The sequence below is a fragment of the Pan paniscus genome, chromosome 1 (assembly GCF_029289425.2).
Source record: "Pan paniscus chromosome 1, NHGRI_mPanPan1-v2.0_pri, whole genome shotgun sequence".
In the NCBI taxonomy this organism is placed as follows: domain Eukaryota; kingdom Metazoa; phylum Chordata; class Mammalia; order Primates; family Hominidae; genus Pan; species Pan paniscus.
The window spans coordinates 59,232,875-59,809,590 of NC_073249.2; the positions used below are offsets into that span (position 1 = coordinate 59,232,875).

At 33.5% G+C, this 576,716-nt stretch overlaps 1 protein-coding gene, 1 long non-coding RNA gene and 1 pseudogene across 5 annotated transcripts; 2 read left to right on the forward strand and 1 right to left on the reverse strand.

The window, feature by feature from the left end:
* Window positions 1–45,349: 45,349 nt before the first annotated feature.
* LOC130541352 (uncharacterized) lies at window positions 45,350–50,882 on the reverse strand. Its single transcript, XR_008955394.1, has 2 exons — window positions 50,759–50,882; window positions 45,350–46,378 (listed from the first exon to the last, which is right to left on the reverse strand). It is a non-coding gene; the product is annotated as an uncharacterized LOC130541352 (long non-coding RNA).
* BRINP3 (BMP/retinoic acid inducible neural specific 3) lies at window positions 48,893–434,566 on the forward strand. 4 transcript variants are annotated; one of them, XM_003820588.7, is made up of 8 exons: window positions 48,893–49,310; window positions 71,864–72,149; window positions 248,550–248,740; window positions 265,236–265,426; window positions 295,841–295,946; window positions 303,966–304,202; window positions 371,255–371,477; window positions 433,091–434,566. In XM_003820588.7, exons 2-8 carry the CDS (start codon window positions 71,914–71,916, stop codon window positions 434,205–434,207), a joined length of 2,301 nt encoding a protein of 766 aa, XP_003820636.1. In that variant the 5' UTR covers window positions 48,893–49,310; window positions 71,864–71,913; the 3' UTR covers window positions 434,208–434,566. The 4 variants fall into 4 exon arrangements, with proteins under 4 accessions (XP_003820636.1, XP_008972279.1, XP_008972278.1 ...); XM_008974031.6 differs by lacking the exon at window positions 48,893–49,310 and adding an exon at window positions 49,960–50,982; XM_008974030.5 differs by lacking the exon at window positions 48,893–49,310 and adding an exon at window positions 51,968–52,354.
* Window positions 434,567–538,772: 104,206 nt separating this feature from the next.
* On the forward strand, window positions 538,773–543,284 carry LOC134730245 (ATP-dependent RNA helicase DHX29-like; annotated as a pseudogene).
* Window positions 543,285–576,716: the final 33,432 nt, after the last annotated feature.

The following is a 576,716-nucleotide window of genomic DNA, read 5'->3' on the forward strand; positions in this document are numbered from 1 at the left end:
AAAATATGTCTTCATTTTCATTGTGTTTAGTCAAGTCATGAACAAGCTGTGAGGTGTTTGAGGTTTTACCACAGGTATATAGGATTGTCTCAAATATATAATTTAAGAGAAAAAGGGCTCTGGAGATAAGATGCTGAAAGAAAAAATCCAGAATAAAAAATTTATGTGACAAAGTTCAAAAATTAGACATATGTGTTTAAAGATTCTTTAGTTCTTTCTGCTGGAAGAGAAGTATAAATCCTGATGAGTTTTCAGTGATTTATTTACATGTACACTTAAGTTTATTACACCAAGAAGTTCAAAACCTACTTGAAGTGGCTTACAAGTTTTTTAAGGTAGAACCATCAAAATTAAAATAACAAGAGTCTGTTTGATAATAATGGATATAGATGTATCAGAAACATAAAACAAGTTAGTTAGTTAGCTTATGTTCCCAATATTATAGTGATGTGATCTTTTTAAATTAGAAATCTATTGAGAACCCTGATAGCTTTAAATAAAATTTTTAAGCACATAAAGACAATTTTTTCACATGGTCCGAATCACTTCTGAGGATTATTTTATGTGGCAGATAGTTTTACATAGATATTTGAACAGTTGTCCAAAGAGAGTAGATAATAGATTATTGGAGAAAAATGAATCAAGTTTCAAAATTTTATTATGTCCCATGTCCCATTCCTCTACCTACCATACACTGTCCAATACACACACACACACACACACACACACACACACACACACACACACACGTGCATGTACACACATACATCATGGTTGAAATATACTTCTTAATTTTCATGTCTAGCTTTTAATAGCTTTAAAAAGAGAATATACTTTGCAAAATTATAATTTAAAAATCAAAGGATAGCCTGCAAAGCTTTCAGAAAGTAAATATGAGAGAAATATCTGGCTCTTGTACTTAGCTAAGTTGCCAAATAGACTAGAGTATAAAAATCATTTTGAAATAACTTTTGAGCTACTGACTGCATAACATATTGTCAATAAGAAGTATGGAAGTTCCATTTTTGGCCTTTGTTTTCTATTTATTTACATTCCTTATAAGTATATATAAAATAAAATTTTTAATAAATGTCAATGTAAAAATGAAAATCACTTATTCTTTAAATTCTTATCCTATTATAATAAAATCATTTAAAAATCATGAGTAAAATTAAAATTGAAAGCCACCCAACAGGCTTCAGTCACACAGCTTATAAAGCAGTAAGATTTGACATATATGGAGCTCCCACAATGGTGTAAATGTTGAAATACAGGTAATAGCTTGTGGAGAGGTTTTTCTTATTTTTGTTTTTCTTGCTCATTTAATAAGATCGTTGATTAAAATGTCTTATATTTGGTAGTATAAATAACTCTAAAAAATGGAACTAAAATAGCACTTCATCAACTTTTCCCTGATTATTTACTCAGTTAAAAACACTAAGATAGAACATATGGTGAAGAAAACCCTTGTTCTCAAGAGTTAAAAGACAAGTAGGGAGATCCATATATCAATGAATATACTTGTGAAAAATAACTAACTTTCTTACCATGCCAAAGTTTTAATGTTGCCCTTTATGAGAGAAATTGAAAAATGTCAATGGTGTTCCTAATGGAAGAAACTGAAAAACATAAAACTTTTGTCAGATGGAGGAAGCAGCTGGGGTAAGTAGAACTGCAAACAGAAAGATAGTGTGGGCAACATCAAACAGGGGAAAATTCACAGTTCACACACACTATAAATCCAACTCATCTAGAATCTAGGACATAGGGCTGTCATAGGATCCAAATCCTAAGGAAATGTGTATACAATATAGAAGCAATGCAAGGTTCCTTAGAAGAGCAGTGGCACCACTAGACTTGTATTTTGATATAACCACCTCTCTTCCCTACTGTTTACAAAATAGATATGAAGGTAGGGAGTAAGTAGTAGATAGAGCACAAAAGGCAAGTATCAATAAATTTTAAAAATTCTAGGAAGAAATAATGACTTGAATTAGATAATAGCTGAAGTCATGGAAAGAAATCTATATGTTATGGACATGTTTGCAAATATAATGAAAATTTTTTTCATGGATTGGGAAAGGTGGGAAATTATGCAGATATTAATGGTGCATGACACAAATATGATGGTAGCAAGTATTTTAAAGTGTTGTTAAATAAATCAATTCCTTGCAGAGAATGTTAAGAAAGCCAAAAATATTGGAGGTTACTTTTATTTTAAAGATGATATATTTGAGATAGCACCTGCATATCATTAGTATATATCTAGTGGAAGGTTACAATTATGGGAAAGAAGCTTAAAAAGTGAAAAGGCAGGGAAAAATAATGGGTGTCCATGACAATTCTACATGCCTCTGAATACATAGTCTCATTTATTTTTCAGGCAGCTTTGTAAGATAAGCATCACTATTTTATTGTTAGTATTGAGAAGCTTGAAATCCAAACTAATTGATTTCTTTTTCCCTAAAGCATCAGAGACAGTAGCTGATAGAATCAAGTCTTCAACCAATCTCCAGTTACCAAAAAAGAGTATTTTCCCCGCCAGTATATTGACAGTGTGAAATACGTCAATTTTTGAGTCATCTACTGAAGAAACAAAACTTAGGCCAGGCACGGGGGCTCAAACCTATAATCCCAGCACTTTGGGAGGCCGAGGCCTGCGGATCACGAGGTCAGGAGATCGAGACCATCCTGGCTAACACGGTGAAAACCCGTCTCCACTAAAAATACAAAAAATTAGCCAGTTGTGGTGGCGGGCGACTGTAGGAGGCTGAGGCAGAAGAATGGGGTGAACCCAGGAGGCGGAGCTTGCAGTGAGCTGAGATCACGCTGCTGCACTCCAACCTGGGTGACAGAGACTCCGTCTCAAAAAAAAAAAAAAAAGAAAAAAAAATTAAACTCATGGTAGTGAATGAAGTCACTTGTGAGTTGGTGAAAGAGCAATATAAGGAAATAGATGTTTATAAACTGTCATGACAGCTGGACAAATGGTTTCTAGGATGAACCATTAGAAATGATTGCTCAAAAATATACAAAAATGACACAAAAGGAAAACTGCTGCATCTGAGGATGACATTAAATGTATGAGTTCAAAATCACAACTGCATTGCTTGGATTGGGAAGGGGAATCAAGAAGCTTCTGCCATCAGATCACCACTAGAATTGCCTCTTGAAATGCGAGAAGTATTTCTTGAATTGATGCTACAGGTAGCCATTATATTTATAAAATATTACTTGCTGATAAATGTAAGAAGGAACAAAAAGAAATAAGAAAACAGAAAAAAAAGTGTGTATAAAGGGGTGAAGAGAAATGTAAATCATGATGTAAAATAATAGCCTATCTAACCTTATTTACGTCTTCCAAATGTTGCAATCATGCATCCTAGTGACAGAACCTAATTGTTATCCAAATTGGTAGCTCTAAAGTAATTTGGACAACTTCTTTTAATAGGAGGAAGATGACACAGATGTTTAGTAAGCTAATCAATGACATCCTCCATCAAGAAAATAGGATGAGTACAGTCATGCTTGATTTAAAGCATAGTAGGAAAAAGAGATACCAGTGTCAATGACAGATAAAATATAGGCAGAAATCAAGAATGGGAATACCTGTAATGCTATTAAGGAAGGCTTCTTTCCCTCTTAAAAGTTACTAATTTAAGAACAAGAGATATATCTACATAGAATATGGTCACAATTTGTGGGGAAAATAAAAGATAAATACAACTGAAAAATATAGTTTTGTAAACACTTAGGTTACTACTGATTTAAGAAATGATTTCACTAGACTATTAAGGGCAGACTGTAGATTTTAGAAGAAGATTTAATGTTTTTAAGTAAGAAAAAAGTAACATAATTCCAAACTAAAGAATTATGAAGGTATGGCATGTTTTTGTTTGAGAAACACCAGAGAATATTTCTAGCCAAAAGGAAAGTAGCTATTAGAGACCTCCAAAATGTTAATGAGTAGAACAATTGCGAAAGTAAGAGCCAAGAAATGGAGACAAATTTTAAATTAAAAAAAAAGTTACAAAAGAAAAAAGAATTATTTGTGTTTGAATCATGATGAAGTTCAGAAAAACAAAATGAATAATGAAATGATAAAATTTTTTAAATGTAAAAAAGACCATTTGAAAGACTTGATGTCTGATGGTGTTACTCTCAGAAGGGGAAGGTAGGTACTTTTGATAAAAATTGTGGGATTGCAGGTTTGAAGATTATATAAACGGTAGAAGAAGCCAATAAAAGATACATTAGAACAAAATACAAGATGCATGAAAAAAAATACCAATAGCCATTGAGTTGAGGCTTGATACAGCAGATGTAGAATGAGACATAATTTTATTTATTTCTCTCATAACACTGAGAATTGCAGATTGTGAAGAAAAATATTTGGGGAAACATAATTGACTCTTTGCATGGAAACACATGTGAAGATGTGTAATGTATTTGAAAAAAACTCAAGGACCAAATTAAAAATGATCATGCAAAACTGTAGGAATGAGTGAATGAAAAGCTTAGAAATAAGTAGATTTTTGCCAAAGAGTAAGCCAAGAGTTTGAGATCCTGGATGATAGCTGAGTCAAAGATATAATCATTCTAGTACATGGCTGAAATAACGTTTCAGGCAAATTGACTATAGAAACATAATAACAACAATACTAGATTTCTCACAATACATGTAACATTTATGAGGTGTAGATAGAAGAAAATTATAAAATTGGTGTTAAAAATCTCTGGAAATTCATATAAAGTCATAGAGCTCAGTGGATATAAAAACTCACTTAGGGTAAAGCGCGTGGGTGAACAACATCTTTCAGAGTAGTACATTTTAGAATCTAATTATAACATAGATATAATATTCTTAAATAGATCGTGATTACTAGAAATTCTGTTTATCTTCATTGTTATACTGTCACTTTTCATTCAACATTATTAAGAAATCATTGTAGGAAAGATAGTTTTGTGAACTACTACTAAAAATAGTGATGTCAGCCAATTAAAATTCTAGAAATATGTTTCTACAATTTTTCTTTGAAATACTAAGATTGATTAGACATTTTAATATATACCTATTAAATTAGCTCTATCCTAACTTTCAAAATGAACACAAATCTTTCCACTGAAATTTCTCCAGTGTCTGGAAATAAATTTAATTTTTATTGTTAATGTAATCATCTGTATTTACTCTTCAAGTGGTTATAACATTATTTTAGACTGGTAATTCATAAAACTCTTAAGCGTATTAGAAAAGGAATTAAGATATTGTTCTATCTAGGTCACGTTCTTCAAATAAGGCTGTATCTAAATAACTATTTAGATGTTTCTAGATAGTCTAATATCTATCTAGTCTAATGTCTATGTAAAACAAAAAACTTTTCCACTGCATTCAATCTATTCTATAAATAACAGAAATATATATTTGTGTATAAAATATATATGTATATTTATGTGTGCATAACATATATACACATATTTTATGTGTGTATAAAATATATACACATATTTTATATGTGTGTAGGATATGTATACATGTATACATTTGTGTATATGTGTATATGTTTTAAATATATGTTTATATATTTTATACACACACATGCATACACACTCACACACACACACACATATACTTTAGCCTCTCCAGCAGCCATTTTGGATTATAGATATTTCTATGGCCCAAAATATGTATTTTAGAGAAAAAGATGGATAACTCTCTGATTTACTTTATGAATCCAGTTTTATCAGAACAAAGAGTATGTGTCTATTCATGTTTTTTAAACTGCCTCTGTTTCCCAGAACCCTGCTGCTACAATTAGAGGCTGAATACTTATGTAGAGTGGGAGAACCAGGCTCTTTTTCACTACCAGTTCATAGCTAGTCTAATCAGCTGTATGCCTGGAGTTTCTGGTTCATCTTCCCACTGAAGACTTGGATGCAGAATCACACTGTAGGTTATAGGGTTTATGATCTAACATGGTTGCTGGAGAGGCTGGATGAGACAATCTGAGAGGATGGTAAAATTGGGAGCTTATGGAAAAATCCTTGGAGAAGGAGAAGAAGGGCAAGTAGGAGCCAGGCAGATAAATATGCCTTAATCCATTTACTCTGTGCTGCAATGAGAAAGAGTTTCTCCTTGAAGATTTTTAGGAGAAGTCCCAAGTGTCCAGTAAGAGCTGTTGGAATAGCTTGCTCTATTTGTTTCAGACTTGTGTAAAATCAGTTGCTAACATGGCAATGCATTATTTCCATTGCAGCATAACTTCCTTGCCCCTATTGGTTTCCTTCTATTCTTATTACCTCATTTTTGCACCTTATAATAAGATACCCGTTCTTTGATTCTTTTCTTTGGTTCTTTGTTTGTTTGTTTGTTTTTTGTTCTCTGTGGAGGATTCAGGATAAGTGACCAGGGCTTAAAATAAGAGAAGAAGAAAAATGATAAGTTTAATGGATTTAAACACATAATCCCAAATTTTTCTTTTAATTTAAGCTATGGACAATTAAATACTCAAAAACAGCCAAAAAATGTATAGAGACTTGCAACATCACATACCAAAATTTAAGCCACTGTAATCAAATCATTATATTTTTGTATAGATATAAGAAATATTACTCATAATCTAGGAATATATATTAATATATTTTAATTAATGACGAAGGTGGAATTTTAAGTGAAATTTAAAAAGTTTTAGTTGATAAATGTGATTAGTGGGTGCCAATCAAGAAGAAAATAAAGGCAAATTCCTATCTCACACTATAATTTGTTAAAAAATCCATAATGACTTACAGTATTAATAATTAAAATTTATAAGGACACCTAGGAGACTACATGTACAATATGAGGATAAGGAAGATCTTCCTATCTTATAAGCAATAAATAAAAAATAGATATTTTTGCTATATTAAAAATCAAAATTTTTATGACAACATTTGGAAATAATCCAACACAGATCATAAATAGCTAATATTCATAAAGCAGAGTTTAAAATAAAAATAAACATTTTGAAACATTTAAAAAACATTTTGAAACTTGAAAAGGAATATCAACATTTACAGAAAATATAAAACTTATTAACGGTTCAGTCTTGTGTTGCTTAATGACAGAGATATATTCTGAGAAATGCGTGGGTAGGCAATTTCTTTGTTGTGCGAACCTCATAGAGTGTCCTTACACAGACTTAGATGGTATAGCCTACCACGCACCTAGGCTGTATACACCTGTTGCTCCTAGGCTACAGACCTTTACAAGCTGTTTTGTTGTTGTTGTTGTTGTTGTTGTTGTTTTAGACAGAGTCTCGCTCTGTCACCCAGGCTGGAGTGCAGTGGCGCGATCTCAGCTCATTGCAAGCTCCGCCTCCCGGGTTCATGCCATTCTCCTGCCTCAAGGACTCCCAAGTAGCTGGGACTACAGGCTCCCGCCACCACTCCCGGCTAATTTTTTGCATTTTTAGTAGAGACGGGGTTTCACCATGTTAGCCAGGATGGTCTCGATCTCCTGACCTCATGATCTGCCCACCTCGGCCGCCCAAAGTGCTGGGATTACAGGCGTGAGCCACCGCACCCGGCCTACATCCTGTTATTGTACTGAATACTGCAGGCAATTGTAACACAAGGGTATTTGTGTATCTAAACATATATAAACATAGAAAAAGGAAGGCATAAACAGTTAAAAATGGTACACCTGTGTAGGGCACTTGGCAGAAATAAAGCTTGAAGGACTAGAAGTTGCCCTGGATGAATCAGTGAGTGAGTGGTGAGAGAATGTGAAGGCCTAGGACATTACTGTATATGACTGTAGACTGCATAAACACTGTACAGCTGGGTTATACTAAATTTATTTTTATTTTTTTCTTCAAGAATCAATTAATCTTAGTGTACTATAAGTTTTTTTACTTTTATAAAGTTTATAACTTTTAAATTTTAAATTTTTGACTCTTTTGTAATATTTAGCTTAAAAATACAAACACATTGTACAGTTGTGTAAAACATTTCTTTTTGTGTATTCTGATTATAAAGCCTTTTTCTATTTTTAAAATTTGTTATTTATTTATTTACTTTCTAAACTTTTTTGTTAAAGACAAAGGTGTGTATACACACATTATCCTAGGCCTCCACACAGTCAGCATCATCAATATCACTGAGTTTCACCTCTATATTTGTCCCACTGGAAGATCTTCAAGAGCAATAACACCCATGGAGTTGTCATCTTCTATGACAACAACAGAAGGAATCTTATATTATTTCTTTATAGAATACCTTTTGAAGGACCTGCCTGAGGCTGTTTTACATGTAACTTTTTTTATATAAATAGAAGGAGTACACTCTAAAATAACACTAGCCTAGTAAATACATAAACCAGTAACATAGTTGTTTATTGTCATTACTAAGCATTGTGTGCTGTATATAATTGTATGTAATATACTTTTATAAGACTGACAGTGCAAAAGATTTGTTTACACTAGCATCACAATGAACACATAATATGTTGCACTACACTGTTAGGATGGCTATGATGTCATCGGGTGATAGGAACTTTTCAGTTTCATTATAATCTTATGAGACTACCACAGTACGTGTGGTGCTTCATTACACCAAACGTTGTTATGTGGTACATGACTGTATATATGTGATAAGAAACTCGAATGTATCAGTAGCTAATAAAATGCAGTTTCCAAAATATCAGTACTCAGTATTTGCTTAGTATTAAGATTATGGTAAAAAAAAGTACAAAGAGTAAATGGATCAACAAATATTATATATCAGTTTTTGTTAAGTGCTAAAATGAGGAAGAATTCAGAGTAAAGACCATAGAATAATGAAGAGAGAAAAGTGATTTTTTGGTTTTATATAAGGTGGTTCAGAAAGAGTCTCTTCAAGAAGGAAGTTTTAGTAGAGGTCTGAATAAAGACGGGTGAGTCAGGTAGATACCTGAGGGTGAGTCCCTCAGGCAGAACACTGTAAATGTAATAATGGAAGGCCCTGAAGTGCCAGCAAGCTTGATGAGTCCCAGGAGGGAGACCAGCACCTGAGACTGAAAAAGAGGTGAGAACAAGGATGGAGAAGAAGCCAGCTGATGTGGGCCTTGTAGACCATGGAAATGGGCCTTAAATTTAAGCTCTTGCAGGATTTTGAGCAAAAGAGAGGCAAAGTATAGCTTAGTTTTTTTTATTAAATGTAAAAAAGTAAATGAGAAAACAAGGTGTCAACTGTTACTATGTCCATATAAAAATGTACAAGAAAACAAGCTGAATCTCTCCAAACATGTGTGTTTGTATGAGCAAGGGAAAACGTATGGAAGGACACATACCAATATGCTAGTACTTGCTAAAATACATCTATGAGAGCTGTGTGGTCAGGATGGAATATTTCATCTATAGTTTACCTAGTATCAATTGTTACTGTGAACCTGTATTTTTTTATTTTAAAATCATTACTAAGGATAATTCTGAAGAAAGTGTTAATGTTTTATGCCATAATTATAATTGAAGGAGAAATACAATAAAGGACAAAATATTTAAAAGATAATTAATTCAGAATTTTGGCTGTAATTTGAAAGAATGACTTTTACAACTAAAAGCTTAAAAAATACATTTGTATTTTAAGTATTTATATAATGTTGATTACAGCTTATCAACTTTTAGAAATTATATTTTTGACCTCTAAAAATTAATATAAATCATGTTTAAAAATCTGAAATTGCAATTAGTCTAAAATTCTTGAGTTACTGAGATCAGTGGCACAAAACTAACATTTTGTGTTTCTGTGACATGGCAATTTTACATAATTTTTTTCTACCATAAGTAAAAAAGAATGATATTCATCTGTCTCATGGGATTGATACAAAGATTAATTAGATAATGTTTATAAAATGTTTTGAAGATTAAAAGTGCTAAGTATTATTATGCTTATTACTTCACCAGTGACTCATTTGTATTCCAAAAGGATATAATCTATTACTTGGCTAGCATTCAGCATTTCAAATCATCAAGCCACTGAAAATAGCTTCAACTGTTTAGCAGACTGGGCCTAAAATAGTTTTCTAAAACGGTTTCTCACTAAATAATAAGATTTTTTTACTATATTTCACTCCATCTAATATTTCCCTAGAAGATTACTCAATCAGCTCTCAAGTACTCTAAATTATTTCTCCAGTGATTAATTCATTTTGTCTAATAAGTATTGCTTTGGAATAATGCCTATGGAAGCATAATTAAAACATTTGAAAGGATTTTCAAGGAAATCTGTGAATCTTAAAGTTTGCATATAATAAAATAATGAATTTGTTGATTACATTACTATACATATTTCAGGTAAGATCTTCAAACTTAATTCAGACAGACACTCTGTCTCCAATCCAAATGATAATCATATCTCAAAATAACTTCCCTCACTCATTTTTTTTTATTATTCAGATATATATCTTAATTCTATCTCAGGCATTCTTTCCTAGGTGGGGGGTTTTGACAATATTTTACAGCCTATATTAATGCTAAGAAACTGCACAACATTTGGAAATAATATTACAAAAATTATAAAAATAACAACATAGATAATCTTCAGTTGTCTTCCATGTTACAAAATGAAAAATTGGTGTAAAATTGATAATCCATTAATATCAGGTTAAAGGAAAAATTGAACAAATGTCAAAAATAAATCCAGATTCAAGATACTTTGAGATTGTTTTCATCCAAAAATTACAAAGATTTATCATAACTGTGCTAGTTAAGATGTACATTTTTCCTATTCCCCATTATCTAGCTTCCATTTTACATAGATGTGTGTGTGCTTTATTCTAATATTTTGTTCATTTCCAAGTTTTACAATTCAAAATATTATTCAAGCAGAGACATACTGATGATCTTTCCAATATTACCACCTTTTGGGTAACTCGTAGCAATTTTGTCATGCCTTTAATTTAAAAACACATTAAAGTTGTGTATACATTGTAACATGCATATATGTTAAAGGAATATTTGTTCACCAACAAATACCATTTCTTCTCTCATCATGTTTCACTATCAGATTTGTTCAGCGATGTTTATAGAACTAATATTAATACAATTGGGATGCAATATACTTTGCTTTGACATTATGCAGTAAATAAATATATAGCCTGTTTTTTATGAAGGCAGTATCTGTTAATAGAATCTACGTCTACAATGGCAAATAAAGTAGAATGCAAGATTTCACATGTTTTTTATGTTAATTGAAAGTTTTATGGATATTGATTGTTGAATTTCTGTAATGAAAAGCAAAGATGACTAGCATATAAGATTAGAAGATATTTGGATACCACTATTAAGATGTGCATTACAAAGTCTTACAAACAAAAAGGACATATTATTTAGGAGATAGTTGTAATAGGCTTTTATAGATTTTGATAAGCACTTATATGAGCAGTTATATTTTAATTTTATCTTTTAAATAAAATTAAAAAGTTAGAAAGCCTAAAGAAGATGGGGTCAGAGTGTTTAGAAAGTGGAGTTAGGGTATTAAAAAATCTACTAAAATTCACTTGAAATATAGTGAGTATAAAAGATAGAATGTAGCAAACATCAACATTTAAGGAACCACAATAGTAGAAACACCAATAAAGGACATTCAGCATTAAGAATCACTAAGATCTTAGCTATAAAATTAGATGCCTCAAAAAGCAAGAAAGGAATTTGAGGAAATTGGTACTGATTAATAGTGTCTAATGGTACAGAAAAGTTCAGTCACATGATACATTCAATAGAGTGTTTGTGTACCCCAAAAATTTCTATGTGAAATCCTAAATCCTAATATAATGGTGTCTTACTCTGTTTTGTGTTGTTATAAAGAAATACTGATGCTGGGTTATTTATAAAGAAAAAAGTTTTATTTGGTTCATGATTCTGAAGGCTGGAAAGTTCACAACTGGGCAGTTACATCTGGTAAGGGTTTCTGGTTGTTTCTACTCATCAGAGAAACAAAGGGGAGCCAGTGTGTACAGAGATCACATGGCAAGAGAAGAGGCAAGGTGAGGGGTCCAGGCTTTTTTTTTTTAACAACCAGCTCTTGTGAGAAGTAAGATACTGAGAAGTCACTCACCCGAAAAGGAGGGTACTCACTTACTCATGAGGGATCCACCCATGTTACCCAAACACCTCCCACCAGGTGTTACCCAAACACCTCCCACCTCCCATCTGCCTACACTGCCAGACTGGGGATAGAATTTCAACAAGAGGTTTGTTGGAGAAAACATATACGCCATAGCAGATGGTATTAGGAGATGTGACCTTGGGGAGAAAATTAGGTCATAAGAGTAGAGCCCTCATGAAAAGGAATAATGTCCCCAAAAATTGGACCCCAGAAAGCTGCAATTTTGCTTGTGTTCTTTAAGCCACAGTGGCACTAGGGCAACAGGACTGGGAGCCATAAAGGAAGCTAACTATTCCTGCAAAACAAATCACATCAAAACTCAATGACTGAAGACCACAGCATTTATTATAGATCAGAAGCCTCCAGGTTGATTGGGTATTTATTGTGCTGTTGTTTGGGCTCACTTTTGCATGTGTGGACAGCTGCAGTGTCGATAGATTACTCCACTTATTTTGGCTGGGCTTTCTCTCATATTTTGAAATCAGTTGCAACCTGCTTAGTTTAGCATACTCTTAGCTAAGATGAATGGACTATGATCCATATGATCTCTTAGCCTCCAGCAGGCTCAGCTGGGCTTGTTCATCTGATAGTTACTGGGACCTGAAAGAAAAAGTATAAACATAGAAAACCTCTTGAAGTTCAGACTCAGACCCAACACATCTTTACTTCTGCCACATCCTATTAACTGCAGCAAATTGCAAAGCTAGACCAGATTCAAGGGATACAGAAATAACTTTCACCTCTTGATGGGAAGGAGAAGCTGCGAAGACACAAAGAATGAGATAAAGAATCAAGGGCATAGTTAGAATAAATCTTCTATAGTGGTTTTAGTGGAGGAATAAGTGTCCACCAACAACTCTGGGTCAAAGTAGAATGCAAATGAGTAGTCCAATCTAACAGTGTCTAACGGAAAAAGATGTAAACTTATCACAGACGAAGCTGATCAACTTGTAGCAAGGATGGCATTTGGGACAAGGTATGCATATGAAAAAAATACAGTGTGAACTATTCAGTTAGATTTGAAAACAGCAAGGCTGCATCCTAGAATACTGCAGTGAAGACAGGAAAATGCCCAAGGGTCAGGTGAAATGGATTATATTTCAAATGCTGTTAAGGTAACACCCAGAAAGATCAATAATGTCTCTTCTAAGGTTTTTTTTTTTTTTTCCCACAAATGTGGCTTGTATTTTTGTGTTTTCATAAGCCACTAAAACCTTAGTATATAATTCAGAAAGGGCTAAAAGCATCAAAATGAAAATATGTATTCTTGAATATGATTAGAATTTTAATCTGATGTGACTGAGAAATAACTGAAAGTAACATAAATTAACTAAAACTGACCACGTTTTTGTGTCACTGTGCATGAGACCTAATCAAATGTACAATAAATAAGATAAATTTAATTATAGAAAAAAGTTTTATTTTTAAGGCATCTGAATTTGTAAGTCCAAAATACCCAATAAAAGTTATTTCACAATTCTACCCAATTTTGATACAAAGGAAACTTCCATAAAAGTCATAAGGAATTTGAGGGAAGGACAAATTAGAACTAGATTCATATGATAAAAGCAGCTCTATTTCAGAACTTAATTAATGAAAAGATCCCTAGAGTTTCAACCTTGGTCACAATACAACCTTAATTCATGCACAGTTTTATTTCCCTTTAGTCGCAGGTAATCCTAGTAACAAAAAGAACTAGATTAAAAAATGATCAGATAGATCAAAGGATGTGATGTAGCAATACCAAAATACCACCATACTTATTAATCCAAACTACTGTAAGAACCCAAGCGTTTATATTATTTATAATTGGCGGGGCACCGTGGCTCACGCCTGTAATCCCAGCACTTTGGGAGGCCAAGGTGGGTGGATCATGAGGTCAGGAGATTGAGACCGTCCTGGCTAACACGGTGAAACCCCATCTCTACTAAAAATACAAAAAAAGAAAAAAAAAATTAGCCGGGCATGGTGGTGGGCGCCTGTAGTCCCAGCTACTCGGGAGTCTGATAATGGCATGGACTCGTGAGGCGGAGCTTGCAGTGAGCCGAGATCGCACCACTGCACTCCAGCCTGGGCAACAGAGCAAGACTCCGTCTCAAAAAAAAAAAAAAAAAGAAATAGATTTTTTATAATTATATATAAGAAATGTATAACTGTGTATCATTATCGATTCATGATTCACCTGCAATAACATAAATAGAATAGCCACGGTCCAGATCAAGCCCTATGGAAGTTTATAATTGTTCAAGAAAAGCTTCCTTTAGTTCTTGCCTTTATTCTGTGTCTATACAGTGCTCCCTGAGCACAAAACTTAAGGTTTTATATTTTACTTCAGCCAGTCATTTTAAGTGACGCTTATCCCATTTCATTAGGTTCCTTAATTTTGTATCTCTTTTTCCTGTGTATTCTGTATAGTTCACAATTGTCATTATTTCCCCCTCTCTGTTCTTTACAATATAATTTAAGGGTTGCATTTTACTCTAATGAAGATCTACTTATATTAATCTAAACTCACTTGTACTTAAAGTTTCCTATTATCTCCCTAGTTGTGTGCTATTATCAATATCTATTACTGTAAAATGTAAGTCCCTACCAGGCACAGGCACAGAGGTGCTACTACGACATTTGCAATAATCTAGTTACTCTCCAACTTCTTAAGTATCAAAATAATCCTAAGATTTATGAGAAAAGGAAATAAAGTTAGGTTATTTTTACTTAATTTTTCTACTTATTCCTTGTTTTAGGAATAAAAAGCTAAACACTTTGAAATAGCATGTGAGCTAGTTTATATATCTCACGATTTGTGCACTTTTTTGTTTCTTTTTTTGTTTCTTTGTTTTTTCTTTAAACACTGCTTCAGCCCCTTATTATTTCCAGAGATTTCAAAACATGTGACCAAAATTGCCAGGCCAATTGTTTTTGAATGTTCTTGAGCCAGGCATTTATTCAGATTATCATTCATGTTTGAATGTCTAATCTAAATCAATTCCCTGCACTTGTTCATCTTGTTCAAACATTCACTACATTTCAGAGAGTAGACGAAACATGGGTTGCTTTTGTTTGCTTTTCTTTCTTTCTTTCTTTTTTTTTTTTTTTTTGAACAACACCAAGGATTAGTACGGTACTTTATTTAAATGACTTGAAGAAAATGCAGAGAAGCAAAGAGATTCTCTTGTGCTTGAAGAGGATAGATTTCCAGAAACCCTCATGAGCTAACACATTCACACAACCTCATCAGTTCACTACCCTGGAGGTGTTTGTTCCTCTAAGTAGTGACATGAATCTATAACACCTCAGAAGCATAAATGCCAAAGTCTGGGAGCCAATAACTCTCTGTGCTCTGGCTGAGCAAACAAAACCAATGGCAAAAAGGGGTATTTGGGATGGAATCTGCAAATTCTAAGAACTCTTCCTCTTGTCACTTGTCAAAAGCATGCAATTGGATGTTTCCGCAATCAGCTCAATTATTGCTGCTGCAACTCTGAGGGTGAAACAAGTTTCTCTAGTGCAGTAGTGATTAATGACACTATAGTTCTATTATAGATATTAGTAATGAGAATTCATTTAAAATGTAATTGTTGAAATTGAGCTACAAATATTGTAATAACAAAAAGTGTTCATGTATTTTGTTTATAAATATATATAAGTGATATTGGATTCTAACTTTGTTTTTCTTTCCTCTTCTTGGTGGGATCATCATCACAGTGGCAGAAGGGAGTCAGTCATTAACAACAATTACATGGGAAAAGAAGGAAGCTTTGGAATTTGGGAATCTGCATACTATATAATCAGTTATATTTAAAAAAACACAAGCATTTAGCAATTGAAAAAGGATTGAATTTGGATTTACGATTTGAACACTTGGAGTGGGAGTCAACTGCTAAGTTTAAATCGGAATGACTTGCTCTTTGTGGAGAATTCTCTGTCCTCTCAAAGACAAATTTTGTCTTTCAGACTTTCCCTCTTTCAGTCTTTCAACCTTTCAGACCAAGTGGGTGCACAGTGCATCCCCTTGACTTCCCAGCTTTTATACCAGATTTCTGGAATCCTGATTCACGAAGTTCTGATCCACTCTCTTTATACTAAATCTCCTCTCAACACATCTCTTACCTTCTTTCCACCCCCCATAAATGTCATCTCTGCTGATTCTTGGTCCCATTGTAGATTTGAAAAAGAATTGGCCGAACTCTTTCAAAGTAATATATATGTATATTTTGAGATGGAGTCTAAACTATGTTGCCCAGAATCTCGAACTCCTGGACCCAGGCAATTCCCCCTGCCTCAGCCTCCAGAGTAGATGGGATTACAGGCCTGTGCCACCATGCCCAGCTCACTCACGTTGATATTTTTGTCTGCACTTTCCCTCCACAGCACACAGTCTTATATCCAACCAGCAAGTGCTCATTTTATTTGCATTTTGCTTTACTTAAACTCTAAAGTAGTATATATTTATCCTACATATGATATAGCTGTAACTACTAATAATGCCCTTCTCTGTATGATATTGTTTGATATGAGAGGTCTTGAATATTTTACCAAAAAAAAGAAAAATTGAGTCCTGGTATTTTCTTGTAGTTTTCAAAGGTGCTTAGAGGTGAGAAGAATTTCTTTTAAGAATATTAAAGATATATTTGCCTAATATACTATATGTTCTTCTATAAGAATCAGTACATAGAATGATTGGGAAAAAAATACATTACTTTGAAAGAGTTTGGCCAATTCTTTATGTTATGATTCTGTTGTCACATAGGTGGCTTGAAAAAAATATTCAAGAGTTGTCTTGAACCAGGCCTGGAAATGTGAACGAATACAGAAAAGAAGGAGCCAGCATTATAGTCAATAGCATGTCGCAATATTAGTCAGCAGGGAAATCAGCACTGGGGGAAAATAATTTTATTTTTTTTTCTAGAACTTGGTCATTCTAGTACACATTTTCTATCACACACATTTCAATATTTATTCTTAATATAAACAAAATATCTGATTATCTCACAAGAACACATTATGAACACATATGATATATATATATATCACACACACACATACATACACATACGCACATATATTTGAAACAGGGTCTTGCTCTGTCACTCAGGCTGGAGTGCAGTGCTGCAATCGTGGCTCACTACAGCCTTGACATCCTGGGCTCAAGCGATCCTCCTGCCTCAGCCTCCCAAATAGCTGGGACTAGAGACACATGCCACCATGCCCAGCCAATTTTTTTTTTTTTTTTTTGTAGGGACATTGTCCAGCCACATTGCCCAGTCTGGCCTTGAACTCCTAGGCTCCAGTGATACTCCTGTCTTGGCCTTCCATAATGCTAGGATTAGAGGTGTGAGCCACCATGCCTGACTACACATCTTTTATAAGAATGGTAGTGCTATTTCTCAGCAATTATCCAAAATATGCATAACTAATTTAACATGATCATTGGTGCATTTTTATTATTTTACTTGTACCCAACTATGTCTACTGTCAATTTCAAAAAAAAAAAAATGAAATACTATGCTTTCTTTATGCTAATATCATATTTCCATTCACATGATTTGATGATAGGAGCTATGTTTCCGTTTAAGAGATTATTATAGTTACCATGAGAAGCAGCCATTTATTCATAAAAGGATCACCAGTTTTGGTCCATGCCTATTAGGTAAGCTACAATTTCTAATAATCATAAATAATATGACTTGTCAAATTGATACATAATTTTATTTAAATATATACTAGCTTTTACATGAGTTACATCAATTATCATCTTTCTCACTCTATTTAATTGCCACAGTATATTCTAAACTTGGTAAAAAGAAATGTTTCTTATTTTATTTGAGGCCAGTTTTTCCACATGCAATTTCAAACCATAATCCATCTTAATGCTAGAGGACTTTCCTTTGTGGCTTCAACATCTTGTTAGGCACTGGATTCGTCTCCTTGCTGTGTGAAGATGTCTGCTTCCCCAGCTATGACGGTTTATCTCACTGGCTCTACAACTGGACTGCTTCTACTTGAATCAGTTTTTCCATCTATCACCTGTGTCACTTTGACTAGGTTAATTAGGAATCCCTGTGCCTCAATTCCCTCTTTTGTGAAATTGGGAAAACTGTACCTATCACCACAGGATTTTGTGTGAATTAAATGAATTAATCTAAGAAAAGGATTTGGAAGATGGCTATCCGATGATAAATATTCAATGAGGGTATGTTATATTATTACTAATTTTTAAAATCCATATTTCTGTCTTCTTTCATTTACGCATCATTCTCTTTCTCTCCTTCCCTTTAAAAATAAGTTTTTTAAAAATATTAGTTTATACTTACATCTCTACTTGTTTACCTTATATTCACACCTTCTTAATTTTTAGTTTGCATAAATTTTCAAGCTAAAAGAAGAGTGGCAAGAATATTACTAGGAACATTCAGAAATCCTTCACTCACATTTGCCAGTTGCTAACATTTTGCTATATTTGCTTAGCACTCATTCTCACTCTAACACACACACACACACACACACACACACCACTCCAGAATATTTTTGACCAACTTTTATGTCATCACACACTTTCTATTTTAGTTGGGTTGGACAAGACAAAATTGACTTTTCTATTCCTGGCTGTCTTTTCTATTCCTGAAAGAGATTGGAAGCAATGATTCTTCAGTAGTAATGAGCACAGTTTGTCCTATATGAAATGATAAGTTCAAGACTCTCCCATGCCTTACAGCATTCTGTACTTTTATCTTTCTTCTTCCACATAGAACACACATAAATGAAGTAAATTTTATGAGTACGCTATATAATGAACAGTAGGTATTGCTATACATTAAAATCATAAATTTATACTGATATTTCTGATTGTAAGCTAACACTACAGAATATTTTCTGGCCTTTCCTTACTCTATATGTTTTACTTACTTCTTCTATAGGGAGAACTGTGGCTCCAACATCAATGTGTTTATATTCATTTGCTCAATCCTACAGTACTGCCCAAATGGTAACAGAATTTCTACAAAGTAAGTACAGTGAAAAACAAATTATTAAATATAGTTGAATTATGGGTATTTTTCTCTTTTGAATGAAGGTATAGAGTTGAAATCAAAAAGATTAGAAATTCACTTTTCTTGCACTTTTTATTTTGGAATAATTTTAGATGCACATAAATATACAAAAATAATATAGAGTTCTGTATATCTTTTACATAGCTTCTCTGACAGGTAACAGCTTACATAACTATAACACAATATCATAACTGGAAAATTCTCATCGATGCAACTATTAACTAGACAACAAACCTTCTTCAGATTTCATCTCATTTTACATGTACTCATTTTTTACATTCACTTTTACCCCAACAGCAGTCTGACTTCTATTGTTACATGTAATTAATCTCCTCCAGAGAAAGGCATCTCTAACTTGTCTGGATAGAGATGGATGCAATGGTTGCATACTTTCCAGCCCATACTTAATTGATATCTATGTGACATTAGACACTGTTGACAACTTCCTCCTTTTAACATATTTTCTTAGCTTCTGAGACAATGCTCCTTTTCAATATCTCTTCTCAGTCCTTTTTGAAGTTTTCCTTTCTGCATCTACTATTTGAATGTCAAGATTTCTTCAGTTTATATCTTTGTTGTTTTTTGTCTTTCTACACAGCTGACACAGAATAGCAATTTAATATATAATTACTGAATAAATAAGTTGAAATATTTGCTGTTGTGGAATACTATTTTGGTATAGTTGCAGTATAATGTAACTATTATTATATAACTAAATTTCTAAATAGATTTTTAAAATACAAGTAATTAATACACTTAATATTAAATTCAGTCAACAAAATTAGAGGTAAAAGGACAAATGTAAGCTGAAAAAGATTTTTCACTACAATGCTTCCTTTAATTCTCAGCTTTGCTAGTGAAACCTTGATTATAAATCAGTCTGATATGGTTTGAATTCTTTCAATATGGCTGTATTATTAAGATCCCTGCTATTCTGATTAAATAAATCTACTCGTTTCCAAGCATTATCTATCTAAATTATGTCTCATTTAATTTATAGTACAATGAAAAGGAGACTTGAAAGCAGAAAAAAAGTCAAAGTGAAAAGCTAGGAATAGAAAAAGAGACGGAAAGAGAGAACAGAAGCCATATATGTGATTAGTTCCAAGGTGGAATAATTTTATAATCTGAAAACTAACACTCTGCTTTTGAAATATATAGTAAACTATATAATATGCAAGTACATAGAGTAGATGCTAAACATATTATTATCTACTTCATCTATCAATATGCTTCATCTAACAGTATACTACCTCATAAATAATAGCATAACATTTATAAAATTTAGAATATAGAAAGTATCTATTCATAACATGAAATATATTGTGCATGCTAATATACTAGCATATTAGACTTAGGCCCTCTAGACTGTGTCATGAGGAATGGTGCATTCTGGCCCAGATACTACACTTTTCCCACAGTCTTTGCAACCCCCAGACTAGGATATTCCCTTGGGTGCCTACACCACCAGGGCCCTGGGTTTCAAGCACAAAACTGGGCAGCCTATTGGGCAGACACTGAGCTAGCTGCAGGAGTTTTTTTCATACCCCAGTGGTGCCTGGAATGCCAGTGAGACAGAACCGTTCACTTCCCTAGAAAGGGGGCAGAAGCTGGGGAGCCAAGTGGTCCAGCTCAGCGGATCCCACCCCCACAGAACCTAGCAAGCTACGACCCACTGGCTTGAAATTCTCACTGCCAGCAGAGCAGTCTGAGGTCCACCCGGGACACTCAAGCTTGGTGGGGAGGGGCATCCTCCTATTGCTGAGGCTTGAGTAGGCCGTTTTACCCTCACGGTGTAAACAAAGCCACTGGGAAGTTCAAAATGGGCAGAGCCCACCGCAGCTCAGCAAGGCCACTGTGGCCAGACTGCCTCTCTAGATTCCTCCTTTCTGGGCAGGACATCTCTGAAAAAAAGGCAGCAGACCCAGTCAGGGGCTTAGAGATAAAACCCCCATCTACCTGGGACAGAACACCTGGGGGAAGGGGTGGCTGTGGGGGCAGCTTCAGCAGACTTAAACATCCCTGCCTGACAGCTCTGAAGAGAGCAGCAGATCTCCCAGCACAGCGTTAGAGCTCTGCTAAGGGTCAGACTTCCTCCTCAAGTGGGTCTCTGACCCCCGTGTATCCTGACTGGGAGACACCTCTCAGTAGGGGCTGACAGACACCTCATAAAGGAGAGCTCTGACTGGCATCTGGCGGGTTCCCTCTGGGACAAAGCTTCCAGAGAAAGGAACAGGAAGCAATCTTTGCTGTTCTGCAGTCTCAGCTGGTGAGGCAAATGTCTGGAGTGGACCTCCAGCCAACTCCAGCAGACCTGCAGCAGAGGGGCCTGACTATCAGAAGGGAAACTAACAGAAAGGAATAGCATCAACATCAACAAAAAGGATGTCTAATCAGAGACCCTATCTGAAGGTCAACAATATCAAAGACCAAAGGTAGATAAATCCACAAAGATGGGTAGAAACCACCACAAAAAGGCTGACAATTCCAAAAACCGGAATGCCTCTTCTCCAAAGAATCACAAATCCTCACCAGCAAAGGAACAAAACTGGACGGAGAATGAGTTTGACGAACTGACAGAAGTAGGCTTCAGCAAAATAAACTATTATCAGAGTGAACGGGCAACCTATAGAATGGGAGAAAATTTTTGTAATCTATCCACCTGACAAAGGGCTAATATACAGAATCTACAAGGAACTTAAACAGATTTACAAGAAAAAAAAAACAACCCCATCAAAAAGTGGGCAATGGATATGAACAGACACTTCTCAAAAGAAGACATTTATGTGGCAAACAAACACATGAAAAAAAGTTCATCATCAATGTTCATTAGAGAAATGCAAATCAGAACCACAGTGAGATACTATCTCATGCCAGTTAGAAAGGTGATCATTAAAAAGTCAGGAAACAACAGACGCTGGACAGGACGTGGACAAATAGAAAAGTTTTTACACTGTTGGTGGGAGTGTCAATTAGTTCAACCATTGAGAAAGACAGTGTGGCGATTCCTCAAGGATCTAGAACCAGAAATACCATTTGACCCAGCAATCCCATTACTGTTATATACCCAAAGGATTATAAATCATTCTACTATAAAGACACATGCACATGTATGTTTATTGCAGCACTGTTCACAATAGCAAAGACCAACTCCAATGACCATGAATGATGACTGGAAAAAGAAAATGTGGCAAATATACACTGTGGAATACTATACAGCCATAAAAAAGGATGAGTACGTGTCTTTTGCAGGGAAATGGATGAAGCTAGAAACCATCATTCTCAGCAAACTAACACAGGAAAAGAAAACCAAACACTGCATGTTCTCACTCATGAGTGGGGGTTGAACAATGAGAGCATATGGACACAGGGAGGGGAATATCACACACCGGGGCTTGTCGGGGGGTTGGGGTGCAAGAGGAGGGATAACATTAGGAGAAATACCTAATGGAGGTGACGGGTTGATGGGTGCAGCAAACCACCATAGCACGTGTATACCTGTGTAACAAACCTGCACGTTCTGCACATGTACTCCAGAACTTAAAGTATAATTAAAAAAGAAAAAGAAAGAATTAGGCCTTCTGGTGCTTACACAATATTATATATTTTTAACAAAATAGTTATTTCTTTCTAAAGTGTATAATTTTATACACAAATATAAAATAAAATCATTTTATGTCATCATTCATGGGAAACAAAATCCTATGTGACAGAATAGATGTATTTGTTTATTTTACATAAAGAAAAAATAAAACATGAATTAGAAGACAAATATAAAGTTCCACACAAATGTGAAGGTTACTATTAATTATAAGGATAAAAAGGGAACTAGAAAATAAGCAAATGATACAATATAAGCAAACACTAATTTTGAATATTACATATGAAAACATATTAGAAAAGAGTCATTAGATTAAATGACTCAAATAAGAGGTATATTAGCTCAAAACTTTCAAATACAGTGGCTCCATATATAAAACCTCCTAAGCCCCCAAAATTTTTATAAAACCTTACTGTGGAGAGATATATTATGTTTTATGACATGTTTGCATGTAAATATGAATTAGATTATACATGTTGGGTAAATAGATTGATATCAGTAAGGACATGCTTGTTTATATGCAATTTTCCCCATCAGGTAAATGTTTTGAAGAGATGCTTAAAAATGCGGAAACTCCCATGCAAGCATTTTCTTTTGGGCTAAGAAGTGAATAGTTGACAGAATTTTAACTGCTAAACTTTCCAGTCTCTTAAGCTATCTCTGGAATGTTTAAGTGTAGTAGGGAAGCTGTAAGGGCATATTCTCCTTTATTTAGAAAAATAATTGGAAATGTCTCCTCCTGGATCACGTTTATTAGGTTTGGTGAAACTGTTCTGCATTTTGGGGAAAAAAAATAATGTCTTCTGGAATCTTCATTTTGGGGTAGGCACAAGTCGCATGACTTAAAGCTACAGCAGATTGTCATTCCAGGTGCAAATTCTCAAAGAGTTTTAATTGTACTAATATTTTTATTGGGATTGCTACTGCTTTTATCAGGTCTCTGATTGCAATGTCCCTAGGATTTGAGCGGCTGGCACAAAATCAATCTCTATCACAGCCAGATTCTTTTAGTGTATGATTTTGCAGAGTAAGAGGGTTTTCAGGAACACATATTTAGCAGAATCTCCTGTACCATCTTATGATTATAATGTCTTAAATTAGTAATAGGTAAAGATAAAGTGCTAAAGAATATCTTCAATGTCAAAACATAAGCATTTCAAGAAATATGTTAAATAAAATAAAAAAGCTTGCTACTTGGGAGGCTGAGGCAGGAGAATCGCTTGAACCCGGCGGAGGCGGGTGTTGGGGGCGGAGGTTGCAGTGAGCCGAGATGGCGCCACTGCTCCAGCCTGGGCGGCTAAGACTCCGTCTCAAAAAAAAAAAAAAAAAATGCGTGCTGCTAACTTAATACCCAGTAAACAATACCAAAAATTACCATAGCAGAAATAGTCATGGACTTGTAGCAATTAGAGAAAATAGAAAAATTACTTTATTTGAGCAGCAATGTTCTAGCAATCTAAGTAGATAATAAACTTTTCAGTAGAAGTAACCATAAGTTTTCTTTCTTATCTCTGAATATTTTTATCTCATTTCTTCATTAAATTCTCAAGTAGGTTTGTGTTTCAGATCAAATTTTAGTTTTTTACGAAAGAAAATATTACCATTTTTGGAAGTTTATACAACAATAAGAATCACACTTGTACTCATTCTATAACTCATTTATAGTCTTCTTACTGATTTTCCTTAGGAAAAAAGTTACCAAAATGAAAAAGTAAAATAAAATATATTAATTAAAACATTATTTATAGTTATAATCAAAATGAAATAATAACAAATGTTTGACAAGTTACCATATATCAAATCAAAATATTTGCTTGTTATAATAATGATTATTATTGATATATCAAACTAGTAAAATACTGTATGAAATAATATAAATGAGGAAAAGCAGTATATCAAATGATAACAATACCTTGGTGATAGTGTTGCTATACATTTAGAAAAAGTGCAAAGGTAACATGCAAAAATGAAAGTATGTTTTATATGATAGAATTAGGTTGATTTATTTCATATTTTATCTTTTTATATCACATTTTGAAGAACTTCAAAATAAAATGCTAAAGTAATTTTAAGTTGCAAAGTTGATATTTTGTTAACTTTCACAAGTCTATTCTTTAAACAATTTTAAAATACAAAATAAAAAATGTTGTACTGAACCATATTTAACACTATGTTAGCTACTGCAGAAGTAACTAAATGAATATAGATCTAGAGAGATGAGAGATAATACTCTATAATATTTTTTGAACTCTGTATAGTCTATGTACTGTGTAGATACTGATAATTTATATCTACTGCATGTATTACCATCATATATACTGTTCTTGTATGTTTTCTTTTTCTGTATACTCATGAATATTTATTTTGTAAGGCGTCATGACTAAAGGCTAATTTTGAATAATCTACCAAGGTACGATTTGAAATAATGTTTTAAATGAAGATTTAAAAAATATTTATAGCTAAGCACTATAATTACTTTGTTATGTTTGATATTTTGGAAATTCCATTTTTGACTACTTTATTATCTGTTATCTCTTCTTATTAATATAACGTTGATAATTCATGGTCATTCCTCCTTATTCATTGTAAGATTATACAAATTTTCATTTTTGTTGAACAAAGGCATTCTCCTTAATCAAATTTCAGTTAGGCTCCTTCAAGCCATTTTTCAACTCGGCCCCATCTTGAGCTTGGTCCTCAAGAATAGGAATCTTGCTAAGTAAATTTCGTGAGAATTTCCCACCTTGGATATCTGATCAAATTTCATTGCTCACCATCCCCTAGGTGCTATCTGATCACCCTGGCCTGCCTTCAGCAAGAATCCTGTCAAGTTGGTTTAGTCAGAATCCCACCTCAACCCCTGATGTTTCTTCTTAGTAATTTTCCCTCCATTGACCACAATATTGATCTTTGGCTATACATCCTCATTTTTTTGTACGTTGATATGCTCAATGTTAAGCCCAACCTATCTCCACTACTGAAAAACCCCTTTGCCATAGTCTCTTGAATAAAGTCTTCCTTTTCATCTTTAAGAAGCATCAGAATAGTTTTTTGTTTAATATTATATTCTACCGGTGAATTAAATTATATCTCTAAAATTGTTCTATTTTTTAATAATGCTCCTTTTGTATTGGCTCAAAGTCTAATTTGTTAGATATTAACATAGTTATGCTACCTTTTCTCTGCTTTATAGACTGCATGCATTTTTATTAATATTTTATTTTCACCTTTTGAAGCTATATATTTCAGCTATGTGTCTTGTGAACAGCTTATGTTTGAAATTGTCTTATTTTGATTATTTGTGTATTATCTACTTTTTTAAAATTAGAAAATTATGGTAGTTACCAACTTTTTCACTCTTTCCTTGGTGGTTATCTTAGATATTACAATATATATCATTGATTTACCAAATATTGGCATTTGACTTCTCCCTGGCCTGTGCAAATACTTTATAATGTGCAAACTATTTATTTCCCTCGTTGTTTATATAGCGTTATTTTATTTTTTGTGTACTTTCAGAATATGCATAATATTTATTGTTTTGCACGCTATTTATTTAAGTTCATCTGCATATTTTATTTCCCATTTCTCTTCATTTCATTCTCGGTTTTCAAGCTTCTATTTGTTGTTTTTTTTTATTTTTTATTTTTTGCCTATAGAAGACACTTTAGAGTGTTACTGCTATTCAAACATTCACTTCAGTTTTGTTTGGGGTTTATTTTCAATTAATTACAAATTCTACGTTGGTATATGTTATGAGTGGCCATCTATTCAGGGATTTTATCAGATTGTCTCTTTCCCTTTCTCTCCCATTTCTGTGTGTGTGCGTGTGTGTGTATGTCTTTTTCTTTCTCTCTCCCTTTTCTTCTCCTTCTTTTCTTTCTCCTTTACCTTCTCCCTACCTGTTTCCCTCTCTCTCTTTTTGTGGCAGACTCTGGAATCCATTTTTTGTCCCTCAAGGGCTTACGGCAATGGTCCCCAACTTTTCTGGCACCAGGAACCAGTTTTGTGGAGGATATTTTTTTCCACAGACAGAGCTTGAGGGGATGGCTTCAGGATGATTCAAGTGCATTACATTTATTGTGCACTTTATTTCTATTATTTTTACATTGTTATATATAATGAAATATTTATACAACTCACCATAATGTAGAATGAGTAGGAGCCCTGAGCTTGTTTTCTTGCAACTAGGTTGTTGCATCTTGGGGTGATGGGAGACAGTGTCAGATCATCAGGCATTAGATTCTGTCTCCTAAGCGGCATGGAATCTATATCCCTCACATGCACAGTTTGTGCTCCTTTGAGAATCTAATATTGCCTCTGATCTGACAGGAGGCAGAGCTCAGGAGGTAATGTGAACCATGGGGAGTAAAGCTGTAAACACAGATGAAGCTTCCCTTGCTCACTGGCCCACTGTTCCCCTCCTACCGTACGGCCTGATTCCTAACAGGCCATGAACTGGTACCTGTTCAAGACTCAGGTGTTGGGGAACCCAGGCTTAAAGGATATAAAATGTCTGGGTAGTTTCTCAGCTTCATACCCTTTTATTTCAGAATTGACAGATTATCTTATTGGAAAAAAAATCTCAAATTTTAGGTTCACCTCGTTTGTGGTTGCTGTTGTTGTTGTTTTTGATGGATGTTGCCCCTGTAATTTGTACTGTTTTGTTAAGTCTTAGATGTTTTCAAGGAGATAATTATTACTGCTTATAAAGCTTTTCTAGTTATTCTTAGTGGGAGCACTGGTCTGAATTACCATTTCTGTCTCTGCTGAAAGTAATCCTCCAGTACTTGCAATATGACATTGGTAAGATTCAACCATCTTGTTGAATGTACGTGGGGTCCAGTAATTGCACTGTTCATAATTTTTCACGGTTTATTCCTGGCAAAAGATGTTTTAAAAAATTTTTATTACAAAGATTGTTTTTCTAAATATTTTTGTGAATATTTATTGGTACACGTGAGCAAGAATTTTTCTTGTATGCAAGACTTACCCTACGGGAGCCTGTGTGATTCTTTCCTCCAAAAGGGTTTATTTCAGCTACTTCTAGAAGCCAGAGAATGCTTCCAAACAGGAGACACTGAATGCCTCAGAGGAGAGTTCCATGCTCAGATTCACCACATTAGTGTTTAAAACTTTAAAATCTTGAGGCAATGGTCTATGTCTCAGGGAAAATCAGCCCCTTTGGGTTCCTGCTTTTCCGCACTGCCTGGATGCCTGTTTCCATTATGGTCCTTGCTGCTGCTCCATCTTCCTATGGCTTAGGTCTCTTCTCCCAGTTCTTTAGACTCCAAATTCCAAGTACTTCGGCATCCTCTCTAGCTTTTTCTGACTCTTCAAATTACTAAAGTTTTGCTCCTTGAACGTGAAAGCATAACTTCAAAGAATTATCACAATAAATTACACATAGGCCTTATAAGGATTCATTATATATCTCAATTATTATTTTATTTGTTGTGAATCCCTCACTACTGAGCACAGAAGAGTTAAATGCTTGGGACAAGGTCACACAGCTGATATCTGGAAGAATCATTTTTCAAACCTGATTCTCTGATGCCTATACTCTGTTATTTTCTTTTTATACATGCTATTTTTCCAAAATAATTCTCACATATTAAGTTCCTCAAATATAATTTAAAAAATAAAGTTGAACTAGACAGGTCAATAAATGCCTTGGGATAGCTGATTGAATTAATCAGTGAAATTAGCAAACAGAAAAGAGGAAATTCAATGTCACTCTGTTTAATTCCTCAAAGCCTTTTCAACCTCTGTAAAAGTAAATATCTCAGGGCCTTTAATTATTTAATTGATTGGTTGCAAAATTGTATGCCTCACAAATTTGAATCACTTAAACAGAAATAAAGTGTCTAGGCAAATTCTGAGAAACTGGATTAATAAACTGAACTATTGATGTTGGCTTAGATAAGATATTACAGTTGAAAGGCAAACTTGCAAACAGAAGAGTGCGTTTGTATATATAGTACATTTTATTAAAGAAAAAAACGTACAATATCTTTCAACTAACTTTTTTGTACAACATCTTTTGAGTCTGTCTGGACACTTTTCTTTACATCTATCTTGAGTATATAATAGTGCATTATCTTGTCATATATTGGATAAATGTACTAATTCTTTGTAAATTTGCTCATGTCTGGCCTTTACTTACTTTGTAATATTTGCCAATTGAGAGAAAATCTAATGTTTTCTTTTCTCTTTTAAAATATAAAATGTATCCCATAATAGATGCTGCTATCTGCTGTAGGAACAAAAATCTAGAATTCTGAACATGGAACATTTATGAAGAAACATGTTATGACTAAATGATAACATTCTTTCTCTATATAATGCTCGCTGTGAAACTATTACTATTAAGTCCCACACAGACTGTGAATTTCAGAGGAACAGCAGAGAGTAATAGCCCCCATGGTGCTTCAACCAACCCTGGCCATTAATTGTATACTCTAAGTGGCTCATTAGAAATCTTAGGAAGTGTCTTTGCTATACAGGCAAAAAAGGATGATTGGAAAGATAAGATGCAAGATGAGAAAGCACTGCTACCCCGTGAAGTCAAGTGACAAGAACATTGTGATTGACTGTGTTACAAGGCCACTGTTAAATTGAGCAGAATCAAGACTGACAGAAAACTCTGGGGTTGGCAATCAGTAAGTCACATTTTGTTACATGCACAAGGATCAGAATATATTTTATGAAACATATAGGAAAGCTAAGAGGCATTGTGGAAAGAAAATAAAAGATATTTAATAGTATTTTGGAGTTAAGCTTACTTCAGTTTTAAGAAACAGGTAAAATATATTTTTAATGAAAAGAACATTTTTGTGTTTGCAACCAAAAGTTTAAAGGTTAATATATGCAGATACCATATAAGGTATAGAAATAAGTTTGAATCTTTAACACAGTTTTCCAGTAATCAAATTACCAACAAATTTTAAAAATAGAATTAGTAATTAAAAAATTTAAAGGATATAAGAATTTGGAATGCAAGCAATAATAAATTACAAATACATATTTAAAAATAATATGGCTCTAAATAGCTTTATGGAAAAGTTTCCAGATGTGGGGGACCTTATGGTTTACAGTAACAAAAAGTTATTTTAGTATTTTATCTCTATAGAAACATTTTTGTTCTAACAAGAAATCAATAGGTGTTTGGAACAAGTAAATTTAAAACATCATTTTACATGAATGTGAAATACAGAAAAAAATTTTCTATTTTTTAGACATTTTAGGCATGTAATGCCTAAAATGTAATCTCCTAAATCCATATTATAAATTCTATATTTGTCAGTTAGATAAATTTTGAATATTCCTTATAACTGAAACTGTTCTTAAGAATTTCTAAGATTTAAAGTCTCTTTTTATTCACCATAGATTAATAACTCCAAATCATTCATTTATTCCTTCATTAATTTCTAACCAATAGCATCTTCTTGCTCTACTGCTTATAAAACATTGAATAAGTCCTGTTCCATGCTCTCAAGGATCTCAGATGCTAGTGAATGATAATGAGACATAAACAGTCAAGTGGACAACAATAGAGAGAGAAAGAGATTAAATATAAAAACAAATACAGGTCATGGGGTGGCCTAGTCTGGGAAGAATTTATAGAATTTTTAAGAAATGTAGAAGTAAATAAAATGATCGTGACTGAGGCCATTTCAGCAAACAGAATACCATGATGTAATACAGGAAGAGTAATGAGAAACAGCATATGGCATTTAGGATAACATGAGGAAATTTCTCTTATTGGAATGCAAAGGACTAAACAGTAAGTAGAGAGATGGCTATACCCTAACACTATCAAAACTGCATACTGATATCCACCATTAATATGGATGCAAAAATGTCAACAGAGATCTAGCAAACTGAATCCAGCAATGCTTAAAAATGCTAATGCACAATCTATCAATGTTTATTCCTGGAATACAAAGTTAGTTTAATATTTGAAAATCAATCAGTGTAAATCACCATGTAAATAGAATACAGGAAAAAAATGTAAACATGAATGGATGCAGAAAATCACTTGAACAAATTCAGCATCCAATTATGATATAATCTAGTACTCTAGCGATGTATTATGTATTTATGAAAAATCTAGAGCTAATAACTAACACTATTTTCCTTTAATATTGACAAGTCAAGGATGTCTACTCTTACTGTTTCGATGTAACATAGTGCTGGAGGTCCTAACTAATGCAATAAGAAAAGAAAAATAAGTAAAAGTTATATGGACAGGAAATCAAGGAGTAAAACTCTTTATTCAGAGATTACATGATAGTAAGTTTAGAAAATCCTGATAATTCTAAAATAAATGTTAGAACTGATAATGAGCTTAGTAGGATCACAGGATACAAGATCAAAATACAAAAATCATTTGTAACCATATATAAATCAATGAAACATTGAATTTTTTCTAAAATGTCATTTATGTTAGCATCAAAAATATGAAATATTTGGGGATAAATGTAACAATAAATGTAACTGTGGCACTGTCTGTCTCATAAACTAGGATGGTGGAGAGAGAGAATAAGAGAAAATATTACTACATCAGCTCTATTAATATTAATAAATAATACCGAAGGTAACCAAGAAATACTACAACAATTAGAGTTAATTCAAACTTTATTGTTTTAACTGTATCAGTGAAAAGTTACTGTTAACTTGTCCAGAGCTCATCTCCTACAAGTTGACATCACAGAAAAAAAGTTGAGAGGCAGTCCCATAGAAAGCAGTCATAGCTAGGGTTAGGCAATCAGTTCTGATCAAGAATTGCCAGAACAGCAATGTTATTATGACTTACTGTTCCTTTTCTTCTCTGCACTTACAGATATTTGAAAATTATTTAATCTTTATTCATAACAAGTGATTGTTATTAAAAAATATGAAGAAAGTTGATAGTACTATTCGATTACATGTGTCTTACTGTGGGTACACCAGTGTTTAATATTAGAGTATTAACATATAATGTCCAGCTAACTCAATTACAGATTTACATTGATGTGAAAACTTAATTCATTTTCTTATACAATAAATACTGAGTGATCACCATATGAATTGTGGCTACATGAGAATGGTACCTAATCTGTGATATGACAGCTGAGTAGAAATTGAGTCAGTATAGCTGAAAAGAGATCTTATTTCAGGCAGACAAATCACAAGTGCAAAAGACATGAAGCGTGTGTAAGCATGGCAGATAGAAGAGAATGAAAGTAGTATTGTAAGTGAAGAGAGCACAGTTTTATACAACCTGAAGCTGGAGAATTTGGTTGGGGCCAGGCCATGGAGTTTAAAAACCAAAGAGAGGAATTGTGAATTGATCCTAAGAACAGTGGAAATAATTCTAATCACAAAGAATCATGATTGGGTGTATGACACAATTACATAAGTTTTGAAACTATATCTCTGACTAGTTGTAAAGAATTCAGATTAGATGTAGTCAGGAGGTGCTTTCAGTAGTCCAAATGAGAAACAATAATAGATTGAGCAAGGAATGTTGTGGTGTAATCAGAACGATGTAATCAGAATTAAGGTATTTAAGATACTGAATGTACTTACTGATAACCAAATATGCGACAAGAGTAAGTCAGAGATTCGCAACTTACTTACACAATTGGATGGCTATTGGTACGATTCACTGACATTGGGAATATTGCAAAAAAGGTTAGGTTTTGAAGAAAAAGATGGCTAGTTCAGTTTTGAATTTCTTGTTTTGATGTGCTTTGTGACATTCTTCTAATAGGAGATATTGTATGTTCAGTTGTCTGCATCAATCAGAAGCTCAGAAGAGAAGTCTGAGCTCGTGGTATACATTTTCCAGTTATTTAAGTAGAATTTTCCATAAACAGGAAAGAGAAACAACTGTGAATCATTCAAGCAGAAGAGCGAATTTATTGGAAGGATTATTATTAGCTAAAGAATTATTTAATATAGTCACAGAAGTAGGGCTAGAAAACAATCAAGAGCAAAGAAAGCAAGGTGACCAAATCAAAGTAAAAATCAAACTGCAGAGTTCATGCGGTAAGCAAATTTGTGTCTCTTAACCTCATACCTCCGAGCCCTCTGTGCCACAGGATATTTGATATGGCTGGAGCCATTGCAGCTGCTACTGCTACCAGAACTGCAAACAAGATGCTGCTGTTGCTCCTACTGTGAACACCAAAGTGAATCCTTTGCTTTTTGTGATTATTTTTTGTTCCTAGTTGGAGATTTCAATTGCTAGGCATATGCATTTGATCATCCAACCTAGAACATGTTTGTGCTGGAAAAGTGCATCTTTGTAGCTTCTTTGAGTCCCAACCAGTCTTATTCAGTGTAGAATTTCTCACCTACAAGAATGGGGTTCAGACAGTGAGCAACCAATATTGTAACAAATGTCCATTCCAGTCATTATACTAACTATATAATAGATTTTTAAAAATGTTTTAGGGAAATAGTATAGAATAAAAAAATAAAAATACTTCTATTTAAAATTTTAACTAATTATTTAGATATGGCAGAAAATGTCTCAGGAAGTCTTAAATGTGACTCTCCTTAATTTTTGCCCCTATATGTTCTTGTGGTGTTTGTCGACTGATTTAATATCCTGGGCTTCCCTTTTATGATTGCCTTTATACTTGAGTATAGTAAGGAAATGTACATTGCCCACATTTTATTTTATGAACACTCTCTTTGGAGGATACTCTGCATGTAAGTAGATAAGTCAGAAAGCAAGTAGTAAACAACTGCTGGTCTAGACTTATGATTAAACAGAAGAAAGACTGCATCCCCTCCAAATTCATGTGTTGAAGTTCTAACCACACCCCAATGTGACTGTATTGGAGATAAGGCCTTTAAGTAGGTGATTAAGTTTAAATAAGGTCATCAAATCTAACCTTGATCCAATAGAATTGATTCCCTTGTATGAAATGAGAAAGAGACATGAGAGCTTCCTCTCTACCATAGGAGGACACACTGAGAAGGTGGCTGTCTGAAAGCCTGGAAGAGAGCTGCACCAGAAATTGACCATGCTGGCCTTGATCTTAGACTTCCCAGGCCCTAGAACTATGAGAGTAAATTTCTATTCCTTTAACTACCCAATTTATGGTAGTTTGTTATGGCAGCCTGTGAAGATTAACACACGAATACATTCTCTGGCTTTTACCGATTTTGTATTCCTTATGGTTTCAGAAAGATGAGAGAAGACAATGGTGTATGTCAAATAAGATCATTAGGTATACTATAGATGATATTATACAGTATTACGATAATGTTTGAAAACTTTTCCATGAATGCATAAAATAAAAATGTTCTGTATTAAAGAAAACATTTTAACATTTACATATGATATAAAAATAAATGCAGTTTTCCAAATTCTAATGCAACAATGAATTGTACTCACTATTATATATGAAACAACTAATTATATATTAGGTAGAATTTTCTACTGATAATATTTAAGAAAAACTCATTTATATAAATATTATGGAAATAATAAAATCATTTAAGTGTATTAAATTTTGCTAATATTCATGTGTGGTATGTGCAACATTATAAATACATTAAGCATTTACATTCCTTTTTATTACACTTTTATTAATTTGAAAATATGTATTTTACCTTTGAAAAGTTATACATTGTTCTTATAGTTATTCAACAAAAATGGTGACTTTTAAAAATCTACTGTTAATGTCTCATGCTCAACAATAAATACTATTATTATTTTACAAGCAAATGAGATATTTTCAATGGGCCTCTCAAAATAACTTAAAATCTTATCAGAGGGATTTAGCAACAATTGCTCAAAGAAATTCCATTTTACTAGAAATATTTGGTTATATTATCTGTGATCAAAATTTCTACTCATCTTTCCCTATATCATCTCTCAGTTTTTAATTGATTATGTTACTTTTCCCTCTATGTCATATAAAAAATATAATGAAATCTGGAAGAAGATTATTATTGATTTTATTTTACTTAACTATGAAATTTTGGGGCTGCTTATGTCTATAAAAAATTTATTTAAAATTCCTTGTGTCTTGTCTCAAAGGAATATCATGATATATGAGAGGATGGCAAAAAAATATTGAGGAGACTATAGCACATATATAAAAATAAGCATAGTATTTTAAATATTATTAATATATAACTGTTTATAATACTTGAGAATATTAATTCCTTTACTTTAAAATGTTTAAATTTATTTTCTTTTATGATCTAGATTGAAGGGATTTTTCTATAAGTAGTAATTTTAAATGCTTAGTTATATTTAATATACAATAGTGTGGATAATGGCATAAACAGTTACATTAGTTCATTTATAATTCTTCCTTAGAGTTCAATTAGAATGTATGCAATTTAATGATTACACTGGACAATGTTCATGGGTTTTTCTTAACTGAGTATTTGGCTTGGGAGTTGAAGGGTGGCTGAAAAGATAACATTTGTTTGAGAAAGAAAAAAACAAGATGATTACTATTCAAACCTCTTTCAAACACATTTGCATGATAGTTTTAATCAATCAATAATACTGTATAGGACTGTAAGGAATTTATAATAATCTGTCAACTAAAACAATCCAATTTCAGACAGTCACTATTTTGCTTTATTCTCCCCCTATTGACCGTGAAGGTCATAACATTGTAACTGTGGAACCTATATATAAATTGGTAGATATTTGCAATGCATATGGTTTCTCTGTATCTTCTCTATACACTTTTAGAAGAACTTCAGCCTCAACTTACTTTTCCCTTGCCTTCCCTTGTAATACTGAACAGGCATGGGACCCAGGCCTAACTATTTATACCCAACTTGATATTTAACTTTTAAAATAATAAATTAGACAAGCAGATATTTAGTAGAGTCCATGATCTCACAAGAGTGGAGGTAAAGGCGTATGGCCCTTGGGGATAGAAATTGTCTTGAGTCAGATATTCAGCAACTCATTGTGGCATATTAATCACATAATGGAAAGAAGTCAAGAAAAGATGAAAGATGCTTGTACTAAAATAAAAGCACATTCTTGCAGGTGGACAGATTCAAACCGGTCACTGTTTTTTTTTTTTTTCTTTCTTTCTTGTAAAAGTTTTACATACATTCATTTATAGTCTAATGCAATCAGAAAATATTGAAAATTTTAATTCAAGGGTTTTTTTCTCCTAGGATGAAAACAGTGCCAATCAAAGTGCTGAATGTGTTTCTTCAGTTTCAACTGGCTATATGGTATGAAACCAAGGTGCTCTTTGTTTGCAAAAACTAAGCATTAAAGTAAATAAATATTTAAGACTTTACTTTGAGAGTCAGATCTCAGTGGATTCACAGCAGAATCATTTTACTCTAATAGACAACTTTTACTCTAGAGAATTTTTCCTCTAATGTTTAGAGCATTAGACATAAGGGCCATTTTGTTTATTAGAGAATGCTAATAAAAGTCCTTCTAGGCCAGGGCAAGTAATTACTACGGGAAGAAGAAGGAAGCAAGGTGGAGGATGAGAGTGAATAAAGATAATTAGAAGTCTAAGGAGAAAAGTTTCAGTTCCATTTTTCTCTGGGAATTTTGGAAATGAACGACTCTTAATGGGTGCTGTTCACAGTATAGTACAAATTCTATTGTGTCATTTTAAAAAGAGAAGGGGACTGAAAGAGTCCTACCATGTCTCTCATGGACTATGTATATTATGAAAAATATTGAAGTCTGTCAGAGAAAGATCATGCTAAACAGCTGATTTTGGATTCAGTGAGGTCTGAGAGTAGGACCAGACAGGTATAAACATGGAAATTTCTCCCAACATGATAACCTAAAGAAGGAGGCAAGTTTTACAAGAGGCCAGTGTGGCTAGAGGAGAGTGACTAAGGTAGATAAAATAATAATAGAAAAGGGAGAAAAAAAGATTAAATGTTTTAGTGCCTTGGCAGTCATGGCAAGGATTTTGGTTGTAGATATATGGAAACCCATTGCACATTTTCAGCAGAGAAGTTACGTGATTGATTTTCAGTTTAACCAGTTACACTATTTTCTGTTAAGCACAGAAAGAGTGGAATTGGGAAGGCAGAACAAGGTAAATAAGAGTTTATTGGAATAAACCAAGTGAGAGATTACAGTGACTTAATGTGACTTGATTAATGTGTTACCAATGAAATGATTGAGAAGTCGTCGGGTGGTAGATGTACTTTGCTGTCTTTCTCAAGAGGATTCATAGAATAATTGAGTGTGAGCTCTAAGAGAAAGACAGAAGTCAAAGGTTCTTTCAGATTTTTTACATAAGCATCTGTAAGGATGGATTATTGCTAACTGATTTGGGGAAGAATAGAGATGGAACAGGTTTGAAGAGTGGGGGTACAGCAGCTGAATTTTAGACATACTAAAATTAGGATGGCTATTATGCTTCCAAGTGAAGTTGTTGATTAGTAAGTGGTATGGACTCTAGAAGGTCTGGGGGAAAGCACCAGCCTGAATATGTAAATTTGGAAGTAATCTGTAGATTATATTGGAAATCATGAAAATAAATGAGACCCTGAAGAAGTTGAGTGTAGATATAAATATAAAGGATAAGTATTGAACCTTAGAGAATTTCAGCTTTAAAAATTCAAGATGATGAAAATAAAGGAGAAAAGATGACTAAGAAGCAGCCAACCAGAGATGTAAAAGGAAAACCAAATAATTGTTTTGTTCTGGAAACAGATTAAGAAACTATGGAACGGTGTGTTGTGTCAAATACTGTTAATTTGTCAAAGAAGATGCAGATCAAGAATGAATCATTGGTATATTTCAGCCATTTCCTGTGCTCCACCTACACATCCTGCTCTCTCCCACCACCCCTACCAACAAAACCCAATCACTGATCAACCACTGATTTTTTTATTGTCTCTATAGTGTTGCCTCTTCCAGAATGTCATATGACCACTTTCAAACAGGCTTCTTTCAATAAGCAATGTATATTTACGTTTCCTCCATGTGTTTTTGTGACTTGGTAGTACACTCCTTTACTCACTGACTAACATTGTATTGTATGAATGTAGGATAGTTTGTTTATCCATTTGCCTTTTGAAGGATACCTTGGTTGCTGCCCATTTTGGGCAAATATGAAAAAAACTGCAGATATTTCTGTGTACATATGTTTTAACTCATTTGGATAAATAAATAGCAAAGAATGTGGTTGATGAATTGGATAATAAAACTATGATCAGCTTTGTAAGAACCCGCCAAACTGTTTTTCAAAATGATGTATCATTTGTCATTTCCACCAGCAAAATTAAGAGTTTCTGTTGCTCCACATCCTGTAACAATGTACTATTGTCTGTTTACTTGATTTTAGTCATTTCAATAAGTATATAGTGGTATGTCATAGTTCTTTTAATGTGCAATTCTTAATTACATACAATGTTGAACATATTTTCATATGCTTATATCATGTCAGCATATCTTCTTCGATAAAACTTTTGTTCAGATCTTTTGCCCATTTTTAAACTGGGGTTTTTTGTTGTTTTTATTAAGTGTGTTCTTTCTATATTTTGATATCAATTCTTTATCAGATATGTGTTTTACACATATTTTCTCACAGTCTGTGGCTTGTCTTTTCATTCTCTTAACAATGTCTTTTTCAGAGCAGAAGATTTTAATTTTAATGCAGGGTAACTTAACAGTTTCTTTTTTCTTTTATGAACTGTGATTTTGGTATTGTATTTAAAAATTCATGATCAAACTCAAGGTCATGTAGATTTTCTTCTATCTTATATCCTAGAAGTTTTAGAGTTTTGTATTTTACATTTAGGTCTGTGACTCACTTGGAGTTAATTTATCTTATAGATGTAAGATTTGTGTCTAAATTTATTTATTTTTGCATGTGGACATCAAGTTGAATGTTAAGTTTGGGCACGAGGATATTTTATGGGAACACTGAAGGTCATACTTCACTGAAGTGAATACTTGTTATTCACTTAACAAGTATTTATTAGGCACCAACTATGTACAGAGTTCATTCTAGATGTTGGCAAGGACTGGAATTCTCCCTATTACCTAGTAAGGTACCACCTATCAAACTTCCTGTTTTGATTCCTTCACATAAACAAATTTGAGACCCCCAGCCTGCACCAAGTATACAATCCAATGCTATGGTAATGTACATAACTAAGAATATACATAATATACATAACTAAACTAAATAATGTTTTGGTCTGAGAATATCAATGTAGCAGATTGCTATCCATGTTTTCTTTTTCCTGGACACAAAGCTTGACTTCATTTTACAGCTTTTTATTTATTTATTTATTTATTTTGTAGTTAGATGTGGCCATGAAAAAGTGTTCTCAGTGGAGCGTGAAGGGAAGTGATGTGGACCACTTCTACAGCTGGCCCGCAAAATCTCCTAAAAGATCATCCACACTCTCTCCCTCATTTATCAAATGCATAGAGAACATCAAAAGACTTCCTACAGTGTGGGTTAGTCAATGAAAGGCTACTGGGGTCCTAAATCACTGTGAATCAGACCACCTCACTCATCCTGCTGACGCAAATGAACCGTGCGTGAATACAAAATTAAATTTTATTTCTTTCTTATTTATTTATGGTTTTTTTCTTTCTTTTTTTTTTCTTTTTTTTAGACAGGGTCTCATTCTGTTACCTAGGCTGGAGTGCAGTGCCTCATTAAAGCCTTGACCTCCCCAGCCTAAGTGATCCTCCCACCTCAGCCTCAACAGGAGGTTGGGACCACAGGTGTGTACCACCAAACTTGGCTAATTTTTTTTTTTTTTTTTTGAGAGATAAAGTCTCCCTATGTTGCCCAGGCTGGTCTCAAATTCCTGGGTTCAAGGGATCTTCCCTCCTCTGCTTCTCAAAGCGCTGAGATTACAGGCATGAGCCACGACATCCAGCTAAGTTTTCTTTTCAGCAACTGAAGTTTGGAGTTGTTCATTACAACACTTAACTTATATGGACCAGATCATTCATCCGGCCTCAACTACTGCCTCTTAAACTCTAAGGAAACCCCTCCTGCCAACAAATGCAAGAAATAGATAAAAATCTTATATGCTTACAGAAGCTAATAAGTAAAGAAAAGGCGTGAAGCATGCTGGATGTATGGCTGAGGAGATCATATGCCTAGGCTAAAGACAGCAGAAATCATTTAAGTATCATTTCATTATTTTTTTGTTTTGTTTTCATTATTATGACAGTGTTAACAGTTGTCAGATACTTGGGGTCTGTGCCTTTGGTTGTCTTATTCAGCACTTTTTTCTAGGAAGTGCTTGGCTCATAGATCACAATCAATACTTTTTTTTCTTTCTTATAAAAGGATGATTGATGATGTAAATTAAATATAGGAGGCAGTTTTAAAAACCTTTATATTTGTCAGTATACTCCTCTTATCCTCTAACTAGGACATAAATAATGTAACTTACTTATATTTACATCCTTGTAACATTTAAAATCTTGCTTCTTATATGTAATACTATCAATAAATGATTGTTGAATAAATGCTCAATAAATATTTGTTGAATTGACTTTTAGACTTGGTCTCTTTCCATAAATAAGAAATGAATTCACTTCATATAGTCTTTTAAAATTACTTTTGTCTATAAATTCATATTTTCTCCTCAGAGGCAAAACCTTAAAATCAATGTGAAGGATTGTTTTTCATCCTCCTACAAAGTATGTATTTCTTTTAAATAGGAAATACAAGCATTAGAGAGATTTAGAGATACCGAGAGGATTGGCAATCAAGTAGCTTAGTTCTTCTTTATTTTCATTAAAGGGATGAAAGGCCTTTGGAGTTCATGAGACACTAAAATTAATGATGCATTCTAATTAAGTAAATGTTCAGTTCCTTTTCTTAATTGCAATACTGTACAAAAACGTAAGAAGAAAAGGTCAATTTGCTTCATATCAATCTCTTCAATAAAAATAAAAGTCCTCCCACTCCCTGCCAGTCATTCTTTGGGTGGTCTCATTTTAAATCTCAAAAATTTTAAAATATTTTGCTAATTATTAGCAGCTTCTGTATTTAATTTTATTGTGTTTAGTGACTTTTCTTCATACCAAGGTTAGTACTTTTCACATAATCTTCAAATTTAATGAACGTTATGCACTTTCTCACAGCTATGTCAATATTTGTTGTACCTAAGTCAGCATGTATTGAGTGCTAATATGTGTGAGGCTATATGCTAAATGTTATATTCTAAATAAATAAAATTATGTAATACTATATATCTTTAATTCACTAGTTAATTTCTAGAAAGTAGTGCTATGTCTATCTTTCCCTACTCTGATTTCCTATCCATCCCCCATGTAAAATGAATAGGAAGAATCAATTTTGTTGTTATTTTTTTGGAGACAGAGTCTCACTCTGTTGCCCAGGCTGGAATGCAGCAGTGTGATTATGGTTCACTGTAGTCTCAACTTCCTGGGCTCAATCAACTCTATTGCCTCAGTCTCCTAAGTATCTGAGATTACAGTGCACACCAGCATGCCTGGCTAACTTTTGTATTTTTTGTAAAGACCATGTTTTGCCATGTTGCCCAGGCTGGTCTAGAACTTCTGGGCTCAAGGGACCCTCCCTGCCTAGACCCTCCAAAGAGTTGGAATTCCAGGTGTCAACAACTGTGCCCAGCCTCAACTCAGTTCTTGACTCATGAAAGATGGTGGTTTGCTCAGTACCTGGAGGAATGGAATGGCGAGGAAGCAAGAGTTTGCTGTTAAATCATCTAGTTCCTAGAGAGGAAAGAACATACTACTTATGTTCTACTCTGTTCATGAGTATTAGTTTCCCATTGCTGCTGTTACAAATTACCACAAGTATAATGACTTATAGTAACATAAATTGTATTAGTTTGCAGTTCTGGAGGTCAGAAGCCTAAAATGGGCCAGCAATGTTTCATTTCTTCTGGAAGCTCTAGGGAAGAATCTTCCCTTTTCCAGATTCTAGAGGGCATCTTGCCTGCATTTCTTGGCTACTCTCCTCACTCCTCCCCATCACTCCACCAATGCTTCTGTCCTCACATCTCTGACTCTTTCATTCTACCTCCCTCTTATAAGGATGCTTGTGATTACATTGGGCATTTACAGCTGATCTAAGATAACTTCTACATCTCCAGATACTTAATGTTTTAACATTTGCAAAGTCCCTTTTGCCACAAAAGGGAAGTTATCACAGGTTCTGGGAATTAGGATGTGGACATTTTGGGGGTCATTATTGTTTCTACCACACCCATACTAGTTAATCATTAAAATCCAGTTACAGGGAAAGATTGTAAGGAAGTTATATCTTACCATTTCCTTGAATATTCTCATATTTATTATTTTTGTAAGTTGTTTCAAAAATTGTACATATATATATGCCTATCAATATGCATAAATTCATATATTGACTATGCCAATGAATATATTTTAGTCACTACACTAATAAATAAATGTTGGTGGTACAAATAATTTAAAGAATAATTATTTTTGTTAATGTCAAAAAATGTTAATTCTGAGAACTTTGAGTAGCAAAATGTTAAATAATTATAAACTAACAGTTTTATAATTCAGCTTATGATACTACAAACATTTTACTCTTCCTTAAATATATTTTACTTGCAAGAAGTTGACACATGAAGAATGTACACTTATATATATATATATAACTTGTTAATAAAATTATATGACATTTTCATCATATTTCTTCAACAAACTAGGAAATACAATACAGTGAATAAAAAGAATTCAACAATGTCTTTTAGTAATTTTTATGAGCTGATTGTTTGCATCTTCTCAAAATTTGTATGTTGATGCCCTAGTCTTCACTGTGATGGTATTTTGAGGTAAGGAATTAGGGAGGTAATAAGGTTTACAGTGGAACATAAAGGTGGGTCCCACATAATGGCATTGGTGCCCTTAAAAAGAAGAAGTTATCTCTCTCGACCACCTCCCCCTCCTCTACTTTCACACACCTATGAAGTCATGTGACCACACAGTGACAAGGAGGCTATCTGCAAACCAGAAAGCAGGCCCTCTGTAGAAATCCAATCAGCTGGCACTTTGATCTTGGAATTCCCAGCCTATGTTGTTTAAACCACCCTGTCTATGGTATTTCCTTGTAACAGCCTGAATGAGCAGACTAAGATAGAAATTACTAACAGTGCTTCAATTTCCTCATATCTCACTTCTCTCATATTAAGATAAAATACTAAGTTACTTCACAACATGGTGAAAGGATTAAATTAATATGGTGAATAGTAAGGTATTTATAAGACCATAAAGTCTTGTGCAAAGGTCATGATTTCTAATATACTTTGGTTTATTAGGCCAAACTTATGTCAAATATTCCAAAAGTTTTTTGAATAATGCTATAATTTAATAATAATATTTTTAAATGCTGGATACAAATTAAATGCAATAAACCTTTGCAAGAATGTTAAAGAGGGAAAAATTGATGAAGTTCTTAGTTTCATCCATTAAATTAATATTTATTGAGCTCCTTCTCTATGTAAGGAGATGTGCTAGGTGGTAGTGATACAAAGTCACTGAGTTGAGAATAAAAACATAATCATGGTTCCTTCTTCATGGAACTGAGAGTTGACAGTATGTGCTTTGAAATAGGTTAAGTTCTGCCCCCAGTTATATGCATGTGAAAACCATTTTTTTTTCTTCTTGAGAAGGAGTCTTGCTCTATTGCCCAGGCTGGAGTGCAGTGGTGTGATCACGGCTCACTGCAACCTCTGCCTCCTGGGTTCAAGCAATTCTCCTGCCTCAGCCTCCCAAGTAATTGGGATTACAGGTGCCTGCCACCATGCCCAGCTAATGTTTGTATTTTTAGTAGAAAGGGGGTTTTGCCATGTTGGCCAGGCTGGTCTCCAGCTCCTGACCTCAGGCAATTCGCCTGCCTTGGCCTCCCAAAGTACTGGGATTACAGGCAAGAGCCACTGCGCGTGGCCTGAAAACTAATTATTAATCACACAAAAACACACACAGCAATACAAATGCTACTGAAATATGGTTCTAGAAATGCTTCCATAAAGCACTAATTTTTCAGATTAGTGCAAAAATTTAAATTTTAAAAGCATACACTACAGAAATTTTAAAATGTTTCATATGATTCTATGTTCATCTTGTTTAATCCAGTAATGGTAACCCTTTTGAAGTGATGATTAGTGCCAAATAGATTTTAATGTTGATACTCTACTTTAGAATTGCCATTTTCAAAACAAAAATGGCTTGCATGTAACACACAAATATTGATGTATATGAAAACACTGGTATGGCTCAAACTACTCCAGAAAACTGAACCTTCCAAAATAGTTGAAGTCTTGTAGCTTTTATTCAAATTAGAAAGTTTTTTTATACTAATGGAACATGTGGTGAGATTTTTTTGTTTGTATGTTTTACATAATGTTTCCATTAAAAGATGTTGTCTTAGTCTCTGCGTTTCTTTCATATTGTGTGTGTGTGTTTCTGTGTGTATAGTTTCAGATATGTGTTAAAGTCTAATTAAACTTCTTATTTTGAGAGGACAGCTTTCCTCTTGGAACAATCCTATTTCTACATTTTTAGGGAATTTAAAATGTAGAGCAGACAGGTGACATGATGGAGTATGACACTGCAGGTGGTTGAAATTATCGACAGTTTATATACCATGAGGGAAAATAGTGTAGGGAACAGCAACTCAATGCGTGTACAAAAAGAATACCGAGAATATATATATATATATATATATATATATATTTTTTTTTTTTTTTTTTTTTTTTTTTTTTTTGAGACAGAGTCTCACTCTGTTGCCAGGCTGGAGTGCAGTGGCGCAGTCTTGGTTCACTGCAACCTCCGACTCCCTGGCTCAAGCGATTCTCCTCAACCTCCTGAGTAGCTGGGACTACAGGCACGTGCCACCACGCCCAGAAAAATTTTGTATTTTTAGTAGAGACAGGTTTTCACCATGTTGGCCAGGATGATCTGCATCTCCTGACCTCATGATTTGCCCGCCCGCCTCGGCCTCCCAAAGTGCTGGGATTACAGGTGCGAGCCACCGCACTATGTCTAAGAATACTGAAGATATTTTCTGCAAAGGTAAATTACATGAAATCTCCAATCATGGGAAGGCAGCGGAGTGGAGGATAAAATAAAGCAGGGGAATAAAAGTTTTCTACAATAAAGAGTATTAGTTATTAACAAAATGGACTCTAAAAAGACTGGCTACTATTTATTCATCTTTGTACTACTTTCTCTTCCTTTCACTTATTTCCTAGGCCCACTCTCAAACAATGCCTGTCTTAGTAATAGAATGTAATTAATATAGAATGAACACTAGCTAAGAAGTTAATAAACCTGCATTTAAAGTTCCTTAGGTTATTAGTTAATGTATGATTACACTAATCACTTAACCTCTCTGGTTCTTAACTTCTTCATCATCATGAGCGATAAGATTAAATGATCCTTAATGTCCATTCAAGTTCCAACACACTTTTTATGAGACTTGAACACATTAGCCCCAGTTTATTTAGCAGCATTATTGATCTTACAAAATAAAATGTGAAGATTCCTGCATACACAGGTATTTTTAAAACTTTAGACTCTTTCAAAGAGAAAACTCTAAAAGCAAACATAGCAGAGATGAAAATGAAATATAAAAATTTTATTGAAATTAATTATATGTGCATAAATGTGTGGGTCATGTGTGGCTTTCTTTGCTATGCAAATAATAGTCTCAATTTATTTATCTTTATATAATCCGTTTTTGTTACAAGTTAAATTTAATGTTAAAATCACCTGAATCATATCAACATTTTGCTTCCCAGGCAAATTGCTTTCCAATTTCTGTAATAAAATGTAACTTGAATATTGCTTTTAGATTAGAAATTTTAGTGGGTTAATAGGTAAGAAATATATTAGTTGGTACTCATACATAGCTCTTATAAGAAAGCAGCACCAGGATGGCTAACAAAAGCATTACCAATAATATAAAATATACTGAAGTATTAACTGCAAATATGCACCGTGATTATCTAAGAAAGACATTTTCAACATAAAATTAAAATGCATAACTTTTGGAGCAATCTAAGTATAAACCAGATTTGCTCTGAAGGTGAAAGGCAGCTAGGAGATATAAAGCCTATGGCTTCATGAAGGAGTTGATCAAATGTAACCATATGAATTAGTATAGTGCTCAAATACTTAAATTGTTAAATAAACTTTAAATGCTGTAAACACTTTTAAAGTTCATGAACTATGGGTCACAAAATTAATATTCTTGTTATCCTGTTTTTTTTCAAATTTTTAAGAACAGCAATCACACATTTATTTCACATATAAAATAAAAATCTGAATGTTACATTTTTCTAATTTAAGTCCGGGTGGGTCCTCAATAAACAAATGCATTTCTCTGAATAGCAAATTATTTAAGTAGCTTTAGGCAGCATACCAAAGTCTTATGTGAAAAGTATGCTCTCTAACTCTCACAATTGTTAAGGTTTATTTGCAATGAAAGTAATTCAGAATTTTCATCCTCTTTATGTGAACCTCAGATCCTCTTAGCAGCATTTGCCAGCCTCTCTAAAACACAGAGACATACACAGACATCATCCTCTTGGTAAAATGAGACAACAGAAGAAACACTTCTGCTCTAGGACATCATTAGAGCTGAACAACAGCCTGAGGAGAGAAAGAAAAAAGTGTTATACCAACATGCCCTTAGTGAATTTTTTTTTTCTCTTGCAAATGTTGATAGCTATAAAGACTATATAGATAGTTGAGAACATGCATATTTTGTCTTGCAATATGCCACTTGACTACCTCTCTTCTGAAATTTTATACTACTGATTTCTAGAATACTGATTTTCTAAAATGAAGTTTATCTTACCAATAACATTTTAGTATTATACGTTTCAAATGATTTTTCAGTCATCCTGTTTTCATCAGGAATGCGTTTTGTGCCAAATAGCTTATTCTTTGTCATTAAATTTAGAGGATAATAAATTACAGTAGGATAATAACAATAGACAAGAAAGTTTAATTTAAGTGTTTTACCAGTAAAATATATTTTATAATTAAAAATGCAATGATTTCTCTGAGAGCAAATCTCCCTTAATTTTGTGCATCAAAAATGGTCAGCTTACTCTTGAAAACCAAGTTCACACAATTTGCAAAACATGTTATTCTCTACACTTAATGACATATGATGTAAGCACAATCAAGAGCCCTTTGGCTTCTTCCCTACTGCTACACCAATCCACTCTTCACATTGTGAGCGTGCACAGGCTGGGGGTGCTATAGACTCATGGAAAACCAGAGGGCTTTATGAATTTGCAGTACCACCACAATATGCAAATAGCCATTGTGGATACTACTAATTTGTATCTGGTGCAATAATTGGAACCGAGATGCACATTTAATAAGTGGTTTCTAAAGCTTTAATTTACCTGCGAAATGTGAAAAATAACCATTCTTAATTTTGGAACTGAAATTGTATTTCAGAACATGGCCAAGACATACTAAAAGCATAGACATGAGCCCACTACCTAAAACTCTTTTCTTTATTTTCAGAAAGCAAAGACAGTTAGTAGGAAATAAGAGAAATACTTAAATACCACTTTTGGAAACAAACAGGGATTTAACTGCTTTATCTGTCTTTGAGTTTTTAATGCAGGATATAAAGGACCTTAAAGCGTTCATATTGTCTCCTTAAAACCCTCTACTTCAATTTCACCCTTACAAGCTACTACTCTCCTAGGGAAGAGGAAAAGAAAATTTCCACTGACCCAGCTCGTGATTTACATACAGAGAGCAAATAAATGAATGGAGTGGGGGATGGGGCAGTGAGAAGCAATCTGTTTCTTTTTCAACCGCAGAAAATAAGATTACTTACCAAGAACATTTTTATCCAGGGCAAATGTTTATTCCCTCTATCATTCAGCGCCTCAGTCTCTGCAAGAAATCAATTTCCACTCTACCTTTCCCTCCTATTTCTAAAAAAGAGAGTGAGGCGGATACTTCTTAAGCTTCGGGGTCCGGAGGAAGATAGAGCTAGAGCGGAGGGCAAAAGACTCCCACAGCGCTCTTTATACAGATCCGAGTTCTGAGAGCGAACCCATGGGGAGGGGGCGGGGGATCATCTCTAAGGAGAGTACTCCGAGTAGGGAGGGGGATTCATTCTGCAGCCAAAATATAAATCATCTACAAACAGATTACTAGCCTCTCAGTCACACAGGCAGTTCCCCTGGGAAACCGGTTTCAAAGAGGAAAAAGAAGTTCCTGGAGAGAGAGAGAGGCAGAGAGAGAGAGAGAGAGGCAGAGAGAGAGAGAGGCAGAGAGAGAGAGAGAGAGAGAGATTGGGGTTTGGACTTGCAGAGGGAATGGGGCCAAGGAGAGGAATAGGGAGAAGGAATAAAGCTAATCTTACCGATCGATCAGGCGATCGTTTGTTCAGTATTGGGACACGAAAATGGCAAGATAATGCATTCGGCAGCAAAGCCATTTCTAGCACACTCTCCCTCAGTTACTGCAGGAATCAGAGGGGAAGCGGGCGCCTTGAAACCTACCACTTGCTCCCCAGGGACCGTCCTCAGAACCTCCAAAGCTCTAGCTTCTAATGCAAGGCGTTCGGAGCTGAGGGTTCAGGTGGAAGTCAATTGTCTTGAGTCACAGGCAGCAGGAACGCCAAAGAAGTGGGACCTGGGAGGGCTGCTGCCGCCGCTGCTGCATCTAACCACGGTTCCCCGTCCCCTTGCCTAAGCCTCCGCGGCACAGCGCCTCCGAAAGCGCCTAGCGACTCGGCCTCCTCCGCATCTTCAGCCCTTCGATCACCGCCCGCACCCCCCCACCCCCCACCGCCTCGTGCAAATCGCTGATGATTTGGTCATCGTAATGTGACCGGTGGTAGTGGTTTATTTGGGGAGTGGGGGAATTGGTTGTGTTGGGCTTCCTTACTACGCCTCCCTCAGTTGCTGCAAGTGAAAATGTTCAAGGGAAATACTAGTGAAATGCACTGATGGAATACTATTAATCCTAATGATAATGGTCCCAACGCAGGTAACTCTTAAAGAACTGAGAGTGGGAAGATCAGAGCAGGATTTCCGAAGTGGTGCCCTCTTGAATTCTCATTGGATCCTCCCCAGCAGCCTAAATCATTCTTGCTGCTATATCTATCAGGATGACTACAGCCTTGCTCACTAGTTCTCTCTTTATCTCCTCGTCTTCAACACATCCTTTTACTTCTCTTTGCAGATTTATCTGTATTCCACCTCCTGTTTTCTGGGGTTACACAGCTTCTGCCTTTCCCCACTGTATGGGGATGTACAGCCTGTAAATTTTCACTTTGCTTAAGGATCACCACGAATCACCCCCCACCATTCCCCACCCCCCCATATAAAGCATTTTCACATTCTGCTTTCTTGCCTTGGGGGTTCGTGGCTCTCTGTGTAACTGGTTTTTACTTGGTTACATGCCATCAGGAACTGCTGATTATTTTAAAGTCCTACTACCCTGCAGCTCACTACTTTACCTTGATTTGGAAGATCATGGAATATCTATTTGAATCCTGGATGTATTTTTCTCACAGTCTTCTTGCTTCCTGAAATTTCCTCTGGTAAGTTATTCTCTTTATCTGTTACTAGAAACTTAACTATTGCTATTTTTAATAAGCTCTGTTTTGTTGAAGTATTTCATTTTTCACATTTTTGTTACTTTCAGAACTGAAAGATCCATATGGCCATATTTATCAATTAGTATGTTAGTGGCAACTGCACTACTAAGACATAACCCATGTAATGTATTACCCCAATATCCCATGTATTACCCCAATATCTTTTACCTTCTTTATTTTTTAAATATTTGTCCTCATTTATATTATGGGTTACATGGACATTAATCCCCCCTACCCCCATTAACCCTTCTTGGCACACATTCCTGTGCCATTTGAAAGGTCACATTTTATAGGTTTATCTAAGAGAGAGCTTAAAAGAGACCTTCTGACAATTGCAAGGTCTGGAAAGTTCACTAGTCGGATATTCAGAAGGTTGTTCAGGTCAGTATTTGTTCATGATAAGCAATTACATGACTGAAGGAGGACTTTGTTGCAAAGTGTATTTTTATGAATTTAGCAAGACCTTAAGCACTAAAATGCCACTGAATGGTAGGAAGAGGACTGTGAGTTTTGAGGGCACCATATTTTTTTCTTAAAATATTTCAAATCACACATAAGCACGTTATTTTGGGCATTGTATTTTAATTCAGGCATAGTATTTGTCAGTACATTTCTGATTTTGTGAATTAGCTGGTGAACAGTTAATCGGACAGAGAGTACTCATTTCAGAGAGGAGCTATCAGAAGAAACCCCTGATTATCTTGGTTCTGATAAATTGAAATTCAAGAATAGACTTTACATGAAAAATTTAATTGCCTCACTCTTCATACTTGTCTGCCCCCAACGCTTGTGTTTAATAGGCATGTTAATATGGTCAGTGCCTTTTGCTTTTATGAACATTTCTATGGACTTAACTGACAAGATTATCACCTCCTCTTCCGTATAGTTGTGTTGAGAAACATTTTAATCCTTACTTTTACTTCACAATTGACACATAATGAGGAGAGCACGATATTCATTAAATGCCAAACCTGCATGTATCGGTAATTTTTAACACCCACTGAGGGTTTTCTCTGAACATCCGCCCCCCGCCCTCAAATTAAGGACAAGTTCCTGGTCTCTACAACATTTCCTTTTCTTGGGATACACGGAGGTAAGAACCTATTGTTCACGCTTTTCTTTTCCTTTTTTTTTTTTTTTTAATTTCTGGGAAATAACTATTCTTGTCGTCATTGATGGCTGACGCGACAACCCAAGCAATGCTTTTTTAAATTCAAAAGCCCTTTTAGCTCCCAGACATAAAAGTACTCTAGCTGCAGCGTCGCCCCATCCCCCCGTCTCGGGATTCAAGGGCTTTTCCCCCCTTGACTCCCACCGAGAGGGAACGGGGTTGAGACTGTGGTCCGCACCACTTGGCGCCCCTCACCCGTCACTAGGTCACTAGTTTCTACCTGGTCTCTTTCCCAGTCCGGTCGTCCTGCCTGACAAGCCAGTGCCATCAGAGTCCGTGACTTCATTTGAAGAAAGGAGGGCTTCATATAATTCAATTCAAACATTCTCTTTGGAGGACTGCTGTTGTTGCGCAAGGGTGGAGGGAGGAAAAAAAAAAAAGAAAAAGAAAAAAAAAACTTTCAGTGCAGTCAGATCCAGTAAGGAACAGACAGTCAGTATTTAGGTAAGTGCGTTTTGCTGTATTATACCTGAAGCTCAAGCGTGTGAAAGGGAAATTTACATCTGAGGGGCTCCCGCTGCCAAGAACGTTTTAACTGGAGGGTTATCAACAGGCGACTCTGCGTGGAAATTTCTCCGCAGCTCACGGCAACGCCTATGCCACCTGAGCTCAGGGAACGGAGGAGAGCAAGGTGCCTGGTTGACCAGCTGGCCCCAGGCTTGCTGTTGATGTGGGAATAACCCATGCGTGTAGGAAAGGTGTCCCCTACTCTGACCTGCTAGCTCAGGCTCTGCACTCAGCCCCTGCAGCGAACCTGTGCTTGGTGTGGGCATTTGCAGCCCCATAGAGTGGGGTGCGCCAGGGGGTTTCCATCCTTTCAGAATGCTCCATTTCCAACCTTCCTAAGCCAAACTTGAGCAAACCTCTTCTGTATGAGAGCATAGACTTAAGATCTCTGGAGTCTCTTAGTACCTTTTTGCGTTAATATTTATTTATTTTAATGAGCTATATTTAATGTTAGTAAACGACGATTCCTCAGAATGCCTGCTTTATAAAACCCTAATCACTGTACTTGTCTGACTGCGAAGTAGGGTTAAAACTGTTGAATGACTTCTTAGGCTCTGTGTTAAAGTATTATTGCTGACGGTCACTCCTTCCTTTCCTTCACCAACTCCCAAGAATCTGGAGGGCGGTGGGGAGAGCGGAAGAGAGTTAGATTTCAACTTGAAGCTAGAGCTTGGAATATAAGGTTGAAGTTAAAAGCAAAGAGTGAGGGTTTGGAATCTGTCTAGCTTATATTATACCCACTTTAAAGTTGGCCTTTTATTTTTATTTTCCTCTTTTCTGGAGGTGGGGGTGGGAAGTAGGAAGATCTGGGACTGGGAGCGCTCTCTTCCAGCGTCCACCGGAGAGGGGGTGGTGCTTCTTGGCCGCTGGTTACTGCTGGTTCCACAGCCAAACAGTGACAGAGAGTTTAAGTCTCTGATGGCTGTTCTCCTAGTCCCCAAGAGTTGAACCGGAGAGGCTTTTACTTTGCACCAGGTCGAGAACGTGATCAGCCCTTTAGAGAAGGAAGCTCCTTGTAACAGGAATTCTGCTGGGAAACGCCGTGTAGGCACTACCTCCAAAGATAAGATGCATGTTTGGAGCTGTGTAAAATGCCCACTGGCTGTTTGAAAGAAGGAAAAGGTGACTAGGGTTGCAAAATAACCTTAGTATCACTTAAAAATATTCTATCTAGTCAAATGTACGTAAGCAAAGAAGAGAGCACCAGGATATAAAACTGCCACAGCAGCTTGGAAGACAGATGATTCAGATTTTGGGGACTTTCTTTTGCGTGTTACATAGATTTGTTTGTCATCATGCAGTTAAGCAGGTAAGGAATGAATGTATTTTCTTGACAATCATATAACTTGTGTTTTACTATCATGTGATGTTTTTTCTGTGTTGCAAGCAATGGAATATATGCATTTTCAGTTGGTCCTGCTATGATGCATAACTTCTTAATATTCACATTCACGAAACAGGGTAAAACAGTTTAGATGTTTAACATGCATTAATTTAACTGCTTAGTGTGCATTTATTTAAATGTGTGGCCATGTTACAAAAATCATAAACTGGACCAAGGTTAGAGGAAGAAATGGGAAGGGTAGAGAGTTAGAAGAAGAAATGTATAATCTTAATAAAACATGGAAGATGGCAGTTGCAGAAATGCATTAAAAACATTGCTTCTTCTTAAGGTCCCAGACCTTAATATACAAAGGACAGGTGAAGAACTATTAAGGGTTTCTTGAACTATCAAAGTAATTCTGACTACTCGAGAGAACTGTTTTGTAGGTATTTCCATTATTTTCTCCACCTTAGGAAAAAATACATGAGGTGGGGGTGGGTTGGGTTGTAAAATAGAAGGAAAAAAGAAGAAAGCTTGCCCAAGGGCAGTGTAGTGTACAACCCCAGTATGAAAATCTTTGGGTTTAGGAAACCAGTTGGAAAACTGAAAAAAAAAAAAAAAAAAAAAAACAGAAAATTATGGGTTTTCTTCCCCAAATAAATTTATTTTACATTTTTAGTTTTGTAGATTGAGCAGCCAATAGATTTCTTCCACTATCAGATTTTTCTCAATTAAAATGACAAACACATTCTGAATACTCAAAGAAGCTTTGTTATTATTATTGATATTGTTTTGTTATTTTTTGCTAACATGTTGAAGGAGCCTGGACTTTCCACACAGTGAAGCAAAAAAAAAAAAAAGAAAAAAGAAAAATTACTAAAACACCATCATAAAACTCTTCTATTTGTTAATAACACTTTCTCTTCTCTAAGAAATTGTATTATTTAAATTATCTCTGGAAATAGTTTTAGTACTTATATTTATTGATGTAGATCCCTGATCAATAATTTTTCTGCTAGTATGGCTTACTGATAAAACCTGGAAGAAATAAGAAAGATAATTGTAACTTTGGGTTGTAAAATTGCAAAGTTGTAGTGCTTTTCTTAGTTGGATGCAAAAGGTAGTTTTTCCTCCACTAGGGAAAGTAATTTGTCAATGAATTCTAATTCCCTAATACTTTCGCATTTAATCCTTAGCAATTTTATTGTAGTAGATATGCTCATTGTGTATATATGTTTGTGTGTGTGTGTGTGTGTGTGTATACATATATATTTGTATACATGCACACATTTTTGGTGGTTGGAGAAGGTATTTATTTTAAATCTATGTTGTTTTAATAATGTTTTCCAGACGAAATAGACATGATACCATATAATGATCAATTTCATTTTCTTTTAATCAGATAATATTATGTGATTTCATCCTCTCATAGGATATCTTATCTTAAGAAATTCATCATCATCATAGAAATGTTCATTTTCATAAACTACAATACATCTTGATTTTCTCCATGCAAAGTTATTGTACATTATAATTAAGTAAATAAAACCTAAGTAGGAAGAAACCATTGGGACTCAAAGTGTGTGTGTGTGTGTGTGTGTGTGTGTGTGTGTGTGTAATTTCTACCATTATCTTGACTCCTAGATTTGTGGATTCTTTAAATAAAAGTGTATTTATTTGCAGTGTAGTGTATTTGTGGGTTTCTCTCCACAAGTACAAAGAATGCAACTGTTGGGATTTCCAAACTTTTATGTTTCATTATCAACCTATGATTCAGTTTCTTATGTTTCCTGTATTTATTTTTAGTTTTTCCACATTATCTTTAAAAGAGGCAGTTATTTACTAGAATAAGAGTCTGAAACATTTTGTAATTTAGCAAATTGCATATTAATATTAAAAGAGTTCAGACGCAAATTGGAATATGACACCAACTTGTGTTATCTTTGTTTTGCACACATATCGTTTTTAGAAAAAAAATATTTTTTCTTAAAAAATATCCCAGAGATTTTTGGATATTATGATTGTGTGCTTATGATTAGTGATGTTCTCTTCTAAGGCTTTTAATGTTTTTTTCTTTCACATCGTAATAAAGGGTTATTGGGAAAAGTAGAGTGCTTGTACATGTAGACTTCCTTCCTGAATTTCAGTTCTAGTTCTACCTGGCATTAATGTACTCCTGGTAAGATTTCTTGACCACTCTTCATTTATTTTTCTCATCTCTCACATGGAGAAAACAATGCCTACCTCAGAGAGTTGTAGATAAAATGACATAAGAGATATGGATGCTTTAAAAGGACAAATATGTTATGAAAACAAAATATATTTTTCAAAGGATACCATGTAAGTTTGAATTTTTAATTAGACATTTTTGATAAACTTGTATCTCCACACAATAAACAATGTTGACTCAACTTTTTTTTTAATGTTAGTATCAAATCTTCTTGGTCAGTGGTGTTATGGTGTCAAATGAATTTAATAAATATTTGACATTGATTAAGTATAACAGCTTCAATATGTGTAATTTAAAAAGCTTGAAATAATACACTTCCTGAGGCATATTAGTTGTTATTTATAGTATATTTACCTTTGCTTTTATTCAGGTTGGGGTACAGTCACCTTTACAAAATAGTTGCTTTTGATTGGTTTCTCATTGTTATTTAATAGAAAGGACATCTGATTTCTTAGCAGATTTATATTGTCAACCTGACGGTCTCTACTCTTAATTGGGAACAAGATTAAAATATTTTCATGTAATCATTTAAAAATGGAGAAACTTTAGACAGTCAAACTTCTAATTTCCAACGCTTTTTACAAACTCATATAAAGTTTACTAGAATTAATTAGGATGACATCCGGCATTTTTGGTGTTTTAATTTAGCAACTACTTGGATAAACTTATTTAGACACTTTGAAGTATAACTCTGTCCACTTTCTTCATGCACTACTATGTGTTCTGTATAACTTTATTATTTTAGTGTTAATAATTCATAATTTTTAAAGGAAAGCAAAATAACAAATAATCTGTGTGAATATTATTGATTGCTAATGGATAATCTTAGTTGCTAAAAGGAGGAGGATAGTTTAATAATATTTATTCTATTTTAGGAAATATTCTATCCTGTTTTTTGAAAATGAGCCTCTGAGTATAAAATTTAATAATGAACACTAATGACCTTTCAACTGAAGATATACTTGGAAGTTCTGGCCAAGTTCTTAATTTTTTATTTTTTAATAGCATCAAATAGCCACCATAACGATTTTATACTGGTTATGAAATGTCCTCACAAAGAACTTTGAAGGTTTCTGCCCCTATCTTTTCAAAGCATAAATATAAGCTAGCAAGAATATTTGTATCCAATTACTCACCTGCAGACCTATCCAATTACAAAGTCTTCATAATTACTTTATAAGCTTACTTTATAAGCCTTTAATCCACTCCTCTACACTTAATGTTTAAAATAAAGTATTAATTCATACAGTTCTGGAGCATTTCCCAATTTCATACTCAAAATAACTAATCAAGAGTAATTAATTGATGCTCTAATAATTGCAATAACTCAATTATGATTTACTAATCAATATCTTTTCCCCAAAATTGAAAGATATAGCATAAATATTTATAATGAGTCGATTGGATTACTTGATGTTTTATCATGAAATACATGTTTGTGCTCAAATTTTGAAATGTTTATATTCAACCATGATTGTATCAATTGAGATGGTGAAAAATGACATGCAATCTACTAAACTGAGAAATTGTATAGATTCTCATTCTTCTATTTCATTGTTATTTTCAATAATCACTATTCATAATTTGTCAATGTTTTATTGTTTAAGTTTAGAGTTTAAAAGTACCCTCAGTGCAACCTATTTTTACTATTTTTTTATAAGTATTTGTTTTAATGCCTAAACCCTAATTTACTCAGATGAGATGTGGTTGCCTTTAAAAGCACCCAAAGCAAAACAAATTCCTTTTAATAGCTAATAAAGTAGCTACCATATTATAGTTCCAGCAAATTAAATCTATAAAGTACACATTTATTGATTAAATTAATAAACATGTGAACATTACATTAGAATGTATTATAGTTCTCTGCCGTGTAAGAATTATTCTCTCATAATGGTGTGTTTCATTTATATTCCATTATAGATTTATTGTGAAAGAATACTTACAGATATACTTATTTTTCCTGATTTCTGTGAGTATTAGCCAAGCTCATCAGGATTAAGCTTTTTTTTATTAACTTTTCTGGACTGTTGCATTTGTTAAATTTAAAAGCTATCTCTAAAATATTTCACTATTAAAAAACAATCTAGAGTTGGGAAGACCAGAATTCAGTAACCATGCATTTTAGATTTTTCAGTGTCCAGTATATAACTACACTGTTATTTTACAGATTCATTAAATTCTCACTGTCACTAATAACAAATATTTTCTTTGAAATGTTTCAGATGCTGTTCAAAAATGTAAGCCAGTCTAAAAAATGTGATTAAATTAAATCAAAAACTAAATTTAGCCATTAAAGCATGAGTTTATTCAAGTATCATATTAAAAAGCACATATCTGTATGAAGGTTGAGTATGATTGGGTTCTGTATAATACCTAATGCGTATATTTTTAAGACAAATTTTTAGTAACTGCTTTTAAATATTCAATTTAATGTTGCTCGCCAAAGCCCCTTCTGTTATAGCTAAACTAAATATAGAACAAAAATTAATAAAATCAGGAAGTTCCTGGGATAGATAATAAATAAAGTGGTTTTCATGACTTTAGTATGGTAATATTTCTGATGGTTTGAAAAGTCAGCTCTGTAAATGTATATACACAGAAGAAATACTGTTTTTTTCAGACATGAACACTTCTTAAATAATTATAAATACACTCTAAATTGGTAGAAGAAAAATTATGAAAACTTGAATAAATTATGCAGCAAAGTTGCACAAAATACTATTTTAAGATAATTAATGCTTGCTTTCTTAACATTTTTGCATATAACGCCAAGCATGTTAATACATAGATCAAGTCTAGCTTATTGAAAATATTAAAATTAAATGACTATACTTGAGTTTATAGTAATAGAATTTCTTATTATTCATCCAGACCAGTTCACTAATATATAAAGACACAGTAATAGTACATTTTATAAATGTGGTAAGTAATATTGTCAAGATTATACCAAACAATAATGAGGAAGAAGACTATATGTTTCAAAATGGAGTAATCTAGAAGAAAATGAATTATCAATGATTAACAGTACCAACAACTAGAAAGTGTAATTTTTTCCTAAATATCAATTTTACTCCAAAGAGAGTTTTTTAAACAACTTGTTAATTTTATTAAAATAAATTTATGGGTAAACAATTATGAAGAAATCTGTGCTTATCAGATGTATAAGATACTTATTTCTACTTATTCAAAGTTTCAGCAGGTAATTTGGAGTAACTCAAAGACAGCATTATTATTTTTCCTAACGTGAACTAGAGAAGTGAATCTAGCTTTCTCTGTGAATTGAAACGTAAACTTCATACCTAAGAAAAAAGGGTCTCCTGAAAAAAATTTTAAAGGACATTCAAAGTATATTTTAGAAATAATTTTTACACCTTTTTAAAATTAAATTGTTTTATGCAACTAACTCACTTTTGAGTGGAGACACTTTATGGATTTATAAGCCTCCTCTACTCCCACCCCCAAAAAGATACAATTTTGCAATCCATAATTCCTTGTTTGAGAACTTTTATATCAAAGTCAGATTATTGTCTTAATAAGTGTATAGCTATCTTTATATTTTGGTCAAAAATGTAACGCTAATATGTTTGAATAGTAACTTACCTATGGGGAAAATAATTCAGAGGATTCTTGTTTCCTTTTAGAGTGAACTCTGGCAGGTTTGTGTATGTATCTTTCATCCAGCCATGAAATGAAGAAATTTTAACAAATACCTTGTTCAATCAATTTGAAAGACGAAACAACAAATTACAATTGTAAGATAGGCCAGAATAAAAATGAAAGATCACTTTCGTCATTATATGACAGGCTTTTTAAACCTATCATTCATAGCTGTTAATTAAGGAAATCAATTCTGATTTCAAGTAAGAATCAGCAGCTCCAATAATAAGTGTTTGATTAACTGTTAAAATATTTCTTTCTTTTTAATAATCTTTAGTAAGGTAAATAAGTTTATTATCACATGATTCTTTAATTACAGAAGTGATATAATTTTGAAATGCTTTCCTATATTTTAGATATATATTTGCATCAGTCAAAGCTGAAGACAATTTGCTCAAGATCTGAAAACAGACAATTATTAACTATTAATTAAAATGTATTTATTACTAAATATTGGTCTCAGATAAGTCCAGTAATAGTAATTGCTGTAATTATTGTTCAGAAGGTAATTCTTGACAAGTTCAAACAAGATGATTTTAAAAATTACCACTTAGTTTGTGCATGACATGCTAAGAATAGCTAATATTTAATAGTCTCTCTATGTCAGATATCGTAATGTCTCATTTTAATTTTCTTTCTTTTCAAAATTTGAGTGATTCTATTTTATGTAAAGACTTATCAAAAATCTCTAAAAATTTTTTTCAAAAATGTTTTTAAATTTTAAAAATGGTTTACTTTTCTTTTGAAATAGTACCTCATAACCTTTTGAGTTTGAAGACAGTTTGGGCTATTTTAGAAGTTAAATTAATGTATTGACAAGTGGTCCTTGGAAATGTCAAGTGTTCTCAAAATTGTATATTGGGGAATGATAAAAGTAGATGCTTATTGAAAGAAAGAAAGCTTAGTTAGACACCATATAATTTTTGGAGACATTATAAGGCTAACCTCTGGGTTAAAATTTGGGCTATCCAAGCCTCTCTGTCAACTGGGTAAGTTGTGCTAAGGTTTTCTAAAGAGGCATTCTTTAATTAGAAACACCCAGAGTTCTGACATGCTTTACTAGATGGCAGTTAAGGAGGCAATTGGAAAACAGCATATAAAGATTTAAGTACTTGGTGTTAGTTTTGTTTGCTTGTTGTAGATCACTTCTGTTTTTGACTCTTTTTTTAAAAAATGTACATTAGATGTATGATGAATTATGTGCACTGGTGTAAACCCTGGGAATATAACAATGAAAAGATGTAATCATTGCTCATAAGATGCTTACAGTTTTTTGCTATTTGTAGTACACTTTTTAAAATTAATCTACTAAATCAAATTTAATGCTTGGTCACTCATTTTATTTGCACACATGTCCAATTTTGATACTGTAAATATAACTCTCTTAGAGAGAAGAGGGTTGTCTAATTCTTCATTATAGAGAAAAGTCAATGAAGAATGCATTTTCTATGTAGGGTATTAAAGAATAACTATTAAAGAGAAATGGAGAAACCAGGACATTTCTGAAAATAGTCATAACAATTCTCAGAGTGATGATTTAGTGGCATTTTGTGTGTTGTTGTGTTTTTGTGTTTTTTTATCTCCAAAATATGTTGGCTTCTTTTTAATGGAAACATTTCCAATAATTTTTTTAAGTTATAATAATTAATGAAAAATCAGATTAACATTACAAGTGTTTTATTTACAAATTTATTTTTTATTCAATTTATTTATTAATAAACTCCATTTATTTAGGACCTTCTACATGCCAAGTTCTCTTGTTGGTGCCACAGAGATATTAGTGTATAAAACAGAGACAAATCTGCCTCATGTTGCCTAAACTACAGTGGAATTGTTACCATGTGAATTGAATGACTTCTGTAACCAGTAAGAAGACAAGTTAAGGGGTTTACTAATAATATTTGTAACACACATTCCTCAGTTAAAAATGTTGAAACATTTTCATTTCCTTAGAAATTGGTAAAAAAGAAACTGAAGATTATTATTTTGAAATTCTGAAAGTTTTTTCCTATGGACTAGATAAGTACTACCTCTTTTTATCTTAGTAAAAAGTTTTACTGAACCATCTTTGAAAGCTCCTTAAATGTAATATTTATTTGTCAGTGATTTCAGAGTACATGCTCTTATTTATGCTTCTCTAGAAAATAACTTCTAAGTAAACAGCTCATTTCACCTTGTATGCCTGGTTAACTCCAGGGTAAGCCTGGGAGCAGTTACAGATCGAGAGATTTCCATCTGGTTACCAAACTCCAAGATTTATTTGTCCCAGTATTGAGAATTGTTCTTAGATTATATTAGTAAGCCATTATTTAGAGCAGTATGAATATCTTTGCTGAACCATTTTTATACTTTTAGTTTTTATTTGAGATCATTGTTAAAGAAAAAAAAAAAACTTTGTAAAACTGAAATCGAGGACACTATCCAAAAGTGCAGGGGCAATATTGTTCACATTTTCTTTAAATTGACACTTACGTGACAAAATTCTTTTAATAACAAAAAGCATTTATTATCCTTGCAAGTGGAACACTTTCTATTCTTAGATTCTGCCAGGAAAGGCAAAATCATGTTGCCAGTCATAGCAACAATTAAATCTTGATATCTGCACCTAACATTCTACTTCGTTTCTTCATATCCTTTTAATCTTTTTTTTAAACTGTCTTCTGTTTTACTGTTTTGGTAGTAAAATATATTAATTGTTATACATTTTCTGAAGCTGTTAATAAAAAAATTATTCATAATACTTGTTAAAGACTTGTGGGATAGACCTTATTCAAGGTGGGCTACTTTAATAGGGTTTGGTAAGTGAAAGACAGCTGTTTCACTCAACTCTGAACTCAACAAGAAAAAGTAGAATTTCTAGCCAAGGAGCAGGATGGGGATCAGTGGATGGAAAATTACTAAGAGAAAACATTAGGGGTAAGAGGGGATTCTGGCTAAACTGATCTAACAGGATTCTTGCTAAAGACAGGCCAGGGTGGTCAGATATCACCTTCAGGATAGTGAAGAATGAGGAACCCAAACGGATATCTAGGCAGATCACATATTAAGGGTGACGATTCAAATAAAACTGACTTAGCAGGATTCTTGCTAAAATTGGACAACATAGAGACAAATGCAGAAGCTCAGAAGTCAGGGGCTGAGAACTGAGTTAACAGGAGCCTGACTAGAGTTAGGTCCAGAAAAGAGTCTTTGTCAAAGCGTTCCCTATACTTTATATTAAAATTAGATTTTCCAATCTAATATACTTTCTAAACATCTTTCATTTGAACTTCATTCTTTAGTGCCTGACAATTTCTTTATGAATTAAAATGAAGTACAATCTGAATCTTACAATGATATTTTATTATATGATCATCTACGTTGAAACACCATGATATTTTATATTTATCAGAAAACCTAGGTGATTCTTGTATTTGGGGCTCTTAAGAATAATTTCCCCTATGTTGTGGGCCGACTTAAGGAATGGAACTTACCTTCTCTTCATTTTTCTAATCAGTTCTACCATTAGGTATTTAACTTCCTCTTTATTGGTAGGACAAGACTGTATTGACAGGATGAAGTAGGAGATTAGTTTCCTTAGCAGTACACACTTCTCAGAGGAATACTAACCCTCATTAAGTTGGAAAACACTTAAAGCTGTAATTCAGGGCACTATATTGCCTGATCAGCTAAAATAAACAAGAAGAATAATTTTCTGGAACACAGGTTTAGCAGAGTTATATGACTAGAAGAATGCATTTCTGAGGTCGGTATTAACTTGTATAATATGATTGAAGACAAGGAAGCTCAGTTATTTTGAGAAAGAAATAAAAAAGAATAGAAAAATAAAAAAGTGCAATAATAATGCACTGCTAGCACATTAATATAATGGAAATCTCCTGCTAGTGTAAGCATATATAATAAAGCAGCCCAAAAATATTTATTCTTTATAAAGTTAAAAAATAAACAGGAGTTCATTTCAGTACCTGTTCCAAAAAGTTACTATGCCTAAGACAGTGCATTACGTAGTAGGGGCTCCAGGGATTACGAAAACATAATAACTGCCAGCAAATCTCTCGTAATCTGGTCATATGAACAAAGGTGTTAAAAAGAATAACAACAGCATATTGTAAAATTTTACAAGATTCATGAATGAAAATCTATCCAGTCTCTACTTACTTTAATAATTTATGACCTACTTTGTTCAAAAAAGTTAAGGTAGTTATTAATACACCAAGACATTTGTCTTTGAAATTCAAAAGGGATTTCTATTTCAAATAAACATCCATTTCTGCCATTTTTGTAGCCCCTCATTAGATAAATTCAGTTTGCTTTGATGCTTGGAATTAAATACCATTTTACTTTAAGGATTATCACTAACTTTTAGTTTTCTTTTTAAAAAAAAACAAATTCCTTTACTTTTTGAAAGATGTAATTTTTGTTATAATTCCTAGAAATATTCAGTGATAATTTGTCTTTTTAAATTTCAGAATTATTTTATTCCCATTTTTACATATTATTGTTTATTTCAACAGAAGATAAAGATAAAGCAATTATTTCTCTATACTCTTGTTGGAGTATAGAAATAGAATAGCAAAATCCTACCTATTTATAGGACGAATGGCCTACATTGTGCAAAACAAGATTTCATATCTTGAAGAATTATCTGACATCTTTAGAAAATACAGTAGCAAATTTTAGTTTGCTAGCTATCTAAAAATTCATTACCTTTAAATAAAAAATGTAAAGATTAAGAAAGAACAATTTGAAGTTATCTGAAATCTAAAATTATAGATTGTAATCAGTATTTCACTAAAGTGTGAAGTTATACATCATTACCAAAAAGCAATGATGCAAATTATTGAATAATGAGGCTCTCATTCTTTTACTAATCTGACTACAGAATATATAGAATTTATGAACATCCAAAAATGAAAATCCATGTTTTTACACATGTAGAAAGATAATGTATTACCTTATTTATTTATGTTTGAATATGTTCATGGAAAATAATACTTGAGTATTGACTGATGTCCTAAAAGAGCAATGTCTTTAAAACATTTTTTTTGTACCCAGGATATTTCTTGGCAAATGATGTTATAATTTTTCCTTTTTTTTTATAGTTGTAGTTCTGAATTTTCACACTATTATCACTTAAAATAATACTTGCTAGAAATGACCCTCATATCCTTATATCCTTGTCATTATCTATTGTATGAGAACATGAAAAAATGGATTTTAATTAAAATTGTATGATTGCATTTTAGCAAAATATTAAGTGTCATCTAATTTCTCTGAAATTTTATTATGTCTCCCATTGTTAGACACCAACTATGTAAGTGTTGAATTGTCTTATTTTTAGTAGTACTATAAAGCAATTTATAATAAGATTGAATAATCAAAGCCTATGGATTAATCTTACAATTTTTCTGAGGAACGGATAAGCAAAATTAATCCAGTTTAGCCATGATTATACTTTTCAACCCAATAAATATCATATGTAATATGAAAAAAAAGTTTTCTAATTTTTGACTTTTCAGTACATGTTTTAAAATAAATCACATTTAGTAGATTTAAACTATCACTTTAATTCAAAATATTAAACTATACAAAGCACTCAATGAAAACCCATAATATGTAGTTACTCAGAACACTTGCTTGCTTTTAATAGCTTGAGATAATAGTATTCTTTCATTTGAATGTTTATTTTATACAAAGGTGACCTCAAAAATTCTAAGAAATAACTTTCAATTTGCAATTGGTTGTTTTTAGGTTACAGTAGAGTACAACAGGAAAACTGGTATTCAGTTTGACTTCAAGAGTACAAATGAGATCTTAATAAATACTACACTGTGCTGCTGAGAACTGAAATAAGAAAATTTCGTGAAATGCTTGGTATATCAAAAAGATTAAAAAGGTGTTAATTTTGTTGTGAAGAAAATAAAAATAGCATTTCATTTTATCATCATTTTCTTTATTTTCCTCACAGGTAGTCAGGGAGATCTCAATCAAAATAATCCTAGTGTATGATTTTCCAAATGGAGAGGAACAGGCTATTCAATTCCTGTTTCTTTATTATTATTCTTTAAATTCTCATTGTGCTCCTCAATTAGAGGGGGATTTTGGTTTGGCTGTTTGTTAATTAGGATCTAGGTTTGACTTTCATATATAGTTTCTGTCTTTAGAAATTGAATTATAGAACATAAGTGAAAAAGTCCTTAGTTTTCCAGTTGTGCATAATATGATAATCTCTTATTGTTATGTCCAAAGCTAATAATTAATAATAATACTTTCTATTTTTGTCCTTAACATTTTTTAACATTAAGAATATCTTGCTTTGGGCCAGGTATGGTGTCTCATGCCTGTTATCCCAGCACTTTGGGAGACCGAGATGAGTGGATTACCTGAAATCAGGAGTTTGAACCAGCCTGACCAACATGGTGAAATCCCATCTCTACTAAAGATACAAAATTAGCTGGGCATGATGGTGCATGCCTATAATTCCAGTTACTTGGGAGGCTGAGGCAGGAGAATCGCTTGAACTGGGAGGAGGAGGTTGCAGCGACCGAGATCGCGCCACTGCGCTCCAGCCTGGCGAAACTCCGTCTCAAAATAAAATAAAATAAAAATTAAAATTAAAGAATATTTTGCTTTGATACTCTTTGAGCTTGTCAATATATGTTTACAACCTGGTCTTAAAAATCATTACTTCATAATTCAATTTGCTCCCTTTCTTCGACTGCCAAAGATATTTTCATCCTGACACTCAGCTCAGATGCAGATTCAGATACAGATTCTCTGTAGATTCTATTTCCATGAAGAATAAATTTTCTTTTTATTATATGGTCTTGCCAGCCATATCACAACACCAGTTGCAGTTGCACCCTAATTTAGTACTTATTTCATCAACATTTATTCATTCACTCTAACAATACTTATTTATGCAGATATATTTCAGAAACTTTGGTGACTATTTTCTTGTCATTAAGATAGGAGCAATTATTTTTCCTCCCAAAATTAATCTAATTGAAGGAAAGGAGATGTGCAGGGAAATAGGGCAAACATGCAAGCAAATATCATGTAAATGTACCATCATAGGGAATGTAATGGGAGCATAAAAAAATGACCAACCAACTTTGTAGGGTCATGAAAAGCTTTGTGAATGAAATAATAATCTAGTCTGAGGTTTTAAGGTCAATGTTAGGCAGATGAAGAGATCCTAGTCCAAACAGTCATTCAGGCAGAGGAACCGCAATAAACTAAGATCTTGGAGAGAAAATGGGGTGAAGATGAGGTATATGGTCATGGCTGAAAAACAAAGTTGGTGTTTGGTTAATAACTCTCCTGGCACATATACATAAGAAAGATATGGATAGAGAGTTAAGCAAGGAAAGATAATTTCATAAGTTATTTTAAAGAGATCAGATATCCTGAAACAAAAGTCATTACGTAATTGGGGGTAAAGGATTTGCATGTTCAGATTTAACTTTTTAGTAAGATCACTCTGACTGTAGTAAAAAGAACAGATTGGATAGAGCCACATGGCTAGTGGGAAAACTAGTCATGAAGCTATTGCAGTAATACGTTTTAGAGGCAAAGTTGGTATTGTTGAGCGTATATTATGAGATGATCAAGTAAAATGGGGGTGGAGAAAAAGTGGTAAATCTTATATTTAGGGGGAAGAATGTACAGAACTTGAGGACAGATTGTATATGTGAGTGAGAAGGTAGGTCAAAGTCATGTTGAGGCTTAAAAATTTGAGTAGATGGAAGTATCATTTAGTGAGATAAGAAAACCAGAAAAAGTTTGGAGAACGTTTAGTTTTCCTTGACAGAGGTATCATTTTCTAACAGAAATGGCCACAGGCAATATGCCCTGCCTTCCACATGGCCTTCCTAAACCGGTAAGTTCCTGAGGCTAGAAGCACTATCTTTATTAAGACTTAAGGCCCACCTCTGTCTCAAAACTTATCATGATATTTTGCACATTGCAATTGATCAATAAGTTTTATTTTTTTATTCTGGTTTTCTACATTATTACTTCTACCAAATTGGAATTGAAACAATTAATAAACTATAGTGGAAAAAGTATTGAAAATTTATGTTAAAATATTTTTACCTCATCTACCATTTATTTACTTACACAATTATGTATTTAGTATTCATTTATTTCATAGCTAGTATTTATTTAAATGAATAATCAAAAAATAATTATTATAGTTATATATGATTATATAATAATGCTGTAGATTTTAAACAGATTCTGGGGTACTACATATAAATATTTTATTTTATAATAAATAATTCTAACATTTATAATTTAATAGATTTAATAGAATAATATGTATCATATTGTTTGAAAGAATGTGACTTTTTAAATAGTTATTTTGAGTATTGGATATTTTATTTTGAAGATTCATAGTTTTACATTTATAAGCTTCAGTATTAGTAAGCATTAATGTTAAGAAACTATTTTATAGAGCAAAGTAGTATTTGCTCAAGAGAAGAAATTTAGAGAATGGTTGCAGACATTGGGCAAATCAGCCAATTTTCTTTATACCTTTGTCCAATACTTAAAAATTTATGAGAGGGGGAAAGACAGGGAAAGAGAAAAAGAGACAGAGAGTGATAATATGGTAGAAAAAAAAGAAAACAAAACTGGTGACTCTAGCTGACAGATATGTAAGAGTTTACCGTATCAGTCTTTCAGTTTTCCATGGGTTCTACATTATTCAAAATGAAAGTAAATATGTTTGATACAATGATTTTCTGAAATGACTTTGCATATTCAAGTTCTTCAGCAGGTTTTAGTTCCTGAGAGAATATTTTGGATATGTAAGCAGCAAAAATCAGTCCAAATGCAAATACAAAAAAAGAAATGATACACTTTGCAATGTTAATTTTTTAACAAATAGTAGTAATTATCACTGGACATCTAATTCGGTTGTGGATAATAAGATACTGAGGTTTAAAAGATGCACCACTATGACATGACCCACCACTTTAAAGGATATTAAGTTTAATTCAGTGATTCCGAATATTTTGTTTATATCTTTGTAGTTTCAGTTCTACTGGAAATTCACTTTTACTGTTATAGTAAATATTTCTTTCATAAATTTCAATATTTATGAATTTCAAATATATATGATATATCAGTATTTTCGATAAAAGTAAGGTACCACCACCTTGGAATAAGACTACTGACAGCTAGTAAGAAAGAATAATGATATATAGACTATATATTATACACATATTATTTATGCATTTATTATGTATTATATGCATTAGTATACATTAGTATATATGTAACATATTTTTGATGTATTTTATTTCTGCACAGATTGTCAAGGCCATTGAGGATTTGCAAATAAAATTGTATCATGATGTGGTCTTCACAGTTAATTTTTTTTTTTTTTGTGAGAAAGAATTTAAGAGCAGGACCTATACTAAATATCTGTTTTTCAAAAAGATATTACAATATTTATGACTTATTTTTTATGAAAAAAACCCATAAATACTTCTTAATTAAACACCATGTTTTAAACATAAAGTCATGTTTTTAATTTTGTATTGTTTTTAATGTTTTTTTTTTTGTGTGTGTGTTCTTCATTCTCTTTTATTTATCTCTTTTATATAAAATCACTCTCCCATGGTCCAGAAAATATTGTGCATTGAGGTTCTCATCTCCTTAGTTGGCCACTTAGCCTCTTGGTTATGAATATTAAATTCTGGACTATTTTGCATTTCCCCACACTATAGAAAAAGTGATAAATTCATTATTAGTTTAATAATTTCTATCCTCTTTCATTGGAACTTGTGATTTCTCTTTCTTGGCAGTGTATCTAAGTTTAGCTGTTCACCTCACTTGTCACCTCAAAATATCCTAACACTACATCGTAACAAACAAACTCTATTTACTAAACCATCTCTGACACATGGATTAATACAGTTATAACCCAAACCAAATAAAGCAACCAATTAAGGTCATTCAGTAATAATTTATAAATTAGTACTCATGAAAATATGAATTAAATGTACAATGATCTACTTTTGTGACAAACCAGGTAATGAAGCTCTTCTGATGGTGAATATTGAGTTTAATGACCAGTTGTCCTAAAGATGGCTAGAAGCTTACATCCTTGCCTTAGGCATTCTATTATGACTTTTCTCCCTGTCATGTAACTTGTGAAAAAAGTTCTTAAATACTATTTCAGTATAACTTTATTGGGATATCTCAATTTGTTCATTACAAAATATCTTTATAAAGTTCTTACAAATACAATGATTTTAGGATATCACCAAAATTAACTTAATTTGGGGTAAGATTGACATTCCTATGTGTTAACAAACTTTCAGAAAAAATTATTTCTGTACAGAACTGGGGAACATGTTCCCAAAATCAGAAGTAGAAAAAACAGAAATAATTAAACCCCCGAATTATGTGATAATTACCTCATAATTACCTGGTAATATTGTTAGGTAGTTCTCTGCACAAAATTAAAGAAAATCTTTCTATCTTCCCATATGTTAAAATGCATAACAATGTGAAATGATGGATATGTTAAATTGTTCCACTATTGTAACCATATTACATCATGCTATACGCCTTAAATATACACAATATAGTTTTTTTTTTTTAATGAGGGGATATGAAGACTATGAAACAAGCTCAACACATTTGATAATGAAAGTGATAAGAAAGTGGTTCTGGGTAATTCACCTATTGAAAAATTACAGAATTGTAGAACAGGACCTCAAATGCCATCTAGGTCAACTGTATCCTACTTTTAAAACACTTTGTGTATTACAAAAATCACGTGTGTGAGTACAAAACATTTGTTTAATTTTAAGGTGTATAATGGCATGGCTTCATACCAGTATAAAATATAACTTAAAACTTTACCACATGTCCTTACCATATGGTAGGCACTATTCTAGGGATTTTACAAATATTAACTCACTCTATTTTTATAACAGACTGATGAGGTGACCTCTATAATAGTTTAGGAATCTGACGCACAAAAGAAGTTAAGTAACTTGCCTAAAGTCAAACATCTATAGAGTTAGTAGAAGGGCTGGGTGTTTTTGTTTTGTTTTGTTTTGTTTTTGTTTTTGTGTTTTTTTGAGACAGAGTCTCCCTCTGTTACCCAGGCTGGAGTGCAGTGGAGTCATCTAAGCTCACCGCAACCCCTGTCTCCCAGGTTTGAGAAATTCTCGTGCTTCAGCATCTGGAATAGCCAGGATTACAGATGTGTGCCACCCTGCCTGGCTAATTTTTGTATATTTTTAGTAGAGAAAGGGTTTCACCATGTTGTCCAGGCTGGTCTTGAACTCCCAACCTCAGGTGATCCGCCCTCCTCGGCCTCCCAAAGTGCTGGGATTATAGGCGTGAGCTACCGTGCCTGGCCAGGGCTAGAATTTTAACATCAGTGGTTTGGCCCTAGAGTCCATTTTTTTAACCACTATGAATATTGTCTCTTGATGTTGTATATCCTAATTTGCTATATTGGTTGTTGGGTTTGGAGAAAATCTGATTTCATTTTCAAAGAACTGTTTTCCAAGTTATTTATTAGGATGAAATAAGTACTGTTTGAATTTTTTCAATAATATTCTTGTTCACATCTACATTTGTTAATAAGAGAACTTCATTTAGATGGTGTGACTGAAGTTTTATTCAATTAAGAAATATATCCTTTCAGATGATATATGTAATATGGACTTAAGTAGTGTGTTTGAATAATTTATTCTGTCTTTATGAAATGAAAAATTACTCATTTAAATTAAGAAATTATATATTCTAAAAATAATGATTAAATTTTGCCAGTTTGAATGTATATGATAAGCAAAATAAAAATAGTGTGTTTAACAAAAATAAGTAATATTTTTTAGTCACAGGATTATTATACTATACCACTACACATAAGAATAATTGTGTTTATAAATGAAAGTAAGCTATATTTTAAAATAAATTGTATAGTTCTCATAAGAAAAAATATATACAATATTTTTTCAGCAAATTTGAAAGTTAGGAGTTGAATCATTTGACAATGGTACATTTATATAGATAATAGAAAAAAGCCTAGAATCTCCAAGCTCCTATTCCAAAATTCTTCTATTATAATGTTCCTTCTTATAGAAAATCATTTTTTAAATGTCTTCACTTGTAAGGCTTCCCGTGTTGTTTACAAAAGACGGTACGCTTTAATCACCTCAGTGAGCAACTCATATGACTGAGGCAACTCATACAGTATGTGAGGAATGTCCTTTTATGGATATCGTGATATTAAGAGTTCACTCATTGTATCACTGTTTTGAGCTTCTTCAGAGCCCCAAAATTATTTCTCTATATCTCTCAGATAGAAATAGTTTAGGATTAAATTACAAATAATGGGGTTATAGCTAGGAAAGTACATTAAAACCACCAGTGTTCTTATTCAAATACCAGAGAAACATGGTAGCTACTATTACCGATATATCTTAATACTGTAAATCTTAATCTTTTTTTCTAAAGACGTTTTGCTGAGTAAGAACTCATGCAAGTAAACCTTTCTCATTAGTCAGAATCTTTGCACTCTGTAGTGCTATGTGCTATGAATAATACAGTTTGAAAAGCTGATGAGGATAGAAAGAAAAATTGAATTCAAATATTTTTAGAATTTTCTGGTGTAGCATATAGACATTGCATCAGCAGCTTTGCATAAAGTGTCTTACACTGTACCATACTGGGATTATACGTCTTATTACTTTTTTTGAATGGTTATACTACAATGTATGCAGTTTCAAAGTCTATGAATAGTCTGCATTAGCTTAATTTATGTGCATATAATTTTGGAGGTATGACTTTCTTATGAATAAGACAGATGCACATTTAAATCTTTAAAGACCCTAGAAATAATGTAATTATGATTTTGTTTAAATAATCAGATATGCAGTTTTTTCCTAACAGAATAATGAAAAAAAAATCTGGGAAAAGACATTACTCCTCACATCCACTCTCACACACACACATCTATTCATCTATCAGTCTGTCTTTCTATCATCTCTCTGTCTCACTCTGTGTCTGTCTCTATATCTATATATATCTATAATAGGTATACACACATATACACACCTATACATACATATATTTATGTATTCTTAAATCCACAGTTTTACTCCATGTTTATGTAGATTATGGAAATAACTACATGAATATCTTTGCTTCATTTAAAGCATTTATTTAAGATAAATATACAATAAAATTAAATCTAGTATTAAAATTTGTAACACAATTTATGAAATATATGAAATACTTGAACTTATTAATTATTTATTTGCATCAGTCCAACTTTATAAAACATTCAACTTCTGATTTTTGCTCAATAGGCTTTAATGATCCACTGAATAAAATTGTTATGACAAAGTCTGTTATGACTCAGTGTCTTATTTTCCATTAATATAAAAAAGGAACAAAGTATAAAAGATATACGGCTCTAAAAAATAATTTTGGTTTGTATTTTATTATCTGCTGATAATACTAATTTAAAACAATGATATTAGATTAAAATTTAAAAATTAGCCACCTCAACACCTTAACTGAGAGAAAGGAATCTTCTAGGAGTTAACTAATTGCCTGTGTATTTTGTCTAGGTGTTGAGGGAAAGCTAAGAGAATGAAGGCTCTAAATCCCCAGTGGAAGCATGATATGGCGAAGCAGAGCTGGTGCTGAATTGTTCTCTCTGATGGCTCTATGGGAGTGGATAGCACTGAGTCTTCATTGCTGGGTTTTAGCGGTTGCTGCTGTTTCGGATCAGCATGCCACAAGCCCCTTCGACTGGCTCCTCTCTGATAAGGGACCCTTCCATCGCTCACAGGAATACACAGATTTTGTGGACAGAAGCCGGCAGGGATTTAGCACAAGATACAAGATATACAGGTATGAAGCAAAGGGAAAGCAATTACAGAAATATCATCCTTGAAGGTTGTGTATACATAAGTTTCTCTAAGGGAAAGTTTCAGATGGGAAAAAGTTATTGTCAGAAGGGTTGTTATTTACCATGCACCATAGTAATGTTTTCTTGCTATTCACAGTATTTCTTATAGATGTAATATATTATGATAAAAACAGATAATGGTGACCACTTGTCTATCACTCCCAAATTTAAGCATGCTACACTGCCTTAAAGTAAATGGCAATGTATTTGGAAGCCGAGTTTCTTATTTTAAATAGCCAAAATTTTAAAGTGAAATTTAAAAAATTGCTTTTCCTTTCTACCTTATACAATGCTATGTTACCTTTTTCAGCCTAAATGGAAATGGTATCTTCTACTAGTCACTGAGAAGTTGAGTCACCTCATCCTTTTTTACCTGAAAGGTAATTGTACGTTCAGAAGCTAAAGGAAACAGCAATGGAATAAAAACAAGTAGCAGATAAATAGGAAATGATAGCAAAGATCAAAGAAATGGATGGGATTAAGATATATGATCTTTAACATCTATCAATGTTCTATGTTTAAAATCTTAATAAGTTACACAAAAAGAGTAATATATTAAATTCAACAAAGGTTGCCTGTTCACCTGATGTCCCGTGAATACATTAAGTAGAAGAGTGTACAAGTGGTTGCCTGATGGATTAGATTATATTGATCTATGCCATGAAGAACATTTTATGTGAAGTTATCACTTCAATTTGTTTATTGGTGATAGACTTTTACAATTCCTAGTTAGTGGTTTAACATTTATAAAGAAGCACATTTGTTGTGTATTTTTGTGTGGCTGTATCTATGTAGATACTCCTATATAAATATTTTATTTTATGTTTTATGTGCACCAGAGGGCACTGTGCTTCATGTTTGTCTGTAGTCATTTATACAGCATTATGAGAAATTTATAAATCCTATCAGCAATGTATATTTACAGAAGACACTGAATGTCCTGAGCAAGTTCCATGAAGCACCACACAATTATTGCTTTGCCTTTTCAAAAATAAGAAATCCCTTATTGCATGCAGTCATAACACTGTCATAAGCCTAATGAAAAGATTTACTCTATTTTTTAAATAAATGAAATGACGAGGCTGGGCGTGGTGGCTCATGCCTGTAATCCTAGCACTTTGGGAGGCAGAGACGGGCGGATCACGAGGTCAAGAGATGCAGACCATCTTCCTACATGGTGAAACCCCGTCTCTACTAAAAATACAAAAATTAGCCGGGCGTGGTGGCTAGCGCCTGTAGTCCCAGCTACTGGCGAGGCTGAGGCAGGAGAAAGGCTTGAACTCGGGAGATGGAGCTTGCAGTGAGCCGAGATCGCGCCACTACACTCCAGCCTGGGCGACAGAGCAAGACTCCGTCTCCAAAAAAAAAAAAAAAAAAAAAAAGAATACTAAAGATTTTCTTTCTGAAAAGTAGCAGAAATTGTCAACATTTTATGATTCTGGGTTCATTTATTTTTATGTGTGTTTATTGATTTAGCCAGTTTTTCTTCACAGATTGAGTGAAGCTACCTGATTTTAGGATTCTAAGAATGTGTTAGATTTTAGCACTCTGCAAGAGGATTTTTAACACTCTATCACACAAACTGATGCCAGAGCATGTCTCCGTGATTTATCGGCATCTGTACCTGGAGGTCTAAGGTGCTGTCTTATGTGTGACTGTTGTGGTTTAGCTTATCAGTCAATCAGCTGTGAGTAGCAAACATGGCTTGACATGTTTTTGTTTATGTTTTTTTGGGACGGAGTCTCGTTCTGCCACCAAGGCTGGAGTGCAGTGGCACGATCTTGACACACTGCAACCTCCGCCTCCTGGGTTTAAGCGATTCTCCTGCCTCAGGCTCCCAAGTAGCTTAGATTAATAGGCGCCCGCCACCGCGCCCAGCTAATTTTTGTATTGTTGGTAGAGACGGGATTTCATGTTGGTGAGGCTGGTTTTGAACTTCTGACTTCAAGTGATCCGCCTGCCGTGGCCTCCCAAAGTGCTGGGATTACAGGCGTGAGCCACCGTGCGCGGCCAGCTTGACATGTTTTTAGAGGTGCTGGGTTGAATGAAAGAGGCATTATTTGGATCACAGATGTTAAAGGTAATGAACAAAAGTGCTCTGAGGTTTGTTTGCAAGGCGCATATATTCTGTTTGGTTTTTATGCAACTCACTTCCTGAAGACCTTCATTAGCCCTGTGCTACTTATCCTTACTATGTCTTTACCTTTGTGGCTTGAATAAACATGTAAAGATATTAAATCCATTTATAAACAATGGAGCTAGGTTACAACTTCTTATAAAACCATTTAAACATTGCAAATGATGCCACGGTTATTGATAGTTGCTATAAAATGAACAGTATAATTTATTCATTAGGGTACCTTTAGTTTTAGTAAAGCAAGTTTTGTCTTTAATATTTGTCTTCAAAAATATTTTAGAAAGTTCACCTTTCATTAATGTTTGCCATAAAAATATAGAATTTGTGAGTACTTAAAACACATAGATGGAAAATTAATGTTTTCCATATTTAAATATTTGATTTGTCATTTTAGAGATTGTAATTTCCTAAAGTGATCAGCCCAGTTCTACTAGTGCTTATTATTACTATCATCAACACATTCTAGGGGAATATTGCATTGACATTGTTTCTGAAAGGCGTTAGTTAGAAATGTAAAACACATCAAACCTGTTAATATAATTAGGTCAAATCTATTTTCACTTGTCTTTCTTCATTTCATCCTCTTCTCCAGCAACATATTTTTGTTTTCACTCCAAATATAGAACAGCAAGGACACAACAATCAAAAGTTGCTAAAATCATAGCTAGGGCTAAGATTTTTTAAAATTGTCATCATGTTTGAAAAAGTGTGTTTTTGTCAACTAATAGAACTTACATTTATGTTTTTAAACTTGTGTATATTTAAAGTTATTTACAGAATTTGTATCTGAAACCACATTAAGACTTAAAAGATGATTAATTTGTGGATTGATCACTGAGTTGGAAGATTTATTGCCTCATTAAAAAAAAAAGGCATTTCTAAAAGTGTTTTTAGTTTCAGAAAGTGAGCTATTCCTGGAGAAATTTTGTCTACTCTGCCGCATAGAACAGGGGGACACTTGGCGCCTTAGTAAGCTGGAGCCTTGTGTTTGCAGTTGTATTCTAGAAACACTATCCTCAGGCTGTAAGCCTGTCAGGATATGTATAATCTTCTCTAGGCCGTGGAAATCTTTATTCTTTTAATACATTAGAGGATCTCTAGACAAGGGACTCATTTTTAGTGGCTCAAACTTAGATGCAGTTATCTTGAACTACTGATATGAGTTCTAAGGTCATAGGCTGGCAACTTTCATTATCATAAAATAAACATTTCACATAGGTAAATCTTCAGATATGATGACTCAAAACAAATTTTTTTTTTCCTTTCCCTAACTTCTACCATTCTTTGGTTAACCACATGTGTAAGTGAATTATTGGGAAAATGATGTTGATTTTCTTATAATTTTTCAAAATATTATACAGACATGTCATATTATCACAACTTGATGTGCTTCTTCAGAGCACTCAAATAATGCTCCAATTTGAGAATAGGAGACAATTGAGATGAATGTTGTGACTTACTGGTCTTTTTAGTCATGTTCCTTGAAAAAAAATTATATTTAAAAAATGACTAAGGAAAGATAAGATGGTCTAAAAAAAGTTAAACCACTATATGGTCACTTCATATGTGACAGGATTATAATGAAATCATGTGTGGGAAAGAGTGAACTTTTGAATAAGTGTTTCTTTATATGGGTATCCATATGAGAAAAGCAGAAATTTAATCCTTTCTTCATAACATATATATAAGCCTATTTTATATGGAATAAGGATCTCAATAAGAAAGGCAAAAATATTAAATTTCTAGAAGAAAACAGAGGAAAAAAACTTCATAATATTGGGATACATAAGAATCCATTTAAATACAAGTTATTAAGAATTAAAATACAAGTATTTTTCATCAGGAATAAGAATTGGACAAGTATTTACTGATAAAGAGTTGTTTTTAAGAATGTACAATTTTCTATAATAAAAACTATGAGGATTCTGGTTTAAAATGTCTTTAAAGTAGCAATCCAGATAGAAATCACTTCAAACTTCCTATTAAAATACTGTATAAATTATCAGGAGGGAAAATGGAAACTCATAACAACACAGAAAATTATGGTTAATATGTAACCTTCTGCCAGAATATGAGAGGCATTGAAGTAGTTATAAGCTTCTTAAAAGTTATAAGACTAGCAAAACGTATTTTAATACTTCAGATGAGCAAGCCCAAATGCCTCAACAAAGGTGGCACTTACCCTAAATACAGAAGGGAGCTGTGTCATTACCGTCAGCTAACTACTCAGAAGCCCAGAGTTGGATCCTAATAGCAACTTCGCAGCTCCCTGTCTACGACAGTATCCTACCTTGAGATGTACACAGTAAAATGATCTCTCTCTCTCACCATGTTTGGAATTGGCACATGGCAAGAATGATGTGGTAGGAAGATATCAAATAAGGATGCCCCATGTAATATTTGAGACACAATTAAACCAAAAAATAAAGAAGCAGAAAATATTTTTTCTCTATTTAAATTTTAATTTATTTGTTTGCCATGTATTTTTATTTGCTACATTTGGCAACTCTAGAAGGGAATATACGAGTACTAATATTAATGATTACATATCTATGACAAGGAACAAGGACTTTCAGAATTAAATTACCAACAGGGAGAGGAATAGACTTTAGTGTAGTTAATGTTGTTTCCCCTGGACTTTCTTGTTCAGATTGTCAGAGAAATGAATGTCAGAGTAAATTCCGCCTCAGCTATACACTGATAATTAAGCCCAAACCACTACATATCAGTGCAGTCTCCTGCAAACCAAAGAAGGATTTGGAGCACTGATCAACACATCCTGTTTCAGCAAAATCTATGTATTGATAGAGCCCTCTCTATTCCACATAACAAATAAAATAATACAGTAATATATTATACATATTACGTACATATATATATATACATGCTATAATACAATAGCGGCTTTGGACTTGCATTACATGACAGTATGAGGTTAATAGTAGGGAGACCATGCTTTTACTGAAGGGAGAAGGTAACACATTTTTCAAAATAGCTAAACGAAAGAAATAAATATCTTAAAGATTCAGTAGAAGAGATTACCTCTTCATGATCCCTTTCCCTGATATACACATACACAAACAAGCACACATGAATGCCTGGTCTCTTCAATAGATTGTAGGAAATTGTGGTATCTCTAGAAACAGAAGACCATACGGCAAGAAAAAAATAGGGTGAAAATAAAAAGGAGTTTGGAGGGTGTGATAATAGTGCAAATAAAATAAAATGTAGCCACACAAATGTCATTCACACTAAAAATTATCACACAGAGTTTAGTGAAAAATAGTAAATATTGTTTTAAAATTCCAAGGAAATGTTAAAATATAATTCTTGGAAGAGACAGTATTTAACAATAAAGAGAACTATTAAGTTTAAGTGACCCAGGTTTATAAACTCTGATGATATAAATAAATACTTAGAGATCTGAATTTGAGTAAAACCTTAGAAAAATTAAGCAGAGAGTGGAAATTCAAATTTATTAATATTTCCATTTTCAACCAGAAAAATTAAGTTTAAAATATTATTGCCAACCTTAACAATAACAACTTGTGAATGCAAAAAGCGTCATGTGTATTTTGAAAATTTCCTGCTACATATAAAGACAAACATATAAAAAGTTTAAAAATAAATGAAAATGATAGAATTATCAAACTTGAAACAAGGTGACCAGAAAAAAACAAAAATATAGCAAATGTAATAAGTGTAAATATTTCCAGCTCTAAAAATAATTATCATAATCAGACTTAAAAATTTCTTTGAATGTGCTACTTTTAGCAAAGTTAACTAAGACAAAATTAGACCCAACATAAAAAGTAAAAAGATAATCAATTTTCTTTAATGCCATATATCACTATACAATGAATAGTAAATTATACATAGATCTTCTAGGAGAAATTAAAAAAAAATAACTGTCACAAGAAACTTTAATCTGCTATTTTAATTTTTTTGGATGAAATAGACCACATACACACACACACACACACACACCCCAAGTGTAGGGGTATTAAGAAAAAAGATTATTTAAATATAGAATTTAGTGCAATTGTACTGATATATGGAATTTTGTGCACTAAATATGTAACATACATCTTAAATACGGTCATGCAATGTATACTCAATTTGACTTTATTCTAACCCACAAAGAAAAATTTTAACATAATAAATTAAATATATCCTTATTTAAAAAATTCTCAAAAATCTGAAGAATGCAAATTTAAAACTAGATATTAAGAATACAAATTTAAAGAAATCAATTTAACTGTTTGCTCAGAAAACTGAGAATTCAGTTTTAATGGTACTACATATTGTTTTATTTTCTAAGGATATTCAATACAATAGGAAATTCTTTCATATTCCTTCAAATTTAAGTAAAACAAAACACATAAAAATTTAAAAACATAAAATAGTGCTCTAATTATTTTAGGATGGTCTTACTTTTTTAATATATACAAATGCATACTAAAAAGCCTACAAGTATTCCACCTAAACGTTTGAGGTATCTCTTGTGTAAAGTTTTATAGGTTTTCCCTCTCACTTTTTTGTGATGAGTATGTGTAAATTTTATGATCAGGCAAAATATTAGCTGTTATTAAAAACATTAGGATGAGCTATAATTTATTTGAAAAGTCACTTAAATTATGATATACCAGGGTTATTTAAGCAAAAGTTAAAAATAGAGTTAAAATAATGAAACATACTTTCTCCTTTGAGCCTTAGCACTAATTTTTAAAATAATTATAATTAAACATCTTCGTATGTGAAAGACAGACTATAACATATGTGAGAAGTGTTTGGGAATCAAATCTATATGTAGTATATATATATATATAGAGAGAGAGAGAGAGAGAGAGCTATAGGGAGAAAGAGAGACTGCAAAACGTGTGTGTACGTACATTTATATATATATATTTTATATATATAGTGCAAAAGGTGTGTTTGTACATATATATCAAACAATATTTAACTTCAATCTCTTTCCCTTTTCCACACTAGAAAAGGGAAAGAGATTGGAATTATTTCTTATTTAAGAAATTAAAAAGAAATTAATACATCTTATTTCTAGTGTATAATAAGCTATTCACAAATATATATATATAAGATGTTCAAAAATGTTGGTTAAAAATTACACTATATATATATATATATATACTATTTTACACTATATATATAGAGTAATAGTCTGGTCTATATCTATCTATCAATCCATACTAGAAAAGGAAAAGATATTGAAATTAAATATTATAGTTTCATTATGTAATTAGTGCTTTCATGTTATCTTATTTACTCCTATAAACAGCTGTAATAATTTCCATTTTACATATTCACAAATACAAACAAAAACGTGCTGAACTTTTGTTTGCCCCTCATGTCCCTGAAATTCTCTTTCATGTATATTGCACTAAAATCACCTTCTAACTTAAATTATGAATACATGGAAGACAGAACTTTTTCATCTTTCTGTTTTATTTAATTTTATACACTTTTTCTTTTTATTTCTATCTTTCTATCTGTCTTTAATTTCCTAGAGCAAGCCAGCTGTTCACCCATCAAAGGCACTGGCTTTGCATTTGGATATGCTGGATTTAAAGGTCAAGCGCATCCCAATGAAAATATTTCCTCTTGACTATAAGCAAGGAGGCATGTATTCTTTTCTGTCTTTGACAAAAACCAACTGTATTCACTCAGTTTTGTCACTTAATTTCTCAGACCTCAGTCTCCTCATTTGTAAAATTAAGGCTGAACTAGATCTCTGTAGATCCTTTGAGCTATAAAGTTCAATTTTTTGGATATCAAAAGCAAAATGGAAACATCAGAACAAATAGGTTAAAAGCATTAAAACAAAAATGTACTGTGGTTAATTCTTATATCGGCATTTATCTGCAAAAATCACTTACAAATACTTCTTCATAAATAATATCTAAGAATCGCTTATACTTTTCTTTGTGTATATTGGAACATAAATTGTGTAATTACTTATCTTTCCCCCACTAATCTAATTTTTTCCTATTTTTTGTATGTTATATTGAAGAAGCTATAGTAAGAAGGAAGCTTTTTACCCTAGTTGGTTGGTTTACTATAAATCACTCCACTAACTGTTAACACACTTGGTGCAATGATAAATTAAGAGGAGTATTCTAGGTAGTGATTTTAAACAATCATCAAAATACATTAATAACCAAAATAATTTGAATATATGTGTTCAACAACAATATTGCTATATCTCTAATTTTGAGATTAAACCATATAATACGTTTTAATTTTTGTTATTTAATTATAATTCACAAATGAAATATACAGTTGCCATTGGGAAAATTTCAGCCAGAAATAATATAGAAATATAAATAGTTTAGAAACTATAATCCACTGTCAGAAGAGCCAGTTCTTAATGAGAATTGTGTATAATCGTTACTATAAATTAAAAATATGTGCTTTTGTAATAATTAAAACAATTTATAAGTAATAATTTTTAGTTTAATAGTGTATTCATGTTTGTTACTATTATAATGACAAAATAAACAGGATTCCTAGTTAACACAATTATTTACAGAATAGTAAACAACAATTATGATGTTTTGGCATTTAAACAAATACTTTATTTGATTATTTTTCTCTATCTAATCCCATTTTGCCAAGCACTCTAATTCTTCATTTTCATTATCTCTGTGGTCTTCTTCCAAGTGAAATTGCCAGAATTATCAGGCTTGTTCTCTTTTGTTTTCACTCTGCTGGAGCTTTTGAATTGCTAATATGTATTTTTTTAATGGGCACCATCCCAAAAATGTGAATTTGAAAATTAGAGGAAAAAAACTGGGTTTTAGCACTTTGAAGGGTTCCCTGACATTTTTCTTGAGGGGGTGTGTGTGTGTGAGTGTGTGTTATGCACGTGCGTGTGTGTATGCGTGTGTATACTTAAATGAAATTTAATGAGAAAAAAGTGATTTGCATTATGATGTTTCTCACTAAGTTACAAAAGATTCTAAAATTACATTCATTATGTCCTTTCTGCTTTTATATAAAAATAAAATAGCAATGCTGACAATATTTTTTAATCGAGTTTAAATAAATTAGTCCTAAGATTAAGTTATAATATTATCTCTTTCATTTTAATAAGCACTTGTGAATGAAAGTAAAAGATTAGACCCTCATTTTCAAATTGTACTTTTAAAGTTAAAGCTGAAATGTGTACTGAGTATTTATGGTTTCTAATAGATTTTAATTTATCCAATATCCATAATTAGACCAATCTTTATAGAAGTAGCAAGTTTTTTGGTTTTTTTGAAATTACGCTATTTTTTTAATTTCCCCAAAGTAAATTTTTTTAACTTCCCCATAATTTTCAATAGGAATTATAATTCCATAATCTGCCTTAGGATATAATAATTATCCAATAAAATTCAGCCTCTAAAAGAGTCTTACACCAATTAATTAGTAATATTTGTTCATGAACTTGCTTCTCTTACTGACGTGATATGTGATAATATAAAGATGTTAAAAAATGTTGGTTGAAAAAAATTACACAAAGGACGTACGTATCTTATTAAATATTCCATTCATTTATTTCTCCAAATTTCCCAGTAAACAAAGGCAATATAAAAAGCCTACTATTTTTGGCCGGGCGCGGTGGCTCACGCCTGTAATCCCAGCACCTTGGGGGGCCAAGGCAGACGGATCACCACGTCAGGAATTTGAGACCAGTCTGGCAAATATGGTGAAACCCCGTCTCTGCTACAAATAGAGAAATCAGCTGAGCATACTGGTGCGCGCCTGTAATCCCAGGTACTCAGGAGGCTGAGGCGGGAGAATCGCTTGAACCTGGGAGACAGAGGTTTCAGCGAGCTGAGTTCGAGCCACTGAACTCCAGGCTGGCGACAGAGCAAGACTCTGTCTCAAAAAATAAATAAATAAAATAATAAATATAAATAAATAAATAAATAAATAAAAAGCATACTATTTTTATATAAACAAACCTAGGAAATATATTACTAAGCCATTTTATTTTAAATGTAAAAGCTAATAACTGATTATTGGTATGAAGAAAAGTTCTCTGAAATTTGAGGAAAGAGACTTTATACCAGTGAATGGTTTGTAAACTTGGGAAACAGCCTTTGTACACAAAAGAAGAAAATTGGATTTAAATAAAACACACCCCATTAAAATTCATTCCAGAGAACAAAGGGATTTTTTTTTTTTTTTTTTTTTTTTGAGACGGGGTTTTGCTCTTGTTGCCCCGGCTGGAGTGCAATGGCACAATGTCGTCCGGTCACTGCAACCTCCTCCACCTCCTGGGTTCAAACTATTCTCCTGCCTCAGCCTCCCGAGTACCTGGGATTACAGGCATGGGCCACCACCCCCCAGCTAATTTTGTACTTTTAGTAGAGACAGGTTTTCTCAATGTTGGTCAGGCTGGTCTCGAACTCCCAACCTTAGGTGATCTACGGGCCTCAGCCTACCAAAGTGCTGGGATTACAGACGGGAGCCACCTTGCCTGGCTGACTGTTCATGTTTTATAGCAAAGTTCCTGTCCACGTTCCCAATCAGGTCTGTTTATAGAAAGAATGAAGCTTGCTTAATTCAGATTAGTCATTGCAGCTGAGTTCTGATTGTTTGCTACAAGTTGGGCCTTGATTGGCCAGGGTAGGTAAGTTCTGATTGGTTGGTTTCCAAGCCTCAAACTAGAAGTCGCTGTCAGATGTTTCCAACTGCTGGTGGTGGGGGTGGTTCACCTCTCAGTTTATCTTGGCAAGGATAACAGACATTGGTTTGGCAAGCCAAATGCGGAAAGGGAGGTCCTGTGATACTTTTACAACATCTTTCTGGGAATGCAGAGTCTGTGACCCACTGCTCCCTCATGCAGGTATGGCTGCCTGGTTCTGTTTCAACTTTGAATACCCCAGTTTGCCAGAGTGTCCATTTTGTTTGCCAGTAGCAGAGATACTTTAAACTAGGGAAAGGGAATGTTTTATACTCTTCAGTTCCTTTTAAAGATTCTCAGAGTTCTTTGAATATTTTCTTTTCTTTTCTTTTCTTTTTTTTTTTTTTTTTGAGTCGGAGTCTCGCTCTGTCGCCCAGGCTAGAGTGCCCAGGCACGATCTCGGCTCACTGCAAGTTCCGCCTCCCGGGTTCACGCCATTCTCCTGCCTCAGCCTCCCGAGTAACTGGGACTACAGGCGCCCGCCACAATGCCCGGCTAATTTTTTATATTCTTAGTAGAGACTGAATATTTTCTTTTAGTCAAGATACAGAAGGCTGGACAGGTGCAGTGGCTCACGCCCATAATCCCAGCACTTTGGGAGGCCGAGTGAGGTCAGGAGTTTGATATCATTCTGGCCTATATAGTGAAACCCCATCTCTACTAAAAATACACAATGTAGACGGGTGCAGTGGCGCACGCCCATAGTCCCAGCTACTTGGGAGGCCGAGGCAGGAGAATCACTTGAACCCGGGAGGCAGAGTTTGCAGCGAGCCGAGATTGTGCCATTGCACTCCAGCCTTGGGCAACAAAAGCGAAACTCCGTCGACAAAAAAAAAAAAAAAAAAAAAAAAAAAAAAGATACAGAGGCTTCCACAATATTTGAAAGTATTTCACTATTTTATTGTTAAGGCACCTATACCTCAAACCCAAAATTACACATACACACACACACGCACAGGCATGAAGAAAATACACACAAAGTAACCACACACATTTGAAGAAAATACACACACACACACGCACAGGCATGAAGAAAATACGCACAAAGTAACCACACACATTTGAAGAAAATACACACACACACGTAATCACACACACACGTAAGTACCTTACTTGTTTTATTTAAATCCAATTTTCTTATTTTGTCTCGAAAGTATGTTACGTATTTACGTGTGTGTGATTACTTTTTGAGTATTCCCCCTTCATTTACACATAGGTGGAATCTACCTATTCTTTTCTCTTTTGAAATAGTTGAAAAGAGTCAAAGAGAATGGCCTGGGCTTTGCATATCCTTATTGTGGTAGACAGTTCCCTGGCTGCTCATTTAAACAGATATTAGTAGCTAACTAATTAAACTACCTCTCTTGTCAGCCAGAAATTAACAAAGGCTTAAAAAATTAGCAAAATCTGTTTTGCTGTGGCCTTATTTGCTGACGGTCTTATCTTAAAGACACACACAACTATTTCCCAAAACAGAATAGAAAATTAGATTTAAATAAACATACCTCATTAAAATTCATAAAGTATTTTCTCACGAAATGTAATCTTTCAAAACTTAACCATTATATGAAAGCAAATTTTTAAAATACAACAGTAAGTTTAACACTCATTGGAATTCATCTCCATATTTATCAATTTAAAAAGCAACAGATTATAATCCTTTTTTGCAGTGATCGTTTCAGGATTTAGGGTTTTGTTTTTTTTCCCAAATAAAACAAAAGATTCTAAAGATTGAAAATGACATGAAATATATCTACTCAAAGTAATGATCTTTAACTCATGCTTTCTAATTCCCATTTATAGCATAACTTTCAAGTGATCATCTAACCATTCTTTAAATGTTTCAAATTACTGGGAGCAAAGCACATTCCAGGGTGTACCTTCTAATCCTATCCCAATTCTATCTCTTCAATGTTTAATCCAATGATAACACTCAGACTTCACATTACTATTCTCTTTTATTGAAGTACTATTAGGGAGAACTAGATTCTCCTACTCTTGAGAGCATTGCATGTGTCCATATCTCATTAAAAATAGTAATAAAAACATATTTGACCTATTTGAGAAATCTGTCAAGAATTTTCTTTTCTTGAAAATTATACTCAAACATACTGGTTTATTCCAAATATATACATTTTAAAGGAATAGCTCCTATGTATTCATTTGCAACACTGACAAATATCTTAGCAGAATAATAATAAAAACATGTATCCTCAATTAAATAATGAGAAACCTCCAATAATTAGACAAATTTCAACTTTTTGTACAGGTTCAAAGCCCTTTATGGAAATTGCTAAATTCCAAAGCTTTGAAACTGAACCATTTTCTTTTAGCACATTTTGCTTTGAAACTTGCCCTGACTTGGACAGATGTGAGATATAGTTTTTATTTTTGTATTGAATGCAGATATTCACCTTTTATTGCAAGGATGCTGATGTACTTGATTATATGTTACTGCCTTACATTCCATTGAAAATATTACATAACATACACTGTGTGTTCCTCATTTCCCTCTAAAATATGGAAAACTGAACTCTGAAGCACATTTGACTTCAGGGGCTTCAGATACAGCACTGTGGATCTGTATTAATTTCTAGGTTTTTTTTTCTAGCTTCTCTATTAGGATATTATATTTGACCAAGTCAAATGTTGCCATAACATTCAAGTATTTTACAGAATACTGACTGATCTTGTTGCTCTATTAGTTTAGCAGTCCCATCTAAGGAGAAAATAAGTGAATTTCACTATTTGTTTTTTTCTTTTAATCTAACTTTTAAAGCCTATAAAAATACAATCTAGGACCCTTCTTTTCTTTTTTGTATATTAGAATTGTATTCTAAAAGATTTCAGTTTTTTATTAGAATTGTTTTCTCATCAGTACTTTGCAAATGTTTACTTAGGTTGTGACTTTGTAGTCCTCATAATTCATTGATAAGTTTTTCAATCTTTTATTTTCCAATTGACTTTTAACTTAAGTTAAATTATTTATTTTTGTATTATGTCAGTTTAATCCAGCTCATTTGGACTGGAGAGGTGAAGACAACACATAGTTGGATAGAGAGATAAGTTGACATTATAGAACTGAGGTTTCATGCTTTTATCGACCATTTACTCTTTGTACAAATGTATAAAATTTTATCAGCCTTCTGTCTTTGAGTCCTCATCTAGTAAATGAAGATGACAGGGAATTCTCTAAGTTTATTTCTCACTATGACATTCCATTATAATTAAGTTTTACTGGTCACCTTTCTGACATAATCTATTTGATAATGTTGATATGTAGGATAACATCACTGTATATAGAAATTAAAAGTTTCTAAAGATGCCGTAGAATGGACTGCAGGTTTTATTTCTTTAAGGTCAATACTTAAATTGTTTTGAGTATAGTTTGGTGATTTACATAATTATATTGAATGAACACTGTGGCTTAACATAAAGATATCAAATTTTTCTAATTTCTAAAATTCGTGTGTAATTTTTTTCAAGATAAGTCCTATTTGCTTGTAAAAAGAGAAACGATTTAAATAATGCAAGAGACATGAATAAAACATATCAGATGGTAAAGAAATTTCCATTGTTGGATTCCCATAGATTATATTTTTAGCAAATCATATGAATGGATTTTCTTTTATTTTACAAAAATTACAAATAGCTGTTTCCTATAATCGAACTTTATACAATCAATGAATACATTTTATACTACATTGTACCTTTCAAAAAATCTGATTTTTGATAACTACTGGAAGAAATACAGTCTGTTATGTTAGCATATCTTATATTAAAGTGGTTATTCAAAGTATTGTTCTGTGAAAACTAATGCACTATGCCTAGTTCTTCCCTTTCAGTCAAATCAAAAGAATCAAAATGAGAATTAAAAAAACTTGCCCACGACATGTGAACTTATGGCTTGAGTCCTGTTTTTGCCATTGTTTATGAATGCTTTATTATAGGAAATAAAATTTATTATTGACATTATAAGAGGTTAATATAATATTACTTAAAAACTCAAATTTTCTACTTCTATTTCTGGCATCTGTTAAGAATTAGGCTCACATTGCATTCTCTTCCTTGGCACTGTTCACAGTTTCAGCTTTACTGTTCAGGCCTTAGGTTATCTGTTTTCTACTTCTGGCCCCAGTCATGCCCCTTAATTAGATCACCACACAGCTCAACATCTTTCTACCATTAATTCATTCAAACACCCATACACATACACACACACGTACTCTTACAGACCTTCTTACAAAAATTTGGAATTAGATGTTATTTCTTCTGCCTTGGAGTAAAATTTTGATCTGGTTTTTAAAGACATGACTTATTTGGTTAAATATAAAATAGTCTTATGCCATGCTTTTGTTATATAACACTTCAAAATTAAAACTGGAGATTCAAACCAAAGTAAGGCACTGAGGTTATATAAAAAAACATTATATTAATTAATTAATTAATATACCCAGTTTCAGTTGAAATACTCTTCATTTTCCCTGTATTCTACTATTCATATGAACATTATGCCTACTTATGAGCAACACTTTTTTCTCTCCTAGGAAGAGTGGAAGATAAGAGTGCAGGGTAAGTTACATTTATTTGTATGTCTGTTGACCTGCATTGTATCAGAGTCAAAAGGAAAGAAACGTACTCACCTACCCTCTCCCCTTTTGGATCATCTCCCACATAGACACACAACTCTGAAAATGACATCATTAGACACAGTAGGTAGAAAGAATAAACTTAAATCAGAAAAGAGCTCTTTAATTTCTACTCTGTCATAGGCAACTGGGGACAAAAATGAAAATAGAGAGGCCTGAAAATACTAGTGGAATATGTTTCTGGGGTCTGAGATTGAATCCTGTGAAAGAGAACAAGTAACTTCCACAATAGAGGTGATATTAACCTATCCTTTACTCTTCCTGTCACTTAATCTACATTGATAACTGGTAGTGTGTCACTATTATGGCATCTTGAGAGGGAACATTTACTCTTCCTTGGTTAGTGCCTTTCTCCTTATTGTCAAGGGTAACTCTCTGTTCACCTTTGCATTTTTGCTTGACACAGCACATATCTCAAACTAACATGCCATTCACTAATCACCATGGAATTAAATTTAGTGTATATCAAAATTTTCTAAAGGGAGAACCTTTGTGAAAATTATCCAGTGGCTTTAATATTAAGGTGCTTATGTATTTCATATAAAACATTCTCAAAGTCAGCATAAGCTACAAGTCAAGCTTCATGATGGCTTTTTATAGCTACAGTATAAGTTTCCCCAAAGTCAGAGTCAGGAAGTTAATTTTTTTGAAAATGCAATTTTGAAAATTTTGTTAATTGTGTGACCATTATATTATCCTGTTTTACATATATCGAGAGAAGTGATGAGAGATAGAGAGAAAAACTGTTGATAGTGTTATTTTATATCTAAATAAATATAAACCTAAAAATAATATTTGAGATTATCTTGTATAATATTTTAGTTATTTTTATAGTTTTTAATTATAAAAATATTTTAGGTATTTTTATAATTATTGTCAAAGCAGCTAAAGGTTACATTTAATATTGTACAATGATTAAAGAATGATTCTATAGTAACTTTTGGGATGGGAAAATATTTTATCCAATTTCAGTTGAAGTACTCTTCATTTCCTCTTTATTCATTATTCCCTATATGGGAAGATATTTTAGAGATTATTAACTTGGAATCTTTTCATTTTACAGTTTTGATTTTATTGTGAAATCTTGAGGAGTGAAGTTATACTTTTTCAAATTACCTATACATAAATATAACCCACTGATATTTGTTTTAGAATTACTTTTGTAATTATACTATATAAATTATAAGGAAAAATTTGTAACAAAATCCCGTAGAACGTTATCTTTTGAAATATTAACTCCTTAACTCCTCTACAATATATGTTATATTTTACAAGTCTCTTAACATAAAAGTAAATGGATTAATTGCATTTCCATGTATTTTTAAACAGTTAAAATATATACCAAGAAGTCATTAAACATTTTCAAAGGTAAGCATAAAAATTACTTAAACAAATAATGAAATTGTTGAATATTTACTTTTCCAAATCACATCAAGACAATCTGTTGATAAGACAAAGCTGATTTTATTCTTACCACTGCATGTGAGTGTATTACCATAATTGAGACTTTAGTAGTAGGGCAGAGAGGAGAAGGGAAAATTGAAACATTAATTGAGGTTTTATGTTTTTTTAAGTGGATTTATTAATGTGAGCAATGTAAGACTTCATTAGGATTAGATAAGGACCCTGGATATGATAGTTTAGGATTACTGGACAGAGCAAAAGAAGGATTAAGTGAAGTTATTTGAAACTTACCTTCCTAGGCAAGAATTTCCTGGAATGATAAAGTTACGTCGTTTAAGATGTTAATGTAGACAGTAGGTTGTTTGCATGGAGACTGTTTGTGTCTCACAACTCTGTGGTTTTGTTGGAAATGGACAAAAGCCCAAAAAGTTAAATAAATTGTCCAAGGTCTTGTATCTATTTGGTGGATAAGAGAACTAGAAACCAGGTATTTTCACAAGTAAAATTTCAAAATATTTCATATTTTGATTTTTTGCTGAAAAAATCCATTGAAGTCATTTACTTTTTAATGAAAACATGGTAATATAAAAACCACCATTTAAAGAAGTAGCCAGTTTAAACAATATTGATTATACAGATTGCTTTGAGCAATACTCAGGTGAATATTTGCCTTCATAAAATGGGCAGATATTGTAAAACTTCTGTAACTTATATTGTAATTACTTATGTATCTGATAGTATTACCCAAGGCTATATGTTTGTTGAGAGTAAATATAGTATCTTGTTTATTATTATAGTTTCAGGATGTAGCACAAAGACATGTGCATAACATATGCTCAATAAATACAATAATGACACAATAAGAGCTTCCACCAGATGGCACCCAGTGTCTGTAGTTCAGATTAACTTATCTGCTTATTTTCAGCTATGGTCAATTGAGCCAATTGAGTCTCATGATTCTATTTGCTTGATATGATTTTCAACCAGGCATATTTCCTACATTTAATTATTTGTTAAATTGTATGAGATGAATTATTCAGATAATTTTATTTAAGAATAGACATTTTATGTAAGATCATTTTAAAAAATGATCATAATGCACTGTTATATGACCCACATATTTGCTATTTATAATTCAAAAATTATAAGAGATGCAAATTTGGATCTCCTTTCACTCTTTTTTTGGATCTTATAATTTAGCTTGAATAAGTTTGTCCCATAGGTGTGGGTGATTTTTATCTAAGAAGGTCATGGGATGATTGTCCTTTTCTAAGATTGTTGACCACATATATTTTAAGATCCTTGGCTCTGGCATTGTCCACCTATGGTTTGGTTCATTACACTAATTGCTCCCTCTTTGACCTTTGGTTAATCTACGTAAAATCAGAACAGAACAACAACAAAAAATATGCTTCTGATTCAATCGTCCTTTAATTCCCATTTGTCTATATCTAACTAGGCCAAATGATGTCCTCATATTCATGCATATGTTAAAATATAATTTTAAAAATAGGGTATAATTATGACTTTCCTAGAAACATGAAATAAGCAGGGCAAAAATTTTATTTAACTCATTGATGTGGAACCAGTATTATAACTGGATCGAAGGATAATTCAATCAGGAATACGGAAGCGAATTCACAAACAGATGGGTAACTAATTTACTCCATCATGGGGAAAAAAATGATTATCTCCCTACCTTACAAAATCTATTTTGTCTATGGACAAAATCATTTGCATTTTATCAGTTACCTAAAATTCACAGGGTTGTGAAAAGCTCAAAGGCTATGGGAAGTGCAGCCTCCATAAAATAATATAACCAGGGTAGATGTGCTTAGATTATGCCATGTTTCTCGTTTCTCTAACAATAAACTTGTCATGCTACAAGTATGGTACTCGAGGTAAGGTTTTGGTTGTACAATTGATTTTGAACTAAATCCTGGTAAGAAGGAAGACAAGTTTTTATTTACTCATACAAATAAGTTTCTTTCTGTGAAAAGTAGAGACAGCAACAGATTTTGAATCCTGGGGTGCCAGTAAGAATTAGATGTCATTTAAAAATGTTACATTTTAGTTTACAAAAACATACATCATGATGTTGTGGGTTAAATAGTTTATCTAGAAGATTAAACATTAATATAAAATAAACAATAATTCTAACCAACTAACCATAATAATATTTTCCTAATTTGTTCACTTATTCCTATATAATTATTTTTTGGTCTGCTCGATCTCGTGTTATCAATCTCAAGAAGCTCTCTCTGCCTCAAAAAAAAATGAGTTCTGGAAATCCTGACACAGTTCAGTGATGTAATCTGAAAGTTGTCTAAGTGATGTCTATTCACAAACTTCTTAGCCAAATGTCTATTTTTTAAAGTGTCAAAAGTTTGAAGTATCTAGCTCAATCTTATTCCACACATTCTGGCTGGTAGTCTATATACCTTTTTCAGGCAAGCATCAAAATAAAACAATATTTGTAGAGGATAGAGATTTAAAATGGCTGTGTTAATGCATTATTGATAACTTTCAAATGTGAGAGAACTGATGCAGTTTCATAGTAGGAACAATTTCATTGATCATGAAATTTGTTTTTGTTGCATGCAAATAATAAAACCATTCCAAAAAGAAGTTAAACAAACTACACTTTTTTTTCTATTTTCTCCATCTAAAATAATCAAGGACATCATGAAGCAGCATGAAGTCTTCATAGAGCACAGAAAACTATACTGTTAAGTCACCAAATATCTGCTATCTAGGCAGATTAAACAGAAGATTTAGAATTTTTACGTTAGGGGCAAAGGCATTAGTTAGTATAGCATGGAAGGAAGCCCATCAAATTGAACAAACTTTGCAAATATTTAACACGTTCATAGTTTTTCAGGCTTGGATATTATAAATCAAGGCAAATAAAATTAATTTTCCAAGTTTTTACCTTCATGGTGCTTGTTCATATTCCGGAACTGACACTTTACTGTAGGACAAATCTTGGGGCTTCTGAAAGGTCAAAACTAATTTTATAATAATAGCAAGATGTTATTTATATTAATATGAAATGCATTCCTCTTTGTATGTTTAAGAGAAACAATAAATATATATTTTTTTAAGTTTCTCAGCTTTAATGTCTATAGTGTAATGCCTATCATTATAACCTAAATAGACAGAAGCTCTTTGGGATCCTCAATAAGTCCTGAGAAAGTAAAAGAGTCTTATGGTAAAAAAGATCAACAAAAAAACTTGAAAAAGAACAACAAAGAAACCTAAAGAACCATTATTTTGGGCTGGGAACGGTGGGTCATGCCTGTAATCTTAGCACCTTGGGAAGTCAAGGTGGGCAGATCACCCGAGGTCAGGAGTTCAAGACCAGCCTGGCCAAGATGGTGAAACCTTGTGTCTATTAAAAATACAAAAATTAGCCAGGTGTGGTGGTGGGCACCTGTAATCCCAGCTGTTCTGGAGGCTGTTGAGGCAGAATCCAGGAGGCGGAGGCTGCAGTGAGCCAAGATCTGGCCACTGCACTTCAGCCTGGGTGAGGGAACAAGACTTCATCTCAAAATAAATAAATAAATAAATAACCATTTCTTTAGGTGAAACTAATGTTTGCTGGTAAAACAAAAAGACATATGGTTATTTTACTCTGTCAATATTACTCCTAGTGTGGTCTTTACTACTCATATTAGTTACAATTTTTAACCAAAGTAACTAATTTCACAGAAAACCGGGGTGGGGATAATAGAGAACTTTCTGTAGCTCATATTTTAGCAGACTAGAAATGCTCAAGAACACATATAATTCAACTTTTTACAGCACACACATCTTTTTCTCACCTTTATAAGTGGCAAAAATTTAACATGTTAATTAGCATGACCAAAACTTATAGCCTTTATATTGTAAACAAAAATTGAAAAGTATATGAAGGAGCAATTACAAGATTGTTTTCTACTTTTCAGAAAATTGCAGGTCAGAAGACAATGGAACGAGGTAGATAGGTAGATAGCATAATAATTTCAGATTGTGACCATTGCTGCTAGGGGAATAAGGAGAACTGAAAGGGGAAAACAGAGAAGGGAAGTAATAGGAATAGAAATGGGTCTAAAAAGGGTTATAGTAAGAGATGGTATCTCTGAAAAGGTGATACTGAACTGAGGCCTGGAATATGAGGTTGGGCCATATAAATGCTGAAAGGGAAGAAAACACATTCCAGGCAAAGAAAATAGCAGAATCACTCATCAGAAAAACGACTTGGAAGACAAGGAACATGATGTTAGAGGGTGTTAATCTTAGATGAGGTTAATAAGAACCCAGAAAGTAGATCGTAGAGGCTTTCAATGCCACAGTTAAGTTCAGGTATTATTCCAAATGCAGTGGGAGATCATTGAAAGTTTATAATCGGAGTATATTTGATTGATCTGATATACTTCTTAAAAGGTTCCTTGACAGTCTGAAGAGAATGGATTACAGAGCAAATAATAGCAGAAAGAAGATAGCAGCTGCAATATTTTCAGTGGTCTATGAAAAGTAGGTGAAGATGTGGACAGGGGTCCATAGAACAAAACTAAAAACTTCCACCTTCTTTAGTTCTAATTTGGAACAATATTCCGAACTACTCAGTTCGTTAATGATAACTAGGTTAACGAAACAACGTATTCTAAAATAGATTTTTTTGGTCTCTATTTCTTTTCAATAAATTAACATTATAATTGATATATGTTTATGAAACATCTTATAAACTATGTATTTTTCATAAAAATTAAAAGCAAACATAGACTATGTTTATAATTGATGGATACAGACAACTAATCTTTTGCTACAGTCCCAAATAACATATATGACCATTAAGTGTGAATCTTAGGTAAATTTCAGCTTCTGGATGGTTAATCCTAAACTGTACCAGATCCATTCTTTTGTTTGTTCTAATGGCAAATGCACGAATTTCCACAGATGGATTAAATTAGTATTCAGCTGAGAAACATGAAAACAGGATCATGCCTCTATTTAGTCCTGTAGACTCAGAAGCTTTAATTCAGTCCCACCGCTTAACGTGGCAGTAGAACGATAGGCAAAAGCAGAGAGTTCTTATCTTGTTCAAAAAGTATCAGCCCCGAAATGCCATGTTCTTTTATGCTGAAATTATAGACACTAAAACACACATGGTGCCTTAGAGGATGGAAATTTCAGATGGATAGATGGTTAAAGCTTAATAATTTAAAATCATGGATTTCACTTTTGTATTGTGTGATATGGCCTCTGAATATCACCATTCTTTAATGGCTCAAGGGTGAGTGGAAAATTTTGAACAAATAAGTTGCCAGCTGCATGTTATGGCACTTAAACTAACTTATTTTGGAAATAGAAGAAATATACCTCTAAATGGCAACCAGAAATTGCATTGTTTTCAATTGGAGTAGAATTTCATGACTGCACTGTTGTGTTGAAGATGCAATTTCTGTTTTTTAGGTAAGAAAGCTATATTTACTGGGCCATAATTTGACTCATGTGAATGAAGGCAGTAGTAAAGTATGGATAGAAAGATTATGTTTTATAAAAATGATCAGGGATTTACATATTTGTTTTTTGCAGTTTTGTTTATTTCTAATGCACCATTTTTCCTATTTGTGTATATATACGAACATGTTTGTTAACGGTGTTCTCCTAGTACCTTTAGTATAGTCCTTTTAATAGCATTATTTGGTTCTTATTTTGGAGTGAAATAAATGTACATTAGAGGTCATAAGTTTAGAAACAATTTTTTCTTATGAATTATTTCAGCATTAGAGATAAGCTTTTGAATAACATTTTCAAATAAAATGCATCATATTGCAGATTAATATTGATATCATTTGCATTATCTGGCAGAAAAACAAATACAGTGACACAGCAGAAAATTCTCTTAAAAAAAACTGTGGTTTACTTCTACAGTTTCTGAGCATGTGTGTGTTCATTTTCCCCAGGGATTTTTTTCATTTGAAGTGAAATCTTCACCTTTTTCAGTTTAATAATTTATTAATATGATTATTTTAAAATAAAGAAGGCCAGGCTCACACCTGTAATCCCAGCACTTTGAGAGGCCGAGGCTGGCAGATCACTTGAGGTCAGGAGTTTGACACCAGCCTGGCCATCATAGTAAAACCCCATCTCTACTGAAAATACAAAAATTATCTGGGCATGGAAGTGCACACCTGTAATCCCAGCTACTAGGGAGGATGAGGCAGGAGAACAGGTTCACCCAGGGATGAAGTTTGCAGTGAGCTGAGATTGTGCCACTGCACTCCGGCCTGGGTGGCAGAGAGAGTCGCCGTCTAAAAATATAAGTAAATAAAAATAAATTTAAAAAACAATTAAAATAAACAAGAACACTTACAAAATAAAATTTCTGGATATTTTCTTTTAACCTTGCATACAAATGTTTGAGGGTGACCTACACATAGAGAAAATCAAATGCATTTACAATCAATTAATTAAGCAATAGCCATACTAAATGTATTAATCAAATTTTCATTACATTTCTGGAATTATTTTTATTAAAAATAATGTTATGAGAATTCAGAAATGCACTATGCTTTTAGTCATGGTCCTCAAGCTAACATTCTTTCTAGAGAGCTAATACGTAGCATGTCATAAATTACCTATTTCCTGAGACCTTCCAGTAATTACCACATTATCCTATATTTCTATGAGATATTATATTACTCAACAATAAGCTTGATGAGTAAAAAAAAAACTTTATACAATTATCATTTGAACAGGATAAACAGATTTAAGTAGTTTACAGCACCATTAATTTGATTTCTTATAAATTATACATTGGGATTGAACTGTTTCAATTTATAGATTGACTCCAACAGTAAGAAACACAGCAATTGGATTCCTTGCTTCATAAAGCTAAATTATGGTTTTTGTCAATACTTTCAACATTTCACACTGAGAAGAAAATGTAGTATGCCATCACTGCTTTTGAATCTGATGATCTTTGAATGTCTTTGAGAATTGGAAATTATCCCTTATAATAGTTGAAGTTGCACAGCTTAAGAGAAACTCACATGTAATACCAAAATATATTTTAATTATACAATTTAGCTATGAGGCTTTGACTTCTTCCCTCTGCCTACATTATTTCTCTACCCAAAACTGGGACTCTGAACTTTACCATCTGGCTTAGGCACACTGAGCCCCTTGTATAAATCTTACCTCAGTGCAAAGAAATGTAGATAAAATTGCCCCACATTGTAGGATTGAATCTTTCCCTCCTATATTTTTCTAATTCACCTTGACTAATCCTTCATTTCTGGTAACCTGTGTTCTATCTAATTTCTAAGAATAAGTAATAAACTGTAAGCAGTATTAGCAATTAGCTCTCTGTCATGGTTTTCTCTTTTAATCACATTGTGCACTTTCTTTATCTCCCTCTCCCTCTCAAATTTGACTGCTGGCAAAGTGCCTAATGAAGAGCAAAACTGACTGACTTGAGATGTTTGAAAATGTTTTTTCTCTGATTCACCTAACCTCTGGTAAAAGTCAAATTTGAAGTAAACATCTATATTTTGTGATTAATGCTGACGTCTTCATGGGGAAAAACAGATGAGATTAGGTTAAAGTGAACCAGTTTTTCTTAGAAGTGTCCTAACCTTCAAATGTCAAGAAACTATCTATAGATATAAAATATTTCTAGAATCTCATGTAACAAGATTATGTTTTGTTATGTTCCTTAAGTATATGTTTGAGACTGTAAAAATATATACTAGTAACATAACCCTTTAAAAACCAGGTAGATGTAATTAAAATTTTGGCTGGACGTTGACTCACATTTGTAATCCCAGCACTTTGGGAGGCCAAGGCGGGCAGGGCAGATGACTTGATGTCGGGAGTTCGAGACCAGTCTGGCCAAGATGGTGAAACTGTCTCTACTAAAAATACAAAAATCATCCAAGCGTGGTGGCAGGTTCCTGTAATCCCAGCTACTTGGGAGTCTGAGGCAGGAGAATCATTTGAACCCAGGAGATGGAGGTTGCAGTGAGCTGAGATCTCCCCATTGCACTCCAGCCTGGGTGACAGAGCAAGACTCCTTCCCCCCCCCAAAAAAAAAAGGGAGAAAGAAAGATGTAATTAAAATTTAAAAATCTTTAGATAACTTGATACAATTAGAATAATATTTACAGTAAGTAATGAATATGTCTACTACCAACAAACAGTGCAAAATTATATTTGCTGAAAAGTAAGTTTTCATCTCATTTTGGAACTCAACTCACTGATTCTCAGTTCTTTATTAGGGGAAACCATGATTCATTATACAAAAGTCTACCATATTTTTTGTAGTGGTTGCATAGTTTCCAAAGTATGTAAAAACCACAATTTATTAAAAACATTTTTCTAGTGCTATACATTTAAATTCTTTCTAGTCTATGCTGAAATGAGTATCTTTGCACATATGCCTTTGTCCACAGGCACTGACATATCTGTAGAACAAGTGTTTATAAAGACAAAAAATTACATGCATTCTAAATTTTAATATTGCTTCCAATGGCTTTATAAAGTGACAGCTTCTTTACATTTGTGTATCTTTATTATGAACTGAGTTCACAAATCTTATATTTTCTTCACATATGTTGACTGAATGAGTAAATGTAAAGTAGCTAAAGCAGCATCTGATTTATAGCAAGTATTCAACATTTTCCTCCATTATTTTCAGCAATAGTTTAAAAAGGTTGTTTTGAACATATTTTTGTGATCTTAAACCTAAGGCCTTTAAGCTTTGATTTTAACAAACATGTATTGAGAATCCAATTAAATGCTTTAAATTGTATTTCAAAAAAATTTACTTGGAAAATATTATTGCAATAAGTTTAATATGCATTTGTTTTATTAGTATTATTTTAGTTGACCCATAATCATTGTACATATTTATGGAGTACCGCGTGATATTTTAATACATATATACAATGTATAAAGATCAAATCAAGGTAAGTAGGATATGTATCATCTCAAATGTTTGTGATTGTTTTGTGTTGGAAACATTCAAAATAATATGCATTTTATTAAATTAAAGAATGAATAACTGGGAAATAGCTGATGGAAGTAATTGAAAGAATACTTTTTGGTGGGTGTTAAAGATAGAATCTTGATTGCACAATGTTTTAAATGAATACAAACAAGATAGAAATTTCAGACGACCTCTGTAGTGTCAACAGGTAGAGAGTAAGACAAGGTAAATACTTTTTTTTTCATTAGAAAAAAATACGAGTTTTTTTTTGGGGGGGGATTATGAGGTATTGATAATAAAGAAAAAGAGATAGAACTAGAAGGCATCCTTTTCCTGAATAAAAACTAAAATAATTTTTATTCATAGTATATTTTAGTATCAATAGACAAATTAGTTTTCTATTGTTGCTGTTAACAAATTACTACAAACTTAATGTCTTAAAACAACGCAATTTAGAGATTGTGTTAATGAAAATTCTTGTTTTTGTTTTTTGATTCGGGAAAAGCATACCTTCTAGTTTGATCTCTTCCTCTTTATTGCCAATATCTCATAACCAAAAAACTATTCTTATGTTTTTTCCTACTGAGGAAAAAAAAGTATTTGCCTTGTCTTAATCTCTTTACTTCTTGGCACTACAGAGATTGTCTGAAAGGAGCTAGAGGCCATTATCCTTGGCAAAGTCACATAGGAACAGAAAACCAAATATCACATATTCTCACTTATAACTGGGAGCTAAATGACAAGAACACATGGACACATAGAGAGGAAGAGCACACACTGTGGTCTTTTGGAGCATGGAGGATGGGAGGAAGGAGAAAATGAAAAAAGAGAAAAAAACCTAATGCGTACTAGGCTTAATACCTGGGTGATAAAATAATTGGTACAACAAATCCCCATGACACAAGTTTACCTGTGTAAGAAACTGGCACCTGTACCTCTGAACTTAAAATAAAAGTTAAAATAAAAATCTGCAATTGATTATTTTACTGTTCTGAAGACCAGGCATCTAAATAGGTCAGAAGTCTGCACTCCTTCTTGAGGCTCTAAGGGATTTTTCTTTGCTACCCAAACCCTCATTTTTAAAAATGTTGTTAGCAAATATTTTACATACTCATTAATTAATAAACAATTATTACCTTTAACAGTGAGTCACAAGTGAATCATTTAAAAAGGAGATTTCCCTGTGCATTTCAAATAAAAAGTTGTTTCAGAAATGTGATTTACATTCAACTATTTTATAATTATCACACAGAGGGGTTATTGTTGAAAGGGTATACAAAATTGATTTTACCTGTATGATTTATTTCTTTATTTTTACATGTAGTTCTTTAATAAGGCCTATATTTAGTACTCACTTTAATACTGAGTGCACACAGAGTATTTTAAAAGAGTTTAAAATTCACAAGAATTTATTTAAATAAGATGTTAGAGTCATGTTCTTTATTCTATTTACAATCAAAAGACACAAGCACCCTGGCCAAATAGTAGAGAACACAATTTTACATACGCTATTTATAAATATGTCTAGTTTTTCATACCCATAGAAATTAGAGCAATATAAGTGTTTTCAAAACTCATCTGAGAATTTTATTCTATGTAATACACGAAGTCTTTGATGTCAAAGGTATAACACTTTAGCACTAGAAAGAATAGTATACAAATACATACCTGAAGCGTAAAGATAAGAGAGTTAACCTTAAAAAAATTGAACATTTGTGGAGATTACTCTGATGTTACAGGCAGAACTGGCTATTTTACATTCATTGTATCTTTTAATTCTCATACTAATCTCCCAAGTAACTATCATTTGGACTCCCCAAGAGATATAAAAGAAAGTTAAGTAACTTGCTTACAAAATAATGTTCCGTTAATCCAGAATTCGAAATTATAATACTCATAACACAACTGTCTAATTTTTAATTAATTAATTAACTAATTGGTATTCATAGGCATAATTGTAAACTAATGAAAACTATGAGGAAACAATTATTTGGAACATGGCTTTGTATAAATATTTAAATTGTAATAATTTGATAACCCTACCACCAGAGACAACCAAATTTAAGTTTTGTTATATTTCCTTCTACAGACTGAGCATCCTAATTGAAAAATCTGAAATCCCAAATGCTCTACAATCTAAAATGTTTGTTTGAGTGCCAACCTGCCAATCAAAAGAAATGCTCACTGGAGCATTTTGGATTTGGAATTTTTGGATTAGGGACGCTCAATTAGCATAATGCAAACATTCCTAAAGCCAAAAAACACCAATATCTGAAATATCTCTGGTCCCAGGCATTTTGGGTAAGAAACCCTCAACTTGTCTTATTATTTTCTGGGCATAGTACATACAGTGTAGATTACAGTTGTCTCTTGTTATCTGTGGGTATTTGTTTCACGACTCCACAAATACCAAAATCCAGAGATGCTCAAGTCTCATATAAAATGGCATAGTATTTGCATATAGTCTACATAAAGGTGAGACTGGGAAAATTTTACTTCTTCACTTAGAAACAATCCTTGAAATTATACTCTGCCTTTGGATATACATTTTTTCATTACACATTTCCAAAATAAAGGATATATATGAACTTTTACAATCCTCAGATTTTATTATAATATTGAAGATATGAATGTTTCATTTTTCAAGCACCATGTTATTCATATCAAAATATAATTGCAGAACTTTTTTTGCAATACTGACATTGTATATGCCAATGCATTTAAATTTTTGCTGATTAAAAATAAAATACTGGGCTTTTTATTAGTTATTGGCTTTTCATGAGAGTCAGATTTATTGGCTTCCTGTTGAAAGGAATACCGTTAGAGAGGAAGATTTTATTGCAATGATTTTGTTTAAGCCATTTACCTTTCAGAAAGGCACAAATCAACATTGTTTGGGTCTAATGGTTATTGATTTGGAAATAATTCTAACAAGTATACTTATTTAAGGTCAAACAAAGGTTTTGCCAACTTAGCTGTTGTGCAACATTATACGTGGCTAAGCCTCTTTTCATTTTACTTTAATTTGGCTTACAGATCATGTTTCTAGTAAAAGGGGTGAACTGGAAGTCTTTTCCATAATATGCAATATTTCCTTGTTAAATATGTTGATACAGACCCATAGTAGAAGGAATTGCCATTCTTTGCAAGTTAAAAATTCACACTTCTTTGAAACAAGTGAATTGGCACTTTCTTAGTTCTAGCATACTGTGAGCTTTCTCCATTGTTGAAATAAATTGGCCACTAGAGATTGATTGAGAATATGAAAACGCTGTTCATTTATTAGGAGGTATGCTATGCTTATGTTGAGACAAAATCTATGTGCTTGCCAGCATCAGTCTACTGAGTTTTTAAGTAATTGGTATTGCTTTGAAATTGTTACATCATTTCAATGTACAAGTATAGATCTCTTTTCAACTCATGTAAGTCTTTTAAATCTAACTTTATCAATTATTTTATATCTATATAAACTGTTATATAACACTTTTAGTTCATAGGTTTCATATCCTTCTTCTGTTCTCCAAAATATCACCTTCAAACTATCACCTATATTGTCTGTCATTATTTTAAACTCTGTTCTGTTCTTTTGCATTCTGAGATTTTCAATATTTTCCTTTATCTCTTGCTATTTGAAGTGTCAGTTCTCTTTGTGTTTGCATTCAATCTGATTTCTATTTTATTGCTGCAGTTCTTGTTTCCTTTAAATTTTTCCTCTTATTCATCTTCCCTTTAATTGGATCCTGTTTTCTTTCTCTGACTCTCCTCACCTCCCAGGGTGTGCTGTTTCAAACAGGCCATGTCATCATACTTCTTTGCATACTATTGATACAATATAGGCATTTCCTTCTGTTAGAAAGGAAAATGCTTTCTAAAGTTGACTTTCTAAAGGTAATATTTCAGAGACTTCTAGATGTAGTTTTCCATGATCTGTGGTATTTTTTAGAGCTTCTCTATAATTGTTTTTATATGATCTAATCTTTAAACGCTAAAATTCTCAGTGATTACAAAAATATATTTCTACTACTCTTACTGTTCACTGTTTCTTTCTTATATGTACAGCAGGAAGGTAGTCTACCAGTTAGAGTTTCTAGAACGAATTTCTATAAGACATTTCTTACTGGGGCAAAGTAAGACATTTCTTACTGGGGCAAAGTAAGCCACTACGAGCTCCTTGACAATCTGAATTAAAGGAATGTATAAACCTTTAAAGTCCCTATGACAGTATCTTACTAACAATGTTCATTCTCCACTTTTCCTCACTGTATTTCCCTTTGTACAAAGACTCTACCTCCAATTTTAAAATGCTCCTCTGTCAACATCAGGTTGTTTTCTGAGACTTGACATCTCTTAATGGGCCTAGAGGGGCAACAAAGGGGCAATACTTATGATTATGAATGATTGGAAAGCTGTAACCATTTGTATATTTTATGCTGACCTCAATAATTTGACTATATAACAACACATTCCAGAAAATACTAAAGTAATATTCACAGTAGAATTAGAATGAAGGTTAGAACTCACAACATAGGAAGTTTTCTTTTGTAGAAAGAGGCAGGAGAATTAAGTTCTTAATCTATATTCAAAAATATAGATATTTTTGACTATATATATTTTGGACTATATATATTTTGGACTATATTCAAAAATAAACTACACATATACCAACAAAAAAAGTCCCATGTGTGGAACTCCCATCAACTAGGAAGTGAAATGTAATGTAATATTTAAGAATGTGAAGTCAATAAAAGAACAGGTTATGAGCAAATCTGAAACTAGGTTAACATAAACTTGCTTCACATTGCTTAAAATTGGATTACAGTGATACAAAATTATAAAATCCTCATAAGAGAAAAAATGTAATGTAAAACAAAAACTGTCATAATGATAAAAATAAAATCCTTACATCTAGCACCGGTGCCAGGAGTTGTGTGTATATGTATGATAGTTTAGGGTAGGGGGTGGAGGAGTTGGGAGAAATATGTAAAGTCAACAGTTTGAGAAATTGACTTGTGAATAGAAAAATTTGAATAAATAGTTCATTCTTTCATAACACTTTATTCTTTATAATGTCTTGATTATGCTATACTGAATGTATAAAGTATAAGTCAAAAATTAAAGTAATTCGCAACATTTTTCTTGTCAAATTGCCAAGTAAGTAAAGGTAAAATACTGTTTGGCATTGTATGCTGCCAGTGCCATAGTATTATGGAAGGAAAATTCTACACTATCCTGTGAACATATTTAAATATTTATAATGTTTATTTAATACTTTCTCGCTGACTTTATGTTATGTAAATAAACAGAAAACTCAAGTCAAAATTGTGGACTGGGGGCTGCTTTAGACTCTGTTCCATTCCTAAATACTAAAATGTGTGGTGATTTTTTTTTAATAAATTGAATTCGATAACAGTGAAAAAGAAATTTTCAGCTCTCATAAAGTAAGAGGTAAAAAACCCCATAGAAGAATGTAGGAGTCATAAGAGTCATAGGGCCCTTAATGACTATTTGGTGCTTTAATGCCTTCCTGGGGAGCAGAATACATGTCTCGAATGCCTCCCCACAAATAACTGGAATACACGTAAACATAAAGTATTGCTCATCTTAGAAAGTAGCATGAAGGGTCTGGGGTCTAGCAAAAATCCCTCCCTTATTTTCTACTGAGAAGGATCAATGGAAGCTTACTGCCTGCCTAGGCTGCAAGTGGACATCTGTTACTTCAAAAATCAGATGAGAAAAACTAGTTTTTCAAGGATTCTTAAAAATATACACAATGATAATTTGAAATATAGTAATAATATCGAGCATTTTAACTTCTGTAGAAGTTACCAGCTTTGTAAGTCATATATGTCAAAAGAAGATTGTAATATGGAAAAGCTATTTTAATTCAGCCATAAATTACAAACATAAAACAAATGCTTAAATCTAAAAATATTCAAATACTCTAGTTTTCGAATGAGGTTTAGACTTTAAATTCCCTTCTTGCCCTAGTCTCACTCTTCAAAAAGAGAACTTCAGCTCTCTTTTTCTGGAAAGTGGCCTTTTGTGATAAACCAGTATGTGCTACTTACAGATGAAAAATCATCCCTTATAAATTCTAGAAATCCTGCAGCTACTCTGGTGATTGGTATGTTTCTAGTTACCTAGCATATCAGGGAACATTTTTGATGAATTTTCAGCATATGTCCTAAATGTGTCATCTTTCATGTTGACTTCCCTAGAGCAGGTGTCAGTTTTCATCAAGAGTTGCTTTGATGGTTTCTGAAAGTTTAAATAATTCAATAATACAGGATTGAATTTTCTGATGTCTTTTCTGAGGTTCATAGAGAATCTGAGCAATATGATCTTCTCAGTTCTAGATTTGTTAATATATTCAAAATATGTCAACCATCTCTAAGCCGAAAATGACTAATCGACCACATTCTAAGGCAAGCAAGAGTACGTATTCATTAATATCATTGGTCACATTTAATGGACGCAGGCACACTTTTAAATGCTTCGTGTCATGCATTGTCTTATTATACCTTGAATTAACCACGAGTTAAGTACCACTATGATTTGCACTATATAGATTAGAAGGCTGAGATGTAAAAAAAATGTTAAAGAATTATCCTCAGGTCAATTATTAAGAGGCAGAACTGGCACATAAATTCAGTCATCTGATGAAATACCAGTGTCACTCTGGGAAACTTGGACAGCAAAGCTGTACTTCTTAGAAATGGGTGCTAGATGGAGACTTATTAAGTAGCCAGCAAAAAGATAAGGAGTAAAGTGGTCTCTAAAATAGCAAAGAAGAAGAAAAGAATGTAAGGAATGTCCACAAAATAAATATAAATAAGTAGTAAAAGTAGTAACTGGAAGTCTGATGATTTAACATTATGTTAAACATTTCATAATCATGACCACTTTGATTTTCTCAAAAACTATAGCTAGTAAACTTTTTCAGATGAAGAAATGAACTCGTGAAGTTAAAAAATTTGATTTGTCTAATGGCACAGAACTAGTGAGTTGTGGTGCCTGGATTCAAATCTATGTATCACATAGCAACTACATGTCTATATTTATTATATGGTCACATAAGTGACATGTGATATTTATTATATGGTCACATTAGTGACTCATTCCAAGAAATGATGCCGATATTCATAACATAGGGAATCAATTACTTTCATAAAACATCTCATTACCTTGTTTTATTATGGTCATAGTTATATATAGTTATAAATTTCTATAGAGATTAAATAAAATAACATGTAGATCCATTTTTAGTATGACTTTTAAAACATTTCATCTTCAACAGTTTATCAGTGGCCTAAGTAGTCTGCCAAAACCCAGAGTTACCCTAAAATCCTAGTTGCCCTTTATGCTACCTCAACTGGCAATAATAATAATAATAATGAGAATCTTGTTCAAATGTCCTTCACTATTATCTATGAATAGGCTACTTGTTATTGTAACATTTCAGTGGCAGCTAGTACACAAAACATGTGTCTTAAGAAATTGGACAATTGTTGTGAATACATATGGAGAATTTAGTGATTAGCAATTTATTGGATTATAACAGGAATCATCTTTTTTTCTAGTTACAATTAGTATTGGGTTAAATATTTGTGCCGTTGTGAGTAGAATAGTTAGTACCAAGGTGATATATGTGTCATTCTTTTCATACTAAGTGAGAATCATGCAATTCTTATATTTGCTAAAGTCATAGGGTCAAGAAACTGATACCTCTGGACTCAAGAGTTTTCACCCAACAAGCTTGTTCTGACCTCTTTCTGGTAACTGAAATAGAAACCTTTAGATTATGGAAGAACCGAAATCTCCCTGGAAACATTGTCTTTTTCTAACATTCTCCTTTATGCATGGCAGTCTATAAAATTTCAGCTGTTTTTGCCATTCCCTTAAATGAGATAGCTGATGATACCTGGATAAGTGACAGAATTTGTGATGCTTCAATTTTCAAGTATAAGATTTTGCCGAGGATGATAGTTTGAAGACTACATGACAGTTTGAAGACTACAATTTTCTACAATTGGAGCATGAAAGTTGCCATTTCTCCAAACGGAAAGTTTTCAAAACCTAACACTTTACTAAAGTTATATGGACAATTCAGACATTAATTAGAAATGATCTAGTCCTGAAATAGTGGACATTTTTTGTGAAATGTGAAATCTTCTTTTAGAGGGTAAGGAATGGATCACTTTGGTTAACTTAGAGTTACAAAGTGATTGTTTGACATTTGATTTTGGCCTACTCTGATGATGGTGGAAAGTCTATCAAACCGCATTTACTTCCTGAACCAAATCTTTTCTTCTCCCCTGTGAATAATCAGTTATTGCATTCTTCCAAGCTCTGACAATCTACAACTTTTTGCACACATGCTATATATTCTTGTTAAAGGTGTACATTCAGGGATGGTAACACAGACTGTTTAGTGAGTTTGATATATTGGGACAATTGAAAACTTAATTGTGGCCAAAGATTGACAGAATATATCAACTCAGTGGAATAGAAAATTCTTAGAGCAGCTGTTTGTGTCCATCCTTGCTTCAAGACACTAATACACGCTCCTTCTTGAATAGCTTTAGTTTTTAAGACATGACCACCTGCAAAACCATCTGTTTGCTTATTTAATCTTATTTAAGTTTCATATACAGATTTGTTATAAATATGAATCTACTTTGGCCCCCAAATTTGGCTTGCTTGCAAACATATTATACCAACACAGCTGATATTTGTATAAGCTCTCAAGAAAAACAAATGCCAACCCCATTTGAAACCAGTCTTTGGTTTCATTGTCATATTGACCTGGGAGTATTTTTTTTTCTAATCAGGGATTGTTTTTTTCTTCTAGTTAACATGGTTTGATACACCAGTATTTTGCTTTAACATTCTGAGTATTTGTGACTATTGTTTCACTACTAGTTTCTTAGAAAGTTAATGTGTGTTGTGTGTTTCTTAGAAAGCTAACGTGTGTGTGTGTGTGTGTGTGTGTGTGTGTGTGTATAAATGTATATGTGAATATAACGTTTTAAAACTAGGAACTGAACAGAGAAAATGTATGAGAAACTGGATGAAGGAGGTAAGGTTTTCTGTCTTTGTTCACTTGGTGTCAGCTATCACAAGTTGGTATAAGCTACTTCCTCAGCTTAGTTTTATTTCAAATATCTATTCATTATACAATATATAATAAAAATACGATATTTTTAGAACCAAGTTTAGGTATATTAGGTACTTATTACTCAGCTTCAAACTCAATTATAAATTATTAAAATGATTTTTATTTGATAAATGTGACCAATAATTTAAACTTAAAATTCATATGCATTTTAAGTTTTATACCCATAGAACCAAAATAATAAAAAGAGACATGCTGTATTTACTGATTTCTTAACTCTTAATTCAATCATAAATTGGTGTCTTGCAATGACAGAAATTTTTTTGAAAATTAGCTTCAGAGTTTTAGATTAATTTTTCTAAATGTAATGCTTTTGAAACATTCGTTTTTATTTCCCCTTTTGATATTAAAAGAATGCATGCAATCAGAATTTTCTAATATTGGAAGTTTAACTAAAGAGAGAATATTAATTTTAAGATTTGCTTGCTTTGTTAGACAAGTTAAATGACCTCCAGTTTATAAATGGTATCTTACATAGAAAATATAGAATAATTCACATTTTGTATGAAAATCATTTAGTATCAGAAACACAAATACTTTAGGAAGCATGATATGGATAGTAAAAATCATATAATTTAGTTTTCTTAGTAAATATAAAGGCTCAGAGGAATATTTTTAATAAAAATCCATCGTACATTAGTTTGGGCTTGAAAACAATACAATGAGTGTGCCGAGGTGTTTTTTCTTTTTTAAATTATAGCTGGGTTATGAAGCCAGAGTATGAGGAGGATCACACTATTCCCTTCATACCTTACGTAACTCCTCACACACTGATTCCAGACAATAATATACACAGGATTCTGTAACCAAAACTCAAGCTCAGTTTTTTGCTATGTTGTTTTTCTGTTTTGCAGATTTTCACATAAAAAATATATATATCTAATTTCAGGACAAATTATACCTAAAAGGATTTATTTCACATTTTAAAATTGGCCAGTTTTATTTATTTTGGGTGGTTTTTATCATGATCAGAGTAGAATATCTACGATGTGTTCAGATACGTGTAATGAGAAGGAAAATTTAAACATTCACCAAGAATGAAGAGCAAATTGCAAAATTGTAAGATATAGAAAGGAGAGTTTTAAACAATAGAATAGAAAACATTTGGAATACGGGGTCACAAACGTAATGTGACATTGACTAACATTTTAATTCATAAAAAGAATAAGAAGGCTGGGCAGTGGCTCATACCTGTAGTCCCGGCAGTTTGGGAGGCTGAGGCGGACAAAATGCTTGAGCTCAGGAGTCCGAGACCAGCCTGGGCAACTGATGAAACCCTGTCTCTACAAAAAATACGAAAATTAGCTAGGCATGGTGGGGGGCTAAATTTTCTAGTGAGAGAAGAGGGAGAAACTACAGCCCTGAGACTTTTAGCTAGGATGTTAAAGGCATTGGTAGGTCAAGACTAATCAGGCAAGTCACTGTGCTGAAATCTCTCAGGAATTAGGTATACTTAACCTCAGAACTAGATGCCCAGCAGAGGGATTGATTGTAAATCTGTTTTATTCCAAATCTGCACTTAATAACTAATTATCTAAATTCATAGAGGAAACTTCTGTCTTTATATCATGTGTTATCTGGCTGCCTTTAAATTGATCAGAATCGAGTTGAATAAGAGCTATCAATCATCTTGCTTTCCAAAAGGAAACAAATATTTTTGTAAGTTATTAAAAATGGCACACAGCTTCCAATATTTCTTTCTTCCCTCTCATCATCTTCATATCAGCAAATATATAATTTGTTTTAGTTTAGGAGAAGAAAGTACCTTATATCACATTAAAATAATCTTTGCATTTATAACAAATTTTTTAAAAGTCTATATTTTTATATTGTTTGCTATTCAAGCCCATCTATTTTAACTTTAGAGATGGGCCAATTATTTAGCATTAAAAACATATGCTACAGTAAGTGCCAAGTATGTTTGTATCAAGTATGGTTGTATCAAATATCAAAATAATGAAGACATATTTAATTTTTTGACAAATAACTTCCTGGGAAGTATTAAAACAACAGCAAAAATATTGTATCAGTAATGCATAGCTTAAATATGTAAATATCTATATGTTATTGAATAAGGGCTGTACAATAAATATTAATAGATAATAGGTATATTGTATTGATCGATACAAGAAGAATTCTGCCAAATATTTACTGTAAAATTAGAGCAATACAAATGCACAAAATATGTATTTCTGTATTTGATCTTTCTTCAAGGAGAATGAAGTCCAATGATATAATTTTATTTCTCTGCCTTCTTTTATGGCAAAATGATTTTTTTTTGTTAAGAGCCAGATAGGTTTTATATTTTTTCCCAAAAATCACCTCTTAAATGAGTTTTATTTACCTTAGTTTGTGATTTCATTTCAGTAGATTTTTACTGTATTTCAGAAAATTGTTTTTGTTCTCCATTTGAATCTAGCGCATTCTACACAATTCTGAGGTGTAAGTTTCTTAGCAACAGGAAACATGGGGAGCATCTTAAAACTAATTTTAGTTTCTGAAGTAAGCATATCAAATAAACCATGTATTTAATCCTTTACGTATAACTCCTCTGGTTTAGGTACAGTGATGAATCCAGAGAAACAGATAATCCCAAATTGCTTGGATCTGGAGGAAAACTTCAGGTGTCTCTACTTACTGAGGTATTTCCTTTTAACAGGCACAGGTTATCACTGCAGCTAAAGACTCCGGTTCTGAAGTAATACTGTCAATAGCTGCAAAAGCTGGGATTAAAATAATTTATGCTCTCTAAGCCTTTGTTTACTTATTTGCAAGTAGTAGATTATAATAGTATTATTTAGATAATATGGGATAATATGTGTAAGGCACTTCACGGTGACTAGGGTATATTTATGCTGAATAAATGCTTACATCATTATTACTTATCTCATTTATGTTAGAGACATAAATTCTTAGAAGTATAGGTTGTTATGAAAATCTGTGGACACCTACTCCACTATAAAAGCCTTTCATGCTATGCTAATGAGTCTATGTTCTATTTCTGTTTTTGAAGTGTAGTTTAACCACTGAAGTTCATGGTTATTTCTTGAGCACACACAATGTGCTAGCAACTCCTCTAGGGGCAGCAGTTATGCCTAGTATAAATCACATTTTTTCTCTCATGGGGCTCTTGGGCAAGTGGTGGCAAGGGGGTCATATAAGCACTATTACCATCTAGTGGATGTTTATTAGTCAGGCAACAGATTGAAAACTTGGCAACTTAAAAATATAGAAAAAGCAATTTGTGCATAATCAAAGCAGAGCTAAGAATTCTGTCTTATATAATGATAAATATTTACCTAATATGGGTGTGGAGGAGAAATAAGCAAAAATAATTTAATGACATAAACCTTTGAAGGTGTTTATAGTTCTTGAGACAACCTAATGGATTTGTGTATTAAGGTAATCATCACTTAATTAAGATTTCATGTGGTGTGCTATATGTCAACTTAAAAGGCATTCAAGGGTGACCAAAATGTATTTTAACTTAGGAACATATTGAATGTGGCTGAGACACAGTAGAAGAAAACCTGTAAAATAAACATAGACAATGTGTATATCATGGAACATTGTTAAAAATATATGTGCAAATATATATATATATGTATATTAATTTAAGAAACAAGTTCTTGCTGTGTCACCCAGCTTGGCGGGCAGTGGTGGTGTTATAGTTCACTCATTGCATTCTCAAACTCTTTAGCCTAAGTGAGCCTCCCACCTCAGCCTCCTGAGTAGCTAGTATTGCAAGTGCATGGCACCATACCTGGCTGATTATTAAAAAATATTTTTCTATAAGGGGTCTTGCTATATTGCTCAGTCTGGTCTCAAACTCCTGGCCTCACATAATCCGCCCACCTCAGCATCCCTAGTTGAATTTACAGACAGGAGCCACTGTGCCCAGCTGAAGATTTTTTAAAATCTGAATTATATTATATCTAGATTTTCATTTATACAGTGCTCATATACATATGTTTAGTAATCCTTTAAAAAGTAACAATTATATTTAGATAAAAGTTGTTCCCTGATGTGTTTGTTTAATATTTATTTGGGCTTTTTTGGTTTTATTTTGCTATTCGTGCTTAATTAGAATTGAAGCCATTAAATATTTATCATTAATTCATATAATTTACATGTTGAAGGCTTGCAAATTAGTGGAATTCAGTTACACAATATTTATCCTTGCTTTATCATGCTTCTTCAACATATAGTCACTTATGTAGAGATCATGTTATGAATTCATATCCTGATTGGTAGTAATTCATGTAGGCGTGTACTTCACCAAGATTTACTTAACAAACTTTATTTACTTAACAAACTTGCAGATGCTATGTTAGAGGAGAACTGCTCAGCCAGTTGATGCAAAAGAAAGATGCTGTGTCCTATATAGATGTTGGGAGGCAGGGTTCTCTTTATCACAAATTCAACATGAATTTTGATTAAAAGTTTTACATGTAGGTCCAATTCTCTGCAATTTATGTATATAAATCAAATTGAATACATTTTAAACTAAGCACTTAAAATAGTTAATTAATCTATTTATAGTCTATAGTGGGTAAAGAATAGAAACAGACCGAGTCTGTCTTTAGTTTCAAGACAGAGAAATCTTACCAAATATTTATGATTACTAGAGGTATAAGATTGGCAACAAATGTCATGACAGCAGCTCCTCTTCTGTCTTGATTTGAATGCTTCTCAGAGCCATCTTTAGTGTTAGTTCCATGAGTATGGGAGAGACTGTCATTTTTCAAACCAGTATTAACCTCCCTCTGCCTTAGTAACATTGCTTTCACTTGTAAGACTGCAGATTGGGTTGCCCAGTGAGATGTAAATGGATATTGGTGGATGCAACTCTTTAAAAGAGCAAAGACTCAACTGGGAGTATATTCCCATTTGCCTCTTTCTATTTTCCTAGAATATTGGCCCAACAGATACCTTATGCTAATCTAATGCCCTTGTTAGTGAAACCATGCACCAAGAATGGCAGAATACAAAGACAGAAAACAGTTGTTTCCTTGGTGACTTCTACAGTGGCTATACCAGCCCTTTATGTCCTGTTTTCAAATTAATTTTACACAAAAATAAACCTATAACATATGGAAGTCACTAAGCTTGGATCTCTTACATTAGCAGGCAAATGTAATTTCTAACTGATAAACAAAAAAAACCCACAGTGATTTATTCAACCTCAAATATTATTAATTATGTAAATTTTAAAAAAACTGCCCCAGAGTACACATGGCACTTCATTGGGCTCAATACCCTCAGAAAACTCCGACTATGCCACTTTAGTCTAGATGATTTGACATAGGAATATTTTGCTATCTATAGTAAAAAATATTATTTTTTGTTTAAAATGAAAATAACATGATTTTTACCAGAAAAATAACACATGGTCATCGTAAAGATTAAAATAAATCAGGCCAGGTAGGGTGGCTCATGCCTGAGCCCAGGACTTCAAGACTGCTGTAACCTATGATTGCACCACTGCACTCCAACCTGGGCAGCAAAGCAACACCTGGTCTCTAAAAATAAAATAAAATATTTTTTAAATTTAAATTATCCATAATCTTAATATTTATGTGTAATTCCTGTTAACATTTTTTTCAGTGGTTTTATAAGTATTTTTGAACATAAATTTTTTGTAAATTGACTTTTAAAATTAACAATATAACATAGGCATTTTTCTTTGTCAATGAATATAGATGGTTTGTTAGTTTCTCTCAGCTGCTGTAACATAGTACCACAATCTTGGTGGCTTAAAATAATAGAAATATATTCTGTCACAGTACTGGGGGCCACATGTCTAAAGTCGGTTACACTAGATTGAAATCAAGGGTTGACAGAACTGTGCTCCCTGTGAAGACTCTAGGAGACAATCCACTCCTTGCTTAGTCCAGTTACTGGTGGCTGCTAGCATTACATGGATGGTGGCCACATCCCTCCAATCTCTGTCTCCTTGATAACATTGCCTTCTCTTCTATCTGGCTGTCTAAGTATATGGTGATGAGATTTATAGCCCACCTTGATAATTTGGAATAATATCTTCATTTAAAGATATTTTACTTAATTATATCTGCAAAGACACTTTTTCCTTTTAAAGAAATATTTACAAGTTAAAAGGATTAGGGCCTGATATCATTGAGCAGCCTTTATAGGTGACATCATCATTTTAAGTAGTTATATAATATTTTGCACATGCATATAGAATGTCTAATTATATCAGTCCCCTAGGATAGTTCTTTAAGAAACTTTTAATTTTTAGTTAATATACACAAAACACACGCACAGGTGCACATACACACACACACGCACACGCACATGCACATACAGACACACACATACACACCTTCCTTTCTGTTAAGTTCCCAGAAATAGATTTGGTTTATAAAAGGATTTGAATATTTACAATGCCAAAACACAGTGTCAAAAAGTTCTTTTAAAAAGTTATTATTGCACATTCAGCGGTGTGCTGATGTAAAGAGATTTTTTAAAATTTTATTAATGTGATGAAGCAAAATATTTCATTTAATTTTTTATCAGTAAAATTGAATATGCTTGCCTGCCTTCCTTCCTATTTTCTTTCTTTCTCTCTCTCCTTTTCTTCTTTCTTTTTGTAAATTACTTTTATTTTTTAAATTACTACTACTATGCACTTTTAACCCACATTATGCATTTTCTACCAAAATTTTTTTACCATTTTTACCAAAAATGTATAGTGTGGTTTAAAAAATGCATACTAGTAGTAATTAAAGTACTACATAGTAAAAAAAAAAGTGTATATATATATATAATATATATATATATCTTTTCTTTGTTGTTTGACATTTTTATCCATGCTATTATTTACAGTATATGATTTTTAAATTTCCTTCATCACAAGATTGTAGAAATAATAATCTATATTTTACATGACAATTAAAATCTCACATATTTAGATGTTTTATTACCAAGTAATACCATTAACTTCATCCGGTCCCACAGTCCTTCCCCAATACTTATTAACCTTTCCTATTACTCTTTTTCTGTTAGGTACTTTTTTTTTTATTGAGTTCTGCTATTTTAGGTATTGCAAAGTCAGGAAGCTTGTCAGTGCTATTTCTTCCAATATTCAATCCCAGATTTCATGGCTTAAGTAGGCAATGGGAGAAGCATGTCGAACATAGGTTACAGTAAGTAGTGGCCTGAGGCTGTGTGGTAGGAAAGGAGGATGCTGGGGTCTGACAGCTCTATGAACAGAATTTCAGTCGTCGATTTTTTCCTAGCTCCACTCCTCATATCTGTTCCTTCTGTGAACAAATTGACTTGCTGTTCCTACATCCATCTTTTCAAGCTCTTAGGATTTAGCTTTCTTTCACTTCTCTAAACTGGTTTTCAATATATCTGCATTCCAGATTTCAGAATGTGTTTTGATATTTATCAGGTATCCTGTTATTTCACTCTACCTTTTTTATTCCACCTTGTAAAACACATAACTTTTTAAAATTCTTACAGTCATTTTAGTGAAATGTTAGGAGAGAGAAAAATAGACCTTAGTTCTATAGACCATATTTCCTCAAAGCCTTCATCTTTAGTTATCATTTCAATTAGTCTTTTATTATTTCAAATTTAAAAAATTCAATTTATTAGATATAAAATTACACAAACTGTTACAAACATTTCTAAATGTTGCCTACTGTTCACATAAAGTTTACAGAGTAAGACAATTAGGAGAATCACTGTTTGCATTGTGGCCTATTATTTTCTTTCTTTTCCCTTGTAGACTCTAGTGTATTGCTTTTTCCTTGTCTTGTTTAAGAAATGTTTCACGATCCTAAGTTTATAAATATATTCTACCCTATTATCTTCTAAAAGCTTTACTTTTATTTTCACATTCAAGTATTACGTATACCTGATTTCTATGGGGTGAGGTAGGTATTCAGTTTCCTTCTTTTTTCTTCCTAATAAATATCCAATTGTCCTCTATCAATTGATAAGACCATCCTTTTCCTGTTGCTTCCGGGTACCACCTCTGTCATATACAAAGAGTTCATTAATGTATGGTATGTTTCTGGACTCTATTTCCTGTGTTTCTGATTTGTATATCTATCCTTAAACCAATAAAATGCCTACTTAATTACTAAAAGGAGTCTGGGTATGTGGTAAGGAATATCTTCCTACCTTGCTTCTTTATCAGGAGTCGTCTTGGTTTTTTTTGGCCCTTTGCCGTTCTAGGAGATATTAAAATGAGCTTTCAAGTTTCTTTTAAGAAACTGTTGGAATTTTAATTGGAATTGCATTAAATCCATAAACTGACATTTTTGCGATATTGAGTTTTTCAGTCTAAGAATTTTAGTTGGACTTTTGCCTCAATTACTTTACTGAAATAACTCTTGTTGGAGTCATCAGCATATTTTCTCTTACTATATTCAATGTCCTCTCCCTACTTTACCTTTAGCTGCATTACACTCTGTTAATAAATACCCTTTCTGGAAACATTGCTTCACTTGTTTTTTCAAACAACGTATTTTATTAGTTTTTCTTCTAAAACGATTTAGTCTTCTTTTCTTATTCTATGCGTTGTTCCTGATCTTCAAGCCTTTCGATATTCTATTTTTTTTACATTCCTATATTCTCTATAGGTTTAAATTCTACCTTTCTGTTTCTATATTTTTAATATTACCTCGTTGTTTCTATATACTGATGACATCCAAATTTATAACCTGACCTCAGACTGTCTTCTAATATCCAAATATTTTTTATCTCTTTCTGTACATTTGTAATGAAACCTTTATTTTATATATTTACAGTATAACACTTAATTTCCTCTACCAAAGAAAAAATAAAAAACAAAAACACCTTTTCCCCCAATCTCCATATCTTAGTGACAGACAATAATATTTATCTAGTTGATCAGGCCAAAAATATCAGAGGCATACCCTCCCATAACTCTCACATCTAATCGACTAGCAAAGCAGTATGGGCTTAATATTTGTACTACACGCATGGTTTAACTACTTTTTCCCTCCATTTCCCCCACTAGTAACCTAGTCCTGGTCAATATCATTTCTTACGTCTTTAATCTGTTCTCTCTGAACAGCTACAGAAATCTGAAGGAAACTATTAAAGAGCAAAGGATAAATAAAGAAAGAAGTAAAATAGGAAAGAAGGAAGGAAAATGAAAGAAGAGGGAAGTAGAAAGAGGAAAAAGAAAGAAAAAAAGAGAGAGAAACCAATTCTTGCCATTTTCTTGCTTAAAACAGTCTAATGGTTTCCTTGCTCATCATGCCTTAGGTGATTTTATCCTCTATCTGCCTCCTTTATCTTATTTTTCTCTGCCTCTCTCATTCATTACTCTTTACCCATAAAGAGTCAAATATTTTTATCAGGATATGGCCCAATTATTCTTCCTTATGCTTTATAGAAGCATTTCCCTCTTTATTTCTTCAGTTCTTCTTATGGTCTGCTCCTTCCCATCATTCTGGAAAGCATCAGGTGCCCAATAAATATGTATTGCACAAATGACATTCTTTGTAATCCTCAGTTTCTATTCTCCCAAAGTGAGATATTCAAATCATTTTTTAAAAAGAAAATGCTTAAAGGGAAATTGCTTGAAACCTCCTCCATCAAGAATGATCAGCTTGTAAAACAGAATGCCAGTATCACTTTTAAAAGAGTGTACTCTGTTTTTTAAATTTGTTAGATGTGTAAAATAACCTTTACAAGGTCCAGAAAAAAGGGAAAATATTAGACTGTGATTTTGAAGGAGATCCACTTCCAGAAATTCAAAGACAATGAGATTCTTTTTTTGTGTGTTTTTCTAAACTATGCTGTGTCCATAGTAATATTTTTTAACCTATAGGCATTTATATTTTTCTTTAAAAGCAGTATACTAAATAAAATAATGCTTTTTCCTTCTATTAGATAGTTTTTGATTATTTATTTATTTACTGTTATTATTATTTTTAGAGACAGGGTCTTACTGTGTTGCCCAGGATAGTCTCGAACTCCAGGACTCAAGCAATACTCCAGTGTTGGCCTCCCAAAGTTCTGGGATTACAGGCGAGAGCCACCACACCTGGCTGGATAGAAGGTTTTTAAACCTCAGCACTACAACATTGATAATATGGGCCAGATAATTCTTCAGTGTGGATGGCTGTCCTATGCATTATCACATGCATTGCTGGTCTCTACCTGCCAGATGCTAGTAGCAACAACTCCCCCCACTTCCAGGTTGTTACAACAAAAAATTTCTTTAGACAAGGCCAAATGTCCCTTGGAGATGAGATCCTCATAACATCCTTAACCACTGATTTAGTGTGAATGATTTCTTCAGGCCTCCCCCAGTATTGATATTGTACCATTCCAACTAAGACGGTTAACATCTGGAGGTTGACAGCTTAATACTTGGTGGTTGATAGCCTATTCAATGCCTATGTGACAAACAAAATTCTCCATAAACACCACTTATTCTCTGGAAGGTAAAATTGTTCTCAGTTGAAAACTAATTGTATAATGTATGTGATAGAAAAAGAGTTTAATACATTTAAAAATATAGAAAAGTAAAAAAGTATACAAACCATCCTCACTGACCCATGTGTTTTAAATTAATCAGCTGAATTGTCCTTATTCTAATGTTTACTATGTTAAGATCTTCAAAAGGAGCTTTTTAGAGCTGAAAGGGACCTTACAAAGAGTATAGTTCAATTCTCCTATTTTATAGGCCAAGAATTGAAACCAACAACAATAAAATGTTTTGTACATTATTCATAATTACATGGAAAATCGTTTTGAAAAAAATAATTTAAATCCAATGTGATTGAAACAAGACCATTTTATTTATAAAATGACAAATGTAGGCCGGACGCTGTGGCTCACGCCTGTAATCCCAGCACTTTGGGAGGCCAAGGTGGGCGGATCTCAAGGTCAGGAGATCGAGACCATCCTGGCTAACACGGTGAAACCCCGTCTCTACTAAAAATACAAAAAAAAAAAAAAAATTAGCCGGGCGCGGTGGCGGGCGCCTGTAGTCCCAGCTACTCGGGAGGTTGAGGCAGGAGAATGGCGTGAACCCGGGAGGCGGAGCTTGCAGTGAGCCGAGATCGTGCCACTGCACTCCAGTCTGGGCAACAGAGCGAGACTCCATCTCAAAAAATAATAAATAAATAAAAAAAGACAAATGTAGAAAAGAAAGTACATCATCATGGAATATAAAAGACATTACAATGAGGAGGATACGGTATGTCAAGGGGTAAAATAATTGTGTGATCCAACTTTCAAATTAGTTTGGAAATTCTTCTCAGCCAACGTAATAAATTTGTATATAATACAGGGCTTTAGGTGTTCATGTGATATTGACTTTTTGTTTTTTATGGATATATTCCAAGATAAATTTGTTACAGGTTTCAACTTTTATTTTAAGTTATTAGGTACAATATTTGCTTTAAATGAAAACCAAAGGCATAAACTTTAAAACATTACATACATTATTAAGAGGTTAGGTTAATGTTAATATATTTCTTTTCCGGATGTTAAATGTTATATAAATTAGGGTTTACATGTTTGAATAAATAAATTTAATGGTACATTTTTTTTTCTTGAATGTTGATTCTTTCTTTCATAATTTACTAAATAAAAGGATAACAATAGTGCCTTAAAGTGTATACTCTCTGGAGAGAGCTTGGAGTGTCAGTATCATTGACTGACTGTATAAGGATTTAGTGTTTTTGATGCCATGTATACTGAGGTGGAGTTGATGATCTATTATGTAAGGTGGTAAACTGGAATTGTATTCATGTCCAATTGGGAGGACACTCATCTCCTGTAGGTGTACCCTGCTCCCCCCAGACTTATATGGCAGAAATAATCCAGGATGCATATTTTTCATCAATAAATTGCTTTGCTGATTCTATGAAATTTATTCTATAATGATCAAAGAGATTCTGAACAAGGAATCTGGCTAATATATGACACAAATCACATTATACTACTATTTCTACTAAGCCTGTGTTTTCATACCATGTCAAGAGTCAGATCTGTAAGAGTCTCCTGATAGACCAGATTTCAATTTCAACTGCTATAAAATTGAGTGCTTTTTAGTTTGGTTTTTCCCTTACTTATTTTTCAATAACTTAATACACTTTTAGATGAACTGGCATACATTCTGTCCTGCTGTGACGTACATCCACTTAATATGTTATACAGAAATATCGTAAGATCAGTTGTAATCTGGCATCTAGCTTGACCAAAAAAGAGCTTCAATTATATTCAAGTGAAACTTTACATTTTATACTGATCTCACTTTACTTTTAATCTTTTAATATAAGTGAATTAGTTATAAAAGGTAACTAAATTCATTATTAAATAATTAATCTTATAATTACTTATTTGAAATTCAGAAAACATCTGTTAGGTCAATTATTTGGGCTTTATTAGAGTTTACATGTAACACTTATTTTTTCCTGCTTAACAGAAATTAGACAAGAGCATCTTTAGCTGTTTTGGAAGAAACTCCTTGTCCACAATGATAAAACTGCATTCTCAGCATACAAATGCTTGCCTATTTTAAATTAACTGGTATATGTCACAGCACGACAGAATGTATCTCAGTTCATCTAAAAGCTATATCAAGTTCTTAAGAAATAAGTAGATGAAAAGTCAAACTAAAATGTACTCTATTTTATATCACTTGAGATTGAAATCTGATCTGTCAGGAGATTCATCTAGACAGTTCTGACACTTGCAGCGGTACAAAAATATAGCCTCTAGAAATAGTAGTATAATGTGATTTGTGTTAAGCTTATGAAATATGGTCCATAGAATATTAAAATATGATGGTAGATAAATGATTATTGTGAAGCTTCTTAAATTATTCTTTGCTGATTTCTCAGTGAGATGACTGAAAGTAGCCAGTGGAGTATTGTGTCTAAGAATTAGTAGCACAAAGAATCAGTGGTAGAGCTGAGATAGCCTGTATATCCATTATCCTGTAACAATCACTACATTTACACTGCTGTAACTGTACATAATGTAACATGAGCAATTTTACTGTACTTAATGGATCATACTTTACCAAACCGGCTCCAAGCTAATCTGGCTAGACTGAAGAAATGCACGACTCTTTCTAATGCAGATAATAATTTGGAAGTCATACTTTAAGTATACAAATGAAGAAATGGCAAAGTCAGGCTGCTTCAACATCATAAATCACCAGGAATTTGTTGAATATTACTAAGCATTCTGTACCATTCTGCTCAGGTAACATGATGAAAATAACACATTGATGTGGCTGACTAATCTTCAGTCTTATTACCTGAATATATTTGGATTAATTTTGTTACTTGTCTGTTCTTACACAGTTGCTGTAGCATTTCTGGTGTGGTAAAGGATGATTGCAAATGAAATCCCTAAATCCACATCCAGAATCCCGAAAGATTACATTGGAGAATAGAACAATATTATTGTGTGTTTTTGCTTTATTTCAGAATAGTGTATCTAGCAATTGCTTTCCTTTAGTTTGAATTCGTTTCTCTGCCTGTGTCTTGCGTCCTAATGTGATACTGCACTAATTTATATGGTAAGCCTCCAAGCTCCATTCTCTGTGATCTTGCAGCATCAACAGAGCTCAAAACTGCTCATCATTATTCATGCTACAAAATGATATGTCACGCTTCTGATTCTGTTTTTTTTTTTTGAGACGGAGTCTCGCTCTGTCACCCAGGCTGTAGTGCAGTGGCATTATCTTGGTTCACCGCAAGCTCCGCCTCCCGGGTTCACGCCATTCTCCTGCCTCAGCCTCCCGAGTAGCTGGGACTACAGGCGCCCGCCACCACGCCTGGCTAATTTTTTGCATTTTTAGTAGAGACAGGGTTTCACCGTCTTAGCCAGGATGGTCTCGATCTCCTGACCTTGTGATCCGCCCGCCTCGGCCTCCCAAAGTGCTGGGATTACAGGCGTGAGCCACCGTGCCCGGCCACGTTTCTGATACTTTAAAAATATTTTTTATTACTACAAAATAAGAAAATGTGGAATAATTAATCCTAAGATTCAGAAAATGTGGATGAAGGACATGGATGTACTTTCTAACCACTTCCATAAATTAAAGAACAGTTGCTTTCTTTTTGGTTTATTTTTTAATATATTTGGTTCTATGTATTAGAAATATACTATTTTATGTGAAGGACTTTTAACAGCCTTTACAGAGAATTATATTATGATAACCATTCACTTTTGATTTTGAAATTAAAGCCAGTTTACACACTGGGGAACAGTTAATAAAACTCAATCTCATAGAGTAAAATCACTGCTGTTCAGAGAGAGAAAGCAGAAAATCCAGAAAGAAAGTTGACTTTAATAATACATAAATGACACTATAAAACTATGTGTATTATTCGGCAGGATACTTAATCTTTCTGAGCCTTAACTTGATCACCTGTGAAATTTGTTAATAATTTATATTCTCTGGCAAACTCACAGGGTTTTGAAGGGCCAAATGACATAATGCGTATGAAAGAGCCTAGAAAACTTTAAAGTGCTTTGCAAATATAAGGTAATGATATCAACTGCTTTTACTTAAGATCATGTTTCCTTACATTGGTTAATGTTATTCTGTCTTCGTTGCTGTGAAAATATTAAAACACTTTTAGGAGTTCATCTTTAAGCAAAGTAAACAATAAATAACACGTCGTGAGCATAACATCAAGTCGTGAGCATCTGTAACTTTATTAAGAAACAATAATTACATAATTTTGGCCAGGTTCTTTTTGTCCATCAATACAAAATTATTATATAAAGTATATATTTTTATTGCATATCAGCCCTGCATCACAGAATTTCTTTAATGAATTCATTTTTCTTCCTTCAATATAAACTATTCAAATATGTCAGATTTTGCTAAGGTGTACTGATAGTATGAGTTATTGTTGGCTACATACTGAAATATTTTCATTAGAATTACTATTTGTAAGTAACAAAACTATAGAGGATGCAAAATAACCAGTGATTTGACTTAAAGAGCATGATTTTCACATAATTTAGGGTTCAAATAGTATTTATAACTTTCCTCCTGCTCAGGTTTGGTCATCTGTAACATTACCTGAGCTCTCTTAGAACTTTTTCTGAAGATTGAATGAGATAAGGTGGGTACATTATCTGGCATATTGTAAATTCCAAATAAATTCACATACAGTTCATACAGTCTCTTAAGAAACTCTGCTTAAAATACACATTGCTATCTGAGCCAAGGATTTATTTCCATAATTTTCACTTTGACTTGAAAACATTTGTCCAATTGTTTGAGGGAATGAAAAGTTATTCAAAATCAGTGTGTGTGTAGTGATGAGAAGGGTTAAAGGGAATTACAGTCAAATATCCAGAGAATTTAAAGAGAACTCTGAAACTGGAAGAAGCTCAAAATATTCAATACTTTACAATTTATCTACAAAGTCGCTCTTTCATTTTCTCAGTTTTCTCTAGAAAGTTTATTTCCTATTCACATTCTAATACACTGATGTGTTGACTCATTCCTCATGCGATCATTAAACCATTCATCTACTCAGGGACAAGCTCTACATTCCCTGTTCTGTGCTACATAATGAAGATAGAATAAAACCATTTGGCTTCCATATCTTTATTTTATCTAAGATAATGCTATTTTGGCACCTCTTTTTCAATACATAATGTTGCCAGGCATTTTGATGCATTCATTTTGTATTCACCCTGTTAGAAAATGGGAACTAAATCTGAGGCTATGCAATGCTTCATGGCGGACATGAGAATTCAAGTGATTCACCCAGTAGAATGGAATGAGTTAATGTAATGAAAATTTAATAAATGTTTTCTATTTAAGCCAGAATTTCTTAATTTGACACATATCAAGTTATATTATAGGTTGTTCATTTCTTTATGCTTATATGTCTCTAGGCAAATACAATATTAAATAAGTTTCCATTTTCTTTTTGGTGTATTCATTGGTTCAGAAGATTATGTTTTCAGGACAGAAGAATGTTTTGATAATAGAGAAAAGTATCCAATCATTTAAGACAATTAAATGTAAGCACACTTTTGGAGAACTTTGTGAATGTAGTGCCTTTTTTAAACCAGAAGTTTTGCCGGACAAGATAGGTAGCTCATTCCTGTAATCCCAGCACGTTGGGAGGCCGAGGTGGGCAGGTAGCTTGAACTCAGCAGTTGGAGACCAGCCTGGGCAACATGGCAAAACACCGTGTCTACCAAAAATTCAAAAATTACCTGGGCATGCTGGCTTGTGCCTCCTAGCTCCTCAGGAGGCTGAAGTGGGAGAATTGCTTGAGCCTGGGAGGTTGAGGCTGCAGGGAGCCATGAGGGCACCATGGCACTCCAGCCTGGGGGACAGAATGAGACCTGTCTCAAATAAATAGATAAATGAATAAATAAATGAAGAACAAATAAATAAAGTACATGTGTCAAAATTTTTATTTTGGCCAGTTTTATGGAATGTTCAGACTAAAACATTGAACTCTATATATTTTTTACTGAATATAAAGCTTAATATTCATTCCCTAAGTTCAGCACCAGTGTATGAACCTAGGACTTTTTCATCTGTTCTGTGAATCGACACGGTGGTTTTAATGGCAAAGCAGACTACATTGAAGGTACCTTGTAAGAGAATTTAATAGACAGCCTGATAGAATGATTACTGTAAGTAAATTGGATTTCTAAAACCGATAGTTACTATTAAGTATAAAGATGATGTAACTAATTTTAATTTACAATAAGGAGTTATTACACACCATTAATATTTGAATGTTCATATATGAATATATTAATTGCATATATTTCTATAATTTTGAAGATGTCCTATACTTTCACAGAGAAAACTAGAATCAACTGTGTAATGTTTTAAATATAAAAAGATATTACTTCAATTTCTGTAAATTCCATTTTGAGGAAAAAATAGCAGGCAAATTAAACTTTATTGTTATACACGCCTACATCTACGACATCAGTGATCTTTTATCAATGTTTTCTGTGGATTTATTTTCAAAAGATTATTCTTCTAGTGAGAATTATGATTATGTATTTTTACTGTTAACTGTCTGGTTTAGATTCTGCATATTACACTAATAAGAAACAAATTTTCCTAGTGTAATGAAATATATATATAGTTGTTCATATCAAGTATCAAGTATATATATAGTTGTTCATATCAAATATATATATATAGTTGCTAATTGAAGAATAGGAAATGTTTTTGAATGGAAGGCATGGTTGGGTAATGTAACTTCAAATTCTGATTTCAAAAAGTACATTATAATAGATATAAATGAGTAAAAATTTATTTAAAAATAACATTATTGGACAACTACATGTGTATGTATAACTGGTTCACTTGGTTTGATAAAAATAATTGTTTTCTTTTATTAATTTGGGTTCATTTACAGTAATTAACAGAAATATTCACTTAAGTAGGCTTACATCAATGCTTCTCACACTTTGATGGACTTGAGAATGTCCTGGAGATCTTGTTCATCCCACATGTGTCACAGGCATTACTCAGATTTCTGATTCCATAGGTCTGCAATGTGGCAAGAATTTGCATTTTTATTAAGCTCCTGGTGATGCTCTCCTTACTAGCTCATGTATCACACTTTAGAAGCTCTGGCTTAAACAAAAAAACATATTAAACAGTCTGAAGTTTGGGCATGCTCCAAAACACAATGAAACCCTAGCTTTTTGATTGTTTGCTTTTCTTTTCCTTTTTTTTTTTTTGTTTTGAGATGGGGCCTGGTGCCTGGTGCCTGGTTCTGTTGCCCAGGCTGGAGAGCAGTGGCTTCATCTTGGCTCACTGCAACCTCCACCTCCCGGGTTCAAGTGATTCTCCTGCCTCATCCTCCCAAGTAGCTGGGATTACAGGCACCCACCACGATGCCCAGCTAATTTTCATGTTTTTGGTAAATACAGGGTTTCACAATGTTGGCCAGCCTGGTCTCGAACTACTGACCTCAAGTGATTTGCCTGCCTCGGCCCCCACAAAGTGCTGGGATTACAGGGGTGAGCCACTTCTCTGTGCTACACCAGGCATATATGGTATTTGTCCTCAGCTAGGCTTTCTTCAAGGCCACAATATGCCTGCAAGCAGGCAAAAAGTTTGGTTGTTTATATTCAGCAAAAGAGAGAAAAATCCTCTTCCTATAGCTGACATATGAGGTGTTTTCTTAGGTCTGATTAGACCAAAATAGGTATTATACTTAAATCTCAACAAATAATAGTTGTTAGGGAATTGCACTATATGTTTATCTAAAACCAGTGTTTCTGAGTCAATGTCACCACAATGGAATTAAGATTACCTTCACTGGTTTATACTAGTCAGTATTTACTTATGAAACTGGATAAGATCAGCATTTTCTAAATGTTTTAGGGTTCCCTGGATAGAGTAGACAAATGAACAAAATTAGTGTTTTGTTATGGAGATATGAGAAGAATGGTGCTTATAGGTGACAAATCCACTTTCAAATATTGGATGAGATTGCATACAAACTAATCTATAAAATCATGGAAGAAAACAGATGTAACCAATCACATGTAAGTGATTAAAACCTCACGCTGACTAAAAGCATTGGATAGTTTTTTGAAACAACTGGAATTTTCCTAGAATTAAACTTTCTCTTTGTATCATAACTATTTTGTGTAATACACATCACCCAGTAACTTTTTTTCTTTACTACATTAATCAGTAGAGTTGATTTTGCCTAACTCGACAATTTTTGAAAACCTAAAATACTTTGAGATTGTCTTATACTATTTCAATATTGTTTTGTGACTTATTTATTCCAAATTCAACTCATAAGTTATAGCTTACAATTCTGTCTGTTAATCTTAATCCCTTCCTGATCCCAAATTATAGGAATCTCCAATGTATGACAGACCGCCAGTTTGAGGTTTGTTATAAATTCAGATACGCAAAACGTTCATTTCAGCTTTCATTTCTATGTCATATCAGGTGTTTTCAGTCACATCTTCACATGGTTTTGAGATATCTTCATTTAGTTCTATCTTCCATATCAGCCTTTCTTGATGTAGAATGTCAGTGTGATGGGTGGTCAACAAATGCTAATTGACTTAAATAATGACTTTTTGAAAAAGTATGAAAATAGAGAGTGTGATGGTTTAAGGAGCAATGAGTTGAAAGTGATCAAACTACTATTCTTAGTCATATAAATTTAAGATCTCCACTTAAATAGATTGGAGCTTCAGTATATTCATCTCTAAGACCAGGAGTAGCTAAATTTAGATGCCCTAGACATGCCTTACAGTTCTAAAAGTGAATGATCCTAATTATGGCTTATGTGTCTTATCTCAGAAATTCTAATAGACTAAATTTCAGATTAGGTAAACAGACCATAACAAGGAGGCCATTTACACTAAGAGAGACTTTTAAAATCTTATATTTAGGTAAAAGATAGTCTGTATGCTAGTTTCAGTACATGGTGGTTGACACAAGGAAACATTATGTAATATATTTCTCTTCCAGCTTCACTTGTATCTGCACTTACCAAGAGACTGGCTATGAACAGGAGAGTACTACATACACATTTTAACTTTTTAGCTATTAAAAACCCCTGAGAAATTCTAAATGAGAGCTATTTATGTACATTATAAAGATATACTTCAGTTTCATGCTCGCGAAGTGTCACTTTCATTTTTAGTTTGAAGCCATTGTAATTTGATGAAAGGGCACAAAGGATCACAAATTAGCTCCCCTGGGTAGATTTTCTATTTTTAGTCAGCTACTTTAGTAACTAAGGAAACCTATTAGAAGTTTTTGAAAACGTTTTATTTCTTTTCAAAGTATACTACTGTTGTTTTGTTTATTATTTGTTTTGGGGAGGTGGATATTTGTTTTTCATTTGAGGGTGTGTTTTTAATTAAAAACATTAAGTGACATTTCTATTCACCTATACCTAGCATGTATTAAGAGTGTTATAGAATTTAGTTTATATTGTTTTATGTTCACTTATGAAGTGTTCTGTCTGTTAAGCACAAAAATACATCAATGAGGTAAATTAATAGTAATTTCTGCACACAAAGTAATCATAATCTCTGGAGCAAACACATAAAAACAGATATTAGCCATGAAACCTGACCAATGATGGACATATGACCACTCTTTAATAAAGTCATAATGGAAGACGGGTATCTGAGGGGAGGTACTGGGCAGAGATGGATCAAAAAAGCTTCTTAAAATAGTTTTAAAGGAGAAGAAAAATTTTAACTAAGTAAAAAGGGTGGAAGATTTGGCAGCAGAGGCACATCAAGGAAGAGGGAACAACATTCCATTTATTTGATTATCCCAATTTCCTCACTTGCTATTACAATATTAATAATATCTACCTCTTAAGAATTACAAAATTAAAATAAAATATAAACATAAAACACTATGCTTAGCATATCATAGATGCCCAGTAAATGTGAGCTATGTTATATTTTTATACTATGTTTCAGGAGATTTTTAGAGAAAATTTTCTTTAAAATAAAACTATTTTGCTTATTTAGCCTATTTGCTAGCAATCATAAGGATAATATGATAGAAATTATACTATCTAGATTCACTTGATACAGACCTATAGAATGTGTATACTCATTTTTCAGCATTATACTTAGTACATGAGACACAAATTCATCTGTAAGAAGTAAATCCCCTACAAAATTAGGTTACCTTTTTTGTTATTCAGAATTTTACATCATCCCTCCTATGAATTCAAATATTCAGTGTAAGCTATATTTAGATATATAGTTGGCTTCCTGTTAATCAGATATGGATTATCAGTGAAGGTTTTAAAACTTAGAGTTTATCCCCTTTTAAATATACTTATGATCTTTCACACTCTTCATCCCCAAAGCAAATTGTACAACCCCTTTATACTCAAGAAACATGAACTAATGTTCATGTTAAGTGGAGCATTAATGATAGGATCATTTAGCTACCCTCTAAAATCGTATAATGAATCACAAAGTAAAATTAAATCACTTTTGGGTTGTGGTTGTGTGCTTTTATATGTTATTTTTAAAGCTGCAGCTTGTGGCTTAAAAGAACACATACTTCCTTTAACATATGCTCCAGGTACATATATGGTCCAAAAATAAAGTCTTCGCTGAACACGATATTAATTCTATGGTATCATTTTAACAAAATTTGACAGTTTCACATATATATTTTCTGGAAAAAGATTAGGGAATTTTTTCACAGAGTAAAATAATTATTCAGAAAAATGTCAATTATTTTTTATTATTATTCAAACATTTAAATTCTTTGTGATTTTTGATGAGATAATTTTCTTAATAAATTGTAAGGAGAGTTTTAATAATTAAAATTATTTAATTTAATTATTCACGTGCATAGTCAAATATGCCCTTAATTCACCTCCTGTATTCAAACTCCAAAAGGATATTCAGTTGTGTTTCTTGGTCAACAAGACAGGTGATATCTAAATTTCACATTTTAAACTTTCTGATTCAGGGAATGCAAAATTTAGAATATAATTATATTAAAGAGTTTCAAGGCATTCTCAGTGTAGAGAGAATTAGAACATAATATGAAAGAAATCTAAGGTACACAACTGATTGTTTTCAGACCAAGGAGTAAAGGATAATTAAGGGTGGGTAGATAAAATAAGTCAAGTGCCTGAGTCCAAATATATAGGGAGGGCTGGGAGAAAGAGAGCTAGAAATGCAGAGACAGGTATGGGAAATGCAGAACAGGAGCCATAGCGACACACTTCACTGGTTACTTAGGGAGCCTGCAAGCCTGTCAAAGAATATTCACCTATGAACAATTCCGATGTGACATGGAGGCTTGGTGATAGTAGAACATGAAACTGGTATTTTTCTTGATTCTTCATGGCTTGCAAGTGGTATGCAAAAGGCCAGAAGTCCCCACTTGCTAAGTAGGTAAGAGAGGCTGCAAAGGGGTAAGAAGGTGACTGGCAGAAGTTCAGAATCAAATGAAGAAACCAAAATCTATCTAAATTTTGAGTCCAGAGGTAGTCACAGGACCAATTGATTCTTAGTCCACAGTGGCAAACACAACAGCCATTGCATTTTGACTCTTCACCTAACTTCCACCTCCTAGTGGTTATGGAAGTCATACATCCCCTTTGTCTTGAAGAGACATTTTAAAAATGGAGAAATGTGAAGATTTATGCATACTGAGTTGGGAGATGTATGTAAAGGGAAATGTTTAGGTACTGAAAAGGACTATGTTTGCCTGACTGTACATCAATTTTGTTGTTCTTTTCTTCCCCATTTGCACCCTCTCCCCATATCCAGCTTAGCAGATGGGAAGATTTAAGAAGACATGATCAGTTAGTAATAATATAGAAATCTATTAGTTACATATATATATACACATAACATTAAATTAGGAATGCATAGTGCGTTTGTGTGTGTATACATATGCATCTCTGTTTGATGCTCTGTTTTATATGTTTTCAAAATTTATTTTCCAATATACTTGAAAGCAGAATGCAAAAGAGAACGCCACTTGTTTAGAAAATAATTGATGGCCACTTTAGAACTGGTTGGATGGGTTTCTGTAGTTGATGGCTGGTAAGTTGGTCATTTAATGTAATCAATAGATTCCTAGTTTTTGAAGACTTACAAAGAAGGAAATATTCAAACCTACTCTGGCTGGTCAAGATTTAACGAAAAGATGAGGAATTGAGCCAAGATCTACACCCCTGGCTACAGTTACTGAGGATGATAGTGTTTTGCTTTCTTTGTATACATATGTACTGTAAACTGTATAACTTTCTTATTACAACATTACAGTTTAATTTAAATGGAACTAAAAGCTGGTAATTCTTACTTGGTGGAAGACATAACTTCCTTTAGAAGTGAAGTTGCCTGTGGATTTCAATTCCAGCATTACTCATTTACTAGCCGTGTGACATTAAATAACTTATTTAACTTTATTATCTCCTGGGTTTCCCATCTACACAATGGCAATAATATTCTCTGCCTTCAAATTTTGTTAGGATGATGACATAATTAATATTCAGAACCCTGTGTCACACCTGGTGCATTATCAGCACAACAAAAATCCTTTCCTTTTCCCTCCTTCCTTCCTTCCTTCCTTCTTTCCTTCCTTCCTTCCTTCCTTCCTTCCTTCCTTCCTTCCTTCCTTCTTTGCTTCTGCTCTTTTCTTTCATTATTTTTCTTATATTGTAATGAAAGAGAATCTGTGAAGGTGTTAGAAGGGACATACTGTGGCTTTGAAAAGTATAAGAAGGAAAACAAATGGTGTTCCTTTCTTTATTACCAAAAACTTAAAGAGCATCAATGGACTCTTCAAGGGTTCAAGAGAGGAAGTTCCTACAACTGAATAAAACTTAGTTAAGAATCGTTGATAACAAAATGATTTGGAGAGTGCAGGAAGCATTTTTCTTTAGAGGCAAAGACTGAAGTTGAATGAAGGTAGGTTTTTTGTAATCAAATACACAGTTATCAATAGCTCTAGAGAGATAATTAAATTAAAAGATTTATGTTTCTTAATTTAGTCATATATATAACCCAATCATATATTATAAAATCATATACTTCTCAATATTTCTTAAGTGTTAATTTGACAGATATTTGTTATTTACTGGGTTCAAAGACCACTGAGGATGAAGCAATGGTTTGTTTCATTGAAATACATTAGAAAATCTGGAGAAGTTGTTTAACAGTTTTAATAAATAATTGAATTGCATACAAAGTGCAGTTAAATAGAAAGTTTTTTCCCTGTTAAAATTCTAGATTTTTCTTCTCTTAGCTGTACTTATGGAGGTTTTGCTATTTTCAACACATAATGCATGAAAATACATGTTTTTCATTACATTAAGCAATTGAATTTAGACAAAACTATGCATAAAGTCAGATCTTCTCTTCCTCTCTTCCTTGTTATTACCTAGTAAAATAATGTATTAAGAAGAGCAATTCAAAATATACTTCTGATTAAGTTTTACTTGTGGCAGCCTGAGTAAACAATAACCACAGGCAAAAATGATATGAGAAATAAATAGCTGCCTGAATGTAAGCCATTGATACACAAGATATATTCTTACCACAAATATCACAATCTACTTTAATTTTATAAACTTTTGTGTATTAAAAGTGCAATGTACAAGACTTCCTTAGTGGATTTACTAAATCTTTACTTGAAAAATGACATTCTCTTCACACTATAAAAATACCTCCGAAATGGTGCAATTCCACATGCATTCAACAGTCTTTCCCTTTCCAGAGGGCAAATGGTCTTTTTTTCGGGTAGGCACTGTGTACTCCCCAGAGTTAATTCTAAAATTCAGGTTATATCCATAGAGTATATTTTGTAAGAATATGAATTTTTGTATAAAATAATACTTCAATAATTATAATTTATATAGAAATGGTAAGCATTAACAGTGAACACAGTATATTTAGAAAAAACGTATAGATAGAAGAATGCAGTTTGTGTTTACCCTTAGATTTTGTATCATTATCTTTTTTGCTATGCTTTAATTTTAATATCTCTCTTTCTAGTAAGAGATATGTGATATTTTAAGGGTCTTATCTGAGAGAAGATTAGGATCCATGAAACTACTATTTGAAGTAGGTTGACTGAAGAAACAGCATAGTTTGAAATAATACAAATTTAGAGGTTTTCCTTTTTTGGCATATGTGCATGCATATTCTCTAAAGAACAGATAATTAGTAATTTGAAAAACAGTGCAAGAAACCCATTACAAGCTGAAATCAGAATTATTGGAAATAATGACATTTTAATTGTGCTATCTTTAATAATTCCATTTTTATTAAAAAAGGGAATTATATTTTGTTCTAAGGACTCATTAAATACTCCATAGTAATGGAGACTAAATAATCATAAGTGAAAAGAGAGAGAAGTATTTTTAAGTATTATAAATTGTTACAGTAGTGAAAGGCTTGACACTTTTAAAAATAATGTAAAGCTTTCCTGGTTTAACTTGGACTTTGAATCAAGCTCCATACTAATTAAGATGAGCAATTTACCTACAATACTTCCCATACCTAACTGATAAGAAATTAAAAATGCAATATAGTTGACATTATATAATTTCTATGGATTAAAGTTGAGTATAAAATAATGAAATACTTGCAAGTTTGTAATTTCTCAAGTTAAATAGTTTTCAGGCAAAGGGAAATTTTAAAATAAAATACTTAAACCATGTTTCCTCTATATATTTCTTACTTTCTTGGCTTAGCTTTAGGGCAGGCATGTGGATACATTAAAACACTTTTTAAAACTGAAATTCTGTGGTGAGTGCACAAAACTAGCCATAACATCCATTTTAGCATAATCAAATGCAAATTTTAGTAACCATTTTCAGAGTAATACATGCACTCCAGGTTTTTCAGCATGCTATTAGATTTAATAGTCTGAGATGAGAGCTATATATTAGAAAATAAATCAAAAATATATTTTGAATTTCTCTTTTTAAATACATGATTTTACTAGCCAATTAAAAATGAGTATGGAATGTTGAAATGTTATGTCTAAAGTTTTCTAATGTTTATCAGTTCATTAAAAATAAATGCATATTAAAAATCTGCTGATTTCCATTCACCGTTGTTATATGTATCACAGAAATAGATTCTGTATATACTTTATATTACAGGTTCTGTTTATGTGTATGATGAAAAGCTTATTGATTTATGTTTCTCCTTCCCCATGGAGTTTTCTTGTCCCCTTTAGACCTGGTCCCACATTAGCATCTCTTTTAGAATTGCACCGAAGGCAGGAGGCCATTATCAATCAATCAATAAGGTGGGTTGGCATAGTAATACCCAATTCCTCTCACGATCTTAAGAAAATTTTTAAATCATCCCAGCTCCACTTATTGATCCCTTGTCTGACACTATGTACATGAATATGTATTTAAATGCATGAATGCATACGCATACATGTAAATGTGTGCTTAATATATGTTATGCATATGTAATGTTTGCCAGAGTCCTTCAGTTATCATTCAAGTAAATATTAGAAATACAACAAAATTGAAATAATGTACTAGATATATGCCCTTAATATTATAATATATAGTGGTTTTAGATATTCATGGGTATATTTTGGTCCTTGGCAAAATACTTTTCACAGCTTTTTATTCAGACATGGTTTATCCCCAATAATTTGATTCAAGTCTGGCCATAACTACAAAGTATAGTAACTGTGAACATATCAAGCAACTTAAATTAAGATTTAAACAAGTATTTCATTTTACTAATAGCATTTTAAAAGACTATATAAAAAAGAATGCTAATTACTCTTTTAAGCCTCAAATTATTTATGAATTGAATTGAGAATAAAGATTTTTTTCCCCTTACAGTGTACTCAGGTGTTTATAGAATGCCAATGGAACTACAAGGGCCCTACTGTACATGGAGGTTTTAAATTTTTCATCCTTACCTTTACTGACAAAATATAAAAAAATGTGAAAGTGAAAAAGAAATGTGAACTATTACAAGTTGGGAGTATCTTTCTTTTTTAAAAAATAACTTTTATATTGGAAAGGATCAAAAGTGACCTTTTTAGAAAATCCCTTTAAACATGTTCCACCCCATCTAAACTGCAGTACAATGTATCATATAAGAGATGCAGACTGTTTGAGAGTTCCAGTTGCACTATGTCTCAGCTGAGTAACCAAGTCAAGTTACCTCACTTTTCTTACTCTCAGGGTTTTTTCTTTCATCAGTAAAGTGGGAATAGTAATATTATCTACATCACAGAAATGTTATGAGAATTAAATGAAAGAAGCTCTTAATATACAACTCAATTCCCAGTCTGTATAAGAGAACTAAAAATTTTAGATGAGATTATCTATATTATTGACATTATTAAGGCAACAACCGTCCAGTTTGACATTATTTATAAGGTATTTTATTACTTTAGTTGAATGTTTATATTATGATATGGAGCATTGAGATCACAACATAATTTTAAAGCCTATTTTTAAAGGGAGTATTAATCATCAGACACACAGATATTTTTTGAAGCTATTCTCCAGAAGAGTCTTTCAATTAAATCATTTTTTTTTTTTGGCCAAGCTAAACCCTTGTTCCGTTTTTAACATCATACTGTCTGCTATACTAACCAGGGTATGATGATGGTAAAGCATCAAAAATTAGGGTTATGCACACATTAACATTCTCAGTAAAATCTCGTGGAACCAAAAATGATGGCTTTTGCAAACTAATTAGTAGTATCTGTCTCCCTTCGGGTATTGAATGCACAGTGATAAAGTTACCTATCTTTAATGCTGGAAGAATTGAGGAAGACAGGCATGTTTCGGTCTCTAGCACTGACACTAATAATCTGGTAAGCCTCGTTTTGTAACATCGGTCGATTCAGTATAATTTACAGTGTAGGCATCACTCATACATTTCCTACATTTAGATCACCACAGGAAGCCCTTGTTCCTGGAGAAAAAGTGACTGAAAAGAACATGTCTATATCTAACACTCCCTAAGGAACCTATACAAATTTTTTAAATGTCAGTTTGATTTTTACAAGTATCTCTTTAAAAAGAGCTATTGTAAAATCTTGTTCTGTAGGAAATATAATTTTTGTTTGTTTTCTAATAGTTAATTTAAGACTGGACATCTATCATGATGACAAGTTGCTATTGATAGTACTGTCGACATAAATGATCTTTCCAATTAAAATGCTAATGATACTAAGTATAGACTAGCAATTATATAACAGCAAATGGAATTCAACATGTATTTTATCAGTTACTGACTATGAGGCACTGTAATGTTTTATAAATGAGTAACCCATATTCTCTTCATTCTAAAAGCTTATTCTCCATAATACTGTCCCTTGTCTGATTTCCACACATTCAGAAGTAGGAAATAAGCAGAGGGAGGTCATAGAGTTCCTGATGACCAAGAGGGTAACAAGGGAGCCCCACAGTGTCCATGCTCCAGATAAAATAATCTCCCCCAGATCCCACAGATCCATTACCAGGAATAAGGAGGGATCAGGAAACTCCTTCTGCTCCAAATCAGACCAATTCTCCCCATAACTGGCATGAAGGAGGGGGTCCCTGAATCCTGCAAATCTCATGCCTCCTGCTCAACAATTATAGCTTTGCCATAGCCATACTCTTTGAGAACTTCAGAATTACTCTAAAGGATTACATTTATTTTCTCTTATTATCATATTAACTAATACAAAAAGCCGGGGACTCCCAAGTCACTCATATGCTAAACATTAATCTCCCAGTCTGACCCTAACTGCCAAGTCTTTTTGCACTGAGACTGTAGGACTCCAGGTCACTTAGCATAATTTCTCTATACTCATTCTTTTACCTATGTATTGCATTTAGCTTCTTGCACTGAAATATACTCTGTTTCCATGACACTGCGTCTCCTGTGGCCTTCACCAGTGTGATTGTTTTCTCTTTCCAAAACTTAATACTAATACAACTGGGCCAGAAGGTGAGCCCTTTTTCTCTTCCTCCTGTGTGAAACTCCCTCAGATTTAAATATCATTATTATTACAGTTCACACCCTCTACCATGCATCCCACCTGTTCCTCGAGGGTTTTAGCTGCCCTTCACTGCCAATTTCTGAAACGTTTTGTTTCTGTCATAATCCTTGGACATTTATGTATTCATAGGGAAGATTCTTCTAATACCCAGACCTCTTATTGTGTTGACTTCTCCAATAACCCAGAGGGGAATGTTGCCCTCTTTTCTATCTAAGCATTCACACCATGGTCATGTCTTAGACATTGTCATTACCAATATCTATAATTGCTTCATAATTTTTAATTTCAGCCATCCCGCCTTTAATCTGGAAATTTAATCTTTCCAGATTCGAGAATCTAGCACCCTCTCTTTCCTCCAACCTCGGATGCCTCCCATCCCATCCTCTTTCCTTTTTTATATGATGAATGTAGCATTATTTTAGAGTAGGAAATGGAGCAATTACAAGATATTTCCCCCAAGATTTACCTGCTGTAATTGTTCACTGGTTCTCACCCCCTCTCACCTTCTCAGAGTTACTGCTCTAGTAGTTGTCATCTGTCTCTATCAAAGAGGTTTGTTTTTCCATCTTTACAGGAAAAGTCTCATCAGTTTACAAAAATGTGTTTATTGTTCCCATAAATTAACCACTGTAACAAGAGAAGATTCTCTTGAGCCATTACTGCCAATTTCTCTGGACTTTTGGACAGTAAACCTTATCAAAATCCATTTTTGTCCATTTTATTTCACTTCTTCCACTTTTCTCTTGTGTCTACCCTAATCAGAATTTCGGCTCAACCTACCGAAACCATTTATCCTGTTCTTACAAGGATTAGCAAGAATTTTCATGTTGCTAAAACCCATGGTCAATTGGTTTGTTTCCGTTCCAATAGTAATATCCATTTGCATTTATTGAGGACTTATTAATGTTTCAAAGTAAAATAAATTATTAAATGTGCCAAATGATGTGCCTTAAGCTTATCATTTGATTTTCCAATATCACCCAGCAGACAGAAAATATCTTTCCCAGTGCATGAAATATAGCTACTCACTTCAATGTTACGGGCCAAATTAGGTCCAATGTGTTTCCCTTTATAGTGGTTCTTTGGACATATTATTTACCACAAGTTAATAAGACTAAATTTTAGTTCCTAAACCAATTATTTGTAAGGGAATACAATGATTTTGTTTTATCACAATCTATTATTGGAAGTAGGAAAGTATTCTTTAGTTTTATTACATTTTTCTTCATTTTTTCTTGAGATTCACATGCCACATGGTATATAATTGGATATTTGATCCAAATTAGGATTCTACTAAGAGGAAGAAATGGAGGAATGGAGGGAATAGATTAGATGGTAGGGAAAGAGATCACAGGATGTTAGATCATGTACAAACATCAAATTTTGGTGACTCATAAATTTTATAACTGGTAAACAATATAATGCAATATTTATTCTAGTACTAACATTTTTATTATATGTGTTTAATATTTTTTCTTTATTTTTTGCTAAATAAAATTTGTCCTGGTAAATAATGCTTTTCTCTGTCTAGAATGTTCCTCTAATCTTAGTTACCTTATAGGTACTTCATACTTTACCTTTATTCAGCATTAATTCAAGTAATTGCTAAATATCTACTCTTGTGCCTAGTACTCTATTAAGCTCAGTGAATAAGTGAGAACCTGACTAGTGCCTCACTTCAGGGACATCTTTCCTATCTACTTGGATATAATATCAAGCATTCTGTATTTACATCTTCATAAGTGTTGCATGATTTTGATTATTCACTTATTTATAATCACATCTTTGATGAATTTTCCCACTAGACTCTAAAGATAGCCATTCTGACAATTAACCACTCAGTCATGAATACCTGGTTATATTAATTTCTTAGAGATGTTGTAATAAATTATCACAAACTGGGTGGCATAAAACAACATAAATTTATTGTCTCATGTTTCTGGAGTCTGGAAGTCCAAAATCAAGTAGTCTGTGGGGCCACATTCTCTCTGAAAGACATGGAGGAGGATACTTCTCTACCTCTTCACAGCTTTAGAAGGTTGCCAAAAATCTTTGTCAAATTCCCTGGCTTATGGATCTATTACTCCAATCTTTTCCTCTGTCATAACATGGCATTCACTCTCTGTGTCTCTGTGTCCAAATTTTCCTATTTTTATAATTATACTTGTTATTGGATTACTGCCCACACTAATTCAGTGTGACCTTAGTTCTAAATACTCTATTTTCGTATTAGGTCACAGTCATAGGTACTGGGCTTGACAGAATTCAACCCAGTACCTTGTAGTGTCTGGAACACGGTAGGAGCTCAAAAATATTATTGATTAACAGATTGACTGATTGCTTTTTCTCTACAGATGCTGCAGGCATAGAGTAACTTTTCACTTTGCCTGAAATATTATAATTTCATAAATGGAACATAATTTCCATTCAGTTTTAAGGGTAACTCACTCAGACAAGGAATTCCTTCATCATTTATGCTAAGTTATGTTTACTCAGCCTCTACTCACACATATATGATGAAGGAGAATTTACCTGGGGAATGGCTTATATTTATTTGTTGCTCTTAATATTATAATTATTAATTAATGTACATATACATGTAGAAGAAGAATACATAAATGTAGAAGAAGGCTTTTTATAAAATATTGCTCTGACCACAATAGTTTAATTTTGGATTTATTAATTTTAAAATTTATTAGAATTCAAAGGAGAAATACCCAGAAATTGGTTAGATATTCAAGAATAAAATTCAGTGAAGAAATCTAGACTGAAGATATAAATTTGTGAGTCATAATCATAAAGATGACATTTAAAGCCACGAAGCTGGAGGAGGTCATCAAGAAAGTTAGTGTTATCAAAGTAAAAAGAGAGGTTAAGACTGAGCATTGCTACACTTCAAAGCTTAGAAAACAAATGAGCAAGCAAACAAATGAGACATAGGAAAAGCAGCCAGAAAAATAGAATAATCAGGACAACATGTTGTCCTGGAACCCATGCTCACCTGAACATCCATACTACCTTCAAGATTTCTCATACAGCTCCAACTACAGGCCTGTCCTCACCTTTCACCTTCTCATAATGGTCTCTAGTTTTCATTGCCTTCCTGAAATTTTAGTATCCAAAATTAAACAGTGACCCAAGTTCATTTTGACAGAGCAGAGTACAATGCGGCTATCAGTTCCCATGATAAACACACTATAACTCTATTAATGCTGCCTAGGATTAAATTAGCTTCTGCTAGCTTGTCATATTAGTTTCTTTGGTTAACTGAAATTCTTGAGATCTTTTGCACATGAACTGTTTTCAAGCCAAGTTTCCTCCATCCTCTAACTTTTGTTATTGATTTCTAGCAATTATATCCAAAAATTTTCATTTATCCTTATTAAATGTCATAATTTGGCTTCAGCTGATTTAGCCTTTAAAATTTATTGTGAATTTTGATTCAGCAATAAGATATAATAGTGATGGTTCTGACTAGATGTCTGCCAAATGCAAACCAGAAAAGCATGCATTAATTGCCCTTTCCAATTCATCAATAAGAATGATCAGAAGAGATGAAGATTAGAAACCTCTACCCAGAATAACACTGATTAACACTAAGAGGTGACATTTTTTGGTGGTGTGGTGGTGCAAACGTTGGCAAATAATTTTAAAAATCAAAAAGATAAGTCTTGATTTTTTCTCACTTTAAAATAATGTTTATGATAGTAAAATTAGAGAACAAAAGAAAATATAATAAACAAATTTTTACCCTATGGCATAGCTAAGAAATAGCTAGCAATATGAGTTGTAAGCCCTTTATTTGGATAGTCATTTAATTCTTAATGTAATTCCATGAACTATATATGATTCACATTTTTATTTTACAGAAAAGTAAGTGCAAGCTTAGGGAAGTTAGTGAAGAGACTCCAATTACCCATCCAAGCTCAAAAGATGAAGTTGATGGATCACCGCAGGCATCTGACTCCAGAGCTGGTGTACTTATTCAGTAGGCAATATTGATTCCTTACAAAATTAGTCTGTCTATGGAATTCAGTGAAAAGTTAAATCTATAAGTAATCTCACCAACAGAGATTTAAAGAGAATTACTGTAAATATTTTCAATGATATATTTAACATTTTAAATATACTTATTTGTTTAGACATTTAAAATAATAAAACTTAATTATTAATATATACATATCTTTAAAATCTGGTATTTATTTCCTTTATTCCCTTATACTTAAAAACAGATGAAAAACACAGTCCCATGTCACAAGTACAGACCTGCAGCATTGATTTTAGTTGCCCCATATCTTTGACTTAAAGGATGAGTCTTTTTTTTTTTTTTTAGTTTATTTTTATTATTTTTTTTTACGTTTTTTTTTTCTTTTATTATTATACTTTAAGTTTTAGGGTACATGTGCACATTGTGCAGGTTAGTTACATATGTATACATGTGCCATGCTGGTGCGCTGCAACCACTAACTCCTCATCTAGCATTAGGTATATCTCCCAATGCTATCACTCCCCCCTCCCCCCACCCCACAACAGTCCCCAGAGTGTGATGTTCCCCTTCGTGTGTCCATGTGATCTCATTCTTCAATTCCCACCTATGAGTGAGAATATGCGGTGTTTGGTTTTTTGTTCTTGCGATAGTTTACTGAGAATGATGATTTCCAATTTCATCCATGTCCCTACAAAGGACATGAACTCATCATTTTTTATGGCTGCATGGTATTCCATGGTGTATATGTGCCACATTTTCTTAATCCAGTCTATCATTGTTGGACATTTGGGTTGGTTCCAAGTCTTTGCTATTGTGAATAATGCCACAATAAACATACGTGTGCATGTGTCTTTATAGCAGCATGATTTATAGTCCTTTGGGTATATACCTAGTAATGGGATGGCTGGGTCAATGGTATTTCTAGTTCTAGATCCCTGAGGAATCGCCACACTGACTTCCACAATGGTTGAACTAGTTTACATTCCCACCAACAGTGTAAAAGTGTTCCTATTTCTTCACATCCTCTCCAGCACCTGTTGTTTCCTGACTTTTTAATGATCGCCATTCTAACTGGTGTGAGATGGTATCTCATTGTGGTTTTGATTTGCATTTCTCTGATGGCCAGTGATGATGAGCATTTTTTCATGTGTTTTTTGGCTGCATAAATGTCTTCTTTTGAGAAGTGTCTGTTCATGTCCTTCGCCCACTTTTTGATGGGGTTGTTTGCTTTTTCTTGTAAATTTGTTTGAGTTCATTGTAGATTCTGGATATTAGCCCTTTGTCAGATGAGTAGGTTGCAAAAATTTTCTCCCATTTTGTGGGTTGCCTGTTCACTCTGATGGTAGTTTCTTTTGCTGTGCAGAAGCTCTTTAGTTTAATTAGATCCCATTTGTCAATTTTGTCTTTTGTTGCCATTTTTTTTGGTGTTTTAGACGTGAAGTCCTTGCCCATGCCTATGTCCTGAATGGTAATGCCTATGTTTTCTTCTAGGGTTTTTATGGTTTTAGGTCTAACGTTTAAGTTAGACCTAAAAAATCAATCCATCTTGAATTGATTTTTGTATAAGGTGTAAGGAAGGGATCCAGTTTCAGCTTTCTACATATGGCTAGCCAGTTGTCCCAGCACCATTTATTAAATAGGGAATCCTTTCCCCATTGCTTGTTTTTCTCAGGTTTGTCAAAGATCAGATAGTTGTAGATATGCAGCATTATTTCTGAGGGCTCTGTTCATTATTTTTATCAATATTCTATCATCTAACTTTGTTTCTTATATGATAAATCTGAGAAAATAATTTATTACAATATAATATTAATTATAATATAGTGGTTTGGAATTGCCTTAAGTTTTGTTCAGGGTGCTTCATGAAGCAGTGATATAATTTTGAGTGAATTAATTTGATTCTCTAAATTTCAGATTGCTTACTTATAAAGGATGTGATAACAGTATTAGCTTCGCAGAGTTGAGGTACAGATAAAGTAAGACTGTATCAGAAAAAGACTTGGAGTAGTGCTTGGCAACAGTAAGAACTATTATTTTTATTTTTATAAATTATCTCAATATTTCTATAGACTCAGCTCCTGAAAGTAAAATTTTGGGAACTTATTAATATTTATAGTTTTCTACATTTTGATATATATGTGATATTTATCTCCAGCAATATTTTACAAATTCTATTAAAACTCTGCAAGAGCAAAACATACCTAAATCCATTGATATAGATCAGTTTTCATTACTTAAAATAATGAATTAATTACAGTTTGATTTTCCTAGAAGCAAAATGTATGTCTTAGATTTCTTTCTGTGAAAATGAAATTATCTTCACCCTATTTTGTATAAAACATAAAATAATAGATTTTCTTTAGATTCACTTTTGATGACTACATATTCATGACACTACACTAACAAAATTCTCAAAAATAAAACCTGAAGAAAAAGTAAGGCAATGATAAAGTGATGAAAAAAAAAACATTTGGGGCCAATATTATCTCATTATTAAAATAATGTTAAATTATATGATATATACGAAACCATATGACAAAAGAGAAGATTCCTTAGATTGGAATCTTGGCCACATTATTAATGTGTATTTTATGATGTTACTTAACTTCTCTGTGTCTCAATGTTTTCATCTGTAAAACTGGGATAACTATAATAACTACTTCATGAGGTTATTGTGGTGTTCGAATGGGTTAATTCATGTAAAGTGCTTAGAATAAGAAGCAACACTTAATAAGCACTTAATAATGAATAACATTTATTATTTTATGAGCCTGTCTGTGGAAACACTTCCTTGTGATTATCAATGATATTTAATATCTGTATAATGTTTATAAATTCAGAAGTGTTTTTTCACAAACACTATTACATCATATAATCCTCTGAAATTAGTGTTATTCTGACTATCTATGCTAAGAAAAATATAGCTAGGAAATACTGAGTAACTTTACCAGGTAAAATGGATTGCAAAGTGGCAAATAGGACTCCTTTCTAGGGTTTCTTATTTGAAATTTATTTCACTACTCATGTTTCATTTCGCATATTAGCACAAAATGATATACTCTCTAACACTATGGCATACATACACTAACAGACATGAATCTCATATGAGTAACTTATAGTTTATATTTTCTGGAAATTTTTAGGGTACAAGGGTAAAATATCCAGAATTTAGATAGTAGTTCTTGCTAGGTAGGAAATAGCTACACTGATTGCATTCTCTTACAAGGGAAATGTATTGTTACAATGTCATTGTGATGAGTTCTCACTTCTGTATGTGCTCATAATTACCAAATGCCATAATATTGCAACCTAAAGGTGGCAAATAATGACTTCCATGAATAATAAATCAGGCTTTATTGTTATCTTAATACTGTAACAAGAAAATTAAGTTCTTCTGAATCTAATGGCTCAATAAAAAATTTAAAAACAAGAGGCATTACTTTGTTAACGATCTCATACAAAGCACCCAGTTAGATACTTTCCTGATCAAAATGAGTTGAATAGGGAGGAAAAAAATATATCAGGAATGGAAGAGTGCCAATATACTAATTTCAAGGGCCTCCTTTCATATACCAGTTCCACCTGCACCACTGTGAAGACACAAATCAATACTGTATCTATTCTGGGCTGTCAATTTGCCAAACCAAAGTGGTGAAAGCACTTGAGGAAATTTTGAATGGGGCTGGATCTACATGGTCACAGTGAATTGAAGGAACTGTGGCATTTGCTCTTCCCGGATTGGTTTGGTGTGGTTCATTTACAGGGCTTGAACTTCTAGGCTCATAACTAGGCACATTCACTTGGATCTTATAAACTGCAAAGACCTACTGGAACTGGGCTTTGGCAAATTCAGTGGCTGCTAATTTTGTGAAAGAAAGTATACAATGATAATTTTTTTAAATATTTGAAAGCAGTTGAAGTTCATTAGAAGGGCATTTGAATTGTCAGATAAAGGACAGCTTTGAACGGCATATTCTGGAAGGACAAAACATTTAATAAATATGTACCTTGCCTCAGCATTTGCCCAAGGTAGATTGTCTTCTCCTAGGGAAGATTAAGGAATGAATGTCCGTTTTCCTCTCCTTTAAATAAATCAAATCTTTGCTCATTGTGGTCTTTTGCAAAAATTTATACTTCGGATTTTTTTAAAACTTCTTGCACTACTAAGTTGAAGTATGAATTTGCTAAGACTCATTAAATGAGGCCACATTTCTAATTTTCTTAGCAGCTATTGAATATGCAGTTGGAACCAGAAACAGTGTTTTCATTTGTGATGATGTATTAGGAGAGGAATGTAAATCCCAGTTGTGTGACAAGGAAGGATGTGACAGGATTTCTAAGTGTGAAGTAATTAGGAAAAGTTGAGAGAATTAAAAAACAAAAACCTTAAGTCTCTTTGGAAGTAGATACATGCATCTAGATTTTTTTTTTCTGATTTTGTATTTCATGTCACGGAAGAGCACAAATAGAAATGGAAGTTTCACTGTGATACAAATTTTCAGACTTCCAGAAGTAGAAAAATATATTTTAAAGCAAAACTGTTACTAATAGTATAGCCACACATGTTTGCTCCAAGGAATAAATGGTTGTATGCAATATGTGTATCTGTTTCGTACATGCACATATTGTTTTTGGCCACTGATTATTTGTGCCTTTGTAGCTATAATTTTATGTGTCTTAAGCTTTATCCAGAGGATTTAGGCTTAACTCTGACAAATACATTACCATATAAAATATGAAGAAGTTAATTTCCACAAATAATCTGTATGAAAAAGAAAAGAATATTAAAATAGTCTTGGAAATAAGTACTGATCCATATGCCTAGGACCTACAAGTCATCTGTGTGTGTTAAATGAAATTGGCCTATAACATGAATGAGAATTAGCTGATGGATTTAATGAAAAATGTGCTAATCACTGCCATTCATTTACATTATTATTATTTGATATTTAATGAATCTTTGGAAGAAGTTAATGAATATTTTTATGATTTGGGCTAAAAAGAAAAAATGGCTAAGGGGAAAACTTAAGGCCATTGACATGACCAATTAAAATATTAAAGCTATAGTAAAGTTAGACATATTAATTTCTGAAAATGGAAACAAGACACAAATACATGCATACATTTTCTTCATTTTATGTCCCTTTACAATAGTGAATGAGAATTATACCTCATTATAAAAATATGAATACTACGCCTGAAGCTCAGGGCTGGCTTGGCACATAATTGTTAGTGAGGCCAAATAATTTGTGCTCACTGAAAGTCTGTGCTGCCACAAATGCTAAGAATTTTGCACAGATCGTCGGTGGTTTTTTGTTTTGTTTTGTTTTGTTTTGTTTTGGTGGAGGGAAAGGTCAAGGAAGCAAAATATTGACATAGTGAGAAACTAGGACAACACACGTAAATTTTAAAAAATAATTTAAGAAAACAGACAAGAATATAAAGCTGCTTTTATAATGGGTGCATGAATAGTCAGGCAACATGATATCATGGGGTATAGGGAGAGATGAGGCTCCTGCAGGAGTTTAGACTTCAGCACTTCAGCTCTAGCCCTTACTCTATCACTTATCAGTGTAACCTTGAAGAAGTCATCTAGTATTTTTGAGGCTCATATTTCTCAATGGTAAAAAATATGCATAACTGGACTTCCTAGTTTTAGAGATTTGTAAATATCATAATGAGGAGGGATAAAATGTGTTATTTATGAAAGATGAGTGGTGTGATAGAAATGAGCCTAGGTATTAATCCTCACTAATTTATTTGCTAATTTTGTAAGCTCGAACAAATTGTGGTTTTTTTTTAGAAGTTCTGCTATCTGTAAAATGAAGAAATAATAACACCTAATATTAAGTGTTGTCATTATTATTGATATGGTGAATCTAAAAACCCTGAAGTATACTCTGCCTGTAGATTTACTCATATATTAATACAATTTTTCTTAATTCAGTTTGACTTTGGGATACTTTTACTGATCATAATGGATCTAATGTCCTTCATTTCAATGTTTCTTTGACTTAAACCTCAGTCCTAGTATGTCTTTTCTGAAACCTAAATGTCTATCTCCAGAATCTCATTGAGTCCCATAGTGTTAAATGCAAGTATTTTCTGAGGTAGATGTAGAAAATTTGTTTCTCCTATACAGATCTCCCTTCAGACGTCCATTCCAATATCCATCTACTTTGTTGACATCTTCCTTTAGATATTAAATGGCTACCTTAAAATTAATACATTGAAAATGGAGCTTTTGACATTCTTCCAAAAATTCTACCACTTTCTCTATTCCCTCACCATGACTCAGTGACTTCCGCACTTTTAAAGCCTGCAGATCATTCCCGGTATCCCCGCTTTCCCTCATTAACCACATTGAATCCATTAAAAAACCCTTTTAAGTCTCCAATCCATACATTTTGCTCCATCCTCATATCCCAAACTTAGTTTAAGATATCATCATATTTGACCTGGACTATTGTTACAGGCATCCAACAAGGCTGAGTAAATTCAACTCAGAGCAGCAAAGGTGATTTCTTAGGAATGTAAGTTAGATCACAACTGTATCTTAAATAAAAATATTCTTTTTTTTTTTTTTTTTTTTTTTTTTTTGAGGTGGAGTCTCTCCCTGTTGCCCAGGCGGGAGTGCAATGGCGCGATCTCGGCTCATTGCAACCTCCGCCACTGGGTTCAAGCAATTCTCCTGCCTCAGCCTCCTGAGTAGCTGGAATTACAGGTGCACACCACCACACCCGGGTAATTTTTTGTATCTTTAGTAGAGATGGGGTTTCACCATGTTGGCCAGGCTGGTCTCGGACTCCTGACCTCGTGATCCGCCCGCCTCGGCCTCCCAAAGTGCTGGGATTACAGGCATGAACCACCGCGCCCAGCCCTAAATCTCTTATTAACCTACAGATTTCTTTATTAATTGTCTCTTTCCATCTCTGCAAATTTTGCTTACACCATTCTTCTCTTCCCTGCTATCCCCTAGCTACCTTGATCTTCAGGCCCTGTTCCCAGGCTTTTTCATTTGTTTATTTAATCCAGAATATGTTTTCCTGGCTTTTCTCATGATAGTCTCATTCCCACCTTTTAGGTCAGCCCTCAAATGTCAGCATTTCTTGACCGTTGTATCCAAAATAGAATCTCCTACTTTTTAAGTTATTTTTTTCTTCCTCCATAGCAATAATCTCAAGCTGTAATTACTTTGTGATCATATATTTTCATTGGTTATTGTTTGTACCTTTTCTTCCTCAGTAGAATGTAAATCCTGCCAGGGGAATATCTCAATGTGCCTTTTATACAGCAATATTCATTACAGTTGCCAAGAATACTGGTACTTCCTCAATAAACACATATTTAATTAATAAATGTCTGAATAAAAATGTAGTTTTTGTTTTGTTTTTTAAATCATGTAATAAAAATCTGGTGGTAGATAATCCAATTTTGGTGCAGTGGCTCTGTACATTTCCATCTTTTGTATATTGTTTTCAGCAGGTCAGCTTTTGTACTTAAAGTTATTTTTATCAAGAACTGTGAAAGGCTTGAGATTTTGCTCTGTTTATAATTTAAGTAATTAACCTGTCACAGGTTCATAAATGCTGAAGGAAGACGTGAGATTTCTGGGTCAGGTATAAAATACTTTGTGATTCATGGCATAGCAGGCAGCATGAACTTCATGTTTGCATTGGTTCCCCTTGCCAAGCAAGTCCTACAGGGGCCATGTGAACAGCTCAGATAGATGCTGCACACACTCAGTTAGTGTCACAACTGAGGAACCCCAAGCCAGGAAATACCAGATCTTATAATGGGACTGCTAGCAAACTTGACTCACTGTTGCATTGGAGGGGACCATTATTCTGGTTCTAGCCAGACCACTTATTTTGCAAAAAAATTTACTGGATAGAACTGCTCTAGAGCATGCCTGGATATTTGTCTCTGCCTTTCTTTATCTTCATGTCTAGAAAGAGAAAATGAGTTTAAAAGCAAAAACAAACACAAACATTAGCCTTTAAAAAGATAAATTATTTTACTAATGTAGCAACACACATATGTTATTCTGGTCTGAAAACGAATTTGCCTTTATCCCAAAGGAATACACTATTTCTAGGTTTCAAGACTATTTGCCATGCAAGCATCCTTCAAAAGACAACCCAGGGCAAAAGTCTTTATAGGAGGAATAGATAACCCCATGGAGAATTGCCTACAATGGTCTGATGTTGCAAAGGGGCTACTGTAGCTCCAAAATGAAGTCTTCACACAACTCTGTTCAGACAAAAAGAACAGAGCAATGTAAAAGAAACATTTTTTCCTACGGCATTTTTTTTTTTCTGTTAGTGATGGAAGTCTTTCAGAGAGGTGCCGGGAGACTTTATGTTGAGACTCTGGCCAGAATTGGATCGCATGTTTACCTCTAGACAAACAATACTGTCAAATACTGCCTAGAAGGAGGTAATTTCCATGTTTGGTTTAACTTTGAAGTAGGTTTTGAGGTCAAGAAGTGTGAGACCACCAACTTTGTTTTCTTCTTTTAAGATTGCTTCAGTATTCCGTCCCCTGAGATTCCATATTTATTTTAGGATGAGTTTTCACATGTTTGCAAAAATGCTGTGGGTATTTGATATGGATATATTGAATCAATATATTGTTTAGAGTAGTAGTGTTATCTTAACAAGACTACATCTTCCAATCAATGAATATGGAATGTCTTTTCAATTATTTAGAAATTTAAAAAAATTAATTTCTTTCGGCAATATTTTGTACTTTTCAGTGTAGCTTCCTTGGCTAAATTTATTTCTAAGTAATTTATTTCTGATGCTGTTGTAGGTAGAATAGTTTTCTTAATTTCATTTTCAGATTTTTCATTGCTACTGTATAAAGACACGATTGTTGTGAGGGTTGATTTTGAGTCCTTCACTTGGATGAATTTATTAGCTCTAACACTTTGTATGTGTGTATGTGTGTACTTGTGTGTGTGTGTTCTTTCAGGTTATATATATTATATATATATATATATATAGCAACAGATTACATATATATATATATGTATATAACATTTCCTCTGCAAGTAGAGATAGTTTCACTTCTTTTCAGTTTGGATGTAATTTCTTTTTTAAACTTAAGTGGTCTGGCTAGAACTTCCAATATTATGGTGGATAGAAGTGGTGAATGCAGACATCCTTGTCTTATTTCTGATATGAGGGAGAAGGCTTTCAATCATTCACCGTTAAGTATTGTGTTTGTTGATTTGATTTTTAAAGGTTAGTTTTATTGCTGTCTGGAAAACGGTCTAAAGGGATTAAAAGCAGGTGTTCCAATTAGAAAACACTTACAGTGTTTGTTGCTCAGTGGTTTGAGAAATGGAAAAAAAAAGCAGACAGATTAGAGATATATGTGGATGTAGGATGACAGTATTTCTAGCATGTACAGGGGTGGTTAGGCATGGGCTTTAGAGGTGCACTTTATAATACAGCAACCATTAGCCATAGGTGGATATTGAAAATTAAAAATAATCAGAATAAAATTATATTAAAAATTTAGAACTTAATTAAAATTTTCTTATTTGTTCTAGTCACTTTTCATGCATTCAGTACCAACATATGGTTAATGGCCATCAAATTGGAGGATAGAGATATAAAACAATTTCATAATTGCAAAAATAATTACTGGATAGCACTGCTCTAGACCATGCGTGGATATTTGTCTCTGCCTTTCTTTATCTTCATGGCTAAAAAGAGAAAATGAGTTTAAAAACAAACACAAACATTAACCTTTAAAAAGATAAATTATTTTACTAATGTAGCAACACACATGTCAATTAACATTGGCAGAACTTAGAAGGATTTGCTTATGTCAAAGATTCAATGAAATAGATTCACTATCAATTAATATTCATAACAGTATTTTTTGGAAGAAAATAATGTTTGATGTTTAAGCAATTATAATATGATATCAAACTTTGTATTTGTTTTCTAGTTCAAAACAAATTAACAATTACTTGTAATTCTCTGTTTCTTCATAAATACAATGGGGATATGGTAATTTTGAGTACCTGCCTGGATTTTTATGAGAATAAAACAAAGCTTACAGCAGCGTCTTCCACATTGAAAATGCATACTGAGTCACAACACAAAGAGATATCTGTTAAAACCAGTTATAAATAAGTAGGCAGACAGATGATAGCCTGATTTCATTTAACAGCACTGATTTATTTATGCCTGCATCAAAATCTGAGTTAAGTTTACAGCTTTAATATTGAATTTTTTAAATGTGCATTCCTTTGACTGCATTGAACATTCTAGATATGAGGCAATTTCTAGAAAGCATTTAGTCAAAACAGTGAATGACTGAAACAGCCTCAGAACACCCAAAGGTAATCAGCTATTTAACCTGTTTAGGTCTTGTTTCTCAGACAGCTGCTACTATATTAAAAAAAAAAGCTATGTTCATAAATTATGCCTACTAAACCCTGAAGAGGCAGAATTAGTTCTGTAGTTACACTGTTCTGTGGTCTTGGCAACTGTGAGTGCCTTAAAATTTAAAGATGCCCACAGTCATTAGAAGGATTCTGTTGGGTTAAATTTTAAATATACTTTTGCTGTCAGAAATCCTATAATATATATGCCTGATGATTTTTTAATTTTTATTATGATGGAGATTACATTTTCATTTAAATCTAAAAATGTCATGAAAGGGAATTAAAATTATCCTTATAGAAAATGGAAAAACAAAATCACTAACATATTTATTTTTATGTCCTCAAAATAGTGAAAACCAGTAATGTTTCCAGATGTCAAATATATCAGAGGGCCTTTTTGAAATTATTCTGTCATTATTACGAGAATAAAAGATGAAAGTATTTTAAAATTGAATTTCCATACATGTGTATGAACAACTGTAATTAGGTTAGCAGCCAAGATTGTTTCTTCAGAATCCAGGTATATGAGGTGATGAACTTGTGACTCAATTTATATAACTGCCTGTTCATATGTGTTGCCTGTTTTCTGTTGGGTTGGTCTCTTTCCTATTAAAATATAGAGATTTTTATAAATTAGATATGTTAGGCTTTTTATCTGTAGTATGAATTGCTTTTATTCAGTTTGTTATGCCTTTTGCTTTTGAATACATTAATTGGGGATAAACATATATTTTTATTTCTATAAAGTAAAAATCAATATTTTCTTTTATGATTTTTACATTTTGAAGCATAGTTAGAATGCTCTTTTCCAGTACATGGTCATAAGTGACATGGCCTTATCTTTTACACTATTATTGAATATACACACACACACACACACATATATTTATATGTATACATATACACATTTACATATGCAAATATATACAAACATGTATGATTTGTATGTGTGTGTATATATATGTTAAACCATTTGCATTTCTTAGTGTGAGATGAGTTATTGACCCAACTCCTTTATTTCCTAAATTACTACCTTGTTGTATTTTCCCAAATTACTACAAAAAATACCTTTTATTTAAAATTCCATTATACCTGATTTATTTGAAATGCTACCTTTATGATATAGCAAATTTCTCTACATATTTGGGTCTATTTCTGAAAAATTAGTTTACTCTATTTGTCTGTTTATCCAGATGCTATTAACCCATTTTTTAAATTATTGAGTACTTAAATTATTGTTTGTTCTAATGGACTTAATGTCCCTTGTTGACCTTGTTTCTAAAATTTTCCTAGATATTCATACCTGTGTATTTTTCCATATATCCTGTTCATGACAGCTTTAAGAGGCTGTTTCTAACTTTTTCTATATATTTTCATTTGTTTCATTCTGTTTTTGTGATTGTTAAAAATGTTTTAAATTTTTCCTCAAATGAATGTTTTTCATTTTTCATTATTTTCATGCTTTTTGTTCTTATTATTGTTATTTATATTATAAATAAGTTGTCTCTCACATTATGTCCTCTATGGGTCTTTGTGTCTATACATGAAGGTTATTGATTTCTGTGTTTTAATTTCACACCCCACTACCTTACTGAATTCTTTCATTGTTTGTATAAGTTTTTCAGTTTACTCTAGTGAAATTGCCAAGTTTAAATCATATTATTCACAAATATTGATATTTTTGATGCCTCCTTTTTAGTGTTTACACTTCTAATTTCTCTTTTGACTAATTAAATTGGTAAAAACATCTAGTACTGTGTTGGATAATAATGGTGATTATAATATTTCCATGTTCTTGACTTAGCAATAAAGCTTCCAGTATTAGCCCATGTCATCTATATGATTTTTGGGTTGAAACATAGATAGATAGACAGATAGACAGAGAGACAGACAGATAGATAGATTTCTTTTCACAAAATGTGTGTGTGTTATGTACAATTGATTCTTATTATGTTATGTCCTATAAACTTCACAAATAGAGATTTAGCAAATACTGAACCATTGTTCCTAGTGTAATTTGTGCATATGTATGTGTACATACACATCTCACATAGATTATAATCTTGAACCCTAAAACAATTCTTCCAGGTAAATTATATTTGCTTTATTTTTTAAAAGAGAAAATGAGGTTCAGAAGTGTTAAGTGACTTGCTTAAGACCATGCCCCTAACTGTACCCACTTTAGGATTCAAACCCTGTGCAATTGGCTCCAGAGCAGTAACAGCTTCTTGGGCTACGCTACACTACACTGCCTCCTACTGTCTCTGCTCATACAAATATAGACAGTAGGAGGCAGTGTAGTATAGTCCAAGAGGCTGTTAGGTTGGTGCAAAAGTAATCACGGTTTTTGCCATTACTTTTAATTGTTTTACTTTTGCACAAACCACAATTACTTTTGCAGCAAACTAATACTACTGCTCCTCCACCTGTCTCACCCCCTGTATAAGAGCTGAAGCAAAAAGACAGCGAAATGCCTTGTTAGGCCTCAACTGGGAATGTTGACATCAAAAACTCAAAGTGTTTTTGCACTGCTGTGGATGTTCTTTGAATGACTGACAAAAGGCTGCCATTATTAGTTTTGGAGTTAGAAATATATTCTATCCATTCTATCCAGCAAGCAAAATCACAAATGTAGAATTTGCAAATAATGAAGATCATTGGTATAAGTATGTGTGTGTGTGTATATATACACATATACAAACACATATATACATATATATGTACACACACACACACACACACACACACACATATATATATCATTAAGGAATTATCTACTTTATTTTATTTTTTTTAGACAAAGTATCACTCTGTTGCCCAGGCTGGAGTGAAATGGCGCGATCTCGGCTCACTGCAACCTCCGCCTCCTGGGTTCAAGCGATTCTCCTGCCTAAGCCTCCCGAGTAGCTGGGCTTACAGGCATGCACCACCACGCCTGGCTAATTTTTGTATTTTTAGTAGAAACGGGGTTTTGCCATGTTAGCCAGGCTGATCTGGGACTCCTGACCTCAGGCGATTAACCCACCATGGCCTCCCATATATCTATTTGAATTTTATTCAGTGTTTTTTAGACCAATAATTATTGTTGAATTTTAACATATTATATTCAGTGGCCAGGGAGGATATCATTCTAATTTTCTACTCAGCTATTTAATGTCTTGGGGATATTTAATATCTTAGATATGTAATGTTTACAAACATTTTGCTATCTTAGAATATACCCCTGTTAGTCAATATTCTTTAAATGAGGTCCTGGAATTTATTCTCTAATATTTTATTTAGATTTTTTGTTGATATTACTACAGAGCTTTGTCTGTGAACTATTTGTTTAACATTTGTTACTTTTGTCCATTTATTTAAACTTGTGTGATAAAAAAGTATTTAGATGAAAATATATACTCTCAAATTGTTTTACTATTATCTGTTCTTTACAACTGTCTGTTTTAGTGTAATTCCTGAACTGAACTGAAATTGCCTTAGAAACGATTAGAAGAGAGGGGAATTATGACAAGGTAATATGGTAATCACATGGTTCAGGCACAATCTTTTCTGCACACCTAGGGTATAAGGCACTAAATAACAATTGCTGAAGGGAAAGTACATTAACACAGACCTGCAGTCACCTCTTGTTACAGAGGCACTTTCTTATTTATTTCCAGCTTATGCATGTCTTGATCTTGTGACAGTCAGAACCTTTCTGGAACTATATGGGGTTGTAACCTGAGCATCACAAGGCTGCTGTTTCTGTCTATAATCACCCAGCTGATGTGTACTATCTCAGCAGTCAGTAAACACCCTCAGTAAGCAAAGAAGGACTTTCTGACAGGATGGTTCATTGCAGGATACAGTGGAATATCTGTGTTAGTGGAGCATCTGTATCAGTGAGGTATCCACCCATGGAAATGGTCACTTGCTTTGAGCTTGGTTCAACAGGTTGCAGAGGCAATGCAGGCAGAATGCAAGGCAACAGAATGAAGGACGTCTGAGGTCCCTTCCAGCCTTGCAGGTTCAATGAATTCTTAATGTCTGTGAGGTCTGGATTACTGTTGTGTCCTCTCTTAGCCTGTCAGGCCTGCAGTCTTTCACCTCTTCCCACTGTGCCCTGGAGAAGTGGTTTCTGAAGCTAAAGGCTACTCTAAAATGCTCGTATTCACTGTGAAAAACCAGTAGCTATTTTTCAAGCAGCTAAGTTTTCATCCTGTGCCATTTTAACATTGATGAGGTTATGAGGAAGCCCCTGAAGCTTATGTCACCGTGAATGCCGGACATGGGGTAATAGTACTGGTTGTACAGACCTCATATTCCAAGGTGGAGATGTGATAGGGGTCGGAGACTCTCTGAATGTCTTCAGGAGCTGTGCCCCCTATGCCAGATGCCCCTGGATTAAAATAATTGATATCGTTAAATTTAACAATATCCATACTACTCAACATCATTTATAGATTCAATGCAATCCTTATCAAAATTCTTATAACATTTCTCATGGGACTAGAAAAACTTAATCCTAAAATTAATATGGAACCATAAAAGACACTAGTCAAAACTATTGAGCAAAAAGAATATCCCTGTAGCCGTCACACTACCTGACTTCAAAATATACTGCAAAGCTATAGTAATCAAAGCATCATGATAATGGCATAAAAACAGAAACAGTGGCCAATGGAAAGGCAATGAAAATCCAGAAAGAAACCTACAAATATACAGTCAATTGATTTTTCACAAAGGTGCCAAGAACATATAATGGGGAAAGGACAGTGTCTTCACTAATGATATTGGTAAAACTAGATATCCACATGCAGCAGAATAAAATTAGAACCTTTTATCACACCATCTATGGGAATCAACTCAAAATGGATTAAAAACTTGTACATAACAATTGAAATTTTAAAACTACTAGAAGAAAACTTAGAGGAAACCCTCCGCAACATTGATCTGGGAAATTACTTTTTGGAAATTATGCCAAAACACAGGCAACAAATACAAAAATACATAAAAGGGATTGCATCAAACTTAAATGTTTTTGCACAGCAAAGGAAAGAAGAAACAGAGTGAGTAATCTACCTACAAATTTGGATAAAATACTTGCAAACCAAAGATGTGGTAAGAGGCTAGTATTGAAAATATATAAGGAATTCAATTCAATAGCAATTGAACAAATAGTTCAATAATAATATGGGCAAATAACTTGAATGGACATTTCTCAAAGGAAGACAACCAGATAACCAACAGGTATTTGATAAAATGATCATGAGACATTATTAATCATCAAATTAAAATTATTAAATTAAAATTATTTAATTAAAATACAAATTAAAACTACAATGATATGTTACCTCACACCTCTTAGATAGTCTATTGTCAAAAAGATGAAAGATGTCTAGCGGTAGTGAGAATGTAGAGAAAAGTGAACACTCTAGGCTTGGCTCTTACTCTCAGGATCAGAGTAGCTGCAAAGGTCAGTGGCAGGTTCTAGTTCTGTGGCAGGAGGCACAGGATTCGCCATGAAGGCCCTGCCTTACCTTAGCCAAGCCAGCCTCTCCCACTGCCGCCAAATATCCTCTAACCTACTTTTCGCATAAGTCTGGTTATTTTTAAATACAATTTTGATTTGTGGTGCCTTTATAAAGATTCAAATGTAGAGACTTCTGTATTGGATAGTAATTTCTTCTGAATCCACTGTTATATATATTTTTTGATGATAGATTCCTTCCCTCCCAAATTTTTCTGCTTACTCTACTTACTGGTTTGTTGAGAATTATATCATCTCCAGGAGACAGTTTTGATGAATTAATTCTTTCTTTTCTGGAAAATTATCCATTTATCTAGGTTTTCAAATTTATTTCTATAGACTTGTTAAATTGGTTTCTTAAGTATTTTACAAGTATCTTCTGTTTCTATAATAATTTCCATCTTAGACTTTCTCTATTTTTCTTGATTAGGTTAACAATGGTTTATCTAATTGACTTATTTATTCTTAAAGAACCAGCTTACAAAATTGTGCTTGTGTATGTGTGTATGCATTCATAGATTAATTTGACAATTGTGAAAATGTTACGGGGATGAAAACTATTTAGAATCATTCTTGCAGTATCTTCCTTTCTTTCTTTGTACTTCTTCAATTTCTTCACTGAGATGGTCAAAGTGTGTGGTTCATTCTGGCAGGCTGAGGAGTATGATACTAGAAATAAATGAAGCCAAGGAGTCTTCAGTGACCAACTCCATAATGAGTTTAAAATATTTAATAAATCAGATTATTTGCAAAAGTGCAAATGTATATTTATTCAGGTTCCTTTTTATTAATAATTAGTGGCTATTAATTATTAGTTTAAAGATTATTTTAAAAACATAATATATTTAACATTATGAAGCATTACATTGAAATTTAGATCTGACCATTATGTCACATATTCGGGTCAGTAAGTTCATAGTTGTTATAAAACTTGTCCTGGACTTAAGTTTTCCTTGCAAGCTAGTCACAGAAAGTACATAAATACTCTATCTGTTAAAAAACACAAGAACATACTTTTTTTTTAAGTCTATGCAAATTAGTGTGGCTGATTTTATAGTATTTTAGAAAACACATTGTCTTTTTGTCAAAATGTTTTGTCATTATATACTCAGAGATTGTATATTTAATATTAATGTGAATACCTTTTCAATATTCTAAAATTTTTCACATATTGATTTATGAAAGATTTTTCTATAATTTTGAAGACTACTTTTTAAAATTCAAATAATTATTTGAATTGTAAAACCTGATTACCTCCTTTAAAGCTTAGTTATATTAATTCTGGTTTTAAAATGAAATTTGGAATGTTAAGTAGATTTATTTGAAAATGTTTCAACTGTTATCTCATAGTTGACAAAGCTACTTTAATCATGAGAATAATATATTATCACTAATTCTATCACAACTCTAGAGATTACCTATTTGCACTGAAATATGATGTTGGAGTCCCGATTATAATAACAACAAAAGATATTTAATCTCAGTATATTAAACACTTATCTCAGATATATATACCTTCTTTATTAATATTACAGATATTAAATGAGAATACTTACCTGGATGATATGGTTTAGCTGTGTCCTCACCCAAATCTCATTTTGAATTGTAGTTCCTGTAATCCCCAAGTATTGTGGAAGTATTCCCAGACCAAACTGAGGGCTGGGCTGCTATTTCTCACAGCCTAATAACAAGATTCAGATGAACTAGGGAGGAAAAGAGTTTTTATTTTCTGTAACCAGTTACAGGGAGAAGGCCTGAAAATTAACGCCAGACCAAGTCAAAATTATGAAGTTTTCCAGAGCTTATAAACCTTCTAATCTATATGTCTACGCATTAAGTGTACATTCATCTAAAGACGTAAGTGATTAACTTCCTTTAATCTATAACTAAGGTCTGATTCCTGAAGACCTTCCTCTGGAGCCTGAGGAAATTTACTTAATCTAAATGGGTCCACGTGCTGGGGTGATTACCCTTATCTTGTCTCCTGATAAATCACAGAGGTTTCAGGAGTTCCTTCAGACCCTCAATAAACTTGTTTGTGGAAGCCTGGGGAGTCTCTTCAGACCCAAAATAAAACTTGTTTAATCTTAAATGGGCCCTGTTAAGAATTCCTTCATTATTTTGTCATGCTTTAAGGCCCAGGAAAGTCCTAGGCAAAACTCTTGATGGGCTTTTGTTACATCCTAGCCTTTGTATAAGGGCATGGGCTTTTAATATTTAACTTAACCACTCAGTCACTACTGAAACAGTTGTTATGGAGGCCTGCAATAGTGAGACATGGCCTGCCACAGGAGGGACCCAGCGGGAGGTAATTTAATCATGCGGGTGGTGACCCTCATGATATTCCTGTGATAGTGAGTCTTTTCTCATGAGATTTGATGGTTTTATAAGGAGTCTTTCCCCCTTTGCTTGGCACTTCTCCGTGCTGCCACCATGTGAAGAAGGACATATTTACTTCCCCTTCCACCATTATTGTAAGTTTCCTGAGGCCTCCCCAGTTATGCGGAACTTTGCATTAATTAAACCCCTTTCCTTTATTAGTCACCCACTCTCAGGTATGTCTTTATTAGCAGTGTAAGAATGGACAAATACAGTACATCGGTACTGGGTAGTGGGGTGCTGCTCTGAAGATACCCCAAAATGTAGAAGTAACTTTGGAACTGGATGACAGGCAGAGGTTGAAGCAGTTTGGAGGGCTCAGAAGAAGATAGGAAAATGTGGGAATACTTGGAATGTCCCAGAGACATGGAGGGCTCAGAAGACAGGAAGATGTGGGAAAGTTTGGAACTTCCTAGAGATTGTTGAATGGCTTTGACCAAAATGCTGCTAGTGATATGGATGATGAAGTCCAGGCTGATGTGATCTTAGATGTTGATGAGGAACTTGGGAACTTGAGTAAAGGTTACTCTTGCTATGCAAAGAGACTGGTGGCATTTTGCCCCTGCCTTAGATATCTGTGGAACTTTGAACTAGAGAGAAATGATTTAGGGTATTTGGTGGAAGAAATTTCTAAGTGGCAAAGCATTCAATAGGAGGCATAGCATAAAAGTTTGGAACATTTGTAGCCTGATGATGTGATAGAAAAGAAAAACCCATATTCTGGAACAAAATTCAAGCCAGCTGCAGAAATTTGCGTAAGTAACACGGAGCTGAATGTTAAACACTAAGACAATGGGGAAAATGTCCCCAGGGCATGTCAGAGACCTTTGCAGCAGCACCTCCTATCACAGGCCTGGAGGCCTAGGAGGGGAAAATGGTTTTGTGGGCCAGGCCCAGGGTCCCCTCTGATTTGTGCAGCCTCGGGACATGGTGTCCTGCATCCCAGCTGCTTTAGCTCCAGCCATGGCTACAAGGGGTCAAGGTACAGGTAGGGCCATTGCTTCAGACAGCTTTCACATGATACTGGGCCTGTGGGTCCACAGAAGTAAATAATTGAGGTTGAGGAACCTCTGCCTAGACTTCAGAGGATGTATGGAAATGCCTGCATGTCCAGGCAGAAGTGTGCTACATGGGTGGAATGCTCACGGAGAACCTCTGCTAGGGCAATGCAAAAGAGAAATGTGAGGTTGGAGCCCCCGCACAGAGTCCACACTGGGGCACTACCCAGTGGAGCTGTGAGAAGAGGGCCACTATCCTCCAGATGCCAGAATGGTAGCTCCACTGACAGCTTGCACCGTGTACCTGTGTACCTAGAAAGGCCACATACACTCAATGCCAGCCCATGAAACTAGCTGGGAGGAGGGCTATACTCTGCAAAGCCACAGGGATGGAGCTGCCCAAGGCTGTTGGAGGCTAACTCTTGCATCAGTGTGCCCTGGATGTGAGACACAGAGTCAAAGGAAATCATTTTGGAAATTTAACGTTTAATGACTCCCCTATTATATTTTGGACATGCATGGGGACTGTAGCCCCTTTGTTTTGGCCAATTGCTTGCATTTCGAATGGGTGTATTTACCCAATGCCTGTACCCCCCATTGTATCTAGGAAGTAACTAATTAGCTTTTGATTTTATAGTCTCATAGGTGGAAAGAACTTGCCTTGTCTCAGATGAGACTTTGGCATAGGACTTTCGAGTTAATGATGGAAGAAGTTAAGACTTTGGGGGGCTGTTGAAAGATGACTGTGTTTTGAAATGTGAGAATATGAGATTTGGGAGAGGCCAAAGGTGGAATGATATAATTTGGCTGTGTCCTCACCCAAATCTCATCTTGAATTGTAGTTCCCATAATCCCCACATGTCATGGGAGGGACCCAGTGGGAAGTAATTCAATCATGGTTGCAGTTACCCTCATGCTGTTTTTGTGCTAGTGAGTGAGTTCTCGGGAAATCTGATTATTTTCTAAGGGGCTTTTCCCCCTTTGCTCAGCACTTCTCCTGCTGCCACCTTGTGAAGAAAGACATGCTTGCTTCATCTTCTGCCATGACAGTTTCCTGAGGCCTCCTCAGCCCTGCAGAACTGTGATTCAATTAAACTTCTTTCATTTATAAATTACTCAGTCTCAGGCAGCTCTTTATAGAAGCGTGAGAACAGACGAATACACTGAGACAAAGTAACAACAGAGAAAAATTTCCATTTATTCAATCTGATCCTTTCTCATCTTACCCTTCTAAGTTTCTAAGGAGAAGCTATTTTTGTGTCTAGGTGTTGCAAGATACAGTGGCCATGATTCTTTATGCCTCAGGGGAAGGTTTGTGTTATTTCTTTGGAAAGCCATTATTTCTCTTTTCCAGTTACCTTCCTTCTATTTCTTACAGGTCCACCTGTATTTCTTAAAGATATTTTTTTCTTATCTCTCAAATTTTTACAGGATATATACATTATATATGTGTGTGTATATATATATATATACACACTTGCTCTCATTGTACTCTTTGCAGCATTTATATTTTAATATACATTTTAGTTTTATAATGTTATAATATTTAATATTATAGCACCATTATAATATAATATTATATTGTGTATTATATTGTATTATATTAATTATAATATATTTTACTATATCATTATATTACAATTATAAAATATATTATTAATATATTTTAATATAATTGTTATAATATTAAATGAATATTATAACATAAAACTAAAATATAATTATATTGTAATTAAATGTACATCACATTACAATTATAATTATCATATTAATCATATAACATTATAATTAATATTATAATATTTGTTTAATACCTATCTCCCATGAAGAAATGTAAGCTTGATGACAGCTGGGATTCTGTCTAGTTTGTTCAGAATTGCAGGTTTAGCACCCAGCAGATTAAAGGCATAGAATGTAGTAAAATCAATGCTTATATGAATGTGCATACAACGGAATGGATGGATGACTGGATGACTGAACACAATGCCTCTTTTACACAATTTCCAAAACTTCATTCACAGTGGTCATCTCTGCTGGGGAGGAGTCTCAGTTTCTGTTGTGCTGTGGTCCCACTTCATGTTCAGGAGTCAGGCAGGATTCTGATTTGTTTGAGAACTTTTTATAAATTATATTTACTAAAGATGATAATGCAATCAGAAATGATTTTGTAGTTAGTATCTTTTAATGTCTTAATATTTCACAAGGCATATTTGATTTTAGGGATATAAACAACCTGCCCTCCCATGTCATCTTTGATTTTAGGGAGGTCAAAGTCTTGCCAGTTAACTGATTCCAGGCCAAATTTGATTCTTATCAGTCCATAGAGTCTTCAGTTAATTCCTTTTTGGAAATTCTATACAGAGGCGAATTAATTCTCTACATAGTCTCTTTGTCACTCAGTAACTAGTTCCATTCTCTCCTTCAAATTATATCTTTAGACTTAGCTAGTTTGGTAGTCCAATTCCAGTTTTTAAGCTTTATTATAAATGTTATTAGCAAAGACAGTTTTGCAAGCATTATTAAAATTTATTTTATGGTTCAACTATATTTTACTGAAATTTGTTTAAGATTACTCAAGATGTCTTAGAATTATCCAACCTTTACTGGAAGAGCAATTTGTTAGATTACTATGATTTATTATAATTTTACATAAAATATATATTTAATATAGCTTGTTATAATTTACCATTATAACTGTTCCAAAGTGTAACCATTAGAGTTTGATCCATATTTTCATAGGGCAAGACTGTTTGATGTTCTTCTGCTCCTTAACTTTTTGATTGCCACGTTTCTGTCTCTTTGCTGGGCTCCACATTGTTTATTGCATAGTCTGATACTGATATCAGATATAGAGGCTGAAAATACCAACTTCTTACCAGAAATACTTGTTTATATTATCTGAAGTAAAATTTTCAGAACATTTAGATAAGACCACACATTCAAGTATCATTTCAATCTTGATACAAGGGTAGATTCCTGATACAGACCAGTTCCAACTTACGCTTACTAGAGATATCTCTGGAAAAAAAAATTATAAAATACTTATACAAAACTCAAAAATTACCCCACAAATCTTACATTATTAAACTATTGACTGACAGCAGGGTGGGAAGGGGATTACTTTCCCAGAATCAGTCTGAATATTATTAAAAGTTTTAAAATGTCTTTTGAAATTGCTTGAAAATTTTATCAGAGATACTACTTTTTTTTTCTAAGAAGGAGATTGTGAATTGCATTTCACATAAAAGTGTACTCTAATATTTGGGATATCATTTTTCTTCATATTTTGTTCTATAGATACTCCAAACACTGCATTTCCAAAATTTAATTTGTTTTCTCTCATCCATCAATTCAAATCTGTACCTCCTCCTGCATTCCCATTGAAAGTTGTAGCCCATCATTCGGGACATCCTAAGTAGAAATCTGGGAGTCATTCAGACGTTTATTTTCTGTCATCTTCCACATGCAAATAATCTCCACACCAGTGCATTTATCTCCTAATTTTGTTTAATGCATTCATTTTTACTCCATTCCTACTATGATTACTCTAGCCCAGACTCTCCATTGCTATCTCCCAGATGATCCCAGTAGCCTCTTACATGATCAATAGCAACATTGTCATATTTGTCCTCTAAAATGCAGTCAGGGCAGTCTTGAGCACATGAAATCTTGAAATCTCACCTGTTATGCCCCTCCTTATAGTCACTCTAGGATTCCCATCCCTCACATAAAAATTCCAAGTTTCTTATAAAAAATTAGACGATTCATGAAAATTCAATCTTTCTCGTTCATATCTTGCCTCTCTTGGTTATATATTTTATGATCTCTAATAATGTATTCAGTTTCTATTGCTGTCTACCAATGAACATCAAGTTATTTGCCTAAAACAACAAACACTATTTCTGCGGGTCAGGAGTTTGGGCAGGGGTGAATGGTGTCCTCTGCTCAGAGTAACACAAGGCTAGCATCAAGGTGTTGACTAGATTCCTCTCTGAATCTCAGGGTCCTCTTTCAAGCTTACATTGTAGACAGTACTTAATTTCTTGCAGTTGCGGTTTCCATTTTGTTGTTGGCTGTTGGCCAGGGTCTGCTCTTAGCTCCTCCAGGGGGCCACTCGTAGTTCCCTGCCATGTGACTATCCCAATAGGCCCTCTCAAACATCAGTCATTCTTCCTTTAGGCAGGGCCCAGATTTTTCCCAAGGGATTCCCTGGTTAGGTTGGGTACACTCAGATAGTATCATTATATTTAACTCAAAGTCAAGTGATTAATAACCTGTTTATAGAAGTAATATCCTATCATGATCACAGTTCTCTCTGGAATCAAGATTTTATTTTAAAATTAAAAAAATAGAGGTTGTATTAGTCCATTGTCATGCTGCTGATAAAGACATACCCATCACTGGGTAATTTATAAATAAAAAGAGATTTAATGGACTCACCGTTCCACGTGGCTGGGGAGTCCTCACAATCATAGTGGAAGCCTAAAGCCATGTCTTACATGGCAGCAGACAAGACAGAATGAGAGGAAAGCAAAAGGGGTTTTCCCTTATACAACCATCAGATTTTGTGAGACTTAACACACTACTGTGAGAACACTATGGGGGAAACGACCTCCATGATTTAATTATCTCCCACCGGGTTCCTCCCACAACATGTTGGAATTATGGGAGGTACAATTCAAGATGAGATTTGAGTGGGAACCCAGCCAAACCACATTAGAGGCCATCTTAGAATTTTGCCTATCACAGATATCAGCCAGTTTGGGTTTGCTGTGAATAGTGATGCTTTTGCTTACATTATTTCTTCTGACAAGAAATTCCTAACATTTTGCTCCTGGTGAATTCTTACCATTTAAGATATAGCTTAGGCATAATATCCTACAAAACACATGTTTTCTTTTTATTCCCAAAATCGGCTAAGCTTTTCTCTGCTCTGCTGTTAGAGTATGCTATGTCTGTAGGTCCCGTAGCATGAGTCATATTAACTTAAGACCGTGCTTATTAGTTTATATTTTAAAGGTAGTGTATTAGTTAGCTCACATTGCCATAACAAAATGTGACAGACTAGGTGGCTTAAACAATAGACTTTTGTTTCTTTGAAGTTCTTCAGAAATCTGGAAGTCTGAGATTAGGGTACCAGCATGGTCAGTTTCTGGTGATGCTTCTGTTTCTGGCTTATAGGCTGCTGCCATCTCACTGTATGCCCTTATAACCTATGTGTGGGCAGAAAAGAAAGAGAGTGACCAAGTTATCTGGTATCTTTTTTAATAAGAGTTCTAATTTCATCATGAAGACCATAAGCTCATGATCTCATCTAACCCTAATTACTTCTATAAAGGCCTTATCTCCAAATACAGACACGTTGAAGGTTACACCTTCAACATACGAATTTTGGGAGAACTCAAACATTTACCGCCACCTGTCAAAAATATAAGAAATGCATAAATTCTACAGTGCCTACTTTGTGGATGATGAAGTTTGCATGTAGCCGCCTTGTACATAATATGCCTAATGGAAGTCTTCAGAATATTATTGACTGCATTCAGAATATTATTATTATAAAAACTGGGTCTTGGCCAGGCATGGTGGCTCACGCCTGTAATTCCAGCACTTTGGGAGGCCAAGGTGGGCGGATCACGAGGTCAAGAGATTGAGACCATCCTGGCAAACATGGTGAAAACCCTGTCTCCACCAAAAATACAAAAATTAGCTGGGCGTGGTGATGGGTGTCTGTAGTCCCAGCTACTCAGGAGGCTAAGGCAGGAGAATCAATTGAACCCTGGAGGCGGGGGTAGCAGTGAACTGAAATAGTGCCACTGCACTCCAGCCTGGTGACAGAGCAAGACTTCGTCAAAAACAAAAAAACAAAAAACAAAAGAAAAACAAAAACTGGTCTTATATTTTCCTAAATTACATATTCATTCTGTTTTTCTTATATGATCTACACCATGGGGTTCCTGGCTCCTGATATCTCTAATCTCTTTGGAAATTATGTTAGAGTTATTTCATCAAAAACCTACTTGATTAATATCTCCTAACTTTAAAGTCTTCAATGGTTCCTCTGAGCCTTAATGCCCTCATAAACTGACCCCAGTCTCTTTCTTACAGCCTCCTTGCGTCTTATTCCTGCTTGTCCCTGTCAAACCACCATGGTATCTATGCTTGAGTCAAATGTAGCTGCTCACTATTCTCTGAGCAAATTGAACCACCTCCCCACCCCGACTTTTAAAGGTTTCACATATTTTCTCATCCTTGAAATATTTGTTATCTCTTCCCACATACTGAACAAATACATTTCAAGTGTTTGGTGACACTTTCCCTGACTACTCTTCCGGAGTTAGATATGTCTTTATTGATGCCCCTTTAATATTGTGTAGATGTATAACTTTTGCCACATTAAATTATAATGATTTGTTTTCTTCCTTGTATCTTTCTCTAGATTGCAAGTTCCCTGAGAAAACTGCAGATTATTTTTCTTTATAACTGCTGTGCTCAACACACCGCCTAGTTGTTTTTGAGAACAGGAAAAACACAGCTGGGAATAGATTGAAATACAAGTCACATGTTTTCCACCAAGGCAACGATAAAGCCTGGTTAAAAAAAAAAAAATCAATGCCATTGACTTCCCCATTTAAAATTGTCATATGTTATTACATTCTTGTTACATGGGCAAAATATGATTCTTTGAGAAATTCATAATTTCAAAAGGCAATTTGAATTATTCAGAAAAAAAGTTAATGAAAGAATTCATTTGTAACACACTCTCACATTTTAAAGTTCACACTTAGATATGATTTATAGAACTTACTCATGATACACCTGTCTTGTTTTGTTTTCATTTTGTCTAAAACAATTTTCCTAGGCAAATCTGCCTCCACAGCAAGCTAGAGACATATATCACAATTTGTTGAGATAGTCCTGCTTCCTACATGCTTTTCTAGTATAAATTATTAACAATATCCCCTTTCACTATCAAAAGTATTCTGGTTTGGACAATAATTATGCGGTTTCTCTAATTACAGAGAACATTAGTGGTTTAAATAAAGTGTCACACAGACCTTTGAAGGACAACACTTTAGAAAGGCTGAATAACCACCATCGATTACTTTATATCTGTTGAAGATGTTTACTGGCTTTGAAAAGAATCTGAATAGTAGAGTGAGGGAAATTTACAGTTTAGATGCCACTTACATAGTGGAAATGATTAACAATTTGATACCTGTGTCACTGCCTTTTTCAAATTTAATCCTTTATAGCCTGAAGTGAATCTTTTTTCTCGCTAATGAAAGCTTTCTAGTGTTCTAGTAATAAACCCAAATAAGCTTGTATGTCACCCCCACACATATATTAGGAGGTGAAAAGAGTTTAGCCCGGTATTCTGTTAGAGGGAGTACAGTCCTCCACTGACTATGAAACTAACTATCCTCAGTTTGATAATTAGACAAAATAATTCAAAGAACTCACTGACAGCTACTATACCCATATATATGCTTAATTAAAGGAAAAGGTTATAAATTAAAATTAGACAAAGGAGGATGAAGTACATAGGGTGAAATCTGAGAAAGTACCTGTTACTTTCCCAGCTTCAATGTATGACAGTATGCAAGAGGTATTGCCAAGCTCCCACAGGTTTGAGGTTCAGAGATTGATTGATTGATTAATTGATTGGTTGATTTCTCCTTAGGGACAGGTCTTGCCATGTTGCCCAGGGTGGACCCAATCTCCTGTGCTCAAGAGATCATCCCCTCTTAGCATCTCAAGTAGTTGAGACTACAGGTGCATGCCATCGTACCCTGCGAGGCTCAAAGTTTTCACTGGGGCCTCATTATATAGGCATAATTGATAAATGTCTACATGGTTGATTTAATCTCTAGGTTTACTAGTACCCCATGATTCAATGTCTGTACCTTAAATCACACCGTTGGTCTTTCTGATATGGTCAGTCCCCATGGTAAATCAGTGTTAATATCTGTCTATTCCAAACCACCAAGGGAAATAAATACCTCCCAGGAGCGATGAGAAAAGGCTAGACCTCTTTCTGGCCCAAGTTAAATTCTTTTTTGTTTGTTTGTTTTAATAGCTTTTCCTTTTATCATTTTTTATTTTTTTATTTTTTATTATACTTTAAGTTTTAGGGTACCTGTGCACAATGTGCAAGTTTGTTACATATGTATACATGTGTCATATTCGTTTGCTGCACCCATTAACTTGTCATTTACATTAGGTGTACCTCCTAATGCTATCCCTCCCCTCTCCCCCCACCCCACAACAGGAGCTGGTGTGTGATGTTCCCCTTCCTGTGTCCAAGTGTTCTCGTTGTTCAATTCCCACCTATGAATGAGAACATGCGATGTTTGTTTTTTTTGTCCCTGTGATAGTTTGCTGAGAATGATGGTTTCCAGCTGCATCCATGTCCCTGCAAAGGACATGAACTCATCATTTTTTATGGCTGTATAGTATTCCATGCTGTATATGTGCCACATTTTCTTAATCCAGTCTATCATTGTGGACATTTGGGTTGGTCCGAAGTCTTTGCTATTGTGAATAGTGCCACAATAAGCATACGTGTGCATGTGTCTTTAAAGCAGCATGATTTATAATTCTTTGGGTATATACCCAGTAATGGGATGGCTGGGTCAAATGGTATTTCTAGTTCTAGATCCTTGAGGAATCGCCACACTGACTTCCACAATGGTTGAACTAGTTTACATTCCCACCAACAGTGTAAAAGTGTTCCTATTTCTCCACATCCTCTCCAGCACCTGTTGTTCCCTGACTCTTTAATGATCGCAATTCTAACTGGTGTGAGATGTTATCTCATTGTGGTTTTGATTTGCATTTTGCTGATGGCCAGTGTTGATGAGCATTTTTTCATGTGTCTGTTGGCTGCATAAATGTCTTCTTTTGAGAAGTGTCTGTTCATATCCTTTGCCCACTTGTTGATAGGGTTGTTTGTTTTTTTCTTGTAAATTTGTTTGAGTTCATTGTAGATTCTGGATATTAGCCCTTTGTCAGATGAGTAGATTGCAGAAATTTTCTCCCATTCAGTAGGTTGCCTGTTCACTCTGATGGTAGTTTCTTTTGCTGTGCAGAAGCTCTTTAGTTTAATTAGATCCTATTTGTCAATTTTGGCTTTTGTTGCCATTGCTTTTGGTGTTTTAGACATGAAGTCCTTGCCCATGCCTGTGTCCTGAATGGTATTGCCTAAGTTTTCTTCTAGGGTTTTTATGGTTTTAGGTCTAACAGTTAAGTCTTTAATCCATCCTGAATTAATTTTTGCATAAGGTGTAAGGAAGGGATCCAGTTTCAGCTTTCTACATATGGCTAGCCAGTTTTCCCAGCACCATTTATTAAATAGGGAATCATTTCCCCATTTCTTGTTTTTGTCAGGTTTGTCAAAGATCAGATGGTTGTAGATGTGTAGTATTATTTCTGAGGGCTCTGTTCTGTTCCATTGGTCTACATCTCTGTTTTGGTACCAGATAGGAAGAATCAATATTGTGAAAATGGCTATACTTCCCAAGGTAATTTATAGATTCAATGCCATCCCCATCAAGCTACCAATGACTTTCTTCACAGAATTGGAAAAAACTACTTTAAAGTTCATATGGAGCCATAAAGGATCCCACATTGCCAAGACAATCCTAAGCCAAAAGAACAAAGCTGGAGGCATCATGCTACCTGTCTTCAAACTATACTACAAGGCTACAGGCCCAAGTTAAATTCTTTACTACACAAAAAGCTCTTGTATTTGGATATTATTAAAAGATACCACGCTGAGTACAGATTCAGCAGTATACCAAAACCATAAATTCAGCACCCAAACTGTGAAAATTTTAAACTAATAATAATCAAAATTTTCTATCAAATGTAGACAGTTAAGTAAATGAAATTAGTAGTGAAGCAATGCTATAATCGAAGTTCCTCTGGAAATTGTTTTTAAAATTCAATTTCTTTACAAGCAAAACCTTTGTAGGCACAAACATCAGTCAAATTAAAATCTAGGTTTAGCAGTTCACTCAATGCGGTCAATTTCAAAATGTCTTTTTAAAAAAGATGCATAGGACTGTTTTCCTTTTATTATTGCAACTAACTGATCTGAAAAAACTTATAGCTACATTATCACTTCTAACCTGACTGATATAAAATAGAAGTTTGGTCATGAAAGTAAATTACAATCCTTGGGGTTTAAAAAGGAGGAAGAAAAAGAAATGGGGGAACATCAGTATGCCAAGTGGTAATCATCATCCCCCAAATCATTTCCATGTGTCTGTGAAAGCGTTTGTCACTCTGTCCCTCTGTAGAGTACCTGTTAACACTAGTTGTCTCCTCAGTCACCCTTCTCCTTCCAACTTCTTAAGTGAACCTTGCCTAATGAAATTACTGAAGTCAACCACATATTTATTAAATGAACAGTTAAATGAATGAGAGATTACTTTTCATTCAAATGGGAGACCTGGATTACTTGGTGTGGTAGACAGGATAATGGTTCCCCACAGATGTCTATGTCTTAATATTCTAAATTTGGGAATATGTTACCTTACATGGCAAGAGGGACTTTGAAGATTTGATTAGATTAAGAACCTTATGATTGGGAGATTTTTTTCTGGATTATTTGGTTAGGCTCATTCTCATCAAAATATAAAAAAGAGAGGCAGGAGGTCTGAACCAGAGAAAAGATGTGACCATAGAAACAGAGATAAGAGAGGGAAAGTTAGTGTAGTTGATGATGCTATCCTCCTGACATTGGAGAAATGTCTTATTTTAAGCCACAAGTTTCTAGTAATTTGTTATAGCTTCAATAGGAAATTAATACGTTTGGGATGTACTGCTGTTCATCTACCTTTCTAATACCTTCTCACAGAGCCTGAATGGAAGAACTGTTGTTTACAGTCATTTCTGTTAAACACTGATCTTCTTATCGGGTCATAGGAGAAAAATGACACTATTCAATTTTCTATTATTTAATTATAGCCAGACTACAAAAGAGGATAGTTATTTACCATCCATTCATTTAAATAATAGCTATACACTTCATCTCAAGTTCCAGGCATTCTGCTCAAATTTAGAGTTAACCCAAACGATCATAATGTGTACTCCTCATAGAGCACATATGATTTTCAATTAAAATTTAAAATGGTTCAGAATATTAGTAGAATAGATTTTTGTTTGTGAAAATCAAAGTTTAAATGGAGACCATTCTTACTGGCCAACATTTTGAGTGACTGACACCTATTGAACAGATATTGAACAAGTAAACATGTAGGTGAATATATAGCTTTATATCTTGATGGGACATAGGCATATGCATAGACAGATGCTAGCTACCTAGCTATCTCGCTAGATATAAATTATATGACTAGGATTTGGCTTAGAAATGCAGTCCTATACTCCTTTAAAGAAAGGACATTCTATCTGAAACCTGAAACTTGAAGAATGAGTGAAGTCAGTTCTATAAAGATTGAAAGGCGTTGCATGTTATGCAGGAGGAGCAGCAAATAAATGGCTCCCTGTTCTGGGAAAAACTTGGTGCATAGGAATTGCAGAAAGAATAACCGTGTGTCTTAATGTTCCCATATATGAATTATTTCTAGGAAATTTCTTGAGAAACTTAAATGTTTTTCTTAATTTTAGTTCTAGGAACAATCAGTTAGGAAATTAAAACATTAAGAAAAATTTTCATAACTTAATAGAAAATACTGACAGGCAAGTGGAAGAATTAAGATCTACATTTCAGGGAAACAGGTTTATAGCAGTAAAAAAGAAATGCCACAATCAAATATCATGCTTAGTTTTAGCTGTTGTCACATTATAATGTTTGTTTTTGGTTTTTGGCCACATCTACTGCTAATGGTGGAATATTCTTGTAAATATAATCTATATAAAGAAGTTAATTTACATACTTTATACAAATCTTATGAGTGGTGTTCCATGACATGTCAAGTTTGGAAGTAAAATAAATCCTTAATCTGGCAATTTTGTAAGTGATTCTGTGCATTCTTATTTACATTACTAGGAGATCCAAAGGTTGTATTATTTGAATGCTACCCTGTAATGTTCCCTGATGTTTTCCAGTGTTTGAATATTTAGCATAGTTTATAGTTCTTTAGAAATGCTACAAAACTTAATACTATCTGTTTATTAAGTATATATTGTTTCTATAATAATGGCTGGAAAGTATAAAATATTAGATACTCATATATGATTTAAGGGATTCCTGAGTATTCCTGAGAATTCTGATTTCTTATTCATAAAATCTGAAGAATTTAGAAAGACTAGGATAGAGGTAGCTGAATTAGATAATGCAGAAATAAGCAGATATCCAAATATACGGAGCCTCAAATATATTAATTTTATTAAAAATTGTTATTATCTAAAATGAAATGGGAAAAATTGTCAAATTTTAAATAGAGGTATACAGGATCAATATATTTTTTAAATGATCACTGGTTTCTGTACAAAAATCGATGAAAGGGTGCAAGAGTTTAAATAGGAAAAAAAAAAAAAACACTTAGAAGACCTTTTAAGAGATGGTGGCAGTGGAAACAGTGAGAAATGGCCAGATCTGCAGTGTATTTACAGGTAGAACAAAAAATATTTAGTGAGGTATCACGACTGTACCAAGGGTGGCAATTAATCTCAGCAAAGAAAATATTGTGCACTTAGGAACAGAGGAGACAATGAGCTGTGGTAAATTAATTTTAAAATTCTTAACCAAATAGTTCACTGTAGTATTTAATTTCTGTAGTACAAAGAACATATATTTATTTACATTCACTTAGTATGCATTTATGAAACACCTTTTAAGCGACAAGCCCTCTGCTAGTTGCTAAAAATTCCAGCATAGATGATACCATTCTTTCCTGAAACAAGATGTATCAACCCCTGCACCATGACATTTTGGGCTGTATAATTCTTTGTCGTGGGGCTGTCCGTGCATCATAGTTTGTTTAGAAGAGTCCCTGGTTTCTATTATGTAATGCCACTAGCACCCCATTTTCAGCTTTGATAATTAAACATTAAACATTGCTAAACTGCCCTAAATCAAACCACTAAGAGAAAGCATTAGAATAAACAAATCAATAAAATACTATAACTTGATAGTAGTAACTTAGGAAGCCTGCCACGAAAGTATAGCTTAGTCAAATTGGTAGCAAGCATCACAGAGAACTCAAACATCTGGTGAGGGAAGGGGACATGGTGACAGAGAAATGAGACTGGATCAGTAAGCCAAGACAGAGTGTTTAAGTGGCTTGTTAAGTTCAGAAATTTGGACTTTGTTGTGACAGCAGTAAGGTGTCGTTGAGGGATTCCAAGAAAGAAAGTATACGATCAGATTTGTGTTCTAGAAAGCAAAACTAAGAGTGAAAGCGTCAGCTGATAAAACAGAGAAGGTAAGGTGATTATTTAGAGGATGTTAAAGGGAGAGACTTGACCCCATTAAACTAAAGGTAGTGTATGTGTAGATGGTGTAATATGGGTAAATATAAGATAGTCATATCTGGTGGAATACACAAGATTTGGTGATGTAGGCATGATGGAGGAGTGACAATAAGTTGAGGTTTCTGGGAAGGATTACTAATGATTTGTGGTGTGTCATCCAGTTCCTTTTTAAAGAGAGAGAAATGATATGCTCCAAAATATACATACATACACATGTATAAGTACAAGCATTGAACAAGGATAATCAAGAAACTTTGATAGCCAAAATTTTGTTTGAATTATTTTTATAATATTCGTGTTTCAGTTGTAGCTTTAAAAACAAAGAGTTTAATTTTAACTAAGTCCTCAAGATTATTCTCTATACTAGTGATAGTCAAATTTTAATTAAACCAAATTGTATCATTTAATGTGAAGTGATGCTGCTGACATACTTCTAGCATCTTCTCACTTTCAAAAACCATACTTTTACTTAGTCACTAATCAAAGTGGCATTAGTGAGGAATTCTTGGCTTACAATGTCATTATTCCCACATTCTGCATCATGCTGAGGAATACTAAAAGATGGTAACCTTTTGGCTCTTCATTTTGTGAATTTTGTATTATTAATTATAGACAATTTTGATTCTCAGATTACTATAGTTTTTCCTACCCTGACAAGCCATGGACCTTATTATAAAAAGGCCAGAAATATGTAAAACATGAAATAGATTTAAAACAAAACATGTTCTCTGGTGAGAGCCTGCATATATCATTTTTGTTAAAATGCTTAGTAAATGAAGATTTTGTTTTCCTTTTTTTTTTTTTTTTAAGCCAGCTTGCTGATGGATGACAAAGATAAGGCATCTTTCCTAAATAGCAAACACCCATGTGTCTGGTAGAAGCTCTGTATGTTACAGAAAATAGTATACAGACACAATTCTAACTTTCATAGCTATGAATTCCATGTGTGCATGCATGTGTGAGAGAGACATGCACATACACACACACACAGAGAGAGAGAGATAGAGAGAATATCTGTTGCAGTATAATCACTCTGAAAGAAAAATTATGGTAGTATTTTCTCTTATGAATTTAATGAATGGGTAGGTTTTGTTGTGAGGTATAGCGGGATGTCATGGAAAGATTTCAGCATAAGATAGAATAAAATAATAATATGTTAAGTGGGACGGAGTACGCATTAGGTTATAACGTCTTGAGATGTTTCATATAAATATGTTTTAGCATTGAAAAATACATTCTGCATCCTTTTAATTCATTATTATAAGTAGGAAAATATGATATATTTACTTCAATTAAGAGCTTCAATCTCTCCATTTTTAATCATTGAATTTAAATATTCTCATGATAGATAATACCTAGATTCCTATTTTCTTAGCAGGATAGAAATTTTATGAGAAAACCTTACTTTGTGTGATACTGTCTTTCTCATTGCAGAATATTTAGCACCTATGAACCAAACATTAAACTCTTCTATTATTTACCCTTTGCATTTGAAACTCAAAAGTAGTCTCACATATTTCTAAGCTTCCCCCAGTGGAACAGGATCACCCAAACAGATTAAGGTTTACTGATTCCTGTGAATTGTGTTTAACTATATTTTTGGTCTAAAACAAATTTTCTGTAGTCAAAATGATAGATGAACCATATTTTAAATTCCCTGATCATCTAAACTTTTATGGTTTCCACAGAACATATATATTTTTTCTACACAATTTTTTTTTCCTTTTTTAAGTTACTAGTCTGATACATTGTCCTGAATTTTGGAGCAAAATGCAATTATTTTTATTATTGGGTATATTATGTTGGTTGGATACAGAAAAAAATAAAGATTTACATCTGGCATTTAAAAATAAAGAATTTTTTCTGTATAAAATTTAAAATGTTTGAAATTGTTTACCTCTCACTTATTCAAAGCATATTCAAATAACTCTTCCTAGAGAACTTTCAACCATATTAACATAATAAAGATAATTTAGTTGCATTTTTTACAAAAAATTACTTATACTGATTTGTTCATCTTAGAAACGGTGAAAATTGGATAAGCGCAGAAGTATACATTTTAAAGCATATCATTGTTAATTTATATCTGTATCATAAGAAATTACTGACCCATTTAAAAACTCTTCAACCAAACTGCATGAATCTATGATAGCCTACATAGAAATTAATAGAAACCTTAGTTCTATGATTGTTTCTTGTATAGATGCTAAACAGGGTGAAAAGCCTGGAACGACCATTGTATTTTCAGCAGGTCAAAAAGCATATTTTTCTTATAAATTTGAATTTTCTCTGCCCTGTAGTGGGATATGTTAGTAGTGTTCTATATATGAATATTTGCAAATGGCGAATTTATGTCATACAGGTACCTCTCTTCCAGATTTTGCTTTGTCAGAATTTCATTCCTATGAATTTATAAATATTCATAAATTGTTAATACTATCCATTAGTGGAACTAACTACTGAAAAAATTACAAGTATTTTTATATTGCAAGCAAAATGAGAGTCCAAATAATTTTTGCATATGTTAGCAATCTTTCTAGTGTAAATTACTCTTCCTGCTGTGTCCAATTGCAAGGATTGAGAATCTGAAATTTGATGAGTAATGGCAATGCAAAACACACACACACACATACACAATGTGTAAGATCTCTAAAATGAGAAAAGGTTATTATTCTCTTAAGTGACATTCTTTGTCTACTTCGTAGATGTAGGACAAACTAAAATACCAAAAAATGTGAACTTGAGGGCTGGGCGCAGTGGCTCAAACCTGTAATCCCAGCACTTTGGGAGGCTGATGTGGGTGGATCACCCAAGGTCGGGAGTTTGAGACCAGCCTGACAACATGGAAAAACCCCAAAACTAGCCTGGCATGATGGCACATGCCTGTAATCCCAGCTACTTGGGAGGCTGAGGCAGGAGAATCACTTCAACACGGGAGACGGAGGTTGCGGTGAGCCAAGTTTGCACCATTGCATTCTAGCCTAGGCAACGAGAGCAAAACTCAGTCTAAAAAAAAAAAAAAAAAAAAAAAACAAGGTGAACTTGATTGATTCTGGCTGCAGAAGCCCATTTAAACTATAGTGGGGAACATAATGAATGCTGGCAGGTGGCCATCAGGATCCTGCCTGCTATGTCATTTGGGTTATACAGACCCAAATTCTGCCATATTTTCTAAACTATTAAGAAAAGGTAGGCATTTAGATTTAGATTAGGCATAGCTATGTTTAAAAAATAAACTCAATTTCACAGTGGTTTGAAAAACTAGCTCATTTTTCTTTCTCTCAGTAAAGCTAGAGAATCCAGGGATGCACATGGTTATTAGTGACCTAGTTCCTTTTGTCTTTTGAGTTTAGCATTTTAGTATTTGATGTCCATTTTTAAGGTCTTCTTATTTTCTATTGTGTAACTGGAGCTCTGGCTGGAATAATATTATTCCAAGCATCAAAATGAAGAATGTTGAGAGAAGAAAATCAGCATTGCCAGTAGTTTGTACTTTTTAGGAACTTTTCTGGGAATCTAAGTCATCAGCATTTACATCCTCTGGTGACTGTTAGCTGAGAAATATGCTGTTTTTCTGGGCCTGTTACCTCCAGAACATAGCTGTGGATATACATTTAAGGAGATTTGTAGAGCGTTGAATGAAATTCATGTTATTTCATCTGTTTGTCTGCTTTAGCCTTGTGTTTCAATGATCCCATAAGCTCTAATGCTTAATGAACACAATCCTTTTGACCAAGGGCATGGTTTTGTTTGTACCTCCTTGCCATTTTATCTGGAAACCTCATGGTTTTCTAGTCAAATGCTAATGTTAATTCTGGCCTCTGACTTTTCCTTGTATTCTCCTTTTATTCCTAAAAGACTATTTGACTGCACCCTAACACTACTCTATATCACAGCAGAACAAGTGCTGTACTAAAAAAGCATTTCCTTGTCCACACACAAGGAGATACTAATTATGGCTTTCATAATTATCATACTAAATTTTAAAATGCTAATTTCAAATTAGGCATATCTAATGATAAGCACTTTCTTCCTCTATTATCCCTTTATGAAGGCTGGAATATATACATTTTTCTTTATTTGCTTTCCAAAACATGAAATCCTTACTTTTCATATTTTAGAATGTCCATAAAATGCTGTATGAAGAAATGGTGTCACATGCTTCTGTAGGTTATGTGAAGAATGCAAAGTGTTAATTCAAAACTGGCTGTAGAAGCCTATTTAGAACTGTGCTGTTATCAATTCTAATAACAATGATCCTACTACATTCTAAGAAAAAGACATTAGCTTCTATATGCCTACAATCTCCAATAGCCTTTGATCTTTCCTAAATGACTAATAGAAAGCACATTGTCAACCCAGGCAGAAACAGATTTATATCCTTAATTTTAACTTTTTTAGAACTCTCTATCATATGGGTTTGGATTCATTCACCTCAAGATACTTCAAAAATTAACATTTTAAATTAATATCGCCTGTTTCTCCTTCTTCACTTCCCTACTGACCCACTCTCCACTCTTAATCTTGCCTACTATCTCTGTAAACTATTGGAAAATAATAAATTTAAAGTTGGTGAAATTTAGTGGCTCATGAAAATAAAAATAGAGAAATCAAATTTTGGTGTGTTCTTTAAAAATTGAGGAATTTGAATCAGCCCCAAACTAAGCTCTAGACTAAGGCAGCTGTCATTTTCTGGTGTCAGTTGTCCCTCACATGCCAGATATACCCAAGCTTAGTAGAACTGGTTATGCTGTTTAATTTATGATCCCATGCACTGGCCGATCAACATACCATCTCATCAAAGTATTATGCTTCCGTGAGCTCAGCTACTACATTTTGTGAACTCAATGTATAAGTTCCTCATAATTTCTTTAATGCGCCTCAGCAAATTATAAGAATAAACAAAAATAAAGATAATCTGGTATTTATTGAAGAACAAGTTGTGTTGTGTTATAAAATAGGTGCCTGTTTTCATCTACTGTGGGCAGTGAATTTTACACTGGATTAAATCAAGGTTGATCCTAAGTAGCTGTGTTAAATAAGGTTAATGTGAACTCTGAAGAAGTGTGTCTGCTATACCTGAATAAATATAAATTGCCTACTCTGGGTATGTGAAGGCAAAAACTAAACATGCACCTACAATTTAATAGTACACCTGTGCAGTGCAAGTCAAAATAGTAGACTCTTTGGAAGATGTAAAAGTGCTTAATATATTTCCAGGGTCATTTAGATCATGAAAATATGGAGCCATAGTGAGACATTGTTAACAGAGCAATAATTTGTGCATAAATTAGAATTCTTTATACAACCATTCAGATATATCAGGATAATTTTAGACATATCAGCACAGACAGAAACAAACTGAATTTAAGAAGTTGTGAGGCTTTTATTTATTTCGTGTAAAGGATCTGACCACAGACCTGAATTATTTGGAGGTGACTGGCTTTCTCTTCAGATTTGTTAGTTACTAGTAGAACATTTTGACACTAATCAAATAGCACTTATTGGTTGAATTCACACAGAGAGAGCACTCCACTCAATTTGCAGAGTTCAAAGCAAATGGCCCAAATATTTATAAAGTCTTCAGGCCAAAAAGGACTAAGGCAATAATATCTCAGATAAAAATCTTTTATTTTATTTTACTTTCTAAATTTTAGGTCCATGGGGAGTCATTTCTTTCCTCTCTGAATGTACTCTTTCTGAACAGCTACTTCTGTTTTATCTGTTGAACAAAAGCTTCTCTTCCCTATTAGAATTTTATCAAAGTCTCTATAAAGGAAAAGTGAAGTGAGTAATACTTTGCATATGCTTCCTAGGTTTAAGTCTGTAGTTTGTTCTACTCCATTTTCTGTATTAAAATATTGCTGTTTCAACTTATGCTCCTACTTATGATTGCATTTCTATTTTATATAGAAAGTCTTCAATGCATAACCTTATTCTTTACTTTGTGATCTAGCTCCTTGGCCACCTACTGTAAAAGATAAAGGGAACATTTTTCCATGTTTATGTTAGTTCTTTCATTGATAATTGTGAAAGTTCTAAGTAACAGAAAAGAAATAAAGCAAGCTCTATTCCAAGCATCTGGTCATCTTATGGGTCACGAACACAAGACTTCAATGATCCTTATGTTTACTGGAGAAAAAAAATAAGAATAAAAATTTATAGCATTAGTGAGTACAATGAGAAATTCACTATATTTTCTGCCAATTTCTGTAAATTGTGAATTTTTGGGAAAATTGGTATTTCTGCATTTATTTTTAAGCAAGTATTTACTGAATGCATATAGGCCATGAGGTGAGTTAGGCAGACAAGATACAAAATCCTGGAGAAACAGATTAGTCCATTAAAGTCTCAATCTCCTCAGATATAAAATTCCAATTTTGCATAATGTTTGTGAATATTAAGAATTATAGTGTCAGCTGGGCGCGGTGGCTCGTGCCTGTAATCCCAGCACTTTGGGAGGCCAAGGTGGGTGGATCATGAGGTCAGGAGATTGAGACCATCCTGGCCAACATAGTGAAACTCCGTCTCTACTAAAATACAAAAAAATTGGCAGGGCGTGGTGGCACGCACCTGAAGTCCCAGCTACTGGGGAGGCTGAGGCAGAGGAATCCCTTGAACCTGGGAGGCAGAGGTTGTAGTGAACCGAAATTGCACCACTACACTCCAGCCTGGCAACCGAGCAAGACTCCGTCTAAAGAAAAAGATAATAATAATAATTATAGTGTCTATAAGCCTTTGATAAATAACATGCACTCAAATGATAGCTATTATTAGGGTAACTGCTACTGACTTTGACTTTGTGTGTGTGTGAGGGGTGTTACTACGTTTTCCTGCCTTCCATAAGCTATTTTCTTATTACTGGTTGACTGTAAAAATCATTTAATGAATCATATTTATTGAGAGGCTTCTGAGTACTAGTTACTAAGAGAACAACCATACAAATATAGGACACTTTTTATCCTTAAGGTATTCACTATTTCCTGTGGAAGATATCCAAATGAACAGAAAATAATAAAACTGTGACAAATGCTGTGATATAAGAATATGCAAAATGTTTTGGTTAACTAAGATGTAAGTATACTAGTCTGGGGCATTTCAGAGATCGCTGTTAGGGAGGATAAAGTCTAAACTGGGTACTCAAGAATGAGGGGCAGTTTGTTGGCAAAAGAAGGGTGAAAAATATAAATGCATATTCTAAGGAAAGGTAGCACTTTGTATTAAAAAATGATCTAGATTAAGTGAGATTGGCTAGATTTCTCAGATTCATTGCAACCACAATTAGGTAGATATTGGCAAGAAATGCACATCCTTTGGCAAGGAATAAGCACAGGAACACTCAAGACCTAAGAGTTTTTTTAAAAACGAAAAACTGTTTGAGATTCAGAGAAAATAGTACAGAAATACCAAAGATAAAAAGGATACATTATTATTTAAAGAGAAAAAAGTGTAAGAATGTCTTGCATACAACTAACTATATATTAACAAAGCACTTGCCTTCAGTTTAGCAGCCTATTGCCATAGCTTTGAGTGTTCCCATTATTTTCCTATATTAGTTATATTTCACATATAAATAAATCTTCACTTTTTTGATTATATATTTTGGCAATATCCTCTTACCTCTTAGGTAATAAGGCTTTTGCAGTTTTTTGGTATATTTTAAGTGTCTTTAAAATTTGTTGTATGTTTAATCATTTTACTACAGTTGATGGTTATTCTCAGAATATCTGTACTTGCCTTTGCAAACATATTAAAATGACAGACCTGCTAGAAATGCTACATTTTCTTAACCCTTTTATTGTTCTCATGTCTGATACTCTAAAATGTCACTATTTTCCATTTTATATAATCTTTCACTTATGCAGGTTGTGACTATTATAATTTATTTAAATATGGACATTTTAAAATTAAACTATTTAAGCTATCTTTATTTTGATCATTTACAGAGAGGATGCATCTTTCTATATTTGGAATCAATTTTAGGACTGAAAGATAATTGGCAATGATTTCCAATGAATGTTCTAAAGAAAAAACATATTTTGTTTAATAGATTGTCTTTCCACTGTTTACTGTTTTAAGAAGACAATTAATAAGGAGTTCCACCTATTTTAACAAGAGTTCTTTTTTTTTTTTTTTTCTGAAGGTAAATGGCTATTTGGTCATTGATTTCAGTAATTTAATTCTTTCCATGACAGGTTTTTCAAGTTAGGCTAGCTAGTTTTAGCAATAATCTTCTAAATAATTTGACATGCATATTTTGCATAATTTTGTCATGTTTTCCTAATTCTAATATTAACATTTTCTATTTTAATCCATATAACAATATGATGAAATAGATATATATGACTAATATTACTAATAATACTGTATTTCCAAGCAAAAATTGATTAAAAGAATATAAAGAAGGAAGAGAGGAAGCAGAAAGAAATGCTCAGAGAAACTGATTCCAATGTTCTTCCTGATTCCAGGTCTTGGTTTTATTTCGATTCTGAGCTCTAAACTATTGCTTCAATTTCATGGGCAAATTGGAATTTAATTTTTTTTAAGTTTAAGTAATCTGGATTTAGATCTTTCAAATCGCTCTTCCAGAGAAAATCTAAGTGTCTCTTTTCTGGAACGATTATGAACATGCACAACTGGTTATGAATGGTATAGAGACAGTAGACTTATTGAGGTCATTTTCAGACCAATGAGTCTCAATGTTAACAACTTTTACAGTAGATCTGATATTAAAGGTGTGCATACATGAACAAGGACCCTGACTAAACTACTTGGCAGGTTAATGGATTTAATAAAATGTTCTGAAATTTATACCATGACTTTAAAATTTATTAATCATTTGTGACAGTTTTTTTGACAATGTACGTAATGCATATTCAATACAATTATATTAAAGCCAATTATATAGTTCTCACAGTGCTCAGTACTTCTGCTTTAAGTGAGTGTTCATCATTCTGTAGTAATAATCTCCTCTGAATGTCTATTCCCTAAGGTCGTTGATGGCATATAGGTTAAAATAATGCTAAATTGTTTAAATATTTGAACTTTATACTCTGACTAGCAATAATTTAATACTGTGTCTACCACTATCATTATTTAGCTAGATTATTTATTATGTTAAACTTTTCAACTACCTCCTAGCTAAGAGATTCAAACATGACTGATTATCAGTGAACACTTGATATTATGCACATTCTTTCCTTTGTGGTCTGATTCTTGTCAGATTTTTCAAGATGAATGGAAGAAGAAACCATGATTATCAGAAAAAACCATGATTATCAGAAAAAGTGTTCTCTAAGAAAGTCATGATGATGACATTAATATTTAGTAATGATTCAGAGCTATACTGAGTAGAAAATTGTGAACTGAAAATAGTAATAGACAATCAAATCTTTGCTACTTATGTTTGCACTGAAAAGTTTTGAGAGGGTACTGTTGTTGATGGCCAATTCAGCAATCATAGTTGAATTACAGCTCTGTAGCGTCAAACTGCCTAGGCAATAATCAAGTTTAGTACTTTCTAACTATTTGACCTTAGAGAATTTACTCGGCCTCCCTCTATCGCTTTACTGAGCTCGAAATTGAAAGTATTGAAGTAACAGACTCAAAGGAGAATGAAATTAATGTACGTTAAACAATTGGCACAGTTCCTAGCATATAAAGGTCTCAAAAAATTTAGTTACTATCTAATGATATTTCAACAAACAGCCTTATTTTTTATATTAGTAATAGAAGAAGATTTTTTTCTACTGAAATTGAAGGACAATGTATTTTATCTTGGTGAATAAACATAGTTCATTTTATCACATATATGTTATATAGCTCTCCACTGATATTTACTTTTTGTATATTTTTTCATGAGCACTAGGTCTACTCATGATATTGTGTATAATGCTGCTGTCTGCTTTGTCCTTATATTATGAATACATTATGACAGTAAAATGCTTCAGAAGACAATTTTTTGGCACCATGGACTTAGGAACAAGTCTATAGGAATAAGCTTATGACTATAGATATTTATAAGAAGAAATCTACTTGCTGTTTGATATCTGAGTATGATACAGCCCATTTCATTTTTGAGTAAAAATAATTTTATTATGATTCTTCTGTCCTTATTAGTGTAATTGAAGTACATACAGAGTCGGTTTATTGATTGGTAGAAGACGTACTCTCCCTGGTCTATGTTACCAATTTTCTTTAACACCTCTAACAAATTAGAGATTAAATATAATAATACTAGTAATGGTTTTTATTATTGTAATGATAATAATAAAAGTAAAAATGATTGTTGAGCATGTACTATATACAAGGCATTCAAATATGCACTTAATTTATATGTCATCCTTCCTTTATAATACTTGTGCAGAATGCTTATTATTTTCCAATTTTACAGTTAAGTAAGCTGAGTTTTGGAAAGGATAACTGACTTTCCCAAGTAGCTCACCATAGTACATAGCAGAATCAAGATTCAAAATCAGGCTAATTTGGTTTTGTTTTCACTTTACTGTGCAAAGTTTCTGCATTTATTCATCTGTAGTCTTAACTTCTCTCTCAAACTCTAGCCTTAAACAGCCACCTTCTTCCAACTATATCTGCCACAGAATTTTAAATATTTACCTCTTCAAACCTAACTCATTTTATTTTTCTGTCAACTTTTTAATTCACTCTTCCTCTGTTCCCAAAATCTAACCCTGGGTGGTTCTTCCTCATCATACATGCAGCAGTTTCCCTCAGTTTAGTAAATCAATAATTGATACATCGCCTGTTCATCTTAACTTCAACCTGTACTTTGATTGATGGTAGATATTTTTCCTAGATACATTTAATGGCTATGCCGCAGTTCTGTTTAAAGAGCCACCATAGTTCTTCGAATCCTACTGAATGAAGTCTACCTCCTTAAACTTGTATTCAAAGCTTTTCATCACTTGATCTTAACACCGTTTTCTGTCTTTGGCCCATAAGAAAATTCTGTATTTATTCTAGGCCACAGCTAAATACAAACATTTATCATTTGAGATATACTTCATATGTTTAAACATCTATATTTATTCTTTTTTTTCCTAAAAATGTACATGTAGTTTATATAGCTGAGATCAGAAGTATTGTTACTTACAATAATCACATTTATTTCCCTTAGCTCAACCCTTAGATTGACATCATAAAGGGAGGTGTCTGCAAGAGAATAATCCCAAAATTATGATTCTGGAAGTTTATATAGGCTACATGCTGCCCAGTTGCCAACAGTAGCCCTCATGAGAGAGGAAGAAAAATCTTATATCCCTAATATAAACAACTTACTTGGAAATATATATATATATATATATATATATATATATATATATATATATATATATATATATGCAAGTGCCTACCTGAAATGAAATATTTGACTCCAGAGAGACATGTTTCAATACTCTTCGTAAAATAGCAAAAGACTCCAGGTTAAACACCAGTAGGATGTAAAAAGCAAATGGGCCTGTGGAAAAACATTCAGAATCTTTATAACCCATCATTTTTTTTTTTTTTTTTTGCACAGAAAGCCCTAACCATGAATATGTAAGCAGAATAGTGGCCCCCCAAATGTCAACATTTTAATGCCTGAAAATGTGAATATGCTAGGTTACTTAGTAAACTTGGAGATGGAATTAAGGTTGCTAATTAAAAAATACTATATGATAGCCTCCTTAATGGGGAGACTATTCTGGATTATCCAGGTGACCCAGACATAATCACAGTAATTCTTATAAGTAGAAATGGGAGGCAGAAGACAGAGAACCAGATAAATGGAAGACTGAGAAAAAGACCCATCGCAACCCTGCTGACTTTGAAGTTATAGAAATGGGGTCACATGGCAAGGAATGTGGGGTACTCTAGAAACTGCAAAAAAACACAGAAATAGGGCCTCCACTATAGTGTCTAGGAATAACTCAGTCCTGCTGACACTTTTTGATTGTAGCATAGTGACATCCATCGGACTTGTGACTTGCAAAACTTTAACATAATTGTATAATGTTTAAGCCACTAAATTTGTGATAATTTGTTAGGTAGAAACAGGAAACAAATACACTGCAGAAACATGAAAGTGTTAGTATTGCTTCCTGATAATGTCACACACATATATATGTCTGTGTCTGTGTATGATTTTACATCTGTGTATTTGTCTTTGTGCATGTAATTTTTTTTCAACTATGGAACTTTGATATTTCTGCCTCTTTTTCCCATCTTATAGTCATCTCCAAATAATGTCATCTTGTAAAGCCAGTCAAAAGATAACTCTTTGAAATCTAGAGTCATGGTTTCCTTCTGTAAATATATGTGTGGTCTTTACTCATAGATCACGTTTTTTGTTGGTGTGTCCATTGGAAGTATTATGCTATATGTGCTTACAAAATGGGTGGCATTACTTTTACATTAAAAATAAAATTGTGTTTTGAAGTGCCTTTGTACCAGGGAACACACACTGAAAGAAAAGTACATTTTAAAGCTCTTGTGCAAATAAAACATGATAAATATAGAATAAATATTAAACATCATATATTATCATGTATAATAAAAGTAGTTAGATATTTTATACTAACAGAACATGAAAAACATTAAAAGTGATTATTTGTCCTACTACATTTTAATTTGTTTGCTGACATTACTGTAGGTGTGTTCACCATAGATTAGCATTGAAAAAGACAGAGGTGTTTGTTCGACTAACCAATGTGAAGAATAAAAATTACTAACTAGTGGCTGATTGCTTTTCTGTGAAGTGTGATGGTAATGGAGCTTCTAAATTCCAGATGACTGGACCACGGATTTCATCTTAAACTACTGGAGCATAGCAGTTATCTCAAGCAGATAATTAGTGCTAGTTTTTCTCTTTGTCCCTAACATGATGAATATAAGTTCTACTCAACAGAGTATAAACTGCACAAGAGCAGAAAATTTTGTCTTTCCTGTTAAATGATACATCTTTAAGCCTTAAAAAGTATTTCTTGGAAAAAAAAAAGAATGAGTATCAGACAAATTCATTGCTTATATCTGCTCACATAGAGTATTCTCTACATTAGAATCCAGGTACTCTTGATCCTCTTTTAGAGAATAAGGATTGAGCTGAGGACCAAGTACTTAGCATTGAGAAGTGTGGCTGACATTACATTACACAGATTTTTTTTTTTTTTTGACAGGGCCTATGAGATTTTGTTTTCTCATTCATAAGAAAGGTTCTATTCTAGTATGCATGTGGGGAAATAAATTAAGAACTTGTGTGGTGTTACTCATTATAGCCACTGAAGTTCCAGTAAATAGTCTTCTATTTTTCAAATGTGGGTGTCAGGAACACAGACATGCTTGGTCAATCTGAAATATTAGAAAGATTGGGATAAATTGTTCATAATTCCAGAGATATTAAACTATCTCCTCTTGAGTCCAGGGACCCATAATAAACCCATGGAGAGATAAATCAATCAATAAGAAGGAAGAGTATATACTGAGCTAGACCCAAAAGGAGTGTCATAAAAGATTTTGTACTGCAGCAGAGTCTTCAAAGATTTGATTATGAGATGGAAAATATGAGCTTTCAGATGAGCAGCTCAAATAAAGACTTTTAAGCCTCACCCAGTTTGGCAAATGTCTTTTGGGGAGTGTCCTCCATTTTTCTATTCCTTGATTACTTTACAACTCAGTAAAACCACTACCTGTTTGCTGCCAGCAGATAACATAACCCAGAGGTCATTTGAGATTCCTATGATACATTGAATTGAAAGCTTTTCTTATCTAAGTATTTTATTTATCTTTGATTTCCCCACATTGTATAGGCTCAATATATAAAATATGAGTCAGTTTTAAGTGTGGCTATAGAAATAGCTATTTTTTCTTTCCTCTTTTTGATACTCAGTCATAGGTAGTAAGTGTAATCAATCAAATTTCACTAGTGCTGTCATAAGGCACCTGTCTAATAAATTGGACAAATGGACATAGAAGCCTAGTTGAAAATATATGCCTTTTGACAGAAGAATAAATCAACATCTTTTGCAATCTTAAATTACAATTCACAAATAAAATCAGGACAATGTCTATAAAGTATTGATCTACTGTGTGTCTCTGCTAAGTAAAAACTCACTTTTGAAGATAAGATATGAAGAACTCAAAACACACCCATACGATAACAGAAATAAATGCCTAAATGAATTATATTGTTAGAAAAAGGGTTTGGCTCATTTTAATATTTTTTAAATAGTACGGGAGGCAGTTGGCAGGTGGGCAATACTAGAGGAGCCACATGAATAACATTGTATGAGCCACTCTGAATGAAATCATTGCCCAAGGAATATGTCCATAATTACTTCTGTTTGGACAGAAAAAGAAGATCTCCTCTTCAGGGATTTTCATTTACTGTTTTAACGTAATTTATCTGCCTGACCTTCAATTACATTTAAGCATTAATTTCTGAGAAACCTACTTATTTTCTTCTAGGTCACTAACTCAGTGAACTGAGATGTGATTCTAGTGCAGCTTGTACAGATACTGTAGAAAGATGTGTAAGAGTTCTCAATGTTATCAGGGTTTCTACCAGCCACAAAGGGAAAAATCTGACTTTGTTTTTTTCTAGTCTAGGATTACAATCCTTTTTCAAAGATATTCTTGATTTTAATGAAGCTTTAGAGCTATCTGCAGTGCAGCCACTGCTTTGCAGAGTATCCTGTGAAGCTTTAAGAGCAACAGTGACAAAGCAGATTAACTATTTTTGTGAGGCTTTTGAAAGGCCACTGTCCTAGAGAGGGTAAGGCAAATTAACCTGTGCTGAGCATTCTTTCAATATTATGGGCGTGCTGCCTAGTTTCTGCACTGAAAGCTGAAGAAAAAAGATTGTTTTATTTATTTATTTATTTATTTATTTATTTATTTATTTATTTATTTATTTATTTTGCATTTGCAATCAGCTATACTCTGCCTGTGGGGGAAAAGCAAACTTTCTCATATATACTTGCTTACACCATCACACCTTGTAACTATGCATAAGAAACATTCCCTTTTACTGACAACAAGAATATATTGCTAACTATGTATTTAGTCCTTTGTGAAATGAAGGTCCTATATGATAGTTTTTCTTAATTAAAACTCCTTACCTTTTCTAAGTCTAAAATTACATTATCTTACATTAAAATGTGATCAACTGTCATTATTTCTACAGAGGTCTTGGATAGTATAAGATAGTACAGGTAAGCAAGACACAGCCCACTAGGAAAAAAAAAATACTATTACAGCAATTGTATTATAAACTGATAGACAAAAACAGGCATGTGTCTAAAATTTGTTCAATGTATTTCCGTTTAACATCACTTATGTTTTGATATGCATCATTTGTTTTCTTTCCATATTCTGGTCTGCAAACATTTCTTAATAAAATATATGCACATATCATAACTAGTAGCAGTGCCGGTACAAATAAACTATTTTCTCCTCTGGACAATAGGAGTTGAAATGATAAGTAGCCCTTAGATTACCATGTACTTAAAGTTTACCTTTTCAACCATAGAGTCAACTTAGAATATTCAGAAAAAATAACAAATTTACATTTCTTTCAATATCCAAGACTTATATAAGGTCCTTTATTAAGTAATTCTTAACTCTGTTATAGTGTAAACAAAATGACAAATTACCTCTAGAGCTAGGCTTAGATAGTCTGCTCTATTTAGTTTCCTACTAGCTTTAGATACTACAGCAAAAGAAAAGATGTCATTCGCATTGCATTCTGAGGTTTGATTTCTTGAAAGCTTCTTCAATTGCTTAAGTTACTAAAATGTCAAGTTTAGATTTGCAACGTTTTTCCTAGACATCAGATCAAGTTTGTTATCCTTGAATCATTGCAATAGGGAGGGATGTATTATGTAGACTAAATGGAATAACTACACTTCAAGTTTTTAAAGTATAGTTGAAGAAATTAAGTCAACACTAAGCAAAATATCTTTCATATGTGACAGGACCCATTTCACGTATAAAACTATGACAAGAGGTAGACACTATCATAGTTTAAAAAACACAGAACAACAACAACAACAACAACAATAAAACCCAAGCATGGCCTTAGATCGTATCCAAGTCCATGTCTGTATTAGTCAGGGTTCTCTAGAAGAACAGGACTAATAGGATAGGTGTATATATGAAAGGGAGCTTATTAAGGAGAATTGACTGACATGATCACAAGGTGAAATCCCATCGTAGGCCATCTGCAGTCTGAGTCCCAAAACCTCAAAAGTAGGGAAGCTGACAGCTCAGTTTTCAGTCTGTGGCTGAAGGCCTGAGAGCCCCTGGCAAATGACTGGTGTAGGTCTAAGAGTCCAAAAGCTGAAGAATTTGGAGTCTGATGTTCGAGGGTAGGAAGCATTCAGCACGGGAGAAAGATGGAGGCCAGAAGACTCAGCCAGTCTAGCCCTTCCATGTTCCTCTGCCTGCTTTTATCCTAGCCATGCTGGCAGCTGATTAGATGGTGCCCACCCAAATTGAGGGTGGGTCTGCCTCTCCCAGTCCAGTGACTCAAATATTAATCCCCTTTGGCGACACCCTCACAGACACAACTAGGAACAACATTTTGGATCCTTTAATCCAATCAAGTTGAGTAACAATAGTAACCATCACAGAGTCCAAATCCAAAGTCAACAGAAGGCAACAAAAGCTAACAAAGCATAGGGAACTGGAGAACACTACTCAATTTCCATCCATTTCTTTTCTGGGAGTAGGAGTGGGGTACATAGAGAAAATTGGGTTTCCTTTGATTATCTAGGTATCTACCATGGCGGTATGCAGACTTGAGTGTTAAACATACCTTCAACATCAAACATATGGTCCATGTTGACTGATTTCTCACTTGGATCTTTCTCTCTTTCCAAGATGCCTTAGGTTAGTTTAGTATTATATAATATTGTATGTAGCTATAGTTTTGTGATGATATTCATTAAATTCTAAAGTTATTTAGTTATTTCACCAAATATTCATTAGTATTCTTGGTGGGTATCTTTCTAGGTAAAGTCAGAAGAAGGAAGGGAGTAAGGAAGGAAGGAAGGAGGGAAGGAAGGAAGGAGGGAAGGAAGGAGGGAAGGAAGGAGGGAAGGAAGGAAGAAAGGAAGGAAGGAAGGAAGGAGGGAGGGAGGGAGGAAAGGAGGGAAGGAGGGAAGGGAGGGAGGGAAGGAGATAGTATGTGACTTATTATTCAATTTAGTGGAATATTACTTAGTATTCACTTTAAGAAATGAGCCATAGATTCTGTAGAAAGAGCACGTTTTGCAGTGCTGGATGCATGCTATTTTGTCTACACCAGTTTTAATTTACACCCATACTTTCAGGAATTCATTCTCCCTGTGTAAATAATATACATAGTGATATTTGTCCTGGGTTAAAAATCTCATTAGAGGTGTGTGGGGTTTGATAAGATTTACGTTTTCTTGAGTGGAAGAATAGGCATTTTCATACCAATATAGTAGCTTGATTTTGGGATTTTTTCATTGTGATATTTTAATTCTTTTGATGTTAACATAGATCTATATGGCTTTCTTCTAGAATCCATGCAGTGTTTGACTCATATATAGTTTACTATAAACAAACAAACAAAAAACTATGTAACTATTCTAATTTCACTTGTCAAAGAAGGTAGATATGGAAACTTTGCACAACATCAAAATGATCTTAGTAAAACATAGATTAATCTTCCAAGTATCTCAAGGCACCAACTGCAATTATATTGTTAAATAGAACTGTTAGGCATTTGCGTATTACTGGAGCTTTAATACTTTCAATTAGAAGAATGAGGGAGAGTAGTGATGGAACCAGTGACTGTTCCAAGGAGTTGTAATACTGACTTATTGTAACCATTTCATTTCGTTATGGGAAACAGAGGAATTAAGGCACTTGCCTTAATATATATCACATGGTAGTATTCCAAAAGACGGAAATGGCAGACTTCCCACTTGTAGAAATTCACTGATAGGCTTACCACACTACCTTATAATCTTTTTACTGTTGGGGATCACAAATAAGTTCTGTTATCAGATGTCACATTTGAGAGGAAGAAAAGGTTTTATAATAGGTTACACTATTCCTTGAGTTTGTCTACCACAATATTAAACAGTAAAATCTTTAACTGGCAATGTACATGTTACAGATGAAACTAGACAAGTTTACGGGAGCTAGCTTCATTCAGACTTTAAAATCTCCATTGTAATGATGATTTCTTTCAGGTAATGTTATGATCTACTTCTCTTGAGATTATTTATCTGAGAATATCTTGAGGTTTTTTGAAAAATATTTGAATTTATATATAAAGTGTTAATGAGTCATATATTCTTTAAAATGTCTAAACATCCATTTGGGGTTAAGATTTTATACAAACTTCAGAAAATAAATATATTTATACCACCTGATACTAAATATTCATCAAACTTAACAATGTTTACTTTAACAATCTGAGATTCAAACTTTTCAATTATGTAAACATTTATTTTAAACATCTACATGTAAGTAAAAATTATCATTTTTTAGTATAGTATTTATAAAATAAAGACATCATCCTATTATTTATGACTTCAAGAATTAGAAGTCCTCTTCTTCTAGAGTCACTCCATCTTTTAAGGCAAGTAGTAAAAGTTTAACTTTAGCCTCTATCGGGTAAGTGAATGAAGAAATATCCTAAAATGTGCCTAGGAAGTGTTTAGTGGTCCTAGTTGTTTAATCTTCAGTTCATGCTGTTGATTTCTGCTTCTATTTTCACTTCAGCCTATTTTGTCATAATTTGGCAAGATTGATGAAGATCTTTTTGTTCCACTTTACCCAAGTCTTTAAAAGAATTCTCCCTGCTTTCCCAGTACTAACTATGGCTAACTAAATTTTCCTGGAGATTTGTAGAAATGAAGGGAAAAAGCAATAGGGAGTAATTACAATATAAAATAGGCAATATCTTTAAACTAGATATCAAACATCAAAATCCATCAAGCTCATTTACCACACCCAATATAAGAAGTCTCTTTCTAGATTATATTTGTGTCCTGTCTTTCATGCTTTTTTCTTCTTATAGAGACTACCACCACTTCTTTTTTTGCATGTTCCTAATCTTAAGAAATTTTCTATCTGAGCCTGCCCACAGGAAATCAAATATCAGTTCATATTGCAAGAACCACTACAGCATTTTCACCTTATTATTTCAATACCCTGCAATCTATAGAACTTTATTTTATACTTCCCAGTTTAAGCTTGTTTCAGAGACCTAATTACATGCCATTTAAACACCCAGACAAATCATCTTCTAAGCAAAATATAATTTACCTTAGAAACTAATTGTGCTCTTAGGTAGAATGCAAAAAGGGTCATAGTCAATTTTCAGCCCATTTTTCTTTTTATAAGATATATAGTGAATATAATCTCACCTTATTCAAGGATAAGAGTCATGCACCTCAAATAAGGGGAAATACACCCATCTTCCTCCAGCGATAATATATAAAATACAACAAAACCTGAAAATTATAAGAATGGAAAAAAATTGCATCTTTTTCAGTTTCTCATGTTGATTTTTCCATTTTAAAAAAATTCATGCATATTTAGCCAAGACTTGCAAAATTCCACATTATGATGGGAAACCAAAGGAAATAATTATTCACATATTTTCAGCATAGGCTCAAATGGACAAGAGTGTTCCTTGAACGTAGCGTGGGCAGGGGCCTTCAAAAACAAGAAAACTTGAAAAAAGATTGAAATCAGAAGACAAAATCAAGCTGCTTTATTTGCCACTCCACCCATTTGTGTAATTAACTTATTATCTGAACTTAACCTGAAATTTTCATGATTTTTAACTTTTTTATTATTTAAACAAATTTTATTTAACTAAAGATCTGATTCTCTTTATGTGTATAAATGGGAGGTGAAAATGTGGGAAGGAAGTGCATGCTCATATAGCATTGTGCAAATTTTGATGCAATGCATCTCAACTAAGTAGTTATTGGAGTTATTATGGAACTGAGAAAACTTATTGGAGTCATTAAGAGCCCTATGAATATTTGAAGGGCTGTCAAATAGAGTGAGCAAGTAAATTAATTATGTGTTACTCAAAAGACAGAATCAGGATCAATGAGTTAAAGTTAAAAAGCAGCAGCCTAGGACTCAAAAAGATCACAAGATATAGATTGGGCTCTGTTACAAGAAATTGAACTCCTTTTCCCAGGAAATGTTTCAGTAGAAGATGTTGGTAATCAATTAGTATCGATGTTGTTAAGGTAATTTCTACACTGGGAAATAATTTGCAAGATGCAACTTAAATTCACTTTCAGTCCTACAAGCTATTCATAAACAGAGTGATAAAAATAGTGTAAAATTTAAAATTTTGTCTTTACAAGGTGATGCCATAATTTGATATATTTGATCATTAATATATAATTTGATCATTAATATATTTGAACACATAATTTCATCATTAATAATGCATATTTAGTTTGATGTTATTAAGATGTGCATATGCTTCATTTACTCTATTAACTTTATTTTGATTTTGATTTTTTTCACTCTCTTGATATCTTAAAAAATTACGATTTGGCCACTCACTGCAGTATATGTTCCACTAAATTTAGTGTTATTAACAAATGTGATCACCATACCTATACTCTTCATGTGTTTGCTTCAGAAGAAGGGCTTCAGAAAACTCTCTATGATTGAATCGTAGGTTCACCACTCAGTAGCTGGCTGTATACCTAGAGATCATTTTTAATTTTTTTGTACATTGATTTTCTCATCTATAAATTTTTATGCGGGGGGGAGAAATCTACCCTAGCAATTGTAAGAATTAAGTAAGATCATTTTTGCAAATCAATTAGTGTTGGGTCAGGTATATTATAAGCATCCAAAAATGTTGGTAGTACTTGTTACTATTATCAACAAATATATTTAAAATTTGCTGGAGGAGAAAAGCAAGTTTTTCATCTTTGTACTGAATTTTTTTTCACAATTCTAAGTGCAAAACAGATGTGAAATAAAGCTTAAAAAATAGGTGTATGGGTTCATAGATGCATGAAAAAGAAAAGTGAAATAAATCACTGGAGGGCCACTCAACATGGAAACACACCCGGATTGATAATAGCCTAAAGTATCTTTCTAAATCAGGAAACAAATATTTATTGTCTTTCTCTTATGTTTTTATTCAGAGAAAGATCATCTGATTTGTTCTTAACAACTGCCCTTGGAGAAATCGTAGTACTCTAAATCACAGTGCAAACATGCTTTGCCTTGGACATATGTAGAAATGTGCCTTTATTTCCAGTCAGTCAGGTATTGCCAAAAAGGAAATAAGGAACATATGAATAAAAGAAAGCAGAGAGAAGGAGCCTGTTGTTTTGAGAAAGACTGTCTTTCTGCTGGCATTGTAACGGTAGACACGCCTGAGTTCTGAGACCCATGTATTTCAGCTTGGCCACCGTTCCTACTGAGGAGAAGACCCTGGAAAAGGTGAACAGGTATTTGAAATCCATACATGTAGAATACTTGGAGAAGTTGTCAGAATGGACAGATGCAGTGGTAAATATGAGAAAAGAATAGTTAGCGTTTGGCTGCCATACAGTATACCAGTTCAGCCATATATGAGTTCTTCGGCAACAGCCCTCAAGTTTTCTTGATGATGTGCTGCTTCATTGGGGCAATTTGCCCTTTGGCACCCATTTACCATACATATTCCTACTTTCTATCAGTCAAATAAATGAAAGATAAGTAAGAGTTGGCAGTATATATGCAAATTGTTTACAGGAAATTCACACACGTGTTCATATACTTCTTCTTGACATGTATCATTGTATCAGTATTTAATTTGTGAACAAAATAGACATATATAATTATTGGAAAAAATAGCTTAAAATAGGGTTGATGTAAGTTTGTCTTATTGTAAATGGCCAGATTAACAAAAAATTAGATTAAAATAGTCTGATAACTTTTAAAATGTATTAATAATTATAAAAAGCACGAAAAGATAATTAATAATCACAACCATATTAAGAAAATACTAGTGATGCATTGATAACAAAATGAATTTCCTTGAGATTATGGGAATTTCTGCCATCGACATGTCTATAAAATGGAAAGAGCCTAGTGACATTGCTAAGCATAATTTATTAATTGTGTTAGGCTCGCTGCTGCAAGTAATAGATGCCACAATTAATGATTCAAATATAAGTATGAGTTAATTCTTACCTATGCATTGGAACTGTGTAGGTGATCTACTGTTTCCATTAAGTGGTATTTATGTTTGCTCTGATGTATAATCCCATTTCTGCTAGCTGGAAAAGCCTATGGAGAAGTTCAGATGCTGGGTTTTCACAAACCATGTCTGAAAGGAACACATCACTCCTGCTTACACTTGATGGCAAAAATCAGTCACATGGCCACCTCGTACTACAAATAATTATGTGCTTTCTGAGGATGAACAGAACAGCAGCAAACAACTTTTTAAAAGCATTTAACAGACTCTACCATACACTGCATGAGAATCAGACCTGTTAAAAGCATGATGAAGAGTTCTTGGTAAACTATTGTTCTAATGGACTAAATATGGTGTGTGAAATCAAGACGACAGTAAGTTTTCATAGCTAAGTTCAAGCTTTCAAGTGGTTATTATGCATAGGTTAAAAAAAAGTCTTTGGGTACATACATTGTTCAACCAGGAAAAGCTTGCATTATTTTTTCTGATGTTATATACTTACATATCTTTTAAATATTTTATTTTATTTTTTCAAAACTTAATAGGCTATAGAATGATGAGAACGCCATAATGCCAGCTTGCAAGAGCTGGAGGAGAGGAGAATGTGAGATGACTCTCTAATGGATATAGAGTTTTTAAATTTTATTTTGTTTTACTTTAGTTTCAGGGAGTACATATGCATGTTTGTTACCTGAGTCTGTTGCATGATGCTGAAGTTCGGATGCTAGTGATCAATATTTGGATTTTCAATCCTTCCCCACTCCTTCCCCGCTCCCCTAAGTAGTCTCCAGGTTCTGTTGTTGCCATCTTTATGTCCATGAATACCCAGTGATCTCCCACTTATTAATGAGAACATGCCATATTTGGTTTTCTGTTCCTGCATTACTTAGGACAATAGACTCTAGCTACATCCACATTGCTGCAAAGGACATAATTTTGTTTTATTTTTATGGTGGTATAGTATTCCATGGTTTGCATATACCACATAATCTTTATCCAATCAACCATATGGGCACTTATGTTGATTCCATGTCTTTGCTATTGAGAATAGTGGGACAATGAACATGTGAGTGCATGTGTCTTTTTGGTGGAATGATTTGTTTTCTTTTGGATATATACCCAGTAATGGGATTGCTGGGTCTAATGGTGTTTCTATTTTAAGTTCTTTGCGAACTATCCAAACTGCTTTCCACAGTGGCTAAACTAATGTACATTCCTACCAACAGTGTATAAGTATTCTTCTTTCTTCACAGCCTTGCCAGCAGCTGTTATTTTTTGCTGTTTAATAAAACTCATTATGTCTGGTATGAAGTGGTATCTCATTGTGGTTTTGATTTGCATTGCTTTGATGATTAGTGATGTGGAACATTTTTTCATATATTTGTTGGCCACTTGTATGTCTTCTTTTAAGAGGTGTCTGTTCATGTATTTTGCCCATTTTTAATGGGGTTACTTGTATTTTACTTGTTGGTTTAAGTTCCTTATAGATTCTAGCTATTAGGCCTTTGTCGGATGCATAGTTCTTGAATATTTTCTCTCATTCTGTAGTTTTTTTATTTATTCTGTTGATCGTTTATTTTACTGTGCAGAAGCTATTTTGTTTTAATAGGTCCTACTTGCCAGTTTTTATTTTTGTTTCAATTGCTTTTGTGAACATAGTCATAAATTCTGTAACACAGAAAATGACCAGAATGATATTTCCTAAGTTTTCTTCAAGGATTCTTATAGTTTTAGATCTTATATTTTAATTTTTAATCCACGTTGAGGCTTTTTTTTATGATGAATGGTATGGGTCCAGTTCATTCTTCTGCAGATGGCTAGCCAGGTGTCCCAGCACCATATATTAGAGTGTCCTTTATCTTTTGCTTAGTTTTAATGAGTTCATTGAAGATCAGATGGCTCTAGGTATGTGGATTTATTTCTGGATTTCTAACTTGTTCCATTAGTCTGTTTTTGTGTCAGTACTATGCTTTTTTGGTTACTGTAGCCTCGTAGTATAGTTTGAAGTTTGGCAACGTGATGCCGCTGACTTTGTTCTTTGTGCTCAGGGTTGCTTTGGCTATTCAGGCTCATTTTTTTATCTCATATGACTTTTGGAATAGATTTCATAATTCTGTGAAAAAAATAATATTGGTAGCTCAATAATATGTTCATTTTAACAATATCAGTTATTCCAATCTATGAGCATGTAATGTTTTTTCATTTGATTCTGTCATCTATGATTTCTTTTAGCAGTATTTTGTAGCTGTGTAGAGATCTTTCACCTCTTTTGTTAGACATATTTCTAGGTATTTTTTTGTGTGTGTGTGCAGATATTGTAAATGGTATTGTATTATTGATGTAGCTCTCAGCTTGAATGTTATTGTTGCATAGAAGTGTCCCTGATTTTTGTATGTTGATTTTATATCCTAAAGCTTTACTGAAGTTATTTATCCATTCCAGGAAAATTTTGCAAGAGTCTCTAGGGTTTTCTAGGTATAGAATTAAATCATCACGTTGTCTGCAAAAAGAGGTAGTTTGACTTCTTTTCCTATTTGGATTCTTTTTTATTATTTTCCCTTTCCTGACTACTCTGGCTACCACTTCCAGTATCATGCTGAATAGGAATTGTGAGAGTGAATATCCTTTATTTGTTCAAATTTTCAAGGGGAAATGTTTCCAGTTTTTGCCTGGTCAGCATTATATTTACCGTGGGTTTGTCACATATGGCTCTTATTATTTCGAGGTATGTGCCTTCAACAGTGAATTTCTTGAGGATTTTTATCATGAAGCAATGTTGGATTATTTTATAAGCTTTTTCTGCAGGCATTGAGATGATCATGTTGTTTTTATTTTTAATTCTGTTTATGTGGTGAATCACATTTACTGATTTCTGTATGTTGAACCAACCTTGCATCTCAAAATAAAGCCTGCTTGATTGTTGTGAATTTCATGTGTCATTGGATTCAATTTGCTAATATTTTGTTGAGGATTTTTGTGTCTATGTTCATCAGGAATATTGGCCTGTGGTTTTTTTTTTTTTTTTTTCTTCATTGTCTCTGCCAGGTTTTTATATCAGGGTAATGCTGGCTTCATAGATTTAGTTAGAGATGAATCCCCCATCTTTGATATTTTGGAATAGTTTCATTTGAATTAGTACCAGTTTTCTTTGTATATCTGGTATGATTCAGCTGTGACTCTACCTGGCCCTGTGGCATTTTTCAGTTGGTAATGATTCAATTTCTGAACTAGATATTATTCTGTTCAGTTTTTTCATTCTTTTCTGATTTAATCCTGGGAGATTATGTGTCCTCTAGATTTTCTAGATTCTGAGTGTAGAGGTATTCACAATAGTCTCAAAGGATCTTTTGTATTTCTGTGGGATCAATTGCAATGTCATATTTGTCATATCTGATTGTGCTTATTTGAATCTTCTGTGTATTTTTCTTTGCTAATCTAGCTTGTGGTCTGTTTATGTTGCTTATCCTTTCAAATAACCAACTTTTGTTTTGTTGATTCTTTGAATGGATTTTTGGGTCTCAATTTCATTCAGTTCCACTCCGATTTTAGTTATTTCTTTTCTTTTGCTAGCTTTGGGGTCACTTTGTTTCTTTTTCTAGTTCCCCTAGCTGTGTTGTTAATTCATCAGTTTGAGATCTCTCTAACTTTTTGATGTAGGCATTTAGTGCTAAAAACTTTCTGCTTTAATTTCATTGTTTACCCAAAAATCATTCAGGGGCAAGTTGTTTAATTTCCATGTAATTGTGTGGTTTTGAGATATCTTCTTGGTATTGATTTCTGTTTTTACTCCAAGAGTATGGTTTGTATGATTTTGATTTTTTTGAATTTATGGAGACTTGCCTTATGGCTGAGAATGTAATCAATCTTGGAGTATGCTAAATGTGCAGCTAAGAAGAATGTGTATTCTGTGATTGACGGGTGGATTATTCTGTACATGTCTATTATATCCAGTTGCTAAAGTGATCAGTTTAAATTCAGCAAACATTGTTTTGTTTGTTTTCTGCCTATATGATCTGTCTAATGCTGTCAGTGGAGTATTGAAGTCCCCCACTATTACTGTGTAGCTGTGTAAGTCTTTGTAAGTAAAAAAGTAGTTTTATAAATTTCTGTGCTCCAATATTAGATGTGTATATGTTTAGATAGCAAATTCTAATTGTTAAATTGAATTCTTTATATTTTTTCCTTTTTTACTGTTGTTGGTTTACAGCCTGTTTTATCAGATATAGGAATAGCAATCTCTGCTCGCTTTTGTTTTTTACTTTTTGCTTGTGTCCTTGATCTCTCTCCAACTTTTTCCTTTGAGCCTATGGTTGTTATTATGTTTGAGATGGGTCTCTTGAATACAGCAGACAGATTGGTCTTCTTTTCTTTTCTTTCTTTCTTTTTTTTTTTTTTTGTTCTTTTTTTTTTTTGAGATGGAGCCTCGCTCTGTTGCCCAGGCCAGAGTACAATGGCGTGATCTTGACTCCCTGCAACCTCCGCCTCCTGGGTTCAAGTGAGTCTCCTACCTCAGCCTTCCAAGTAGCCGGGATTACAGGTGCCCAACAAAACGCCTGTCTAATTTTTGTATTTTAATAGAGATGGGGCTTCTCCATATTGGCCAAGCTGGTCTCAAACTCCTGACCTCAAGTGATCCACCCGCCTTGGCCTCCCAAAGTGCTGAGATTACAGGCATGAGACACCGTGCCAGGCTTGTGTATTTTTTTTTTTCTAACTTGACACTGTCTGTTTTACATCAGGCATTTAGACCTTTTACATTCAAGGTTGATACTGATATGTGAGGTTTTGAACCTATTGTGAAGTTCTTAGCTGGTTGTTTCGTAGTTTCTAATGTGTGGTTTCTTTTTAGGGTCTGTGGGCTATGTACTTAAGCGTGTTTTTGCAGTAGTGGCTATCATTCTTTTGTTTCCATGTTTGGTACTCCTTGAAGTATCTCTTGTAAGATGGGTTTAATAGTAACAGATTATTTTAGTGCTTGTTTGTCTGGAAAATATTTTATTTGTTATTTGCTTATGAAGCTTAGTTTGACAGGATATGAAATTCTTGACTGGATTTTCTTTTCCTTGTAAATCCTTCAAATAAGCCCCCAAATCTCTCCTGACTTCTAATGTTTCTGCTGAGAAGTCCGTTGTTAGCCTAACAGCGTTCCCTTTATATGTGATCTGGCCTTACTTTCTAGCTGCTTTTAAGATTTTTTTCTTTATTGGTGACCTTGGACAATCTGGTGATGTCATGGTGATGATTATTTTGTATAGTATTTTGTAGGTAGTCTCCTGATTTCCTCTATCTGACTGTCTACCTCTCTAGCAAGATTAGGGAAGTTTTCCTGTGTTATTCCCTCAAATATATTTTTCATATTCAAAGTGGCATATTCAAATATGCTTTTTCTCCTTCTCTCTCAGGAATGCCAATAATTCATTGCTTTGGTCACTTTACATAACTCCATATTTCTCAAATACTTTGTTCATTTTTAAAAATTCTGTTTTCTTTATTTTTGTCTGACTGGATTATTTCAAAAGACCTGACTTCCAAGTGCAGAAATGCTTCTGTTATGGTCTGGTCTATTGATAAAGCTTTGAATTGTATTTTGAAATTTCCTAAGTGAGTTTTTCAATCCCAGAAGCTCTGATTGATTTTTTTTTAAGACGTTTAGACCTTCCTTAATTTCCTGGATTACTTTAGAAGTTTCTTTGTGTCGATTTTCAACCTTGTCTTGGATCTCATTGAGCTTCCTTGCAATTTATTGTTTGAATACATTATTTTTAATGAGTTATTTGACCTTCAGGGAACTCACACAGGTGAATTTTATAAAACAGTTATTATTGGTTTTTAACATATTAATGTAATAGGATCCACTTGAGCAGTATAAATTAGATATCACAACATGTGAAAATGACAAATCATTTTATAATTGTTATGTATATGCAGAAATGATAAAAATATTTTTGGATAAGGGCAGTGCAAATGACAAAGATTGTGTCAGATCAGCATATGAAGTGTTATTGTTGGTCTGCCAGTTATACAGACATATTATACAACTGTCTTCTGAATAGTTACATACCTAAATATTTTAATATTGTCAAGTAACTCAAGACAACTTAATCGAGTGGTCCAGGCTTTCTGTCAGCCCTTGATGAGTGCTCCTTTTCCACACATCAGCTATCACTTACAAGTACATTTTCATAAAAATTGATATGAACTCTTCAGTATGTAATTTCAATATCTACTTCCGATGACTTCTCCTACATTTAAAATAAGGCTAAGTTTCTTCTTAATCCTTTCTGGTAAGTTTGCTGACTTTTATCATTTTTCAATGTATGCTAAATATGGTTTTAACTTTCTGTCAATTTATCACTAGTATAGGCAGCGATATTCCAGATCTAAAATGTAAAGTAGCTAAGTTCTTGCTTACTTTTCTGAGCTTAATGCTCTCTTGAATCTACAAATTATTTATTTAAATATCATTTTAAGGTTATTATAATCAAATCAAAAATTTTACTGTCTGAAGCAATTAATCTATTTTTTATTACAGAAAATACACAATTTATTTTATTCCCTTCAGCATTTTATATGAGCAAGCTTTTTTTCTGGGTATCAGTCTTTCAACCTTCAATGCTGGCTGTTTGTAACTGTCCTGTATTTGTCCTACTATGCTGCCGATTATTTAGTTTTTAATATTTATTTGAAAATTCAAGCACTTTGAAGAAATATAAATTTATTAAGGTTATAATCTTTTGGTTTAGTCATCTATGAAAACATTTTTTATTAGATTTTTGTTTATCGAGCTCCACAAGTTTTTGACCCTTACTCCCTCTGAGAATCATAATGATTACAAGGTATCACACTTATTTTAAGGTAATCAATATTGCTTTTCTGCTTCCATACATCTACCCTCAATTAATTACGGGTAATTTATTTCACTAAACTTATGACAAAAATATCCTCATGACAATCGTTGCTTTGTGATTATAAAGTATTTCTATTTATCTCATTATATAAACATGGATATCTATTATTTAAAATATTATTTTACAAATAATATTTGTCTAAAATAATATTTTAGACAAATGTGATTCTTAGTAGCAGTAATCATTATTAATAAAACCATTTAAATACTTTTCCCCAAAATAAATCAGGAAGAACACTTACCAAACTTAAGCAAATATTTCAAGAGCAATATTTGTCATCATATTGTATAAACAGAATGAAGGACCATATCAGTATGTTTACCTATTTATATTCATTTATCAGTGATTTATTAACGCTACATTTTCTCCCAAGGTAACTTATTATTGATTATTGATAAAATTTGGGAATTTTTGTAGGGGGAAATGTCTGTGTTCAGTGGCTTGTGGTGAATTCACTGGTTCTGAACCCAGCTTTATGTATTGGAGACAGGCATGTGTGATCTCAATCTCCAAAATTATTATAGAACATAATTTTGGAAACTGCCATATTAATTTTCAACTTATTTTTAAGTCCTCTTTCTCATTGAGCTTTCGTGTTCCGAGACAACACACACGTTGTATAGCTATAGGTCTTAGAAAATGATCTTTCTTTTTTGCTACTTACCAAAACAAGTTAGAAGCTTGCATTACAATTAAGACCATGGTTTGACTGGATCTAGAAATTTCTTCAAAATGTCTAGTGTTCTTCCTACTTTTTGCAATCTGAAACAGGTTTAAAACAGTTTTAATTGTTCTTACCCTGTAAATGGACAAAAAGCAGTCATCAATATTTTTCTATTTTTTGTCTAGTGTTCCTCTCTGTAATGCCAGAAGCATACCTTTCCAATATTTTATTTGTTTTCTTTTCAACAACAATTTATTTAGTTTTAGAGAGATTCAGGTTTTATAACTGTAGATTTAAAAAATAAAAGACTAAGACTTTATCACTCATCACTCATATGCTTTCAAGCTATAAAGCTGAAAAGGGTTTTTTCTCTTACAATATCTTTGGTGTAACTGAAAGCTTTTCATTTGCAGTAATTGTGCACCTATCTCATGATCATGTCATGCTTGTCATGTTTGTCTTTCTTTCCCATGTAATCTCAGAGTATAAGTTATCATATTCAACCACAGAGAACTGTGAAATAAGCAGCCTTAATGCAAAATAAGAAAAAAATTCTTATTTATTTTTTTTTGTATTTTCTTAAGCACGTTTCTGAGGTAGACATTAAATTATTATTTTATTCATTCCGATGGATAACTCTCATTAGATGAAAAAATTAAACAGGTACAATGCACTTCATTCCTCAAGAGAAGAATTACAATCGTTAAAGGGTTTTCATATCTTCTTTTGTAAATGTTATGATTCTTAATGATCATCTCCTTTGTTCTCATTTGACCACTAAATATGACAACTATATTTGAAAATCAAGTCATCATTTTGGTATGCAACATTTTTTGAGACTGAGAAAAAGTAGACCCAGTAACCTCTCTATTGTCTATCCAGTTATGCTAACAAGAAAAATTATAATAATAAAAATTTGACAACTTAACATATAAATTTGTGGTGGAAATCACTTTTCTCCTTATTTGTTCCTTATTAAATTTGCACTACCTAGGCCAGGTATGTGAAAGATGTCACTATCATATGATAGCCTATTATTTATGCATATACTTCAATTGGTAGATAACCCAGACACCCATAACTAATTTATATTTTAAATAAGAAGCTATTGGTGTAGCCTACACTTTGAATTAATACAACCCCAGTTAAGACCTTGAATCCTCAAAGTACAATTTGGTCAAGTTACATAATCCTTCTGCGCTTTGAATGTGTAAAAATGTGAGTTGCATCACCCGCTCTTTAAAAGAGCTGATCAAATTAAACGAGATAATTAATGTGAAGGAAATCATTACTGCTTGAAACTTAATGAGTACTCAGAACATTGATAATGATGATGATGGTGATTTGGTTAAAAATCATACAGTGTAGAACTAAAAGGAATGTAACTTTATTAGAAAATTTTATATTTATATGCATATCTATTTGGTTGGATGGTAGACATGTAAATTCCCTAATTCAAGATTCCTCCATCCTTTCTGAGAAGTATGTTGGGAAGACTGACATGGACTTTGGCAAGGGTTTGTCAAACCATTTCTGGTCCTCGGATTCATTTTTTATTCAAATTCACGGCCTTTGCAATGTCTTCATCACTACCCTGTCTTAGGTGATGAATATTTTAGGATATTCCCGTTTCTCAGCCGCACTTTTTCTTCGGGTCTATCTGTGTACTCAATCATGTGTATACTCAATCCATGGTGTTCTGTCACAAGTGAGAAATATTCTACATCTCTGTGGAGCACATTTTAGGCCTACCGGTCTTAACACAGGGTTCAGACTATTATTTTGTTCTCAGGCAAAACTGAGAGCAAAGCAATCCTCAGGCCTTGTAATATTTTTGGACTGTATTTAAAGACAAAGAACTGGTTTTCTTCTCAGATGCACAAACCAACCTATCAGGACTTTATCTTCTTCTCATTTCCCAGCCCCTTCCTGAACTTGTCTCTAGAGATAAGGTACAAAACAAATTTTTAGGATCAACTACTGTATTTACTGGAAATACCATATTCTTCAGCTTTTTGATCCATTATATGTAATCTCTTGGTTTATTATATGAACTACCTTTCATTTAAAATACTATTATTTCCCATATATGTATGAGAAATAATCATATATGTACGCACACATATATATGCACACATATATAAAAATAGATTTATGAAAAAATCTTATATATATTTCAATAGTTTTAAAAATCATTTCATTAATTTTAGAGAAAACTCAATAATTGTAGGCTTATACTTTTTCCTGCATGTAACATGAACAACAACATCATTTTTAAAACAAAGACTACTTCTTGTTATGTTGAGCAACCATTTTTCCAAATGGTGTGAGGTTTGCATACCACAAGGTAAAAATCAACTATATTTAAATATTACCTGTTCTATCAACTTCAGATGAAAATATGCAGTATAATAATTTTCAAAAACAAATACATTGAGGAGATTCTTTGCCATCATGATGTTTCCAAAGCAAAGATAATAAAATGTCAATTAATGAATAATGATGATGAGTAAATAATACCCAAATTTGTTTAATCAGTCAAAATATAAAGCCAGTGAAACTGAAAAGCTTTTGTTGTTTCCTAATCAAGAGACCTTTTGGCTAATTTTATTACTTAATAAAACATTTATTACATTGACTTGGTTCTACAAACTTTAAAAAATTTTTGAAATATATAGAAGTCTCATTTTTATTTTCTATAAATCAGAATCTTATAATTTTCACTTCATGTTCAAAATATTTCTCCCTTTGCTTCCTCTTTTATGCATGGTTTATAAATAGTTATCAAAGAGAATTAGAAACATACATGAATGGTACTTCAGGAGGTATATTATTTTTAACTTAATTCAAATTACAGTTATGTGTTCAGTTCAGGATAATAAATAGAGTGGTAATGAATTCTTTCCATTTCTGATGCATGCTATTGGGTATTGGATTTATGGTAGAGATTAGCTTTGATTAATTCTTCCCTGTCTGCTGACTCAACTCTATTCTTCAGTATTCTGACCACTAGATGGTAGGGTCGTGTTGCCTAACTAACTAGTCTGGCCCTGCCCCTATACAGCATAAAAAATGTAAGATCATTCATTATTTTTCTTAACATCTGTCTCTTATTTTAAAGGATTATGTATTATAAAACTCCATTTTAATCTGGAAATGTGCGTATATACAGACATATACATACGTGTGTGTGTATATATATATAACATATATACATATATACAAACACACACACAGCAGGACATCAGATAATATTGTTTCATGAAAATGTTGATGATTAACAAAATCAATTTTTGGCCAGGGCCACTGTCTGTGTGGAGTTTGTACGTTCTCATATCATGAGCATGTATGTACATGCTCATATCTGCATGGGTTTTATCTAGGTAATTCAGTTTCCTCCCACACCCCAAAGATATGCACATTAGGTTCACTGGCCTGCCTAAATGGTCCCAGTATGAGTGAGTGAGTGTGTGTGTGTGTGTTGGGGGGTGGGGGTGACTATGACCTGTGATGGAATGGTGTCCTGTCCAGGGCTGGTTCTTATCTTGTGCCCTGAGCTGGTGTGATGGTCTCTGGCCACCCACCACCCTAAATTGGAATAAGTGAGTTAGAAAATGAATGAATGAATGAATAAATACAAATTGTTATAAAACAAATATTCATGAAGTATACGATAATTATACAAATGCACAAAAATAAGCAATGTGGTATAAAAGTGCCCAGTGGGATCTCCTATTAGTAATTGTTTGCTTTTGAACTGTGTCGTGGTAGGAGGGTCTCCTAACAATGTTCATTGTGTAAACTTCACTTGATTTAACTCACCACAATTACAACTACCATCACTCACTGGTTCACTAAAAATCGAGTAAATAATTATCTTATTTATTATTAATCTTTCTTACCTGTATGCATAGATGATATTTATTTCAGTGTTTAATATTAGGAGTGTTTTGGGTATTTATTTGGAAGTTTGGTGGTGTTTTTATGACCAGAAATATACTGTAGGAAGTTAACCCTGTGTATATCAATCACCCTGTGGTAAAATTGGTTTCATCATTATACATTGTATTGCTTAAAGTCAAAGTTACCAAGAATCTATCCACCAAGTTAAGTGAGCACATACATTTACACATACACACACACACACACACACACACACACAGGTATATCACAAAGATCAAAATTTAAACAAAAAACTTATAGAATATTCTTTATTCCATTCTCTATTTTTAAAATTTAAAAATGACATCTTTATAAGTGATAGATTTAGTGCTAGGTGTCAAATGTGCAAAGATAAATATAATATAGCACTTACTAGGAAGCTGATAGGATTTGGATCTTTGTCCCCATCCAAATCCCATGTTAAATGTAATCCCCAATGCTGGAGGTGGGGTCTGCTGGGAGGTGATTGGATCAAGGGGGCAGTTTCTCATGGTTTGACACACATCATCCCCCTTGGTGCTGTTGTTGTGATAGTGAGTTCTAATTAGATCTGGTTGTTTAAAAGCTGTGGCATCTCTTCCCTCAATCTCTTGCTCTTGCTCGGGCCATGTAAGACATGCTGGCTCTCCCTTTGCCTTCCACCATGATTTGAAGCTTTTCGATGCCTCCCAAGAAGCAGAAGCCATCATGCTTTCTGTACAGCCTGTGGAACAGTGAGCCAATTAAACCTATTTTTTATATAAATTACCCAGCCTCAGATGTTTCTTTATATCAGTGCAAGAATGAACTAATACAGAAGCCTGTTCTCTAATAATGGAAACAGGGAAGTAATTTAAAACAAAAACACAACAACAACTTTGGGATAAGAGCTATAACACAGGAATACACAGTGTGAAAAAGTGCCAAAACCCAAAATGAGGCCAGTGAAGGAAGAAGATATGCCAGAGGAGAAGGACATAACCATGTAAAGAGGAGAAAGGGGAATAAGGGAGCATAAGATATTCCAAGCTTCAGAAGAGAATGTGAAGATAAATATCCTGGGTTTAGATCCTAAAGGATGGATTTAGATGAAGGTGCGATATTTGAGTCAGGCACATGTAAGGAATATCCTAAAGTTCTGCTAGTGAGTAGGAGCATGAAATATTAAGGTGAATAAGCACAACCAGTTCTGAGCTTTATTATTACATACTAAGCAGAAAAGTGTTTCACTTGTTCCTGTTATTAGCTTTCACTCATTCATGAAGATAAGGTAATTAAAGCTGTTCAATTCATAAAATAAGTGAAAGATAGAATGAAATATATAGATCTACATCTGAACAAAATATATAGATCTACATCTGTGCTTTGTTATTACATACTAAGCAGAAAAGTGTTTCACTTATTCGCATTATTAATTTTCACTCATTTAAGAAGATAAAGTAATTAAAGCTGTTTATTTTACAAAATAAGTGAAAGATAGAATGAATTATATAGATCTACATCTGATATAATCATTTTAGGGATGAGGAACCAGTCAGGAGTATGTCCCAGCTTCATAATTCAGGGATCAAGTGGAAAAAAAAAATCTCTGTGAAATTTAATTCTGATCTACTATTTGTCTTTACTTTTTAAACAAGAGGAAAAAAAATAGGGACCCATTATAATAATCAAAACTTTTCCCTAATCCTGCATTTATCACCAGACTTCAGAAGAAGCTTTAGCCTATAAGTGCATTACCCTGAGAAGCAGTTTGGGAGATTGAGTTATATGGGCTGCCAATATGCAAGCACCTATTTTTCAAGAACTAGATGGGATAAAGAATACTTGAGATATATTGCTTTCCATAGTCTAACTCCTGTAATCAAGTGAAAGGGAAATTGGTACAAATCAAACTATTGTATCTGAGATAAGTTCTTTATAGAAATAAAAGAATCAAATCAAGAATCATTACATGCCCCCGATGCTGAAAATATTAGATAAAGTTAAATAAAATTAGAACGGAAATGGGATCTCAGGAGGAAATAAATAAATGAGACTATTCTTAGGAAGAGATGCAAATACAGGTATTATAATTCTACATTGATTATAAACCTGAAATGTAAGGTAGTTTGGGCTACTATTAAGATTAAACTTAAAACAGTGAATTTGAGCATACCTTTCCTTGTTCAATTATTTACCAATATAAAGAAAGAGGAAAGGTGTATCTGATTTGCTTCTTTCCTTGGAATAGTATTTTTATTTATTCATTCAAATATATATTGAACTTTTAAATGCTAGTCTTTGTGCTCAGGAACTGATTATGCTTACACACGAATTTTGCCTTTAGTCAAAGAGGAAAATCAACATGTAACAGATAAATTTATTTTTTACACAAGTAACCTAGAGATCAATCAATTGCAGCTAGAGTGCATAACATGGATGAACAATTCTACTCATTCAAACTAGTAGAGATTTTACCAAGAAGGAGATAAAGTAAAAATCTTACAGCATAAGTGTGAGTTCAACAGGCTAAAATAATTAACAGGGAGTTCTAGCAGGGGAAACAATACGGGTAAAGGCATAGATGTATGAAAAAATATATGCTTATTTGGAATATGATAATTGTTCATTGTGATTTTTTTTTCAATGTGACTTTCTTAAGAACTGGGAAACTATTATAATAAATTAGAAAAAGCATAATTGAAAATCCAAGAGAAAGGGAATGATGAATATGAGACAGGGAATTGGGTCTCAAGCATAATGTGCAACATAAAATGACATCAACACTTTCCCTTTGGCAAGAGGGAAGAAGGGACATATGGGATGTATTGCAGACAGCTTGAGAGACGGAGATCAAAAATTTGAAGAACCTTCTCCATAATGGCCTCAGTTTATACCATGAAATTGAAGACAAGGCTATTCATGGAGGTTTGATGTGAGTGACAGAAACTGAATAGCTGCCCTTGATAATGGCTGAGTTTGGGGTAGGTGTTAGCAGCAATTACGTGCCCCATTTCTTCTCAAGAAGATCCCTTACATCAGCTGCTGCTGAGAGTAATTGTTGTTTTTTAAGGCAAGGTATTTTAGAGACTTTTTTTTTTTTTTTTTTTTTTTTGAGAATGACTCTCGCTCAGCCACCCACTCCGGAGTGCGGTGGCCCAATCTCGGCTCATTGAAACCACCCTCTCCTGGGTTCAAGTGATTCTCCCATCTCAGCCTCCCGAGTAGCTGGGATTATAGGCACCCACCATCATGCCTGGCTAATTTTTCTATTTTAGTAGAGATGGGGTTTCACCATGTTGGCCAGGCTGGTCTTGAACTCCTGACCTCAGGTGATCCGCCCGCCTCAGCCTTAAAAAATGGTAGCGTTACAGGCATGAGCCACCACACCCGGCCACATTTTTAGCATAATAAATGATAATCCAACCTTTATAAAATCTAGAAGTCCTTCATACTCTTTTTCTTGGTTGTCTTGAATTCATGAATGCTTAAATTGGTGAATTCAAAACTAGTTTAATGTAAACTCAACAATTCTTTCAGGACTTACATTCATGCTGAATATTATTGATGTGTTTTTGTTTAGAATTGAAATGGATTTGAGATTTTAGAGGTCCCACAGGTCTCTGCAACCCTTATGCATTATAGCACTGAGGTTGTCAGAATGTGTGAAAATTATAAATCTCATTTAGTAAAATATTGAGAGTTTCAGAGAGATTTAGTAAAATACTGTGATAGTTTATATTAACCATATTAATATTATCTGTGTATAATCATAACTTATTCCCACTGCTACTTTGAAATACACCTTTCCAGGGTCAGCAGCAACTTATTCTTGTCCAAACCCAATAATTTTGTCTCAGAATAGCAATTGAGAGAAGAACATCTGTAGCCGCACTTCTTTGGCTCAATTCTGACTCTGCCACACATTAACTAGCGTAACCTTGGACAAGTAACATAATTTCTTAGTGCCTCAGGTTTCTCACCTCTAAAATGAAGTCAATAATTGAATCTACCTCATTGGATTGTAAGAATGTCTGAGTTAGGGTTACATTAGCTACTGTAACAAACAAACCACGAAGTTTCAGTAACAAAATAAAGTCAACCTTTTTTTGTCATTCTGAACTTTCCAATGCTGATTTTCCTGGTCTTCAGAGTTGGGGGTGATAGGACTGACCTCTCAGTCATTCTGGACCCCACGTTGCTGACAGCTCTGTCATCCTCAGCTGCACCGGTGTCCAGTTGTTTGGGGGGGGAATTGATCATGGGGGATCAACCATAACGAGTTTTGATATATCATGCTTGGAAATGTTTCTCATGGTTTCCCATATATCTTCTGTTTGCTAAAACTGTCACAAGTCTACTTCTAACAACATGAGAGGCTGGGAAGTATTGTTTGCCTGTGTGTTTAGAAAAAAGAGGAAATGAGGTAGGTGATGAGTTTGTAATTTCTGTAAAATTCTACTATTTGGGACATGAAAATATAAATGTAATTTTCTTTTAAAATATGGAATATACTTACATCCACTGCATGAGAGACAAACCAAAGTTCCCTCCAATCATTGTACCCAAGATCTTTGGATCTAGCAGAGTTATGTCCATCAATTCTGGATTGGTTCCTCACATCTATCAATGAATGAACTTAAAGCAACAACATTTTCCAGCCCAGACAGATGATAGCCACAATAACTGCATTTCTCGTGTAGAAGAGGGAAGAATAGAAGACACAAAGCAATTATTGATAAAAATATTATGCATGCTGAAGACTTCCGAATTTATGGGTAGGGCATGTCTCTTGATTAGGCTTTTGCTGTGCTCTCTGTGAGGAAATTAGTTGTCTGGTGTTATCTGCAGTCCTTGACCCCTGCCTTTTGAAAGTTTGTTCTTATCCATTGCTCTCTGTGACCATATCTGCAATGGCCATTCTACTAGGTCGAATTTCCTCCTTGGGAACACCACAGTTTCCAGAGGCCACTTGCTTATTTTAGTTTGGACTCTGGGGGCTGTTTTAAGCTCAAACATCACTGTTTCTCAAAGTATTTCCATGGCATCTAATCTTAAATTCAGTCCTCCCTGTTTCCTGTATATCTGTGCTTCCTTTATTACATTTTCTTGCACATAATCTTATGTGACTCTGTTTTTAATTTTATCAAAGTCTTCAATAACTTTCTTCATAGGCAACTCATTGTTAATATGCCCTTCAGTCTTGTTTACCCTCTCCCTTCAATCTGAGTTTATAAAACTTCACCATAATGCTAGTGTCACCTGTCTTAAACACATACCTTATGTCACTTATCTGATTTTAACTTCTATTTTAGCCCCCTGATAAAGTCCATCAACCTGACCATGAATAACAAACCCCTATAGGAAGTACTTCTTGTTTTTGTTTTACCTTCAGCATACTCTCAGCTCTGGGTCTTGCACATATGTTTCCTTGTACTGGTGACAAGAGTCTCCATATTATATAATCCTTATGCATACATTCAAGGTCTCCATTTAGGGATTTGATTTGTTTTGATTGCTGTACTAACAAATTACCACGAGCTTAGTGGCTTAACACAACACAGATTTATTATCTTATAGTTTTGGGGGCCAGAAGTCCAACAGGAGGCTCACTGGGCTAAAATCAATATGTCAGTGCTGAATTCCTTCTGGAGGCTTTAGAAGAGAAATAGTTTCCTAACTTTTCAGCTTCTAGAGGCCACTGACATCTCTTGGCTAATGGCCCCATTAGTCTAGCTTTCAGACAGCATGGTTAAGCTGATTCCTTCTTATTTTGCAATGTCTCTGCTTCTCTCTTTTGTTCCTTTCCTCTACTTCAAATGACTGTTTGAATTATATTGAGCCCACCTAGTTAATCCAGGATAACCTCAGTATTCTAAAGTCAGGTAATTAGCAACTATAATTCCCCTTTGTCCTGTAACCCAAGACATTCATGGATTCTAAGGAGTAGGATGTAGGCATTTTGGGGAAGGCAATTATTCTGCTTACCCAATATTTACTTCTCCAGGAAACCTTCTTTTACTCCCCAGGCTACGTTATTATTTTTCCAATGTTTCCAAAGCTGTTCCTACTTTTCTATTATTCTCCATTAAAAAATTACAATTTTTGGTACAGATTGATCCCTTGATAGACATCAAGGTCTATGAAGTATTTTTTTAATCTCAAAATATCTATCATAGTACTCTACATATACAAGTCACTCATTATATTTTGAAAATAAATTAGATAATTTTGCGAAAAAATACAAAGCCCTTAAGTGTGCTGGGTGACTCCTCACATCTCTTTCAGCCATATTTTATTTTGTTGAATTGCATTTGATGTATGAAAGATTAGTCAAGACATTAAAATACCTATTTGTAGTTTTTCTAATTTTGAAAATATAAGTTGAAATATATTTTACCTACTTAGTTCACCAACTATCCACATAAGAGGAGGACAAAGCTGAAGCAATGAAAGCACCAAGGTCAGGTCAATATGGGTTAGAATTCTGTCTGTCTTAATAGCTATATGTCTGTATAATTCATTTATTTCTTTAAACCTTAGTTTTCTCATTTGAAATATAAGAAGAATCCAAGTAGCTATCTCAAGGGTTGTTTTGAGGATAAAATAAGATAATGCAGACCGTACTTATCAGAGTGCCCAGAACTTATTGAGATCTCAGTAAGTGTTGATTATTGTTGATGATGTTGTAAGAATAAAAATTTGCAAAATGTAAAACTGAACAGATACTTACACATTACATGTGATTATTGTTAAAATCACATAGGTTGCAGAATTTTGCTTTAATAGTACTCTATACTTAGGGAGGCTTCCCTACTAAATACAAATTTAAATTCCTGCTAATGCTTTTACCATTTTTACCACTTGCAGAATACTGCCTGCCCCACCACCCTTCACGCTGACTTCTGCTTTCCTTTCTTCTTCCTGTATCATCTATGCTATCTATTTCTTTAACTTACATGTTTCCTATTAACATGATATACATGCATCAAAAAAAAAGGCACTACCAAATTTTGTTGATCTGATTTACTCAGCACCTTATCAGCTTCTCTTAAAAAGGCATAAAAATCTGCAGGTACCAGTCCCCTGTATTTATGTAGTTAGCCAATTTTATCTATCATATTTAATTGTAGTGTTCTGAAATAGGTCCATTCAATTATAATTTTACTTATTTTTTTCAAATTGCTCTAAATTACTTGTAATTTGTAGTCATCATCTTAAGAATGTATTGGTTAAAAGTAATTTGTAAATTAAAACTTACTGTGCAGTGTAGTTTGTAGTTGATGACATTAATGGTAGCTATTACAAGGATACATTTAAGAATTTGAAATGCATGTTTAAAATCAAATTGAATAGAATGACAATCTTGCTCAAGAAATAAGCCACATATTCCCAGAACAGGTTATTATAACCACAAATTGGCAAAGATTTCCAATTAAATGTTTGAGACTATGAAAGAAATAACCCATCACATATGACATGACATTTCCTGAAAAATATCACCCATATCCTTAGCTATCTCCTATTATCGGATGATACAAAATGAGATTTAATTTAAGATTTGGTCTTACTATTTTGGAACTTTAATTTAAGAAATTTTATCTTGATCTTCTTTTCAAAACCTTTGAACCACTCATATTTGAAAGCTTTCAGTAACTTTGGGGAAAAAATCATAAGAAAGCCTGCGAATATTGATAACACATCTTAAGGTCTATTTCATTTCCTATTTTGAGGCAGAAAGACAACTTGTAATATAACTGGATCCACAACTGAGGTACTCTGAACTCTTGGGAAAGCCTGCTCTATTCATTTCAATATGTCAGGGTAGAATAGATATATTTTAGGAGATCACTGGGAAGGATAAAGTATTTTTTCTTTCAAATATCACTGAGATCATAAATATATTGTTAGAAATGCTGTATTTTGACTTTTCTTGATGCTTTAGTGTCATTCAAAATTTATTTTGGCTTTTTCAGATACATGCATATTCTCTGTAACAATATTTCTAAATGACAGCTCATTTTCAACTATGTAGGAATTTTAGGAGTTTTTTATATTGAACTTTGCAATAACATAAATTCGCAATTTACAAAAGATCATCATTTGCTATTGAGTTTTGGCACCACTTCAAATGTTGCCAGTTACTTCAATATAAATATACTTTAATTTTTAAATGTTTTTATCTACAAGGTGACCTTAGAAATACATATATTATATATATATATATATATATTTGACTTTTCAAATATCATGTATTTTTTATATTTTCTAGACAGTGTTGAGTTTAAATATTTTGTCTAATTAAGATAACATGTTTTGAATTTATATTAATAATATGATCAACATGCCTCTAGGCATGTGAGTATTTACTCTCCTGGCACTATTCTTATAAGTTGTGTTGTTTTTAAACTTTATAAACTCGTTTTCATCTGTGCAAATAGACTTTACGATTGTTTTATTTCTCCACTCTCTCTTTAGATGCAGCTTTTCTTTCTTCTTCTCTACCTTTAGTGTCACCAGTTATTTTACTCTTATACAATTTAGAAGATCTAATCAACTTCTTTTCATATAGGAAAAGTTTTTTATAACACTGTGATGATATAAACTTTCCCACAGAAAAAATTAACCTCCATATTAACTGAAGATAACATTAAAATAAGTATTTTTGGTTGGCATTTGGTTTATATCACTTCCCAGATTCTATGATCAAATTTTTATTAATATTACTTTTTGAATCCTCAAACCCATATCATTATTTGTATTTAATTTCTACTTTTTTTTTGGCTACTAACATCAAATTCTTAATCATTATACTCTGCTGCCAACCACTGTTTTTCAAAATTGATTATATATCTCCTTACATTCTGCCTTTCACACTAGGACTAATCTTTGTTTCATAAACATTCTCCTCACTTTCATTTATCCATGTCTGTGCTCAGGTCTTTTCTGTAGCCTTGGATGCTTTCCTCATATTTCTCATATATAAAAATCATTGTCAGTTTTCAAGGCAAAGTTTAAATGCTGTGTCTTCTATGAAGCCTTTCTTTATAATTGAAATTAAAATAAATGTTCTACTTTTTCAAACTGCAGTCATTTATGATAAAAGCACATGGGACCTTGTGCTTGCTGTTTCAGTTCATTGGCACTCTTGCTAGAATTCTGACTCCAACCCAGAGTCAGAAAGAAAGTACAACATAATTTAAATTACTTGGGTTTTTAAGTAATAGTTATCAGGGTTTCAAACCTGGCTCTAGCATTCAATAATGATTTATCTAGGGAATATGAAACCCTACATGCTGGTTATGGAATTAAGTAACATGCACTAGCAGGTATTCACTCACTTGAATTATATTGTTTTTGTTTAAAATTAAATAGCTGCTTTGTTATGCATCATGGGCTAATCTATTAATTTAATTTATTCTTACCTCATGGATTTGGATAATTATAGAATGAAGAAATATGTAATAAGTGACTCTGATTTTGAAAGATGAGCAATTAAAAGCCTTGGAGAAAAGGTGGAGGCTTAGGTATTTCAAAGGGAACTGTTCTATGAATATATAATTAATGAGTTAGAGAAACTGGAGAAAGGGAGGGAGATTGAGTAAACAGTAACAAAGGGAGAAAGTTATGATAATTACATATGAGAAGATGATAATAATGCATTAAGTTGGCCATAACTGATGATCTTGGCTCTTAGAGGAGCTCATTTATTTAAAAAATGGCATGCAGTATGCTGGATATTTTACATAATCTATCCTGGATATTTTACATAATCTATCATATTTTTTCCAGAAAGAAATTTTGGTCAATTCAGAATGCTGTTGTAATCATTTCTAAGCATATATAAAAACATATTAGCCTTAGAAATACCAGAAAATATGTAGTTTAACTTTGTTGTATTTGACTAGCACTTGAATTAATCTTGATCACAAATTAGTATTTTCAGAAAGCCTGTATGCCTTATGGTAGAATATTTTCAGTAAACATGAATATGAGCTGTTAAAAGCTTTTCTCGGTACACTGAAAGTCAAGAAAGTGCAGAACATTTTTCATGCAATTAACTGCAAATGTTTTGCATTCAATACATAATCCTCTTCCTTATCTGTTTCCTGTGGGTTCTTTCCTTGATGTTATTTGAAAGGGGAAACATCAGTTTAGTTTGTTAGAACTGCACTTAAAAAAAAAAAAAAACAACCACAAAAGAGGTGAGTCCATATATACTAAAACACAAAACTTACAAATAAGGGAAAATATACAGACACTAGAGATTGGCCATTGTAGCCTACTCCATGTATTCCAGCTGCAGACTCTGAAGGGATCTCTGTGAAATCTGGTAATTGAAGTTTCCAAAACCATTACACTAGAAGATTAAAATAAAATAAATTAGATTAATTTTAGGGATTTCATTCTGAATCTTTGAGATTTAAATGTTATTTTTATAACTAGAATTAACTAAGTAATATTTTCAGATTAGCAAATTATAAATTAGAGTGGTGTACACTCCTGGAAAGAATTATTTCCTAAGTAAAATGGGATTATTTTTCCTTATATAAATAATCAGGGAAAATAAAATTGGATTTCTCACAAATGATTCTTTGGCATTATGAATCAACTTTAAGCAAAATTGTCATACCCAGTGTGAATTTTCTTAGGGTTCAATATACAGTATAACACAATGAGACTTGTAAAATAAAAATCTTCGATCATGAGGTTAATACCAGTCATTTGAAAATTATTTTTGTTGGAACTATAGAAAGTTAATCACACTTCTCTAAAACTATTCAATATATGCCAAAATCATGTTTTTAAATTTAAAAAATTACAGTAAAATAGACGTATCATAAAATTTATCATCTTAACCATTTTTAAGTGTATATGTCAATTGTATTAAATACATCTATATTGTACAACTATCAATGTTATACATTTTCAGAAATCTGTTCACCTTCAAATGTGAAAATCTATTTATTAAAAAATGACTTTCCATTTCTCCTTCTCCTATCTCCCGACAACTACCATTCTACTCTGTCTCTCAAATTTTGGGGTACTCTAAACAACTCATATAGGTGGAATCATACAATATTTTTAGCAGTTTTTTTTATTGTGGACTTATTACACTTAGCATAATGTCCTCAAGATTCACACATGCCGTAGTATGAGTTCAAACATTCTTTCGAGGCTGAATAATATTTTATTTTGTATCGATACCACACTTTGCTTATTCATTCATCTGTTGATGTACACTTGGGTTGCTTAGACCTTTGAGATATTGTAAATTATGCTGCTATGAACATGGGTATACAAATATTTATTTGACACCCTGCTTTCAATTATTTTACATATATATCTAGAAGTGGAATTGCCGGATCATATGGTAATTCTGTTTTTAATTTTATGTCCCCAAACTGCCATACTGTTTTCCACAGTGTCTGCACCATTTTAGTTGTAACTTTAGAAATATTAACACATATAAACATATATACATTTTAACATATGGCAATGCTATAAAGTCTAACCTTTATTAATATCTTTCTTCAGAAAATTCAAGGACTTCAGAATCTTTTAACTACATTTCCTCTCCTCCTTAATTATATGTCTATTGTTTAGTTGTTTTAAATGTTTTAACAACAATCCTTTTATTATTATTATTATGCTTTAAGTTTTAGGGTACATGTGCACAATGTGCAGGTTTGTTACATGTGTGTACATGTGCCATGCTGGTGTGCTGCACCCATTAACTCGTCATTTAGCATTAGGTATATCACCTAATGCTATCCCTCCCCCCTTCCCCCACCCTACAACAGTCCCCAGTGTGTGATGTTCCCCTTCCTGTGTCCATGTGTTCTCATTGTTCAATTCCCACCTCCTTTGTGGAGACAAGGATGAAGCTGGAAACCATCATTCTCAGCAAACTGTCGCAAGAACAACAATTCTTATACAATCATTACTCTGTTACACTTTCAGTTTTGCCATTCATGAGAGATTTTCTTTTATCTAGTGCTAAAATTCAAGATATACAAGTGTTCTTATGTCTTCTCAAAAGCAAAATTATGTTTAGGTTGCCGTTAAATATAATTGAAAACTATATACAAGTGTTCTTATGTCTTCTCAAAAGCAAAATTATGTCTACGTTGCCCTTAAATAGAATTGAAAACTATCGAAGCCACAGTTTTAGGTGTAGGTGAGGGTGTGGAAGAAGTTAGAGGTTCCCTATTACCTTGACTCCTTTGATATATGTTTATACCATATCAAACAGAAAGGTCATACAAACTGAAGTTTAAGTTCATCTGGGTTAGGCAAATGTCATCAGCAAATCTTGCTTCAGTGTTTGGTTCACATTCCTATGACTTAGCTTTCTCAGATTTTTGCTTCTAAAGTTTCCTAATTTTCTTGCCAGTTCAACGTATTTTGAAATGTTTATTTTAGTCACACATTTAATTATTTTTATGGTAGGACAATCCACCATCTTGCAGGAAATGGAAGCTTGTTCATTATTTTTGTCTTTTGTTAGTGTTGTAAAGTACAGATGGAAGGAAAATGAAAAAAAGAAAGTTACTTCTTAATATGGAAGCTCTTTTTTTCGAGGGAGGTGGTGAACAGTGCTTCACATTACTGATGAGCAAAATCTACACTTTGAAAAAAATTAAAAAGCAGTAAGACTGAATGATAGACTATAATAACTTAACTAGTTTGAGTGAAAATATGGCCTTGCTTTCTATTAACATATATTAAGTGCATCTATGCACAAAGCTATTTGTGTACACAAATGGAAATAAGAGCATGAAATACTAATAGCCCAGACTTTTCTTAGATTTGCCTTAGATTTGTAGAGACAACTTAAAGATGCTTTAATTAGCCAGGTGTGGTGGTGCAAGCCTGTAATTCCAGCTATTTGAGAGGCTGAGTCATGAGAATAATTTGAACCTGGGAGGCAGAGGTTACAGTGAGCCAAGATAGCTCTACTGCACTCCAGCCTGGGTGGCAGAGCGAGACTCTGTCTCAAAAAAAACAAAAAAAACCAAAAAAAAAACAGTGTTTTAAATGAGGAGCTCAGTTCATCATAGGGCATTAAAAAAAACTTAAAATATTTAATAAATATTGTATGTTTTAATTTTTTATTTCATTCCTAATTATTACTCTTTAACTTTAGCAATATCATTGAACCAATCCCAACTAGGATTTTGTTTCCAAATCTGTAAAGTGACAAAACGCACTATACAAGACAGAGTATTTTGCACTCAGTAGACACTCAAGAGTTTAAACAATATGTTCTCCTCAGAACTACACGAGTTTCATGGAAATGATTTATTTTTGGAGAAACTAGTAGTGTCAATTGTAATTTTTACTGCTAATCAAAGTTATAAAATTTGAACAATTGTAAATATTGAGGTACTATATTGTTTTACAATAGTATCTTTTATTTAAATATTCTAAACTATTCAATGAATTTTATGCATAAGAATTACTCCATCTACCTTTGAGATGTGACATTTATATAACCCACTTTTCCCTGGTCTCTTTAACCTCATTCTTGTGTCTAACTGTAAATGTGCCTGCTGTACAATAAATCTTGATTATCTGTGCTAAAATAGTTGTGCTCTAGGACATGGAATTAAAAAAAAAACTGATCTATCCATCTAGACTACAGAGAATGTTGATATGTTTCAAACTTAATCCTTATAACAACTAGGTCTAGGTCATGGCCATTTTATCTAAAGTTATACCCCCACCTCCACACCTAGTTTAGTCTTTAATTCAACAAATAATTCTATTACCTTGAAGAGGTAATATACAGTTTTCATTAGTTAATATTTCAAATAAATATTTAAAATATATAGTTTTATTTTCTCTAAAACTCCTTTCATTTCTGTCTTTACGGCCCTTGGACACCCTACTCTTACAATCAAAATGTTTCAGTGCCCTCCAAAATCGCTTATTTAAATTCAGATACTCCTTTTCAACCACAGTGCCAGCTCACAAACTTCTTTCATTTCCTTTAGAGTATGTTGCTCTTCTGCTCAGAAATTAAAATAACATTTTTGGTTCACAATTTTTTTTTTGGACAGCACTAATTTATGAAATGTTTCATATTGGGCAGATATCTTTATCTCATTAAGTCTTTGTTTTATCATCTCTACAAGAGTGATCATTGTATTTATAGATGCCTTACAAATTATTATGAGTCTTCAAAGAATGAGAACATTGATATAAAGTTATGGCTGAATATAGTTATCATTGTTTTTACAGGGTATCAGTTGAATATTGCGAACAAAACAGAAAAGAAACAATATTTTATTGTTATAAGTATGTGCATGTGATAGGACATATAGTATAAAATAATTTTCTTCGTTAATTTATGATTAACACATAATTGTACATATTTATGGGATACAATATTATGTTTGATATATGTACACATTATGTAATGATCAAATCAGGATAATTAGCATATCCATTATCTTAAACATTTATCATTTTTTCCAATGAGCTTTTAAAACCTCTCTTCTAGCTTTTTTGAAATCTACAAATATTTCAAAATATGTTTATATTTACAAATATCTGTATATTTCAAAATATCTCTATGTTAACATCATTGTTAACTAGTCATCCTACTATGCAATAGAACATCAGAACTTATTGCTCCTATGAAGCTGGGGTGTTGTAGCAATTGACCAATTTACCCCCATCTCCCCCTCTTCTCCTTGCTTTCTAATAATCACTATTCTTCTTTCATGAGAATAACTTCTTTGATTCCATATATTAGTGAGATAATGCAGTATGTGCATTTCTGTGCCTGGCATAGCTCACTTAATGTAATATACTCCAGGTTCATTCATATTGTTGCAAATGACAGGAGTTTTTTTATGCCTGAATAGTATTCTACTCTGTATAAATGCCATACTGTCTTTATTCATTTATCAATTAATGGACATTTGGATTGATTCCATATCTTGGATATTGTCAATAGTGCTGCCATAAACTAAAGAATGCAAATCTCTCTCCCACACACTGATTTCATTTCATTCAGATAGTTACCCAGGAGTGGAATTGCTGGATGATATTGTAGTTTGATTTTTAATTTTTTGAGGAACCTCCAAATTTTTTCTACAATTGCTATACTAATGCCAGCAGTATATAAGGGTTCCCTTTTCACCACATCTTTACTTACACTTTTTATTTTTTAATTTTTTATAATAGCCATTCTAACTGGAGTGAGGTGATATCTCATTATTGTTTTGATTTGTGTTTCTCTGATGATTAATAATGTTGAGAATTTTTCCAGATGCCTATTGGCCATTTGTATGTCTTCTTTTGAGAAATGTCTCTTCAAATTTTTTGCCCAGTTTTTAACTGGATTATTTGATTTTTTGCTGTTGAGCTGTTTGAGCTCCTTCTATATTTCGGTTATTAATCCTTTGCCAGGTGGATGGTTTGCAGATATTTTCTCCCATTCTGTGGGTTGTCTCTTCACTTTGTCGGAAGTTTCCTTTGCTGTGCAGAAGCTTTTTACTTTCATGTAATCTTATCTATCTATATTTGCCTTTATTGTCTGTGCTTTTGAGGTTTTATCCAAAACATCCTAACCTAGACCAGTAACATGGAGCTTTTTTCCTATGCTTTTTCTCCTAGTTTCAAGTCTTAAATTTAAATCTTTGATCCATTTTGTGTTGTTTTTGCATATGCTTGGAGATAAATATCTAATTTCATATATCTGCATGATAATATCGTTTTCCCAGTGCCATTTTTTGAAGAAACTGTCCTTTCAGTGTGTTCTTAGCACCTTTGTTAAAAATCAGTTGGCTATAACTACATGGATTTATTTCTGAGCTCTCTCTTCTGTTTCATTGGTCTATGTGTCTGTTCTTATACCAGTATCAGTTTGGGTTAATATATCTTCATAGTATGCTTTGAAGTCATATAGTGTGATGATTTGTGAAGGATAATTTTTAATATGTGAGTCTTCATAAAATAATATGGTGAATCACATACTAGCTACCTAGGGATATGTTTATATGTTTATTGAAAAGTGTAAATGCATGATATTCTTCTATTATAGATGTTATATAATTGAAAGCCAAAAATCTAAAAAAGAAACATTTTAATGATTTAAGCCTAGGTTCTTGGTTTTATAGCACGGAAAATAAAGAATACAAATGACAAAGTAATTTCTTCAAGTTCATAAAACGAGTTAGTGGCAGACTTGCATAAGTATAGAATTCTTACTTTCTTCAGGTTTCCATTTTTTTAAAATTAAACATTTATTTTATTTGATGTATAGTGTTTTTTCTTCATTAGATGACTAACTTTTATATGAATGGCAATTTGAAGTATTACCTAATGGAAAAAATAAATTATTTATGATTTTATGTTGATTGTTAAATTTTTTATTAAACCATCAGTTGTATTTTTAAATACCTAGGGGGAAAATAAAAATATTTATTTTATCTAACCCTGTAATTAGAAGAACTGAATCATCTTCCATTTTCCAATTTGCCAGATTTTCACATATATCACATTAATAATTGAATATTGAGACTGAGCCAAATTCAAAGTAGTTAATTTTAGTTGAGTGAATTCAGTGCCATCTGGACTTCTGGCTTTACTGACTTTTAACTGACCTAGTTATTTCAGAAGTGTCCTCATACTTAATTTATAAAATACTTACTCAAGCCTAAACCAGAATAAGTAAGGCTATTTGACAGAATACTTAATTGCAATTTTATTAAAAATGGAACAAATGAAATAAATGACTGATGCTTAAAAGCTTATTTATTTTCATTGTCAGATAATTATGTCATATAGCAGCCTGATTTCTCAATATTTAATTTATAGCTTTTACTCTCTCCTTTTTCAATCTTTATTGAATATTACTTCTGTATTACCTATTTAGAGCCTTCTGATTACAATATATTTATTTTACAAAAAGAATGATTACCCTCATCTTCATAGTCACCCCATCCCTATCTGAATTATTTCTTTTCTATAAAACATTGGATTTAAATTATCACTATGAGTCATTATATCATTTAATTTATGTTTACATTGATATCCAAGCATTACTGTTTCTACAAAATTTAATTTTAATTACTCTTTGGAGATCATCTTGAGATTATCTTTCCTTTAAATTTTTAAAAAGTTGATTTCCATCTGCTCTGTATTCAGAAACTTGGAAAATTAAAATATGTTATCTAATTATAAGAATTATCGTTATGTTTTTATAAGTGTAAAGGAAGGCCTTAGCATCCCCCATTCATTTTGAAGGTGATATACCAACTTGTTATAAATGCTAAATTTTAAACTAATATTTTTATCTTTTTGCCGAAGTGAAACACAACTATAAATGTCTATACTTTAAAGATTATTATTATTATCATCATTAGTTATGTTTTATAACAAGGACATATAATAGTATTCACTAGACAGAAGCTAAATAAATATTTTCTATATTCTGTGAAAATATTCGCATTCTATTTAAATATATACAGCACTTACCTGAAAGTTATTCTTAATGTAGAGGAACTCTGTAATTCTGTAACTCCTGCCTATTTTCACGTTTATGCTCTCAGCAACCCAAAACTAGTCTAACCTGCGGAAGGCATGGGACTTTTAAAATGTGAGCAGAAACAAGTAAGCCATGGTGCATGTACTGCATAAAATATTTATGAGGGGATTTTTAAGGAAAGGTTGAATAATTAAGTTGGACAAAGTTAGATCAAATATGAATAATCATGTGTAACTGAGAGGTGTCCAATATTCTGCAGTGAGAGTTCATACAAATCCAAAATTAACATACCGAACAGTTACTACTGGTGCTGCTAGTTTGGATTTTTATTATCATTTTAAATATTTATTATATTTACTATTAACTAAAAATTATTTTAGTTGTAACTGGGTTTTGATATATTTGTCATAAACATTATCTTTTTAAATCACAGTGTGATACATTTAGAGTTATAGAGGTGTGTTTGACAACTTCTACAACATTCCATCACTTAAAATATATATATACATTTATATATATATAATATATATAAATTTATGTATATATATACACTTCTTGTCCAAACTCATAAATGTGCAACACCAAAGTGGACTGTAACATACACTGTGGTCTTTGGGGAATAATAATGTGTCATTTGCTTTCAATAATTGTAACAAATGTGCTACCTGGTGGGAGATATTGATAATTTAGGAGGCTGTGCATCTGTGGAGTTTGGGAGTATGTGGATTAACTCTATATTTTTCTCCCAGTTTTGCTTTTAACATAAAAGTACTCAGAAAATAAAGTATGTTAAAAAATGCTTCTATCTATATACAAGTAGTACCAAAACACTTTCAGCAAAGAAATATAGGGAACTATAGACATATAAATTGTATCTATAAATATTTGCTGAAAAAATGTTTTTCTATAACTATATATCTGTTTAAATATTATTTATGATTAAATGATAAATTTTGTCAAATAATGCTTGGTTTTACTGTCCACTTTTTCTCTCAACAAATAACATTTTTGTATAGTTATGTAATCTTTCTCTATAGTCTTAGAAAACTCTACCTTTGAATGAACACAGAGATAGTTATGTAATTACATAGAAATAGTTTTCTCACCTTGCTTTGTTTTCTCAACAACTTCTTTAATATGTCTGTATATTCCAAAACTCTAGAAAACTTTTCAATATTGTGTATACTTTAAAAATTTTTATTTCATACATTTTCAGGACATTACATAAAATTGTTTGGAAGGAAGGAAGGAGATAAATGAAGGAATTATGGAATAACAGGAATTAAGAAAGAATGGAAAAAGGAAAAATATGATAAATATAAAACTTTTTCTTTTCACTACAGTTTTCCAAAGTATTTTGACAGGCGAAGTGAAAATATAACACTATTTTCACTGTTCAAAAGGAATTTAGAGGAAATATTAAACACAATTATATTATAAATGGCAGAGATAAAATGAAGTAAAGGGAGGTAATGTTTCTATGGGAACTGGTAAAATATTGACCCCAGTGGACTGTGATAAGATATATATATATGTATGTGTATATGTATATATATATATATGTATGTGTATATATATGTATGTGTGTATATATATGTATGTATATATGTATGTATGTAAAGCCATCAATAAAATATATACACAGATATAATCAACATTACTATAGATACATAAAAATGGAATTTTAAAAACTATTCAAGTAACTCTTTAAATTTTTTTCAAAGTTTTCAACTTCTTTGCCTTTGGTTTGAATGTCCTCCCGTAGCTCAGAGTAATTTGATCATCTGAAGCCTTCTTCTCTCAGCTCGTCAAAGTCATTCTCCATCCAGCTTTGTTCCGTTGCTGGTGAGGAACTGCGTTCCTTTGGAGGAGGAGAGGTGCTCTGCTTTTTAGAGTTTCCAGTTTTTCTGCTCTGTTTTTTCCCCATCTTTGTGGTTTTATCTACTTTTGGTCTTTGATGATGGTGAAGTACAGATGGGTTTTTGGTGTGGATGTCCTTTCTGCTGGTTAGTTTTCCTTCTAACAGACAGGACCCTCAGCTGCAGGTCTGTTGGACTACCTGGCCGTGTGAGGTGTCAGTCTGCCCCTGCTTGGGGGTGCCTCCCAGTTAGGCTGCTCGGGGGTCAGGGGTCAGGTACCCACCTGAGGAGGCAGTCTGCCCATTCTCAGATCTCCAGCTGCGTGCTGGGAGAACCACTGCTCTCTTCAAATCTGTCAGACAGGGACATTTAAGTCTGCAGAGGTTACTGCTGTCTTTTTGTTTGTCTGTGCCCTGCCCCCAGAGGTGGAGCCTTAGAAGAATGTATAACTAGAATAACCAATACAGAGAAGTGCTTAAAGGAGCTGATGGAGCTGAAAACCAAGGCTTGAGAACTACCTGAAGAATGCAGAAGCCTCAGGAGCCGATGCGATCAACTGGAAGAAAGGGTATCAGCGATGGAAGATGAAATGAATGAAAGGAAGTGAGAAGGGTAGTTTAGAGAAAAAAGAATAAAAAGAAACGAGCAAAGCCTCCAAGAAATATGGGACTATGTGAAAAGACCAAATCTACATCTGATTGGTGTGCCTGAAAGTGATGGGGAGAATGGAACCAAGTTGGAAAACACTGTGCAGGATATTATCCAGGAGAACTTCCACAATCTAGCAAGGCAGGCCAACATTCAGATTCAGGAAATACAGAGAACGCCACAAAGATACTCCTTGAGAAGGGCAACAACAAGACAGATAATTGTCAGATTCACCAAAGTTGAAATGAAGGAAAAAAAGTTAAGGGCAGCCAGAGAGAAGGGTCAGGTTAACCTCAAAGGGAAGCCCATCAGACTAAAAGCAGATGTCTCGGCAGAAACTCTACAAGCCAGAAGAGAGTGGGGGCCAATATTCAACATTCTTAAAGAAAAGAATTTTCAACCCAGAATTTCATATCCAGCCAAACTAAGCTTCATAAGTGAAGGAGAAATAAAATACTTTACAGACAAGCAAATGCTGAGAGAATTTGTCACCACCAGGCCTGCCCTAAAAGAGCTCCTGAAGGAAGCGCTAAACATGGAAAGGAACAACCGGTACCAGCCGCTGCAAAATCATGCCAAAATGTAAAGACCATCGAGACTAGGAAGAAACTGCATCAACTAACGAGCAAAATAACCAGCTAACATCATAATGACAGGATCAAATTCACACATAACAATATTAACTTTAAATGTAAATGGACTAAATGCTCCAATTAAAAGACACAGACTGGCAAATTGGATAAAGAGTCAAGACCCATTAGTGTGCTGTATTCAGGAAACCCATCTCACGGGCAGAGACACACATAGGCTCAAAATAAAAGGATGGAGGAAGATCTACCAAGCAAATGGAAAACAAAAAAAGGCAGGGGTTGCAATCCTAGTCTCTGATAAAACAGACTTTAAACCAACAAAGATCAAAGGAGACAAAGAAGGCCATTACATAATGGTAAAGGGATCAATTCAACAAGAAGAGCTAACTATCCTGAATATATATGCACCCAATACAGGAGCACCCAGATTCATAAAGCAAGTCCTGAGTGACCTACAAAGAGACTTAGACTCCCACACATTAATAATGGGTGTCTTTAACACCCCACTGTCAACATTAGACAGATCAACGAGACAGAAAGTCAACAAGGATACCCAGGAATTGAACTCAGCTCTGCACCAAGTGGACCTAATAGACATCTACAGAACTCTCCACCCCAAATCAACAGAATATACATTTTTTTCAGCACCACACCACACCTATTCCAAAATTGACCACATAGTTGGAAGTGAAGCTCTCCTCAGCAAATGTAAAAGAATAGAAATTACAACAAACTATCTCTCAGACCACAGTGCAATCAAACTAGAACTCAGGATTAAGAATCTCACTCAAAACCGCTCAACTACATGGAAACTGAACAACTTGCTCCTGAATGACTACTGGGTACATAACGAAATGAAGGCAGAAATAAAGATGTTCTTTGAAACCAAGGAGAACAAAGACACAACATACCAGAATCTCTGGGACACATTCAAAGCAGTGTGTAGAGAGAAATTTATAGCACTAAATGCCCACAAGAGAAAGCAGGAAAGACCCAAAATTGACACCCTAACATCACAATTAGAAGAACTAGAAAAGCAAGAGCAAACACATTCAAAAGCTAGCAGAAGGCAAGAAATAACTAAAATCAGAGCAGAACTGAAGGAAGTAGAGACACAAAAATCCCTTCAAAAAATTAACGAATCCAGGAGCTGGTTTTTTGAAAGGATCAACAAAATTGATAGACCGCTAACAAGACTAATAAAGAAAAAAAGAGAGAAGAATCAAATAGACGCAATAAAAAATGATAAAGGGGATATCACCACCGATCCCAAAGAAATACAAACTACCATCAGAAAATACTACAAACACCTCTATGCAAATAAACTAGAAAATCTAGAAGAAATGGATAAATTCCTCGACACATACAGTCTCCCAAGACTAAACCAGGAAGAAGTTGAATCTCTGAATAGACCAGTAACAGGAGCTGAAATTGTGGCAATAATCAATAGCTTACCAACGAAAAAAGAGTCCAGGACCAGATGGATTCACAGCCGAATTCTACCAGAGGTACAAGGAGGAGCTGGTACCATTCCTTCTGAAACTATTCCAATCAATAGAAAAAGAGGGAATCCTCCCTAACTCATTTTATGAGGCCAGCATCATCCTGATACCAAAGCCGAGCAGAGACACAACCAAAAAAGAGAATTTTAGACCAATATCCTTGATGAACATTGATGCAAAAATCCTCAATAAAATACTGGCAAACCGAATCCAGCAGCACATCAAAAAGCTTGCCCATCATAATCAAGTGGGCTTCATCCCTGGGATGCAAGTCTGGTTCAATATACACAAATCAATAAATATAATCCAGCATATAAACAGAACCAAAGACAAAAACCACATGATTATCTCAATAGATGCAGAAAAGGCCTTTGACAAAATTCAACAACGCTTCATGCTAAAAACTCTCAATAAATTAGGTATTGATGGGACATATCTCAAAATGATAAGAGCTATCTATGACAAACCCACAGCCAATATCATACTGAATGGGCAAAAACTGGAAGCATTCCCTTTGAAAACTGGCACAAGACAGGGATGCCCTCTCTCACCACTCCTATTCAACATAGTGTTGGAAGTTCTGCCCAGGGCAGTTAGGCAGGAGAAGGAAATAAAGGGTATTCAATTAGGAAAAGAGGAAGTCAAATTGTCCCTGTTTGCAGATGACATGATTGTATATCTAGAAAACCCCATTGTCTCGGCCCAAAATCTCCTTAAGCTGATAAGCAACTTCAGCAAAGTCTCAGGATACAAAATCAATGTACAAAAATCACAAGCATTCTTATACACCAATAACAGACAAACAGACAGCCAAATCATGAGTGAACTCCCATTCACAATTGCTTCAAAGAGAATAAAATACCTAGGAATCCAACTTACAAGGGATGTGAAGGACCTCTTCAAGGAGAACTACAAACCACTGCTCAAGGAAATAAAAGAGCATACAAACAAATGGAAGAACATTCCATGCTCATGGGTAGGAAGAATCAATATCGTGAAAATGGCCATACTGCCCAACGTAATTTACAGATTCAATGCCATCCCCATCAAGCTACCAATGACTTTCTTCACAGAATTGGAAAAAACTACTTTAAAGTTCATATGGAACCAAAAAAGAGCCTGCATTGCCAAGTCAATCCTGAGCCAAAAGAACAAAGCTGGAGGCATCACACTACCTGACTTCAAACTATACAACAAGGCTACAGTAACCAAAACAGCATGGTACTGGTACCAAAACAGAGATATAGATCAATGGAACAGAACAGAGCCCTCAGAAATAATGCTGCATATCTACAACTATCTGATCTTTGACAAACCTGAGAAAAACAAGCAATGGGGAAAGGATTCCCTATTTAATAAATGGTGCTGGGAAAACTGGCTAGCCATATGTAGAAAGCTGAAACTGGATCCCTTCCTTACACCTTATACAAAAATCAATTCAAGATGGATTAAAGACTTAAACGTTAGACCTAAAACCATAAACACCCTAGAAGAAAACCTAGGCATTACCATTCAGGACATAGGCATGGGCAAGGACTTCACGTCTAAAACACCAAAAGCAATGTCAACAAAAGCCAAAATTGACAAATGGGATCTAATTAAACTAAAGAGCTTCTGCACAGCAAAAGAAACTACCATCAGAGTGAACAAGCAACCAACAGAATGGGAGAAAATTTTCGCAACCTACTCATCTGACAAAGGGCTAATATCCAGAATCTACAATGAACTCAAACAAATTTACAAGAAAAAAACAAACAACCTCATCAAAAAGTGGGCAAAGGACATGAACAGACATGTCTCAAAAGAAGACACTTATGCAGCCAAAAAACACATGAAAAAATGCTCACCATCACTGGCCATCAGAGAAATGCAAATCAAAACCACAATGAGATACCATCTCACACCAGTTAGAATGCAATCATTAAAAAGTCAGGAAACAACAGGTGCTGGAGAGGATGTGGAGAAATAGGAACACTTTCACACTGTTGGTGGGACTGTAAACTCGTTCAACCATTGTGGAAGTCAGTGTGGCGACTCCTCAGGGATCTAGAACTAGAAATACCATTTGACCCAGCCATCCCATTACTGGGTATATACCCAAAGGACTATAAATCATGCTGCTATAAAGACACATGCACACGTATGTTTATTGTGGCATTATTCACAATAGCAAAGACTTGGAACCAACCCAAATGTCCAACAATGATAGACTGGATTAAGAAAATGTGGCACATATACACCATGGAATACTATGCAGCCATAAAAAATGATGAGTTCATGTCCTTTGTAGGGACATGGATGAAATTGGAAATCATCATTCTCAGTAAACTATCGCAAGAACAAGAAACCAAACACCGCATATTCTCACTCATAGGTGGGAATTGAACAATGAGAACACATGGACACAGGAAGGGGAACATCACACTCTGGGGACTGTTGTGGGGTCGGGGGAGGGGGGAGGGATAGCATTGGGAGATATACCTAATGCTAGATGATGAGTTAGTGGGTGCAGCGCACCAGCATGGCACATGTATACATATGTAACTAACCTGCACATTGTGCACATGGACCCTAAAACTTAAAGTATAATAATAATAAATAAATAAATATATATATGTTTTAGGAAAAAAAAACTATTCAAGTAACTCAAGAGGATAGGAAAAAAGAGAAAGAGAATGGAAAACAGAAACAAAAGAAAGCATTGTACTTAAGTTTTACAATGTTAATCATTACTTTAAATAGAGATGGTATACATACACTAATTAAAATACAGACATTGGTGGAATAGATCAAGAAAACTTAGCTCCTATGTAAGCTGTCTATGAAAAAAACACACTTCAAATATAACAATATAGGTTAGGTAGAAGTAAAGACTCGAAAATGACATAATAGGTAAACATTAATTTCAGAAAAAGAAGTAGTGACTATATTAGTATAAGGTAAAGCAGAATTCAGAGCAAAGAAATCTAACAGAGACAGTCACTTACTATAATGAGAAAGGATTAATACAACATGAACACATATTAGCCTTAAATGTGCATGCACCAAACAACTGGGCTACAGGATATTGTAAGCAAAATTTAATAGAATTGAAGGAAGAACTGAAATAATTCAGAACTATTGATGGATATTTCAACGCCTCTCTCATCAGTTGCTAGAACAACTTGATGAAAAGTCAGCAAGGATATAGAGGAACACAACAATGTCAACAAACATGATCTAGTCAATATATATATAGAACTCTTTAACCAAATGCACAGACATTTTCAGGGCCCCCGGGTCACATGAAATAGAGCATATTAAGAGTCATGAGACAAATCTCAACTAATAATGATCACACAGAATATATTCTATGACCATAATTCAAGCATACAAGAAAGCAATACCAGAATGACAAGGAAATTTCCAAACACTTGGAAACCAAACCACACATTTCGAAACTTACTATAGGTTAAAGACAAAGTCCCAAGACCAATTTTTTAAAAAACCCAGAAATGAGTAAAAATGAAAACACAAATATCAAAAATTGTGGAACATGATTTAGGCAGTGCTGAGAGAGAAATGTATAGCACAAAAAACTTTCATGTAGAAAAGAAAAAAAAATCAAACCAATAATATGCTCCCTCCTCAAAGATCTTTAAAAAGCAAAATTAACCCACACAAATGAAGAAAACATAAAGATAATAGCAAAAATCAATGAAGTTGAAAAAAGAGAAACAATAGATTAAATCAATGAACAAAAACCTAGTTCTTTGAAAATAATAACAATAAAAATTAAATTGGCAATATTCTAGCAAGAAAAAAAGACAGTAGACAAATTACCAAAGTCAGAACTCTTAACAGTGGTTAGCACTACACAACTCGTGGATATAAAGAATTAATTAAGAGGATACTAAGGAATACCGTGAAAACCCTATACACGTATATTTGACAACTCAGATTAAGCTGACCAATTTCTTAAAAAGCACAAACGACCACAGATTATATCATTGACTAGCCCTATAATTATTGAAAACCTTGTGGTTGCAATTTTTAAAACTCCAAATAAATCTTCAGGCCCAGATGATTTCACTGGAAAATTCTAACAAATATTTGAATAAGAATTAACAATAATTTTACAGACTATTTCCCAGAAAATAACACTTCCAGTTCATTTTTTTTTTTTCAATCTACTGTTACCCTGATACCAAACCAGAAGAAAAAGCATGCACACACACACAGGTACACACGCACACACACACACACACACACGAGAAAACAGAATTCAGCTACATATAAAAGGAATTTACGCCATGACCAGGTGGAGTTTATTCTAGCATTGTAAGTTTGGTTCAACATTTTAAAATTAGAATAATCCATAATATGAACGGTGTAAAGAAGAAAAAATAAAATGATCATACCTGTTGTTCCAGAAAAAAGGCATTTGGTGAAATTCAACATATATTTATGAGAAAAAAATCTGAGAAAAATAGGAATCAAGGAAAAATTCCTCAACTTCATAAATTGCATCTATGAAATTCCACAGCTGACATTACACTTAATGGTGAAAAATAGTGTTTTCCCATTAAGGTTGTAAACAAGGAGCTTTTCTCTCCCCAGTTTTCTTTTAGGAGTTTTATGATTTCAGTTCTTACATTTAAGTCTTTAATCTTTTTTGAGTTTTTTTTTTGTGTATTGTATGAGACAAAGGTCCAATTTTAATCCTTCACTTATGAATATCCAGTTTTCTCAACACTGTTTATTTCCTGATTGTGTGTTCTTCACACCATTGTCAAAAATTAGATAACCATATATGAATAGGTTTATTTCTGGCCTCTCTATTCTGTGTCTTGTTATACAAGTACCATATTATTTTTATTACTGTAACTTTGTAATGTAGTTTGAAATCAGGAGGTATAATGTCTCTAGGTTTGCTGGGGTTTTTTTTAATATTGTTTCATCTATTTTAAGTCTTTTGTGATTTTACATAAATTTTAGGATTCTCTTTTCTACTTCTGTGAAAAATGCCATTGAAATTTTTACAGGAATTACATTAAATCTGTGGATCATTTTGGATAGCATGAACATTTTAACAATAAGAATTCTTCTAATCCATAAACATTGGATAATTTTTCATTTTTTTATGTGTTCTTCAATTTCTTTCATCAGTGCCTTATGATTTCCAGTGTACAAATTTTTCACTTATTTGGTTAAATTTACTCCTAAGCCTTTTATTCTTTTTTATGCTATCGCAAATGGGGTTGTTTTCTTAATTCCTTTTGTGGATAGTTCTTTGTTAGTGTATAGGAATGGTACTGATTTTTGTATGTTGAGTTTGTGTCCTACAACTTCACTGACTTTATTTTTTGGTTTAGTGGAGTCTTTAGGGTTTTCTTTGTGTAAGATTACGTCATCTGCAATAGAGACAATTTAGCTTCCTTTCCAGTTTGGATGTATTTTATTTATTTTTCTTGCCTAAATTCTCTGGCTAGAATTTCCAGTACTATGCTGAATAGAAATGGTGAGTGTGGGCAGCCTTGTGTTGTTCCTGATCTTAAAAAGGAAAAGCTTTTCATTTTTCACCATTGAGTATGATGTTAGCTGTAGGATTGTCATATATAATCCTTATTATCTTGAGGTACATTTTTTCTATACCTAATATGTTGAGAGTTTTTATCATAAAAGAATGTTGAATTTTGTGAAACCCTTTATCTGCGTCTATTGAGATAATTATATTGATTTTGTCCTTCATTCTGTTAATGAGATGGGTCATATTTATTATCCATGTATATCAAATCATCCTTACATCCCATGTTTTTTTTTTAATTTTTAATGTTTGTGGGTACATCCTAGGAATATTAAAGATTTAAATATAACATGAAACTGTAAAACTTCAAGAATAAAATATAGGGGAAAAGATCCTTAAAACTGGTTTTGGCAAAAATTTTTTAAATATAACACCAAAAGCCCAGACACCAAAAAAAAACAACAACAAAAAACAAACAAACAAACAAACAAAAACAAAAGCAAACAAACAAACAAACAAAAATATAGACAAATGAGGAGCCAGATCATGATGGCCAATTAGAAGTTCCCAGTGATTGTTACCTTGCAGGTACATTACATTGAATAACTATACAGATTAAAAATCACATTCAAAAGAACAAAATTAATCACAGTGCCTGATTTTGGTATAATAACCAAAAGAGGGGAATTGAAGACTTTAGAAAGGACAGTACCACATTGTCTAAACCACCCCTTCTTGCTACCAGGGAGAGCAGTGTGGAGAGAGAAACTGGCTGCTTGGGGAGGGAAAGGGAAGTGAGTGTGGGAATTTGCATTGGAACTTAGTGCTGGCCCTGCCACAGTGGAATACAACACAGGGCAGGGCCCTCATAGTCCTTGATTCTAGAAGGTGCCCACAGAAGAGGCATTTAGACATCTCTGCACCAGAGAGGAATCTGCCACCCAAGTAACAGAAACCTGAGTCCCAGCCTGCTTCACCACTACCTGCCTACAGTGGCCTCGGGCCCTCAGTAAATTTCAGTGGCAAGCAGGCTGTAGTGACCATGGCTTTGGGCAAGTCCCAGTACTGCACTGGTCTGGGAGGCTGATGGCTTGGGGAGCAACCTAGCATCATGTAAGTTGTGGCAGCCATTAGAGTGCCCAGATCACTCCTCCCCCAACCCCAGGCAGTGCAGTGTGGAGAGAGAATCCCTGTGTTGGGAAAAGACGAGGGAAGAGTACAGGGGCTTTGCCTAAGACCCAAGTACCAACCGCGCCACTTAAAACAGCAAAGAACAGAACCAAGTGAGCTGCTTGGCACTTCTAGATCCATCCTGGGCCAGAAGGGAATCCACCATCCTGGCAGAACAAACCGGAGTTCTGGCCCTCTTCTCTACTGGCTGCCTAACGTAGCCTCAGGCCTTGAATAAGTGTCAGTGTCAGTCAGGCAGCAGTGACTACAGGCCTTGACCAAGCCCCTACACTGTGCTGGTCAAAGAGGCTTTGGGTGCAATTCAGTACCTTACAAGCTGCAGAGGCTACTGGTGGCCTGTGTCACCCCTTCTTCAACTACAGAAAGTACAGAGTAGAGAGAGAATCCTTCTGCTTGAGGGAAAGTGGGAGGTGAGCAAAGGACTTTGCCTAGAAACCCAGGGAACTGTCCCATGTCTTTTCCATGTTCAGGTTGGAGGGTTGGTGAGCTAGCAGTTTGCAAGACTTACAACAAACCTAGGCTCAGGGCACCCTTTAGTGCTAAAATGCCAAGAGCAACCACTGGCTTACGGAGCTCAACAGGCAGTCCCCTTTAAACTACTGGAAGACTTTCTGAAGAAGGACAGGTACAAACAAGGCCAGACTGAAATAAATACCTAATTTTTCAATGCCTATTTATTGATGCATGCCTCCAAGTATCCAAAATATTCAAGGAAATATAACCTAACAAAATTGATTAAATAAAGTGCCAGTCACCAAACCTGGAGAGGTGAGGTTTGCCCTCTCAGCCAGGAACTGAAAATAGCTGTTTTGAGGGCCAGGTGAAGTGGCTCATCCCTATAATCCAAGCTCTTTGAGAGGCCAAGGCAGGAGGATCACTTGAGCCTAAGAGTTAATGACCAGCATGGGCAACAAAGTGAGACCCTATCTCTACAAAAAATTAGTCAGGCATGGTAACACATGCCTGGAGTCTCAGCTACTCAGGAGGCTGAGCTGGGAGGATCACTTGAGACCTGGGAAATCGAGTCTGCAGTAAGCCATGATTGTGCAACTGCAGACTAGTCTAGGCAACAGAGTGAGACCCTGACTCAAAAAAAAAAAAAAGTATTTTGAGGTACTTCTGATAGCTATAAGATGTTTTTGTAAAGTTAATGACAACCACAATGCCAAAAACTATAATAAATACCCTAAAGGTAAAACTTAAGGAATTAAAAATACCACCAGAGAAAATAACTTAACAGGAAAGGAAAACAGTAAGAAGTGAAGAAAGGAAGACAGGAGTTACAGAACATCTAGTAACAAAATGGCAGTATCAAGTCCTTACCTACCAATAACAACACTGAATATAAATAGACTAAATGTTCCAATTAAAATTTTGTGGCTGAATGTATTAAAAAAGAACAAAAAGCTAAATGACTGTATGGTGCCTACAAACAATCCACTTTACCTATAAAGACATACATAGATTGAAATTGAAGAGGTGGAAATATATATTCTATGAAAATGAAAACCAAAAAAGAGCAGGAGTAGCTATGCTTACATTATATAAAATAGACATTAAATCAAAAACTGTAAAAAGCGTGAGCGAAGTTCACTGTTTAATGATAAAAGCATCAATTCAGTATCACGATATAATGATAGTAAATGTTTGTGTACTAATACCACAACACCCAAATATGTAAAGCAAAAATTAATAGATCTCAAGGGAAAGATACACTTCAATGCAATGATAATAGGGGACTTCAAAACCCCATTTTCAGCAATGTTTAGATTATTCAGGCAGAAAACTGACAAGGAAACATCAAAGTTAAACTATGCTCCAGACCAAATGGATCAAGCTGACATTTCCAGAACATTTCACTCAAACTGCTGCAGAATAAACAATCTTCTCATCAACACATGGAATATCTTCAGGATAGATGATATGTAAAGACACAAAACAATTTCAAGAGATTCAAAAAAATTGAAATCATATCAAGTATCTTTTCTGACCATAATGGACTTTAGTCCATTAGAAATCAGTAACAAGAGGAATGATGGAAACTGTACAAATACATGGGAATAAAACAACATGCTACTGAATGACTTATGTATCGATAAAAAAATTAAAAAAGAAAAATTTAAAATGTCTTAAAATGCATAAAAAGGAAATCAAAACATAACAATACATATGGAATATAGATAAAGCAGGAATAAGAAGAATATCACAATAAATGCCTAAGACAACAACAAAAAGACTTCACATAAAAACTTAATGATGCACCTCAAGAAATGTAGAGAAGTAAATGCAAACCAATCCCAAAATTAGTAAAAGAAAAGAAATAGTAAAGATTAGAGCAGAAATAAATGAAAGTGAGATTAAAATATTACAAAAGATCAACAAATCAAAAATAATATTTTTAAAAAGATGAACAAACGTTTATCTAGTATAAGAAGGAAGAAGACACATATAAGCAAAATCACAGATAAAAAGAAGACATTACAATAAATAACACAAAAATACAAAAGATTGTTAGAGACTACTATGAATTCCTATATGCTAACAAATTGGAAAACCTAGAAAAATGGATACATTCTTGGAAAAATACAACTTACCTATACTGAATCACGAATTACATGAAAACCTGAATAAACCAATAGTGAGTACAAAGATTAAAGAAGTACCAAAAATTCTCCCATCAAAAATAGACTTTATTGTTCTGTTTATTTATTTATTTAGAGACAGGATCTTGCTCTGTCACCCAGGCTGAAGTGCAGTGGTGCAATCACAGATCAAGGTAGACTAGACTTCCTGGGCTCAAGTGATTCTCCCTTCCCTTCTCAGCCTCTTGAGTAGATAGGACTACAGGCAAATGCCACCAGAGTAAGCTATTTTTTATTTTTTTGTAGAGAGCAAGCTATGTTGCCCATGCTTCTCTCGAACTCCTGGGCCCAAGCAATCTTCCAGCCTCAGCCTTCCAAAGTTTCAGGATTACAGGCATGAGCCACTGTGCCCAGTTGTCATTTTTTTTATTTTATATTTTTTCTTGTCATGTAGAGTGACTCTCCATAATAAGTTTTACAGTTCATCAGTATTTTAGGTTTGCTGATCACTTCCTTTTCAAGAATACAATATATGGCCATTAACTATAATTGCCATGCTCTACAATGGACCTCTTGAACTTCTTCCTTCTGTCATTTTGTATCATTTGGCCAGCATTTTCCAAACCCTCCCATGGCTCCATATCCCCATCCTCTGGTAGCTACCAGTCTACTCTCTGCTTTTATGGGATCAACTTTTTCAGATTTCACATATGAGAAAGGTCAAGTGGAATTTTTCTTTCTATACCTGGCTTATTTCACTTAACATAATGTCCTCTCCTCCAGGTTCATCCATATTGCCACAAATGACAGTATTTCATTCTTTATTATGGCTGATAAGTACTCCATTGTGTACATATAACACCTTTTAAAATCCATTTTTTCACCAATGGACACAGGTTGGGTCTATGTCTTGGCTACTGTGAATTATGCTGCAATAAACATGGAAGTGCAGATATCTCTTCAACATATAAATACGTATATATATCCAGTGGCGGGATTGCCAAATCATATGGTAGTTCTATTTTTATTTTTTGAAAAATCTCCAAACTGTTCTCCACAATGGCGTTTCAATTTACGTTCTCACCAACTGTGTGCAAGGGTTACCTTTTCTCCATATCCTTGCCAAAGTTTGTTAACTTTTGTCTTTTTAATTGTAACTATTCTAGCAGGAGTGAAGTGATATCTCATTGTGGTTTCAATTTGCATTTCCCTGATGATTAGTGATGTTGAATATTTTTTATTAAAATGGTGGCCACTTCTAGATCTTCTTTTGAGAAATATCTATTCAGGTCCTTCTTTCATTTTCAAATCAGGGTATTTTTATTTGTTTTACTTTTTATTATTGATTTATTTTAGCACCTTATATATTTTGGATATGAACCCCTTATTTTCTCCCATTCTGTATATTATTTCCTTTGTTGTTTGGAAGCTTTTAACTTTGTTGTAATCCAATGCATCTATTTATGCATTTGTTGTCTGTGCTTGTGTTCTCTGCACCCTGAGCTCAGAGTTTGGACTATACTATATCACCTATTAAAGTAACTGATTATAAACCTCTTTAATCATTCACTTCCTACAATTCATCTTTTAAGAAATGTGAAATACTCTCAAAGGCCCTTTAAGTCCTTCTACCATGTAGAGATTTACATTCTCTGTTTCCTGGGTGGCTAGTCAGGACAATAAAAGATTAATCTATACTTGGCTTTTTGCTTCTGTTTGATATCTATTAGTATTTCTCACATTCCTCCCCATTTAATGGATAAACTTCTCTCAACCTTGTCTGTTTCTTCTCTTTCCTCTCTCTCTCTATACTCCATATCTTTTTCTGTCTCTCCCATGCATCCTCCATGCTTCCCACACAAATACACACACACACACGTGCACACACACACACACAAACACTGACAGATATACATTACCAGTAACAGCCACCTTTAAATCAAAGTTGCTATCAATCTGTAAATGAGTTAATGTCATTAGGTTTGAGGTCTCACCCCCTAGATTCAAATTCTTGCTAGGTATACAGCCTCGGAGAATTTATTTCTAACAATCTTCTCTCATTTATCACAAGGAGATAAAAAGAGCACACACCTCAGTGCCATAGTTTAAAATTCATAGGTTGATCGCTTAGAAACAAGTCTAATTAAATTATCATTTCAATTTCAATGATGAGGTAAAAGTTATCTGGCAGAAAATGTTTAATGAACACTAGTATGAAAGTTGTTTTTGCCTACCAAGCGTATAAAATTATTGACTGCTAATCAGTGAAAAATTACATTTTAAAGTTTATAGGAGAAAACTAGTCAAATATATTTATTTCGCCCATAAAAGATGAAAACTGAATTTGTCTATATCAATGTGCTTCCCCTGCCTTATGGCTGGCATAGATTAGAGAAATTAAAAATCTTTTTTATAGCTGAAATATCTGGATTGCTGTTCTCAAAGTGTATTAACCGTATGATGCTTGGAGTACCACAACTATACATTTTACTGCCCTAGCAGGAAATGATAGCATATTTCTAAACTTCCAAACATATATTTTAGATATCAGTGGGAGTAGGTTTTTACATACGGTTAGTGTTTCTCAGTTTAGAGCAAATAGTTAACTTTTAATTTGCCCTAGTCACATGAACACTCAAAGAGGATAATTGAGAAATATATTCCTCTACTGAGCTTGATTTTCTGTGAACTTTAGTCAGGGTGTATACTAACAAGTAGGAAACCTCATTCTTTTTCATACTTAGGTAGCTATTTCATTTTAGCTCACATGAGAATATTTACTCATTTCATGATTCCAAGTGTATTTAATGAGTGACTACTATGGGTCATTCATTTGAGTCTTAAAAATACAATGGTTATAAGAAAAAATAATTCACATCTACATGAAACATGAATCAAAGAGTGACACAAGTAAGTTCACAGAAGGAAAAGAAAATTGTGCCACGAGTGCATATAACAAGAGGACCTGAATTAATTGGAGACAGGTATGGTAGAGCAGAAAAGATGGCAGTTCCCACATATTGTTAGTGTCTTTGAAGTTCATATGAAGCAGGTAATATTTAAGAAGTTTATATTATATAAATCCCCAAAAGAAGATGGTAAGACCAAGTGCTTGCTAGATAACAAGTTTCAATTTGTAATCCATACAAGACAGTGGTATCCACAGAAAGATGAAATTACCTGTTAATATTTTATAAAGTGTGTGTAAAATTGTATTCTAACAATCAAGCCTGATTCATACTGAAAGGTTATAATTTGGGGAATAAAAAATTTATACCTTGTAAACTTAAGTTTATACTTTTTCTGAAAATTTATTTTGTCACAAAGTACCATATTCAGTCTCCCTATCTGATGTATATATGAAAGACATAAAATTAAGAGCATGTTGAAATAAATTATTTGTATATTAAAGCCTATGACCTGCAGCAACATGTTTTCATTTGCCTCAACTATGTGGGAAAAATCATCTAACATTTTAAAAGGAATTCCCTTTAAGACATTTTAAGACATATTTCAGGAAAAATATAAATTCTACTGAATTGAGTTATTATTCAAAACTCATCTTTATTATGAAAAATATTCTTTAAAAGATGGGCAATTTATATTTATTGTCACTAGAAATGCAGTTATTCTTTAAAAAAATCCTTCATTTTGCCTTCTTCATGTAACTTGAAATGAAGCAATATGTGAAGTTGTAATTTATTGTAACCTCAGATATATAATTGGTTAGTTACCTTCACATAATCCATGGTTTAAAAAAAAAATCCAATGTTTAATTTAAGGTAGATGTTGTATCATCATAAAGAAATCTCAGTGGAAATATTGCCTAAATGATTGAAGAAATTGTCAGCAAACATTATTTTTTCATTAACAGATATCTATTTCACATTTACCTATCTTTATGAGCATTAAACTTATTAGTCTATACCTGGAACAATACTGGTGTGGTGCATATTCTTTAAGTGATTTTATTTATAAATTCTTTTGTAAATTTTTACTTATTAATTCCACAAAATCGCATTACCTTAATCAATAATATTTATACATTTTTAAAAATTAACATCCTGGCACAAAAAACCCACCTCACAAATTTACATGTACCAAAAATTACTAAGAAGTAATCCATGTTATCTGTACTACTGTAGTTAAGTTTTACAAATTTTACTTCAAAATGTCTCCTGTATCAGTTTTATTACACCCATGATCATAGATGAGGTGTGTTTACATCACCGAGGTTATGAACTTGCAAAAATTCCGAAAGCTTTACATTTTGTGAATTAAATTGGTGAGTATAGGATTTGAAACTTCAGCTGTTTCACTCCAAATTCCATTTCCTTTTAAAAATTAAAATTCCCTATCTAAAATAATAAAATATATTAACAAATGCAATATTTATATCTATTAATGAAGATAATGAATTACTTCTGTAAGTATAAATGCTAAAATAAAAACATTCCATGTATCTCTTTTTATCAGAAACAGACTTATTTTATTTTATTTTATTTTAGCTCAGATATGTCTATGCCTCTTGACTTGTCTACACTTATTAATAGTTACCTAATCTGTATTATTATATGAATGTAATTAAGGAGTAATTTTGATAAGTTGATATAATATTTGTGATAGAAATTAAACTATACTTTCAAACTTTAGAAAGCAAAATTTAAGCAAAATTCTACATATTTTCCTTTATTCAAATGAGAAGATCATTAACAGCATGTTTGTATGTTTTTACAGAAAGCTTTTGCTAACAAGTGTTCAAAATGTGATTTAATTTAAACAAGCATAATCAATTTCTGTATTATCATATATACCTGCATCTGTGTTGTATTTCTCTTAAAGTTTGCATAAAACCCTATTAAGCTACGAAAGTGATTTAAAACTATGTAACATAAAATTAAATTATTTTCAGTAATTTCAAAGCCCTAAAATATAACATATTTTAAAAATCTGAAGTGTGCATAACTAGCCATAAACCAGACCATCCTTTAAAAATTTCTCAATAGCCCCACCTTCATCTTTTTTGTTTCAATGATAGTCATGAGGTTACAGCTACAATTAATTCTTGTTGTTCTACTGAGATGGCAATTGTTTTTGTTGCAGTCATGCCAATTGTCTTCTGTAGTCTACTTTGAGTTTGGCAGCTTTTTCAAAATACAACAGTCATTAATCAGTGCTTATCAGAAATCCTACATATAAACACTTTACATAAGTTGTATTTGTGATTGGACTTTTATCCCCAGTATTTTATTGGAATAGATTCATTCTGCTAAATTTCCAGCATCATCCAAAAATTTTTCCCAAGCTTAAAAAAAAATTAAACCCTACTACTATTAAATTTATTTTTAAAAGTTTGATGTATCAAGGGGCTAAAGGGAGAGTGGACTTTTTTATCTTGCCAATTGCTGAGCATTTAGCTGTTTTATAAACACTAGCTTCAGTGGTACAGGCATCCAGGCCATTTAAAACATTTTCCTTTTACCAGCCAAATGGAAAACAGTGTCATTTGTGAGATGTTGAAGCTATATGGTAAGAATGTTTTTGTTTTTGTTTTTTGAGATGGAGTCTCGCTCTGCGGCCCAGGCTGGGGTACAGTGGCACAATTTTGGCTCACTGCAAACTCTGCCTCCCAGGTCAAGTGATCCTCCTGCCTCAGCCTCCTGAGTAGCTGGGATTACAGGCACACACCACCACAGTCGGCTATTTTTTTTTTCTTTTTTTTTTTAGTAGAGACAGGGTTTCACCATGTTGGCCAGGCTGGTCTCGAACTCCTGACCTGAAGTGATCCGTCCGCCTCAGCCTCCCAAAGTGCTTGGATTACAGGCATGAGCCACTGTGCCCAGCCAGTAAAAATGCTTTTAAAAGTCAATTTTATATATCACAGTTTCTCAATAAAATTATGGGGAGCCAATATTGACATTAGTGCCATTTCTTAAGATCCATATGATTTTACAGATGTAATTAGAATGTTATCGTTATTAAAGTTTGGCAAGTTAATTTGTGATTTTTGTTTTGAATTTGTTCCAGTAGACATGAATGCTTAGGTAATATATTTAAGATTCTATTGTGTCTGAAAATTTTAATGGTTATTGATAAAATTACTAGCCAACAAATATAGTCATGTGAAAAGTAATGTAATAATAGCATTTAGGACTTTAGACACCTTCATTTAATGGAAATTAAAAGTTAAAGGTAAATCTTTTCAGCTACTGCATCATCTGCTTTTGTCAATATATTTTGGGTTTCTTTTTCATTGGTATTTAATCCAAAATTTCTAATATGAAGAGTGGCAAATTCTGTGTTTTGGGAAAGCCAAACATATGTGTGTACTTTTAAAGAAATCATGACAGTTAATATCTTTTAAATATACTGAGTACATTTGTGTATTTGTATATATTTAAATGCTAATAAGAAAGGTTAATGGCAATGTGGCAATTATGTGACCAGCATTTAACTGAAATTTGATGATGTCATTCTTATTTTCTAGCCTTTTTATGAGCTGAGTAGGGATAAAATTATAATAAACATTGTAGAAAAATTAACGTTGTATGGACATACATAGTAGATGATTGCACATCAGAATTTTTAGCAGACAAACATAAAACTCTAATAAACAAATAGAGGCTCCTTAGAGTATGATCCCCAAAAATATTTTCAAAGTAATGTTCTGGTTAAACTGGTTACAGCCCATATGTGTGTTCTATATCACAGTGGTGTCTTGAAAAGGACTGAGTTACATTAAACTAACGATTGTGCCTATTTAATTGAAAGACTTGCAAACATTATGATGGGAAGATAGTTACGTTCTGTGAAGGCTCCAAGTAGAATACAACACTTAGTTAGATACAACAATGTTCTTATTTAATATAAACATAAAGCATCTGGATGAAATCCTGAGATGCCTTTAGGTAAAATGTTCTCATTATGGTAATTACATCCAACAGCATGTTTTTAATTCAGCGCTCCATTGCTTTGTTTTTCCAACATTTAATGAATGCATGATCTAGTTGTAACTGAGGTGAATCTTATCTTCAGGAAACAAGGAAAAAAAAACAAACCCCCACCCCTTAGATTCCAATTTATATACAGACATTAGCTCCTTATTACCTTCCTAAGATTTCCCAGAGTCAAAAAACTTTACATCAATAATGATATACTAGATTATACTACTAGAAAATAAGCAAATCAAATAATCCCGTAATCTTTGCTGGAGGGCAGTGGCATGATCTCGGTTCACTGCCACCTCCGCCTCCTGGGTTCAAGTGATTCTCCCACCTCAGCCTCCCATAATCTTGATGACTTTACATGACAAAATTTACTTTCAGTTCATTCACTTGTTCATCCTGTTAAGCGTTAGGGATATATGTGGACCATAGCAATTCTGATTATAGTTGCTAATCAATGTCTGGGCTTATGGACCAGGTTATACATACATGCTCACAATTCATCTGTCAAAGTAAGCCACATGGCCACGGTGACTTAAAATGTCATCAGTAATGTCTTATCTTGTATTCGGGAAAAAGGGACACTGGGAATTTCGATTCATATCTAATGTTTACTACTCACAGTGAGGTTCTCCAGAGATGACTGTCTTTACTTAAAGCGCTCTTATCACCACTTCTTAGGATTATTTTGTTGTTTTATCTCAGTTTCCAGAAAAACTTTATAAAGATTATAACAGTGATCATATTTCACGACAGTACAAACCAAATGTGGAAAGGAAATAAGAGCTCTCTTAGATTTCAATTTGAAATTTATGTTGTCTACACAAACTAACCTTGTTGGATATACACAATGGTGTAGTATTTTGCTTTATTCTTTTGGATATACACAATGGTGTAGTATTTTGCTTTATTCTTTATATGAAAATATGGGGAGAAAACTGGAAGATTAAGTTTCTTGAAATTAAGAAAATATTTTTCTTTAGTTATTAACAATAACTATAATTATTTAGTTATTTAATTAGTTTTAGTTTGGTGATATCCCCAAAGAGTTTCTTTCTTTTTGTTTTTTGCATGACAGAGATAATAGATTAATAGATGGGGTGTCAAAGTGTTTTATCATTTGAAATATTAGAAGGTGAAGTGAGACTACAAATTTAACATATTGAGTGAGTAAAAAGTACCTGATGGCTGAAGGAAGCTCTCTGGAAAGTTGTCCAGGAAGCCTTCTTAGGCTATTCAGAGAAAACATATCCAAAGTGAGTTGGGTTAGATCCATTCATATCAAAGAACAATGATAAATGGGTAGAGGAGTTGGGCTAACTAAGCTACTATACAATTGTATTTTTACACAGAAAAATACTCTAAAGCCTTTGAATGGCAATTTATTCATACATATTTTATCTTTGTATAATTTTTGAGCCCTTGAGGTCATAGATTTTCTTATGTTCATCTGTATTGCCAGCAACATGGACAATAATATTAGTTGATAATAAAGAGTAAACAATATTTTCTTTGAATAGCTGATTCTACAGTATTATAGAGCCTTATAAATTGATTTCATAAGATACATAATTTGTTTTAGTTGTTTTGTAATATGTCTATTGTTCTTATTTAAGAGGAACAAAATGAAGGAAGTCATAAATACATCAGGTCAGAATAGATCATGGATTTATATTTGCATATTTACTAATTGTTAAAAAACATAGAATTGCACTTTTCTAGCATGTGTTTACTCTCAGTCATGTATCGAAAATCTTTCAGCATTTTAGAAAGCATTTATACAGGATATAAAATATTACCATTGAATCAATCATCTTGGATTTTTTTAGTCTAATTATTTCACTTAGATTGTATCTTAATCTATGAATACATTTGAGTTAACAAATTTAGCACTGTAAACCACTGAAAAATACATGTCACAGCTTTAAAGTTATGTTACTCTATTGATTAAATTACAAGCATTTTTCAGGAGTTAAAAAATTAAATGAGCATAAGCCTATAAATTTTGGAATTAATGAGCAACTATTATTTTGATCATGGTATAAAAATAACTTCTTAGAAGTTTTGTATTACTATATATCCTGAGATATATCATCAAATTTAGGACTTAAAAATTTGATTTCAAATGATCTTTTGTCAATGTTTAAATTTTTATTTATATATCCTATATTTAATATTATATATTTTATATATTATACATATACATACATTATGTACCTACAATTCAGATTTAAGTAAATTTATTGTAGAAGTGACTAACATAAAAATTTATTGATATCAACTTAGGTTTGGAAAGATAAAGACATTCTTACTCTATTTTGAGGGAACATTATAATAAATTCAGCCTATAAAAGCCCTATATTTACTGAAAAGATGACACTTTGAAGAGATCTGAAAGACAATATAGCAAATTATATAGATCGGTTGTTTTATTCAAAGTATGGTCACCAGAAGAGCAGCACTAGCATGTCTGTTTAAAATGCAGATTCTAACTCCTATCTAATACCTAATGAATCAGAATCTCTGTTGTGAAGTTTCCAGGTGATTCTGATAGGTGCTGAAGTTTGAGAACCCTTCGTAGAAAAACACTAATTAAAACTTTAGATGAGCTGATTCTTGCAGGAGATAGCAAGAATTTCTCAAAGATGAAAGAATTTCTAATTTATGTTCAGGCCAAAGTCTTCCCTAGATTCAAAAGTGATTCTGATCATATAATTAGTGACAAAAATGGGCTGTTTGACTGTCAAATATGTGCCACAAGTACTAAATATCCATAGTTAGAAACTGTCAGTGTCATGTCCCTTTGTCCTGGAAGTATGTACACTGTTCCTCATTATTCTGCTTCAATCCTTTTCCTGCCTCCTTGCACCAAGCAATTTATTATTATTTTTTCACATATTGCCTAATTGTTGTCTCGGCAGAGTTACCCTCCTTGGCCATGTAATGTAAAATATGGCCACACTTCATATAGTCATATTTCTCATCAAAGTGGTCTGTATGTGTATCTCTCAGTACATATCAGAATTTAAAACTTTTAAAAATTTAATTTTCTGTCTTTATTTTATTTATTCCTAAACATTTCTCCAAAAGGAGAAGGCTACTTGCAGATGGACAGTGTGGGTCTCATCAGTAGATGAATCTCTTATCATGCACTGATCCTGACACATAGCAAGCATTTTTTGGAGAAAAATAGAAATAAAGATGGCACATGTGTATAAAGTGCTTAATTAACATTTTATTTGATTATTTTATAAATATGAATTAACACACTTTGAAGTATTAAGCCTAGTGAAGAGTGTTCTTCCCTGTGGGTGATATTTGAGAATTTTATTGGACCACTTCTCAGAAAAAAATATCAGATGCAGTTTACTATAATTCTTTTCTAATTTATTATCAGATTGATTTTATCTCAATGTAAATGTATACATTCTTTAAAAAATGTATAAATCTTTTATAGACGTATCTTTCATTTTTCTAACTTGGCCAAATTCATCCATAAAATCACTTTGCATCTTGAGAAATTGCAATAGCTGAATTTGGGTTTCCAAATATGTTGTAAACCATGATTATTAAAAAAAAAAAAAAGAAGAAAACTGATTTCTCTTTTGTTGTTTTTAAAGTTCTGCATCTCCTTAATATCCCTGAGGTTTTTTACGTTCCCACTGTAAAGTGAATAGAGAAAGGGAATCATTAGGGTGATGAATATAAATCATTCTTTTTTTCCAATATACCTTAGAAAATGAAAAAAAATTACCCTTAAGTTGTTTTGTTATTGTTTAGTAACTCTATATTCATATTCTAGGCATAATAAAGTCATTTTTATGAAAATATATTTTCTTGGGGGAAAAAATCTCAGTGGAAGCTGTACACTTTAGGTGGCTTATTTTTCCTTTACATGACTTGGTTTTAGAGTATTCACTCCAGTTAAATAAATTATAAATATTGCTTCTCCTACTCATAGCACACAACCTAGTATTACAAGAAAGAGACATTGTAATGTACTGACCCCAGCTACCAAGTGAACTCAAATGAAAACATTCAGATAGATTATGCATTTATGAATAAAAATAAATTTGCTTTTCAGGGAGTTTGGCCGCTGGAAAGTAAATAACCTTGCAGTTGAGAGAAGAAATTTCCTTGGCTCTCCTCTGCCTCTTGCCCCTGAATTCTTCCGCAACATAAGACTTTTGGGACGTCGACCTACCCTTCAGCAAATCACAGAAAACCTTATCAAGAAATATGGGACACATTTCTTGCTATCTGCTACTCTGGGAGGTACGGCTTTGAACCTATTTGTGCCTGTGTGTGCTTGTGCCTAAAACCGTATAAATCACAGAAAAGTGTTAATTAATCAAGATAGCTACAGTATGAATAGTTATAGAACTCATTCATTCATTTACCCAACACATTTTGAGTGATTATTAAATGTCCCACACAGTGTTCACAGTTGTGAAGCAGATGAATATTACTAAGTTTCTGCATGAAAGCTATTTACAATCTAATAACATACAAATATTTGACATAATTGTTGCACTCTGTAAGGTGATATGGAAACTTTTATTTAAAATACATGAATAATAAGAAGTCACAGGTGGGGTCATCAATTCTAGTTATAGAGAGAAGGAAAGATTTCTTTGAGTACATATTAAATAACTACAATTACATTGTTAGCACCATTTTAGTGTTTCTGATTGTAGTTGATACAGATTGTAGCTGGTACGGAAAAAGTGATAAACAAATAATTATGATGCATAATAAGAAAGTAGAAATGAATAAATGTCACTTTCTTGTATATGTATATGTCAATGTATATATTTGTAAAAATTAAGGAAGCTATTGTGTGATATTGTTAAATACTATTTAGCCTTAAAAATATGGCTTTTTCATAGTGATGTGTGATTCAGCATTTTGAATATACTTAAATGACCTTTTAGGAGATAATGTGTAATAAGCAACATATGACATTTTCCTAAAATTAAAAAATATCCCAGAATTACATATATTTAATTTTGTGTTTCACTTCAAATCATGTCCCACAATTGCATTTAGAAATAGATGTTACTTTTTCTTATAATGAAGAACACTGTATAAAATTGAATAGGAAAGCCAGGAAAAGAGTGAATCCCTGCTTTCTTGTCAGTTTCTTAATGGGTTTACCAAAGATAGCCGGACTGATTCGCAGCAATGGTATGGTGTCACAAAAGGCAGCTTGTTCATTTTTTAGCCTTAGAGGATGTCTTGTCTTTCCTTAACCTGCCAGCCCAGTCTTTCAGCAAGTCATGTCAATTTTTTACACCAGAATATACCCCATATCAAACTCTTTCCTCACCTGCTCTCCAGCATCTCTAGACCAAGACATCATCATTTTTTTTTTCCTACAATACTCAAATGGTCCCTTCTCCACACAGCTCTTTTAAAATCGTGAATCAGTTCATATTCACTGTTTTAATTGAAACCTAGAACTGGCCACTTAAAATAAAATCTAAGTGTCTCCCTGTGGTTTATAAAGCCTTACATCAATGATCTGTGAATGCTAGCTTTAAACTCAGGCCTCTTCTCATTTCTTCCTCATGTTCTATTTTTCAGTCACAGTCACAATGATGTTCACATTTTTCTACCCAAATGTTATTTTTTCAGGGAGGCCTTTTCCTGACTACTCTTTCATCAATAGTGCCTAGTGAACCCCATTGTTCTCTACTATTTCATGATCACATTTGCATTTATCACAGTATTTATTATCATGCGAAATTATTTTAATTATTTGGCTATTGGTTTATTATCTGTAGTTCTTGCATATTTTCTTAAAAACAAGGGCCTTAGCTGTATTGGTCACCACTTCATCCCCATGGCTATAATTGCCCTTCATTTACAGTAGGTTCTCATTAACTATTTGTTAAATGAATAAACAAGTAAAACTACATTTTCTTAGGAGATTGAGGTCATCCAAATAACTAGATATATGTAAACATTTATAATATAAAGAGAGGATAATTGAGTTATAATTCAGGAATAATTCTGAATGCAAGCAAATCCAGAGAGCCAATTGGGTCAAATTCACAAATAAAGATTCGGAATTGATGAGAATCAGTACCCAAGTAAGAGTAGATAAGGAAGGCATGAACAGGTTGAAAAAGGAGTGGATGCCTGAGCACATTGTGGAAAATAACTCCGGCATGGAATCTCAAGACATTAAAGGTGAAAAATATAGGCGGCTAAGGCAGAAGGAAAAGTCTGGCTGCAAATACACACTATTTATCCATTACCTTGTTCCACAAATGAATAGTGATAAAATAAGAAGAGAAAGAGATCAGCCATATCCTTGTTGAATCCTGATTCTCCCTCCCCGCCTTTTAGGCAACTGTGAGACTTTAAAATCTATTAAGTAATTCCTCTGCATTTTAATTATTTAACAGAAAAGGGGAGAATAACACCTATGTGATGGGACATAGAAAGGTTAGTATAAATGTTGAAAACTGTGCTTAGCACAGTGTGTGGTATAATTTAAGTATGTGATGCATTGAAGTTGTTTTCATTATGTTAGTGTAGATAGCCAAAAATATAAAATATTTTAATAATTGTGAAGATTGATTCTGTGAAAGCTGTGTCTATTTGGCTTAGTAATGTCAATTATTATTAATGCAATAAAATCTGAAAGGTAAAATTTGAGTTATTTCTATAACTCCTCCTCTGAAAAAGTTCAGTGATTTTGAAACACATACTTCATTATTATTATATAAGTGATTCAAAGCACCTGTAAGTATTTCAGAAGATAAAATATATTTTTCCAGATAAGAAAAGAAGGAAAAGACAGAGGAAAGACAGAAGAGATCAAAAAGCACCAATGGTTCCATAGACATTCTTGTTCCTTAGTTTCAAAATTATGGTGACTTTTAAATTTAATTGTTTTACTATGTTGATATGGTGGATGCCACATTTTGGCCTTAAGATTCGTTTTTGTTTTGCATGTTGTTTTTTTGTATACACCATGTTTCAAAATTTGTAAGATTATTCACTTGAGGTTGATTCTTCCAGTGATGGCAGTATGCTCTCTCTAAATGATTTTACTTCAGTTTTTTGAAAGTTTTGTTCAAGTATTGCCTTAAAGGGGGAAAGAGATGGAATTAACACCCTTACTCACTTTCTAATCTCTGAATATTCCTTGGATTGAGTTTTCATAGTTTTTTGTGCTGGAATTATTTTTCTTCTCAAAATGTTACTTTATTTTCCTGTGGGAATTTTTGTTCATTAAAGTTAATAATTCAGTTAAGATGCATGAAATTATTTAAATAGCTTAAGGATATAAGATATCTGCAATTAAAATGTATACCAGGAATGATTTTGGCAATTTTAAAATTATTGCTATTGTACTTACACTAAAATCTTTTTAGTGGCTGTGAGTTTATCATTTAACCTTCACTGTTTCACCTGATTGAACATGAAATTGTATTTCTCCATTTAAAAAAAATGGAAGTTTGTGGCATTTAAATTGAACTAATCCCCCCACTTCTTTCTCTTAATTAATAAAGACCAAGGAAAAACTTATAACACTAGGGTGTAATGTATATAAGCAAACCTTTTTAACAAAAAGCCAGTTGTATTATGACTAGGTGCTTCCTAAGTACCTAAATCTTCAACAAAATTTCAATGTTTTTCAAAACAAGTTGACTATAAAATACTCACTATCAGTTTTACAGTCATAAAAAGAAATACATGAAAAATGGCTTTTTCCCCTAAGAGTTATTTAGTATATCATATTATTGATGTAGACATGAAATTTTGGGTACCATACTTGAAGCCTTTAATGGGATATTTTATGACAGATAAAGCCAGTGATTGAATTATCATTCTATCTATAGAGAAAAATAAATTATAAAAAACATTCTTCAATATATATTATTTTCCCCATTTATTTCATTTTATAGCTACCAGACTGTTTATCGATATAGTAATTCAGTCTGCTTCTATTTTGGATAATGATATCTAAATTCCATCACTGTTTGAATATCTAAAATAAGCTACTCAATTGAAAGAATCAATCTTGAAAAAGACTGCACTTCTGGGATATATTGATTTCTAGCTATGGAATATATTTAATGACCGTTTTTGTAATACATTTATTATAATTCAATATATGACAAATACTAAAATTAAAGTGTATCTGTGTACTGAATATAAAATACAAAATATAAGTGAATATGACAAAAAATAATGACTTTAAAATTGGTGGGCTTTAATTAGGGGGAGAAAGAGAGTTTACTATAATGCAACAAAACTGTGTTCTGGATCAATTTTAAAAGACAAAAGACTAAGGAACATAGAGACCAAAATATTCATTAAAAATTTATTAAATGTTATAACAAAATATTTATAGAAATTTTAAATGTGCCCTTATCCGCATCTCCTGAATTATATAGCGTTATCCAACCAGTCATAGTAGCCAGGAAACCTGTGGGTTCCTCCGCTAGTACTCTTGTCTCTCTCAGCTCTAAGGCAGTGAGGAGCAGAACAAAGTCTGTGATCTCCTGACAAGCACATCCACAAAAGGAGGAAGAGTAAGAGGTGGAGTTTTCATGGGCAGCCTCTTACCTACACTATGCCTTTCTGTTAACTCACTGCAGCTCTGTGGGCCATCAGACACATGGTAACAGTGAGGATTGTTTACAAAAAACAATTTCTCATGTAGAGGAATGCAGGGAAAAAGTTTTCTTTTCTGAATATATATATATATATATATATATATATATATATAACCAAAATTTATTTCAGGATCAAATAGACAATATAATAAGATTTGTTAATTTAGAAAAACTTTGAAGAATAGTTTTTATTCTAGGCATCATAAAAGCAAGTTCAGTTTGACCACTGTTATTGAATGTACAATTTAAAAAGCTATAATTAAATTATTAGCAGAAATAGTTACAATATACTTTTTTCATTTGCAAGTCCTTTTAATTTTTTTTCTGAAAGTATTTCTTAAGATAATGTACCTTTTGATTACTCTATGGCTAAACTTAAGCATTTTTTAGATATTTAATTTTGTTTCAATACAAAAAAAATTCTCTTCATTGTTGGAATAAAAAATTCATGATCAATGTGCAAAAATAGTATTAACTTCATACAATAGTGATTTAAAACAATGTATGCTACCTCAATTCTCATGTAGTATATATATATATGTGTGTGTGTGTATGTATGTGTGTGTGTGTATGTAAAACTATGCCTCCAATGTAGTTCACTTATCTAAAAAGTTTTACAAAATATTGTGTGTGTGTGTGTGTGTGTGTCTTTTAAAGAAAGTGTAAGTCAGAAGTTAGTAAGATACAATATGGATAAAATATCAATTATAATTTTTTGGGTTATTTGCATTCCCATAAGAATAAGAACTCTGAATATGCTCATTTAATTTCAGAAATAGTCAATTCTCACTTTTCACTATGTGAATTATGTTCTGTATAAAGTATTCAGACAGTTTTTAATTCTTTGTCATATGCCACCTTCTTTCAAAGTTGGTTAACTGCTGTGGTTCTCATTTTCACTTGGTCTGTTAGGAAGAAAAAATTTATTTCATTTTACTTTATAACATAATAAAGTTAATCCACCAAATACACACACATAAATAATTTATTTCTTAAAGAAATATGAATAATTACTTGAGATGCATAGAATTACTTTCTCTCAGAATATATATTGTTTTAAAAGAAAGAAAAATAAATATTTTTGAAGATTCCTATCCTAGGAAATAATCAAAATAAATGTCATTGAAGGGAGAAAAGGACTGCTGTACTGATATTTATTAAAATTAATCTTAAGATCACTGATATTTCTTAAGATTATATCAGTTTCTCTGTCTCATTCTCTTTCTGTCTCTCTCTCTCTATATATATATATATATCATGTTTCACTGGTAAATAAAGTAAAATATCTGAAGTTAAAGCAATATTGTTAATCTTTTTTTAATTGTTTACAAGGCAGTTATCTACTAAAGCAATTTTAAAAATCACTTATGTAAATAATAATAAGAATAAACAAGAGCAAAATGTAATTAAAATTTCTGTGTCAGTTGATCTTAGTAAAGGTGTTCGTGGCAACCAAGGTAAAAGATAAATGTTAAGTTCTAGAACATTGGACATTTTATTATATTTTTTCTGGTTCTTTTATATAGCACATTGATAAGGTAGATAAATTACTTGTCTACTTTTTTGACAAATATATACTGAGTTACTTATGATGGTGCAAAACACCCAAGATCTTCCTTAAATGAACACTCAGGTCAATGATAAAGACAGACATTTAACTTGGTAATAAATGTTATTATGGTTTAGAACCTCATTACTTGTGTGTGGTCCATGAACGAAAAGCATCAGCATCAGTTTGGTGCTTGTTAGAAATGCAGAATCTCAAATTCCACCACAGATTGATGAATCAGAATCTACATTTTAACAGGATCTCCAGGTGATTTATATGCACATTAAGTTAAGACAACACTGTTTAAAGTATCTGTATAAATTTAAGGTATAATCAACTGTTCTGAGAAATAATCTTTAAAAAATCATAGCAAGAGTTTGTAAATATACATACCAAAAATGTTTTAGAAAATCTTGTTATATCATTGCAAATAGCTCCAAAATTAGAAGTAACTTAATTGTATTTCACTCAGGGTAGATTCATTGCCACCTAACCTCAGAGCGATTTATTTCCAGTTCCTTTATTTTCATGTCATTGTACTACTATCGAGAGTATCATGGTACCTTCAAATTTGCTTAGAAAATTTGTAGTCTATTCTTGAGGGTAACTCTTAATAATCATAAGGTCAGTTGCTCTCCTTTGGGATACTTTGCAAAACATGTTATGTTTCTTTGTCAAAGTAATATAAGGTTAGCTCTTTCCTCCCCATAATATCTTGCAGATGCCAATTGGTGTTAAGCCAACATGTCTATTTCTTAACTATCCTAATATGTTTGGTTCTGCTTCTTGCCAAAAGCCTATTTCTCTAAGATTTTTTTTTTCTTCTTATGTATATTTATTTCTAAAACACTTTTTTCCCCCACAATACCATACTAGTAGATTAGTAGATAGATCTCACCAGGCTGTGTACCTTTAACATGTGGAGCTTAAGAAGGATGATTATCAGCCCTGAGAGCAACATGTAACTGCAAACTCAATATAATTTCAAAAGGGCAGCAATAACAAAAAATATTGTAAGGCTTTAGCACAAGTAATAATATGGCTTATCATTGCCAAAAAAATGGACCATCTTTTTGAGGCAAAAGGCTACATCAAAAGTAAAACCTACAAACAATTACATTTAAACAATGTTTTCAATGTATATTTCTGTGAGAAGGATTTTCACTCAAATAGCATTTTTTAATAACTACAAATCACTCCAAGGCAAAACAGTCATTCAGAGTAAGATATTCAAATGTAAGGAAGTTGAATGACCAGGAAGACATCTGCCATAAATGCACATAATTTTTTTCTGGGCGGAATGTAAACATTATAGGACAATGGACTAACTCAAGGGCAGTGGCAATCGCGAAATAAAATAAAATACATCCAACTCATAAGAGTCAGCCTCATGGTAGTAAAAAAAAGACACAAATTTTAGTTGATCATAACAATAATTGTTGCTTCTGACCAATATTATATGTTGGTTTCTGTGGGTACCCTGTGATTCTGATCTATGTGTCTTGGGAATGAAGAAGGACTCTTTTGCAACATGCCATCCTCCTGGTAGGGGTAAAAAGCAAGAGAACAGGTGTAATTTTGTGATGTCTGTACAAACTTGCATTATATCAACATCTGGCTCACTTGCATTTCACTGATCCCAGCATTCTCCTTCCTTCTAATATCAGAATAAAGATAATGCATCATGAACTGCTCATAGTTGTTCTCTATAATGGATCGTGAAACTATGTATGCATGTTTGCATTTATGATGGTGTAGTAAGTAGTTGCAAAGAGCAAAATAATCTACCATATTATCATTGTTGATTTACCTGTAGGATTCTTCATATCATTGTTTTATCTATTATTTTTAGTCTGTTTCTACCCTCAATAACTATATATATGAGAATGCCAATTGAGAAAATCCAAGTGAGAAGTAAACAGTATGAAGGTTCTTTAATTTCTATTTCTCATTGACTCAACATAGATGATTTAAAGATCAGAATGGAAAAATACATAATTTTAAGGGCCATATCTTATAAAAAATGTCAAATTCTATGAGCCAGCCATGGTATAACATTAAAATGGTGATTTTTGTTTGTTTGTTTTATTGTCCCCTATTTCCCATTTTCTATGAAAGCATCCTTCAATATGTGCTTTTAATGACCATAAACCACCACAAAATTTTAGTTGCACAAGACACAGCTGCATGATTTCTATGTGGAATAATCACATCTTTTTATATCCACAGTCATTAATCCTTTTGCTGCCTAACAGACTCAGAATGTTGAATCATTTTCAAAATCACATTTAGTTTCTACAAAATGTGTGGATGTCCTTTGGAACCCATGTCATGCTTATGAGCTACAGCTGGTTTAAAAAAATGAATAAAAATGACTTTTGAACGCAATCATTTAGTTGATTGAATAACACTATTTCAGTTTTCGAATCTGAACATTGCGTGTCATTTACATAGGTTCTGATGAATTGTTATAATTTAATACTTGTGGAAAAGTTACAGTAAAAATTGAGAATACATTTTCTCAGGTCGTAAAAATCTCAAACAACTGTGAAGAAGATAATTACAAAAGTATGACAGTTATGCACAATTGAAAAAAAAAACAGATCTCTTACAGGAAAGAAAGGCCTATTCTCCATGTAAATTGAGTGCCCTTCTCAAAATTTCTTAAATATTCAACAATCCATGATTTATAAAAGTTGAAGCTTAGCACAAGGTAACAAGTTTACATCAAATAGTCGTGTGCTCTGTTGTAAGTAAGGGTTTTAAACAGGATATTCATTAAAAGAACTATTATGGTGATTTAAACTGCAGATTTAAGTTGCCTTACATGCATATCTACAAGGAAAGCTTTTGTATACATGGATTAAAATTATACTGTAGAGAAGAACCATGAGCAATTTATTCATGGATTATCTTTATCAGGCTATTAGAAATGATAACCCACTACTATTATTAGTAATCCTATATATTTTGATTATAAAAACCATTAGAAACAATTATGACTAAGTCCTGATTCCTGTGGTAAAATTAAAAAACTATGAAATCCTAGCTTATGAAAATTTAAACTTCCTCATCAACTGTTAGGTCTTAATAAAAAGGAAAAGAAAGAAAGATAACATTTATTGCACTCATAATATATGCTCCACCAGGTACTGTAGAGGGATTATATTATTTAATCTTCCCAGATAATTGAAAGAAGAATATTTTCTTTGTTTTAGAGATGGGAATGCTAAGTACATATGCAACTTTACCAAAGCCCCACAGTCAACAAGTAGAGAGATGATGTGCTATTACTAGGATTTGCCCTTACATACCTGACTCTAAACCTCATGTTTCATTTGCCTTCATTATGTCATATTGCCTTTAGAATTATTTAATTGAAGCCAAGCCAATTAAAACACAAGCAATATAGAATTAGTAATAAAAGTGTATTATGGTATACACCAATATATTATCATCTGATTTTTCTTGTCTGAAATACATATTCTTCACGACAGAAGTAAGAAGTCATATTAATCTGTAACTTACAAGCAAATGTGGACACTGAAAAAGAATTTTTTAAATCTCCTGTAGATAGGAAATGAAATCCCTCTTATTTGTGATGATGATGTTAGACCACCATTTTACTATGTTCATCTTTAATTGCCTCAACATGTATTAGGTTTGTATTATCATCCATGTCCTTACAATAAGGACTATGCTAAAATGGTGATCCCTACTTCTTGTTAGGTGTCACTTTCCAGTTGTATCATAGGACAACCTAACATGTGTGAAGTATTCCTAAATCAAATTGGTTTTAATTCGCTGTTTAAAGATGAGCATGTGCTCCAGCTATTTTGGGGGGTGAAGTATGGCTCAATTGGAATCCTATTAAGAAGAAATAAATGATGCACCATACTTACCTGAAAAGCAAAGACATATGTAGAAATGCAGTATTTATCTGAAAAGCATTTATCTGAAAATCAACATAGATAGCAATATGATATTTAAAGAACTGTGGTGGGAGATCTTTACTCTCTGTATATCATTGCAGACTATAGGATAGGGTTAAAGAATTTGTAAAAGTAGAAAGGCCAACTTCTCATCACAGATAAGATAAACTAGCTAAATTTACTAGAACTTCTAGATATGGAATGAGTTGATTTATGCAGCTCTGAATAATAGTGGTGAATAAAAGAGAATAATAATATATTAACAACTTTCGAATTCTTACTAGATTCCAGTGATATTACAAACCCCTTACAGCTATCTATTTCAGCTTACAGCTGCTCTTTGAGAAAATAATTACTATGCTAATGTTCCATAAAAGGAAACTGAGTCCTAAGATGTGTTGTTCAAGATCATTCAGTTACTAAATTGAAACCAGCATTAGAACCCAAATCTGTTTGACAGTAAAACTTGGTACACTTACATCTAAACTAAAACTGATTATACATTTCTGTCTTCCAGGACCTCATAAACCAGTGAAAGAATGCCTTCTATTGGTCTAATTATCTCTTCTGTTCAACAACATATAGATTTTCAATTAATGCTGCAACACCTTCAGTAATAGGAAAATTCACTTCCATACAAAGGGAGACTTACTGAAAATGACTCTCTTCACATATTTAAAATGGCTTTCTTGCATCTCCGGGAGGCAAAACTAATGTCCAATTGGTTAATTGGATCAAATGTTTTGAATTTAATATATTACTCAACTGAAGAAAATATTTGATATAATTATTATGTTCTTAAAAACGTGGAAGTCTCCTTCCAAATACAAGAATGTGTATAAAACATTGAATGCATCAGGGTTGAACTTGGATGCTTCTTCAACATTTTAATGCATTTTCCAAATGTAATCATCTGGGAATAGCCAAATCCTTTAGAGTTTTATTTTAGCCATAGTATTGGTTATGAACTTACCAATTACTTCAGCATATTTTTATTATAAAACAATATATTTTAAACCTGGGCCAGATGTAGAACAGGAGTTATGAATACTCGTCCCATTATGATTTTGTCTTCAATGACTTTTCAAAGATACCCAAAGTAGAGATATTTGTACAATGAATACCCGTATACTCATATGTAACAACATACTGCATAAAACCGTACTACTATGAATATGCTGCTCATGCACTAGGTATAAAGTTTATTGATTCTTTGCACCTTTATTCGTCTTCAGAATATATTCCAAAAATTGATTTACATTCAAAGTAATGTGTTCTTAAGTCACTTATTTTTACAAACATGATATACAATTAGTATCCCTGGATTCTGTTTTTATTTTTTAGGGATGGCTTTTAAAATTTGATATAATTTTATTTTTATAAATAAATCATTTTAAAAATGTTTCTAGTGCTTAAACAACATGATAAAATATGTTCAGAGGAATCTTTGTTCCAAAAGTGTTTCTTTAAATATCATATTTCTATCTATGTTGATTTTCCTGTTCCTGTAGGTAAATATTCATAAATACTTTTGGTTAATCCTTCCAGTGTTTGATGCTTTTTTCCAAATAAAAAGAAATAAATACATATATCTTTATACTTGTATCTACCCTTTTCTTATAAAAAACTCTTCGGAAACAATTTTTATCCACTTTATGAGATCTCCGTAGAAATAATCTTTGCTGCCTTCTTCTGGCTGCACAGTGTTCTACTGTATGGTTGTAACCTAGTTTATTCCTACCGATGGGCATTTATGTTGTTGCCAAATGTCAATAATAAAGCCACAGTGAGACATGTTTTGCATGTTTTAGTCAGTCATCCTTTGAAATACATTCTAAAAAGTAGGATTGTGGAGTAGATTATTGATATCTATTGCCAATGTTCCCTCTATGTAAGTTGTATCATTTTGCAATCCCACCAACAATACATCAGAAGGCCTGTTTATTTCTACTTTTCCAATAGATTTGCCCAAGTTGTCAAAGTATGGATTTTAGCAAATTCTGTCATTGCAAAGTAATATACCAATATACTTTTAATTTGTATTTCTCATGCTATGACTTAGATTGAATATATTTTCAAATCTATGTGGGCTAGTTTTATCTCTTTTTGTCTGAACACTCTTTTCCTATTTATTCCTGTTTTTCTATCTGATTCTTGTTTTCCTTTTCCTTGATTTCTAGGAGTTCTTGGAATGTTAGAGGAATTAACCATTTGTCCGTTATATAAGTTGTAAATATTCCTTATCAATGCAATTTGTTTTATTTGTGATTTTGTGCTGAGAAAAAATCTGGTTTTACTTGTTCTAATTCATGAATGTTTTATGTCCTTACCGTTGGATTTTTAGTTATGAATTATTTCCTTCCTTTGTATTTTCATGAACTTTCCTCTAGTACTCAAATGGTTTCATTTCATTAAATAATCATGTCTCTAATCTGTTTGGAGTTTATCCTTTGATAGAATCATCTCCCTTGTTTTCCAAATTGCTATTTAGGTGTCACTTAGTAAAAAGTCTATCTTTTCCCAAGGAATTACTATCCCACTCTTATTACATGTGAAATTTCCACATGTACTTGTTATTTTATGGATATTTTTCCTGTTCTACTTTGTCTGCCTATTCATGTGTCAGCCTGCACTGTTTAATTATACAGATTTTACAATTTGCATTCAGATATGGTAAGATGTTCTCATTATTGCCTATTCTTTTTAAGTCTTTCTTACTTTTTTCACTTACAATTCATTACTGACATGACTAATTTTCCTACTTCCAGGAAACAAAATATTAAGATAAACTGATATATTTTGATGTTGAATATTTGTGCTCAAGAAAAAAATCAATCATGTCATTTAATAAGGTCTATTATGGCAACTTTCAGAAGTGATTTACAAATCTTTTCATGTATGTTTCACATTTTTTGTGCTGTTTAAATGGTGTGATCTAATCCATTATTATTTATACTTAGATAATATTCATGTGTTTCAGTCTATTGAGATAGTAATATTTTTATTATTTGCTTGTACCTTACTAACTTTTGTTACTGTACATGTGCAGTAGTTTGTCTATTAAATTTTGGATTTTCACCTGCATAATCATATTATCTGCGAAATAAACATAGTTTAAGTGTTTTTTCTGACACTGTGATTCTAATTTGCATTCTCTTCTATGTTTATATTTTAATATATTTATTAGCATGTTGAATAATAGAAGCAACTGTGGGTATGTTTGTCTGGTTCTGATTTTAATAGAGATGCCTCCTGTGTTTCCCCATTAAGAAAGTTGCTGGCTTTTACGCTTAGGATCCTATATTTCACTTCTTTAAAGAAGTATTTACAAGGTGGAGTGGCTCATGGCAGCAATCCCGGCACTTTGGGAGGCTGAGGTGGGAGGATCACTTGAGGCCAGAAGTTTGAGATCAGCCTGGGCAACACAGTGAGACTCCATCTGTATGGAAAAAAACATTATTATTCATTGATTCCTAATTTATTCTTAGTTAATCATAAATAGTTATAATTATTCATAAATGTATTTTAAGTAATAGAGGATAGCAGCGTTTTTGTTTCTGGATGTGTTAATATGCTGAATTATATTAATGATTTCCTACTATTGAGCCAGTTTTGCAGTATTGGAATTATCCTATTGGTCATGAGATACGCATTTTTAATATTTACTGTTGGATATTGTTCATTATTGTTTTAGTCATAATTTTGCTTCAATATTTATTAATTGTAAAATATATTGTATATGATGATTTTTAGATATCTGTGCTAATCTTACACTCAGTTTATAAAAATAGATTTAGAAGTTTTACATTTTCAGTATTATCAATTTTTTTATATTTAAACTTCAGGCAAAAATCCACTGTGAACTATTTGGGTATGTTAATTTTTTGGGGGGTTGTGGGGAAGGTGTTCTGTAACACCTAATCTTATCTGCAATATGTTTTAGAAAATAGTTCTTCCCTGTTTTTAAGTAAATGCTCTATTCTCTGTTTTATTATATATTTATTCTGTCAATTTGTTATGTAATTTTCTTTCTCCACAAAGAAAAAAAGTAGGTTGACTAATCGGTGTTTTTTCTCCTGAAAGAAGCTAATTTTGGTTGTGTTTGTCATTTCCACTCTTTTAAAAAACAACGAACACCTGCTTTTACCTTTGTATTTATTTTTATTGGATATAAGCTTTTTTATCATTTTTCTTTGATTTTAGAATCATGTAGTTAACTCATGTATGTTATGGATATTTCTCTCAGCGGTGCTTTAGCTGTGTTCCTTAAATTCTGATGTATAACATTTTCCTTTAAAATTTGTAATTTTGCTTTAAGTTAGCCTATCATTCAAGTATTATACAATAGGGAATTTTCACATGTAATAGTAATATCTTTTTAAATTTTCGGTTAACTTTTGGGTTTTTTATTGCCATCAGTGAGTCATACTATATTCTTACAAATTTATGGAATTTACTAAAGGTTTCTTTGTAACAAAATACATGGTCACCGTTTGTAAATGTTCTGTGTATTATTGAAAGTAAGTTTTATTTGCACTATTCTTAACATAAGGTTTACAATTTATTGATAAGATCTACCTTATTTTGAGGTTGTATATATTTCTATCATTACTTTTATCCCCTTTGTACCTAGAAAGAAATATGTGTTGAAGTCTCATAATATCAGTGTATGTCTATTGCTCCTGTATCTTGTGCTTTATGAAAAGTGTTGCTGTTAAAGCAACATTGCAAGTTTCTGTTACTAGCACTACATTGCTATTTTTTCTCATTTAACAATTTTTCACCTAAATTCTCTAATATCAAGATTATTAGCTTTATTTTAAATTTACATTTACCAAGATGTCTCTGTCATTTTATTTTTAATTTTCCTTATTTAGACATGTCTCTTGCATAATTCACAGAACTACACTGTGAGTACTTACTTAGACCACCATACCACTGGTGTTCTTTCTACATCTATCTACAGGGTATTTGTATGTTTTGGCACTCTCATGACTTATCACGTGCATGAGTTTTTCTGATTCATTGGTCATTCTGAGATGCACTTCCTGAAATTTCCTCACCTGTTTATCTTTTTCTTGGAGAGAATGATTGCAGGGGATTTTTTGTTTGTTTATTTTATAGCATTTATGTATGTATTCTTTTTCTCTTTTAGCTGCCTCTACTCCAAAGCTGTTTTTCATTTACATTACCTAATATTGTTGATGATTTGACCCACCTATTTATTCTTGAGATGTATATTTTTCCTTAAACTATTCTCCTTCCTCTAACTGATTTCTAATATGCATGTTGGGGTCCAAATACTAACAAGAAATGTGAGTTTTAGAAATAATATTTGTTGAAATCTATTTCTGAGAGAAGCTGAACTGATCTCTGGTAGACATGTAAGAGCTCTTACTTAAGATTGGATTGCCACCTGGGCTATGTCATTTTAAAATTGATATTATTGTAAGAAAGAGAGGAAATGCAAACTGTTCTATTAGACAAACTTATTTGCCTTTTCATAAAAGTGACTCATTCGTTTATAAATGGGCACAATACTACCCAAACAAAAGGGTTCCTGAAAGAATGAAAACAGCAAGTTTGACAATTATGTGCTAGATGAGTATCCAATAATATGTTTGTCGGAGGATCACAAGTTCTTAATGTCTAACAATGACAAGGATTTTTGTCTTTTGGACATTGAAAAGTTCAGCTTAATTGTAATACACTTTACGTTTTACGTTTGAGAACCAATTGCTACTACCTAAATCCTACATAGATTTCAGTGTTTTTCACACAGTGTATTAACACACAATGTTTTAATATATCCTATGCAGGGAAATTCTGAATTTATTACATATATATACATACCTGTATATGCATACACATGCTTTATCTGAATTTTAAAGGTGCAGATGAAAACTAGTGCTTTGTCATGTTTCCATTTGGATATTCTATTCTATGGTAAAAATTTCTGAGTAAATACAATTTCTTTCTTTTTATTTATTTATTTATTTATTTTTGAGACAGAGTCTCGCTCTGTCGCCCAGGCTGGAGTGCAGTGGCGGGAATCTCTGCTCACTGCAAGCTCCGCCTCCCGGGTTCACGCCATTCTTCTGCCACAGCCTCCGGAGTAGCTGGAACTACTGGCGCCCGCCACCATGCCCGGCTAATTTAGATATATATATTTAGTAGAGACGGGGTTTCACCGTGTTAGCCAGGATAGTCTCGATCTCCTGCCCTCATGATCCGCCCGCCTCAGCCTTCCATAGTGCTGGGATTACAGGCGTGAGCCACCGCGCCCGGCCCTGAGTAAAATACAGTTTCATTTTATGCCCCTCACTTGTTTGTTTTCCATAAATTAATTTTATTTTGGACCATATGAGTGTTATGCTAAACTATGTTAGAAAGTCAATAAAATCTGGAGAAACTGTTCAGCAAAAGCTAAATATCTGACATTCAGTAACTACGTGTTTAAAGTGACCAATATCCCAGGCACTTTTTGAGGTACTTGAGAAATATCTGTGACCAAAAATAAAACCCCTTGCCCTTTTGGCATATATCACTCCTTTGTTTTACTATATCCATAAGCTAGACCTTTCCACCTGCAGATAAGTTAAAAAAAAGATTTTAAGTGGAAAATCGAATAATTTGAAATATTATTAATGCAGGAGAGGAGTCACTCACAATTTTTGTGGACAAGCGGAAGTTGAGCAAACGAGCTGAAGGAAGTGATTCCAGCACCAATAGCTCTTCGGTCACTCTGGAGACGCTACATCAGCTAGCCGCTTCTTATTTCATTGACAGGGACAGCACCCTTCGGAGACTTCACCACATTCAAATTGCATCCACTGCCATAAAGGTAAGAATGAGTTTACGCTAAAATTATCACCTTCCATTGTTTGTTTCCTCTATATCCAAAAGGAATTTTTATGTATTTGCTTATTCCATGAATTTAAACAATTATTTTATAAAAATATATTTACAATTTTCTTGCTTTCAGTTATGTAATATATTTAAGATGAAATTGTATGTATTTCAATATAATATTTACTTGATAAGTAGGTCAAGATTTTTCATGGTTAAATGTAATTAAAGTATATTTGAATTGTATGAATTTATCTTGGGGTACACAGACTCCCTCACAAAATAAACATGAATACAAATTTGTTTTAATAACATCAATTTCTTTTATAATTCTCCTTAATTTATTTTACCCATTTAAAAATACTATTCTGAGAAGAGAGGCTTTATCAGGCTTAAAGTCGTCCATGGCACAAAATATTTTTAAGAAGTCCTGCTTCATAGAAAATGACCCCTCAATGTTTTTAAGATATATTAAGATGTACAGGTGCATGGTTATATAGGTTTCTAGGAGGCAAAATATAACATAATCTAGAATTGGTGGATTAATATTATGTGTTCACTAAAGTCATTTGACTTTGAATACACTAAGGTTGACTTTATCAAAACTGAGAAAAGAGGAGAATAATTTAGTTCTGATTTTCAAAAGAAAAAAAGAAAATGAATGAGAGAAAGAGATTGAGAGACAGAGAGAAATTGTTGTCTCCTAAACAATAAGTTTTAGACATATTCTCTGGCAAATTAGGTCAATGTAATTTCATTTGTCAAATGGCCATTGTAAAATTAACAGAGTCAGAAGAGTATGATCCTAGCCTAAGTTAACCATAACAAAATAATATAGAGAGAGCATTTTGGAGTGTTTCAAATCTAACCTTTCATAGTCAATACAAAAAGGAATGATTAAATGTAACGTTGTATTACTTTATGAAACTAAAATTAATGTGTGTTCATTGTTGTGTCAGTTGAAAAGTTACTTAGGCCTGGCACGGTGGCTCAGGCCTGTTATCCCAGCACTTTGGGAGGCCGAGGCGGGTGGATCACTTGAGGTCGGGAGATCGAGACCATGCTGGCTAACACAGTGAAACCCTCTCTACTAAAAATACAAAAAATTAGCTGGGTATGGTGGTGGGAACCTGTAGTCCCAGCTACTGGGAGGCTGAGGCAGGAGAATGGCATGAACCTGGGAGGCAGAGCTTGCAGTGAGCGGAGATCACACCACTGCACTCCAGCCTGGGCGACAGAGCGAGACTCTGTTTCAAAAAAAAAAAAAAAAAAAGTTACTACTTCAACTTAAACCCATAAATGGGTTAGAATGCTCGGAAGATTGCTCCAAGTATATCTTTTTGTTCGGGATGTACTGGAGAAAATTAAAGGTGATGTGGAAATACCTTTAGCTTAAGGGTTACTTAAACAATATGACAAAATCCTAATGTTGCTAGTAGATGATGTTGGGAAACAGACTTCAGTAGATACAAATCATGCAATATAGTTAGTTGGCTTCTGACTCTAGGACTAATGTTATATTGAGTAACAAGTATATAAATAATATTTATGCTGTACAGATAAAAATGTAGCCAGCATGAATGCAGATGTTTCAGTTAATTTAAAAATTTTGTAAGATGTTGTTAGAGAAACTTAGCTTGTGGTTGCTGAGGAAAACTAAACTTTTCCAGAAATCAATTTCAAGGATTTAAACAGAAACTTTGGTCAAACTGTATTTTCTAATAGAAGAAATCATTGTTGTAAATGATTTTATTATATAGCTATTGATTTTTGTTGTTGCTGTTCAGCACCAAGTGTGTCTGTGAAATTATACAACAGTTTTTGTACTCTAAGTAAGAAATATACAGGCACATTTCACGTCAAAACATAATGGGTATTTGCATATACTTCTCTTCTCCCACAGGAGAAGTATGTGGCACAAAAAAAGAAATATATATATATATATGTGTGTGTATATATATATGTATATATATATACACATATGTATATATGTATATATGTGTATATATGTATATATATGTGTATATATATATGTATATATATATGTTTTAATGAGGCATACTGTTGTATACAGGCATTGTATTTAGACTCTGTTAATACAAATGGGAATAATGATGATTCATTAAGTCTATAACCTAGCTGTGTGGTCAAAACGAGTCCCAAAGAAGTGACACTTATAGGAAGTGTGTCATCTAAGCAGTTCTGAGAAGGAAGAAAGAGTAATCTGGAATTTGGGAGTCAACAGTCTCACCTTGACAGGGCCACGGGGAATGCCCATTGTCCATTAACCATGGAAAGGAGTTCCAGTGCTCATAATAAAAATGATTTAAAGTGTGTGTAGAGTAGCTGGAGATGGGAGGAAAGGGGGCTTTATACTAGGTGGAGGAAACAGCAAACAGTGGGAATGAAACAGGGTCTATATCATTGTGAACAGAAGTACCCATCTTGTGCTGTAACTAAGGAAAAAAGGAAATAAGATAAGCACCAGCTGGTAACAACTTAGCCAAGAATACAGGCATGGAAATTCATAGGGAGTGCAAGCGTGAGGTGGTGAGGTAGCGGGGAATGGGAAAGAGTGGAGAGCAATTGCACCTTTCAGGGTTTAATTTAGACCTCAGGGGAATTTCCTTCGGAGGCAGCTGTAATTTTAAGTAGCTGATGATTTTCCAGGCCAAGGTTAGCTGCACTCAGGGTTATTATGAAGGTTCCAGGGAAGGGCATTGTGCTTGTGTGCTGTGTTCAAGCAAGAGTGGAGCCAGAAACCCATGATCATGTGCACTGCAGGAAGTCGACAGCTCTGAGTTACATGAACACTGATGTGTCTGTGCAATTTTGTATGGAGAGTATCTTTTATTTTTATTACTTATCAAATGTGTCCCTGCACAGTTAAAAGGTGTCCCTCTTCATTTATAAGTATGACTAAGATTGCAAGTGCTTAGAAGTAAATATGAGGAACTGAGTAGATGTGTGAGGGGACTTCAGTAGGCTGGATCCAAGGGTATTCAACTACTGAAATATTTTCTAGTTGAATAAACAATTCGATGTAAAGTGCTCTTGTAGTCTCTGAAACCAAGATCTTAATTCCTTTACTAAATACCTAAAGGTTCAATGCATTGCTTGTATGCTTTAAATTGTCAAACTAAGGATAACAAGATTCACAATTTCTTTGATTTGGTAATGTAAGTTGTGTTTTAAGTGACATATAGTAGGTATTTAATTTCTAGAGCAAATATTGAATGAAGTTGTTCTGTGATTTACAGAATTTAGGAGACAGATAATTGGTAAAAAATAAAGTAAATAGAACTGTTATCAGGTAACAGCAAAAATGTAATTAGATCTACAAAATCATGCCGGCTTTTATCACGCTAATTCTTACAAATCACAAGAGTTAAGCAATTTAACTATGAGCCAGTTTCTAGAAAGTGGAATAAAGTGATATGTTTGTTTTGTCTTTTATAATTATGAATATAAATGTAGACTTTACTTTGTTAATTAATCTGTAAATAAAAAACACTGACACAAACATCCATAGCTTAATTAATTGCTATACTCTTGCAATTAATAGTGTTTATATCAAATTTTATTTCACAATATTATTTGTAGTCCAATAAAATGTGAAGTGTAATGTCTAGAGTTGGTCATTATTTTCTACCAAGACTCAATTCAATTGACTTAAGTTATTCAAAAAATTATACTAACATATTTTTATTTTTAAATAGTCTAATAAACGTTAATGCTATATAATTGATGGTGATGAGAAAAACACAATACATTGTATATTTTGAAAAGGTATTTAATCTATCACCTGATATATTATGTCACACATATTTTCAAAGAGAATTTTCTTGTTATTTTAATTTTTAGAAATAATGCACTGAGTAAAATTAAGTTTTTATAATAGGACTCTATTAAAAAGTTTTAAAAGTAATTATTTTCAAAAATAATTACTGATATGTTACTGTGTTTCTTGTATTCTTGAAATGTAGAAAAGAAAAGACAATCAGATAGCTTTCAAAATTATAGTGTTTGGAAAGTTTTGAGCAGCAAACCTAGGAATAAGTAGAAACAATATATTACAATTAACTTGAAGGTCAGTATTTCAGCTTAAAAAAATCCATCTTGAAATGAGTTTTTACTTCTGCATAGTTAACTTAAGAGTGCTGCAGGTGATGTTGAAAAGGCACTAGAGCTAACTCTGAATTTACATTTCTGAAATTATAAAATACATTACATTATAATTTTAAAGCTATTTATGAAATTAAACATGACAATACTTTTCCAAGAAGCAGTTTTGATAAGTAAATTATTTGTTATTTGGGGGTAAAATCAGTAAAATGATAATATATTTATTTTTAATTTTACCTCTCTCTCTCTCTCTCTCTCTATATATATATATATATATGTTTTTAAAACTTACTTTAAGAATACCCAAGAAAATATGCATATGAACCATTCATAATTGTTGCACATTTTATATTTTGCATTTATAGGAAAGATTCATATTTGGTACTCTTTTTGATTGTATATATTTAGGGTGTACAACATAGTGTTTTAATGTATTTAAACATAGTGAAATGGTTACTACAGCCAAGCAAATTACCATACCAATCATCTTTTCATCTTACATACTTTTTTTCTTTGTGGTGAGAGCAGCTAGAATCTATTCTCTTTGCAAATTTCCACTAGGCGATACAATATTTTTAACTATAATCTTCATGTCATACATTGGATCTCTACATTTATTCATCCTATATAACTGCAACTTTGTGCTCATTGACCTAATATCTTGTCATGACCTCATGACCTCCCTCTACCACCTCTCCCATCCTGGTAACCACTCTGTTTTTGCTTTCCTTTTCTTTTTCTTTTTTTTTTCTCTTTTTTTTTTTTTCCAATTTCTTTTGAGATGGAGTCTCACTCTGTTGCCCAGGCTGGAGTGCAGTGGCTCAATGTTGGCTAACTGCAACCTCTGACTCCCAGGCTCAAGCAGTTCTCCTATCTCAGCCTCCCAAGTAGCTGGGACTAAGGTGCCTGCCACCACGCCTGGCTAATTTTTGTATTTTAAGTAGAGACCGGGTTTCACATATTGGTCAAGCTGGTCTTGAACTCCTGACCTCAGGTGTTTCACCCGCCTCAGCCTCCCAAAGTGCTAGGATTGCAGGTGTGAGCCACCATGACTGGCCTTCTTTGAGACTTTCTATTAGATAATGTTATCTGCAAACAGAGACAATTGTACTTCTTCTTGTCCAGTCTGTATTGCACTTTATTTTATTCATTTATTTATTTATTTTTTGCCTAATTCTCCTGGTGGTGAGAATGGAAATTCTTCCTTTGTCCTGCTCTTAGGAAGAAAGTATTCCTTCTCTCATTATCATGTAGGATGTTATCTGTGGGTTTTTCATACATGCTCTTTAATACATGGAGGAAGTTCTTTTTAATTCATAGCTTGGTGAGTGTTTTTTACATGAAAATGTGTTGATTTTATCAAATGCATTTTATGTCTATTAAGCATGTAATTTTTATTTTTTAATTCTATTTACATGATTTATTACATTAGTTGATTTTAGGATGTTGCATAAACTTTGCATTCTTTGGGCTAAATCTCATCTGGTCAATGTGTATATTTCTTTTATATGTGGCTAGATCTAGTTTGCCAGTAGTTTGCTGAGGATTGGTATGCCTATATTCAAAGTGGATATTGGACTATATTTTCCTGAGATACATCTGTCTGGTTTTGGTAGGCGGTAATATTGGCCTCATAAAAGGAATCGGGAAATATTCCTTCCACTTCTATTTTGTGAAAGAGTTTATAAAGAATTGGTATTAATTCTTCCTTGAGTTTTTGGTTGAATTTAGTGGTGAAACCATCTAGATGTGAACTTTTCTTTGTAGGTAGATTTTGGTTACTAGTTCAATCTCTTCACTAGGTTTATTCATACTGTGTATTTCTTCTTGAGTTCAGTTTCAAGAACTTAAGGGGCTTAAGAGATCCTCCAACTTTGGCCACCCCAAGTGCTAAGATTACAGGCTTGAACCACTATGCCTAGCCCTTGTTCAGCTTTATCTTGTGGCTACATGGCTCCTCCAAACATTTATCACTCTCCTCACCAACTCTATCCAGGCTTGGCCCTTCTAAACCTGAGCAATGACCTTCATATTCTATGTGATAAAGGAAATCAAGATCATCACTTAAGAAAGTCTCTGTCTTCCTATAAATGTTTCCATTTCATTGAAATTATACAATTTGTTGGCATGCAATTGTTCATAGTATTTCTTTAATATTCTTTGTGTTTCTGTAAGGCCAGTAGTAATATCCCTAATTTATTCCTGATTTTTAGTTATTTCTAGTTTCCTTACTTTTAGTTACATGAGTTTTCTCTTTTTATCTTGATCAATCAAGGTAAACTTTTTTTTTCAACTTTGTTGATCTTTTCCAAGAAAGAGCTTTTGGTTTCATTGAATTTTCTCTATTTTGTTTTGTTTTTATTTTTCCAATGAGTTAATATTTGAAAAGCTCTTAAAACAATAACTAATGCAGTATTTGGGTGGGAGTGTCCCGTTTTTCCAGGTACGGTCTTAGAAAATGACACACCAGATTATATCCTGTGCCTGGCTCAGTGAGGTCCCATGCCCACGGAGCCTTGCTCACTGCTAGGGCAGCAGACTGAGATTGACCTGCAAGGCAGCAGCCTGGCAGGGGGAGGGGCATCCATCATTGCTGAGGCTTGAGTAGTTAAACAAAGCAGCTGGGGAAGCTTGAACTGGGCAGAGCCCACCACAGTTCAGCATGGCCTGCTGCCTCTGTAGACTCCACCTCTGGGGGCAGGGCATAGCTGAACAAAAGGCAGCAGAAACTTCTGCAGACTTAAACGTCTCTGTCTGACAGCTCTGAAAATAGCAGTGGTTCTCCCAGCACGATGTTTGAGCTCAGAGAATGGACAGATTGCCTCCTCAAGTGGGTCCCTGACCCCCATGTAGCCTAACTGAGAGACACCTCCCAGTAGAGGCCAACTGACACCTCATACAGGTGGGTGCCCCTCTGGGACGAAGCTTCCAGAGGAAGGAACAGGCAGCAATATTTGCTGCTCTGCAGCCTCCACTGGTGATACCCAGGCAAACAGGGTCTGGAGTGGACCTCTGAGCAAACCCCAACAGACCTGCAGCTGAGGGATCTGACTGTTAGAAGGAAAACTAACAAACAGAAAGGAATAACATCAATATCACCAAAAAGGAAATCCACACCAAAACCCCATCTGTAGGTTACCAACATCAAAGACCAAAGGTAGATAAAACTAGAAAGATGGGGAGAAACCAGAGCAGAAAAGCTGTAAATTATGAAAACCAGAGCACCTCTTCTTCTCCAAAAGATCGCAGCTCCTCACCAGCAACAGAACAAAGCTGGATGGAGAATAACTCTGAAGTAGGCTTCAGAAGGTCAGTAATAACAAACATCTCCCAGCTAAGGGAGGATGTTCGAACCCATCGCAAGGAAGCTAAAAAATTTGAAAAAAGATTAGACAAATGTCTAACTAGAATAAACAGTGTAGAGAAGACCTTAAATGACCCGATGGAGCTGAAAACCATGGCACAAGAACTACATGACACATGCACAAGCTTCACTAGCCAATTTGATCAAGTGGAAGAAAGGGTATCAATGATTGAAGATCAAATTAATGAAATAAAGCAAGAAGAGAAGTTTAGAGAAAAAAGAGTAAAAAGAAATGGACAAAGCCTCCAAGAAATATGGGAATATGTGAAAAGACTAAATCTACGTTTGATTGGTGTACGTGAAACTGACAGGAGAATGGAACCAAGTTGGAAATCACTCTTCAGGATATCATCCAGGACAACTTCCCCAACCTAGCAAGTCAGGCCAACATTCAAATTCAGGTAATACAGAGAACACCACAAAGATACTCCTCTAGAAGAGCAACCACAAGACACATAATTGTCAGATTCACCAAGGTTGAAATGAAGGGAAAATATTAAGGGCAGCCAGAGAGAAAGGTTGGGTTACCCACAAAGGGTAGCCCGTCAGACTAACAGAAGTTCTACCTGCAGAAACTCTACAAGCCAGAAAACAGTGGGGGCCAGTAGTCAACATTCTTAAAGAAAAGAGTTTTCAACCCAAAATTTCATGTCCAGCTCAAACTAAGCTTCATAATTTAAGGAGAAATAAAATCATTTACAGACAAGCAAATGGTGAGAGATTTTGTCACCACCAGGCCTGCCTTACAAGAGTTCCTGAAGGAAGCACTAAACATGGAATGGAACAACCGGTACCAGCCACTGCAAAAACATGCCAAATTGTAAAGACCATCGATGCTAGGAAGAAACTGCATCAACTAACGGGCAAAATAACCAGCTAACATCATAATGAAAAGGTCAAATTCACACATAACAATATTAACCTTAAATATAAATGGGCTAAATGCCCCAATTAAAAACACAGACTGGCAAATTGGATAAAGAGTCAAGACCTATCAGTGTGCTGTATTCAGGAGAACCATCTCATGTGCAGAGACACATAGGCTCAAAATAAAGGGATGGAGGAAGATCTACCAAGCAAATGGAAAGCAAAAAAAAAGCAGGGGTTGCAATCTTAGTCTCTGACAAAACAGACCTAATCAACATCCAGAGAACTCTCTGCCGCAAATCATCAGAATATACATTCTTCTCAGCACCACATCGCACTTATTCCAAAGTTGACCACAGAGTTGGAAGTGAAGAACTCCTCAGCAAATGGAAAAGAACAGAAATCACAACAAACTGTCTCTCAGACCACAGTGCAATCAAATTAGAACTCAGGATTAAGAAACTCACTCAAAACCACACAACTACATGGAAACTGAACAACTGGCTCCTGAATGACTACTGGGTAAATGACAAAATGAAGGCAGAAATAAAGATGTTCTTTGAAACCAATGAGAACAAAGGCACAACATACCAGAATCTCTGGGACACATTTAAAGCAGTGTGTAGAGGGAAATTTATAGCACTAAATACTCACAAGAGAAAGCAGGAAAGATCTAAAATCCACAATTAAAAGAACTAGAGAAGCAAGAGCAAGCACATTCAAAAGCTAGCAGAAGACAAGAAATAACTAAGATCAGAGCAGAACTGAAGGAGAGAGAGACACAAAAAAACCCTTCAAAAAATCAATCAATCCAGGAGCTGGTTTTTTTAAAAGACTGACAAAATTGATAGATCGCTAGCAAGACTAATAAAGAAGAAAAGAGAAGAATAAAATAAATGCAATAAAAAATGACAAAAGGGATATCACCGCTAATCCCACAGGAAGACAAACTACCATCTGAGAATACTATAAACACCTCTACACAAATAAACTAGAAAATCTAGAAGAAATGGACAAATTCCTGGACACCTACACCCTCCCAAGACTAAACCAGGAAGAAGTTGAATCTCTGAATAGACCAATAACAGGCTCTGAAATTGAGACAATAATTAATTGCCTATCAACCAAAAACAGTCAAGGACCAGATGGATTCCCAGCCAAATTATACCAGGGGTACAAAGAAGAGCTGGTACCATTCCTTCTGAAACCATTCCAATCAATAGAAAAAGAGGGAATCCTCCCTAACTCATTTTATGAGGCCAGCATCATCCTGATACCAAAGCCTGACAGAGACACAACAAAAAAAAAAAAAAAGAGAGAGAGAATTTTAGACCAATATCCCTGATGAACATCAATGTGAAAATCCTCAATGAAATACTGGCAAACCGAATCCAGCAGCACATCAAAAAGCTTATCCACTATAATCAAGTCAGCTTCACCCTGGGATGCAAGGCTGGTTCGACATATGCAAATCAATAACCGTAATCCATCACATAAACAGAACCAATGAAAAAAAACCACATGATTATCTCAATTGATGCAGAAAAGGCCTTTGACAAAATTCAACAGCGCTTCATGCTAAAAACTCTCAAAACTGGGTATTGATGGAATGTATCTCAAAATAATAAGAGTTATTTATGGCAAACTCAGCCAATATCATACTGAATGGGCAAAAACTGGAAGCATTCCCTCTGAAAACAGGCACAAGACAGAGATGCCCTCTCTCACTGCTCCTGTTCAACTTAGTGTTGGAAATTCTGGCCAGGGCAATCAGGCAAGAGAAAGAAATAAATGGTATTAAATTAGGAAAAGAGGAAGTCAAATTGTCCCTGTTGCTGAAGACATGATTGTATATTTAGAAAACCCCATCGTCTCAGCCCAAAATTTCCTTAAGCTGATAAGCAACTTCAGCAAAGTCTCAGGATACAAAATAAATCTGCAAAAATCACAAGCATTCCTATACACCAATAAGAGACAAACAGAGAGCCAAATCATGAGTGAACTCCTATTCACAATTGCTAAAAAGAGAATAAAATACCTAGGAATCCAACTTACAAGGGATGTGAAGGACCTCTTCAAGGAGAACTACAAACCACTGCTCAACGAAATAAAAGAGGACACAAACCAATGGAAGAACATTCCATGCTCATGGATAGGAAGAATCAATACCGTGAAAATGGCCATACTGCCCAAGGTAATTTATAGATTCAATGCCATCCCCATCAATCTACAAATGACTTTCTTCACAGAGTTGGAAAAAAAAAACTATTTTAAAGTTCATATGGAATTAAAAGAGAGGCTGCATTGCCAAGACAATCCTAAGCAAAAAGAACAAAGCTGGAGGCATCATCCTACCTGACTTCAAACTATACTACAAGTCTACAGTAACCAAAACAGCATGGTACTGGTACTAAATCAGATATATATACCAATGGAACAGAACAGAGGCCTCAGAAATAACACCACACATCTAAAACCATCTGATCCTTGACAAACCTGACAAAAACAAGAAATGGGGAAAGGATTCCATATTTAATAAATGGTGCTGGGAAAACTGGCTAGCCATATGTAGAAAGATGAAACTGGATCCCTTCCTTACACCTTATACAAAAATTAATTCAAGATGAACCGAAGACTTAAATGTTAGACCTAAAACCACAGAAACCCTAGAAGAAAACCTAGGCAATACCATTCAGGACATAGGCATGGGCAAGGACTTCATGACTAAAACACCAAAAGCAATGGCAACAAAAGCCAAAATACACAAATTAAACTAAAGAACTTCTGCAAGGCCAAAGAAACTACTATCGGACTAAACAGACAACCTACAGAATGGGAGAAAATTTTTGCAATCTACCCATCTGACAAAGGGCTAATATCCAGAATCCACAAAGAATTTAAACAAATTTGCAAGAAAAAAAGCAAACAACCCCATCAAAAAGTGGGCCAAGGATATGAACAGACACTTCTCAAAAGAAGACATTTATGCAGCCAACAGACACATGAAAAAATGCTCATCACCACTGGTCATCAGAGAAACGCAAATGAAAACCACATTGAGATACCATCTCATACCAGTTATAATGCCAATCATTAAAAAGTCAGGAAACAACAGATACTGGAGAGGATGTGGAGAAATAGGAATGCTTTTACACTGTTGATGGGAGTGTAAACTAGTTCAACCATTGTGAAAGACAGTGTGGTGATTGCTCAAGGATCCAGAACTAGAAATACCATTTGAGCCAGTGATCCCATTACTGGGTATATACCCAAAGAATTTTAAATCATGCTACTATAAGACACATCCACACGTGTGTTTATTGAGGCCCTATTCACAATAGCAAAGACTTGGAACCAACCCAAATGTCCATCAATGATAGACTGGATTAAGAAAATGTGGCACATATACAACATGGAATACTATGCAGCCATAAAAAAAGATGAGTTCATGTCCTTTGCAGGGACATGGATCCAGCTGGAAACCATCATTCTGAGCAAACTGTCACAAGGACAGAAAACCAAACACCGTATGTTCTCATAGGTGGTAATTGAACAATGAGAACACTTGGACAAAGGGCGGGGAACATCACACCCTGGGGTCTGTCATGGGGTGTGGGACAGGGGGAGGGATAGCATTAAGAGAAATACCTAATGTGAATGATGAGTTAATGGCTGCAGCAAACCAAGATGGCACATGTATACCTAAGTAACAAACCTGCATGTTGTGCACATGTACCCTAGCAGTTAAAGTATAATAATAATAATAATAATAATAATAATAATAAACTAGCATCTGAAAGTGCTATGCAACATAATGTTATCGAGCACTTATTTTATTACAGAAGTAGTTTATTCTCTCATCTCTCCAATCAGAGCTCAGTATAAGATAGGAGCTCAATAAATGCTAATTGAAATTAAATGAACCTAACTCAGCATGAGCAGAATTGATGATGTTGTGGCAAACGGAAACTGCAGCAATCCCAGTGTTCCAGATTGCTAAAATTAGTTAAGTGGTAACAACTTTAGCATGTATGCTGAAACAGCTTTGAAAAGTTTCACAGAAATCCCCAATAGGCCTTAATCTTTCTATATCCTCATATTTCTTCTGCTTCAGTGTAGTGGAGTAATAGCTCTTTCAATAAGCAGAAAGAAAACTCAATACTCTCTTTTGGAAATACCTTATTTTTAACAACACACAGTTGCTATCTATTTTTATAATAATTCTGTATATTCTACATCATGGTCTCCAGTGCATCAAGATCACAGCACAGCTAAACTAGGAAATCCCATCAGTGTAACTAATTGGTAAAGCTCTTTGGCAGAATCTCTCTCATTTTGAAATGCTCACAGAACTGAGCATGGAACACAGCAGCATGGTACATGCTGACACTCAACAAATATTTGTTGAATGCATTTTGGTGAATTTGTGAAATATCAGCTGCCAGTAATAAAGGTGCTTAGAAGGAAAAAAATATCTTTACAAACTATATACAAAGTGACTTTTGATTAAATCTGTGTTATAGTGTATCTGACAAATCTTTAGTAGAGAGACTTGTGTTCTCTCATCTATTGAATGAATAAGAACTCAATGTTTTCAAAATCATCTTTTTATTAATCATCAGTGTCTGAATAAAGAGAAAAACTGGATTAGTTTGCCTACATTTGATAAGATCTCTGGTAAATAAGGGAATTATTTGTTGGTTTTGAAATGTATGAGCATGGTTTATGAGCCATCTCTTTTTATGTTTTTTTGGTTGTCGTTGTTAAAGAGTATTGTTAAATATCATATTAAGTGAAATGCAAAAAACATCTTTGCATTCTACTCCTCCCATATTGTTCTGAAATTGATTTATCTACCTGTCAGTAGATGTTACACAGTCATTATTAGATATACATGCTTTTCCTCAATTTCTTTTATTGCATTCCTAGGCAGAGAGTTAAGTGTTTGACAAAAGTATCTCCTTGTTTCCCATTTCTCTACACAATTTGTACATACCCCTTGGTTCAGCATGGCATGTGATATCGGAAATAGGCCAAAGAGAAGAGAAATGAAGAGCTCTAATTCTAGAGCCACATGGCCCTAGTTTGGTGTCCCAATATCACTAAGTATTGATTGTGTCATTTTGCTCAATTAACTGTCATCTCTATGTATCAGTTTAATAATCTGTAAAAGAAAGATAATAATAGCACTTACATCATAAGGTTGTCAGGAAAATAGGGAGAGTTAATATTTTTAAGGTGCTTAGAACAGTACCTGGCACATATTAAGTGCTTTATAAATGTTATTTTTAAAAATTATGCTCATAGTTATAAGTACAAGTTCAAGCAAATACATAGGACTCAGGAATAAGCTCTAACACAGAAAAATAACTTGGTTAGGGAGTAGAAATTTCAAAATCCTCTTACCCTTTCCAAAAGAAACCAATTGCTAAAAAGGGAACCAAATTAAGGGTGTTTTACTTTTTAAAATTTTATTATTATTATTGTTGTTATTATTATTATTTATAGAGATGGGGTCTCAGTGTGTTTTCCAGCCTGGTCTCAAACTCCTGGCCTCAAGAGATCCTCTCATCTTCACCACCCAAATTGTTGGTATTACTTGTGTAAGCCACCATGCCAAGTTAAGGGCATATTCCTTATTAAAACCATGCTACAATACAAGAATCCTGTATTAAAACTTATCAAAATGTACTGAACCTGAGATACAGGCTAAGTTATCTAGTGAATTTATGTATTTCCACCCATAATCACTGGATGGTGGTTGGAAAAGAGGTTTGTAGAACATTCCAAGGTTCTGCTTCCCATATGTCAAGGGGAACATTGCGTATCACGCAAACACAGCCTTCATACTGTTCCAAGCTAAATTCTTACGATACTATCTTAAACCATACTACAGAGCTGCTCAGTACTTGGAGAGTCTCTTATTTCCTATTACATATAATGCTGACAGATAATGATCTCTATAAATGAATGATGCAATACCCCTGACCCCATCCTATTCAACCATTTCATCACTGATTTGACTAATGACATAAAGGACAGGCTTATCAAGTTGGTGGTAACTGGAAAGGAAGTGAATAGAGACCCAAAAGTACCACAGCAAGCTGGAGTAAAAATGAGTTTAAAAATATGACATGCCATTGACAAATATCAAGTTAAAAAAGACATCATATTTTCCCCCTTAACATTCTAAACATTTAATATATTATTTCTCCATCTTAAATTTGAACACTTTTTGCTCAGGGAATTAAATAAAACTTAGCTAGGTTTAAGAAATAATTAGTGATGTGATATATAATTCCAAATTTATTTTACGTCACTTCATAATGGATATTTTACCCATTATGCTGCTTAAGAGGAGCTCAAGTTTTAAGTGATCAAAACTCACTAGAGGATGTGCTTGGCATAGAATTTCTATTTCAGCTTCTGCTTTTCCCTCTAGGTGGATTGTAAAAGGTTGAGGTTAAATTACTTTTACATTTTAAAGTGCATTAACTTCATAACATTTCTGCCCTGAAATGCTACACTAATTTGATATTTGTCCTATATCCATTTTCTATCTAATTTAGACAGAAATCTGAGTTGACCTTAATTGTATTTTCTTTCCTTTTAAACTACAATCTTCTATTAGCAATTCTTGGACTCATAAATGGAAATTTTGTCATCTTAAAAATGATTTTTTCCTTTTAAATTTAGAGGTTTTGGTAAGAAATTTAATAATCCTGTCGACTATATAATATATATCATTAGTCTTTTGTGACTTGCATCAGTAGAAAAGTTTGGGGCCTGCTTTAACTAGGTGCATGAAAAATGTACTCTCACCTTCACGTAACTCAAAAATGGCTTAAACAATTCAGTTCAAATTCTCAAACGCGTTCACATTTGGTGTAGGTTAAAGTTTGAAAACCAAATGGAATCCTTTCCATTGAAAATGATGACGTAAAGCTGGAATTTATAAAATTATCATATTTTTGACATAATACATTACTATTTTTGCTTAAGTTAACACATTTTACTTTTCTTGATGCTTATAACAGAAATCAGTTGCTATTTTTTACATTTGAAAGATCTCTTAATTTTTTTGTTTTAATAAGATTAGTGAAAACATTTAATTGCTCTTACCTAAATTAATAATATTAGAAATTAAAGCAAAATGTATACATAGTAAGTGATCCTGTAATTGCTAGAAATAATAAAAATATTTAGTACTCCATATAAGGGTAAATGTGTCTGGAGGTCTACAATTTAACAAATTTATTTGCATATTTGGTGAAGGTTTATTCAGTGTCTGTGCTGTGCTTAGGGCTGCTGGGGAATAGGCTTACATAAATGAACGTGACATGATTTTTATTTGAGAACTAATAGGCTACTGCTGTTCTATTTAAGCTACAGCTGTGTGGCATGGTTTTCTCTAGTAGTCTTCCAGTACTCTCAGGGTTGCTACCAATGAAGTATTCTAATATTCTTGCAGTTGAACTGGAGTCCAAATGAGCAAATAAAGAAAAAAAAATAGCAACACATACTCTGAGGCATCCCACAAAAAGCAATATCTTTTAGAAAAATCACTATAAGCCTCTAAAGAAATATAGCTGATAGGGAAAATTCTTGAAAATTTGAGAACTATAGTCTCAAATAATTTGCTTTTGAGAATAATATATTATTTAATGGAGAATTGTTACAAATAAAAATGAACAGAAAGTCTGTCTCGTAACCATAAGATGAAAGGAAAGAAAAATATAAGAAAACTTAATTTAGGATGTAATATGCAATACAATATATAGAGGTGTTTGGGAATGTATGAGTGTGTGTGTGTGTGTTTGAATGTATATAAATATAGTCATAGAGTTCAAATCTCCATATAAACTCACAGACTCTGAATATATGTACTATGTTTTAAATAATAACAAATGTGACATAATGCAAAAAAATTGATATCCTAGTTTAGAATTATGCAATCAGAAAAAAAATAGACAAACATACAAAAGTCTTTTCCTGAAACATTTTTGAAAGGAGGGGAGAATAGAAATATAAAAATTCTGAAAGTACCCTGGGTAGGTGGAGAGTAGAGATAGGAGAATGAAAGAATGAAAAATTAAGACGATGGTATCTTAATGGGTAGGTGGCACATTATGGAATAGAGTTTTTTGGTGAAATATAATTTTCATATTATATCAGAGTAAGAATTTTCAATTATTAGCATTGGCAAAGGGGAGAAAATTATTAATGAAAGGCAGATGTGCAATTAGATTAAATTAAATTATAATAAAAAATAAATCACAACTTGACTAAATCAATACAATGAATTTAAAAAAAACAAAGGAAAATAAAAGCAAAGGTACTTTTTTGCCATTAAAAGTAATGGCAAAAACCGCAATTACATTTGCACGAATCTAATAGCAAGAGGTGACACAGATTTCCCACTAAAATAACTAAAATTATGGATTACAAATAAAAGAATTCTTCTGTGTATTCATAAGTTGATAGGAAGGATATTCTGAAACCAGAATAAAAAAGAAACCATGCAAAGAGGGGACACTGAGATCTCCATAGCATTTGCTGAATCAGATGGATTGAGCTACTTTTGTTTTATTCTCATGTGGCTCAAGGTACAAATGACAAAGTTCAAACTTTGCCCAAGATAGAGCGTCTAGGGGGTACCCATAAATGTAAGACCCCAACGGTCTGTGACCTTGAAATATATTGGAAATGTGTATTGGAAATGTAAGTAGGTAATTTATTTTTTAAAAATCCGTAGAATCATGTCACGCCAACATGGAATATCTTGGAGGAGATCATGTTAAGCAGGATGTCAGGCACAGAAAGGTAAATACTACATGCTTTCACTCACATGTGGGAGGAAAAGAAAAAAGGAATTCCTGAAAGTAGAGAGGTAGAGAGTAGAATTGTGGGTATTAGAGGGTGAGAAGTATGGGAAATATAGGGGAGAGTAGAAGATGGGGATAGATTTGTTAAGGGATACGAAGTTACAGCTAGATAGGATAGATGAGTTCTGGCATTCTGCAGCACTATAGGGTGAATATGCTTAACTATAATTTATTGTATATTTTCAAAAATCCAATAAGTACCAATATCTGTGAAATGCAATTCTTCTGTGCAGTTACTCATCCATCAGCATAGACAAAATGCACCATTTCTGATAGCTAGGAATACTGGCACATTGTTACCATAATGTTGACTAATGAAAAAATTACACTTTGGAGTCTGCTTCCTTTTTCTAAAACAAAAATGCATATTTGTAAAGATAAGTTCCTTCCCCAGGTATTGCAGGTAAATTATTTTAACGTTTATATCTGGGGAGAATACTCCTGAGGCTCAGGAGCTTCATACTTCTAGTTACACAGCTAGTAAGTGACAAACCTGAAAATATAAACCAGTTTTAAATCTATGGTGTGTTTTTTTCTGGTAACCGAATTGCTTCATGCTCTGTGCTAGAGAATTTAGCATAACAATAGGATTATGTATAATATGGTTATTTGTAACTTGAAATATATAATTTTTAAAAATTTTCAAGTTATTCTTCATAGCTTAAACTATATTTAATATGTCAGAACACAAAAAGGCAAGTGGAGAAGGTGCCTGAGTAATATAAAGAGACTTCATAATTTTCATTCTTTTAGATGTGCGAGATTCCTGTAATTTTTCATTTAGAAACTACTCAGGAACAAATCTACCTAGGTTGCTTATCTGGTTTCTTCACTGATAATAGATTTGTAACCAGTTTTAGAGAGTGATGAAAAGGGCTGCTGGTAGAAGGCACAACAGTTACATCAATAAGTAAAATTAAATTAATGTAGGAAAAGGAGGCAAGCCACATAAAACAGCTAAAATAACAGCTCCTACATTTCATCAGGTTTTGTTTAGTTCATGGCAGAAAGCCAAATTCTCAACATATTATCAAAAGTTTTTCCCTCAATAATATTAAGTAAATTAAATTTGAATGAATAGTAATTTTAGTTTGTAGTCTGTTCCATAGAAAAATGTAAAACACATAAATTGAAATATTTACCCAGTGAGGAATCATTTTTCTCCTTTTTGATTTTTTTTTTTTCTAACTTGGTGCATTTTAGTGTTAAGTGAGCTAACAATCACCTGGTTGTATGGTTAAAGACAACTTCTAGAGACCCAAAATTCATAGACCTGGGGTTTTATAACCATGAATGACCCCAGAGCAAATTGTTAGTGGATTGGCTGCAATCTAAGAAACCCTTGATGCCAATTAAAGCTTCATGAAGTCCCAGAGGTACCATGAAGGTACAAAGTTCCTCTGGGATTCTGGTCTCTAGAGGAAATAGTCAAGAAGGTAATGATGTAAGGAGATGAAGATATAGTGGAAAAGTTATAGAAAAAAGAGGAACACAAAAATTGCAGTTATATTTCACATTGGATTTTAAATTATTTTTAAAATGTTTTTCCAACAAATACATACTTTAAAAATCCCATTACTGGGTATATACCCAAGGATTATAAAACATGCTGCTATAAAGACACATGCACACGTATGTTTAGTGCAGCACTATTCACAATAGCAAAGACTTGGAACCAACCTAAATGTCGAACAATGATAGACTGGATTAAGAAAATGTGGCACATATACACCATGAAATACTATGCAGCCATAAAAAATGATGAGTTCATGTCCTTTGTAGGGACATGGATGAAGCTGGAAACCATCATTCTCAGCAAACTATCGCAAGGACAAAAAACCAAACGCCGCATGTTCTCACTCATAGGTGGGAACTGAACAATGAGAACACATGGACACAGGAAGGGGAACATCACACACTGGGGCCTGTTGTGGGGTGGGGGGAGGGGGGAGGGATAGCATTAGGAGATATACCTGATGTAAATGACGAGTTAATGGGTGCAGCACACCAACATGGCACATGTGTACGTATGTAACAAACTTGCACGTTGTGCACATGTACCCTAAAACTTAAAGTTTAATAAAAAAAAGAAAAAAAAATCACTAAACTTCTTGTCCTTTCCATTTTTGTTATTTTTAAGATAAATAGTTATCTTAACATAGCTGCTGATGTTTCAGTTAAAGAAAACTGGGGGAGTGGGCAGCACTGCATAATATGATTATAATATTGCAGAGAGTTTGGGCCAGTTTATTGTTTTTTTCCCCTGGCACTTAGAATTTTAATAATTATTTGTAATTCATGCACACTATATGTTTCTTCTTTCTCCTATATAATTAGATTTGTTCTTTTAATGTCATATTACTGCTGACTTTTACTGATAATAAGTTCCTAAAGAATTTGGATTTGTATTAACTTTTTTGTGAGCAAAGCCAATTTATTTTTCTGAAAAAAAAAAAAAGAAATGACAGAACAGTTTCTATAATGGCCAGTTAAAACAAGAAATCCACTTCTGTCTTTCTAATTATGCTTGAGTCTGTTGAGTTTTAGTGTGCTGCGCTTTATCAGTTCTCTCGGGTGCTTGTTTAATTGGGTGACAAATGCAAGAATATAACGGCCTCAGTATAAAACTTTAGCTAGTCTGTGCACAGGTATTAGTTGTCCTATTATTTAGGACAGAAGCTTTTGATATGCTTAAGGAATTCAGAAATATGTGATAATGCTGAAACTTCAAACGGCTATAATAAAAAGTTTTAAGTTTTTAATCATAAGCAATAAGATATGTTTAAATAAATATTTCAGAAGAGTAATATTAAATATGGAATTTCAGAGGAGAAATTGAAATTTTTTGATAGAAGTATTTACTCGAAAGAAAATAGTGGGCACTTTGAGATATGTTCTAATATACTATACTGGCTCCTACATTGAGTAGGAGAAAATTAAAAGTAATAATAAAGAAATAGTTGTATTAAATGTTAAACAACCAAAATGTGTGTATCTAACAAGGTTCCCTGCTTTAGTACCCTAGTATAGCAGAGAATCTTATGGAAAGACTGTTCGTCGGGATTTTGACAGTGACAGATTGCTTTGTGTGCACTGCTAGCTGTGATTAGCTGTCAATGCCCTGGATTCTGCTGCCATCGTCCTCCAGGATGGCGATAGGTGCTTTTACTTCATTCAGCACTTGACATTTGCACCTGAACATTTTTAGTTACTCTGTCAAAGAAAGCAAAACAGATAATTCAATTTCTAAGTTTTTGTATCATTTGGAGCATCAGCTTGCAGTTTGCTTGACTGAGACGCTAGGTGTGTATCAATCGAGCAGATTGGGTAGATGTAGAAATGTTTTGATAAATAAAATTATAGAGTAGGAAGTAGGAATTAATAAAGGGAGTAGTTCTGTTTAGTGTGACATTTTGCTTCCCAGTCTTGGCAACAGATATTTTTCTTGCAACTTTAGTGGGATTTGCACAATTATGAGTTAATCTATGCAAACAGTCCCTATCCATTTTGGCACCAGGAACTGGTTTCATGGAAGAAAATTGTTTCCGCGAACTTGGTGGAGGGAATGGTTTCAGGATGATTCAAGTTCGTTACATTAAGGTGCACTTTATTTCTATTAATATTACATTGTAATATGTAATGAAATAATTATACAATTCACTGTAATGTGGAGTTAGTGGGATCCCTGAGCTTGTTTTCCTGCCACTAGACAGTCCCATCTGGGGGTGATGAGAGACAGTGACAATTAAAGGCAATGAGATTGAAATGCATAGAACAAAGAATAAAGATTAAAAAGTAAAATCAGTCTTTAATGTTTTACTTCTTCAGATAGCTTTCATTTGTAAAATAAATATAATCAACACTGCTTTAGATTACACTTTTTAATGTAAAGAAACAGAAAATTACCCTGGCTCCTGAGTTCCCTGAAATATCATTTCTCTGGCCCAGGAAAAGTGGCATTCAGGCCAGACAGTGGCTGTAACAACTGAGGTCGCTGCCTAGTAACTCTCACCAGAGTGCAAGGGAAATGCCATAGCCCTGAACCAGGTTGCAAACTGTACCTATTGTTTGTAACTCCCTGTGGCAATAAAGCTTTACTTTTATTATTATTAATATTGAAAACCTCAGAAAACTCATTAGCCAAGGTAGAGTAAAAACATATCCCTTTAGATTTCCTGTAATGAAGTTCAAGTTTACCATTCATGTAACACCATCAGTTATAGCTGCCACAAATGTAGTTTTTATAAAAATGTCAGTTTTCTAAATGTATATTCATGCAATTAGGAAAGTAATGAAAGCTTTTTTATGGCTACATGTATTTTTTATAGTTGCTGTGATTTTAAGCTCTGTGTTATCTAAAAAAAAGTCAAAATAACATCTGTAGGAGTGAGTTTACAGACTTGGCATCTCCAAGACCAATCAAGTGCCACACATTTAATTTCCATGGCAACCATGGTTTAAGCACAAAGGGGTCCTGATGTTATTTGGCAACTTTGTCCTAACTAAATTGTGTCCAGTTTTGCTTATTCCATATCACACTAAATCAATAATTTAAGAACCTGAGAAAACTTCTGTTGTCTAGTCACTGTGTAGTTTTATATTTTAATGTGTACTCAAAGAATTAGCATAGTCTCTCTCAATAGGTTTACATGGGGATAGTTGTGGGTGGTATGCTTGTGTATTATTTTGATAGAGGATAATTTATAGGCTATGAAGAAGTAGACCAATCATTGTAGTCGTGCCTGGCCTCATGGTAACAAACACAAGTGAAAACTGCACTGAAGCAATTGCTCTTCAAGAAGACATACTCAATTTTGTCCCTAGAGTGCTTTGTTTTTTGTATTATTCTCACGTAACCTTCAGTTTACTTCAAATAAATATATTTTGCTCTACATTTTTTTCCTATGGTTAAATTTTATAATTCACAGATATTCTGCATATATTTTATGGATATACATGATATTGTTTGCAATCATACTTTCGATCCTTATGTTTCAAGTATCACTATTTCTCCTGTAAAAGGCAAATAAAAAAACCAAACACTACCTTTTAAAAATGCAGTTCTATAAACTTCTAATATTTTTTAAAAATTGGCTTATTAAAATTATGAGGAATAAAATTAGAGAATATAGTTGTCAGCTTCAGGTAATTTGCATAGATGCATAATTCAACAGTGGTATAAGTTCCCTTGCACTGAATGTGTTTATCCATGTTTGTGCTTTTTATGTGAAGATGTGAGTCATCCTGGATGGATAATATATCATACACTATTTTAAACTGTATCTATATGTTTGGAGAAGGCCCAAGAAAATATTGACAATGTTAAATATATTTTAAGTCACTATATTAATTATGTATAACACACTAAGTATAATGCTTACTTTTGTGTTGAGATGCAAGAAAATTTTGCATTGATATTTTTTTTATTTGAGGACATGTAGCATTTTTATGTGAATTTTCAGTTTTCCCACAAAATGTACTGTAAATACTAAAACAATTTTGAAAATTAAGAAACATTTTGCTACTGAAATGTTTATTCTGAGATGAACATTTTGTTTTTAATGCATCTTATAATTAATAATATGTTTGAAAATTCATTTTTTACCAAAAATAAGCTCAGAAATATTTCAACTGGGTAAAAAAGTGGGACTACATTGAATTACAGTCTGATATTAAGTGCTTAATAGAATGTTGAAATAAGACTTAATGACTATCAGAGGAAAAATATTAAATGGTAAAATTACCTTTAAACTCAATATTAACATTTGAAAAAAATATTATAAGGCACTATCTTCAGTTGAGAAATGAAGGGAAAATATATATATTCTTATTTTTTAGTATCAAAATTTTATAAAGCATTTTGTTAGTTTAATAGATTTAGCAATATGTAATTTTAAAAGATCTTATATATGTGGTGACAGAAAAGATTGTACTGTTTTAGGAAATAATAGAAACTAATCAACACTTGTATTTTACTCTTCACAATCCTAGTGGGAAGTAATATAAGAATATGCAGGATGTTATATTTCAAAGCATTAATAAATTAATACTTAGAATAAAAGTTAATTCATTTGGCCTTCAATCAAAGTCATATTAACCAGTACATTCATAGCAATATTTTTTGTTCATGAATGACCCAATATACTACACCATTGTAATTGACTTCTACATCAATCTAGACCAATTAAATTGTGTTTTATTGTAACTTTATTGCCAGAGAGAGAGAGAGAGAGAGAATTAATTACATTGATTAAGCTAAGCAAAGTTTCCAAAACTTGTTAACTATAAAGTTTGGAAAGCCAGTGTGTTGTTTAGAATGGGTATTTGATTTATGAGTTAGGAGGTCTAAGTCCCAGTTCTAGCTCTCATTTCATACAAATGATCCTGAAGTAGCTTGATAACATCCCTGGCTCCAGATACAGCATCTCTTTTATATAATGAGATGGTGAGACTAGATGATTTCAAACTTCTGATAGCTTAAAAAATTTAGATATATTGTCTCTTCTACATTGTCTTCAAGAGGTTCCCAAAAAATTCAATAACTTTTCTTTTGTAATAAATATTTCTAACTAAAATTAAAATATTTATCCACCAATTTAATCCAAACATTTATAATTTCTACCATGTGCCCAGTACTGTGTATAATTATGCATAGAGAGTTTATAGTTAATTAAAGGAGATAATAGAAATAAATTATTACCCTGCAATTTTATGATGGGCATAATAAAACATAATGGAAACTTTGGGGTAAAATAAAATAAATTTAAGATATTTTTATATTTCTGAGAATACCTTGAGGGTGGGGTGTTTTTGTTTTTGTTTTTGTTTTGAGACAGAGTTTCACTCTTATTGCCCAGGATGGAGTGCAATAGAGCGATCTCAGCTCACTGCAATCTCCGCCTCCCAGGTTCAAGCAATTCTCCTGCCTCAGCCTCCAGAGTAGCTGGGATTACAGGCACCCACCACCACGCCCGGCTAATTTTTTGTATTTTTAGTAGAGACAGAGTTTCACCTTGTTGATCAGGCTGGTCTCAAACTCCTGACTGCAGATGATACACCCCTCCTCGGCCTCCCAAAGTGCTGGGATTACATGCTTGAGCAATCGCACCCAACCCCCTTGAGAGTTTTAATACCCTAATTCTTCATATATCTACTCCTCAGATAATTTTTAACTCTGGGGAAACAGTGCTTTTGCTTTTGTTTAAACAACTGTTTGAAACAAACTGTTTTAAAAGAAATTTTGCTTTAAAATTTTTTTGCAAGTAGACCTATGGGGTCTTTTTCTGATACCCTTATATTCACTAGGATTTGTGTTTTGAATATAAACTATATAAATTTAACAAACTTTTATCTCATTAAATATAATGATTTATTTGAAATACTCTAAAAAATATTTCTATAGGCAAAGGAAACCTGCATAGTAATTATAATAATAAGAATTGCATATTTAAAATAACTTGTTTATTTATTCATCCTTTTTATTGCTATTTAGATGTGAACTTACAAGAAAAAACTATTTTTTTCATTCTAGGTAAATATATGGTTTGGAATAGTGCATACTTAAAAATGAAATATGGATATTAACCTGTTAGTTCCTAGTCAAGAGTTAATTTATCATCTATATATCTTCAATGATAGAACAGTAGTAATTGTAGCCTTGAAATAAAAAAAATGACATACTCTAAGATGATTTAAAATAGATTGTGTTGGATTTTAAAATAAACTCATATTAGTAATTGAAAAAAGTAGTTTGTTTTTCATAATCTTTCAGTGTCAGATTTCAGCATTTTCTTTTTGCGAAACTATATTAGAATAATTATACATTTGAAAGGATATATGTGTGAAAATCCAAATTTGCATTTTAGTACATATGCATGGATGATTGATAAAAACAGGTAAGTAGATAGATGCCTAGATATCCATACATATGTAAATATAGATATAGATGATGTGGTACCTTCCTTGATATAATTCACAAGGAAAATTAATATTAACCAATTATTGTTAACAAATGTTAGTAACATATAACATTTATACAGCGAAGTACATAAAGTGTTCAAATTTGAAAACATTTCAGCAACTATGTCCTAGATTAAAAAATAGGATATTTCTGGAACATAAGTATTTATCCTAATGCCCTCTTACCTCATTTCTATATCGAAAGGGTAACCACCATCCTGTATTCTAACACTAGAAGTTTATTTTACCTAATTTTGAGCTTTATATTAGGCAAAGATTAGGCAAAATAAACTTCTAGTGTTAGAATATTGAAACATTTATGTATTGTTCCTTCAACATTATATTTGTGAGATTTGTTCAGTTCGGTATTCTGTGGACAGAATACATAAAAATTTATTCTTACTGTAGCACAGTATTCATATCTTCTATGTACTTCCACATTGTATTACTGATTGCCACTTGATATGGTTTGGCTCTGTGTCTTCACCCAAATCTCATCTCAAAATGTAATGCCCACATGATGAGGGAGGGATCTGGTAGGAGATGATTGGATCGTGGGTGTGGTTTACCCCAAACTGTTCTCGTGATAGTAAGTTCTCAGGAGAGTTCATGGTTTTAAAATGTGGCACTTCCTCGCTCTCTTTCACCTGCCACCATGTAAGACATGTCTTGCTTCCCTTCACCTTCTACCTTCGGCCATGATTTTAAATGTCTGAGGTCTCCCCAGCCACGTGGAACTGCAAGTCAATTAAACTTACTTCCTTTATAAATTACCTAGTCTCTGGTAGCATCTTTATACCAGTATGAAAATGGACTAACACACTAATGTAATATCCTTCTGTTTGGGGTTACTAAGAATAGTTGATACCAACCTCATTGCAAGTGCCTTTTGTACACACATGTTCACATTTTTGTTGGCTGTGTATCTAGCTCATATAATGTGCCTATGTCTACTTATGTAGATACTTTCAAAGAATTTTCTAAAGTGATTGTACGAGTTTACACTCCCAGCAGCAGCATATGAGAATTCCAGTTTCTCCACTGTATTATCACCACTTGGCATTGTCTGGCTTTGTATGCTTATAAGACTTTCTGGTGAATGGATAGTAGTTTCTCACTATGTTTTAACTTCCAGCTCATTGATAATAAAGTTGAAAACTATTTCAAAATTACTGGATGTTTAGATATCTTTTTTGTCAAGTGAGTTTTCAGTGTTGCTCTTGCCGTATTATTGTTAGTTTGTAGAATTTATTTATATATTCTATATATGAGCCGTTTGCTGTATATATGAATTGCAACGATGTTAACCAATATTTTTAAAAAACAAAGAGATTATGCAGTGAATAAATTTTTAATACTAATTATATAAGATTAAATCTTCATTTCTATTTTAATAATAAGTATCAATTCTTATATTAAATGTTAAGATATCAGAAATTGAATATGAGCCAAATATAGTTATTGTTCTCTAGTATAGTTTCTACCTTCTCAACCCAAAGTTTTTTGAATGATTAAAAAATAGAAACATTTATTTCTGGAAAAGGAGGCAATTGAAGTGGACAGTATAATAGAGTATATCTAAGGTAAACAGGGGCAAAATGTGTAAAAGTAAATAACTGGTATAGCAGTTTGTTAGGATGCAGGTATCAGTAACAAATTTCACTACTCCCCCACCTCAACTCCTGATATTTCAGATGTGGTTTTCTTGTTACAATATAGGATGGGCAAAATCCCCTCTTAAATATTAACATTCATTTTGTAGTTGTCCAGATGAGATGTAGGTCTCTAGAAGAGAAAATTGATTTCAGATGGAAAGTCTTAGATTATGCCTGTTTGGGCATAACTCTATTGTAAAAGAGCTAATTGTACTTATCAGTATTCCAGTGTTTTATGTTCATAATTGATGGCTGATAAAATTACTCAGAAGTTACTTTGATATAACCTAATGTAACTAGGAAACAAATAAAATAATTAATGAGAAATACACTGTGAAAAGGTAAAGGCCATGATATTTGTGTGCTGCGAATAAAGAATAGTCTTGAAGTGCAATTACTCCTAGTCTCAACCATTTTCATGTCTGGCAAAAGGATAGGGGAAACATATAAAAGTAGAAAAAATGGCAATTGCTCCTCTGGCAAAGTATTTTATTTCATTGCTTAAATTTCCATCATGGGAATTTGTTACTTTTATTATTAAAAATGATAGGTTGGAACAAACAAGTAAACTGCTATTCTGTGTTTTGGCACAGTTAGCATCTCTGTAGTAAATTTATTTTTATTTTCTTTACATTTTTATTTATTTTATTATTATTTTAAAGAATTAAATAAGTATGGGCACATTTACTAATGCTGACATTAGTAAGGAATATGGAGTCCTTAAATGGAATACAATTGAAAGATAAATTTATTTCATATAATGTGTGAGAGTTTGTAAAATTTTATATTAAACCAGACAGTGATCAGTGAATTCAGTTGTGAAGAATAGAGAACAAAATAAAATTATAAGTATGATATGCTAAACTTATATCATTGTATATTGTGAATAATGAGAAAGTAAAGCAATATATAAGGACAGAGATATTCAAATATTCTCAAAATGTATGTCTATTATTTAATTTTCTTACATGAATTGACAACAACAGAGTAGGTGAATATAAGAGACTCTTTGTAATGGGATAATATTATTTACCTTCTTTTAAGGATGAAGTGTTAGAGGAGTTTGCCTTCCCTTTTCCAAGATCACTATGTCAATGAGTATGAGCTTAATGCCAATTTTACTTAGAAAACTTTCTAAAAAAGGCAGGCGTGTGTGTGTTTATATTCATGTGATATGTGTTGGTTGGCACGTGATAGAATAATATGAAAATTTAAATTATCTTAAACCCTAAGTATTCTCTTTGATGCTTTTATTATTCCCTTTGCCCTTAGGCTGTCACTAATTTATATTTAAATATTAATTATACATACACATATCATATCAACACTATAAATTATTTCTCTAAACAAAGTAAGGTCTATTCAGTATCATCAGTGGGGAATAGTAGGTGGAGAATAATTAAAAGTTGTTGGGGTGTTAAGGAAAAAGTAATTCTTTGCCCATGATAAACCACACTGTCAACTCTGGCTATGTACACATAGTCAATCTTGGTTACCATCAAGGAGTTATCATTTAGAAAATATAATACAGTTGTCATGACACAAATTAAACACGCACTCAATGCATTTGAGTTAATGTGTCTGTATCCATCATTGATTATCGCCTCTAAGTTGATGACTTCCAAATTAGTAGTCCCGTCATTGACATAACTTCTAAGACATAAAACTGTGTTGCCACTCCTACTAAATATTTTCGTCAAAGAGAGTCAACATGTTCAAAACTGAGCTCCTTTAAATATCCTCCACAATGAGCTTCTTAACTTCATATTTTGAATGTTATCACTAATACTGGAAACCTCAGTGGCCTTTCTCTCTATCAATAAACACTTTCAGTGTTTCATAATGTTGTCATTTCATAACCTTGTTATGTCTTGTTTTTTACAATGGAACTTCTTCAGATAAAGTTTATTGTACCTATTTACTTTAGGCTTTCATCATCTCCATGATGGCCTTAATGTCTTTCCTGCTCCATACTATGAAGTTTCTTCTTATGTTTCCTCCTCCTCTTTCTCTTAATCAATACCCCTCGGCTGATGCAAGAACTTAATATGCTCTGTGGATATGTGAGTGAACAAAATAGATAAAAACTCCCGCATTTTTAGAATGTGGAGCTCTCATTCTAGTGAGAGGTGTCAACAGTAATCATAACAAATGAGTAAATTGTACAGCATTTTATAAGCTGATATCTACTGTGAAAAAGGTAGAACAATGTAAGAAAGAAAAAAAATGTTGGAAGAGTTTGAAGTATTCACTTTAAGTAGGTTAGTCCAAGTAGTCCCAAGAGAATGAAATTTGAGCAAAAATTTGAAGGAAGTGAAGGATTCGCTAGAAAATAGTTTGAGGAAGAACGTCCCAGGTACTAGAACAACAAGTCAAATACCCCAAGGCATCAGAATGTCAAGTATGTTTGAGATACAACAAGACAGAATAAATAAGAGAAGAGACGGATTTAGGGAGGTAACATGGAGCTGGGTAATATGGTGTCTTCCTGGTCCTATAACAGGCTCTAAGTCACACCCTAAGTAAGAATGGGAAACCATTAAATGACTGTAAACATTGGAATGAAGTTATCTAAATTGTGTTTTGCAAAGACCAGTCTGGTTATTAATAAAGAATATCTTATTGAAGATTCTGACAATACTGCTCTGCTTTAAATAGTTTTAAATCTTCAGGATTAAATCTTCAAGATACATTTTCAGCCTCATAAAATTCATTAAATTTAGTCTCCTCATCTCCTAATACTATCCATCCCAAGACATCCATGAAAAAATCAGTCCACATATGAGATTACATATTTAAGTACTAAATCTGTGTGCTGCAAACCAAAATTGCATGGAAGTGGTAAAATAACACAGGTAGAAATCATCAAGGGATACTTTGTGTAAATGTTTGAACATGAGCTTAATTTTGAGGATAGATAAAACTGATTAGTCAAAGTTGAGAAAGGAGAAGTTTCTAATCCAAGTGGGGTGGGAGTGGAGGATGTTGTATAAGCAAAGGCATAGAATGAATGTCAAACTGAACAGGGAGATACTGGCGTATTGGAAAGAACTGGACCAGATGGAAGGCAAACAGAGAGTTTAGAATTTCATGCCAACATAAAAATGGGAAAAATATAGATTTTTAAGTAAAAGAAAATAATAAAATCAGTTTTGAGAGAGTAGCCTGGCAGATGGCTCTGATTTATTGAGTAAAAACAAACACAAACAATTCTCATATAAGTCAGAACTCGCTGTCTTCCATAAGGAGTGGGCCTTTTTTATATCTTGGGTGAAATCAGTGACTTTATGAGTTATGCTTTTGAACAAAGATGGCATGCATTATTTTCCTGGGATACTTATGCCCAACCAAAGGAAAGAAAATGAATTAAAGACAAAGGGAGTTACTGCTTTCCGCTATGTTTAGGTGTGTGTATTGCTGGTGTGTATGAGATCCTGGACCTTTCAGTGATATTTACTGTCAAACGTATAATATTAGTGTGTGACAACTACAATGAACCAAAAGGACATTGTAAAGTCTGATTTAGATAATAAAGTTGATGTTTTGTTTGCCAGGTAACAGAAACACGGACTGGTCCTCTTGGCTGCAGTAACTATGACAACCTAGATTCTGTCAGTTCCGTTCTGGTTCAGAGTCCTGAGAATAAGATTCAGTTGCAAGGTATGTAGGTAAAATTTCATTAATTCTCTACAAGCCTGAATAGCAATTATCCAGTCGTGATTTCTTTTCCATTTTTTAAAGTAAACTGCATATACATACAGGCTATTAAAAACTCTCATTAAAGGCTAATTTCATAATTTAACTGATACAAGAAAATATGAAATTCTAGACCATATGAATAAAATATCAAAATTTTCTTTTCTTCTCAAATTAACTAAGCTATAGCAATTGAAAATCTGTCCTAATAATATTTTTCTTACGTATAGTAATCATTGTGTCATTATGTAGCAGTTTGTTCATATGCTTGCCTGAGCTTTGACTTTTTACTTGAAGATTCTTGTGAAAGTTGTAACCATATTTATGCATGGTATAAAATGAACTGTTGACATTTTATATATAACCTAATGTGGCAGTCAAGACTGTATTTTTCTTCTGGTAAATAGAAATGTACTTAAGGATATATTAACAAAATATTTATATTCATATGATTTCCATTTTAAAGATAGATTTTATAAAAATAATTTGCTATTTTCTATTACTACATATTTTAGATATTCAATAAAGAGTATTTTATTCACAAGAACTTTAAAAAATACAATAATTATGCATACATGCTCATTCTTATAGGCAGGAACAGGTTATGAATACACATGTTTAAACACTACTAGTTGAACAAGTTCAGAAAAGTCTTTGTGATGACACTTTCTGTCAAAATTAAGTTGACTGATCAAAGAGGTAATTTTGAGTTGTTATTCTCTAGTATGTCTTTTTGAATTGCATAACTTAGAGCTGAATATTTACATTATTCAGTTTTACATAAAAATGCTTAAAAGTTTCAGAAATGCTACCATTTTTTCCCTTAACTTTGCAATCTTGAAAAATGTATCAGTGTCCCCACGTGGTGGCTTATGCCTGCAATCCTAGCCCTTTGGGAGGCTGAGGCAGGAAGATCAGTTGAAGCCAGGAGTTCAAGACCAGCCTGGGCAACATAGTGAGACCTAAAAAAGAAAAATATTAGCTGGGCGCTGGTGTTGCAGGCCTGCAGTCCCAGCTACTCGGGAGGCTGAGGCAGGAGGATTGCTGCACCTAAGAGTTCAAGGTTGCAGTGAGCTATGACCACACCACTGCACTCCACTGTCACTCCAGCCTGGACATCGCTGTCCACGCCACACATCACTGTCCACGTGACACTGCACATCATGTTACTCCAGCTTGGGTGACAGTGAGACCCTGTCTCTAAAAAATTAAAAACAAATAATTAATTAAAAGAAAAATGTAATAGCATTGAATTGTTTAAATTTATCCTAAATAGTGAATGAATGCCTTTTATTTTGAGTTGTATTAAAAGTACAAAGTTCTTAAATACTTTAACAATTTAAATGTTATCCAATTTATCAATATCAATTATAGATTTACATTTATTAAAACATTTTCTCTAATTGAAATAAAAATGTTGTCCACCAGTGTTTCTTGCAATTCTCTACTGCTTACTCCTTTTTAATGTATGGATTAACCTTCCATCAGAATATGAATTGCAATAAAAATGACAGCACGTTTATACCAATTTGTATGACTACTTCAATCAGTTTATTATAAAAATTATTTACTAACAAGATTTATTGATTTGTGTCTGAATTACTGTGTTCAGTTTTCAAAATATTAAATTATTTTTAAAATCCTTCAGTCCCCTATCTCTCTGGAAAAATAATTAACACAAGGAATAAATGAAGCAACATTTCTCTTTTGTATAATTATTTCTATTCTCTTCAACTAATGTGAGTAACTTAGAAACCTCCATCTCTTTCACTTTTTTTCTGTTTTCCATGTCTATATTTTTACTTGTCTATTACAACTTTATACACCTATCGGTACAAAGTCCTTTCTGAAAATACTATTAGGAAGTCAATTTCAAGACCCTCAATATTTCATGTACTCTTTCTTAAATTTAATTGGTATTTACAATCCAAGTATAATGTTGACTCACTTTTAAACCTCTCCTTTTGTACTACCCCTCATCTACCTTATAAACTAATGGGAACAATTTGTTAATTCTGGATCAATGTTAACATGGTGCATTCCTTTGAAGGGTATAGATATTTCTGGGTCACTGTATGTGGCAATTGAAAACACTGGAATCACTGAAGAATATTTTACTAAGGTAACAACAGAGATCTTCATGTCTTTTGGGGTTAGCTAGTTAGATATTTGGTCTGATAAATGGATGGATATAGGTATAGATGATAGATAAATAGATATAGATAGTTGCTTGTGTGTTGTGTTTTCTTTCTAAGTACAAGGTGAAGTTTTAGAATCAGAGTGTTTGGCCCATTTTGGAATCTTCTGAATTTAGATATATTATTGAGAGAATCCTGAAATTATCACAGTTTTTTAATAAAGAACTTCTGAAACTCTCCTCTTTCAGTAGAAAAAGAAAAATTGTTCCTGAAGTGGAACTGTATCTAAGCAAAGCAAATAAAGCACCAGTAATTGTTGAAGTCAACTGGATTAGACAACTAATTCAGAACAGAACTCTACAATTTAACCATTGGTATATGAATCAGTATTTTAAAAAATAAGAGATATAAAAGATGGACTTTGAGATCTCGTTTTGCTGATAAGATTACAGAGCAGGCATTTTTCAAAAATTAAAAGAGCCATAGCTACAACTTCAATTTATTGATGAAAATACATTTAAGGTAGATAATAAAAAGTAGTTATAAGAAAATATTGGCAAATTCATATTGAAATAATACTTTAATTTTTTTCAATGCCTTATGAGTATAACACATCAAACAAGGTGCCTCTGAGTGGAAGTATAACCAGAATAATTAAAAGTCATTTATTAAGTTTTGGTAATAATTTTTTGGTAAAATTGGCAGACCTTGAGAAAATGAATAATTTAAAGGACCGAATTACAAGCACTTTTCCATATTAGTTAGTTCCCAATATTTTATTTAAATGAATTTGACACAGGACTAGGCTATTTTAAGGTGGATGATTAAATGTAATATTTAATGATGGTTCGTAAGTGTTTTGGCTTATAATAAAAATTGAATGATGCCGCTTCAAAAAACTATTTTTGTTCCTGTTTATTAATTTATTGAAACACATGTTCTCAGTGCTTACATACTTAAAAATGAAGACGGATAATAATTTATGCTGAAGGAAGGGTCACTCTAGCCAAAAAAAGTCCTATTTAGTCCTTCAAGCCATGTGTTTTCAAAAAGCTGATTATATTTGCTTTAAAAAAAATTTCTTCATACTTATAATAAGTGTACTTCTATTGAATTGCATATTACATATGATAGTTATAATTTGTCAGAAATATTTTTAAAATTTTTAGTATCAAGAAATCATATATAGCATACATTATACTATATGATATTTCATATTTAAATGTTCAGTAAATATATGTATACATATTTACATTTCAAGCTATTTACTTTTATAGAAGATAAGTATGACTATGATTAAGAAAACACATTGATTACTAAAATATATTATATTTGAATAAAAATATTTAGGGATAGTAGAATGAAATAATGACTTGGAGGAAAGAGATGTGTGTGTGCCTGTGTGTGTGTGAGTGTTTGAAGAATTTTATTTCAGGAACAATTCTTTTTCCACTTGAGAAGATGTATGAAAAAGAAGGTCATTACTAAAAAACTCATAATTCACACAAACTTATATATCTATACACTCACTATACATACATATATACTTTTTTTATATTTGTATATCTTGTTCAAATTTTATTTTTAAAAGATGTATTAGTTACCAAATCAACAGGAATTTTATTTCATTTGTACATATATAGAAGCAGAGTAATATTTTTATTGTAAAATATACATATTAATAATACCACAGTTTACCAGCTTTGGGCCTCTTTTATGTATAATGAAAATTTTAAACAGGAGCTTACTCATGTCCAAAGTAGTGCTTATGTTTTCAAAACTATTTAAGGTAGTTCATGAGCAAAATAGCATTGAAGAACATTGACCAGCTGGTCATTTTTACTTAGCTATTTGTCTTGCCATAACATATGGTGATATGCTGCAAATTAATTTACAATTTTTTATGTTCCTCATCAATTTTCTAATATTATTTTATATTTGTTTAACAAATATCATTTATTTCCTTTCTTTCCTCTCATTCTGTGTTATATTTAAATGTGATTTAGGCCTTTCCATCATAACACAAATCTTTTATGCTATTTTCTGTATTTTATATCTTTTTGCCCTTTTATTCCTTTTAAATGTATTATTCTGCAATATTTCAGTTCCCTAATTATCTCTTAAATGTCTATGCTGCTGTTAAAGCTATCCATTGGTTCTTAATTTCAAATTATGCATTTTTATTTGTAAAATAGCCACTTGATTTTTCTTTATAATTTCTAGTTCCTTGCCATATTGTCTGTTTTGTTATTAAATTTTTGATCATGTGATTGAAATTAATTTATCGTTCTTGTCTGACACCCTCTATACCATCCCTTGTCTTTTTATATGTTCATCATATTTTATTGAATTCTGTTTTGAGTGAAAATTTATAAAAATATTTTAAAATTATTGATGGTGCATTTTCCTTCAGAGAAGATTTAGTTTCAATGCTATTTTAATTAATTTTGAAATATGCCAGTTGGAACTATACTTCAGATCTGGTGAAAGCTAGTGGTTTCTTTATGTGTGTGTGTGTGTGTGTTTTGTTTTGTTTTTCTTTACTCTGGGTATGTAGCTCATCTAGTAACTAAATCCTGAGGAAGTTACTATCTCTGTCATGGTTAGCATAAATGTCAATTTGTACTTTGTTCTGGGCAGAACTCTAATGGAAAAGATATGCCCAACATATTAGTCTGTTCTTATGCTGGTAATAAAGACATACTTGAGACTGGGCAATTTCTAAAGAGAATAGGTTTAATTTACTCCAGTTCCACATGGCCGAGGATGCCTCACAATCATGACAGAGGCAAGGAGGAGCAAAGTCACATCTTATATGGGGGCAGACAAGAGAGAGTTTGTGCAGGGGAGGTCCCATTTATAAAACCATCACATCTTCTGAGACTTATTCACTATCATGAGAAAACCTTCCTCCATGATTCTATTACCTCCCACTGGGTCCCTCCCACGACACGTGGGGATTATTACAGTTCAAAGTGAGATTTTGTGGGGGACACAGAGCCAAACCATATAACCCAATATTGGGCTCACTGTGCCTGTAGGATTACCTTATTTCCAGGTTAACCCCAGAAATTCTCACTTCATTTTTGTCCTTGTTATCTCTTCAGATTATTTTTAATACTTTACCTAGATTTCCTAGTTGGTTCCATGAGAAGGTGGGTTGAAAACAAACTAGTCCTTTCACACCGGAAACATTCATATTTTACTCTATGGTTCTCAGCTTGTAGCAGTTGCCCTCACATCCTGGCTTTTACAGGAAGCACATAGGCTCAAAACTAAGCTTTGTTAAGCATTGTTCCAGCACCAGGTAGACCTGGTCTAAATATAGTGTTGTCAGTATTCCTGCTTTTCTGTTTCTGTACATAGCAGAAAAAAAAGAAAATTCCGTGGCCAGCCCTGAACCACTCCGAGTTGTTTGTCAGAGCAAGCCAAGCTATCTCTCTAGGAACCAACTAGTTCTTACTGGTGGTCTGGTTATAAAATTCAAGTGTTTTGAGCGCTGCGACCCTAAACCTCTTTTCTCAAAACTCTTTAATTTTATAATGGTTTTACAGAATGTGAGTTTCCTTCTTTTAGCAGTGTATGTATGTATCATCATAGCAGGAGTTTTTGTGTTTCTAAAGCGGAACTCACCATTTCTTGCCACCAATCATTCCTCCCCAAATTACTTCTCCTGCCTTCTCTATTTCTCCAAAAGCACTACCGTCTTACAGATTCAACGTTGTAATGCAATGATGTGCTTTATGACTATGAAAATGGTACGCGAGTTCTTTGTTTTTTGTGTGTGAAATTAAGATTAAAATGGATAAGTAGTTTACAAGTATCTAGTCCACACTCAATTACTGTTACCTTAGGTCTTTTAATAAATATATACTGATTCCTGAGTTCCTTGAGCAAAGACTCTGAATTATTCAAATTGTTTTTAGCACTTTAAGTTTTCAGAAAAAAAATCACTAGGTGTATCTGAAATGTGCAGTAATTTGGTAAACCACAGGACTAGACGATTAAGAAAATTTCTGAATGTATCATTTTATGCCTCTAAGTATTTTAACACTTTTTACTTGCCTTAGATCAAATACAGTACTATCTAGCAGATTCTCACTATTCCTCTGTTACCTTAATTTCTTTCCCTAGTGTGGATATTTTCAGTCTTCTTAAAGATCTTAAATCTAATCTTAAAAATTAGTCAACTCTAATATATTTCTTTACCTTCTACTTCCAAATGGGTACCACTCTTAGTATCCCACATGGTAAAATTAATTTAAATCTAAATGAATTAATTCTATATTCCCTGATATAGGAATCCCAACAACATGACTCCTCATTTATGTGTGTAAGCACCCCTTTCATTGTATTCTTATAGCCCATGTGCAATGAAACCATATTACTACTTTCATTTCCAAAATATATTAATATATAACCCAGCTTTTTATCTGTGTGTGATGCTGTTAATGTATCACTCTTCAGCACAGTCACTCAATATTGAAAACTATACATCTGTCAAATAATGTTCAATGCCTAACATTTTAATAAAAAGTTTTTTTACTTTTGTGAACTTAATATAATTGTTTAGCCAATTAATTATATTTGTTGAATCACATGTATCTTATATAGTTGCATCTTTTATTTTTCTTAAATATACTGCAAATATCTCTGTGACAAATAAATTTCTCAGTCACCTTCATATTTGTATCTTACCTAGCAATTTTCTTCAAAATGAGACTGTTCAATAAATATTTATTCCAGGTGAAATGAAAATTAATACAAAATCGAATATATAAGTTCTAAGAGTACTTTTTCCAACAATTTGCAAAGGAAATTTTGCAATTTTTCAACATATTTGTAAATTAATTTTTTTCTAAATGTTAATCAATGATTTTTATTAAATCAACCCTAAGATAATAGTCAAGGGTCAACATTGATTTTTTTGTTAAACAGAAAACAAGTAAAATTATAAAAATTCAATTTTCTGGTAAGTAACACTTTGCTATTACCAGATTTTTCCTTAGCTTTGTATTTATTTTTACCTACTTATTTGTTTAAATATTTAGTATTTAAGTTTTCTTAAGTAGCCAGACATACTGAAAAACTACATTTTTGAAATATTGTAATAAATGCTACACCCTGAGAAAAGCCCAAATCTTAATTTTACAATATTTTGGACAGTTTTTTAAGAGATAGCAACTTTACTAAACATGTTTCTAGAAAACTAATGAGTTATATCACTAGGACTGTTGACACATGGCAAAAAATAAACTGTGAAATAACTAAATCAGTCCATCTGATTCCTGTAGTTATTTTTAGTACTCACTCTTGAAAAATAGAATTATATAACTTATATGTTGTTGATGGCATGAGATAAGCCTTACCATCAACATTCAATATGTATTTTATCAATGGCACAACCCATTATATGATATTTACATTGATGTGGGCTGATAGTCTGCAAACAAAATGAAAATATTGAAAACCATTTGAAATCAACTGGTAGAAAATAAATGCATATGTGTATTTTCAAAGGTTTAGAAAGATAGGCTCCATCTGTATTATGTAAAAATAACCAAATATTGTGATAAATTACATCAAATAGTCTGAGTTTTCAATCATCTCCATGATTAATTATCTCTGTTTCTGAAGTTTCATATTCATGGAGTCAGAATATGTTGAAAGAGTTATAAATATTTGCCGCATATAGACTTAGGTATTTTTCTGATAGTTTAAAAATACATAATTCAAAATTTAATACACTAAATTATTTACTGTTTTGATTGAATATTATAAATAAGTATTTTAATTTTTTCTTTAACAAAGTAAATTTGTTTAATTTCTTTGTTTGTTCTTCAAGGGCTTCAAGTACTTCTCCCAGACTATCTTCAGGAACGTTTTGTACAAGCAGCTTTGAGCTACATTGCTTGCAATTCAGAGGGAGAGTTTATCTGCAAGGAAAATGACTGCTGGTGTCACTGTGGTCCCAAATTTCCAGAATGCAACTGCCCCTCCATGGACATTCAAGCCATGGAAGAGAATCTTCTTCGAATAACTGAAACCTGGAAAGCTTACAACAGTGACTTTGAGGAATCAGGTAAGACATATATTTTAATATAACACTTTTAAATATTGACAAAAAATATATTGAAATGGTTAATTTGTCCTTTTTCAAGAAACTAGTACATAGTTGGAAAGATTTTCATTTTTTTATTCTTTCAAATGGACATTTACATTGCTTTTACTACTGGTTATTAACTGGTGCTTTGTGTATTGCTATGTACTATTGGCATTAGAGTTTAGCCTGATCCTAAGTTGATGTATTAGTCACTTAATAAATAAAGTTCTTGCTTTTCTCAGTACAATAATTTTTAAGTTATCATCTGATACCTCTGAGGTCTTTCTCTACTTTTCTAGTGTCTGCTTTTCTCTTGTGCAGCAAAATGAAGACAGCATTTGTTCTATACCTTCTTCAACATGATTCTCATTAGTGCTTATTTTCACTTTACTTATTTCTACAATGAAATTATCTAAATTTTAATTTTATAGTGTTTTGTGAGTTTTGTTATGATTGTTTTATTTTTACTTGGTTAAAACATACATATAAAATTTACTATCTTTGCGATTTTTAAGCACACATAATAAATACATTTTTATTCTTTTATTTTTCCCTGCATTTTCTCCCACCCCCCACTACCCTTCCTGGCCTCTGGAAACCACCGTTCTACTCTCTATCTTCATGAGTTCTACTTTTTTTAGCTTCCACATATGAGTGGGAACATGTGGGTTAGAATATTTGGCTTTCTGTGATTGACTTATTTCACTTAATATAAAGGCCTCTTGTTCCATCCATGTTGTTGCAGATGACAAGATTTCATTCTATTTTATGGCTGAATAATATTCCATTGTGTATATATAACACATTCTCTTAATCTATTCATCCACTGATGGGCAGTTAAATTGAATCTGTATTTGGTTATTGGGAATAGTGCTGCAATAAATAAGGGAGTGCAGATATATATTCAATATACTGATTTCCTTTATTTTGTATATATATTCAGTAGTGAGATTAATAATATTGTAGTTCTACTTTAGGTTTTTGAGCAAACTCCATAGAGTTCTCCTTAGTGGCTCTACTAATCTATATTTCCACCAACAGTGTAGAAGGGTTCCCCTTTCTCTACATCCTCACCAGCACCTGTTATTGCCTGTCTTTTGATACAACCCATTTTAAATTGTAGTTTTGACTTGCATTTCTCTGATAATTAGTGATATTGAGCATTATTTCATATGCCTGTTTGCCATCTTTATGTCTTCTTATGAGAAATATGTATTCAGATATTCTGCCCAGTCTTTAATTGGGTTATCAGTTTTGGTTTTTAGTATTTTGTTTTGGTTATTGAGTTGTTTGAGCTCCTTATATATTCTGGTTATTAATCCCTGGAAAGATGAATGGTTTGTAAATATTTTCTCCCATTCTGTGGATTATCTCTTCACTTTGCTGATTGTTTACTGTACACAGGCTTTTTAGCTTGATATAATTCTATTTGTCTATTTTTTGCTTTAGTTGCCTGTAATGTTGAGGTTTTACAAACAAAAGAATCTTTGCCCGGACCAATGTCCTGTAGTGTTTCCTAAATAATTTCGTTTTTAGTTTTATATTTTTAAGTTTTAGATTTAAGTCTAATTTATTTTTATTTGATTTTTGTGTATGGCGAGAGATAGGGGTCTAGATTTTTCTGCATAAAATTATCCATTTTTTCCAACAATATTTATTTAAAAGATTTTCTTTTCCCCAACGTATGTGTTGTCTTTGTCAAAGTTGAATTGGCTGTAAATGTGTGGATATATATATATATATATGGTTCTCTATTCTATTCCATTGGTCTATGTGTCTGCTTTTATCCCAGTACTATGCTGTTTTGATTGTGATAGCTTTGTAGTAAATTTGAAGTCAGGTGGTGTGATGATTCTAGCTTTGTTCTTTTTTGCTCATGATTACTTTAGTTATTTGGGTATCTTTTGATGTTCTGCACATATTTTAGAATTTTTTTTCTATTTCTGTGAAGAATGCCACTGTTTTGATGGGGATTGTGCTGAATCCGTAAATTGCTTTAGTAGTATTGTCATTTTAACAACATTAAATATTCCAATCCACACATATGAAATATCTTTATATTATTTGTGTATTTTCTTGTACTTTTGCATAAGAATTTCATAGTTTTTCTTATATAGATCTTTCCATTATTTGGTTTGATTGCTTTGAGGTATTTTATACAGTTGTAGCCATAGTAAATGAGGTTGCTTTCTTGTTTTTTCAGATTATTTGTTGATTTCTGTCATTTATTTTGTATTCTGCAACTTTACTGAATGTTTTTATCAATTTTAACATTGTTTTTATTGAGGTTTTTTCTAGGTATGAAATTGTGTTGTCTACAAACAACGCTAATTTGACTTCTTCTTTCCAATTTTTATGCTTTTTTAGTTCTTTTCCCTACTTGTTCTGGAGAGGACTTCCCATGTCATGTTGAATAAAAGTGGTGAAAGTAAGCATTCTTATCTTGTTCCAGTCTTTAAAGAAAAGGCCTTTCTCATAAGAAAAAATTATTTTTCTCATTCAGCACAGTGTTAACTGTGGGTTTGTCATACATGGCCTTTATAATTTTGAAGTGTATTCTCTCTATACCCATTTTGATGAGAGTTTTTATCATGAACTGTTGTTCAATTTTATCAAGTGCTTTTTTGGCATCTATTGAAATAATGATATGTTTTTTTTCTTGATTCTGCTAATGTGATGCATCATGTTTGTTGATTTGCATGTGTTGAACCATCTTTGTATCCCTAGGATGAATTTCACTTGATCATGTTAATGTGTTGTTGAATTTGGTTTGCTAGTGTTTTGTTGATGATCTTTGCATCTCTGCTCATCAGTGATATTGACCTGTAGTGTTCTTATTGGTTTCTTGTCATGTTTTTGTCTGGTTTTAGTATCAGGGTAATGCTGACCTCATATAATGAGTTTGGAGTATTACCTTCCTTCCAAATTTTTGGAGAATTTGGGTAGAACTGATATTGGTTCTTCTTTAAATTTTGGTAGAGTTAGCAGTGAAGCCATTGATCCTGAGCTTCATTTTGATGGAAGACTTTGAATTATCTCTTTGATTGCCATATTGATTATTGGCTTGTTAATTTTTTTTAATTTCTTCATTGTTCAATCTTGGTAAGTTGTGTGTGTCCAGGAATTTATTCATTTCTTCCAAGTTTTCCAATTTGTTGGCATGCAGTTGTTCACAATAGTCTCTAACAATTCTTTGTGCTTCTGGGTTCTCAGTTGTTATGTCTCCTTTTTCATTTCTGATTTTATTTAATTAGGTCTTTTTTTTTCTTAGACAAAGAATTTGTCAATTTTGATTATCTTTTCAAAAACCCAACTTTTTCTATCATTGATCTTATGTATTTTTCTAGTATAAATTTCATTTATTTCCCTTTTTCATTTCTTATTTTGTTTATTTGCCTCTTCTTCCTTTATTCTTAATCTGGCTAAGGGTTTGTTAATATCTTTTCAAACATGCAGCTTTTCCTTTTGTTGATCTTATGTATTTTTTTGTCTCAACTTTATTCATATCTTCTGTGATTTTTATTATTTCTTCTATTAATTTGGGGTTTGGTTTATTCTTGCTTTTCTAGTTCGTTGAGGTGCATTGTTAGCTTATTTGAAGTCTTTATACTCTTTTAATTTAGGCATTTATTACTATAAACATCCCGCTTGATATAGATGTTATTGTATCTCAAGTTTTGGTTCATTGTATTTTTGTTTTCATTTGTTTTTTTTTTTTTAATTGCCTTTTTTTTTTTTAATTGACTCATTAGCTGTCCAGTAGGATGTTTTATTTCTATGTGTTTGTGTATTTTCCAAGGTTCCTCTTGTTTTCAATTTCTGGTTCCTATTCCATTGTGGTCAGAAAAGTTATTTGATAAGATTTTTATTTTTTAATTTATTCAGACTTTTTTGTTGCTTAAGATATGACCTATTCTGAAGAATGTTCCATGCACTGAAGAAAAGAATGTATATTCTGCAGCAGTTGGGTGAAATGTTTTGTTAATGTCATCTAGGGCCCATTAGATCTAGTGCATAGTTTAACTGTGCTCTTTCTTTCTTGATTTTCTGTCTGGATGATATGTTCATTACTGATACGAGGGTGTTAAATTCCCCTGCTGTTATTTTATTATAGTCTTATATATATTTTTAGCTCTACTAATGTGTGCTTTATATACTTATAGGAAACTCTGTTGTTGGGCATAAAACTATTGATAATTGTTATAGTCTCTTGCTGAATTGACCCCTTTATCATTTTATATTGACCTCCTATGTCTTTTTAAATCTTAGATTTTTAATCTATTTTGTCTGATATAGGTATAGCTACTCCTGCTCCTTTGTTTTCCAGTTGCATCGAGTATCTTTTTCCACCCCTTCACGCTCAGTCTATGTGTGTCTTTCTAGATTAAGTGGATTTTTTGAAGGCAACATATAGTTGGGTCTTACTTCTTTATTCATTCAGCCACTATACACGTTATAATTGGGGAAGTGAGACCATTTACATTCAGTGTTATTATTGATAAATAAGTGCACACTACTGCCATTTTGTGGCTTGTTTTCTGGTTCATTTTAGTCTCTTCCTCTCTTCTTACTGTCTTTCTTTGTGATTAAGTGATTTTCTTTGCTAGTGTGTTTTAATTTGTTGCTTTTCATTTTCCATGAATTTATATCAAGTTATGAGGCTTACAAAAATCATCTTATAGATATAGTAAGTTATGCTAAAGAGATGACAACTTACCTTGGATAACAAACTAAGAACAGAAACAACAAAGGCAAAAAGCACACAAAAAAATTTACACTTTAACTCCACTCACCCACATGTTTACTTTTAGTTGCCCCAGTTTACTTTTTTTGTTGTTTGTTTGTTTGAGATGGAGTCTCACTCTGTCGCCTAGGCTGGAGTGTAGTGGTGTGATCTCAGCTCACTGCAACCTCCGCCTCCCGGGTTCAAGCGATTCTCTTACTTCAGCCACCCAAGTAGTTGGGATTACAGGCATCTGCCACCATGCCCGACTAATTTTTGTGTTTGTAGTATTGACAGGGTTTCACCATGTTGGCCAGGCTGGTCTCGAACTCCTCTGTTTACAGATTTTTATATTATCTCTTAGAAAGTTGCTATAGCTATTACTGTTTTTGACAGACTTTACTTTTGGGCTTCATATGAGGTTACAAGAGAATTGCACACCAAAATTAAAGTGACAGAGTATTCTGAGTTTGTCCTGATACTTAATTTTACCAGTTGGATTTATGCCTTGAAAACTTCTTTTTTGGCATATTTGTATGTTTTTACTTTCAGACTGAAGAGCTTCCTTTATCATTTCTTGTAAGATGAGTCTGGTGGTGGTAAATTCTCTCCATTTTTGTTTATTTGGGAAATAGTTTATCTCTCCTTCATGTTTTAAGGATGATTTTGCCTAATACAATATTTTTGAGTTGCAATTTTTTTTCTCTTTGAATACATTGAAAATGCCATTGAGAAGTTTGTTGCCAGACAAATTGAAGCTCCTTTTATGTCTTTTATGTTATTTGCTTCTTTTTTTTTTTAATTATACTTTAAGTTCTGCGTTACATGTGCAGAACATGCAGTTTTGTTATATAGGTATACATGGGCCATGGTGGTTTGCTACACCCATCAACCCGTCACCAACATTAGGTATTTCTCCTAATGTTAACCCTCCCCTAGCCCCCCACCCCTGACAGGCCCTGATGTGTGATGTTCCTCTCCCTGTGTCCATGTGATCTCATTGTTCAACTCCCACATATGATTGAGAACATGCAGTGTTTGGTTTTCTGATCTTATGATAGTTAGCTGAGAATGATGGTTTCCAGCTTCACCCATGTTCCTGTAAAGGACATGAACTCATCCTTTTTGCTTCTTTTCTCTTGCTGCTTTTAGGATCCTCTCTTTTTCATTGATCTTTGGGAGTTTGGTTATTATATGCCTTGGAGGTAGTCTTATCGGGATTGAATCTGACTAGTATTCCCAGATCGTTCTATATCTGAATATTACTCAAGCTTTGGACAGTTTTTCATTATTTATTTGACTACAATTTCCACTCCTTGATCTTGCTCAGCTCACTTTTGAATACCAATAGTTCTTCAATTTGGTCTTTTGAGGTAATTTTCTGTATATTATAGGTGGTCTTTGTTCCTTTTCATGTTTTTCATTTGTTTGCTTGTTTGTTTCCCTCTGACTGTGTATTTCCCTTTTTTTTAAATTTATTATTATTATTATTTTATTATTATTATTTTTTTGGAGTCTCACTCTGTCACCCAGGCTGGAGTGCAGTGGTGCGATCTTGGCTCACTGAAACCTCCACCTCCCAGGTTCAAGCGATTCTCCTGCCTCAGCTTCCTGAGCAGCTGGGACTACAGACATCTGCCACCACATCCAGCTAATTTTTGTATTTTTAGTAGAGACGGGGTTTCACCATGTTGGCCAGGATGGTCTCGATCTCTTGACCTCGTGATCCACCCACCTCGGCCTCCCAAAGTGCTGGGATTACAGGTGTGAGCCACCATTCCTGGCCCTGACTATGTATTTTCAAATAGCCAGTCTTTTAGCTCACTGATTCTTTCCTCTGCTTGGTCCATTCTGCTGTTGAGACCTCTAATGAATTGCTCAGTTCAGGAAATGTATTTCTCTATTCCATGATTTCTGTTTGATTTTTTATTATTTTAATATCTTTGTTAAATTTCTCTAATAAATTTCAGAATTGCTTTTCTGTGTTATCTTGGAGATCACTGAGTTTCCTGAAAACTGCTATTTTGAATTCTTGTTCAGAGAGCTCACAAATCAGCATCTTGTTTGGGTCAGTCACTCAATTTTTGTTGTCTTTTTGAGGAGGTCATGGTTTCCTGTTTGCTGTTGTTTCTTATGGGTAAATGTCTGTGAATTGCATTGAAGGATTAATTATTAATTCCAGTTTTATCTGTCCAATTTGTTTCATTTATAGTTAAATATGCTTGCTCCGTGATTCTTTGCTGCTAGGTCTGCTTTATTTTTGGCTCTTAGTTGTGCCTGAATCCCCTATTTGCATTGCCGTTGTAAATAATGAGAGCACTGGCTGTCCTGAATGGAGTTGGTCCCAAAGGAATTATCCTAGTACTGTGTGAAGGTGACAAAACATGTTCCAGACAAGAAAAAACACAATAATGGCCTCAACAAAATATTTTGCTTTTGTTGTTGTTGTTGGAAATAACACAAATTACACAATGAAAGGGTAAATAGATTTAGGAAGAGTTAGTAAATGTAGGCTCCCTTAAGATATATTTGATCAAAATAGAGCATTAAAAACAACCAAAATAATGGAAGCAGACATTGGTGAATAGAGGGGACTAGGAGGGTGGGGTGAGGTATGAGGATGTGATCATCAAATGTTGCAAAGTTTCGGTTAGACAGGAAAAATAGGTTTTGAGATCTATAGCATAGCATGTTGACTTGTTAATAAAATATATGTTTCAAAATTGCTAACAGAATATATTTCTAATATATTTCAAATATTCTCACCATAAAAAATAAGTATTTGAGGTGGTAGATATGTTAATTAGTTTGCATTAATCATTATTCATTATATACGTATATAATAACATCCAATGTTACCTCATAAATGTATACAATTATAATTCTTCAAATTACAATAAAATACACATCAATTAAAAATGATTTTAAAATCATGGTATATTTACACAATGGAATTGTATAAAGCTTGAAGGAATGGACTATCCAAAATATGAATAAATCTCTGAAATATCACATTGAACAAAAGAAGCCAAACTTAGAAATACATATATGATTCCATTTATATTAAGTATAAAACAAGCAAAGCTTACCTGTACTATTATGAATCAGGGCAATGATGCCTTTGCCTAAGCAAGGGCTGATGTGATGGATGAGAGTCTGAGAGGCTCTTTTGGTACCAAAAATGTATTATTTCTTTATCTAGGAGCCCGGCTATATGGTGCATATAGTTTTTGAAAATTCTGAGTTATACACTTACAATATTTATATTTTTCTGTATTCATGTAATTTAATAAAATAAAAAATTAGCACTTTGGCAACTAAATAATCTGAAGGACATACTGACAGAATAATTGAATAGATTAATATTTTCAAAGCTCACTACATGTTATATGTTTAAATTTGTAGCAAATTGGTAAATATTTGATCTGGAACATTCATTGACCAGAGATTTTGAAGTACTGATTAGAAGCCAGTCCTAACAAAAGTCAGACTTCTTAATCTTATCTCACATTTGGACTGTTCGTCTTAGGTTTATAACCAAAGGCTCTTGCCATAGTGGATGCCATTATGTCGATATTGGGAAAACAGTGATCTACAGAATAAATCTATTTTCTGATATAGTATCCCTGAAACTACTTCTAATATTGAAAATCACAACATTGAATTATTTGCTGTAATCAGTGGTCAAATGTATTTAGCTGATTCATATTTCACTTGAGAAGTTGCCCTACTTTGCTGTAAACTTAAGAATTCATCACAGAAAAATATTTATATTATTTTTAATTTCAGGGTATAGGTAGCTAAATAATGAACCCAAACATTTTATTCATAAATTATATCTTCAGTAAAACCACATTCACTTTTCTTGGAACTAAACAATTGGTAAAATACTGTATTTATATTGGACTCTTTTTAAAACTAGTAAGATATATGAAAGAGCACATGTAATAGTTTTGAGAAAAGCTTTTGGTTAAGAGAAACATTTTTTTTTTTGCCTCATAACAGATAAACAAAATATAAGAAGTAATGAGGCAGCTATTACATTGGGAAAATAATTCTAAAATATTATCACCACTCACAGGCTCTTGTAAGTTGATGGTCTTTATTCTAAGTACCATGATTGTAAGGAAATGCACCAGCTTATTTCATTTCCCTGATGGTTGGGAAAGCTTTGGAATTATGTGCAAGTGCACTCTTTACATGTTTCTGCTGGGAATTCTTGACTTTTAGGTGCAAGACATACTAATTTGTCTATTCTTATCTACAGGCTTGAAATTCAAATCCTGTTATACTCTACATAGACAATAAAAATTGGAATGGAGTTTTAGGTTACTTTCAAAGGCTGATTCAATGTAATGTGAAAATTTAAACAAATGCAAGTAAATAACTTATCTAAAAGTTATTTTTATTAAAAAAGAAAAAAAATCAGTTTATGTTTGCTATTTTATTAAAAGAGAATATTCATTTGAATTTAGGAAATCTTCCTTAAATGTAAGTAGCAACATGAAGTGTGTCAGAGTGCATTCCACAATAATAGAGAATGCTAATAACTGGTACCATACAGAAAGAAGGAAGTAATTTGCATATTTCATTAGGTCAAGATAACCTGTTTGTAAATGACTTTCTGTTGTGTATGTTTCCTATTTTCACTGAATATAAAATTCAGTCAGTAGATAGGATTAGCACAGAATGCTAAGCCATTTTATATTTGATTATATTTGATTCATTTTGTTCTGTAATGGGCAAGGCCTGGAAAACCCACCTGTTACAGCCTGCAAATAAAAGTGTCAGCAAATTTTAAAATAGAAATATTTCTCTTTTCATGTCTTGCAACCTGAGAAAATTTCTCACTCTAATAACAATATTTATAGAAATCAATTTATCTCTAACTTTACATTTTTAGAAAATAAATTTATGTTGTTTAATAAGAAATATTGGTAGCATATACATAACATTAATTACAATAAAAATAGTATAGAATAAAGATATATAAAAATATAGAGGGAGAAAAAATGAAACACACAAAACCTCACAATAGTAGTAACCACATAAAAACCAATTTATGTGTTACAATTAATTAGACAAAGATCACAATTTTGTTGGACATTACTTAGACAATGTCTACCTAGATGTGGATCAAGGATTCAAACTTAATGAGAAAGCTAGAAATACAGTTTTGCATGCATATTTTAATGATTAAAACCAAAAGACTTATGCAAATAATTACCAAAATTGCCAGAAAAAATGAATAACTACTACATAGTTAAAAATAAATTATCTTTTCCAAATAACTTTCTGAGTTATCCCCAGTTGTTGTTTTTTTTTGGATAAATAAAAAACTTCATTACTTATAATTATGAAATACAGCAATCTTCATGCAATTAATAATCCTAAGGAAAAATAAAGAGATTGGTCTATATAAAGAACGGATATTTTACAAATGTTTTGGCATGACATTTTACTCTTTGGAAAAAATGTGTTACCACTTGGCATATAGAATATCTAAGGTGTATTGTATGCTGTCAACATATGTCTTTATCAGCATCATGTCCTATTAAATGTAGAGACATTTATTTGATGATCTAAGAATGACAGTTGGCGGCCATCTTGTATTGGCAATCATCTAGGTGTAACTGTCAGAGAACACTATCCATTTTGACACTTAATCTGAAAATAGATAATCTTTCTAATGCTACAAAGCCAAATAATTTGAATACTGCAGTATTGCAAAGATTGGGTTAGCTAGATTTACAAACTGTTTTGCAAGAAAAAAATAATTTTTTTTTAATTTTATGTAAACTATTAATTTTCTTTATCAAAAATAGTTTTTCTCTCAGATGATATTTTACCATCAGTTTATGGAAAGAGGACATTTTCTAGGGAAAATAAGTATATCCAAATAAAATATTTGAATTTTAACTAACATGCTACTTTACATGTTATAATCTTTAATAAAATCTGCTGTCGGTTGCTCAATGTTCATTCTCCTTCTTTGACAGTAAAGTATCCCATATTTTTGGGGAGTAAAACCTACATTTAAGTTTTAGTAATGCACAAAGTATGGGATTGAGCTTATATTGATATCCAGAATTACTCTCTGATTAATGTGAGACAAGCACAATAATCTGTTTCCATGTCTATGAAGATCGGTTCAAGATACATAAAAAATCAGGTCAATGAGGCCTAGAAATATATTTCCTAGAGGTATTTGGGGGAGACGCAAGATTTCATTTCTTTTCTTTTTTCATAATAGTTACATGGATTGCTATTATCTTTTCTTCTTAAATGGAAAAGAAGAACATATTTATAAAAGCATTAACGAGCTTTCTTGCATTTATGAGACTTGTAAGGCATTCAAGATAGAAAAATGTTTCTTTGGTTATGTCAGTGAGTTGTTGAATCACTCCTGCTTCAAGTTTACCTTGCCTCTAGAGTTTCAATTACATTAGACAATAAATGTCCTTCACTGTTAAGTCAATCTGAGATGGTCTGTCATTAAGGACAGGCTAGGTAATCCTGCAGTAGTAAAGAATTCCCCAAATCCTTGAGTTACAGCGTGAGTTATACCATTAACTTCTTCCTAATTTGTTCCTTGAAAGTTTGCTGTGAGTTTTGCTATGTCTTCTTCCAACACTCAGGCTGACAGCAACCCCTAAAGGCAAAAGTGATCACGATGGCAGAAGGAAAAAACACCGCAAACAATGCATACACTAAGTCTTAAAGTTTCAGCCAGAAAAAATGACATATGCCACACCTGCCAGGATTCCATTGGCCAAAACAAATAACTCATAGTTAATTCAAGGAGGGCTTTTTTCCCTGAAAGAAAACCTGAAAATATGTGAGAAGTTCCAATGACTCTACAGTGCACTGTTCTAAATCACAAGATATTCAGTTTACTTCTCTTCCCAGATGCAGAACGCATTCACCTCATCCCCAAGATAAACAGAACAAAACTCCCATGAATAACTGAGTCCAGCACAATGAGTGAGGCTTGACAGCCTCCTCATCAAATCCAGATATAGTTTATTTTGATATCAAGTCATGAACCAAAAGCAAGTTATTTATCCCAGACATATTATATACCAAGTGAGAATTTCTCAGCTTAACTATAATAAGCACTTCCAGTCAGAAGAAAGAAAACAGGACACACAAAACAAACTCAAGTTGGAGCAGTTCTGAAATTTTGAAGGCCTGTACCTGAAGGTGGGGAATGCTCTTTGAAGATTCCTCAGTTTTTATTTCTGAGAGTGGCTCTCTTGTCTTCTGTTTATCATGGACTCAAGCTCCAACCTATGAGTGATTCTTTCTATCCCATTATCCTCCTTAGCCACACGGGAGATGAGAATTGGAGAATATGCCTGGGGGATAGTTTTCTCAGGTTGCTTTCTGCCCAAACACTGGGACTCACACGTCATTTAAAATTTTAAACTTCATTATTTTTAGCAGTATGACTCATGTAAAAATTAACTGATCTTTTGACTGAGTTTAGTCAGTTTATGCCAATAGCCACACCCACAGTCTTTCCTAAATATGTTCCCCCATTTGCTGTTTTTCCACCTATTCCTCCCTCCTTTCTCTCTCATTTCAATTGTGCAATTTTATTAGAGTTTTACTTGGGCTTTGGAGTTCAATGGAGAGTCTTTTCTGGGTACCACAACTTTTATTGAACATTATCCCTAATGTCCAACAAATTAATTTATTCATGATCATGGCAAGGGGCATGAAAGCCAACCACGTACTATCCTTGCTATGAGACTGAATTTTAATTGGCCATTGTAACTCAGTTCGTAATTTTATTACTGGCAGTTGAGAAGCAGTTGCCTCTTTTAACTCTACCTGATTCATAGTCTCTCAATTCTCTTTTATTCATGCTGTCAAATTCAGCAATTATTTTCTAAGTTTGAGGTCGTATGTCAGACAAGTAATATAGGTAATTCCACAGAAGCACACCTTGAAATATTATCTTTGGATGAGGACATTGCAGTTCACTTTGTTCATATCACTTGTCTGTTGTGTATTGGTTGTGAAATCTTCTCTATGTGTTCTCACTACAGGATGGGGGCTCACGGTGCAGCCATCATCTGGAGCTATGTGTCACTATGACAGAGTGCAATACCTTGCCATACTTTGGCATAAACAGTTACCAGCAAAATAACTAGCATTCTTTTTTCTGACATCTGAATGTGTTGGGTATACAGTATTCTTTCCCAGTTACTGCTGGTAACAGTTTCCCAGCTGTTTCCTCATGGCCTAATATGGATTGTTATCATTCCCATTTCAGCCTCTTCTAAAGGGTACTTGACACCTTCATGATCCACTGAATCCATGCCACAACTGTAGGGTTTTGCTTTTCTTAACACTATCCCCTCCCTCCTTTCCTGGGTCCAATTTCTATATAAGTTAAAATAATTTGCAATAATAAACAACCATAAAATCTTAAAATGATATAAGCAAATGTCATTTCTAGCTCACATTACGTGCCCACCACAGGTTAGCTGGAGTCTCTTCTCAGCATTGACTTCACTCCTGGACTCAGGCTGATGGAAACATCACTATCTTGAATGATTTGGTTATGGAGGCAATGGGAAAGCATACAGATAATCGTCACTGGCTCTTACGTAATGTGTGTCTAGCTAATTCGCATTACTTATGATCACATTTTATGGCCAAACCTAATTTCAAAGGAAACAGAGAAATGCCACTTCACATTGCCTGGAGGAGAAGATGATTCAGAATATTTGCAAACAGTTAGAATGTCAGCCACAGTTGACTTTTCAGATACAAGAAACTGAAAACATCATAATCTGTATCGTCTATCCATATAATCTCAGATGAGGATATATAAATTTTTCTCTTGCTATCTGATGTTTTCCAGTCTTCTATACTTGCGGGAAAATGAGATGTATCTGTAGTTTAAGTGACCTTTGAGGCATTCAATCCAGGGTATGTATCATTTTTTCCGAACTAAATAGCTGAAAATAAGATAAACCAAGCTTTACTAGAAGGAAGCATTGTGATCATTAGAAAGTCATTTAATCTCTTAAAATTTTGGCTACTTCATTTGTCATTCAGTAACTTTATTTAGACTTGATGAACTGGATATAAAAGTCTAATTCTAAATTAACAATCATATAATTGCCTTCTCATGGGTAAAGGTTTTTGACAATCATGCTTGTATTTATAACATAGCTCTTTTAAAGGAATTGGTAGTTGGAATATAAAAGTAAAGGAAATAAAACAAACTTTTTGTAACAACAGTCTCAATCTTGATTTACATGATATCATTATGGTTTTAATTTATTGTGATGATATGCTCATTGCACTATACTGTAATTTGTAGCTATCTCCAGTACCAGGGAGGGTATTTAGCTCCAAGATTGTTATGCAAAACCAGTTTGATTTCTGCTGCTATTTGTTTTGATTGGTCACTGTTTCCATTATGACTTATCAATGCCTGACTGTACCAGTGTTTAAAATATTATGAATATCACCCTTGCCATTACCAAATTTTGCTCTGAACTTCAATTAATTTTTAACATCATCTGACATAGATGGCTATGGAGTGCCAAACAGGTGTTTTATATAATGATTTCTGATTTAGATCTCAAATGAATTTTTGCCAAATGCCTTCTACCTGTTCCAGTTGGCCTGATGTTTTTTCTCTGTTTAGATCAGTGCCATCATTCCAACTATCAGAAAAGAGTTTGACATTTTTTGATGGCAGAGAACAACATATTTATTTGCATTGTTACATAAAAGCTATTGCAATGTGCTATATATAGAAGATACATTACCTATCATATTATATCCTGATTGAGTGATGAATGAGATAACAAAATATATGTGTGTCCAGACATTGTCTGTACATTCGATTTGATTTACTTCATTAAGTGTCTCTAAGAATGTCATTGTAACTGTAATCCTATTCACCTTTTCAATAGGCACAGTCTAAAGATCAATTTTAAAAAACAAAAATACTACCTGTATTATCCAGGGTTCTCTAGAGGGGCAGAACTTGTAGGATATATGTATATATTAAAGGAAGGTTTTTTTGTTTGTTTGCTTGTTTGTTTTTGAGATGGAGTCTTGCTCTGTCACCCAGGATGGAGTGCAGTGGCGCGATCTCAGATCACTGCAACCTCCACCTCTTAAAGGCAGTTTTTTGAGGAGAATTGACTCACATGAGCACAAGGTAAAGTCCCACAATAGGCCGTCTGCAAGTCGAGGAGCTAGAAAAGCAGTGGTGAGTCAGTCCGAGTCCAAAAACCTCAAAAGTAGGGAAGCTGACAGTGTAGCCTTCAGTGTGGCCAAAGGCCCGAGAGCCCCTGGCAAATCACTGGTATAAATCCAAGAGTCCAAAAGCTGAAGAACTTGGAGTCTAATATTCGAGGGCAGAAAGCACCCGGCACAGGAGAAAGATGGAGGCTGGAAGACTCAACAAGCGTAGTCCTTCCGCATTCTTCTGCCTGCTTTATTATAGCCATGCAGGGCAGCTAATTAGATGGTGCCCACCCAGATTGAGGGTGGGTCTGCCTCTCCCAGTCTGCTGACTCAAATGATAATCCCCTTTGGCAACACTCTCACAGACATACCCAGGAACAATACTTTGCCAATCAAGTTGACACTCAGTATTAACCATCACACTAACTCATTGTTATTTTAAATTTTTATATAGGTATTTTGAGAGCTTTTGTTTTGTATTATTCTTTATCATTCAGGTATGAAGAAGAGCATGAATGACTGCCCTGCCATAGTCCTCATAATAAGATGATAGAATATATATTTATACCGGAACACACAAATGCTTTTTCTATTGGTTTCAATTTGTTTATTGTAAAGGATTGTTTTCGTTATAAATGTGCCTGTTTGTCTAATATAGTCTGTATTTATTTGAACTCATAATTCACTCAAAGATTCAGTTTAATCTGAAAAACATTAAAGTCTTTGATTCGGCATCATAAAATCAAAACAAAAAGTGACTTTGATAACTTTTTTGTTTGCTTTTTTCATACTGACACATGCTATAGTGAAGAGATATCAATAAATAATACAATATATTCAGAGAATTTTTACTTGATACTCTATTGTCAGTTTTACAAAAATATATGTGATGACTTCACTAAATTGTGTATACTTTATATTACTATTTGGATAATTTTGATAAAAATACTTATTCACATCAAACACAAACTCTTAGAAGCCATGACAAGGGTTATCAATACTGAGTACATTCATACCTTTTACAGTAACCTCATAATGGTCACATAGACTTTGTTAAAATCCTCTAATGTTGTATACCCAGTAGTTTGTGTATTACTTCTTCCATGTGTATATAAATTTAACTTTTAAGCAATACTACCTTATAATGACAAACTAACAAGTAGTTAAAGTACCAAGTACACATTCATTTTCAAAGAAATGTACTATTTTTCAAACTTCATTTTTCTACTAAAGCATACAAGTGAACTATTCTTATAGGTGCAGAATTAATGTGTAATTTATATAAACTGCTTTGTCAATTATTGCACTGAAAAATAAAGACAGCAATCTATAGAATTTGGACCTAAAGTTTTGGATGCATGACTGAACTTTTGGATTTTAGACCATTAGAAATTAATTCAAAGTCAAGATATATTATGTGAAATATTTTCTATTTGATTATCAGATCTCTCAAAGCAGATATTTAAAGATTTAAAGTACTGAGCAAATATTTTATGAATGTCAAATGAAATTGATACATAATACAAAGTTGTCACTCATGCTCTTCAGCAAATATTACTGGTTCTCATTCTTACAGACACATAAGAAAGTCGACCTTCCAGCACATTTGAAGTTAGGTATGGCCATGTGACTTGTTTTGATAAAGGAAGCTTGAGAAAAAACTGTATGTATCACTGTCTAGAGGAAGGCTTTATGAACCTGGCAGGCATGATATGCTTGGTGTACTTCCTCAGCCAAAGCAACTGATGATGTTCTAGATGTTGAAAACTCACTGTTTGTGTTACTGAGATAGGACAAAGGAAAGCAGAGCCACTCAGCCAACCTTAGGTAGATAAATAATGTGAGTTGAAACCTAGAACTTTTTAGTTGTGGTTGAAATCAGAAAACACTTCGGTTGTGTTTGTTACTTTGGCAAAACTAGTCTATACTGAATTATGTATAAGAAGATTAAGCTTTCTCTTTCACTTGAGTAAAACAGATTGGTGATTATAATTTATTTATTCAGTAAAACAGTAACATTATGAAAATTTAAGTTTGACTTTCTACAAAAAAAACGTAGTAAATATTTACTGTATTTTCCAATTGCATAATATAAGGAGTTTAATGAAACTGTAATGAACCACTTATAATGGATCAAGTATAAAGGACATTTTAGGCATTACCCCATTATACTTTAAAGTAATCCTTCGAAGTGTTAATGTTATGATTGTATTTTTTTTTTTTACTTTAAAGATAAGAAAGCTAGGGCTAACACATGTTAAGTGACTTGTACAATAGATATATTAAGTAATAAAGCCAGGATTTGAGCTCATGCAAAAGTAGGTGGTTCTGATTGGGCATGGTGGCTCATGCCTGTAATCCCAGCACATTGAGAGGCCAAGGCGGTCAGATCAATTGAGTCCAGGAGTTAGAGTCAAGACTGGGCCACATGGTGAAATCCCATCTCTACTAAAAATACAAAAATTAGCTGGGCGTGGTGGTGCGTGCCTGTAGTACCAGCTTCTAGGGAGGCTGAGGATCAAGAAACGCTTGAACCGGGAGGCAGAGGTTGTTGCAGTGAGCTGCGATTTTGCCACAGCACTTCAACCCGGGTGACAGAGCAAGAGACTGTCTCAGTAAATAAATAAATAAATAAATAAATAAATAAATAAATAAATAAAGTACATGGTTCTCACACCATGTGGACCTCTTTAATAAAGTGCTATTATTACATAAGGAAAACCCTTACCTGCTTTTTATATCTCTTAATATCTCTGCATGCATTAAGTAGTGGCATGTTCTGATCCAGAGGTTATCATTAATGCTTCATGATAAAAATAAATATATGTAGGCAGTGCACAAAAACACATGATATAAGAGTATGTATTACAGGGCTGGGCACAGTGACTCATGCCTGTAATGCCAGCACTTTGGGCAGCCATGTTGGGTGGATAGCTTGAGTCCAGGAGTTCAAGACCAGGGAAACATAGTGAGTCCCCTAGCCTTTACAAAAAAAAAAAAAAAAATTAGCCAGGTGTAGTAGTGCTTACCTGTAGTCCTAGCTACTTGGAAGGCTAAGGTGTGAATATCCCTTGAGCCCAGGAGGCGGAGGTTGCAGTGAGCTGCACTCCAGCTTGGGCGACACAGCAAGACCCTGTCTCAAACAAGCAAACAACCCAATATGTATTACACAATATGTATTACACATTTTACCTAGAGCGAGTTCAACTCTATACAAGATGCCTTCAGTCACGGTTAATATTTGCTATCAACTTCTTATCAAGGCTGTGAGTTACTTTTAAGGATCATAATCTAGGCTGTAATACTAATTTTAACAATAACATGTCTGTATCTCTTCTAAAAATCAATTTGTTCATTATCATTATGTAATTCAATATTTTATATGCATTTGTAAATGGAAACTTTGTGAAGTGGAGCCACATGACTCATAGCAGTTATTAAATCTGTTTGTAAAATATATATTTCTTTTTGTTTGAACAATGTCCTTTCGACCTCCTCCATTCTCTTCTAGTGACACCTATATAGCATGCACATAGCAATTGCCATGAGGCTAAATGGCCTGTCACTGAGAGTCTCATTTAATTTTTGTTATGTTGCTAGTATGATCTTAACAGCCAGCTTTAAAGAAAAAATAACCCTGCTGTTGGCAAAAATCAGTACTTCATTTAAGGAATTGACAAAGTGCTAGTGTAAAGATCTCAGAGTTAATTGGCAGCAAAACAAACGTGTGGTGTTATGTCAGGTTGTCAGGTAGTTGTGTTGTGTGAACTCTGAACAAGCATCAGGCTAGAAAGGTTGACCAAATTTGTCGCACTGGCTATGCAAGTTAACACAGAGAATAACAAGATAAATTTCCCCAAACACTATTGAAGCATGAAGTCTTGCCTCAATTGTTAAAACCGACAGACAGACAATTTAGCGGTAAGCTTGTCAAATGTTGTACCTGATGAAGAATCCTCTCCTTTATACAATTTAGTATTGATTATTTAATTTCTGTTTCCAGTGACTAGGAGCTCAGTGTATCACAAAGTTGAAGAGTGTAAGAAATAACATCTCTAATATTAACATCACTCTTACTTATTTTGAATTTTTTTTTATTTTCCACTTTTCTGAAAAAAAAAAAAAAAAAAAACCCAAACATGATATTGTCTTGTGCTGAAATATTTATTCTTTCTCTCTGGAGGCCTACTGCCTCTACTAGGTCAGCCTTCAGGTATTTGCATACAACTATCTTATCTTCTTTGCTTGTTTATTTTTGTAAATTTAATATTCTCATTTTCTTAGATTGTAAATAAATATCTTAGAAATGAAAAGATTACTCTCTATTTCACAAAATTTCTAAACCCTTAACCATTTTTCATCTTCTAGGAATAATCTCAATTTGTCATTGGAATTCAGAACTGAACAAAAAGCCGTGTTAACAGATATGGTTTTATTCATTAATTTTACATGCTTTATTCTGAGCACAATGCAAACTAAGATTCCTCTAACTTTCTGGCAAGAATCTCACACTGTTCATTAATATCGAGTTGTGAGGAACAATCCCTAAGTATTTTTTCATGAAGACTGCTCTTAAGTAAGAGTCCCTCATTTTTTTTATCATACACATACACGTTTTTTTTCTAACTTAATGCTGCGCTTTACTTCTTAAAAATGTCTTGAAATTTATATTTATATTTCTACCATTGTCACACACCTTGAGCTTTTTGCAGATCCTCAATATATTATAGATTAAGTTTTTCCTTACTGCTCATTGACATTTATTTATTTATTTATTTATTTAGCAGAATAGGACAAATAGAAATCTGTCATAAACTACTCAAGCATTTCCTTGGAATCTCAAGAGTTCCATGTTTATTTTAACAATTTATATTCACCTCTCTTCCTCTTCCTTCATATACCTAAACTAATATGCCATGAAGTCTGTGTTGTTACATTTAAGTCATGTAGTAAAGCAGTGAACCCCAAGTTAACCTTAATTTGGCAACGGTGTACTGGCAAGTGTGTTTTAAACAATGGATAGTTTGGCTCTAGACCATAGGTAAGATTTCCACCTAAGCAGCAATATAGTAGGATTTCTTTTTTAAGCCTAGTAACATTCCCCAGTCTCTTGTTCTGCACGAGGTGATTATCTAATTGTAATTTGTCATAACATAAAGTTTTCCTTTGGGAAAAAAAAAATAAACTCTCATAACATTCCTGTCTTACTTAAAGCATGTGTGACTCATAATAGAGGCCCATGGTACCTCTATTATGGGGTTCATCTTTGTTACGGGTTTGTAAACAGAGGGTAAGGAAGCAAAATGTTTGAGAGTTAAAGGGAGATAATGAAGAAAAGGACTATCTTTGTATTATTTTCTTGGCCTTTTGTATCATTTTCTTATACCCTCTTCTGAGTGTAGGCCTGGCCCTAAACATATTTGGAAGTATAGTAAACATGAATCTGAAATTTTCTTACACATTTTCTTAGAGTCATAAGTAACCAACACTCCAGTTCTGGCCAATCATTTCTTTTCTCTAATGATGAGCGTAGTCTGCTTCTGACCTGCTTAATGGACAGAATTTACTCAATTAATGCACCTTTTGCCCAACTCCCATATTAGAGCAGGTTAGATAACTAATGACCTCAGGAGATCATGAGTTTTAAAACATGGAAAGCTTATTCATCCTCTATAGTACATAGATGTTGCAGATCAACTGTTGTCTGCCTCCTACCCATCTGAGATCAAGGCTGACAGAACAAACTCTCACTTGAACATGGCAATATTTCCATGTGTGGCGGGTAGAAAAGAGAACCATATCAACCGCCTACTGGCTTGCGAAGATTCTGCTCAGAAGTTGCATACATCTAATGACCTCAGGAGATCATGAGTTTTAAAACACGGAAAGTTTATTCATCCTCTATAGTACATGGATGTTGCAGATCAACTGGTGTCTGCCTCCTACCCATCTGAGACCAAGACTGACAGAACAAACTCTCACTTGAACATGGGAATATTTCCATGTGTGGCAGGTAGAAAAGAGAACCATATCAACTGCATACTGGCTTGTGAAGATTCTGCTCAGAAGTTACATACATCGTCCGGGCTGATATTTTTTTTTTTTTTTTTTTTTGCCAAAGGAAATGATATGTTGAATCCAAAATTCAATAGAGAGGAAATTTATTCTTCTTCTATTTGGAAGCATAACAAAGAAGGAACCAATAATGGATAAATATTCATTAAATCTATCACATTTCCTAGGAAAATTTTGATTCACTAAGTTCAGCTGATCTCAGTATTTAAGAAAACAACTATATTGAACCATTTTATATTTAACTTGTAATGATAGTTCTCAAACATCGTTACAATTATTATTTGAGACTCTGAAATCCTCTCATAGTATCACAATATTTAATGTTAGAAAATCTATTAGAGATTCTGTAGTCTGACCTATCCATCTGATATTTGAATTCCTCCTGTATAATACTTGAAGCATTGATGGATGAGCTACTCTGGTGATCAGATTATTCATGTTTTCTGAAGGCAGGACATTCAATTTTTAGGTAGTATTACTTTTTTTTTCTTAATTGCTACCAATATATATCTCCTAGGTTTCCATCCACTCATGTCGGCTTTAACCTCTGAAGCTACACATAATGAATCCTAGTACCGATTCCATCTAGTTTTTAATATATTTGAATGAGTCAATTTATTACTATAGTCTTATTTCTACCAAAATAAATATTTTTTATTATTAATCCTTTCTTTCCATTTTATAATTTAATATTTCTGCATTTTTCTATCAACTCTATGTTCCATTTTCTTCTTAAGGTTTCCTCTTAAAGTTACTTCTTAAAGTTTACAGACACTCCAGGTATAACCAACTATCCACAGAAAGATGAAAATCAGCTCAGGTCTTATTTATTTTACGAAGTTTTTCTGGAGTGGGTAAGTCTTGATAAGGTCTCTTTCATCAAGGCAAAATTTAACCAACTCTTATTCAAGAAAAATTTGTCATCATTACTTTGCCTTTTATTTCAAATCAATACAAAATCTGAAATATCTATATGCCCAAATGTTTTAATAGCTTAATTTTTAGAAGAATTGGTATCATATAATGAAATTTACAACTGTAAATATCCTCAAGGCCAATATTTGTAACAAATTCCAATCTACAATATATATGGTCTTTCTGATTGGGTGTTCTTTCATTTGTGATAGATGTTTACCATTATTTCAGTTTGAAATACATTTCAAAAGATGCAATAATAACACAATAGATAAAATGCCAACGTGCCCTTTGTTTTCATTTATATATATATATATATATATTTTTTTTTTTTCTTTAGTGATATCTTGCTTTCTGCTAAAATGCACACTGATATTTTGAAGTTCTCAGAAGGTATTTACTATTAGGGAAATCTCCTAGGGGAAACTACACCTGTTCAACAATCTTTAAAACAATGTTTGAACTTTCCAGCATTTTAAAATTTTGAAACAACTTTGATGATAACATTCTAGAAGGTATGTGAAAAACCTTCCCAGGAGCATAGAGGGCTATAGAGACATCCAGTCAATTGGAGTTGTAAGATATATGTATATATATATATACACACACACACACACACATATATATATACACACACACATACATATATATATACACACATACATATATATATATATATATATATATATGATAAGTACTTTTGCAATGTGCCTCTTTTAAAAATATTTTGTTCTCTTTTCATCCCAACTGCATCTCATGGTCCTTTAGAGGCATATGTTTTAAAAACCCAATCCATTTGTGAATAAATATAGATTGTTCTTAATGAATTATAAAGCCTTTAAAGTACTATGTTGTCATATAATATGGAAGTTATAACTACACTTCATATTAACAATAAAGTCTAAGTGTCTTACTTAATCTTTGTGAAAGAGAGTAATACATAACTTTAACTAATAGAATTTTACAGAAATCATCTTGGTACAGAATTGAAGAAGATTGAATGCAAGTCAAAATGGTAACACATTTTCCATGGATTAAGCCCATTTGTAAAAATGACAGCTTCCTAGGCCATGTTTATTATTACAATAACCTAAATGGAGCTCAAGTATAGGGGATCTGTTCATGCATTCTGTATTTGGTACTCTGTGCTGGGCAAATGACCCTCATGGTTAACTAATCTTCTGTATTAGGCCATTTTCATGCTGCTGATAAAGACTTACCTGAAATGGGCTATTTACAAAAGAGAGGTTTAATTGGACCTACAGTTCTACATGGCTGGGGAGGCCTCACAATCATGGCAGAAGGCAAGGAGGAGCAAGTAACATCTTATATGGATGATGACAGGCAAAACTAGACCTTTTGCAGACAAACTCCCATTTTTTAAAACCATCAGATCTCATGAGACCCATTCACTATCACAATAGCATGGGAAAGACCTGTCCCAATGATTCAATCATCCCCCACGAGGTCCCTCCCACAGCATGTAGGAATTATGGGAGCTACAATATGAGATTTGGGTGGGGAAGTAGAGCCAACCCGTATCATTCCACCTCTTGCCCCTCCCAAATCGTGTATCTTCACATTTTAAAACCAATCATGCCTTCCCAACAGTCCTGTAAAGTATCAACTCATTTCAGTATTAACTCAAAAGTCCACAATACAAAGTCTCATTCAAGACAAGGCAAGACCCTTCTGCCTATGATCCTGTGAAATCAAAAGCAAGTTAGTTATTTCCTAGATACAATGGGGGTACAGATATTGCATAAATACAGCCATTCCAAATGGGAGAAACTGGCCAAAACAAAGTAGCTACAGGCCTCATGCAAGTCTGAAATCCAGTGGGGCAGTCAAATCTTAAAGCTCCAAAATGATCTCCTTTGACTCCATGTCTCACATCCAGATCATGCTGATACAAGAGGAAGGTTTGCATGGTCTTGGGCAGCTCTTCACTGTGGCTTTGAAGAGTACAGTCTCCCTACCACCTGTCTTCATGGGCTGGCATTGAGTATCTGCTACTTTTCCAGGCATATGGTGCAAGCTGTCAGTGGATGTACCATTCTAGGGTCTGGAGGGTGGTGGCCCTCTTCTCACAGCTCCACTAGGTGATGCCTCAGTAGGGACTTTGTGGTGATGCTCTGACCCCACATTTCCCTTCTGCTCTGCCCTAGCATAGGCTTTCCATGAGGGCCTCACCCCTGCAACAAACTTCTGCCTGGACATCCAGGCATTTCCATGTATATTCTGCAATCTAGGCAGAGGTTACCAAACCCCAATTCTTGACTTCCGTGCATTCACAGGCCGAAAACCATGGGAAAGCTGGCAAGGCTTGATTAAGGCTTGCACCTTTTGAAGCCACGTTCCGAATTCTATGTTGGTCTATTTCAACCACAGCTGGAGCAGCTGGGATGCAGGACACCAAGTCCCTAGGCTACACACAGCATGTGACCTTGGGCCCAGCCCATGGAACCACAGTTTTCTCCTAGGTTTCTGGGACTGCAATAGGAGAGGCTGCCATAAAGACCTGTGTCATGCCCTGGAGACATTTTCCCTATTTTCTTGGTGATTAACATTTGGTTCCATGTTACTTATGCAAATTATGCAGCCAGCTTGAATTTCTTCAACTAAAATGGGATTTTCTTTTCTATCGTATTGTCAGGCAGCAAATTTTCCAAATTTTTATGCTCTCCTTTCCTGATAAAATTGAATGCCTTTAACAGCACTCAAATCACCTCTTAAATGCTGTGCTGCTTAGGAATTTCTTCTGCCAGATACTTTAAATCATCTCTCTCAAGTTCAAAGTTCCACAAATCTCTAGGGCAGGGGCAAAATGCCAGTAGTCTTTTTGCTAAAACATAACAAAACCTGCCTTTGCTCCAATTGTCAACAAGTTCCTCATCTTCATCTGAGACCACCTCAGCTTATTGTTCATATCACTATCAGCATTTTTGTCAAAGCCATTCAACAAGTTTCTAGGAAGTGCCAAACTTTCCCACATTTTTTCTGTCTTTTTCTGAGCCCTCCAAACTGTTCCAACCTATGCCTGTTACCCAGTTCCAAAGTTGCTTCCACATTTTTGGGTATCTTTTCAGCAACACCCCACTCTACTGGTACCAATTTACTGTTTTAGTCCGTTTTCATGCTGCTGATAAAGACATACTCAAGATTGGGAAATTTACAAAAGAAAGAGGCTTTTAATTGGACTTATAAGTCCACCTGGGTTGGGAGGCCTCACAATCATGGCAGAGCAACTCACATCTTATGTGGATGGCGGCAGGCAAAAAAAGAGCTTGTGCTGAGATACTCCTGTTTTTTATAACCATGAGATCTCATGAGACCATCCACTATCATGAGAACAGCATGGGAAAGACCTGCCCCATGATTCAATCATCTCCTACCGGGCCCCTCCCACAACATGTAGGAATTATGGGAGCCACAAGATGAGATTTGGGTGGGGACATAGAGTCAAATCCTATCATCTTCCATCATCAGATGACTAATTGAACAAAATGTGTATTTAGGATTTGGGAGTTATATCTGTGGCTAAGCTGATATGTTTAATTTCCTAAGTCCCATATATAAAAATAAAGGTTATATGAAATTCTGTGTTCCTAGTGAGGTTCTTTGACACCAGTCATCCATTTGTGTAGTCTACTTTCTGTGAATAGAGAATAATATATGGTCTCTAAGATCTATTGGTTCATGTTCTATATGTTCTATTCCCATTCAAATTCTAAATTCATCTGAAGTCTAAAATTATCTCAAGATGGAGCTAATAATAGTTTTCGTAGCCAGGCATAAGGCAATAGACTTTGGCATAATTCACAAATTAACTATTTATTGAGGAAGAGGTGCTAGTAGCCATAAGAGTTATAAAATGATCAAGATCGTGTCCTTGAAGAACTCAAAATCTGTCTTTCCAAACAAATTCCAATATAAATAAGGCACAGGTAGACTCTGAGTGGTACTGTTACAAAGAAGGGAAATAAAGCTTGGTGTATCGATGAGAAACAATAAGGAAAAGCTTCTGAAAAGGTCAACACTTGAACTACATCTAGGAGAATAATTAGGCAATAGTGAGGCCAGCTCCTGTCATTACCAGGACTGCAGTATCATAAACTAAGAGGGAAAAATGGTAGAAAATGAGTCTAGCAATTCAGGTAGTTGTCACATAGACAAGGTGAATATTTTATATTTTGTTATTTTTGTTTTTTGCCATTTTAAGTTTTATACTTAATGAAGTATAATTTTCCCTAGAAAAAAGAAAAATGGTTAGTTTTTTTTTTTTTCCTGTGCCTTGACAAGAATAGCAGATTGCAATTGTTAGGAATGTGTCACTTTAATTATTGTAACTTTTCTTTGTTTTGACTTCAATCTTGGCTAATTTTCTCCTAACTTGTGACAAAGATGGCTTTTGGCATCATCAGAATTGTATCCAATAACCTTAGACTACACAAGAAAATGTTTTGGTTTTGGTTTGTTTTGTTTCCAAATATTACAGAAAAAGAAATGGATTGGAGCCTTATTGCTCTGGTTTGGGTTTCTGCATAATACTAAACTAACCATTAGAGCCAAAGGGTTGAGGTTGGAGGTAAAATGTTCTGGTCTATCAAACGTTGGACATTTGTTTCTCCTCTTCCTTAGATTCAGATTTTGTGGTGGATGAAGTAATATTTCAGAATTATTATCAAATTCATTGTACCTCCAGGAAAAATGGAATGAGAGAATAAAATGGTTATACAACCAGGGCAAAGAGATATGTGTTTGATAATTCATATGGTTTAGCTCTGTCCTTATGCAAATCTTATCTTAAATTTTAGCTCCTATAATCCCCACAAGTCATGGGAGGGACCCAGTGGGAGGTAATTGAATGATGGAAATGGGTGTTTCCTGTGCTGTTCTCATGATCATGAATAAGTCTCATGAGATCTGATTGTTTCACAAAGGGAGTTCCCCTACACAAGCTCTCTTGCCTGCCATCATGTAAGATGTGTCTTTGCTTCTTTGACTTCTGCCATGATTGTGAGGCCTCCCCAGGCATGTGGAACTGTGAATCCATCAAGCCCCTTTCCTTTATACATTATCCTGTCTCTAGTATGTCTTTATTAGCAGTGTGGTAACAGAGTAACACAGTAAATTGGTGCTAAGAGTAGGGTGCTGCTGTTAAGATATCAAAAAATGTGGAAGTGACTTTGGAACTGGTTAACAGGGAGAAGTTGGAAGAGATTGGAGGCATCAAAAGACAGGAAGGTATAGGAAAGTTTGGAACTTCTTAGAGACTTGTTGATTTTTTTTTTACTAAAATGTTGATAGTGATATGAACAATAATATTGAGACTGAGGTGGTCTCAGATGGAGATGAGGCTCTTGTTGGGAACTTGAGCAAAGGTGACTCTTGATAAATCCTTGCAAAGAGACTGGCAGCATTTTGCTCCCGCCCTAGAGATTTGTGAAACTTTGAACTTGACAGAGATGATTTAGGGCATCTGGTGCAAGAAACACATCTGGTGTGTTTTTAAACAGCACAGTATTCAAGAGGTGATTTGGGTGCTGTTAAAATCATTCTGTTTTATGTATATATTCACAAAGATATGGTTGGAATTGGAACTTATATTTAAAAGGGAAAGCAGAGCATAAAAGTTCAGAAAATTTGCAGCCTGATGATGCAGTAGAAAAGAAAATACCCATCTTCTGAGGAGAAATTCAAGATGGCTGCAGAAATTTGCATAAGTTACAAAGAGCCAAATGTTAATTGCCAAGACAATGAGGAAAATGTCTCCAGGGCATGTCAGAGGTTTTTCACAGCAGTCTCTCCTATCACAGGCCTATAGGCCTAGGAGAAAAAAATGATTTTCTGGGCTGGGTCCAGGGCCTTGCCACTTTGTGCAGTCTTGAGACTTGGTTCCTTATGTCACGGACATAGCAAAAGGGGCCAACATACAGCTCAGACTGTTTGCACCCTTCAGAGGGTTGGGTAGCTTCAAGCCTTGGCAGCTTACAGGTGGTGTTGGGCCTGTGGGTTCACAGAGTCAAGAACTGAGGTTTGGGAACCTCTGTCTAGATTTCAGAGGATGTATGGAAATGCCTGGATGTCCAGGTTAGAGGTATGCTGCAGGGATGGAGCCATTATGGGGACCCTCTGTTAAGGCAATGTGGAAGGGAAATGTGGGGTGGGAGCTCCCACACAGAGTCCCTACTGGAAAACTGCCTAGTGAATCTGTGAGAAAAGGGACACAATCCTCCAGACCCCAGAATGGTAGACCCATCAACAGCTTGCCCTCTGCACATGGAAAAGCCACAGACACTTAATGCCAGCTGTGAAAGCAGCCAGAAGGAGGGCTGTACCCTGCAAAGCCACAGAGGTGGAGCTGCCCAAGGCTATGGGAGCCCACCTCTTGCATAAGTGTGACCTGGATGTGAGACATGGAGCCAAAAGAGATCATTTTGGAGCTGTATGTTTTGACTGCCCTCCTGAAGTCTAGATTGCATGGGGCCTGTTGCCCCTTCATTTTGGCCAATTTCCCTGATTTGGAATGGCTGTATTTACCCAATGCCTGTACCCCCATTGTATCTAAGAAGTAACTAACTTGCTTTTGATTTTACAGCCTCATAGATGGAAGGGAATTGCCTTGCTTCAGGTGAGACTTTGGACTATGGACTTTTGAGTTCATGCTGAAATTAGTTATGACTTTGAGGAACTCTTGGGAAGGCATGATTGGCTTTGAAATGTAAGGACATGAAATTTGGTAGGGGCCAGGTGCTGAAATGGTATGGTTTGGCTCTGTCTCTTTCCAAATCTCATCTTGAATTGTAGCTCCTATAATCCCCACATGTCATGGGAGGGACCCAATGGGAGGTAATTGAATCTCATCAGATCTGATGGTTTTATAAAGGGGAGTTCTCCTACACAAGCTCTCTTGCCTGCCACCATTTAAAATGTACCTTTGCTTCTCCTTTGTCTTCCGCCATGATTGTGAGGCCTCCCCAGCCTCACAATGTGGAACTGTGAGTCCATTAAATCTCCATTCTTTATAAATTGCCAGGTCGCTCCTATGACTTTATTAGTGGCATGAGAACAGACTAAAACAATAATATATAATTTATTATGTATTTTATTATATTATAAATAATTTATTATTTATAATAACAATGAGCTTATTTCAAGTCTACCCTTATTTGGTTGGTTTGAAGGAGAAATATCAATGTTAAATGTGCCCATGAAAGTTTCTCAGTGACTATCTGGACTCCACTCATAGATGACCCTTATTAAATGAGACAAACATGGATCTCAGAAAAACAGTGGCTCAAATTAAATTATTGTTTCTAAAACACAAAGGGTAATTTTTCATGAAAATTTTCTTAAGAGTTACATATATTCAGAACAGAAACAAACAAAAAAAACCTATCAGTTAATGTGGCCAACCACTGTGGAAACAGGCAGCAATAATGACCAAAGTACCTGAGTTCCTGATTATGTTTACCCATTGCTTTATTTTAATGTCTCATTATTAACGCCTAGATATGTGCTTCTCTCTTGGATTTCTGGCTGAGGAAACTTTTTTTTTTTTTTTTTTTTTTTTTTTTTGAGACGGAGTCTCGCTCTGTCGCCCAGGCTGGAGTGCAGTGGCGCGATCTCGGCTCACTGCAAGCTCCGCCTCCCGGGTTCACGCCATTCTCCTGCCTCAGCCTCCCGAGTAGCTGGGACTACAGGCGCCCGCTACCACGCCCGGCTAATTTTTTGTATTTTTAGTAGAGACGGGGTTTCACCGTGTTAGCCAGGATGGTCTCGATCTCCTGAGCTCGTGATCCGCCCGCCTCGGCCTCCCAAAGTGCTGGGATTACAGGCGTGAGCCACCGCGCCCGGCCGGAAACTGTTATTATGACTGTTTACTTTGGAATGCAAACACATGTTTAAATGTGTTTTGGAAGAAAAATGTATACTACAGATCTAAGGCCATATCAAAGCACATTTGAAATGTCCAGGAAGATAGTAAATGTCACATTAGCAGAACCATTATCTGGTGTTGAACAAGCAATTTGACTATTTGATTTATAGCACCCAAGAAGTCTAAATCTATCTGCCACAGCTGACTGATTGTATTCCAAATGCAGAAGGCAGGGTGCTATTGGTAGGTGAGTGGAATTGTAGCAGTCCTAAAGGAACTAAATCTAATGTACAAAGAAGCATAACTGAGACCTGGAAGCCAGGGTTGGGATACTATATTAGTGATTGATGGCAATGTCTGCTTTATAGTGATAGAAACTGTAACACTTATAAATCTTGGTTTTGAAAATGTTACATGAGAATCACCACAGAAAATAGGACAGCTTCTATACAATCTAGCTCAAAAAGCTCATGCTTACAACATTTGAACAACTGCCAACAGTTATCTTACATGTAATATTTTGGACTGAGAAGGTATGCCAAATATGAGGTTTTTGATAATGTGTAGCTGAACATGAGTTTAAGAATAATTGAATAATTGAGTGGAAAGAAAGTGGAGATAACAAGCTTTTTTTTCAAGAACTCCAATTATGGATATAGTTATAAATTTAGAATGGTGACTTGAAGAAAATACAGAGTTCAGTAAAAATTATTTAATTAGCAAGTTGCTAATCATATTTTCCCACTGAGAGGGAGAAAAAAATGAAGAAGAGAATATTAATTAGTTAAGATAAAGCCAATTTAGATCACATTAGAAAAGCTTACAGCTCTGGACGAAATTAGGCATAGGTATGTATGTACCTTTCTATGAGAGACAAGAAAAGGAATTCTTCATATGTATAATACATAGGAAAATTTGAAGGAAAAGTGAATAAATGTGTCAATGTTAAATCTTTTTTAGGTAGAGTAAAAAAATAAGATTATTTAGCAAGGGATATATAAAAAGTTTGCTATAAAATTAAGGTACCTATTAAGATTACAAAACTGCAGGGCTAGGATTACATTTTCTTCACCAAGGGAGTGCCTTCAGATTTTTAATCTGTAAAATAAAGTCAAATAAGACAAACTATGTACAAAAGTACTAGCAAACTCTTTTTAATTATTAAAATTGGTCTTATTTTATAGATGTAATCTTTTAAATTATAAAAATTGGTCTTATTTTATAGATGTAATCTTTTTAATTATAAAAATTGGTCTTACTTTATAGATGCAACCAAAACTATACATAAGTCAACATCAATTTAGCCTTAACCACATTTACACTGGTGGCATAGATATATTTACTTGTGATTGCATATATAAAATACATCTAATGCTCTTATGTGATGCATTCGATATCATAGGCCGTATTGATTTTAGAGGACTAACCCTTAAATGCTTATAATTTTTTTTTAAACTTCATGTTGAAAGAAAGCATGAAAAGGAAATAATTTTTTTTTCTAAAGTTCCAAGTAACCTTGTAAACATAGTTTAACATATTGTTTTTCCCAAAACAAGTGACTGGAGAGCTCTTTTGAATTATTTATGCTAACCATCTGTTCCTTGCTTATCATATCTTCCAGAACAGACAAATCTCATGGCCTTCAGGCGTTAGCTACTACTACTTCTAGATGAGCAGCTGCTTTCTTATTAAAAATCCATACTGAAGCTGCTCATTCTAAATTGGTAAATTTCATTAGTATCTCCAGGGCTTCAGTTGAATTAATCTACTTAAACAGCATTCTTCTTAAAAACAGGTGCTCAAGTGGCTTATCCCAATTCTATCATTTTAACAATAGTAAATAGGAAAAAAAATCAGGTTTCTTGCTAAAACAAAATAGTACGATTGGTTTCATTTACTACTGCTTTTCGTTTTGAAAACAAAGTGTAGTTTTCAACATATGGTACTCTTATGATACTGCCCTAATCAAACAGTGATCTCAGTATAGAACGTTTCAAATGGAATTAATATTTTCACAGTAGTTTTTCTATTATAATATTAAGATGATGCACTCAAATAAAAATGTTTTCTGATCAGTCTATGTGTCCTAGGGCTGTTATAAAAATTGTCACAAAGTTGGTTGCTTGAAAAAAAAATATTTTTTCACAATTCTGGGGGCCAGAGGTCCAAAATCAAGGTGTCAGCAGGAGCACTGTCACTTTGTTCTAGAGGAGAATACTTTCTTGCTTCTTCCAGCTTTTGGTGGCTTTCTGCATTCCGTGATTATGCTTACACCAATCCCTGCCTTTGGGGTCACGTTGCATCTTCCTTTTCTCTGCATGTACTTCTCCATGGACTCCCTGTTATAAGATTACTTTTCGTAGCCTTCAGGGAACATCTGGATAATTCAGGTTAATCACTCCATGTTGTCAAGGAAAAAAATTGCTTTGAACAACTTAGACAAGGAAAGCTTTATTTAAGATTATTGCAATAGGGAGGAGAGATTTACCTCAAGTCATTTAAACAAAAGGTGGGGTGAGTTAGTGGAAAATACCGGAGGATAATTTAGGGGAAAGTTGGTTAGTGTTATTAGGCCATCTGTGTTTGCTTCTTGTTACCCACAGAAGATTGGCTCTTACCCTGGGAGATAGGAGCCCTATATTTTTTACGATTACATTTTAAAGAGGTGGCTCCCTGGCCCTTGAGAAAAACGTTTCTGATTATAAAACTGTCCAGAGTCTGGGAGTAGATTTACATCTCAAAGGAACAGGGAAAGAGTTTACAGTTGAAAGTTTTCTAAAGTAAAGGCTCTAATTAAAGGGAGGTCAGGAGTTTATAATCATTCATAGATCTGTCTAAAGTTTAGTCAAGCTGAGGGGAAGAGTAAGGCTTCTAGGTCAATGTTGAGATCCTTAACTTAATCACATCTGTAAAGATGTGTTTGCTAATTAAGTTAACATTTGCAAGTTCCAGGGATTAATACATGTATTTTTTGGGGAGGGGCATTTTTCAGCCTACCACAATCACCAAAATAGTAAATAAAATTGATAACTCTCTTTATACTCATGGCTCTTAAAAGCTCTTAGCAGTTGAATACTTGAGAGAGTAAAAAAATTATGTATACTTTCACAACAGACCAAATCAGTTTCTTTATCTTTCACAAAACTGAATTGCAGAAATTCCTGCTTGGGCTTCACACATTACCTCTCGTCTCTTCTAAAACATCATCTTGTTCTTTGTCTATTTACTACTTTGTATGACTATTTTTTTTTTTAATATCACGAACATCTCCTCATTTCTTCCTCCATATTGATAGTTTCTTCTAAGGAAGCCCATTAAGTCATTCAGTGCCACTCATAAACCATTCCACTCAGGATTTTCAGAAAGAGTAAGGAATTCACAAATCTAAAATAATTTAAAAATAAATCAAATTAACAATAAGAACATTTGGATTGCCTTGGAGTCATTCATCTTTACTTTCTGTACAAATGTTGCACAACTGACTTCTGCATAAGGCAGACATGTTTTGAGGGGCATAAAGTTTACTATATCACTCACCAAATGAAAATAAAAATATAAAAGTTTAAGCAAAACATAAAACAACAAATTAAACAATACATTATTACCCCGAATATTTCCAATCTTGGCTTTTGGCTGTTGTAATTCAGTTACATCAGTTCTTCCTCATGTGAATCAAAGCCCAACCAGTTTTATTGAGCCTGGTTTGCAGAAACAAATCTCTATCTCTTTATTTATTACTATGTATTTATCCTGTTGTCACAGTTTAATTTTTTTTCTTGCATCTAGAAAATACACTGCTAATTTCATTTCACCCTTTTCTTCACCTTGGATCAGTGTTTTTGAGGGTCATAGAGAACTTCTTGCATAGGTAATAGTTATCTTTACTGAAAGTTTTCATTTTGGGAGACTTTATTATGCTTATGCCAATTGCAAATCTAAAGAGCAGGCTTCCTTGAAAAAAAAAAACTAAACTAATATCAAACAGGACATGTTGGCACATGCTGGTTCATGGAACATATAACAAATTAAGAATTATTTACTTTTTTCGATTAAATTTTATTTAAAGAACACCAGTTTAATGTTTCTTGTTTTACTAATAGCATTTTTAATGTTCCTTAGTGATTCAGTACACTAATCAACAAACTGTATAGGTTTGTTTTAAAGAGTACAAGATTGATTTGATCTAAAATTATCGTTTGAAATCAAACATGAAGCTTAGGACTTTAAAGATTATTTTTACTTCAAATTCACTTTAAAATGTTTTTTAACATGCTTAAGCCTTTTTTAAAAGCAAAGAGATAAACTGCTTATTTGCTATCTACTTTGTTTATAAATATGCCCTGTGAAGTATTGGACAGCAGATCAGATTGTAAAAGCATTCAGAGCCCGTATTTCTGGAACTCAACTTCACAGCATGTTTGCAATAGCAGTTGTTTGTAGCTAAATTAGCGAAATAATAAGTCAATTTCAGCAAGGACAGATTTTTTTTTAAATCTTGAAATGTATAAACATTAGGTATATCATTTGATTTAACTAACATATTAATTATATGTTATACTTCTATTTTTAAACCTGTTTTATTCCCTTAATGCAGTAACAAGAATGTAAAAATTGATTTTAAATTGGGGAGCAATGTTGAAAACTATATTTTTTTCCGAAACATAAATGCTTATAAGAATATGTAAGATTTCAATGCAAATTATGCCTTAGGACACTGGTTCTCAAACTTTACTTCATTTGCAACTCATTGAGATTATTAAAAACACAGGCACACATACGTTTATTGCAGCACTATTTACAATAGCAAGGACATGGAACCAACCCAAATGCCCATCAGTGACAGACTGGATAAAAAAAATGTGGCACATATACACCATGGAATACTATGCAGTCATAAAAAGGAATGAGATCATGTCCTTTGCAGTGACATGGATGAAGCTGGAAGCCATCATCCTCAGCAAACTAACACAAGAACAGAAAATCAAACACCACATGTTCGCACTCATAAGTGGGAGTTGAAAATTGAGACCTCATAGACACAGAGAGTGGAACAACACACACTGGGGCCTGTTGAGGGGTGGAGGTGAGGGGAGGGAGCTTAGAGGATGGGTCAATAGGTGCAGCAAACTATCATGGCACACGTATACCTGTGTAACAAACCTGCACGTTATACACATGTATCCATTTTTTTCCTTTAGAAGCAATAAAAAAAGCCTGTATTATAGCTCTAAATTTAATTTGTATAGGATGAAACCTGGAAATGGGGTTTTTAAAGTCTCCAGGTAATGTTAATATGTACCTAAGTCTGAGAAGAGAATCATTGTTATAGAAAACTATTTTTCTTGTTGAAACTGAATGATTGATTATTGTTAAGTTTTATCTGTCAAGTGAGGGAGGTTGCCTCTTAGAAACTAGTGTGTCTGCTTTATAAATGCAGTTAAATGCTTTAGCTCTGATTTCCAATGCAATTGACCATAAAACTATCCTCATTATCGCTTTGCTTACAGATCACTAGTTCATAATGCCTATAATATCTCCTATTTGCATTTAAAAATCATTTTTCACTGAAGTTGATATGTGAAAGATTGTGACATACCATCCTATTCTATTTGGTGAAGTGAATAAATTTGTGGAAAGAAAAAATATATTTTAGTGGAATTTGATGATGACCAAGTAATTTTATAAATATATAGGTACGTAATATTAAACACAAAGTTAACTGTTGAGGGTGTTTTTAATCTTAGAGACCCCAATATAGTAAGTATTTTATTTCAAAAAAACACTTTGATTTTCCCTATGTCTTATAATTTACTTTATTTTCCTGATTAACATGATATTCTGAATTCTGATAGGCAAGAATCAGTATGCTCTACAATAGAAATATGTAGTTATTAGTGAGGAGAGTATTTTTTTGTATTATCAAGACTTCACAGAGGGAGCAGAGCAAGGTGGCAGAGTAGGACTGTCAAGTGATTGTACCCTGCAGAAACATCAGTTTGAACAACTACTCATGCACAAATATACCTTATAAAAGACTAAGAAAACCAAATGAGAGATCATAGTACCTGGTTGTAGGACAGTATTAAGAAAATATGCATTTAAGATGGGGAAAAGAACACTTTCACATTACCCACATCACCCTTCCTCCAAAACCAAGCAGTCCTGTGTGAAACGGGAGGCTGTCTCCTTGGGGAAAAGAGAAGGGAAATGAGCATAGGACTTTGCATTGAACCCAAATGCTGGCCTGCCAAAGTAAAGCCCAGCATTTGGAAAAACCTGATGGCCCCCTATTCCAAGCCAGTAACTATAAACTAAGTTTCTGCGCCCTCCCTGGTGCCAGGAAAGACCAAATAATCCCAGAATGAAGGCTTGCTTGGTGAATTCAGTCTCCAGCCTTCATCATCACCAACTAATATCATTCGCCCAAGGTCCCAAGCAGCCTTCAGCACAGACAGAACTCAATGTCCCTGAGCTTCTGGCTCTCCTCGGTGCCACAACTGTTGTAATGTATCCCAGACTTTTGGCAGTGCCACACTGACTGTGATGCATTTGGCTTCTTACGTGCCCCAGTACTGAAATAAATGCAGGGCTTTTCTAGAAAAAGCTAGTCTATAAAGACTAAGTACCTGTATATTACAATAACACAAACATTGACAAACAACCACAAGGATCAAGAATATCCAGGGAAACATGACATCATGAAATGGACAAAGTAATATGGCCTAAAGAAATGGTAATTATAAATTGTCTGATAAAGAATTCAAAATAACTCTTTTAAGCAAGATCAGTGAATTTTAAGAAAATCTAGATAAAAAAATCAATGGGAAAAATTAAAAAAGCGAGTAGAATGAGAAATTTAATAGATTTAAATTAAAAACAAAGTTAAACATAAGTGTTGAAACTGAAAAAATACAATTAACACAATGAAAATGTGAAAAAAAGTATCAACAGCAGAATTGAACAGACAGAAAAAATTGTAAATTTAATCACACTTTATTTGAAAATATATAGTAAGAGGAGAAAAAGAAAAGAAATAATAGAAGGGATGAAGAAAGCTTACATAATTTTTGAAACAGCATCAAAAGAGAAAATGTTCAAATTATAGAAGTTAGAAAAGGAAAGAGACAGATAATGGAGTAGAATGCTTTATTAAAGAAATATTAGGGCCAGGCACGCTGGCTCATGCCTGTAATCCCAGCACTTTGGAAGGCCAAGGCGAGTGGATCATCTGAGGTCAGGAGTTCGAGACCAGCCTGGCCAACATGGCAAAACCCTGTCTCTACTAAAAATACACAAATTAGCCAGTCATGATGGCACATACCTGTAATCCCAGCTACTTGGGAGGCTGAAGCAGGAAAATCACTTGAACCCAGGAGGCAGAGGTTGCAGTGAAGCAAGATTGCGCTGCTGCACTCCAGTCTGGGAGTCAGAGTGAGACTCTGTCTCAAAAAATAAGAAAAACAAATAGTAGCAGAAAACTTTCCAAATATGGAGAAAGATGTAACTATCCAGGTACAGGAAGGTTGAAGGTCTCCAATCAAATTAGATATATTTTGATCAAATTGTCAAAAGTCAAAGGCAAACAAAGGTTCCTGAAGGCAGTAAGTAAATAACATGTAAGGGAGTTCCAATACATTTAGCAGCAGACTGCTCAGCAGAAATGTTACAGGCCAGGAGGCAGTGGCATAATATATTTAAAGTGGTGAAGAAAAGAAACTGCTGACCAAGAATAATGCAGTCAGAGCAGCTGTCCTTTACAAATGATGGAGAGATAAAGACTTTCTCAAATAAACAAAAGCTTAGGGATTTCATCGCCACCAGACTTATTCTACTACAAATTCTAATGGGAGTTCTTCAGGTTGAAAAAAGGACACTAATCAGTACCACAAAAACATCTGAAGATATAATACTCATTGGTAAAAGTCAGTGTACAGTCAAAATCAGAATACCCAGAGACTGTGATGGTGGTATATAAATTACATAAATCTTTAATATGAAGACTATAAGAAAAAACCTATGAAAATAATAATAACTACATCAATATGTAGGTATAAAATATGATATAAAATATAAAAAATGTTAATAGTGACATAAAATTCAACACGTGGGAGGGAGGGATCAAGTAAAAGTGTAAAGTTTTGCTTTTTTTGGCAATAAAAGATAATTCATCATCAATTTAAAAATACCTGTTATGACTATAAGATATTTTTTGTAAGCCTCCTAGTAATCACAAAGCAAAAACCTATTGTAGATACACAAAAAATAAAAAGCAAGGAATCAAAACATGCAACTAGAGAAAATAATTTATTCAGAAAGGAAGACAGCAAGAGAGGAAGAAAGGAAAAAGAACAAAAGATCAACAAAACAACTAGTAAGCAATTAACAAAACGGCAATAGTAATTCCTTACTTATGAGTAATTACCTTGAATATAAATGGATTAAATTTTCTCCAATAAAAAGGTACAGAGTATGTGAATGGATTTAAAAAAAGAAACTAGAAACACTACAAAAGTGATTGAAAAGATGAGCAAAAACTAATACATGATTTTTTAAGGTAAAACAACAAACCATCAGCTACACTGATTAAGAAAAAAAGAGCAAGCACTACAATGATACATGGAAATACAAAGGATTATAAGGATTATTAAGCATAATTATATGTGAAAAAATCGGATCACCTAGAAGAAATGGATGAATTCCTTGATACGTTAGACCTACTAAGACTGAATAATGAACAAATAGACAATCTGAACAGACAAATAACAAGTAAGGAAATTGAATCAAAAATAAAAAGTCTCCTGTCCAAGAAAAGCCCTAAACCTGATGGTTTCACTGCTAAGTACTGTCAAACCTTTAAAGAACAACTAATACAAATTCTTCTCAAACAAGTCCAAAAAATTAAAGAATAGAGAATAATTCCAATCACACTTAACAAGGCCAGCATCATCCTTATAGCAAATCCAGATAAAGACACTAAGGAAAAACAAAATTATAGGCCAGTATTTCTGATGAAAACAGATGCAAACATTCTCAACAAGATACCAGCTCACGCCTGTAATCCCAGCACTTTGGGAGGTCGAGGCAGGCAGATCATGAGGTCAGGAGTTCGAGACCAGTCTGGCCAATAAGGTGAGACCCCCGTCTCTACTAAAAATACAAAAATTGGCCTGGCGTGGTGGCAAGCTCCTGTAATCGGAGCTACTCAGGAGGCTGAGACAGGAGAATCGCTTGAACCCAGGAGGCAGAGGTTGCAGTGAGCCGAGATCGTGCCATTGCACTCCAGCTGGGCAACAAGAGCAAGACTCCACCATCTGAAAAAAAAAAAAAAAAAAGATACCAGCAAGCCAAACATGACAGCACATTAATAAGATCATCATTCACCATGATTAAGTGGGATTTATCCCAGGGATATGAGATAATCCAAACAACACAAAGCAATAAATGTGATACAACACATTAGCTGAACAGAAAAGAAAAAAAAATGATGTTTTCAATAGATGCAGAAGGTGCATTTGACAAATTTCACATCTTCTCTCAACTCTCAACTAATAAGGTATAGAAGAAGTTACCTTAGTGAAATAAAGGCTATATATGACAATCCCACAGCTAGCCTTGTATTCCATGGGGAAAAATTGAAAGATTTTACTCTAAAACCAAGAAAAAGACAAAAAGACTCTTGCAACTTCCATTCAGTGTATTACTGGAGATCTTAGCAAGAGCAATTAAACAAGAGAAATAAATAAAAGGTATCCAAATTATAAAGGAATATGTGAAATTGTCCCTATTTGCAGACAACATGATCTATGTACAGAAAATCCTAAGGACTCTACCAAATAAATGTTAGGAATAATAAACAAAAGATTAAGTTGCAGGATACAAAATCAACCTTCAGAAATCAGTAGCATTTCTATTCAATAACAGTTAATTCTCTAAAAAAGAAATTTTAAAAATCACATTTACAATAGGTACAAAAAATATTTAAGAATAAATTTATCCAACAATGTGTAATATCTCTACAATGAAACTATAAAACACTGATAAAAGAAATTGAGAAAGACAGAAATAAATTTAAAAAATAGCCTGTGTTCATGAGTTGGAATACTTAATATTATTAAAATGTCCATACTACCCAAAACAATCTATAGATTAAATCCAATTCTTATCAAAATATCAATAAGATTTTTCAAAAAAAAATAGAAAAAAAAACTGAAATTTGAACGATACTGCAAAAGCCTCTGAATAGCCAAAGCAATCCTGAGCAAATAGAACAAACCTGGAGACATCACACTATGTGACCTCAAAATACACTATGAAGCTATAGAAAAAAAAGAAAAACACAAAAAACATGGCACTGGCATGGAAATAGACCAATTGAATAGAAAAGAAAGTCCTGAAATAAATCCATGCATTTACAGTGAACTACTTTTTGGCAAAGATGCCAGGAACATACAACGGAGAAAAGACAGTCTTCAATAAATAGTGTTGGGAAAACTGAACATCTGTACAGAAAAGAATAAAATTAGAAAATTTTGTCACGCCATATACATAAATCAAGTAAAAATAGATTAAATAATTAAATATAAGACCCAAATTATGAAACTAATAGGAGAAAACACAGAAAATACCTCCATGATTTTGGTCTGGTCAATGGGTTTTTGCCTATGGCTTCAAAAGCACAGGTAACAAAAGCAAAAGTATACAAATAGGATTACATAAAAATAAAAAAAAATATTCTGCACTTAAAGGAAACAAATCATAGAATGAAGAGAAAACCAGTAGAATGGGAGAGAAACATTTGCCAACTATACATCTGATAAAGAGGCAATATGGAAAATATAACAGTAACTCAAACACCTTAATAGCAATAAAACAAATTAGCCAATTTAAAATTGGGAAAAAGGGACCTAAATGAACATTTCTCAAAAAAAGAGTTATGAATAGCCAATAGGCATATGAATTAAATGGTCAACATCACTGATCATCAGGAAAATCCAAATACATATATAATAGCACTTCACCCAGGGGTTTGAAAAGCCCTTGCCCTAAGAATTTTGGAATCTAAGTTCTAACACAAACTCTGCGTTTTCACTGGCTGTTGTTCTAGGTCACACAATTTAATACTGGTTAATTATTTGTAAAAGGAAGATACAGATCTATTTCAGAGTGTTCAAACCTAACCAGCCTCATCTAGGAAGTCCTTTAAAAATATAGAATCCTGGTTCCCTAGGCACAATAAATCTTGAAACTGGGAGAATATGATTTTTCTTAAAAAGAATTATTTTTTTTTTCTATTTACCATACCACTTTACCAAGCACCACTTCTGAATTTGGAGAAGTTATATTCCTAACATCACGTGAGTTTCTGCCCATGAATTTTTAAATGAGTAAACTGAGTTTAATTAACCATTTTATTTATTGAGACGTGAGGTGCTAAAGATTAAAATGTGAAATAAATAGGGTTTGTGTTTTGGAAAGGCACTCAGGCTAAGTCTGGTAAAGGAAACAGAATGAATGAATACTGTGAAAGTACCAAGAAGAAACTTTATGTTTACTGACCTTTTGGCTCACAAACTCAAAGACTTCACCATGCACTGTTGTGAAAAGATGTGGCCTTTATTTTCGTATTTTAAATCCACAATATATTTTATTTCCTGGATCTAGGCAAAAAAAGGTGTTTTATAAATATACCTGAACTAATTTTACTTTTTTGTTTGTTGGTTTGTTTGTTTGTTTTGGGATGGAGTTTCGCTCTCGTTGCACTGGCTGGAGTGCAGTGGTGCCATCTCGGCTCATTGCAACCTCTGCCTTCTGGGTTCAAGCCTCAGCCTTCCAAGTAACTGGGATTACAGACACCTGCCACGATGTCTGGCTAATTTTTTTGTATTTTTAGTAGAGATGGGGTTTCAGCATGTTGGCGAGGCTGTTGTTAAACTCCTGACCTCAGGTGATCCACCCGTCTTGGCCTCCAAAATTGCTGAGATTACAGGCTTGAGCCACCGTGCCCAGCCTTTACTTTAATTTAAAATATATATATATAAATGACCAAGTTGACAAACAATAATTGTATATATTTATGGGATACACAGGGATATTTTCATAAATATAATGTATGGTGTCAGATCAGAGCAATTAGCGTATTCATTATCTCAAACAAACCTCATTCCTTTTTGTTGGGAATATTCAGTAATATATAGTTTCAAATAGCTAGAAGGATGATATTGAATATTCCCAACACAAAGAAATAACTGTACTTTTAAATATCCTTTTAAAGTCTATTCCTTTTGCTTGTAGACTAGATAATTATTTTATCGTTGTACATCCCTGATAGGGTAACTCTATTGCCTGCAGATGTTTTATTGAGCTATTATACATTTTTAGATCAAATATTTGTATTTGAGTACTATAATCTAGTAGATGGCATTATATACATTCAAGATAGAAATACATGCAGGAGACATGGATGTCTACATTATTTCTACTAATTTTGCACCTTTGTAATCTATGCAATTATAACTTCTTAGAGTCATGTGGGTAGATTTCTGTGCCAGCTTAGCCAATTTTCTATTTATGTATAATTTACAAATATGATAATATCTAAGAGATTCAATTTATTCTTAAAATGTGGGTTTGTGACTTCTTGTTCTTTGTTTTTTGGTCTGTTTTCTTTTTTGATAATAGTTATCCTGAGAGATGTGAAATGTTATCTCATTGTGGTTTTGATTTGCATTTCCCTGATGACCAGGGACTTGAGCATTTTTTTATAAACCTGTTGGTCATTTGTATTTCTTCTTTGGAGAAATATCTATTCGAGTCCATTTTTCAATTAGGTTATTGGTTTTTGACTATTGAGTTGTATGAGTTCCTTATCGATTTTGGAAATAAACCCATTATCAGATATAAAAGATTTGCAAATATTTTCTCCCATTCTATGGCTTGCATTTTCACTCTGCTGATTATTTCCTTTGCTGTGTAAAAGCTGTTTAATTTGATGCAGTCCTACATGTTCATTTTGTTGTTGTTGTTACCCAAGCTTTTGGTGTCATAACTATGAAATAATTGGCAAGGCAAATGTCATGAAGTTCTTCCTCTGTCTTCTTTTAAGAGTTTTAAAGCTTCAGGACTTAAGTCTTTAATCCACTTTGAGTTTATGTTTATGTATGGAATATGGTAGGGATTTCATTTTTTTTCTTTTTTAAAACATAATTTCGACTTTTACTTTAGATTAAGAGAGTGCATGTGCAGGTTTGTTGCATGGGCGTATTGCTTGATGCTGAGGTTTAGGGTATGATTGATCCCATCACTCAGGTAGTGAACATAGTATACGATAGGTAGTTTTCCAAATCTTGCCTCCCTCCCTCCTTCCCACTTCTAGTAGTACTCACTATCTATTTTTGCTACGTTTATGTACATGAGTGCCCAAAGTTTAGCTCACACTATACGTCTATATGTGAGAAGACAAAGTATTTTTTTTCTGTTTTTGCGTTAATTTGCTTAGGGTAATGGCCTCCAGCTGCATCCACATTGCTGTAAAGGAAATGATTTTGCTATTTTTATGGATGTATAGTAGACCATCATTTATTTGGACCACATTTTCTTTATCTAATCCATCATTAATGGACGCTTAGGTTGATTGCATGTCTGAGCTATTGTGAATGGTGTTGTGATGAACATATGAGTGCATGTGTCTTTTTGGTATAATGATCTATTTCCTTTTGGGTATATAAACAATAATGGGATTGCTGGGTGGAATGGTAGCTCTGTTTTAAGTTCTTTGAGAAATCTTCAGATGGCTTTCCACAGTGTCTGAACTAATTTATATTCCCACCAACAGTGTACAAGCATTCTCTTTTCTCCATATCCTTGTCAGCCTCCTTAAACTAAAGAATTTTAGCTAAAAACTATTACAATCTATGTAAAAATCAACATGAGACTTTAAGAAGTGCGGAGACCTTCACATTCTGGAGAAGGACTGTAGGACATGAGAAAAAATACAGCTATCAATTCCTTGGAGCTTTGTTGTTGCTTTTTAAAAATATTTTTTGCCTCATATATCATGCACTATATATATATATGGTACATGCTCCAGAAACTTGAAAATACCAATGGGAAAAGACAAAAGAAAAGTCTGCTCTCTCTAGGCACAGAATCAGGAAAGTGGCAACCTAGCAAGATAGACAACAATTGTCCTGCTCCTGCCAAACACCACATAAAATGCTGCAGCCCTAACCTACTCCTGTCATTAAAGGTCAAGTAGGGAGTCTGGGTTTCTGCCTTTATCAGGCTATCCTGAAGTGCTCCAAACCACCCTATTGCGGTGGTATGATAGAAAGCCAAGTGGGGAGCCTGGACTTTCATCCCCACCGAGTGGTAATGATTACAGCCATCTACACTGTGACAAAGAACTCCTACTGGAAAGTCAGAAAGTCAGGACTTTTCTCACAAGCTCAAACCCCAGCAGTATCAGTGGAGATATCTGCAGAGCATTAATGAGGCATCCATCCCCCATTATCAGGATGGTATCAGCAAAAACCTCATGGGAAAACTGACCTAACACCCCTCCTCCTTCCCAGCTGTAATGAGAAGCCCTGTTCCCCAGGCGTTTCAATGGAAGACAAATTTGGAACTTAAAACTTCAATGCTAACCTGCCATTAATCTGTCATTATCTTTATTCCGTCTTTGAGCAGAGTCAGACATGAGTTACAAAAACACATTTAAATAAGACCTAGTAGTTCCCAAATAATACCTAAAATTTGGGAATTTTAAATTCCCAAATTTAAATTTTTTTAACTTAAAATTTAAATTCCCAAATTTCAATTTAAAATTAAATTGAAATTACTTACATGAAATACCAAAAAATCTCAACTGAACTGAGAAAAGAGCATCAAAAGATGCCAATGAGAAGGTAACAGAATTATCTGACAGAGATTGAAAAAGAGCCATCAAAAACATGCTTCATTGAAAATTATGAACATGCTTGAAAATAAAGAAAAAATGCAAAGTCTCAATGTGACAAGTTAGACTGATTGCTAAGTTACAGGTAACAGTTCTCACAGTGTACTTCTACGCTTATTTATGACACCAGCTGCAACTTAAGGAGTTTTCCAAAACCCCCCTCAATTTTGATAATTCACTTTAAGGACCCACAGACATCACTGAAGGTTATTTCACTTACAGTTATAAGTAATTACAAGAAATTGATACATTTTAAAATCAGCCAAAGGAAGAAGTGTATCCCTCACAAAGGCGTAATTGATTATTTTACTGCCCATATGATTGATCTTAGTCTCCAGGTCAATGGATACTGTGTGAACCAAAGCTCCCATGCTACATCACATTGTTTGTCTTTCTGGTAAGGGTTTTCCTCATGCTAAATATTATCTGATGTGCCTAGCCTCTTGCATAAATAACTCTGTAGACTATTTTGAATAACTCAAATCTTCCAACAAAGGAAAAACACTACTATCATGCAAGCCAGAGATTACCTCGCTGAGCTGAACACAAAGGCCATACCTGCTGTGGACAAGGTTAATTTTTTTAAAATCAAACAGTCGGCAAAGAAATACATGTTATAAAATAAATGCCAAATTGAGATGGTAAAAGTAAAAATTGTAACTAAAACAGAACAAAGGATAAGCTCAACAGAAGAATTAATAAGACAAGGAAATAAATCATTTAACTGGAAGGTGGAACAATAGAAATTATTCAGTCTGAACAGCAGTGAGAAAATACTCTGAAAGAAAATAAATAGAGCCTGGGGAACCTGCAGTACTCTAACAAAAGATCCAACTTTCTTGTCATCAGAAGCCTGCAAGAAGAGGAAAATGAAGAGGCTAAAAATTAGTCAAAGACACAATAGCAGAGAATTTTCAAAATTTGGCAAACAAATACATAAACCTAAAGTTTATGAAGTTGAAAGAATCCTAAATAGGATAAACACCAAGAAATCCACACCAAGACACACAACAGTATAATATTTGAAAATACAAAGAAAATAAATCTTGAAAACAAGGGAGAACCAACATTTACCTATAGGTAGAAAATAATTTTAATAATTTTGATGAAATACTATGAGGATGAGAAGGAAGTGACATTTTTCAAGTGCTAATAGAAAATGCTAACTATGATTCAATATCAAGCAAAAATCTTCTGAAATTGAATGGATTTTAGTAGGTTTCCAATGAAGGAAAACTAAGATAATTTTGTCACTAAAGATCTCCCTAAATTAATGGCTAGCAAAGTTCCCTAAACAGAAAGAAATAACAGAAGGTTAAAAAAACAAAAATGGGTAAATAAAATCAACTTTCATTTTCATCTTGTGTTTTCTAAATTACATTTGATGGCCAAAGCAAACATTATAATATGGTCTAGAATGATCCTCAATACATGTAGAGGGAATATTTAAGGTAATTACATTATAAATGAATGAGAGTAAAGGAACTTAAAGGGGAGGTAAGTTTTCTACAATGTATTCAAACTGGTAAAATACCTACACTAGTCCACCATGATAAGTTTTGTACACATAGTGTAAAACCTCAAGCAGCCATTTAAAACAAATACATACAAAGGGATACATTCTAAAATACTACAGGTAAATCAAGTAAAATTTTAAGAAAATTTTATGCATAGAAAAGCAGGACAAAAAGAAAACAGAAAGCAAAAACAAGGAATGACAAGAGAAAAAAATAAAATGGCAGACTCAAGCCTTAACATATCTAAAATTACATGAAATGGGAATGGTTTATTTTATTTACGGTAGTCAAAAACTAGAAACAACCAAAATGTTCCTCATTATGTAAATTATTACACAAAGTGTATTGCACATACCATAAATTTATATTCATCAATAACAAGAATGAACATTTTGCAGGTATACTGGTACAGACAATAACTTTGATGTATCGTGAGGGCATTATGATAAGTAAAGAAAAAAGCCAATTAGAGAAAACCATGTATTGTCTGATTTCATGTGTATTACACTTTCAAAATTAAAAAGTTATGAAGATAAAAACAATTGAGTAGTGTTTGCCAGGGGTTAGGTACAGTTGGAAGCGGAGGGATTGTTGTAACTGCAAAGAGGTGGAACTGAGCATATCTTTGTAGTGATAGAATAGTACTGATCTTGACTGGTATATAACTATACACATAAATTATGCCTATTAATTTCCTGTTTCTGATATTGTGCTTTACTGATGTAAAATATGATCATTAGTAGAACCTGGATGAAAGGTACAGAGGATTATGTCTGTACTATTTTTGTAACTTCTAGGAATTGTTGTTATTTTAAAATAAAATGTTAAATAAAGACAGCTTAGCACCAAATAATGACGTATTACATAAAGTTTTTTTAATATTTAAATACTATGGCTAACACACTGACTTCTAAAGTCTTTGAAAAATCCATTGGAGTTAGAATTTGTTGGTACTATAATTTTGAGTAGCTAATAATTAGTGACTTGTTAAGCAATTTATTTATCAGTTCATTTAAACATCACAAACCTTCTTAGGTGGCTACTTTATTACTTGTGAGAGTACATAGCTTCCCTCAATTTCTTAATATTCCTGTAAAACATCTTACTTATTATCCTAAAAATATACCATAAGTATTATATCTATAGCATTTTTTCCCTATATTGGGAATGAACTTTTCTGATCTAAAAGGATACTAAAACTTCTTTTCACCACAAGAAGTCCACATAGTTGTAGCTCACACTCAGTTTCATGCTTAAACCCCAAAGTGCCGGAAAGACAGTAACAGCTATATCTATAGAAGTGCACATTTGAAGGAGGAATAAAGATTCTGAATTTGGATACACCTCTAGATTGTGAAACTGTAATGTAAAATGTGAAACACATGGGGTTATCTGGTTCCTAGAGAGATTTCATTAATATACCAAACAGGTGAATTTAGGATTTAGGCCCATTAGATCCTTTCAAGTAGGCAGCGGGCAGGTGCTCTTTCCCTTTGGAGTGCAGAACAATTATTTTCTCCTGTCCGCAGGTCAAAGGCATGTTGGGTTATTTGCAGAAGAAAAAACAAACGGCATCAACCCTTCTTAAGACACCACAGCAGTAAAGATTAGGGAAAAGGAGGGCTGACACATTATTTACCAGGAATACCACGTGAACTCATTCCAGATAAAATTAGTAAAATGAGTAGTACAAACCCAACATTATTCCACTTTACAGAAAAGGAAACTATGTCACAGATAGGACAAAGAACTATCTTTAAGGTCAGATGGTTGCTGAGTGACAGTGCAGAGACTAAAGCCTAAATGGCTCAGCTTGAGAGTCTGTTCATTGAGCCACTACCCCATAATGGAGAAAGGGGAAAAAATAAATTTAACAGATCACAAGCTGATAGTAGATAAATTGTCCTAACTATTTCCCACAGCAGATGTATTTTACTGGAAAGACTATTCACTTTATATGCAAAGCAAATTTTATCTTGTTTTCATTGAGAGACTCCTTGGAGAATTTTAATTAGACTGATGAAAATTCAGTATTCATTTTAATAATTTAAAATAAGAAAATAGAGCATTAATAATTACTGCTTTTTGTTAGGGACAGACACTGGGTTGACAAAACAGTGTAGAAAAAATGGAAAGTCAAGACCTCGGTTGACAAAACTATAAAAAGAGACCTGGGAATATCACATTTAAGATTACAAACAGTCTTTTGGGGTTCTCAATATAATTATGTTTTCTTCATTATTTTTCAAGAGTGTTAATTGCCTACTAGTAATTAACTTCCCATGTGACTGTCAAGAAATGTAATCAATAGTAAAAGCAGAGGGACCAAGCTGTCATTGCTTCTGTGACCAATATCTTTTTCTCACCCCTGGCAAGGTGTTTCTATTTTAATAAAATGAACAGGTGCAGATGTGGGAGATTTCTCCAGAAAGCCACTAGCTAAATCAGTTCATCTCATAGTTCTGAAATTAAAATGTAGCCAATCAGAACTTTGAAATATAATTGCCTCATTTTCCAACTTAAATATATTAAGGGCCTCCTGCTAGTGCTGCACCTGGCAAATCTACTTATTAAAGTTATGAAGGAAAGAGTTTGCTGAGACGTTTTAAATATTATGCTGACATTGTAATAAAAGAAAGGAGAAAGGTAGGCGTTATCTAATTCTACTGATGTCTGCTCAGTTTAGAATATACTGTTATTTCTACCAAGCTGATAATCAAATTTCATTCATGGAAATATTTCAAATAATTCTGTATAAAATAAAACCTACTGAATTTAAATGCATTACCTCCCTTATAGTTCTTCAATTTCTCTTGACTTTTTTCATTACTCAGATATTGTTTTATCATTTAACTCACCCAATTTTTTAAATATTTCTTTTTTAGCAAGTCTGTTTCCTTTCATCTCTATAGTGGTTGCCTGTATATTTATAGGTACTTATGTAAGTGATGAGTAGAGGCTGTAAGAAAAATGGAATTCAATTTCTATCACTCTGCTGGCAAAACAGTCATGTATGCTCTGAGATGTGATTAATCTTCATCAGCAAGCAATAAATACATAGAACCAGTATTCAGGTTTTTAGCATCAACATTTTTACCTAATTTCTTAGATAGCTTTCTCTACTCTTCTAGATCCTATACAGTAATAAAACATTGAAGTTTTGATTGGCAAAAAGGTGCATTTGTTTGTGTGTGGCATTAAAACCAGCTTATACAAAAACAATTGCACTGGTTAAGTATATTTAAACTGCAAATGGTTATAACACTAACAATAATAACAACATAAACTAATATTCAGAAAGAAAAATCAACATATATTGAAAGGGAGATGAGTTAAAAATATAAATATAATAAATCCAGAGAAACATATTGTGTACCAAAGCAGTCATCTATGATATCCCATCTTTCTACACGTTTTAGAAATTATAGGTCCATAGTACTACGTACAAAACCCTTGGGAAAAATGTGTTACATAATTTATAATATTTCATCTTTTAGAATGAAAATATGATACAAATACAGTCTCTTGGTATCCAGGGGTTCCAGGACCCTGAAAGGTACCAAAACACATGGATGCTTAAGTCTGTTATATAAAATGGCATAATATTTGCATATATCTGACACAAATCCTCTTATAAGCTTTAAATCATCTCTAGATTATTTATAATACTTAATACAACCTAATGCTATGTAAATAATTGTTATACTCTATTGTATAGGAATAATGACAAGAAAAAAGTTTGTACATGTACAGTACAGATGCAACCATTTTTTAAATTTTCTATTTTCCACCTGTAGCTGGTTAAATCCACAGATGTGGAACACAGTTAAGGAGGGCCAACTGCAGTGCATGTGAAATAACATTCCAATTTGTTTGAGATTGCATCATAATGCATTAGGAAAGATTTATTCCCAAGAGAACTTAGGTAAAATTAGCCTTGATTGTCAAATTAATTATAAATTTTGGTTCTGTTTTTAAAGCTTATGGGGTATTGGTATTGTAAATATCGGATTGAAGAGTTTGCTAACAATACATGCTCTTTCTTTTTTTCAATAATTTGGTAAACTATTTTACCTTATTTGTTTAAATAATGCATTTAGATTTGTTATCACTACGTAACCTTTTCTTTCCTGACTATTACAGAAATTGTGCTAGAAGTGGGTGCTTCCTGGCCGGGCGCGGTGCCTCACGCCTGTAATCCTAGCACTTTGGGAGGCCGAGGCGGGTGGATCACAAAGTCAGGAGATCGAGACCATCCTGGCTAACACAGTGAAACCCCGTCTCTACTAAAAATACAAAAAAAAAAAAAAAAAAAAAAATTATCCGGGCGTGGTGATGGGCGCCTGTAGTCCCAGCTACTCAGGAGACTGAGGCAGGAGAATGGCGTGAATCTGGGAGGCAGAGTTTGCAGTGAGCGGAGACCGCGCCACTGCACTCCAGCCTGGGTGACAGAGCGAGACTCCGTCTCAAAAAAAAAAAGAAAAAAGAAAAAAAAGAAGTGGGTGCTTCCATGACAAACCAACAAACAAAACCATGAAGATTTTGGCCTAGTAGTCAATTGGAGATGTAGCAAAAAAACATGTCAGCTCATGTTATCCTGTGGTAATACTGTCATCTGCAGTTACTTGCAAGGGAGGCCATTTGCCCCATGCAATTTTAGCTCCATAGAAAGAGGTTAAGAAGGAAAGCCTTTTTGTTTTGAGTTGATGACTAACGGCTGTGTTTGGCCATATGTTAAAAGAAGCAGATGAGCTCTCTTTGGTACATGAAACAAAGTCAGAGATTTCATTTCTCCAGAGTTAAAAGAGCTAACTGCTTCTTGACCCCAAGCAGTAAAAGTAAGAATGAGAAAGCCTAAGGGACACATGTTCTGCAAAGGATCACAATAGGGGTGTAGTCTTCATTTAAAACCCTGACAGCTTTAACGTAGCCCGTCCCTTTAAGTTTAAGAGAAGCAGAGATGAAAAAAAGGTAAAGAAATGTAGCAGATCCAGGAACTATATCTGCAAAATAACTGGAAGTGGGGTTATTAGTAAAGGGCCATGATTAAAAAGAACCTCCCAGAAAGTAAAACTACTTCCAAGTGTTTTTGACTGTTAAATTAATTACAAATTTTGGTTAAATCCACTTCCAAGGTACTTTTCATGTACCTGTCACATAGGGTTTCAGGATGACTACTAATAGTGACTTCGTATCTCCCATTTGTGTCCTTTACAAAGGGTGATGTTTGTTGTGGTTATTCTATTCCTCCAACATTAATATTGGTATTGGAGGCAAATAACTCATCTTTTAAACTTTGTATTCTAATCAACTTGCAGACCAATGGGAGCCATATCTGAAATTGATTAACATACTAGCCCACATCTCTCAACAAACTTGGCCTTTGCAGTTGATACAGTTATGGGACAGTTGGGTCATCTTTCCTAGGGAAGTGTGGAGTATGTTCTTTACGTGGAACAATGAGAGGAAAGGAATACTTGATATCATCATGGTGAAACAGAATGCCCACCAAGTATTATACTCTTTTATTGTTTTCTAGCTTTCTTGTGGTTATATGGTGCAACATGTTAAGTTCTGAAAAATAAAGGGTGAATACAAGTAAAGGGCATCATTTACAGGCTGAGGCAGTAAAACAAAACAAAACAAAAACACATGTTACTGTCTCTTCCCAAGCTGTGAAAACCAGGAGGGCTTTATGTTCCAGGGCGTGAAGTTAGAATATAGAGCCTCCATGATTCAATATCCTGCAGAGCTCAACACTGATCCACTAAGGCATGTAATGTGAGAAAGAAATAAATTGTTTTAATCATCTAAGGGGTGTTTTGTTACTGCAGCAAAATGTAGCATCTCCTGAAAGTTACAAGAAATGTGACAGATGTTGATATACGATAGATAGGTGATAGATAGATAGATAGATAGATAGATAGATAGATAGATAGATAGGAAACAGATTTCTGTTTGTTATGCTTTTCATGTCCTATAAGGAGTAAAACCTATATAATAATTAATTCTTTTTTAATATACAGTAATATAAAGAAAGTTTTAGTTTTTAATATATTAAGAATCATTTCCAAACCTATTGACTGTGTATGCTTGTACAGAGAACCAGCAGCATTTCTGGCTAAGGTCTAATGTTTGCATGGGCTCCAATATAAATAAACACAACATTCCTGGAAATTGAGAGTCTAGTTTTTAGGATGAGTTAAGTAATGTATTGTGAACTACTAAAACTCATTGGAATGTAAAAATAACTGTATTTTCATTTTAGTTCTTTTTATTGTGCCCCAGTCTATGAAAGAATATGACTTTTTTTAAGTAATATATTTTTGGTAAATCACTATTATAATGTTTGCACAATAGTGAAGTATTATTTTACTGAACATTTATTTGGAAGCTAAAAATATTGGTTCTACTCTAGATCAATCCCTCTGATAACAATTTCACTCGCTTTGCAATTTGCTATTTCAATTTAATATTGCCAGTGGTGTTAGACCTGCTATTACATTTATTGCCTAGATTACTACTAAAAATATTGTTGTGAGAAAGGAGTAATATTGCCATGATTTTCTTATTGGAACACTTTTCTTATACACAATGCCAGGAGTCTGCAAAGCATCAGGCTCTCAGGCCATGCAGTATCATTTATATCTTTTATGACTGGCTCTCAGGGTTCTCCACAAAGGATAGTAATGGTGATTTTCAGAGCTATGGTCAGAGAAGCTCACCTCTACAGCAGATAGGATAAATATGATTCCTCAATTTTAATATGTGGTGGCATGTTTCAGGGGAAAAATCACATGATAACTGTCAAAGTTTTGTTTCTCTGCCTCATGAAATTCCAAGACAATCTGTAGAAAAAAGCAAGATTATTGAGAGGATCTACAGCTGTTAAATATAAACTAACATATGATTTTCTCTTTACTATGTTAGGTGGTTTGAAAAATGAAACATTGCATATTAAACTCTTAGGAATATCACAAATTCCTTTTTCTTTGATTAGGTAGCATACTATAAATACTATGAAATTGGTGCTGCATTTTATTATATTATTTCAATGCTATTATATATAAAACTATACAGGTATTTTTAAAATTAGCTACATATTATTACATTCTAAACAAAATATGTAAACTTCGAGTTTTGCCGTTTATACATATAGACAGGCTAATGTATACAATATCTCATATATATCGTATTTATGTGTTTATAATCCAATGTACATGTGTGTATGTGTGTACGTGTATATGTGTGTATATATACGTATGGATCTATATACTCAGAGGAACTACATTTTTCAGTTTTATATTTTTTCTATCCATCCTTTCAATATTACTTTCCACAGAGCAGAACTACATAGTGGAAAATAAGACACATTAATGACAAGGCAGAGTAGGTACCAACTTAGATGTTGGAGAAAATGTTATCACTTTGAAGCTAAGTTCCCTTGACAATAAAAGGGAGTCAATAGAGCAGAGCTACTCTTATTTACTTCATAGGACTGATGAGGATTTTAACTGAAGTAACATGTAAATTATAAAGTGACTTACAAGCATGAAGAGTGATTATTTTGTTATTCTTTGCAGCCGTACTTCTCAAAGTGTATTAGGAGAAATCTGCTGGTCCCTGAGATACTTTGAGGAAGTCCACAAGATCAAGCCTCTTATTATAATAAAATAGAGATGTTGTTTCCTTCAATTTTTACTTTTATTATCTAACAAGTGTACAGAGGACAGGTCTAGAATCTACATGGTGTGTAATACTGTGGAAAATTGAATACAGAAGCAGATATGAGAAGCCAGATGTTTTGTTTTATTCCAGACATTGAAGAGGTTTGCAAAATTTGAAACAATGCTAATCTCACAAAAAATTGGGGGGAAAATAGTTATATTCATAAAAATGTGTTATTTATGTGTATTTCATTCATAAAATATGTTACTTATATGAAATGGTTTACATTAATAAATACATATTTAATATCATACATGCTTACAAAATATCTTCACCAACAAAAGCTCTTTGGAGTCTTCAATAATTTCTAAGAATGTAAAGGGTTCTTGAGATAAGCAATTTAGGAATTATTGCTTTAAAGACTTCCATTCTTGCTCTTTATTTCTCATTTTCAATGACAACTATCTGCATATAACAGCAATGAAGTGGTAGTGCCAGTGCTGCTTCAAGGGCGTGAGGAGATGAAGACCAATGTATCTCCCTTTCTCTTGACTTTTTCCTCATGGTTATAGTGTGGCTGCTCCAGCTTTGGGTCTGCATTTTACTCCAAAGGACACAGGAAAGCTCAATAAGGAATAAGGACAAGATCTAAATCATAAACTGAAAACATTAGCCATGAATATATCCCTTCCCCCACATACAGATTCTTGCTTTTGTCTCATTGGCCAGATGGTTGCTATGTATACACCAGATGCTGCAAGTAGTTTTATATCTGGATCCATTGCTATCCACAACAGAATCAGTGTTCCGGTTGTAATGAGTGAAGAATGTGTGTAATAGAAAACTAGCCGCAGCTGCATTACTTGATTTGTTCATCTGTTTTTAAACAGGAAAATAAAATAACCAAAAGTATGATAGAAACAAGGGATTTTAAATGGGAATTAGTGCTCACATGAAGATGTAGAGAAGATGAAGGAAAGGAAGAAGGTAGAAAGAGAACTGGAGAAACATTCTTAATCCACTTAATCTCAAAGCCCTGTCATGAATAGAAAGCTTAGTTTGCAGGCAGGTCCGAGAGGTTGCATGCATCTGGCCACTGTGAAGTGGAAACCTTGGGGTGGTATTTGGAAGCTGCTATTTCTGGGCATGCTGCCATTTCTATGGAAGCTGCTGTATCTGTTCGTGGGAGCCACCATATCACTGCATTTTGGGAAAGGCTATGTTCGATTGTCCTATGTTCAGTTACCATAAACTTCTGAGGATGATGGCTTCCACTTCCTGTCAGCCTTCCACATCCCGCATGACTTTCTGTCACTGATAAAGTCTAAACTGGAATTTCCCAAGGAGGAGGGTTTGGGGAGAAATGTACCAGCTTCAGACTAATGACAATGGTGCCAAGTTCATAATAAACAAGTTAGCACAGCTGCCAATTATCTGTAAATTATTAATGCCACAACCTGAGATGTTTTAATTTGGAATCAGTAAACTAAACATGACCAATTAGAAGCATCACATGTAGTTTTTATTCAATAAAGTCCATTTTCTGACAAATTTAAGTAACATTATGAAAAATGTATGGGAGAGTATAACACATAGCACATTTGGTTAATTCAATCCAGAGGAAAAATGTCTTCAACAACTAAGAACTATAGTAAATAATTTATAAACATAACATGATAAAAATAAAGAGTATAATAGCTCTTATGTACATAAAAGCCAATATTTAAATATTTGAGGGAAAATTTAACTCATATATAAGGAGTTAGGCATTTATTTGTCACCCAAATCACTGATATTGACTTATTAAAAATTTAATCACATCGTTTTTATTTTTCATCTAGTAGGCAGTTCCACTGTATGTGAAACTACTGCAAGAAAGAAAGACCTTTTTAAATTTATTTTTGATATAAGATCTTGCTCTGTCACTAAGTTGGAGTGCAGTGGTGCAATCACAGCTCACTGTAAACTCGAACTCCTAGGGATAGGCGATTCTCTCACCTCAGCCTCCTGAGTAGTTGGGACTACAGCCACAACTGGCTAATTAAAAAAAAAAATTATAGAGTTGGGGTCTTACTATGCTATGCCGGCTGGTCTCAAACTTCTGGTGTCAAGCAATTCTCCTGCCTTGGCCTCCCAAAGTGTTGGGATTACTGGCGTAAGCCACTGTGTGTGGCAAGAAGACAACATTTTTAAAAATCAGATTACAGCTGAATGTCATAGAGCAAAATAACTGACAGGTTTCCCATTCTTCCTAGTTATGTGTAGAGATACTCAATGTGGCTAGTGGATAATATATTTTATGCTTGTTCTTAACTTTCCTAATAGTTAAATAATATGTGAATTAGTATTATTTTAATAATTATTATACATTTTCATTTAATATACATAATACTTCAGTAGCAACATAATATGAAAGACAAATTATGGATGAAATTTCTTAATTTAAGTACTAATTCAACTTTTCTGTAGATCTTTATTCATAAGGAAATCACTAAACTTATTTGGCCTCCATTTACATTGACTGGTGAAAAGGAATAAAAACGAATGCAAAAATTAACAATTGGCCTACAAGAGAGGAGTAGTGGCAAGCAAGTGTTTCCTGTTTAAAAGAAAGGATATTTTTCCTTGAAGGTATTATTACTTGCTCTTTAAAGGGTGTGAAGTGTTTTCCACCAATTCTCTCCCCATTAGATGTTGATCAACATACCGTTGGCTATTTAGTACAAGTAAACAAGCAACCAAACAATCAAAAACAGCAATATGCTTGTGCATGTATGCTGATTTATTTATGTCCAATAAAGAAACAGGGAACTATGGGTGGCATCCCGTCAACCACACTGACCGCTTAGGCCAGGGTAAAAATCCCTCCTCTGAGATTATCTCTCACCACCTTCAACTTTAGCTCTGGATTCCTCATCTGCCAGTGGGTACATGGCTTCAATTGAGTTTCAGTCTCATAGGCAAATATTGCTTGTGTGTTCAGCAACTTTTCTCCAGGCATTACATAGCAGGCATCACACTTGGAAAAATTCACTCAACATATCTAAGTCATGGTTATTGTTTCAGTGCAGCAGACATTACAGCAATAACTAAGATAGAGAGTTAAGAGTGTTGAGGGCCTATAAGAATGCTTAAGACTTAAAAGGTACTGAATATAAAATTACTAATGTAACCATGAATATGTATTACTAATTTTGCTTATAACTAACGATCACAGGTTATTGCAGGATATTTTGACTAGTAAGTCATCAAGCTGCAATTTACATACATTATAATTTTTCCACCTAAATTTCATTTGCCATTTTCTCATCCATAAGTTAAGAAATGTATCTACATTTTTATCTTGCAGTTTTGCTTTCAACCTGAATTCTCTTTATTCATATTAGTATTAAGTCTTAGAATTGTAAAACATATCTTATTTCAACTGTTTTTTACCCACTTGAGTCATTCGTGGTCATAAGATATAAAAAAATGGCTTCACGTTTTATATGACTAAGCTCTAACTACTTTTCCACATGAACTATTCTGTAGATGTTTATATTTAGGTTCAATCATTTCCTTCTGGAACTTGTTAATTGGTTACGACATTTAAGCAATGTATACTTAATTCATAGTATATGTAATATGCTGTCTTAGGGCTTTGGAAAGGGAAAATACAAAGAAAAATAAAACATTGTCCTCACCCTCAGAGAAATATAAAATTCTTTCCTTTTATATTTCCTCAGGTCTATTATTTTCCTATTTTTTTCTCTCATAGATTGGTCTGTCAATAATCCTATAATTCAAATTCATTTCACACCACATCTCAACAAAACCAGACTGTCCTACCTCATGGTTATTATGAGATTGAATATGATAATGTTTATGAAAAGTCTACCAAACAAAAGCACTCTTTAAGTGTAGGGAATAATAATTTTATTTTCCTGTCAACTCTACAAAAATTTATATTTATTAAGGCAGGAGCCTTACTTTTTTCAGACTTCGTTTGTTCTGGGCTTTAATTAATAACTGTGTCACTTTGAACAGCTTGCTGAAACTTACTTAGGGAAATTTTCTCTTCAGCAAAATGTAGATTATAATAGGACCCACCTCCTAGGACTGCTGTAAGGATTAAACGGGCTAATCCATGTAAAGTGCTGAGCACAGCACATATGGAAACACTAAATAAATTACAAAAGAAAAATAATAACTAACAGTTATTTATGACTAATTATATAAAATACATTTTATTAAGTTTTCATAGTAATTATATAATTTCATCAACACAGAATTCCTGATAAAGTTGTCATTATTATAATAGTAATAATTATTATTACTGTGGTTTTAACACTCAAGTAGCACAGTGATTGGTACACAGTAGACATTCAACAAATATTTGTTAAAGTCTTGTTGAACTACAAATTATAATTGCCCTTGAGGCCTCAGTTAGCTGTATCAGTCAGCATTCTTGTAAGAACAGTATCTGATTGCAGCAGAAAGGAATTTATTTAAAGACATCGGATTGGGTAGTTCACAGAATCAACAAAAGGATTGGAGATGCTGGCTCAGATGCTATGCCAGAAACAAGCCTCAAATCACAATAGCAGAAGTAATCTCTTGAGGGCATCAAGGAGCAAAAGAATTGCAGCTGGCACATCTGCCACACCAATACAGATCACTGAAGTCATCATTATCAGTAATATCACCAGAGAAAGCGTTTTATGCAACTTCCAAGATTTGTACATCTTTCTTATTAAGGGGATATGAAGAAGCAGTTACTTGTTCTTCATTTTGAAGAGGATATCCAAATGTGCACAGAATCACCAGACTCTCAATATAAATAACGTTTATTTTCAGTCCTCATGCATACTTAAGGTATAGGCCGAAAGCTAGAAGACCTGCTAGTCGTGTTTTTTTACATATTTCACATTTCGTATTTTTCAGAGTATGTCATTAACAAAATATGTCCTGTGGCACAGTGAGATGATCTACGTCCTTGTAAAATAAATTGTAGCACAGATGCTGAGAAATTACTTAAACCCAGAATACAATGAGAATCTTTAACTCTTGTAACTGACATATGAAAGAAAAATTGTGCCTGATATTCTCTGTTTACAGTTATAGAGAAAACAATTTATGCCAGAGAGGAAGCATTATCCTCAGTGCCAAGAATCATGCCAATGGTAAAGCTACCACATCAGGAATAGCAGTTTTAATTAGAATGACTCTGTGTTGAAGCTTTAGCCAACATATTGAGTTAATTGGAGATGGAATATGAATACTCTCTTCACAATTTTCAAGTACTGCATGCATCCCAAATTCCTAGAATTGTGTCAAACATGAAAAACAAGCAATGTAACTCTAGATTTATACTTTAAGCAGAAACAGAAGCTTCACTTTGTATTTTTGTCTTAATTGATCTTACTCCATAATAGCTTATGAAGTCAATGTTCTTCCATTACAATTTTTTACTCAAATAATTGGAAACTAAACATCTTATGGGTTACAGTCTTTATTGGCCTAATGTGAAGAGCATATAGTAGAAATTGAATTTATTACTGGATTTTTATAAGACCACACTCTGATTTCCAGAATATTGTAGCATACCAGGGCCCCAGAAATTATCACTCACCATTCGAGTTGAATATTTGCCGTACTTACTAACCTGTGATACAAGAGATGTGGTCTTTGAAATGATTCAGGAATGATTCAGGGCTGAGAATTTGATAAGATAACTTTCTTTTCATGATGACTCAAACCAGGCCTTTGTTGCCAGACCTATGTCTTGCATGCATATATATATATATATATACAAATTAAATAGGACCTCAAGGCACTGGTCATGTATTTGTCAAGGCGCATGATCTGATTAGTAAACTCCAAAATTTCTACAGGTTAAACATTTCTAAGTAGCACATTGAACTATCTGTGTATTACAATACCTATGTTCACTGTGACTCTGATGGCTAATAGTTGCTACTGGGCCTCAGTACAGAGGGTAATTATATATTCATTGAAGTCAGAGCTGAACTGATTTCACACCGATTTTCACTCTGATGTCCCTATCCTATAGACAAATGCCAATACAGCACTCGGAGATACTAGCATTCCTTTTACCCATGCATTTAATGCTTTTTCCTCCAATAAAAAATGAGCAAATTATTGGTAGTCTGTTGGAAAATTATCCTTCCCTTTGAATATTTTTAATAAGCTCCCCTGGGGCATAATGGGCATAAGAATTGGCTTCACAGGGGTGGGAAAGCAAAAGTTTATGCTTTAGATTATTTTAAATCAATTCCAGTCATCCTACATATCTACCCTTCAGTTCCGAGGTTCCCATGCCTCTCCAATCACGGTTCTTTGTAACTTTAACATAACAGATCTGAAAGGAATTTAAATTCAATCCTGGGGTCAAAGCTTGTTTTGAAGCCCTACAGCTGCAAGAGGTAAAAGATTTATTTAGCACAGGCTTTGAAAGTCTCACATTCATTCTGTACTTTGAATGGGTAGGAATTGGGGCACTTTAAGCAAACCATCTCTATTAGTAGTAAACTCACCCACAGTCTTTGAATTTTTCATGCTCTTCATTCAATTATATGCAGGCATATAGGTCCAAATGCCATTTCTGCAACACACACTTCATTCTAGGTGGACAGAGGTGGAATTTCTAATGTCAAAATTCTACCCTTAATGCTGTGTAGGTTTATAAAGCTTTTTGTCCCAGCCAGTAGGAAACAAACCGCATATGCTCTCAATTTTCTTTGGAAGCTTTTACCAAACCACTTCTGGTATCTGTACCTGTATAAGCCCAGATTCTTTGATGTAAATAAGACAAACAGGCTCTAGCTCACTTAATCGGATAAATTCAGGGATTTTGGATGACACAACCAAAATCCAAAATCGGATAAAGGGATTCTGGATGGCACATCAAATCACCAAGAAAAGTAGGGAAACCTACTCATGTGCTACACAGGAAACAGTAAAAAAAAAATTTCATAGGCCCGGCGCGATGCCTCACGCATGTAATCCCAACACTTTGGGAGGCTGAGGCGGGCAGATCACCCGAGGTCAGGAGTTCAAGTCCAGCCTGGCCAACATGGTGAATCCCTGTCTCTACTAAAAATATAAAAAAATAGCCGGAAGTAGTGGTATGCGCCTGTAATCCCAGCTACTTGGGAGGCTGAGGGACAAGAGTCGCTTGAACCCTGGGGGTGGAGGTTGTAGTGAGCCGAAATCATCCCACTGGACTCCAGCCTGAGTGATAGAGTGAGACCCCATCTTAAAAAAAAGAAATGCATAAGACGTATTTAGTGAGGTCAACACTGCTAACTGCAATCAATGAACAGCACCATATGGAACTAACCAACTAACCATTACCATTACTGCTGCAAACATTATCTCCTGAGAAAATTTCTCTAGGCACTCTCTTTGTCTTTGCATTAACAACTTAAGATCAAAATCTGGGTGGTACACCTGTTTCTTCTAGTTTAAATGATACACCCAATCCCTCTGTAGTTGCAAGGACACTGGGAGAGTGAGGACCTGGGTTTTCCAGCTTCTAAGAGATAAGGCTGTATTTGAGTAATTTCTCAAACAGATGAATGGAGTCATAAACAGGGCAACCCAGTGAGGGACAGATTAATTGGCTTGATGTATTGAAATGCTTTAATATAAAACATGATGCATCTTTCAGAGAAAAATAAAATAAAATAGTGAGAAACAGCATACCTTATTTCTGGCAGCTACTAAGGAATTAGAATCTGTTTCTGATTTATACCCTTGTGTACCCAACACTTTGTAGCCTCATAAAATTGTCCAGTTCACAAGCTATTGAACAGGCTTGCCATTTACTTTATAGTATTTTGTCAATTTCCGTATAAACTCTATACCCATGGCTTATAGAATGGTTTGAATAGACTTACATTGATGTGTGGCTACTCAAAGTCATATCAGTGATTTACTGTAGATATTGGGAAATTTCAAAACCAATACAAATCATTGAAATAGTCCCTTAGAACCGTTAGGAGAAAAAAAGTTTGCAAAAGTAAAAAATCTACCAGTTCTACTAAGGGTTATAGCGTGGGTCAAAATTTGTGTATTAGTAGTGCTCCCTGGAGGAGCAGGTGCCATTTCAGCCCTTGGTAACTTTCTGTTATTCAGGACACTGCCTGGAATTTCTCTGTCTCAACTTTTCTTGCCGTGAGTCTTTCTTCTCACTCACATTCCCACTTCTTTCATATCTTGCCAATTTTGTATCTTACTGACTTAAAGATAGTATTTCTGTAGTGTCGAGGTTTTTGATTAACTTATTTGCTAGAATTTTTTTTTTTTGCCACTGAAAATCAGAAGACAAAGGAACTCATATTCCAGGAAAATGTGGTTCTCAAGAAACAAGAAATAGCTTTATTAGAGGGTGTTCTGGTTGAGCAATAACATTGAAAACATAGTTTCATATTTATTTGTCAGCTTTGGAATTAGTACTTAGTATTGCGTCTAAACCAACTGTAGACTAAACAACAGCAAAACACACACACACACACACAAAAAAAAAAAAAAAAAAAAAACAGCCAATGAAACAGAGCATACTTGCTATGTGTTCATGTATGGAAAGCCCCAAAGTTTTGCATTTAGTGTGAGAAAGTAATACTTTTTTTTTTTTTAGTTTATTGCTTACAAAAAAATTGTGTTACTAGAATTTGTTATGAGCACGTATTATTTTCCAAGAAATCCTATGTTCACAAACATAAGTAGAAGAAATGGATTTAAAGTAATTGAATTGGTAATATAAAATCAGAAATGATCATTTTTTGTGTGTAAAAACAAATGTTTGCATGGATTCTTTATATATATATCAGACATATGTTTTTTTCTATTTCTCTTTTTATTTTATGTGCCCTGTGATCATCCTTTATGTATTTTGTTAGATATTATGTATTTTTCTATCATTGTACTGAAACTGTTGCTATGCTTTCATAATAAATTTATTATCCATATTGCATTGTCATTTCTACTGAAATACTTGAATTATACCAATATATACTTTGATTTAAAAAAACACACACATAAAATGTGAGCCAGTAGAGTTTTACCTCATGTTAACAAGTAATTAAATAATGTCATTTTATTTAAATGTCTGAAGTCAGGCACTGTAGGTCATACCTGAAACTCCAGTGTTTTGGGTCGATGAGATGGGAGGATTGCTTGAGCCTGTACAATATGGTAAGACCCCATGTCTACAAAAAAAAAAAAGAGATAAAAGATAAAACATTAGCTAGGCATGTAATCCTACCTGCTGGAGTGGACGAGGCCAGAGAATTGCGTAAGCCCAAGAGCTCAAGGTTACAATGAGCTATGATCATGCCACCCTACTTCAGCCTGGGCAATAGAGTGAAACCTTGTCTCTAAAAAATAATAAATAAAAAATCAATGTCTGAAACAGAAGATATGTACTTGGTGTATTGATAATTCTGTAGTATTGTGCTTATATTTTATATGTATTCACAATATTAATATAAATTGTAATATAATTAGCACAATAATATGAATTAATAACAATCATAAAAGCAAGCACAAGTTTCCTCTTTCAATACTCCCTATCCATAGTCCTGCTTACCAATGACAGCAGCTTCTGTTTTGAGTTATTTTAGTTGATTTATAACTCAAGAAATTATTTACAAATAATGAAAAACTGATTAATGTTTTACATAATTCAGTAAGTAAATTATATACCCTCAAAACTCTAGAAAACTTAGAATGCTTTAGAATATCTTTGAAAATATATTCTAAAGCAGTTCTGAATAGAGGTTCTGAACATTTGAAAGTACACAATTAACTGCATTGGTCAAAGTTTTTTTATGTTTATTAGTAAGGGCAAAAATTCCAATCGGGGGTATGTATCTGAGTCTGATTCTTTAACATCCCCAAAATTTTCAGTTCCCCACTCTCATCAGTTTAATTCAATTGCAAAGCATGGAAATAAACGCCAAAGACATAAATACATAAGATAATTGAATATAGTGGTGTTAATAAAACTTTTTGCTAACAGAATTATGAAACCAAGTCTTACCTGTGTTTTGCATATAAAATTGCTCCAATAAAATCTGCATGAAGGATTACTGGGATAAATAATTGAATTAATATTTATAGCTATTAGTTTCAAAATTAGCTAATTAGTTATCAAGTGTTAACTAGATTTTCTATTGACGGAAAAAGGATAAAGGCACAACAAACCTTGTTTAACTATTTTCAAAATTACTCAATTTTTAATGGAGAAGTAGTAGTAGTCCAGAGAGTTAACATCATGCCTCATTATTCATCTATAATTTATTAGAAAGTTGTCACCCAGTCTAATTCTATTTATTTCCACAGAATTCATTAATATAATACATTTCACTACGTATTATTATTTGCTTCATGTGAAAAGTTTTAAGAAGACTGTGACTGACTATAAATTCCTGCCAGCTTAGATGATGTTTATTCCCATTATTATTGTTTTTGCAGTTGGTTACTTTGTTTCTCCATCGTCCTCAAAATTATGCCATGAAAAGTACTCACTTGATACATACTTAACACAGAGATATTTGTAGAATAAAATCTCTCTAATTACCAATATTTTAGATTAACTTTTTCTGGGTAATTTTTATTTGGTATTGATTTGTTTTCTTTTACAGGCTTATTTATGTATCCCCAAAAGTATGGCTGTTGTGTATTTTCCACTTTAAAAGCAAATAGTACTTTATTTTTTACATAGCTTTGGTAATTCCTATAAGATAAAATGTTATCTGGCATCCCTAACAATTGTGTTTTATTTCTGTAGTTATGTAAATTGTTGATTTATATTATAATTCTAATGCATCATTCAAATTTTATTTCTGTATTCTATAAATATAAATTTTACTAATTGCCAACAATAAAAGAAAAGATATCCACAGGAATATTTCCGGGGGTCTTCTAAGTAGAGTGAATTTCAGATACCGAAGATGTTAGTTTTAACATCTGAAAATATTGCACATCATTAGTCATTTTTTAAAATAAAAAGACAGGTTTATTCATATTTGTTGTCATAGATTGAAACATCTGTATGTTCTGTGCACGACAGGTGTTCAGTAAATGTTTTGGGTGACAGTGGTGACTCTTAATGATTTCATAATGAAGTAATTATTCAAGTGTCATATTAAAACCCTATTTCTTAGAAATTACATACTGGCAATTTTCAGCTGCCATACATTGTTATACTCACTTTAGTTCAGTTAAAATGTATTTAAAAATACTCCTTATCTTCAATAAAATTTATGAATTTAAATCCCTTCCCAATACTATTATAACAAACAATGAACATAATTAAACTATGTATGCCTACAATACAATAAAGGATTTTCAAAACTATTCAAGTAAAGATGACAATGAAATGAGTAATTAGTTTTGAAAATAGTGGCATCTGCTATGTAAATAATCCAAGAAATGCTTTCCAATTTCCATGCATTAACTCTTTATTCAAAAGAGGGAATTTAACAAAAGACACAAATGGGACCAAATAAAATATAGGATATGATCAAATTGGAATTATAGGCCAGGCAGAGTGGCTCTACTCCTGTAATCCCAGCACTTTGGGAGGCAGAGATGGGGTTTCACCTTGTTGGTCAGCTAAAAAATTACAAAAAAGTAGCTGGGCCTGGTGGCACACACTGTAATCACAGCTACTCGGGAGGCTGAGGCAGGAGAATTGCTTGAACCCAGGATGTGGAGGTTGCAGTGAACCGAGATGGCACCTTTGCACTCTAGCCTGGGTAACGAGCAAAACCCCATAACAAAAAAAAAAAATGCATCTATTATTTAAACTCTGCTTACTTAAAAAATAGTTTGAAGCATATTGGACAGATACGCCCTATAAAATGTTTTCTCTTTTCTTTTTTCTGTAAAAAGTACTGTTACCTTGCTTAGTTTTCCTTCTTTTTTCAGATAAAAGTCTATTCCTTCAATGCCAGAAAGATGCCAGAACTCTGTACTTATTTGATCTAGGAAAAATAAACCCAATGTTCATGAATATAATTCACTGTGAATTGTTAAAAAGTTGCATTTCCCAGCATTGATATTTCGTTAAAGGGAAGTCATACAATGTATTTTTCCTTTTGTGTCTGGTTTATTTCACTGAGTGTAATATCTTAAAGGTCTGTCTATGCTGTAGCATGTGTCAGAACTTTATTCATTGTTATGGCTGAATAATATTCTATTGTATGTATATAATACATTTTGTATATGCTCATATTTGTTGATTAACAGTCTAGTTGTTTCTACCTTTAGAAAATTATTTCAACTATCTTTTGTGTTCAGATATTTATTAGCTCTTCTTTATTATTATTTATTTTAGTGTAGCATCAACTTTTATTCCTAATGTTGGTTAAACGAGACAGTTGAAAAGACAGCACAATTATTGACTCAAAAACAAAAGCCAATATTTCAGCTTTAAATTCTTTTCGGTATTTTTTTAGCATGTACTCATGTTTTAAATGGTTAGTCATAACAAATTAGAATATAGTCAGTTACAAAGAGGGTTAAAAATAAGATCGGTTATAATTAGGGTGCATAGTTTAATATTATAATTTTATATTTAAAAAGGTTTTTGTTTTTCTTTAAAAACTGATACAATTATTTGGTTTCATATATTTTCTATTCTGAGTTAATAAAAATTTCTGAAAAGGTTTTTAAATATACAAAGGATTATTAATACCATTGCCAAAAATGAAAGTCAGATTAATGATTATGTATTGAAGAAAGTTTACTGAAAGACGTTTAAAAGAAGCACACAGAAAAATTAAGTTAAACTTTCTGCTTCAACTATTTGCTTTAGCACAAATTATTTTAGTTTTCTTCTTTCATGAAAGTTCTATTTTAAAGGGAACAGCAAAGAAGATAATTCTAAAGCATCTAAAAACCCCATCTTCTATTAATTTGCTACTCACAAATGAGGCACTGTATTTATTTGTTCTTAATTTGACATATATGTGTATATGTATTTGTTCTTAATATTGATATACGTGTTTGTGAAAAACAAAAAATAATTGTTTCATAATTAAAGTGTTGAATTTTGACATTTTTCAGATGAATTCAAGTTATTTATGAAAAGGCTACCTATGAATTATTTCCTCAACACATCTACTATAATGCATTTGTGGACAATGGATTCTAATTTTCAGCGCCGTTATGAACAACTGGAGAACAGCATGAAACAACTTTTCCTAAAGGCGCAGAAAATTGTACACAAGCTTTTTAGCCTTAGCAAGAGGTGTCATAAACAACCACTCATCAGCCTGCCAAGACAAAGGTAAGACATTTGTGGTAATGTAAGCAATTAAGTTTATTGGCAAAAAAGTGAGTTCTATTTATTTTTCTGAATGCAGGTGTGTTAATATATAAATCATGATCTAATTTATACTATTAGAGATAATTTGAAAACAATATATTAAGTCTCAAATAATAAATTATAGTTATTTTTCAAAGTAATAGTACAATGAGAAAAATATATACTAGCACTTATTTCTTTTTTCTTTTCTTATCAAAATGAAGAAATCATTCTAATTTATTATGTGTTGTGGCCAACTAATAATTGCATTACAGTGAGCAGAAAAGCGCAAAGCCCTATGGTTACATTGTGAGCCTAGGAAACAAACAGGATGAGAAATTAAAATTCCTCAATACATAATTTTCAAATAAAATAATTCAAGATGTATTTTCTATAACCAGTGTATAGAAAACCACAAACCTAATTCTACAAAAACTTCTGAAAATTACTATGAAAGCTTCTAAAATTTAATCGGAATGATGACAACAATTAAATTATTTGCGTCTGAACTGACTTGGGGAAGCAGTGTTTGAATTTCCTGCTTTAGGATGTACTGACAAGTGAGTGTAATAAAAAGTTGTATTTATCTATTTGAGGTCAGTTTGAAAACAAAAAGCTACGGGAAAATACAGGACACTATCACAAGAAATATATATTTGTATCAGTATATCTTACATAAAATGCTTGAATTTTGACTTGGTGCTTAAATCATTAAGATGAGAACTCTGTAATTATAGATTTCTTTTGCTGGAAAAAAAACCCTGAAGGTTAGTACATAATTTTAAACATCCATTTAAAAAGAAAACATTGGATTGTTTTTGTTTGGTTGGTTGGTTTTACAATTTATTGGTGTCTAGTATAAAAAAAAAAACTATGCAACCATCATAATCTAAGGTGAGGTCATTTTCATTGCCTCAAAAAGGAATGGATTACCAATTAGCAGTCACTCCTCATAAACCTTCACCCAGTCCAAGGCTGTTTCTCTCTATAAATTTGTCTAATCTACTATTTGTCTCTATAGATTTGCCTATTTTGGACATTTTCTGTAAATGGGATCGTACAATATATGGCCTTTTGTGACTAGCTTCTTTCACTTAGCAAACTGCTTTCAGTTTCTTCTATGTTGTAGCATCAGTAGTATGGGTATACCACATATTGTTTATTCGTTCATCACTTGATGAAGATTTGGCTTGTTGTACTTCTAAGCTATTATGAATAATGCTTCTATAAACATTCATGTACACTTTTGTATGTGGACATATGTTTCAATTTTCTTGGGTATATACCAAAGTGGAGAAATGCTGAGTCATGAGACAACTGTATTTAACATTTTGAGAAGCTACCAAACTGTTTTTCACAGTGGCTGCACCATTTTATATTTTCACCAGTCACAAATGACAACTCCAATCTCTCCACGTTATCTTCAACACTTGTGATTTTGTATCAATTTGGTTATAGCCATCGAAGTGAATATGAAATAATATCTTTTGGTTTTGATTTAAATTTCCCTAATGACTAACAATATTGAACATCTTTTCATGTGCTTTGAACATCTTTTCATGTTCATTGTATATCTTTTATGGAAAAATGTCTATTCAAATCCTTCACAGATTTCAATATTTTTTTGAAAGTGAGCATTGAGTTGTAAGAGGACTTCATATGTTCTGATTGCAAGTTCCCTATCAGTTGTATGATATACAAATAATTACTTATATTCTTTAAGGTGTCTTTTCAGTTTCCTAGGCAGTCCTTTCTCTTTTCTTTCTCTCTCTCTCTCTCTCTCTCTCTCTCTCTCCCCCCCCCTCCCTGTGGTCAGTTTAGCTAAAAGTTTTTCAACCTCATTTTCATTTTTCACTAACTTTTAGTTTTCTTGATAATCCTTATTATTTTTTTTCATTTTTAGTTTATTTTTCATACCAATTCTATTATTTTTTCCTCTTTGCTGTGTGTTTAATGTCATTTTCTTTTTCTGGTTTCTTGGAATAAAAACTTAAGTTATTAATTTGAGAATTTTCACCTTTTGGGAATAAAACATTCTTTTTAATTTTTCAACTTTTATTTTAGATTCAGGTGGTAAATGTACACATTTGTTTTATAGGTATATTGCATGATGCTGAGGTTTGAGGTATGATTGATCCCGTCACCCAGGTAGTGAGCATAGTACCCAGTGGTTTTCAATAATTGGCCCCCTCACTTTCTTTCCACTCTAATAGTCTCTAGTGTCTACTTTAGCATGTTTATGTCCATAAGTACCGAATGTTTAGTTCTTGTATTAGTCCATTTTTATGCTGCAGATAAAGACATATTTGAGACTGGGAAGAAAAAGAGGTTTAATGGACTTACAGTTCCACATGGCTGGTGGAGGCCTCACAATCATGGCAGAAGACAAGGAGGAGCAAGTCACATCTTACATGAATGGCAGCAGGCAAAGAGAGAACTTGTGCAGGGAAACTCCCATTTTTAAAACTATCAAATCTCATGAGACTTATTCACTATCACAAGAACAGCATGGGAAAGACCTGCCCCATGATTCAATTACCTCCCACGGGGTCCCTTCCACAACATGTGGTAATTCAAGATGAGATTTGGGTGGGAACACAGCCAAACTATATCAGTTCCCACTTATAAATAAGTACACACATTAATTGGCTTTCTATTCTTGCATTAACTCACTTAGGATAATGGCCTCAAGCTGCATTCATGTTACTGCAAAGGACGTGATTTTATTTTTTATGGCTATGTAGTATTCCATGGTATGTATGTACCATATTTTTTTATCCAGTCCACCATTGTTGGAAACCTAGGTTGATTCCTTGTTATTGCTTTCATCTTTTTAAATACAGTCATTCACATCAATAAAGCTTCCTCTAAGCACTGCTATAAATCATTATTTTATGCATCTCATAAGTTTTCTTATTTCCTCCACAAATAAGATATTTAATATGTCTTTTTGTGTACTCCCAGGGAACATTCCATGCCTGGAAAATGTGGCTGGGTGAAGATCTTGTTATTTGATTATAATGAGCCTTATGCTTTATATATGTAGGTTAAAAGCAATTTGAAAACCATGAAATACATTATTTTACCCAAAATAGAAAGTGCAAGAAGATGAGGTGAATTAGGAAGCAAATTGATGAGTCTGGTTATAAAGACATTGACTTTAGAGTTCTTTTTAACTAGTACGTCTAGAGCTGGATATGTATGTCTGAAGCTCAGGGAAGATTTGGACAATCTCAGGGAATCCAATCTCAAGGAACAGCAATCATTGGTTCACAGGAATCCATGAAATCTGAATCCAGCTGACATTTGAACAACACGAGTTTGAACTGCGTGGGTCCAGTTATATGCAGATTTCTCACAATCAAAAAGATTTTCACACAACCTTTTCCATCACCAAGTTCCTCATCCTCAACCTGGTGGATGAAAAATATAGTATTTATGGGATGCGAAACCCATGCATAAGGAGGGCTGACTTTTGTATCCTCAGATTCTGCAAGGCTTACTGTGGGTCTTGAGTATGTGTTAATTTTTTTTTTAATATCGGAGGGATGGAGGAATTCCTGGAACCAATCTTCTTGGGATACTGAGGGAAGACTGTATTATCAGAAAGTGCAGATATATGTGAGGTGAGTGAAAAAACAGAAACTGCAATTGAGCAGATACTAGAGTAAAATATATCATGGAAGCCACATTAATTTCTAGTAAAAATAAATGAATTATAAGTTGACATACAAAAATGCTATACAAGTTCAAGTTTTGTAATGAAAATGTGGGAAGCTGAAATCCCAGTTCAAACTGGGAGCGTCCAACACAAATATGTAGAATAAAATAGAAGTGTAATATTTGCATTAGAATTCAACATAGTAGAGATAAATCTTTGTTTTCCAAAACTTCTAAATTAAATAAGTCAAATATTGCCACAGAATTTTCTTGACTTTCTTTTTTTAATTTAGCATAATTCCTAAGTTGACTATTAGTCACCACACACACAAAAACAATGCAGACTTCTTGCTAGATAAATTTGTTTATTGAAGTTTGATATTTTCCATCCCCGTTTTTCTTTTACTGCCAATGTAACATTTTGTTTCTATCTCTCTTTCTTTTTCCATTTTAAAAGAATAATATGAAATGACATCAGGAAAACAAAAAAAAATATGTACTGGATTCTAGGAGGGTAGAATATGGTAGAGTGTAAACTGAACATTGGGTATTTGTAAGTTACATTTTCAGAAATTTTTGAAGAAGACTTAGATAAGCCATACCAGTAATTCGCTTTCATTACAAATTATATTTTTTTCTTGCCTTTATGGAATTGTTCTCAGTCATTCCCTTGAACTTTTCTCTCAATTTATGATCTGCTAAGATCTTGAAAAATAAGCAAAAACAAACAAGACCTTCAAAGTACATCTCCACCAATAAGATATTTTCACATTTCCTATATAATGACAGATAGATTAAAGTTACTCTGTATAGTGTATAGTTCTTCCTTTTCAATAAAGCTTGACATTCAGATTAATCTCACCATTTTTGCTCTGAGGAATTCATGCGACATAAAAATCATTTTTCTTACTTGAGTAAACTCTAAAGCCTGTGACAATTTGGTTTCCTTGAGGTAGTCAACTTTTGCTCCTATTCTAAAACTTTGCAGCTATGTAACAATGGCTTACTAATTTCATCACAAGATAGTGATTACAGCAATTGTATTGTCTGCTTCCACACTGCTATAAAGAACTGCCTGAGACTTGGTAATTTCTAAAGAAAAGAGGCTTAATTGACTCACAGTTCTTCCTGGCTGGGGAGACTGCAGGAAACTTAGAATCATGGAATAAGGCAAAGGGGAAGCAAGACACATCTTGCATGGCACCCAGAGGAGAGAGAGAGAAAGGAAGCTAGGGGGGAAGTGCTATACTTTTAAAACATCAGATCTTGTGAGAACTTACTCACTCAGGAGAACAGCACAGGGGAAACTGCCCCTAAAATTACCTCACACTAGGTCCCTCCCTAATGTGGGGATTATAATTCGAGGTGAGATTTGAGTAGGGGAACAGAGCCAAATTATGTCAGCAATTATTGAAAACTATCATAGTATAATTCCTAAAACGTAACTGAGCTATACTATGTTGTGCTGCCATTCACAGAGCAGCAAGGATCCATAGAAATACTACATTTCATGAAGTGTTGGTAAAAGTTTAGCAAACAACTCTTTAGGAAAAAGGAAAGCTTTGATGAACAATATTTAACAATTTTTGTTCACTACCACAGTCAATATCAATCTACCAATGTGATGTCACTGAACACAGAGTTGTGAATAGAAGTACACACTCAGATCTTCTGAGTCAGGACACACAGGCTGCAGCAAGCAATTAAAACAATTGAATATATTATTATTATGAAGTTATTCCTATTTTATTAACAAAATAAGGTGAGATGTAATGGAATATTTTAATGCCACAGAGAAAAATGAGTTGAAGTCTACCTATTCATTATATAAGAGCTATGTCATGCACTCCTATATATGCTCTTTCAACTTATATATGAAAATCTTCCAAATGCTGACATATTTCAGTAGGCAATAACAAAAGAACTTATTATTAATATCATCATTGGACTCATGAGAAAAGCCTTTACATTTTAGAAAGCTGTCAGTCTTCTAGTGGCAGATACAAGTTTTCCAAGTCTGTGTTGTTCACTTGAAGGCTTTATTGTTATCATTGCCATTAAATAAATCAGTTGTTTGTCCTGAAGCAACAGCCTCATTTTTTTTAAGTTTTGATAACAGATCCACCAAGTGTCCAAGTCTGAATAACCATCATTTTTCTGTCAAACTATGTCAAGTAAAAATGGTGTTCCATGAAAAACGTGGCTACCTCAGCCTGCAACTAAAATAATGGCAAAAGTTATTTTCCTCAAATCAACTATTATAGTGCTATCTGCAGCATAAGTCCTTTATGCAAGTGTCTTGTTTTGACATGCAGATTTATACTGAAGATTAAGATGCAGTAAACTTTCTTTTAAATGCTTCAAAATGAACATTTGTGAAAACATTTCTTTCTGTTTTACAAGTATGTATCAGTAAGGAATATATCCCCACTAGGAGAGCAGTTCGGTGGCACTAATTGGTTTGTAGTAAGCCTTCAGCAGTAGTTTACTCTCCATTGCTTTAGAACTGTCAGTGGAAGTGTCAAAACAATGCAAAAGAAAAATGTCTTATTTATTTCTATGAAAATAGTTTTGACTTTGTGCATCTTCTGATAGGATCTTGCCCTCTTTTCCCACCTTCCTCCCACCTACACCCAGGGCTATGTGGATCACTCTTTAGGATAGAGAATGCCTGAAATCAATTTCTTCTCCTCCTAAGTAGCTAATAGACAGAAGACAAACACTTCTTCCTTTGCATCTTCTCTTCCTTTACTAGTACAACCCTGAGTTTCATCTGAGCACATGCTGCATCATACCTGTGTACCTTCCTTGCACCTAAGGTGGATACATGTATATAAATGGGAGGAATGCATGAAACTTCTAAATTGGTTCTTAAGGGAAGAAGAATATGTGTCATCTTTTTTATCTCTTTCCCCTAGCTAAGATGAAAATGTGATGACTAGAACTAAAAATCGTAACTGAAGAAACTTGTGAAGAACTGTAGAACCCTGCATCTTTGAGGCCACCATATAAGTCATGGATTGTTTATGTTGTACTGTTATTTGAGAGGAATAAAATTCCATTTTGTATAAGTTACTGTTATTTGAGTTATATTACTAGAGCCAAACTTGCATCCCAACAAATAAAAGTACCTTACAGAATGGCCTCCAAATTATTTCTTTACTTATTCATTTTGTTGAGACAGAGTCTTACACTGTTGCTCAGGCTGGTGTGATCATACCTCACTGTGGCCTTGACATCCTGAGCTCAAGCGATCCTCCAACCTCAGTCTCCTGAGTAGCTGGGACTACAGGCATGAGCCACCATGGCTGACCCAAATTCTTTAATATTATAGAATCTATGATTTAGTTAAAAATTGCATTTATATATTAATGTGAGGGACTTTTGCTGAAAGCAATTTTATATGAAACTGTATGGAAATTAGGATATTAGTTTTTTCTTACACTTACATGTTATAAAATGATCTTTTATTATTTTATTTTATTTTTTAGTTTCAGGCACTCCAGGATGACTCACAAGCACATACTCAGTAATAATGAAGCAGTAAATTTACAAACCCTTACATTTATGTATTAAATGTTGTTATTGAGAAATGCAAATATGAAGTACCCAGTGCATGAAAGGTGCTTAGATAAGTATTTTCCATTTCAAAAACAGAAAACCCCTTTTCTTGTGTGTAGGTATTTTCTAATACACTCATAAATTTTCTGCAAAATGTCTTTCATGTGTTTCATACTCAAAATAAAATTGGCCGTAAAGATAATGGTCTAAATGCAAACAAACTGTTACTTAAGAAAGAATGTCTTAGTTGTCTGAATTCTGATTCAAGGGAGCCAAGATTAGCTTTTTGAGGACAACAGAAGATGAAGGAAAGAAAATTGTGCATGTACCCCACTGTTCTTGATTAGGATAATTTCTAAATAAGTTTCAAAGTAGGGAAAATTGTCCTATCACTTATGCTACGTATTTTCATCTAATTCTTGGTATAGCTTACATTTCAGCCACCATGGCTCTAAAATGGCCTTGGTTTTATATTTGCCATAATATTTCTACTCTAACCTACTCAGAAATCTTTTAATTATCTTTCACTTTATTATATCTTAGACAGTTGTGAGTTGAAATTAGTTTTTTAAACTAATTTACATGTATTATGTGTATGTATAAAAATTATTGGTACTCTTTAATTATACTATTTGTCAGCCATGCCAGTCACTAATTTGGGCATTTTAGGCAGAGTACAACTATAATGATAAAATAAAATTAAAGTCTGTAGAAATATAGTGTTGTGCTTGCTTTTCTTCATCTTTTTCTCACTGATGAAAGATTAGGACATAGACTTCGGTACCTCAACATTTTGTCCAGTGAACTCTGTCTGCAGCCCACAATGTACACAGGAAGGATGTCCAGACTCAACCCAATAGAGGCACTTTTTTTAGATAGCTGATTTTGACAATACTAACAGAGTCAAAAGGCTTTGCTTTTTTGGGGGGCGGAGGGGTTGGGGGAGATTCTGTGGCTATATATATATATATATATATATACATATATATGTGCATGTATGTAATAGTTCAACATGATCATCTCATTATATTTATACAGAATAAGCATGTTGTTTTTTGGACCATATCAATTTCAATTTTTACAACAATGAGAAAGTGTAAACTCTGAGTCTGTCTGAGAAGGTAATGAATAATTATTTGCTTGAGATTGGTATCTAGCATGAAAGCTACTAGAAAGCAACTAAAGTGTTGAGATAATGACTGCCATGGTTAGTTAACAAAAAATATATTTAAAAAGGACCAAAAATATTCTATATCCATATATGAATTAATTTAAAAAGAATTAATTTTACTGACAACAATCTAAAATAAGAAATTTATCTAAGATAATGTATTTTATCTCAAATAAATACATTCCTTTTTTAAAAGGGAGTGGTGGTTAAACAAAGTTGGAGATTCTTGAATACTACAGCCCTTTTTGGAAAGCTACAACACATGCGTGCCAAATACTCCATAAAGTTTCACAATTAGGAAATAAACATGATTAGACTAATTTAAACAAGGAATTTTCAGAATTAAATTTCTACTTCCTTAAATGCCTGTTAAACTGTCCAAGTATGTGCTTGGAGATCAGTGTCACGTCATTTTTTGTCCAGTTTTTTGATTTTAGTCTTGTCTTTGGTTGTAATGTAGTAACTTCAATCACAGTAAAATATTTGGCAATTACCTTGTGCTGAAAATTATTTTGGAAGACTCTTCTTTGCTCACCTCTTTAGTTGTCTTCTTTGTGCTGGGTATCAATCACTGGCAAACAATTACTTCATTACCTTCTCAAATGGACTCAGATATTACACCACTATGTCCTTGTAAAATTCTAATTTGATAGGGCCAGCAAATAAAATGCTGATTCATTTACTAGGACATATTTTTGTCAGATTTCTTTCTTATAACCTTTACTTCTGAGATTTTCATCTCAATTTTTATTTTGGCTTATATAGAGAGAGTTACTTTAAGTGAGACTCTTCTTTTGATATTGATACATGAACTTACATATGAGAGAAAAATATTATGGAGTACAAATTGATAAACTGATTATTTGCTGATATCACATTAACTGTCAATGGTTTGTAGATGAGCCACATAGTGTAAATTCATATAGATCCCAAGGTACTAATGTTTCTCCAGATCTTACAATGTTTTTGACCGTGAAATCTTTAGAATGGTTGTACTTTTGCTTTTTAAATATAATTAAGTTAGGGCTGAATCTCTAATAGGTCTCATCTATATTTGAATCACTTCTAAACAATTTTACTTATGTTTTTGAATAAGTGGATGCCTTTTAAACTGCCAAATAAATAGGAATGTGAACATCGTTTTTTCTTTTTTTTTCTTTTTTCTTTTTTTTCTTTTTTTTTTTTTTTTTTTTTGAGACTGTCTTGCTCTGTCACCCAGGATGGAGTGCAGTGGCACTATCTCGGCTCACTGCAACCTCCACCTCCCGGGTTCAAGCGATTCTATGGCCTTACCCTGCCAAGTAGCTGGTGTTACACACACGCACCACACTCGACTGTTTTTTTATATTTTTGGTAGAGACAGGGTTTCTATTCTGAGGATGTGGTGGTCTTGTTATCTCACAGTAGAATCCCATCTCATATATCAGAATTATTTGTCTTTATCTATGACCTTTCCTTTTAAACATTTCCCATTAAAATGTTGTGGCCAGGGATAGACACCATGATATTGGTGTCATCTGACTGAGATTAGACTAGTATTTCAAAATCTCTTATTCTTTAAAAATATAATCGTGCATGCATAAAAGAGGAATAACTCAAAGTGTTTTCTCAAAGTATGAGAATCTTTTTTGTCAGCTTCATACAAATAATATTGGAAGCATCAATGCATAAAAATGAAATTGGCTATTTCAAAATTGTCATTAGGTAAATATGTAGATGCTTGTCCTAAACTTCTCATTCTGAATGATAGTACTAATAAATAATATGATGTCGTACTAAACACCAGAAATCAGGTAAATCTTACAAATGATATCATTTCTGAATCAAACTTGCTCAATTCAGTGGGGAAAACCTAATTTGAGTTGCTTTAATGATACATTTAATCTAATGACTAATTTGGTAACACCACTTAGATGCAGTACGCAATCTCTAATCTCAATACTATGTGTTAGAATCCTCATGCAGAGGACAAAATAGTCCCTATAAATAATCTTCCTCACCGCCTTTTAGCATCATTATTTTCTAACATGTATATGTATCTATGTATGTACACACACACACACACACACAGATATGCACATATATACCAACTCATTAAAATGGCATATGCACATATATACAAACTCATTAAAATGGCATATGACTGAAATCCGGAGTTCTTTTCCTTGAGCATTAAGTTAAGACACTGTTTTCTAAAAGAGAAAATGGTTTTATAAATCAAGAGGGTGAAAACTACATATTACCAGATGCATACCAGCACAAATCCCTAACACTGAAAAAAAATGTGAAGCACTTCATTTTAGGCAGCCAACACAAGTTATAAAGTGAGTGAATACATTTCAAAAATCAATGCCAGTTGAAATAAAAATCTCCTATCTCACAATCTAGATGCACTTCAGACAACAACAAATAGAACATCACAAAAGAACATTGACGTGACAAAAGAACACTCAAGAAAATGAAGGTCAGTTTGCTGTGGTGGTTGTATTAAGCTCAGCAGGAAGAATTCATGTAGGCTCCTCAAAGGAAATACAAAAGATCAAATCTCAGGTAACACTTTGTATTGAACAGAAACAAAATTAGCTCATATAAGCCGGAAAGTTAGCTATAAACAAATATAAAACAATGTACATTAGTAATAATATAAGGAAATTCTACCAGGTCTCTCTCTCTCACATACACACACAGACACACAGACACACACACACACACACACACACACACACAACTACTCAACAATATCCTAAGTGCACACTAACACGCACACACTGAGACGTGTACACAAAAACGTACATGCTCCCTCAACAATATATTTAATACATAGGGAGAGCAATACATGATTATGATCTAAATACATGATTTTTCTTTTATAACCTCATCTAAATTCCTATTGAACTGAACAAAACTGTGTCACTACCTGAAATTATTAAATCATTCATCAATATGCAATAAAATGGAGAGATATTTTGAAAGATAAACCGCAGAAAGTAAACAGGAATGAAGCTGAAGCTGACCAAATCACAATTCATCACATGTAAGTGAAATACCTATCTAAATAGCAGAAGAGACATGCAGTGGAATCCACCAATATCTCTTGATGAAGAGCCACCTACATAACGAGCTAAAAGAGATTATCCTGGAACTGACTCACTAATGACAACTGTCATGTTTAACTAGTTATTAGCTAACATGTATTAAGTACAAACATGTGTGTCAAACACTGTTCTAAATGCTTTACCATTTTTCATTTTTAACTTAATACAATGTTATAAGGTGGGTAGTAGTTTTACTTTAAATTCACAGTTGAGGATTCTGAAGTTTTGATGATCTAAACAAATTAAGCAAGATTACTCAACTACTGGTGGCAGAGCTAGAGTCCAAACTCAGGCAATCTGGCTATAGAGGTCGTCGAGTTTTTCATTACTCTACCATGTTATTTCTCAGGTTTATCATGTTTGTTAAAGAAGGTGTCCTAGTTCTTCCCAATCCGTCATCATAGAAAAGTTTGAGAAAGTATTAAATTCATGCAAAAAACATTAAGTAATAGAATGGAAAAATAGGAAAACAAGAAAAAGTTTAGAAGATAAAAATATGATTACTAAATTTAAAACTAAAGTACAGTAGACTGTTAAAAGAAGAGCATTGGTTTATTACCATAAAACAAGCTAATGCAGTGCTATAAATAAAGAATGGGGAGATAGAATTTATTTATTTATTTATTTATTTTATTTATTTATTATTAATTTTTTTTTTTTTTTTTTGTGACAGAGTCTCAACTCTGTCGCCCTGGCTGTATACAGTGGCGCGATCTCAGCTCACTGCAAGCTCCACTTCCCAGGTTCACACCATTCTCCTGCCTCAGCCTCTCCAGTAGCTGGGACTACAGGCGCCCGGCACCACGCCCGGCTAGTTTTTTTTTTTGTATTTTTAGTAGAGATGGGGTTTCTCCGTGTTAGTCAGGATGGTTTCGATCTCCTGACCTCTTGATCCGCCGCCTCAGCCTCCCAAAGTGTTGGGATGACGCGTGAGCCACCGTGCCCGGCAAGAATTTATTTTAAAAGTGAGGTTCATGAAGAGCATGGGTGAGAGTAAAAATACACAGCATGCATAATAGAATTTCCATAGAGAGAAGACTGATATTTCATTGAGAAGAGGCAATGAGAAAGAGAGAGAGAGCTTTTCTTGGAATTGGATGAAAAAAGACTCAGCACCAAGCAAAATATATAAAATAGAATTGTATTATGTAATGGTTCTGAGTTAATATCAATCATTTTTAGCTACTCCATTTCAGTTTTTCTTAGTTCATCAATTAGTTTAAATATTTGACGTATTTTAAAGCCCACTTATTGTGTGTATGGGCACAAAGGAAGAGAAAACGTGTGCACAATAGCGTGCTCATCTTACATGTCTGGCTCCAAGTCAACAATTACAGCATTTGTCTATCATACATCCAGGCCTGTTTATTTCTAGATGGAAGTAACCTAAGGCAGACATGGCTAGCGGCTCTTTCTGGACCACAGATTGGCTTCTCAGATTCCTATCTTTCTTCTCTCAGGGAGAACCAGAGGAACAAAGCAGTTTGTCAGGATGTCAAGTAGTATATGGTTATAAAAGCAAATATAGCAGTCCAATCTAACCATGAGAGGGAAACTGACTTCCAGCTTGTCTTTCCAAGACTGTGACAGCAAAAGAATTTTGTTTTGTTTTGTTTTCCTCACTGGAAAGGTAACCAAGTAAGAATGAAAACAATTTCTTTAATCTAAAACACTAATTGCAAGGTATGGTAGATTAACGCATGGTGTTTTGAGAGGAAAAAATATGACTGAAGAATTTTCTGCTTAGTGAATTGATGTTTTATTTGAGAGGAAAGCAAAAGGACTTTCATATATATAAAGTGTCTTTAGATATTATAATGTCTAGTTCTGAAAATGTTGCTTATTAAACAAATTAATAGAATAATCAACTCAAGAAGGTATATAAACTTTATCCTGAAATAAATTATTCTTATTGGATAGTAAATTTATGCCAAAGAAACGATCGTCTTCTATTACTTATTGTTTATCCTTGTTTAGTAAATTTGCCAGTAAATAAAACTTGAATCTACATAATTTGAAAATTAGAAAATATGCAATATTGATATTTACAATAAAATAAGCTTGTTAGTTGTGGATGGCATGGAAAGCCCCATAGAATATAATTTTAAAAAACTGAAAAAATGTGCTTAAAGAAATGTGCTAGCTACAGAATAAATAAAAATGAATAGCCTACCAATACGCAAACAAAACTCCTTAAGAAAATATAACAGAAAAGAATACATCCACAAGGATATCAAAATATGTAATATAAGAAAATAAATGTAATAAAAATCTTGTGGGAATTTAAGGGAAATTTTGAATACATGGAGAGCTTGCTCGTTTTCTGAATGGAAAAATAATTCTGTATGTATATATTTTATCCATTAATATTTTCCACTAAATTAATATTGCAATATAATACTAATTATCAATTTAATACAATATTAATTGAAATTTATCTGGGAAAACAAGTAAGCAAATATAGTAAATAATATTTTAAAAGAGGGATAATGATAGTAGACTAGGATTGCCAAATATTCAAATATTTTCTAAAGAAATAAAATAGTGTTCCAGAAGTGCTCTGGCTACACTGCTGAGTAGCCACTGAAAATTGCTTAATCTCTTTTGACTTCAGTTTCCTACCTATAATGAATAATTTCCTTACCAAATTATTATGAAAATGAATCTCTTTATATGTGTAAAGTCTCAGCATTTATTAAAACTCAAACAATCTATTTGATAATGATGATGATAGTAATGATGGTGATGATGATATAGTAATTAAAATAGTGAATATTTATATAACTATACAGTAATTGAAATAGTATGGAAAATGCTACAAAGTCTACAAATACACTCACGTGTATGTAGCAATTTGATTTATGAGTGTAACATTCAAGTGGGCTACAAAGGTATACAAGGAGAAGGTATACCAAGAGACTCCTTTTAAGGTTATATTAATTCCCTGATGTTAAAAGTTTAACAAAGTCCAGATTAGGTCATTTATTTTATCATAATCTAATAAGGTTAAATATTTTAAGTGAACTTTCTTGCTCTTTTAAAAAATTATTCCAATAGTTTTGGGGTACAGGTGGTTTCTGGTTACATGGATAAGTTCTTCAGTGATGATTTCTGAGGGTTTAGAGCACTCATCACCTGAGCAGTGTACACTGTACCCAATGTGTGGTCTTTGATCCCTCACTCCCCTTTTAACTTTCCCTCCAAGTCCCCAAAGTCCATTATATCATTTTTATGCCTTTAAGTCCTTATAGCTTAACTCCCACTTATAAATGAGAACCTATGATATTTGGTTTTTCCATTCCTGAGCTACTTCACTTAGAATAATGGCCTCGAGCTCCAACCAAGTTGCTGCAAAAGACATTATTCTATTCCTTTTTATGGTTGAGTAGTATTCCATGGTATGTGTGTATATATGTATGTGTGTGAATGTATACATAATAACATTTTCTTTATTCACCCTTTGGTTGATGGGCAGTTAGGTTGGTTTCATATCTTTGCAGTTGCAAATTGTGATGCTATAAAAATGTGTATGCATGTGTCTTTTTCATATAATGACTTCTTTTCCTTTGGGTAGATACCCAAAGTAGTGGGATTGCTGGATTGAATGGTAGGTCTACTTTTTGTTCTTTAAGGAATCTCCATACTGGTTTCCACAGTGGGTACTAATTTACATTTAAGTGAAATTGTTGACATGCAATTTTTAAAAATGAATTTCTTCCCTGATTGGAAATTAAGAAACCCATTCCTACTTAATCCTTTGTTCAAAGAAAATTCAAAGGGAAATTTCAGACTCTAAAGAAAGCAGTTCAAAAGAGAACACTTCATAGTGCTATGAGAACACAGTGAATTCTAGACTCAAAATAAAGATCATAGTTACAAATGCCTTAATTGATAAAGAAGAAGGAATAAAAAATTAAATGGGATTTAGATGAATTCAGTAAAGTTGCATGATACAAAATCAACATACAAAAAGTTAAAGTTACTGAGAACTTGTAACCATTTTTTATTTCATTGGACAAATAAACATTTAATGTCATGTATGACACAGGACATACATCAGCCTGCGCAATTTTATAGAGAGAGATTATATATAATGTATATAAATAGCCTGGAAATTATGAGTTAATAATTTAGTGGGGTGAAAAAAATAAATGGGCAAATTATATATTATTTTTGAAGATTATCAGTATTATGGAAAAAATAAGCCATAAAAGAAAAAAAGGACATGCCAGGGGTTAGGTATCTATGTGGTCATCATTGTGTTTACAATTTTAAACAAGACTATCTGCAAAGATATGAAGAAGGTGAGAATGCAGTATGCCATATGTATATCTGGAGAAGTGAATTACAGGCCGACTGAACAGCAGCATGTTCAAATTCCTGAGGTGCAGTGGGGTCTGGAGTGCTCCAGGAATCATGAGGAGCCCCTGTGGCTTCCCATGGAGAGTATGGTAATAGAAAACATAGTCAGAGAGTTATTGGGGATGACTGACAGATCATTGGGAAACGTGATAAAATACCCATTTTGGAAAGTATGAAGATGAGATATGTTCATCGGTAAGATTTTTCTGACTTTAGAAGGTTAGAAATATTATTTAGGTTTTTTCCAGGCAACAAGAAACTATGGAAGCCAATCTTTTATAAAAATGATGTAACTTTAACAAAAATTATACAAAAATGGAAAAAAAGATGAATATACTTAGTTTTCTAATTTAATTATTAAAATATAAAGTATCTTAATGGAAATAAATGACCACCTAGAGGAAAGGCTACAGCACAATGGGTTGAAATTTCTGTAGGGTACTAATATCCCAGATGAGACGACACAGTTGATGATGCCATTGTCCATTAACAAGATTCCAGGGCTATCATGAATTCCCCTGCCCTAAACTTGGAGTCAGATACTTTACCTGAACTTCCACTTTGTTTTAGGGCAGGTTAGAATTAGAGAATGAAATATGGATGCTATGGATGCCATTGTATTATTTTATATGAGCACTGGGGGAAGATACTGGCTATGAGCCAGTTTAGTGAAAGAGAGGAAATAAAAAGGGGGAGGGGGTTGCATTTCAAAAAGACATTAATTGATACTGAAATTTCCTGTAATTGTCTTGGCACATTTTGTGTCTCCTATGCCTGTACATTATTTGGTGTTTCTGCAGCCTCTCTTAAAGAATCTTGTACAAAAAATAGGGAGGATTTTCCCTTTAATACTCTCCTATGCATTTTCATGGACATCAATATCCAAACAAGCCAACCAGACATCATGCTCCTTGCATAAATTTGTGAGGAAATTAGATTAATGTTTTATAGATAATATTATTTGATAAAATTATAAATGGTCATGGCTATGCAATTCTCATAACTTTCAGATTACCAATCTGTCTAGGGATTCATAATGCTAAATTTTGTAGTTCAGTTAGCATTTGATAAAGGGATGTTACCTGGCCACCACCTTGAATTTGGCTAAAATGACTTAAAATAGTCATGGCATACCTCAGTACTGACATTCAGCTAGAGCCAGAACATAGCAGTGTAAGAGCTGATACCATTCTTATATGTTGGGTGTTCATTCTGATGGGCTGGTGTTCATGCAGTGCTAGTCATTAAATGTTTTTGGATTCAGCCCTTACTCATCTATAAAAATATACATTGCCTAGATAGAGGAATAACTCAGTTTGGGGGATGTTGCTTGTTGAAGCATCCCTCTCAGAACATTCTATTATTATTTCCATATCCACAGAGGACTATTGGTCCTGCAGGTATGAGAATGGTCCCTCAATGTCCCTTAGGAAAAGGCTGTTTTCTATTTTTAACTGAAAGGCTTGACCTTTGAGTAGTTCTATTGGTGAGCCAGTTTCTCTTTGCATTCAGAAGCTGGGGAGCATTACATTTTCTGCGTCTGTTTCCATGTCGTCTTCATGATTTTATTATTTGTCTTGGCCTAACCAAACTGAAGTGAGTGGACACATCTTCCGAAAGCCAGCAGTCTCCATGTGGTAGAGGTAATCTAACTTCAGTCTGAGTTTTGCTGTTCTCCATAAGCCAAAAATCTTTAGAAAGATAATCGGACAAGTATATAGGCTACTTGCATTTTATTTTCCTCCACTCCAAGCTGATGTATAGTTCTATGTTTTGTATATTTTAAAACATTTTAATTTTTTGATTGAAAACTTCTTGCAAATCATCTTTACTTTAAAGAAGGAAATTGGGTAGCTAGGCTCTCTTCTCCTATTTTCTTTCCTCAGATACCACAGAAAACTCAAGCCAAAATTCTAATATCTGGAAAAGGAAAAATAAAAACTACTTACAGCCTTTCAGGAAATTTTTTCAATAAAAGTTTTCCAGGCATAGTTTTAGTCTCTCCTTTTATCTCAGATCTCTTTAGTCCAGAAAGGCCAACTTTGTTTTTTCCCTAAATAAAACATACTGCTGAAGCAAAAAGTGAGCTTTTTGATAATTAGATTAACTTGTCTCAGGCATACTTCAATTTCATATTTTTAATTTTTTTATTTGAAAGTTGTATTTTTTCAAGTATAAAAATATTTCTGATAGGTTATACTCTGAACACTATTAAAATGAAGACAAGTATGGTGTCAAACACTTATAGAAAAGAAAAAAAGAAAATTAAATTTTAAAAAATGAAGACAAAACCCCACTCAAATTAGTATCCAAGATAAACTATACCTTTGTACCTGGCATTTTCTGTAAAAACAGAGATCAATACACACGTATTAAAATAGAATTACTTAAAAAAAAATAGCATGAATCTTATCATTTCCAATGCCAGCGCAAAAGCAAAAACCTTTCTTTAACTCTGTTTTCAGCTCTAGCCATATCCAAATCCTTAGCAGTTTTCCACTTTCTGACTAGAATGAGATTTCCTTTCCACATAACTAATTATGATTAGTTATCATTTCAGGTGCTTCTTGACCTTTCATATATCAGGTTATGTAAAATGTTTCTTCAATTATGTTGTTCATTTTTATTGAGCTGTTTGTATTCCCATTATTAGTTGAAAATAATTATTTACATATTCTGAGGCAAGCACTTTTTTTCTGACTTGTAAATGTGGCCAACCAGAATGTGGATTGCCATTAATAAAGTCTAATTCATCAATTATTTTCTTCTATAGGTAGAAAGGTTGAGTCCAAAGAAATTTTTGCCAATCACAACTTGAACAGATTTTCTCCCATATTTTCTTCTGGAAAAAAGAGTCTTTTTATTTTATATATGTTTTTTCTTTTCATGTTTACTTTTTACTTTTTAAACTTTTATTCATGTTTTTCATAATCGATATCTTTTTTGATCCTCACATTAACTACTTGGGATGTACAAATCAGTCTTTATTATTTTATTTTACATATAGGAAAAATAATGAGGATTAAGGCCGGGCGTGGTGGCTCACACCTGTGATCCCAACACTTTTGGAGGCCGTGGCAGGCTGATCACAAGGTCAGGAGTTTGAGACCAGCCTGACCAACATGGTGAAATCCTGTCTCTCCTAAAAATACAAAAATTAGCCCAGCATGATGGCACACGCCTGTAACCCAGCTACTTAGGAGGCTGAGGCAGGATAATTGCTTGAACCAGGAGGTGGAGGTTGCAGTGAGTGGAGATCGTGCCACTTCACACTAGCCTGGGTGACAGAGCAAGACTCTGTCTCAAAAAAAAAAAAAAAAAAAAAAAGGAAAGAAAGAGAGAGAGAAAGAAAGAAAAAGAGAAAGAAAGAGGATTAAAATATTAAGTGATATTCTAAAGGTTATACAGTTATAAAATTGTGGTGTTAATTCTGGAATTGAGCCCCAGTCTAGTGCAGTGTCTTCTTGACTACACTGCAGACAAACAAACATCTCAATCAAGAATATGGATTTAAATTCCAGGCATAAAATTATCTTTACTACTGGGAAAATAACTAAGAGTTATAGCAATTTAGTATTGATGAAAAACAGGAGCTTCTTTTTACTAGCAGAAAATCTATAAAATATATTATATTAATATCTTAATGGCAAAATTTCCACAAGAGATACAAATCAATTGACATTTGATATTTTCATTAGTAAAATAAATTAGGTACAGTCTGCAAGAGTATAACATTCAAATTAGAAAACCTATGAAAAACAGGCCTCATTTAAAGAAACATGGCATTAAAATGCTAAAGCCAAGGGATTCTTTCAAGAATATTTATAGGAGAGTCAGTGTATAATTCTGCACCTGTTGCTAAGAGGAGGTACAACTGGTCAAGTTCCTATTTGAATTAGCATCAAAGATTTTTAAAAATACCCTCTCTGTTTGTAAGTTTTCCCGCTCTTGTGAATAGAGATTTGTCTTTTGCAAGGGAGGAGTGGCAGACTATCATTCTCTTCAGGCAGCACCTGTGAAATTTGGCAAACTTGAGTGTCTTAAGCTGCTGGCATGAATAGCTTTACACTATGTGGGTAAAGAGGCCACCAGTACTTTCTAATGAATGAATCCATGGAATGCTAATTTTGGTATCCTTGAATTATGTGACTAGTTCAATGTTTATGTGCTGTTTTGAAATACAGTTCATCTCACTAAATTTGAAAACAAATTCTACAGCTTTAATTTTAACATTTTGTTAAAGTTTGTTTGATGTTGAGCAATGTCAAAATTAATTTATTTTTTATCCTAAAATTTATGGTTTTAGGAAATAAAATTAAACTGTATTAATATAAAAGTTTACTTTTATGCTTGCCATAAGATTAATAATTAATAGTAGGTTTATATGTGTAAATATAGTTCTGTGTGGCACATTTTCATACAGTGTGGTTAAGTAAACAGATATATCAGGTAAATTATGTTTTAATGGCAAATGAAGTCATTTAATAAACATAATAATAATAGTATCACATATAATTGTAGATTTTGCATCTTCTTATCTTTCTATGAATCTTTATATTTAGACTAATAATACAAGTATATTTAAAAGGATAATCAAGATGGTTTTGAATGTTAGTGAAAAGTGTTTGCATAGATTCACTTCAACATGAACAATATTTGCAAGAAATAAAGTTTAAGTGGAGAAATGCTTCCGGTAATGTTTCACAAAATAAAAAATACTCAAATTAAGTGCAGCTTAGCTGTTTTTTCCTAAAATATTTTTAACCTATTTCCGCTATTTGCTATAGATGTTTTCAAAACCCAGTTGAAATATTATCTCCTTTCTTGAAAATTTTTCTTAACCCCTTTCTCTACAACAAAGTTAGAAATTGTCTTTTGGAATTCAGTATTTCTCAATTTTGTCATATTTCTCAATTTTGTCATATTACATTTTTATCATATTTATTCACTTATGTTTGTATTTTCCAATAGAAAGCAAGCCCTCAGAGACAAGGATTGTGATTTACTCATGGGGTAGCCCCTTGACTTAACATAATGAGTATCCAAAACATGTTTACCATAGATATAATATTGGGCCTATAAACATGAGAAAGGTAATACTAAATGTTGCCTGGAGAAAACCTTAACTATGTAGATTTATGTCATATGCTATATTGTCTCAAATCTGGCTTGACTGAACTCTATATATCATTCAGCAATAAAGTCACATTTTTGCTCCTTTCCTACAGTGACTTGAAAATGTTTATTTACTATTTCCTTCAAGCCTCCCTGCCCACCTTTCCTTCTAATGTTCTTTATTAGCAGCAAACCTAGTATTTTTTCACACATAAAAATTAATAAAATAATTCATATTCAATATGATTTTGCAAGTCAGACACTCAAATGTCAGATGACAAAGATCATTTTTTTTCTTTTCTTTCTTTCTTTCTTTTTTTTTTTTGAGACAGAGTCTCACTCTATCACCCAGGCTGGAGTGCAGTGGTGAGATCTTGTCTCACTGCAACCTTTGCTTCCCAGGTTCAAGTGATTCTCCTGCTTAAGCCTCCCAGGTAGCTGGGATTACAGGTACCTGCCACCATGCCTGGCTAATTTTTGTATTTTTAATAGAGACAGAGGGGGTTTCACCATGTTGCCCAGGCTGGTCTCAAACTCCTAGGCTCAAGCGATCTGCCCGCCTAGGCCTTCCAAAGGCTGGGATTACAGGTGTGAGCCACGGCTCCGGGCCGATTATTTTTTTTTTTTCCTATGATACGGTCTTCTGACAGTGACCCATCTATTTTACCTAATGCAGAAATGGAATCTAAGCACTTTTAGGTATATTCTTTCTAAATCCAAAGTTCAACTCTGGTCTGTCATTTCATTGCATTCAGTTATAAAATTCCCTCTCAAGGCTTTTTCTCTCCTTTCTTGGGTTGATTCTAAACCCACCATGGATTTTCTAAGCCCCACTATTGTGGAACTCCAGTTTTGTTTGCCTGTCCCTGCTGCCGCCATTGAGATGTATATGATCTGGACTCAGGCTCTGAAGGAGACAAAGCTACACAGGCTACTCAGCATCTTCCTCATTTTTGTACTCAGGTCATTGAGGTCCTTTGTCCTTTCTTGGTCTGGACACAAAGAAGGACATGGCCATTCTACCAGCCTTTCTGAGACCCACCTGTCTCTGTTGCTGGTATCTCTGCAAAGCTACACCCAGCCTGAGTTCTGCAGCTCTGCAGGTGGACTGCTGGCTCCCTTTTGCCCTGATCCCCAAGTTTCACAGCATTCAATTATTTCTCCCCCAAACCCCTGCCCACCACAAATGCCACCTATACCAAGGCTCAACACAGAGGGCAAAGCACAAAAACTAACATCTGAGCTCTTTGGGTTTTCCTACGACTCTCTTGTCTGCAATGAGCTACCAAGTCATTTTCTGACTCATACCTGCTTTCTCATATTTCTTGCTTCATATCTGGAAGGTGATTTTGAACTGAGAACTGAATAATACAAGGATTTGTTTTTTTAACTTATGCAATAACTTCACCTCAAATCATGTGTAACTCATGTATAGCTGTCTTCATTGACATAAAGATTCTCATAACACTAATAAATAATAAATTTGTTGGGTTGCTGGGGATCTACCATTCAAAAACTAGGAAGTCTTGGCCAGGTGTGGTGGCTCACGCCTGTAATCTCAGCACTTTGGGAGGCCGAGGTGGGCAGATCACCTGAGGTCGGGAGTTCAAGACCAGACTGACCAACATGGAGAAACCCCGTCTTTACTAAAAATACAAAATTAGCCAGGCGTGCTGGTACATGCCTGTAATCCCAGCTACTCAGGAGGCTGAGAGGCAGGAGAATCGCTTGAACCTGGGAGGTGGAGGTTGCGGTGAGCCGAGCTCATGCCATTGTACTCCAGCCTGGGCAAAAAGAGCAAAACTCCATCTAAAAAACAAACAAACAAAAAAAACTAGAAAGTCTTTTCATAATTTCTGTAAAGTCAGGTTGCATCATTTGTAGAATGGAAGATAAGGCAGTTGTCATGGTTACAAGAATCAGCATATGTAAAGTATCTAACATAATTTATATTTAATCAATTTAATCAATATGTACTTTTTTCTTTCTTCTCTTTTAGTTTCCTCTTTCTTACTTATCTAATATCATCCACTCTTTAAAACATTGAAGAATGGCTTTCACTCCAATATTACTATCTTCTTCCATCAGTCTTAAAATAATGACCATCAAATTGCCAGATCAAATGGCATATCACTTCTTGTCAACCTGGAAATACTTAAAAACTGTACTGGTTTTGCTCTTTTTAAAAATTCTCTCTTTTCAGTTTCTATGATCTCACATCCTCCTGATGTGCTACTTCTGTAATCACACCATTATCATTCCAGACAATTCTTGTATTGTACTTCCTTCCCCTCCACCTCTTGTCTATAATGCGAAGCATTTTTTCAGGTTTTTTTTTTTTTAACTTTGGTTCCAAGTCTAGAATTCTCACCCCAGAGAATATTTGTATATCTAGTTGGGATATAGCTCCCTGCCTCCAGTCTCAGATCATTTCAATTTTTCCTTCACATGGCAATCAGAGTATTTCTTTTCCAAAAATAAAAACCGGATAAACTGGCATCCTTATTGGCTCTCTTTCATCTATAATTCTTCATAGCTCACAAAGAAAAAATTGTATTGCCTTTGGCCTTCAAAATTTTACTCCTGCCTTTTTTCCCCAAACCTCCTTCAGTGGAGTCTAGAGATTAAAAACAGAATGTTTTATTCGAAAAGAGTCATGTTCAAATCATGGTTCTTTCATTATTTATTGTCTCTTAATGAGCAAGACACATAGCTACACTATACCTTAGTTTATCTGTAAATTGGGGAACAGTGATACCTACTCATCCAGATATTGTGAGAACTTATAATAGATTAATTTGATTAATTACCATACCCCAGCTTTTAAATAAGCATTTTATATAAATATATATTTAATTTATTTGGGGTCAATTTAAATAAATGACTGGTTGAATTTCAAGTGTTTAATAAATATCTGTTATGTAGTAAGTGCTCAGTAATTGGCAACCATGATTATCCCATATGCACTTCTCATAGCTCTTCTAGGTTTACATTTGCTTCCAATTAGTATTTTGGAAAAGTATCTTCATATTTATTTATGAGTAAAAATTAAGGTAAGAATAATGGCTTCCCTCAAATTACAAGACTTATGCAGACTATATGAAAAATTTGAATTAGATGACGGAAAAAATAAAAATGTTTGCATATGTTAAAATTGTAAGCTCATGGTAATTTAATTTTCAGTGAAGAAAATAATAGATGAAGCACTGTTTTAAGTTAAAAATTTGGACAAACAAGATTATTCAAAGAGGGAAGGCAGGGAAGAAGGTGAGCAGTGTACTGGAATAATGTAAGCATTAGAGAAAAACTGCAATTAGTGCATTGCTAATGGGAATAGAAAAGAAGGAATCCATGTGATGAACTGAGTTCAGTTGTGGTGGCTAGGTACATAGCCTAAGAGGTAGTGATTTTGTTAAACAAAGATCCCCAGCAACCCAAATCAACCCAATCAATGTGTTAAACAATGGTTGTTAGATCTTTAAGTGCATTGCTAATTAAGTCAACATTTTTAAAACTCTAAGGATGTATTAATTATCTTTTTAAAACTAAATATAAAGAAAATTTTCAAAAAATGATAGCAATATATTATATTCTGGAGATTTTGAATATGAATACTCTCTTAATATGATTGTACTGTATTGGAATTTCTCTCATGAAATATTTTTTTTATCTTTAACAAAATAGGAAACCAGGGTATGTGCCTCTTGTTATGGGGTGAATAGAAGATGTTTGCTACACAAATACACTCACACACCTTAGTCATAATTGTCTTATTATTTCTAGACTTAATTTTAAGTACATTTCATGGTAAGATAATTTTGTTCCACAAGAAGTTAGCTACTATAGTAATGTGTGCATTATTTTACATATTTGTGTCTTGGTATAGAGATAAGAGAGTTAGAGAAATATTCACAAATTTTAATAAAATAGGAAAAATGATATATGCTGTGCTGCATTCTGCCTTTTTACGTATGTTGTAGGCAACCTGCAATATTCAGATAATATGAAGAATATAAACTAATGCAGAAATAATTATTTATTAATTTATAATTTATAATCTACCCCTTTACAAAATCATGATTCGAGATGACTACATGATGCTCAAGTTTAGCCTGGGGCTATTACCAGAAATCAGGGAGTCGCATGCAAGTATCATTGGTAATTTTATTAAAAACAAACATATTTGTCATTGGCATGATTATTGTTATCTCCATGGAACATGAAATGTACACAATTATGATTTCTGGCTACTTCTACAATATTACTTTAATTTCCAAAAGTGGTTTCTGTTGCCCATTTGTATGCATACACACCAAAATTAAGTATAACCACTATATTAAAAATAATAACAAATTTCTAAATGCTTTGGAAAAGAAATGTCATCTCCACAATACTAAACCTCACGAACTCCCAATTCTACTAACAAATGGAAGAAAATCCCCAAGCATAACGGAAACAGGGAATATTCCCAGAAACATTTCCATAAAAGAGCTTTTAACAATGTGTATACCATTAAAATCTTATTATTTAAAAATTCTATCATGGCAGCATTACTAATTCTTGATTTTTATTGAGTGTTTTTAACAGCAGCTTGAAAGGATTAATTCCCATATGCATTTGTTATCACAAATGCAGTAATGCTTTGTGAAGATTCAACCAAGAGAATTCATCTAGGTTTCTTGGAAAGATTAACTTCAAGAAAGGTCAGAGTCTTATCAAGCCAGGCATTGGCAGACACTTCTGATGCTAATTGATGTATATACATTTACTATTCTAGATGCTAAAATCATCCTTAAATAACATGTGTACTTCAGCAGGTAACTAAATTTGTCACTAAACCTGTAGTAAAGAGGCGCTGAGATACACCTCTCATCTGACTTTTCCCAGCCTCCTCTGGAGGTTTCTTGCCTTGTCCTAAAAGCTCATGTTCCAGCTCTGTAGGACCAGTGACACCAAATGTTGACACTTTATTATTACTCATATATTTAATGTTTGTGCATTACGCAAATTTAATATCCCTCCCAAAAGCATGGGTTAAAATGTAGGCTATCATTTTATAAATCAGATCATGCAATTTTATTTTTACCCATTTGCTCTGGAATAAAACTGAAGTCCCTCATCTAACCCACTTGGTTTGTATGACTCCTGCCTGTCTCTGGAGACTCTTTAGAATCTTTCAAATGCTACTGTTTCCATCACTGCTCAGAATAGTTATATATTTTCCTAAAAGTATAACTATAGCTGTAGCATCATAACTAGTCTTTGTCATTTCACTCCCGCCATTCTTTTGAATTCATTCTCCACACAGCAGTCATGATGTTTATTTTGTAAAACCTATTTTTTTCTACCCTGATTTCCTTTTCACTAATGCTAAAATCTAAACCTGTTTCTTACGACTAACATAATCCTGCTTTGTCACTCTCAATGAACTCATGATGTTACAGCCACATTGATCTTTGTTATCCCTGTCTTGCCAAGCCGAGGCATCTGCACTCTACCTGGAACACATATCCTTTTGTACATCTTTGCACAGAGAACTAATTCTAATCATTTGGCTTTCAGTTGAAATATCGCCTCCACAAAGAGGCTTTCCCAAGGCTCCCTAACCACCGTAGTCCTCATGCATTATTATGTATCATGTCACACCCTTAATCGTTTCACAGCACTTAACGCTTTCTTAAAATTTTCATGTTTATTTATTATTTCACTTATATATTGAGAATGGAATCCCCAATGGGACTATTTCTCTTCTTCGCTGTTGTATTTTAAATCTCCCAACACAAGAAATGTAGTAAGTGGTTTTGGGGCTTTTTGTTTGTTTTGCTTTTATATTTTGTTTTATGTGTCTGGTTTGACTTTTTTTAAAAAATTTACATACAGAGATTTAAGTTACATTTCATAGTTACCATTTTCTTTCTAGGCCAGGACCCTGCCTCATTTTATGAATATACGTAGTTTGCCCTTTTAAATCCTTTATCCTGACTTCCATTCCCTTCCCCAAAAGACATACCCACCGTATTGGGCTTGACATATGTCCTTAAATATGGATGTACTATTGTAACATGTAATGATGTACAAGTACACATATTCAATTTGTATTAAGTGTATTATGCATCATGTTTTTGCATTTTTACATTAAGTATGTTTTTAAGATGCATCCATTCTTATCTGCCTATATTGTTTGATGTTTAATTGCTGTAGAATATATATTTTTTAGCCTGCATCCATTATGCTTTTCATCCATCATACTTTTTTTAATCCATTCCCTCATGATGTGATTCCAAACTATCTATAACACCTCCCACTCTATACTATGCCACAGTAAATATGCTGCTGCATTTCCTGCCTCTGATTTGTGGGGATTCTTCTGTAATACATGCTCAGAAATAAAATTCTTAAGTTATAATGCATATATTTATTTTCAGTAAGACAGTAGATGTTTGGTAAATATTTGTTAAATTAATCATTTAAAACCACATAATAAACTATTTTACATTATAATTGTATCCTATGGATGAGTATGAATTTCCCATAGATGCAGTGTTACAAGTTCTTAGAGAATACAAGTATAGTCTTACTATAATCTACAAAATGTTAGTTATCTATGGCTGCAAAACAAATTTCCCTAAAACTTAGAACATTTATTATCTCATAGTTTCTGGGGGTCAGGATTTGGGGAGTAGCTTAGTTAAGTATTCTCACTCAGGATCTCTCATGAAGTTGCAGTCCAGCTACCTGCCAGACCGCAGTCATATGCAGGCCTCACTGGGCCTGGGAGAGATTTACTTCCAAGATGGCTCACTAGCATGACTATTGGCAGGAATTGTCAGATCCTTGACAGGTGGACTTGTCAAAGTGCTTTTTGAGTGTCCTTATGACGTGTTAGCTGGCTTCCTTCAAAGTTAGTGATCCAAAAGTTAGAGTGAGAAGGAAAACACAAAACCTTTTATGACTTATTCTCAGAAGTTACAGTCATTTTCATCAGTTGCTATCTGTTAGATGCAAATCTTTTCCACACTCAAGGAAAGGGTAATTAAGCCCCACTTCTTGATGGAAGGAATTTCAAAGAACTTGTGAACATATTTTAAATTCACCACAAAATCCAGAGGATAAAATGGAGTACAATATTGTGTAAGTTCTGAATAAATGCACATTCATTTATTATGTTATGTGTCTGATTCTGTAAACATTAAATGTCAACCTTGTGCTAAACATTTTCCTAAATAACATGAAGAATAAGATGAATATTTAATGTTTATGCTCTGAAGAAATTTACAATTGGATAAGAAAAAATATGATACAAACAGCTTAAAATGCAATTTGATAAAGATACATTGAAATGAGTTTTACTACAACCCAATATAATACAAATATCTAAGATAACACAGTCCTACATGATGTAATACAATACACTACGAAAATTGTAATGGCATAACATGAGGGCACTGTTAACATAAGTGAAATCAACCCAATTCTGTTTGGGAATAAAAGTTTCACAATGAAGTTATAATGTTAGGTAGGATTTAAAGAATGATTGATTAGGTAGTTTCTAGGTAAATTACCCATCTATAGGAGGCTATAGGCAGAAGAGTATGATATGCAAATCTACAGAATCATGAACATTGCAGATATGTTCAGGAATCTATAATTAAAGGTCATTGGCAAATTTGATATATAGGTCCTGAGTATTTCATAAATTTTATACTAAAGAATATTACAAATTGATGCTTAGATTACAGACAATTGGCAAACTTTCATTTCAGTCAAGTCCTTTGCTTCTATGCATTAGCCAGGATAGACAGTTTAAACCTTCGCTGCACATTTTGCATATGTTTTCTTATCCATCCTAACAGCCCTATGTTGTAGGTACTATTATATCCATATATTTCCAAAGTCACCATTGCAAATGACCAATACAGAATATTAAATCTGATAATGTCTGGTATCTGTTATAGTTTAGAGTTTCTAGCTCATAAATTCAAAGAAAAAGATGGAGTAAATGAAAATGCATTTGTAGATAGGAGCAAGATCATGGAGAGCTTGGTAAGTCCACAATGTGAATTAACTGTGGGCTGAATTGTTGGAGCAGGAGAATGATACTACCAGATTTACTTGTTAAATATTTCACAATGGTGATAGTATAAAATGTAGCTAAGAAAGGTTGAAATTAGAGGCAGAGGACATTAGACTACAGATGACAAAGGTTTTCACAGAAGACGGGCATAAATAAAAGATACATTGAGGAAATACAATAGACAGACCTTGTAGACTACAAGGTTGTGTGAGAATGTGGGAGTCAGAAGCCTTTAGAAAAACATGAGTTTCTAACCTGGAATCTACATTGACAGAGATATTATGTACCATGTTAGGATAGCTGCAGTAGTGGAATATAAATGGTTATTGTTATTATTACTATGTTGGGTTCTTGAAAACTATACATTACTGGTTAATCTCAACATTTTAACTCATGAATATCCACCCAGTGTCGATTACTGTCAAAACATCCTATATCCACTTAACTTTGAGTGAAGGCTTTGTACACAGCTTTTGGTAGCACGGTTTTGGAGTTAGCTTCCCTGTCCCCCCACCCCCCACCCCCCGCCACACACACATAACCTTTTACTGTTAAACAAGCAACCTAAACTCTCTTGGTCCTAGTTTCTTCATCTATAAAATGAGGATAATAATATCTATCTGAGTCAGTTAGGGCAAGCTGATAGAACAAATAGACTCATAATGAGTAATGAATGAACACAATATGGATTTGCTTTTCCACGTTAAAAGAACCCAAGGTGATAGGGCATAGGGAGCAGGATTATACTGGTGTGAGAACTTGTACTTTTGCTGCAGATAATTGTTCAGGAATCCCGATGTATGGTGGCTTTTCATTTTTGATGAGTGGCTTCCAAGGTTACTTGGTACATTAGCATCTGGTCAGTAAAAGGGGCAGCGGCAGGAGTATGTGGGAAAGCACCGCCTGTTTTATAAGGGCCCAAATTAGTAGTTATCTCTGCCATTCATACTCACTGTGTTATCAAGAACTTGTCACGTGGCTATACCTGGATGCAAAGCTGACTGAGAAACACAATCCCTGGCTGTACAGTCACTTCTTAGTGATAACTTCAAAATGTCATATGAATACTTACCGTTCTTTAGAAAATTAGGTAAGATAATGCATATGGCACTTTTAGAACAGGATCTAGAATATGAAAAGTGCTCAGCAAACGTTAGGATAAGGGGAAGTGTGGTGGACAGGAGGCAGAAGGACTCTCTTCCTTGTTCTGCCCAGGACCTTCATAGTTAGCAAATTTTTCCACTCTTCAGATGATTAAAATAATGCTTAGGGTTAATGAAATCAGCAAAAAAGTTTTAAAGATATGATATCTAGTTTATTCACTAATTATAAGAGTAAGTAAAAACATTTTTTGATAAAAGACTTAAATTGAGTAAAACAAAGCAACAAACAAAAAACAGCATGAAGAGTTTGGCCCAAACGTAGACTCCTGGTTTTTCAAAGAGCAGCATGAAGACAGGCCACAAGAAACAGAGGAGTTTTTGTTTATTTGTCAATTAAAAAAAAGGAGGCATATAGTCAAACAGCTCAAAGATTTGGGTCAATTCTCTCATTTGCTCTTAAAACTTGAAAACTAGAGAGATAAGAAACACATCAAAAGTCAGACAGAAAGTTTTTTATAGAAGCCGAATTGATATCTGGACATGATGCTAGTATTTTTTCCTGAATATATAAGGTTCTACTAAATTATTTTGTCTCAACTGGCAAATTATTTATTTGTAAGCACAACTACATAGAGATATGTCTTCAGAAAGTCAGACTCCAGAATAGATATTTCAATCTTATAGGAATGTTAAATGTTGTCTAAAGAACGGATTTGTGTTCACCATGTTCTCATAAAATGAGAACTGGCTGTCTTATCAATATACTTATCATGATTATTATTCTCTTATTCTGTCTTGATTTTAGAAGTACAGCATGCAAATAGCATTCTGTGTTAATCACTACAGTATATAGAATTGATATACACATTTCTCTAGAAATTGTCTGTAACTTTTGGGAGAAAATGCTAACAGAATAATAAAGACTGCTAACAAGGCAACTAAAAACAATCCTTTGTTTGCTAACATCATCTACAGTTTAAAAGTCCTCATCACATCAGTAACATTCTCATTCTTCACACTAAGCATGCTGCTCTAAACACAGATTGGCTTATTGTCCTTAGTGTTCAGAAACTGCACCTGTTCTTTTCTAATGGTATTTAAAAGAACATAATGCTGTAATTATCTACTGCATGAATTACAAGTATCCCCAGAACTGGTAAATAATATAACACTACAAACTGAAATTATAATTCAATGCTTATTTGCATGTAGATGACCAAAAATATGTCTCTCCATGCACTCTTCATCTAGTAGACAATAAAATTACTACCATGTCACTTTTAAAAGATAACTCTGTGTCTTTAAAATTACTGTCTGAGCTGAATATATTTTACAATTGGTTTACATAGAGGAAACTATTGGTAAGAGGAAAACGACTAAAAAAATAGGATTTGTTTATTAGCTTTCTCACTCTGATGTCCCTAATCTTGATCCTTTCTTAGATGACAATAACTGAGTGGTTTTGTGTAAATGAGATTATCAGATGATATCAAATATGATTTATTTATGCTTTGGAAAAGGAGATATGTATAAATAAAAACACAGTGAAAATTTTATTCTGACTGCTGTGTATATACATGGTAGACTTTGCAAATCAAATCAGAACTTTCAAGTATTTATTCTTATGAGATAATAATTGGACATATCTGTAAGATTTTAAAATTATTTTGTATGTTCTACTGTAGAACCGGTATTGGTATAAAGATCTTTTTTGATCTAATGTAAGTCAAGCTTTGATAATTAAATTGAGTCAGGAAGGATTTTCAAAGCATTAGCTATATTTAAGATATGTTACATCCAATATCTCTTTTCATCACATATATCAGACATTAGTTTGCATGATTTAATCTTTCTCTTGATTCTCTGCTACTTCGTGCATAGGTAAAGATGAATTCATCTTTTATGTGATAAACTGGTAAATCACAGCAAATATCAAATAGGAATTAATCCTGGAAGCATAATTTATTAACAATAATGTGTATTGAGTGTGGAATTATATCTCATTCCACCATTTTTGTCAGATACTGGGCAGACTTCTAAGAAATTAAATTCTGGATCAAGTTGATATTTAAGTTCTGTGAAACCATTGGAGAATGATAGCCTTTATTCATCAACCAACTCGTGTCCATTTGATGTAGACATACATCAATTGTAAATCAATATATCACTGAGAAGCTAGCAAAAATAGTTTGTGGATGATTAAATTGAATTGTCAGTTAAATAACACATTGTAATTGTGTGATAAATATTTATATAACAAATTGATGAAGTTATGTAATTACAAAAAATGTAATTAAAAGTCATTTTAAAGTCTGGGAAAGTAGTCCTGGGGACTTACTATATGATAATCTTGCACATATATCATAGAATCTAAACTTTACCACAACCACATAAAGTGGTTATTTCTCCATTTATCTAGAGGAAGAATAACGAAGTTCAAAGAAGTAACTTATGAAATTCACATAATTATGAATAAGTATGAGATAGAAATGTTGACTGACTGCTGGGGATCTTTGTATCCTCCTACCTGATTTTTCCAACTCCATTGTATTTAGATGGAGACATGATACTAATTACAGCCAATGAATTGAAAGCAGCATTGATATTACTTCTGGACCAAGAAATTTGACTCAATGAATCACTCTTTGTCTTTTCTTTCCCTATCCTATTGATCCTGGAATCCTCAAGATGAAATAGTGAACTAGATTACACTGCTATAACATACAAATCCTAGGTTTTCAGCGATGTAACATGAAAAAAGTTCATCATTCACTCACTCTCACAGTCCAAAAAAAAAATAGAAAGGACTCAGGACTCAGTTTCTTGTAGTCACTCAGATAGCCAGGCTGATGGGTGGTCCATTTTGCCATATATACCCATAATTGCTAGGGCAGGAAATACAAACTGAAATGTGCAATCCTTACTAAGTCTTTCTTCCAGAAGTGACAGCATTACTTTTATTTTTATTTCATTGTGAAGGGAATTTACTTGGCCACAGTGATGGTTAGTTTGATGTGTGAGCTTAGCTATGATATAGTACTTGCTTATTCAAATAGATAATTGTGGGTGTAACAAAAACTCATGTAACTTTTAGAAAGTCTGTATATTCAGAACTGTAAAAAGAAGAAAAGACAGGATGAAAACTAATTATATGTTGGTAGAACTGACATTTGATTAAATACCTTGAAAAACAACTGATCTTTTACAAAATGTTTTAAATAGGCCAATATGTTGTATTTTATATGAATGAATAACTATAAATACTTTAAGACACTTTAATATTTCAAATTATATTATTGACCACATTTATTTCTATTAGGTGTCTCTCACTTAGGCAGATTAATAAAGAATGTATTAACGTGCAGTTTCAAAGATAAAATTTGGAATAGCTGTTCAAATGTATAATCACCTCTTTAGTTCAGAAATAAAAATAAATTCAGATAAAAATATAAAATATATCAATTTAAATAACAGTTTATTAGAAAAGACTCATAATGCTGCATTACTAATTTATCTACAGTTACAATTTTATTCCATATTGTGTACAATGGTGAGACACAGTAACTTTATGATTCATTCACTTAAGAAATAAATAATACTGTTTGTGATCAAATTAAATATTTCATTTTTGTAAGAGTCACATTACCCTTTTAATGGTTGCATGAGTAATCATTGTTAAATGTTTGCTTTCTTCACTGCTCTATCAGTCCAATGAAGGTAGAAACTATATCCATGTTTGAATTTGAAGAATCCCAGCACTCTTTCTCCTATGTAATGTACATTCAAAAAAACTGCAAGGAGAAAACAGACAATCGACAATCAACAAATAAATGCATCAGATAATTTCTGATATTAAAATCTACGAAGGAAATAAGCAGGTTAACATGATAATGATTGACTGGGGAGGAGGGTGCCATTTTACATAGATAAGTCTCCCTGAAGAGGCAAAATTTGAACAAAGGCAATGAAAGATGTGGCCAGCTGGCCAATGTAGATCTGAGGAAAAGAAATAAATATCAAATGCAAAGACACTGAGCATCGTCAGTGAACTGGGAATTAAAAGTGCTAATACTGAGGTGTCTTGCTTCAATTAACAATAAAAATAAGTAAATACACAATTACAATAACAGGGTGTAAGTCCTATGATACAGGTATTTTAACAGGATATACCTCTGGAATATCCAGAACAGCACAGAGGAAAGACAGTCAAAGCATACCATGGTGGAGGTCGAGTGGGAATGTGGAATGGATCTCTCTAGTATTGCAGATAGTTCTGCAAATTCAAGGGGAACATATGGGAAGTGCAGAGATACAATGTAATACCATTATTTATTTAGAAAAACCAATGTTCTATGAAATAAACTGTTAAATTTACTTCTAATGATTTATTTTTTAAATTGTTCTTAGGTTGGAAGAATTTTTATCAGCATTTTGTCAAGCCAACTTGCATTTTTTATTCCAATTTTTAAAATATTTTGCACATAAAATTATCAATGAATGGAAACATCTAAATTCCTAGTCAAATCAATTCCAGTTAAATTAGGGTATATGTTAAGTTACTCTGAAGTAAAAGACTCAAATGGTAGCTTTCACAGGATACGAGTATTTTTCACACTTACATTAGGAAGGCCTTTTATAGCTGGTATTCACAGTGTTAGAGGGCTAGTTTCCTTTTAGCTGTGGTTCTGTGTGACTACTGCAGCTATCACTACAGTAACTCAATTCCAGCAGCAGCGAAGGAGAAATGAAAAAGAGAGCCTGCTTCTTCCCTATGGAGGCATGCCTTAAAAGTTGAATATATCATATCAGTTACAATCCAGAGAGCAGAACTTACTCTTAAGTCACTATAGGTGCCAAATGTTAGAAAATGTGGCCTTTGACTGACTGGCTATCTCTGTACTCAGCTAAAAAGTTTATTGCTATGCAAAGAAAGGAAGATGACTATTAACACACAAGTTATAGTCTCTGCTATATCCTCCCGTTGTGATTTTAATTTTAAAGTGTTAGATTCATTTCTGGAAATGTAGAAATTTCTTTAAGATAATCAAATGAACCATGCAGAAAATCAATTACATATTCTGAATAGCTATCTCAATCTCACTGCTTATTTCTTCATTATTATCAAAAAAGTTTGCATGTTAATAATTGTTGAAATAAAATGTACAACATATTCTTCAAGGAGAAAAAAACATGTTTTAAAGCATTGTAAAAGAGAAGAAAGATATATAGGCATATCTACACATTTTATTCAAAAAATAGTATGTATATATATAATATATGTGTATATATGTAATATGTATATATATAAACCTGTAAATATGCATATGTATTTTTATGCTACATATATAGGCATATATAAACATGTTTACTATTACCTCTTTAGAAAGTACTTGATGACAGAGCTCTTTATTCTGTTTTATTTTTTAATGCTTTAGAACAGCGAGACCTTTATTTGGTTGAAACTACCCTAGTTAGGCATTTGAATACTTACACTTGAGGCCTTGTTCTGCTACTAATTATCTGTGTGACCTTGGAAAATTATCCTTGTCAATCTGGTTTCAATTTCCTCATCTACCAAATGAAGGTGTTGGACAAGGTGATCTCCAAGGTCCTTTCCTGCTTTAATTTCCATGATTCTCTGACTCATGGTACATTGCAAATGCTGATCTAATTAATTTTCTTAGTCACCTTCATGACACTCTGTGGAATATATTTTCTCATGAAGTCCAGAGGTTGATTTGTATCTGTAAAGATTTTAGGTAAATATAAACACTAATTTTTACTTCCACAAGTGGTGCAGAGTTGTTTATGAAAATGTATACTACTTGTATAGGACAACCACTCTTCTCCCTTCCCTGTTCTTTTTACATCAATTTTGCACATCTCTGCCCCTTCTGATAAGCTTTGATATGATTCAAAATATTTTACACCCACAGTGTTACATATGATGTTTTGTGTTCAAAACTATTTATTAAATACATAATATAAATAAATGAGTTTCCTAAAATAGTTATAAACTGTTTAACTTGAAATGATTTTTTAAAATACCATCAGGTATCACTGTTGTTATTTTTATTAATAAGTATTTGTTAAGCAGCTTCTATGCATTGTACATTGTGCTGGACTGTTAAGAATGAAAACATAAGTTATTGCCATCAGCTCTCAAAAGCTTAGGGTCATTTAGGGATATAAGTTGTCTTAGTCTGTTTTGTGCTATTAACAGAATTCCACTGACCAGGTAATTTATAAATGAGAGAAATTTATTTCTCACCGGAAGCCATAAAGTCCAATATCAAGGTGCCACCATCTGGTGAGGGCCGCCTTGTTATGTCATTCCATAGCAGAACAGAAGAGGGTGAGAGAGCACTCACAGAAAGCAAGAGAGCAATAGGGGGACAAACTTATTTTCAAAGCAAACCCACTTTCTCAAGGATCAGACGACTCCTGTGATGACTGTATTAATCTGTTTACAAGGGCAGAGCCCTGTGGTCTAATCATCTCATCTCCCAACACTGTTGCACTGAAGATTAAGTTTCCAACTCATGTATGTTAGGAAACAAATTCAAATCATAGCATAAGGGCATATGCCATATATAAGTATAGAGATATTTCAAATGACTTCAGAATCACTAAGGAGTAGAAACTGAAGACAATTCAGATAATATACAGTTTGTCTATAAAGTAAGGGAAGAACTCGGGCAAAGTTTGATGCAACTATCTAAATAGGGGAAATCATTTAAATGAAATTGTGAAAGTGAGCATATTTAGCTAACAATTAAAAGAGAGCGCTTACCAATGGACAGCAAAATACAGATTTCAGCAATTCACAAAATCTAATTGTATGGGCTTTGAATAATTCACTGGAACTTTTGCAATGAAAAGTCTACATAGTTTTTCCTTTTGGCTGAATGATATGGTTATTCATTTAGAAAACAATCAATATTCTAATTAATAGCTTGAGCAGCATTATGAGTAGTATTAAGTAGTACTAATTGGTACTTGGTATAACTGGTATTAAGTACTATCTAAATATAAGTCATAGCAAGTATAACTTAATATAAGTTGTACTAAGTACTTAAAGACATTGAAAATAATGAGACAATAAAATTTAGAACCTGAATGGGTAGAAAGGAAGTCTCAAAAACTGTTCAGAATTCTGAGATTTTACCATACCGACGAGCTAACATTTTAGTGTATTGCTTTTCATAGATGTCAGCAGAAGACACAGACTCCTGAGTCAGAGACTGAAGTCATTATTAGTAATGACAAAGCAAGCAGTACAAGCATCAGCATATTTGCCCCAGTTCCCTTTGCCTCCAGTTCACACAGTGTTATGTAAGTGGTCCAGGTGGATTCTTTACATGTGATGGGTTTTCATCACTGCTGAGAAACAGAGAGCCAAGAGTCCAATACTTTTTGAGCAAGCAACAAGCATTATCATAAGCAGTAAATAAGCCAGTTCCCCTCCTCGAGGGGGGCAAACAATTATACAGGTGTCACCATCAGGCTATGTGACCAGCTACAGAGACTTCTCAGTTTGAGAAGACAGGTAAATCTTGAAGTCTGGCACACTCAACAATAATGTGTTAGAAAGTTCAAGTCTGGTTGCAACTGTCTGTCCCAACAGAAGGATAATTCAAAAGTGATCCCAGTTTTCCTAGACTGTCTGCTATTGAGGGACATGACCTCAGATTCATGCATCTTTATAATCTCAGTAGCCGGCACAGACAAAACACTATCTATATCTATACCTATTTCTGTATTAGTTGCCTAAGTTTGCAGTAACAAATTACTGCAAACTGGATGGTTTAAAACAACAGATATTTATTCTTTCAAAGTTCTGAAAAATATAATTCTGAAATCAAGGTGGTTTTTTTTTTGTATTATACTTTAAGTTCTAGGGTACATGTGCACAACGTGCAGGTTTGTTACATATGTATACATGTGCCATGTTGGTGTACTGCACCCATTAACTGGTCACTTAACATTAGGTATATCTCCTAACGCTATCCCTCCCCCTCCCCCCACCCCCACCCCACTTTAGACAGGTCATGTACCCTCTGAAGGTTCTAGGGAGAAAGCCTTTCATGCTGGTGATTCCTGGTGTTCCTTGGCTTGTAGCTGCATTACTTCAATCTGCCTCTGTTGTCAAATGGCTTTCTTCCCTCTATGTTTCTGTAATCCCCTATTCTTATAAGGGCTTGAATTTAGAGTCCACCCTATTCTGATATGAACTCATCTAAGTTTAACCAATTACATCTGCAAAGACCCTATTTCCAAATAAGATGATGTCTGAGATTCTGAATGAACATGGATTTGGGGAGGACACTATTCAACCCAGTATAATATTTATATTCATGTCTATCCAGTGAGTGTATGAATGCATCAATACATGAATGTACAAATGAACAAATGTATGAATTCAAGGCTATGTAAGTGAGTTAAACAATGGATCCGATGGCAGAAAATGATACTAAAAAGAGAGAAGGATTCAATATTATACATACCAAATTAAAGTTGATGGTATATCTTACAAGTGGAGTGTTCTCACAGGCAGTTGGAATCATGTCAGCTGAAACATGTCACTTCACTTCTACTACCCTTGTAATATAATATTCTTCACAGTAATATTGCTCTATTATCCTCCTCCACTTAGTCATATTACATTACATTCATTCTACAAGCCTCAGTTCATTTACCATCTCATTTGGTTATTTCAGTCCGCACGATTTTTATTTTTTAAAATTCCTCTTGCATTTATTTACATACTCCTAACTTGCTTATTTACTATTTTACTTGTATTGATTCATTCCATATATTTGAGGTTCTAATGTAATAGGCAGTTAGAATTCATAAAGAATAGCTCTGCTTTCTTTTCTATTCCTCCCTTTTCCACTTTCCCCACACAATAGTATCTAAAATGATGCTGACAGATAATTAGAACTCAATAAAAACTTACTGCCTAAACTTTTACATTAATGCTTATGCAAGGTTTCCATATGGAAACTAATTTATATTTTTGTCTGTATTTTACACATTTCAAAATAGGAGAACCAAGGTAATAATATTTTTAGTGTTTATTTGTAGGAATATTATTTACTTCTGCAGTAAATACAAACATATCAATAGCACATTGTTAGCAAATTGATTTCATAAACATTTGATATTTCTGTTTTGATTTTTATCACTCTGCAGTCTTTGTTTTAAGTTACCTTGATGTGTGCTGTTTTTCTTAATTGTGCAATTATTGTTGGTTTGTGCTTTTAGTTTTAACATACTGTAATTTGTTTTTATAAAATCTGTTTTGTTTTAATTTCTAATATTAATATTCTATTTTTCATTCTCTTCATATCCCCAAATAATAAAACACATTTTGTTATACCATACCAGTACAGTACAGTACAGTACAGTAGTGGCAGTCTGCTCTTAACCAAGTAAACTATAGCTCCGGCCGGTTTTGTGTTAGATTCAGTGGGAGGTTGCCTTTTAAAACTTTTTTGTTTTTCAGCTTTGCCAATATGCCTTATTTATTCATGATTTCATAGATAATTTTATTTTTTGGCATTTTCACTTTGGTTGACAACATGTTGTGCTATACCAAAAGATATCTTTCTTGTTTGTATTTTCCCAAGTTTGATTTAAATTCTACATGATATGTCATAATTTAACTCACTGCCTTTTTTTGTTCTTAGTCTATAGACATAGATATGGCTATCTGTTGGCATTGTGAATGCTTAATTCAAATCGTATGTTTAAAAGATTCTCTCTTTAGTTTACAAACAAGCAGTTTTAGAAAAATTTTGCACTTAACAAAAAATAGGTTTGGGCAGGGTGCCGTGGCTCACACTTGTAATACCAGCACTTTGGGAGGCCAAGGCGGTGGATCACGAGGTCAGGAGTTCAAGACCAGCCTGGCCAAGATGTTGAAATTCCGTCTCTACTAAAAATACAAAAAAAAAAAAAAATTAGCCGGGCGTGGTGGCTGGTGCCTGTAATCCCAGCTACTCAGGAGGCTAAGGCAGAGAATTGCTTGAACCCGGGAGGCGGAGGTGGCAGTGAGCCAAGATTGCGCCACTGCACTCCAGCCTGGGCAATAGAGTGAGACACAATCTCAAAAAAATAAATTAATTAATTAAAATTAAATAAATAAATTAAAAAGTAGGTTTGTAAAATTGTATTTAAATGCTTGACATTATAAGAAAACAGTAGTTATATGACAATATTAATGTGTCATAATCAATGAACCTGCTGTTTTCTTGTTTTCTATGTTGTATTTTCTAACACACATATTTCGTACAACAAATTATTTTCTAGTCCATTTTCATGGAATAGTAAAATTTTATTATGAAGTACTTTACTGTGAATTGGCTGCAATGAGATAAGGTTGTAACAGAGAAAAATTAGTGCTGAAGGGGAATAAGAAAAACCTGGGATTTTCAGAATTCTACATTCTTTGAATTCAGAATCACTAGCTGCTAATGACTAGCCTTTGGATTTTTTCAAATATGTCTTTCAGAATGCCCATAGAAAGTAGTTAACCTCTTCTTCTGCAAAAGAGGAAATAAATTAAAAAGTAAAAACAATGCTCATCTAGCAGTTTGAAGGAAACAGAGAAGTACCATATCTACTTGCTAGATGTGATGGACTCAACTACTTACTTTACTGAAAAAGAGTTAAGCTAACAAACAGCTGCTCTTCGAGGATCTGTAGATGCTGAGTATGGCTCTGGCCACACCCCTGCTGAGGAGTAGCCTGCAGTCCCCAGTGGGAGTACACCAGCAGCACAACAGTTCTCCATGTTAGATGATGCTTATTTCAGAATCTGGGACTCCCAGCTTAAGGATTTTACAACACAAAAAGATACATGGAAGGCATTAATCAACCAAAATACAATTACATCTCATCATTGTTGCCTTTCCTGTTCCTCATGATTTTTCTGAATAAAATGCCTTAACAGTTCACTAAAAATTTGTCTGAAATATAAACACCTGCACTCAGTATAAGTGAAACTTATTGACGATAGGTGATTAAAAAAGTAAAAAGAGGGCTGGGCATGGTAGCTCACATAAGGCACTCCAATTCATTCATCCCAGTACTTTGGGAGGCTGAAGAGGGAGGATCACAAGGTCAGACTTTCAAGACCCCCCGACCAAAATGGTGAAACCCCATCTCTACTAAAAATAGAAAAATTAGCCGGGCATGGTGGCATGTGCCTGTAATCCCAGCTTTCAGGAGGCTGAGGCAGGAGAATAATTTGAACCCAGGAGGCGGAGTTTGCAGTGAGCCGAGATCGCGCCACTGCACTCCAGCCTGGAGACAGAGTGAGACTCCATCTCAAAATAATAATAATAATAATAAAATGAAAAATAAAACAGATGGAAAAAATCTTTCATGTAATGTAATGTTTTAAATATTTGGAAACTATCAAGAAGTCATGATATGAAAAAGAAATGGATGTTTTTATATTAATTCTGATAATAGGAGTACAGAATTGAATGCAATCTTTTTATTTAGGTGCTAATCAGATAATCGGAAAAATATAAACAGCAATTATCCTTTGCTTCCCTTCTTATCTAAACAGACTTTAAAAGTTTATATTTTAACTGTTATTATTAATGTAGGAACATAACTTTTCCCACAATTGAGCAAACCAGGAAGAACATAAAATGGCCTGATGAGAGAAATGGAATGGATGACTATGGCTAAGATTAAAAATTCTCAGCTCCATAAATGTTCCTCGAATGAATTACTAAACAAATGAATGAATAATTTAGGTTTTCTCTATTTCCCTATTGAAAAACAAAAAGTCTTTTTCCCTCAGTACCGCTTACCACTTTCATATATATATGGATCTTTTACAATTGATTGATGTTTTAATTGCCTGAAGGAAATACCATTACCTTTATTATGCCTTTAAGAAGAAGCTGGTTTTGTGGAAAGGCAGTCTTAAGTAGCACAGAAGAGTACCATATTGCCGTTCAAATCCCAGCTCAGCCATTTCAGTGTTCATGTTAAAGTTACGTTGCTCCAGGCTGTGATTCACTTTTCTGTGAAATGAAGACATTAGTACTTATCTCCTAGGTTCATGGTGAGTTCCACGTGAGTTAATAAAGGCGAGACGTGAGTTAATAAAGGCGAGATGTTTAGAAAAGTACCTGGAACATAGTAGGCACTTGATAATTATTAGCCATTCTGGTAAAAGTAAGTCCTTATGAAGCATTTATTTATTAAAAATTAAAGTATAAGCACCAGTCAATAAGTCTATACAGTAAAGATTTTAAGAGTAAAAATCAAAGGGAACATCTTTAAATTATAGTTATGCTGGGACTATAACCAAAGACTTTCTATTATAATAGGCATTACTGCTACCATATTTTCTTACCTCTATTAAAAATGCAGACTATTTCTTGATAAATATTTTTAGAGAATCACAGAGCTTTATTTGAAATCAGAGTTGTTTATATTGTGTGTGTGTGTGTGTGTGTGTGTGTGTGTGTGTATGATTTGGGAACAGAATATTAATTTAAGACTGAAACATAATGGATTCAGCATCATTTATGAGATTTATTTGTACCCCTTGCCCAAAAACATAATGCATTTTGATCTAACCAAACCTTTGATGACAACTTCTGTTGTGCACGTTATTAATTAAGGAGGTAAGAACAAGTTAAATGATACCACATGGAATACATCATCGAATCCAAAATGTGAGCTATTTTATAAAACTGATCTGCTTTCTACAAAAAGTCAATGGCATGAGGAGAAAAAAGAAATGACTGAAAAAGACTTAAGTGACATAACTACCTGATGAAATGAGCAGAATCTTGTTGAATCCTAATTTTTAAGAATTAAAAAGAATTATTTTTAGATTATCACTGTAATTTGAATATGCCCAGGTGTTAGTTCTTGTCAATAAATTACAGCTGGTTTTGTTATGTGATAATGACATTTGTGATTATGTAAGTTAATATCCTTTTAATTTTTAAAATTTGAAGATATATACTGAATTGCACACCAAATATTTAAAGGTGAAATTACTTGAGATCTGGGAGATGCTTTAAAACATTCTAAAACACCTGCTTCCCCAACCTAACAAAAAATGGGAATTGGTAGATAAAATATATAAAACAAGATTTGAGTAATGTTTGAGGCTAGCTAAAAAATACCTGGGTCCTCAAGTAGAATCTCTACTGTTTGTGTATGTTTGAAATTTTCATACTAAATAGTGATTTAAAATAATAGTTAAAAATAATGAAGATTGAATATAGGCTCCTTAATATTAGCCATTGTGTCTTTTCAGGTTTTCAACAATTATTTATAGAGTAGGAAGTTAATAAATACTTATAAATCTTATGTATTGTTATGTGCACATTTCTGTTTATACTGACACAAGCTTCTTATAGAAAGTTAACTTAATGTTGAAAGATTGATACTACAACCATAAAGCCTTTAACAAGATGCTTCTTCTTAATTTATTGTAAATAACAATGAGACATTCTCTCTAACAAGAAACAATTGCATTACAAAAGGATTTACACTTTTAGTTCTATATTCTGCAAAGGCATTATGCTGAGAAGGTCAACTATGTTTTGTATGAAGGAGGAGATTAAATAGCAAAAGTAGCAGCAATTACTCCCTTTTCACCAACTGTAACTTGATTTAAACAAGTCATAAGCTTTTTAAGTTGAGAATAACTGTAAGGAAATGATGTCCCTATATCCAAAGCCCTGTATTTGACAGTGATGTAAAAAAAATTGAATTCGTTTTGTATACAGAAATTCTAAGTCACATAAGGCACTCAAATTCATTAAGCAAAAGAGAACATGATAGAATCAAAAATATTTCATAGGCAAATAGGTAAATATTTCTGTGGCTTTAATTCTTTCTTCAATTTCTCTTCAGGTAACTATTCCATAAATAAAAATTTATATTTCCCTCACTTGATTTTGGATCAGAAAATCTATTAGGAAAAGTAATGCAAATGTGTTCTTTTGAAATTGTGTTTAGTCCCTTTAGATTGTTATGTTTACACCAACCACTGATATGGGAAGAACATTTGAGGACATGTTACCCCAGGGTGGAGAGCCAGTTACATAGTAGTTATGCTACTTTGAATTTAATTTTACAAACAAATAACAGAAAGGACAGCAGGTGTTTTTGTCTAACACCATTGGTTATGATTAGAGGTATTATGAAACTATGAAAATTAATGTTGACATACCACTTTGAAAGCTAATTTTCTTGTGTGTGACATGCCATAGCATATCTAAAGTATGTGTATTCCCACTTGCCGGAATAACACATTATTTGTTAGAGCCGTTAGTTCTAAAAGCAGATGTTGTCTACTTCAATCAATTTTCAGCTCTTAATGGTAGATTTTAACCACATTTGTGAAAGGCAGATACTTTCAATTAGTATTTTTCAGGAATTACATGACATTTATTTTGAGGAGAAATTTAAGGCTGCCAGAATCTATTGTAGCATAGGATTATCTGGATAAAAAATATCAAGTGTAGACAGTATTGTATGCAGCTTTAGGAAACAACTTCATTTTTCCTCTGATTTTATGCTACACAGGAGATGATGAATGTGTCTATCGTAAGTGATATGGAATAAAAATAGGAATAGAGTGAATGAATTAGCAAAGCTAATATGTGCAATATAACTCTCCCAATGACTGGCAACTTTTTGAGGTAATCCATTTGCTTTCTTTCTCAAAGAAACATACACACTTTGAATTTCATTTTCCTATGAATGTAAAAAGAAAGCCAAATAGAAAGATAGGTAGAACCTGTTTAGAAAATCAATTTCATCCACCATAGTCTATATGTAATCACATGGTAGAGCTGCAATAAGAAATTATGTCACCTTCGGTTTCCCACAGTTATTGCTGACTGCTCTTCTCTTATCTGTCCTAAGCAAATACAGTTTCAGAACTTCTCCATATCTCTGTATCCAAAAACCACTGAGGTTGGTGAGGCAGAGAGTTGGGATGTTCCTGTTTTTATTGTTGTAACTGTTTAAGCTTAGTTTGTATTGCTAATAGCATGTATAGGCATAGACATTTCTTTTTCACATTTTTTAAAGATACTGTAGAAAACCTGGGACGTAGAAATATTTGTCAATTTATAGATGAGAAACATCTTCAAGGATTGAAATTTTGATTTGCTCTTCTCATTTGCTGTATTCTAAAAATTTCCCCTAAAACAAATTTCTATTCTAAATACCACAGTGGTTGAGAAAATTGAATGGAGTGGATTTTTGGAAACTGAAGTGTAGTGTTGGGAGCAAAAAGGAGAAGAATTAGGTCATAATTTTCAAGTACAGATGTTTCTACTTTGCTGAGAATTGTTTTTAGTATATCTAAGAAAGTCTTCTCTAAATTGAATATAGGCAAATTAAACAGAGTGCTTATTTGTACCTACTAACTATGCCTATCATTTTACAAATTTTCCAAGTAAATTTATTCATTCATTCTTTACCATAATTTATTGAGTACATAGGGACTATGACCATGAATAAGTGAGATAAAAATTCCTGCCATCATTAGATGTAAAATTCTCAATAAGAAACACATTTAAAAGCAGAAAAATGAAAAATAAATGCAACAAGAAAATAAAGCAGAGAAGGATGATCGAGAGGGCTACAGTGGCCAGATATTTTATATAGGATAGCTATGAGAAGCCTCACTAAGAAAATATTATTAATAGTTTAAATATCTGAAAGTGATTAAGGAATAAATCGTACAGATATATGAGCAATGGGGTTCCAGAAATACAAAACAGCAAATGTCAATGCTTAGATAGAGAAGCAAATGTGTATTATTCAAAATAGTGAAGAGATCAGTGAAGCTGTAGTGGAGTGAGAAAGTGGGAAAGAAATCCAGGTGAGCTTAGAGAGTAGTGGGAGGCCTAATTATACAGGGTCTTACGGGCCACTGTAAGGATTCCCATTTCTGTACTAAATTAGATGATTGAAGGACTGTGATTTGAGCCATGATATGATCCTACTTTGGTGTAATATAATTACAATGTATTTAGAAGAGACCGGTATAAATGCAAACACACATGCACACACACACACACACACACACACACACACACATACACAGTGGCAAACTTATTTCTAAAATATTTGAAGAGAACAGAAGATTGTTGTTTTCCTTTGGATAATACTACTATAAAGTCTGACTAACAGACTTTATAGTTACTATAATCTAATTTATAGGTACTGATTTTTGGGGGGTTGTATTAGGCCATTCTTGCATTATTATAAATACCTGAGACTGGGTAAAATATAAAGAAAAGAGGTTTAATTGGCTCACGGTTCTGCAGGCTTTACAGGAAGCATAGTACTGGCAACTGCTCTACTTCTAGGGAGGCCTCAGGAAGCTCACAATCATGGTAGAAGGCAGAACAGAAGCAGGCATGCCACATGGCAAAAGCAGGAGCAAGAGAGGAATGTGTGGGGAGGAGATGCCATACACTTCTACAGGACCAGATTCCATGACAACTCACTCCATTCATGAGAACTCTGCCCCCATGATCTGATCACCTTCCCCCAGGCCCAAACCCTAACACTGAGGACAACATTTCAACATGAGATTTGGGTGGGTGCAAATATCCAAACTATATCACTGGTATAATCTAAGTATTTTTATTGAAGACGCATAGGATTCCTGAGGCTTCAGGTAGAATGTAGACTGTTGAAGCTGGAAAGAAATTTAAAGATATCGCACAGCTTTGGAGTCCCCAAACCATGGATTGGACAGGTCCCATTTCATATCTCAAATCCAGCCATTGTTCTATCATGTTTGCAATATGCTAGAAATATGCTCCCTGGTTTTAGTTTTGCCATTAATTGACGGAGGACTGGAGTAATTTGCTATTGTTATTTCAGCTTTCTCATTTATAAACAAGAGTATAGTTCTACTTAATTCTGACTTATTTTGACTCAACTCTATTTTTCAGTAATTCCAGATGTTTAGAAATGGGTAAATGTATAGAAACTTACTTAATGTCTCCTTAAAGGAGACACATGCTGTTTGTTTAACTAATTAGCATAATTCCGTGAAAGATTGGGATTATGTTCTTCTTTGTCCATGTATTTTAAATGGACTGACTTTTCGGCAATGGTACTGACAAGTTGTTTCAGAACTTTATGTTCCACAATCTCTGCCCTCTATAAATAAAGATAATAAACTGAAGTGACATTGCATAATTCTCCAAAGATGGTTAGGAAGAAGGAGGAGCAGCAGGAGAAAGTAAGGGAGAGGGAGGATGAGGAGGAGTGAGAGAATGATAATTAATCAATTGACTTAATTATTAATTAAGGATGAGGAGGAGTGGGAGAATGATAATTAATTGACTTAATTATTAATTAAGGATGAGGAGGAGTGGAAGAAGAATAATTAGTACATAGGGACTATGACCATGATTATAATAATAATCAATTGATTATTGCTTTTTTATTATCTTAAAATATTTAATTGGTAATATTTGTACATATTCAAGGTGTACAATATAATTTGATATACATATACACTGTGTAGTATCAACAGTTATCACAATCTAGTTAATTAAAACATCCTTCACCATCCATACTATACATTCACCCCCCACAGTTTATTTTATAGCTGAAAGTTTGTACCATTCAATAATGCTTTCGTGAAGAAAAAGAACCACATCATTTTCTTTTAATATGAAGCCCTGTGCTTTGAATACTTAATTGAAAGTAGCTTTGATTTAATCCTGGGTTCTTTCCTGGGGAATGTAATGTTTCAGTACAATTCTCACCAAAACAACTTAAGGCATTGATATATGTGTCAGTTTTCTTCCAATTTAGAGGACTAGGGGAATGCTGAGCTTCAGATCATTTACTGGAGTGATTTATGTGGGAGTAAACTAAAATGAGGAATAAAATATTCCTTACAAGAATCCAAATACAGTTAAGAAGACACTAAAGGGAGACTTTTGATTGTTTAGAAAAGGAAAAAGTACACATTAGATTAAAAATTCAGTATGTACTTATTAATTAACAAATTGTCTTTTCATAATCCAAGACTGTAAATATATTTTTCTAAGATTTTCAGTGCAAAAACAAAATAGCATTGTGAAAGATAGAGGCTATGCTATTTGCCTCCTGTGGTGCCATGGTCAAGGAATTCATAATATACTAATGCATAGAAATATTCAGTGATTTCAGTCTCATTTCAGTTAATATTCTATTATTATTTGACATTAGAATATATCCTCATAAATCAAGCAAATAGCATATACTCTCAACATTAATTTGACATTGTTGCAGGAACACTGTGATATGGATTGCTGAGGCTGAAAACACATACTTAATTTTTAAAAGCCTTTTCTTTACATGCCTCCAGGTTTTATCTTCAACAAGCACTAAAAAGCTTTCATGTATAACCAGTCATGCTTCAAACCTCCACATTCTCTCCCATGTTGTTACTACTTTTTTCGATTGTTGTACTAAGTTATATGTTTTTACTCTGTTTGGTGAAAGAAAATCACCTGTCCGTTTGGTCAATAGCTCAACTTCCTCTTTCAGATTTTCACCCTTTTATCTATTTATTCCACAAAAGTTCCAAATATTTGGCCTGCTTGGCTTTCATTTTAGAGTTGCTAAAAACAAGTTAGTTTCTGAGGTATTTTCCTCTAAACACTTTTTTGAGACTCAGTATGCAAATCCATTCAAGTTGTTTCAGCCCTGGAACACTCCTCCAGTCCCCCAATCTCCATTCACAGAAGGTTCTTAATTTTTCTTTCTAATATAGGAAGAAATTGCTTCCAATGGTCCCTCAACTTGATTTCAGGGCCAATTATGATTTACCCTCCTTCCCCCTCAAGTTTCCTTATGTTTGTGGCTTTGAAATGGCAAGATGGCTCCTGCAGCTTGAGACCTCATGTCCATTTTCAGGGTGAGTAGCAGAAAGTAGTAGAGTAAGCCATGTCTGTTGACTAAAGGAGTAAGAAGCAATCCAAGACTCTCCCACATTAGACTTCTGTTTGTTTCAGAACTGTAACATAGCTACCTCTAACTCTAAGGGAAACTGGAAAAGTTGTTTTATTTTGTCACATTGTGTTGAACAAAATCAAGGTCCTGTTAGCAAGAATAATAGACCTGTGAATATTGGATAGGCACCAATGTCAAATAAAGCACCCACTCTTAAATTACATAATTACATATCACGTTGCTGTTTCTCACTTACCTCCTCAGATTCCCTTTGCCCCTCACACAACCAGATACCCTAACACTTCAATATATATAAAGATGACCTACTAATTAAAAAAAGAAAAGAAATATTTTGAGTAAACTGTTTAAATAAGGAGGTGATTACCATCAGGTCCAAAGTAATTCCCTTCCTCTGTTCCAATTAAAGTTCTAAAGTTCTTTTTTTTTTTTTTTTTTTAGATGGAGTCTTGCTCTGTTGCCCAGGCTCCAGGCTGGAGTGCAGTGGCCCGATCTTGGCTGATGCAAGCTCCGCCTCCCGGGTTCATGCCATTCTCCTGCCTCAGCCTCCTGAGTAGCTGGGATTACAGGCGCCTAACACCATGCCCAGCTAATTTTTTTGTATTTTTAGTAGAGACGGGGTTTCACCGTGTTAGCCAGGATGATCTCAATCTCCTGACCACGTGATCCAATTAAAGTTTTAATAAAACAGTGTATTCTGGTTCATGATAGTTTTTTGACAGGTTTATCTTGTGCTAGAATAATCATAGATTGTGATTCAAAGTGTTTACATAATAATAATTTAATTTCCAAAATCAAAGGCTACTTGGTTTTAACCCTGTGTCCATTCAGTTTTTTTATTTTTTTTTCATGGAATATAGATGTAACCTAAAAATCTATTCCTAATGGCCACAAACAGCAGCTGAGGTGAGTAGCCCCTTTCTTAGTTTTTAGGCTGGTTGAATAGAAGGTCTGAGATATCCTGATTCAAGTCACTTCAGAATTCCATTTATACTAAAGGACTCCCACAGTCATCTGGCTTTAACATACTCTATGAAATATGTGTTTTAGTAGAGGGTACTTGGCTAAACTATAGAGAAACTATAAAATATCATGATGATATCAAGATGCCAGTATGAGTTACATGCCCATCTTACTTTGTGTTGCTTCATCCAGAGAAAGTAGAGCAGCTCACATTTTTTTCCAAAGTTTATCTGGGCTGCCTAAAATGTTTCAGACAACTCTCACCTTAGAAGGGTGTGAGATTATAATTACCTAGAAAAATATCTTTTCTCAATATTTTTTTCACAATATTTTATGTGCCTTTCTTGGGCTAGTAACATGATAGATAATAGAATGGTTGAGAGCATGAGTTCTACCTCATTTTCCTAGACAGACTGTCCTGTAACTTATGAGGTATCCGGTGTACCTTACTCTCCCTACTTATAACTGGAGACTATTACAGCATTCACCACACGTATTGGTTGCAAAGGCTAAGTAAGCATTAATATACAAAAAATGTGTCATAGCCCATCGTGTACATAGTGAGTTCTCTTTATTGTATTAGTCAGGGTTCTCCAGAGATTCAGAGCCAATAGAATAGATATATACAGATATACATACACACATATGAAAGAGGACTTATTAGAGGAATTGACTCACATGATTAAAGAGGCTGAAAAGTCCCACAGTTGATCACCTGCAAGCTGGAGAACCAGAGAATCCAGTCATGAGGCTCAGTCCAAATCTGAAAGCCTCTGAACAAGAGAAGCCAATAGTGTAACTCTCAGTCTGAGGCTGAAGGCCTGAGAACCTGAGGGACTACTGGTGCAAGTCTTGGAGTCCAAAGGCTGGAGAACCTGAAATTCAGATGCCCAAGGGCAGGGAAGAAAAAGAGCTTGCCAACTCCAGAAGAGAGTATGAATGAGTTTGCTTTTCCTCTGACATTTTGTTCCATCCTGATCCTCATTGGACTAGAAGGTGTCTGCCCACATTGGGTGAGAGCACATCTTCTTTATTCAGTCCACTGATTCAAATGGTAATCTCTTCTGGAAACACCCTCACAGGCATACCCAGAAATGATGCTTTTACAGCTATCTGCGTATCCCCTAATCCAGTGAAGTTGGCACCAAAACTTAGCCATCACATTGTATACTTATGATTATTACTTTATGGTGTATATGAGGAATGTGTCAATAGGTTGATGGCTGTGAATACTGGAGAGATTGTGACTCAGACCTCTAGTAAGTACATACTGATGATCTGGTAAACTATGTCCAGAATGACTTTTGTTAATCCTTGGCTTGATAATTATATATGATTTTGTAAGGTCAAGCTATTTTTGTTTGAACAGGTATTTAATCTACATATCATATGTAAATATATGAAAAATGTAACTTTTCATATCATGGTTTTAGCAATTATTTACATATGATGTGGCTTCTTTTTATCCTCCAAAGAATCATTTTAATATCAAAAGACAATACATGATAAAAGCAATACATGAATACAGAAATAAAGATAACATAACTTTGTAAACAAAAAGAAAACAATAATATCTGATATTCAAATGATTTCAAAGTGGATTTACTGTTCAAAAATTACATTAAGGCTGAACTAGAAACACTAAGGAAAAATCTTACAGATTTTCTCCCTGCTAACCGAACAGATGAAGCTCTTCAAGTAACACAAATTTCTATCTTCCTGCCAGCTGATAAAAGGCTCTAATTTGTATTGCTGTGGTTTACCCCACAAGTAAGAGAGAACAGTGTATTTTGAATACCTATTTGATTTGTGTGATTGCTGATATCATCCAAAGAGACTCATTTTTTTTTTCCAATCAGATGATATTTTGGTTAGTGAGAAGTCTTGTCACTGAGGTGAGGGAGATGGTCTACATTTTGTAACTTTGTCTGGAAAACCAAGGATTAAATATTTGTTTTCTATGTAGATGTGAGATAGTAATTTAAGTTAATTCATCATTGTTTGTAGTCTCATCTGGAAAATAATGTGGCCATAGATGGTTAGGCATACTAGATTGCTTCTGTCTTTAGAACAGTCATTTTATACATTCTGATTTTATTTTCTGTAAACATAATGTCATATTAAATTGTTAGAAAAATAAAGAGATAATACCTATGTACTCTTCTCCCTGAAAAGCAAAGTCATGTGAAATAGGACCACATTTTACTGTTTCTATTAGTATTTTAAATGAGCCGACTTTTAAAGTTATGAATTGTCATTCCTTAAACCATTGTACAAATTTTATACCAGCGTGTGCGCACACACACACACACACACACAATTTGCTTATGCTCATAAAAGGTAACATTTGTAAGGGCCATATAACCTATTATTTCCTGGTGATTTTGTGGCATCTCTGTTAATGCGGTTATGATTCTGAGTTCAGAATTTTATTCCAACCACTAGAAAATGTTAATATAAAGCTCTTGCATTGTGAGTGTGACTTGGGTGACATTTTTCATCGATGAAGTTCACCTATCAAGGATTCCTAGAAGGTGATATTATCTTGGTGTTTTTTGTTTTGTTTTGTTTTTTAATGGCCCAGTTTCTGACAACTATTCAGCTCCAGTATCTCCATCTACATTAGCATTTTAAAGATGACCAGTTTTGAAATTACATTTTAGTCAGTCAAACTCCTAAACAATAATATAGAGTCTAGAAGGCCATATTGTTATTTGATGACATAGCAGTCACATGACTTACAATACCAGAAATCAGATTATTATTTTCCAGATCATAAATTCATTAAAAAAATTCAGTGCCATAATTATTTGATTTTCCCCAGTAAGAGAGTTTTTAAGAGTGTTCACTGTTACATTTTCTCGCCACCATAAGTCGAGGTCAATTTTGATCTAGCAATTTTGTTTGGAGGGGTTGGGAGAAAAAGCACTTTGTTGGACTCTAGGGATTCTAGTGTAACAATATACATTTTCTTCTTTCTTAGGAGATCATACTCCAATTAGGAAAGCTAACATATAGACAAACACAGATACTATCAGGAATGGTATATTTTAGTTGAAATCACAAGATAAGAATCTATTATACAACACTATATTGTTATAGTGGGCTTAATTACAAATAAGTAATATAGATAATAATTAACACACTTGTCCAAAAAAGTAAGTCATTGTAAGTTAGATTGTTAAGGAAGATCATTTAGGGCAAGAAAAATTGAATTTAAATCTTAAACTGGCTAAGCAGAGGAAAAAGGACATTCGATTCTGTAAGAGAAAATTCCACATAGTTGAAATTGTACATGACATATTTAGGAGGGTAACAAGGACAGATTTTTAAGTGTGGAAAATATGTTATTGAGTAATGACAGCTAGATGTTGTCAGAATGTAAAGGCTTCGAAGAAAATATTTTATTGAGTAATGACAACTAGATGTTGTCAGAATGTAAAGGCTTCAAAATAATTTATATTTTTATATGAAAGGTATTAGGGTGTCATCCAATCAGAAATTGATCAATTTAAGTAGATTAGCTTGGCAATACAAATCTAATAAAACTATTTTACAAAAACTACATTCAAGATTTTCAGAAAGCAAATTCTTGCTTTAATTGTGACACAAAGGAATGAGCTGATATTCAGCATTGAGAACAACAACGATGATTGTAAAAAGAGAATAAGTAGTGAGTCCAGAAACATTTGGTTTAAAGGGATGCTAAATTGTACCACTTTTGGAAGCACACTAAAATTTCATTAAATTATTTAAATTATGCAATTTCATTTGTTTTCAGGTTTTCAATGTTCAACAAGAAAAATATATTGATTTGTCTTTAAACTGACGGGAAATTGGTCATGAAACATATTTTAAAGAAAAACAGATATTATGAAAATAAGTCCAGGTTTTAAAATGTCTACCACTCACTGGGTAGTAAGAAAAAAGTATTAAATCATTGTGCACAGGTACCCTAAAACTTAAAGAATAATAAAATAATAATAATAAATAAATATATGTTTTTAAAAATCCTTTACAACCAAGAACATTTCTAGTTTAAGTCTGCACTTGCTTTTCTAGCTTCCTCTCTATGTTGTTAATTAATGTATTTATTCATAACAAATTTATATTTAGTTTCAAATATTAGGGTCACAGATGAACAGATCTATGAAGGATGAAATGAAATGACCTTTTAAAAATAATATTATACTTTTAAAATCCTTAAAATTTATTGTTTAGATTTTCAAATTTGAATTCATAATGCAGAGATTTTAAGAGCAATAAAGGTTTTGAAGGTTGCAATGCAAAGATTTAAACATAAACACTGTAAACTGACTTAGGTACTTTATGATAATAAAATTGTGAAATAAACATATGTTATATATATAAAATCATTTTCATTATATGTGTGTGTGTGTATACATAATTGTTTTCTCTCACAGAATACAAATTATGTAGCTGGTTTGATAACAGTGACCTGGTGTAATGAATGTTATGGGGGGGTGAATACCAGGATGTTATAAAAGAACACAGGAGAGGCCTGATGGCTCCTATTTGCAGAACAGTTGCATGTCTCCATATTCCTCAATCACACTAATCACTTAACAGCATGAACTTGCCTATAATAATACTTTTTAAACCTTTTTAATATATATGATTTAGTGAAAAATATATTTCAATTGACAGTAATCTTTGATAGAAAATTGCATGTGTATGCTAATTTTTAAAATATATGTTATTTTTGGTAATTTTTTTACTTCCAGAAAAGTAATTGTGTTTATCTTTGTGTGCCTCATGTTTCTCACTTTAAAAGTTGATGTGTTTCTTTTTATATTTTATATTAAAAGTGGAAGAGAGATTTATTTATTGATTTTTTTGAACTATATTATGCTGCATAGATGTGGACAGAAAATTTCTATAGCTCTCTGAGAAGTAAGCACATTTTTCTGTGTACACCACTTAACCAGATTAAATAATAAATTATTTGAATTACATCAGTTCATGACGATAAGAAGCTGTGATTCTGGAGAAATAGAGACCAGGGATAAACCTTTAGCTCTGACACTCACTAGCTGCTAGATCTTGGACAGGTTCTAGTTATTTAAACTTTTTAAAACTCGTGTGTTTATGTTAGGATAACAAGCATAGTTATATCAGGGAGTAGTGAGAGTTGTGAAAATGAAATAATCCTTGTAATATAACTGTGGACATGAGAAAAGCTCAATGAATGTTAACATCAGCTAATATTATCTTTAAAATATAACCTACACATTCAACTGCTTCACACACTTATTCATTGCCTTCTTGCAAGCCAAAATTATTAGTAGATAATTGAATTTAGGTTAATAAATTAAAGTTTGTGTGTGTGTATGTGTGTGTGTGTACTTTCTTGAGAGACTCAAAGTTGAGGGATCTTTGAAAGTGACATTTCCCTTTCTCAGAGTGTAAAAGTATTTCCAAGAGTGAAACTGTTGTGCGTCAGGAGTGTCAACATCAGCCCTAGGCAACGCTGCCAAAACTGAGATGGCCAGAGCAAGAGTCTGGAGAGACAGTGACAGAATTTTATTTGGTTCTATCTGTCTGTGACTGAGCTAATAATCAGCTTATGCTTGCTTAAATGGCTGTGGATGCCTAATTCCAAATTTGTATTTAAAGTATTCATGTCTGAGAATAACAAATCTATGAAGGCTGAAATAAAATAGCCTAACCATAAAAAAGTGCTAGTCTTTAACTTCAAAAAGATTCTGAAATTATATTGTTTAGGTTTTAAAGTTTGGATCCACATTGCACAGATTTGGAGAGCAATAAAGGATTAGAAGGTTGGAATAAGGGACCTTTGAAATAAGATTATTACTGCTCAGAGCAGATTTAACCATGAGAGGAGGTAATTGTTTTTCTATCAACATATGTTCTAATACTTCAGTGAAAAGCATTACACATCTAGAATGTCCGTCCTGAATTTGAGCAATATTGTTTTGCATATTTTTGAGGGTTTCAAAAGGATCACAAAGAAGTCATACAAGTATATTTAAATATAGTCTTGATCATGTTATTAAAATGGCATCTATTTTTAAAAAGGTGAAACACAGGGATATAGTGTAATACTATGCATGAGTGCATGAATTGTTGAAGAGAAAACGAAATGTTCCATCTTCTGAGAAAAAAAAAGTGGCTATAATAAAGAAAATGCCTACAATATTTCTTTAAAAGATGATAGTAGGAATAACATTCATAATAGGAATAAGAGTTTACATTTATTTCCTGTTTACTCTGTGCACAGGCATTCTTTTAAATGCTTTACCTGCAACTGTGCTTTAATTCTTAGCACAACCCTATATTTAATTCCTATTTTCCAGGTGAAGTAAATGAACAGGATTCAAAGTGGACAGTCTGGCTCCTAAGAAAATGGTCTCAAGCCAATATAGTGTATTGTCACTCAAGAACCTAAATGTTACATCACAAATAAAAGTTATTTTATCTTTGATGTTGTCCTGCTATGGCAATAAATGACTGTTTTCCCTGAGGTTGTTAAGTGCTTCCATCTGCCCCCTCCCTCACTCCATTATCCTGTGAAACAAAACTTTCAACACATATTTAAAAAATAATATTTAGATTTTTTCCTCTGAGTTTGTCTTCATTCTAATGCTTAATAGATATGTAACTAAGTCATTAAAATTGATGATTCAATTGTATTCAAATTTTAAAATGGGATTAGCATTTACAAACTACTGAAAGGAGATGAAATTAAAAAAAAAAAGTGACTGGCCCCGGACATGAGAGATGTTCACCAAACAGTTAATATTACTGGACCAGAACAGAAGTGATGTATTATGATAGGCTTTAGTGTGTGGCTTATTCTTCTTATGTGTAAAATTTCTACTACAGTTTATAAATTTTATTGTACATAGTTGCCATGGAGCCCCAAAATGTATATAAATTAAAAGCCATCTGCTGTTGTCCTCTTCTCTACAGAACTTTCAACTTTTCCTTACCTTCTTGTAGACATATTCCTCCATATTGATGGTTAGCTGGTATTTAAGGAATCCCTAATAACAGTTTTGGGTTGTTGATTTACATACATAATGGACCTTGCAACCTCTGTGTATACACAATAGTTCTCTGGGACTGCATATTTTAACATGAGATTCCTGAATCCTACTCCTAGAAATTCTTATGTCTGGGGTGGGGCCCAGGAACTTGGTTCACCAATCATACCTAACATCTTTAATGAGAGAAATAATCATATCTTAAGTTGATTTTCTTTAAAACAAAAAAAAAATGTATAGTCAAACATTTAATTCATGTTGTTTCATTATGAGCATTTACCCAGTGTAAGACTCTGTCGTAGGTGGGTTTTACCTGTTATATCCTTTCATCCTGGCAACAGATCAGCAAGTGAAATCACAGTTTAACACATTGGGACTCAGAAAACTATCGATAGTCCACAGTCATGCAGAATCATAATTTGAACAAATATTTGCTTGAATTCCAAAGCTTCTGCTGAAGGTTAAAGAGGCTAAGTAACTCATCACAGGGCACAGGGTAAAGTATGGCTGTAAAGTCAGATATTCACACTCCTACTCTAGTCCTCTTTTGACACATGTATAATGTGTATCCTGTGGAGAAGAGCAAATCTTAAATAAATGGAAAATATTATAGGTTGAACAAAGATGACTAGAAGAAACAGCTGTCTAAACATTTCAAACTAGTATGTCACATGTTTTCTCAGTGGTATAAACATTAATAATGGCCTTTTAGCTAATGATTAATTTTTCCAGTTAAATTTTAAGTGAACTCCGGAAGGTATTTTTATGCTCATAATTCTTTCACCTAAAAGATTTTTGAGGAATTATTTTCAAAACTTAAACTCTTCCTTATAGATAAAGATTCTCTATATCCTTGAATTGGTCGAAATCATGGTATTTATCATGTCAATTGCTTTTTTAAAGTTTGCATTCTAGTTTCCTTCTTCTGTTCCTCCATAATCTGTAGTTCCTTCACTATAACGTATTTATCCCTCCCCTTTCCTTAGTTTCTCTCTGTCTTCTTTCTCCCTTCCTTTTTTCCTTCTTTTATTTAGAATGTTTACTGAAGTATTATTAAGCAGATGTCAGGAATATTGCCACCTGTTTGATAAAAAACAACAGAAGACCTACTTGCCACCCATGTGGTCACAATCCTTAGCCCAAGTAGACCATAAATAGTGTGTCTAACCAATGTGTATACATGAATAAAATGTGGCTTCTTTTATTTGTGTTAATACTTAAGCATAAAAAGAAACAAAGTGGAAATACACTTGATACAAACTAATTTTGAATTGTTAGGACATTTGTCTCCAAAATTCTTTTACAGTTTTAAGATAAAGTAAGGGGAACTAAATTTTACCTTGTTGGGTGGGGGAACCAACTATGTGAAAAATTCATTATACAATTCTGCAATTTGCTTAGTCTTTATTTTTGACTGCTGCTTTCACTAAGATTACACAAGGAGTAAAGAAAAGACAGGTAACTAAATTTCTTCTTTCTTGAAAAATCTATTTCCTCCTTGAAGAATGTAGCAAAATAGTCCAAAGGTAGGTGCTAGAGGAAAAAGGACGCAAAGGAGCAAGTAAGAAAATCTGCACACTATCTCTTTAGTCCCAGGGTACCAGAGCTTTGGCAGTATGCTGAATTATCAGTATTCGTACATGAGAGCTGAAACCCAAGAAGCTGAAATACAACAGCTGAAACGCTTTCCTTCCATAATGTATTTGCCAGACATGCAAAGGATTGGAAAAGACAGAGAGCTGAAAAAAGTTCTTGCTTTTCTAAAGTGTCCAAATGATTCTTTCTACTTTTGTGAGCTCTATCTTTGCCTTAGGTCTATTAATTTCATTTTTTGTTTTCTTCTTATGATTTGGAAACATGATTAGAGCTTACCGTGGGAGATGAATTGGCTCAAGGAATTAATTCTTTGGTTTCAGGGAAGAAAATATAATTTTCATCTGGATAGGACGTATATTTTATGTAGTTTATATTAGATATACATAAATGAGAACTGAATAAAGAAGCAAAAACAGGAGAGGACAGAGAAAGAGAAAGGTAGCAATGAAAAAAGGAAGAAAGAAAAAGGAAGGCATAAAGGAGGAAAGAATGTGATTGAGAAAAAGAATGAAATGGCATAAACATGTCAGTAACTGCAAATGATGAATCTGTAGTATTAACATCTGCATTCTAAGACTGAATACAGAAATGATTAATCAAGCTATTTTATAAACCAGCAATAGGAAGCTTTTTGCACATATATTCTGTGGTGAGAAAACAAGGAACCACAGCAAGAGTAGCAGAGACACTCATATATTGATGTAATGTTTATGAAGTGCCAAATAGCCTCACATTTTTGTTATTTCACAACACACTGGGCATACTTTTGGGAGAATTTTTGAGAGAATTTATCTTAAAAGTATCTGGAGAAATTCAGAAATAAATTATCTTAGTCCACTTCATGCTGCTATAAGAGAATATCACTGACTCGGTAATTATAATGAACAGAAATGTATTGGCTCAGGTTTCTGGAGTCTGGAAAGTCAAGATCAAAAGACTGGCATCTGGTGAGGGCCTTTTTGCTGCATCATCTCATGGTGGAAGAGCAAAGAGAGGGCAAGACAGACAGCAAAAAGGAGCCAAACTTGCCCAATTATAAGAAACTAACTCCCAAGATAAGGGCATTAATCTGTTCCTGAGGGCATTTCTCCAAGGACACATCATATTCCATTAGATACCACCTCACAATATCACTGCATTAACAATCAAGTTCCCAGCACATGAACTTTGGGGGACATATTCAAACCATGAATCTAATAGGTTTAAAATTTCAATCAGTGATTTTCAGTATAATAAATAATTAAAAGGAAAATGTTTTATGGTTGGCTTAGATTTGATTTATTTTTTTTTCTTTTATTCTGAGTATATACGACACAGTTGCATTTACAGAAGCTGGACAAGAAAGGCTTTTGCGTGTTTTTAATTGTGCAAATGTCATATAAAGTGTTGTATTACTTTACTACCTGCTACTTCAGAGCTAGGATTTTGCAAGTGTATTAAATGTTCAGTTTAGGGTTTAAAATTCACTTAAAAATACTCTTCTTAAGAAAATGTTCCTTTGGCTAATCCATGCATTTTATTCAATATTCAATAAATATTAAAGGCTTGTTATCTCCTGGCATTCTACTGGGCACAGGTTATGTAGCTATGAAAGAAAACATACAAGATTTTGGCAAATGGGTATTATATGTAATGAGAAAAACAATATAAATAAGTAAATACACAGTAATACAAAATCTTAAGCAGAAAAACGCACTATGAAAAACAGTAAGTAGATATTTAAAGGATTGAGTACAGCATATATATTTTGCAGGAAATCCAAAATGTATTAAATGTGAACACCAAAAAAGCATAAGAATACCAAAAATGGAATTGTTGTGTATCTACTGTGAAACAGACACTTTGCAATATTCTAAGTACATGCATAGAGTTTGACCCTAATTTATTTCTCACAAAATCTCTACATGGACGATATTACTATTCCCATTTTTCATATGAGAGAACTGTGTGTTATAGAGGCTGTGCAACTTTTCCCATGATCATACATGCAGTATGAGAAAGCAACAAACTGAAAACAAGGAATTGTGTTATTACAAGGCCATTGCTCTTCCCTCATTATTTTACTGGTTTTAAAACACCAAAATAGTTTAAATAACGCGAGAAAATCAGAAAAGTGAGATTTGAAAAAGGAATCATGATTAACCTGATGAGAAAAAAAGTTAATGACTCAAATCAAACACATTAAACTAACACACTTACCCCTTATTGAAGGAGCTTGTTGATTTTAATGAGATATTTTCAACTATTTTCTTGAGCAGCCTGTAAGAATAAACTCAAACATGTTTTAATATCTCTTTGAGTGGGTACTTGTTCTTTCAATGTTGATGACAACCCTAGCATCTAAATACACTGATTGACAATTTAGAGCTGTTTGTTTTTCTTTCATTTTTCTTTTACTTTCTATTCATCCTTCCTGCAACACTAGTGGTCTATAAAACTAAGAGTAAATGAATGAACAATCACCATTTATATGCTCTAATTCTCCTACAGATGTTTTATGATAAAATCACTTACCTTTCTTCTTCTTATTTCAAAACAATAATGACCCATTTTTATTTACAATCGTCTTCCATGTGCACTAATGAGATAGCATGCAATGTCTTTAGAAGATATCACATATTTAGAAATGTATTGCAGTTCAGACCAAGTATAGCTCTAATCTTGTTTTGTGCAGTGATAAATGGAATATACATACACACGTCTGTGTGTGTGTGTGTATTATATAGTCTAATTATGAGCTCTATGAATCTTTTATTTCATTTAAATTACTGGCTGGAGATGACCTGAAGAAATGATAGCAAAGATTTCTGAGCTACGGTTTACTGCAGTACACAGAATATCTTTGTATTTATGTAGATTCGTTCTGTTTTGTATTTCTAGAACCTCAACCTACTGGCTTACTCGCATCCAGTCTTTTCTCTACTGCAATGAGAACGGCCTCCTAGGCAGCTTTTCAGAAGAGACGCACTCGTGCACGTGTCCGAATGACCAGGTGGTCTGCACCGCGTTCCTGCCCTGCACAGTGGGAGACGCCTCTGCTTGCCTGACATGCGCACCAGACAACCGCACCCGCTGCGGCACCTGCAACACCGGCTACATGCTCAGCCAGGGCCTCTGCAAGCCTGAAGTCGCCGAGTCCACCGATCACTATATTGGCTTTGAAACTGACCTGCAAGATCTCGAGATGAAATATCTGCTGCAGAAAACGGACAGACGAATAGAAGTCCATGCCATTTTTATCAGCAATGACATGCGCCTCAATAGCTGGTTTGATCCCTCCTGGCGTAAGCGGATGCTCCTCACCTTGAAGAGCAATAAGTACAAGTCAAGTCTGGTCCATATGATTTTGGGTCTCTCTTTACAGATTTGCTTAACTAAAAACAGCACCTTGGAGCCAGTGTTGGCTGTTTACGTCAATCCCTTCGGAGGCAGCCACTCTGAGAGCTGGTTTATGCCTGTGAATGAAAACAGCTTTCCAGACTGGGAGCGGACTAAGTTGGACCTCCCCCTGCAGTGTTATAACTGGACATTAACTCTGGGGAACAAATGGAAGACATTTTTTGAGACAGTACACATCTACCTGAGAAGTCGCATCAAGTCCAATGGTCCCAATGGTAATGAGAGCATTTACTACGAACCTCTGGAGTTTATTGACCCTTCCCGGAACCTGGGCTATATGAAAATCAATAACATTCAAGTGTTTGGCTACAGCATGCACTTTGACCCTGAAGCAATTCGGGACCTGATTTTGCAGCTGGACTACCCCTATACTCAGGGATCCCAGGATTCAGCACTTTTGCAACTACTAGAGATCAGAGACCGTGTAAATAAACTCTCCCCACCTGGTCAGCGTCGTCTAGATCTTTTCTCTTGCTTGCTTCGTCATAGACTCAAGCTGTCTACTAGTGAGGTGGTGAGGATCCAATCTGCTCTGCAGGCGTTTAATGCCAAATTGCCAAACACAATGGATTATGACACGACCAAATTATGTAGTTAACCATAAATGTCAAGCACAACCCAAAATCTTGAAGGAGTTTTTACAGTGCTTTTGTGGAACAGTTTATGTTTGGAAGAGTAAATTTAAATTGTCTTTTCAATATCTGTCTTATATCAGTCAATAACATTGGATGGCAATTTACACACATGAACTTGCTGACAATGAATATATTATACTGCAGTTTTGGTTTATGAATGACATAAATACTGACACAGTCTAGAAGACATTCTACTTTTTACGATAAATTTCATTTGTAATTTTATATGTTCCGTGGCAATGCTTTTGTGCATTACATCCTCTAGAGGGAACATAAAAAGATACCAATAAAATTTTGTAGCTGAACAGTTATTAAAAAGAAATGCTGTGGGATTCCTTTTTTCCATGAAATGAGTTCTATTTTGATATAGTTTGTTAGAACCTGGGGAAAATTCACCAAGACTTTTTAATGGAACTGTTTGAAGGTCTCTTTCAATTATCTTTATGGAAAACCCAAGTAGGTAGGATACTTACTATTCAGTTGTTTTTTATGGTTAACAGAACAACGACAGTAGTATGTTTATTACCTGTATTTGGGAAACCAATACTAGAGACACAATTATAATTAAAGTACTCAGATAAACTAATTCTCAAATATCAGAACATTTCATCAAACATACAGAAAAATCAGTGTGATAATAAGGCATAGCATGGAGAAAGCAAACCTTTAATTTCCTTAGCAACTTGCTTGCTTTCTCCTTCCCTTTCTACATTCTAGGAACCAGTAATCAGCACACTCGGCACAATTATTTTAATTTCAAATCCTGAAAACCTAGTTATTCCAGCACTTTACCAGTGTCAATCAAACAACATTTCTAGAGTTCACAAGTTGTAAGGTAATGGTATAAAATAAATGTTTAAATACCTAGTTCAAGTGTAAATAGATTTGTTTCTCTCAGAGAATCACATATTACTAAAAATATTTTGAGGAGAAAATTATTTCAATATGAAAACAATTTTAGTTCAAAATTTTGGTTTGAAAGTTGTTTCCATTTACTCATGAAATAATATTAGATATATTATTAGTTGTTTTTTTCTATAAACTTGAATTTCATTTGTGTTTAGCTATGTGACCATATCTGTAAAATATGTTTTTTGCTATTTATCATCACTCAGCTCTATTCTAGATAACTTATAAATACTTTCTTATTACTTAACCAAATCCATTGTCCAGACCAGGCCAGCTTTCCTGTTGGTCATGAAGGCATTTCTCAGGGCACAGAGAAAGAACCCCATGGCATGGAAGAAAAAAAGAACAGATAGAACAAAACATTATAATAACAGCCATTCTTGATTCTTGGGTTGTTTATTTTTAACTCCTAAGCATTTAAGAGCAAAAGACAGTTCAGACAGAAAATAACCAATACACCATAAGCAAATAATTGTTCTTCCAACCTAATATATGTGTAGCTGAATGTCTTACTTCAGTTAGTTGATTTTTTTTTAAAATAACTACTTTCGGTTATAGTAGGTCATTCAACAGAAAACTTATATTAGTATTAAACACCATCATTCTGGTATCATAGAAAATATTCCTTTTGTTTAATTCTGACAATAGCACTAGGTTTTAAATTATCATTCTCATTTTCTTGGTGAAAATAACAAAGGCTTATAGTGGCTTGTCAAGCTCCCCAAGATCACAAACTAAGTTGAAAGATCAAGATTCCAATATAGACTTCTCTGGAACAAATTTGTCCTCTTTTTATTGCACCACTGAGCACTAAATGGACCATCGTATTTCTGCATTTAATTTCATTTCATGCAGTGGCTTATGGTGAAACACGAGTAACTTAAGAAATTGAGGTCTAAATCAGTTAACATTATATGATACACACACTCACAGTACATCTAAAACATTACATAAAACAGGCATTGATCATACACAATTAGTAATCCACAAGGTGACCAAGCTTATCAAACATAGACAGTATGTTTGAAAAGACACATACTGTAAAAGTCAGAGTTGCCTCCAGGACCTTTTCCAGAAGAGTCTTGAAGGTCCAGCTGTCCAGACCCTTTGACACCCAGAAACCATCTGAGCAACATGCAAATTACCAATGGACTCTGAAGAACATTAATTTCATTGTACTTAAAAGAAATTGTCAGGAGTGCTATTTATTTTATTGCACAGCTAACTTATTTCTGGCCTCCATGTGAGAGAGAAGACCCATGACCACAGGTAAGAAAGTTCATAACTCGAGTCTTATCCTGGGACTCCTCATGCCTGGCAAGTGTTGTCACAAAGGTCCTATTGAATAAGATAAAATTATCTTAGCTCCAAGTCTTTTAGTGCTCTGTCAGTGAGTGTTTAATAGCTCTGAGTCAAGGTTTCTCCTGAAAGGAGAGAAGTAATATCAATACCTTTTTCTGAATATTGTGTCTAAAATAACATGAATACAATCTATATAAACATAACAAGCAAATTCTACAGGGATATATAGATTTAGAGGATACATGACTAAAACATAAACATGTTTTATGTTTCCATATCTCACATATGACCACCTATTAAGAAATGTCCATAAGAAATTGACTATATTAATAATCTAAGTTAATACAACATGAGTTACCAATGTATGAGAAAAATGCAGCTCAAAAATATTTAATTTTTCCTGAATTGGCCTATATACAACCATTTTTGCTCACTGCTGTTTTAGGAATTCGGTTATTTTTAATAAAAACTTTTGTTTTTTTAATTTTTAATATAAACTTTATTGTCAAAACTTTATTTAGAACAAAAGATTTATTTGAAATCATGTTTCAAAAATAGGACACTTTACTTCATTTAGATTCTTGATATCCCCAAATTAATGACTCTAAATTTATCTTGAAGTTAATAAATTCAATAGTACTTGAAATTCTGAAAATCAAAAATTTATTGTGAATACATTTCCTCTAGGAACATCTCTTACTGCATCAACTATTTTGATGACCATCACAGTGTGACTTGACTTTCAATCTCTGGAATCTCAAGTTGCATTTTAGCAAGGTGAATCTGTTTCCAAATGTTCACTCTCAGCTCAAAGAAATAAAAATGAAAATGCAGAAATAGCTGATGGTCCCAGGTGCATTTCAATAATAAAAGATGGTTCATTTTCTCTTCGCGCTCTCTCTCTCTTTTTCTCTTGCTCTCTCTCACTCTCACTCCCTCTCTCTCCCCCACCCCGCCCTGTCTTTGTGGTTAATCTCAAAATGGGAAGAAATAGCTTGGAATGAACCAGGACCATGGACTGTTCTGTAACCCTACACAGACCTTCTTTTGTTCTCTTCATTATGCACATTGAAAAGCTCTTCATTTTGAAAAGATATAAAATATATTCATTTGAATAAAATAACCCATTTGAAAAAACATAAGAGCAAAATAAGACTATATATATTTGCTAAAGTGGAAGTTATAGAATATAGGAATTCAACTGGAAGGAAAGTGAAAAGTTTTGGAAACCAAATAGAAAAGACACCCTTTACATAATAAACTTGGTATAAAATTTTAAGAGACTACATATACATTTTCCAAATCAATGTGACAAATGAAAAGGACACACTAAATAAAGCAAACCATACTATGATAACAGTATCACACTGAGTTTGTGCCTGGATGATTTTAGTAGAATAATAATCATTTAGCAAACTTACGTTTTCCCTCTAGCCTTAAGTATAATATTTATCATTTGACTCACATATGCTAAACTTTTAGTACCCTTCGGAAGTATAGTCCAATCAGTTGAATTTTTAAAACTTGAGAGTTTATACTTTGTCATTCCTATTGACTATACCATCTATTTATACTGTTGCTATTGACATTCTTTCTTTCCTCCACCTATGATATCAGATTTGTAATTCTATATCTAGTCTTTCCTAGTCTAATAATTTCAAGAATTATAATTCAGTCACTTTAATAATTCCAATATTTGGTAAGTGCATTTTAGCAGGAAATTTTTACAAACATCTCCATTTCTTTTACATGAAGGCAACATTAGCTACTTTAATGAACTATGAATAACTGATAATTAGAAATCCATGTCAAATTATTTAATATTTAGGACATGGCATCCAAGTGTAGTAAATTAGTACATATAAATGAAATTCAAAGTGAAGCCAAAATCTTACTCTTGAAATTCTGCTGTGTGCTAGCAATCAGAGTAACCAATGAGTGACTGAAGTACTATTTTATGCTACCATGACAGAATATGGCTATCACATAATAGATATAGTACATAATATGTGAATAGTTGAATAGATATGCAATATTTAGCATGAGTAAAGCACTATTCTGAGAGCATTGTAAATATGAACATTTCCAGATAAGAGTAATCTTATCACAGGTTTCTGACTTGTCACTCCCTCCATCGAAAATTATTATGGACACAAAACACTCCTGAAAAGGACTTCAAAAGTGCAAGAATGAGTAAGTATGGGGAAAAAAATGAGGTCCATATAAAGTATCTGTAGCAATAATAGAAAGCTACTTAATACTTAATAACACTCAAACATCAATAATAGTTAAAAACGTATTTACTACAGAAAACGGAAATCAATTTCATTATTTCACACAAAAGTATTTAAAATGTATCTCTTATATTTTTGGTTTTGAAATATAGTTTTGTTTGTATTTTATGGTAACAGGCAGTTTTAAATATATATATATTGATTTTAAATCGTTAAAATAATAAAAAAACAAGAAAAAATGACAGTGAATATTCACTTACGCACTTTATATACTAGATATTTTAGAGATCTAGGAACATAAGCAGAAACCTATCATTAAAAATAAGTATAGTAAGTGTTTAAAATTCTTCTAAATAAACCTCTAACAATAAATTTCTAATGGAAAGAAGGACAGCTCCCAATTTTTGTAGAATAAAACAAAATATTAGATTCTTATTTTTAATACAGTTGAACATTTCTTCCATCATAAGTTGGAAAAGTCTAAAGCAGAAGAATAAATCATAAAGTAGATGAAGATATAAGTTAGGTAAATATAAGAAATACACTTACTGAAATTACGTAAGAGTATAAAACTAAACTGACAGTTTTGGAAATATGCATTATGCTGTTAGAAGAATACACCAATACTGCAACAGATATCACTTCTAAAGTAATTTTTAAGTTTACTTTCCATTAAAGAAGATCTTAATAGAATTTTTTATAATTATAAATATATCATAATTATTTTAAAGTGTGTTTGGGAAAACAAATGGTTGTGAACAAATAAACCAATTGGAAAATAAGATCAATTAGTAGAAATTTCCATCAACAGATATTAAAATTTATATAAAATAATGTAAAAATTCAGAAATATAGTAAGGATGTATAAAATAGCATTAGATAATACAATTGTCATTTTAAATGGTTAAAGAGAATATAGTTTCTCTAGCTTGGGTTTGATTTTCTGTTTGGAAATGAGGATTCAAAAACAAGATTTACATCTTAAAGCAAAAGCCAGGAATAAATTAAATTCTAGTGGCTTATAGTGTTAACACCATCAACAAATAATAATATGAGTGCTAGCTGGGGAGAGCGCTAGTGTTAAAAGATTATTCTCTCAGAAAGAGCTGCTGAACAGTAATATCATGCAAGCCATACAGGTAATCTCAAATTTTCTTGTAGCCACTTTTTGTTAAAAGCAAAAGAAAAGCCAGAATAAATGTTTTAATATATTTTAATTAAACCAATATATTTAAGATATAATTTCAGATGTAATCAATAGGAAATATTATTACTGGGGTCATTATACATATTTTTGTCCCAAGTCTTGGAAATCTAGTATGTATTTATCCCCATCTCAATTTTGCCTTTTTCTTTCTTTTTTTTTTTTTTTTTTTTTTTTTGAGAAGCGGTCTTGCTCTGTAGCCTGTAGCCCACGCTAGAGTTCAGTGGCTTGATCTCGGCTCACTTTAACCTCCGCCTCCTGGATTCAAGCAATTCTCCTGCCTCAGCCTCCCGGCCTACCGAGTAGCTGGTATTACAGGCACACACCACTGTGCCCAGCTACATTTTTTAAGGGCTCAATAGTCACATGAGGCCTGTCCATACTTGCTGCAAGTGCAGCTTCAGTGTGTGACTTTCTCACTCTTCTTGTTTCACCTGAGCAGTCCCACCAATGAGGAAACTTTTTCTAGATGGGAGACTCTCCTGTCATCTCGATTCAACTTCATTATCTGCATTTTATACGTTTTTGTTTATATATTTTCAATATCTTTGTTATCTACTTAGATACAGTAAAGCCCCTCCTCATGTCCTACACAGTGATTCAAACCTATAAACTTCTTGGTTAGCAAGACTGGAATTTTTCTCTTCTTCTGTCATTATCTTACCCACATATCCTCCATTATCTCAAGGTTCAATTTCTGCTTCATTTTTGAGCTCTGATGTTTTCTTTTGCTTTCTTCCTTGTTAGCTTTGCTTAAAAGGGTAGTTGTTTATCTAATCTGTCAGTTTTATGTGTTTATTAGGGAGCTTTTATATATTTTTTTAAATTACTGAGATTGCTGTACTGACGAAAATCTAAAATATGTATTTTTCCTCTAATTCCCCTTGAAACCTTTCCAATCCAGCTTCACCCAGTCACAAGAGTGAACATTGACAATACAAATATTTTAAAATATAAATCTGTTGCATACTTTTCAATAGGATAGGTATCTAACTTGTTAGTTGGCATGTAATTCTTTTCATAATGCCGTCCTTGGCTACTTCTCTATCCTTCTCTTCAATTGTATTTATTTCACTGCAAACTAAATCTAACTATACAAAAGGTTTTCAGTACAAAGTTGGAACACTCTTTCATGTCTCTAGACTTTTTTCTTACCTAGCATCCTGCCTTCTGCCTGCAACACTCTTCTATCCCACACCATTGTCTTCCATTTATAATGATGAAGATGAGGATGGTAAATAATAACAATAATTCTCATTTGTGAGTCTGATAAAAAAATCACAGCACATTTGAATTTATTATTCATCTTTTGAATAACAAAATGAACCATTGCCTTTACACTCCAATTGCAACAATGTCAAAATGTTAATAAAGTCATTTTGATAGTCTGTTGTACTTAATTTCTTACCTAAGTAACTCTATTAGACTTTAAGTTCATAGAAGGCAGAACCACACATAATCATATTCTTTCTTTAAGCCTTTACTATGTACAGTTATTGAAAAGCCTGAAGTCAGTGGTCCCTGTACCCACTACACTTTATAAGTCCAACATATATTGGTTCCTTGAATATATGACATAAAAATGGGATTCTGAATTTAAAGATTCTATAAAAATAGTTCCTCTGGGTAAATGTTTTAGCCTTGTTCATAATTTATATTACAGCAAGGTTAAAATCAATACAGCTAAGAGCCAATGCTATAAAATCTGTTATATTCTTCTTTTTTTTCTAAATTAAAACAGCATCATTGGATCATTTCAATAGCACTTGTCCATATTCTTCCATCATTATATCAACAACATATGGCTGATTCCACTGCCAGGTCGCAGCGTCATTCACCTAACATACTTCATTTTAATAGGAAAGGAAGACGATTCAATAACATAACACAAATATACATTTAGGTAAGTTTTCCTTAGGGAGCTGTCCATACTATCCTACACAAAAAGAGGATGGAAAATGAGCAAGTCACTCAATACATTCATTTTATTGATTTCCATACAACATAATAACTTTAATATTGCAAACAAAATATTTTAAGTGAAACCACAATTACCCAAATAGTTGCCTTATTATTAAGTAGTATGTTATAATTCACTTGAAAGTGGTTGATATTTGCTATTTCCTGCAGTAGACAATCCTCCTTTACTTTGAGGCTAATAAGATAAAATAGTATCAAGAATTTATAAAACATGGTAGCAAATTTTACTTTTTAAAATAAAATTTATTCTTGTTAAATCACTTTCTGTATTTTCAGATTCTCTAAATTTTAATTAATTAATTAATTAATTTGTTTGAGACAGAGTCTCCCTCTGTCACCCAGGCTGGAGTGCAGTAGCGCAATTTCGGCTCACTGCAACCTCTGCCTTCTGGGTTCAAGCAATTCTCCCTGTCTCAGCCTCCCACGTAGCTGGGATTACAGGCACCCACCACCACGCCCGGCTAATTTTTGTATTTTTAGTAGAGATAGGGTTTCGCCACGTTGGGCAGGCTGGTCTCGAACCCCTGACCTTAGGGGATCCGCCTCCCCTGGCCTCCCAAAGTGCTGGGATTACAGGCGTGAGGTGCTTGCCCAGATTCTCTAATATTTATATGATGACTTACATAGATTAAATAAATATAAAAGCATATCTTTCTTAAAAATTTTTAAACACTAGGACTAATAAAAATATTATACTCAAATAATTTAAATGCAGAAGATTGTACTTACAAATTATGTGAAATAGATTACTATATTTAGAAAGTGTTTTATGTATTACTTATGGGGAAGTGGTAGAAATGTGTAAAATGTCTTATCTCAGTTATGTTTCTGACACTCTATGATCTATACACTGGTTTATGATATTGTCTTGTTTCCCTTGGACAGAAAATTCTAGTAAGTTATAACACAATTTATAAAATACATATAAATTATATAATGTCTATTATGTAATTCTTAATTGTTATTTTCTTCGTGGCCCCCAATTTTGCAGAATATTCCAGTCTATAATCCTCTATGCTAAATTCACAAATAGTTTAATAGATTTAATAGTTCAATAGATTTTCTTTTTTAACTTGAAAAATCTAGGAAATATTTACTAATCGTTCTGTTACAACATACCTGTACTAACATGATGCCATATAGTATTATTTAAAGTTGGAGGTAAGATAGTTTAAAAAATGTATTATAAACTCAAGAACATTCACTGAAATATATATTTTAAAGCAATATATGCTAAAACAGATATGCTAAAAAAAGATAAGATAGGATGGTAAAAATTCTCAATTAAAAGCAGAAAAGGAAGAAACAGGAAAAGTAGAGACTAAGTACAATAAATATACAACAATTAGAAATATAGTAGATATTAATTTATGTATTTCAACAATCAATTTAAATGTAAATGGTCTAAATACTACCCTTAGGTCAGATTGTCTTAATCAACAAAAAAGATTCCACTATATATTTTCTAAAAGAAGTCCACATATATAAAAATTCAACTTAAAAAGGATAGAAAAATATATACTGTGCTAATATCAATCCAAAGAAGACTGAAGTAGCTATATTCATTGCTGAAGAAACAGGCTTCAGAACAAGAAAAATGTTCAGAGATGAAGATAAACATTACATAATGAAAGAAGGGACCATTCTCCAAGAAGACATAGCAAACTTTAACAAACTAACAATAGAGCATCAAAACATATAAGGCAAAAGTTTATGTAATTGAAAAGGAAACTATCTACTATTATAGTTTGAGGTTTCAACACCTGTCTTGCAGTAATAGATCAAGCAGGCAGAAAATCACTACAGACACAGTTTAACCTTGCACCACTACCAATCAACTTGATCCTATTGAAATTTATAGAATATTCCATTTAACATCAGTAGAATACATGTTTTTGTCATAATTAGACTGCAATTCTATGTTTTTGGGAGAAGACCACATAGCCCCATTTCATTATGTCATATAAAGGGTACTTACTATCAACATAAATTATCGAGATGTTTACCTTGATCACCTGACTGATGTAGTCTTTGTCTGGGGTGTACACTAAAAGCTCACTCATTTTTCTTCCTTTCCATACTGTACCATTTTGAACAAAGTTACTGTGCATACCCCACACTCAGTGAGTGGAGAGTTATGCTCTATCACTGGCTCACCTTGTATTATTTCCTGTCCCAGTCCTAGAACCAGGCATTTTTCTAAGAATCTTTTTTTACTATTTTTGGGAAATAGTATTGCAGAAACCAAAATCTAGACAGTGGGTGTGCTCATTGCTACAGGATTGTCATTGCATCTAGGCTCTCTCAGCTAACAGAGCAAGGACACAAAGTTAATATAAAAAAGCCAATACTCTCCTGTGTAGTAGCAGTGAAAGAAGATATTAAATAAAAGCTAAGGAAATCTGAAAAAAGTATAGGTTTTAGTTAATAATGACTTATCAATATTGATTAATTGTAACAAAGATAACTATTTTAATGTATTAAATTTAAGAATTTAATAACATGGAAACGAAGTGGAGTACATAGGAACTCTGTCCTATCTTTTTGAATTTTTCTGTAAATCTAAATAAATCTGTTCTAAATAAAAGCAGTTTAAGAAATGATAATTCCATAGGACATTCAGTGTATTGCTAGAAATTCCGTAAGTAAAAATCATTTTTAAAATAATTTTTAAATTGTAAATAATGTATTTGGGAAAGTATTGTTACAATACTTATTTATTCCCTCAAAGTAATCTCTTTTTTCCTAGATACAGAGCTTCTTGGCTAGATTACATTTTCTTATATCATTTCTAAGTAGTTGACTATATGTCTAAATTCTCATCAACAAAATGCTAGTAGAAAACATTTCAACAATTTCCATTTCACTTACTTAAAAGAAACTTGGCCTGGATTCACTCTTACTTTTCTTCCCGTCTGTGAATGGCTATGAAAGGAACAACCTTGAAAATCATGTTTCAAGGATGGTAGAGTCCCTAACTAATCCTGACATGACTAATTTGAGAAGATTCCAAATATATATCCTGCACATTACATAAGACAGAAATAAATTTATTTCCTGAGTCATTACAATTAAAGTCTCTTTTTATTTTTGTTCAGCCTTCACTCTAACTAATATAATAATGCCTTCTTATGCATTACTTTTCCGCTAATGTATCCTCCAACTCAACATCTAAGTACTCTAATGTATTTTCATAATAATGAGCATAAAATTTACAATTTACAAATTACCGAAGTGCTGTATTTATTCAGTAATTTAACAGGGACTAAATAGATTTTTATAAGGATATTTTTCAGAAATGCAAAACATGTACACTTTTTATACCTTCAAACTCTTTTATGTAATTCTTTTATGCAGCTTTTTCTAAACTCCTTATTTCTAAATTCCTTATTCCCTATACTAAGTAATCAAGATGACCATCAGTTACTTTATGCAGTAGTAATAACAAACAGCAGTGATTATTTTGACACATTAGTTTGTTTTGCTTTATACCAAATGACTCTATATTGCTAAAATTTTTTGTTTATGCTAATTTCACCAGCAATAATCTATTATCTGGGAACCCAGAATCACACATAATTGTCCTAACACTATTTTTAGAAAACATATTACTCTTAAAGTGGTTACAGTAAAAAAGGTATGACACCAAAATGTGTCCAAGTTAAGACTACTTTTACCAGGAGAAACTTGATACATTCACCAGTAATTAAAGAGTGTGAGATTTCGTACCTCTGTATCACAGTTTGACCAAACATTATTTATCCTTCTGGAAATTGAGCTCCATAGGCATAATACTTACCTGCTTTTATCTGTTGTGAACCAGGAATTTTGAAAGTATTTTTGAATCTTTGGAAATATTTATCTAATAATAAAAAATGGTACTAGATTGAGCCAATCTCATTTTCTGATGTTCTTTTGATGATATATCTCCACCGATTTCATTTATTTCATGTATTTCAGCCACGTATTTATTTCCTCAACAAAAAATATAGCCACCTACTATGTGCCTGTCATATTGCTAGGTTCTGGGAATCAAAAAAAGGAAAACATGGACACTGGCTGAGACGGTTAGATGTAAGTCAATATGCATTCTTTTTTCCTTTTAATATAAAACTCCTGAGTTTTAGCTCTCCCTGGCTGCCAGCAAGCTATTACAGTCTTCAGCATTTAATGTGGCAAAGTTGTGGTTATATAATCAAATTTTGGCCAGTAAGAATTCAAAAAGGGAAATGCATGCCTCGGTCATTTTTCTCAGGGCTAGCAACATAATTTTCAGGGTTCAATGCCAAATAAAAATGCAGAGCCTTGTTTAAAAATTATTACGAATTTCAAGAAAGTGACAGCAAAGTATTAAACCAATGTGGGGACCCTTCTAAATTCAGGCTCCTTAACAACCTCCTAGCTGGCGCATCAATGGACCCTAACCCCTACACTCTTAATTGGAACGTGAGTTCATAGTCCTTGTACTTTCATTCCTTCCACACTTGCTGAATACAAAAATCACGTCAGGAAGAGGTAAAGATTAAAAGATAAAAGCCAGGTATGGAATATGAAACAGCTACCTGTTATCCTTAAAGTAACTGGAGTAACAGCCAATTTCTGCATAACTATGTGAGATAGAAATACAATTCTAGCTTATGTAAGTTATTGTAATGTTTGGTTCTTTTGCTGTAGTACATTGTCGGATGTCAAATATTACATACATATATTTTCAACAGGCCATCATATAAATTTGACTCTATGTTATTTAGAGTCCACACAATTTAATTTTTATTATCATTGTACTTAATTTATACAGGTATAATTAAAACTGAGTAGATAATCTCATGTAGAAAGTTATTTAAGTGGTACTACACTGCCTTTAATATGATCAAGCTTATGTTCATTGTACCCTGCTTTATAAAGATATATTTCTCTGATATTTTGTTTCACTTAATGATACACAATTTCATTAATTAATGTTGATATCAGTTATGCCAAACTATTGATACATATACAATTTGCATACTGTATACACTTCATCTGACTTCATTATTCTCATCAACATCAATATCAGAGATCATGCTGAATACATGGTATATTCTAGGGAGTAAAGAAAAAATTCCGGGGGCGGGGAGGATATGATATAACACATTATCACCCTGTTGAGGACAGTAAAGTAAAAATCTAACATACGTTTTTTCCTATCTCCTCGTACATATGGATGGATGTGTTGCAGGACTTTTCCGTAGTTCAGCTAAAGATGGTGTTCTTGTCTGTTCCACAGCCACGAAAAGAATAAAGCAGGATTTTTATTGTGTGAAAAGGGGGGAAATGGGGAAACAGAGATCCTCTGCAAGGCCAGAGTCCCCTGCTGGAGTGCTTCCTGCCCCAGCGTTGGACCCCACGTTCCACACAGGAAGAGGAGGGGCCAGGCTCCTCCCTGCTGCAAATGTGTGAACTTCGGAGGCTCCACCTCAGTGAGCAGGCTGATTGGAGATTCTCCAGGGATCCCTCGCACCTGGTTGTCTCAGTCCCACCTGTAATGAAGTGCATCTAACTGCCCTTAGAATAAGGATAAGGACGAAGACCGATCTTAACTGCTTCCTGCTAAAAGGGGGCGCTGTTTGGGGAAACTGCAGTCAGAGCTCCCTCAGGGGCCTAAGGGCTCTCAGCAGTAAGGAGCCATTGTCAGAGGCTCCGGTTGTCAAATTGTTTGGAGTCTGATAGCCTTGAGGAAAGAACAGACAAACCAGGTTATGAGAAAACATGTATCAAAATGAAACAAGGGGAGGGGTAAGGGCAGCTCAAAAATTCCGAGGCCTTTACCAGTTTGCACTGGGAGAGGGAGGGCAAAAGCCTGACTGGAAAATAAAAAGAAAAAAAAGAAAACCTTTACCCTGGCAAGGCACAGTGCCTCATGCCTGTACTCCCAGCACTTTGGGAGGCCAAGGCAGGCGGATCACGAGGTCAAGAGATCAAGACCATCCTGGCTAACATGGTGAAACCCCGTTTCTACTAAAAAATACAAAAATTAGCTGCGCCTGTAGTCCCAGCTACTCGGGAGGCTGAAGCAAGAGAATGGCTTAACCCAGGAAGGGGAGGTTGCAGTGAGCCTAGATCGTGCCACTGCACTCTAGCCCGGAGACACAGCAAGACTCTGTCTAAAAAAAGAAGAAAAAAAAAGAGAGAAACAAAAAACCTTTATGCCAGCACGTTGGGTTTCTGGGTTCCCTTCCCCCGAGCCCAATCCTAAGCCAAAGAGTTTAAGGTTTTGGAAATTAACTCTTCCCAGTTTGGAGGATGCATCTGAGGGGAGTGCCCCACAGTACGGAGACATAATCACCTATCCATGCAGAGAGAACTGAGGAGGAGAAATGAAAAAGAAGGCATTTTTTCAAAGGAGTCCCAGGGGTTCAGGATGCAATCCAAAGGGATACAGACTGAAGATGAATGACTGCATCTAGAAAGAGGGGAGTGGGCATTCCTGGTTCTCTTCTCTTCTTAAAAGATATCCGGGGTACATGAGGGAGAGAAGGAAGAACCTCCTCTTTCCTTCTTCGATCCTTGCATACTAAAGAAATCCTTCCTCATTGAAATGAGCAGAGTGAGGGTAAGAGAAAAAAGATACAATGAGACAATAATAATTTTAAAAGGCTTGAATCATATTTCTCCTTAGTCAAATTCTGCTATGATATACATCAATACCTTGGTACAATATCAGAATGTGTGAGAATTTAAAAGGATTACATTTGGGGCTAAAAACATTTCATTTGTTTTCCCAGAGGCATTATAGATATGTCTCTGTCTTCACAAAATCTAGTGAAAACTATAAATTTCGAATTAGCATCTAATGCTCTGTTCAAACAAGACACAGAAATAAAAAGTGGTTTCATTTTACTTGCTTAGAAAATTTTCCATTTTATATAAGTTTACTTATTTCTAAACTTTTACTAAATAACACAGCCATACAAAGGAGCTACAGAACATAGATTTCCCATTTTCATTTGGTACATATTGCCTACTATTTTTTAAACTAAGCAAAATATTATGCCTTCAAGAGGATGGCCATCTATTGGTGATTTTGAATTTCTTTTTACATAAACAAACAGATACCACAACATATTCTTAGCTCTAACTGTAGATAAAAGAGAATGCCTTCTAGCTGTTTTATCATCTTATAATAGCCTGTACTTCCAATAAAAGCTTAAAATATGGTATGAGAATGCTACTCTTTGTTATATTGAGTTAAAAAAATATTTGAAAAGTTCAGAGTGTGAAGAGTGATATTATCTCAGCTGCAAATTTTCAGCAGACATTAAACATTCAGGATTGCTAGATAGCAAGCTAAATAAGTCACTTTATTCAAGCTAATGAAAAAGGATGTTTCACAGCCTGCAGCACTGACATTTGAATCACCACTGGCTACATAGAGCTTAAAACCTAGGGCTTTGTTTCAATGGTCAGGAAACTTCAAAGAGAATTCTAATTGGAATGAGAGAAAAATAGAGTAAATTAATTGGCAATTATACTTGTGGAAATAATGGAACAATAAAGCAGAACTAAATTCTACCTGGTAGATAAGTGATTTGGTTGCTTTAAATAAAGTTCAAAATTACATTCTTTTAAAATAATTTGTAGAGGTTGTAAGGTGATAATATTTGCTCATTCATATTATATATTAAAGTGGAGACTTTATAATTGAATACAATAAGTGGTAGAAAGGGTATTGTTTCTACCTGAAATGAGAATAGACATTACCAGCAAACTATTTTTATTACTTAAAGTAACTCTAACAGCATCTACCAGAACATCAGACATAAAATATGCAGAAAACATGGATTCAAAATTCAATAAATAACAGTGACTGCCATTATCTATCAGCAATTAGTTTGTTTATTTTGTTGTTGTTGTTGTTTAAACTTACATGCCATCTTTTAGTGCCTCAAAGGAAGTAAAACCCGGCTAAGAAACCTATTCGTTATGGCAAGGTTGTTTTAATATATAGCAACATTCCAATTACTTAAATAAATGGAAATTTACTTTTTGCTCATGAAAAAATACAATGTGGATGTGAGTGCAAGCCTGGTTTATACTCCAGGCTCCTTCTGTCTTGAGGCTCCATTAGTCCCTATGCCTTGAAATTCTTTGGATCAAGTTGGTTAACAAAATCTACATTTGGAGAAGGCACTCATACTCTTTAAACTCCTTAGCCAGAAAATGACTGCGAAGTTACGGAATAGACCACAAAATCACCCTCACTTCTAATAACACCTGCAGAGTCTGGTGGTCCCCAAGACTACCCTCAAGTTAGATTACTTACTAGAAGTATTCACAGAAGTCATTGAAAATGGTTATACCCAGAGTTGTGGTTATAAAAGTGAAAGGATAAAATACAATGAAGGGAATAAATGCATGGGACAAAATCTAGAAATGTTCTGTGTGTGGGGCTTCCTGTTCTTCTCTTCCAGTGGAGTCATGGACAGCGCTTAACCAGAATCGATTTGTGACAATATGCGTAGAGTATATAGCCTCCAGTGAAGCTAACCCAAGTCTTAGTGCCTAGAGTTTTAACTAGAGCCTGGTGACATGGACTTGGTTTACCAACTATGTGGCTGACTTATGTCTCCAGATTCTCTGCAGGTCAAGCTGTTACCATAGGACCCAAAGACTTCACCTTTTATCACATTGTTAGATACCTGGTGTGGCCAAAAGTTTTCAGGTTAAACGAAGACATATTCTTCAGGCAAGATATTCTAAGGGTTTAGAGATTACCTCAGCAGCCAGTGGGAAAGGTCAGACTTTTCTCTGGGCAAGGTAAAATCTTCCCATACAAAGTAATTTACACCGTTGCTACTAATATTTATTTGGTGAGAAATAATCACATAATGACATCTAAACACAAGGGAGGTTGGAATGTGGGGTCCTTCACTGAATTGTTGATTCTCAGCAACAACTATACACAATGGAAAAGGGAGCATACATCTCTAGGGACAGCCAACAATCTCTGGAACAAGGTAGCTTTCTGTAATCCAGTGATTCTCAAATTAAGATTTATACAAACTTGCGGTGGCTTCATGGAAGTATAGCTGAAGATACGTAATTTCATTAAGAAAACAGGCTTTATGTTCTTTCTTTTCTATGACAATCTTAAAAATTATACTCTCAATCTTTAGAATCACAAAAATTGCTAATATGTGTTGAATGCATACTACATGACAGGCAATGTTCTAAGCACTTTACAGGTATTATTTCATTTAATCCTCAGAACCCCCATAAGAGACGAGAACCCGCAGCAACTAAATGAACCTGGATTGCAACTCAGACACTTGTCCTACAAGCTCTTGCAGTGAAACTTAGATCTTTTTGGTCTGAAATATTATTTTTGCCAATAGATTTATTTGTGTCTGCCCTTACATATAACTTAATAATTTTAACAAACAATATTTTGAAATAGTGAATTCATCTCTAACTCCTGGAGATTGTATTGCCTTGCTGCATCTGTTAGGATCATTTAAGGTGCAAGTAACAGAGGAACAAACACAAACTGTTTGAAATAATAAGTCAATTTTCTGGCTTACTTATCAGAAATGGTAGTGCTAGTGTGGACTTCAGGACTATCTCATTTCATTGGCTTTGACTCCATTTCCCTGTAAATTGGTCTTCGGTATGTTATCCCCTCCTCAGGCTATTAGTACAATTACTAAAGCAATTTCAAAACTCACATTCCTAAATAGCAATAGCAAAAAAGAGCGAGAGTCATTCCTGAATCTTTCATTAAAGAACAAAAAAGAAATACGCAGAATACTCAGAAAACTCCATTTTCACTTTTCTGAATTATTTTAAATGGTAACTTTAATCCAGTGCTCTCCGAAAATATATATTCATCTATTGGAATTGCTTAAATAGTTATTCATTGAAGAATGTATGAGCCATTTCACTAGCTGAACCCATTTGACTTTTCAAAATAACTGAAGAGCTTCAAGTTATTGAGGACCTATTATGGACTGAATTGGGTCCCCGAAAATGTATATGTTTAAGCCCTAATTCAACATCGTGACTAATTTGAAGAGGATATAATATTAAATGAGGTCAAAAGGTGAAGGCATAATTCAATATGAGTACTGTCCTGTTAAAAAGATTCAGGAGCAATCAAAACTGCTGACACCCAGATCACCATAAGTATCCTGTCCTATAAGAATAAACCACCAATTACACCAGCCAACACTCATACCTGGTCAAGATAATCTATATTTAGGGGCACTGAATTATCAAGGGAATAAATATAAAATGTAATACCAAATAAAGATGGGCTCCACCTAGTGTCTCCCACATAGCCAGTGTAATGCAATTTAGTCTTGTTCTAGGATACTTAAGCAAAGACTTATCTAGAATCCAAAACTAATTAATTATTTAAACAAACCAGAAATGCTACTTGCTTGAGTAGACATCACTTCCAGTAAATTTATGCAGAACAAATCTTTTAAATATTTTAACCTTGAAATGAAGCAAAATATTAAATATTCTCATGTTTTACTTTATATTTGATGATATCTTAAACAGCTGTGTTCCATAGGACTTTGTAAATAACACCAAATGATTTATAAGAATGAATGAAATCCTATTATCGAGTTATAATTAATCATTTGAAAACAGTCAAGCATATTTATAGACACATAATACATTCACAGCCCACAAAACTCAATTACTATGGCATATAGTTCTTTATTAGTAATTTCTGTGCAGACATTCTGCTTCATCAGCAGAGGTTTTGCTGATTTTTTTCTTTGTGTCCCATGATGGTTTGTTCAAGACCGACTTTTCTCTGGACAGTTTATTTCTGGTAAATAATTGTATCTCTACACCTGCAGCTTTCAAAAAAGTTGAAAAATTTTTTTGAGGAGAATTGGATCAACAATGTGTATACTTTTATCAAAATGTGTCTTTCATTCTGGAAGATTGTAAGTCTTTGGCACTCATGTTCTAAAATTTCACAGCAATGATTCTGCTTTGGTGTCTCTGCTGTGCACTTGAAGAACTTTTGCAGTATGTAGATATTCAGAAGCATGATATTCAAGCTTGTAAGTTTTCTTATTTTTTAGTTCATAACTATTTCCCCTCTTGTTTCTCTTCTTTCTCTCTTTCTGTCATCATTTTTTTCAACTGGGTAACTGGGGTGAATTAGTGTAAGGTAGAAGTGGGGAGGGTTGATAATTTTCTTTATAACCTAATATGATGATGACAGACATCTATAGGACAGAATGAGTCTGAGGTTTGGGGATAAAATCACTGAATAGAATTTAAAATCTCTGTCTCATATTTTCAAAAAAATAAATATCAAAATAATAAGAATTATGTATAATAGCCTTTCAGTGAATTACAGAAACTGTGTCCCTAATTTATAATGTTATGAAATTTTCCAACATAAGCAGTGCTTAAAGGGGTTTGTTAGGTTAAAAGGTTGGTACTATAAAGGCCTAATTAGTGTGCACAGCAGGTAGAAACACAGCATGTGTTCTGAGAATTAGGTAATGGAAATAAATAGTGGCCATGATACAGGAGAATATTACTTTTAAAAATCAATTTGCTAAAACAATTGCTAAATGCTTTATGGGGGAACTGTTTCAATGTTATGCTTCCAGATGACATATTTTACCCATATTTCTCCTGTATTTCCTGATTTTTGGACATAGTATATTTATTGTACTTCTTTCTAATTAACAATTAGACACATTGCATTTAATTTAGAGGTATTTCACCTAAGAAGAAAAAAAATAAGTCATTAGTCATAGAGTTTTTGACTAATATTATCTTTATAAACAAGCTTATTCTGTTTCTAGCATGAAAAACAACCTATAAAATGGCTGCATGACATACTATCAATTACATGCTCTATCTTAATTTTTTTTACATGCCACAAAAGTTATTTTTTTAGAAAAGCTTGTGTTTATTTCTGATTATGTCATCAGACTACATTTTTAGAAGTAGAATAGCTAGATTAAAATGTGTAAATGTATCAATGACTTTTCACATATACAGCAAAAATTGACCTTCAGAAATACAATATTACTTTTCACTCTCAGTGAAATTTATCTAAAAACTTTTACAATATTAGTTGTTATTTTTAATTAAAATTTTAAAATTCAATAAAAGCAATTTTTAAAAAAATATAACTTTATAAAACAAAAAGCTTAGTAATTATTTAATGTGATCATTTTATTTCATTGATGTGGTGACTGTGTTCAAAACTAATTAATTGAAATGAGTAGTTATAAATTCCTGAAGACACAGAGGCATACCTGAAATCTAGATTTTTTTGAAAAATTCTAAGTTGCAGTATTTTCTTGATATCAATCTTTTATAGCATTTCAAATGTCATGTGGTTCCTTGTAGATATCTTAGAATTACAAATGAAGTAATATTCTAGACCATTGTCAAGAGAATGCTGTATTTTCACAGCTAAAATTGATTTGTTGTTATATCTATCTTAGCTGACAACTTGAGAGAACATCTTCCTTAAAGCTAAAAAAAATTAAAATTGTTTTCCCAGAAGTAACTGATGATAGTTGAGAATGAACTTTACTTAAAAAGCTAATAAATCTGATTAGTTATTTATGAGTATAATTAGAAAACAATTATTTGAGATATTTGAATATGATCTATATGTATAAGCTAAGAAGTAATTTGACTGTTTCCTTTAAAGAGTTATGGTTTATTATAGACATTATATCAAGCTAATAAATTTCCAATTCTCAGCTTTGTTCACACTCCCAGACCTGAATCAAATCAACATTCTTATCTATTTTAACTGTAATCCTTGCCCATGCTTCTATTAAATATTTCAGTATTTCTTAAAAGACATTTTGATGTTATATCGTTTTCCATGAACATTAATGCAGATTCACTTTTACGTTTGGTATAATCTGTTTTTTTCTTACCTTACTCCCTTTTGCTAATTCTTTTCCTCTTCATTTTCTATCCCTTTAAAGTACCCATATACTTCATGCTTATAAACAGGTACACACATGTGTGCACACCAACATGTGTACACATATAAGGTATTTTTAAAAATATTTTATAAACATTGGGTTATTTCATATAAAAGTTTACTTTTCTCAATAAACAATGTAACATAAATTATTATTACCATCTAATAGAAAAAGGATGTGATTGATCTTTGTCTAAATCTTGTAAATATTATCCTTGAATTGCATGGAGACTACATCACTTTGCCCACATCGAACCAGAACCACCATACCTTGGGCAAACAGACCCACGTACTGGTGAATATTTTCCCTTAAGAAAACTAGTCTATAAAGTTTAGAAGAGATGACTACTTGACAGATGTACACACATTAGTGCAAAGACATAAAAAAAATGAAAAGGCAAGAAAAAAAAAAATGCCACCAAAGAAACACAGTAATTATCCAGTAGCTGACCCTCCAAAAATGGAAATTTATAAAATACATAAAAAGAAATTCCAAATAATGATCTTAAAAAAACTAAGTGAGATATAAGAGAATACAAATAGATTAGTTCATGATATCAGGGAAACAACTAATGATATGAATAAGAAATTTAACAAAGAGATTGATGTTATAATAACAAACCAAACAGAAAGCTTGGAGCTAAAGCATTCAATCAATTAAATAAAAAAATAAAATAGAGAAACAGACTAGATCAAGCAAAAGAAATAATTCTATACTTTAAAACATTTCTTCTGAAATAACTCATCCAGAGAAAATAATGAAAAAAAAAAAGTGAAGATGGACTGTGAGATTTATGGAAGACCATTAGTCTAACAACTATTTGTATTTTGGGAGTTCAAGAAGGAGAAAAGACACAAAAACAGAAAGGAAGCTAATTTAATGAAATAATTGCTGAAAGCTGTCCAAGTCTTGGAAGAGACATGAACAACCGGATGTATGATGCTTAAAGGTTTCTAAACAAGATGCAACACAAAAGAAGTCCTCTCCAAGGCACATTATACTCAAACTGTCAAAAATCAAACACAAAGAGAGAATTTTATTCTATAAGCAAACTTCTTAGAAATATTTCAGGCTAGGAGAGAATTGAAGATTATATTCAAAGTGTTGAAAGAATAGAAAAATGGCAGCCAAGAACACTCTAGCCAAAAAAGCTGTCCTTGAGAAACGAAAGAAAATAAAGTCTTTCCCAGACAAGCAAAAGCTGAAGGAATTCATCACATTAGACCTGCCCTGCAAGAAATGCTGAAGGGAGTTATTCAAGTAGAAATTAAAGGCAATAATTGCTATCATAAACACACATGAAACTATAAACTCACTGGTCCAGGTAAATATATAATAAAATCCAGAATGCTACAATACTGTAATGGTAGAGTGAAAACCATATATATCTCTAGAATAAAAATTAAATGTAAAAATAGTAAATAAATAAATAAATAAAAACTAAAGCTATGATGCCATAATAAGTTGTTAAGAAATACACAATTTAAAAGATGTAAAGTGTGAAATAAAGACATAAACTCTGGAAGGAGAGTAAAGTCTAGAGTTTTTGTATGCAGAATGTACATGGGTATATTTTATGATGCTGTGGTTTGCATGATTATTGACCCTGTCACCCTGGTGGTGAGCATAGTACCCAATAGGTGGTTTTTCAACCTTTGACCCTCTTCCACTGTTCCAGCCGGTAGTCCTGTGTCTTTCGTTGCCATTTTTATGTTTATATGTACCCAATGTTTAGCATTTACTTATAAATAAGAGCATGTGGTCTTTGGCTTTCCGTTCCTGCATTAATTAGCTTAGGATAATGGCCTCCAGCTGCATCCATGTTGCTGAAAATCACATTAATTTTATCCTTTTTATGGCTGCATTGTAGTCCATGGTGTGTATGTGCTATATTTTCTTTATCCAATTCATTAGTGGGCACCTAAGTTGGTTCCATGTCTGCTATTATGAATAACACAGTGATGGACATACAAGTGTATGTGTCTTTTTGATAGAATGATTTATTTTCTTTTTCATATATACCCAGCAATGGGATTATTATATGAAATGGTAGTTCTGTTTAAGTTATTTGAGAAATCTTCAAGCTGCTTTCCACAGTGGCTGAACTAATTTACATTCACACCAACAGTGTTTAAGTATTTCCTTTCCTCCATAATATCACCAGCATCTGTTGTTTTTTGACTTTTTAATAATAGCTATTCTGACTGGTGAGAGATGGTGTCTCATTGTGGTTTTGACTTGCATAAAGTGATGTGGGGCATTTTTTTACATTTGTTGTCTGTTTGTATGTATTATTTTGAGAAGTGTCTGTACATAATTATTTTGAGAAGTGTCTGTACATATTTTTGCCCACTTTTTTTCTTTTTCTTTTTTTTTCTTTTATTTATTTACTTTTTTTTACAGACTCATGATTTTTTGCCCAGGCTGTTGCTCAGTGCAGCTTCAACCTCCTGGGCTCAAGCAATCCTCCCTCTTCAGGCTGCCAAGTAGCAGGGACTGCAGGAATGCACCACCACACAATGCTGATTTTTAATTTTTGTTGGAGATACAGGGTTACCCTATGCTGCCCAGGTTAGTTACAAACTACTGGTCTCAAGTAATCCTCCTGCCTTGGCCTCTCAAAGTGTTGAGATTACACCACTGTGCCTAGCTTCTTTTGCTCACTTTTTAATGGGATTAATTTAGTTTTTTCTTATTGCTCCTTATAGATGCTGGATATTAGGACTTTGTCAGAAGCATACTTTATGAATATTTTCTTTCATTCTGTAGGTCGTCTGTTTACTCTGTTGATCTTTTTTTATTGATTTATTTATTGATTGATTTTTGTTGTTCTTTGGTTTAATTAGGTCCTACTTGTCAACTTTCGTTTTTGTTTCCATCGCTTTGGAGGATTTAGTTATAAGTTTGTTTCCATGGCTGACGTACAGAATGATGTTTCCTAGATTTCCTTCTAGGATTCTTATAGATTATGCTTGTACATTTAAATCTTTAATCCATCTTGTGTTAATTTTTGTATATGGAGAAAGATAGAGTTCCAGTATCACTTTCCTGCATGTGCCTGGCCAGCCATCTGAGCACCGTTTATTGAATAGGGAGTCCTTTCCCCATTGCTTATTTTTGTCATCCCTGTCAAAGATCACATGGCTGCAGGCGTACAGCTGTATTTCTTGGTTATCTGTTCTGTTCCATTTATCTATGTGTCTGTTTTTGTGCCAAAGCCATGCTTTTTGATTACTGTAGTCTTATAGTAATGACCTGACAGAACAATAAACTAAGAAAACAATCACTGTATGAAAGCTTAAAAAAATAAAATATTCAAAAATAAATTTAATCAAGGAGAGGAAAATATGTACACTGAAGACTATAAAGAAATGGAAGAATACACAAATTAATAGAAAGATATTCCATACTCATGAATCAGAAAATTACTATTAATAAAATGTCTATGCTACACAGAGTGTTATACAAATTCAACACAATTCCTATCAAAATGCCAATGTCATTTTTTACAAAAATTAAAAATATATATAGAATTTGTATGGAAACCTGTAAGACCCCCACATAGCCAAAATAATTCTGAGAGAAAAAAAATCAAAGTGAGAGTATTTTATCTTTTAATTTGAAATTATATTACAAGAAATCATATTAAAAATTATAGTAACCTAAACAGTATGGTACTGCCATAAAAACAAACACATAGACCAATGACACAGATTAGGGAGCTAAAAAATAAATCCAAGTATGTAAGGTCCAAATAATTTATGACAAGGGATCTAAGAGAACACAATGGGGGAAAGAATACTCTCTTCAATAAATGGTGCTGGAAAAACTGGATTTCCACATGCAAAATAATAAAATTAGAATCTCACCTTACAACATGCACTAAAAACTGACAATGAATAAAAATATCTAAATTTAAGACCAGAAACTGCAAAACTCCTAGAAGACAACACAGGGGAAAAGCTCCTGGATATTGACATTAGCAATATATATATATTTTGATATAATGCCAGAAGCTCAGGCTACAAAATCACAAATAAATGAGTCTATATTCAAACTAAAAAGCTTCACAGCAAAGAAAACAATCAACAAAATGAAATAGCTTACAGATTGAGAAAAATATATTTGAAAACCATATGTCTGATAAGGGGTTGATATCCAAAATTCATAAGAAACTCACAATAAAGAGTAGAAAAGCAAATGGACTTTAAATTGGACAAAAGAGATACAAAGAACAGCTGGTAGCATTCTTATAGAAACTATTCCAAAAAAATTGAGGAGGAGGGACTTCTGCACAAGTCATTCTATGAGGCCAAAATCTGGCAAAGAAACAATAACAACAATAAAAATTTCAGGGCAATATCCTTGATGAACATCTGTGCAAAAATTCTTGACAAAATACTTGCAAACCAAATACAGCAGCATAACAAAAAGCTAATCCACCATGATCAAGTAGGCTTCCTCCTCAGGATGCAAATTTTGTTCAACATATGCAAATCAATAAATGTGATTCATCACATAAACAGAACTAAAGACAAAAACTACATCATTATCTCAATATATGCAGAAAAAGCTTTGATACAATTCAACATCGCTTCATGTTAAAAACTATCAATAAACTAGGTATTGAAGGAACATACCTCAAAATAGTAAGAGCCTCTGTGACAAACCCTTAGCCAGCCTTATCTTGAATGGGCAAAAGGTAGAAGCATTCTCCTTGAAAACCAGGACAAGACAAGGATGCCCTCTCTCACTACTTCTATTCAACATAATATTGGAGGTCCTAGCCAGAGCAATCAAGCAAGAAGAAACAATAAAGCGCACCCAAAGTGGAAGAGAGGAAATCAAACTATCTCTGTTTGCAGATACATGATTCTATATCTAGAAAACCTCATAGTCTCAGCCCATAAGCTCCTACACTTTATAAACAACACCAGCAAAGTTGCAGGATACAAAATCAATATACAAATATTACTAGCATTCCTGTATATCAACAACAACCAAACCAAGAGTCAAATCAGAAAGGCGATACCATTCAACTTGTCACAGAAAATAATAAAATACCTAGGAATACAGTTACCCAGAGAGGTGAAAGATCTCCACAATGACAATTAGAAAACACTGCTCCAAAAAAAATCAGTTAAGACATAAATAAATGGAAATACATCCCATGCTCATGGATAGGAAGAATCAATATGATTAAAATGGCTATACTGCCCAAAACAGTTGGCAGATTCAATGCTATTCCTGTCAATCTACCAATGATATTCTTCACAGACCTAGAGAAAAAATTTTAAATTAATACAGAACCAAAAAAGAGATTGAATAGCCAAGGCAATCCTAAGCAAAAAGAACAGAGCTGGAAGATTCACATTACCCTATTTCACACTATATTACAGGGCTACAGTGACAAAAACAGCATGGTACTGGTACAAAAACAGACATATAGACCAAGGAAACAGAATAGAGAGCCCAGAAATAAGGCTACACATCTACGACCATCTGATATTTTGACAAAACTGACAAAAGCAATAGGGAAAAGATTCCCTATTCAATAAATGGTGCTGGGATAACTGGTTAGGTATATGCAGAAGATTGAAGCTGGACTTCTTCCTTACACTATATTCAAAAATCAACTCAAGATGGATTAAAAATTTAATATAAAACCCAAAACTATAAAAACCCTGGAGGAAACCCAGGCAATACCATCCATGGAAACAGTCAAAGATTTCATGATAAAGACACCAAAAGCAACTGCAACAAAATAAAATATTGACAAATGGGGTCTAATTAAACTTAAGAGCTTCTGCACAGCAAAATAAACTATCAACAGAGTAAACAGACAACCTACAGAATGGAAGAAAATTTTTGCAAATTCCTACGCATCTGACAAAGGGCTAATATCTAATATTATTAAGGAAAAGATAAAAACAAATAATTTCATTAAAAAGTGGGCAAAAGACGTGAACAAACACTTCTCAAAAGAAGGCATACATGTGGCCAAGAAGCATATGAAAAAAAGCTCAATATTGTTGATCATCAGAGAAATGCAAACCAAAACCAAAATGAGATACCATTTGATGGAGTTAGGCTTTGTGCTCCCACCCAAATCTCATCTTAAATTGTAATCCCCATAATCCCCATGTGTCTGTGGCAGGTCCAGGTGGAAGTAATTAAATCATGCGGCAGTTTCCCCCATGCTATTCTCCTGATAGTGAGTTCTCAATAGATCTGATGGTTTCATAAGCACCTGGCATTTCCCTTGCTTACACTAACTCTGTCCTGCCACCCTGTGAAGAACGTGCCTACTTCTCCTTTGCCTTCCACCATGATTATAAGTTTCCTGAGGCCTCCTCAGCAATGAGGAACTGTGAGTCAATTAAACTTTGTTCCCTTATAAATTACCCAGTCCTGAGTATTTCTTTATAGCAGTGTAAGAACAGGCTAATACACCATCTCACGCCAGTCAGAATGACTAATATTCAAATGTCAAATAACAGATGCTGGCACAGTTGTGGAGAAAAAGGTACCCTTATACACTGTTGGTGAGAGTATAAATTAGTTCAACCATTGTGGAAAGCAATATGACAATTCCTCAAATAACTGAGTATATACCTAGAGTAACATAAAGCATTCTATCATAAAGACACATCCATGTGAATGTTCACTGTAGTGCTATTCACAATAGCAAAGATATAGAATCAACCTAAATGTCCATCAATGATAGACTGAATAAAGGAAATTTGGTACATATATGCCATAGAATATTATGCAGTCATAAAAAAGAATGAGTCATATCTTTTGCAGGAACATGGATGGAGCTGAAGGTTATTATCCTTAGCAAATTAATACAGCAAAAGAAAACCAAATACTGCATGTTCATCGTTATAAGTGGAAGCTAAATGATAACAACTTAACAACATAAAGAAGGAAACAACAGACACTGGGGTCTATTTGATGGGGGAGGGTAGCAGGAGGGAGAAGAGCAGGAAATATAACTACTGGGTACTGAGCTTATTATCTTGTTGATATAATAATATGTACAAGAAACCCCTATGACACATGTTTATGGGTGTAGCAAGAAACCTTCACATGTACCCACAAACCTAAAATAAAAAAATAATAAATAAAAGCAGGGACATGGATGAAGCTGGAAACTATCATCCTCAGCAAACTAACACAGGAACAGAAAATCAAACACCGCATATTCTCACTCGTAAGTGGGAGTTGAACATTGAGAACACATGGACGTGGAGAGGGGGACAACACACACCTGTTGGGTGGTGGGGGTGAGGGGAGGGAAAGTGGAGGATGGGTCAATTGGTGCAGCAAACCACCATGGCACACATATACTTATGTAACAAACCTGCACGTTCTGCACATGTATCCTTTTATTTTTAAGAAGAAATAAAGAAAAAAAAAAGAAAAATCCTAACACCAGAAAAAAAAGTGAAATAAAATAAAATGAACAAAAGATCAGAATAGGTATGTCTTTTCAAAAGACACAAAAATGGCACATACATGAAAAGGTTCTCAACATTATCAATCATCAGGAAAATGTAAATTAAAAGCACTGTGATATACCACCTCATACTCATTCGGATGGCTATTATCAAAAAATACACACACAAACACACACACAGAGATAGAAAGAGAGAGAGAGAATGAGACATAGACAGAGAGATGTACAGAAGGGTTCCAACGTATTTATCTGTGGAAACATTCTAAATATGAATGTGCTTGGCTAAACTGATCAATTAAACATTTTGACAAATTATTTGGTATACTCTGGATATACCACTTTAATTTCTGTTTCACTATTTTAAAAAAATCTAAAACAATTTCATGGACAGTAATGGTAATAGGTTTTATGTCTCCCAGGGAAGTGTCTTTGTGACTTGTTTTTTGTATAAAGTGGCACTTAATCTCTCAGCTTAATAAGTTTAATAAAACTTAATGAAACATCTTGAAACCTAATGAAGCACTTTAAAATGCAAAACAAAGGAAAATAAAAATACATATGTAAGTTTGGGGGATGGAATGTGGATAGAGCATAAATCTAAAATAAGGATTATTTATAAGAAATTTAACGTTTGTTTGACAACATATGTAATGCTCACCCCCATAATTAAGAGAAAACAGTTCTCTAATATATTTTGAATTTATATACACATATATAAATATGCCTTTATGTTAAATTTCATAATGCTGCTACATTTAAAAGCTCTTTTGTACAAAATTACACTGAATAAATAACTGCTGTATAATGTGTTAGATTCAAAATGAGAGTAGAGGTCTAAGAAGCTTATGGACAGCAGAATGTTAGGGATGTCAGAGTACTGCAGAAACCAAGGCTCAGCTAAAAGCTATTGACATTATTACAGAGCTTAAAATCCTGTTTCATGGTCCATTCTACAGATCAGAGTTTCAAACAATCTCTCTTTTTTAAAGCATCTCTGTTAGATATAACTTAAAAATTTAGTGCCACATTAAATAAGTAAGTAAACAGATACAGTGAACATTGATAATAAAGCTAAATTCAGGTAAAATGTACTCTAAAGTCATTTGACTTATACAAAACATTAATAAATCAGCGTAAAGTCAGTAAAAAGTTGTGATGTATTTTGAATTACAAATTTTTGTAAAGTAAGAATAATTCCTAAATCAACAAACCAGATCACCAAAGTATCTGAGAGTTGAATATGTTGTTTTAATAAAAATGTTATAATTAGTGACATGCTGTGAATATTTTAACATTAATTACTCATTGTGCTTCTGAAGATGAGTTTCACAGGGTTTGAGCCCCAGGGTTGCCACTACTGGGCAGTGTGACCATGGTAAATCGCTTAACGTCTCAAATGCTGGCATCCTCTTTGGAAACATGAGAACTATAAATATGTCACCCACCTACATTGTTGTTTGAGGCATCACATAAATAATATAAACACAATACTTTTTAACTGAAACAGAATGTACACAATTTGGTTGCTATTCTTGGTAGTATTATTTTCTCCCTGCTCTGCACAGTGGCCAAATATATGTGATGCATTTCAAGATATTGTGGAGCAATTAAAAACATGTTTATTTATTGGCTTTGTAAACACATTATCTCTTTATGAACAGATAGAGACTAAAATATTACTGCACTGCCTTCTAATAAATTACTCAGCACCATTGGTTCTTAATTCAGGTTGTCAGCAAGCATTATCAATCTTTGTCTCTATATTTCTTTCTATTTATACCATGGAAATTTAGTAAATGCAAAGTCGAACCGTAATCATTGAGAATGAGAAAGAACTTTATAAAAACATTGGGAGTGATTGGAGTAGTGCTCAAAAATAACCTCTCAAATTTTCTCTGCTATGAGGATGTATACTTCCCCACCCATGTGATTGTGGGTTTGGCCATGCAATTTACTTTGCATAATAGAGAGAAAATGATGTTAACCAAGGATCAAAGTGCACCTGAGTAATTTGTCTAGCTTGTTGGTTTGGGTCATCAACCACGAGACAAACATCATCCTGGCAATTGCTGTTATTTCAGCCTGAGACACTCACTTCAGACACATGAAACAGAACTGAACCCCACAAAAGCCTGGGACAATCCCTGATGACTCACAGCCTAAGGCAGAGTCATGTAGCCAAGCATAGCCTACATCAGCCAAAGTTTAGCAATTGACTTGTATATGTACAAGCATAAAGTAAATGCTTGATATTTTAAGACTTTGCACCTTAAAATAACTGTTACTGCACATCACTGCAACAACAGTTGGTTAACACAAACAACTAAATTCAAAAGTGGATTTAAAATTTAACACATAGAAGATAAAGTTATGTGTTGGAAGATAATTATTTGAGGGTCTAATATTTCTGCACATCTTGTGAGCAGAGGCGTCCATAGCTTTTTCTCCAGACTAGAATTCCAGGGATGTTTGTATAGCAACCAGCTTTGGAAGATAAAAGTTTTATTCCAGAACAGAAAGCAGGTTTGTCTGCTGTCTGGTAATATTAAGGTAATGTCTTTCTGAGGCAAAGGTTAGGCAAGGTTTCTGCCCATTACAAAATATTTTGATTCTCTAAGCCCAGAGTTCATCTCTCGTAACAAAAGCCACTGTGCATTCAATCCTTGTGTGGCCCTTGTCAAGTATTCTTGTGGGAATTTGAGCTCCAGAATCAGCATGTGAAAATAAGAATATTTTGACTACTGCTATTTATTTGAATAATAAACTGTCTGCTGCTCCTAAAAGTCATGTCTTTTTACACCATCTAAGAAATAGTGGCACACTAAGTTGTTAATTTGCAAGTAGAGTAAAATCTCAGGCCCTTTATAGTCTTGACAACATGATCAAGATGCAATAATTAGAGAAAGGGTCTGCTCTAGACACTAGATCTTGAAACTATACTGATTAAAGACAAATAAAACACATAGCTGTCACAGTTTTCTCTTTGCAATTAATCAAGACATTAAGAATAACTGAAAGGTCAATATATTATAACAGATTAAATGTGAAACTTAACTATACATATACACATATATATATATATAATGAACTCCTACATATATGAGTTCATGTAAGAGCCCTAGAAGGCAGTTTGAAATTTTACCTGAAAGAAATCTGACAATTTTCAAGTACTCATTGCTTAAGGAGAAACCTCAAATAAACTTGCTTAATCACCTAGTATTTTATATTAGTAAACTATACAAAAGTAAATATTTATTATATTCTAAAAATCAGATCCAATGGAGTATTAATAGTTGCCAATTTGTATGCATTTGCTGAGGTTTGGGAATGAGACAGACAATATTTAATTAAAATACCAAGTTCAACAGCAATTTTAAATTATAAACTGCAGTATTATATTTCATTAAACAATCAGCCTCAAAGGTTTCAAATAAGGTATATGCTAAAAGGAAAAAAGTAAAAAGCTATTGTGTGCCTGTGTATACTTACTGACAAAAGTAATAAAGTATGTAGTTGGCATTGCCAGCTAAAGATTTCCTCTGTTGTATCTAATTTAATTCTACATCTTAAGCTTTTTTTTTTCTTTTTTTGGCCTGTGCTTTCTGTTAGAATATAGCTTTTCTCCACATGGAATGTCATATTTGACAACTTAGAGATCTGTTGAGGCAACTGCTCCATATTTTGTGTTAGACACAACACCAGTGCTATTTCTCTGCATAAGAAATGACTGTTACTATGAACGCCATCAAATAAAAGATATAGTTGTGGGGTGTATGTTCAAAAGCCCACATTTTGGAGATGGAAAAAAATGATGTTTTTGATTCATTGCCTATGTGAATAGACACGGGCATACCTTGTTTTATTGTACTTCACTTTATTGTGCTCCACAGATATTGTGTTTTCTACAAACTGAAGGTTTGTGGTAACTCTGCTTTGAAGCAAGTCTATCAGCACCATTTTTCTAATATTATGTGCCCACCTCGTGTCTCTGTGTCACATTTTGGTTATTACTGCAATATTTCAATGTTTTCCTTATTATTATGTCTATTATGGTGACCCATGACCACTTATCTTTGATGTTATTATTGTAATTGTTTTGGGGTGCCATGAAACATGCCCCTATAAGAGGGTGAATTTCGATAGATTTGTGGGTTCTGACTATTCCACCAACCAGTCATTTTCCCCCTCTCTCCTTCTCTCCCTGAGCCTCACTACTGGCTAAGACACAGCAATATTGAAAATAGTCTAATTAATAATCTTACAATGATCTCTAAGTGTTCAAGTGTAAAGAATTGCACATCTCTCACTTTAATTCAAAAGCTATTTATTAAGCTTAACGAAAAAAGCATGTTGAAAGCTGAGATAGGCGGAAAGCTAGGCCTCTTGCACCAAACAGTTAGCAAAGTTGTAAATGCAAAGGAAAGGTTCTGGAACTTTTTTTCTATATCAACAATAAGGCTGTTTTTCTTTCTTATCATTCCAGTGAACACAGGAATATCAGCTTGCGGAAAGTTGAATATTTTCTATGTCAACCTTATTGTTGATATTGAAACAGTTTTAGTGGTCTGGATAGAATATCAAGCCAGCTCCAACATTCCCTTAAGACAAAACTGAATCCAGAGCAGTACTCTAACTCTCCAATTATGTAAAGCCTTAGAGAGATGAGGAAGCTGCAGGAGAAAAGTTTGAAGCTAGTATTGATTCATGAGGTTTAAGGAGAGCAGCCAATCTTCATAACATAACATAACATAACATGTACAAGGTGAAGCAGCAAGTGTTGTGGGTAGAAGCTGCAGCAGATTATCTAGAAGATCTAGCTGAGATCATTGATGAAGGAAGCTAAATTAAACAACATATTTTCTATGAGAATGAAACTGTTGTACATTGGAAGAAGATGCCACTAGGTCTTTCATTGCTAAAGGGGAGAAGTCAATGCCTGACTTCAAAACTTCAAAGAACAGGCTGACTCTCTTGGTAGGGTCTAATGCAACTGGTGTTGTTAAGTTGTAGCCAAAGTTTATTTACCATTCTCACAAAGAAACAAACATGAGAGCCCTTAAGAATTACACTAAATATACTCTTCCTATGCTCCATCAATGGAAAAACAATGCCTGGATGAAAGCACATCTGTTTCCAGCAGGGTTTAGTGAAAATTTTAAGCCTACTGTTGAGACTTACTGCTAAGAAAAAACAAATTTCCTTCATTTTCCTATTTTAAGAAATTGCTACAGTCACCCCAATCTTCAGCAGCTACCACCCTGATCAGTCAGCAGACATCAACACCAAGGCAAGATCGTCTACCAGCAAAAATATTGCAGCTTCCTGAAGGCTCAGATGATTGTTAGCAGTTTTTAGCAATAAAGGATTTTCAAATTAAGGTTGCACATTGTTTTGTAAGACATAACCTACTGCATACTTAGTATCTTATACTAAGTAGTTATCATATACTTTGTGAATTTTTCTGTTTCTTTTATGTGCAGTAAGAAACAAAAATAAATCCACAAAACTTGTTTTATTATGATATAAACTTTATTGCGGTGCTCTGGAACTGAATCCTCAATATCTCTAAGATATACTTGCACATGCTTTCACTGATCATGACTAAAGCAAGATAAATGTATTGGTTTCATGTCATCATTGCCATGTCTAAATCCGTATGTCAACCCCGATCCATCTGTTACTAATCAGAATTTAAGCAGAAGTTTTGTTAGCTATTAGAAATGCACAAACTTTAGTAGTTAAGATTAAGTAGTATCATTTCCTGCTTTAATTTTTCAAAATTTCATCTAAAGAATAAAAATTACTTCATAGAACCTTTTCATTCATTTCATTTATGTATTCTATTCACTTATTTATGCATTCATAAATATATTCATCAAAAATTTATTAGTGTTTATTAGATGTCAAAGGCTATTTTTTTTTTTTTTTTTTTGGAGACAGAGTCTTGCTCTGTCACCCAGGCTTGAGTGCAGTGGCGCAATCTCGGCTCACTGCAAGCTCTGCCTCCTGGGTTCACACCATTCTTCTGCCTCAGCCTCCCGAGTTGCTGGGACTACAGGCGCCCACCACCACGCCTGGCTAATTTTTTGTATTTGTAGTAGAGACAGGGTTTCACCGTGTTAGCCAGGATGGTCTTGACCTCCTGACCTCGTAATCCACCCGCCTCGGCCTCCCAAAGTGCTGGGATTACAGGTGTGAGCCCCCACGCCCATCCTTCAAAGGCTATTTTTGATGCTGAGGAAATAGGGGGAATAAGAGAAAATGTTCTTGTCCTCATAGAATTTTCATTCTAGTGGAAGACATGGATAATAAGCAGATTTTACAAATTAATATAATTATAAGAGACCTAACACAATTTTATCCCAATAGGGGGCTATACAGTGAAGGAAGAGTTTATTTACAGAATGTCTAAAGAAGCCCATTCTGGGGAGTGAAAATTGATATAACTCTAAAAGTTTTGATGGGAGAAGTCATAAAAACATCTGGAGCAAGAGGGTTTCCCAGGCAAAGGTCTGAAGAGGAAACTTGCTGGTGTGCCTGAGGAAGAGCTAGAAGGCTGTATAACTGAAGTGGGTCACAAATAAGAGTCAAGGCCAAGGTTAATGTCATTTGTTCTAAAAAAATACTTTAACAATTTCATCCAATTGAATACAAAAAGGCAGTTTCCATTTAATTCTGTGGAGTTAAGTGTTTATTGTGGATATTTTTCTGACAGTCTTATATTTAAAATGAGCCCATTTTGAAAGCCATGAGATTTTGGCAATGTTTCTCATATCTCACACCCTGAAAAGTTATAAACATTCAATATTTCCTTTTTTTGATGATTGAATGAATATATTAGAAACAAATGTAAAAGGATATAGGTTAAAAAAAGTCAGCTTTACAATATTGCTTTACAGTAAACAGAGTACCTTCTTATATATTTTTACATAATTAAATGCTTATTAATTTATGAATACATTAATCAACCAAGCTTATTCACAAGTCGTTTTTAAACTTTCATTGTCTATTCTTCATCTGCATATGTATTGTAAAGTCAGCAAAGGCTAGAGGTAAAAGACTCTAGAGAAAAGAAAACTACAATTTATACATGAACAGATACACTTCCTGAAGACCTACTTACTCATATTCTTCAGGAAACCATACAGAGGTATCAGCTTAATGCTAATAAAATAGACTACATTCCCCTTATCATCCTGCTCTCTCATCCCCAATTAATCAGGATATTATTTTAGGATTATATAAAAGGACTAAAATCATGGTATGGCATACATTTATTTTGGTAAATATAATCACCACAAAACAGAATCATGGTTATATTTTCCAGGAATTCTTTGATATCCATTTTCCATCACCTTCAGTATAACAACCTCAGGCTACAGAAATGCCAACAATTATTGTCTTCCACTTACACATTAAAAAAATGACCACAAATAACTGAATGACTTTCCCAAGACCCCTGTGATTAGTAAATGGTATATGTGGAAGATGAAGCCTCATCTTAATATTTGCTATTATTCTAATTACTCTACTGTGGACAATGTTGCTCATAGCCTATACTAAAATGCTTTTAGATAAAATGCTTATGGACTGTTGATGGGAAGCTAACTTAGTTAAGCCACTGTGGGAAGCAGTTTGAAGATTTCTCAAAAGAACTTAAAACAGCCCTACCATTCAACTTAGCAATGCCATTACTGGGTTTATATCCCGAAGAAAATAAGTCACTCTGCCCAAAAGGGACATGCACTTGTATGTTCATCATGGCACTATTCACACTAGCAAAGACATGGAATCAATCTAGGTGCTGATTAATGATGGATTAGATAAATAAAATGGCACATATACATTTTGGAATACTACATAGCCATAAAAAATGAAATCATCTTCTTTGAAGCAATATGGATTCAACTAGAGGCCATTATCCTAAACAAATTAATGCAGGATCAGAAAACCAAATACCACATGTTCTCACTTTATAGGATCTAAACATTGGGTATTTGTGAACATAAAAGTGGCAACAATAGACACTGGGGACTACTAGAGGGAGGAGAGAGTTGTGGGGGAAGGACTGAAAAACTACGTATTGAGTTCTGTGCTCACTAACTAGGTGATGGGATCCTTTGTACCCCAAACCTCAGCATTACACAATATACCCAGGTAATAAATGTGCAGTTTTATCCCCTGAATCTAAAATAAAAGTGGAAATTATTTTAAAAATAAACAAATAAAATGCTTTTACTTGGGAATAAAAATAGTCATGACAAAGTCATCAACTTGTAATGATGTATATACTTTTAAGAATATATTAATTGGTAATAAGCTTTCCTAATGAACAATACAGTAACTATAAAAATAAAGTTGCCAGATTAGACCAATAGGTATTTGTGAGGAAATGTCACAAAGATAACAGTGAAGCGGCTTCCAAGGTTTACAAAACATGAGAAGTTGAGTGTCTTCATAAAGGAAATTGGTAAAATAAATTAGATTAGATAAACACAAAAATAACTTACAGGTTCCAAATGGTTCCAAGCATTGAAATATGTTTGTAATAACATTTTCATTTCAAGAAAATTGTCATATAGCCAGGGTCTAAATTTAAAACTTATTCATCTTCGCCCTATACTTCAGATATGTCCAGATAGCTCATATCACAAGCCCATCATTACTCTGTTCTACATGTACCTGTAGAACAGGGTAACTGCAGGAGTAAGAGAGAGGGCAGAGAGATTTAAGGTGCACACTTAGGTTTAAGCTGCCCCACAGATTAATTGCACTGAATGGTGTTCTCAAAATGGTGCTACCAAGCCCATAGAGTTGTGGTTCAGTCATCAGTAGAAACGTTTCAACAAAAAAAGCAGGTAAACACACACACACACTATAGTTAAATATGTTGAATTAAATACTATGAAACTACAAGCAAAATACATTAATGATATTGATGTCAGCAGCTTTTAATATCCTTTGTATTCACAAATAGCATTCCTGAAGTAAATATTGGCAGGAGTAGGATCAATGATATGAGTAGCTTAGAGAACAAAGGCATAGGGATTTCATGGTTTCAATATAAACATGATATCCTGGACATCACCTAACCTGACATATAAGAGAACATAAAAAACTAATATATTGGCCAGTAAGGCTGTTATTTTTATTATCAGAAACAATACAAGCACAAATACATCAACAAGCATACACAGTACTGTGAGAAAGGAGGGAAATAATACATACCACATTAGGTCCAAGAGGATCTATCTGAAGAACACAGAGGAAATACCCTGAAAGTATGCTAAAAATGAACATGATGAGATTTGAGGAGGATTTAAGTATAGTGTTGGAGAAATAGTGTTTTACTGCTATGTTAAACATTTTTCTTTTTTCTAATTGTGATACTGGCAGAACATTGCAATGTGTTTTATGCTTTAAAAAGGTAGAAAATATTGACATTCAATATTCTAACTGATAGTACTGGCAAAGTTCTGACTCAAGGACTCAGATTAGTTTTAGAGGCATATCTCTGTGGAAGAGTCATGCATTGGGCCATTTCAACTAATTGTACTAAGGATTAAATGTATAGTTTTTTTTTCCAATGCCACACTGCATTTTCCCTAAAATACTCTAGTATAATTGCTGGTATCTTTGCTACTTTGAAATATCTTTGAAAGTAAGAAAACTTTGTCTTTTAAAAATATCATCTACCAAAAATTAGCTGGGTGTGGTGGCACATGCCTGTAGTCCCAGCTACTCAGGGGGTTGAGGCAGAAGAGTCACTTGAACCCAGAGGCGGAGGTTGCTGTGAGCTGAGATCACGCCACTGCACTCCAGCCTGGGTGACAGAGCAAGACTCTCTCTCTCTCCTTCTCTCTCTCTCTCTATATATATATAGTATACCTTGTACATGACAGGTAGTAGGTATCTTAGAAGTATTCCTTGAGATTTTTTTTCAGTGAATATAGTGCTTGTCAATTACACAAATCCCTTGAATATTATATTCCCGTTTAAATTGGTCTGCTTGATTATCTATAATTCAATCAGTTTAGTTCCAAGTCTATTCCCCAGAGTCTGATAAATCCAAAACTCTAAGAACAATTTTATGGACCCACGAGTTTGACTATAGTCTCTGAATAAGGCTCAATTCAACAATTCTATTCTGGGATGCCCTCTGGCATGAATCTTGACTTCCCATAGCAATATATTTTATTTTCTAAAATTCTTCTTTAAAACAGTTTCAAGTTTTAAAAATTCAATTTAAGAAAAGATAATTATGTGTTTAACAAGTACAGTTACATTAAAGACATTTATACTAACAGCTCTTGGATTGAGTAATGGCCTTGATTAGCAAGATTATTTATTCAATCAGTCTATTTACTAAAAGATCTCATCAAGCCTTAGGGTGGAAAAATAAGAAGATATAAAATTGAAGTGATACTTTAACTTATCAAAAGAGTTGGTCATGTATACAAAATGGGTAAAAAAGTCTTTCCTAATTTTGGTCTCCATAAAAACAAATATTCAGTGAGCAATTCAGTCAAGCACACATTTAGTGACAGGTTAATGACTAGAAGATTCCATCAGAAGAGTTAAACTGATTTGCATAGACACCATTAATAATTGAATGTCTCTAGATTTTTAAAAGAAATCGAACACGACTCATCTGAATAAACAGATTTGACATTACATGCATTCAATGGGATTTAAATAACTATCAAGATAAAACTCTCATTAGCAGTTTCATTAGAAAACAAAGAAACCAAAAACAATTTTGAACAGTTTGGTTTAAAGAATTGTTTAAGAGAGTCTAGGAAAACTTAATGGGGCAGTATAACTGCCTTAAATCCACCTTAAAAAATAATATTTCAAATATTTTTATGTGAATTAAGGTATTGTTACAAGCAAATAAATTTTATATGACATAGTAAAGGAAGTAGAATATATTAAGAATGTGGTATCAATTATGAAGATATTGCATGTTTAATTTTCATAAAAGACAGGGGCAAATATTATTTCACGTACTAAGTGATTTTTGATTGATGTTATGAACTCTCAGGAGAACCTCTTCATTTAGAATATTATTTGAATATCTAGGTCCAACATTTTAGATCCCATACATCCTATTTACAAAATGTTATGGGTGGCTCCACTCTAGGTTTGCTTTATTTGAAATAATCATCTGTTTGGAAAAATATACCTTAAAGGGCAGTGAAAAAAACTATACTCCTTTGAGAGCTACAGTAGTAGCTTTATACAAGCTATAATTAAAAAAGAAATTAAATATTAACTATTGCAAAAAAATTAAGGAGAAGGGACTCCTCCTTAACTCATTCTACGAAGCCAGAATCATTCTGATACCAAAACTGAACAAAGACACAATAAAAAAAGAAAACTACAGGTCAATATCCCTGATAAACATAGATGCGAAAATCCTCAGCAAAATATTAGCCAACTGAAAAAGTTAATTCACCACAATCAAGTAGGCTTCATCCTGGGATTTAAGGTTGGTTCAACATACACAAATTAATAAATGTGATTCACCATATAAACAGAATTAAAAATCATACATTAATCTCAATAGATGCACAAAAAGCTTTTGATGAAATCTAACATCACTTCATGATAAAAAAAAGAAACCCTTATGAAACAAGGTATTGAAGGAACACACATCAAAATAATAAGAACCCTCTATGACAAACCCACAACCAACATCATACTGAATGGGCAAATGGCAGAAACATTCTCTTGAGAACTGAAACAAGACAGGATGGGATGCTCACACTCACCACTCCTATTCAGCATAGTAATGGATGTCCTAGCCACAGAAGAAAGGCAAGATAAATAAATAAAAGGCATCCAAACAGAAAAAGAAGTCAACCTATCTCTCATTACAGACAATAAAATTCTATTCCTAGAAAAGCCTAAAGACCCCACCAGAAGGCTACTGGAACTGATAAACAACTTCAGTAAAACTTTGGGTTACAAAATCAATCTACAAAAAATCAAAAGATTTTCTATACACAAATAACTTTCAAGCTGAGAACCAAACCAACAATGTAATTCCATTTACAATGAACACACACACACAAACACACACACACACACACACACACACACACGCACGCACACACACAAAGACACATAGGAATATTTCTAACCAAGGAAGCGAGAGATCTGTACAAGGAGAACTAAAAAACACTGTTGAAAGAAATCATAAACCACAAAAACAAATGGAAAAATATTGCATACTTATGGATTGGAAGAATCTACATTGTTAAAATGGCCATACTGCCCAAAGCAATGTACAGATTCGACACTATTTCTATCAAACTACCAACAGTCATTTTTCACAGAATTAGAAAAAAAATCTTAAAATTCATATGGAACCAAAAAAGTCCCAAATATCCAAAGCAATCCTGAGAAAAAAGAACAAAGCCAGAGGCATAACATTACACGACTTCAAACTATGAGACTACAGTAACCAAAACAGCATGGTGCTGCTACAGAAACAGACATATAGATCAATGGGACAGAATAGAGAACCCAGAAATAAAGCTGCACATCTACAGCCATCTGCTCTTCAACAAAGCTGACAAAAACAAGCAATAGGGAAAAGACTCCCTTTTCAAAAATGGGTGCTAGGATAGCTGGCTAGCCAAATGCAGAAGAGTAAAACTGGTCCCCTACCTTTTCACTGTGTACAAAAGTTAACTCAAGATGGACTAAAGATTTACATGTAATTACATGTAATATCTCAAATTATAAGAATCTTAGAAGAAAATCTAGGAAACAACATTCTTGAGAAAGAACTTATGAATAAGTACTCTAGCAATTGCAACAAAAAAAAATTGTCAAGTAAGACCTAATTAAACTAAAGAGTTTCTACACAGCAAAAGAAACTATCAACAGAGTAAACAGACTACCTACAGAATGGGAGAAAATATTTGCAAACTATTCTTCCAACAAAAGCCTGATATCTAGAATCTGTAAGAAACCAACAAGCAAAATACGAACAACCTCATTAAAATACACAAAGGACATGAACAGACACTTCTCAAAAGAAGACTTACGAGTGGGCAACAAACACATGAAAAAATGCTCAATATCACCATGAGGAAATAGCAGAAAAATAGGATAAACTAGAATACGGCAGATTATTTCATTCAATTTACCCCAATTTTTTTGCATTTCATCAGGAAAATGCAAATCAAAACCACAGTGAGGTACTTACCATCTCACACCAGTCAGATGGTTATTACTAAAAAGGCAAAAAACAATATATACTGGCAAGGCTGTGGAGGAAAGAGAACTCATATATGCCATTGGTGAGAATGTAAAATAATTCAGCTACTGTGAAAAGCAGTTTGAAGATTTCTCAAATAACGTAAAACAGAATTACTATTTGATGGAGCCATCTTATTACTGAGTTTATATCCCAAAATAAATGATTCTACCAAAAAGACGCATGCAATCATATGCTTATTGCAGCACCATTGACAATACCAAAGACATAGAATCAACCTAGGTGCTTATCAATGGTAGATTAGATTTTAAAAATGGCACATATACATCATGAAATACTATGAGCCATAAAAGAGAATGAAATCATGTTATTTGCAGCAATATGGATGAAACTGGGGGCCATTGTCCCAAGCAAATTCACACAAAAACAGAACATCAAATAGCGCATATTCTCACTTATAAGTAGGATCTAAACATTGTGTACTCATGGACATAAAGATGGCAACAGTAGATACTAGGGAGGAAAGGAAGCAGCGGGGAATGGCTGAAAACTGTCTATTGAGTATGATGCTTACTACCTTGGTGACAGAATCAATATTATCCCAAACCTCAACATCACACAATATACCCATGTAACAAACTTGCATATGTACCTTCTGAATCTAAAATAAAATTTGAAGTTATAAAAATAAAATTAAAAAAGGGTTATTGTCTTAAAAATTTATGTTGGCAACTAATAAATAACTGAAAGATCTAGATATGTCTAGATACAAATATTAGATATTAAGAATTAAAGTACTATTAAATTTATGTATTCATAAGTACTTGTACAAGGTTTGATTTTAAATACAACTAGAAAAATCTGAGTCACCCTTTCTCAGATTGAGTTGACAAAATTGAGTGATATGAGTTCGGTGATATAATTTGAGTTACATAAATAAGGTAGATATTTGCTTATATATGGAACAGACATTATATAATTCAGAATGTTTTTGAATTATCTATTTAATGCCCTAAATGTTTTCAGATATGAGTTCATTTAACTTTCAGAATTTAACCTTCAGAGGTACCTTCATAGATTTCATGAGGAAGGCACAATTATCAACCCTCTTTCATAGATAAAAGAGTTATGTTAAAGAGAGGTAAAATAACATCCAAACCATATTGCTAGAAAATGTCAAGGCTCTTAAGCAAACCCAGCCTATCTGATCCAAAGTCTACAGGGTAGAAATTTGCCAGATTCCAGTGTCTTTATAGGCACCCTGAGTAAATAGCAGAACAAATAAGATCAACTACAATATAGCAGATTATTTCATTTAATTTACCCCAGTTCATTTATATCTCTGTACCTTATAGATACTCAGCTTCACCAATTCTCCCTGCCTCCTTTCCACCACTGATATATACTAAGAGTTATATTTCAGGGTGGCCAGGATCATCACATCCTTTCATTCCCCAGTCAGTGCTTCCTAATAAATCAATTCCCAGCAATAAAGCTGGAGATTACATAGGAAGACAGGTCACTTGTGAATGTCACAGTGAAACAGACTGAAACTGAATAAATTTTAGTAACAATCCACTCTGAGCTTTGTAGTTTTCATGTGCTTTTTTAAATCAAGAGATAAATGAAAATCTACTGACTTGTTTATATTACTCAGAAGTGAAATTTAATCCTGAACATTCCTAGCAGGAGAAGAAATAGATTATAATTTAGGGGAACAGATCCAAATAGATTTCTGCAAAAATACCAGAAAGCATATTGTGTACATTTAGTGGCCAATAAAACATGCGCAGTAAGGATTATTAAAGCAGAGACATGTTTAGGAAGTAAGAATGTGATAATCCTATTTACTGAAAACAGTGGGATTAAATAGTCCTCTCATCATTCACAGGTATATAAACTGGGAAAATGAAATATATTCAGAATGAGTAGCATGACATGGTTCTACAACATAAATAATGGAAAATACTACTCTCACATTGTCATACATAACTGTAGTATTTTGTGATAGATTTAATATTAAACAGAATAAATATTAGAAAGCATCTGCTTTTCACATGAGTAAATTTGAGGCAGTGTGGATGATGTGAGACAAGAGAGGAAAACAAGTGATAAGAAAACAGATGAAATAAAAAAACAATAATTGACATTCTGGAAAAAAGGAAAAGGCATATTTTTGGAAAACTATAAATATTTTTAGAATGATAAGTACAGAAAAAACACTAAATGCAAAATAATTTTGATGTGAAAGATACAATTAATACCCATAATTTAGATAAAAAGAAAATAAAATTAAAACCACTAGAGTATGACAAACACAAATCAGAGATGGAGATGCAGCAAACTATTATGTTAATTATTTTTTAAAGACCAAGAAATTAAAGATAATAATTTTAAATAAATACAAAAAGAATCCCGAGCTGAAGAAATATCATGTTGTAAGAATTTAGTACTCTGCTATCAATAAAGAAAAATAAAAAGGAATAGTCCAACATACCCACATACATACATGCACAAGTGCAAAATGAAAGGACATTCTTGGTATTTTGTTGACAGTACTATCTGGACAACAAAAATAAGGTTTGCTTTAAAACTGATCAATAATTCATCTCCCAAGATGTCTAACTTTGAGGATCACATGTCGGTTAAAAAGGGTGTAAATTCATAGCTGCTAAATTCATCTTCTATACCCCTTTCCACATCCTCAAGAAAATTTAATAAACTCTTTAAACATGTCAGACTTTGACGTAAAAATACCAGTTTTCTTATGGAAGTGGTAGCACATGTTTGTCCCATTCATTTGTCCCAGTTGAATTGGAGTAAGAAATCAGTTTACATTTGAGAAGAAAGCTGATCCAAAGACCATGCCATGATTATGCAACACACTAAACTGGACAGCAGCAAATTTGAGATTCAAGAAACAAAATGTCCTTTAAAATTGGACACTGGTGGAAACAAGTGACGCTGTACCAGAAAGCACAGATAAGACTCCAAAGAGAGAAACCCTGTGACTATGCGATAAGGGGCAATGTGAAAGATCTTTTTTCCAATTATTACGTGTTGTTTAGTCTAAAGTTACGGATAAGCAGATAATTATTTATTAAAAGTCAATGGTTTTATTGAAAAAATTCTGGAATTATATTAGCAATGATTGATGATAAAAATAAATATTTACCAAATTATTTAGAGCTCAGGGGGTTGAAATACCATTAATAGAGTTCAGCAGTGTTATAAAATACTTCATATATAGAGAGCTCTCTCTTGAACATTTACAGCACACATCATGTATTATGTCTCTGCTATAATGATACCTATTTGACTCCACATTACTTGGGCATGTTTTCGGCTCTGACTCATTATTATTTAGCAGATTAATGTTCAATAAATAGCAATAGCAAAATATAGATAAGGATAGTTGACAGATCAGGCAAGAGGAAACAATAAACTCTTATAGGAAGCATAAAAGCAGAAACACACAAGAAGATATGTGAATAACATACACCCATGGGAAAAATTCATATATTTAAAACATCATCCTTGATTCTGATTAAAAATAAATTACATTAATAACTAAATAAAAGGTGACAAGAAAGATTAAACCAAATATTTGGAAAGACATTAATTGCAACAAAACATAAAAGACTGGGTGACAAACCAATAGCATTATATTTCAATACATTACAAAAATATTAACATTTTAAAAATATACTAAGGGAAACAAAAGGGAAAAATAATAAATCAGAAAGCAAAAAAAACAACAATAGAAATGACAGAAAATTTCTATGAACTAATTATTTGGAGTAAGCAAATATATCTGGAATATTTTAACAAGATAAAATAATTAACACACAAATGCATAAAATTAAGAATGATACAAGGGCATAACTCATCTACAATTCTCTTAAGAACCAAGTCGAAGCAGGTTTTCCATACATAACTTAATGAAAACTGCAATTATCAAGATTACCAGTGACTCACGTTTTACTAAATCCAATTGTCTTTGTCATCAGTTTAACTATCAGGAACAGATAAGGCAATTGAATTTTTTTCTCTTCTCCTTTGCTTCGATTGTTTTAAAGGACACCATAAGTTCCAGGTTTGTTTTTACCTTTGGGATTGTTCCATCACAGTCTCTTTTGCTGGATACCTCTCTATTGACCTCTAAGTATTGGAACGCCCTGAGGTTCAGTCTTTAGTTTGCTTGTATTTTCTTCCTTTGGTTGATTATCTGATGACCCTATCTGGCCACCTGGCCTTAAGAATCAGTTAGAGCCTGAGGGTTCCCAAATTTTTATCACCAGCCAAGTCTTCTTCACTTAACTACAGATCCATAGGACTATTGAACTACTTGAAATTTCTACTTCAAAACCTTTAGAATGGACACTTCAAAGTTGACATGCAAAAAATGAGCTTCTATCCAAAAGTTACAATAACCCTTAAAATCAGCAATAGGAAAGCAAATAAGCCAATTTAAAAATGGGCAAAAGATGTGCACAGACACTCAACCAAAATAATATACAGATACAAAATTAGCATGTGAAAGGATGGTCAACATTATATGTTATTTAAGAGCATCACAAATCAATAGCTGAGATACCATTAAATACCTACTAGAATGGCAAAAATCCAAACCACAGACAACACCAAAAGTTGATGAGAATGTGAAGTATTGGGAACTTCATTCATTGCTGGTTGTAATGCAAAATGGAGTATCCACTTTAAAAGACAATGTCGCATATTCTTACAAAATTATACATACTTTTACTATATAATTCAGCAATCATGTTCCTTGATATTTACTCAAAGGAGTTGAAAACTTATATCCACACAAAAACGTGCACATGGCATTTTTATTCACAAATGCTAAAGCTGGAAAGCAACCAAGAGTTGTCCTCCAGTAGGTGAATGGATAAATAAAGTACATCCAAGCAATCAAATGTTACTAAATCGTGAAAATAAATGAGCTATCGAGCCATAAAATCACATGGGGGAAACATTGTATATTTAAAGGGGCAAAAATAGGTTTCACTTTGACAAACAGTTGTGATGAATCATGAATTTAAAAAAATACATATATATATATAGGCAACTTAGGCTTTTTAAAAGGTCATTTTCATCATAATAGAAAAGAATATTCAAATCAATCAGTAACAATTTGTATCAATTAATGTAATGAAAAGAGAGCAAAACAGTGATCAGTACAAAGCTTTAGCAATACCAGAACAAACTTTTAAAATGCAACTGAGTACAAAGTGTAAGAAAAAAATAGGTATCTATTTATGCATATCCATATGTGTAAGAAAACATGAATGTAACAGTGTAAAGCAAAAGTATATAACAAATATCTTTGCATATGCAGATTTGACAATTATCTCATTTTTTAATTATGTGAGAAATGGAGATGGCAATCAGTACACTGTGCTTTTTAATAATTTTTATAATGTGTATCATTTATATACCAATATAAATTTTAAATTAAATATTTAAAAGAAAACTCTAACATACACAAAATATTAATGAATAAAATATATGTAGATAAATACAATTCATGGTGAAGGAATTAGTTTTCAATATTACAAGAGCACTCAATGAAAAAAGATTTTTAATGTACAAATATTCAAAACTTTCTCTCTAAAAATAGCATTGGCAATATTGAAATGCCAAATGCCAAACTGTGAAACAAATAATTATAGCATTCTTCAAATATATAAATACTAGGAGAGCAAAAATTTGTTTTTTTGTTCTCTATTTTGTTCCCTAAAATATTGCTTTGCACATTCTTGACATAGGACAATATTTGTTCAATGACTTTTATAAAATGTGACTACTATCAAAAAATAATGTTTAAAGGATATGAACAGGCAATTTAACACAGTAATAATAATAATGGCCAAGACACACATGAAAAATATTTGTATCACTTTGCACACACACGTGAACACACACGTGTGCATGCATGCACAGAAAAAAAAAAAAACAAAAAAAAAACAAGGATCCCAGCGACGTTTCATTACTCAGCTTTCTTTAGACTTGTAATGACCTAAAAGGGATGCTGCAGAAGATAGATGGTGGAGGAGAATTATGGTATTAGTCAGATGGTCAAACAGCATCCTCTCAACCAAACTGCGGGGCAACCTGTGTCACTGGCATCTTTTTATCTGCTAACTCCCGATGTTTCCTCCCTTTTTCTTTTCTCCTTCCTGAGGAGATACTCTTTTATTTCATTTTGGAAATGAGCATCTTAGCAAAAGACTACAGAGAAAAACTATCTTAAAAATTAGAAACCGAACACCTAAAAGTTATTCTAAAACGATCACACAGTACGTCTTTATAGAAGAATAAGAAGAAAATAAAAAGGTTAAGCTTAAAATAATAAATTACAGTAACGTGCTTTATAACAATCCTTTGGTTAATGATGGACTGAATTATAAAGGGTGGTCCCATAGATTGTAATTAAGTTGAAAAATTTGTATTGCCTACTGACATAGCCATCTGAATGTCAAAGCATAATTACTTTATTTTTTATAAATGTAGTGTAGCCAAAGTGTATAGTGTTTATAAGGTCTAAAGCAGTGTACAGTGATGTCCTAGGCCCTCACGTTTACTCACCACTTACTCATTGACTCACCCAAAGCAACTTTCAGTCCTGCAAACTCCATTCATGGTAAGTGACCTATACAGGAGTATCATTTAAACAAATATTTTATACTATATTTTACTGTAGGTTTACTATGTTTAGATATGCTTAGATACACAAAATAATTACCATTGTGTTATAATTGCCTACAATATTCAGTAGAGTAACATTCTGTACAGGTTTCTACCCCAGAAGCAATAAGCTGTACCACATAGCCTAGGTGTGCAGTAGGTTATAGCATCCAGCTTTCTGTAGACATAGTCCATGATGCTTGCACAATGATGAAATTGTCTAAAGACACATTACTCAGAATGTACCCCCAACACTAAGTGACGCGTGACTGTACATGGAATCCAAAAAAAAACAGTATCTCTTTGGAGTGGTTTCTTCACTCTTTGATCCTTCATCCTGCTCCCTGTCTTTAAGTCAGTGGGCATCAGCTTAGACCTCTGGGCTTTGCTTAAAAGAATCCACATTAATTGCTGCTCATCAGCATTCATCATGGTGACAGCTCCTGTTAGCGGTGCTGTTTATTTTGTTCTCACCTTTTCTGCTTGGCTGTCAAGTGGAAGAATTTTATGGTTCTTGAGGGAGCAATTCTTTGCTATGACCAGCTGCTTTGAGGGAAAAAAAAAGTCTTCTCTTCAGTGTTGCACTGGCTTTGGTAATTCCTTGTAAAATAAAATGGCACGAATGCAGCAATTAATAGTGTTCCTTAATCGAGTTCATTGATAACATAACAGAGTTAAACCAACCAAAAAGCTGTTGAACAAAATCCTGAACTCTGATAGTATTTCAAGGACTTTTTATAGCTAATAAGAGAACTTTACATTGTCTTGTATAGATCATATTGCTATATTATTTGGCTTAAACTTTAACTATAATAATGTTACTGCTTTATAATATCATTTATATTTATTTTGTATTACATGCTAATAAGTTATGTTTTAGATGTTTTTGGATTAAGCCTTTTTTATTGCTGGGGTTTTCCTTAATTGTATCTTAAACCCAGTGTTTAATAAAGACTGGTGCATCTCTTGCAGGCTTTTTCAGCTCATCAACTGAATGTCTTTGCTTATGAAATAAGTTTATACTAAAAGTAAAGACTGAACTTCAAATAATTAGAAGCACTTAAAAATACTGTAGTGGCTTTAGGAGAGGTATTTGCCTTGTGGTCATATGAGTTTGGTAATTTTGGAAATACATTTCACTGAGTAAAGCTAAAAAAGCTAAATTAATATTTGTTTAAAAAAATCTTAAGCATCAAGTAACTAACAGAATAGTACAAAATTACTGGCCACAATTTAAAAGAAGAAGACAAAATTTTAGAGAGGTAAGACCAGAAATAAGGGCTTCTTTTGTCAAGGGGGGCATTCAGTCACCCCAGAAATGGTTAAAATAGAAGAGAGATTTGACAGCCATACAGGGCTAAAGAAATAGATGCACAAGATCCTAAAAATAGTAAGTACAAATCAGAAATAAATTAGCCTTTTCAAAGACTACAGTTCTATTGGAAATCATTGTTCCTGCCTAATAAATCTCAAGAACTAAAATTTAATTAAGGTGAAGGTATGCTGCCAAGTACCATCCAAAAATAATGCAAATACCTTCTGGAAAAAATAACTTTTAACACTCAAATTGATTCTGCAAAGATTTTATTTTTAAATTTAATGTCTAATACACTATCAAAGATATTTAGACATGCCAGAATAAATGACAAGATGAATAAGAAATAGCATAAGAAATAGACTTGTTTTGTAGTAGATTAACACACAGAGACTGTAAAACAAGGATAATTAATATGTTCAGGGAGATAAAAGCCAACATTAAAACTTTTTTAATGAACCCCAGTAGAAATTCTAATCTCAATATCTCAATAAGTGAAATTGGAATCCAGTGGATTAGCAGTAGATTAGACATAGCTTAAAAATGATTTAGTGGTTTGAGTTAGAAAAAAAATCCAGAATGAATATCAGGAGTTACGAGAATTATAAATACAGAAGAGGAAGTAATTAACTTAGAAGATGCAGAAAATATTTTAACCTGTCTTTAGTTGGAGTACAGTGAAAAGGGAAATAGAATAGAATGTGGCAGAGGTTATATTATTTAAAAACACAAGCTGAGATTTTTGAAACTAATAAAAAAATTAATCCACAAAGTTAAAGAACCCAGCAAATCCCAGGCAGAAAAGATAAAACAGGAGGAATTCACACCTAAACATATATACCCATCCTATAATAAAATTAAAGCAATTAAACACCGTAAAGAAAATCTTAGAAACAGAATGCGATAAGATTAGGAACAGATTTTACCAAAAAAGGGATAAAAAAGATTAAAAAGGACCAACAGATTTATAATGAAGTCCTCAAGAGCAGCAAAGGAAGTTAGAATGAGTGAATAATAAGTAAGTTGAGGAAAATAACTACCAAGCCAGAATTCCATACTAGCTAAAGTATCTTTGTTCCTTTGTAGATCAGCTATGTTCTCTCTTTAGCTGTTCTAATAGTTTTTATTTCTCTCTGCTTTTTCGAAGTTTCCTGAGGTGTTTAAGTCCAGATTTCTGGTTTCTTTGTTTTTGTCTGTTTGTTTAAATGTCTTTTATTTGGAATTCATTAGTTTTCTGAATTTTCTTTCTATAATGGAAATTTTGTACTCATTGTAATTCCTGTCACCTCTCTACCACTCTATTCATTTCCCTTTGGAATTAAGTGTGCACATACACACATATAGATAGAATAGATAGATAGATAGACAGATAGATAGATAGATAGATAAGCAGATAGATAGATAGATAGACAGATTGTCCCTCAACTTACAATGGGGTTAAGTTCTAATAAACCCATTGTAAATTAAAAATATAGCTAAGTGGAAAGTCAATTTTCATTTTACCATATTTTCAACTTATGCATGCCATGCTAGATTGTCAGTCATGCTGCATACTAAATGCAGCATTGTAAAGTTGAAAAATAAATTGGGAGTCATCTATGTGTCTGTATATACATACATGTGTGTGTGTGGGGGTGTGTGTGTATGAATGAATAAATGACGGTCTCTTTATACTTTTTGTCTCTTACAATTTCTTTGTTAGAGTGTTCTCCAACTCATCTTTTCATACTGTCACTCAGAGAGTTTCTTCAACTCTTCTTCCAGTTCAATAATTTTCTATTCTGCTCTTTAAATCTGCCCCAACATTTGTATTATCAATTATTGTATTTTTCATTTCCACATTATTTTTCGTTCTTTTCAAAATTTGTCTAGTCAATTTTCATACTTTCAAATACCTTTCCCATACTCTAAATCACTTCATTTTCTTTTAAGCACTAATTTACATATTTTGCATTTTGCATCTGTTAATTCCAGGTTTTCCACCTTTGTAGGTTTGAATGCCCCTTTTTAAAATCCTAATGACTCCTTTAAGTGTTTCTTTTTTTTCTCAGTTTAATTTTATTTTTAACTTTATAACCCTTGAAACATAACCAATGTAAAACTTTTTGGCTCAGATTTCATTTTCTTTTCCCTTGAGAAAGGAGTCTCCTTTACTTCAAATACTTCAAATTCTTCCCTCCCTCCCCTCCCCCATTTCTGCCTCCCTCTGTCCCTCCCTCCCTCCTTCTCCCTCCCTCCTTTTCTTCCTTCCTTCCTAGCTTCCCCCTCTCTCCCCTCCTTCACTCCCTCCCTCCCTCCCTTCCTTTCTTCCTTCCTCCTTCCTGCCTCCCTTCCTTCCTTCTTCCTTTTTTCCTTCGCTCCTTCCTTCCCTCCTTCCTTCTTTTCTCTTCTCTCTCTTTCCCTTTTTCCTTTCTTTATTTCTTTCCATACTTAATGTTGGAAATTATAGCTCCAGAGCCATATTCATTTGAACCTGTAGTTAAAAGTTATCTTGGGCAAATTTTATTTTTTTGTCTCTTTTATTATTTCTTCATATTTCTTCTAAATCTAAAGTGAAATAAATACATCAATGATACTTTTTTTCCTAATTTCTATTATACTTTTTAGTAAATTAAAAAATTCTCTTTATATAGATCCTGCAAATTTCTTCACCAGTTTATTTTTAAAGAATTTATAATTTTCGAGCTATAGTGTGTGATATTACCTATAGTTATCATTTGATCTAGTTATTTTTTATAATGTTTGTAGTAGGCACATAATATATATAGCTAACTGGCAAATTACTCTTCAACAACCTTTTCCATCTTTCTCTTTGGTCTTGCATCAAAAGGGCCTTATATTTCATGATTTAATCATAATATTCATCACCTTTGGGCCCAGTGGTAGATCCTATCAGTTAATTTGAGACATACCAAAGCAGAAGTCTTTCTTTATAATATTTTAAATTGCATCCTCAAAACAGGTGGATCTAAGGATGTATAAGTAAGTGCTACTTCAAGCAGCCAGGTTTTATATCACTTGAGAAAGCCTGTCTGAGAAAATAAACATATTAAAATAAAAGAAAAAGAGATGAAAGAGATGTCTGTTATGATCATCCCTTTTTACTACTGAAATATACTTATGTGAGACAATAAAGTATTTTTATTTATTATTTATTCATGCATTTGTTTTGCTTCAGCTAGTTTAAGTTGTGTTTCTGGTAGATCATAGGATAGGGCTCTATGCTTTTAAAAATAGCTTGGGCACAGGCTCTTCCATTTGATCAAATCTTCCTATAATTCGGAGTTCTGATTGCCTTTTATGATTTCATATCAACATTTTCATATTATCCTATAAGCAGAACATTATTTTCCTTGATTTGATTGTCTATAGAGTTCCTAGTCCAGGTAAATAAATAGTGTATAAAGAATAAATTTAAAAGGATTGAAATTAATGGAGAATTTGTAGTGTCTCATTACTTAAACAAACAAAACAAAGCTAAAAAACATTCTTAGAGTAATAGAGCAAAAGATTTGAAAGACTAAATAATTAATACTTACTTTCCCTCCTGTGTCAACATATTTTTGTTTCTGAAGCCTCCAAAAGGTAAAGAGGCTTGTTAATGTCGCTAAGTTGTTATGGCAAGACCAGCTTGGCATGTGTCTTTGCGTGTTTAAGGGCAGGAGTGCGGGAGGGGGGTGGTATTTTAAGGTTGGCAAATAAGTAAGGAAGGGGCTAGAGGAATAGGAAAGATATGAGCTATGAAGCACAATTTTCAAATTAAAAAATTAAGAAAATCCAAATGCTCCTTCTAAAAAATATAAATTGTGTTTCTGTTGCTTGATGACAGGTGTGTTAAAATATTTATATATATTTTTTTTTAGAAAATTATCAATTTGGTCATAATAATAAAAATAAAATACAGAAAACTTTAACCCCAAATATATGTACTTACATTCTCAACCTTTTCAAAATAAAATTATCAATAATGATTGTAGTGCTCAGCATTACTTATGATATCTGTTATACATTTATTGCTTCTTACCTGTCAATGTTCTTCCTTTCACCTTGTTTTGAAGTACAGGAAGTAGAGCCTGTAAACATTTCTCCTTTTCAAGTTGGTACCATGTTAAGACTTTGCCGATAAAGGACACTGGGAGGACACTGCAAGGCATAACTGAGAAGAGGTTTTGTTTTCTGGTTCCCTTTTTTGAAAAATAAATTTTCTACTTTTTTTTTAAAGAAAATATGATTATTTTAAAGTGTTTCCTAACTCTAAAATCTGAAACATCTGTGGATATATGTCTAATATTTATTTATTTTCCTTGATTCTTGGACATATTTTCTTGACTTTTTGTATGTCTAGTGATTTTTAAATATGTTGGTCTGATATTTTGTATCAAAACCCTGTAGAGTCTCCTTCAGATGATACCTTTCCTCACGGAGGATGGTTGATAATCTATCAGTAACGGAGCTGGGGCAACTTGGGGCTTTCATTCTGATGAAACTTAATTCATATCTAATTTGTTCCTTTTCCCTGAATGTGACCCTTGTGAGTTTTTGTTGAGAAAAAGTATGCAGCCTTGTCTCCAGATCTCCGTGAGACTGGGAAATACATGTATGCTATTGAAGAATTTCTGAATTAGTTTCTTACCCTTTAACCCTACAGCATAAAAATTTGGAGAAGTTCTTGAGTGGATATCTGGTAATGTGTTTGAGGCAGCCACCATTTTGGAATGCAATTTGTCTCCCAAGCACCTTGAGACTAAAAAGATTTTATGCTGATATAGCAGATTAGTCTGCCCCAGAAATCAGCCAGAATATGAGGAAACCCAGGGTTGGCCAGTTATCCAGTTTTCAACCCACCACAACAGTCCTGAATGACCATGATGCACTGCTGGTTTCTATCTCCCATAGTTTTGGTCTCTCTGCTGGGAGCAAGTTGGAATCTCAGACTGTCCGCAGAATCAACAAGAAATTTTCAGTGGAGAAGATGGTCAATAACCACCTGGAAAGGACTGTTTCCTCCACAGAATCATAATATGGTGAAACATAATTTTTGTAGTTTCTCTGCTCTTCTCTATTAATGTGTGTGAAAATATTGGAACCTCACAATCTACCATATCTTATCTGAAAGCAAAAGTTATTGCTTTTCCTTATTGAGACTTATTTATATGGAATACATTTACTCAATTTAAGCTTACATTTTGAAAAGATTTGGCAATTTTATATAGTCATATAATCATCACTGCTATTCATATTTCTATTACTCTAAAATATTTCCCTACACTTCATAAAGATGATTTCTTGGCGTATTTTGATTTAGTTTTTCTCTTTGAAATAAATGTGTCTTTTTATTTAAATTTTTTTCTGAATACCGTCATTTCTTATTTTCCAACTTTTTTTGTATATTTCTATTCTAAGTATTTGCATTTCTGACTTGCATCATGTCATATCTTTCATTAGTTATTTAATTACCTTTAATTCATTTTGAAGTGTTATAATCCCCTTTGTGGTTAGATTTTGGGGTAGTGTTTTTGTTAGCTAATTAGTATTGATTATCTCCTGTTTTACTCTATAACTTAATGCCTACCTCTTCCCATTTATTTTAATTTGTTCTCATTCTTTTCCAGACCATCAATTACAAGTATTTCTAAGGAGAAATTGGTATTTGAGGGAAGTTTCTATAATACATAACATCTTTTTTTGAATGACAAGTTTTGGTGAATCATCTGATTTTGTAATGGGCCTCACAGGTTCATCCTCTGGTTGGTACCTTCTTTGCCATCAAGCCTCTAAGTGATATCATTCTCTTTCAAGTTTCTTTAGTTTCTCTCAAAAGTAGTGTTTTCCAAACATTATTGTGTCTGTAAACAAACTGATGATACTGTGCCTTTAGATACCATAGTAGTCAGTGTTCTGATCACCAGCTGTTAGAACACTTCCCAAAATTCTCGCCAAATTTTCTCTCTCAAGATAAAAACTTTTGCTTTTTCTGGTGATGCTATCAATTTGTCTACCATTAGGACCTTGATGTGTTTTTCTTTATCTTCACTTGATCTTTATCTGTCTCTGTGGAGTGATGTGAAGTTCAGAGTAGGCTCTATCATTTTCAAATATTATTTACATAAGGGTAAAACAAATTTTGAAATCTCTGTCTCCTGGTTTTGATTATGTGTGATTTTTAGAGAAAATGAGAGATTTTTAAATATCATTATCGTTTGGGAAGCTGGATTTCATATTTTAGATCCATTTCCTTAATTTCACATCCTTGTCCTGCAATTTGGCCCTTCAGCTGAAAAAAAAAAAAAAAACGATTATTTGTCCTTATAATCTACTTCTTCCTTTTTCAATATCCATTATGTTCAAGTCACCCTGGTTTATTATTTCCATCTCCAAAACATGGAAAGTCATTCCATTCTTAAAATCTTTGCATATCTTATTCCCTCTGTCTGAGTGCTCCTTCCCCTGAGATCATGCCATTACACTCCAGCCTGGGCAACAAAAGTGAAATTCTGTCTCAAAAAAAAAAAAAAAATCCTTCCCATTATTAAGAGTTCTTCATTACTCACCCATTCTGTCAGAGATGTCTGGCCATCCTAGTGAAAATAGCCTCCATGCCTCAATTAATATAACCATTCCTTTCCTACTATTATCTTATCTCATTTTATTGGTAACATTTACACTCTTTGCAAATTTATTATCTTCATAAGAAATTCATCTATTTATTCATATGTTTATATATTTATAATCTGCCTACTCCAATAAAAGAAAACTCAATATAAGCAGATATCATGTTAGTTAATGTTGGATTTCTAGAACCTAGAATCATGCCTACACATAGTAGATTTGTAATATATCTTTGCCAAACTAACAATTTTGGTAAAATCCAGTTTTGTTTTGTTTTCACCTGTGTATACATAATAACACATTGAGAAAAATCCAGTATTTCACCAGAAAACTGTGTCAACTTTGTATTCTATTTTGATTTATCACATCAGAAGTGTTGTCTGTTCTCTAAGTAGGATTACTAGATCAAATTGGAGCTTTGAATTATGATTCAATTTATAGATTTGTATAGACATCACCTGAAACTTATTTAAATTTCTGTTATTATCAATAAAGAAGCATTTTAAGTCTTTGTGACCTATGTGCAAGTTCAGAGGAAGACTCTTCTGCTGAAAAGGATTTCTTGTGATGTAGATTTTCTAAGCATCTCTGCATGATTTCTCTCTATGAACAACTTTCACTCTGCAGGAATTATTATTTACCCAATATTCTTTACTCTACCTCAAAGCAGCAAGCACTTTCAAGGAGCTCACTAACAAGATACAAACATCACATTTATCATTTCACATGTGTTTTGACTTTCTTTGAAATTCTTTCTCCTTAAACTTAAGTCCACAACAAATCTTAGTCTTGAAACATCCATTAAAAAAAAGAAAACTAAAAATGAGAAAATTGCACAATTCTATGGGTACTTTTCCTTTGAGCTCTGTAGGGTTCTCCATTTTTCCAAAATATTTGAGCCAAAGGAAGAAGAAGCAATTTGCCTGCTCCTACGTTTAGCAGTATCCCTGGGGCAGAACAGAGTCCATTAAATAGAAAGAAAGAGAGAATGGGCATTTGTTATTCCTAAAAGTAGTATTTCACAAACATCCTTGTGCAACATTCTAAAGAAACACTTTATATTATAGAGAATCAGAGTTAGGAAAATTCAGAAATATGGGCAGCTAAGGAAAAACAGCATGGAGAATAATTATTACTCCAGATATGTGATAATAATGTCTAAAATGCTATCAGTACATTGAAATCAAGAGTCATTTGTTCCTGACTCTCCCAAGCAAATATTGCCACAGTTATTGAATAATGTTTTATATATTAATCAAATATACTTGGATGTTATTGTAATGTTATAATTAATAGAATATCTGAGAAGCCAAAAGCACATAATGATATATTATCTCCTTGTGTAATTAAGTTATTTAAAGTGTTCTTACATATGAAAGAAAAGTACAGCAGTCTCTTCTTATGCATGGTTCTGTTTTCCCTGGTACCAATTGCCTGCTATCAATTGTAGTCTGAAAACATTAAATGGAAAATTCAAGAAATAAGCAATTTATAAGTTGCAAATTTTCTGCCATTCTGATTAGCAAGATAAAATCTTGTGCTGTCCTGCTTCCTCTGGCCCTGGACATTAATCAGCTCTTTATCCAGGATATCCATACTTCATATGCTACCTTCAACTTAGTCACTTGGGAGCCTTGATTATTAGATTGAAAAAACATAGTATATACAGATGGTCCCTGACTTAAAATGGTTTGACCTACATTTTTTTTTTTTACATTATGAGGAGTTTATCGAGTTATTAAATGCATTGTTGACTTAAAAATATTTTCAATTTATGATGCACTTATCAGGGCGTAACCCCATAGCAAATTGAGAAAGACCTGTATAGGGTTTAGTGCTATCTGTGGTTTCAGGTATGCAGTGGGGGTCTTGAAATATATACCCCACAGACAGGAAAAGACTACTGGGTAATGAAACTGAATTTGCCATTAGGAAACCAAGTTTTGTTCTTATTTCCTCCATTTCTATCACTTAAGTACAAAAATAATGAAAGTTTTTAAGGCAAAGTATTGAGTACAACTAGAAAATACAGTCATGTGTTCCTCCTTAAAACTCCTGGGATTTTTCTCACACATTGCTTTCCTAGTTCTCCTTTGACTTATTTAAGCAGAATTCCATTGAATCTGACGTATTTATTGTGCTCTATGCATTCTCACCTCATTGAATTCGGTCATATTGTTTTCTATCTTCAGCTATCTGTCTATGATTTTTATTTTTGGCTTACTCAGCTTGACTATAACAAGCAATTAATAAAATTTTATATTGTTATCTAGTTTTACATAAAATAATTTAAGACACTATGAAGTAATAAAATGTAGGATTAGATTCTAAATGTCCTTTCATTTTACCTGTGGCAGTACTGGAGAACTTAGCTGCATAACTTGGGATCACATGGAAAGGGAGAATCAACTATGAGAGATTTCCAGCCATGATGGAAACAATGTGAATAGAAAGATACTTTTTTTTATGAAAAGGATGAAATCATGACTATCATATAGATCTAAAGATGAGCACAATTTAAATATTTTATTTAATTTGGAGGCAAATGTGTTTTTTTCCACAGGGTATCCTCCACAGGACAGAAGTCACCTTGTCTTCTGTCTACAGAGAAGAGATATTTTGTATTACTATTGCTTATCTATGACTTACGGACTTATAAAATAGTTTCCATAAAATCAGATTCAGGTAACCTGGAGCATGCTACAGAGCATGCATAGAGATTTCTATTGAAGTACAAATATTTTTCTGAAAATATAAGGTGATGATATACAAGAAAATATGCAGTTAACTCTGTCAGATGAAAGACAGAGTAAAACTAAAATGTCTCGGAGATTGTACAGAGGTTACAACATTTGAAAACAGAGTAGTATTTCTTGCAGGCAAAGATTAGAGTAAGGATAGATTATTAGCTAAGTGTAGAAAATCTTGTGATGATTTTGGGTTTATATTACCTACCTATAACACACTGGTTTATTTTGTGGAGCATTTGATATTTAACTTGGATTTATATCACCAATCTGAGCAAAGTATATATATATTTTTTTGGTGAACAAATGAAGTGAGGGGACAACTGAGGCAATTACACATATACTACAAATAAAAGAGGGACGTATCATCACATAAGCTGTTGGATAATTCTCCCTCTGGCCTGTGGTCTAAAGTACATATACAGATTATTAGAACACCCTCTTTTCTTTAGAATAATTGCCTCAAGTTTTGGCGTTAGTAGGTGTTTGTCCAATCTGTTTGGTGGAATTAGTCCAATTCTGAGTAAAAATTAGGAGGCTGACTTCACATTTATTGTTTAATTGCCTCATAGCTCCTCATCACCTTGGCTGCGGAAGTCTGGCCTGTAGTTGCCAGTAGGGAAAGGGAGATCACCATTCTCTCCAAGTAACATCATTTTCTAAATGACTATTGACATTATGAAGCTATTCAAGCTAACCTATTACAAACATAAAAAGGCAATCAAGTTAGCTTACTAACATTTACAGCAATATTATATACAAGAGATTGAGAAGCTGACTTTTCAGTATGTTAATATGCAACTCTGAAAAAAATACACAAATACCAAAATTCATACATTCAGCAAGAGCAAGATGTCTCGACTGGGGTCATCACAAACACACACTTGGTTATAATTAATCAATTACTTTCTAAATTATTGCCAAAAGAAAAGACAGTTGTTTCTACTTAGCTGTGTCTATCATCCTCTCTGGTGTATTTTATCTGTGTTATTTACAGAGTATCATGTTGATTTGTATCTTCCCATTAGTATAATTTTTTATTCTACCAAAATAAGACTATAAATCAATACTAGCTACAATAGAAATGCAATTACATAATGCTATTTGAAATTTGGTTTCTATCATAAACAATCTTGTGTAAGATTCATTTTTCCCCTTGTACATTTGTATACAAGTTCTTTACTAGTCTACATAAGAAATGTTTTAAAAATGATTATCTCCTTATGAAATTTATTGTAACACTTTTTGAGGAAGAATAAAAATGCAATTTGTTTTCTTTTATACCACTGTGATAGCTTCATTGCCTCAAGGTTGGATATTATACAAAAAAAAGCATCTCATGAAATGTCTGAGTATGACAATATATTTGAATTATTAGAATGATGTTAGATACAAACACAAAAATTATATTGAAGTTATGCAAACGGAGTATTTTTTGTCTATTTCACTTTTTTTAGTTTTTGAAATTTATTTCTCAACTGATATTTTCCATTTTTAAACTTTTGAAAATTTATTTTTCAAAGACCTCTTTGGTGAGGAATGTCAATCTTCTATTCATATAGAGACTGCTTTGCAACGCAGGGATATACGTGTTGTGACCTTTAGCTACTTCTTAGACTCTTCAAAGAACAATATTCCTCATGGCTTCATTTTTTGTTGTAGGATATTCTCTTCTTAAACAACAAGATGTTTTATCTATTACCAAATGTACTAAAACATTTATAAACCAGACTAAGTAATATGAGATTATATGTCTCTTTAATATTGTCATCCAAAAATAAAATATTTTAAATAATTATGAAAATAATTTTATCAATTGCCTAAAAGTTAGAAGAATAATACTTTATTCTAGTAATGAAACAATCAAATAAAAGATTACATTATCTTTTATTAGTGCAACTCTCTGGAATGGGTATGCATTTGATTTTATAAGTAATTTAAGGATGTGTTTTACTTGATATATTTTTATTTTATCAAGAGTTTTCCATTTGCTTCTGTCAAATTTTTGCCACTTTTGTGAACAATATGACAACGTATTTTCTCTTCAGTACTATTGTACTATTTATATTAGCTAAAGGTATAGTGTGAGACTAGAAAAAGTATTCTTATCTTTCTGCACAGTTGGGCCTTTCTGTGAAAATTTTACTGAAACTTAGAACCTAGACTAAAAGACAGCCTTGGAAGTAAAATTATGCTGACTAGAAAAAGAACTCCAGATCAAGTTTTACTTCTCTAGAGGTATGCGTTTACATTTCAAGGAGGATGAGACACAAGACCATACAGATATTCTGGGGGTTTTAAAGTTTGGGACATTACTTTAATCTTCCCCCTAAAAACATACATTTACATTCCAAAGGGAAGTAATCCAGGATCTTTTCCCTTTAGTTCTCAAGAGAAACATTTATTAGGAAGCAAAATGTTTCTCTGTATATTTCTGAAAGGGAATACGTGACAACTGACCCACTGCTACATGATCTCCTAGATTCATATAGTTGGGGCTTCCGTACTTCTTGCCACTCTGGTGCCTGTGAATGACCTCTTAACTTACTCTCACAGTGTTGCCCTAGAAGGGCATATTGGGACTTGGGGACCTGGCATGGTTATTGCTTTAACCGGCAAGGTTATTGGCTTTAAGTGAATGAAAATATGCTTTGCTCCAAAAACCATGAGTATACATTCAGGATAATATTAATAAGCATAGACATTAAAAACTTAACATATAGTATTTCTAAGCAGATCATTATTTGAATGTAACATTGTTGTTAAATCCCTGGGGAAATTTTTTTCAAGTTCCCAGCCTATTCCTAAATTTTCTAACTCTAGCTTGTCTTTGAAACCACAAATGAGAGATTATATTCAAACATCCATTAAATCTCAGAAGGAATGCCTACAGAAGAGTAGGTCAGACAAAATTTATAATGCTTGCTTAAGAAAATAAAAGTTCTGTGAGCATTCATGAATTGCTGAACCATTTTTATATATAACAGCTTATCTTTCGGAACTTCCAGAAAAATGAAATAAATATATTTTAAAATATTTGGTAAAATGTTTAAAATTGTCTTAATGATTGACAGTGTTGCTGATCCTCAGTGAGACCCTCACAGGTCACAAAACAGTTCACAAAGTAGGCAGACTACTTAAGATTACTCAACTCTACCTGAGGTTCTTAGTTCTTCCTTTATAAGGGCAAAAACCATGAATATTCTTTCCATGAAGCCACATGCAAAAAGCCAGAAAGCTAAAGTTAAACTATAAGTTAACCCAGATAGACTCAGAGACAAGTCAAGCAACTAACACAACTTGAGATTTCCATAAAGAGATTTTTACTATGGGTTAGTACAACATGTTATGAGACATATTAAACTGAAGTTATTAAGATATAAGTTACTATTTGGGATATTCTTTTTTGTTTTTTTGTTTTTTTGTTTTTTGGTTTTTTTTTTTTTTTTTTTTTTTTGAGACAGAGTCTTGCTCTGTCGCCCAGGCTGGAGTACAGTGGCGCAATCTTGGCTTACTGCAAGCTCCATCTTCCGGGTTCAGGCCATTCTCCTGCCTCAGCCTCCCAAGTAGCTGGGACTACAGCCGCCCACCACCATGCCTGGATAATTTTTTTGTGTTTTTAGTAGAGACAGGTTTTCACCGTGTTAGCCAGGATGGTCTCAATCTCCTGACCTCGTTTATATAGCATACATTTGCTTTGGTACAGGCAGTTGTGAATATCAATGTGTTTTAAGAAAGGAAGTTCAAGGGTGCCCTAAGAATTTTTAAAAATCAATTATTTTAAAGGCAAATTTTAAAAATTAACTGTAGAAATGACAAAATAAAATTAAAATTGTAAAAAACTTACATGTAAACCACTTCAGATACAAGTGTCCCTAGATACACAAAGATTACAGAAACTAAAATTTGTGTGGTTGGTCACTGTTGTATAACAGATTTCTTCGTAATGATAGTGTGATTGTTTATACTGCATGTAAATTTTTAAACCCCAAACTGTCTCTTTAATAAATTCAACCTGATGCATCTTTTGAAGTTGAAAGATTTACTGCTATTTCAATTGACTCAAAGGCAATATAGCTTTCTCTGGAACCATTGCCAAAAACAAATGACATGCCATTGGATCTATGCTTTCAATTCCTGGGGCAGCAGTATCTTCAAAGGGAGAAGCATTTGATTCATACTATGTAACCTCAGGCTAATTCTCTAATTAGGTGATAATTTAGATGCAGTGCATGCCCTAAATGCTGTGTGGAGTGTGAGGTGCAGACAGGAAGATGCCTAACTGTGGTAATGTAAAGAGAGCAGATGGCCGAGAAAACACAATTTCTACAATTATTTTAGAGTTGTAATTCTGTTAGTCAATTAAGCATTATTATTAAACCTTAATTTTTGGAATATTCATCAGAAAAACTATGCAAATATTTTCAATCTTCAGAAATAATTTACCAAGTAGATCAGTAGATGAGCATTCAAATTTTGCCATAGTATAAAATATTAATAATTTTCTCCATGCAATCTGCTATGTGAATAACAAAAAAATGAGTGCAGAAACGCAATGTTAGTACATTTAGCATAGCTTTGTCCCTGCAATCTGCTATACAAATGAAAAAAAAAAGAGTTTAGAAACGCAATAATAATACATTTACCATTGGTTGAATGCTTTGCTCAATAACATAACTATTTGCACCATGTTTATATTTTATTTATCATTAAAGTATACCTGCTTCGAAATATGTATGCACCAGCTTAGATATGTGCCACCAAAATGGCAACAAAAGCATTGGTTTTAAAGATGTATATTCTTTCAATCAAAGTTAAAGATAAATTATACTTTGAAAACAGAGTTTCCTGGATAACGGCATTACAAAATCTCATAACTATTAGTAACAGTAGAGAATTATCAAACTTGTAAATTGTGAATTTTAACTCATATTTCTATTTGTTGTAATATAAAAGTTGAACATTTTAACCAACATGTTAAATGTAAATAAAGAATATTAGCATTTTCGTATATATTTACTTAACCTTCCCATTCAGTGGAATTTATCTACTTCTGTCCTGTTCACCTGATGCTAATATTCTGTCTTGCAAATATCTTTGTTCCTTTCTAAACATCCCTGCCTCCTTTAATGTAGACATTACTTAGGAATTTTGTTTGTTTGGTTGGTTGGTTGGTTGAGATTTCTGGCTTTTTTTTTTCTTTCTGTGGAAAACAGGGTCTCACTATATCGCCCAGGCAGTTCTCAAACTCCTGGGCTTAAGCTATCCTCCCGCCTCTGCCTCCCTAAGAGCTGGGATTACACGTATGAGCTACTGCACCCGGCCAACATTACTTAGTATATTCCAGTCATCTGCTATGTTTGCCACATCTCAGGATTTCTTTCTCAGTGGGTATTTAAAAAAAAAGGCTGTGTCAAAATTACATTAGAAATTTCAGAAAATGAGACTTCCAGTTAATGTCAGGAGGAGATACATAGCATGGAAAGCAGATTTTCTCACTCCAAATCAAACCTGAAGATATTATAGAGGCAAGAAAAGAAAAGAGATTCAAGAACCTAGTGAAGACAATACAGGATACAGAAATGCTGGAGGATGGGTGAGTATGGGAGATGTGGCTGTAGGTCTAGACCAGAGAGCATCAAGAAGAACGCTCGATGTTGGACGAAGAGTTTTAAGCAGCAGATCTTGCTTTTACTCCCCACATTGTTTTAGAACAATGATTGCCTCCCTTTTGCTGCAGAAATCAGCAACAACAGTTGATATTGATGTTCACCGGATATCAAGGTGGTACGAAAGCTTTAGTGAAGTAAAAAGCTGATGTTAAAGTGCTTCCACTGGCCAGAGCTTTTACTTCTTGAATTTTCACTTATCCCTTTCCTCTCCGGGTGAATTACACCAGGAACCTGCCACCTTGAAGCTAATTCCCTACTCCTCTTTAAATTTATGGATAAGAGCCTGTTATAGGACTATCATTGTTACTAAATTAACTGATTCCACAAGGAGAACACAAACTCACATGCCAAAACTAAACATGTAAAAAGCATACATACTTAAAAAATATAACATACTAAATAACATACGGAATAATTCTCCACTGAGGAAAGTTATGTGAAGAGGAAGAAAAATAACTAACAATTAGGTTGTTTTTTTAAAAATGTGAATCAAAATATTAGCAACATACAACAAGAATAATAAAAAGAACCAAGTGGAAATATTGATGAATATATTAACTGATATATAATACACACATATATATGCACAAACATAAACACATTAAAACTATGACAATAGATAGGATACATAGCAGGATGATAGGAAAGTATAAATAAAAACAAAATCTTCTTCCAACCAAGAGATTCTCTCCACCAAGGTAGTAGAGAAAGACAACATTCTCATTATTGAATAAGCATTAAAACAGAATGTGATGTGCATCACAGGCAATCCACTAAAAGATTGCAAAGACAGAAAGAAATATCCCTCTTTTATAGGCTAAAGAGATACAACCCACTACATACATCTTATAAACATAAATATTAACTGGTTCTCAAATAAGAGGGCTTGACAGAACCTTTCATCACACATAGCTCATCCTAATGTATGGTAATTGGGAGGGCCACTTGTCTTAGCTAATTGGCTTTATCCAAAGGAGAAAGTGTCTTTTCATATCTTTAAACAGGAGGTCGTTTTGCAAATTGGAGCAAATCAGTCACCAAAGTTAGGGTTCTGCTTTTCCATAAAAATTGGGAAATAGAGGTATTATCTACTTTATTGTTTACATTTAAAAGAGATGGTCTTCAAGTCCTTGAGAAAGAAATTTCTGGGTCATAAAGTGATAGAAAGCCTAGCTAACTTTCAAAAGGAAATATACATGTTTCAAAGACAGAACATACTTAGAAGTTTTTTAAAGTAAATATTTTAAGAAAAATGAAAGAAGGAAAATTTCTTTCCTTATTTTCAACAAGAAAAATGAGCTCCCTTAATTTTATTTGTTTTGCTTACAATAGACCTGAAAAACATGAGTCACAACAATACATTAAAATCTCTACCAAGCCCGTCTGTAATCCCAGCTATTCAGGAGGCTGAGGCAGGAGAATCGCTTGAACCCGGGAGGTGGAGGTTTCAGTGAGCTGAGATTGCGCCTTTGCACTCCAGCCTGGGCGACAGAAGGAGACTCTGTTTCCAAAACAAACAAACAAACAAACAAACAAACAATCTCTACCACAGAGCAGCAGAAATAATTGAGAAAAAACACACAAAACCTGAAAGCTGAGAAATACAGAGTTAGAAGAAGAAATCTGAGACATCTACTTTCCTATTTGAAAATATTTCAAAGCTACAGTAATAAAAATGTACACAGTATGGTACTAGCATAAAGAAATAGGCATAGACCAATGAAACAGGGTGAGCCAGAATTATATCAGCATAATACACAGTCAACTAATCTTTTACAAGGGTACCAAGATTACACAATGGGGAAAAAATAATGTCTTCAATAAATGATGTTGAAAAAGGTGAATAATTATGTGGAAATAATGAAATTGAATTTTTATTTTAAAATATGCTTAAAATATCAACTCAAAATGGATTAAAAACTTAAATCTAATACCTGAAACTATCAAACCACTATAATAAAAAACAGAGGAAATGCTCCGTGACATTCGTCTGGACAAAGATTTTTTTTTTTTTTTTTTTCAGATGGAGTCTCACTCTGTCACCCAGGCTGGAGTGGAGTGGCATGATCTCAGCTCACTGCAACCTCTGCCTCCTGGGTTCAAGCAATTGTCCTGTCTCAGCCTCTCAAGTAGCTGGGATTACAGGTGCCAGCCACCACGTCCGGCTAATTTTTATATTTTTAATAGAGAGGGGGTTTCACCATGTTGGTCAGGCTGGACTTGAACTCCTGACCTCAAGTGGTCTGTCCACCTTGGCCTCCCAAAGGGCTGACATTACAGACATGAGCCACTATGACCAGCCAATTTTTAAAAATATGACCCCAAAAGCACAGGTAACAGAAGTAAAAATGGACAAATGAAATTACTTCAAAATAAAAAGTTTCTGCATACAAAAGAAACAATAAACAGAATAAAAAGAGACCTACGAAGTGGGAGAAAATATTCGCAAGCCACTGTAGATCTAATAAGGAACTCCTACCATCTCAAAATAAAGAAAGAAAGAACAAGTAATCTGATTTAAAAATAAGCTTCAGTAGAGATTTCAAAGACATTCAAATGGCCAACAGGTGTATGAAAAAAAATGTTCAACATTGCTCATACCCAGAGAAATGCAAATCAAAACCATGAGATATTGCCTTGCATCACTTAGTATGACTGTTGTCAAAAAAACAAAAGATAAAAAGTCTTGGCAAGGCTGTGAAGAAAAGGGAACCTTTGTATATCACCATTGTTGAGAATATAAAATAATGCATGCCCTAAGAAAAACAGTATGGAAATTCCTCAAAAAATCAAAAATAGAACTACCATATGATCTTATGGTACCACTTCTGGATATACATCCACAAAAATTTAAATCAGTATTCAAAAAGATATCTGCACTTACCTGTCATTGCAGCACTATTCACAATAACCAATTAATTGACATAACCTAATGCTCATTGACAGATGAATTAATAGGTATGATGTCGTATATACATACATTTATATGTTTAGTCAGCCTTTAAAAAGGGGGAAATCCTGCTATTTGCAATGACATGGATGAACCTTGAGAACATTATTCTTAGTAAAATAAGCCAGTCACAGAAGAATAAATACTGCATGATTCCACTTAAAAGTTGACAAAAAATTGTTGCTGAAACTCTATTTATTCTGTCAATATGTAATATTCATTAATAGATACATTGGGAGCAAAAGTAGCTATCTCATTAAAGGATACATTTTAAGTAACATTATACTTTCTGTTAAATAATGATTTATCTACATTTTATAAGCTATTTATGATTTTGATTGATGGCATATCAATAATAATTTTAAGATAACTCAAAGTAGACATTGGCTTAGGCAAGTATTTTGACAAAGAACCCAAAAGCAAATGCAATAAAAACAAAGATAAATGGCTGAGACCTAAATAAACTAAAGAGCTTTGCACGGCAAAAGGAACAGTCAGCAGAGTAAACAGACAACCCAAAGAGTGGTAGAAAATCTTCACAATCTACACATCTGACAAAGGACCAATATCGAGAATCTACAACTAACTCAAACAAATCAGTAAGAAAGAAACAAACAATCCCATCCAAAAGTGAGCTAAGGACATGAATAAACAGTTCTCAAAAGAAAGTATACAAATAGCCAACAAACATATGAAAAAATGCTCAACATCACTAATGATCAAGGAAATGCAAATCAAAACCACATGGTGATACTATCCTACTCCTGCAAGAATGGCCATAATCAAAAAATCAAGAAACAGTAGGTATTAGCATAGATGAGGTGAACATGGAACACTTCTACACTGCTGGTGGGAATGTAAACTACTACAGCCACTATGGAAAACAGTGTAGAAATTCCTTAAAATACTGAAAGTAGAACTACCATTTGATCTAGCAATCCCACTACTGGGTATCTACCCAGTGGAAAATAAGCCATTACATGAAAAAGATACTTGCACACTCATGTGTATAGCAGCACAATTCACAATTGCAAAATCATGGAACCAACCCAAATGCCTATCAATCAACTAGTGGATAAAGATACACACACACACACACACACACACGATGGAATACTATGTAGCCATAAAAAGGAATGAATTTATGGCATTTGCATCGACCTGGGTGAGATTGGTGACAATTATTCTAAGTGAAGTAACTCAGGAATGGAAAATCAAATATGGTATGTTCTCACTGATACGTGGGAGCTAAGCTTTGAGGACACAAAAGCATAAGAATGATACAATGGACTTTGGGGACTTGGGGACGAGACTGGGAGGATGGCGAGGGATAAAAGACTACAAATATGGTGCAGTGTATACTGCTTGGGTGTGGGTGCACCAAAATCTCACAAACGCCACTAAAGAACTTACTCATGTAACCAAATACCACCTGTACCCCAATAACTTGTGGAAAAATAAAATTTAAAAAAGAAAAATGTAAGATTCTTATGTACAATAAAAAATAATTAAATTTAAATTATACAATTATTACACAACATATAATATGAAATTAATAAGGGATAAGAAGTATATTGCCACAATTTTCTGATGGTAATATAATTAGGAATTTGAGTCCAATGAAAATAAGGAGTGATGAGAAGGGTGTGAAATCACGATGACTTTTAGATTCCACTGGATGCATTTAAAGGTACTACAACAATTTTTACCATTATAATAAAACAATTCTATTCTAGTGACAGTTTTCATAAACTCTCACAGGCTCTCCTTCCAAATCCATCTGTATAGCAAACAACTTTGGAAGGTAGATATAGTATCTCCCTCTGAGGAAGAGGTCATATTTGTCATTCCTAGCAGTATAATAAAGAAAATGTTTCTCTACAGGGCAAACATCGGGCAGGTTTACTGGCAAATTCACAACACTGGGGATTTCAAAAGGTCATGGTTTCTCAGTTGAGACAACTCCACTGTCTGTGTGTCATGCACATAGTCATACCCCAGCATTGCCCCCATGAGACTTACAAACATGAAACATGCTGTCTGCTCAGCCAAAAAAAAAATTCATTTTTCTGACCCTGGAGTCTCATGCCTTCTGCCAGCATCTAGCAAACTTTGCCATGCTAGTGTGTTAGCACATGAGTAAAACCTCACACCCTTTGCAGTTATTGACAAAATATTTATGTTTATAATAAGCAAAACTATGTCCTTTGTATTTATAATTATGATCAGATGTTTAGATCAAACTATAAACATATGTGCTCAGATGTGAAGACCATGGCTATATATTTAATTTATTAACTGTATAATTGTTAGCCACTGTAGCGGAAGGAAGAAAGTTTTCTTGTCTAGATTTTCTTTCCTACTACAGCTATATCCCTAATGATCTGCCTGCCTGCACATAGTAGGTGTTCCAAATCTCTATGCTGAATGAGTGAATACTTTAAACAGTCTACCACTAGCAAAAAAATATGAATGAAAGGCAATATTTTGAAATTTTGATAATTCATATTTGTGGAAAATACAGGAGAAGCTATATTTTGTTTTTGATTTCAAAACTTACTTATACAATTGTATAAATTTATGCACAATTCCTTAAAATGACAGACAACATTTGTTGATTCAATTTTTCAAGATATTTGCAGAAAACATTAGCAGCCGTCCTATTTTATGAGATATTCTGGGGTTTCATAGATGTTGAGATGATTATGAATAACTTGCATGATGTGGAATATCAGAGTTTATTTGATAATGTGTGGCCATCTTAAAAACTTGATATGGGTTCAGCAATTTTAAGTAGGGAAACACTTTGCACACATATTGTCAGTGGTATACCTGGATTTATTTATAGTGCTTTTTAGTGAAAAGATGAAGAATTCCAAAACCTTCTCGGTGTCATCAAATCTGCATGAAATCTTATTCAAATACATGTAAAATTCAATATACTTTCCCAAACATTGGAAAGCAGAAATAAGTACTTAGTCTTCAGAAAGTTTTGCCGTTAGTGAAAAACCTGATGGACACTGACAGAGGACTTGAGCTGTAAAGGTTTTACCTATATAATGAGTGAACACTGACACTTGTATGAAATTCTTTTTTTAAAAACTTGCTGGTGAATTAGTGTTTGGCTGACATTGGATTCCAAACATTAATGTAATTTGAGTATTTTATTATTATAATTAATAAATGATAGGTATTAGAACAATTATTTCTAAAGTACTTAATTTTTATCCTCAAAATAGAAGAATCTGAAAAATCTGATATGAATCTCTAAATCATTTTCATAGAAGTAGATCCATATGTGTGCCATTAGAAAATGTATGAATAATGGCTCTGATCTGTTCCATTGATCTATATCTCTGTTTTGGTACCAGTACCATGCTGTTTTGCCCTCAGAAATAATGCCGCATATCTACAACCATCTGATCTTTGACAAACCTGACAAAAACAAGAAATGGGGAAAGGATTCCCTATTTAATAAACGGTGCTGGGAAAACTGGCTAGCCATATGTAGAAAGCTGAAACTGGATCCCTTCCTTACACCTTATACAAAAATTAATTCAAGATGGATTAAAGACTTACATGTTACACCTAAAACCATAAAAACCCTAGAAGAAAACCTAGGCAATACCATTCAGGACATAGGCATGGGCAAGGACTTCATGACTAAAACACCAAAAGCAATGGCAACAAAAGACAAAATTGACAAATGGGATCTAACTAAACTAAAGAGCTTCTGCACAGCAAAAGAAACTACCATCATAGTGAACAGGCAACCTACAAAATGGGAGAAAATTTTCGCAACCTACTCATCTGACAAAGGGCTAATATCCAGAATCTACAATGAACTCAAACAAATTTACAAGAAAAAAAACAACCCCATCAAAAAGTGGGTGAAGGATATGAACAGACACTTCTCAAAAGAAGACATTTATGCAGCCAAAAAACACATGAAAAAATGCTCATCATCACTGGCCATCAGAGAAATGCAAATCAAAACCACAATGAGATACCATCTCACACCAGTTAGAATGGTGATCATTAAAAAGTCAGGAAACAACAGGTGCTGGAGAGGATGTGGAGAAATAGGAACACTATTACACTGTTGGTGGGACTGTAAACTAGTTCAAACATTGTGGAAGTCAGTGTGGTGATTCCTCAGGGATCTAGAACTAGAAATACCATTTGATCCAGCCATCCCATTACTGGGTATATACCCAAAGGATTATAAATCATGTTGCTATAAAGACACATGCACACGTATGTTTATTGTGGCATTATTCACAATAGCAAAGACTTGGAACCAACCCAAATGTCCAACAATGATAGACTGGATTAAGAAAACGTGGCACATATACACCATGGAATACTTATGCAGCCATAAAAAATGATGAGGTCATGTCCTTTGTAGGGACATGGATGAAACTGGAAAACATCATTCTCAGCAAACTATCGCAAGGACAAAAAACCAAACACTGCATGTTCTCACTCATCGGTGGGAATTGAGCAATGAGAACACATGGACACAGGAAGGGGAACATCACACTCTGGGGACTGTTGTGGGGTGGGCGGAGGGGGGAGGGATAGCATGAGGAGATATACCTAGTGCTAAATGACGAGTTAATGGGTGCAGCACACCAACATGGCACATGTATACATATGTAACAAACCTGCACATTGTGCACATGTACCCTAAAACTTAAAGTATAATAATAATAAAATAAAAAAATAAAAAACAATAAAAATTTAAAAAACAGATTTTTATCTACACTTTGTAAATACCTGGGTTTTTCTGATAAGTGTAAGGGCTCATGTTATTATTGTGAATTAATTTTTCTTACCAAACATCAATTTTTTTCTTAGATAATGTGAGATGAGGATTTTTATACATAATAAATCCATTTAGGCTGCCTGTAAAAAACAACAAAAAAGAAAATGTATGAATAAATAATTAAAAATTATAATTGGCAATTTTGATAACATATTTTCTTCTATATTGTAAGAATATTATAAGTAGCTGTGTGTTTCTAAGTATTGACAAAATAACTATAATAAAATGCCAATAATTCCAACAAGAATATCTAGATTATAAAAATTTTAAATTTGCTTTGTAAATAGAAGAAACTAATTAAAAGATGGAAATTCTTGATTTCTTGTTGAAATATTATACCAATTTCCTTTTTTTCCTTGATATATGCAAAACCAAGCCTCATCTAGAGTATGGCTAATTTAATCAATAGTGGGTATTTCTTTATCCAACATGTTCTTAAAAATAATATACTTGCATGACCGTATGCACAGAATATTTGGGATCAAATTTCAATTCAATACAATCTCAGAGTAAGTATAACAGAAAACCTGTTCCTTGACCTATAAGGTATTGAATAGGGATTAGTATCTAAACTTTTGTAGTTTGAAAGACTCAAACGTAGGTTCACCAATTCAACAAAGATATATGATTCCATACTAATTCATCTCTTTCAAATAAATTTCACTGTGTTGGTATGTATTCTATATGGTCTTAGACCTTGAGGTTATAGTTGTAGGTGATAATTAAAAAGGTACTTGGTGAAATTCATCATTTTTTGGCCAGGTGTGGTAACTCACACTTGTAATCCCAGCACTTTTGGGAGGCCAAGGCAGGCAGATCACCTGACGTCAGGAGTTTGAGACCAGCCTGGCCAACATGGTGAAACCTCATCTCTACTACAAATACAAAAATTAGCCAGGCGTGGTGGCGCATGCCTGTAGTCCCAGCAACTCAGGAGGATGAGGCAGGAGAATCACTTGAACTCAGGAGGCGGAGGTTGCAATGAGCATAGATCACGTCACTGCACTCCAGCCTGGATGACAAAAAAAAAGAAAAAAGAAAAAAATCATCATTTTTGAAAAAACAATTAAAAGGGTTAAACTAAAAATATTCAAAAGATCTCATAAGTTTTCAATTAAATTTCAGTTGTAGAATCAGATGCAATAACTAAGACCCACTTAAATATTTTTAAATTATACCATACCAAATAAGCTCACCGAGTAGTATGATCCATGCAGAGTATATTCACTTTCTCCAAATTGTTTTGCTTATAAAATGTAGATCAATGTTAGTTAAAAAGCAAACAAAGAAATATATGGCCAGCCTGGTGCAGTGGCTCACGCCTGTAATCCCAGCACTTTGGGAGGCTGAGGCGGGCAGATCACGAGGTCAGGAGATCGAGACCATCCTGGCTAACACAGTGAAACCCCGTCTCTACTAAAAATACAAAAAATTAGCCAGGTGTGGTGGTGTGTGCCTGTAGTCCCAGGTACTCGGGAGGCTGAGGCAGGAGAATGGCGTGAACCTGGGAGGCGGAGCTTGCAGTGAGCTGAGATCGCGCCACTGCATTCCAGCCTGTGTGACAGAGGAAGACTCCGTCTCAAAAAAAAAAGAAGAAAAGAAAAGAAGTACATGGCCAATTTGTTTCAGTGGGACCAATTTGAAATATGTGTGCACATATACACTATCGTATATTACTTCCTTTCACTGTTAATGGGCAAGTAGTGCATCTTCAAATGAAAGTCAGAATCTATTAAATAATTCTAAGTTGTATGTGTTAATATGTAATTTTGTAGCCATCCCAACTTACAAAACATAATCTTTCAAAGATAAATTACTATGGATATTTCCAGAATATAACCATCTTGCCTTCCATAACTTATTTTTCTAAGGTTTTCATTTATTTTTGTTTTTCAAAGGTCCTGCCATTTCAACTATTTTGTAATGGTTAATCTTAAACACATGCAAACCATATAAATAAACATAATGATAAATAAAGTCTAAGAAAATTATGTTTTTACTTTGAGTGGAAGATAATGAGCTATAATTAATCATAAAGAATGTTATGTACTCACATAACAGTGCTGTTAAATACTGAGTTGAGATGAAAACACAACACCAGTAGGAAAGAATACCACTCTTCTCTGTTTAATAAACATAGTAATTAATATCTCCTGCTGAATAGTTTACAAAATTATAGTCCCTGTGGTTAGAAAACCATTATGAACCTTAGGGGGACATCTAGTCGTATTTAACAGTAACAAAAACAAACAAATAATTGACTATTTTAGTAGCAAATATAATCCATAATTCTGTCTTCTTCCTGGGAGCTAGTGACATATTTAGAAAAGCATATTTGCAAATGTTTTCCGTATTTTGAATACCTATCTTTATTGATTTGTAAATATAGTTATTTATAGAATCATTTAAAATACTTTTAGAAATTTTACTATTGAATCAGAATGGCAATTAGGGAGAAAAGTAAATGCATACCACAAATAGTAGTTGAAATTATATTTATAAATCATAGCTAAGAAAGAAAAGATTGAAAATGTCTTGCAACTAGAGCTTCTTATTCTTAAACTTACTGTAACAAACACTTGATGTTAATACTGAACTTTCTGTGAATAAATACAATGTCTATAAAATTCTCATAGACATTTACTAGCAGAAATAAACACCAAATCAACAAAAAACAATAAAGCAAAAACGACCATTTAAAAAGTGTACGTTTAAAATATAAAGAGTATGAAGTGAAGTAAAACTTATTTAAATTTGTTTCTTTTCTTATTCCATCTTCAAATTCATTAACAAATGGATGATGCATCTTGATATTGATTCACTGCATCTAAACAGCTCTGTAGATGGGGGACACTACATATTTTAGGCCAAGAATTTAGAATAAAACACGGTTGTCTTAAAACCTTATGGTATTATTTGATTTTATAATCAGATTACACAAATAATTGGGATCGAAAGTCTCCTTTTAAAAAATAAATGCTCTTACTCTAATACAACCCTGTGCAATAAGCTAAAGTATTTTCATACATTCCTGCTTTCAGTCATAGCAAGAAAGCCATAAAATACGTATTTGGGAACTTTGACATAAAGAACCCAAACTTAGATGCCAAGGAACAGCTCCAGGAACACCTATATACTTACAGTCTGCAACAACCCCTTCAAGTGCCTCTGAAAACCTGAAAATCTAAGAGAAAAATGTCATTATGTGTAAATTCACCAGATTGTTGTTCCGAAACCATTTCTGAAAATAAATTTCAGACACAACCTCTAAAATTTCTTCAAAGTTGTATAGATATTTCTGGTGGGCTGGTGGGAGCAGAAAAATAAAATTATCTTAAACTGACAGAAATTTCAGGTGCATTCATTTGATCCAAGGCAAAGAGTTAGCTTTCCAAGAGAAAGATAATCTTCAGAAGGAAGGCTTGGGACAAATTATTAATAGCTAGATATTTGATATAAAAGTGAATGACTGGAACAGATCATATTTTAATATGTTCTTCTCTACACTGCAAGATTATTTTAAAATTATTCATGCATTATTAAAATTATTATTGAATAAAATTATTCAAAATAATTTAAAAATATTAATAATGAATACAAAAGATACTTAGTGAAAACTTTCCTTTATTGAAATCTGTATAAGTCACTAAAATATACTATTGTGAAAAAGGACAAAAGAAATAAATTAGTACTTTTTAATTACATTAATATATTTTCTTTTAAATCAACTTTATTGTGGGGGGAAGAATTTTAGCTTCATAGCAAACTTGAGGGACACTACTTTTACATACCTTATTCTTCCCGACTCCACATATCCATAGCCTCCTCCATTACCAACACCTCCCACACTTGTTACAACTAGCGAACCTACACTGATGAGTCATTATCAACCTAAGTTTGTGGTTTACATTATGATTCATTCTGGGTGTTGTACTTTCATTGAGTTTAACAAATGTATAATGACATATGTCCACCATTATAATATCGTACAGAATAGTTTCCCTGCCTTAAACATTTCTGTCCTCTGTCTATCCATCTTTCCCTCCTCTTAATGCCTGACAATCACTAATCATTTTACTGTCTCTGCAGATTTGTCTTTTTCAGAATGTCATGTAGTTTCAATCATACAGTATGTAGCCCTTTCCAGTTGGTTTATTTTACTTATTAATGTACATTTTAAGTTTTCTCCATGTATTTTCAAGGCTTGATAGTCCATTTCTTTTTAGTGCTGACTAATATTCAACTGCTTGGATATTCACAGTTTAATTACCGATTCACCTATTGAAGGACTTTTGGTTGCTTCTAAGTTTTGGCAATTATGAATAAAACTGCAGTAAATATCTGTGTGCTAGTTTTTGTGTGAACTTAATTTTCCATTAATTTGGGTAAATACCAAGGAACATAATATGCTGGAATGTTTGGTAAGAGAATGTTCACTTTTATAAGAAACTGGCAAACTGTCTTTCAAAGTAGTTGTACCATTTTGTATTCCCATTAACAGTCAATGAGAGTCCTATTTATTCACATCCTTGCCAATATTTAGTGTTGTCAGTGTTCTAGATTTTGGTCATTCTTTTAGGTATGTAGTGATAACACATTGTTACTTATTATGCATTTCCTTAATGACATATGATCTGGAGCATCTTTTAATATGCTTATATGTCAACTGCACATTTTCTTTGGTGAGGTGTAGGTTCTTCTCTTTGTCCATTTTCAATTGGTTGCTCAATTTTTTAAATTTAGATTCAAAGGGTATATGTGCAGATTTGTTGCATGATTTTATTGCATAAAGATGGGAATTGTGCTCCTAGTGCACCCAGCAGCCAAAGAGCGAACACTGTACCCAACAGGCAATCTTTCAACTCTCACTTTCCTTTCAATCTCTCCCCTTTGGAGCCCTCAGTGTCTATTATTTTCATTTTTATATCCATGCGCACACATTATTTAGCTCCCACTTATGAGAGAAAACGTGGTATTTGCTTTTCTGTTTCCGAGTTATTTCACTTAGGATAATAGCTTTCAGCTTTATTCATGTTGCTACAAAGGATATGATTTTATTATCTTTGATGGTATTCCGTGATGTATATATACCACATAGTATTCCATGGTGTATGTATACCACATTTTCTTTATTCAGCAAAATGCTGATAGACACTGAGGTTAATTTCATGGCTTTCCTAATGCGAATAGTGTCATGATATTGCCTTATTGTTGAGTGCTAAGTTCCTTGTAAAGTTTCAGTAACACCCCTTTATCAGAAATATCTTTTGCATTAATGCATTTTTTTAAAAGGGGGGAAATATATCAGAGGAAATGCTTCAAAAATAATTCTTCTGTCAAGTTCAGATAATAATTTTCACGTGATTTGATAATAGAAGCAACTCAAATTTTGGTCCTACCTGTTTACAATCACTAGGTGCATGGTTTATGTAGAATCTATTGTTAAACAAAAGAATGTGTAGCTAAATGGGCATCATAGACAAGAAAGACATGCAAAATGATTCTGATCTATTCCGAACCGCCACAAACTTAACACTTGAAACAAATGTGTGTAGCTGGCCTGTTTGACCAATGTCATTATTATTTTAAAAGATTCTATAGAGAATGCTTCATTACTCATATTGCCTCCACCTGGTGCAGACTACTCCCACTGTCCCACCCCTGCTATGGCACCTTTGAGTGGTATGATCATAGATATACACATAGGCACATCCCATCATCTTCCTACAGAGAAAATTAAGCAATAACACAATGGAGATGAGCATTTTGGATGGAGACCTCTGAGTATGAATATTCTCAGAATATTTTGCAGAAGTCCAAGAATTCTCATTATACATCTTTCACTGCCCTTTATTTGCTTTATGTACTATGGTCATTGAGGTTGACAGCAGGGAAATGTGGAGGTTTGTTTTGCAGGATTTACTTTTGTGAAGGTAAAAATAAATCACTTTCTTTATAAAAGACTTTAATATGGTAAAATAAAAGTAGTTTTGGTCATTTGGAATACCGATACCTAGTCTCATCAAGAAAGTAAGTTTGTAATCCCCACACTTTGGGAGGCTGAGGCGGGAGGATCACGAGGTCAGGAGATCGAGACCATCCTGGCTACTGGCTAACACGGTGAAACCCCGTCTCTACTAAAAATACAAAAAAAATTAGCCGGACGTAGTGGAGGGGCCTGTAGTCCCAGCTACTCAGGAGGCTGAGGCAGGAGAATGGCATGAACCCGGGAGGCAGAGCTTGCAGTGAGCCGAGATTGCACCACTGCACTCTAGCCTGGGCGACAGAGCTAGACTCCCTCTCAAAAAAAAAAAAAAAATGAAAGTAAGTTTGCTCTCCTTTTCCCCAGGGGGAAGACATATGGCTTCACTGAAGAAGAGCCCACTTAGGCATCTGTTGCTTGTTGTTAGGCAACTACATAAGCAAACAAATACACGATCCCAAAACTATATTATATATATTTTTAAATTCTCCTAATTAATGTATTACCAAATATGACTCAGTGTCAATGCTACAGCAGTGTTTATACATTTCTATTTTTCATTTTTTCCTGTAACTTTGCTTTTTATTTGTTTCTATATGATATTATTCACTGTTATTATTATAATTTGCTCAAAACAACGTAACTGTTGTTTTCATCATGAATAGTTGTGGAATGAGATATTTTCATTATTGTACAACAGGTCCTTGAATAATTTCATTCTGTTCAATGTCGTTTTATGAAAACGTAGTTGAGAAAAGAGAATCTGTTCTCCGCTGGGGCTACTGTCTGTGTGCAGTTTGCATATTCTCCCCATGTCTGTGTGGGTTTTCTTTGTTTGCTCTTGTTTCCTCCCACATCCTAAAGATATGCACGTTAGTTTACTTGGTGTGTATACATTGTCCCAGCATGAGTGAGTGTGAGTGTCTGGGTGAATGCACCCTGTGAGGAAATGACGTCCTGTCTAGGACTGGTACCCACCTTGCGTCCTGAGCTGCCTGGACTTCTTTAGCCACCTGAAAACCTGAACTGGAATAAGTAAGTAATTATCTTACTTGCTTTTATTAATATTTTTAAAATGTATATTTAATACACATTTATTTTAAAGTCTAATATTAGAAGTGTTTTGGTCTTTATTTAGAAGTTGTTGATGATTTTGTGACCAGAAATATGCCATGAGAACTTAATTCTTTTGCGTATCAATTAGCCTATGGTAAAATTGGTTTCATTACATGTCATTTTGCTTAAAGTAGCAGTTTCTTTTTTGAGACAGTCTCGCTCTGTCGCCCAGGCTGGAGTGCAGTGGCACAATCTCGGCTCACTGCAAGCTCCGCCTCCTGGGTTCCCGCCATTCTGCTGCCTCACCCTCCCGAGTAGCTGGGACCACAGTCTCCCGCCACCATCCCGGGCTAGGGCTAATTTTTTGTGTCTTTAGTAGAGACGGGGGGTTTCACCTTGTTAGCCAGGATGGTCTCGATTTCCAGACCTCGTGATCCACCCGCCTCGGACTCCCAAAGGGCTGTGATTACAAGCGTGAGCCACCGCGCCCGGCCTAAAGTAGCAGTTTCTAAGAACCTACTGAGGGGATTAAGTGAGAACTTGTTGTACTTCAATATGCCTGCGTTTACTCATCTATAAAATGCGGTACAAATAATAACAGCAACCTCAAATGCTTATAGTGAAAAATAATTAAAATTCAGGAAAATACCTGGCATCTATATAAATACTCAATAAATATTAGCCCTTTATATTTTCTACCTGTTGTATTCATACTTTCAGCTTCATCGCTTAACCAAAAATCACTAAACTAAAACATTATTCATCAGTTATTATGTTTCATTGCCTTTTAGCCATTTTTGAAAATGTTGAATACTCTTTCTAAGCATTTCTTTCTCCTTGGCTTTCATAAAATATCTTTCTCCTGGTTGTCCTTTCTCTTTTACCATACCTTTCTAGTCTCTATTTGTAGGCTCATATATTTATGGTGCTAAAGAGTATATATATACACATATATATATACACGTACATATATATATATCCACTGGTTTTATATATATATATATCCACTGGATATATATATATATATCCACTGGTTTTCTGACTAAAAATTTTTCTGTCCTCCTCGCTATAATATAGAATGTAGCCAAAGCATAGTTTTCATGTGTATATTGCATTTAAATGTGCTTAAAACACCACTCAACATTTTCAATATTTTAGAATAAAGTCTATAGTTCTTAATGTAACTTATAATGCAGAGATGTTTGATAGTGTGGCCCAGATATATAGAGATTATATATAGAGAGAGATATAAGTTTATACATATTTGTATCTATTAGCCATTCAGTTCTCAGATTCTGTGAACCATTTGCATATTTAATTTTTTCCATTTTTCTCATTGATTTGCAAAATTTTCTTATATAATCTATTAATTGTTTAGCAATGTTAGATAGTACAGATTATTATATAGTCTATCTCCGATCTTATCATTTATTTATATTATAAAATATTTTGATTCAAAATATTTAATTCTGTTGTCAAATCCATCAATTCTTCACCTTTGTTTTTACGTATCTTTGTGTCAGTTTGAGAATAGTTTTACTAGTCTAAGGCCACAAAAGTTTGTTGTTTCATTTTCAACATTTTGTTTACTTCATACTTTAAAAGTATTTAAGTTGATTATTTCATTGTAGAAGAACGCTAGTAATTTTGTAAGTTAATTTAGCGTTTTACTACTTGCAGAATTCTATTAATTTTATTTTTGTTGCTTATATTAATTTTCACATAAATATGTTTATATCATTAGCATTTAAATTATGTCTTTTCTTCAAATTATGTAATTTAATTAATCTTAGTCTTATTGATCTATGACTTACATCTAATATTATCATGCATTTAAAATGTATAGTTTGATGAGTTTTGATAAATGTATCCATTCATAAAACCACTGCAACACATGAACATTTACATCACTCCAAGAAAACTTTCCTTCTGCACTTTTGCTTTTAATGCCCTTGTCCTACTCCTGCTCTTAGGCAAGTCATTGTTCTGCTTTCTGTCATTATACTATTGACTTATCTTGAATATTATGTAAATTGAATCATATAGTATATAGTCTTTGTGTTTCACTTCATTCATTTAGCATGATATTTTGGAGAGTCAAACATGCTCTTTTGAGTGTCAGCAGCTTGTTCTTTTATGTAACTGAGTATGATTCCTGTAATATACTTCATTTAGTTTCTGTATTTAACTGATGATAAACATTTGCTTTATTTCACATATTTGACTATTATGATTAATGAAGCTATGTTTTTTCCATACAAGTCATTTTGTAGACATATGTCTTAACCTTTCATTGGTAAATACCTGGGAGTATAATAACTAGGTTATATGATAAGTGTATGTTTTATTCATAAGAAAATGTCAAGCTGTTTTCACATGTAGCTGCATGATTTTGTATTCCCACAAGAAAAGCAGAAGAGTTCCAATTGCTCCCTATCCTTATTATCAATTTATATTTTTGATCTTTTAATAGATATGCAGTGATGTCTAAATATGTATTAATTTTTAATTTCCTGGTGACTATTCTTTGTGAGAATCATTTCACGTGTTTATTGCCAATTAAATTTCTAAAACTGTCAAACAAACTTTGCCATTTTTATTGAGTAACTCATCTTTTATTGACTTAACTATAAATTCTGTAATGAAGCACTTGGTCAGATATATATTTGCACAATTTTCTTATGTGCTGTATTTCACTTTTTCATTTTCATAACAGCTTCTTTCAAACAACAAGATGTTTAAATATTGACAATGTCTTATCATTGTTTTTCCCTTATGATTCATGCTTTTGTTTTTCTTATGTAAGAAATTTCTGCCTGCTATATGGCCACAAAGATTTTTGACTCTCTTTTGTTACAGAATTCTAATGGTTTCACATGTATTCTTATATTTAAGTTTATAATTAATGATTAATTTCAGTTAACTTTTGTGCATGGTTTGAATTAAGGGGTAACATTCTTTCCTATAAGAACATCCAATCGTTTCTGCAACTTAAAAAACAAAAAAAATTACCATTTCATCCATTGAATCACTTAAGCACTGTTGTTAAAAATCAACTGACAATTGAAGAGTGATTCATTGAAAGTGTTCCTTTAGTCTATATGTCTATCATTAGCACAATACAACTTGTCCTTCTTATTGTAGACTAATGGTATTGACTCTCACCTGGGAGTAAATTTGCTCCTGAAGCGTCATTTAACAATGTCTAGAGGCACCCTTGGTTGTCACAACTGGGAAAGCGATTACTGTCATCTGGTGGGTAGAAGCCAGGGATGCTGCAAATCACCTCAAATTGCATAGGACAGCCCCAAACAACAAAGAAACGTTTGGCCCAACAAAGAAACATTTGGCCCTAAATGTATTTGGCATCAACCTTGATCATCTCTGTTTTGTAGTAAATTTTAAAATTGGATAATACATATCATCAATTTTCCCCTATTATTTTAAATTTGTTTTTGTTAGAGGTCAGAATTCAGAAAAATTATTCTGTTAAAAGTAAGAGAGTTAACGCTTATGGCCCATATTATTTCTTTTGTAACTACTCACCTCTGTTGAAGTAGCACAAAGTACATAAATTAATGTGTATAGAAATGTTCCCCCTAGAAATCTTAAATACCAGGAGTCATCTGGACTTCATTCCTATTTTGTCCATCTTCGTCTAAGTTATTTGCATGTCCATGTAAATATTAAAATTTACTTTTATGTTTCTATAAAAAGCCTGCTGAGATTTCAATTGGAAATATGTTTAATGTATAAATCAGTTTAGGGGAGAACTATCATCTTAAAAATTAGTGTCTTCAAATTTATAAATTTATCATTCCATATATTTGTCTTTTTTAATTATTCTCAACAATGTTATTTAGTTCCAGGGTGCAAGTCTTGCATATATTTTACAAATTGTTGCTCATTTCCTTGCTTTCTAGTCCTGATGGACTTAGCTAGCTGCTTTCTGAACAACTAGGAGGAAGAATGCCTTGTTCATAAAGTGGAATCAGGATGGTGCACTACAGTCTGATTCCACTACATGGGTGGAATCAGGATGGTGCACTACATCCACCAGAGATTAAAATCAAAGCAAAAAGAAAGCAAACCTCGACTGTAAAATCATATTCTATGAATAACTCAAAGAATAACATTTGTGTCTATTAAAGGTATAGTACAAAGTTAGAGGGTATACAAATGCATATAAGATCATCATTTCTGACACCAACTGCAAGTTCAACATAACGTCCCCTAAATCTCCTCAGATTTCATCATTCACTAGAAGGTCTCACAGGATTTATTGAAAGCTGTTATATTCACGATTGTGGTTATTGTAGGAAAAGGATACAGGTTAAAATCAGCCAAGGGAGAAAGCATATATAGCAGAGTCTGGGAAAAGTATCAAAAACAAAACTTCTGTTTTACCCTCCCCATGAACTCATAGACAGTGTTAATTTCTCCACTTTGATGTGTGGTAATGCATATGAAATATTACCAACCAGGAAAGTTCACACGAATCTTGAGTATTTATTTAGGCTTCATCATGTCAGTATGGTTGACTGACAACATGGCTGATCTCAGCCTCTAGACTCTCAGTATATCAAACTAATACTTTCAGACCCAAGGGATCATCACTAAACCACATGTTACTCTCTGACTGGCCAAAGATCTCAAACAAAGCCACTGAACAGGCATGGCATTCCATGGCATTAAGAATTACCTCTCATAAGCCAAGGCCAAAGGCAAGACCTCATTTTGCACTATGTTAAATTCTTTGATATACACAGGGATATTTAATAACTAATATTATGTTTTAGTAACAAGCTTTCAATGGTAGACAAATTTTTCTCTTGGCACATCGTGTTTTCCATATCACTATGGAAACAAAAATAATATTAATTCAACAAATATTTATGACATTTCTGTTAAATTCAAAGAACTTCTTTGATGCTGTTGGTGTAGGAATGAAAAAAATAAAATTGGCCTATTGCTGAATGAAACTGACATTTAAATTAGAGTTGTCAATAAGGAAATAAGCTAATTTTTTGAAAGCCTAATACTGAGATCCAATCCTGGACTCTGGAAATATGGAAGTAAACAAACAATCAAACACACACACACACACACACACACACACACACGCACGCACACGCTGCTAACCTCATGTAGCTTGTCATTTTTTTAATTTTTATTTTAATTTCAATTTTTCCATAAGTTATTGGGATACAGGTGGTATTTGGTTAAACACGTTCTTTAGCGGTGATTTGTGAGATTTTGGTGCACTCATCACCTGAGTAGTATACACTGCACCGTATTTGTAGTCTTTTATCCCTAGTTCCCCTCCCACCCTTCCTCTTAAGTCCCTAAAGTCCGTTGTATCATTCTTATGCCTTTGCATCCTCATAGCTTAGCTCCCACACATCAGTGAGAACATAAGATGTTTGGTTTTCCATTCCTGAGTTACTTCACTTAGAATTATAGTCTCCAGTCTTATCCAGGTCACTGCAAATGCCATAAATTCATTCCTTTTTATGGTTGAGTAGTATTCCATTATATATATATATATCATATCATATCATTATATATATCATTATATATATATCATTATATATATCATTATATATATATCATTATATATATCATTATATATATATCATTATATATATCATTATATATATATATATATATATCAGTTTCTTTATCGACTCACTGATTGATGGACATTTGGGTTGGTTCCACGATTTTGCAATTGCGTAGTTTGCTGCTATAAACATGCCTGTGCAAGTATCTTTTTCATATGATGACTTTTTTTCCTCTGAGTAGATACCCAGTAGTGAGATTGTTGGATGAAATGGTAGTTCTACTTTTAGTTCTTTAAGGAATATCCACATGGTTTGCTGTAGTGGCTGTATTGGTTTACATTCCCACCAGCAGTGTAGAAGTGTTGCATGTTCACAGCATCTACACTAATATCTGCTGTTTCTTGATTTTTTTATTATAGCCATTCTTGCAGGTGTAAGATGGTATTGCAATGTGGTTTTGATTTGCGTTTCCCTGATCATTAGTGATGTTGAGCATTTTTTCATATGTTTCTTGACCATTTGTATATTTTTAGCATTGTGTATTCATGTCCCTACCCAAATTTTTGATGAGATATTTTTTCTGATTTGTTTGCGTTTGCCATAGATTCTGGATATTAGTCCTTTGTCAGATGTATAGATTGTGAAGATTGTCTCCCACTCTGTGGGTTTTCCATTTTCTCTGCTGACTGTTCTTTTGCTGTGCAAAAGCTCTTTAGTTTAATTAGGTCCCAGCTATTTATCTTTGTTTTTATTGCATTTGCATTTGAGTTCTTGGTCATGAAATCCTTGCCTAAGCCAATGTCTAGAAGGTTTTTTCCAATGTTGTCTTCTATAATTTTTATAGTTTCAGTTCTTAGATTTAAGTCCTTAATCTATCTTGAGTTGATTTTTGTATAAATGAGAGATGAGGATCCAGTTTCATTCTCTTACATGTAGCTAGCCAATTATCCCAGCACCATTTTTTGAAGAGGGTGTCTTTCCCCACTTTATGTTTTTGTTTGCTTTGTCAAAGATCAGCTGTCTGTAAGTATTTGGGTTTATTTCTGGGTTCTCTATTTTGTTCCACTGGTTTATGTGCCTATTTTTATACCAGTACCATGCTGTTTTGTGACTATGACCTTATAGTTTAGTTTGAAATCAGGTAGTGTGATGCCTCCAGATTTGTTCTTTTGCTTAATCTTGCTTTGGCTATGCTGGCGCTTTTTTTGGTTCCATATGAATTTTAGAATTGTTTTTTCTAATTATGTGAATAATGATGGTGGTATTTTGATGGGAATTGCATTGAATTTGGAGATTGCTTTTGGCAGTATGTTAAGTATGGTAATTTTCACAATATTGATTCTACCCAGCCATGTACCTGGGATGTGTTTCCATTTGTGTCGTCTGTGATTTATTTCAGCAGTGTTTTGTAGTTTTCCTTGTAAAGGACTTTCACCTCCTTGGTTATATATATATTCCTAAGTATTTCATTATTTTTGCAGCTACTGTAAAAGGGTTTGAGTTCTTGATTTGATTCTCAGCTTGATTGCTGTTGGTGTATAGAAGAGCTACTGGTTTGCGCACATTAATCTTGTATCTGGAAACTTTGCTGAATTCTTTTACCAGTTCTAGGCACTTTCTGGAGGAGTCTTCAGGGTTTTCAAGGTAAACAATCATATCATTAGAAAACAATGACAATTTGACTTCTTCTTTACCAATTTGGATGTCCTTTATTTCTTTCTCTTGTCTGATTGCTCTGGCTGGGACTTCCAGTACTGTGTTGAAGAGGAGTGGTGAGAGGGGGGCATCCTTGTCTTGTTTCAGCTCTCAGAGGGAATGCTTTCAACTTTTCCTCCTTCAGTATTATGTTGGCTGTGGGTTTGCCATAGATGGCTTTTATTATGTTGAGGTACATCCCTTGCATGCCAATTTTGCTGAGAGTCTTAATCATAAAGGGATACTGGATTTTGTCAAAGGCTTTTTCTGCATCTATTCAGATGATCATGTGATTTTTGTTTTCAATTCTGTTTATGTGGTGTATCACATTTATTGACTTGCTTATGTTAAACCATCCCTACATCCCTGGTATGAAACTCACTTGTTCATGGTGGATTTTCTTTTTGATATGTTGTTGGATTCGATTAGCTAGTGTTTTGTTAAGGATTTTAGCATTTATGTACATCAAGGATATTGGTCTGTAGTTTTGTTTTTTGGTTGTGTTCTTTCCTGGTTTTGTTATAAGGGTGATGCTGGCTTCACAGAATGAATTAGGGATATTTCTGTCTTTCTCTATCTTGTGTAATAATAGTGTCAAAAGGATTGGTACCAATTCTTCTTTGAATGTCTAGTAGAATTTTGTTGTGAATCCGTCTGGTCCTGGACTTTTTTTTGTTGGTAATTTTAAATTACTGTTTTAATCTTGGTACTGGTTATTGGTCTGTTCAGGGTAACTAATTCCTCCTGATTTAACCTAGGAGGGTTGCATTGTTCCAGGTATTTATCTCTCTCTTCTAGGTTTTCTAATTTATGTGCGTGAGAGTGTCCATGGCAGTCTTGAATGATCTTTTGTATTTCAGTAGTGTCAGTTGTAACATCTCCAATTTCATTCCCTAATGAGGTTATACAGATCTCTCTTCTTTTTTTGGTTAATCTTGATAAAAACCTAACTATTTTGTTTATCTTTACAAGAAACCAACTTTTTGTTTCATTTATCTTTTGCATTTTTTTGTTTCAATTTCATTTAGTTCTGCTCTGATATTGGTTATTTCCTTTCTTATGCTGGGTTAGGGTTTGGTTTGTTCTTGTTTCCCTAGTTCCTTGAGGTGTGACCTTAGAATGTCAGTTTGTGCTCTTTCAGTCTTTTTGATATAGGTGTTTAGGGCTATGCATTTTCCTCTTAGCTCCACCTTTACTGTATCCCAGAGGTTTTGATAGGTTGTGTTATTATTGTCATTCAGTTTGAAGAATTTTTTAATTTCTATCTTGATTTTGTTTTTGACCCAATGCTCATTCAGAAGCAGGTTATTTAATTTCCATGTATTTGCATGTTTTGAAGGTTCCTTTTGGAGTTGATTTCCAGTTTCATTGCACTGTGGGCTGAGAGGGTGTTTGATATAATTTCGATTTTCTTAAATTTATTGAGGTTCATTTTGTGGCCTATCATATGGTCTATCTTGGAGAAAGTTCCATGTGCTGTTGAGTAGAAATAGAATGTGTATTGTGCAGTTGTTGGATGAAATGTTCTGTATTTATCTGTTAGGTCCATTTGTTCAAATATAGTTTAAATGCATTGTTTCTTTGTTGACTTTCTCTCTTGATGACCTGTCTAGTGATGTCAGCGGAGTATTGAAGTCCCCACTGTTACTGTGTTACTATCTATCTCATTTCTTAGATCTATTAGTAATTGTTTTATAAATTTGGGAGCTCCAGTGTTAGGTGCACATATGTTTAGGATTGTGATATTTTCCTGTTGAAAAAGGCCTTTTACCATTATATAATGTCCCTCTTTGTCTCTTTTAACTGATGTTGCTTTAAAATTTGTTTTGTCTGATAGAAGAATAGCTACCCCTGCTAGCTTTTGGTGTTCATTTGCATGAAATTCCTTTTTCCACCCCTTTATTTTAAGTTCATATGAGTCCTTTGTGTTAGATGAGTCTCCTGAAGGCAGCAGAGAGTTGGTTGGTGAGTTCGTATTCATTTTGCATTTCTGTATCTTTTACGTGGAGCATTTAGCCCATTTACATTCAATGTTAGTATTAAGATGTGAGGTACTGTTGCATTCATTGTGCTATTGCCTGTGAACCTTTATTTTGTTTTGTTTTTTTGTTTTTGCTTTTTAACTTGCATTTTTGTTTTATAGGTCCCTTGTGATTTATGCTTTAAAGAGGTTCTGTTTTCATGTGTTTCCAGGAGTTGTTTCAAGATTTAGAGCTCCTTTTAGCAGTTTTTGTACTGGTGGCTTGGTAGTGGTGAGTCTCTCAGCATTTGTTTGTCAGAAAAAGACTGTATTTTTCCTTCATATATGATGCTTAGTTTCACTGGATACAAAATTTTTGCCTGATAATTGTTTTGTTTGAAGAAGCTGAAGATAGGACCCCAATCCTTTCTAGCTTGTAGGGTTTCTGCTGAGGTATTTGGATGTCTAGGTTTCTAGCAAGGCTGGGGATGTTTTCCTTGATTATTCCCCCAAATATGTTTTCCAAACCTTTATATTTCTTCCTCAGGAACATCAAATATTCTTAGGTTTGATCGCTTAACATAATCCCAGACTTCTTGGAGGCTTTGTTCATATTTTCTTATTCTTTTTTCTTTGTCTTTGTTGGATTGGGTAATTCAAAGATCTTGTCTTTGAGCTGTGAACTTCTTTATTCTACTTGTTCAACTCTATTTTTAAGACTTTCTAGAGCATTTTGCATTTCTATAAGTGTGTCCAATGTGTCCTGAAATTTTGATTGTTTTTTCTTTATGCTATCTATTTCCCTGAATATTTCTCCCTTCTCGCATTATTTGTTGGATTTCCTTGTATTAGTCTTCACTTTTCTCTGGTGCCTCCCTGATTAGCTTAATAACTAACCTCCTGAATTACTATTCAAGTAAATCAGAGATTTCTTTTTGGTTTGGATCCATTGCTGGTGAACTAGTGTGATTTTTGGGGGATGTTAAAGAGCCTTGTTTTGTCATATTACCAGAGGTGGTTTTGTGGTTCATTCTCATTTGGGTAGGCTCTGTCAGAGGGAAGGTCTAGGGCTGAAGGCTCTTGTTCAGATCCTTTTGTCCCATGGGGTGTTCCCTTGATGTAGTACTCTCCCCTTTTCCTATGGATGTTACTTTCTGTGAGCCAAGCTGCAGTGATTTTTATCTGTCTTTGGGGTCTAAACGCCCAGCAAGTCTACCTGGCTCTGAGCTGGTACTGGAGGTTATCTGCACAGAGTCCTGTGATATGAACCATCTATGAGTCTCTCAGCTGCGGATACCAGCACTCGTTCTGGTGGAGATATATAAGGAACTGAAAATTAAATATAGCATTTTAAGAGATACTAGGAGATGCCATTTTCATTAAGCTGGTCAGAGACGATCCCACTGAGGATCAAATGTTTATATGAACAGCTAAATGAAAGAAAGAAAGGTGAGAATCATTAAGTAACACCTTCCTCGCCAGGTACAGTGGCTCACTCATGTAACCCCAGAGCTTCAGAAGACCGAGGCAGGAGGATTGCTTGAACCCAGGAGATCAAGACCAACCTGATCAACATAGGGAGATCCTGTTTCTAAAAATAAATAAATAAATAAATAAATAAATAAAGTAAAAAATAAAAAATAAAAATAAAAAAATGACCCAGGCATGGTGGTACATGCCTGTGGTCCCAGATACAAGGGAGGCTGAAGTGGAAAGATTGCTTGAACCCAGTGGATTGAGGTTGCAGTGAGCTGTAATTGCACTACTGCACTCTGGCCTAGGTGACACAGCAAGAAAAAACAGAAGAAAAGAAAAGAGGAAAGTAAAGGAAAGGAAGAAAAGCTTTTTTATAAGATAGTTGAGGTGAAACAAACCTGGAATACTTAAGGAATGGCAAAATGTTCAAGGAGCTGAAGGGAATAAAAGAGTGAGCAGACAAAAATAATGTTGGAGAAAGTAATTTCCTGAATATTACATTAAAGACTTTCACCCAGTTTTTTTGAAATGTCATTGGAGTTTTAAGGAAGGTAATGATGTGATTGATTAGAAGTTTTGAAAGGATGATCCAGATTCCTATGACAAAATGGAAAATAATTAGGAAAGACTAACAGAGAGCTCAGTTAGGAAATTATCGCAGTATCTTAGGAAAAAGTTGATTATAGCTTTACCTAAGGTAATGGTAGACAAGTTAGGAATAAGTGCATGGATTGGAGATCTATTTTGTGGAACTAATAGAATTTGCTGATGGATTGGATACACAGCATAAGAAAAGAGAAGAGTCAAAGATGAATTGAAGCAACAGTGTACCAGTAAATGTTTGATAAATGGCTTTTCAAAATTATGTGTGTGTATATTTGTAGCACACTATATCCAAATATTAATGAGATATAAAATACATATTATGATTTTCATATAACCAATTTATTCAAGACATATTGTTGATTGTTCTTTTTTCTGCCAAAATTTTGTATCTGTAGACAACCTATGATTACAATTCAACCATGATGTGACAAATGGAGTAGCATGAAAATGTACTAACTCTTATTAAATCTGATTTGTGACATACTGTTAATTTCTCAACCATGAATATTAACTTACTGCTAATTTTTCACTGATAATTTTATGTTTTTTGAACTGAAATGTCTGTCAGCTAAATGTGATCAGTACTGATCCCAATTGTTTTCTCACTTGAAAACTATTACTCACTTGAAAACTATTTCTCACTTAAAACTATTTATCACCTGAACTTTTTGTATAGTTTCAGGTATTGGAATATAGTTTCATTCTATAATTTAATAGTGGTTTATTTTAAAAATCAGCTCACAAAATTTCTAAAGAAATAACAATAAGCTGTGAACAGTTCTCTGAAAAAGAATTTGGAGGAAAGATACATTATTCCAATGAAAAGTTTGCAAACCAGGAAGATGCAGACTTTGGTGTAAAATAAAGGTGTGTTCCAGGGAACAAATGGAGGGTTTGGGTTTTAAAGCAAAAGTTCCTGCTCAGGTTTCCAATCAGTTCATTTATTTAAATGAAGACAAAAGCTTGCTTAGTTTGATTGGTCACTGCAGCTGAGTTTTGATTGGTTAATGCATATGAACCCTGATTGGTTGATACAGCTAAACTTGGAAAAGTCTCAAATTTAAACAGAGGTTTGGGTTTTAAGAGAACTTATTCTAGGTGTGTGACCTTTAGTCAGCAAATGGCCATTTGACTCTATAGAAAATTTATACCCAGATAGTCACATGGGATCATCTTGAAGGTTTGGCCCTCTCAGGTTCACATCTGTTAACAAGGCTTTCATAAATCAGTACCAATCAGCTCCATAATATACCTGATTCTCTGGTTCTGGCTTGAGCAACTCCATGTATAATGGCATCATTTCTTGATATCAGGAACATGGTAAAACAACAAGACTGGTGGGCAGTGGGTATTGAAAACTACACTGGGGCTTTTTAGTTACAAATGTCTATTACAGCTGTCCCCAATTTTTTGGCACCGGGGACCTGTTTCATGGAAGACAACTTTTCCACAGACCACAGGGAGTGGGGTATAGTTTTGGGATGATTCAAGTACATTACATTTATCATCAAATTTTCATAAGGAGCACACAACCTAGATCCCTCGCATGCACAGTTCACAATAGGGTTTGAGCTCCTATGAGAATCTAACGTCACCGTTGATCTGACAGGTGGTGGAGCTCAGGCGTAATGCTCAGTTGCCCACTGCTTACTTCCTGCTGTGTGGACGGGTCCCTAACAGACCTCGGACAGGTATCCGGTTGCAGACACAATAGGTAATTGTTTCTAATTAACAATTACATATATAAATTTGGAATTCAGGGGGAGGTCAGGACTAGAAACAATTTTGCATGTATTAAAAACAGTACATAAAAATATTTAGAACCATCAGTGCAGATAGAATCACAAATAATACTGTTTTTCAGTATTAATGCAGAAGAAAAGAGGCTGTAGGCCTGAATCCTGGCATATTTTACTAACAGTAGAAATATCATTTGAAGATGCTTGAGAAGGAATATTGAGGAAACAGGAACATGTCATAGTATGAAACCCAGGAAGATAAAAAAAGAGTGTTTCAAAAGGACAGAGTGAGAATATGTATTAAATGCAGGTGAGAGGACCGTAAAGGAGTACTAAGGCTTGACCATTGAATATGGTGACTTTGACAAGAATTATTTCCGTACGGTGGTGAGGAAGAAAGTGTAATTGTAATGCCATCATAGGAAGTAGAGGTAGTAAAAGACAATTATTGTAGTAATTCTGTAATAAAAAGAATTATAGAAAAAAGATGTAGCCTACAGGGAAATGTAAGGTCAAAGAAAGGGATAATTTTAAGAAGGGAAAAGTGTAATAGGTTTGTATGTTATTAGCATAATAAAATCTGAAAATGTTGTGAGTAGTATTAGTCTGCTCAGGCTGCAATAACAGAATGCCACAGGTTAAGTGACTTGAACAACAGAAATTTATTTTCTCAAAGTTCTGAAAATTGCAAGTTCAAGATGAAGGTACCAGTATATTTAGTTTCTGATGAGACCTCTCTTCCTAGCTGGCAGATAAGCGCTTTTATTCTGTGTCTTTACATGGCCTTCTCTCTGTGCCCTCACAGACAGAGAGGGATCTCTGGTGCCTTTTGATATTCTCATAAGGACGCTAGTCCTTTTGGAGTAGGGCCCCAGTCTTATGACACCATTTAGCCATAATTGCCTCCTTAAAGACCCTATCTTCAAACAAAGTTACACTGGGTGTTAGGACTTCAACATACAAATCTGGTAAGGACAAAATTTTATCCATAACAAGCACATGTCTTTAATATTTTTCAACATTATTGTATATATACACTGTGCTTACTCTTTTAAAATAATATGGAATGGAAATTCTATATCCTACATACATAATATATAATTAGAATCTCTAAAATGAAAGAAATCTTGGCAATCATTTAGTCCAGGGTCAGCAAGCTATATTATGTAAGTCAAATCCAAATTTATTTGGTGAACAAAGTTTTTTTCTTTTGAAAACAGTGTACATTCATTTGTGTAATTTACATCCTCTTTTGTGCTAAACCAAAGAGGTAAGTAGATGCAACAGGGATTATATGACTTACAGATCGTAAAATATTTACTTTCTTGCTCTTTACAGAAAAAAAGTTTGCAGATTCTAATCTAGTCCATACCACTCATTTTACAGAAAAGAAAACTGAAGTTTAGATATGCTAATTAAAGTTATTAAGCTTAATGGTAGACAGCCTTCAAGATAGCCTGGAATGAGTCTCAGCTCCTGGTATACAGGCTGTTCCTCCAATAATGAAGCAGGGCCCGCCAGTGTGAACAAAGAGTATGACAGAAGAGAGAGTATGTGACTTCTGACATTAGGATAAGGGTATTAAATCCTTCTTGCTCTTGATCTGGTTCTGGGGAAGCCGGATGCTATGGAATCAGGACACTTAAGCAACCCTATTAAGGGGCCCATGTGGAGAAAAACTAAGGCTATATTACTATATAAAGTAGTAAGTACCAATTTGCTACTTTACATAAATTAACATTTTGCAAATGGCGCCTCCATCCCAGTAAGGCCTTCAGATGACCAGAGCCCCAGAATAACTCATTGGAACCTTAGGAAACACTCTGAACAAGAACTGCAGAATCAAGTTATTCTGGATTTCCCAATTCTCTGAAATTATAAAGATGTAATAATTACAATTGTTTAAACTACTTAGGTTTTGGAGTGATATGTTACAAAACATGAGGTAGCTAATATAGTGTCAGAAAAAAAGTTGTTCTTAAATATATCCATAAAGTAAAAGAAGGAAAAAAATTGTTGGAGAGTTTGTTTTGTTATGTTTTATATTTGTTCTTACAACTTAAACTAGATATTTATAAACTGCATAATCCAAGTCGAAAATCTGCTTTTGGATTTAACTTAAAATGTGTTGAAATTTTTATTCACGGAATTTTTTCACTTTATCTTAAAAATGTGAGAAATAAAGATAATTTTTGTTAATGAGTAATCATTAATTAAATTCTACATTAGTAATCTGAGTAATTAAAGGAGAACGTAAAATACTCTTTGAGTCAGGAGCCAGTGTGATACCAAGAAGTATATTAATGAATTTTGTAAGGATATATGTAATCCATATTCCTACTACCAATTTACAATAGATTTCCAAAAACATTCAATCTAAGTTAGTGAGCCTAATTGCAAAAACAGCACTAAGCATTAGTCTTTTAGACTTCTTACAAATCTGACTTAAAATATCTTTTCTATGTTTACCAAGATTTACAGAGACAGAATAAACTTATATTTCCTTGTACATATTTATTGCTTAAGAAAATAAATTTGGGAAAGAGAATGATTTATTAACTCCATGCAAAAAGACAAAGCCAAGCACATTCTCTTGATCCAATTTTTTAATTTAATTTTTTGAGGGAGGATAGTCATAAATGTAAATTAGAATATAAAAAAAGCATTTTCTCCAGACACTTATATATATTTCTTAAACTAGTCCAAAAACTTTTTCTTAAGATTTTTTTTCAAATTCAAAATTACTGCCAAATTCCAGAATTGGGAAATTCATGAATCAGTTATTTTTACTCTGCATAAGATATTAGATGAAGAAATATATGCACTTATTCTTAAAACTGTTTTTATAGATTTCCAAAATATCTTGCATCTGTAACTCTTAATTTCAGCTGTACATATTTTGCATAATTTATTAGTTCTCCCCCCTTCCCCTAAAGTATGATCAAGTTCCTACTCTTTGAAAGATGTGCCACCCTGCTCTGTGGGTGATTCAATGGTATATAAGTAATGTGACTTGATTTGTGTCTATCTGGAGAAGTAAAGCATGAATACAAATAAAAAAAAAGACAGTAGAAAATGATTAGAGCCTTCAGAGAGCAATAAATTAAATGCTATCATAACATATATAAAAAAATAGTTCTAGTCCATGAAAGAAAAATTACAGAGGGGATGTGTCATTTCATTTTTAGCATATATCTGATTTAAAAATCTGGAGTTGGGGAAATGAGGAAGGATGGGACCATTTTTTCTCCACACTTTTTCTGCATTATAGAAAAGCACAACCAAAGGCATGTTACTGGAAGGAATCGCAGAATATAACAGGAGGCTATCGGTATAGTCTTTTTGCTCTGATCATAGAGGTAGTATAGAGAAGCTGGTAATGTCAGCTGTTACAAAAGTTAAATGGCACGAATCACTCAAAATTCGAACAGAACAATGCTATTATTTGACCAGAGCTTCAGGGAGTTTACTAGGTATTACAATGAGATAAGACAACCCACAGGATGAGATAGAATATTCGTAAACTACCCATCTGACAAGAAATTGATAAGTAGAACATATAAGGAATTCAAACAACTCAATAGGAAAAATATCTGATTTTAAAATGGGCAAAATACCTGAATAGACATTTCTCAAAGAAGACATACAAATGGCCAACACATATATAGAAATTTACTCAGCACCGCGAATCATCAGAGAATTGTAAATCAAAACTACAGTGAGATATTATCACACTCAAGCTAACAGGACAAGTGTTATATCTAAAAGACAAGCAGTAATGAATGCTGGCAAGGGTACGGAGTGAAAGGCAATCTTACACACCGTTGTAGGTGGAAATGTCAATTAGTACAGCCACCATGGAGAACAGTATGGAGGTTCCTCAAAAAATTAAAAATAGAACTACCATATGATCCAGCAATCCCATTGCTGGGTATATGTCCAGAAGAAAAGAAATCAGTATTTTGAAGAGATATTGGCACTGCCATGTTTATTGCAACGCTATTTACTATAGCCAAGATACCCAAGCAACCTAAATGCCTATCAGTGAATGAATGGATAAATAAAATATGGTACATATACACAACAAAATATTCTTCAGCCAAAAAAAAGAATGAAATCCTTCATGGATGGAACTGGAGGACATGATGTCAAGTGAAAATAAGCCTGGCACAGAGAGACAAATATTGCATGTTGCCACTCATATGTGGGAGCTAAAAAAATTTAAACTAATGGAAATAGAGAGTAGAATGATGGTTACCAGAATCTGAGAAGGGTAGCAGAGAGGGGAGGATAAAGCATGATCATTAATGGGACAAACTTATAGTTAGATAGAATGAATAAATCTAGTATTCAGTAGCACAATGGAATGACTATAATTACTAATAATTATAACAATAATTATTATACTTTATAACTTTTGGGGTATAATTGTAACATTCCTAATACAAAGAAATGATCAATGCTTGAGTTGTGGATATCTCAATGACCCTGATTTTATCATTACACATTTTCTACTTGTATCAAAATATCACCTGTACCCCGTAAGTATATACAACTCTTATGTACCCATAATAATTATTTTTTTAAAAGAAAGTATAGCCAGTATGGGAACCAGTTAAAATCACGTTTATGATAAGCTGGCAAGAAGATACAAGTGCCTGAGCTAGGTGTTCCCAATAGAAATGAACAATAGAAAGGGCCAGATTTCGGAGATTATACTCTGTGGTAAAACATTTGTTTTTAATGACTGAGTTGTCATAGATATGAATACAGTATATAAAATAAGTAACTTTTTAATGAAAAGATACACTTTTTGCCTGTTAAATCTTGGCTTATATCAAGTAAAAGAAACTCCCAAAGCCCATTGTAATTGGAGTCATGTGCTGACAGTAAGATGGACAGCTTATAAGAAATTCTCAAGTTACGCATGGGAGGAGCATTTTCAAACCCTAAACCAGCTAATCAGAAGATCTCACCCAGGAGAGTGAACTAAGAATTAAGTCAAAACAACACTGGTGAGCTGAAATATGTCGAGAGGATATGGTATGGAAGACTTACAATAACATGTTTTTAAATGCTTCATTTTACTATGATTGAACCTGTAGATGATGAATTACTTTTGCCATTTGTGTGATTTCCATAAATTCAAATTTGCATAAATGTCCACAAATTCAAATGCTGATCAATCATTCCTAACATGCATTTGAGATTAATGCAAAATTTGTTTCAATTTACTTTAAAAAATAATGGGATGGGGATAAGATAATTTAGAAAATAATCAATATATTCAATATGACTTTGGTTTCTCAGACTTGCCTTTATATATGGAAAAATAGCAATATGGAGGAATAGCATGAAATCTAACAAAATATTTTAAACAAGTTAAGAGTTAAAAAATATGTAAATGAAGTGAGACTTTGTCCAATAGTTTATTTATTTTACTTTGTTAAATACATGGCTTTTGATTACCTAAGGTAACCAAAAAGATATTATCAGCTTCTTACATTCTGGGAAAACAGAATATTCACGAAACTAACAGATGGAGGAAAGGGAAATGACAGTGAGAGAAGAAAGAGAGTGAAGGGAGTGAAGAAACAGAGAAAGTGAAAGGAGAGAATGAAGAAACAAAGCGAAGGGAAGGAGGGAAGAGACAGAGGGAAACAGACAGAGAGAGAGAGAAATTGTTTATTTTTCCTTGTATGCCCCTTCTCTGAAAGTTGCTAGCAGATGACTCAACTAAGGCCAAGTAAATATAAGCAAATAGATGTCTTCAAGGTATGTGAATGACTCACTGAATTATTCATTTCTGTTTCTATGTTTTGCATTTCAAAGATAAAATTTAAAAGTATTGAATCCATATTCTTCCTATAAAACTTCTGATGAATTCTTTTTTTAGCTCAGGAAGAGAAAAATACACAAAGATAAGACAAACAAAATAAACAAAAATGTTAATTAAAAGAAAAGAGATACCTTAACATTAGGAATCTAACTTTCCAACTGTGTAGAATTGACAGTGTAATGTATTTTTAAAATAGTAATGTGAAAGAAAAATATAATTTATAAACTGTATAAAATCTAGATCGATATTTTGTGAGGACAAACATAATATTTTATGCTTTCAAGGTTAATATATTCTTTCATGTAGGCTAAAAAGTATCAGCTAAGAGCCAATTACAAAATTTGAATCAAGATTGTGCCTTTTTAAAGCCTATTCCCAAGTCACCTCTGATCTTTCCTTTAAGCTTATTTGTATTCTGTGGGTTGTGATGTTGATACTTACAATTTGCGATACATTATAATATCATACTTACATATTTTATTCCCTGCAGCTGCTGATTTTTGCATATGTGGAAAATGAGCAGGGCAAACACATAAGTTTACTTTTAAGAAGTTGTGGATAGAAATAAAAATAAAAAATTCCTTAACCTTTTTTTCGTATATAAGAAAAAACAATAAAAAGTAGTCAGTAGGAACTTCTCCTCTCAATATTATTCTACTACTGGGACAAACGTTAATTTTTTCCTTATAATAATTTATATATTTCTAAATGTATTCCAAGTGTGAACATCTTTTCCTGAATAGCTGCATCATGAAAACTTTCTTCTTACTTGATATTTCTGTAAGCTCTTTATTTTTCCATGAATTACATTTCTATAAAAATTGCCAATAAAAATATGTCTGTCAAAATGCATCTTCAAATTTTATGTCACATTCATGAGATAGATGTTTCTAGAAATCTGTCAGTAATCTGATATTAGTGGTCAAGGTATGGATTTTAGAATTCAAATGTTAAATTTCAAATTCTGACACTGTGACCTTGAGCCTACTGCTAAGTCTCCCTCTGACTTAATTTCTTTGGTCTAAAATTAGAGTAATGCTGGTAGCAACCTCACAGGGTAATCTCCAGGAGTAAATGAGATGACACAAACATAGCACATAGTGCTGTATAGGACACACTGCTGGTCTTCAATAAATCTGACCTATTTTTATTTTTAGCTTAGGCCAGGAGTTAGAAAATGACTCAAGGAATTTTCTTGATTTTTAAAGTATAAAAGTTCAAACTGCACCTATACTTACATATGGAAGAATCACCTATTTTATTGTTAGAAAACTTTAGGGAAAGAGTTAAAACACTTGCATCAAAATTTAAATGTACTTCCTTATTTCAGAAAAATGGTAATACATTCCTACAGATCAATTAATTAAAAAAACCTTCTCATAGTCTAAAATACAAAAAGCTACAAGCAGTTTTTATAATTTCTGTCATAGGTTTAAGTGCCGTAAGAAAAGAGCATAGAAAGTGCTGTGCCAGGGCCCTTTTAAGTCGGAAAGCCAGGAAAGTTTTTCTAGGAGGCAGCATTATGCAGACTTAACTGACAAGAGGAAGGAGATGGGTAAGAAACTATATTATGAGTGGAGAAAAAACAAGTAATGCAGCTTGGAGGCATACGTATCATTCTATACATGACCCCAACCCCCTCAAAAAATAGGACGTGTTTGAAACATTCTGTTGCCAGAAAGTTTTAGTATTTCAAGTCGGAGGAATAAAACCCAAAGATATCTGTTATTGCTCAAAGACCAAAAGCACCTCCCCTTGGCCAAGTTGTGATCATTTGGGCATAAAAAGAGAATGATAAAGCTTGGGTTATAGAATATATTGATCCCATAAGAAGTCATGTGAATCTCATAATGTGAATATATAAAAACATCGATATCATCTATAATATAGAAAATCTAACATGTAACACACACTGAAACATTTGTTATTTCACTTTCAAAGTAGTAGGAATCCGGGAGTGGTTTTACGTGGTAGTTTGGCTCCAGGTCAGGTTGCAATCATCTCAAGGCTCCACTGCAGCTAAAGAATCTGCTACTGAGCTAACACACCTGGATGCTGGCAGGCCTCAGGTCCTCATGGGTCATTACTGAAGGCCTTTCAGGTGCTACTGGATCTTGGCTTTTCCCAATAGAAAGAAAGAGACAGAGAAATTAAGATGGAAGCCACAGTGTTTCCATTTTATTTATTTATTTTAAAAATATATTTATTTTAAAAATAGATTTTTTGTTACATGAATATATTGTATAGTGGTGAAATCTGGGCTTTTAGTGTGACCATCACCCAAATAGTGTAAATCATACCACATGGGTAATTTCTCCTCCCTCATCCTTCTCCCACCACCCCCATCCCCACCTTTTGGAGTCTCCAATGTCTATTATTCCACTATGTATGTTCCTGTGCACTCATTCTTTAGCTCCCACCTGTAAGTGAAAACGTGGTATTTGACTTTCTGTTTCTAAGTTATTTCACTTAAGATAATGGCCTCCAGTTCCATCCATACTGCTGCGAAAGATACGATTTCCACCTTTATGACTGAGTAGAATTCCATGGTATATAAATATACCACCTTGTCTTTATTCATTCATCCATTAATGGGCACTTACGTTGATTCTATGACTTTGCTATTGTGAGTTGCGCTTTGATAAACATATGATTGCAGGTGTCTTTTTTTATATAATGATTCCTTTTTCTTTGGGTAGATACCCAGTAGTGAGATTGCTGGATTGAATGGTAATTCTAATTTTAGTTCTTTGAGAAACTTTCATGCCATTTTCTGTAGAGATTGTCCTAATTGTCAGAGTGTGGTGGCACTGTAATCCCAGTGCTTTGGGAGGCCTAGGGTGGAGGATCGCTTGAGACCAAGAGTTTGAGCTACAGTGATACAGTGAGCTATGATTGCATCATTGCATTCCAGCCTGGGAGACAGAGCAGCACCCTGTCTCAACAAACAACCAACCAAACAAACAACCACAAAAAAACCAGTGCCTTTTATTATAACCTACCCTCGAAAGTTGCTCATCATCACTTCTACTTATTTTCTTTTTTTTTGGAGACAAAGTCTCATGCTGTCATCCAGGCTGGAGTGCAGTGGCATGATCTTGGCTCACTGCAACCTCCACCTCCTGGGTTCAAGCAGTTCTCCTGTCTCAGCCCCTCGAGTAGCTGGGACTACAGGCGCCTGCCACCACAACCAGCTAATTTTTGTATTTTTAGTAGAGATGAAGGTTCATCTTATCGGTCAGGCTGGTCTCGAACACCTGACCTCAGGTGATCCACCCACCTCGGCCTCCCAAAGTGCTGGGATTACTGGCATGAGCCACCGCACTTGGCCTTCTACTTCATTTTGTTACAAGGTAATCACTAAGTCCCAGCCACACTTAACAGAAGAAGAATTTGGGTTCAACTCTGGAAGATAGAAGTAGCAAATAATATGGATATATTTTTAAAACCTGTGAGTTATTACCTATGTGGCAAGGAAAAAAATGGTGTCAAACTGTATTTTTGAAAGATAATGGCTTAATCAAATGTTGTAAATGGAAAAGGTGACTCAACTGACCTAATACATTGTGATCTGAGAATGAAAATTTCAGGATTACACTGTTAATCAGAATGAATTATTTACAAAGATTATTTTCAAAGATAGGCAAAATTTTTTGACAGTATTAACTGATGAAGTCAATATGAAACAAATGAGAGGCCAATTGACCAGGTAATGTCTGAAAAGCATAGCTAAAATAACACAAGGAGAAAGAACTGGCTTTCATGACAATTATATGTTTATAAAATTGATGAGCTTGAAAAGACTCATTGAAGTAAACATGGAGCTTGACTATAGCAAGTTGGTCTGCTGATTCATGGAGGTTCAGCTATGCCAGCAAATCTACTTCTTTTCCAGGAATCAATTATTTAGCAACCCAGAACTTAAAAACTTGATTTGGATGACGAAGTAGTCTTTTCCACTCATGTTTGATAAAGTTAATATAATTCCAGAGATATAGAAATTATCATGGGTTAGTGCACTGCAAGTTTTAGAAGGTATGAGAACACATGGAAATAATTAAGAAATTAATTAAATCAGTGATATTATCATTTTATATAAATGTAAGTATTATAATGAGTATCATTATATTTTGCTTATGCTTTGCCTATGATTGAAGGTGTTTGCAATGTTCTAAAAACAACCATGTTAAGTTTATAAATAACAACTGAAATTCTGGATGGCTTTTATTTTTAGTCAACAATTTTTTTTCAACAAATAGTTTATTTCAAAAACTATTTTTAATTTTACCATATTTTATCCATAACTACATAAGTATTTATTCATTAACAGTTTGATAATAATACAAAGAAATATAGAATATGTACTTAATAGTAAATACTATCTTGCACAAACCTAAGACTCATACATCAAGAACCTAATGAACAGTTTTGATGGAGACAGAATATATACAATAATTAAATAATTAATCTCTTCATTTAACACGAATATTGTGGTTGAAGCACTAGAAAAGGAGCAATGGAAACCCAAATGAAAAATGAAAAACTTTCTTTGATAATACTGCTCAAGTTGATTGTTAGGCTCTTTCTCAAACTATCACTTTTACCACCAGGTGACTGAATTATTTAAAGACTATGCTTTACAATAAATAAAAAATCACAATAAACCTATAATAATTTATATTGATCTTTAATGTAGTTGGTGTTTTTAGTATTTTCTTGCCATTTTGCCTTTTACTTTCTTCTTATGGCTACAGCCTTAAGCCCTTTCCTATCAAAAAGCTTACAGATGCTAGTGCAAGCTTAAGCCTTCTCAGGAATATTGTGCACTTTTTTTCAACTTCATGAATTGATTTGTTTTTCGTGTTTCAACTAGATTTAATAGTGCAGATAAAATGAAATAAGCACACTCAGATCTTGAAATGTAATAAAATGATAATATTTTTCTGTAAAGACTGTTCTATGATTCAATTTTCTTTCCTCTTACTCTTAATGAGTTCAGCCATTTGATGTACCCAATGCATAGCTGAACATCCTGGTGCATTTCTAAAAGCTGAATAATTTGAAAATAATAATGCATTTATTATAATACAAGTAAACTTCTGACCATTCCTACTAAAAGAGGACTTTCTGAGAAAAATATCTGAGAGTAAAGAAAGCTAGAAAAAAATAATAAATTCAATTTGATGATGAATTTAAATTCCCTAAAGGTAAGGATATGGTTGCCACTTAACTTCTATTCAGGGCTAAAAGTATAGTTTGATTATTTGCTTTTTCATTAAGAATCAGCAACAAGTTTTAAGCATTTTATAAAGTACATTGAAGTAGTGAGTTTAATATATTGAGCAAAATGTGGGGCTCACCGTAATATTAAAAGTGTTCATATTTTTAATCATAATCAAAGAAGATGTAGGTTGTAAATCATGATTAAAGGTTGTCATTTTCTTAGAGCTAACAAGTTAACTAAACAGAGACTGGGCTGAGGAACTGTCCACTGAATAAATGCTAAACAGAGTAGAGGCTAAATAATAGGTAGGAGACACAGAAAATTCCAAGCCTGGCAAAGTGACATTATGATATTTTATTTATGTTTTCCATGTCTTCCCCCCACTTTGTAGCACAGAGTTAAGCATATATTAAATATAACAGAAAATTAGGAAAGGATTGGAAGACATAGGAGAATGCTAGCATTTGCTCAGTTTGTGTTGTTCATATAAACTCCCAATTATGTTTCATTGCCTTCATTAAAAATTAGATTCAGTACTCCAGAAGGTCAAGTTAGTGCATGAATTTAGAATTGCTGTAGTGCTTCTATCAGAAAACTAAGATGAAAAACTCATATGCCATATTCAAATAAGAAGAGAGTTCAGGAAGACGGTCAAGTACAATATCAACTTACAAAATAATGTTTCTTCATAAAAGCATTTACCAATTTAAAAATATAGCAGCCACAGATTGCTGGGTCTTACCCTTCGTATTTCTGACTCAGTAGGATTGGGGTGGGGCTGGATAACTTGCATTATTAGCAAGTTTCCAAGTGGTATTGATGTTACTGGTCCAGGGTTCACACTATGAGAGCTGCTGCGCAACAGAAGTCTGCACCTGTGTACCAAGAGACATGTATAGGGAAGCTTATAGCAGCATCAGTCATCATTATAAAGTATTGACAACAACTCATTATGTCAATCAACAACAGAAACTATAAATAACTCAGAGTATATTCAGACAATTGAACATTCTATAGTGGTATCAAAGAATTAACTACACTTATATACATTAACGTAGCTCATTCTCACTTTGAGCAAAAGAAAATTATCTCAGACAAATATACAAAGCATGTTTTAATGTATAAAATTCAATGTGAAACAAATTAAGACACTATATGAGAACAGCTTTATGATTAAACCATAAAGAAAAGGAAGAACATGAATAACCCAATAATAGAGAAAGTAGGTTTCCTCCGAAGGGTATGTGGGTAGTGGGGAGATGCAATAATGGAGAATATTGTTCTGTTTCTTAAGCTTGAGGTGAGTTATCGGATGTTTATTTTATTCTAAGTTGTACAGATACATGATGCATACCTTTTCTATTTAGGGTATGTGTCAGAATAAAAAAATTACAAGATAATGTGACCCCCACTCCAAAAAAAAAATAGAAAAACCTTAAGTCAAAGCAAAAAACAAACAAACAAACAAAAAACTATAACGTATGCAGAAAAAAATCCTACCAAAATGCAAAAGAATAAAAATCTAAACCAAACCAGATAAAAGAAGAATAAGGTTAAAGACAAAATTCATCTTCTTTAAAAACATAATTGCACCCAGATTATTTATAAAACCACTGCAATGTCAAGATAAATTTCAGCAAGATGGTTCAAGGAGTAAAAATTTTATGAAAGATTAAATGTCAAAATATCTAAATCAATTTTGTTTAAAAGAGGAGGGGACTTATCCTGCCAGATTTTAAGAAATGCAACTAAACAATAGTTATCAAACTATGATGCTCTAGCCCCAAACAAAGAAATGGAACAGAACAGAGGGTTCAGAAATAGATCCATGTGAATATCATATAGATGAAAGGAGACACCAGTGGGGAAACATTGCTTAGTGCGTACTGCTGTAAAAGCAGATCCATGACATGGAGAAAAGTAAAGCAGAATAGCTAATTTGCAAGATACACAAAGCAGACTCATATATGGCAAGTAAAAAACATAAAGAAGGAAAGACAAGAAGATATGTTTGTTACCTTCTTGCAGGAAAGCTTTTCTTGGAATCGAGGGCGCAGGGTGGTGTCACAGGAGCCAGGAAATGTGAAGAGCTCTTGGTGGCAGCACCAGGGCCTGCACCGCGAATGATCTTCTGCCACAGCTGCAACAATGGCGGCAAGGACAAGAAACACATGGCTCTGGTGACCACGGCGGTCCGGCAGTCCGGGCCGCCATGTCTGCTTTCAGAGCCAAATCAACCACTGGGGCTGGAACTGCCCAGGAGGCCCAAAACAAAAAGCTGGTGTCCAGGCCTCCCTCCCGACACCGCTGCAAGCACCAGGGAGCCCCAAGTCAAGCAAGGCCCCAAAATTTATAGTTTTAATTCTACAAATGATTCTGGTTGTCCCGCAAGTCTGGGTAGATCTATGTTGAAAGTGGTAATTAATAACAAATTAGAGCAAGGAATTATGGGAGTGAGCAATGACAAGCAAAACAATGACAAGGGAGTGATTTCTGGAAGACTTAATGCCAAAAAATTGCAGGATTTTTACACGGCTTTACAAGCATTTTTATTTAAGACTAAGACATTGAAGATGTCACGACCAATGCTCTCTTACATGGAGGTGACCTTCATTCTGCCTTGGATTGGCTCTGTTTAAACCTTGCAAATGATGCACTGAAAGATTCAGTTAAGAATTTGAAGGGCAACAACCTAAAAGTAGGCTGAAATTGTAGTCTCCTATACAAGGCACTATTTCACCTCCATTGCAACCTAAAACAAAACAAACAAACAAAAGAATAAGACCCTAAGATGAAGCCAAAAAAGGAAGAAGGAAATATGGAAGCAAATATGAAAGAGTGGATTTCACAGTACACTAAACAACAAATGAAGAAGAAAAGAATGAGAATTCTAAAAGTTTAGAAGAATAGCCAAAACAATTGACCCCAACGAAAGTTATTTACATCTTGCAGCAAAACTGCTAGATGCAAAGGAGCCAGCAGCTACCTTTAAACTGGAAAAAAACAAACAAACAAACAAAAACCAAAAAAAAAAAACAAGCAAGACCAAAGGAGGCTCAGGAAAAAATAAGGAAATTTCAAAGAGAAATTGAAACTTTAGAAGATGATCCAGTATTTAATCCAGCCATAAAGATTTCACATCAACAAAATGAAAGAAAAAAAGCCTCCTGTGGCCATAGAAGGAGAAAGTGCATTGAACTTCTAAGTTATTTGAAAAATCTGCAGCTGCTACTGAAGAAGAGAAAGATAAAAAGAACCTCATGATGTAAGAAATTTTGACTGTACTGCTCAACGTTGAACTGGAAAATCTCCCAAATAATTTCTGATTGACTGGTTCAGGAAGACTCTTCCCAAAAGTCAAAATCCTTCCTTTGAAAAAGTTCCAGTAGGTAGATGCTGGAAATGTAGGGTTAGGGTAATCAAGTCTGAAGATGCTGCCCTGGTAGGTTGCCGACAATCTTAACAGAGGATGGCATGCAAGCTCAGCACCTGGGAGGCACTTTAGTTCTTTATCATTTAGTTAAAGGGCAGTCAGTTTATCAGTGACTTCATCCTACTTCCCAAGATGTTTGGCTGGAGTACAGTGATGAGGAAAAGAAAAGAGAAGAATTAAATAAAATGAAAACCAATAAACCATGTGATCTTTTTATTGCCCAACTTTTGAATATATTGAAACAGCAGCGACAACAACATTCTGAAAATAAGAGAGAAATCTCTAATGATCCTGAGGAATCTTGGGAAAATTTAGTTTCTGATGAGGATTTTTCTGCACTGTCCTTGGTATCAGCAAATGCGGAAGATTTGGAACGTGTTAGAAACCTCTTTAGAAAGTTGCAAAGCACACCTAAGTCTTAGAGACTTCTAAAGGAAAGACAGCAGTTTCCTGTATTTAAACATCTGGATGCAGGTGTAGAAACTCTTAAAGGCACTGGGGAGTGGTTGTGGCAGGTGAAACAAGGAGTGATGAAAGTACTCAGGTACCACATTTTCTATTGGAAGATTTGCTTCTAAATGAGTGGGGAGCAAGTAAATGTAACATTGCCTGTACCCAACCTCAAAGGATCTCAGCAGTGAGTTTAGCCACCAGAGTGTGTGATGAATTGGGCTGTGAAAATGGAACTGGAGGAAGGAATTCTTTGTGTGGGTATCAGATCCAGATGTTATCTCAAGCTTGCGAATCTACCAGTGTACTCTACTGTACAACAGGGGTTTTGTCAAGGAAACTTCAAGAAGATGGTCTTTTTACTAATGTGTCTCACCTTATTGTAAATGAGGTTCATACAAGCAGTGTCCAGTCAGACTTCCTACTAACTATCTTAAAGGAAGTTTTACAAAAACATTCTGATCTCTACTTGATTCTATGAGTGCCACTGTGGACAGTGAAAAATTTTCCACATATTTCACACACTGCCCCACTCTCAGGATTTCAGGAAGAAGTTATCCTGCTGAGGCTTTTCAATGTGAAGATATAATAGAAGAAACAGACTTTGTACAGGAAAAAGAATCAGGATATTGTCAGAAATTTCTGGAGAAGGAAGAAGAAATAACCATTAATGTTACAAGCAAAGCAGGGGGATCAAAAAAAATCAAGAATATATTTCAGTTCAGACTAGAGCAAATGCTGATTTAAATCTATTCTACCAAAAGTACAGCAACTTCACTCAGCATGCTATTCTCTACACTTGAATTCTCATAAAATCAACCTGGATTTCATTTTAGAACTTCTTGCATATTTAGATAAAAGTTCCCAAGTCGGAAATATTGAAGGAGCAGTATTAATCTTTTTACCAGGCCTTGCTCATATTCAGCAGTTGTATGATCTCCTATCAAATGATAAAAGGTTTTATTCTGAACGATATAAATGGATAGCTCTGTATTCTGTTCTTTCAACCCAAGGTCAAGCTGTAGCACTCACACTTCCTCCTGCAGAAGTCAGAAAGATTGTTTTAGCAACAAATTTTGCAGAGACAGGTAGCGCTATTCCAGATATCGAGTTTGTAATTGATACTGGAAAAACAGAAGAAAATAAGAGCCATGAAAGCAGATAGATGAGTTCTTTGGTTGAGACATTTGTCGGTAAAGCCAGTGCTTTGCAGTGCGAGGGGAGAGCTGGGCAGGACAGAGATGGCTTCTGCTTCTGGGGGTACACAAGAGAAAAATTTGAAGGCTTTATGGATTATTCTGTTCCTGAAATCTTACATGTACCTTTAGAGAAATTATGCCTTCATATTATGAGGTGTACTCATGATTCTCCTGAAGATATCCCTTTCAAAGCCTTAGATCCGCCTCAGCTCCCAGTGATCAGCCATTCAATGAATTTCCTCCAAAAAACTGGAGCTTGTAAGCTAAATGAGCCTCAGCTGACTCCGTTGGGCCAACACCTTGCAGCTTTACCTGTGTATGTCAAGACTGGCAAGACGCTTATTTTTGGTACAGTATTTGGCTGCCTTGACTCAGTGGCAACAATAGCTGCAGTTATAACAGAGAAGTCCCCTTTTACCACACCAATTGGTTGAAAAGATGATGCAGATCTTGCAAAATCAGCTTAGGCCATGGTGGATTCAGACCACCTGATCATCTACAATGCATATCTAGGATGGAAGAAAGCACGACAGGAAAGAGGTTATCATTCTGAAATCATATATTGCCAGAGGAATTTTCAAATAATAGAACGTTACTGTTCACCCTAGAGGTAATTCTTAGTATAGCTCACTCTCTCAGAGTCATGGATAACTGTAACAGGTTTATTTATTTTGGAAAAAAAGGATGCCTAGGATAATACTTAACACACAGTAAGTATTTAATAAACATTTGTTGAATTAGAACAAAAAAAGATTTTCTTAAAACAAGATCTCAAAAAAGGAAAATTTGGATAAAAAATACCTATTATTTTACTACATTAAGATCAAGGAGTTCAGCTTAACACAGGATACCAACAAAAAAGTTGAGAAGTAATAGATTGTGATAACATCTATCACTTGTTATTTATATTTAAAACAGTTTAAAATAATATAAGATTAAATAATTGATAGAAATATCTATCCTCAAATCAATGAGATGAAATACAAAATTCAATGGGGAAAAATGGACAAAGTATATAAAGAGGCAGTTCATACATGGAGCACATGAATGTCTGACAATTTCATTGGTAACCATACAAACATAAATGTAAATAATAACCATTTTATACTTGTATGGTTAGCAAAACATGAAGTTTGATTGTATAAATGATTTGGTGAATATGTAGAGACTTTGAAACGTGTATAATGCTGAAAACAGTTTAATCAGAAAATTCATTATGGAAATAAATATGGAAATATAAAATAAAACTGAATATAAGTATATATTGTGATCTGCAGTTAAAATCCTTATACCCCAGAAATGCTTGCCCGGTTTAATTAGACTCGTGTACAGAAACATTCATGGAAGCAACATTTTTGCTAGCATTTAGATAAAGGCAACTTATACGTCTACTTACGGGAAATGGACAGTAAAATGTGGAGGAGGCCTGCATAAAAATATGGAACATTTTGAAATAGGAAAATATGTGATTATATGCAACTGAAATCATTTTTGTTTAAACGTTATATTAACAAAGAGTATAAGACTCACAACAGAATGCTATTTAACAGAAATAAGTAGGTATGACCACAGAAACATAAACATTTTTTGGCTTACCAAGGTGTAGGTGTGCACGCGTGAGCATGTGCGTGCACGTGCACACACACACACACAATTTAACCATAAGGGAAGGTGGTAGAGATTGTAAATGAGAAATAGAAATGATAGTTAAAAAATTAATTTAAATAAAGGAAAGACCTTGCAAAACTGTTGATATGCCATGTACTGTGGGGTATAATAAACTCTCTTACATGTACCTAAATTCAAAACAGAAAGGAAGAAAAAAGTGATTTTAAGGAGGAAAAAAAAAGGGAAGGAGGAGCCAAGAGGAGGGAGGAGACGAAAGTAAACAAACAAACCTGTAAACCTCCCTTCTTTAAAAGACTTTTCCACAATTTATGTCTAAACATCGAAATTCCTTGTCTCTAGTTTGAGTATCCACGATAAATTTTATGTTTTTAACCTAAAGACTCCACCAAAAAGCTATTAAAACAGATAAATTCAATAAGCTGCAGGATAGAAAATCAACATACAAAAATCAGTAGCATTTTTATATGCCAAGAGCAAACAATCTGAAAGAGAAATCACAAAAATAATGTCATTTGCAACAGCAACAAATAAAATAAAACAAAATAAAATATCTAAGAATAACTTAACCAAAAAAGTAGAAGATCTCTACGATGAAAACTATAAAACATTAAGCAAGAAATTGAAGAAGACACAAAAAATGAAGAAATATTCCATGTTCATGAAATAATCAATAATGTTAAGGTATCCAAAGCAAACTGCAAATGGAATCCAATCCCTATCAAAATACCAATGAAATTCTTCACAGCAATAGAAATACAAAAAACAGTTGTACAGTATCTATGAAACCACAAAGGATCCAGAATAGCCAAAGCTATTCTGAGCAAAATGAACCTAACTAGAAGAATCACATTACCAGTTTTCAAATTATACTACAGCTATAGTTACCAAAACAGCATGGTACTGGCATAAAAACATACACACAGGCCAGTGGAACAGAATACACGATCCAAATATAAATCCATATATTTACAGTAAGCTAATTTTCAAATGAGGTGCCAAGAACATACATTGGGGAAAGGACAGTCTTTTCAATAAATGCTGCTGGGGAAATAGGATATCCATATTTAGAAAATGAAACTAGAACCCTGTCTCTCACCATATTAAAAAAATCAAATAAAATTGATTGAAGACTTAAATCTAAAACCTAAACTTTGAAACTACTAAAAAAAATGGGGAAGTTCTCCAGGACATTGGTCTGCAGATTTCTCAAGGGCTATACCAAAAGTGCAGGCAACTGAAGGAAAAATGGTCACACAAAGCTTCTGTATGCAAAAGAAACAATTAACATTTTGATGAGACAGCACATAGAATGAGAGAAAATGTTCATTAACTATCCACCTTACAAGGTATTAATAACCAGAATATATAAGGAGCTCACACACCTCAATAAGAAAAAAATCTAATAATCTGAATTAAAAATGGGCAAAAGAGCTGAATAAACATTTCTCAAAAGAAGACATACAAATGGAAAACAGGAATATGAAAAGATGCCCAACATTACTGATCATCAGAGAAATGCAAATCAAAACTACAATGAGATATCATAACACCCTTGTTAAAATGGCACTTATGCAAATGACAGGGGATAACAAATGCTGGTGAGGATGTGAAGAAAAGGGAATCCTCATACACTGTTGGTGGGAATGTAAATTAGTACAAATACTATGGGGAACAGCATGGAGGTTCCTCAACAACCTAAAAATGAAGCTACCATATGTTCCAGCAATCCTACTGTTTGTTAGGTACATATGCAAAAGAAAGGAAATCAGTATATTGAGCAGTTATCTGCACTCCTATTTTTATTGCAGCACTATTCACAATAGCCAAGATTCAGAAGCAATCTAAATGTCCATCAACATATGAATGGATAAGGAAAATGTGGTACATATACACAATGGGGTACTATTCAGTCATAAAACATGATGAAATTCTGTCATTTGAAACAACATGGGTTGAACTGGAGGACATTCTATTATGTGAAATAAGCCCAGCACAGAAAGACACACTTCACATTTTCTCACTAATTTGTTGGAGATAAAAATTAAAATAATTCAATACCTGGAGATAGAAAGTAAAATGATGGTTACCAGAGGATGGGAAGGGTAGCGGAGTAGGGGGAGGTGGAAGTGGGATTGTTTTAATGGATACAAAAATATAGTTAGACAGAATGAATAAAATCTAGTATTTGAGAGTGCAACAGGATACAGTCAACAACAATTTGTTTATTTTTAAATAAAAGAATATACTTGGAATGTTTGTAATACAAATAAATGATAAATGCTTGAGGTAATGGACACTGCATTTATCCGATGTGATTATTATGCATTGCATGCATGTATCAAAAAATCTCATGTATCCCATATATGTACACCTACTATGTACCCATAAAAATAAAAAATATATATAAACAAAATTTGACGCATTTGCCATACGAGATAAAATGCATTTTGCAAATATGGGATGAAATTGTCTGAAAACTAAGAAATCCCTGCTGGTCTGAGAAATTACAGAATAATTGTTTTGAAATGTGTCACATATTATGAATTTGAGCTTGCTGGCTGTGCCTTTTAGAATGATAACACCAAATTATGTAAGTTCTGATGTAGTTAATTTATTCTTGGATACCTCACTGTCATCTTGCTCAGTTTCTGTGTGTTACTATGGCATGGTTATCTCAAAGGTAAAGCATGCTCCTGGAAGATATGGATGATGTAAATCTAATGAGTGACACATCACATTTTCATTTACTAGGACATAGCTGAGACAAAGGGGTGATTTTAAGAGCGTTAGTATTGTCTCAACAGGTCGGTGTAAATATTAACAGAAACAATCGGGTTCACAAAGAAATATGAAACTCCTTAGAAAGTGTAAAAATTGATTTTAAAAATGTCAGTAAGACTTTACATAGATATTTATTTCATGTGGTTCAAATTTTATTTTTACCAGCAATTCCATTTGAAATATTTATTGTTATTGTGGTATTTGATAATCTCTGATTTTCTAAAAATTTTAACCCATAAAAATGACATTTTGCTTGTAATTATATATCTGAGTATCTACATCCTTCCAAGCTTGGTATCATTTGCCCTGTGTTTATTGGCCCAGGCATACTGTATTCCTAAGAAGCCTGCCAGGCCGGGCGCGGTGGCTCATGCCTGTAATCCCAGCACTTTGGGAGGCCAAGGTGGGTGGATTGCCTGAGCTCAGGAGTTGGAGACCAGCCTGGCCAATATGGCGAAACCCTGTCTCTACTAAAAATACAAAAGTTAGCCAAGCGTGGTAGCAGGTGCCTGTAGTCCCAGCTACTACTACTCGGGAGGCCGAGGCAGGAGAATCACTTGAACCCGGGAGGGAGAGGTTGCAGTGAGCCGAAATTGTGCCACAGAACTCCAGCCTCAGTGACAGAGTGAGACTCCATCTCAAAAAAAAGAAAAAAAAAAAAAGGCACCTGCCTGCCAGACAGGTGCTAATAAGTTGTCAGTTCGTTGCTGATTATGTCCTGTGCCTAGGTTTCTTCTACCTTCTATTTCAGTAATTCAAGGCTAAATTCTCATACCCAGATTAGTTGTATTTCAGGCCCAAATGAACTTCCTCTGCAGATGCTACCTCGGTAATAGCTGCTGCTGGACCTCTGTGGTGGTTATGCTTACCTGACAGGCCCCATAATAACCCTTCACTCTGCCTAGAAAAAAATGTCTTAAATTTTGAAACTCTTTATAAAACTTGACCAATGTTAATTACATCTCCTCTATTCTACCCTTATTCAACCGATCTACAATTTTAGTTCTAATTTCTGAACTCATAGCTTTGCAACTTTGCCTACAAATTAGAAAGTTGTGCTTCTGTCCATGTTTGCTATTGCAGCATTTACTTTGCCTAACACAATGTCTGGATCAAAGGCTACCACAGTCCATGCTAAGATGTTATAGATTGGAATGTAGGCATGAATGACTTAATTTGCTGCAAAAGGAGCTAAATGAGAAGGATAATACTCGGGAACTGGTATTGATTGTTAAGTTGGAGCACTGCCAGAGGTGGTAAGATATGAAGACTCATAGGCATTTACTGGACTTGGCAAAATAATAAAGTAACAGTTGCTCTTATAGGGTGCAGCACAATTCTCTGGGTGGGCTTGTACTTACTCAGTTCTCCCCCCTTTCTTGCTTGTAGTTTTCAAGAATAACTGCAGAATATATTGGGAATGCTAGATCCTGAGATAGGTAGAAACTGCTTGAAAAAGCCTGGGCTTTGTTTTTCTTTCCTGTGAAATCAAGCGGAGATTCCAAGCTTTAGTTCAGTGAGTCAAGCTTCCCTGAACTATATAACCCATGGTGGGCTGCATTTTGGGGTCCTATGCAAGTGGGACACATGCAGTTAAGACTCTATCCTCTCCAGGCAGTTTTCTTGACACTTTGGGACCAGCTCACAAACCTTAGGCTTTTCTGGTCCGTCGTTGCCTATTTGTACATAATAAATTCATTTCATATAACTTGTTGCATGTGCACATGTTCCGTCTCACCAGACTCAGACATTGGTAGCCAGGACACTGTGACTCTGCTTCACTTTGGAGATTACTATACATAATACAGTGGCAGATAAAATCTACAGATCTATCAAGGAGTAGGCAAACCATTGTTGCCAAATATGTTGGCAGTATGCATGTGCTGGTAGTTTGATCCTACTGTTTGATTATATAGAAAGTATTCCCATTCCCACAAACAACAACTTCAGTACTGGAGCAGCTAGGGTAGTAAGCAGTTTGCCCTAAGCAGGATAAAAAGCAGAGGCCACTAATGTGCTCTAGTTATGACAAATTGGCTATCATCTGTCAGGAGTTTGATCTCAGGGATAAAAGGCAAGGGCTCAGCTAGTGGAATTGTTGCATAAGTGTGGACTTAGACAAGAAGCAAGGGTCAGAAAGTGGGTCTAACTAAGAATTTTTTAGTTTCTCTGGTTAATACTATTTATAATTTTAAGGCCTTGAGTGTAGTGTTGGATAGCAAGTGATATTATACGTGGTATAGGTAGAGATATTTATTGCTTTATTCACTTCTGTTTCTCCCTCCCCCTAGAATAGTGTTTGGTTTAGAATAAGAATTCAATAAATACGTTCTTAATGTAGAACAGATAAACAAAGGAGTGGGAGAAAGAGTTCATAGTCTAAAGAATCAGGCAGGTCCTGACACAGCCCAGTTGTAAAATTGCTAATGATAAATGCTGTCAGTCAGAATAGTCCCATTGTGCATAAGAACACATAAAAATACAGGCTGAAAGACAATAAATCCATGTTTGACATAACTGAATAAATACTATTTTTGTATTTACAACATAGAGTGCAAAACTATTCAAGTATTCTGAACTACCAAATACATAGTTTAAAATATTTACAAGTTACATAACTCTATAGTATAAATAAATGTCATGTGTATTACTTTTTTGCTTGTTGCTTTATGTAAGTATCATCAAGAGAAAACAATTAGAAATCATAATAACCACAGGTCACATCTTTATTAGCATTCAATTAAGTTTCAATTACATTGTTAATCTTCTTGTCATGTCACCTAAACTCATAGGTGAAATAATTCGATCTGTAGAAACTGAAAGAATCTCTATTTAGAGTATTTAATTAATTACTTAGCAAGATGTTTTTCTCTTGAAAGAAAATTACTTTTTGAAAGTCTCTCACTTAGATATAGTGATTTTTAAAAAGTCATTTTTGAGAATTAGGAGACAGAGCAAGATGTCCGAATGGAACGCTTCAGTGATTGTTCCCCCACAGGGCCAACAAATTGCACAATTATCCATGCAAGAAAGCACTTCATAAGAACCAAAAAATCAAATTAGCAATCATAGTATCTGGTTTAACATAATGTCAAGGAAAAAGGCATTCAAGAGTGTGGAAAAGAAAGTCTTGCATTGCTTACACCATTATCCTCCAACTCCCATCATTGCTGCTTGAAGAGAGTATCGCTGCTTGAAGAGAGTATCGCTGCTTGGAGAGAGTACTCTGCTTGGAGAGAGTGTCTCTGCTTAGAGGAGAGAGAATGAAGTGAATGTAGTACTGTGCATTGGAACTCAGTACTGCCTTGTCACAGTGGAATACAATACAGGACAGATTTATGCCAGTGTCCGCAGAGGGAGAATTTAGACTAACCCTGGGTGACAGGAGAATTCTCAGCACCAAGATTAGGAATTTGAGCCCCTGTTGGTTCCACTACCAGCTGACTAAAGTGGCCTGGGACCCAGAATAAATTTGAGCGGCTGTCAGGCCACAAGGACTACAGTTTTTGGGCGAGCTCTGGAGCTTCAGTGGTCTCAGAGGCTGTGGAATTGAAGTGCAACACCAGCTGTGGTGCCCAGGAAATGCCTGTATCACATCTCCCTCAGCTGTAGGCAGTGTAGTTTAGGGAGATACTCCTTGGGGAATGAGAGAGAAAAGTACAGAGGACTTCATCTTGCAACTTCGATAACAACTCAGCTACAGTGAAATAAATCACCAAGCAAATTCCTGAAGCCCCCAGTTCTGGGCCTTAGCTTATGAATGATGTTTCTAGACTTACCCTGGGCCAGAAAAGAATTCACTGCCTTTGAGGGAGAATGCAGTGCTGTCAGGATTCACCGCGTGCTGACAAAAGAGCTTTTGGCCCTTGAATAAACTTTAATAGTAACCAGGCAGTATTCAACATGGGCCTTGGGTGAGACCCAGAAATGTGCTAGCTTCAGGTGTCACCCAGCACAGTCCCAGCTATGGTTGCCATGAAAGTGGTCATATCACTCATCCCCCAACTCCAGGTACCCCTGGAGAGACTCCTTAAGATTGGGGGAAAGAGAAGAAATAGAGCATGAGATGTCACCTGATAACCCAAACAATTCTCCTTGATCTTACCCAAGTCTACCAAGGTGATGCCTCTAGGAATCAGCAAGACAGTGTTTCTATGCTTAGGGCACTTCCTAATGTTTATATGGCTGCATTGACCACAGGCTTAGATCATAACACCCAATTCCTTTGAATATGATGAAAGCCTTCTCAAGAAGGATGGGTTCAAACAAACCCATACTGTGAACATTGAAACAAATACCTAACTCTTTACTGCCCAGACATTAACAAAAATCCATAAGCATCAAGAATTTCCAAGAAAACACAACCTCGCCAAACAAGTTAAATAAGGCCCCAGTTACCAATCTTGCAGTGGCAGATGTATGTGAACATACAGAGTAAGAATTTAAAATAGCTGTCTTGAGGAAGCTCTATGAACTTCAAGATAACAGAGAGAAGGAATTCAAATTTCTTTCAGAGAAATTTTTTGAAAGATTAAAATAATAAAAAGGTCAAATAGAAAAATTAAAAATGAAATATTTAATTGACATTCTGAAAATACATCAGTACCTATCAACAGCAGAATTGATCAAGCAGAAGAAAGAATTAATGAGCTTGAAGACAGGCTATATGAAAATACAGTCAGAGGAGAAAAAAGAAAATATGAATTGAAAAAATGAAGAATGCCAACAAGATCTAGAAAACCACTTCAAAAGGGCAAATATAAAAGTTATTGGCCATAAAAAGGATGTAGAGACAGAGAGACCATAGTGGAAATTTTATTGAAAGAAATAACAATAAAGAACTTTCCAATTGTGGTGAAAGATATGAATATTGAGGTACAAGAAGGTCATAGAACACCAAGAAGACTAAATCCAAGTAAGAGTAAAAGGCTTATGTTAATCAAAATCTCAAAGCTCAAGGATGAAAGAAAGGATTCTAAAATCAGCAAGCAAAAGAAGCAAACAACATATAAAGGAGCTCCTATATGTCTGGCAGCAGACATCTCAGTGGAAACCTTACAGGCCAGGAGAGAGTGGGATGACATTTCAAAGTGGTGAATGAAAAAAAAAAAATCTTTCAATCTAGAATGTTATGTCCAGCAAAGTTGTCTTTCAAACATGAAGAAAAAATTAACGCTTTCTCAGACAATCAAAGCTGGGAAATACTGTAAACACCAGACTTGTGTTATAAGAAATGCTAAAGGGAGTTTTTCAGCCTGGAAGAAAAGGACACTGATGAACAACAAGAAATCACCACTCACTTGGGAATAGTAAGTACACAGACAATACAGTATAAACCATATGTTAGGCCACACAAAAACATTTTTTAATTGAAGCAATATCAAATACCTTTTCTGACCAAATGGAATAAAGCTAGAAACTAGTAAGAGGAACCTTGGAAACTATATAAACATATGTAAGTTAAACAATATGCTTCTGAATGACCACTGGGTTAGTGAAGAAAGTAGGAAGGCAAATAAATCTTTCTTGAAACAAATGAAAGTAGATACATAACACACCAAAAGCTATGGAATATAGCAAATGTAGCAGTAAGAGGGAAATTTTTAGCAATAAACACATAAATCTTAAAAGAGCAAAGCTTCAAATAAACAATTTATATTTGCATGTTAAAAAATTAAAAAATAAGAGCAATCCAAAACCAGAGTTCATAGAAGAAATGATAAAGATTATAGCAGAAATAAATAAAATTGAGACAAAAAATACAAAATACCATTGAAATGAAAACTTGATTTATTGAAAATATCAAGAAAATTGCCAATTCTTCAGTTTGACTAAGAATAAAAGAGAGAAGATTCCCAAAAATAAAATCAAAGATGAAAAATGAGACATTACTACTAATATTATAGAAATTCAAAGGATTCTTACAGACTATCATTATCAACTAAATATCAAAATCTAGAATAAATGTAAAATCTGGAATAAATGTAAAAATTTCTAGACAGATACAACCTACAAAGATTAGACCACACAAAAAAAATCCTAAACATGAATAGGCCAATAACAAGTAATGATATAGAAGGAAGAACAAAAAATCTCTCATCAAATGAAAGCCCAGAACCTGCTGGCTTCATTGCTAAATTTTACCACTTAAATAAAAATTAATACCAATTCTACTCAAACTTATAAAAAAATCTAGAAGGAAGGAATACTTCCAAACTCATTCCATGAGCCCAGCATTACTCTGAAGCAAAAATCAGACAAAGCCACAAGAAATAAAATACAACTACAGGTTAATATTTCTGATATCATAGAGCAAAAACATCAACAAAAAAACTAGCAAGCCAATTCAACAATACAATTAAAAGGTCATCCATCATGATCAAGTGGGATTCCTTCTAGGGATACAAGGATAATTAAACACATGCAAATTAATGTGATACATCATATAGTCCGAATGAAGGATAAAGACCATATGATCATTTCAATTGATGTTTAAAAAGTATTCAATCAAATTCAACATACCTTTATAAAAACTCTCAAAAAGCTAGGTATTGAAGGAATATACCTCAACGTAATTAAAGCCATATATGACAAACCCACAACTAGTATTGTAAAGAATGGGAAAAAACTGAAGTTCTTTCCTCTAAGATATGGAAAAAGACAAGGATGCCCTCTGTCACCATTTATTCAACTTGATACTGGAAGTCCTAGCCAGAGCAATCAGACAAGAGAAAGAAATAAAAAGCATCCAAATTAGAGAGGGCATAGACAAATTCTTTTTTTTTTTAATGTTATGATCTTAAATTTAGAAAAAAAAAATCCACCAGCATATGATTAGAACTGATAAACACATTCAGTAAAGTTGCAGGGTGCAAAATCAACATACAAAAATCACTAGCATTTCTGTATGCCAACAGTGAACAATATGAAAGAAAAAAAAACCAAGAATTTAATCCCATTTACAATAGCTATAAATAAAATAAAATACCTGATATGGTTTGGCTGAGTATCCAACCAAATCTCATCTTGAATTCACATGTGTTGTGAGAGGGACCCAGTGGGAGGTAATTGAATCATGGGGGCAGGTCTTTCCTGTGCTATTCTCATGATAATGAGTCTCATGAGATCTTAGGGTGTTATAAAGGGGGGGTTTCCCTGCTCAATCTCTCTCATTGCCTGGTGACATCCATGTAAAACGTGACTTTCTGCTCTTTTCCTCCCGCCATGATTGTGAGGCTTCATCAGCCACATGGAACTGTAAGTCAAATTAAACCTCTTTCTTTTGTAAATTGCCCAGTCTCAGATGTGTCTTTATCAGCAGTGTGAAAGTGGACGAATACAGTAAATTGGTACCAGTAGAGTGGGGCGTTGCTGAAAGGCACCCCAAAAATGTGAAAGCAACTTTGAACTAGGTAACAGGCAGAGGTTGGAACAGTTAGGAGGGCTCCGACGAAGACAGGAAAATGTGGGAAAGTTTAGAACTTTCTAGAGACATTGAATGCCTTTGAGCAAAAGCCTAATAGCAATGTGGACAATAAGGTCCAGGATGAGGTGTTCTTAGATGGAGTTGAGGGACTTGTTGGGAAATGGAGTGAAGGTGACTCTTGTTATGTTTTAGCAAGGAGACTGGCGGCATTTGGCCCCTGCCCTAGAGATTTGTGGAACTTTGAACTTGAGGGAGATGATTTAGGGTAACTGGTGGAAGAAATTTCTAAGCAGCAAAGCATTCAAGAGGTGACTTGGGTGCTGTTAAAGACATTCAGTTTTATAAGAGAAGCAAGGCATAAAAGTTTGGAAAATTTGCATCCTGACAATGTGATAGAAAAGAAAAACCCATTTTCTGGGGAGAAATTCAAGCCAGCTGCAAGAATTTGCATAAGTAACCAGGAGCCAAATGTTAACCCTCAAGACAATGGGGGAAATGTCTTCAGGACATGTCAGAGGTCTTCATGGCATCCCCTCCCATCAAAGGCCCAGAGACCTAGGAGAAAATGGTTTTGTGGGCTGGGCCCAGGGTCCCCGTGCTGTGTGCAGCCTAGGCACTTGGTGCTTTGCGTCCAAGATGCTCCAGCTGTGGCTGAAAGGGGCCAGCATAGAGCTTGGACTGTGGCTTCAGAGGCTGCAAGCCTCAAGCCTTGGCAGCTTCCATGTAGTGTTGAGTCTGTGAGTGCATAGAAGTCAAGAATTGAGGTTTGGGAACCTCTGCCTAGATATCAGAGGATGTATGGAAACTTCTGCATATCCAGGAAGAAGTTTGCTGCAGGGGTGGGGCTGTCATTGAGAACCTCTGCTAGCGAAGTGTGAAAGAGAAATGTGGGGTCGGAGCCCCACACAGACTCCCTACTGCAGCACCCCCTAGTGGAGCTGTGAGAAAAGGTCAACCATCTTCCAGACCCCAGAATGGTAGATCTACCAACAGCTTGCATTCTGTGCCTGGAAAAGCTGCAGACACTCAATGCCAGCCTGTGAAAGCAGCAGGCAGGGAGCCTGGATCCTGCAAAGCCACAAGGGCAGAGCTGCCCAAGATCATGAGAACACATATCTTGCATAAGTGTGAACTGGATGTGAGACATGCAGTCAAAGGAGATTATTTTGTAGCCTTCAGATTTGATTGCCCTGCTGGATTTTGGACTTGCATGAGGCTTATAGCCCCTTTGTTTTGGCCAATTTCTCCCAAATGGAATTTCTGTATTTACTCAATTCCTGTAACCCCACTGTATCTAGGAGGTAACTAACTTGCTTTTGATTTTACAGGCTCATAGGCGGAAGGGACTTGCCTTGTCTCAGATCAGATATTAGACTATGGACTTTTGAGTTAATGCTGAAATGAGTTAAGACTTTGGGGGACTGTTGGGAAGGCATTATTGGTTTTGAAATGTGAGGACATGAGATTTGGGATGGTCCAAGGGTGGAATAATATGGTTTGGCTGTGTTCCCACCCATACCACATCTTGAATTCCTATGTGTTGTGGGAGAGATCCAGTGGGAGGTAATTGAATCACAGAGACAGGTCTATCCTGTGCTGTTCTTGTGATAGTGAATAAGTCTTATGATATTTTATGGTATTAAAAGCAGGTGTTTCCCTGCCAAATCTCTCTCTTTGCCTGCTGCCATCCACATAAAATGTGACTTGCTCCTCTTTGCCTCTTGCCATGATTGTGAGGCTTCCACAGCCATGTGGAACTGTAAGTCGAATTAAACCTCTTTCTTTTGTAAATGCCCAGTCTTGGGTATGTCTTTATCAGCAGCAGGAAAATAGACTAATATGATACCTAAGAATAAAGTTAACCAAACAAGTGAAAGATTATAGAACATTGATGAAGGAAATCAAAAAGAATACTAAAAATTAGATATTCCATTTTCATGCATGGGAAGAATCAGTATTTTTGTATTGTTTATACTACCCAAAGCAAATTCAAGATTGAACCCAATCTCTATCAAAATAACAATAACATTCTTTACAGAAATAGAAAAAATAATCTAATCCTAAAGTTTATATAGAACTAAAAAATACCTAAAATAGCTAAAGCCATCCTTAGCAAAATGAACAAAAATGGAGGAATTACATTACCTGACTTAAAATTATATTACAAAGCTATAATAACCAAAACTGCATGGTACTAGCATACAAACAAACACATCGACCAATGGAGAAAAATAGAAAATCCATAAATAAATAAATATATTATTAGTCAATCTTTTTTCAACAAAAGCACCAAGAACACACATTCGGGGAAGACAGTCTTTTCAGTAAATGGTGCTGGGACAATTAGATATCCACATGCAGAAAAATGAAACTAGACCCCTATCTCTCACCATATAAAAATACAATCAAATTTGATTAAAGACTTACATTTAATACCTGATACTGTGAAACTCCCAGAATAAAACATTGGGGAGACTCTCCAGGACATTGGTCTATTCAAGGATATCTTGAGTAACAACTCAAAAGCATAGGCAACCACAGCAAAAATGGGCACGAGTCACATCAAGCAAAGATACTTCTGCACAGCAAAGAAAACATAATACAAAGTGAAGACACAACACAAAATGTGAGAAAATATTTTGTAAACTATCCATCTGAGAAGGGATAAATATCAGAATATATAAAGAGCTCACACTTTACAGTAGAAAAGAAAAAACAATCTGCTTTAATGATTGGCAAAATCTAAATAAATATTTCTCAAGACACGCAAATGTCCAAGATGTATAAAAAATGCTCAACATTAGTAATCAGAGAAATGCAAATCAAAACTATAATAAGATAGCTTTTTGCCTCGGTTAAAATGGCTCACCTCCAAAAGACAAGCAGTAATGAATGCTGGCAAGGAGGTGGAGAAACATGAGCCCTTTTACAGTTGGTGGGAATGTAAACTAGTATATAGCCATTATGAAGAATAGTGTGGAGGTTCCTCAAAAAACTAAAAATAGAACTATCATATCAACCAGCAATCTCACTGTTGGGTATATATCCAAAAGAAAGAAAATTAGTATATCAAAGAGATATCTGCACTCCTCTGTGTATTGCAACACGATTTACAGGAGCCAAGATAGGGAATCAACCTAAGTGCTCATCAATTGATTAATGAATTTAAAAAAGTGGTACAAATACACAATGGAATATTATTCAGCCACAAGAATAAAATCTTGCTATTTTCAACAATATGGATGGATCTGAAGGACATTATGCTAAGTGAAATAAGTCAGGCACAGAAAGACAAATATCACGCCTTCTCACTCACATATGAGAGATAAAAACAATTTAACTCATGGATATAGAGCAGAATGATGGTTATCAGAAGCAGGAAAGAATAGCAAGCTGGGGAGGGGGTAAATTGGGGATGGTTAATGGGTAGAAAATATAGTTAGAATGAATAAGATCTGGTATTCAGTAGCACAATATGGTGACTATAGTTAATAATTTATTGTATATTTTAAAATAACTAAAAGAGTAGAATTGGAGTGTTCCTAATACAAGGAAATCATAAATGCTTAAGGTGATGGATACTCTAATACCCTGATTTGATTATTACACATTGTATGCCTACATCAAAACATCACATGTACCCTGCAAATATATACTATTATGTAACTATAATTTAAAAATTAAAAAATAATTTGTTCTCTAACATCCAGTATTTCATTACCAATTTTTGTTCTTAAATGGACAGTAGTAGCAATTCATTATTATCTATTACTTACCTGCCTGACATCAATCAACATAGAAACAAGGATACAACCTTAACAAAAGTAATCATTCAAGCAATCTTTTCAGTTACACAATTCTAATAAAATAAACTCAGTCCATTTGGTACAAAAAGTCTATTAGATTGGTTGATGTTCTATAATAAAATAAAGTAGTGTGTAGGATAACTAAATTTCTTTAGTTTTAATGGTTTTATGTTGTTTATCATGAAAGTGGCTCTACACCACCCATCACATCAAACAAAAACCTTATTTATGTCTCTAAAAGAGAACAGAAAAAAAAATTAAAAAAAAATGTCAAATGTTTCTCTGTCAGAAAATGTGGTTGTAAGGGATTTCTTTATTATCTAGTACAAAAAGTACATTTGCAGTTTTAGTACAATTAACATTTTAATTATTGGTCTGTAACAAATGACAGCTGCCTAACACATTTACTATTATGCCACTGGTTAAGCAGCAAACTAAGTGACAGGACAAGTGTAGAAATAAAGCTATAGGAATGTTACAGTACTGTCGGATTGATTTTTTACTCTGCCATGTAATGGCAGTGGAAATGTCAATGATTGGCATAGATTGTTGGAGATTCAGATTGAGATAATTTTTTTTTTCTGGATTATGGTAAAGAAAAAAATGTAAATAGAAATAACTACTGTTGTTACTTTTGCTGCAGTACCCTTTATGCTATAACAATGCACTATTTCTTGTGCATACATTTTCTTTCCAGAACATCTTTTTCTCATTAATTTATTATTCTTTTATTTGCACATAATCCTTCCCGTTATCTGGGCTCAAATTCTCAGGTTAATATTTAATGCCTTTCTTGCTCTTTATGAATGAGCTGGCTGATAAATCATTGAACCTTACATTCATGTAAACTCCAATCTTTCTCATTCCATTTTCCAAGGTGCTGCCACCACCTTGTATTCAGTCACAGTTCAGTATTGTTGTAATTGTTTATTTGACTTTACCTGCCTCCTGAACATTTTTCACATGTTATTACAATCCTCTATATGTGGTGGCCTGTTTGAATTGTTCTAAAATGTGTATTCCTAATCATCTGATTATTCTAGTCCTAGACTTTCCCTTGCTTGATACTAATAAATTAAATTTAAAATATTATTTCAGCATTTTAAATCTTATAGAAGATAGTCCCAAGCCATATTCGCAATGTATCCCAGTGTTCATGAAGTGCATTGTATGCACCAAAAATCAATTTGGTTCTTAAGTTTCATCTCAAATGTCACTCAGGAGAATAGTTTTAATCCTAGGTCCTTAAACTGATAATATTCTCATTATCTTTCATTTCAAAGGTCTTCGTGCATGATTGACTATTCTGTTTTATTTGACACAGAATTGCATAGCTGTCTAATTTGCTAGATTTTAAGCCCCTTGAAGTCAATGTATATGTGAACATCACCTATTTCCCTTAGCAAAAGTTTCTTGTAGGTATCAGGTACTCTCAGTTTTCATTTTATTCCAACAGAGAATTTTAATTCAACAGTAAGTTTTACTTACATGGCTACTTTCTCTTCTGTTTACCATATTGAAAAGTAGCCATAATGCTATTTCATAAAAATAAAGAGAGTACTACTAATGATGACATAGTCCATTTTATACACATTTTTGTGTCAGGGGTTGTTATGGGGATTGGAGATAGAAAAGTCTTTTGAAACATTCTCTCCTTAAGGCCTTAACCAAGTGAAAAGAAGCAGACACAGCAACAATCAATGCTAAAATATTTTATCTCCATGCTGTAGAATATGCAGAGAAAAGTAAAGATGCACATAAAGGGAAAGTAAAAATGCATATCAGGAAAAAGTAAGTCCTCTTTGCAGGATCAGGAGTTTCATCAGGAAGCTAGTGTGTGAGCTGAGCGCGAGAAGGACATGTATACTTATGGACTAGAATTATTTAGCAAAGGCACTGAGGTATTCTAGCATCTCCTGGCAATAGTAAACAGCTCAAAAGGTTAGGAGGTAAAGCCTAACACAGTTGTAGGACAGAGAGCTATCAGGCTGGAGAGATGCAACAGGAACACCTTATAAGGGATATTAACGTGCTAGAGAGTCTGGAAAGTGTTTTTTCTGCGATGGGGTCCTCTGATTATAATCATTCTGTGATGGAGCAGGGTCGAATTGGATTCACATTTTAGGAAAAAACATGGCTACAAAGTATGATTATACTGGCTAACATATTTAATGTACAGTTAAAGAAATAGCTTTCAACTTGCAAGTATGTTGCAGTCATTTTACACTTCTGAAAGAGGCTTTAAGTATATCACTTCATTTATAGACTCATGTTGTATGAGGGCTAGAATCCAACCTTTCCAATACCTCATTTACTTCTACTCAGCAGAGAAAAGAGTGGAGTGGTAAAGAAAATTACAAAAATATATTATTATTTCAACATTCAGAAGAGGTTGAAAACATTGCTAATTAACTGACTTTAGTAACACTGCCTTTACACTGGCCTTGTTAGTATTTTACGTTCATATTTTCCTTGCTTTAACGCGAGTACTTCTGATGTAGGAGAATAAAATGAGTGTTAGACTGCTCCGATTTGATCATTTTCTCAGTTCAGTTCTGCTCCTCATGCTTTGCGCTGTTATATTTATGGGCTTGCTGGTATCTTGTCCCTGCTTGATCCATATCTCAAACCTAGGCTTAAAAAGTCAAAAATGATTTTTCACAGTTCATGGTTCAGACAAATACGTGCAAGATAAGTTTTCACAATGAGTCAAGGCACACACGTATCTTCAGAAGCTGTCTGGTATGCTCTGAGGACAAAATATGATGAAGAATGATGAACATTGATACAATGTGAGGTTTTTTTAAAAAAAAATTCTTAATAGTAATACTGTTAAAATATGAAATAAGTCAATAATTATAAATAAATTGTATACCAGTACTCTAATTTTCCCTTCTTATTTTCACAAATTATAGGTGGTTTTAAATTTGAGGGCATATGATTCTTTGTCATCTCATTAAAATTGGGGGATAATTTTTGACTTTTATACGTTTATACAGACATTAATGTAAGTTAGTTAAATCATAATAAATACACTATATACAAAAATGTTGTTTGTTGGTTCTTTACATATTGGACAAGGGGTTAAAGAATAATATCTTCTCTCTATTCACAGGTAATATAATTAGCATATTACCACAGCTCCTTTGCTAGCTTTGGAAATTGTGGCTGTGGGAAGCAAATGAGTACTAAATGCTTATCAAATATCTGTAAAAGAGTAAAATATTCTAGTGTAATGATTGCTAAGAATTTTCTAGAGTGTCCATGAAAACAGTTTTGAATTTTATTCTAGGATACATAAATTATTGCTCTAAGCTGTCACTTTCCTCTGTGTATGTTCACCTGAGCTCAGTTACTATTTGAGTTCTAGACACTCTTTAAAGCTGTCTGACCTGTCTGTCATATCACTTTAGTGGCTTAATTGGTGAGGTCATGCCTGAATACTTTTTTGGCCAGATCATGAGCCCTTATTCTGTAATACTTTAATTTGGCTTCTAATGTTAATTTATCATCTGAGATACAAAGCACAGCAGTGTTACTCTCTCTAGGTAAGCTTTTACAGAAATAATTGTGAGCTGACTAGTCATGACCTTGGCTTTATCTATGCTCAATTTTTGATCTAAAACTTCAGTGAACATCAATTTTGAAATCATTTCCAAGTACACTGAGAAATAGCATTTGAAGCTTGGGACCATAAATTCTCCTTTAGATATTTCCCTGTTCAGGGTAGATTGAGTAGGATTAAAGGGAGCAGTCATGCACTCAGGGTTAAATAAAAAAGGTATTACACTTGAATGGTAATTTAGGTAGGACGGATGTTTTTCACATTACAGACACAGGGGTAAAGCACAGCAGGAAACTATTCGGTGGGGAAGATAAAGGGAAATGATGCTTTAAGCCTCCCTGACCCACAAACAGAAAGAAAAGCCATTATTAACTGTAACCAGGAGCAAGTATAAGGCAGGGAAAACAATCATGCTATGAATCACCCAGGTAAGTCAGTTGCAGTTTGCTTGCACCAGATACAAAAGTTCAATGATTAGGAATGTGATAAGCAAGGTTTAGCCATGTGGTTAGTGAGGAATATTAAGCTGTGATTTAAAATAATATGTTACTCACAGTAGCAGATAATAGAGGAACATGTACTTTAAAACCAATATGATATCTATTTTGCACATATTTGATTTTAAAAAATAAACTGGAAACTACCAAGTCTGAGTTATGAACCCAAAATCTGAGACAGGTCTCAGTCAATTTTGAAAGTTTATTTTGCCAAGGTTATGAAGGCGACCTTGACACAGCCCTAGGAGGTCCTGACGACATGTGCCCAAGGAGGACGTGCAAGGCTTTGTTCTATACATTTTAGGGAGACATGAGAAATCAATCAATACATGTAAAATGTACATTGATTGTTCTGAAAAGGCGGGAAAGCTTGAAACGGGGAAGGGGCTTCCAGGTCATAGGTAGATAAGAGACAAATGATTGCATTCTTTTGAGTTTCTGATTAGCCTTTCACTGAATATACAATTTACAGGAATAGTCATTTATGCCTTAATATGGCTCAGTGAAAAAATAGGGCAGAGGAAGCAATCAGATATATATTCGTCTCACATAAGCAGAGGGATGACTTTGAGTTCTATCTGTTCTTTGTCCACAAGGAATTTCCTTTATAATACAGTGAAGTTATCAAATGTTTGTTTTAAAATTTATACAAATGGTATTATGTTATATGGACATGTACTCCAGGAGAAAATTTTAAGAATGTTTACAATAATAGGGTTGTAATGGAAAAAAAGAAAATACCTCAAATATCTATGTGATGAATATTTGGTGAAAGATGAATGGGAAATAGTAGTGTATTTATATATTAAAATACAGCATGGACAATAAATCATCTACAGCTGCATGCATCAATATTGTTTAATCAGATATATGAAACTCAAGGAAAAGTTCAAAAACAAGCAAAATTTATGTTATTTAAGGATAAAATTATAAAGAAAGTCAAAGAATGGTAAATGCAGTATTTTAGATAAAAGTTCCTGGGGATGACCGGGCGCGGTGGCTCACACCTGTAATCCCAGCACTTTGGGAGGCCGAAGCGGGCGGATCACGAGGTCGGGAGATCGAGACCATCCTGGCCAACATGGTGAAACCCTGTCTCTACTAAAAATACCAAAAATTAGCCGGGTATGTTGGTGGGTGCCTGTAGTCCCAGCTACTCGGGAGGCTGAGGCAGGAGAATGGCGTGAACCCGGGAGGCGGAGCTTGCGGTGAGCCGAGATCACGCCACTGCACTCCAGCCTGGGCGACAGAGCGAGACTCCGTCTCAAAAAAAAAAAAAAAAAAATGCTAGATGACGAGTTAGTGGGTGCAGCGCACCAGCATGGCACATGTATACATATGTAACTAACCTGCACAATGTGCACATGTACCCTAAAACTTAAAGTATAATAAAAAAAAAAAAAAGAAAAAAAAAAAAGAATGGAAAAAAAAAAAAAAAAAGTTCCTGGGGATGAAAATAGACTGGAAACAGGGTGCTTGCTTTTGAGTAGGGGATAGGACTTAACAAAATAGTTCATAATTTGGGCAGTCTTAAGGATGGTGTGTTCATTCAAACAATTCTCTTTATAATTTACATACCATTTTGTTATATCAAAATTTCATGATTAAAATGTTTTTAAAGCAACAAAGCCAACATATAGAGGTTTTTTTTTTTTTATTATTAGAAGAAAATGAGAGCAGGGGAAAAATTTCAATCCTATTATCTTCTACTAATTACACTAAAATGAATGATCCTCAAATTTACAAGTGTAGAAAAAAATAGGTTTTAGAAATTTTAAAAGAAAATTACCATGCAATAGGTAACTGCAGTCTTTGTTTATATCTGCACACACCTTGCAATCCAAAGAAATTACCTCATAAATACAAGTTTTTGATAAATTTATCTCAAGAAATACTGCACATGAAAGTTATACCATCAAAAAAAGAAAAAAGAGAGAGAGATACATGGATTGAAGTTGTCAAGGCTCAAGCCTAGTTTCAGTAAGATTGTTTTTGAAAATATTGCACACGAATCATGTATGGAATACACTGACTCAGGCTTTGGTTCCTTAGAAAGGCAGAGGATTATATTGCCCTGCCCACGTTGGCTGGCTGTGTCAGAGGGTTTTGATTCTGGATGGAATCCATGCAAACCTTAATGATGAGACCTCCTAGTTTTCTTCATATATATGAATATCTACAGAGTCATATATATAAGTTCAATGATGAATATATATATACACACACACATATATATGACTATATATATACTATATACAGACACTGCGTGTATGTGTATATGTGAGTGTATATATATATATGTACATGACATGTCATATATATGATACTGTAGATATTTTAGTATCTGGCCCAGTGTATTAGGAGCAATTGAGTTGTGACTGTAGAATTAGACATGGTGGCAAATCCAACAAACAGAAAATCCAGGGATGTCTTTAAAATAACCTTGCTTGGGACTCTTTGTGGTGTGGCAAGGGGAAGCAAAGTTGGAGCATTCTGTATTTTCCCTAGTTACCTTCACTATTTCAGAAAGTGCCCATTAAACATAAGATAGAGTACAATTAAAATAAAAGACAAAATAACATGCGTGTGACAAATTTTTGAAGTGGAAATACTATTGCATCTCTTTTCCATTTACTTTATCACCTTCTTAATGGGTCAGTTATACCAATATATTTGCTTTACTTCTAAAAATGTTCTTAGAGCTAGGGGTTGGCTTTGGAAAATTTTATGAGATTCTTCTCTACACACTTATTTTCTATAAAAAATGTTTTTTAAAGAACATCACTTCTAATTAAAAATGTTCTATTTACAATTGGCCATAAAAATCCTATGAATTTTGAAGTGGTGGCATTAGTTCAACAGTATATATTTCTACACTAGTGAAATGATTTATGTTGCTTGAACTCTATGCTAGCAGATTACAAGGAAAAATTTGATAAAATACCAATAGCATTATTTCTTTAGGATATAAAATAGCAATATTCTTTTGCAGTTATTTAGAACCAGGTATGTTTACTTATAAGTTCATTTACTGAATCTAACAATTAAATACAATCAAAACAATATTTTCTGGAATATGTATTTTCCTAATTACTTATTCCACATAATCACACATTTTCTATACTTTCAATGACAGTTTGATACGTTTTTTTTTAAATCAACTTACTGTGAATTAACACTTTCAATTTTTTCTGGTGCATGGTTTTTAACTCTCTTAGGTTTATAACTTAATTTGCTTGACACATTAGTGTAGCTATTGGTATGGATAGGACTTACTGTTATCTCTAGCTAGTAATGTCACTGTTGTCTTAGTTCAGATTCTTCAAAGATATCCCTGATACAAGAATTTGAGATGATGTAGTTTATTTGGGAAGTATAAGAGACAAGAGGATGAGGATAGGAAAGTGATCAGAGGGAAGGAAAGTCAGCTATAAAGAGAGCTCTATTGCAGCAGTGTCTTCTATTGTCTCCTGCAGCTTACTCTATGGTGAAACTCTGGAAAATGGCACACAACATATGCTTCAGTTTCAGCTGGTCCCAAGGATGAGAGGGATGAGGCAGCTGAGATATTTTTGCATCAGCTCTCAAGAGTCTTTGGATTAAAACTATTCTTATAGGGTAGGGGTATTAATTCTTTGGTACTTTCTGTCGACTTCATGCTGTCATTGTAGCTTTACACAAATTGTGATGAGGAGAGGAGCCATTGAACAGAGTGAAATTGACACTGGCCTATGGTAGTCTGTCAGAGCACTGAACAAGGAATCTAGGAAGTGTGAGACCTACAACTATGTTCTTTTATCAAGATTGTTTTGGCTATTCTGAGCCCCCTGAGTTTCCAAATACATTTTATGATGGAATTTTCTATTCTTCCAAAATATGTTATTGGGATTTTGGTAGAGATTACACTGAATCTATAGAAACCTTTTGGTAGCATTAATTCTTAATGATATTAAGTTTCTTAATACAAAACATGGAATGTCTTTCCATTTATTGATGTCTTTAATTTCTTTCAGTAGTATTTTGCAGTTTTCAGTGCGTATATATTTCACCTCCCTAGTTAAGTTTATGTCTAATTTTTTTGTTGTTTGATGCTATTATGAATGGAATTCTTTTCTTACTCTCCAGATTGTTCCTTATAATTGTACAAGAACACAACTAATTTTTTGTGTTTATTTTGTGTCATGCAACTTTGCTAGATCTATTTATTCTAACAATGCTTTGTGGAAACTTTAGGATTTCTATACACTATATTATGAGTTCTGTGAACATAAATAATCTTACTTTTTCCTTTCCAATTTGAATGCCATTTATTTCTTTTTCTTCTCTGGGTAAGAATTTGAGTACCATGTTAAATAGAACTGGTGACAACGATGTGTACAGTCACGTACAGTAAGTTTTTAGTTTAAATAGAAGTAATCTTGAAAATAACATAAAAGAAGAGTTATATGTAAGAATATTGTTAGATAAGATTCTTAGCTGTACCTCAAAGTGTATAACAGTAAGTCAAGAAAAATATTTTAAATTTTAAACAGAAATGCAAGAGACAAAAATTATCCCAACAATTTTGAAAGGCAACAAAATTGGAGGACTTTCATTATCTGAATTCAAATTTCAGTCTAAAATAAATGTTATCAAGACATTGTGGTATTGGCATAAGGAGAGAGAAATCAATGAAATAGAATAGCTTTCTATAATGGACATATATTTACATCATCAAATAATTTTTGACAAAGCAACTTCATCCGTTCAATTCAGAATGAAGAGCATTTTCAAAAAATGGTACAAAAAATTAGGTATCTGTATGAAAAATGATGAGCCTTGAACCTTCCTTTCACTATATACGAAATTTATTTTGAGATGGATTACTGACCTAAACTTAAAATCAAACACTATATAGTTTTAAAAGAAAATATGAGAAAACATATTTGTAATCTGGGATTAGGAAAAGTTGTCCTTACATTACCCATAAAATCTAATCATAAAAATATCTGATTAAAAGGAGTTTAAAAACTTAAATATGTATTTATGAACTACATATATATAATTCAAAATACATTAAAATGAATAATAATACAAATTTGTGGAGAAAATATTTGCAATACAAATATTTGGCAAAGTAGTTAAATAAAGAACATATAAACAACTCCTTAAGCTCAATGATAGAGAAAAGTCATACCAGGAAAACTGGTAAAATGTTCAAACAGATCTTATGCAAATAACTTGTAGGAATGACCAATAACAGATTATTTAAAAGAGTGGCATCATTGAGTTATCAGGATAATGCAAAAAAAAAAAACCCAATGAGGTACAGATATATGTGCACCAAAGTGGCTCTAATTGAAAGGACTGATAAAACCAAATGTTGGGAACTATTGGTGTTCACAGAGTAAAATGATACAACCAATTTGGAAAATTGTTTGACATTTTCTTATACATTTAAATACACCATTTGTAAGATACATTTTTATAAAAATTTTCAAAGCAACTTTACAATAGTCTCAAGCTACAAATATCCTAATGTCTACCATCAGAAATATGGATAATTTATGATCTATTAAATAATGGATATATACTCATCAGTAAAGAGGGATGAACTATCAATATACACAATGACATGGATAAATCTCTCAAAAATGCTATCTGAAAGAAATCTTGCCATAGGATTGTACAGAACATCATTCTGGTAGATATAATTTTGGACAATGGCCTTCCAAGAAGGAGAGAGTAATAGTGGAAGTGGTATCTCCTCTAGGTGGAGTATATTAATAGTGACTTTTTTGAAAATCACCAGTTTATGGTGATATTGAAAAACTGACCAAGTTTTAGTTGGATTTTATTGTTTTAAATTCTCTACCAGCAATGCACCACATATTGCCAGCTCACAGATCAGATTTCTAGTGCCATTCCTCCACTTGCATACACTGTTTTCATAGAACAGAGAAACTTAAGCAGTGATGAAATAATTACAACAGTAGTTGCTTTCAGGGAATAGGTAGGGAATTGACTAGAAGTAGGCACTATTAGGCTTATTTGAGTAATCAAAATGTTATCAGTCTTGACATTGGTGTGAGTGACCTAGCTTTATGCTTTTGTCAATAATGTTAGAACTGTACAGTTATGATCTGTGCACGTCACTGTATGCACAACATACCTCAATAGAAATATAGTGTAATAAAATGCATAAAATGAAATTTTAAAGTGTTTAAATTTCCCAACTCTTTCTAAATGTGTCATTTTAAAAAGGTGACTCTAAATTATAAAATATATAATTGTCATTTTATAAATTTTAAGAAAACATATTTAATAAACTTTCTATATGTTAAGAAAATGAATGACTCCAATAACTGGGCATTGCATATTTTTGCTAATCATTTTGTAGTCTATTTTGCAAATGGGTAATGGTAGGTATCATGTTACTATAATATTTAATTTTTGATTTATTTAAAAACATTTTATTGTAAAAAAAATCTTTAAACATATCCATGGGGAATACTTTCCACGATCCCCAGTGGATGTCTGAAACCACAGATAATATCAAACCCTGCATTTTTTTCCTTATTAAGTGGAGAACTTTCACCTTTTCATTTGAAAGTAGCACTTTACAGCTTCTCTATGGCATATCCAAATTGCCAGCATCACTACTCTTGTGCTTTGAGGCAATTATTAAATACATTAAGGGCAACTGGAACATATGCAATGGGTGACCATGATAGATAACCAAAATGGCTAATGGAAGGGTAGCATAGACAGCTGAGTACACTCAACAAAGGGAGAATTCACATTCCAGGCAGGTCAGTGTGTGATTTCATCATGCTACTCACATTGGCTCACAATTTTAAAATTATGAATTATTTTAAGATTAGAATTCTCCATTTAATATTTTCAGACTGCAGTTGACTGCAGGTAACTGAAAGTGCAGAGAGTAAAACAGTGGATAAAGGGAAAGTGCTGTGTATAAAAGCACCGAAAACAGGAAAATAAACCATCATATGCCCCTCAACAATTCTTCACCAATAGTTGGCCAATAACACATTATTATTCATCGATCTCTCCGACTTTATTCATCGATCTCTCCATATAATACTCCCTGTCCAGTTATTTGGATGTATTTCAACACATGCCATTTAATTAATAATTATCTAATATGTTTTTAAAAAACAGGATTATTTTTTAAATTAACAGCAATAACATTCTCATAACTAAAAAGTTCTTCATAGTCATTTCTTAATATCATCAGCTATCTGATAAGTGATCAAATATCTATGATTGTCTCACATTTTTATAGAGTTTGAAGAATTAAATGAAATAAATACAAATATACAAACTATGTTTATATATATACTAAATCTCTTGATCTATCTAGTTCTTCCACTTGTGTTAAAAACAAAGGGAAACAATTTGTTTTCCTTTAGACACTTTCACTATCTGGAACTATACTTGGTTAGTTGCCAATAAATTTGTAGCTAAACATAAAAACTTTGTGACATTTACAAGCCATTTTAGGAAAAAAAAGACTTTGTATACAGTGTTGCATACTTCTATTAATAGGTAAATAATGCCATAGTTAACAAGCATAAGTGATCGTTATTTTAGTGATTACAACATGGTACTACATTAAATTCAGCATTCTTTCTTTACCATGTCCTTTATAATGATAATTTTTCATTCAACAACTATTTTTCTACTCTGAGGTATTGTTCTCACAAAAAAGGTAAGACAAATGTTTGCTTCTTTCCAGTTATTTATCAGCTTTCAAAATATTAAGGTGGTTTCTATAGCAGATTCTTATGTGACCCCAACTCCCAATGATTCCTCTACTCTGTTTCAATCCTTTCTGTAATCTTTTTGCCTTGAGTTATGTGGGACCTGTGACATGCTTCCAACCAACATAAGGTGGCAAAAAGAATAGAAGGCTGACACTGATGTACTTATGTTATATAAGACTCCATCTGAGCAGACTAGAGGTAGAGATTCTCCTTGCAGGTCCCATGAATTAGACATATTGGAGAAATCCATATGGCAAGGAACTGTGAGCAGCCTCTTGGATGTGAAGGTGGTATCCATCTGATAGCCAGCAAAAAGCAAGGGCCCTCAGTTCAACAGCCACAAGGAAATGAAGTTCTAAAGCTATAATGAATTCTGCCAATTCTAAATTAGTTTAGAAACAGATTCTTTCCCAACTGAATCACTAAATGGGAATATACCCAGGATAACACTCTGATTATAGCATTGTGCAACTCTTCCCTGAGCAGAGGCCTCATCTAAGCTGGGCTCAGACTCCTGACTCACAGAAGCTATAAGATGATAAGTGTGTGTTGTTTCAAGCCACTAAGTTTATGGTACTTTGTTATGCAGCAATAGAAAATTAACATTGTTTCCTAGAAAACCACTAAGTTAATGAATAATTTGTTGTTTTAAGTATCCTTATTCCATGGATTTAATTATATATATTTTCTTGTTCATTGTGCTTATTAGTCTTATTAATACTGGAAGTATCCTTCTAAAAAAGTATGAATGTCTTCAGTTTGGCTCCTGATTCTATTAACATATCATTAGTCTTAGATAGCTTTCTTTCTGTCTGTTATTTTTTGCTATGGCAAGATTTGTCTGTCTCATCTCTTACATTTTATTCTCAGATATAGTACTAATCATTTCCTGCCAAAGAGCTCTAGTTCCTTTTCATGTGAAATTGCATTGTTTGAAGATCATAATTTTGGTGCTATAGGTTGTCTGTAGATTCTGTTTATTTTTTGTTTTTAAATATTTTTAGAGGATACAAATAATAGATATATTTTTAAGAGAAAAAATGCATGATTAATGCATTGTAATACATCTGATTCTGTTTTGAAATTATATAATTTTTCTTATATAATCTTTCATCTGTATGACCTTTCCCTCACATCAAAATCTAAGTTCTTAATGACATAAATATAGAATTAATTTCTTTATCACAAATTACACACGCAACACTTTTGTTATAAAAAAACACACTTCAACACTATCACTATATAATGATGAACATAATTTAAAAATTTTTCACATTACTTTTTTATCTATATCTATGAAAATGTGCAGTTGCATTCTTTGTTTAAAATCAGTTGAAACAGGAACACAACAGTTTCACTTTCCTCAAGTTGCCTCTGATTTTATGAATTGCTATTTTAAAATGTAATTTTGATTTATAATTATGTAAATATTTACATGGTTCTAAATCAAATCTTCACAAAAAGCTATATTTAGAAAAGTCCAGCACTTTTTGTCCCCCAACTCCAGCCTTCATCTTTTCTACCCTCTCTTCTCCTTCTACGTATATATTTTTTTCTTTGCATGAGTCAAAAGCTGCTGCTCCATAGAGTTTAGGAAGCCAACAGCTACTGCACTGGCAGGGCATTGCCATGAATATCCATCACCCAGAATGACTAGAAGTTCTGGGGTGCTACCTCTGAGTCTGGAGATCCAGTGGCTGAGTCCTTGGAAATCAATTATTTATGTAACACCTTAGAGATCACCCCTGTATGCACTTTATGTAAAACCTCAGGGATTACTCCTGTATATTACCTGCTATTGCTGGCAATGAACCAGTCAAAAATGTAGTGACTTAAGCAACCTCCGTTTATTTCTCACAGCTGTGTGTGTTGGCTGAGCAGTTCTGTTCATCTGGAGCAGCCTTGCTCTTGCATCCCAGTGGCAGTTTGGCTGGAGGCTGCCTGCTTTCCAAAGACCTCTCAGGCGGATGACACAGTACACCCTGCACACCTCTTCATTCTTCTAGCAGGCTATCCTGGGCAGTGACAGTGTCCAAGAAAGAACCTGAAAGTGCAGAAGCACCTTTTCAAACCTCTGGGTCATGTTTGCCACTGCTGAATTGAATAAAAAGTCACAAATCAAAAGCCATAGATGCAGGTAGGGTGTGAAAACTTGGGGCGACTATTGCAATTGATCTACCATAACTGCCTTTTCCAGGGATTGTTCTAACCATCTGTGATATGAAACTGAAGATAAAGTCTGAGAGGTTGAGTGGTGGATGAGGGAACATACAATAAGTGTGATGAGCTGACGTTGCTTCTGGGGATGACTGGTAGAGGACAGTCTCAAATGGAACTGATCATTTTTACCTAAGTGGCTGATTAACTTATTTTTCTCTGCTTCTCCTCATATAGTTTTCAATATTCTCACCAATCACTGTTTCATCACATTACCTAAAGTAATTGGAGCACATACTCAGAGGAACTGGTTACTCACTGTACTCACCCCTAATTATATTATTATCACTTTATCTCTTGTATATGAGATAAAAATATTTTGAAAGGGTAAACATTGGTGAAGACAGTTGGTAAAGGTGATTTGTGGAGAAGGATTTTTGTTTTTAATTTGAAATATGATTATCTCACAGTGTTTGTAATGTGTAGAAATACTTGAAAGGATTTAATATGAATAAATAATTTAAAAAGTAAAAAATGTTAAATAGCTTTCTAATATTTCAATTATATCCTCTTAATAATCCTTAATATTTAATAAATTTTATTGTATGTTAAGAAGGAATTATATATATTCTTTATATATATAGTGAATAAAATGTGCATTAAAAGTTGAAATATGTTCCAAGATACTTACTTAGCAAGAGTCAAACAATTACTATAATTGTTGAAGTGATTATTCTAAACTCTGTAAGAAATCACAGAATTGTGATTTTACTAAAAGGTTCTTGATGATGTAACATTTACCAGTATTTGAAGCAAAGTAAGTGGCATATACTATTTGGATAAACTAATGCATCTGAAACATTTTAAAAGTAAAACGAGTTACTTATTTTTTTTCTTACTCTATTCTAATAGTGAAAAGTTTGCCAAGCCACACTTAATTTTTTAAATTGTTGAACAGAGGCTTTTGAAAGAGATAGAAAACAATTTTATTTCTAACACTTTAATATAAATAGTCTTAGGAATTTATATAGATTTTCATTTTATTTGTGATAGTTTTCTGTTTTTATAAGAAACAAATATGTAATATATCTAAAATAGGCACATAACCATTGGAAATGGTCTTTAAAATGTGTTATTCCACACATTAGCCAGTGACAAGCCTAATATTAATTTAATTAGAAAATTTTCTTAATATAAACATAAAGTTTGAAAGCATATCATTTCTCCATAAATAGTACAATGTCTCTTCTAAAACTGTTGTTTTCTTAACGTTAAACATTCTGGATTCTGGGAGATTTTTTTTCAATGAAGTAACTATAATGCAATATGTGTAGAATTTATAAAGTAGTTCTTATCAAGAGGATATAAGGTGTAGGATGAGGATTTTACATTAAAGTGTATATGAATAAATTCGGGGATACTGAGCAAGAATAAGAAGCTTTATTAATAGCAATGACACTTACTGCCTTACACTTATTCAACACATCCTCCAAATTGCCCTAAATTGTAGATCAGCCTTCTATTTCAGACCTGATAGTTGCTCATCATTACTTATATGGCAAGGTTTACATCTCTAAGCCCTTTATAATTTGACCTGCTTTCCTCTTATACTGTCATTTATCTTTGGCAGTCAGAATATACTACATATAATTCCTTTAAAATTGTATCATTCTTGAAGCCTTCCGACATTTTTCCATGCTACTCCTTCTGCCAAGAACTCTGTTTCAACTCTTGTGTAGCCAAATACTGCAAAGTAATTTTTCAAGATTTAGCTCAAATTTTAATTCCTCCTGATAATTACTTCTCCCTTGCCTCTCCATAGGATGGACTAAATATCTTTTATAGCTTTTTCACTTTCTACTAAGCTAACATGTGAATATCTCAGTGATAGCACATCTCATGTGAAAATAGATTATATTCTTATATATGTTCTCAATGACATTTACTTCTTTGAATGCTTTTTTTGCCCGTAGATTTATATAACCATGCTTTTTGAGGCATTTCAAAAAATTAAGTCCACTATCAAAGGATAAGTGTATATTGGCATTATAATATTTAATATAATGTTTGGATGGACCTAAAGAAAATTCCAAATAAGGAAATCATAGACATGAAAGATGGTAAAGATCTTTGATTAAATGTATTATCTCTAAATTTCTTGCTATTCTCTACTCACGTCTTCTTTTAAATTTCAAATTAAATTATTTCTGTTTTATTTATTAGCAAATGCTTTTACAAATATGAGCTCTATGTTGTCATATTTGAAGTGAAACTTCACAAGTTTGATTTTGGTCTTTTTATTGTGCTTATTATTTTCGATGTTACTCACATTTTATATTTTATATATTTAAATTTACCTGTCTATATTTATGTTTTATACCAATTAATATTTTCTCTCACCTTTTCATTTTTTAAAAAAAACTTAAATGTGAAGTTTTTTAATGCATAAAGAATGGGAAGATTTGAATTTATTCACTTTTCTCTTTCAAACTAGTTTTTAACAAGTACAATTTCAAAAGGAATAGGTAATTATAAACTAATTTCAGAGAAGAATACCATCCAATTACAATCCAATTAAAGACAACATATCTAATCAATAATGATGTAATATGACTGAGAATATAAAATGTACATAGGACTCATTAAGAGGCTAGACTAAAAAGTAAATTTAGTCATACGATATACTATATTAAATATCAAAATGGCATAATTCATAAAAAGTCATGATAATGCAATCAGAAAGATCAATGCAAGTATACCTGCATTTCTTGTACCAAAGAAAAACATAGAAATAAGTTCAATATATAAAAATGTTTATATGTTTTAAAATTAGGAAGTTTTCACGTTAAACATTATTCTCATATAAAAGCTTTATAAATTACTAAAAAAGTCATTTAAAAACCATGCTTGTCATAATATCCCCATTTACTAATTCACATAACATGAATCTGCATGTCATCTTTGACTCCTCTTTCCTTACCTTCCACATGGAACCCAAGAGTTTATTCTAACTCTTCTGTGTTTCTTACAACTAAATCTTGATTTCCATTCCCCAAAGACACTCCTCAAATTCTGATGATTATTGTCCCCTACAAAGACTATTAAAATAGTGTCAGCAGAGGTCCAATGGGGAAACTTAAATTTGACCCTGACTAGAAATAAGGAGGCAACTTTCCCTTCTGGACTGTCAAACAAGTCAAGTGGGGAACCTCAACTTCCACCCTCACCTGGGAATAATGATGCATTGCTTCTTTCCTCAACATGCATGGTATCACAGGAGGCCTGATAAAAGAGAGGATTCAAATAAAACACAGGGACGCATAACATAATATCCAAAATGCCCAGGAAGAACCAGGAAAATGTCACCACTAGGAAAATATCCCAAAGCTAGGATAACACAAAGAAACAAAGACAAAAAGGAAATGTCTGCGACTGCAACAAAGCAGTACTAGTGAAAAATATTAATAGAACATTGTCATCTGCTATAGTCCATTGAAATTCAAAATCTTACTCCTGTTAGAATATTTGGCATTTAAGATTAAGCTCTGGTAATAATTATAATTTTATTTCAATAATCTATTGCTTGTCAATAATCCAAAAACTGAGAGGATATAATCACATAGAGAGTTACTTTGTAGAGTGTTTAGAAGCCTATGTGCTCCGAAATAATTTTTATAGGTTACTACCTCTAGCATCTGCAAACTAGCACCATTTTTGGGTCCACTAAAGGCTACTTAAAATCTGTAAATATCTGATTAATATCAGAGACTTAAATGCATAATCAATATATTTGAATTAAGGAAAGGAGCTATTGAAAGGTAAAAATGTAGCATGTTCCTGAAAGATAACTTTTTATCCTATATCCAGGAACATAAGGAAGGCAATTAATGCTCATGAAAACTGGGAGATGGGGTGATCACTGAAAAGTAATATTGTCCTATATTTGTCATTTGACTTCCTTTCATATTTTACAAATGTTTTTATTTATATTATTCTGCTTGCTTTAAACCTCGTACTCAGGGCAGATAAGAATACATATTGTGTACAAACTACAAATATCTATTTTAGGATTTTATTTAAAATTTGTATGATACCTTTGTTCAGACAGATTAGGAATGTGTGTATGTGTGTGTGTGTATAGATAGATAAAATAAGCCTGTGAATATTTGATAAGAGTTTTAATAATTATGTAACTCAATATAAAAATAAATTGATGTAGATAACTGGTTGATGTTCTTAGTATTTTAGCTATTAAATTTAACAAGTATACAAATGATGAAATATATTTTTAAAAATCACATGGAGCTTTCCCATTAATCTGATTTAAGATATAAAAAAGAAATAGATCTTTCAGATTCACCTCTAATAATAGTATACATAATATAGTATAACACATACCTCTTAAGGAGAATCTATCAAACATGACCAGCCAAATATCTTATTGTAAAATCAAATCATTAGATATTAGATGTATGTTTCCCATCAAGATGCATGAGGCAGTG

Excerpts from the sequence above, each read along its gene's own strand:
- BRINP3 (XM_003820588.7), top strand. The coding sequence starts at position 71,914 with ATGATATGGCGAAGCAGAGCTGGTGCTGAATTGTTCTCTCTGATGGCT. Across the intron at positions 72,150-248,549 it reads ACAAGATACAAGATATACAG|GGAGTTTGGCCGCTGGAAAG; the intron begins GTATGAAGCAAA and ends TTTGCTTTTCAG. Across the intron at positions 371,478-433,090 it reads ATCAGCCTGCCAAGACAAAG|AACCTCAACCTACTGGCTTA; the intron begins GTAAGACATTTG and ends TTGTATTTCTAG.